Raw genomic sequence first — 576,716 nt, forward strand, 5'->3', positions numbered from 1 at the left:
AAGGACGTCCCATTCCATTGTGATAATTTTACTATTTATACCCAACACATCTTACTGGGTTGCCCCAGCCACTCTGGGTAGCTTCCAACATATATGAAAGCATAATAAAACATTAGAAAGAAAGAAAAATTCCCTATACATAAGTTGCCTTCAGATGGATTGGGGGTTGGACACTGGAGGAGGAAGAGGAGTGCGGGGGGAGCGCACTGCCCCCGGCTGTGCGATCCTGGTAGGGTGCCATTGCGGCTGGACCCCCACCCGCGCTGGGTGCCACGCCCCTGCAGGCGGCATGCCACGCCCCCAGATGCGTGCCAGCCCTGCCCTGCCCCTGCCTGCTCTCCACCCCCTGGTGCCAGAGCATGAAGCTCCGCCACTGGGGTTGGATAACCTCATACCCTCCAACATTTCTCCAATGAAAATAGGGACGTCCTAAGGGAAAGTGGGATATTTCAGGATCAAATCAGAAAGTGGGGTGGATTCTGTAAATCAGGGACATCCCTGGAAAATAAGGACACTTGGAGGGTCTGCACCCCGTCATAATGAAACAGATCACATCATAAAATATCTATATGTTAAAATATCAAAAAATGCTTGGCTAAATTAAATGGTTTTTACCTGATGGAATTTCAGTTGCAGAACTTTGCAATGGAAAAGACCACCCAACTTGCTTCAGAAGGTTGAGGACATGGAGGTCTATGATAATATACCTTATTATGAGGTATAATTTGCCACAATATTTGCCCATAAAATACACTACTTACCTAGACTAGAGCATGCTTTTCAATCTCATTGAGTGTATTTGCATTTGCTTGCTGAAATCTGGAGTGAGCTGTTAAAACCAGTCTTTCTTGAATGCTACCAGGAACTGAATAATCATTGGTAGGTTCTGCCACATTAAGGTGATGACTCTAGCACAGGGGTCCCCAAACTAAGGTCCAGGGGCTGGATGTGGCCCAATCACCTTCTAAGTGCGGCCCGCGGACGGTCTGGGGAATCAGCGTGTTTTTACATGAGTAGAATGTGTCCTTTTATTTAAAATGCATCTCTGGGTTATTTGTGGGGCATAGGAATTCGTTCATATTTTTTTTTCCAAAATATAGTCCTGCCCTCCACAAGGTCTGAGGGACAGTGGACCGGCCCCCTGCTGAAAAAGTTTGCTGAGACCCCTGCTCTAGCATGACAAAATGCACACAGCCTCCAGAAGGTAGAAGGTGCAGTGTCCAAAAGCAGTGGTGCTACAAGGCTTAGCCACAGGGCTGCTGGGCTAAACCATGACTACATTTGGGGGAAATGAGCCAAGTGCAAGCTAGGGACCAAGGAAGGCCTGACAGTCCAAATTTGGTGCATCTGTATCCAGCCTAGATTATGAAGATAATAATCTAGATAATGATGATGATGATGATGATGATGATGATGATATAACAACAGCTTTCATTTCACTAGGAAGGAGCAAAGTCAGAGTGATGTCATCTAGATGTAGGCAGAATGGGGAGTCCCAATCGCTTGCTCTGTCAGACTTTTCAGGAGTTGTTGAGGGAATGAAAATAAGAATATATGTATGGAAAAATCTGCACAAAATGTGGCAATCTCATCTTATTTCATGCGAAGCACTTTGAAGCTCTTTGAAACAGCATGTGATCCTTTATCTTTCTTTAGCCTTCATGTGACAGGATACTTCTGTAAGTCACTGAGATAAAGCATCACAAGGAGAAAATCTTTTGAATTACCTTGGTGACCTTGCTTTTTCAAAAAATGCAAATGTGTGTGGGAAATATGATATCCCAGAAAAGCAAAAGTTGAAGAGAGCCTGTCTTCCCTAAATGAATGGGAGAGGTGGTGCCTTAAAGGCCCACTGGTTTATTTTTGCCGTAACCCCCCCCCCCAAATGTATCCATAGTAGAAATGGCTGTGGAATGGCTGTTTGGACAGGGCCAGTGGACCTATAGTAATTTATCCACGATCAGGCTGCATACACAAGATACCCTTAAGCCTGTGGTTCCCAATTAGTGGGTTGTTCTAAAGTGAATTTCTTAGGATGTTTTCAAAGGGTTTTGTTCTTTAGATATGTTCCAAATTCTTTTTAATGTATAATTTGGTGGCTTTGCATGTTCCTCTGAAGAAGGAAAACTTTTTCTAAATGTAGTTGGCATTAACAACCACAATAAACCTTAAGAGGGCATGTTTAAAACTTGTTTGGCTGTATCCAATGCTAGCCCTAATCTGAATAGACTCATTGAAATGATGAGCCTACTGTGGGTAGTGGGTCTACTTTGAGTAGAGTCATACTCTTTTTGTTTTGTTTAAAAAATTGTCAGAATATCCCATATTTTCAACAGTCACTACCTCTCTCACATGGCACCTGCTGAAGGCCAAGGTTCTTGGAATTTCACCATTCCACTATTAGGAAGGGCATTTCTCTGTATCCCATAGAAATGGCTTGCTCATTTGGCTGGTACAAAGAAAAATTGTTAATTCCACCAAACAGAAAGAAGGAAAGAAAGAAAATAGTGTGTGTGCTTGAGATATACAGTAAAACGGTTACACACCACCTCAATCTCCAAGCAGTGTGAAATTCCAGGCGCTTAACCAGGATTCAGTTTCCTTCAGAATCAGGTACAGTGAAGACTGTGGTGTCCTTAGGATATATGGTTTATTTACACATATATACAGCCTGAGCCTGCAATTGAGAGACTCACAGCATTGACACCTCAAGAGGGTCTTGCTTTTCACAGAGCCCCAGCTTTGTATTCTAGCGGTCATCAGGCATCTCTCTCTCTCTCTCTCTCTCTCTCTCTCCCTCTCCCTCTCCCTCTCCCTCTCTCTCTCCCTCCCTCCCTCCCCTCTCTCTCCCTCTCCCTCTCTCCCTCTCTAGCTTTCACCTGCTCCTAGGCCCTAGCTTCTAGTTCACACACCTCAACTCTGGCTTTCATCTTTCTAAGTAGCAGGCAGCTGAGGGAGAAGGGTTGCTTCCATTTGTCATCTGGCACAGAGCCACTTACTTTGTTACCTTAACGCATAGGACCCACAAAATTTCCCATGAAGGGGCCGGGCACCCACAAATTTCAGGCCATGCACACTGCCTGGCACCCATGGCCCCGGACACCCATGGTCATGGAACCAAGTTGGCATTGCTGCCTTAACAACTCATACTTTGGAGGGGCATTATCAAGACACTTGTCTGGCTATTCCAGCTATTGGATTCGTGTTAGAAGGATTAGAAGGAACTCGGGCATGCAACCTACCCCTCCCACCCCTCACCAAACTCACAGCAGTACTTTTCAAATGTAGCCTTTGAAAGGTAACACAAGAGCACAGTATTAACACATTAAAAGCTGTAACAGAAAACAGGGCAATCTTCCAGGTTACAACACAAGTCCACATCCAACCCCATAATGGAACTTATGTATTTTATTCGGCTGGTTCCTGTTTGCTAAATCTTGCTGTTTTGGACAAAGGACAAAGAAACCTGAATCTGCTAAACCGAAGCTTCCTTTTAATGCTAAATTCACTTTTATGGCCTTTTAAGAACTGACAGAGCAACATAAAAAGGAGAGAGATGGAAAAGCAAAACCCTAAAGAACTAGAACATGTTTTGAGGTATAACACAGCAGGGGGATATTGTAGACTGATCAAGTGGCAGTTAGAGAGAGGAGAGGGAGAAATAAGAACCCAAAGGAAAACAAAATGTAAGGCTGAGCAAAAAAGCCTAGCTTTGGTAAAGGTAAAAGAGAACAATTTTATGCCTTAATAAAAGATTGCTTATTTTATTGATTTCAAAATAAACTAGCCTGTTCACTCCTGAATAAACCAGCTGAAGCTTGAAAAACACAGGCATTCATATGGCCTTGGGCAGCACTGAAGCCCCAAGCTAATAACTCTCGCCTCAGCCAAATAAGTCTACCAAAACTGGTGTTTTCTCTCTGCAAGGCATTCATCTCCAGGGTGAGGGGCATGTGGGATAAAGGAAAGCCATTGCAGCTATCAGATCTCTTTAACTATGTGCCAATCTAAATAAAGTGCGGAGGATGCCAGTGCTGCTATTTGTTCTGCTTTCATTGCTACTAAATGGAAGCATCTACAAAAGCTAAATTTTTAGTGCTCTGGCAGCAAGAATTTTGCCAATATTTCTATTTTCCAATGGGATGGTTTTACGTTTTAAAGCTGTTTGCTCTGCCATAAGCAAGAACTTTCCTTCACCGTCTTACAACGATAAGGCAACAGAATCAAATAAGGACAAATCAATACAAAGCAGGGAGGTAAGGGAAAAAATTATTTCCAACAACCAATGTCCAGGAGGAAAGCTAGGCAGAAAAGAAAAGAAAAGAAAAGAAAAGAAAAGAAAAGAAAAGAAAAGAAAAGAAAAGCAAGAGAAGTATCCAGGAATACCTTTTACCAGTATTCAGCTAGTAGGACAGCCATGGCCATTCCTGAACAGAAACAGCATGGCCTCAGTTGTCCATAATAGGATAATAGAATTGGAGTTGGAAGATAGCATGAGAGTCATCTAGTCCAACCCCCTGCAATGCAGGACTCTTTTGTCCAACGTGAGGCTCTAACTCATGACCCTGAGATTCAGAATCTCATGCTCCACTGACTCAGCTATATTGGTGCCTTCAAGATTAGTTTATTGCAATGTGCAATGTGCTCTGTGAGAGGCTGCCCTTCAGGTTGGCTTAGAAGCTGCAGCTGCTTTGTATCATTGTGGTTTGACTGCTGATTGGTGCTAGCAGATAGCACCTTTGCTGAGGGACCGCCATTGGCTCTATTAGCAGGGCATGGGTGGCAGTGGTGCAGTGATAGTGCCCTCCAAGCAGCAGAGGTGCTACATTTGCTGGGGAAGGGCAACAGTGAGAAGAGGGGAGCTCCAGGCTGGTGGCAATGGCTGCTCACAAGTACATGCATCATGAGTGATGCCAGAGGGGGGCACAGTCCCATCCACCACAAAACGTAAGATAGCATAAAGGAAGAGGCAGCTTTTTTGATGCATTAAGCTCCAGCCAATTAGGAGTATTGAAGAGCCTATTTGTAAATGAATTTGAGATATCATCTTAACCCACGTCCCACCAAACCCAAAAGGTTTCTACAATACTACCAAAAAGGCAGGGTAATTAGGGTTGTTGACTTTTCAGAGATTATGGGTGGTATTCAACTACATTTTACTCAGAACTGACTCCTTGAAATGAATGAACATGACTAAGTTATGTCCATTACTTTCATTGGGTTTACTCTGAGTAAAACTTAGTTGAATACCACCCTATTCCAAGCTTTTTTGGCCTACCATTTCATCACTAGGTTTAGGTACATATAACATTAAAAGAAATCAGTGAAGCTCTGTGGGCAATTTAGGGAACATATAAAATATTCTTTTCACTGCATTTAAGCAGAATACTTGTAGGATAACCATCTATGTCCTAGCGAGAGATGAAAATGTACTTTGAGATAACAGTGCTTTCGATCTCACCTAAATGTTTGTGTGGATACTCCAAAATAAATTGAAACATTTGTCTATTTTACTTGTTAGCCAGTTGCATTGCTTTTAAATTTTGAATGGCTGATGTTTGTTAAAATGATTTTTAACAAAATGATTGCCTGCTGCTGGTTATGGCCTCTAAATAAAAATAGCACATTTGTTAGTGAGGAGGCTGCCAGCATGAGGTATAATTTACTGTTTTAGGATCTCTGCTGTTTTAAGATATCTTACTATCTGGTATGATAAAAACAAAGATGGATTTTATGCATCTGTTTTGCAATACCACGGTGCTGTAGTCTGTGATAAATTGGCACACTTTCCTTGCTGACTGTTTATGGCTTATTTCACTATTAATGCTATGGCAACCTCTAGTGCCCCTACAATTTCTGGGTATTGTTACAGATCTGGGGTAATGGAGTTTGGGGGTGCAAAGCCAACCACAACTTTTATTCACAGAACTTTAGCCACAATCCATGTCGATTCTGTAGTTTCTTGACAAATATTGCTTTTTGACATGTTTTATTTCCTCAAACCACCTTCAGTCTGATCTGACTAGAAAACTTAACCCACATTCACTTTGTACTGCTTTGATGCCAACAATATCTGGGGACCCAAAGTTGAGAAAGGCTGAATTAGAGACTTAGACGCCAATCCTAGACCCATTTGCCCATGAGTAAGTCCCACTGAATTCAATAGGATTGACCTCTGAGTGGATGTGATTACGGTTGTGCTGTTAGTTACAATGGGCAATGGAGGCTAAGGTCTCATATATTATGAATCTCAACATACTAACTGTTCATTAGTTCACTTAAAAATGATGTCCTGCTTTATCTGTATTCAAACCTCACAGTGGTGCACATAGGTTTCCATTAGCATGAATCAAAGTAGACTGTATAGCAAAGTAATCTCCTAATGTAACAATAACTATGTCAACTTTATATTAGAACCTCTATCGAGTAGGCCCCCAGGTCCCAGTATATAAGCAAACCCTCTGTAGGTTTTGATTCTCAGCAAATCACCACTGGGATTTGATGGTGGTTTCTTTGCAGGTGTTTGCTTCTACCCTATGATTTCTGCACAGTGAGCTGGATCATAAATATGATCCCAGGCAAGTATAAATGTACGGCATCTATTGCTGAGGTACCTTCAGGCTGAGCAACAGCCTCAATAGTGTGGCTCACCACCAACCAGGGGAAGAAACAAGATTTTAATCCAGAAGAAGTAAAAAGCGACTTTGGTTTATTTATAAATGTTGGAAAGAGATGAGAAATCAAGGAAGGTTTAGATTGTTCACGAGGCTATCAAATACTTAGAACCCCACAAACAACTTAATAGTAGCAGGTCTTCTGTTCCTCAAATCCCTGCAGATTAGGCTCCACCACTGGGAAGCAGAATTAGATGGCAGCTCTGCTCCCAATATATGTTTCTGTCCTGGGGGATTCTGGATTTGCAGCTTTGTCTGGCAGGGTTATGCTCAATTAGGCTTCCTTAGAAATCTTTACAAGGTCTCTACTGCATAAGCTCTCCTAGCTTTGTAAAGGCTCTGATCTCTCTTGTTTAGAGAGATAGACTGTCATAGCTGGTGCCCGTGGGGACTGATACAGTGGAAGGCAGGGAGCCCAGACAGGAAATGGAGCCAGAGGCGGTGGCAGGCAGAGCCATACCCATCAACTGTCCTGATTTAAGCATGGCATCTTGTTTTGGGGGACCATGCTCTCATGAGTCACCTGGTTCTCGCAAGATCACAGCCCTGAAAGACGTGTGTTTTGGGGTGCTGTGCTCTTGTGCGAATCCCCAGGCTCCTGCAAGATCACAGTCCCCAAAGACAAGCATTCCAGTTTTCCTCTGGGTCTCGTTGGAAGGTACACGCCTCTTGCCTTCTGTTCGATGCCCAGTGTGGCAGAACAAGCTGCACTGCCACTAAATCCATCTCTGGTGCTCAGCACCTTGGCTTGAGTTGGGCGGCCATTTTCTCCTCTGCCTCAGGCAGCAAAATGATTATGAGCTGTTCAGTACATGCAAGATATTGCCAGGGCTTTCTGGAGACTTCATTAGTGTCAATAGCACATTTAAAAGGGCTATCCCTCTCCTCAGAGGGTCAATTACCAATTTTTGGAATGTGGAGGGGGGAACCCACCACGGAGCACAGCTACTTGCAATATTTCTTTGGCAATTCTAAACCTGTGCAGTGTAAGCTAATATCTGAAGGAAGACGAGAGAGATCTGTCTACTCATTTCCCCCGCCCCACCATCCGTAACACTTATTTCACTGTAATTATTCTACTGTTACTGCTCCCAGCACCTCAGTTAAGAGTGTGTCAGCACTTTCATTATGAAAGATCTATTTACAGGGCCTAAGAATTTGGCTCAGGAGGAGACTGTGAACAATCTTGTATTGTGAAACCTGTGTGTGTGTGTGTGTGTGTGTGTGAGAGAGAGAGAGAGAGAGAGAGAGACTGTTTCTCTAAATTACATGAATATCACTTAAAAAGAGAGAAGGAAATGAGGCTGAACATAAACCTGTTAAGCCATAGTACCCCCATCAGGTCTGATTCATGCAGCCACTGAGCAGGTATGGCCACCTGATTTCTTTTGTGCCCTGACATACACAGTTTCTGAACTTGGAGGAGGTTCTGAAAACAGGTGGCTAAGTGACACGGCACCCAAATAATAACAAAGTACATGGTAGGTCACATCAACAGCAAATGTCTGAAGCACATTTAAAGTTCCTGAAGAATCCTGGTCACTAGTTTGTTTATGGTGCTGGGAACTTTAGCTCTGTGATGGGGTGAACTACAGATCCCAGGATTCTTTTGGGGAAGCCATGTACTTTAAACATGCTTGAAATGTATGGTGTGGCTGTGGCTGTAAAGTCATCATCCCATAATCCCATTTACTATGAACAAACGGCATACTGGCGAGGCATGCTGTTAGCGCAAGCTGTGTGAAGTGGCCATTAATCAGCTTAAATCTGAGAGGTCTTGTTTAACTGGCTTGTGGAATAAGCTTCCCCTACAGGACTGAAATGAAGAGATTGGATGTGAAATACGATTCATGCTACCCGGTGTCATTCATTCCTGCCCTTAATTAGGTAGGCTACAGTATGGGAGCGGGAGGACGACAACATGAGTCAAACGTTTTAAAACACTGGCTTGGCTCCAGAGTTGTATGGAACAGAATTCTTCCAACTGCATGCTCCCAAGGGAGGAAGGGAAGAGACAACCCTTCTCCCTTGCCAGCCCACAGTGTCCCCTAAAATCTGCTCTCACTTCTGTGAATGAGCAGGTCTGGAGCTAACTCTTTGAAAAAGAGAAAAAACAAAATAAAAAATAAAAAATTCCTTCCAGTAGCACCTTAGAGACCAACTAAGTTTGTTCTTGCTATGAGCTTTCGTGTGCATGCACACTTCTTCAGATACACAGAAAGAGAAGTCACCAGACCCTTATATATAGCTCAAGAATGAACTGAGACCAGATCAATTCCAAGTTCAACCTTAAGTAGACTGTGGATTTGTGGAAGAAGGAGAGGTTGGGCTTATCAGAATCTGAAGAGCTCTGATGTATCCCAGCCATTGGACTTTTCCAGATGATCTGTTTATTGAGAATTCATCTTCATTTGCTTGTGCAAATTTAGACTGGGGCTGCATTTGCACACCACACATTTAAAGCAATCCTAGGAGCTGTAGTTTAAGAGTTGCAAGGGTACCTCTATTCCCCCTCCTAGAGCTACAATTCTCAGACTGGTTTAACAATCAATCCCTCTGGGAACGCTAATGTGAGGGGAGTAGGTGTCTCTTAACAACTCACAACAACTCCTAGGATTGTTCAGAGGAAGCCATGACTTTATTGACAATTAGATGGTCCTCCTTCCCCTTTTTTATCTATGTGTCTCTTCCTTTACTGACTTTATTGAGTATTCAATCTGATTTGTTTACATTTCTTCTTGTTAACCATCCATTCACCCCACATTTTTCAGAGCATCTCCTTGTCACTCTCCAAATTGAAAGAAGTGCAACCTGGATTATTTTTTTAAGTGATTTTTTTGTTGCACCAGGGTGACAGGCCCTTTAATCCACTTTAATTGTCCCAAAGGGACACCATCAAATCCCTTCCCCAAAATACTGACAGTCTGGAAGCAGCCATTATCTCTGATGTACACAGCAATCCCTATCAAAACTCCTATTTGGGACATTGCAAATGCATTGGAAGAGACCGTTTTGTGAGCCCATCAAGAAGACTCTTTGTCTCCTTTGTACAAGTGCATTAAACCACCCGGGCAATTTTGAATCATTTCAATTCCACCACCCATCCCATGGCTTTGAGTATCTTCTTCTTCTTTTTTCCTGAGGCAGGTTTTAAATAAATAAATAAATAAAACAATTGTACTTCTATCCTATCCTCTTCTCAGTAAGGTGGCATGTGAGGCATAACCGTAGGGTTCGGTGAGTCGCCTTTGATTTAATAACATTTGCGTCACATAACTTATCTACAGGTAGCAAGAGATAAATCACCCACAGGTTAATTCTTGAAAGTTCAAAAGCATTTTGGATAAGCTGCATATTTGTGTATGTTGAGGCTGCCCTTAAGCTGCTTTAATTTATGCAACCAGGACTTACTCAGCAAGTCACCATAACTCTTATTGACCTTGGCAGCTGTCATATTGCTCATCTACTTTTATGTAGCCTGGGTGTCAACATTCAGGGGAAGTAACTGGAGTTTATAGGCACAGTTTTATTTTCAGGTCAGAACAAAACTTACCTTTCCAAAAGCACTCGGTAGCAACCAGTCATGATCAATCAAGATCTCCCTTGCAGGGCAGATTCTCAGGAGCAATTTTCTTGCCATGTGGTATGATCCAAAAGCCCAGAAAGCTCTTGCCATGCTTGGGCTCCCCTAGTCATCAACACACAAGGAGCAACTCATATTTTTAAGTCTTTAGAACAGAGATGCACCCTAGGTTGATTTCCCGCATCTTAGGGCCTAATTTCATGCAACTTTAAATGTGCAGCTTGAAATGATATATTTTTTTTTAATGAAAGTAAGGGCCTGGACAGAGATCCAGATGGGGATCACAATAGAGAGGGAAGGGAGGTTTAACCCTTCCCTCTCCTTGCAATTTCGAGGGGCAAAGAGCACCCTCCAGCACAGCAAAGAGTAAGGGTGAAAAACACCCTTTTATTTGCCATATTTTTTCAGGATCACAGCAGGAGAGAGAAATCCTCAATGCTTCTGTCCTGCCACTGTGATCCTGATCTTGTTAAGGGGCCCTGTGCTTGCAAGTGAAAGCAGAACAGAAGATGATGAGACATGCAAGCTTGTCCTGCCTGCTTTTGGCACGTATCTTGTGAGCTGAACACAATCACTGGCTAAATATGTTGGTCCACCAAAAAGGCTACCGTCACGTACATAATTACCTGGGAACAAGTCCTGTTGAACTCAATAGGAGTTACTTCTGAGCAGGCATAGATAGGATTGCACAGTAAAAGACAGCAGTGTATCACATCAAGAGTCAACACATGGATAACATACACAATGGTGTTGTGGTAACAAAAATATGTATCCATAGACACTAAACATATTTATTTGATTAATTTCTCCCATATAATATCAGAAAGTGATTTCAAAAACATGAACAATAATAACAATTCCATATATTAAAAAATCCACATATAAAAACAGTTTCATATGTGAAAATAATTTCCAAACCTGCCCATTATGTTGTGGTATGTAAGTTGAGATTTGTCTTTGAAGTTGTTGTCCTTATTTATTCATTCAGCAATGCAAAAATGGCCCACGGGTTAGTTGCCATTGCTATTGTTGCACTAAAGAAGGCTTAGGCTGCAATCCTAGGCATACTTACCCGAGAGGAAGTCCCACTGAACTCAGTGGAGCTGACTCCAAAGAAAGTGTTCACAGGATTGCAGTCTTAGTGGTGTCAAGCTCGGCTGATGGACAGGTCTTGGAACAATTATCCCCCAGAGTAGCCTGGCACAAACAATCAGGGCATAGTGCCATCTGTTGCAGTAACTCTTGATGACAGATGTCACCACTGTTGGACAGTCAGTGTAATATGTGGCATTTTTGTTTTGACCTAAAATTGATTACCTCACCTTTTGAAAAAAGACTAGCAAATAACTATGCTAATCAAGATATATCAAGTCACACAGGTCACCATCAAACTGCCAAGGTCTGCATCATTTAGGCAACAAAACACTTTTTAGGTATTATCTCAGAAGGGCTAAATCTGTTGCAAAAATATGAAGCACAGCATTTTTATTACCCACCTATTGGATATTTGCCCAAATGTGCTTTTGCTATTTACTCTCTATCTGGCAAATAAAGTGGGGGAGATACATAAAAATAAAAATTAGCAAGTATTAAATATATGTTTGATCACAGACCTACAATTTTTCAGAGTGGTTTAACAATAACACTTCCTGGGGAACTTGTAGCTGTGTGAAGGGCCAGTATGTCATCCCTTTTATAAATAAATACAGGTAACTCACAGCTTACGCTCGTTATATTTATGGGATCACAGCTTTACATGGGTGGGTGGGTAATAAATAAATGGAGAGCAGAGGAGCCCCACCATTCCCTACTCTTTATCTATCTATCTATCTATCTATCTATCTATCTATCTATCTCCCACCTTTTCTACACACCTGCAGTTGTGGGCTTGCCAGGATTTGGGGGAAAGGCGGAAGGGCTCTGGCAGCATCCTAGAGCCCTTGTGCAGCTTTCCCAGAGCTCGATAAACAGCCCTCCACCTTATGGGGTAGGGGCTGGTTCCTGGGGTTCCTGGCTTTATTGGGTTTTGTGTTTACATGTGGGCCCCCAAACTGAACCCTCACATAAGATGTGAGTTACCTATACAGACGCCAATAAGAGGTGAGAATAATCTATTGATCTAGGCTCAAACTTTAAAAGGCCATGAGAAATACTTAAATCTATAGTACTTAAATATATATTTAAGCTTTCTACCACATCAGCTTTCCCAGTCCATTAAGATAAACTTGGGAGGCCCTGCTCTGGATTCATATCTGTAACCCATTGTGGTGTCTTTCTGGTAACTGGCAAAAACACCTTTTTATTTTTCCAAGCCTTCTTAAATTATGGCTTTTAGCTTTTATTTCACTTACTTTTTCTTACTGCTTTGGTTTTTCATATTACTCTTTGATTGTTAATGTGTTATTTGACTGTGATGCTGCAGTCCTTATACACACTTTGCTCAGGGGAAGGACAAATGAACAATTTACTTCTGAGTAGGTGTCCATGGAATTGAACTCCAAGCTGTCTTGATGGTCAGCGCTCATCGTCTTTCTTATATGACTTTTCATTGGCATGCAATTGTTTGTTAACCTTTCAAGACAAAACTTGTCCTTAACCTCAAGGCTGTCATAGGTGGCCAGTAAAGATATCCAAATGTGTGCTGAGGTGAGAAAACCCTTGGAGCACATCTCCGGAAAGGAATCCTCCAGACACATGAAGTACCTGCCATTAGAAATTCACCAGAGAAACTGAGAAGGAAAACAGGAGCCCACCATTTGCAAGTCCGGCTTTTCAAGGGACTACTTGACCTGCTTCTACACATCTTCCTTTGCCAATGAAAAACAGAATCTCTCACTGGCCAAAAGGTGATAGAAAACACATTTCTCTTAAATCACCTGAGGATCTGAACTTTTGAGGCCATGTAAACTAATATTTACTTCTAATCCAGCATGTATAATATCAGAATGCAGAGCAATAATTCCACCCTTCCACATTGCTGAGGGGATATGAAAACGCTGTCTTCAACCTGACACAGGATTTGCAATTAAAAAAAACCCTGACTCTGACACTAAACCTAATGATCAATAGCCATGATCAAATGACATATTAAGACCCCCTGTGCCTCTTCGGCTTCATTTTTATGTACACACACGCATACCTGCTCATATACACAATCTCCAATGTAAAATGCATATTTATTTATTTATTTGATTCCATTTACAAATTGCTTCCATGTGTGTGTGTGTGTGTGTGTGTGTGTAGGATATCAAGAGATTTCACACTAAAACATTAACAATTCTGCCTGCAAGAACAATTCCATATATATAAACAGTTAAAACAATAACATATATAAAAACAATTCAAAACCGAAACAGATATGGCAGCCTCATCTTCCCAAGAGTAGTGCAAGCTTTTTCTTAACAGAGTGCACTGTTCCCACATGGAAGGAGCCTCTCAAACAAGATCTGAGAATCATATGTTCATTTTTATCAGACATCAGTTGTCACCATCACTGTGAAGGTTTCTTCACAATGCGGTAAATAAGATGTGCTGAGAGCTGTCATCAAATGGCTTCAGCCATAAATATAATGGATGTTCCTGGCAACATGTTTACTTCTGGAGTCAGTGACACTCTGGTTGTTGTTGGGCTACAACTCCCATCATCCCTGACCACTGGGCATGCTGGCTGGGACTAATGGGAGTTTTAGCCCAACAACACCAGGTGTGCCACAGGTTAATCACCCCTGCTTTGAATGGTCCACTTCTGCCCATCATCAAAGGATTTATGGGCATGTGTGAATGAGCTCAGTTCCTTGTATGCACATATGATTTCACTTTATTATAAGTATATTAGTAGATAATTATTAATACTCCAGGCCACTTATTTTGGGTCTTAGGTGCAGATATTTAGAAAGATTTCAATCACCAAAGACTGTTGCATCATGCTAAAGAGTTTTCTTTGCTGACTTTTTGCACCCCAAACACATTGATTTTATTGACTGTGCTAAGTTAGCAGTTCTGAGGGCTGATGATCATAATTCTAGCATACTGCACAGCTTGAAGAAAGATACGTTGAGAGGTTAATGCTTTCAGTTATCTAATTGCAAATTAACATCATTCTTTGTAAATGACAAGTAAATGGGTTTTTTCCCCCTTCCTTCTCATTGCAAGTCACATTAAATAGCTCAATTATTTGGGGGACCATTGCCAGTTTGGTCTGGAGAGGGAGGCTAGCCAAGGAATTAATTTTTTCCTGCCTCACAAAGAATCTGTATCTGCAGATTTTAAAAGTTCTCCTGCAGAAGGATGCTCAAACACTTGCCTTCTCTTCTATTAAGAGAAATTAGTCCAATAAAAAGTCACATTATCTGCTTTATGTCAAGAATTCTGGTGACAAATTGCAAGATAATTTTGAATCACATCCACCTAATTACAACCTCTTTACTTACACTAATGAGATAAATATTATGCTTGGATATCCTCTGTTTTGACAGCTGCAGATGAGTGCAGGCACTTAGCAGACTACATTAAAATTAAAGAAAGGCTTGTTTTTAAAGTTGAATAATAATGGAACTGGATTACACAAAGCTGACTGCTTCTAATACAACATTTCTATACAATTCTGTGACTCAGTCCCAGGAAAAGTGCTGAGAAACCACTCATTTGCAAAGTGGAATACTAATATAGCCTCCTGTTAAACTAACATTGTCATTAAATACAAGGATAAAAGTAATCTAAAATGTTACACTCAGGTCAATTTTGGCTACCCATTGCTACACCCTTTTAGCTGACCAGGGTGGTGGGGTGGTTTTTTGCCTGGTTCATGGCCAGGGAGGGAAAGGGGGAAAAACCTCCCTCCCTGTACACTGCAATGCAGATGAGAATTGGTTTAGGTAAGAAAAATCCATATAAGACTACAAGTATAGTTTGACCCTCCACAAAAGGTGTTAGTGCTGTAGCAAGATAAGTGAACAAGAAATGTTGTTGAAGTGAAACAGGTTTGGACTTTGGACTAGTTTCTGGATGGGAGACTGTTTGGTAACTGTCTGTTTGATGCCTTCAGAGATTCCAGAATAATTGCTGTCATTTGCACTTACTGATGAAATGTTGGTAAATTAATTTCTGATCCAACAAAGGATGGTAGCTATGCATTCACACATAGTATGGTGGTAGTAGTAGTAGTAGTAGTAGTAGTAGTAGTAAAATAATCTTCAGTGTATTCAATAATGGGCCTTTGAGCCTTGCTGTGAATGTTGCCACACTCAAATTAATAACTGACACTCTTCCTTCCTTCCTTCCTTTCTTTCTTCCTTCCTTTCTTATTTATTTAAAAAACCCATAATAACTTTCAGGGCTGTTGTAAATATTGATTAGATGAAGATCATAAAGTACTTTGTACATTGTTTTAAAGTCCAAGGCACTTTTTAATATTCTGTTTAGCAGCATGAATAGGGCATGAAAACTATGGAAGACGTCTGCCAACAATTGGACTGGATGAAAATGATGCATTTTCCATTGCTCTATACCAAAGAATAGGAGAGATGTTTATATGGCATTATGGTGACATAGTTTATTTATTTATTTATTTATACCTACCTACCTACCTACTAAAACACTTGCACCGTGCAGCATTTTACAGAGTAACTGAAGAAGAGGTGGAAAGGAATCATGGGAAACAGTCAGAGAATGTGAACAAATGGAGCTATGTGTTTGGAAGGTGCAGTCAGTTTGAACCTGGGTCATCCCTAGTGTGGGCTCACAGTGTGCCAGAATGGGGAGAACATGGGATGTCTCCTGAAAGAAACAGAAAGGAGATGCCCTGGTTATCATGGGAAAAAAACAGCTCCCCTCCCATCAACTGCTTCAGAAAGATGCCAATTATGGATGGAATATAACACAGCAATTCTCATTTTGCATGAGTGGCACTCTCTTAAGCAAATAATCCCACTGATGTCAATGTGACTTCAGAGTACTTCTCAACTTAACCAATTAGAATATTTATTGTGTCACGCCTCTGTGCTACAGGAGCTAGCTTCACCTCATTTCATATGAATATTGCATTACTTCTTGGCTTGTCGGTATGAAATTATTGCACATCAGCTACAACTATAGCTGTCTGCCATCTCCAGTCTTGGGGATTTGCAAGCAATCTCAGCCTTGCAAAATGTGGGCTGTGCTAAGTAGCCTTTTTCTAAACTTCCCATCTGCTTTTGAAATCTACCAGATCCATCCCCTCCCCCAAAAGCTGATTTTAAAAAATGAATTGCATGTATAATACATTTTCCATTCCGTTTCCCAATGGAAAATGTATTTTACTCTCTGTCAAATAGAAAATGAGTCCTGTGCAGTATAGGTAACAAGATTAATGAGCCTCGGCACTTATTTCTTAAGTGTATTTTAAAGGCAAGCAGTAACTTTTAGTCCAAGGGAAGTTTCCATTCCCTTTATTACATTTTTGCATTTGATTTTGTTTGGCAGCTTAAGACAGCAACTTTACATAAAATGGAAGATAAGCTAAGATTGCATGAATTCCTATTTCCATGTTATTGCATTCCTAATAAATCATTTGTGGTGAAGAAATTGGGTTCTCTCATCAGCATGATTTGAAACAGAGAGCAGTTTATTTATGGTCAATTTCTGAGGGTATATACATTGTTCATCAAGTGTCTCCTCTGCTCTCCCTCTGTGCTCCTTTCATTTGATTTTAGATTTTGATTATGAATGGAGCTATAAAAGCAATCTTCTAAAGCTCATCAACACTAAAACTCTTTGTCCTGGCATCCAAGATCTCATCCATCATGTAGAAATCTATGGACAACTGTGGGCATGAACTTACTGAAAATACTATGTTTGTGTTTACAAAGTCTTATGCAAAAAGCAATTTTTGGCAAAAGGTCCAGGATGGAATATGTCACTGAAAGATGATCAAATGATTCAGAGATCTGCCAGTAGACATCTATCTTCCAGCAGGTTTACACAACTTTGTTGTGGATTATTTTACTGCTGGCGGACTCACCTGAACCTTATCTTAAAAGCCAGCTCTTCCAACAGGAGGCAGTAGTAGGAACCATTCCAACACATAGTACTTTCACTTCTAAGCCCTAAACAAGCCCTTTCATTAATTAGGTTTCTTATGTGAATGTAAAATCTATTTGTCAAAGTGTTCATGTGAATCACATCTATACAAGCAGCACTCAGGGTTAATGCAAATGATGCAAGAGGCTCCGGACAACTGCAGCCACATATGTGAATGTGCCATTTGATGCTGTGATTATGACCAACCCAGACAACATGGTCTTGTACAAGGAACTGAGACAGACTGAAAAGCCTTACTGCTGATCTGACCACCAGGCATTCTAAATTAGGTCAGGTATTAATAGGTATAAAAAGAAAAGCAGTTTTCACCTCTGGAACAGACCTGGAAAGGAGCTCTGAACCCTACAGAGGAGTTTCTTATGAATCACCCTTGAAATATTTCTATGAAACATAGAAATTGCCTTATAACAAGTCAGTCCATTTCTCCAAATGGCTCGGTATTGTCTACACTGACCGGCAGAAGTGATGGGGTCTCTCTCAAGGCTACCCAGAGCCCTGGGGATTGAAACTAAGACTTTTTGCTTGCAAAACAGATGTTCTCCTGAGCTATGGTCCTTCTCTGAGTGAACTATTAGTGGATGACACATAGATTCCTGTGCTAGAGTTCACGCAGTGCTATATTAGCAGTTCATACATCTACTTGTGCAAGAGGTTGTGTAATATATCGCACTACCTATGTTGAACAAGCAGGTGCACATCAGAGTTTTGGTCTTCTTGCCCTATCCTGTTGCCAGCGTGTAAAGTTGCCCTCATGGGAGCGGAAGACACCTTCCACATGTGGTAGGTCATTTCCAGATCTAGACTGCTGTGCTCATTCCTAGATACAGATTTTGCAAAATACCTCTATATTCTCTCATTATCTGCTAAAACCATTTGAGTAACATGTTTAAAATAACAAAAATACAAATATTACGGCTGATAATTATTCTATATAACAACTAACCACCATCCTTTCTTTTCTTTTTGAAACACACTTTCTAATGTTTTCTGCTGTCGCCTTCTCTAACAGTGTATTGATTTATTTAACACATTTTTATCCTGTTCTTCAGCCAAAAACAGGGACCTGGAGCAGCTTACAAATGAAAATGAAAAGACAGTCCCTGGCCTAAGGCTTAACGCGGACTTACAAAGCTGCTTGTAAGTTTGTTCAGATGCAAAGCTCTGCCCTCACAAAGCATAGGAGCAAACTCCCTAAAAAGTTCTCAACTTCTTATGGACGGAGCTTCTGAAATATGAACCATCAGTAGCAACTTTGCTCAGGTTGGAACCATTTATGCTTCACATAAACAGCTCTTAAATCAAAACCTTCTCCCAACAGAAATGCAACCAACCAAGGTCACTGCCTCAAGCACTTGGCTTGTCCATTTGTTCCCTTTTAGGATACTAGTCATCTTTCTCAGTTTTGTTTTTCCAGTACATGCTGCATATTTTCTTACGGGTTTGCAGAGCAGAGCCTCACATTACCTATAATAATAAGGAACTGTTTGTGTAGTAAAATGTACACCAAGAATGAAATGAAACATAATGAAAATGGGGGATACTTTGAACAACTATGTGGCCTAGCTGTTAAAATAATTGTTGCCAATTCTTTTGTAAACTAGCTACTATTATACAACATATCACAGGAGTGATTGTTTTTAATTACTCCTAAAGCTTACAGAAACGTATCTATGTAGATACTTGAAATCTGAGTTATATAGCTAGGTTAACCTGGTGTTAATGCACCTTTTTGCTGGCTGCTCAGATAGTTAATAAAAGACTAGAAATCTATCCAGTGACTTGGAAATATTATGGACTGGAAAACTGAGTGGCATGAACACCCAATCTTTCCAAATGGAGCACAGAGATAAAACTCTAAAAAAATCAAATTATCATCTTTGTTTCATGTTTAATGAATCAGCTTGGGCCATACATAGCCTAGAAGATAGTATGTTATTTACTGAATTTATATCCTGCCGTTTCTCCAAAAGGAGCCCAGGGTAGCAAACAATAAGTGATAAAAATCCTTTAAAACACTTCCAATACTCTTGCAGACTGGGAAAATATATGAGACTGTACCGCCAGGAAATTAACACATGGATTCCTAAAAAGGGTTGGAAAGCCGGGTTCTTGTCTGGCTCCTACAAAATTTCAGAGTGTTCTGCCCTGACTATAACTTCTGTGAATAAGAACCTTATCACACAAAATGGGGGGGGGAAACCCCTCAGATATGTGTTTTGGAGGTGAAATGGGTGGGGAGCAGGAACGGAACACACAGAATCTTTGCGATATATTACACAACCTTTTCTGTTTAGGGAGTGGAAATCCTTCCCCACAGATGTCTCCTCAGCACCAGCTTTGCTAAGTTAGGACAAAAGTGAAACAGCTCCCTTACTCTACGTCAAGTGATTGTGATGGGTAGTAAGATTTTGACTTGATAGGGTTGCAAGTTTTAGCCTTACAATATTTATTTATTTTTTTCAGCCCATGAAATTTATGCACTGCTCAAAGTGATTTACAAAAGGAATGAATTGAAACAATACAATTATGAGCAAGAACCATTAAACATTCAAAGAATTAAAACCAGGACTTGCACATCACTTATTTAGGAAAGTGTGCCATTAAACATATGCAGAATTCCATTGTCCTCTCACTAAACAAAATGCTGTATCGATCATTCTCTGCACATTTATGGACAGAGGAGGAGATTTTGCTTAAGAAGATCCAAGTATGATATTCAGACTCCATACCTCTTATTTAGAAATCAAGCCATACCATATGACATATGTTGTTCAATTTCTATATTGGTTACACCTAACATCCATTGTCAAAAAAGCTAAACAAGCACAAAATGCTTTTCTTTTCTTTTCTTTTAAAAAAAGTAAGTAACACTTGCATCCAGGTGCATGCAGTTTTCCTTGCCCCTAAAGTAAATGTAACTTTTCATTTCCCCAAACACTTTCTACCCTCTAAATGTAAATCAAGTATTCCAACCAACAGAGAAAACAATGATTGCTTCAGTTGAGCCAGGGCACATCAGAGCGCATCAGAATGTATTTACAGTGCATGGCTCAGTCATGAAAATGTGAAGCAATAATATATGTTCATGTGCAGAGTATATCACACTGAAGTAATCATAATCAACCTCTTTTGTCTGAGATTAGGAAGAATATCTTCAAGGTTTGATGAAGGGTGTAGAATCAATCAGGGTGTCACCCAGACAGGTATAGAGCCCAAACTTTTCATTTTACAAATTCACTGGAGGGAGGGGAGCAAGCAAGAAATAAGAGCAAAAACATTTTGCTCAATTCTGCAGTCCATAGGCTTGCTATACATCTGGAAAATTCCGGACATGTATGGAAATCAGATGGTGGCTTGGGGGGGGGTGTTGAATTTTAAGAGATGTCCAGAATTTCCTGCACGTATGGCAATCCGGGTTGCATTGGTTTTCTGTTTGTGTGTATGTGTGTGCCACCAAGGCTTTCTGTCTTGCTTCAGCCACTGTCTGCTTCCCTTTTGGCCCTGTCCTCTGCCTCCCACTGCTCACAGGCCCACTGCTCTGGCTCCACCCACCATATTGCGGTGGCCTTTGGAGGAAAGAGAGAGCGACGGATGCACGCAGGCATGGGTAAGGCAAAGCACTTGGCAGGGAGGGCCTGCCCCGGGCATGGAGTGTATCCCTTCCTCAGGCACCTCTCTGGGTTCTGGGGGTGGACAGTGAGGGGGGTCATCTCCCCTCCTTGATGGCCTCTTTGGTCCCTCTCCCCCAGAGGTGTCTGGGTCTCCTCCCCACCTTTGCACCCCTGCACTCTGGTGTCCCTGCTCTGGCGAGGCCTTTGCACTCCATCCCTTGTACATGGGGCAGGGGCTGCAGCCTTGGGCTGGGCACGGTGCTCTCCTGAAGCTGGGGCTGTATTCTGCTGCCCTTCTGGGCTGCCTCGCAGCAGCAGCAGCAAGAAAAGAGAGTCGCCACTTTCTCCACCCACAGCTGAGTTTGAGGCAGGATAATAGTGGAAGCCCTTCATAATACGTCTGTGTGTGAGGGGCGATGTATAAATAACCAAAAGGATGTCGGGCAGGTCGGCAGGCAATTCTTCCTCCTCAACTTCTTCCTGAATCAGTATAATTAACAGTCCAATCCTATGCATATGTACTGCTATGTTCACTGGGGCCTATTCCTATGCAAGTGTGAACAGGACTGCAGCCTAAAGATGGTTTTTAGAAAGCTGATGAGCTCATCCAAGTCTGCTATCTTTTCACAAAGTTTTATTGTACAAGATCTCACAAAACTAAATGCAGCCCATCAACCTTGTATGGTCACCAGTTGCAGATGGCATGGTGGGGTGGAGACACTTTCCTGACCTCCTAGGCAGTGAGTCATTGCTGCTTACTGGGAGGGGTGTGGTGGCAGCAAGCGCAGTGCAGTGGAAATGTATCAGCAGAACCAATCTGGCACTCCTGCCAATGTTTTGCACTGTATCACCCTCACTGCCTGGTCAGGTAACTAACTGCCTCTGCACCACCATACCATCTGCTACTGGTGGTGACAAGCGGGGTTTTACATACTCCCTTGCTATCTGCCTGGGTTATTTAGTTCTTGGTAAGTCTCAGTATATAGCTGATTACCTGCATTTAGCCTGGTGGGTCAGGCTATGCAGACCTGCATGAACAACTTTCTGTAATTATAGACTCTAGAACAGGGGTAGGCAACCTAAGGCCCGTGGGCTGGATACGGCCCAGAGATGGTCTGGGAATCGGCGTGTTTTTACATGAGTAGAATGTTACAGGTGGGTAGCCGTGTTGGTCTGCCATAGTCGAAACAAAATAGAAAATTCTTTTTGGTAGCACCTTAGAGACCAACTGAGTAGAATGTGTCCTTTTATTTAAAATGCACCTCTGGGTTATTTGTGGGGCCTGCCTGGTGTTTTTACATGAGTAGAATGTATGCTTTTATTTAAAATGCATCTCTGGTTTATTTCTGGGACATAGGAATTTGTTCATATTTTTTTTCCAAAATATAGTCTGGCCCACCACATGGTCTGAGGGACGGTGGACCTGCCCACAGCTGAAAAAGGTTGCTGACCTCTGCTCTAGAACTATAGAGCCCTGTGCAATGTGTGCAACTGAATGCAAAATCTAGAGAAGCCAAATGCAAAAACTAAATAAATGCAGTAAATGCACACTTCTTCTTCTTCTTCTTCTTCTTCTTCTTCTTCTTCTTCTTCTTAAAATGCAGCTATCATGTAATTTCTTTGTTGCAAGGCTAACTCTTTCCATTGTTTGGGAACAAAACATTGCACTTCTGGCACAGGATCAAGATTAGCTCTACTTCAGCCCTATATAAACCTAGGTGTTCCTGATTCACAAGAAAGACCCTGAGGGAGTTCTGTACGATTGGTTTCGCTCAACTAGTGAATTACAGCTTCATAAGTGACATCACTGATGTGGATTTCATTATTTTTGTATATACAATCGACAATGGCTACCTTGAAAAAATACATAGCTAATCAATTGACTACTTTAGCAGTTCTAAAAATAAGTGGCTACGCCTTAGGCTACTACATACTGAGAGCCTGTAAGTTCAAGGACTAGATAAAGAAGCTGCCATTTTTATTCTGAATGTTAATCTTCAAACATAGCCCATCCCCCTGCACAGTTTGTTATTGTCAGAAACACAGTAATGTACCGGTACCAGTATATTGTGAAGTAAAAATAAGCCAAGATGGGGAATGTTTTAGACCAAGGTAATAGAACTGTACGAGAACAGAATAGAGATGTTTTAATCATGCTTGCTGCTGATCTTTATATGTATATGTATATAAAATTATTAATCTGAGTAGTTAGGGGGGAAATGACACAATGACAGTTAATTATAAGTAATCCTGCAGCACTTCAACACAGACTAATAAGAACAGAGAGCTCTGCCAGCAGTTGGTTATATTCTCAAGGGGGGGGGAAAGTGATTTTTTCTTTTTTGCCTAAAATAATTTCACTTGCTTCAGATTCAAAACTGAAGTATAATTTGCTTAGTAAATATACCAGATGATTGGTCTCTAGTACTCAAAAAATCAAGAATGTAAGAAAGGAACTGGTTGTGTAGATCTAAATGCCTGTGTCGCGGGCCCTTCGCCCTGTACAGCCCACCCCCGGACGTTTTACGGTCTATGAGTGCTGCACCAACGACAAACAGTTCCCAGCTGCAGCCCTTCAGACTACTAGCTGGATCCTGCTTACTTCATTCACCACAGACGAGGATATTGTGAACTAAAAAGATGTTTATTGCGTACAAAGCTTGTGGTTGCTGATAAAATAAAGGTTGTTCAATAAGCTTTTAACAGTTGTCCTATACCGGCCTAATACCTCTAAATGTTACCGGCCTAATACCTCTAATAGTTAACTAAATAGCAATAACAATGCGTTACACAATCTCTTTATCCTCTCTGCTAACATCCACCTAAGACTCTAAACTCCCAGCTCTATCTCTTGACTCACACTTCAACTCCAACTCTAACTCCCCGCACTTAACTCTAACTCCTCCTGCCCACACTTCAACTCTAACTCCTCCTGCCCACACTTCAACTGCCTTACTGTCCACTGGGAGGGGTGTTTTATACTCAGGCTAAGCCCGCCCCTGAGGGTTCTAACTGTCAGAAAAGTTAACCCCTGCCTGGCCTTGGGCTAGTTCTCCACATACCTCCCTCCTTTTTAGGTTTGTATCAGAGGAGTTACTAGCCAAAGTATCCCTCTGATACAAACAACAGTTTTTAAACATTACTATAAACATTGCATTTTTTTTAACTCTTACCTTTTCCCTAACTATGGCATAAACAGTTACATCTTCAGTAAAAGTACATATAGTTGTGAACATTATATACAATAGTTCATGCAGCATTAGGTCTTTATTGCAAGAAAAACCGTAACTGTCCATTAACCTTTGTCTTTGGGTCTTCATTATAAGGCGTCTGCGATGATGTTTAGGATCCTTTCACGCTCCTTATCGTCCTTAACCGTCGCAAGAAGTATCTTTCTCGGGGCACCAGTCTTTTCTCTGCCAAACGTGATGGGATGTAAGCTGTCTTCCCTGGCCAGATGACACAGTCCCATTCCGATCTCTGCACTCGAGGCGTCTGTAACGATTGTGGATCCCAAGCTGGGTAGAGTCCTTGTTTCTCAGGGTCAAAAGCTCTCTTAGATCAACCTCTCCCTCCTTCAGGATCTCTGTTAAATGTTTAAGCTCGCAGACTTGTACACACATCTCCAGGTCATCATAAGCTGCATAAACACTGGTTGTCTGGCTTTTAACTGCACTGGGAACTATTTGCAGAAGTTTGTGGATATCTTCTGTTTTAGTTAGCTTGCTGAAGCTTTCTAGGCAAGTGTGATCTCTTAATGAAAGTAGGCTAACAAGCTCTGATTGCTTATTGCTCATAGCAATCTCCCTTGTTGTCAGTTCATCTTTGGTCTGTAGTGATTTATTAGTTCCCACTTCGAGCAATTTTAAGATTACTTTTGTACGCCTTTGACGTGGTAGCCCTGTTAATGCTGTGTAACTACATTCAGTTTGGACATTTATTTGTGTTGCATGAGCAGCAGGGTACCCATCCTCCCACCACACAATCTCTAGTGTAGGAAACACTTTCACTTTCATAGAAAGTCGATGGGACCCCATGCCAGCTATAACTTCCAGTACGTCTTTCTTTCTATCTTTCCAACTGATGAATGGTTTATCGTAACTATGACTAGTTGTTTTAACTGATCTCACAGATAGGTCACTGGTCATATTGCAGGTAGACACTCCTTTACCAATATCACAGGCTTTTTCAATAACGTGACTACTGTAGTCTAGATTGGGTTCATGGTTTAGTGACTGGGTTGGGTTTATCATATTCTTATGCATGACCCGCCTCCCTTCACCATGCTGAATTATATTGTTTATATCATTCATTTTTGAAATGATCTTACAAGGACCTTCCCATGTCAGTTGTAACTTGTCACTGTTTACTGGTCTGATTAATAAAATGTCTTGTCCTGGCTCAAAAGATCTCTCATGTGCTTTTGTGTCATACCAAACTTTCTGTTTGTGTTGAGCAACCTTGCACTGTTCTCCTGCCAGTTCTAGTGATCGTTTGAGAGTGTTCTGCAATGTAAATAGGTAGTCAACTACATTAAATCGCGCTACAAGGCCATTGGTCTGTGGGTGGTCAAGGGTACTGGTTATATGTTTTATCCCACACCTCTCCCACAAACGCTGCATCAGTTTAGAGGTAAATGAGGCTCCAAGGTCTGTCACGATCTGTTCTGCAAACCCTAGCCGACACATATAACTTATTAGAGCTGAAGCCACTGTTTCAGTCTCTATGTTTCATAACGGAATCGCTTCCGGATATTTCGTCGCAAAATCTACAATAGTCCACAAATAATGATTTCCCCTGCGACTGGCTTTTGGCAGTCGTCCAATAATATCAACTGCTAAACGTTGGAAGGGTTGTGATATTATAGGCAAGGGGCATAATTGTGCTTTCGTTTTATCTTGCCCATGTCCTTGTAATTGGCAAGTATGGCACGTTCGACAAAATAACTTTATTTGCTTGCCCATCCCAGGCCAAAAGAAATTTTGGGACACCCTTTGTTTGGTTCTGGTGATTCCCAAGTGACCTCCAAAGATACTGCCATGTGCATGTTGTATTATCTTGGTTCTGAATTCAGTAGGTACTATCAGTTGCCTGTGGATTTCATTACCCCCTCTATTAGGCTTTAAAAGAATCTCTCTGTATAGCAACCCATTGTTGACTATAAACCGCTCCGGGCTTTCAGGGGTTAATACTGTATTCACGGCTGTGGCTTGAAAATATTTCTGTAAATCTGTATCTAGTTTCTGCTTGGCTGCAAAACTAGCTGCTTGACTATTTGTAACTGGCATTATACTTGTATCTTGTGTCAGTTCAGCAATTGTATCAGGCCTTTCCTCCTGAGGTAACTGTCGCAGTTTTTGTGCCCTAGTTATTACAAATGCACTCTGTACATGGTCAAGGAGATCCCACCCGATTAACATTGGAGCTGGGATTTCTGGCGAAACTGCTACTTGCCATTTTCCAGACCATTGTTTATATGTCAGATTAACTAATGCGACTGGCAAGATTTCTGGCTGTTTTGATATTCCTTTTAAACTGATTGTTTTGCCTTTAATAAAGTCTTCTGGCTTTAACAAATCAGGATGTACAATACTAATCTGAGACCCTGTGTCTTTTAAGCCTTTATATGGTTTACCATTCACCCAAATTTCTTCTCCTGTTTTGTGTAATAGCATGTCATCTTGTTGAATTATATAGCACCTCACAACTTGGGCCACTGGTAACTCATCAGCCTCTGACTGGGCCTCGGTTGCCGTGGCAACCATGTTGGCAGTTGGCTCTGTCTCCACAGTTTGGACACAATATGTCTGCTTCTGAGGGATATTATTTGCACTCTTAGTTCTGATTTCAGTTCTACAGTCCAGTTGTCTATGGCCTTTTCTCCCACATTGCCAACAGATTAATTCAGGCCTTTTACCCTCACTATATTTATTTACTTTTCCCTCAGTCCCCCCCGTTGTCATAGGCGTGTTATGGGGAACATTTGCATTGGCGGGAAAAATTTTCTTGGCAGTTTCTGTGGTAAACTTTGTGGGCTGTTGCGTTCTCTTAAACTTATTTGTTTCCCACTGTTTGTCCTTATATTTTGGGGCATCATAAGCGTGTTCTCGGATTTCATTTATTTCATCTGCCAGGTTAGCAGCTTCCAGGATGGTTTTAGGGCGTCTTTCTTTAATTAAATACTTCAGATGACTATTAATCGTGTCATAAAATTGTTCCAATGCGATCACCTCTTTTATTTTTGCCACAGAATCGGCACCCTCCTGTTCTAGCCACTTGTTTAAATAATTTGTAGTTTTAGCTCCTAGTTGAGCAAATGTTTCCTCACGCACTTTTTTTATCGTTCTAAACTTTTGTCTCAGTTGTTCTGCAGTAATTCCGAATCTAACATAAACCAACTGTTTAAATGCTTCAAAATCTTTGGATTGATCAGATGGCATTTGAGAATAAATCTCTGTTAATGTTCCACTAATACGAGCTCTCAGTATTTGCATTTTCTCCTCATCTTTTACTTCAAAATCTTCGCAAGCCCTCTCAAAAGAAATGATAAACGCTTCAGGATCGTCTTTATCTTTGAAGTCAGGGAATCTTTTAAATCCACCCTGCTAGGATTTTGTGTGGAACTATTGTTGTTGTTTCTATTATCTACAGCTGATAATTCAAGTCTTTTCATTTCTAATAAATATTCTCTTTCCTCCCTTTCTCTTTCTCTCTGAATAGTTAAGGTCATTTCTTTCTCTTTCAGTTCTCTCTCTATATTTAAGGTCATTTCTTTCTCTTTTGCTTCAGCTTGTAATTTCGCTAGTTCAATTTTTAAATTATATTCCTTCTCAAATTTCCATTTCTCAAATTCCTCTGAGGCTTTAAAACTAGTCCCCTCAGCAGGATTTTTGTTAACTGTTTCAGTACTGGTTTCCTCAATCTGGGAAACCCCATTTTCTTCTTCAGAGCTTTCTACTTGTGAGTCCCTAAGAGCTGTTTTCGTCTTCCTAGGTGGCATTTTCTAGTTATTTGGTGGTATTATTTCTGTACTTAAATCAAGGATGTTTCAGTTAAACTATTTCTCCAGGCTTAGTTTCCACAGTTTAGGTCCAAAGTCACGCCTAAAGTTACCTCAGTGCACTTTGTCCAGCGTACTTTTCCGACCTCTCACTATAAACCTTTCTGCCTGAAATAGTTTCAAACGCAAAGTATCTTTGTAACTCTCTCACAATCTCACAGTCTTAGGCGCTATCACACCACACCCTAGGGCCAGGTAATTCCTCTCTGAATTCCCCTTCTCCCTTTCCAGGTGTATGCGATCCCCTTCCTGACTAGATTGTAGAGTCTCACAGAAGTTTGCTTAAATCCTCTTTAAGCCTCACACTTCACACAATGCGTCACCCTTAAATCCTTCTTGTACCTTGGCACTTCTTGCCAACACTTTAGATCTCTGATCTCAATGTGACCACCACTTTATGACAATCTTTCGTCCCGACGCTGCCACCACTTTAATGTGTATCTTTCGTCCCGCCGCTGCCACCACTTTAATGTCGCGGGCCCTTCGCCCTGTACAGCCCACCCCCGGACGTTTTACGGTCTATGAGTGCTGCACCAACGACAAACAGTTCCCAGCTGCAGCCCTTCAGACTACTAGCTGGATCCTGCTTACTTCATTCACCACAGACGAGGATATTGTGAACTAAAAAGATGTTTATTGCGTACAAAGCTTGTGGTTGCTGATAAAATAAAGGTTGTTCAATAAGCTTTTAACAGTTGTCCTATACCGGCCTAATACCTCTAAATGTTACCGGCCTAATACCTCTAATAGTTAACTAAATAGCAATAACAATGCGTTACACAATCTCTTTATCCTCTCTGCTAACATCCACCTAAGACTCTAAACTCCCAGCTCTATCTCTTGACTCACACTTCAACTCCAACTCTAACTCCCCGCACTTAACTCTAACTCCTCCTGCCCACACTTCAACTCTAACTCCTCCTGCCCACACTTCAACTGCCTTACTGTCCACTGGGAGGGGTGTTTTATACTCAGGCTAAGCCCGCCCCTGAGGGTTCTAACTGTCAGAAAAGTTAACCCCTGCCTGGCCTTGGGCTAGTTCTCCACAGTAAATATACCAGATGATTGGTCTCTAGTACTCAAAAAATCAAGAATGTAAGAAAGGAACTGGTTGTGTAGATCTAAATGCCTGTGGAGGTTTTTCAAGTATTGAAGTTGGGAAAGAGACTTATCCACGTCTTGCTTTATTCAAATAACCACAGCAGCTGAATAAAAACCCTGCTCCTTCTCAGAGGGCCGTGCCCATGCCATCATGTGGGATGAGGGACTGGTCACCATTTAATTTCCAGGAGGGCTGTTGCACAATACAAGCAGAAGGTTCATGGATCTTCTTGGACTCCATTTGCAAAGGAAACAGACCAGACCCTTCTGCTTCCTCATATTATCTATAACAGAGGTGGGCAGAAAGTAGAGCAGATTCTACTGGTAGATCTCTGGGTGATTTGCAGTAAGTTTACAAAGATTTCTGACTCCCAATGGTTTGACAATAGCAATAAATGAAAAAGGGCTCTGACTCAAATTTTGCTGTTGAAATTAAGGATGCTTAGGAAGAGGAACCCAGCCTGGGTTTGTGGGTGACAGAAATGCAAGCTGTGTTCTGTTGCTGAAAACAAATTCCCTGGGCTAAGCATTGCTCAGTGTTATCCATTTCTTGATTCTAAGTGTATGCCTGCTCCATGAACAGTGCTTCACTAAAACCTGGCTGATGATCTTGGGATTCTAGCTAAAACCTGAAGGCAATCAGTCTGTTCACTCCTATTCTCTAATTCTCAGAGAATGCAGAGGAAAGGTGTTCACCCAAGGAGGAGGTCTCTTGCTATCTAAAAGCTGGTAAAAGGATTTGTGGAGCTTTGTGTATATTCTTTAGTGGATTTTAGTCTTACTAATCACAAGAACAATGCTTTATTAATTACCACTCATTTGTGAGAAGTTGAGCACCGTTAATCCCCACAGAGCCAGAAGAGGAGAGGGCTTGCATAGCACCTTGAGGCTTCTATACAATGTGGGTCAGACTTTCTGAATTTGGCTCCTTTTTTATCTCCTCCTAACCTAATATTAGTAATCTGCTGCATAGATAAGCATGTGGAGAGACTCATCTTCAGTTGCATCCAGCCTGCTACTGCATGCAAGGATCATACAAATTGGAGGTAAACAGCAAGCGGAGTATTAGAAGAGAGAGATGACAGGACATATCTGATTCTTTATTAAAATAGCAAATCAGGAAGGAATCATCAGCAGAATAAAGAAACAGCTCTTCCTGAGCTTCTTTACCCCAAAATTAGTTTGGGTTCATGAGGGCACTGGAGGTGCAGTCATCTCCACTAATTCAAAGCGAATGAGGAAGGGTCCTCTGCCAGCGCTACTCAACCAAGTGAGATGGATATGGGAAGCAAGTTCCCAGATGCTGTAGAACCTTATTCCCCCTCCCCATGTAATTTGTGCCCTCCATTAGGTCTCCTATACACCCCAGTTTGAGTATCACTGGCTGTGATGATCCAAAGATGCTTGAATTCCACTCTTGCATATTTCCCTCATAAAGATCAGCCTGACTTCTTAACAATTAATGCTGTCTTCACAGTACCATTTACAGGTAGGTAGCCGTGTTTGTCTGCCATAGTCAAAACAAAATAAAAATTTATTTATTTATTTATTGTTTTCGCAGTACCGTGGACAGCTCCCAAACAAACGTTCTGTGTTTAATCCATATGCTTAGGAGGTGCTCTTTGAATCCTAACCTAAAAGCTTCATTCTACATGTTATTAAATTAGTGGTGAGATTCCTGTATTGCAAGTGTCTGGACTAGATAACCCTCAGGATCCCTTCCATCCCTACAATTCTATGATTCCATGGGTGTATGATTCTATTTTTAAGAAATACTAGTTGATTTTTTTAAAAATTAAAAACAACCTCTTTGAAGCATTTGGCATCCCTATTTATTCAATTATTGTATTAGTGCTCAGATATTCATGCAAAGGCAAGCCTGCCCAATCTGCAAGACATCAAGTCAAATAAATATAGTTCAACAGCAGTAGAACTGCCCAGACTGCAAGAGAAACATGGCATTTATGAAGCTCCCAATGGGCTGTCATGCATGGCTGGTGTGCTGTGTTTGACTTTGTGGGTTTCAGACTGTGCAGGTCTGATGTAAACATTTTAAATACCATTTTCTTATATGATCCATATGATTCCAAAGTCAGCTGTGCCTATCCTCTATATCAGCCATTCCCTCTTTCCATAACATATTTGAGTTTTCAATGCAAGGTTAGTCTGACTGCTCTATCTAAAATTGTCACACAAAGGCACATGTAGGGAGCCTGGTTTACAATTATACAATTGCTGGCAATTTCAGTATTAGAATCCAAAAGGTCTTCAAAACTAGAAAAGATTAAATTGCGCTGCTGTCAAGAATTCTGCATAATCGGGGTTATGAAATGCCATGCAGAAAACTCTTTGGAAGAATTACAAAAGCACAATCACATGTGGAACCATTAGAATTTTACACATTCAGCACTCAATGACTGCCACATCCAGTGGTGACTGGCATGTGTGAATGAGTTATCAGATTAAGCTGCCATACACCCAGAACTTCCAGGACATAGTTGGAAGCAGTGTCTGGATGGAAAACTTGAAGCAAAACTGAAAAAAGCTCAACAACTTTTTGTGTCCAGATATCCACTTTTTGAAATATGGCAACCCTATATTTGGTTAAATCAATTAACTCTTTCATTCCTTGGAACATTTTAATGGGGTCAGAGTTGACTTTCCAAACAGCAAACCACTGTGCATGATGCTACTAAAAGTGGATGCAGGGCAGGTGAAATTAAAGCAGTTTCCAGAGATCTTCAATTACATCATTAATGTTCCATCATGTGCCAACTGAGGTTGATAATGATTTTTAATTTTGCCTACATTCATAATGGAGCCCTGCTTTGAAATAGGTGAGCTACGAATCAGGTGAAGCTGCTCGAACTTCTCCGGGCAACTTCCAATTTTCCCAATTGCTCTTGCCCACGACCCTTGCCCACCACCACTGTGGTCAAACTTTATAATGCTTCTTCATGTGCCCTTAAATATGGTATGAACTATGAATCACTGGATGTAAATAAACCTGGTGGTACTTGCAGGCATCCATGTTTATGCACAATATTGATAAGAATGCATGATGAGAGGAAGTGGAACTGCAAAAGCCAGAAGAAGCTATAGCAATGATTGCTTTGGCAAGAAGGGCCAGGAATGTGGCTGGCCCTTCTGACAATGGATACCAATGTCCTGGAGCAGCTTACATGATGCAATATTATTCCCTCTTAACAGAACAATAATAAATCAGAGGAAGAATATTCTTGAGAAGCAAATCTGAGCTTGACAATAGGTAGCATGCAGCCACCTTCTCTAGCTGCATGTTCAAGACTCCAATCAGGAAAGGTTAATAGCTTGTGAATTTCTTTGCCAGGCTTCTCTTGTTTTGCATGGCAGGTAAAATTCCTGCCCTGTTAAAATGGTTGAATAATTGAGGAGGGAAAATACATTGCTTTAGGCTGCACTTTACTCAAATTTCATTTCCTCCTTTCCCCAGCATCGTTGATACATAGACCATCAGGGAGACAGTGTTGACCACTGTACTTTCTAATTGTCCTTTTCAAGTGTTGTAATACTTGCTATATGTTAAAAACAACAACTCATAGCAATAGGCTTCCCAAATATTTCTCTCTCCTCTCTTGTCACTGAAAACTCAAGTTTTGACTCATAACCTTGTAATAAGATCTTTTTGTTACATCAACACTCTTCACTGGCAAATCACCCACCAGTAAAGGGAACTGGTGTGGCAGCTGGTGCCCATTGGTATGGTAGGGTGGAAGGCCAACAACAGGTGGAGTCAGAGTCGATGGTAGGCAGAGCCAGAACCAATGAGAGGCAGAGCCAGTTAAATCCAGCTTTGCTCTTGTTGTCCTCCTTGGTGAATTCTGAGACCAAGGAGAAGCAAGCTGACAATGCCAGCCTCAGGCAGCAAAAGTCTTCAGCCAACCTTGCTTCCAACCACGTCTAACATTCTTCTTTGCAGGTCAGCTACAACATCAGCTATAGGAGGAGCAAGGCAGTATTCAAAGCACCGGCATAGTGGAAGACTACTTGGAAGTTCCATGTATTTTTGTGTGCACTGTAGCTAGGTTTTCATCCAAGTGCATGTAAAAGTGTGTGTGGGGGGGGAGCTTTATCCTCCTAAGCCAGAGAGATCATTATGAAATAATGTTTTTTCTCTTCCTACACAAATATGTGGTGAAGTATAGTGATATATATATAGTATATATATATAGTGTATATATACATATACATATACATATACATATACATATACATATACATATATAGTATATGTGTGTGTGTGTGTGTGTATTGATATATCTATATCTATATCTACCAGTATATCTATATCTACTAGCTGTACCCGGCCACACGTTGCTGTGGCTTAGTGTGTGAAAGGTTCTGGACGCGGCCTGTCTCGGTGTCAGAGGCGACTTTTGGGCCTGGCCTGGCTTTCAAGGCGGGGGCGAAGGCGTCAGAGGCAGATTTTGGGGCCGGGGTGCCTCTCAAGGCAGTGGCAGAGGTGGCTTTTTGGGCCAGCCTGGCTCTCGAGGTGGCGTGGGAGTAAGCGAAGGTGGGTTTGGGGGCTGGCCTGGCTTTCAAGGTGGCGGCGGAGTCGACGGAGTCGGCTTTTACACCTGGCCTGGCTCTGGAGGAGGCGGTGTGGACTGGAGGCCGTGGTGGCAACAACTACGGTGGTTTGTAGGAGGAGTAAGAGTAGGGGGAGAGTGGTGGTGACGTAGGAGGAGGAGGGGGAGGAGGGGGCGGTTGGGGTGTGCTGGTGAAATGAGATGACGTGTGCAGTTTGGTGTCCACTGTAGGGCACTATATTGTTTTGCGTAAAATCACATTTTTACTGGTGAAAGGTGTGCTATCTGTACAATGTAAGTACGCACAAACACTCCCATATGGCCATGGAACATTGTGTCCAAATTTCAACGGAATCAGTCAAGCGGTTACGGAGAAAGGTGATCAGTCACAAACATCTACAATATATATATATATATATATAGATATAGATATAGATATAGATATAGATATAGATATAGATATAGATATAGATATAGATATAGATATATAGATAGATAGAGTGATATAGAGGGACGCGGGTAGCGCTGTGGGTTAAACCACAGAGCCTAGGGCTTGTTGATCAGAAGGTCGGTGGTTCGAATCCCTGCAACGGGGTGAGCTCCTGTTGCTCGGTCCCAACTCCTGCCCACCTAGCAGTTCGAAAACACGTCAAAGTGCAAGTAGATAAATAGATACCGCTCCAGCGGGAAGGTAAACAGTGTTTCCTTGCGCTGCTCTGGTTCGCCAGAAGCGGCTTTGTCATGCTGGCCACATGACCCGGAAGCTGTACGCTGGCTCCCTCGGCCAGTAATGCTAGATGAGCGCCGCAACCCCAGAGTCGGACACGACTGGACTTAATGGTCAGGGGTCCCTTTACCTTTTATAGTGATATAACACTTGCAGAAGTTTGGACTGCAATTTTCTCTTCTAACAAACTTTCTAAAAGAAATAGCATTGGGATTCACCTCCATAACCACTTGCCTCTCAGTATCTCTGTCTTTCCATCCCCAAATAAAGTAGCTGCGATTGGCTTGTGAAATAAATGTTCTGTTTACTTGCACAGAAGTGGCAAAAAAGCAGCAGCTTTATGCCCTAATCTTGCTTTGCCTGATATTTTGGGTGCGATAGAACCTATTTGGTAACCAGTGTGGTACCTGCAGATAATGAGGAGCCTGATTGGAATGGGAAACATCTCCATAGCATCCGCATTCAGTCATTATCTGATCCACCACCACTAGTAATAGTCTAGCTAAATATTCTGTCTATCTGCATTTTTTCATATTCTCTGGGGATCTGCTGACCTATCCTGTCTTGAAAAGTTGTTGTTGCCACAAAATGAGGTGCTTTCTTTTCTTTCTTGCTTCTTCATTATTTCATTCTGTTTTGGCTGGGGTTTCTCTCTGCGTCTCTCCTCCTCCCCCACTACACAGGAATATTATTAAATGGAATGTTTTGTTAATCAATCTGTGCTCAAGCTGCCAGGCAAGGAGATAATACCCTGTGTAAACCATGGATGAATGACTTCCTGCCTATCTCCTCTGCTCTTCTAATTGCACATGACAACACTCAGAGGGGCCCCTGTGAATCTATGGCACTGACAGAGCAGAGGAGACACCAGCTTCCCGTTGCTACTCTCTGTTCATTAGCATTGATGCTGCTGAGCGACCATCCCTAGGGATGAGATGGGGAGTTCTTTTTCCCTTTCCTTTTCTAGGCCTCCTAAACCAGCACAGGAGCGCCGATCTAAAAATATATCAATGACAACTAGGAAAACAGCTGGTTGACCAATACACAACAGTACTTTTAAAACAAGGCCTTTCCATAGGTACACAACAGCTTTCCTTGAGTAGTTTCATGCCCCCAACTGATACCTCTCCATTCTTGCTCACCCCTCTGTAGCATGTACCACCATCTGGGCCATTATATTGTATAGTCCTTTGGGATTTTAGACCTATTATCTGCTTGGCTGTTTGCTTCCACTACTGGAATAGTTATCACAGGAGAAATTAGGTGATAAAAGAGTACAGGACTGCTGTGGTTGAGATATGCTAGTATAAATAATGGTGTGTGTTCTCTTAGGCTCAAGGATCGTCTTAACCATTCCTATCCGGACAGAGGTCTGATGGAAATAAAAAGATTTTGCTTCTAATTAGATGTGTTTCAGATAGGAGAGTCAGTTGTATTCCTTCCTGTCTTCTTGCCATAAAACATAGTCCCAAGTGTTTTGCAGTTGTCTAAAGCCAGAGAACAACAAGCGGCATTTACAGATCAAGTTAATCACCTTGAAGTCCAATGGATTGCAATGGGAAAATTAGGCAAACCACTCTTATTGAAATCAATGAGGCTTTAAAGTCCATAATGTTTACTGGATCACATCCAACAGTTCTGAAACAAATTGAAATGGCATAAAGGAGACATGTTCCCTCTGGAATATGCAAATATTTATTTTGCTCACTCTTGTGTCTGACCATATGTTTTTGCAGGATTTTCTGGTAGTCAAAATATCTGCAAAGCCTGTAAACAGAGACAAACATGAAATGAACATACACTGCAGACAAGGATCCTTCCTTCAACATTTTTTTTTGGGGGGGGGGGATTTTGTGTCACCAGCTTCTGTTCATTTCTAGAGTTCTCTCCCCACCACCACCTAAGAGGCTATAGACAAGTACTAAAAATTTTATGGAAAGGATTTAATTTTAAATTTGATTGCAGACTTATCCCAGTAATGCTTTGTTTATGTGTTATTATTTATTGCACCCCCTCCAGAAACCATTCTGTACGCCTAGGGTGATGAACTCCACAAAATAAACATGCAGCAGGAAATAATTAAAGCAAATATTTCAGGAACCAGCCACATGCTCAAGAGGTGCTTGTTCAAACTTTTCCAGGTATGTCAGCAAATAATAATTTCCATCTAGAAATGAACCAGGAGTATTTCTTTCAAAATGGGCTGGTATTTGTAATGAGTCAGGCCGACTGCTTCTAAGACAGGGAAAGGAGAAAGACAGTGACCCTATGTATTAGTTATAAAATGGGAACTTTCCATATTGCTTGTTATAATCCAAAGGGGTTTTGTGAAGAAGCATCATCACAGTGATACATTTGTTAAATAGATGGTGCTAAATTCAGACTTCCTTTGCCTTTTGAGATTCAGCTTGCATGCTCTCCTAGAAGCTCTTCAAAAGAGCCGAAGATACAGCAGCAGGCTCCCCATGCCCATGGGACACAAGCAAAAGAAATAGAAAAAGGGAGCATCCCTTGTCTGCCTGGTTCAGTATAGGACTTGCTTGAACAAATGGCTTTGTGCCCAGCTTTCTTGGAACTATCAGTTGAGCAGCAGGATTGCCAAAATGATGCACAATAACAAGCTCCAATCTACATAACACCTGGCCTATACAAACCAGGTCATTATGAATTTGATCCAAGCTGTCATTCACGTTGCTTTGTTATTCCCATACAGGTTTGCACTACTCATCCGTGAAAGGGAATCGTCTCTTAGCATTCCCATTCTCACTTCCAGGTGCCATCCTCCTTTACCTGAGCATCACATAGGAGGACTTGCAAGATCCATTTAAGCAACAGGAGCAGCGATGAAAAGAAGAAGCATCTGAATGCTAGATGAGGCAGGGGGGTAGCTGGAGGAATCCTGGGGGTTCAAACTCCTGCTTCTCGCTGCTTGCACCAGGTTAGACATTCCTTTTTCTTTCACTGATACTCTGCTTTGCAATTCTAATCCCCCAAATGCCTTTTGATGAACTTTGGAAGGAATGCACATCTTAAAGATTTAATCAAGGAGTATATCTTTAAAATACAGTAGATCAGTAGATGACATAGTGTAGAACAGGAAGAAGCAATAACAGAATGTGGTCCGTCAAGCTCCTCCCCATCCCCCAAATCCATACAGATTCTCACTGCCATCTTGTGGCAGCCTAACTGCACGACAACCATTCCATATAAACATTTCCTGGGGGAAAGTCTTTGCTGGGTTTTCCTGATGCACAGAACAGGGTTTTTTTATGTTGCATAGGCATTGTGTACAAAAATGGAAATTTGTTAAACTTGTCTGCCTATTCAGATTGCTCAATTTAGATAAACATGGTGGACATTTTGTGTAGGGAGTCACCTACCACCACCACCACATGTCTCTTTCTCCTCTGGGCAGTGGAAGGAATAGTTCTATACACTTGATGTTGTCGTAATCCAAAATGGTTGCAAACCAAGGTACCACTGTAACCTTCCACATCCACCTCAGTGTATCCTGAGATCTGCAGCTGCTGTTCATGCTCTTCTGGCCCAGAATCGGTGTCTGAGGTGAGGGCATAGAATCAATTTTGCAGCTCCAGTGACACAACATTACTTCTGAAGAAGTGTGCATGCGCACGAAAGCTCATACCAAGAACAAACTTAGTTGGTCTCTAAGGTACTACTGGAAGGAATTTTTTAAATTTTTTAATTTTGTTTTTACTTCTGACAGTCCTGCTTCTGAGTGTCATGTTCCTCCAAGGGTTCGTCTTCTGCAATGGGCAATCTCTCTTCTCCCTAGGGGAGTTGTTCCAGGGCAGTCCATTCTGCTGTATTTAGAACTTCCTTCTCTTGAACAGTAGCTCGAAGTGTGGACAGGCGGGCTTCCAGTTGCTGTACCTTCTATTCCAGGAAGGCAACCAGCTTGCACTTGCTGCAGGTGTAGTTTTGCACATTCTCAGACAGGAAGGCAAACGTGGCACAAGTGCTGCAGGTCACTTGCCGTCCATGTTTCTTGGTTCTATGTACACTGTGAGACAGCACTCTTGGCCTTCCTTTCAAAATGCCCTCACAAAAGCTCCTGTTTACAAGTCTGGTCACAAGCTCCCAGAGGCTGCAATCAGCTAAATAGAACTGATAAGCTTTAAGCTTTGGTTGGCAAGAAGTCACAAACTTTGGCCTCCACATTTGGCAAATTCTTGCCAGCAGAAGTTATTCCAGTAACATGTGGTAACTTTACCTGTTTGCTGCCTGACCCCTAAACCTGTTGGTTCAGTTTAAAGGAATGAAATCTCAAGCAGGCATGCTTTAGGACAGCACACTACCTGGGTTGAATCCAGGGATCTTGTGAGTGAAGTTGTGCTCATGGAAACTCCTGGCCTTGGAAGGGGAGGGGAGGCAGTCACCAGCAAGTTCCCACTCAGAACTTGCCAAGAGATAGAGGACTCATGGAGAAATGGTACGGGAATCTGCAGTGGAAAGCAGTCATTGGTTAAAATGTCCTTTCCTCTCTCTGCCAGTAGCAGCAGCCTCTGAATCCCAGCCAAGGCACTTTTTGGGTTCAATTGTGGCTCCTGGGGGGTGCAGCTGTTCATATTTTTAGACCATTTCACTTTGTTCTTGCCTCATTTTTGTGCATAGTTGAGACTCCGGTCATTTGCTCTGCTTGGAGAATCTGAAAGTGCAATGTAGTTTGAAGTCTACAGTGGGCTAGAAGCAGGAGGGGAACACCTATTAGCCTAGATTTGGCTTTAGAGAAGTGACAGCCTTGGAGATTTCTGTGTTGCTACAGTTTTACAAGAGCTTGTGTGCTAATCCCTTCAGGACTGCAGCATTTATCACCTACCACATAGGTGTTAAGCGCTGCTTTCTAGGGGAATTAGTGCTTCCTCCCTCAGCTGCTTTTCCACTGAAAATAAGCAAGGAAAAAGGATGGCCCACAGAAGGAAAGCTAGAGAATAATCTTTTGTCCTTTTGTTTGTAGATTCTTCTTCTGGAAGACATAGCTCATCTGGGCTTAATGTCACTTCTAGGCGGTAAGCTCAAAGAAAGAGTCATTCTTCAGAGGCATTGCTGCCACTTCAGAATGTGAATGAAAGTAGGTCCCTTTTCCTCTTCCTGGGTAAACAGACAGTTTCCAAAAGAGGGCATATCATGATCAATGAAGCTTTGTTTATAAAATGGTGGCTGTCCTGCTCTATCTATCCCACTCCCAAAATCCTAGCCCCAGCTTTGTCACTTGTGGTTTAGGAGTGTCTTCTTCATAAGGAGTGCCTCTCATCAGCTTAGACTTCTCCAGGACGGAGGTGGCCTGGCTGCTAACTTCTGAATTCACTGCAGTCTTTGAAGATAGTAATGTATGAAATGGGGCAGGAGCAGGCCACTAGCGGAGGAACGGGAGTGCAGAGGGAGCAGACCGCCCCTGGCACTACTATTCCAGTAGGGTGCCATTGCGGTGTCCCCCCCCCGACATATGCTGCGCAGCCCCCCACGTGCCGGGCGCCACGCCCCCCAGTGTGCCACATCTGTGGGCGGCATGCCATGCCCTCACAGACGGTGTACCAAGCCCCCAAGATGTGAGCCATGCCCCCAGGGTGCACATCACGGCCTGCAAGGGGCACCAACCATGCCCCCTGCCTGCTCTCTGCCCCCGGTAGCGGAGCACGCAGCTTCGCCACTGGAGCAGGCACCCATCAATGTGTAATCATAACACATTTATTAAGATTATTTGGTGTACTAAGAAAGCAATCCATTGGTATGGTCTGCCAGGATGAGCAGCTTAAGATGCAGCAGATCTCCAGTTAAGTTCCCAAGAGACCAATGTCACTTGCTCATACCAGTTTAGTGAGAGCTCAGGCAGTGTATGTCCCCCAACCAGGGTATGCTGGAAGTGTTATGTGGCAGGGAACAAGAGAGGTAGGACTTGGGCTAGATTTTAATTCTGTTCAGCTCAGTCACATGACCTGGCAACAGTACAACACTGTTTTAAATGCTTGCTTTCCTTCTGCTGGGTTTTGGGTTTGGTGGGCTGCTGTTGCTGAATGGCATTTGTATCTCATGTAGCTTTATGCCAGCTTCTTGTACATAGGAGTGTTCCCTCAGAAACAGCATAAGATCTGAAGTATTAATTTCAAAAAGTGACAGGTCCAAAGTAAATTTAGGAGAAATCTATAAAATAATTACAGAACTGGAATCATCACAACAAATCTATCGATCAAAATGGGATGCAGATATGTCTAGCAACATATCTCAGTGAAATATGGACATGGATCTGGGGAAAAATGTTTTCAAACTTACACTTTGTAGGATCTTAAAAAAAAATCTGTAAAATCATGACTCGTTGGTATCTGACTCCAGATAGACTGATTAAAATATATCCAACAATATCAATACTCAAGATTCAGAAAAGTACAGACATAAACATTTATTATATAATTTTGGAATGCCCAAGTTAAAATTATTTTGGGAGTCAGTATTAAGAGAAATAAACAATTTCCTGGGTCAATACCTTCCAATAGTAGTATACTTTAAAATATCTCTTAAGAGTCTTGCTCCACCCCACCCTCCTTTGTGGAGATCCCATTAGAGAGAAGGGAAAAACAAAGCAGCAGTAACAAAAACCCCGAACAGCTTTACAAACAGGTCCTTCTGCAGTGCTAAGAAATGTTAATCTAAAGGCAGAGTCGGAGTGGGAGATGCTGCAGTCCAACTGTTCCTGGTGCTCAGCCGTTGTGTTGATTCACTGCCCCAAGTCAATCTCTGCTACCCCAAATACAGATAAAGAAGCTGAACACCAAAACACATTGCAAAGCGATCACCCTAATCAATCCAAGCCCACTCCTATGGTGCCCACAATTTACATGGAATAACTTCATTTAGATGCACCCTTAGCCACACTTACTTGGAAATAAATAAAGACTGGATTTCACTTGTGTATAAACCTGCATATCAAAATGTGAAGTGGCTTTTCAAAAGAAATATGTTGTCACTGCCTGTAGTAGGACAGGCATAGGAATAAAGGAAGCCTTTAAACCAAGTCAGACAACTGGTCCAGATTCAGGGGCGGAGCAAGGGAGCGGGGGGGGGGGGCGTAACTCCCCGGGTACTGCCCGGGGGGGGACACTCAGGGCGGCGCCCCGCCCCTTTGATCGGTGGCGGCGGCGGCACAGCAAGTTTTAAGGCTGCAGCATGCGGCAAAGCAGCTCCCTACGGGCCTGTCCAGATTGTCAGGGTTGCAGACAGGCCTCTTTCCCAGTCTCCTACCCAGAGGTGATGACAATTGAATATTGCGCCTTTTGCATGTAAAGCATGTGCTGTACCACTGACTTAGCACCCCTCCCTTTAATATGTTGCATAGTGCAGCTTAGTTTCATCTTGCCTGGCATCTCTAGTTACAAAAAACAACAACCCCAAGTTAGGTAGTTGTTGTTGTTCAGTCGTTCAGTCGAGTCCGACTCTTCGTGACCCCATGGACCAGAGCACGCCAGGCATGCCCATCCTTCACTGCCTCCCGCAGTTTGGCCAAACTCATGTTAGTAGCTTTGAGAACACTGTCCAACCATCTCATCCTCTGTCGTCATCTTCTCCTAGTGCCCTCCATCTTTCCCAACATCAGGGTCTTTTCTAGGGAGTCTTCTCTTCTCATGAGGTGGCCAAAGCACTGGAGTCTCAACTTCAGGATCTGTCCTTCTAGTGGATAGGTTTTCCTTGAGAATGGATAGGTTTGATCTTCTTGCATTCCATGGGACTCTCAAGAGTCTCCTCCAGCACCATAATTCAAAAGCATCAATTCTTCGGCGATCAGCCTTCTTGATGGTCCAGCTCTCACTTCCGTACATTACTACTGGGAAAACCATAGCTTTAACTATACGGACCTTTGTCGGCAAGGTGATGTCTTTGCTTTTTAAGATGCTGTCTAGGTTTGTCATTGCTTTTCTCCCAAGAAGCAGGCGTCTTCTAATTTCGTGACTGCTGTCACCATCTGCAGTGATCATGGAACCCAAGAAAGTGAAATCTCTCACTGCCTCCATTTCTTCCCCTTCTATTTGCCAGGAAGTTAGGTAGTAGGCAATGTGAAAACCCTCTTCCTGAAATACTGGAATACTACTGCTGCTGCTAGTCCATGTACTCACTACTGGTGTGGATAAACAAACAGACTGGCCTTGAATAAGGTATCTTCTGATGTTCCTAACAGCAGCTTAATCTGCAGCTGGTGAATTTTCTAAAAGCATAAATATCTGCTCTACTCAGTCTTCTGTTCATAAAAGAGATCACTGGAGGCTTCTTTACTGATTTTATATTATTTAACAAAACATTTATACCACTAGCTGGAATAATAAAACCAAGCCGTTTTTATTCCCTCCCCGCCCCCCGCTCTATATTTGGGTTAGTTACAAATATACAAACAGAGCATAGGTGGAGTGAACAGCCGAAGCTGTCCCATAATGCAGCTCTCCACAGCAAGCCACCCCTTTGCCCCAGATGCTTTGAGCTATAGCTACCTCTTTGCCTCTTTGTTCTTTTCTCCAAACTACAGTTTCTTAACAACATATAAATCTGCCTTACGTTGAGTCAGATCCTTGTTCCATATAGCTCAATATTGTCTACACTGTAGTTTTCTATGGGATTTTGGGTGGGTTCTCACCCAGCCGTACCTCAAGGTGCTGGGGATTAAATTAGGGACCTTCTGTTTGCAAAGAAGGCACTTTACTAGTGAACTACAGTCCTTACCCACACACAGACCATTAAACTCTAGGAACAGCAGCTGGTGAGGATGGGTGAGAAAGGATGAGTCCATCTTCTTCAAAAGGGTTTCACATTTCAGCAATTATCTCTGTAAGGTCCTCCAACCTTTGCTCCTACAGAGGAAACATGAACACCCATCGTGAGCTATTAACTAGTAATTTGCTTAACAAGAGATAATAGACAGCTGCATTCATCATAACTCTATTGTTGCCTTCTGATGTCTGCACAACAACCTGCCATTAAAGCTACAGGGGCAGTTCAAAAGCTGACAGTCCATTTTGGATGCTTCACACTGAAAGGGACAGTGATCCTCCTTGCCCTTTCCACCCTGGCAACTTCAGAGGCAATTGTGACAGTAGCCTCCGTAAACTGCTGTACAGGCACCGTCAACAAAGCTCTTTCTACATTATTTAACAAACCACAAAATAATCCATGAAAGATAAATTGGTTTCCTTCTTAGGAAAAAAAGAAAGAAAGAAAGAACAACCACATCTTTACCTTGTAGACACCAATTAACAATCTGTAAGATTCAAAAGTGGAGAAGGAAAAATTGCTTGCTTCATTGACTTCAAAAACAAAAAGTGTTTTGACTCCATCTGGAACACAATAATCATAAATTACTACAAAGTGGAACCTGAGGGGAAAACATGACTTCTTCAAAATCAAAGTACAAAACAAGGCAAACAAGGGGAAAACAGAAAATATTTTTTAAAAGCGGGGTGGGGGGGGGAAGCCAACAGAGTTCTTCAAAGGAAGAGAGGAATGTATAAAATTCAAACCATATTCAACTTGATATATCAGTGACTTATTTATCCTAGTTACAGGTAGGTAGCCATGTTGGTCTGCCGTAGTTGAAACAAAATAATAATAAAAAATCCTTCCAATAGCACCTTATAACTGTAGACCAACTAAGTTTGTTATTGGTATGAGCTTTTGTGTGCATACACACTTCTTCAGATACTTTTTTTTACTTATCCTAATGAGTGAATAAAGGTAAAGGTAAAGGTAAAGGGACCCCTGACCATCAGGTCCAGTCGTGTCCGACTCTGGGGTTGCGGCACTCATCTCGCTCTATAGGCCGAGGGAGCCAGCGTTTGTCCGCAGACAGCTTCCGGGTCATGTGGCCAGCATGACAAAGCCGCTTCTGGCGAACCAGAGCAGCGCACGGAAACGCCGTTTACCTTCCCGCTGGAGCGGTTCCTATTTATCTACTTGCACTATGACGTGCTTTCAAACTGCTAGGTGGGCAGGAGCTGGGACCAAGCAACGGGAGCTCACCCCGTCGCAGGGATTCGAACCGCCGACCTTCTGACCAGCAAGCCCTAGGCTCAGTGGTTTAACCCACAGCGCCACCTGGGTCCCTTAATGAGTGAATACCTGACACCTGAACATTCTCCAAGTAGGGTTCTCAACCGTTCAGAATAAACCAAAACAGACAAACAAAAATACAGTCTTGTCTTTCAACAGCAACATAATCTGTGGAAATCGGCAGGCATGCTTAAATTTAGGGGGAGCCACCCAAGTGAGTGTGTGTATGTGTTTGGTTTCGGGAGGGTGCCTGTCATGAATAATCTACTTGAGTGTTCTCTTAACAGCTGGAACAAGAAGTACAAAACAGTTCATTTTCATGTGTAAAGCTGGTGATACTGGTCATCACGTGGCCATCGCTGTATTATTGCTTTTGTTTTTAATTTAATAGGGGGGAAGGATGCACAACACCAGTGCCCATTCAGTGAGTAACATGCATGTGAGAGGCTGTGACCAGATCCATGCATGCAAACCTATTGACATATGACATGGATAAATCATCCAAGAAAATCATGCATCAAAGTTGTGAAGAAGGGAAAAGCCATAAAATGCAAGGTATTAAAAAGCTGAAAACTTTTGAGTACTTTGGGTTGTTTTTAATGGCTATTGTTGCCTATTTCACAACTTTGATGCATTATCTTCTTGGATTATTTATCAGTGCTATATAGGACAATAAATCTGTATGCATGGATCTGGTCACAGTCTTCCGCAAGCATCTATTGGTATATGGGAGTTGGCTTGCCCCCCGTGTTTCTGTGCACACAGGGTGTTTGAGCAGAAAGAGACTTGAAAGAGTTTCAGCCAAATGTGCTTACAAAGTCTCCTTGCGATCAGGACTCCATTAATGCTGGATGTGTTTATAATCCTGGATAGCTCAGTTGGTTAGAGCATGGTGCTGATAACACCAAGGTTGCAGGTTTGATCCCCATATGGGACAGCTGCATATTCCTGCATTGCAGGGGTTTAAGCTAGATGATCTTCAGGGTCCCTTCCAGCTCTATGATTCTAAGCCTCCTTTATTGAACTGGAGAGGCACCCACACTCCTCTTTCCCGATTTTAACCCTCACGTGTTTGTTTTGCATGAATAGGGCTAGGCGTACTTGGTGGTGGGTAATAACACTCTTAAAGAAATGGGAGTGCCGGATCACCTCATTTGCCTCCTGAGAAATCTCTATGTGGGACAAGAAGCTACAGTTAGAACTGGATATGGAACAACTGATTGGTTCAAAATTGGGAAAGGAGTACGACAAGGCTGTATATTGTCTCCCTGCTTATTTAACTTATATGCAGAATACATCATGCGAAAGGCTGGACTGGATGAATCCCCAACCGGAATTAAGATTGCCGGAAAAAATATCAACAACCTCAGATATGCTGATGATACTACCTTGATGGCAGAAAGTGAGGAAGAATTGAAGAACCTTTTAATGAGGGTGAAAGAAGAGAGCGCAAAATATGGTCTGAAGCTCAACATCAAAAAAACTAAGATCATGGCCACTGGTCCCATCACCTCCTGGCAAATAGAAGGGGAAGAAATGGAGGCAGTGAGAGATTTCACTTTCTTGGGTTCCATGATCACTGCAGATGGTGACAGCAGTCACGAAATCAGAAGACGCCTGCTTCTTGGAAGAAAAGCAATGACAAACCTAGACAGCATCTTAAAAAGCAAAGACATCACCTTGCCGACAAAGGTCCGTATAGTTAAAGCTATGGTTTTCCCAGTAGTAATGTACGGAAGTGAGAGCTGGACCATAAAGAAGGCTGATCGCCGTAGAATTGATGCTTTTGAATTATGGTGCTGGAGGAGACTCTTGAGAGTCCCGTGGACTGCAAGAAGATCAAACCTATCCATTCTCAAAGAAATCAGCCCTGAGTACTCACTAGAAGGACAGATCCTGAAGTTGAGGCTCCAGTACTTTGGCCACCTCATGAGAAGAGAAGAATCCCTAGAAAAGACCCTGATGTTGGGAAAGATGGAGGGCACAAGGAGAAGGGGACGACAGAGGATGAGATGGCTGGACAGTGTTCTCGAAGCTACTGACATGAGTTTGGCCAAACTGCGAGAGGCAGTGAAGGATAGGCGTGCCTGGCGTACTCTGGTCCATGGGGTCACGAAGAGTCGGACACGACTGAACGACTGAACAACAACAAATAACACTCTTTAACCTGTGTAGTGTTGACACACTCAGACATGACATCATTCACATAACTAGTTTACAGTATCTTCCTGAATAAGATCCATAAATCACCTGCTGTGTCCCTTAAACAGGATCACTATGGAAAGCAACTTATCTAGTTGATTGTACACCCATGGTATTGTCAAAACACATAACTTCTTAGTTTTTAGCACTCTTAAGCAAGGGCTTTTCTTATTCTTAAGACGTGACCTTAATTCACAGTAATAAGAGGTAGGCCTTTTGCAAAGGTTCACGTGTTCCTTATCTCAAGGCAGGTTATTTGTCTTCCTTTTTGCTTAACCAAACAGCCAAGACAGGGAGAATCTCTTGCTGTGTGTTCTACAGCCTCCCTCCTTTAGAATGCCACCTAAGGCAGACAATCAGTCAACCCTTCCCTTCAGAGCACACCAAGACACTTCTGCTATTAGTACTTCCGGCCAATGCACAGATGCAACCCAAGACTGCATGCAACAGCTGAGCTCAGAAATCTATACAAGCAATGGGATAAAGATTACCATTTCCCTCTTACAAACAGTGTGGCTTACTATTTCCTGTGTATGGGCCATTTCCTCCCCTCACACATGCACCTTCCAAGATCTTAATAAACATACCGGTACGTTTTTACAAAGCTCATCATCACCATGTTTTACACTGTTGTTAACCACCATTAACAATAATTCTGGAAAGAGAAGGCCTGTTATTGACTGAATTGGAAAGGTTTAATTTGTAAGAAGGCAAATTGGAGAAGTCATGTGGGCAACAAGCTTGCAGCTGTTTGGTCATTTGTGATGCTTTGGATGTGTATCTGGACACCCTTTCCAAGATTTTTGAGGGCTGCTGAAATATGTTGCCTGACTCCTACTGTCTGTTTGTTGTACAATGTGGGTGTAATTGGTTGGGTTGATCTCTGGCAGGGAACTGCAGTGGATGGTTGGGGTGCTAATTTTTCAACTGGCATTTGCAGTTGTGTCTTAAACAGTGGCACAGCCTGTATAAATCAGCAGAAAAAAGGTTTTCACCAGTAGAAATGGAGGTCAGCAAAGCAGGCACCTAATTGCCAGAATCAAGCTTTGGCAAAAAGCTAGAAGCAGTAGTATCAGCTGTATTTTTATTTTTGTATTCACTCTAAGTCACAACAAAAGAAACAATGTATGTTATGCAAGTTCCAGCGTTACACACAACCCCCCCCCCACCTAAATCTAATAAGTGAAAGTGTGGATATCAATAAACAGCTGCCTGTCTATCATCACACATCACACATCACCCACATAAGTATAAAGAAATTTGACACAGGGGCTGACTGAAAAATTGCCCCCCTTAATTGCAGAAGACTTCTCTGATTCAGAAGCTCTGCTATTAGCTACAGACCAAAACTAATGGTACTAGGTTTATTCAGAGCTGAGAGTATGCAAACAAATGAGGTGGCACAATGGACTATACCATTTCAGACAGAGTTTGTATTCCTTCCAAATAGAAAAAAGCACAGCAGGAAAAGAGTTGGGTTACAACATTATTGTATGCTATTGTGTTGTTGTTTTTATTCCAACTACTTTTTTTTTTTAAACGGGAAGTACAAAGTGGTACCCCTCACTTACAGTATTGCTGTGGTACAATCCGTACATCACAGCTCTACCACTTCATTTACCCTGTTGTGTAGGTCCATCCTGAGTACAGGCGCGCCATATGCAAGCACAGAGACCCTAGTTTCCTCCTCATTATGACTTTACACAGGCAGGCAGGCAGGCAGGTAGGTGTCAGGAAGTGGCACCCTGGAGTAACTGCTGGTCAGTCTTGTTGGGTGGATGGGGACCTGGTCTGTGCTGTGCCCAGCAACAATATCTCATCCCCCTCAGACCCTGGTAGTGCAGGGCATAGGCAGCACAGTCCGCAGAGCCAATGACAGGCCGAGTCAGCACATCCTAGTTTGGTCCCCCTCCTGTTCCCTGCTAGAGTTCCACTCAGACAAAATGGATCCTGAGGAGGAAGCTGGCAGCCAGCTTCTAGTTTGGAATAGTTACAGGTAGGTAGCCGTGTTGGTCTGCCATAGTCGAAACAAACTTTAAAAAAATTCCTTCCAGTAGCACCTTGGAGACCAACTAAGTTTGTTATTGGTATGAGCTTTCATGTGCATGAAATAAGTCATAACCCAGGTTGCCTGAGGGTCGGGAGGGCAGTGCCCCCTTTGCCTTAATGAACCAATCTTCCTTGGACTCCTCAGAGTGGGCAAAAGGAAGGATGGCTTTAAGCTTTTTAAGGCTTTTCATTGCATGGTTTCCATTTTTTATTGCTACTTTTGATTCGATCCACAGCGGCATACACTTTTTTAAAAAATAAACCAATAAATAAATAAATAAATGTTTCAAGGAAGGGTCGCTGTTGCTCCTCGCCCCCCAAGGCTGCGTCTGCAGCTGCATGGGGCCCAGAGCACGCCCAAGGCCCAACTTATTACCTCAGCCCACTAATTTGTTCCCCTCCCCACCCTCACGGAGCTCCAGGTGAGGAACATTGTGGTGACGCTGCGGGGAGCGGGGCAAATGCCCCCCCCCCCCCAAGGGGCCCAAGAGTCTTTCTTAAAGTTCCAGAACTTGCCCTTTCTTCCCTTGGCCTATGTTCTGGAGCTAAACCAAAGAGCTGCTGGATAGCAGCAGCAGCAGCCCTGTTTGCGGGGTCCCCGCCTTCCCTCTCTTCCTCCGCCCCTCCTCCTGAGCTGAGCGTCCCCCCTGCCATTGATTCCTCTCGCCCTTCCTTGGCGGAGGCAGGTGGACGGGCTGGGCTGGGCTGGCTGCCGGCGGGAGCCTCTACGCAGCCAATCGGGTGGCGGCGCCGTGGAGCAGCTGGCGCGTTGGGCCGGCGCGCCTTTCGCTCCTCGCTGTTCCCCTGCGAAGCGGCCGAGCGCCGGGCGGCTGTTGCACACGGGCGCCGGGCTATGGGTGCGCTGCTACCGAGCCACCATCTTCCTCTGCCCGGGGAAGTGCGCCGCCGCCGCCGCCCACTTGGCCAGACCCAGGCGAGCCCGGTAAGTGCGGAGCTGCTTCGCAGCCACGACTAAGGAGGCAGCCGCAGCAGCCTCCTCTTCGGCGCCGCCTCCTCTCGCTGCGCCCGTGCAGGATGCTAACTTGGGAGCTGGAGGGCGCGGGCTCTTCCCCTCGACCTGTTAGTTTCCCGGCCGCCTTTTCTTTTGGATCGCGAAGGGATCGGGCGGGGCAAGCCCTTGGACCTCCGGAGGCTGCAGTCCTGGTCTCGCTTACCTGCGCGTAAGCTCCATTGAACTCGGCAGGACTGACTTCGGAGTAGGCAGGCAGATAGGATCGCGCTGTTCGTCTGCATGCTAATAACTGCGAGGAGGATTGCGCTCCCTGTACTGCTGACTTTTTTGGGTGGTGGTGGTATATCATTGCTTTCATTTCTTTTGCTTTGTTTTCAGCACGCTCCTCTGAATATTCAGGGAAGGTGTAAAATCTGTATTGCCTTTGTACTGAACTGTCCGTGCACAATTGCCCTCTCGGGAGTGATCCTGCGAGCTCCCAGGACCGTTCATTTTCGCTTTCTGACTCTTTTTTTTTTGAGGGTGGGGGTGGCCGTCAATCTGCATTGCGATTGTTCAGATCTGCAGCCCCCAATACAGGAAAGAAGTTTGCGGGCGTCTGCAGAAGGGAACGTGATAGCAGCTGATCCCTACGTGAGATCATGTAGTCTGTTCCGTAGTCTTCACTTTGGCGAGGAAAAAACGACAGCGAACGGGAGTTGCAAAGGAGTCGCTGTAGCATCAGGAGAAACTAGCCTCGCGATCCTTAGGTATGTTTTGGCCAGAAGGAGTTCCTAGAGTCCAATAACGCGGAACTGTTCAGTAAAGCAGCGCAAGATTGCAACAGAGCAATCCGAGGTATTAATTGGAAACCAAGCCCTCCTTTAATTCAGTGGGATTTAATTCTCAGCAGACATACATAGGATTTGGTTGTACACCTTTTGGCCAGGGTGTTTGAAGGACTTTGATCCCAAACACGCTTGCTAGGCAGTAAATCACCGCTGAACTCCGTGAGGCTTATTCTTGAGTAACGCGATTAGGTTGGGTGTGAATGTGCCTTTAAAATGAAACTGCTTAGTTCAGTCATTCTATCTCCCTATCTTAATTTCAAGCATGTCGCTGTATAAAAGGAGTTTCAGTATCTTAGGAATTATAAACACACATGCCTAAAAAACAACAACCCCATCAGCTATCTTCCTACTGCTTAAAGTACATTCATTTTCCTTGTAACACTTTTCTAGAGATCTTAAGAATGGGATCAGTTGCTTATCATTTCCTTGGAACAGATAGTCTCTTATCAACGTGGTTAAAATGCCTTGCAGGTTTGTTCTTTAGTATGTGTCTTGGTTGTATTTCATGGGGGGGGAGATGTATTTTATTGGGAAAGTGATAGATGCTGTCATGGCATTTCTGAATGCATGCTATATTTTTTGATACTGTGTATGATTAAAATGTTCGGGGGGGGGATCCAAGTAGTTCCCCCCTTCCTCCCTCCTGCCTTTAAGTGTGCCTCAATATTTTCACTGTGTTTTATTAACCATGTCTGGTACAATGTGTATGGTAAAACGTTTCCTGCTGTGTGTGTGTGTGTGTGTGTGTTTCCAGGCAGTTGCTGAATGTCAAGATGATGAATTTATGTTTCAGATGTAGTGTCAAGGATAGCACAGGTTTGTTGGGTAACTAGAAGGCAGCTAATCTTCAGGGACATCCCTTTTGTGCTTTCTGGTACGTGAATCTAATAGCTGCTTTAAGGTTGTTCCATGGAAGGGGGGGGTAGGAAACTTTTTCCCTTTCTAATAAAGGCAAAGCCTTTTATTAAGACTGCAAACTCTTCACTGTGAATGTGATTAATTTTTTTCATGTGTAGCAAAAAATATATAGCCTTGGGAAGAAACCCCCCCCCTGCATAAATTGAAGGTTTCTCTCTCTCTCTCTTTTATAAAGTAGCTATCACTTTATTCTGATTGAGCTGTCATTTTTTTAAAAAAATATTTTTCATACTATGTGTGTAATGCTACACTTCTCTCTCCCAGTAAAATACACTCACCCCTGAAGTTGTTTCCTGCACATTAAACCTGCACCATCACCCTTTTTATTTGCCTTTTTCTGCTTTCTTTGAAAGGCTGAAATTGACCCTTTGAGTCAATGGATTGCATTGTTCTTCTTACCTGCATAACCTTTTGGTTTGGGTCAGCTATTGAAAAGCCATTACTCTTGGGGTCGATCAGGTCATCTTCACATTTCAGTTTCTTCCCCCAGTGTTCTGATAAATGCACCAAGGTCAAGCCATGTAGAAATTTGTTCTTTGATAAAGAGCAATTGGCAGCAATAGGTTTTTGATTCCAAATCTCCCTCCCCCCCCACTTTATACTTCAAAACTCCAGGAGTAATCTTTCCCTTGCTGTAGGATCATTCTCTTATTGTTGAAAAAGTTGGATGTTCCTAAAAAAAATAAAAATCATTTTACATAATTAAGAATGCGATCATCTTGTAGTCACTAAGCTTAGCTGAACTCTGTGAGGCTTACTTCTGAGTGGAATTGCACTGCAAAGATGAAACCAGCACACACATGAGTCTTTTTCTAATATTAATAGATTTTAATATCAAAGTATTCATGAAATACCATGGTAATTAATAGTATAGCATGCAGTTAGCCTGTGCTGTGCTTCTGCAGATGTCAGGAAAGTGAGTTCATTTTACGTGTGAATTCTGCACACCCAACCAAAGTTACTTAGAAGACTGGAGTGATTGAGGTATGTTTCCATATAAATGTGTTTAGGATTGTGCTAAATGAGATGTTTTATGGAAATTGCTGGTAAAGTGGGAGAAAGACAGTCATACCACACTGACTTCAACCTATATGAGAAACTACTGAATATTACTAAATCTCAGAAACCTCCAGTCATCTGTTAAACAGGATGCCAATATTTCTGCTTTAAAAATAGTTTGGGCTCACTTTTAAAAATATGTGGTGCTTTGTTTAAGCTTGTGCAAGTCACTTGTGCAAGTCACTTGTGTTATGGTCACTTCTTAATTAGTCTGTACACACTCAGCAGGATATTTTTTGTGTGTGACTTGCGTATAGGAGACTCTATATGGAATGCAGATAGCATTCAGGATGCTGAACTTTCTGTCCTGTTTTAGAATTCCACCTGTCCCCATTGAAAAGAGGGGGAAACTAAACTCTCCTTGTGGGAAATATGCCATATATTTGTCCAAAAGAATTGTGTCAGGTGGTGTGGAGACTGTAATGTCCACATCTGAATGATAGTGGGAGAGGTAATCAACCAGCTGAAGAACTGGTTTGCAACACACAGGTTCAAGAGGACATGTCTTCAAGCCCGGCTGCTATTTTTATTTATTTATTTAGAAAATTTATACTGTGCCCTTGAGTAAAAACTCTCAGAGCAGCTCCCAATCAATAAAGTATAATAGATTGATCAGAAACAGGGAGGCTTTGTAGCTGACACTGTGCTCTACTTGATTGCAGTTTCTCTTCTATCCTTGATACTGAAGGATGTGCAAGACGTAAGAAAATCTACATTAGGAAGTTATCATATGAGCATCTATGTAATTTTGTTTCAGAGTTTGCATTGTAATACTCTCAGTATGCAACAAAGTACTCCGACAATGCCATCCTATATATACATGTCAGTTCAGAAGTAGGTAAGCAAGTAAAGGATTGCAGAAGTACACAAGTGTGTATAAACATTGCAGTATGACTGCAAACTTTGACAAATGGGTCTTCCTAAGTGGAGCTGTGCTGATAATTCAAGAATACCTTTTCGAAGTACCTTAAGATTGTATACTCAGGCTGCAATGTTACTTGTAGGCTGATTAAAATCCCTATCGGGGCTGCTAGGATTTAAGAGGCTTAGTTGTGCACAGGATTGCAACCTCAGTTTATATTTTTGGCATATCATTTTAGTGCTCATCTTTCACTGTGCTGTACATAGAGGACTAGACAGATGCTAGCTGCTGTGCTCCATATGTATGCATTATGGTAGGCTGTTGACTTGTGCCCTAGGGTCATGTTCCTTCCTACTTCATTACTTCTGTTTGAGCAAGGACATTCAAACAAGCTCTGTGTCTTGTAGCTATTGTTTCCAAGAAGTTATGTGGCTGGTTTTTAATTCTGGCTTCTGAGCTGCATTTCTTTTTCCAATAGGCTGCCTAGATCACTGCGAAGCATATTTTCTGCATTGGCAACTGCAGCTCATACGAAGTGCTGTGTTATGCTATATGAAATCTGGAAACCTTTCTCCTAGATTTCTTGATCAATATGCTACTTTGTATGAGGCATATGTAGGAGTCCTTTACTTACCAGTACCTTGTTTTTCAGGAACTGTCTGGGCTTCTTTTTCCTAGTTTTGGGGGCTATCCCATCCTGTCCTAAAGGATAAGGGTAGTTTACAAAGTATTGTATGATATAGAACAACACATGCTCCTTGAGGGTTATCAGAAACTGACAGAATTTTAGAAAGTGTAAAATAAATATTAGACTAATGTTTGGCTTGTGATGTGAAGGTGGATGAGTATTGGAGGTATCGGCAACAGCAGATGTAATAATGGTATCTCCCCCTCCCTCTAGAGCACAGGTGGGAAGCTCTTGGGATTCCTCTTGGCCACACTCTCGTTCCCCAGACCACAGGGTCTTTGCCTGGTTGGAATGTGCCCTTGAACTCTGATGATGCCCCTTCCTTGCCTGGATGGAGGATAGGGAGGGCTGGGTGAGAAACCTGCCTAATGTTCAAAAGTAAAATTTACATTCATTGCTGCACCCACTCTGGCCCCACCTAGCACTGACATGCCCAGGAGTGAATGTGGCCTTCAGTCTGAAAAAGGTTCACTTCCCCTGCACTAAAGTAGGGGTAGGGAATATAGCTTCCCCATGAACCAGCCAGTGTTACATAATAACTGTGGGTGGAGATAAGCCATTTCAGCTTCCTTTTCCTTCTTTGCATGCTACTTAAACATAGCCAGGATTTGTTTTCCTTCTCTGCATGGCAGATCGCAGCCATAGCCCTTCTCATCCTGTGACAAGGTTGTGGGCCAGGCATGCTGCACACCTCAGGGATTTGTGCATAGGCAACCCAGGCCATACGATGAGACTCAGATATGCCTCTGATCTTCTGCAATATATATATATATATATATATATATATATATATATATATATATGAATTAGTATGCATGTATTCCATTGCATGTGATTGCAAATATTCAAGCATTCACACTTCTCCTTCAGGAACAACTGCATATCCTAGTGTCTGCATGTATTTACTGTTTACATAGCACTTCCTTCGGCAGTCATATTTGCATATCTTCTCTATTTCCGCATTTGAGGATTCTCATCTTCACACTTCTTAGTGAGGTCTATTGAAAGATGCAAACAAGAATGGCAATCAACTGCAAGAACTATAGTGAGAAAACTTGGGCAGCTCTTTCAGAACAAGGGTAAACTGGGAAAAAGGAAGGGCATGTGTGGGAAAGAGTTTTATAAATGCTTTGCAACTGGCAGATGTTCTGAAAAGTGGTGAGAGACGAGTTTCCCGCTTGATATCCAACAGACCAGTAGCATAATTAGTTGGATAACCTGAGAAATTATTCTAAGAATGAGGTCATGAAATCTTCTGGGTAATTATTTTCAGCTAAGTGGCCTCCAACATTGTTGCCATCTGGTTTTCTAAGGAAAAATTATTTAAATGGGTTAGTTCAGTAGTATCAAAACAGTTGCTGTGTATTTAAATATATGCTATAGTATTCATATACCCGCTGCTTCTGTTGTCTAGGGTTGCCATATTTCAAAAAGTAAAAAACAAGACACCCCAAAAGTTGTTCCGTTGTTTTTTTTTTAGGAAGACCCCAAAATTGTATTGCATTAAAGTCCAGCTGGTACTTAGGATGGAGAAGCTTTTTATATATTGCTTTATTGATATCAGTGCCCAATATAAATAATTGTGTTTATGGATTTTTAATTGCATTTCCCATTTAATATATTACACATCACCTAGAGGCATTGGTGCGGGTGACACACAAATGAGTAATATTAATTCAGGCAGCGTCAGGTCCGAATTTTGGAGGGAAGTGGGGTTGTCACGCAAGACCTTCCCATCCACTAGATTTGTGCAACCAACATTTCTGGTATGTGATGGAAACTCACTGGGCCAACTGCAGTCTGTCGGCCTAACCTACCTTACTGGGTCGTTGTTAGAATGAAATTGGGAGGGAGTCGGGGAGAACTATGTTTTCCACCTTGAGATCCTTGGGGGGGGGAGTAGAGTAAATATGTAATAATAATAAATAATAATAAAAAACCTGGCAGAGAAAGCTAATCAGATCACATTAATAAAATATTTAGATTTTGCAGGCCAAACAGGGCCCCTTTCTGTTGACTGGTTTGTAGCAAAAGGGTCCAAACAGGCTGCTTAGACAGGTAGAGAAAGAGGGGAGTATCTTTTGTAGGTCAGCAGCTGTAAGGGAAATGGGTCGAACAGAAAGCAGGAGCTGAGTTTAAGAGAGTTAACAAAAACCACAGGTGTGAAGGGAGGCTTGGGAAGATGATTGCAAGAATGGTATGTGAACAAAGACTGAAATGCATGAGTGACAAAGGAAAAGGTGCTGGCCACACTGAACAGAAATGATATGTGACAAGAAAGAGTTCTGCTGAATGAAAATAGACGTTGTGGGAGGCAGGAATGGTGGTGGGGGTGGGGTGGAACACAGAGGCAAGGTAATATCAAACTGATTGGGACAGTGAATGCATGAACGAGGAGGGTGGAAGAAAAGGCACAGAAAAAGACATGGTATTAAGTGATGTTGAAGCAGAATGAGCAAGGCGGGGGGCAGAGAGACGAGTCTGTATGCCAATCAGATCATGACTTGAATAGGAGATAAGGAGAGAGAGAGAGAGGAAAGGAGTGTGAATTTGCAAGCAAATTGTGGAAGGAAATGGCATGGCAAACACTTTGGCTTTTGCAATGGGAGGATTCCTATAAACAGGGCTGTCTTAAGCTTAAGCAAAGATCCTCCCGGTGCCACTCCCAGGTTGCCCAGTCCCAGGTGCGCAGGAGGGCAGAGCTGGCTGGCCGCCTCAGCATCTCGCTGGCTCAGTTGCCCCCGAATTCACAGTGCAGAGCCGCCCGTAGCAGAAGAGCCTGCTGCGGCACTCTGACCAGTGGGCAGGCTCTTCCCTGGACTCAACTCTTGGGCCCTGGACTCTCGGCCTGGCGCCTCTGAGAGCCCAGCGCCCGGTGTCCTTCACCCCTAGCGCCTATGGGTAAGACGGCCCTGTAGACTGAAGAGTTTGGGGACTCTGTTTCATTACAGAATTTCGTTAGGAGCTAGTTTGCTGCATGCATAAGACTCGGCACAGCTTGAGTGTGTGTGACTTGCAAGTAATAGCAGGAATCCTTCCTACACAGCAGTTGTACCCCTGCAGTGATTTGGAATGCACTTCGCCGCCCCCCCCCCGAAAAAAATTATGGGGGCAGTGACTTTTGGCAAATGAAAAAAATCACTGGATGCACCAAATTCTTCTGCATTCAAACCTTTAACAGGAGTAAGGCAGCTTAATTGAGAGCACATGAAGATAAGTTACAAAGTAGTAGTAACATTTAGCGGGACTATGGCATGAGCTGCCAGTTTGGAACAGAAAGGAAGATTCTGAATATGAACGCATTCATGTAAATGTGCTGCCTCCTTTCTAGAGCACTGAGCAGCACATGGAGCCCCTGCAAAAACTCCCATTCACTTTGTGCAGAACCGCCTCTATTCATCTGAATGGGTTGACCTTTTGTGGACGTGGGAGCCCCTATTATGCCAACCTGATTTCCTGCACCTGCAAACAACTGCAGGCTTGGTGCAGTTATGGCAGGTGGAAGTGAGGATGGGCTGGATAGCAGAAACCAGAAATTCTTCGACCCAGTCCAGCATGGAGATAGCTATGCTTTAAACCTTTTGATTCAGTGGTTTTAAACATCCTAACTCCCTCTTGGCTTGTGGCCATGAGCACCTGCTGCTTCATCAAACATACTTCCATCAAGTTACAGACTTTGCTTCAACTTCTTTGCTTTACTAAAATAACAGAATAAAGCTAGCCACGATTTCTTGGGTAAATAAAGCACTGTCAGAGAAAAGCTCTATCTTCAAGAGGCTGGAAGTATCCTCCGGTGGCTGCTTCACAATATTTCTTGTTGCTTTGGGAAAACTCTGCATGTTCAGAAACACAAGTAGCAGCACAAGAGGAGGAGGACTGGTAGGTTACAGAATATGTGTTTGTATTCTGGGTGCGAGCAACCACTTCTGTGCCAAGGAGATTTATGTGAGAATTGGTGTGATTGTGATTGGTCTTCATTTTTTAAAAAATAAAATAAAATAAAAAATGTTTCCTGCTAAACTTGCAATGTAAAAGCAGAGTGGCCCCCTTGAGATGAATTTCCTGAAGTCAGAAATACAGCTCTCATGGGAATAATTTCAAAATAGCAAATGATTTAATGTTGTGATGGCGAATCATAAAGAAGTAATCCCTGATGTGAGGATATCTGCCTATACGGGCACAAGTCATAACAGGACTGTTTCTACACAGTCAGAGGTGAACTGACAGACCGAGGCAGTCTGTAATCTGTGGCTAATGAAGGCTACCTACTGAGTCTCCCTGGAGGATGCAGAACTTTGTTAACCCATTTGACAGATTTGCATGTAACCTTAAAAAAAACAACCACATCAAACGTTTAATATATGAGATGGTTGGATTAAATATTTCTAATTATCTCCTACAAATGCCTTCCACTGATAGGCAAACGTGTAATTCTTCCACTGGACACCATTTCCCCTCAAGATGCCTTTATTAATCATTAAAAAAGATTTGGCTACTTGTGCATCTCTATACCTCTGCTCTGACACTGAGCTGTTCTCAATAGTTCAAACTTAATAAATGGAGCAAGTGAATTATACAGAGTGCTTGCTGAGCACTGGTATGAATTTTATCCCTCCGGAGACTTGTCATTTCAATGCATTATAGTACTAACATACAAATATTTCAAGTGTTTTCTTCTGAGCTAAATATGAACTGTAGTTGTGCTCGCTTTACTTTTATGTTATCTTGACCCTGTTGGAATGTGAAAAGTGCAAGGCACACTCTTGGGGGGGGGGAATCCTCACTACCCACAATGCACAGCTTATATAGAGAACGAAAGTCCAGCAAGACTACAGCAGAGAGTCTTTCCTTTGGAACCACTTCATACTAGGAAAGGGAGCATGAGTGAAGGGCCTTGGGTTATCGGATGGACTAAAACAAGCCCTCTGGGAAGTACCCAAAGCATTGAAATCTGGGACTTAAGGCAAGAAGGGTTTATTATGTACTAATCCACAACATCTTCTAACACAGCATTGTCTGACATATTAGCTTACCAAGAATCCAGGTCAGTGTTGCTCACGAAAAAGAAGAAAAGTACATCATACCAGGCCACACTAGGGCAGGGATATGGAGTCTGTGGCCTTCCAGGTGTAGCTGGATTCCAACTCCCATCAGCTTCAGCTAGAATGGCCGCTGGACAGAGATGGGGTGTGGGGAGTTGTAGTCCAGCAACGAAAGTAAGGTTCTGCACTTAGGCAGGAAGAACCAGATGCACCTGTCTTACTAGCAGTACATGGGAAAAGGATCTAGGGGTGGACCACAAGCGTAACATGAGTCAACAGTGTATTCTTGGAGGTTTTTAAGTAGAGGTTGGATGTCCATCTGTCATGGATGCTTTAGCTAAGATTCCTGCATTGCAGGGGGGTTAGACTAGATGACCTTGGATCCCTTTCCAACTCTATGGTTCTATGATTTGAAGTGTCACAGGTTCCCCATCCTGGATAGGTTCCCCACCCCTTTTCCTGAAATCTGCTTCAAGTTTTAGGCGTCTTGGTACTGTGATTAGTGTTTCTCTCTTCATATCCTCCATGTAAATGCTACATGGAGTAACACTGAGAGTATTGGAAGTGTTGTAGACATAGTCGAGATTGTGTGTACCTTTAGATTGGACTATAAAGCCCCCTGTGTTTAGCTTTGACATGCCTTGATTTGATCTTTAGGGTGGCAACCTGGCAAAAAAGCAATACAGAATCTGTCTGGCAGCTGTTCACCTGTTTGATCCCTGAAGTCAATTGAATGCTCCACTTTCTTTCTCAGCTAAATGCCTTTCTGGACTAGGGCAACTATAATGAGACACCCATTGTGGAAGGTACTACACAGCATTTTCTCTGAACATGGGAGTCATGCTTCCTCAGCTAGATTAAACAACAACATCACAGATTCATTCTGATTTTTAATTATCTGTTGTTGTTGTGGAAGGGTGGAGAAAAAGTATTTTCAAAAAAATATTTGATAGAGGAATGCTTTTAATGAAAGGGTTTTTTTGGGGGGTGGGGATGTTATTCCCTCTAAAAGATAAATGATTAATGGCACCAACACTGCCTTCTGGATCACCTTGCAAGAGGTTTCCTTCATCAATCTGGCAAGCGGATTGTATAGCAGTTTGCACTCTAATTAAACTCCCCAGTTGGGAATGTGCTGTTTAACAGATAACCTGTAGTTAAAGTGCAGTCACTGGAGACATAGTTAACATGTCGATGTTTAATACTGAGTTCCAAACATCAGATTTTTTTTAAGGGAAAAAACAAAAACAAAGAAAGCAACAAATGCTTCCTTAAAATTAAATACCTAAGTTACAGTGAGTCCTCTCTATTTACTCAGAAGTAAGCCCCACTGAGCATAATGAGGCTTACTTCCAGGCAAGCGTGCATTGGATTGCAGCTTCAGCAGTATAATAAAAGCAACGTTAGGCATTTCATAATTCCTCCTATTTCATTTGTTTGGTAATTTCATTGAGGAGAAAATATTTTGATGCTATAATCAAATCACCAATAATGCCTTAGGTTTATTCCAGGGCAGAAATTCAGGTGATTGTCTCCACTTTGAACCCACAAATAATGTTAAGTATTTGATTATTTCAGAGTGGCTTCTACCCAAGATAAATGTCACTAATTGCAGTTGCTGGGTTGGTTGGATGATCAGGAAGGTACTGCTCTTGAGAAAGTTGTTTTCCTCCTGCCCCCCTCACCACTAAGGGTAATAAGTAATTCCAATCCATTCTCTGCTACCAAATGTAATACACTCCTTAAATGAGGACTTAATGGTCTGGAAACAGAAGGCTTTTTGAACTTTAGATACCTATAACCATAGGCAGTAGCTAATAATGCAGTGGCTATTGCCACACTGATGTCAAGTTATTCTACAACATTTTAAAATTGCTGCTCACCGTGTCTGGGTTTTGGGGTAAAGCAAAGGCAGGTCTGTTTTTGAGCTGGTCTAAGTGGTGATCAGGTTGGGATCTGTACATGTAGGTTACTAGAGATACCATTATCTATAGTGTAACCTATGGCCTCCCAACATTCTTCAGACAAAAACTGGGACATTCTATTCTACATCGTCACTGCTTTAAAGGGATAGGCATGCCCTTTGCCCGCAGGTCTCTCCTCTGTCTCCTTCCCCAGCATCCTCCCACCCACTCCTCCAGCGAGGAGATGGGTATGTGGTTACCCCTGGTACTTCCATCTGCATGCCAAAGGGAAAGAGGGTTTCCCTCTCCCCTTCCCACACTGCTACAAGACAGCAAAAGGGAGCTGGAGTGCTCAAATGATAGGAGGCTGTGGAGGTGATGCACCCCTCCTTGTCAATGTTACAGCTCATCCCAGACCATCAAAATACTCCGCACAATTTATTTTGTTGCAATAAATCTGTTTCTATTCTTAAAACCCAGGATTTGTGCATTAGATGTGTTGTTGTTGTTCAGTCGTTCAGTCGTGTCCGACTCTTCGTGACCCCATGGACCAGAGCACGCCAGGCATGCCTATCCTCCACTGCCTCCTGCAGTTTGGCCAAACTCATGTTAGTAGCTTTGAGAACACTGTCCAACCATCTCATCCTCTGTCGTCCCCTTCTCCTTGTGCCCTCCATCTTCCCTAACATCAGGGTCTTTTCCAGGGAGTCTTCTCTTCTCATGAGATGTGTATGGGGCCTAAATAATTAATGAATATATGTATATATATTCATTATTTTCATATTCATTCTACATACTGTATATTGATCCTTCTCTTATTTTACTCTCACGGTGCAAGCCTGGATGTTTATCTCCTTGGAAGTAAACCCCGCAGAGTGCAAAGGATTTTGCTCACAGGAAAGTGGGAGACGTGTTTAGGGTCGCACCTTCAGTTGTGACGTATTTTTTGAATGTGTGGTGTGTACAGTAGATTGTAAGTTCCTGCAGGCAGGGACCTAATTATTCCAGTGCTGCTCTGTGTATATATACCCAGCAACAAAATAATCATAGCAATAATAATTTATGAATGTGAGAGAGTTATTTCTCCCACTGGTATTGGAAAACAGGATACCTCCATGTATATATTTCAGGGTGAAGCCCTGTACTTTATACATTTACCTGGGAGTAAGTATCAGTGAACTTAATGGCTTTTGCTTATGAGTAGGCACATGTAAGGTTCGCATTGCATTTTGGCCTGATCAGGTCAGCGCACACGGAGTTGCGGTCCTGTTCTGTGGGTCACAGCCTAGCAACCTGATTCAGCACATACTTACTCAGGTGTAGGTCCCATTATGTTTAGGAGTGCTTACCCTCATGACGTGTATGTGGAAGATTGCACCCTGGTGCCTCATAAGTAAGTCCACTTGATCCCATGTCCGTGTTTGGGTGCAACAGGACCCTTTACACAATTGCTCTGAATAAGATTTCATTGAGCTCGGTGGGAGTAATTACTTCACCTCTCCTAAGAAACCTAGCCCTGCACAACCCTAACCCATGAATAACTTACTCTTATACATGCCTAATCATGAGTAAGCTCTGCCTCGTTCAATGAAATTTACTTTCAGGTAAAGGCATGGGATGAGGGGAGTCAATACAGCTCCTTGCCAAGGGAGCCTAGGTATGCCTCTACATGTGGGTAGAGAAGGACAAAGCAGAGAATGAGAATATGGGTGGATCCCTGGGAGAGACAGAGTCAAGTAAACAAAGGCTGCCTGCCTTGCCTGGTGAAGGGATCGGAGGAGGCAGTGAGACACACAGGCGTAACTGTGCAGCTGCCTTTCCCTGGCTGAGAGGGAGCCCCGTGGGGAAGAGCCTCAATGGGCAGAGTTTTCTGCTGCCTTCCAGCCAGCACCTGGCAATGAAACCAAAAAGCAAGTACTGAGGAGGGGCTTGTGATGGAGACCGCATGCCAAAGGTCTGGCTTCTGGAAGGAGAGGACTTTGACAAGGTCCCAGAGTCCACTCGCCTTCTTCCCAAAGCCCGGTAAGTGCTAACTAGGCTTTGGGAAAGAGCCCTCATGTCTCCTTCCAGTGTCTCCCTTGCCCCCTCAGGAGCTGCTTCTGTGGCACCTGTCCACTGGCCAAGGGAATTTGGGATTCTGCATGACCAAGTGAGAAGCTGTGATAAGGGTTTTCACGATTGTCCCAGCATTTTCGAGGCAGTTGGAGGGTATGTTAACATAGATGTCACAGTTGACGAGCAGCACAAACATGTATCCCTCATGACCTCTTATTTTTATTAGATAATCTTCATTTTATTGATGCCTCAGATGTTCACAAAAAGCTTAGAATTATGATGCATATTTCCTTGATCCATGTCAGTTACTTAGCATCTCTTACTTTTCTAGTAGAGATGTTAATTTCATACATAATCTTTGATCAAAAAGAAGAAACTTGACCTTTTGTATTGACATTGATTGGTGCTGACTTTGTTCTATGTATGATTACGATAGCTATAATCCTTGTCTCTCTTTTATGCTATTAAGGTGCTCTGCTTTTGCAAGAGTGTTGTGCCTTTCTGCCTGTGGAAGTGATCTGGTTCTTCAGTGTTATTAACTTGGCCTTGGTGGTAATTATATCTATTGTCTGATATTTTTCAACTGGGTGCCTTGAGGAGGCTGTTTGAGTTTCTGCATCAGTGTTGTGAAAAAAACACATATGATGATGTCATGCATATAAATTGCAAAATGACACATTGCTTGTTATTTAATGTTAGAAAGCATTGTTTAGCTTTTTGCTTATTGTTTTAGGAACAGATGAATGCATGTACTGAAGACAGAATGCGTTCACCCTTCAATAAACTTAGCAAATGGAAACATATACTGGCTGGAGAGAGTTTATTTTGGCTTTGAGCCTATGTGAATAGTACCATCATATAGTTCAGACACTACGGTGGAATCTAGACACCTATTAAAAATGCTGTGAAAATGCTTTAAAAACAAAGTTTTGGAAAAGTATTGAATTTGCCATAGCTCACCATCGCCATCTAGTGTTACATTTGTATAATTCACTTTACAATACACTTAAAATGTTTTATTTGCAGATGTATAGCTGAGTCCCCAGTGGCACGTGGCTTAGTTGTTTCTGGGTGGAGTCAGGTGTATCATGGTGTGTTTGTCTTTCTTGTTTTAAGAGACAATAAAGTTATTGTAAAGCTTCCCGACTGGCCTGCCCTCTAAGCCTTCTGTGGCAGGACCCAGTCATATTGTATACAGATGAATAAATTAGATGCTTGTTGTTTCAAACTTCACCTGGATTAAATGTTTTTTTATGTACATTGGTACCTCTGGTACCAACCTTACGAACACATCTGGTTGTGAATGTTTCAGGTTACGAACTCTGCTAACGCAGAAGTAGCTGCTCCTGGTTGCGAACTTTGCCCCAGGATGCGAACGAAAATTGTGTTCCGGAGGTGCGCGCAGCGGAAAACCCCATTAGCAAAAGCACACCTCAGGATAAGAATGGTTTCAGCTTAAGAACGGACCACTGGAACGAATTAAGTTCGTAACCAGAGGTACCACTGTACTGGAAACCTATCTGCTCCTGCGGCCACCGTGTTTCAGATGGAAGGAAGCTTGAGTACATTTATCAGTGCTTGCAACTGGAAAAGAGAGATTTGGTTCTCTGACTGCTAATTGAAACCCAGCCTTTTAGATCAACTTTTAATTGGCAAAAATAGGCCTGCAAGCACATGCAGATCTTGCCCCCCTCTGTTTGGAATGCTGTTTTCACAATTCAAACGGAAGCTTGGTTACTTGGCAACTACATAAGCTCTTATAATGAAGCCCAGAAGTTATAAAACAGATTACTATAAATGAATAGTTCATGTACATATTTTTTCACAAGTTAATTGAGATTATATTTAGGAGCCTTCACTAGGTGCCAATTCAGATGCATCTCCTCCTCCTTGAAGGAAAAGAAAGAAATGATAGAATGGCAGGGACTTTTGAGAAGTCAAATGATTATCTTAAATAAAATGTTAAAGAAGATGCATAGCATGCTAAAGAGTAATAATTTAAGTGTATTTAAAGGGTGTTGCAAGTCATGAGATGTTTTGAATGGTACCTGTTTGCTGGGGAGAGTGTGGTTTCCTTCCTGCGTACAGAACACTGGAGACTTTTTTGTAATATTCTTGCAACTATACAAGTAGAACACAAGCATTCAACCCTAGAAGACATCAGGTTGGCCCCACACCAAAGCACAAGAAATAGGCCCTTTACTCCCAAATCGTTAACCCATAGTTTTCTATGCCTTTGTCTCACTTTGAGCCAAAATTGCTCTTATGAAGTTACAGGCAAACATAAAGAGTTTCATGAACTTCACCCTTTAACTGTGTGTCTCTGTGTGAGAGAGACCGGTCCAATTATTCTTTCATTCAAACACTGAGACAACGCCAATGATATCCCAGGCATTAGCTCCCATCAGAAGATTATTATGTACTATTAACAAAAGAACAACCAGTCAGAAGCTGCAAGTGGGACATGCAACAAAGGGAGTGCTCCAGTTCAGAATACTCAGTATCGTTTCCCATCTCTCTCAGCTTTCCATTCTTTCTCTCTGCTTCTTTGTCCACTCCATCTGCTAGTCAGCATTCTCTGGGTCTAATTTTGGTGATTCCCCCTTATGTTTTTTTTTCTCCTTTGAAGAACTTTTGTATTCTGAAAACCTCAGACCCCTGTCCCCCCACCCAGCAACCTACTGATATTGCCATCTTGTGCATGGGTGGTTCTGTTTGTCTACATCAGCAATGGCAGTCCCTCCTGATCACTGGAAATAGATGGAGTGCTAACCTCACCAGGTAAACTGTTGTTATTCAAGTCAAAGGCTATGACAGACACGTAAAGCGATGAATCAATATTATACTGCAAAGCTACAATTTCAAACCGTCTATTATAACACAAATAAATGACAGAGGTGAAAATAAAGAGGCAAGGAGCACTAACAATGGAAAGAAGTGTGCCGGGTCAAAAGACGGTTGAAGATGGGCAATGAGACAGATATCTGTTAGCGATAACATCCGCAGGTGTGGAAAACTAAGCCAAAAAATTCACTCACAAACTAGGAAGATTACCGTAGGTTCAGCTTCCTGGTGTACAGAGCAATGCCAGATGAACCCAGGCCCAGACAAATGGCAGCTCAATCTTCAATATCCCTCTTTGTGAAAAGGTTATGGCTGCCTTTGAGAAGGCAACCTGATGCTTTGGAGAATCATTTTCAGATAAGTGGGTGAAGCCAGAGGCAAAAGTGGACAGAGTAATGGATTCCCAGCAGGCCCTACACTCCCTGAAACCACAACCTTTGTCTCTGTGTACTTTGCTTGAATTCCTTATAATGCTAAATCATATGTACGATTATAACAATCTTGGCTGATTTTTGGAAGAAAGTGGTGGACCATAATGGCAGGGGATTAAAGTTGCCAAGAACAAATACGTAAATCACGAAACGGTACAAAGATTCCTACGGGAAGACTACGCTCCATCTTCAATTACACACACAAAACAAACTCTAGAAGACATTATTTTTTTAAAAAAATGCTTTCCTCCATAGCCCCAAGAGGTTAGACGCATGCCTGTTTCACAGTAATTAAAATTCTTTTAACACCAAATTGCATGCAAAATAACTGTTAATAAATTCGCCAAGCTTTGTCATGGAGATCAGAAAGTGTATCTGGCATACACTTTGGTCAGAAGGTACAGCTCTTGAGATATGATTCTGATTGGATTACTGCTGAAAATTGTAGGGACAGCCCCCAAACCTTTAATGGGTCCTGTGCCCTCACCAGGCAAGCCCATCATTCTTGTTTGGTTAAAGCTCTCCTATCCCCAGGTCACATTAATCATTTTACAGATCAGTCTGTTCCTAGAGCTGTAGATATATAAGCTGTTGAAATGGAGAGTGAAATTCCTCTTGTACGAAAGCTCTTGTAAGGTTTTTGGATTCTTTTTAGAAATACAGGTTTGTGATTTCAGAAAGTTTTAAAGCCACTGATGACCATCAACTTCTTTTAAAAGCAGCAGTGACTAGAAATCAAGGTTTAGACATGGGGGAGGACGGAGGGTTCTCATTTAATGTTTAGTGGCTTTGCAGCAAGTTTCACTATTTTTGCTGGACTTGTCTAAACTTTCCCTTGAGAAATCATGCCTGAAAAGCTGTTTATCAGTTTCCATATGCACTGCTTCTTCTGTCATTGTTCTTTGTTTTTGGCTGCTGTGACCTAGAGTTGCAGCTTCTTCAGAAATTCCTTCTTGTTTATGGAAAACACCTCTCTTCTGCTTGTACTTGAAGCACAGCTTAATCTTTAGATTCACTGACCTTTATTCCTGAGTTCCAATCAAGACTGTCACTTACTGTGGGTTGGTTGAGACACATTATAAATCATTACTTCCTCCACCAGTCAATCAATGGCCAGTTCTGTTCTTTAGCATTCTGAAACTTTCTTTCCTTGTTAAATGTGAGGTAGCGCTGTCTGGTGGATTGAACACACAGCTGCGTGCTCACTTGTACATGTCTAGCCCATTTGTGACTTTCTTCTGCCTTCTAACCTTAGCTCAATTTCCATCCTCCCCCTAGCTCTGTTAGTTTGGGGTGGGATGGACATGTACTGAATGAGATCTATGAATGAATCTTCCAATTTTTATAACTGGCACAGGGGACACTTAATTTCATTGTCAGAATTGTGCTGGAACAGGTTGTGTTAATCTTCCTAAATCTGCCATTAACCTTGCAGAAGAAAAAGTAAACAACCGTTTCTGTACCTCTTTTCCCACTCTAGAGGGCTGAGAGATACTGTGTTTTAGAGAAACCTCAACCTTCTTCATGCTCTGGATATATGCTGCATAAGCATTATCACTTATTCTGGTTCTAGTGCAGTCCCACTGCTGTTGTTTGAAGCTAAGTACAAATGATGTTAGGCACAAATTCATCCGCATTGTGTAGTTTCTCAAGAAGTTCCATCCCCCCCCCAAACTCTATACTAGAAAGAGTGTGGAAAAAAAATGTTTATGCAGTTCACAGGTATTTAGAATGTGCTGTGTAGCCAGTGTGGTGTAGTGGTTAAGAGCGGTAGACTCGTAATCTGGGGAACCGGGTTCGTGTCTCCACTCCTCCACATGCAGCTGCTGGGTGACCTTGGGCTAGTCACACTTCTCTGAAGTCTCTCAGCCCCACTCACCTCACAGAGTGTTTGTTGTGGGGGAGGAAGGGAAAGGAGAATGTTAGCCGCTTTGAGACTCCTTTGGGTAGTGAAAAGCGGGATATCAAATCCAAACTCTTCTTCTTCTTCTGTTAGTATATTCAATATTTTGGCATATTACACAGTTTCTAGTTTCTAGTTCATTAAAATGATTGCAACTACAGTAAATTCCAAGACATTGAAGCTACTAAACCTTTCAACATAATGCTTTGATAAAGAAGGAAAAAATTAAACAGCTAGCACCCTTTTAATTTTAAAAAAGTTCCAACTGTAAAAGTTACATTGGAATTATACATAATTTTAAAATGATAAAATATCTCTTTTCTTGAGGCAGATGGCACTAAAAGGATACTTATTATAAATCAAAGGCAAGCTAAGACTTTCATCCCATCTTTTTTGCTTCCTCTTGGCCTATGATTTCTTTTTGTTTTGAAAGTGTCTACATTTCAGTTGACTTTTTTTTGGCTACTGCGGGTGGAGAATGAATTATCTTTACAGACAGTTTCCGTTTATGTGTGAAGACTTCCAATTGGAAATAAAATAAGTAAAGAACACAGGAAGGACTGGGTTATTAAATAATACAGTACTTTATTTTATTTTATTTTTGTTCTTTAGACCGGATGGATGGGAGGTTGCCTGCTCTTACATTCCCTTCTAAGGAGCAGGTACCAGTGTTTGAAACTCCCATTGTTCTAGGCACATTTTGCGACAGGAAATTTCATTGGCGTGAGCAGTTTCTGAGCTCTGGGCGCAGTACTGCGCCTAAGATTTCAGATTAAAACTGCAGAGTGGAAGGAAAGGAGGACCTTTTTCTGCCTCCCCACTTCCAGCTACTCTCCATAGACTGGAGAAGAGACCCTCTTAAGAATATTAGGAGGGTGGGCAGGGGAAGGACTAGACCATGTGGAAAAATGAACATACCGGTAATATTTTAGCTGCATTTTCAACTTTGTATTCTTGTTGATAAAAAGTGTGCCTAGGCATTCCGTTGTTGTGCCTATAACCTAGGTTGAAGGTGCCATTTAGCTCCTAGCTTTCATATCTCAGTTTCTAACACTGGAAGGTACAGTTTTGGGGGTACTTCTGGATCTGGAAGTGCATGTATCTTCTATGAGATTTCTATGAAGTGAGAGTGGCGTGGCTACCTTTTATATTTTTTCCTTGTACTGAGGCATTCTCTTTGTTATTAGATAGCACCAGTGTGTGCATGCATGTTTGATAATTGGGACCAGCAGGACATAACTGATCTCCCATGCTAAGCATAAGGTGGTCAGGGGCGTCTCTTCATTTTGTGTCATGCCACAACTCCTCCATGGCAGCCATTTTGTGACAAGAACCCCCAACACACTCTCAAATTCCAAAATGTGTCCAAAACAGTTGGCGACTCCTGCAATACAACTTTCAGCAACTGTGGTGGTTGTATAGGAACTTACCATGTGGCTGCCCCATACATTGCGCACTGTGGAGGTCGCCATATGGAAACCTAATTAGGGATGGTCACATACTCTATTTGCATCGTCGTCGTCGTCATCATCATCGTAAGGTTATAGACATGTTTACTGCTGGTTTGTATGCTACTTAAAGTGCATCTCCAGTACCTCTGTCATTCATTCCCTGAAATACAGGCCAGATGAATAGCGAGGCAGTTGCCCATCTTCTCACTTGTTCTAGCTGATATATACTGTTCTTGCATGTTTTAACAAGAAGGGGTTTTAGTGGCCAGGACTAATCACCTTTCCTTTATTTCTGCTTTCACTGGGGTTGTATCTTTCCAGCTCTTTTGTGAATGAAATATCCTATAAAAATTAAATGACTATTAAAGTGTGTTTTAAAGTCCTCTGCCCTTTACTTTAAAGCATCTTAATGTTTTATGAGGCAATTCTTGAAAGATTTTATAGGATAACCCTTTTAAAAAAACCTGGAAGTGTGCATTTTATAGGGGCATTTGTACCTGTAAAACTGTGTGGACACATGCTGTCTGTTCTTTAAATCTAACAACAAAACAAATAAGCTTGAACATTCAGTCAGGAATGGCCTGTCAGTGGATATTACAAAGAGCAAGGCTGTTGTGGATGACCAGGGGATATGATGTTATGCCATATTGCCCCCTAATCACTCCTGAGAGTGAATAACTAGACTTGAATGTTCTCCTAATTGTTTGGTCGTGCTTTCTGAAACATTAATTACTGGCCACAGTTGGAGATTACAGTTGGGCTAAATAGATCATTTGTGTGGCTCAGTATGATATTTATTGTATCTATTTATTAAGATGTTAAGATAGAACAGGAAAAAAATGAACGGAGTTTTAGCATCGAGCATCTTAAATGACATCATGCTTCTCATCATTAAAAATAAAATTTAACAGCTGGTTTGAGTCAACATCTAAATTTATGCTGTGAAACCTGGAAAATAAATAAGTAAAGGGTCCTTTATCTTAAATGGGGGTTTCATCCTTTCCTTTAGAATAATTTGGGCTGTTGCAGATCAGACTTGCATTCTGGTTTCTAAGTAGGGCAGACAAATGATGAAAGGGGGGGAAATGTCTTTCAAATACTAGAAAATGGTGGACACTTCAGCGTCTCCTCCTTCTAAATAGGATTATTTGGAGAGAGAAAAGATCTTTGAGGATTGTTATAAATATGTGATAGAGCACTGGAGCTAAAATGATTTAAGATCTTGAATACAAACAGCTTACATATCCACAGGGTGGCAAAATGCAGCATTTTACCTACATTGCAGCAATTTTTATGCTGGTTGCAGATAAAAACAATAGACCCATAATAACTAAGATCTTTTTGTAGAAGCAGCATGTATCTGATGCAGATGTGCGTAACTAACTATGTTAGAAAGTTCATTGAACTAGAGCATATGGCTTTTAAAGGCACCAGAAACTTACTTACATATAAGTTGGACTGGAGCTAGATCATTTGTACCAGAATACAGTTGAGTCCCCAGCATATCTGTGCCATGTTCCCTTTAGGGTAAAGACTTGGGAGAACCTATTAATTTGAGGGATGATTGGTGATAGGTCGTTTTAGATCCTACAACAGGGTCATATTGTGAGGAGCGGAAGTAAAGGTTTAATTTTGCTAGTGATGTGATTAGATTTTTTACCATTAAATATATGGGGGACTTGCCCACAGAAGCAGGATTAGTGGATTTTTAGCCCACCAGTGTCTCCTAGTCTGGATCTGAGTGCCATGGCTGAGTGCATGTGTGTTTGCCACAACCTGTTCTGATTGCACTATTATTATTATTTTTGCAATGGAGCAAGTAGGTAAGAAGCAGAGGCTGTTGTAAATATGAACAGAGATTTTTCACTGCATTCGGTTGGTTTTATAATCTGAGAATTGCCTGATGTAAATCCTTAAATTGTAAATCCTGTTCAGTGAGTTGGGGCAGATAGAGTTGTATCAGCATGTAGCCTGTGTGTGACTATTGGCCTTGTCAGATATGGCCCTGTTACCTCTTGTCCCTTCCCATTTTCTGCATTTTAGTGAGGCAGAGAGAGACAGAAGCAGACAGGCAGACATACACAAAAGCTTGGAGGTCCAACCACTGAGTGTGATGTAAAGTATTCTTCAGAAAGGCAATCTAGCCACCGTGCCTCCAAGCTCATGTATGAGCTTACAGGGAACCAGGCCCCAGGGCCTTCTCAGTAGTGGTGTTCACCCCATGAAATGCCCTCCCATCAGATGTCAAGGAGATAAGTACCGGTAACTATACAACCTTTAGAAAACATCTGAAGGCAGCCCTGTCTAGGGAAGTTTTTAAATGTTTAATTTTTTTAAAAAAATGTTTTTCAACATGTTGAAAGCTGCCCAAAGTGGCTGGGGCAACCCAGTCAGATGGTAGGGGTACAAATAATAAAATTGTTATTATTACCTGCTTCCTTTTTGCTCATCTAGCCTGCAGTGATCCAGGTTCTGCTGCAAGAAGATAGACTGGCAGGCACACACTGCAAATTCATATGGTGAAACATGGAGAATGCAACTAGAGCAGCATAGCAACTTGCTGTAAGGGTTAATGGAATTGGTTTATTTGTGTGTATGTGAGTGGATGGGCTGTATGGCTGTATAAATGGATGGATATGGTGGGAGTGAGACATGGAGAACATGGGAAGAATATTCCTTTGTAGAAATGGCTTGAACTCAAGCTGGGCTACAGTGGAAGAAAGGAATAACTGAGAGGGCACTTATGTTTCCTTTGAAGTTCAATCATTTGAAATCATAGTGACATTAGCTGAATGATAGGTAGGTGGCTAGATCCTCTTGCTCAGGATCCTTACTGCTTAGGTATAGTTTCATCAAGGATAATCACAGAGCTTACAAGGTCAGATAAATTGTTCAGCACCTTGGAAAGCTCCCATTGGGTTGGGCCTGCCTGGGACTTTCCCCTCATAATAGGACATAGGGTGAAGTTGCCACTGTGAGGATTTGGAGCCTGTTTTGTTTCAGGACTCACCCTCTGAAAAGAGTTGGCTATACTGTTTGAAGGGCCTGGTCTGTTTTGCTGTTCCAAGTTTCTGCAGAGCTGAGTAGAGGTCTGTGCAGCTGCTGGCCTATTCTTTGAGTCTGAGGATGAGGCCAGCACTACTATACCTTCTGACCAGGAGGACATAAAGTAGGGTCCTCGGTGATCCCTGTTGGGGAACAGCTCTCTGAACGTCCTCCTTCTACAAGCTCTCTGAACTTCTTCCTCCCTGTGCCCTGTAAGACCCTAGGGTCAGGGGTAATGACACTAAATAAAGATAAATACTGTTAGTATTTTGAATTGCAACCAGGATGTACTGGTTAGTATTCATGTACAGCTGACACATGTTTTCTCCCAAGGAAGGACAAAACTAATTTCTGTTGTCTCTCATTAAATATTAAAGGTTTTTGTGTGATAAATATTTAATTGGCCAGGTATATTATGAGTAATGATGAAATATATAATATTTGTCTTTAGCTTCTGTTTGTGTTAGCTTGTCTGAACAGTTTAATTTCACCAAGCAGTAGTTAAATGCCTAAAAATACTATGAAGTGCACTTCTCTTGCACCATTCAGCATGAATTGACTTTTATAAAGATGCTGTACCTGTATCTAGAATTACATGACCTATGTTCAGATCTCTCTTTTCCATTTCAAAGATTTGTTGCCAGGGGAGGGATTAAAGATTTTCTTTTTTTTAATTGAAAAATGTATTCATATTTCCCGATATACAAATTGCTAATACATCAGCCTATTATAGACAAATGGATCTTTTAAAAAACTATAAGGCTCTGTTGGAAATGAGTTCATGGAAAAAAAGAAAAAAAGAAAAATCAGTCAAGGCATAGTTGATCATTATGCTGGCAGTGTTAAATGTACAATTAGGTTATTCACCAAGGACTAGTTTGGAAACTATACTATAGATTGAGCCTGCCATACAAATATTTTCTTGGAGATGCTTCCCATTCCAAAAAGTAGTAAGTTTTCTGCATTCTTTAATGTACTTGGAAATTTCCATTAATTGCCATTTCACATCTTAAATAATGCACAAAGAATAGCAATACTTATGTTTCTATAAACAGAGTATAGAAAGACAAGTATAGGCACCCTCCTTACTCAGTAATTTTCCATGGGTAGTTTCAGAGTCCAATTAGATTTTTTATTATGTTACACCTCCTCAAATGAATTTAAACCACATGGTCCTTGGGTAGTTTCCATCCAGACACAATATCAAGGAAAACTTGGCTTAAGTGGTAGAATGAGCAGATTTCATGCTTCAGAGATTTGCATTCTAATCCATTGACTTGTTCTACCTCTAGCCATCAAGCAAGGATATCTATCTACAAGTTTCCTATAGAAGCAAAGTTACAAAGGATATATTATTATGATATCTATTCTGATACCTTAGTATATTCCAGATTACAAGTAGCAAGAAAATGGCCCCAGTTGCCTCAGTCAAGCAACCCATACATCCCAGAAATTGTTCCTGCTCATTGAATGGCTCCATTATTTCCTTCTTTGCTCACATATTAATTTCCCCCCAAATAGGTCCAAGGGTAAATACCTGCAGAAACAGTTTTCCATTGTGTTAGGGGTCAATGTGGTATAGGAGGTCTGATGAAGGTCCCTCAGAGCTGCTAAAGTCTCTTGTATATTCTTCACTCTGGTGAATGATCTTACCTTGACTAAAGGATTGCCTATCCTTCTATTTCTGACATCCTAGCAAGGTCCAGTCAGGCAGAGACAGTTTTGCCCTTAAGACAGATATTCATGCCTGCTTAAGCCTTTACCTAAAGTCTCATTGACCAAAGTTTGTTTCATTTATTTCCATAGCTTCTGGGGTGATCACTTTCACCATGCACACAGATTTGCCTCTGACAATTGAGCGCAGTAGCAAGCTTGAACCAGCACTGGGCTAGTTGTTGCAGTCCTCAAAACCACTTAGGAGATGGGACCCCAAAATTATACTGCAAGAATTCTAACTTCTAGAATTTCCTGAATTTTGATTAAGATACCAGAACAAACATTGCAATGTATCCAATTCTGGTTCAAATTCAGTGAAACTATTTGTTCCCTCTGTTGTTACAGGCACATTTCCTGATTTTTACACATTTCATCTTCTAATATATTCCTTTTTATATTCAGAGACTTAGGCCTGTTTGGCACAGTGAGACTTACATGTATAGGATTGTGCTGTAAATTTGGTAATGGCCACTAGTTCATAGGTCAGCCATCCCCTCCTTGAATAGCCTTTTGTCTTCTAATTACTGAAATAGCTTCATATCTTCACCATGCCTTTCAGTGAAACTAGTGAAAGGAGGTGGGAAATAATGGCTAACTCTGCATGCTTATAAAAACGAATCTTTATTCATTGAGATGACTCTAGAGAAGAACTGAAATGTTTTCAAAATGTCCAAATGTTCTTGCAAAAACCCAACCAAATCCTTTCTTTGTACTATTGGGGTTAATTTTGTTTTGTAAATGGGTTTAGCGACAGACCAGCTTTTACTGGAAATGCAGCAGAAGCACATTGTTAAAAATTGTATGGATTCCGTGTCCATAAATGCAAAGGATTAAAACTTAGAAAATAGCTAGTAGACTGCTCCAGGGTGCTTTGCCAATTTCCTGACATACTGTGATTCTGCCAGTACACCTGATTCCTGACATTTAATGTTTCTGCTGTTCTGGTTTTTAGCTTCTAAGTTCTGAATGTCAATTGGAGGTGAGGAAACTCTTTGACATATGCAGTAATTTTTCCAGTACCTTTTGGGTACTTTTTTATTTATTTATTTGCATTGCTATCTACTGCCGCTTTCATTATTGCATTTATGTTTATTGTGGTTAGCTTTTTGTGTACATCTGCTTTGTGGATTATGCTGGAAATTGGGTTTAGCAGAATACATGTATAAAAAAAATCTGTAACTTTCTAAAACTTTAGTTATTTACATTGCCATTATTTACGTTGCCACAGCTTATCATAAAACGGAGATTTGTGCAGGCTTATGACACTTAGCACCCCATCAAAATATTAAAATGGTGCTCATCCATATCTGGTCTTGATCCCAGAGTTCTCAGGACTGTTGTCCCTTCCTTTTCCCCAGGCTAGCTAGTGAATGTTAAACTTGTGGAAGCATGGATTGGGGAGGTGTCCATTAACTCTGCTAATGGTGTAACATGCATCAGTGATTTATATTTCAATGAATGAAAATTGCATATTGGCAGCTGCAGATAAGTGCCTCAACAGGTTTCCAAATAATTATTGCAGGAATAAGCCAGTGGCACAAAGTTGTGTAGGCTTCATAGCAGCCAATATCTACATTTGAGTACGGTTGCCATATGTCCAGGAATTCCTAGACATGTCCTCTTTTGGGGGTCCTACATGCCCATCTGGGGGGAATTTTACATGTTAAAGCAAATGTCATAGATTTGGGGTGGTTATATCTATATATCTATAGTGCGTAGGTGGCACTGGCTCTGGTGTAGGTGGCTCAGGCTTGGCAATGGCAGAGGGGATGTCGGGCGATTGCCCTGAAAGAGCTCAGCAACTTTTTGTGTCTGAATTTTTACCTCTTGAAATATAGCAACCCTACATTTGAAGCACCTGTATGCAGATGCCCATATGTAGGTCTGTTGGAGAACAACTAAGCACAATGTGTGGGTGTAAGCCCATTTCCTTTGAACACAACCAAGGAGAGAGGCTCGATAATGATGAGGGAGATGAGCAGATTTGATGCTGCAGAAGCTTCTCATTCCCAGTAGTCATCTTGTGGTTCTGAGTAGCCATATATGACAGTTTGCCACAGGAGAAGGGAGGATGCGGGTGGTGCTGTGGTCTAAACCACAGAGCCTCTTGGGCTTGCCGATCATAAGGTCGACAGTTTGAATCTGCATGATGGGGTGAGCTCCTGTTGTTTTGTCCCAGCTTCTGAGAGCCAGTGTGGTATAGTGGTTGAGAGCAGTAGACTTGTAATCTGGTGAACTGGGTTCGCATCTCCGCTCCGCTGCATGCAGTTGCTGGGTGACCTTTGGCTAGTCACACTTCTTTGAAGTCTCTCAGCCCCACTCACCTCACAGAGTGTTTGTTATGGGGGGAGGAAAGGAGAATGTTAGTCGCTTTGAGACTCCTTCGGGTAGTGAAAAGCGGGGTATCAAATCCAAATTCTTCTTCTTCTTCTTCTTCTTCTTCTTCTTCTTCTTCTTCTTCTTCTGCTAACCTAGCAGCTCCAAGGCGTACCAGCATGTGTAGATAAATAGGTACCACTGTGGCGGGAAGGTAAAAGGCATTTCCATGTGCTTCGGCTTCCGTCATGGTGTCCCATTGCACCAGAAGCAGTTTAGTCGTGCTGGCCACATGATCCGGAAAGCTGTCTGTGGACAAATACCAGCTCCCTTGGCCTGAAGTGAGATGACTGCTGCATCCCCATAGTCGATTTTGACTGGACTTAACCACCCAGGTGTCCTTTACCTTACCTTTTTTTTTAAGGAGAAGGGGCATAAATATTTTCTTACATCATATGAGAATCACTTCTTATGTGCATGCTGTATTCACATAGGATTTGACTGAGCCTAAAACATGGTTTTTCATGTTATATTTTGTAACTGCTTATTTTTTTCCAAATAAAAGCCAGGAACAACAGATAACACTGATGCAACTTAATTTATTTGCCTAAATTGTCAGCTATGTATAATAGCTGATGACAACAGTTCAGAATCTACTTTTTCCTATTTCAGATCATTTAAGTAATTTTGTTGTGATTAGCTTAAATTATGGTTCTGTTGAATTAATGGTCTGTGTAGAGTGCTTTGAACACTTGACATGCACTTCAGAAATGCTAAAGGATTATTCTTACCTGTCCATTATTTAAATGGTAAACTGAGAATTTTAAAAATACATGTCAGGTGGCCAAACTGATCTAAACAATCTGTCCCACTTAGAAATAAAAAAACAACCATTGTTTAGTGTAAGACTAAAATACTAAAATACTGCTGGAATCACCTGTATGTTAGCCATGTCAGGAGAGTGGTGAGCTTTTAGTGGGAAGTGTAATACAATCCTCAAGAGGGGGGAAACAATTGATCTACTCTATTTAAGACCAGATGCGTGTGATGCTGAAAATCTCTTCCCTTTTAATTTCCCATCTGAAACTACAGCAGTTTGCTGAGTCCATCTAGCTTTCACCATTGCTTCCTCTGGATCTTGCACTTCAACAGGATTTTTGCATTCTTCTGCTTCCCAACCTCCCCTACCTTATAAGCCACTTCCAGCCTTTAGCTTTTTCTGCACAGCGCCCCCCTCCATTTTTAAAATCTCAGCCAAACTAGGAACTTTCCCTTCCCTCAGTGTAAGGACTAAGATAATCCTGCTGTTGACGCCTTCCTTCTCTGAGCTGTTTGAACATTTGTGAATATTCCATGATGAGCCTGTTGCCAGACGATTATCACAAAAGTCTTTAGTATGCTGCAATATAAATGGTGAGATCTTCAGTGGCAAAAGCAAATTGGAGGATTTAAAAGTAAGTTGAAAGTATTGTGTCTTTTCTGATGAGCTTCATATATTCTAAGAAAGTACAGAGGAGAATTCAGTTTATGCATCAATGGAGAAAAGTTTAATGAATGGGAAAAATACATTCTTTACTCATTTTAGACTCTCTACTTCAAATGAAGTCCTCAAAGAAGCTGCATTATTAACACCATGCACCAAAATTCCCTGTGGTTTTCTTAAGGTGTATGCAAAGAAATGGGAGAAGTTGCTATACGATTAAGTCAAGAGAATATTGGCAGATTGAGAAAGTTATGGCAAGCATTGATAAGATCTTTGGCTTCAGAATATAGATGTATTTAAAGGGTGACTGCATTACACATACAACACTAACATAAATACAAGATCAACTTGTATGTCTTTTCTTGCATTGTTTGGCAACAGCATTGGGGACAATAAAGAACACAACTCAGAGAAAAACTTCCCTACAACTGAAGTGGTAGCCTGTCTATGGTGCTGAATTAGAAATAATTAAAACTCAGAGATGTGGACATTTGTTTTTCTTTAACAAAGGATGTTTATAATGGTCATGAAGTTTAAGGAACAGTAGCCTTTTTTCTGAAGGTGTACTAATCAGTAAGGTGGCAGTATAGCTAAAACAAAAGGTTAAATGTTGTCACACACATACCCTAATTGTATAAGAGTAACACAACTTCTACAGAAGTTATTTTGATCATCCAGTTTGGGGAAAGGAAGATGACCAAATCCAGCTATTTGTTCCTTTTCTTCTCACCTTTCCATATCTGCTAAGCAACAGACTATAGACTTTTTTTTAAAAAAAGCAGGCAATATTTTAGTTGCTAAAGCAAAGGACGGTTAAAAATATTCATTCTGAAAATTTCTTCCTCTGTGATTGACAACTTTGTGTATGGGAACCATTTTGTAAATTGTTGTCTGCAAGAATTCTCTGGTGCCATTTTTGTGTGGTTTTGAATTACATTTCTCATACTACACTCGCCTTAGAAGACCATTTGTTTAGTCCTTGGTTCTTGTTGTAGGCATTTTCCTTTTCATGATATATTTCTTGTAGTGAGATTATGCAGTGTTACATGGCCCAGGTTTTTCCTCATATCCCATTCCCCCAAATAGCCTTAGTATATTTTGGCTGGTGTTACATGATTGAGCCAAGTGCAAAATTGGGGTAGGTGCAAGTTTATGCGGGCCTGGGAGAAATAGATGAATGGAGTCAGTGTGGAAGCAATAGAGGTCATGAGGACATCACTGACTCACATGGTTCAGCCATCACATCCAAGGGGGTTGTTTCTGTGGGACCTCTAACTGTGCTGTAAATTGAAGCTAGCACATAAGAAATCCTATTTTGGACCAGACTAGTTTTTGTACAATAACTCAGGGACTTTCCTATTTCCCAGCTGTGCCTATTTAAGATGCCACAGGTAAAAATCAAGATTGATTAATGCACAGTAAGGCACTGATGAAGCAGCCTTCTGGCTTCTGGCTGCACCAAACAGTCATTTTTTCACCTTATTACATATGGTACCTGCCACCTATTTTATTATGTTTGGGAACTTCTAATATAGTGCCTCCTGTCTTGTTGCTGATAGCAAAAAGTCATTGGGGAAAAAAGATATTTAATATACGTCCCCCTTCTGTTTTCTCTGATAAGATATTTCTGTTGAAATGGATAAGGTGATGAGATGAGGATCAGTCACGATTCATATGCAAAATCAGTGCTGTAGGATGCATGTTAAATCCTTGATGCAGCATCTCATTAACTTCCCATACGTTTAGTGATAGGCACACGGACTGCCTGTAACAGGCAGCTATGAATTATTGGCGATGGTAAACTTCCATTTACTAAAGCGCTGACAAGATATGCATGTCAGTATATCTTGTAGCTAGTTTTATGTTCACCTAATGTGAAGATTGTGTCTGTTTAACCATATCTTTCATGACGGTAATAGATATGGGGAATTTACATTTATTTCTGATTGATTGACTCCTGAAATGCAATGTTACAAAGGGAGAGTGACGATCAGCTTTTCAGTATGCAAATTTGATCATAACCAGAAACAACAGCAGCGGCTTAAAAATGGTCACATTAATATTTGATGTACGTTTTTTCTTCGGCTACATATTTCAAAGTCTCTTTTCCAGGGCTTATGGTGAAGACAATGTAAGTCTTTGTTTTGCTGTTCCCAAGCACTTTAAATAGTATGGCACTCTTGAGAATTTTAAAATTAGGTATAAGGAACATAGAGGAGATAAACGGCTTTGCTCATCTTCAGCTGGGAACATGATAAGTCAAAATTCTCCTCTTGTACTAGGACTGATCTAGTTAAAATTTCAAGAGAAAAAAGAGGGTATCAAATACGAGAGAAGAGGTGGGGAGAAGGTGCAAGGCTCAAAATGATGTTGAGAGATCTACAGATTGTATTATTGTGTCCCTTGGGCAGGAATGGTTTCACCAAAACACCTTGGGTCAGGTCATGTACTATAATTCCCTGCATGTTTAAGTATTATGTTTGGCCTGGTAGTTAGCGTTGATGGATCCTAAGACATTTGTTCAGCCCTGCAGGTTGTGCAAGATGACAGTTCTTTTGCTGGCATCCCTAGAGCAGAAACCTTTGGATGTACTGTGTCAAATGCTTTTTTCAGAGTGGAGTGGGGATGTGTGGAATCCTGAAGGCCTTTAGAATGGTTCCCCAATACTGGCAAAACATCATTTCTGTAAGCTAGGGTTTTGAGCAAGTTTCTCTTGCTGTTCATATTTGGGCACTGCTGCACTTACCATTGTAGATTTTCCTGCTCAAGTGTTTCAGCTCTGTGACCAGTTTCACTTTGAACTTGGAGGCTGTTTGATATAATCTCAAACGCTGGTTCCATGTGTGGTGACAGTTATGCTTAGGCACCACCATACATTACAGGAAGGCTTTGCGCTAAAAGATCTATCCTATGTGCAGTGACACTTGTGGATTTGCCAGTTTGCTATGAACAAGGAGGTAACCTATACACTGATTTCAAGTGGCCACTTTGTCATGTGAATCAGCTCTAAGTGTTTAGCTTTGTTTATTCAAGCCAGCGTAGTGCTCTTCAGGGGTTTTCTGCTCCTGCTTTCTTAGACGTGTTGCAAGTGATTTGAGAGTTCATAAAATGCAAGAATAACAGCATACATTAATTTGCATATTCTGAAGAGTGCTCAAGGATGATTGAAATGAAGAAAATGGTTCTTCTGCTGAAGCATTACATTGATAGTTATTATTCCTAATGGTTTCTGACTGTGGGTTTTCCCAAAAGCTCTGCAGTTTTCCAGAGCTTTGTTTAAAAAGCAAAGAGGAACAGCACAGCAATCTCTTTCAGTATATTAAGTTAATAAACCCAGAAAAAGAGCAACATCTGGTATCTTACAAAATTGGAAATGAGGAGAAGGGCTGTGCAGATGCTATTATTTGATAAATTAGATTTGGTATGTAAACCAGTTGGTGCAGATTCAGTTAAATGACAGCTATGTCAAGCTTCAAGGTAAGCATTTAAAATAAATTAAAATAATGACGGTCAAGTAAATTCATACAAACAGTCATGTTGCTTTTGAACATTGGTCAGCACTTGGAGAGGGGCTGTAGCTCAAGGGTGGAGCATCTGCCTTACAGGCCAAGGTCTCATGCTCAGTCCCTAGCATCTTCAAGTAGGGTTGGGAGAGACTCCCTAACTGAAACCCTGGAGGGTCACTGCCAGTCAAGGTAGCCCTTACTGAGTTGATGGCCTCATCTCTCCTGGCACCAGCTTTCAAATGATTATAAAGTGTAATTCACAAATCAAGGTATGGCCAAGCTCAGTGATTACTTGGAACTGTGTGATAACCAAAAACACCATCATCCTGTGCATACAGAAATAACATTGAAGTCATCAGAGCTTACATCCAGGCAAGCCTGCTTAGCTTTGAGCTGTCAGGGAATTGGTGTGTAAGTTCACTAGCCAGCCCCATACCTCTGCCTTGGCATCAGTGAGGCATGTTGTGGGATATGTTGTCAAACAACTGGATGTGGTAGACCTGGAGGGTAACTGATTACGAAAGATACTTGAAGCGTCAGTAAGTACTGCCAATTCTGTAGGGGCATGTAAAGGTTGTAAAACGGATCTGTTCAATATAAAAAACCTGCAATAAAAGTGTTAATTAAAACTGCTTTATTGTGGCACAAATGTCCAAACCATATTAATACCTATAGCTTATGCTGTGTATATGCAACACCAGCTACATAATTGGAGAGGCAACCAAGGTTGTTTTGGAAATGGTTGAAATCAAAAGGTTCCATGTTTGTTGCATGCCAAAGAGAGGACTTAATTTAATATATTGATCTTCCTGGGGACAGGTCAGCTTGTGGAGCATTCCCAAGCAGTCTTTCATGTGTGAGCTGACCGAACCTTGCTTATCTTCAAAGTGGGCCTTTAGATTATGCCCCAAATACTTACTGCTTGCAAAAAAAGAACTTATTGTGTCATGTGTCACAATGAATTAAATGTGCACTCTCTCCTTAACTTCAGACCAGCCTCCAGACTCCCTACCACTCCCAGCTCTCTGGGCCTCTCTTTCAGAGCCTTATCAGAGCAACCTGTTATATCACCAGTGGGTGCAGTGCAGAGAGATTAAATCAGTAGTCAAGAAGCACACAACTGTTATGTTTTGAATTCTGTTTGTTTGCCAGGTGAGGACAGGCACCATTTATAAATGCACAAATACAACCTGAACTGCTAGTGTACTGAAGGACCCCACGCATAGTGTTTGGTGTGTTGGTTTGTGATGCTAATACATCATGTCTGTAGCGCCAACATAATTTGTTATGTTCTGTTGGCACAGCAAGTCTTAGGATCATGCAATTTATTGTTAAAGTTGGTTCTTTCTATGTGATTCATTGCTTAGGTTTTTTTTTAAAACAGGATTAAGGGAATTGTTGAAGTAAATCTATGCTGTGTGAATTATTGAGGTTCAAGCATAGGTTAAGTGGTTCAAAAGGGCTTAACAGGATCTTTGTTCGAAGTATCTTTTTTATTTTCCATTTCCATACTCAAATGTATATTTTAAAAAACTGCTGATCTAAGGCAAGTCTGGAAATGCAGAAAGATTGTTTTATTGTCTTCCAGAGTGTGTTGAAGGCTTCACAGAACAATTTTGCCAGACTTTTAACACCTTATTTTTCTTCTTTAAGAAGCAGCTAATTAAAACAAACCTGTTGTAAGAGTGGCTAAAATAGAAATGTTGTGTCTGCGCTGTGAATTCCTGGGACGATTGAGAACGATTAGAGCTTTGCCCTTTGGGGATTCTGGATTTACATGGTGAGTGAGCACACACTATGTGTATACCTAATATAATAATTAACAATATAGGAAAAACACCTGGGGCTTGCAAGTCTCACTATTGCAGGACTCACTCAGCTTCCCATTTTCTATTCCAATTCAGCAAGAGTGATGTTCTTATATGTATATTTTAAAGAATGGTATCCGGAATCTTTTGATTTGACAATTTGCTTTAAAATATCTGATAGCTTGTGATTTTTTTATAAGTTTAATGGCAATAACCAGTTATAGTAAGAAAATGCAGAGCTGCTGATTTGGAATATTGGGGGAATAATGGTGAGGAATGGGGGTCTGCTGACAACTCTGTTTCCTTAACAGACTACATCTCCCAGGATTCTTAGGGGGAGACTTAGGCCTTGATCTGACTGGGGGTATGGTTCTCGTACAGGCAGATCAAGGGCCAGAGAATATAGTACAGTCAAATAAAGGCTGTCAGGTTTTGTATCCAGTAGGCAAGGAGGGTGAGGTGAGATGGGAGCATATTCCATGGGACAAGATGAGGAACCAGTCCTGGAGCAGCTGTGTCAAAGGAGACAGCCATGCCCCTATTGTGGTGGGGAACTTGTGACTCTCCAGATGATATTGGATTCCTAACTCCCATCAGCCCTAGATAGCATGGCAATTGGTCAGGGATTATGGAACTTGTAGTCCTGCAGCATCTGGAGATCCACATATTAGCCACCACTGCCCTCTTGGTTTCTTAGGTTACCTAGCCTTGCTGGGCTGATCAGAAGCAGCATGCTCTCTGTCCTTTATATGGCTTGTACTGCAATGTAGGAAAGATGAAGTAATGCCTTTGGTGTGCAAGCTTTCTGGGCCAAGCTGCCTGAATTCCCTTTCATGCATCCTGGTGCTTAACAATACGCAATCAAGTTGCCAGATGTGTGGTATTACAGTTGAGGGGGGGCACATTTTCAGCCTGAGTGCTGCATCCCATCATGGAGGTGCTGTCTGGTGTGTGGAACCAGATGCAAAGGCCAGAGGAGCAACAGATGAGCCTCTTACTTTTATCCCATGCTAAAGTCAGAGGTGTCTATCTCTCTCTCTAGGCAAGTGAGAGGCATGATGACAATTCAAGGACACATTCCAACGAGGCAAAGACATTTGAGGAGTGCGTAGTGCAGCACTAATGTGGATGGTTCCAGTTATGGCCTAGGGAGGGTCCCGAGGGCTGGATAAAGAGAGCATTTGGCTTCTAGGCTTGAGGTTCCCCACCTTCCCCATTAGCAGAAGTACAGATGTTTCCTTTTGCCTACTTTCCTGAAAAGGGATCGCAGGGCACCATCACTGTGAAACAGCTACGGACAATGTATGTATCTCCTCTGCCACACTGTTTATATGAGTAGACAACTTGCACAGGCAGTTATTTGTCTATATCAGCTGGCTCAGTGATAGATCTAAGAGCTCTCCGAGGGATGCCTGCTGAGACCCAGAACTGTACAAGAGCCCTGTTCTTTTGCTGCAGCTAAAAATACTTGGCGAGCAGCGCTGAAATATCTGTGCATTCTGAAATGTTATCTGTTTTGGTTAAGTTGTTTCTTAATTCCACCCCTCCTTTAAATTATAGGTTATGGCCTTCGTGAGTGTCCCTCAGAGCCATTAAGACATGTAGGTGCGGCCCATGTCTCATGGCACCATGAATTTTTTTTATACCTTGTTGCACATAAACTAGTGTAGGCTATGCTGGAGTTTGCCAGGGAAAACCTTTAAAAGCAATCATTTTAAGGATTGCTCAAACTATACCATTATCCTTTAGCCTTTTCATCTCAGTGGTTTCTGTATTTTCAGGATAAGCCTTCCACTTATGATGTCTTATTGAAAAATAGCCTCAGATTATTTTATGGGTGTCAAATGCTGTAAAAGGTGCATACTTACTATATATTAAATAGTAAAGCAGTTTGTGTGCCTTGTACCTTGTCCAAAAATAATTGACTCATTAATCTTAGCCATATCAACCTGGTCCCATTAGGAGGGTCAAATGCAGGTTAATTTTAATAGGAGAATGGAAATCAGTTTATGCAGATGTATGCTTTTGCTGGTGATTTTTGCTGTATGCAATTTGTTTCTTATTTTAAGAAGGCACAACCCCAGAAATATGAAAGAATTATGGTTGAGCAGAAAATGTGTTGTACACCTGAACAATTCTGGTTTTGGAAATCAGTAAAAGCTGAGCAGAAACCTTAGATGATCTCTCAAAGTGATATGTTGTGAAGGAATCATGTAACCTTTCTTTCAGACTGTCTTAAAATGCCCTTAGCTCACTAATCCCCCCCACATCCATCATTAGCTTTTGTGGTTGAGCTGTAGTACAGGCATCCCCAACCTGCAGCCCTCCAGATGTTTTTGCCTACAACTCTCATGATCCCTAGCTAACAGGACCAGTGGTCAGGGATGATGGGAACTGTAGTCCAAAACATCTGGAGGGCCAAAGGTTGGGGATGCCTGCTGTAGTGGGTCCAACTGGATCATCTGATGAGGCCAGCCTAAAAAAAAAGCAGGAATGGCTCATGCCAAATCTCTCTTGGCAAGGAGTTCAGCAGGAAAGGGTTTGCCCCTCTAAAGGGCAATGCCTCAAGGGGCATATGCAAACACCAAAAATATCCCATCAGAAGACTTCAGTGATAGAGGTGAATCTTTTATTGGTTTTCAGGTCATCTGCTGCATGCTTGGTAGCCTGTTTACAAAGAAATTGCAGCACACTTTGAGATATTACCTTTCCATAGCAACCAAGATTCAAAGATATAAAGGGAAAATCATTAAATAATAAAAGTTTGCTAGCTAGCTACCACCCTATTTTGATCATATTTAATTGAAACCATTAAGTGTATTGCTGTTGAGGCAAATGGAGTCCACTGAAAATTAAAAATGAACCTGGTTCCCACATATAATTGCTAGACCAAATCCACAGGGAGAGATTCTGTAGAGTTTAAGTAGGATTAAACCAATATGTATTTATAGAAAAATCTTTGATCCTGGAGAATGCTGTAATATACAGCAATATTATTTCTATATATCAAAAAAAAATATCCATGGTGTCTAGTGGAGGATTATAATAATTTTATATGAAGAGTGACTGTGCTGTATAACATAATTGGATGGAAAGATGAATTGACGCTGGTATTATTTCCTTTATCAAAAATAGAAACTAAAAATAAACTAACTTTGTATCAATTTTCAAAAGGATTAGTAACCTTTTCCCTTATATTTTACAAGAACATTTAATGTCCTGCTTCTCTTTGGGAGGGTTTTTATGGATAAATTTGAAAGAATATCGAACCCTGTCTTAATCCACTGTTGATGTTTGCTACTAAGTCTATGAAATGAAGTTTAGTCTTATCAGGCAAAGATCCAAATAAAATTAACGGGTGGCATTCTTTCGTTTGGTTGTTGGTATTGTTCTGTTTTATCAGCAGAACATATGGTTGCATCTGCTGGAGTTAATGTTGTATGACAATTTGCAAGTTTATGAGAAGTTCTGCTTTTATACAAGCTAGCAACATAATGTTAGCCTCTTAATTTATTTGAATGGGAGAATGTTGTGGAGGTCTAACTTGGTATCAGCTGTAGGCTTTGGAAAATTCCACCCTGAATCCAACTAATCCTTCTTTTCAAATGTGTTATGCTGTTGTTACCTTTTTTGTTTCTTTGGCTTGTATCTAATGGAAGATTAGCTCTAGCAAAAAGTGGTTTTGCATGTGCAAGGCAAATGTCCCAATTTTCACAACTGCAGTCATCTGTAGCATATTCTGGACTGTTCCAGAGCCCCAGGAACTATTTGAGTGGCACATAAGCCAGCTGAAAGGTACTCATTTTGATCCATATAGGCCCAGGGGTTTTCATCCTCTAAGACTTTTCTGCTTTGGGCTTGGTCCCACTAAGAAGGTGGTGGGGCATAGCATCTAATTAGCCAGTGGAAGCCTTTATTCAGTAAAATTCACCCATAATATATATTGTGTGTACCTTTGCTGTGATACATGTGTATAATAATATACATGCTGTGATACATCCTTCCAAAGTAGCATTTGCATGCATCTTTAGAACACATTTAATATGCATCTCTTTGGACGGAAGTGGTTCTGAGTTAGGGCTGAAGCTCAGAAGAAAAGGGAGCTGACAAAAGTATAAGAATGGGAACAAGGATGCACACTCTTTAATGAGAAAGGTGAGTCTCCGTTGTGCATCATTTATGCTCTTAGCAATCCTGTGGGAATATTTTTTTCCATACATGCTCTTGGCAAAGGGGATAATTGAAGGCTGAAGGACTTGCACATGTTACTCAGTAAACGTGCCAGACAATAGATTGCAATCAAAGTCAAGCATCCCATTAGTTTCATCCCATTAATTCTCTTGACCAGTGGTCAATTGGACAGGTAGAGCTTCTGTTTTGTCATCTTGGCGCTCTCTCTCTCTCTCTCTCTCTCTCTGGCTTTTGCACGCTCACTGTGATCAAAATTGTGAGCAACAAACAGGGGGAGTTGTTTTAGTTGCACCAGTGTGTAGGGCCTGCAAAGCACAGTCTTAAATATGACTTCTTGGATTGTGCAAATATGGAGGGAAACTGGATAACTTTGTAGGTTTTCATTTTATTCTCAGATCTTTGAGAGTGTCTTTGCTTCTCCTCAGATCCTGACTGTCACACTACTGTGATTATAGCTTGGCTTTGCATTACATCTGAACCTGGGGTCTTGGTTTTTCGCACTCCAAACAAACAGTGAGCTGTAGCCAGAGTTTCTTCTGTGGCTTGTCTGGGGAATACAAACCAGGAGCCCAGGTTGGACATGACACTAAGTCAAAACCATGGCTTAGCTCACATCAGTTCAGCACCAGCAGGACTGCAGGAGGAGCAGAGCAGCAGCAGCCTTCTCCCTTAGAGTCCACACGTTTGCTCGTGCTAAGCCACAGTTTGGCTTACTGATATGTGCAAACTGGACCTAGGAGGTAAATATTCAAGCAGAAGCTGGATACTTCTCTCCTTTCCTTTGATGGGGTTCTGACTTCATGCTGGCAGTTTAAGTATGACACATCCACCAGATTGTTTGCACTTCTAGTTAAAAGCTAATCTTTTGCTAAATTTCGGTGTGTTTTATAAGTTAAGCCTATGCAGTCAGAAGTAAGCACCACCGAGTTCAGTAATGCTTAACCACAAATAACTGCACGAGCTTGCAGTCATGCAGTATTAATAAACTGAGTATTATGTTATGTACTGCTGCTGTTTGCTCTCTCTGTCTCTCTCTGTCTCTCTCTCTCTCTCTGTGTGTGTAAGTGTAATAATGGATCAACACTGTGGCCTTCATTTTTGAACTCTCCTTGGGAATGTGGCTATGAGGGCTGTCATGTTGAACTCCTGCACTTAACAAATTACCAGTACACCAGTGATAAGGCCGGTGTAGGTTGCCATGGATAGCTGGTGGTGTGGTTTTAAATGTTTTTATGTGTTTTCCCCCATCGAAAGGGAGGCTGTGACCTATGGTCAAGAGACAATAAACTAAGCAAACTGTAAACTGTAAACTGAGAGGTGGTGATCATCACAGGATCATCCCTTGGACAGTACCCTGATGAGGTGCTAGTCAATGGGACGTGGTTTCCTGCAGATTATTTTTTCATTTGTAACATTTCTGATTTGCTTTTTTACAATTCATGGCTGACTGACAGAGCAGCAAATGCCCCCCCCCCATCAAGGTACATACCGGTACTATCTAAAGTCAGTTGAATTATTTTGAAACCTGCAGCAGAAAATCTGCCCTCAAAATGCATCAAAAATAAATCAAATAACTGACCAATTTGTTGTCCTTTTCTGACATCCCACATCATCTGCTAGAATAATTCAAGTCACCTGTCTGAGTCAGCTGCCTTGCTCTGTGTCATGATAAGGCCGGCATTGCTTAAATACCCTCACATTTTTTGTTTTTTTGTGTTTTGATTTTTTTTAAAAAGTAGGCTTGTTTGATGATCTGGTCCATGGCAGTATGAATGGCATGGCAAGTTTCAGACCTGAAGATGTCAATAAAGCTCCCACAGTCTGCATTGGATCAATCAAGCTCTTATCAGGAGAATTGAAGGAAATATATGTGCACATAAATTTTTCCGTTCCCCTGGACAAGCATTGCAGAATGCACAGACGAAAGTCTGCAGTTGATTGGAATTGCTAAAAAAAAATGTGTGGGGTTTGCTCCCCCCCAAATGGTATGTAGTTGTGGATGGAATTGGCATTTCTAAATCATTTCTGCCTTAGTCATCCCCCCATCCCCTTGCAATCGTTGATTCAGACGGAAACAATTGAGCTGCTAGAGAACTTTTTCCTCTTATTTGTTTTGGCTTGTGTGTCAGCTTGAGAACTTGTGTCCCTTAAGCAGAATCCTCTTAAACGTGTTACAGAAATTTAAACTGAAAACCAGGAGAGCTCTAGAACCATCCATAATATTAATAGTCATTTTTCAGCATTATGGCTTACCTTATGGCATGTGTAGCAGTTCTGCAATTCAGGGCAGGTCTTCAGGCTGAAGTGATAAATAACCCCAGCATCCTGATAATAAATACATGAAAAAGATGCATATGTACAGTCCCACTGGGACTGCAGTGGAAAGAGGTGATTTATGTCCCCATGAGCCTGGGTGGGAGGTTGAGCGCCACCGGAGTGGAGTACTCCACTTGTCAGCCCTGTCAGAATGCTGCCCGGAGTTCTGTTTTGCAGCAAAAGCAGCAGAGATTCCTGAAAATAAGTGGAACAAAATGAATTGAGAGTTTTATTTTGATCTCTTATATGCACAATCAGAAGCAGATGGCTCTATAGCTAAGCCAAACCTCCTCTGTAGCATGTGGTTGGGTTTGCTTTCTCAAGACATCTGCAGAACCCACCTCTGCAGTTCATCTCTCTCTTTGCATTGCACTATAGTAGCTCTAACACAGTGATGGGGAGCTTGTGGCCCTCCAGATGTTGCTGGACCGAGTTCCGTTATCCCTGACCATTAGCTGGGGCTGACAGGAGTGATGTTGCTGGACTACAAGTCCCATCTTCCATGACAATCAAGCATGCTTGACAGAGGCTGATGGGAGTCTAACAAGATCTGCTCTAGCTAGAACTGTTAAGAATTAGTGATCCACCAAGCCCAGTATATACTCTGTCTTATCAGGTGCTTAGCAAGCCTTGAGGTGTTTTTTTTTCTTTGCTGCCTGCCTGGGATGGCAAAAACAGGTTAGGTGGGTAGATGAGAAATGTAAATGGAAGGCCATAATACATGGCTGGTGATGCCAACTCACTGATGATCTGATATGTTATGGGTTCATGTAAGGCCAGTCCTTCCTTGAATCAAGAGGATAACCTTGATGGTCTTTACTCTTTTAAAAATCTATAGAGTATATACATGTTTGTTTGTTTGTTTGTTTGTTTGCATTTATATGCCACTTAATATTTCAAAAATCTCCAAGCAGGTATATATCATAAAACACTAAAACAAAAGCACAACCTAAAACCAGTAAAACACAAAGCACATAAAATGGATATGAAGGCAAACCAAACAGAAATCCAGAAGATGCAAACATGGTCCAATCCCAGGGATTAGGAAGAGCCAGTGCAAAAAGATAAGTCTTCACAAGCTATCTGAAGCAACTAGTGTTTGCTGCTTCATGCATGGCAGAGGGAAGGATCTAAACTAGAATGTAAACATGGCACTTAAGGATTGGCTTCACCAGGGTGGGTGGGTGGGGATTAGGTTCCATTGGATGAGCACCTGCACCACCCCAGTAGGGCCTCCATTACTGCATGGATCACACTAGAAGATCAGGGAGTATTCTTACTTTGAATAGTTCTGTCAGCTTAAAACAAGGCTATGGAGCCTCTGTGGCCCCTCTGTTGTTGGGTCCCAACTCCCATCAGCCCCAGCCATCATGCAGAATCATCAGGAATCTTGGGAGATGTAGTCCACCAATGTTTGGAAGGCAGCAGGTTCCCCACCCCTGGCTTAAAAGGATCCACTGAGGGCCCCTTAAAATCTTGCCACATGCAGTAATGAGATAGTAGTACATTGTATAAGGGTTAAGATGGAAAGTGAGCTGTATGACTTTTAAAAATGCTTGCTGAGTTTTCCTGCAAAACCCATGTGGTAAGTCCACTGTTTGAGGATTAATAATCCTGGCCATTCAGCTTCAACATATGTACAGCCACTGGGCTGGTACAGATGTTCTGTTGGTGTCCTCGATTCTCATTTCTTGGATTGCCATGGGATATTTAAGTCAGTAGAAGTCTGTGCTGCTAGGAGAAGAAAAAAGCTACTTTGTGTCTCAGAATGATTAGGCTGAAGCTTCTAGTGTGAGTTGCCTTAAATTGGGATGGAGCTTAAATTGGGAAGGAGAAAAGAATGTTTGCTGTAAAACATGAAAGGATATCAAGTGACTCTTAAGGATGAGGTGTTGTTGCCCAGTAATTATCCAAGTTTATAATTAAATAATAGATTGTGTGTGGCTGGCTTTGTCTTTATATTTTTATTTTACATTTATGGCAAGAGTGCCTTTCTTTCTTTTTACACCCAGGAGTCAGTTTTTAAGAAACTGTTATGCAGATACAGGTTTTTACTTGATAAATATTTGGGAGAAGGCTTTTGTGCGTACCCTGTAGCTTAGTCTGATAGCATACAATGCAGCAACCGTGTTGAAGTGAAGGATGTCTGGCCATGGATAGGAGATCACCTAGGTACTCTAGATATGTTTTCTTGGTGTCCTGTTCTGTGAGAACCCTAGGCTTACAGTGGAAGCCAGTCAGTAGCCCATCAGGAGTTCAGAGCGTCCAGAGCTCTGCAGGACCTTGGAGAGCTCCAAGGTTCTTGGTGAGTTAGCTTTACAACTGCTTAGCTCTGCAAGTACATAACTCCATCTGAAGCCTTATACAGTACAGAATATGTTATTTGGGCTATAGTGACAGATGGGCTGACTGGCTGTTAAATGTAATCTTTGTGTTTCTTTTTTAAACTAGCTGGATAGAGGCACTGTTTAAAGTTCATCTCCCCAATCTAGCTGCTGGGGCTGTGTTCCTGAAGTTCCCTTAGAAAAAGCAGTAATTGTGCTGAACAGACATTCAGGAGAGCTGTTGAGATAGGATGGGGTTACACCCTTTCCCTTCTTTGTAACTGAACATTGGATAAGTCTGCATTTCTAAGAGGGCTATATGTGTGCGGACATGGTTATTGGGTATGCATATTGTGCATGGATTGGAGACATAATGTGAAAAGGGAGTTCTCTTAAATCCTACTCTTTCCCCCTATCACTCACTGTATCACTGAAAGCTTCATGATTTCAAAGACTGTTACTCTAATCCATCAATATATCCATGCATGCTCCTGATGTAGATTTGCATTCTGATGCTTATACCATCTCCTGTGAATGTAATTGATGCAACCAGTGCAGAGTTTGAGACCTATCCCCATCTGGGGCCACTAGTTGCATGCAACTAGTCCAACAATGTGTAGTTTGGTAGGGAAGCTTTATGCTTTTTGAGTTGCATCAAATCTCCATGGTGCCCCTGGTTTAGGGGGCTATACCTTAGAAAATTAGGGTCATTGCTTAGTGGTAAAGAAAATGCAACCACTGCCGAAGGTCTCAGTTTAAATCTTCCAATTAAAATCTCTCTTGAGATTTTGGAGAGCTTTAGCTAGGCAGCAGTACAGGACCTGATAGGCCAAACAGTTTTGATAGACTGAGTGTGCAGCAGTTTCATATGTTAGCAAAGGTGACTGTTGTGAGTCAGAAGTCTTGGCAAAATATGAATGCTCTCTGCAGCTTTACCATCCCATGTGCTTAATGGATGTGGCTTTCTGAACGGATATGCTGTGTATTTTTATTTATATATTCTTTCTTCACCTTCTCCAAGCCTCGAGCCATCATACAAAATGAGTAAAAACAATATTCAGGTATAAAATGGACAAAATCTAATATAGCAGAATTAAAACAATAGGTTTAAAGTGCTATAAAATGAAAGCAACACAATTCTCTGAAATGTATCCCACCCCCACCCACCCCCTTTTGATGTTATATGCACCAAAGTTAATAGTGGGTACAGGAGTGATTCTATTATGAGTAAGTATGGCCTGTTTTTTTTTTTTTTAAAAAAGTTAACAATTGAACAACTTCTTCAAGCTAGCTGAGCAGAGAATGAGTTCCGTTGCTTGCATTGGTTTGGCTAAATGCAACTTTGTTCATGAAGCATTTTAAGTAGGAACAGTTACGGCTGCCTTTTTCACTTATTCCACTTTTTGTTCTTTAAAAGTTCCTTATTCTATGGACTCTAGGTAACAATGCTGATCTCCATGCTATGGAAACCTTCATTTGCCCTGGAAACCTTCACTTGATGACTTCTGCAGATCACACTGCTGTGAAAGAATAGAGCAAACTATTTTTTAGGCATTTTTCTTTCTTTCATCTTCCTCAACACTTGGTTGGCAGCACTGGGAACAATGGTTTGGATCTAAAGAACTGAAAGCAGGAGGAGAAAACGCATATATTTGTACTGATCTGTGAACTCTTGCTGAAGACTTCTTGCAGTGCAGTTACACAATGTATTGTGGTTTGCATAACGTATCAGAAACGGGGTGAATAAAAAGTTAGTAGCTGTAGCATCAGGGCTGGAACAGGACATTTTGCTGCCTGAGATGAAGGTCAAGGCAGCATTCCCACACTTTGTACAGAAGCCAACACGGCTGGCAGTTGAATCTTATTTCAACCCTGGCAATGAGATAGTATCCTCCTATTGCAGGCATAGTGGCCTGTGGCTCTCTGGATGCTATTGGTGTCCAATCTCCACCGTCCCTGATTCATGATTTTGAAGACTGTTCCCATTATCATCCTAGCTGGGACAGAGGTTGGAGTCTAACAACAGCTGAAAATCCACAGGTTCCCCACCCCTGTTTCACTGCAGCTGTAGTGGGGTAGGAGAGCTGAAAAAAAAATCATACCTGGCAACCAATGTGCCCCTTTGGTTTCAAACACATTGGCAGGTGAGTCAGGCAAAAAGGGTCCATATGTACATACCATTAACACCTTTAGATAACTCCCATTTCTATTTCTTATGAAACAGGTTTAAGCACCATTTTGAACATTTTTTTTAAAAAACACACAATATAACTACTTATTTATTTAAGACTGTCCATATAAATAGGATACAAATAAAGGAAATGTGGAACATGAAGAAAAGGAGGAAGGAAAATAATATAAGATGGAGTAGACAACCTCCAGATATTATTGGATTGCAGCCATTGTCCATCTGGGTGGAGGGTTATAGCTATCCCTGATCTAAGGCATAGCTAAAGTAGCTTTATAAAAGTGTATAGCTCCTACATAGTTCTCTTAATTTAGTTAGGTTAGTTGATTTAGGGAGTGCAGAAATTTGTCTTGTGTCCATTTAGACCATTATTAGTGATTTAGAATGGCACTGGCTTTCCAGGTCTTGGGGAGAGATGCTTCATTAGTTCTATCACTGAGCTGAGGCCCATTCCCATAGACACTTTCCCCCCACTATCTCTAACGGCAAGAGATGAAGATGTGAATGGCTGACTGCCAAAGACTCTCAAAACTGCTAGTTAAGAAAGCATCACTGTTTAACATCTGAATCACTAGAAAGAGTATTCTTTCTTCACCTGATACTTCTCTATAAACCCCAGTCTTTGAAAAGGCAACAGAACACAAGGACTCCTGTTAAAGGAGAAAGGTGAAGAATGGCAAGCAAGCGAAACCTCTTCAGCATGTCTGCTTCACTGTATGTAAGATAAAATCTTCCATTTGGACATTAATCTTACAAATAAGGTGCTCACATGAAGCAATTTCTGGCATGGCGACATCCTCATCTTTTAAAAGTGGGACGCGATAGATTTGCCATTTCTTAAGAATCAATCTCTCTCCCTTCAACCCTGAGCAATTGCAGCCCACTTCTAAAATGCTCTTTGAGGTTCATGTATTGAAGAAAAATCATGTAACAAATATAGCTCTAACTCATTCAATAGCATATGATTCCGTACTATTTTGAGGCTTTGAACAAAAATGTCTTTAACAGATGTAAGATTGCTACTATCCTTTCCACCCTGGCTGTGCACACACACACACACACACACACACACACACACACACAATTGTTTTCCATTCGGATGCATTCAAAAATGAACATGGCCATCACTTTATTAGGAGGAGGGTGCAGAAGTCCCTGCTACTGCTTTGCTGAGTTGGAGAAGTCTTTTTTATTTTATTTATTTAACAAAAGTTCTATACTGCTTGATTGCAATTGAACCTCTAGGTGGTTTGCAAGAAATAATAAAAATGATCAATACAAAGCAGTTAAAAGTAAATAATTAAAAACATTTAAAAGGGTAATTAAAATTAAGAATAAAAAATGAAAACGCATCCGCACCTGTGCATCTGGGTAGACTAACTGAAACAAACAAACAAAAATGCTTTAAAGAGGTGCTGGAAAGAGTATAGTGAAAGTTTCTGGCCCATGTCAACAAGCATGGATTTTCAAAGTGAGCATTCTTGCAAATGCTGAACTCCACCAATGTATTTGCAAATGGAAACAGGCTGTTGAAAAGCCTCGCAGAACTATAAAAATAGGGCACATGTTGTCGGAAGATGAAGGAAGACTGGTATTCTGAGCAGATGGGCAGGCTGATAAAGCAGGAAAGAAAAGGTTTAATCCTTCTCTTTATTGTGGTTTTGTGTGATTTTTTGTTCTGCAGGCTCATTGTAATGAGTTCACTTTTGGATCCTGCTGACGAAAAGCTGTGTTAGAACATGGTGTAAATGTCAGGTGTTGTTATTGCTTCATGTTGCACCAACTCTAGGTTTTACGTTAGAGCAGGAAACGGAATGTCTTGTTCCGATGACAGGCCAAATTAAATAAGACAAAATCAAACTGGCCTTTAAAACAAGAATGAACATTTCTTATAAATATTAAAATGCTATTACAGAATTGATTGGAAATTAATTTGCCATACATTTAAATCAAATTAAACCAAAGAATGCACTCCCGCTTCCAGTGAATTTAATGAAATCTAAACTCCCATCTTCGGTTATTATTTTAGCATCTCACTAAATTATGACAATATAATAAGTACGCCACAAACGATGTATCAACGTACATAATGATTAAACAGTAACTGGCCAAGTTGAATAATCATACCAGAAAAGTGTTTGGAATGTTATATGGCTATTGGACTTATTTTTCAGTTCTGTGCAGTGTTGGCAATTCATATAGTTCTTCTTCACAGCCACCTTTCTTCTTCTCATCTGTGTTAGACTAAGACCTGGAAAACCTGGGTTCTAGTCCCCACTCAGCCATGAAGCTCACTGGGTGACCTTGGGCCAGCTACCAGCTCTCAGGCTGACCTACCTCACACGGTTGTTGTGAGAATGAATTGGGGAGTAGGAAAACCATGTGTTTCCCAAACCTTTCCTGACCGTGGTTCCCTTCTGACCTTGTTTCCTTCCTGTGGCCCCCCATAGGCATAGCGGGGGGGGGCAGAGGGGCAGTTTACCCCCAGATAAGTAAAAATCAATACAGATCTGAGTTTCTGCTACCCTGACAAAAGCCTGCCTCCTAACAAAAATCCTGGCTATGCCCATGCCCCCCCCCTCTACCAGTAGAAAGGTAGCTATTTAAATGTTTTGTTTAAATGTAAATGTAAAACATGAAAATAGAACATTTTAAAAAATAATTTATACAAACTACAATTACATAAAATGATAAGAGCATAATCAAATATTGTTGAAGCAGAAAAACATAGAATCATGGAGCTAGAAGGGACCCCAAGGGTCATTTTTCTAGTGCAACCCCCTGCAACGTAGGAAACTCAGCTAAATCATCAATGACAGATGGCCATCCACCCTCTGCTTAGAAACCTCCAAGAAAGGAGAGTTTTTACTCATAATCATTGCCATCAATCTATATTCATTTTGTGAAGCACAAGATGACCACTCGCTGCTGCCAGGAGTCTACAATCAACGTTTTAATATGTGAGAAGCAAAATAGTGGAAGAAACTGGAAAGGGTAATGGAAATGGTGCTCAACTGGGAAAGAACCGCATAGCACTTCCAGGCAGAGGGGATGGCAAGAGAGAAAGGGTGGAATTGCTCTGCATGAGCAGCAGACCTTTAGGCAACTGAGAATGGTGTGGAGCTAGAGAAGCAGGAGTCATTGGTACACAGTGGACGCTCAGGTTGCGAGCGCGAACCGTGTGGGAGGTGCGGTCACAAACCGCAGTGTTCGCAACCCGTGCCGCAGCTTTTGCACAAGTGCATGACTCAATTCGGCATTTCTGCGCATGCGCAAACTGCGATTTAGTGTTTCTGCGCATGTGCGAGCGCTGAAACCCAGAAGTAACCCGTTCCATTACTTCTGGGTTTGGCGCGGTGCGCAACCCGAAATGGGTTTGGCGTGGTGCGCAACCCGAAATCGCGCAATCTGAAGCGGCCATAACCCGAGGTATGACTGTACTGGGATTTAAGTGTGGACAGATAAGAGTGGGTGAAAGGCCATGGAGGGCATTGGATATAATGAACAAGGCATATGTGTTGCATCTTAATGAGAAGAGGAAACCAGTGTAGGGATTTTAGGAGAGGTTTCATGTGGGTGGAGTGATGGGGGAAGTGAAAGGCTGTGGCAGCAGAGAGGTCTGAGTGGACTGAGGTGAGATGTGCTATACAGCCATTTATAAACGCCATCTCCAACTCCTCAAAAGATTCCATCAATGGTGTCTCCCAAAAATTCTACATATCACTTGGGAAGATGGGCGAACTAATGCTAGTGTACTGGAAGAAACAAAGATCACCAGTGTCGAAGCGATGATTTTTCAACAAAAACATCGTTGGACTGGTCATGTTGTTCGGATGCCTGATTATTGTCTTCCAAAGCAACTACTCTATCCTGAACTTAAAAATGGAAACTGTAATGCTGGTGATCAACAAAAGAGGTTTAATGACTCTCTCAAGGAAAATCTAAAAAAAATGTAGCATAAACACCAACAATTGGGAAATGCTGGCCTACGAGTGCTCCTGTTGGAGAACAGCCTTTACCAAAGTTGTAGTGGACTTTGAAGACGCTCGAACTCAGTACACAAGGGAGAAACGTGCTAAGAAGAAGGCATGTTTGGCAAACCCTCACCGTTATCAACTCCCGCCCGGGAACCTATGTCCCCACTGTGGATCCAGAATTGGACTCCTCAGTCACTTACGAACTCACTGTTAAACCCGTGTTCATGGAAGACAATCTTACTAGGCTATAAGTAATCGCCAAAGAAGAAGCTGTACAGCCATGGAAGCTGTCCCAGGTAGTGCTATTACAGCTGTGTTAGGACTCCATGCACTACATCAGGCACCCCCAAAGTGCGGTCCTCCAGATGTTTTGGCCTACAACTCCCATGATCCCTAGCTAACAGGACCAGTGGTCAGGGATGATGGGAATTGTAGTCCAAAACATCTGGAGGGCCGAAGTTTGGGGATGCCTGCACTACATAATAGCTGTTGAATACCTATCCTTAGCAAGAAATGCGGAACAGTCTCCTGTTTGCTTAGCAAATCTTGCCAGCATTCCAACCAGTAGAGGCACTCATACCTAACACTGTATTTTCCTGAGCAGTTCATGGGACTGAGTGAAAATCAGACACACATGAAGTGGGTCTGCACACAGAGCAAGGAATAGGACTGTGCCTTACCCTGATGTCACAGCCTAAATCTGCCTGTGACATCCACCCATTGAGTATGGATATACACATGCTGTCTTTGCTCTGCATATGTGTAATGAGTGAAGGGAGTCTGTTCATTTTATCTGCAATGTGAAGTTCTGCTGCTAGTCATTTAATGGGTATAGCTAGGCTTGTAAAATTCTTAAGAATTACGCTTTCCATTTTACAAAGCATATACTAGCAATGCTTATGTCACAGGACTAAGGAACATCTTGACTTCAATACAGGTAGAGTAAACAAAAGCCTTCATCTTTTCAGGTGGTAATAGCATGTTTAAAACCCGAAATGTGAAATGAGTGGATCATTTTCTGTAGGTCGTGCTCCTTCCCATAAGCCAAGCTGCTCTGCATTCTCAAGGGGAAAAGGAACAACCGAGTTGACTTCTCATTATTTCTTCCTATGGTGCGTTCTTATTGAATTATTGCCAGGTATTGCCAGCAGATGCTCATCAAGCCACTGCAGGGCTCCTCTGTTAATTGAACTATAATGGGTATGACAGCAGGGAAGGTCAAAAATGATAGGACCAGTGATGATATAACATGAACTCTGGTCTCCTACAAACCGAAGAGATAATTGCCCTTGCCAGGGTATGGTTCTGCAAAAGTTTTCTTTGGAGAATCTGCAGTGTTCCTCTTTGTGTGCCATAGTTATACTAGTCATCTTGGTAAGGAACAAGGTCAACGTTGCACATGGGCCGGTAGCTTTTACTCTGAAACTACAGAAACAGTCATTGTAGAAGGTGAAAGGTAAAAGTGTTGCAAAAAGCAGTGGACACAGGCTTGAATTTAAGGACAACTCAGTTGTTTTCAAGGCTTGTTACCATAAGTGAGCACAATACAACTATTGGATCTGTTTTCTCATTTGCAGTAGTAATTATTAAATTGTTTGAGAACAAGGCATGTTGTTGGTAAATAAGCGGTTCTTTTCAAGCAAGAATATTTAGCAAACAATAAACATGTTTAAAAGGATGGAGGTTTCCCATGAGTAGCCATTTTTATTTTTTTATTTTGCTTACAAATAAAAGAATAATAATATGGGAGTATCTGGTGAGAACTTGATTGCACATGCAAGCCATATGGTTGCTCTGGGCAACAATATTTGGGGAGCATATTTCTCTTTCAGAGATGGAAATCCCTAAAAAAAAGTAATGCTCTGTATAGGTGCTTTGTGTTACTGTTGTGAGACCTGATGATGCACCTGAATGCCCACATTGGTCATGGTTTGAACGTGGAAGCATCAGTGGCCAGCTATATCCTGACTGATGGGCATTGCCCTGCTGCTAATATCTAAGGGTTAAATGTGTCTGCTTCTTCCAAGCCATCTTGATGCATTTTTTTTTGTTTAAGTACTAAACCACAGAGCCAACAACATGGGAGGTTGGCTTTTGGATGTGTGTGTGCGTGTGCGTGGTGGATTGATTTTTAAATCAAGGCAATTTAAATAATTGATATTGTCCTTTGGTCATGCAGCCCTCATACACTGTCTTTATTTAGACCCAGAGACTGATTTCCTCTTGACACTTTCTCTCTGCATGCAAGGTTTCTAAGCAAGGCTACATACTGAAATCTAAGGCTATAACGCAAAGCAACAAAAAGTATTGTGGCATGTTAAAGACTAACAGATTGATTGTGGCATAAAGATTTTGTGGAGTAGAGAGCTTACACGAAAGCTTATGTCACAGCTGTAAATCTGTTTGTCTTTATGGTGCTGCAAGACTCTGTTTCAGCAAAAACAACAAATACTTGGGATGTACAGTTCCTATCCATGCTTCTTTGGAAATAGGCCCAAAAGCGGAACTTAAAGCCAGTTTCTAATTTGTCTAGAAGCAACAGGGTTACTCAGCAAAGTAGTGTTACTGATAACAGAAAGCAAATAGCCATGCTGTTTGGCTGACATTAATAAAGATTCATAATTTGAGAAGTAGACACATTGTTGAAATCGTTTTGAATTTGGTTTGCTGGGGACTCAAACGTCAGAGATTGCCAGCTCAGATAATGTGGCCATTTGTGGTTTGCCATAAATGAAGAAGGGAAGCAAGGCATTGTGATGCTTTCTGGAAGTAGGAAATGCTTGGCCAGAGGATCCTCTGAGGCTCGTTCACGTAACAGTGAACCATAGTCAGATATTACATCTGAAGCAGACCAATTTGTTGCTGAGCTTTAAGAGATGAGGCCACAATCCATTTTAAACATGGTTGCATTTTTATATAGACATTGGTGATAATTAAATTGGAAAAAAAACTTTTGAAACCTGCAAATATATTGCACATGTGTTTGTGTATGTATGGTTTTTATTTTACCCACTTATTAACCATTTACTTCCATTTACCCATAATTTTAACTTGCATTTTATTTTCAGTGCTATTTTACTGCTTATATATATTTTTTGCTAGTGTGAAACAAGATCACTTGTGTCAAGAGGTGGGATACTCTCTAAACAAGTAAAATAAATAATATTTATTTTGCATAGCAGGTAAAAGGTGCAGAACAGTTTCACTTCCAGCGCTATTTAGGCATTATTTCTGAGCATTGCTTGTATCATATTCACGTTTCCCCGAATATTTTCACTTATACGTGCTGCCTTTCAATTTTCTGTAGTGTAAGGAATCTGTCCCAATCTTTTGATTATGGTTTTATTATGTAGGTGCAGGCATACGGGCAGCTGTGTAATGTGATATATTTGCATACAGATGAAACGAGCCTGGGACCACTTGCATCTCTTTGAATGACCTGTTCTATCTACACCATCAAGAAATGTGGGAAAAAAACAATGCAGTGCTTTCAGAAAGTATCCAAACTTGGGAGTCATTTCTTTGCATGTGCTGGAAGTACCTAATGATAGAATGGAGTATAAGAGTAATATCACTTCACAGAAGAGTTCTGTTCTATGATTCTTTTAATTAAAAACCTTTTTGCTGATGGAAAGTTCATTCTCTGGTGTTTTCCTTAATGTATTCGTAATGCATCTGTTTGGACTCCCTTGCTAGAGATATCTTTCATTATAATCCACTTAACCGAGTTCATAATTAAACTTCTAAATGCAAAGCTTCCTTCATTAAATTTCCAGGTCGTACACTGAAAATCAAGGTTTGTGGTACTAAAGCAGGAAATGTGTGGGTTTCTTTTCTCTTCCTAATTTATATCAACAGAATGAAAGATATATATTTATTACAGCAGCCTTCACTCCTCTGTGCATTGCAACCCTATATACCTGGAGACAGGCTCCTTGTACTCCTTGGGATTTTCTTCTGAAAGTATATGTAGAGGATCAAATTGTTCTTCATAACTCTGCTGGGGTGGTATCAACTGATGATGTAAGGTGGGGGCACAATTTAACTAAAGACTAAAAGAAAAAGACTCAAAAACCTGCTTGCTAGATTTTAATGAGTCAGGTCTTTGACTGCAAAGCAATTTATCTCAACATTAAATGACCTCCCCACCCCACCCCTGCTATGGTATCTACCCAATACAATCCATTGCAGACACACATTGTGGAATGGTTGTTTTAAGGTTTTCTGTACACACTGATAGTTCTTGCTTAATGAGGAATGATGCACAATGTGTTGGTATTCCTAGATGCTGGAATACAAGCCAGGGATGAATGTTGAACTAGTTATTTGTGAGCAAATAGCATATATCTCTATCTATATATCTATAGTCTGAATATCTTCAAAGTTTGCTGCATCACTTCAGTATCTGGGCTTCATCTGAAGCAAATGCACACTCCTACTCAACACAGTCAAAATGCCCTCCTAACACCCTTGCCTTAGGTGGGCTCTCTGCTCTTTGTACCCAAAAGGACTTCCATTTGTGCTACAACATAAATTCTCAAGCATTTCCTACTAAACACAGGAAATTGCCTTATAGTAAGTCAGATCATTGGTCCATCTAGCTCTGTATTATCTACACTGACTGGCAGCAGGGCTCTGGGGGTTCAAGAAGGGACTGTCCCAGTCCTAGCTGGAGATTGTACCTAGGACCTTTTGCATGCAAAGTAGATGCTCTACCACTGATCCACAGGCCTTAGAAAAAGAGAAGCAATCTTTGCCTTTTCCCCTCTGATTTTCCCCCTTCCTGCAGCAGCTCGGCCCTTCATAAACCAGCCTCTTTTTGTTCCGTATTCAGTCTACATTTAAGAAATGTTAAGGAGAAATAATAATAATAATAATAATAATAATAATAATAATAATAATAGTTTCCATAGCACAGTTTCAACTTAAAATTTTCATTTATTCTTAATGATTTTCATCTGCAAAAGGAGTGAATCAATTGGCAGAATGCATATTTTTTTTTTTTGAAGTGGCAGGGTATACTACCTGTTTGCATTTAAGTCATATATATCCCCTGCTGAATGCGGAATGGAAAATACACACGCATTCCCTGCTTCATCAGCCATACTACTGCATGTGGAAGCTGAGATACACAGTAACTTAATTTTAATCTGAAAATTGGAGGCCCCCCTAATGCAATTTATTCATGGTGCTGCGGATTGGCATATGGTGTCTGTACGTTTTTATTTTATCACCTTGACAAAAAATTTAGTGTGTCAGATTGTGTTATGGAAACCTTGAATGTGATTCTGATCTTGCTATTTTACTTGGGTGCAAATTATTGGAACCAAGTAGTTAACCTAGCATATGAGAGATGAGAATCTGGCTCAGCCTGGTCTAATTTATTCCTGTTTTACCTGACTTGATATAATCTCTACATTCATGTCAGAGAAAGCGCCAGCCTGTTTTTGCTGCCTTTCTTAAGAAATTACAATATGCTGAGACTTACAGTACACTGATTTCCTTCCAGCCATTGCCACTTTAAATCCTCACTCAGCAGTACCGGTAGTTTACATCAGGGGTCGGCAAGGCTTACCGGGCATGGGCCGGATCACTCCTGCAGAGATCATCTGTGGGCTGGACTGGCACAGCGCAATGCTGGAAATCGCGTCTGCGCATGCCCAGACGCCAAAAATTGTGCCTGTGCAGAAGTGATATCCGGCATCTGGGCATGCGCAGAAGCGATTTCCAGAGCTGCGGAAGAGAGTCCCTGCACCGCGCTGCGCCGGTTTAGTGCAGCACGCAGGGACTTGCTGAGCAGGCGGCTTGGTTCGGGGGCGGCTCATGGGCCTTAGATTGCCAACCTCTGGTTTACATAGTAGGCAGGTAATCAGTCCTGTCAGCCTTTAAGAGCATTTTTACATGTCCTACAATGCAGAGATGGGAAACATTCAGATGTTATTGGACTTCAACTTTCGTCATTCCCAGCTAGCACAGCCAGTGGTCAAAGATGATGTGAGTTGTAATCCAACAGCATCTGGAAGAACATAGGATCCCCATCCCAGATGTTTTGGACAACTCCCATCAGAACTAGCCAGCACAGCTGAAGTGGCTAGTGGGGCTTGTAGTCCAAAATATCTGGAGGGCAGCAGATTGGGGAAGGCTGTCATATACAGGGTTGAGTTGCATCTCAATTGCTGAATTGAATTAAGACAGCTTTCGACAGATAGCAATTTGTTTGGTATTTCCACCAATAAGAAGCACTTTTCTGCAGAGAAAATCCGAGTGTGAATTTCCATTGTAATTATGAGTTGCACCCAAACCAGGAATGAAAGGGAAGATGCCTTGTCCAGTATCTCACCCACCTCCCTCACTGCCACTCTCGTGGGCCAACTTGGACAGGTGGGTGAACCCACCCATCTATCAATCACCTGATGCCAACATGGGGGGAATAAAGTTCTGATATACCATGTTCCCACCCCTGCCTTAGTTTAAAACGTGTATTTCATTCCATACAGGTTATGATGTTTCTCTGAACTTGTTGATCAATCTAACCCACTGCAAAATAGATCCTGGAAGTCACCTTCTTCTTCTTCTTCTTCTTCTTCTTCTTCTTCTTCTTCTTCTTCACTCATAGCCGAGTAAGATTGTCTTCTATGAACACAGTATTAACAGTGCATTCATAAGTGACTGTGGAGGCCAATTCTGGATCCCCGCGTCTTTCCACAGTGGCGTCATAGGTTTCTGGGTGGGAGTTGATCATGGTGAGGGTTTGCCAGGCATGCCTTTCTCTTAGCACTTTTCTTCCTTTCATCCTGAGTTCGAGCATCTTCAAAGTCCATGACACTTTTCGTAAAGGTTGTCCTACAATTGGAGTGCTTACAAGCCCAGTGTTTCCCAATTGTTGGTGTTTATACTACATTTTTTTTAGGTTTACCTTGAGAGAATCATTGCTTCGACACTAGTGATCTTTGCTTCTTCCAGTACACTGGCATTAGTTCGCATGTCTTCCAAAGTGATGTGTAAAAATTTTCGGAGACACCATTTATGGAATATTTCAAGGAGTTGGAGATGATGTTAATAAGTGGTTCATGTTTCACAAGCGTACTGTAAGGTTGGTAGTACTTCACAAAATGCTTTGTAAACAAGCATTTTGGTTTCCCAAACACTCTGCACTTCAATTGGGAGAAAGCTGCACTTACAGAGCTCAGGCAGTGCTGGGTTTCAGCATCAATGTCGGCCCTTGTGGAAAGGTAACTGCCCAGGTACGAGAAGTGATCAACACTTTCCAATGCTACACTATTGAGTTGGATTTGCGGCATTGCAGAGGAGTTGTTTTTATGCTTGTTGGAAGTTTACTCATAAGCCAGCTCAACTGTGTTCAGTAGGCTTGCCAGTATTGCAGCATGAGTGTGGTTTTTAATAACATGCAGAAACAAGAGAACAAAGCAAAATATGAATGCTCTTACTGGATCGGGGTTCTGCAATAAAATCTGGGATTTGCAGTTTAGGAACCTGCTCAACTCAGGGAAGAGTAGTTTAGTAGTGTATTCATCTCCAGCAGGATCATGGGCACTGGGATACGTTTCCACTTGCAGCTGTCACCATCTGCAAGAAAAGGGAGAGGGTGACTAAGGCTGAGCTAAGTACGGGCCGAGTCTGAATTGCAGTAAGGCTGGGGCTCAGATTGTAATTAGCCTGGAAATTCTGAAGGGGGGGGGGGTTGGAACTCCAAAGTTCTCAATGATCCATCTAATGCTGTTGGAGGTGCAGGAGATTTTTTTAAAATAATAGTAGCAATTATTTTCCTGCCCTAGCACAGGCCCTGGACCCTAGTTCAAGCTGAATGAGTGTTTACTGTTTTCACAGAGAAGCTCCATTGAATTGCTAAGCTAACTTACGTTGCTGTTTCTTTTCCAGCAAGACCAGCTCTATAGCTTCTAAATTATTGCCATTTGCTATGCGGCTAAACTATATATGTGAATGAAGTTAGATAAAAATGTCATTTCACTTCAATTTTGGGTAGCCTCTATCTGATAAATATAATTGCATACGTTTATCACGATAGAGACTGTTTCAGAGTAATTTAAATAAAACTATCTCTTTTTTTTAAAAAGGGTTTTTTATTTTCTACATCTACTTTGTGTGGTATTTTCAGGCTTATCTTTGCCTTATCTGCACACCATGTATTGTGTATAGTAATAATAGTTCATTTTATAAGGTTACAAATGTAATAGTTTGGAAAGAAGCTTTTAATAACTGATAACTATAAAGAAAAGCACAAAAAATGATGCAACTAACCTTTTGTGGAACGAAACCTGTTCCTAATATTTGACTCTTCGTATTATGAGATACGAAGCTTCACGCTACAAAACATGAGGGAAATGACCAGTAGCAAATGTAAAATGTTAGAATCTAAGATAAATGCCTGGCAGCAGAATAAATGCATGGAATAGGAAAGGGAGTTCAATGTTTTATAAATTTGTTCTTGGTAACAAAGCAATTGGCTTTTGTTGATGCATTTATTTTGTTGTTTGAGATGCTACCATTTGTATTTCAGCTTTGTGAAACATCCTGCAAGTTGGCAGTATGCTTTCCTATTACAAATATGGGTCCTAACATACCGACATAGCAATCCTGTACTCTATAATTATTCTGTCACAGTGAGAGAAGATATGCTGCTATTGCCGTAGTGGATATGGCCACTGTATCCCTATGCAAGATTATCCTCATAGTATTTTTTTTTAGTGTTGTACACTCCCTTGTTATCTTTTCTAGGCACATATAAATAAAGCAAAACAACTGGTTTGCAGCTCATGAAACTCGATTTTTACATGGTTTAGGGATGGCACAAGACTACTGGAAGAATCTCATGCCTTTATCAGCTGTGTGGCAGACAGAAATTCAACAGATTTAGCTATATCTTGTAAGGAAATGTAAATCTGGGAAACGCTTCACTTGTTGACATTCTGTCTATCAAACATCACCCTGATTTATTTTGGTGCTCTCTGCCCCAAATTTACCTAACTTTGAGAATGGCACAAAGCATACACAGCTGTCATGTAAGTTTGTGTGTGTGTCCCTTTGTAGATGTGGTAGAGGGTCAAATCCACATGTTGTGTGCTGGACCCAGAAAACCCTGTTAGCAACCTGGTTCACTTCTGCTTTGCAGAGTTCTTCATATTCTCCTTAAAATGTCACTGTAAGTGACATTTGATACCACCTCGTATCCCAACTAATATTAATTTTGCTATTTCAAAGTGGTATATTTCCACTAGAGGGGTGGAATATGTTAAATATCCTAGTAAGGTAAATAAGAAATAAGAGTATCAAACCTCCAAAGGGCCTTTGCAGAAATTCTGTGAAAGTGGAGAGTGGCGGTGGAAAGCAGACAGGGAATAAGAATCCCTTCCATTTCTCCAGTCGCTTCCTCGTTAAAACATTCTTTCTTTGAAGGGAAAAGGACAAACAGGGTCCAGTGATGTATGCGCTTTTGTGTGTGTAATATGTAGTTCAACCATGTAGTGTAAGACTTATTTCCGTATAAAATACCTTAGTGAAATATTAGGGCCCGCTTCAAGTTGGCTGTCACATCTGTTTAGGGAAAACCACATACGTTTTCTGCTGAAGTGAGTGCCACCCATGTTTGTCTTCTTGTTGTTGTTATTGTTGTTCAGTCGTTCAGTCATGTCCGACTCTTCGTGACCCCATGGACCAGAGCACACCAGGCACGCCTATCTTTCACTGCCTCCCACAGTTTGGCCAAACTCATGCTAGTAGCTTTGAGAACACTGTCCAACCATCTCATCCTCTGTCATCCCCTTCTCCTTGTGCCCTCCATCTTTCCCAACATCAGGGTCTTTTCTAGGGAGTCTTCTCATGAGGTGGCCAAAGCCAATCCCAGCTTCTTATCATATATACATAGGCATAAAAATTGCATGTACATAAAATGGTATATATGTTGTATTAGGGTTGCCATATTTCAAAAAGTGATTTGAGCAGTTTTTCAGGTAAATCGGCAAAAGCAGCACTGCAGACATGGGTTGCCATACATCTGTATTTTCCTGGACATTTCGCCGATTTCTGCCTGGACACTGCTTCCAATAACAGTATTCCAGGTATGTCCAGGAAATTCCGGACGTATGGCAACATGTTTGTTTTTAACATGTAACTGGCAATCTGTGTATGAAAATGTGAGACACCACTTAGAGGTGAATGTTCTTATGAACATAGTATTCTTATGACCCATACCATAGGCTACAAGATTGCTACATTCCTTCATAAAATCTGCACAAGTGGCATATTTAAAGGGTTAGTTGGTGACTCTGCTCCTCTTTAACTAATTCTTTCTCTATTTCCCACCTCCCTTCTCTTTATTTTAGGAATAGTGAAGTGATCTGGATTGAACTTCATGAAGTATGGTTCTAAGGGATAGCTGGCTTTGCGCTCACTGGGCATGGCAGAGCACAAGGAGGTGCTTGGTTGTGCTTGCTCTCTTATTGTTACACTCATCTGATTTGGAAGGCAGGAAATCGCACCCATTTGTCTGGAAAACAGGTAGGGATGCATATATTCTTCCTTACTGTGGTTCTGGGTGAGTTTAGGCCAGTGGTCTCCAAACCTGTACCTCCATGGTCCACTGGAAAATTGCTGCAGGTCTTGGAGGTCCACTTAATGATTTTACCTACCTGTTGTAGCAATTATAATGTGCTGAATGTTTTTTTAAGCTCAAACGTCTTAATTTTAGCTCCCCGTTAACTTTGCTGCTAATCCTTTTCACCCCTTTCAAGTTCCTCTTCCTCTTGTCACTTCCAATTTGTCCTGTTCACCTTCCAGGTGACAATGCTCCTGCTGTTCTTCACAGGTGTGCAGCAGAGCACCTGAATGAAGCCTGTGGATCATGGTTTGGGAATCCCTAACTTAGATACATTGAGCCAACCTGCCTTTTCAGAATATCAGGTGGTTCAAGCTCTTCAGAACATAGGTGAAGTTGACTCCTCTTGAGTATAAATCTTTCTTCATGTAAAAACAAATTAGTAAGTGTGGGGCTAGATGCCATCTTCTTGATAGACTAGCTTTCCACATGCATTTTTTTAAAAAAAATGTGGTGCGGGAGTATGAAGATTCCTCTACACATTTTTCCCACTTGTATTCTGGTATAATTTCAGGGGGCTGTACTGCACATTTTACCTGAAGCTGTAGAGGATGAATACTGTAGTCTCAACGATGCATAAGATAAAAAAATAATACTTCCAAATTTCAAAAATACTTTCAAATTTAACCTGACAGCTGGGCCTACAGTAGTTAAGTACTGTTCCTATTTGCTTGTATGTACAACTTGAAGGAAGACCAGAGGAAAGAACTTGGGACAAATTTAAAATCATGCATTTCTTTGGCAGAGTGACAGATTTTTTGCACATGAGCAGAGCAGGAATTAGTCTGCATCTGCAAGTTGTACAAGGGGAAGTGGTCAGCCCATAATTTGAGTTTTAGTAGTTAATCGAGCATAGCTCTTCAAAGTCATTCTGGGTTTATGCCAAGACAAAGTGGTTTCTTTCTCCCTCCACTCTCCAAGTCTGGGTTTCTGTAGGTCCAAATGCCTTGTTATATCTGGAGTGCCACATGTTTACCATCCCTGGGACTTCATTCAAAAAAATTCAAGGGCCTGCGGGCAAGGGGAACAAATATATCCAACAAAATTTTAAAGAGATGTCAGGCTAACCACTATTCTTTTTTACTGTAGTATCTTAACTTAATGTCCCAAATTGTATCACACCTAAAAGATGTCTTAGAGATAAATTTGTATAATAGACTATGCATCTCATTCTTTTTTCCTTCAAAAAAGTATATTTCACTAACCTTGCCTGTCTTGTCCAACAAGTAGCAAATGCAAAAGTAGTCATGTTGGGATTTCTCAAGGGCACCTTTCTTTGCTTACCTCTGACAGTTTAAACAATAAGTTCATCACTTGTTGGTTAAGAAGAAGAAAACTTTGCCTGAATCTTCCCCAAGGGTTTGTTTATATATAATTATATCTTCTCCGAGTATGACATAATCAGATACAGTCCAATAACACAAGAATAAAATACCACTAAAATCATAAAAATATGATAGAACAATCACAACCAATAGTAGCAGCTCCTACATAACCCCCCCCCCAAAAAAAAAACTTGAGTAGCTTAAGTTAAATTCCAACAGGCATATTTTAATCTAGAGTCCAAACCTCTGCAGATTTGGAGCATTGGTTGCCTCGAGTGGGAGAGAATTCTACACTGGAAATTACATAGGATGCCTGATCTCATGTCCCTACCTGGGGGGCCAAACCAGAGAGTGAGAAAGATCCCTCTTCTGACCCCAGAGCCCAGGTCAGCTGATATGAGGAAAGTGTTCTGTCAAATACCAGGGTTCAAGACAATGAAGACCTTTATAAATCAATACCAACACCTTAAATTTGTCCTGGTAACGTAGAAACGGCCAGTGCAGGCTCCACAAAGTAGACGTTACATGACTGTGCAGACACACAGGTCAATTTTCTAAAGGCTGCAGCTTCCAGAACATCTTCAAGGGAAGCGTATCACAGAATTCATTTTGGCAATATCATAGCTGAAAGTCCATAACATCACCTTTTTATGTTGAGAAGAATGGTCAGTTCCACCCAATCAGGTTTACTCCATGTATTTTTATTGCACAGAAAGGAGAATGCATGGAGCCAAAGTTTAACTATCTTGTGGGCCAGGTGTTTCAATTGTAATATATACATATGGCAATGTGCAGTAGAAAATAGGAATCACTGCCTGTTTTCCTTAAGGTCACTCTTAGCCGTGTGAATGAGATAATTATCATCATGATTGTTATTATTTGGTTCCTTATTTCCATGCTTGGTTTTGACTTGGTAGCTTCCTTTTCCCTGTGGAAAATCCAAAGATTCAGCTGCTTTCTCGCACTCGTGCTGTAATGAGCACATTGGAATGCAACAAGCAATAAGTAAGCATGTTTAGGTTTGTAGCCTTGACTTTATATCATAGTTAAACAGAAGCATTGTAAGCATATTATGATAAATTTTAAAATTTGAAGATGTTGAAATTAGATTACATAAGAAATAACCTAATACAATTTGGAGCATTCTAAAAATAGATATTATTGTCACATATTCACTTATTGAAAATTTTAAGAAAGAAAAATAGCTATGTTACATATTTTTCTCAGAGCATAGCACATTCAGCAGAGAGTGCTGATCTCATTAACTAGCTTGGGGGGGAATGTTTCAAGATATAATTTAAGAGTAAGTGAAGTTTCTCATGTTCATTGTTACATTTCTATTGTGAACTGGAAGTGTTTAGAGATGTGCATTGTTGTTCATAAGAAAGTGAACACCCTCTTTGGGTGCTTCTCCTGGAAATATTTTGACCTTTGCAGGTATGCCTTCATTGATTATATGAAATACCTCAGAAGTTTTAAAGATTCTTAAAATGCCATTGAAAATGAGCTAATCTCTATTTCTGTTTGTGGATATTTGTGATCAAAACACTAGTGAAGAACATACCGGTTTCTGATTTCTAAATAGATGAAGTATCGGGGTAAACATGGAAAAGTATATTAAGGGAAACAAAACAGAATAAAGCATTTGGTTCCTTTTCCTCACGGATAATTGCATTATAGATAATAAGGACAGTCATTATTTTGCGGCTCTTTAATGGATATGGTTGCATCTAACAAATGTTATTGTACTGGACATAATTATTTTGTAAGTACTATTCTTATTTTAGAATAAATTAGCAGAAGCTTGCTTGGAGGATTTTGCAAGAACCACTGCATTTTCCTATGCTTTGAATATTTATTTACACAAAATGCTCAACAAAGAGTGGCATGGTTTTTTAAAAAAATTGTTATTTTATTATTGTTATTTTTTATTGTGTATTAAATTCGTATACCACATTTCATGTGAATATCACAGGGTGGTTCACAACATAAAAATACAAAATAAAACACAAAATACATAAAAAAACACACCCACAAACCCAATATGTTTCTCAGAAGTCGCCAATAAAGTTTGAGAGTACTAAAAGCTTTTATTTTGGGGAGATAACGGTTTGCATTTTCTTGCAAGGATCCCAGCTAGATATAGCTTAGAAGCAGGGAAAGGGTGAAAGCAGGGTAAGAGTGAGGTATCTAGCTAAGAAAAGGAAATCTTTTCCCCGAATCCATTCATGAAAAGAGTGGTGTGGATCAGCATATGAGGACCATAGAGCTGCCTGTTGAGTATGGGATCTGACACACAGAGTAATCTCATTCAGGACAGGCTCGGTTGCGGGACAATACATGGCAAAGGGCAGAGGCAGTGAACTGCCATGAAACACCACAATCAGGGGCGTAGGAAGGGGGGGGTGGAGGGAGTGGTTCGCCCCGTGTGCCACTCTGGAGGGTGGTGACAAGATGGTCCCTGCCTCCCCCCAGCTGTAGAGTGGCCGAGGGTGCGCACAGTCCATATGGGTGCTACTTGGGAGGCAGGTGTGGAGGACTCCCTGGTCCTGAATGGGGTAACTGTGCCCCTGAAAGACCAGGTGCGCAGCCTGGGAGTCATTTTGGACTCGCAGCTGTCCATGGAGGCGCAGGTTAATTCTGTATCCAGGGCAGCTGTCTACCAGCTCCATCTGGTACGCTGGCTGAGGCCCTACCTGCCCGCGGACTGTCTCGCCAGAGTGGTGCATGCTCTGGTTATCTCTCGCTTGGATTACTGCAATGCACTCTATGTGGGGCTACCTTTGAAGGTGACCCAGAAACTACAATTAATCCAGAATGCGGCAGCCAGACTGGTGACTGGGAGTGGCCGCCAAGACCACTTAACACGGGTCTTGAAAGACCTACATTGGCTCCCAGTACGTTTCCAAGCACAATTCAAAGTGTTGGTGCTAACCTTTAAAGCCCTAAACGGCCTCGGTCCAGTATACCTGAAGGAGCATCTCCACCCCCATCGTTCTGCCCGGACACTGAGGTCCAGTGCCAAGGGCCTTCTGGTGGTTCCCTCACTACGAGAAGCCATGTTACAGGGAACCAGGCAGAGAGCCTTCTCGGTAGTGGCACCCGCCCTGTGGAACGCCCTCCCACCAGATGTCAAAGAGAAAAACAACTACCAGACGTTTAGAAGAAATCTGAAGGCAGCCCTGTTTAGGGAGGCTTTTAATGTTTAATAGATTATTGCATTTTAGTGTTCTGTTGGAAGCCACCCAGAGTGGCTGGGGAAACCCAGCCGGATGGGTGGGGTATAAATTATTATTATTATTATTATTATTATTATTATTATTATTATTATTATTATACGGGATGCCACACATGCACACTCCGTACAGGCTGCCCTGCCCCGGGTGCTGGAGAGGGTTCCTCTGCCACTGACAGGATTTTTTCACTGGAAGGTGGCTGGGGCATCACAAGAGTTCTCTGAGCCAATCAGTGTCCACTTCAGGAAAGGTAGTGGTACTATCCTAGAAATGGTAAATTTAGACTTAATCCAATTACAGGAGAACATGCTTGCTGGATGCTGCACCTTAATTTCTGTGAAAGAAGGGTGTCTACTTGCAATACATGTAGCACATATTCTAGGGACTGATTAGACTTGCAGTTACATGATCCATTATGCATATCAGTTATTGTGAGAAATCACCTTATGCAGCAGCCACTCTGGGGAGGATCTTCAGTGTGAGCCACTGGGGCTTTCCTTAGATAAATGATACTGGGGTTAAACTTCCTCTGAATAATGCTGGAGCTGTCTCTGATTACGAGTGCTTCACCATGTTGCTTAGAGCGATGCCAAAATAAATACTTTGGGAAGGATTCACCTAATGAGCCCCGCCAGTGTAAGTCCTGTCAAAGAGCAGGCAGTAATAACAACAATACAAATAAGAATAGGAAAAACAACAGTAGCAGCAAAAAAATTATCTTCTAGAGCTTTTTAAAACTGATTTTGTTTATACTGTTGCAGCTTTCATTGCAACTTTTTTATTTTTTAGTTTTTACATTCATTGCTTTTGTGGCTTTATTATTCAGATTTTCCCACTTCTTTGTCAACATTAAAATCCATCATTTCCAAAAGTTGAAAAAAATCAATTTAATATTAGAAATCTCACAGAAGTGTTATTTTTCTTGCAGATCATTAAATAAATGCATTAATTTATGGCGAGTGAGCCTTGTTTATCCATTTTTTTGTAGCTATGGCTTGCCTTCCTTATTTAATTCTAATATAGGTAGCCAAATTAGACCGAATATTCACTTACTCTGTTTTTCCACCGAAGTTGATGTGAAAAATGCTCTCACAGCATTTACCATAATGTATTACTGCAGTGACTATGGGATCGTGTTGTTATATCGTTTTTGTAAAAAAAAAAAAAAATTATATCGATGAATAAAAGTAGCATTGTCGATGTTTTATAGTTTTCTTTTCTGTTGCATGCCTTTGTTCCTTCTAGTATATCTTAACCTGATCACACCTGCCACATCTTGAAACGGCTATCCTCTTCCTTCTATCTGTGACCCAACATTTGGTGTTAATTATGTCTTATAATTCATACAGTTTCCAAAGGGCAATACACCATCTGGTCATGGTTTTATAAGAAAAACAACAACAATTTTTGGTCTTCCACAATGTATTGCATTCATCAGGGATGGGGTAACACGTGGCGTTGTTGGACCCCAAATCTCACCAACCCCAGCCACCATGGGTTGTAGTCTGGCAAAATCTGAAGGGCCACGGGTTCCTCACCCACTCCTGCCATACCTCTAAAGTCACCAGCTAACAGAAATTCTGTACCCACCTTATTACCCAGCTCTTAACATGTTCTTACCCACTGGAAACTGGTCCATTAGGGCAAATGGAGGCAGTGCCCCACCAACTTCAGTCTGCACTTAGTCCTCACCTGCCTGCTGCCTTCCATTCAACTACTCACCATGTGAGCTTTGTCAGTCATCCACCCTGTCTCCACCTACTGGTGGTCTCCCAGCCTTCTGCGTTAGCCACTATGGCTCTTAACAGTACATCTTTGCACTTCTTAACTTATTCTTCACTTGAGGTTTTATGAGTTGTTTTTTAAATACCTCTGAGATATTTATTTTACTTCGTGTGTGTGTGTTTAAATGACACACACTCTCTGATAGCCCCTGCCAATATTTCCACAGTTATAGATATTCAGAGCACAGCAACTGACAGACATTCATTAATGGCTTAATATCTTAATATGTCAGGATTGATTGCAACTGAACAGATCCATATACACATTCCCCCACCTCCCACAATTCAAAATACCCCTGCTCAGCATTTTAAACAAAATTATAGATAGAAGCAGCAATGGGTGATTTTAGTAGGGCTAATTTTCCTCAGCATCCCTCTGTGTGCCACTGCAGTGCGATTCAACCAAAGTTAAGCTCTTTTCAAGCTTTTTGACTTCAATAGAACTGATTTGTAAGAATGCCCTGAAATCTTTCCCACTGAATTCAATGGGAAGCAAAAAAAGAAAAGAAAATACGTTTCACTTTGGCTGGATTATAATGTATGATTATTACATTCAAATGTACATTTTTTTTCTTTTTTAAAAAGCATAATTAAAAGTGTTTCACTTTGGTGCAGTTCGGAATATGTATTACGGGACAGAAACTCGCAGGCTTTGCTGAAGCAGAGTTTCCTTTTATGCCCTGTGTCTTGGAAGGCTGGTCATGAAAAATCACTTTTCAAATTAGAACTTAATAAAAAACTTTCCTGCTCCGAACAGTAAGCCCTACTCCCTATGCGATTAGTGGTTTCATTTCTTTCTCAGCAGTTGGGTAATGATTATAGCTCCAGATGCTGCGGGAGCGATAAAGAGATTGATTAATTTCACTTGAAAGGGCATATGTTCAAAGAGAATCCAATCGGAACACCACGAATAGGGTGCTGACATCCTTGCAGCAAGAAAGCTTAACACAACTCGCTCCCCGACTGTTTCTCGGGGAAAGGATCCGCACACAAATATTATTCATCAAGTCAACATATGAAACGTTTGGCTTTTGCCTACTCAACAATGAGAGAGATTTCATTTCTGGGTGGTAGTTGTTTCATGAGTTTATGCTGAATCATTCTAAAACACACAACACAACACAACACAATACAATAGAGCTTCTGCTGTACTGGAAACTGCCAGCGAAACTAGAGTGAGTGCCTTCAGAGCTGACCTAAGCACTGAAGTATATTTGTTGAATGATTTATATGGATAACCCAAGGCTAATTGCTCAATAATATTGCTGTGTCTGAAGATCAGTTGAAATGCCTGTGAATCAGCATGCTTGTAAGGATGATGCTTTGGAGGGAGGGAGGCAGCCCAGCATCATCCTGTGCTACGGTTTAGTTGTGTCAGCTTGTATCATCGAACCAGGCAGAGTAAAACCTAGCTTTTCTCCAGTACCTTCTCCCCCAAATTCTAGTTTTAACAGTACAATAAATCAGGTGGGGCACCCCTTAGACCTGGGGGGTCCAAATATGGTCCTTCAGACATCTGTCAGGCCCTTGGAAACCTCCTTCTCTGGTCCTGCTTTGCACCCCAACTTTTTTGAATGACTAGAACATGTCCTTGAATTCTGATATTTATTGCTTGCTTATCTGGGCGGAGAACAGAGAGGGGCATGTGAGGCTGAATAAAAAAGTAGGCTACTGGACAAAGATAATAATAATAATATTTGTCACTCTGTTCACTTTTGCCTGTGGTCCTTCCCACCACCACTGCGAAATGGCCCTTGGAATATTGCCTAGGAGGAATGTGGCCCTTGAGGTAAAAAAAGGTTCACTACCCCTGAAGCAGGAAGGAACATGCTGGACTGTTCACACAGCAACTTAAGATTTGTGTGTATGTGTTAAAAGAGAAATCCTTGGCTATGTGGTCTGGAAAGGTAAGCTCCACCCCTAATTGCTTAGAATTTGTCCCCACTCCCAGCAATTTACTAAATATCCTGCCAACTTCTGTGGGCAACAAATGGGTTCTGTGAAAGGGGACAGGGATACTCACCTCAGCTTTAGTTATTGCAGATTCTTCAACAACCCACTTTTGTTTTGTTTTTAAAATTCTGGTTTAAAAAAGAAACCCTTGCAAATCATTCAACGGCCTATTACTTTTTGTATTCCTTTTTTAAGACTTAAAAAACAGAGACATCACCTTACCCACAAAGGTCCATATAGTTAAAGCTATACTTTTCCCAGTAGTGATGTATGGAAGTGAGAGCTGGACCATAAAGAAGGCTGATCGCCGAAGAATTGATGCTTTTGAATTATGGTGCTGGAGGAGACTCTTGAGAGTTCCGTGGACTGCAAGAAGATCAAACCTATCCATTCTGAAGGAAATCAGCCCTGAGTGCTCACTGGAAGGACGGATCCTGAAGCTGAGGCTCCAATACTTTGGCCACCTCATGAGAAGAGAAGACTCCCTGGAAAAGACCCTGATGTTGGGAAAGACTAAGGGCACAAGGAGAAGGGGACGACAGAGGATGAGATGGTTGGACAGTGTTCTCGAAGCGACTAGCATGAGTTTGGCCAAACTGCGGGAGGCAGTGGAGGATAGGGGTGCCTGGTGTGCTCTGGTCCATGGGGTCATGAAGAGTCAAACATGACAACAACTAGAGTCTAAACAACAACAAATGTGTCTACTGTGCTTTCATAAACAAAAATAACAAGGTGGTATACAACTTGTATAAAAACTTACTATGACATCAATAAAGACTGATTGCTTAAAAAAAAAAGCACACCCCAAAGGCCTGCCTCAATGGTACAGATTTTAAAAGGTATCTGAAGGAAGGCAGAAATTAAATCCTGATGGACTTCTGTTGGCAAGGAGCTCCACAGGGCAGGGCCTGCCATACCAAAAGCTTGGTTCTTGGTGAAGGCCAGCTGCACTTCAACATCATGGGGGATCAATGTAAGAAGATCTCAGTTATATCAAGGATGGATGATAAGGAATCAGGCTAATTTACTTTGGGCCCAAGCTGTTTAGAATTAAGCACAGGAACCTTGAACCCAAGCAGGTAGCAAATTGGGAGCCTACCAGTAGATCCCTCTCTGCCTTTGGACTGCCTCGGCTCTTTGCCTTCATCTGTGCCCTTCTGTCTCACCACAATAACACAGTCTTAGATTATCAGCCCAAATAGTATGCTCATATTTTCTTTTTAGACTTTATTACTCATATTTTTGCATAATGAGAAAAAAAATTGATTAGTTTTAGCAAGCTAAGGCCTCTAGATAGCAGTGGCTGGTGATAATCTTGCAGTTAAACTGCATCTTCCCACGATAGCTTATCATATATTACTAGTAATCTAATCTATATTTTGCCTGACAATTTCATTTATCTGGAATACATTATGGAACCATAATCCTCACATAAGTTTCTAAAATCCATTATTATTTTCCCCAAGTCTAGCCTAGTCAAGAAACATTCTCAACTTTCCTCAGTGTGAAGTTAATGTCAGGCAACATTAAATTCCAGACCAGTAACAAGGTTAAAGTCCATTCTCTTTTGATCCTTCAGAAACGGTTCTATGTGTCATTTTATATGCCTTCTTAATAGGGAAAATCATTTTTTGCTTCTAGTCCCTTGGAAGCCCTGAGACATCGCTGTCTTTAGTTATGACATTTTATGCGTATGGAAGATTCCATAATTAAATTAGTAATGTGCATTAATTATACATTTCTTTCCATAGTAGTTGTCTGTGCTGTTGGCTCTATTAGAAAATGGCAGAATACCATCAGAAAATTTAAAAATATACAGCAGTAATTAAAATCTTTTAAAACCATTCTAACCAGCTTTCCATCTGTTAAGATGTACTGGGGGTGTGGTATTACACAGAAATTGGTAAGCAATGTGTTTTAGGTGTTTTTTTCCTGTGTATAATTAGGCATTTCTGAACTCATGACGAAATGCATATTGTTATTTGTACCATTTCCAAATCCAAGCAGCTCGTGTTCTTGACACCGTCCAGTCAGTTTTCAAACCGTTCTGTTCCAACTCCATTGATATGGTTTGAGGCCTGAGTGGCAGGGCTACTGTGGTTCATAGATAAGATATGGTTTTTTCCTAGATCTTTGTATTCTCCACAGCCTCTTAGCAGCACCTGATGGAGCACAAATTGATTTTCAGTGGGACTGATTAAGGTTTATTTTTTTATCAATTAACTGTCTTGCTTTTAACTAATTAATCTGTCAAGGTATATAATATATTATTCTAAAGGGGACATTTTGGGAATGTTAAATATAAGATGCTCTTAATTAAATAACAAAAGAAAATTATTCAAACTGCAATTTGCACCAGATTACTGTATAATTTGCCCTACCAAAGGCAACAAGGGTTAGATTGTTCTTAAACTTGGGGGCACCTTGTTGGCTTGAGAGCATACATGCAATAGGCATCTTACTGGTTTGAATCCATCTTACATCTATTTCCTAACTCAAGGGTCAGATACGTAGTATTTTGCACCACATTTTTACAAACAACATTTGGTTTTAATCTTATAACAAATGTACTATTAAAGTCCACAATAGGGAAATGACACTATCACTGTTTTCAACCCTACTTGCGAAAGTGAAACAATGCTTCTACATGGTTGGGAAAGGACCCATGCCACCATGAAACAAGCCCTGATGCAGCTTTAGACTTCTTTTTCTAGAACAAGGATAGGTAACCTTTTTCAGCCTGAGGGCAGCATTTCCTCATGAATAATTTTCCAGTGGGAGGTAGAGGGAGTCTTCCCCCTTGGGTATTTCTATATTTCTCCTTTCGATGTACAGAGCAAGGCCACCTTCAGAATACCCTTCCCTGTCCTTCCTGTAGAGACAAACATGCCACACTAGTTATTTCCATTCTACAGTCGTATCTTGGTTCTTGAACACCTTGTGACTCAAACGTTTTGGCTCTCAAACGCCACAAACCTGGAAGTGAGTGTTCCGGTTTGCGAACTTTTTTGGGAAGCCGAATGTCCGATGCAACTTCCATCGCTTCCATTTGAGTGCAGGAAGCTCCTGCAGCCAATCGGAAGCCGTGCCTTGGTTTTCGAACATTTTTGGAAGTCGAACGGACCTCTGGAACAGATTACGTTCAAGATCCAAGGTATGACTGTACTAGGTTTCTGCTATGCTCACTTGATCTCCTTTAAGACCAAGCATCATGGCTTGGAGGCTTCTAGCGCTAACCTACAAACACCTACGTATGGTATCTCTCTCTTCAAATGTCTTCAGTATTCCTGTTCTAGCCTACAGTGCTTTGGTGTCCTTGAAATACTAACATATGTCCCTGCACTCTCAGTGCTTAATTCTACCTCTCCTCCTTTGAACAATCATTAACATCTCCATGCTCATCCCTGGGAGTTGATTTGTTCTGAACAGCATGCTCCTGATCACCTGCTGGCTCTTTAGAAGCTTGACTCCACCTTTTTATTTTATTTTAAGGGCAAGCAATCTAGTTCCATCTGGCTCAATTGGAGCCCATTCCTTTTGTACAGACCCAGCGCCTAACCACGTCCCACTGTGTCTTAACAAAGTCAAACCCCTTCTCCCAACACTGCCATGTCACCCATGCATTCAAACTACACAGCTGAATCTTTCTAGTTGGCATTGTGCAGGGAACCTGTAGCATTTCAGAGAAAGTCATGTTGAAGATCTTAGCTTTCAACATCCTACTTAGCAGGCTCTCCAGGACCTTCTGCAAGCTGCACACCCATCACACACCTAGCTATCAAAGTCACTAATGATTGAATCACCCACTACAAGGATCTTTCCTTTCCTCAGGAGGAGTATTCTAGGTACAATGGGTTAACTGTTCATCTCCCAAGTAGTGGGCCCCTTCTAAGGGATTATTTCTGTCTTCCTCTGTCTTCTGTCTGTCTACCTCCTCCTAGACTCTCATACTGCATGGCAAGAGGGGAACTATCATCTCAGCCACATTGGTCATGAGGGAATGAGCCAAGAGCTCATTGCACCAAATACAAATCCACAATTTCTGCCAGCAGGCAGAGAGTTGTGCTTGTGACAGTCTCGGCAATATACTGGAAAAATCCTGTGCTCGCTTTGGCAGCACATATATACTGGAAAAATCCCACACCCCTGCTGTCTTTCTACCTGCAACAGAAAAAGAAAACGCTTCATGTAGATTAGCAGGATGAATGAAGGTCCAAAGCAAAAAATTTAGACATGGCAGCTGGAGAAACCCTTGGCATCTAAATGTAGGCCATAAAAGTAGGAAAAACAACAACCTTTGATTCAGCCAAGGCACAATAGGAGATTAAATCCACATGAGAGTGAACAATTGAGCAAGGCAGGAAGAATGTAGCCAGAGAGGTAATGATATTGGACTGTAGGCGAAAAAGAGAGGTTGGGCAAAAAGGGGGACATAGAAGAAAAATATATATCATCTATCTATCTATCTATCTATCTATCTATCTATCTATCTATCTATCTATCTATCTGGAGTCTGCTTTAATATACCCCTATGGTTCCCAGTTAGTCAAATTATGTCAGCGTCTTCAGGATTAGTTCTATTATTTCCACATTTGCCACTGCTCTATTGCAGGCCTGCACAGCTAATCAGCCAGCAAGCATATTTCGACCCACTGTCCATGAAATGAGTCTCACCAGAAATTTAGGCTTCCTCCCATTTTAATTTCTGCCTGGGACTAGTGAAACGGGGGTTCTCTGTCAGGCCATAATATATGGAGTGTAATCCAACGTAATGCTGTTGTGATTGCTCCATCAGCACAAGCATTTCTGCTTGCCAGACAAAATGATAGTCTCTGTCTCCCCATCCTGCATGCTGCTCTGGGGCTTCTTGAGAAAAAAAACCACAGCTGATTTGGAAGGGGTGGGACACATACCAGGGGAGGAGATGACAGAAAGTCCCATTGCGCTAGTGGGGGTCATTGTGCTTGCTCCCACCAACCATAGCTGTCAACTTTTCCCTTTTCTTGCAAGGAATCCTATTCGGAATGAGGGAATTTCCCTTTTTTTTAAAAGGGAAAAGTTGACAGCTATGCCACCAATACAGCTATTTAGTGCATTGGTGCCCTATGTTTGGCCTGGTGGCTCTCAAGCGGTGCCTAGTTTTTGCCCTCCTAGAAAGTTATGTGAAATCAGAATACAATTTAGGAAGTTTAGCTATGAAGGTGTACTAGGGTAGCTCAAGTACTTAACATTTTCACCTCTTTAGTGTGTATTGATGGGCGTTTGACTGCTGACCTTTACTAGAATACCTTCTGAAAATGCACAGACAGTGGATGAATGATATTTGAGGATAACAAGCCTATGACATTGGAATAAATTGGGCTTTTGAGGAAGATAAGGGATTAAAGCTGTCCCCTGCAAATTGATCTTTCTGAAAAGCAGCATCTGTACGTACTTCTTAAAGTCTCAAGGGATGGTGTTGCCACACCTGTACATGAATTTTGCACTATTACCATAAATAATAAAAACTAATCTTGGGATTTTTCTCCTTTTAATGTCATCACCACCAGCATTTATCCTTATACTTGCTGTGGAAACAGCAAAAGGATGTATGTACCGCAAATTAAAAAGTTGCCAGGTGAATATCTTCACCTTTGCTGATATTCTCATTAGTTTGTCCTTGATTGGTTCTGGGAGGGATAAACCAGCTTTTGGAGCCCTCACAATGATTTAATCATTACAGCACACAAGGTCCCAAATCAGATTTGAGGTACATTTATAAGTGTGCAGGGGTGGAGTGGGGAGGGAACTAGTGAACAGCTGCAGCGCATATGAGGTGGCTGATAACTGATAGCACCCAACTGGCCTGTTACTAATGGATTCCCTCCAGGCCTTCTCTGAAAGATCATAGGGATGAAAGTAAAAGCGCTATTTCATCTGCAAAATATATGGGGCTTTATTCACAGATACCTGTGTGCACACAGTACAGTACCATGTGCAAGAGCAAGATTCACCAAGGCTTGTTTTTTTTTTTATCTTGCTAAACCATGGTTTTGCATATAAGAATACATGCAGAATATATGCAATACACCTGTGTGTATATATATCTCTGCAAACATATGCAGATATATACTACAATATGAGAATGTGTATATATATAAGAATATATGCAAACTTATGTAAAGATATACTACAATATAAAAATGTTGCTGTATCATAGCAATAATTAAATACTCATAGACACTAGAAAACAACTCCCCTTTCCTTTTCATCTTTTATGAAAACAATAATACTAAATAATTTTCTTTGTACTTGTGTTACACATTATTTGTGCACGTGTTTATGTATGTATCAGGAGAAGCTCTTCAATGTCCCATGCTTTGAGCTGCATAACTTAAGCCTCTTGGTAGAAAATAAAATAAAGAGACCTCCTCTCAAGATCTGCTGACTTCTACCCCTTTGGGGAACTGTGTAACTGCAGCCTCTCACAGAAGATCCTTCCAGATCTGGCACGGTTCCCCTCATCCAGATTGCCTCCTCCTAGGCAGGAAGGATTATTTAAAAATGCTTCTTTTTCCAGTTGACCTTTGCCTTCACAACAAGGTTGTTGGAATTCTACTGTGTCCTATATTTTATTTTATTTTAGTCCTAAATCTTAGCTTGTTATCTGGCCAGCTGAACTAAGTGACCACACTCTATTTAGAACTAGTAACAGAATAATTAAATAAAAGCACTTTTAACTTAAGTGACAGTTTCAGTATTAACACCAGTGACCCATGGTTAACTGTGTGAGCCTCAGCAGAACATTCTAATTGAAACATACAGTAATAAGTCAAACTCATCTGCCACTATGTAATAATATGGAGAAACTTGTTGTGTGTGTGTGTGTGTGTGTGTGTGTGTGTGTATGTGTGTTTTAAAACCATGGCAGGAAGGAAGCATTTCAGTTTAAAATGTTGTAAATTTAAACAGGAAAAACAGGTAGAGAAAAGCTGGAGTCCACATCGCCATCTGGTGGCACAATGTTATATCCCATATGTTGTTGTTCAGTCGTTCAGTCGTGTCCGACTCTTCGTGACCCCATGGACCAGAGCACGCCAGGCACGCCTATCCTTCACTGCCTCTCGCAGTTTGGCCAAACTCATGTTAGTAGCTTCGAGAACACTGTCCAACCATCTCATCCTCTGTCGTCCCCTTCTCCTTGTGCCCTCCATCTTTCCCAACATCAGGGTCTTTTCTAGGGAGTCTTCTCTTCTCATGAGGTGGCCAAAGTACTGGAGCCTCAACTTCAGGATCTGAAGTTGTATATCCCATATACAACACATATAAATTGCTTTTTCTTTACCAGTCTAGCTGAGTCCCCTGTCTTTTCACCATTCCCGATTCATGCAAAATGGTTTACAGTGTCCCAGGGGCTAAGTAAATCTCATGTACTTATAGATGAGCTTATAGATGAGCTGTCAAATAAACATAAAAAATAGTCAACAGCATTTTTTCTTTAGTGTGCAACAGCTCACTCCTAACCGTGTCTACTCAGAAGTAAGTCCTATTGAATTCAGTGGGGACCTACCCCCTAATAAGTGGGGTTAGGATTGCAGCTCCTGGAAACTTGGGAAAAGAATGTTTCCCCCCTCTTGGTGTATGTTCCTAAATTCTTGATGCTGATCATTTGTGCAGTTTCATACACTGAAATCTTATGCAAAAAATGTAGATGGAAGAAATCATTTGATGCTCTACTTGCTTTAACATTTTTATGCATTTCAAACTGTGGTGTGTATCTGACCCAATTCTCTCTTCAAATTCGTGGGTGGGGGGAGAGAGATTACGTGGAAAATATTGCTTTAATTAATTACTTGTTTTGATCTGTTTTTTACTCTGATGGCTGAAATTTCATGTACAATTTCATCCACTTCTAATAATAAAAAAACCACCCTTCCATTGCTTCTCTGGAGATGCTATTGATGTCCTCTCCTTTAAGGCATACATTACAAATTAAATGTGAGAACCTGCAGCTAAAAGAAATTGCTCTAAGGCACTGATTTGCAGGGATGAAAAATCAATAACCGTTTCATTAAGGAAAAGAAGGATGGGAAGTTTAGACATGCTTTTATTTTTCCTTTTTATAAAAAAAAAGAAAAGATAAGGGGCAATCACTGATCATTTTGCTCTGTTGTATCCTAAGAAATTAGTTACACAACACAGCACTGATTAGGTGGATTTTCAAGCCTGTACAACTGTCCTGAAACAGCCATCCAAAGTAGAAAAGGCAGATTAAGAAATCTTGCTATGTAGAAGAAAATGGGGGGTGAGGTGCTCTTAGTTGCTGATGATATCCAGTTCTGCATTCCTGTAACATCTGAATCAGGAGAGGCTGTGCAAGCTCTGGACTGGTGCCTGAATTCAGAGGTGAGCTGGGTGGGGGACAATAAACTGACCCTGAAACTTGGCAAAATGGTGGGATTGTGGGTGGGTGGTTCCCTAGTCCAGGTAATTGGTCCATTTCCTGCTTTGGATGGGGTCAGAGCAGGTTCATAGTCCAGGGCTTCTCCTGGATCCATCTTTGTCACTAGAGACCCAGATGACCTCAGTGGCTAGGAGAGCCTTCTGCCAGCTACAGCTGGGAACACAACTACCACCATATCTGCACCAGGGTAGCTGGACCACTGTCATCCATGCTCTGGTAACATCCATCTGTATTTGGGTGTGCTGTATTTTGGGTTGCCCTTGAGGTTGGTGCAGAAGCTGTAGCTGGTGCAAAATGTGGCAGCTGGACTGCTCACTGGGGCAGGATATTGCCAACGCATTACCTCACTGTTGAAAGATTTGCATTGCCAGTTAGCTACTGGGCTGTGTTCAAAGTGCTGGTTTGGGTGTTTAAAGCCTGATGATACAACTTGGGATCAAGGTGCCTGAAAGATGGTTTCATTCCTTATATACCCAGCCAACCTCCACACTCTAGGCAGAGGCCTTCTGCAGCTACCATCGTATCAAGTAGCTGGTACCACACAATGTAGGATTTGGGCCTTTTAGTGTTGTAGCAACTTTGGGATCCCCTCCCCTTGAATATTAGCTGTCATCTTAGTTGTCTTTTAAGTTAAGACATTTCCTAGTTTGTTTCGGTATTGTAATTGTTTTTAAGTTGGATTTTATTGTTTTATCACATGTTGTTTGTCTCCTGGGCTCCTGGTTGGGGGGGGGGAGTGGGCTGTTCAACAAAGTAAGTTTGAGGCTGCTTAAATATATTTTCATATATAATAGGTTTACACAATCTGTAGCCTCCATGCTATACGTGAGCCACCAAGCATGTATTTTGGCTTGGTAATAGTCTTTTTTGTTTGCTTGTCTGGGACTGTATAAATAAAATGAAAGCAACTAGAAAACCAGACTACATAGTTTATGGACTCCATAAAAATGTGTGTGTGGGGGGGAACCACCTGTTGTGCAAATACATCATATTTTGAGTCTTTTGACCATGCCTTTTGTGTGTGCGCCATGAATGCTTACTGTATGTTCACTTTCTTCTCTGTTGGCATGAGGGAGGTTAGTTTCAAAGCTGAATAAAAGACAGATTCAACACCCTCCCTTGTGGTGGGTTGTGAGATTTAGTTTGGGCAAATGTGTCCCTCCAGTCAACTAAGCCAGCCTCCCACTAGTAACCACCAGTGGAGTGGTGCAAGTGCCATTTGGCTGGTACAGAGTTTATCCTTCCACCTGCTGTGGGCAGGTGGAAGTGCCACTGGTGGAATCCCTGTTGGCAGCAGTCACCAGAAGACCCCAGACACGGTGCTCTGGAGCTAAGGAGGGGCCGAGTAGTCTAGGATCTGTTGGATCTCAAGCTGGATCCGCTGCTGTTGTGTGATGGTATTGGACCTGTTTGAGACCCTGCTACTCTGTAAAGCCTTGACAGGCAACAGCCAGGGTTTGGAATGCCACCAAGCTGGCGGAGAAGAAGGAACATGTCTCATTGTTTGCAGGATTATAAAGTCCCCGTAAACCGCAGAATCCACTTATTGCTTGACAACAGTTCCACATGTCCTTGCTGTATGCAAGGTGTTTTGTCTTTTTGAGGCATTAGACTTAGTCAGCCCTGCAGCTGCCAGAGCATTTCAGAGTTCTGTAGCTGAGATTTATCTGTGCACATTTGGGTTGTAAAATGTCTCGTATCGTATGCGGTGAACAAAACAGAGAACACTATCATGTATGGCATATTAATCCCAGGTCCTGTTCAGATGTCACAAAAGCAGATGGCATGGGATAACCAGTGCTATTTAAAGGTCTTTTGTAGCAGGCCAGACATAATGCTTTCCTTCTCCTCCCTAAGGGCTTCTATACCTCCTGCTAACATCAGTATCAATCATGGAAAGATGGGAGTAATGAAAATGGAACTCTGGCAATCACTCGATGCCATAAAGGTAGAAAGGTAAAGGCATCATGAGAGGGTCAATGCCACTGGCTTTACCAAAACAGGCAAAGAAAACAAATGTACCCTAGACCCCAGCCCAAATTTGTTTGCAGTGATCATGGCAGTGCAATAATATCCAAGAGCACTGATGTTTCCATTTCTGCTGCTGCTGCTTAGAAATATTATTTAGGTTTTAAAATGAAGTTTTTATTTGCCTGCTGCCATTTAAAATTTCATCCCCTCTTGCCCCTCTCAACTACTTAACTGAAAAACCAGCCACATCCAGCTCTTCTATTTTCAGGGTACATCAAAGGGAGAAAGTGAAAGGCCACTCCACTGGCCAAACTGTTAGCAACTTTTGGCTCCTCCTCTCCTTTGGCTGTGTTCCATCCCATCTGGTCCTTATAAGAAGTTTGTTACTATAAGAAGTAGTGCCTGAGGTTGTTTTCTCTCTCAACCTTCTGTGAAAATGGATGCAGGACAAGATAAAACTTTGGTCTGCTTGAGGAGTGATCTTTTTGGGTCCTTATTTTCTACTAAAGTGAGACCTCTATTAGTAGAAAACAGTGAATGCCTTTTCACATGTGCAGCATCTCTCATTATATAGGTAGCATTTAATGGTAATCAGAATTTCCTTTGCCAAAATAAGGTTTGTTGTATACCATGTCCATTCATCCATTGCACACAGATATTGGTTACAATCTGAAATTGTCTTAAAGCTCTATCTTATTATCCATTGAGGGGCACAAATATGGGAAGTACTGGGAAATGTGACTGAAGGTGACATTTGTCTATGAATGCATATGCCATCTTTGTAGTTGTGGACAGCACAGAATATAAACTCACAATTTGTGTATATTTAGAGAATGTGTGTCTTTAAGCTTTATATCTACCCTATACTTTTTGATGTCATTTTAGCTTTGTATTATTATGCCTTGGTGATAATAACACATTGAGACAAATGCTGTCAATGCATATGGCAGTTATAGGCCTGTTTAGTGTTCCCATTATACACTCCTATTCTGGAAAATGTAATGACCAACCCATTAAAATGTACTTAGGACTGATTATATTGGTCAGCAGCAAGATTTATTTGCAAAAGCCTGCATGGCTTTCTCTCTGGCTTTTTAATTTTAGCATAAAAACTGAAAGGAGAGCACAAGTAAGCATGAGAATTAGCCTATTTCGTAGCTGTATTGTTTGAGTCTTTTCAGGGCTGCTTGGTTTTTAGGATTATGGTGTGGAATGGACAATTTACTTGAGTATCCAAATACATACATACCCAGGAGAATAACCTTCCTGTTAAGACACAGTGCTTTTACAGGTTTTAATCCCTAAACTTTTCTTTGATGGCTGTGTTTCAGTTTTGTGGCTGTTCAGATTTATAGATCAGGAGTAGAAAACAACATCCCACACAGCCAGTTTCACAACGAACCAAAGGCAACTTTTGACTTGTTATTCTTGAATAGCTTACTAATTCATACTACATGGAAAAATGATTTAGAGACTATGGTTTGTGATGTGGCCTGCTGATAGAGTGGAGGTGCCTAAACTGGTTTACCTATTTCAATGCCAAGCAGTTTTACTGGGATACTTTTTGTATTGTGTGGAGCCTTCCTTGTTCATATAATCAGCCTTTTATTTGTCTCATGTGATAGCTCTAAGGCGTTCACTTACTTACATTGTTGAGGAGCTAAGTTGCTATATGTTTTCACCTGTACAAACAATCATGGATCCAGATATGGAAAGTTGGGAAGAGCAGTATGATGGCAGTATGATAATACAGTATATCTTGCTCAATGGTTTAGTAGCTGAACTAAGCCTTGAATGTATTGGTTTGCTGTTGATCCTGGACTGGATTGCTGACGGATGTTGATGATAGTGCAAAAGACACTCATATCAGGTCTTCACGGTGCGATAGGAAAGAGAATGCTACGTCTTATAATTGTGTTTTCCAGTAGGCAGAGAGGGAACACAACACAGTGTTTAGCCTATTCATACTTGCCCACATGTGTTCACATCCAGTTGTGTTCTTGTGTGATCCATGATGGTTTAGATTTGCATGAAGATTCAGATAATTGTATAGAGTGACAGGTTTTGCAAGGTGAGTGGGAATACAGATCAGACTTGACTGAAAGATACGGTGCAGACTTGGGGTGTAGAGTGAAAAACTGAGAAGTGAAGCTGCAATTGGTGGAGACAGCAGTTTGCTAAAAGAAGGAAGTCTGGGTGGAAGTCTGGTAGGTATAAGTATAGAATGTGCTAGGGATTGCTGAATGGAAAGAAAAATGGATAGATAAGGGCATGTTGGAAGTTTGGAGCTTTATGGGCATTGAAGACTAAAAAAAATGATAGGAGAAAAATTTGCATCATGATTTTAACTGATAAACTCTAAATTTGGCTATGATTGATTCCTCACGATTGTGGGTGTTTTGTTTTCTAAATTGTACTGGTGTATTGCATGGTATAATCATGAGTTACCGGTATATCCTACCTAACAATGTGAGGTCACATCTTAGTATAATCAGCAAAATAGATTTTATTTACCTGTTCTAAGTTTTCCTTTATACTATCCTTCAATCATATTCACATGGCAATTTAGAAAAAGAATGAAACAATTAAAATGTAAATACAATGTGTGTGTGTGTGTGTGTGTGTGTGTGTGTGTGTGTAAACGAAAAGTCACACAATCATAAAAGAAACAAGCAAAATCCCCAACAGGGACAGTAGAAATGATGCCAGTTAACACTCAGGAAAGGTTTCCTTGCATAACATAGCTAGGTATTGGTGTAAACACAAACTGTATACTTTTATATATGGATGTGATTTTAAAACAATCGTGCATAGATGCTGTGCAAGCCTTTAAAAAAAAATTGTTCAAGACCATGGCAAGTGATCAAGAGACAAATCCTCAAAACTGACTTAGCCCCTGTCTTAGCAGGGTTGTACACAAAGTTTTGGTTGATGTATACTGTGCGTACTGTGCTAATTATACGGTACCGCAGTTAGTCAACTTAGTTTTTCATGGGTTGTAGATTTGTTCTGGTTTTTTTTTTTAAAGTCAATTAGCTGAAGAGATCTTTGTGGTGCCTCTTCAACTTACACTTTGTTGTATAAGATATTTTTAATAGGACCAAACAGCTGTTCAGTGCTTAAGTTTCAAGTCCCTGCGAGACCTTTTTCCGACTAATGGGCTCTGTCCACCTTTCCTAGTCTTAGAACACCAATTAGCCTACAGAGTGAGACAGATCTCATTTCAGCGCAGTCTGTTCTTTGAATTGAAATGCTCACATCATATCAATTATTGAAGATACAGGATATGTGTAACTGGAGCCACAGGTAATGGCTGTGGGCTCGTCTGTTTGGAGAGTGGAAACGTCCAGTGTGCCTCAAGCTGTTGCTGCACATTTAAGGACCATCTTACATCAACGTGGGAGGCCCCCATAACTGCCATTTATTTCCCTAGAATTCCTCCAGGGATACTTTAGGCACAGCAGTTAGCAATCTCCAGTTGAAATTTAAACCAGATGCTTTAGACTTCCAGAGATTGTGAATTTTGCACTGGTATATGGTGTATCAGCAAGAAACCAGTGCATGAAAGCTTCCATTGAAAAACCCAATATATGCAGTGTTCATGTGACCTAGTTTTTAATTTAATCAGCAAGTCAATTCACTCCCTGAAGAATCCTCAAAGTAGTGACCAACATTCATTTTGAAACAATTCATAAAAGAAGAGGCAGCATGAATTAGAAGAATACCAGTACAAGAGGAAATCAGTCTGAAGTCATCAGTTGGTGATGGGTGACAAAGAGGTGGAATTGTGTGCTCCATTTTAAGTGGGATAAGCAGCCCTGGTCAACACTACTGCCATTTGAGAACGTAGGAGCAAGGCCAAGTGTAGGAGCACCCCTGACCTGTAAACTTGACCCTTGAAAGGGAATGCAATCCTGTCCCAAACAGGTGAAGTTTCTATCAGCAGGCATACTGGCCAAGAGAACTGTGTCATCCGGATTAAGTTTGGATTGTTAGCCCACATTTGGTCCATTATCTTTCCCAGACAGCAGTTCATAACTTTCCCTAAATAGCATTGGGAAAGAGAACCAGTGTTGCATAACATTCGCATGCTGATGACAGCAAAACACCATCTCTCAATCTGATAGCTTCCTACAGGTGCATGCAAATGTTAAGCAGCATGTGATAAGGGTGAGGTGCAATCCTGTGAAACACCAAAGGCTGAAGCGTCAACCGTAAATCACCCAGGACCACATTCTGTAATTGTCTATCAGGGAGGATAGAAAATTCTGCTAAACAGTACCCCTTATGCTCAAGCCTAGAAGTGTGTTAACACAGATTTGTCAGTCTTCAGTTTGCCTCAGTAGCTAATAGCAAAGCCAAAGGGTTGTCACTGAGTACATTAATTCACTCTGATTTGGAATAAAAGTGGGAGAGACTTGGAGTTTTGATGGGCATTTCTTTTGTGTGCTTGTGCATTTGCATTCATTTATTCCTTCTTAGTGAGCCATTTACAAGAGATGTGATGCTGTCGACTTATTTATGATCACTTTTCAGGAGTACTTAATGTAACAAGGGCAACATATCAAAACACTGCTCAAGGGTTTGTGGGGATTTGTTCTTGTCTGGTGTCATCCTTCTGCTTCCATGTGGTATTCTTTCCCTGAAACCCTGGAGAGCTGCTCCCAATCATTGCATACAATGCCAAGCTATATGGACCAGTGATCTGACTTGGTAGAAGGCAGCATCCTATGTTGAATCTGAAGAACCCCAAGGACTCCAAATCATACAGGAAAGCTCCATAAGCAGAAAAGACTCCTCATGGCAGAAGTATATCCAAACACGGGGAAGCTGTGGGGAAGCACTGGACAGCTGAGTTTCCTTGAAGAAGTGAGAGGACTCAAGAGGATGGAGGTCAGTGGGATGATGTGCCCACCTGGCACTTGTAGCAGGTAGTTTATGCTTGGTTCTTGCTGCTAAGCCAGCAGCTAACCATTCTCCCTTGCAGTGGACAGCAGCCTATTTGTGACTGTAAAAATGTTTCCTGAGTAGCTGATGCTGACTCACAAGTCCTGTAGAGTAAATGGAACTCTTATCGCCACATACCAAAGCAAGAATTTAATAAAAGAAATAATCTTTCTGCAGACCAGCATAATTGTTTTTTCCCCCTGTGTCTCTGTACCCGAAAAGAAAGTCTTACCAGATTGTACCAGAGTACAATCCTCTGTGTTCCATTGTGTTCAGTGTGGCTTACTCCTGGATAAGTGTTTTTAAGTTGGCAGCCCTGTGACAGAATCCCATGCATACTTACTTGAAAAGAAGTACAAGTAAATTCAAGAGGCTTCCGCTCAGGGAATATAGAATTGCAGACTTAATCCCAGCTTCAAGGCTTCAGAAACACAACAGTATACTTCTTAGCATTTGCAACTCTCTGTTCTCTTCAGAATTTATTCCTTTAAGGCAGGGATGGGGAACTTGTGGACCTCCAGATATTGTTGGGGTACAAATCCCTTCATCCTTGACCAATGGCCATGCTGGCTGGACCTGGTAGAAGTTGTTCCAGTCTAGCAACATCAGTTCCCTATTCCTGCCTTAAAAGGTAAAGTACCCCTGACCATTAGGTCCAGTTTTGGACAACTCTGGGGTTGCACGCTCATCTCACTCTATAGGCCGAGGGAGCAGGTGTTTGTCTGCAGACAGCTTCCAGGTCATGTGGCCAGCATGACTAAGCCGCTTCTGGTGAACCAGAGCCTTAGGGAACATTAATTCATTTGTACTTTGGGGTCACCACCTTTCTGCAGTTATTTGGAGATTTGCACGTATGTTCTTGATAAGACCAAAAGTTTGGAGTGTGCTGTGCTGGCTTTTTTCAGACAATTTCAGAACCGTGAATGAAGTGAATTTTTCAGCCCATAGAAAGGAATAGTTTATCTGGGGAGGGGACCCCCACACCCTTCAGTAGCACCTGTAGGAACAGCTTAATTACTGATTTAATGATTTCAGCTGTCCTATGTCTATAGCTTATTCATCATGCAGCGGTGCACAATGCTCAGCCTATTCAATGAAATAGCATGCTAGCATCAAGGATTTGTCCAACCGAGAAATAATACAGAACTGTAAACCACCCCCAACCCCTTCTTATACAGTATTTATTCTGGCTTCACAAGGTTTCCCTTCTGTGCCATTATTACTATGATATGCGTGCACAGAAATGTGGAAACTACAAAAGCACGAAAGCTCAACAATCAGACATACATTTTCCCATAGCAGTCCCATTGGCTGACTGCTGCTGGAAGGCACATGTAGACCTTCTGTCTGATTTATGTTTTTCAGTAGAATTTCTGCTTCTAACAACATGATGTCAGGTTACGTACTTCTGAAGATACCCAGCCTTTCTGTGTGTCGTGCTTTCACTGTGAAGTGGCCTTTCTCTACCTTCCACACCACAATTTCCAAGATTTGGAGAAATGCCAAATACAGAAGCCACCTCCTGTCAAACTGCAAATCTGTTGCCTGCAGTTTCCAGGCATATGCTGGAGCTGGGTATTCCAGTTGCAGCTGTAAATATGTTTTACAGACCAGGTGTTCCAAAAGGCACATTAGATTTGTCGTCTTATGGGGATGGGACTTCTGAGAAGCAGCTGGGAAGGGGATCAGATAAGTGCAGTGAACTACGATGCCTCAAAGTGACCTCTTAGTTTCCCCAGTAACTCTGACTACGTTCTCAAGTGCAGCTTTCTGGTCATGAATATTGAATGTGCTGAAGAGTTTAAGGCTAATATAACTTAAACTGTCTAAGCTTATTTTCAGTGCTTTCGGGCTCAAGAAACCACATTGTTAGGACTTGCGTAATGGTTGCTGCTACACTTGCTAATTATTGCTTTTAAGTCCCTTGGGGGTGATATCCAATGTCATGAAAATGAATGTCCCCTTGTGTGACAGGACTTCCTCTCCTTCTTCCTTCCTTCAGCAGCCCTCCATCTGCTCTGCAGGATCCCCAAACCTCTGGAGACAATTTGGGAATTGCACTTTGTCCATAGCAGGAGGGGGACCTTCAAACAGTGTCTATCCTGTTGGTGTTGGATATCACCCTTGAGCTTTTTTGCACAGTGTTTCCTGGTGCACTCATCAGTGACAATGTTGAAGATGTGCTTGTTTTTTTAATATTGATATTTCAATTATTGATATTAATTAATAAATTGGCAAGGAGGGCCATATCATGTAATTTCTGTCCTGGGTAACGTGTGCAGTTGGGTAGCTTTTGGATGAAATGTCTGGATCACAAAGTGCTCTTTAGCAAGCCTTTGATGTATGATGCTGCACTGCTGCGAGTAATTCATGTTTATAATCAAAGAATAGCCCAAGGACTCAGTTCCATGTAGGTGATACTTTCTAGGGATTTCCCCCCCCCTCCTTCAGAATAAGATTCTCATAGGGCTTACTTATTACCCTCTGATGCTAAATAGCCATGGGGAGGAAATGGTTGTGAGAAACATCATGTTCTTTTTCAGCAATTCATTTAGTACTGTGAAAGAAGTAATTTCAGTTGTCGGTTGTAAAGAAATAACTGAAGATGTTACTTCATGGTAGTGAGTTATTGACTTGTGTGAGAATAGTATGAAGAGTGCATCATTTTTCTGATACGAGGCAATATAATTTACTGGGGTGAGAAACAGGAAATCAAATTTACTTATTGGGGTGAAAACAAAGTAGTAAAATTTACTTTGTTTAGCATATAACTTTCATGGTTATCAAGTGACATATGGAAGACCTGGGGGAAAACAAAAATTCTTTCTAAACACGTGCACATATATATTATGCTTATCCCTGGTTTTCTTACACTGTTGTAAAAGAAGAGGATTCACTGTCCTTTACACCTCTTTCAAGATGCCAGTAAAGTAATTGTCAATGTCTTTTCTTGTTCTTTCACCTTTGGATTTTTGTAATACCAATTTTCTGGCTAAGCCTACTGAGTAGTCTACTCTAGGCAATGCCCAAGTCATTTCAAGAGGAAAAGTGAAATACAAGATTTGGTTGGGCATATGCTGCATGTGTGGGGAACAACTTACCTCTGTGAATTCATTATAGCAGGTGTTCTCAAATTGTGGTCCACAGACCACCAGTGGTTCATGGGGTTCATTCGGGGGGGGGGGGTTGAATTGTAGAAATTGTAGAGTTGGAAGGAACCCCAAGGTTCATCTAGTCCAACCCCCTGCAATGCACAGCACATTACAATTGCTACAACAGGCAGAAAATTCATTAAGTTGTATACCAGTGCTCTCAGCAATTTTAAAGTCCATGGCAGGGGGAAAGTTCAAGAACCACTGCATTATGATGTGTCTGGGCAATGGTTTCTTGCTCAGTCACTAAAAATAAGAGTAGACCACCAAGTCACCCTGTCCAACCTTCTGTATAATTTCTTTGCTGTTAACAACTGGGAATAGCTGTGATTTTAATCACAATAGTAATTGCCCAAATTATTATTCTGTTGTGTCAGACTGTATCTGGAGCATTGTGGCCAGTTCTGGGTTCCACATTTTAAGAAAGGAAAGTGTCCAGAGAAGGGTTGCCAGCATGATGAGGAGCATGAAAACCAAGGCCTCTTTGAAATGCTTTAAAGGGCTGGACATGTTTAGCTTGAAGAACAGAAGATTAAGGGGAGGTGTGGTAGCCATCTTTAAATATCTGAACAGATTTATTCTCTTGCTCCAGAGGGGAAGACAAGAACCCAGGGATGTAAATTGCAGGGAAGTACATTGTAGTGGTAAGTGTTGTCTAGTAATAGAACAGGGCACCTTGGGAGGTGATAGGCTTTCCTGCATTGGAGGCATTTCTGCAGAGACTAAATCAACATCCATCAGAGATGCAATAGCTGCATCCTATATTGCAGATTCTGCACTGATCAGGGGGTGAGCTAGTTGACATCCAAGTTCCCTTCCTGTTCTATGATTCTGTGAAAGAAAAGGAAAATGTGTACACTAAGTGTATCCTCAAATGTAGCATTTGCTGATTCTGGTGCCTGGAAAAGATACCGAAACCAGAATGCATACACAGCAAGAGCCACAAATGAGGCAGGTATACATATATACACCTCAGCAGAAGATGCTGTCCTTATTTTATCAAATAATTCCCAGGTGAATGCTCAAATTGTGTCTGGCTTAGAATCGGTGTTGTCAGTGACTAGGCTCGCACGACTTTCTGCCAATTAAGTTGCAATATAATTAAAGTACAAATTAAGTTTAGATGCCCCATCTGTCCTTCATTCTGTGTTACATCCAATCTTAAAACTATACTGAGGTTGTATGTATGTTTTCCATGCATAATTTTGTTTTATTAGATTCCTTAAACAGCTATTTCTTTAAAAGACCAAGGTGTCTTGCAGTAGATTATAGTATACAAAATTAAGACAAAACGATACAAAGCAGCATTAACAATATTTCCCAGAGTGGCTGGGGAAACCCAGCCGGATAGGTGGGACATAAATAATAATAATAATAATAATAATAATAATAATAATAATATCACCTCACCCAAACAAAAAACAGGGATGATCAGTTTTAAAAGCACACATTGCATCAAATGCCTGAAACGTCTTGATCTGGCATCAAAAAGATGACAAAGTCAGTGCCAGGTAGCATCAGGTGGGCATAATGATAATAATAAGAATAATCAATGAGATATTAAAATTTAGGAAGGAACTGCTATTGGGAACTAATATATAGTTTAACATGTTAGAATCTAAAAGCTCATTCTGTAGTAGTCTTAGTTAAAGGAGGTCATATAGCATTAGAGCCAGAGAAATGTTAGTGGAAGAAGGGTGGTAAAGATTATATTCCATCTAGAAGCCCCCAAGCTTCCTTCTATGGCCAGGCACACGTTGAAGGTGGGATTGCACTTGCAGGAAAAGGAGCTTCTTCCTTCTCCCCTCCACCCACAGTAGAGGGTGTTGTTGTTTTTTTGGAGGGGTAGGGGGACAGTAAGGGGTGGGATGGTGAGAGAAGATGACATTCTACCAACCCCCTTGTGCTGGCGCTTCTCTGCATCCAAGCCATAGATGTCTATAATGCTTTACTAGCTCTTTAAATATTAGACCGAAAGTCAAAGACAGAATCATTTAAAGGTACTGATTTATTTGTCAAGGATTTTCCTTCTTTGAGTAGTTGCTCCCTTTGATATTTGTGTCACTGATGCCATAGCTCTACAAGGTAATGTATTCTGTATCTGTAGAGATATCCTGGCCACAGAAACCTTCATTTAGGTAGAAACAAGCAAGATATTTGTGTGTGTGTGTGTGTGTGTGTGTGTGTGTGTGTGTTTCATCCTTCTGCCCCTTTATTTATTTATTTATTTGTTTAAAAAACCTCATTAACTTTTATTATACTGTTCACACCACACTGTCCCTACTGGAAAACATACGTGCAGTTTCATGGTTCAGTTCATGATCCCAATTCTCACTACATTTTATTTCCTATTTTCTGCTTCTCGTAAGTGTTTTTTCTCCAGTGTTTGAGTGCTTCAGCTTGGCAGTAGGTCATGGAAAATAATCTTCCTCATTGAAAAGCTACTGAGCAGGGGATGTATAACTTCTGTGGGTCTGTGTAGTGCGGAGCACAATACTGTGGATTGTGCTGTTCCATGAATGCAAGCAAGCCATCTCTGTTCAAGTGAAAGGGTTGGATCCAACAGAAGTTCCCACTGGTGAAAGTGTGTGTGTGGAGGGGTGATATTTTTTGCTGAGTTCACCTCCTTCCTGCAAGCCTCCAGCACCACCACATACTCATAATGTTCTGAAGCACCCCCACCCACCCACTATCTCTGGTGCAGATTATCAGAGAGACCATTATCCCATGAGCAGAAGCCAGTGTTTCTAAACACAAGAGGATGGATATAAAAACACTCATTCACATGAAGGGGGTGTTTTTGCACATTGAAGGGCTCTTTACACCTGCACTAGAAAGTTGTGTGAGAAAAGTGAACCCCAATCCAAATATGTTCTTTTAGTCGCACAAGCAGTAATGTGCAAGGTCTTTCAGAATCTTGAGTTACTGACATGACAAGGATCCTCTTTTGGACTAACACTGCTGTGCTTTCACTCCCTCCCCCCCCCCCACTCATTTTTTTCTAAGTGTCAAGCTATGAAAAAGCATTTCCTTTATGCTATCTGGCATTTGCATGTATTTTTATTTTTTCGCACATTGATCAGGAACCAGTTTGACCTAAATAGCCCAATGGTCCTGCTGAACTATTTTAGCAAAAAAAAAAAAAAAATGTTGAGTGATACATGGTTTGGTCATGTACAATAATTTTTGGAATCCATTCAACTGTTGGCTCATACAACAATAAAACCAATGGATCAATAGTTCTTATAAAGTGATTAGCTTCATTGAATAAGAACCTGGAGAAAATACTGGGTTAAAGGTCAAACCGTAAATAAGTCGGGAAATACTACCTGAAGAGTCTAGGCATACAAATCCCCTGTTATTTTTACACCTGTGTATTGCATATTGTATATTTTAAATGACTGCTTGCATCCAACAGATTTTCCTTTAGTTAAAGCAAAATATAGATGTGTTTATGAATGAACTATACAGGAAAGGGCTGTAGCTCAGTGGCAAAGCACATTCTCTGCATAAAGAAGGTGCCAGGTTATTATTTTTATTGTTGTTTTCTATCCTCTGTGTCTTCAGGACTCCTGATGTGCTACCAGTCAATGGTGGTTGTTTTCTTTCTAATAAAAGATTTTATTGATTTTTCAACAAAATATGAACAGAGCACTAAGTTTCTTCCAGTTCCACCCCCCTGTTTCTGGAACAGAATATTAACCTGCCAGATTTTGCCATAAGCCCACTTGCAAAGTTGGTGGGTGCCAGTCATCACAGTGTTCCTTTGGATATTTTATAAATATTTCAATCAAACCATCCACATCAGACATGTTGTTCAAGGCAGGCACCCTCTTTGTCAGTTTCTCAGATAAGCCAATTGTCCATACATTCTGTCCCTATTGTGTGAAGTGTTTAACCTGGTTGGCAGCTAATAGGCAGATTGTGAAATCTTTCAACATGGTGTAATATATGTATAGTGTCCCACAAAGCGTGATAGTAACTGGGTTATGAAGTTATGACAGTAGTCTAACTGTGAGGTTATAGATATATTGATCACCATGTCAAAGCTATTCCTGTCCAGGAATAGTTATAATTCGTATTGGATAATGGGATAAACATGGGAGGAAGTTTAGTAGTAGACAGAGGCTTCAGGCAAACAGGTCCCACTGCGCCTAGCAATTGCTTTTTGGGATACCGCAGAACTCACTTCTACCTGCCTCCATGGCTTTAAGGAGACTGTTGTTGTTTTTTTACCAGAAAAAAAGAAAGAAAAAGGAGCCAGAGCGTTCCAGTCTCAATTCCTCAAGCCCAATAGCATAGCCTGTGATCCAGCATTTTTCCAAAAGCAGTCTTGGAGATTTCTCTGTTTCCCTGCCCCTGGCTCCAAGCCTCTGACGGCCCTGACAAAGTACAGCAGCATCTTTTCTCTGTTTTTAAAGAGATGGCGTTTTGGCGTACTTTTCTTGTGCAGGCCACCCCTAACACTGATTATCTGGATCTTCTTTCAGTAAGGTAATAGCAGTGGTTGTATTTAAATGACATACCCTTTTGGGTGGGTGGTGTATACAGTATGTCTCCTGAAGCAATCGTGCTCTGCTTTTTCCTGCTTTTTCACAGAAGTTTTCCATGTGATTCTAACTATATAGTGTAGAGTTAAAGCTGGAAAATAAGTGAAAGGAAAAATCCCTCTTGACTTTGGCTTAGTGAATCTTAATTACATGGAATATCCCCTTGTGACCTGGCATTTTCAGAGCCAAAGGCTTATTTCGGTGAGATCTATTAGGCTGAAGAGCATTTTCCCAAAGGAGATGGCAGAATCTCTGATATTTGATATATTTAAAAGTACACTTGGGAGATAGCTAGAAAAACCTTAACTACAGCTGGGGCCAATTTGTGTGTTGTCAAAGGCATGGGCTCAAGCGACGATTAGGAACATGTAAAGGTGCCCTAGACCTAATCAGACCTTTGGCACATCTATATTGGCATTGTCTGTAGTGACTGGCAGTTGGCTCTCCAGGGTTTCTGACAGGAACCTTTCCCAGCTGCACCTGGAAATGTCAGGGATTGAATCTGGACCTTTTGAATGCACAGCATGTGCTCTACCATAGAGCTATGGCCTTTCCCTGCCTGGCTTGCATGAATTTCCAGCAGGAAATGAGGTCTGTCAATGTGATTGTGGTCAAACATTTACTTATTCTTGGAGCACACTGATTATTAACATTCATTCCAATCTGGCTTTCAACCTCAGTTTTGCCTTGGTGAGTCAATGGATGTTGGGAGCGCAAATCTGCTAGTTCTCTTGCATTCACTTCAAGAAGGTCAAAACAAAATAATAATAATAATAATAATAATAATAATAATATCATTCCAGTAGCGCCTTAAAAGGTAAAGATAAGGGACCCCTGACCATTAGGTCCAGTTGTGTCCGACTCTGGGGTTGCAGCGCTCATCTCGCGTTACTGGCCGAGGGAGCCATCGTACAGCTTCTGGGTCACGTGGCCAGCATGACTAAGCCGCTTCTGGCGAACCAGAGCAGTGCACGGAAACGCTGTTTACCTTCCTGCCGGAGTGGTACCTATTTATCTACTTGCACTTTGACGTGCTTTTGAAGTGCTAGGTGGGCAGGAGCTGGGACCGAGCAACGGGAGCTCACCCCGTCGCGGGGATTCGAACCGCTGACCTTCTGATCAGCAAGCCCTAGGCTCTGTGGTTTAACCCACAGCGCCACCCGCGTCCCACCTTACAGACCAACTAAGTTTGTTCTTGGTATGAGCTTTTGTGTGCATGCACACTTCTTCAGATACACTGAAACAGAAGTCAGTGTATCTGAAGAAGTGTGCATGCACACAAAAGCTCATACCAAGAACAAACTTAGTTGGGCTCTAAGGTGCTACTGGAAGGAATTTTTTTAATTTTGTTTTGACTATGGCAGACCAACACAGCTACCTACCTGTAACTTCAACTAGGTCAGTTCAACTACTCAATGAGTCACCTCCACAAGGTTTCTTTTTGTTTTCACTTCTACATTCTGGTCTTCTTCATGGAGTAGATGATTTCTTTCTGCCTTTGGAAATTGGCTGGAACGAAGACAATAAATAAGTAACACAGATTAATTAAATCAACTTTCACTCTTCTTTGGTACTAAATTATTATACACCAAATTGTCCAGATCTGATAAATTTGACAAGATGTAATCAGTGGTTGTTTAAAGGCATTCAGTACCATTTCCCATTTCCGTGTAATGAGCTCTTTTGAGTAAGAGCCACCTTCATCAGATGCGACTGGCGACATGGACTCTGGCCATAAATATATTCATGCCACAGTAAACCAGTTAATTGCTAAGAACACCATGTTCTCATAGGGGTTTTTTGTCACCATAAGTTTCATTCTTTTGTCTTGGACCAAAGTCTTTGTTTCCAAGGCCATTACTATACTCTTTTAAGAGCTCTATTAAGTCCTTAGGCAATAATGCTGTGATGTCTGTATAATTATGCTATCATAAATTTAATAAACTACAGATTGCTCATTTTCTGAACACATAAAGCGCAAATTGCAAAATGCATTTGTCCTTCCCTATGCTGAACACTTATAAGTATGTGGTCTTATTCCGCTCCACCTTCAAAATTTAAAACAGAATGTTTCTAGTTCATGTTTATGCTGTAATTTGATTAAAGTTGGAATTGTTTATTTTTTGTGTGTGTGCAGTATTTTTGAGATGTGGGGGGTGTTCTTTTGGCTATTATTCAGTCTTCGAATCATAGTGCCAGATTCTTCCACAATGGAATGACTGAAACAGAAAAATTAAAATGATAGCAATTGTAAATGTTTAAATATTTTGTGGTATTTCAAAGAGATATGGAGGTTTGTCCCATTCTTTAGCACCACAAATGAACCAGAAGCGCACCTCATATCAACAAGGAGTTTAGCCTTCCGTGTATAGTGGGCCCAACTCTGTGGAATCCAATCCCATCAGAAAGCAGGCTGCTGAGTTTCAGGTCTAAAAGGTTTTTATTTCAGTAGGCCTTTGCATTTTGAACATTGCTCTAAAGTTTCTATTTTCTGATGTTTTAGCATATGTTTCGAACCTTGCACACTATGTGGTTTTGTTGCTTCCCTTCTGTAAGTCATTTTGAGACATAGTGAAAAGTGGGGTGTATGAATTCCATAAGTGAATGGATAAAGACAAAATGTCTCATTTTCAGTTTCTCATAAGTAAAATAATCAGGTAGTAATATACCTGTATGTCGTTCTAATGTTCCACACAAGTGCTGTCCTGGAAAGAGAGAGGGTGGAGTATCAGACCTAAGAACAGGGATTTATCCGGATGCTCAAAAGGTCATTGGCAAATCACATCTGGTAAAGCAACCAGCTATGCGTTCAACATTTAATTTCCCCCAGTATCGTCAAAAAGGAAATTAAGCTAAAACAAATATAGATCCATACTTTTTTTTTGAGGGTGGGGGAAACAGTATGTTGCGATGCAATGCATTGTTGACAACTTCGTTATCTAGTGAGCAGACCACTTGGCCTGTGGCACATTAAGAAGCTTCTAGTGTTGTTGTTCAATCATTCAGTTGTGTCCGACTCTTCGTGACTCCATGGACCAGAGCATGCCAGGCACCCCTATGCTCCACTGCCTCCCGCAGTTTGGCCAAACTCATGCCAGTTGCTTCGAGAACACTGTCCAACCACCTCATCCTCTGTCGTCCCCTTCTCCTTGTGCCCTCCATCTTTCCCAACATCAGGGTCTTTTCCAGGGAGTCTTCTCTTCTCATGAGGTGGCCAAAGTACTGGAGCCTCAACTTCAGGATCTGCCCTTCCAGTGAGCACTCAGGACTGATTTCTTTAAGGATGGATAAGTTTGATCTTCTTGCAGTCCATGGGACTTCTAGTACATACTCCCTTTTCTTCCCTTTGTCTCTTTCTCCTTCCTCAATAAACAATCAGAGAAGTGTGAAGGCAAATTCCCAGGCAGTCCTCAGTATAATTCGTCTGTGCTGCTTTGCAATCTACTTTCGAATGTGGTGGGATAATAAATCCACAGTGTGTGCGCAAGCCCCTGGGTGAGCATATAACCCTCAAGAAGTAGTTTTCTGTTGTAAACCGATTACCTCTAAGCAGGCAAGAAAAGGAGGGTCCGTTATTCCCACAACTCCCAGCCATAATGAGGTTGAAGGATGTGCTGTGGGATACATAATTTGCCGTGTTGTAATACTTTCAAAACTTGTTTGTTTCTGTAAGATAGTTTTCTTTGATATTCAGGATTGAAATAAAATCAACCAGGTGCCAGATCAATGCTTTTGGGCGGTGGCATATACCCAGGGCAGTGTCGGGGGGGGGGCACTTCCCAGCCAAAGGAATGCACTCACAGTTAACTCTTTATTGTCAAAGCTGATACAGTAGTTTTTTATGGCTCTGAATACCCACCCATACCAGGCTAGCATCTAGGCAACTATTCCCAGGTCTGCACTCTATGGAACAGTTGCAGCAACAGGGGGCCACACTCCCCTCCATCAGTATAGGTACCTCCCCTCCCATGGGCTGTTTGCACACAGTTCCCTCTACTCATCTCTCTTCAATCTCCTCCTGCAGTGGTGTGGAAGCACCCAACCCTTCACTTGCCTGGCCTGTCTCTTTCTCATCTTTTGACCCCATTGTGTGCTCCACCCTCCAGCTCTGAAGCTTCCCTTGCCTCTCACTCTTGCCTCCTGGCTGGTACAGTTCCCTACAAATCACTGCCCCCTTCTCTTGATTCAGACTCTAGCCTCTCTTCCCCCGGTGCACACTAATCAGCATCTTGCCAGCCCCTGACACAAGGCATCCAACTAACACATTCCATAAGGGCAAGGATTTATGCTTGTGCAAAAATCACCGCTCTGCCCCCCACAATCTCTAAACCTGTTCTAGAGGTTATTCCAGCCTTCTGGAGCAGATTTGGGGAGGGTGGGGGGGATGCACAGGAATAGGAGAGGGGAAAATGTTCTGTTGCACGAGCACAAATCCCTGTGCTGACATGATGTGTTAATTAGATACTACTCATAATCTCCACTGTGTATATAGTCATGTCATACGTGCATTTAACAGGCGAATTCAGCTATATGTACTTGGCAAAAAAGTGCTCTGCAATAGGAAGTCTACTGCTGCAGTTCCTGCAAAGGCAACTAGGAATCTTTTCTTTTCCTTATTTCTCCTTCCCTCTAACTAGGATCCTACCCTCCAATTTTAGGATTCACACCCCCCCCCCAAGTGCTGGAAGGTCCAGCAGTTGCCCATAGAATATGGTGGTGGTTAGATCAGCATTTAGGCATCCCTGCAGGGTTTCCCCCCAGCTTGCCAAGTGGTAGCCACTGCCTACCATGGCCCCACCAGCTCCTGAGCTGTCTCCCGGTCCACCAGTTCACCTAGCTCTTGCTTGCTTGCTGGCCTCAGGAAGGCACAGTGACTGAAGGAGGAATAGGTGGAGGCACAGCCTCTGCGTAAATAAACAGTTGGTGCCCTCAAGATAGACAGGGATGTGAGAGTGAGCCAGAAGACTCCTTGTAGCCCAGGGCCCCCTCACCAACCACAGGGCATTCATAAGCGGAATGTACTTTAATGAATTTTCAAGCATACTGTGATTTTTACTATTCGTGTTTTTCACTTTATTCGCTGAATTTAGAACCTGCTCCCCACGTAAGAGCTGATTCTGCTGTACTCCGTGAATATAGGAAAAGAATGAAGCCTGTCAGCTATTTGCAGCTGGGAAGTTACTGAAATTTTCTAATAATGCTGCAGGCTCGTCCTAAAACTGCTTTTGTTTCAGTTTTAACTAATTGAGTAAATTAACTTCTAGGCACTCATCTTGACTCAGAACACCATGTACCCATGGAACTCCTGAGTGTGCAGGCTTCCTCGTGTGTTTCAAACGGAGACGGGAGCTCTACTGCTTGCTTATGTGTTTACAGGCATTTCATATCTCCGGCAAAAATTGTATGTCCCATGCCAAATGCTCTGGGCAAGTTTCTTGACCTTTTCATTCACTTAAAAATCTCTCCAGCATTTTGAAATTATTTATATCCTCTTTAGGCTCTTCAGCTGGGTTTAATTCTTGCCGAGCAAATGTTGCAATTGCAGCTAACACAATTCATGCAATTCTCTGATTGTATCAATATGCAATACACTTGTACGCTTCCTTCTCTGCAAGGAGTGTTTCATCTTATTATTCTACTGTCTTCAGAAACACTTTAGAGTGCGGGGGGAGTAAATAGAGAGAATACTGGTTTTGAATTTGCTTTTTCTTTTGGCACATGACCAGTGGTTGTATTGATGGAGTCAGTGATTAAAAATAAAGATATAATGAACACAGATAGAGCTATTTTTTCTGCTTTGTTTTATTTCAGTATGAAAGAGCAGAAAAATAATATTATAAACCCAAACAAGTTTTGAAAATATAACAGCAGTGTACCTACATTTCTGAAAATACAGAAATGATTTTTAGAAGTACATTTATCATGGTATTTCTTTTAATTTGCACTCCTGCTGTACTATAAATGTAATAACCATCAAAATGAAAAATGCAACAGATTGATAATACCATTGAGTTTTAATTAAAGCACTGAATTGAAAAAGGCCCAGATGGATAACAGGATAATGTAGTTATAACCCTGTTATGAAAAATGCTGGGCTGCCAGTTATAGCATCTTATAAATAAAATGTATGCCAAAATAACACAGGTTTTTTTAGAAGACTATCCAAAAATTAATCATTTAAGTCTCCAAAACAGATGGTTTCTCTGTTTTATTTGGTTTGTCTGAAAGGCACAGATCTCCTAAAACCAGTAAATGTTTGTTTCCTCCCAATTGCCCAGATCCCTCTCCAGCTACACCATCCAGTTCTGTCACTACTGGTTCACAGTTGTAAAATCTCTTAAACGTTTAAGCTCTGAAAGGTCAGTAGGTGTTTGTATTTGACTATTTAGCATACTGAAATACTAATGGAGTTTAAAACAGAAAGCCAGCACTGCAACCATATGTCTTGTCTACTCAGAGGTATGCCCAATTGATTTCAGTGGGATCTACTCTCCAGTGGGTGTGCATAGCATTGCAGCCTGAATATCTCATGATGGCTATAAAACCTGTGTCTCCATTTACAGGGGGGATTGTGCCCTGTTCAACTATTGCTATCTGTGGCATTGCTGTCACTAACCATATTAAAGGAAGTCACCATCCACATCTGAAAATCACTCAGCGATGAAAGCCATATGCCATTGCTATGTTGTGTGTGTTTTGACAGCTCCATAGGTTGTGCCCGTCATTTTAAATGAAACCCAGTAAGCTACACTTAGTATAAAAGTCCAGAGCTGACCATTTGTTTAGCCAAGGGGATTAACTTGGAAAAGCTTTAGGAGCTGGGCAGCTGAAGATAGCTAAGGCTTCAACCCTACACCTGGGCTTAAGTCCTCATGAACTCAGGTTCCTGGCTCTGCAGCTGATCCAGGGGCCAAGGCTCCTGGAGGTCAGTCTCACACAAACAACAGTCCCAAAGAGCTCTCTAGAACATCTGAACTGTGTTTCAACTAATGTGGGCAGTTGAGCAAACACAGCACTTCAGTTCTGCTTTCCCTTGCCTGCTGATTGCAGCATCTGGGCTTGATGAGGCATGTGACTCTCACCTGCTCTAAGCCTACTCCAACTGAGGAATCACATACCTCCTCCTAGAGCTAGCGAGCCCCACCTGGCCAGCTGCAGACTCTTGCCTGCCTCAGCCTCCCAGAGTGCCACTCCCTTACACCTCAGAGCCCTTTGTCTTCGAGGAGACAGGGCCTCTCTGGCTCTGGTGATGGGTCCTGCTGCTCTGGTTCCTGTGCACTGACCACCATCCTCTGTTGTCCTGTGAGTACTTTCTACATCAACCTCTCCTCAATCCCCAGCCTGCCCTTTTGTCCCAGTCATGGCTACACCCCTCTTCCTCCTCCTCACTGTCCTGCCAGTTCACGACACATATAATCTGGTCAGTCTAGTTTAAATGGTAATGAGCTTCTTTGAAACCCTAGTTTGAACTTTGAAGTTTCCCTATGCCCTGCCTAATCTGTAACTTTCCGTGTTCCTCATGCACTGGGAATGTCATGAATGGGAAGCCATTATTTTACCAGCAAGGGGTCAACATGGAGCATGATTATTCAAAGTCATTTGCCTTCCAAGGCATGAGGTTAGGATGATGGGGACTGAATTGTAGTTTATAAATGTGGAGAACCTTCAATTTCCTGGAGCATGTCTTGCTTTTCCAAGTTTTACTTTAAGATAGACATTTACATTTCATTGTAAAAAACAGAAAAAGGTGAAGACTGATATAATTTCAGAACTGAAGGGTGCACATTCCTGATGAAATACAATTTGAAAAGAAATGTCTAATAATGCATTTGAAAAGAAATTAAATCAGGAAGGAAACTTGCAGAAACTCTTATTTGAACTTAGTTTATTTGAGAAAGGGCTTCCACAAATTGCATGACAATTGATATGAACACTTGCAAAAGCTGGTGATCAAAAATTGTCACCTAGAATTGTTAGCTAGCTGCTTGTAAATTCATTAACTTGTATTTTGCAACACTGGCACTTATTTGTATTGAATGCTTTTATAATCACCACATTATTATTGGCTGAAATATACAACTATAAAAATTCATAGAATGAGAGACACACCATTATCAAGACTTTTATTTAGGTATAAGGGCTAATGGAGTGTGCAGAATAATAGAACAGGCTTTCATTTGCTAGTAGGCATCAAATTTGTTGCTTATGTTATTTCAAATTTGAACATGGATAACTTCACATCTTTATAACTGCATAAACAAATTATTCCAATTGTGCCAGGAAGTTTGCAAGTACCTCTCTGTGTGGCAAAGCTTAACAAGCAATTTTTTATAGCTTATTCCAGAGATCTCTGATTTTAAAAAAAATAAAAAATCTTCAAAGCTAGTAGAAATACTAGCTCTTTTCTATAGCTCAGCTTGAGTAACGCGCAGCAGCACATCTGGTCTTGCTACCAATTTTTCTTTCAGCATGACCCCTATTCAGAAATTAAGTAGCAGCATGAATGTGGGGGCCTGATGCCAATGTGTGCTCTGACTGTACCCTCTGGCCAATGTCTTGTCAGTCTCAGTCTGAAGAAGTCATATGTACTCGCATAGGGATCTCTGCAGGGGTGAGAATGCCTAGCCCAGCTTATCCTTGCCAGCTCATTCATGCATTTAGTACCCACAAAAAGCCACAAGTAGTCCCAGCCTTCTAAAGGACACACATATGATAGGCTATACATGTTTCCAAACTCCCACCTGGCAGTTTCAGAACAATTCCATCTCCATGTGCCAGTTATGACTCTGCAGGTACAGTAATGTTACATGGATGTTTCCTGCAGGCAGCACACAGTATGGGTGACGTGCATCTATACTATGCAAGTGTTTAAAGATGTGAGTGTGTGAGCCGCACTTTGATTTTGATAGGGAGAACATAACTGAAATGCTAGTGGATCTGTGGCAATTGTGTTTGCAGTGTAGAGCTGGCATCGCAGGGTCTGCTTTTGGGGGGGGGCATGCACTTACAATAACAATCGACGTAGTCCTAAAATTGTGCTCTTATGTGAAGAGGCCCTCAAGTTAACTTCGTAAAACACACTCCTGGAGTTAGACGGGAAGCTCTAGAAAGGGCTCGTAGCAGTTTTGAGAACCATTAGAAGGAAAATTTTAGGCGTTGGAAGGAAATATTTCAGGCACTTTATTCTTCCTGCATACAGATTAGTACAAATGAGATGGGCTGGTGTTGGATGGAGTTGTCCAAGTAAATTATAGCCTCCCTGCAAAAGGGAGAGGATTATCTAGCTGCTATATTTTACATGCTGATTCCTATTTCAGTCCCTTTCTGTGTGTGCTTTAAAAGGAGGACAGCTTAATCCTGATTAATCATTTGGAATACTCTTTTTTTAAAAATAGTCTTTCTAGTTAAATATTTGGAATAGCCCAAATATTCTTGTCTGCAGTTTGACTTCAGCTGACTAATTTTCTCCATCAATAGCATGGGGAAGGCATCAACTTTATATTGTCCACCATTCCGAAATGTGATAGAAATTTAGTTTGGTATGCCACAACAGCAGCAAGAGTTTTAATAGCAAAAAACTGGAAATTGGAAGAGTTACCTACTATTGAACAATGGCAGATGAAGATGTTGGAGTACATGGAACCTGCGGAAATGACCGGGAGAATCCGTAATCTGAGAGACGACGCGGTGGAGAAAGAATGGGGAAAATTTAAATTGTATTTAAAAAAGCATTGTAATATTTAACATTTTTGTTTCTAGAAGAAGGATAGGCTGTCATGTGTACAATTTGAAGTAAATAATGAGAATTTTAGGAGATTATAGATATAGAAATAGATTTGGTAATGATTTTAGATATAAATGGTTTTAGATTTAAAATGTTTTAATTTTAAGATTGAATAGTATTCATAAAACATTTGATAATGGTTAAATTCGGAAGTTACGTGAAATATTCTTAAGGGACGTAAATAAGGGGAAACAGGAGGAAGTCCGTAAAAGATGATAAGAAAATGGAGTTTTTTTAGTATGATGAAGTATTTTTTGCTGTTATGCTTGATGTTTTTCTTTTTATTGTTTTGTATTTTGTCTTTTGTCTTTTTTTGTTTTTTTGTTAAGTTTGTATTGGTTGTTGTTTTTCGAAAATACAATAGATATTATTTGGGAAAACAAACAAACAAGAAAACAACTTTATATTGTCCACAGTATAAATCAATGTTAGTGTGTAGCATGCTGTGGTAAGGCTGAGATCCCCTACTGGGATTGAGCCCCAGTAAACTCAATGGGACTTATTGCTGACTAGGCATGTAGAGGATTACATTGCTAACTTCAGTTATAACTTGGAGCCACCAACTTGCAAATAATTACACTATATTTCAAGCTGTGACTTGACATGGATTTTGGACAACATTTGCTTTCTTTCTTTTTAATGTATTGGGCTATGTATTCAATGAAGTTGTCCTTTCCACTCAAGGACTGCCACTTGGATTATGCTTCCCTTTCCCCTCCTCCTCTTATGCGCCCTCCAAATCTGTTCTGCTGTTGTTGTTTGGGGGTTGGGCACACCCTTGCATGAATGGGTCACCTTTGTTGGATTAATAAGTTGATCCCTCTGTGGCTATTACTACTGAACAGCAGCCAAGAAAGTGTTGCTAGCAATACATTAATTTTGCAGAACTTTTAAAAAGAAAGCAAACTTTGCTCAAGTTACAGTTTAAACTGACTTTGCTCAGTTAACACTAACCCATCATTCCATTGCAGTGCTATAAATAAGGAGGGATACACTTTGTAAAAAATTGATGCAGGTCTAGGTGCCTGACCACCCTGGCTGAACACTACCTACAGTCCCTGTATTGTGACTTGCCAGGTGCTTAATAACCCTCTTGAGAACCATCTATGGAATACTTTTTCCAGGGAGGCTCATTGGATGCCAACTTTGTCATTGTTTTGATACCTTACAAAAACATTTTTCATTTTCGCAAGCACTTAGGGAGCATCACTGATTAGTTGTTATTACTCTACTCCGATTATGTTTTGAATATGTTTTTTATATACTGCATCAGTGCATTTTATCCTTGTGAATCGCTTTGGGACTTTCCGCTCTGTGAAGGGATTCATAAATTGGTAAACTGAAAAGCTGCCAAAAACAGTTGGTTTGACTTTGTATCTCTCCCCCATCCTACAGCTATGAGCCTTGGGGGCGCTTTTGATTTTGATCTGTTAATGTGGGGGGTGGCCACACTCCTTCTGTCAGCTGTCAGGTTCCCTTGATCACAGCGTGTGACTGGACAAAAGCAAGAGCAAATTAAAATCATCACATTTCTAGATTGCATGCACGTATACACACCTGCAGAATTTTCCTAGCATTCAGGGGTCCCTCTTCTACACCAGTTAAAATTATTGGCCCATCCTAGAGCTGCATTTGAAACATTCCAGAATTGGTACCATACTGCACCACAGTTGTTCCTATTGACCTCAAGGGATCCCAACAGCAATACATACCTGCGGTTGTTTGTAGGTCACAAGTTTAGGGTGAGTTGGGAAAGGTTTAGAGAACTGAGGTATGTGGAACCACAGAAGAGAACAGATATAGTGTGTAAGAGTAAGAGCTGCAAGTCTCCATTTTGAATCTCAGCTTAGCTATGATCTCATTCATTAAGGTCCCCAGGAAAGTCAGTATTTATAAGCTAAATATTGTAATATGACCATTTGTGATGGGCGAGCTCCTTTGGCTCATGATGGATTGGCTCCAAAATAAGCCCATACCCTTACCCCCAAATCTCCAATCCTCTTTTTCTTTTCTACCTACCACCTTACTTTACTAGGGTGCTCTGATGGAATCATCAATACTTGCAAACTGTAGGGGGCAGAAGGAAATCTGTCTCCTTATCTCTCTGGAACCTGGCTCCCTACATAATTGGTCAGTACTCAAATTCCAGTGTCTGTATTTCTTGCAAAAGCTACATTTCCCAGGAGTTATGGGCAACCTAGTACACTAGTATATGTTGTGCTAGATATGGGGGGTGGGGTGGGAGTGAGATCTTCATCTCCTCTCTTTGTTGCTTTCCCAGGCAACCAGAGCATGAATGATAGGTAAAACTGAATGGAACTGAGGGTGGTGTTTGGCCAGTGAGATAGGTATTGCTACTCTGAAATACCCACCTTGTAGTGGAGGAGAATGTTTCAGATTCTTGAAACTTAACTCATTCCAAGCCTGGAAGTATGAGTTTGATGGCATCACTTGTGTGACAAATGGCACTGGCTTACTTTCCAGGATTACTATATGTGAAGTGCCGTGAGCATTTGTGGGAGGTGAAATTATAAATACTAGCATTATGGAATTAACGCTCTCTAAAAAAAAATCAGTCAACTTAAGTTCAGGAATGCACAAATGCAGAAATGTTTAACTTTTTTTTAAAAGCAGCATATTGGAAATAGTGGAAAATGAGAGATGTTTTATGTCTGGCATGTTTTGATCACTACCTAATGTGGCGAATACTTTGCATTGGCATCCCATCTGTATCAAACAGTTGTAAATAATGACCCATCTGCTTGAAAATGGTGATTTCGTTAGCACATTCATGAATTCGGTGCTTTGCATAATTATGTTTATTAAAGAAATGCACCTGAGTTTCCATTTTTAAACTGTTTTTCTGAACTGCAACATTTCAGTGAGTCTATGTTAATAGGAACAGTTTGCAGGGAAAAAAACCACATACCCCAAAGTCCTGTTTAGGCTGTTTGTGCTGCTTTTTGTTTTGCTTAACTTGAGTCATTTTTCAAAATAATATTTGGGAGTGACAGTGGCTGTATAGAATCACAAAGACCTAATTGTATTTCCATTTCATGTAAATGATTTTAAATAAAAAACACACACGATTTATTTTAAAGGCAACCATTCTTGAGCTGAAATCGAAGGCTGAAAAGTCCACCTCTTGGGAAAGTCACGTCTTGAGAGTTGGGCAAAATAAATGTCAGGGATGATTAACTTAAAATCACCATTTCTTTGCAGTTTAATTTAGCAGTTGTTCACAAACCTCTATTAAATATGACTGAACAGTCAGATGTATAGGGGGAGAAAACACTAGCACAGGATCAGAGAGAGAGAAGCAATCTATACAACTCAGTAGTTTTATGGCAAGCCATAAATCATCACTAAAGCCCTCTCCCCCCTCCTGTATATGTGTATCTTTCACGTCTCGGGTTTGTTCATTTCCCTCTCATCTATCTTATCTGCTTGTGTCTTTTTTTTTGTCTGTTTCTTTTTTAAAAAGAAGTCTAGAAAAATTGTGACGACTTAGCATCCCTTCCTACTGTCCCTCATGCCCATAAACAGCTTAGTTTGATTTGACATTCAGCGCTTTGTTTCTGGTTGGATCCAAAGGAAAGTCCTGTTAGAAATGGGCTCCCTCATCCTTCTTCTCCCTTTCATCCCCCAGTGGTCCCCTAACTCTCTCCAGCAGTCTGTAGGTCACTGCTGAATATGGTGGGCTCTGGCATGGAGCAATCCCAAGTATACGAAGCCTGCACAATTTATGCCAGCTTAATTTCAAACACCATAAATTAGCCCTATTCCAAACTCCATTCAGGAGCAGGGTTCCTGCTAGCTTAGCCAGCCTAAGTGCAGCAGAGGGAAAACAAGCTGTTAAAAGCGATTGGTTTACCCTTTTTGCTGGTGTAAGTTCTGCCAGGTTGCTGCCTGCCCCATCCGCTCCCCTTGAACACCCATTTTTCAGAGCTTACACCAACATAAGATCTAAGAGCTGGGATGTGGGTTTTTTGGGGGACGGGGACAAGCTGTACCAGGAAGTAGCCTGCTGAGCTCCGGAGAGCTGCTGGGTCTTAATTTCCTCATCCCAGTGGACCTTGGATTTGGATTGCTTCCTCAGACTGCAAGGTGTAAGCAGAGATCAATATTTAGTTGCTTCTGAGAGCAATTTTTAAAATATTATGTAAAGAAATCTGTTTGTTGGAGGCTATTTTGACTCCTGTCATGGGGAATAACTAAGGGAATAGTTGCTATATTTCCATCTGGAAAATGAACACACACACAGAGCTTTTCTGTTATATTGGGGTGGGGAACTCCAGGCCCAGGAGCCAAACCTGCAGTCTTCTCTACCTTGCCTCAGAACCCTCATGCGGTGAGGGCCCAGATGTTCTTCAGATTGTAGCTTGGTTTCTGCTTAAATCCGTCCATGAAAAGCAGCTTGCCCTGCACCCTTCGGCCCATGAATCCACACCCCACACCTCAGCTTTTGCATAGAAAATCACAGTAATTGCCTCAACTGTCTCATGAATCCTAGCAGGGTCCAAGAATTAAGCAAATGTTACCTACTGTCTTTGTTGCTCTGCTTGCCGATACACAGTTTTGCATCATCTAAAACTCATTTAGTTGATTGATATAGCAATAAAAATACATTTACTAGCAGCCAAGATAAAAAGCTTTGCTAAACAGTCTTTGTCAAATATGAACCTTCTTCACATGATTTCATCTCCCCTTTTTTTAAAAGGAAAAAAACGACAAGGGCTCAGTAGGAAAAAACAAAACAAAACAAAACAGGATGCCTGACAACCTTACAGCAGATGAGAGATTGTTTTCAGCATGGGAATATCAATTCATAGAATTTAAAGCGATAACATTTTGTATGATAAGGACTGGAAAGCAAACCGAAACCAGCAGGTAGTAACTATAAATGTTTCAAAATGATTCAACAGCAATGCATAATAGGGGCAGCGCAAGACATGTCGCTGTTTGAGCCAAGGGGAGTCACCACTCTGCCTCTTCTCCACCATGGCTTCCCCTTCTCATTTCCTGTTTACTTCTAAATGTTTTTCTCCTGTTAACTTGGAAGCATCGTGCATCCCTCTCTTTGCCCTGTCCCCTCGACCTTTCTCTGAAGATGCAAAGGTGGACCTTCCTCGGAGCAAGACATTCTGGGAGAGGAGGCTTAGGAGAGTAGTACTATTTGGCCACGAAGGTAACTTTTTATTATTTAGGGGAAAAATAGCATCTTGCCCATGGTGCTTAACACTGAGTAATGGCTTGTGTGGGAAGCCACGTATTGGCCATGGGCTCTGATTGGTGGCAGCAGCAATGCACTTGCTGCTGTATGGTGTCGTAGCACAAATAAATAGCACCAATCTGTAGCTGTACAAAATCTATAGATTCCATAGATCTGTGGGCCAGACCGTTCCATTTTGGGTGAATGAAAATGGCACATTGCCCCTGTGGATGGAAGCTGCCCCACCGCCTGCCTGTAACTACAATTGGCACCTGAGGGTCTGCTGGGAGGGCAGTGACTGGCAGTGCAGTGAGGAACCCTTCTTAATGCTCCGGGCCCCAGCCAATGCCCAACCTGACTGTTAATGCCGGCACCTGATAATGGAGACCTGATAGGTGCAGTTTTCTTCCCTGAGTGTGCAGCTGCTGTAATGCACATGAGTTTGGGGCATGTTGGAGGAAGGAGTGTGACATTCTGTGATACTGAGCCACAGAACAGCCTGTTGGACGGTACTGCAGGTTATGTTGCTCTCTGTCATATTTGAGCATTTTATACAAACTCTTGCAAGACATAATTGGGAAGTCAATTTTAAGTATCTCAGTGTTGTGTAGGGCCCAGTTTAGCACAATGGAAGAAGACCTCTAGCACATGAATGAACTCATTAAAGGGCAGATCCTGCTGTGCATCATCCAGCCACAGCTTTGAGCTTAATTCAAAACAGTAACCTGTGTGGGAAGAGGCTTTGTAAGTGACAGGTGCATCTGTTTCAAAAAGTATATCAGTGTGGTGTTGCATTGCGTAGGCAAAGGAAAACTGAAATAGCAATTGTGAAATCTCCTCCCTTCCCTTGAAGAAAATGATACGGTTGAAATCTACTCAGCTTCGATGATACCCTGTCATCTGTGAGACACAGTAAGAGGACAGTGATTTGAAGGGAAAAGGTGGTGCAAATCAGTGATCTCTCCACCCACCCTGCAAGGAAATATCTTAAATAATCAGAACACCAGTGGGTTTCAGTTGGTGGTTGAGCTTGAAGGAGTATACTCTTTATCACTTATGTAACTTGAGACCTGAATCTCCTGCCAACAATTGATTTAGCAAAGCCAAAATGTCTTTTGCTTATTCAGTTTGATAAAGCGGGTTGCTCATGGTAAAACCTAGTACAGGGGTCAGCAAACTTTTTCAGCAGGGGACCGGTCCACCATCCCTCAGACCTCGTGGGGGGCCAGACTATATTTTGAAAAAGAAAGAAAAAAGAACGAATTCCTATGTCCTACAAATAACCCAGAGATGCATTTTAAATAAAAGCACACATTCTACTGTTCCACGAACCCAAGACACAACACTACTCATGTAAAATCACCAGGCAGGCCCCACAAATAACACAGAGATGCATATTAAATAAAAGGACACATTCTACTCATGTAAAAACACACTGATTCCTGGACAATCCGCGGGCCAGATTTAGAAGGTGATTGGGCCGGATCCAGCCCCTGGGCCTTAGTTTGTCTACCCATGACCTGGCATGGTAAATGCCATCTTTTACCACATGGGGGAGTATTGGCAAGAAGTACTCATCGCACGAGACTGGCAAAGTAGAATAATCTTGTGATTAATATGACCATTAACTGGTATTAAAATAGCAGCCCACAGGCAATCTGAGCTCTTGGATTTTATGGTGGTTGTGGTGGGAATCTTACCAGTTCCTAAATCTGGCCTAAACCCTGATTGATTTGGGTCTAGATTTGGTTCATAATGCCTTGCATTTCTTCACAATGTATACAATGATTTTAGTTATACTTTTGTGATTAATTTTGTTACGATTTTATTTCTTGCTTATCAGTACAGGGCTACAAGAAGGTGGTGTCAAAATCCAAAACAACCTAATGCTAAGATTCATTAGAAATTGTTTGTGCGTTAACCTTAAACGTATTTTAAGTGGTGAACAATTCCACACACAAATTGAAACTAGTTTATACAAGTCTGAACATGACTTAGGGCTATAACGTTGGGATGTTGGTCAGGACTTTCTTCTCATTCCTTCTCTGGCTGGAGATAGTGTCTTTGTCCCTTTGGCACCGAGGAAAACCTGACACTTTTTTTGGTCATACTCTGCTGCCTTTTCCTAAAGATTTACATCTCCAAACTTGGGTATTCAGTCATGGGAGTAAAAATATGTGTTGAGTACGATTCTGCTTTGCCATAATCTAGCACAGGGGTTCCCAAAGCGACCACCAGAGGTCCGTGAGCTTCATTCATGTGGTCAGCAGGGGTGACATTTCTGTGTGCTAAATTAACAGCTAGTGAGGTTTTCTGTTATGCAGAAAAAGATATATCAGGATAATACTCATAACAGGACTGGTAGGCTTCCTTTTTTAATTTTGTATTTCTGAACAGAATAGTTGGATATGTTTTATTATATTTAATTATTTGAAGGGGAAAGACATTTTAATGCTGTTGCTCGGGGATTCTAAATGCATTAGCGAAGGATTGGCTCTAATTAATTCCACAGTCTATGATAATTATCAAGTAAAGCAGCCTCATAAAAGCATACAATTACATTGAAGCAAATGCATATTTGATCATTAATTAGTAAACCATCAAAAGCAACGCTGCAGATGTTTGTCGTTTTGTATAACAGAATTAAATCTGGTCACAGTAATCATGGTATACCTAAATGGGTATCTTGGCAGCAGCAATAATTTTGAAGCCTTTATGTGGTTGATTTCCTGCAGTGTATGTTTATGGTAATGTGTTTACATATGTCTGAGCATGTTGAAGTGTTAATCTGAAGCTCCTACTTGCATCAGCCCCTGCTCCCATAGTCAGGGTGATGATCAAAAGGGTCATAGGTCATCCACCCCTGATCTATTACAAGCCTAGATATACTTGGTTAAAATCACCAACTCTGCACCACACACAAAAGTTCTCTCTCTCTCTCTCTCTCTCACACACACACACACACACACGGGCTGTCCCAGATGCTGCACTGTATATTCCATGATATTTTGTTTTAATGATGTTTATGCTAGGTACAATTATTACAATTATCGTGTATACAGTATCCCAAGTGCAGTATTACTTAACACCATTCCCTCTATTTCTGAAGTTCAGATGTGAGCGATGAGCCTTCTGTAGTCAAAACTGCTCACAGCATTTATGCACAAGATGTAGATGTCAGCAGGCCTGTGTGGATTCCAGTGTTGTGAGAAGTGAGGTACCACTGCTGAAAGAGGGGTGGATGCCTCTGATACCCTACTGAGGACTGAGCACACTCAGTAGCCACAGACTGTTGCATCTCTCTAGGGTGCAGAGAAACATGGCATCACCTGGAAGTGGCCAGAGAGAAAAGGAAGGCATGGATGCAGCTGCCCAAGAGATGTCAGCTTGTGGCAAATCAGCTGACAAGAAAAGTTAGCTGGGGGAAAAGGCAAGGGTAGAGAAGAGGAGGTACAGAGGAGAGCAGTAGGTAAGCAGGTAAATATGTGTGTCTTTTCCTCTGTTGTTGTTGGCTCCAATTTTCTTCCTCTGCTTCCTTGTCCAAGAGGATGCAGAAGAGATAGGTAAAGGGGACCCCTGACCATTAGGTCCAGTTGTGTCCGACTCTGGGGTTGCGGCGCTCATCTCACATTACTGGCCGAGGGAGCTGGCGTAGAGCTTCCGGTTCATGTGGCCAGCATGACTAAGCCGCTTCTGGCAAACCAGAGCAGCACACGAAAATGCCGTTTACCTTCCCACCAGAGTGGTGCCTATTTATCTACTTGCACTTTGACATGCTTTCGAACTGCTAGGTGGGTAGGAGCTGGGACCGAACAACGGGAGCTCACCCCGTTACGGGGATTCGAACCGCTGACCTTCTGATCGGCAAGCCCTAGGCTCTGTGGTTTAGCCCACCACACAGAGATATAAAAAGGGTGGAGAGAAACATCTCATTTTCTGGAGAGGTAATTTCCCGGTTCAAACTGGGAAGGTATTGTTTAATACATCCAGGGACAGAAGGAAAAGCTGCCCGCAGAGAGGAAGAGAGAAATCCAGCATTGGGCATCAGTATGTTAAGAAGTGCCCCTCCCCACTACCAAAAAAATAAAGGATAGTAGCAAATAATGCAAATTCGAAAGCAAATGCAGTGCATTGGCCCCATGTTTCAAATTAAAAGGGCATGTGATCTTAAGCTGGACATACTAGAGCTCAGGTAGACCTTAGTGCTTGAGTGAGGCTTGTCTGTAACAGGAAGTTCATTTATATGTCTTCCTTTCCAGGGAGGAGCCCATGGTCAACCTGGATGGTTGCACCCAAGCCTGTGAGAAAGGTTCTTTTTTGAGACACAGCAGTTCATTTATTAAGAGAGTGTATATGCCTCCTTTCATTCCTAAACAAAATGCCAAGGTGGTTCACTATCAACAGCCAGAAGTGAAGGGAAAATGTTCCCCACATGAAGACATCCACACAGCCTGGAACCTTGGATTGCACAGGCTTCCCATGGATGCCTTCTTGTGTACATAGAAGGTTCAATCACTGACATGTCCAGTTAAAAAGAATTAGCAGGTAATGGGAAAGACTTCAGATGGAGACCCCGGAAAGTTGTTTCCAGGTGGAGTAGATCATATTATATTAGTCTGGGTGGACAGATATTCTAACATAGCTTAAGGCAGCTTCCTGTTTATAGCTATGATTAGGGTAAATAACATCATCGGTAAAGTAATTAATTGCATGCTGTCAGCATTTATGGAGCAAGCAAGTAGTAGTGGATAAAAGCTTCGTCTGGAGTCTGCATTTGCGAGGATATGAAATGTTTGGCATGCTAGAAGGAGGGTGAAGTTCATCCCGTGGTGCCTTTTATGCTGCATCTACTGAAAGACAGTGAAGATATTAAGTGTTTTGAAAGTTCAAGATAATTCAAGATAAGTACAATAGTTCAACTCTATTTTAGTCAATGAATGAGTATCCACTGTTATAAGCACCTTGCGACTCTATCTCTGCCATTATTATTATTCAAATATTTCACTAGATTGCTCTCATGGTTGGTTCTCTTTTATTCCACCTGCAATCATATAGTTGCAGCTATAGCTTGTTCTGTGTTTAATCCTCAGTATTTTCCACCCAGATAATTGCTTCTTTCGGTTTAATCCCCTTTTCCTCCTTTCTTTTCTGCCACAAACCTGGCTGTGCTCTTGTTTGCAAGGCACAGGTCACTTATGTATGTCATTCTTTTTTCTTTTTTTACTGAACTGTCAGCCAGTTATGTCAGGGTGGAGCTAATTCTGCCCTATCTCCATGTGATGGGAGGTAATGGTATAAACAGGCCTGATGATTAGGCGGCGGCTTTTGAGTATCCTGGAAGTGCAGAAGATTGTTGGTTATTTAATTTATTACTATTATATTTTTACTCCCTAGGAGCGGCACGTGTGTGGGATTTTCTACCTCAGGTGCCAAAATGAATTGGCTGGGTTGGGTTATTGCGCACCTTCACTCTGGCAAATTCGCTATTCTGCCTTAGGCTGCAAAATGCCTTCAGCATAAAAGTTAAGCCTGTTTAATTCCACATCAATTTCTGTGGGAGAGTGAAGCACAAGCCTAACTCTGTCCCTTTGAAGCCGCTGTGATCTGAAATTCTTTTTACTAGGTCAACTATATTCAAAATGCACATGCCATTTGCCTGACAGGGAGAAGTATTCATAATTTACCACATTATCACAAGTCCTATTATGTCATGGTAATAGCACCTAGTTAGAATGCTTCCCTTGAACCCCCTCAGTCATAGAAACAAATGAAGGGGTTGTGGGTTCCCAAGCACTGCCTACACCCCTTGGTGGTAAAGTGATGTAAAGGGGTCCTATGCATTTAGAATTCCTCATCATGATGGGGATCCTGCACAAGTTAGTTTCCTCAGTTGCATGGAGAAGCTCTGTGCATGTAGGGTTGCCATATGTCCGGGAATTTCTGGACATGTCCTCTTTTGGGGTTCCTACATGCCTATCCAGGGGGGGGGGGGGATTTTACATTTTAAAGCAAATGTTCTGGATTTTTTTTTAATGTGTGCATGGGCAGCTCTGGTTGAGGCTCTGGCTTTGGTGTGCTAGGTCTGGGCTCTGGCTCTGGCGTGGGCACGATGGTGGCAGAAGGGCTATCGGGCAATTGCTCTAAAAAAGCTCTACATCTTTTTGTGTCTAGAATTTTGCCTCTTGAAGAATGGCCACCCTAAGTACATCTAAACATGAATGGCATTCATGTGTGTCCTTCACACACCCACACACCAAACAGTGCCAGCAGTTGCATTGGCACTGGGGGCCAAGCTTGGCCCTCTCACACTTTGGATAAATGCCTGAGGCTCTCCCTGCCATCCTTAGAGAATCATGAATCCATGTTGTGAAATGTAAGTGAAGTTTTTAACTTGAATTACTGGGTGTCCTAAAATCAGAACTTGTCGGCGCCATGTTGTCATACTGTAGCCTGATGTATTATGTACTATGCCCTGATATGGGCTCTGCATGTGCAGTCAGGATTGTATATGAGAAGGATAAGAGACTGTAGGCTTCTTTATATACATATGGGCTTCTTTATATACATTAAAATTGTCAGAGGCATAGCAAGCCCAAGTGGTACCCGGTGCCCACAGCTCTTCAAGTCACAGTGAGCATTTTGCAATCCCCCACAAGGCTTTGCATACATGCAAATGAGGAGCCGCAAAAGCATTGTGGGGGGGAAACGCAAAATGCTCGCTGTGACTTGAAGGGGTGAGCGGTTTGCGTTCCCCCACAATGCTTTGCCAAGCATTGTGGGGAGAAACGCAGAATGCTCGCTGTGACTTGAAGGGGTGTGGGCAGATGGTACGCCAGGTCCAGGTGGACTGAGTAAAGCAAGCACAGCTAATGCTTTTGCAATGCTGTGGTGAGTTTTAAGACCAAAGCCACTGGATTTGCTTTGGCTTGTGCTTGAGGCTCTAGGTGGAGGTAACAAATGTCACCCCTTGAAAATGGTACCTTTGTGCCCCTGAGGGGGCAGTGCCATTGTGAAATGTGCCAGGCTGCTGGGTGGAGCCCTGGCTGGGCAGAGCTGTGCTTCTGTGGCTCTTCCCAGCAGGAAGGAAAAACCAAAGTGTGTGCTGTGTAAGCCAGCTGCTGCACTGAGCAACTTATGAGTTGTGGGGTGGGCATGCTGAGAGTCACCCCCCCTCCCCTGGAACCTGGGGTGGCCTCCTGCCTCCCTAGCGACGCCCCTGGCCTGTGTAATTGTAGGGAATGGATGGAAGTTGATTTGGCTTTGTTTAGTCTTTCCAGAGGAAACACTTTCCTCCTGGAAATTGCTGTGAGAAGACTATAAACTCTTATCTTGGAAAAATGAATATGAATGATTGTAAACAACTTACTTTTTTATCTAAAGAAAGTGTGTTCCTTGGTTTATTGCCCCTGTAGTACTTTTCCGTTTTAAGTTACTGTACAAGAAAAGCTGTTTTTGTTAGCTGGTGCATGTTCTGCATATTGCAACAATAGCCCTCAGGCAACTGAAAACAAAATGCTTACATGTGTTTGTCACAGACCAAGCCCGATTGTATTTCCAGCTTTATTTGTGTTTTTGAGAAATAACTCCATTAACACCAGTGAAGTAAGTGATAGCAAGGTAAGCAAAAGCAGAATTTTCTTGTCAATTTTTACTGTCAAAATAGACAGGGACAGGTGTGTATGTCAGGGGAGAGGGAGGCATTGTAATGTATGAAACTTACAGGGTGCATTTTTTGTTGTACTTCAGCCAGGAAGCGTTTATGTAAAAATGCTCTGTAGCCCTGCCAAACTAATTCAGTTGCTTGGAGTTTGTATTCCCCAAAGAAGTGCAAAACAGAGGGCCTTACAGGAAATGACACCTGTCCACTATCCTTCTAAGGGCAAGAGGCACAAATCCTGATCAGGGGAAATGCTTACCTTAAACCTTGTCTGATTGACACGTACTGACTTGTCATATCAATCCAGCTGTTAAGACACTTGTCATTTTTGTCAGGTCGAGCTGCATTACATATGCTGGCCTTACTGCTTTGAGGAACGGAGCCACCTGAATAAGCAAGGCACTGAATGCATATTACAAAACGTACCTGGCATTTTGTCTTACAAGGACAGCAGATTCCAGAGTCTTTAAAAGAAAAGGGAACAGGAGTGGGCTTCCTGGTAGGTCTAGAGTAGCTCTCCCCTTTCTGAGCTATGATTGTTTTCAGAAGAAAGAATTACTCATGTTGCATTAAAAATATAAATAGTGTTGAAAGGGATACCAAGGGTCATGTAGCCCAACTCCCTGCAATGCCGGGGGTACAGGCTGTTTGTATTACCTATAGAGCAGGTGTGGTGGAACCTCAGAGCTGAAGGTGAAATGCAACCCTTCAGGTCCACACCCCAGCCCCAGTCCATACCCCACCAGCCCTGTTTTGCATCCTCCATGGATGTTTTTGCCTGGTTCAAATATGTCCTTGAATTCTAAAATGCTTCTTGCTTGCCTTGGTGGAGGATAAAGAGGGCTGTGTATGGAAGCTAGCCTACAGTATAAAGGTAGAATTAGTTATCATCTTTTTTCTGCCCACCTTTGCTTCTGGCTGCACCCATCACTTCTATATGTCCCCAGAAAGTAGCCCATAGGAAATGTGGCCCTGGCACTGGGGGGGAAAGTGCATAGGTTTCTGGTATGGCTTATCCTAAAAATTAGATTATCAGATTACCCAACTGGATGGGCACACACGTGCAGCGCACCTTTCTACATTGTTATGAATAACCGTGTTGCTAGAATCAGCCATGCATAAGGCAGGCTCACCTTCTCTCAGGAAATGGCTCAGAAACCTTTGGAGGGCAGTCTTCTATTTCCTGACAAGGCCTGGTGCTGGCCAGCTGGAAAGAGGCCTGCCAGCTCAACTCTTTCCAAGCAGCTTGGAGGACAGCCATTGATTCTCAAAGTTGAGGAAATCAGTGATAGCTGCAGTTGTCTAAGGCAGGCACCCCCCAAACTCAGCCCTCCAGATGTTTTGGGACTACAACTCCCATCATCCCTAGCTAACAGGACCAGTGGTCAGGGATGATGGGAATTGTAGTCCCAAAACATCTGGAGGGCTGAGTTAGGGGATGCCTGGTCTAAGGGATAAAGACCAGCATGCTGTGGTGCTGCACTTTCCTACTCACCTTTCCCTTTTACTATTGCTGCTTGCTTTCAACCTCATCTACAGGTTTTGTGATGTCTGGGGCATTGCTGCATCTGCCTCAGCAGCTGGATTCCATCTTAAATACAAGTCGGGATGGGGAATCTGTGCCCCTAAGACTAATTTCATGCAGCCATAATTTCACGTGGCTTGCAGAGATGGTATAGAGCAGAGAGAGAGAGAGAGAGAGAGGCAGTGGGGTGGCACAGAGAAAGGAGGGGATGAAGTGTGTGAAGAGAGAGAAGGAATACAGTTCAATAATGTTGAAAACTCAACCCGCTATCAGCTCCGGCTCCGCTCACCTTATGGTTGCTGTCACTTACACTTCACAGGGAAAAGTTTCCTCATCTCTGAATTAAAGCAGTGTCCTGTAACTGGCAAGTGCCATAAAGACCATGGAGTCTTCTTCATTTGCCCCAACAACCCCCAAATGAGCTGTGGTAATCCAGTGGATAAAACATTCATGGGCTAAAAGGCAAGGTTGTCCCTGGGCATGCCTCCTTCTGGTTCCAGCCTAAGAAGACCTTTACATTGGCTATGCAGAAGAGAGGAGCATTTCATTATTGAGAGGAGCTATAGTGTTGGCCTCAGGGAGGTTTTCAGTAATCCTGCAAGAGACTTACTGGTACATATCTTTCTCATTGCATTGGAACCCCTTGCCCATACCTAATCTTTGGGAAGTCCGTGGTGCTGGCAGGGGAGACTTGAATCTGGCTCCAGCAATCCTAAGCCAGCTAAGATAGCTGCAGACACCAGTCTGGGATTCATTGGAAGGTTGAGGTGTGTAAGTGTAAGAGAGAGATGGGGCAGAGGAGATACTTGTTCGTATGCATGTGTGTGCATGGGCATGTCTGACTATGACCACCAACCACCACTACATATGGCCCTGAGAGCCAAAAGAGTTGCTCATCCTAGTTGAAAACAACAACCCTTTCTGCAAGTCAAAAACTAGTGAAATTTACACTGACCTTATTAGGAACCAGCGTTGGGTCAAGAGCTGGTGTAATAGAAAGAGAAGAATGCACAAACTGAGCAGACCAGCTACAGTATGAACAAGTCTGGAGGCTGAGAAAATCAAGAGAGAAAACCAGAAAGAATTATTCATGACTGTAGGAAATAGTTATTAGGAGAGTAGAAGGTTCTTTAACAGAGTCATTGCTGCCCATGGTGTTACAGACTCATTCGTTTTTTCCCACGCGCTCTGTGGCCAAAAAGATTTTCAAAGCAGTACGAATCACTGCAAAATACGTTCACAAGAAACGATAGTGGGATGAGTATGTTTATCATCGTCAAGAACACTGCTGTCATTCTGTGTTCAGCACTCTCTGGAGAAAAGAAAACAAGCACCCTGCCCCTGAAGGCCAGCCTGAGGCATTTTGCTGCCTGAAGCAAAGGCAAGTTGGTGCTTTCCCCCACCTCCTGTTTTCTTGTATGGAAGTTGGGTGGAATGGAAGTTAAACCACAGGAATGGAAGTTAAACCACACTTCGATACTGGCAATAGGTTGGCATGCTGCAGCACACCTGAGGGCAGAAGACTAGAGAGTGCAGTACAAGCCCTGTGGCACTCACAATTCTATCATGGGCTCAGGAGAAACACCCTGGGGGCGGTTTCCACTGCCCCCCTACCACACCTGCTTGTCTAAGGCAGGCTCCCCACTCTGCCTAAGGATAGGGCCATTCCTGTTGTCTGCATCCCAAGCAAAGCTGAACTTGGCCTCTTTCTAGTGATTAATGGCATAATTATTCAGACACCCTCTTGTCTTTGCATGAGGTCCTGGTTCAAATGCAGTGTCTTCTGTGCCTAAGTGTGCTCTGAGCTCCTGTAAAAATGACTGCATGCACCAGACAATCACTCAATTCTCTCCATCCGCGGGCAACTTCCATTATGTACTTTCATATAAAATTTGATAAATGAAAAGATTGAATAGGTAATCATTAATGCCGTGCACATGCATAGATAAGGATTAAAGTAAGAAAGCATGAAGTCATTCATTTTGAGCTGCCAAGATTATTTTTATGGGTCTGAATTAGAATCAGGATATTTAGAGTAAGAAGACCCTATGCTGCAGTGATTATTGAGAGAAATTTATACAGGGTGGCAGCAATTTATCTTTGGAAAACCACAAGAGAATAAAGTTAGGTGCACATTTAACGTTTTGATCTGTAAATTATCTGTGTGGTCCTGAGCATCTTTCCCCAGAAGTAAGCATTGTGGATTTGAAAGATTCTTACGTCTTAGCATGCTTAAGATTATAACTTTCATAATGCTTTCACATTACTTATGCAGTAGTAAATATATTTTAAATGATGTTTGGAAAAGTGAGTCTTTACAGATGCAAAATAATAAGAGTAGCTTGTGTGTGTAGTCTGTCGGTCCATGTGTGAGCCAGAGCAGAATCATGCAAAAGTAGATTAGGACACAAAGATGTCTTATTGGAGAGCTCAGTGTTTTTTGTTGGTAACTCCAGATTTGATCAGAGCTATGACTTTGGGACAGGGTTGTTTAGATCTCTCTCCTAATACGTTCTTTTCCTCTAGTCTAAATTGGGCTAGCAGCAGTTTAGGGCAAGTTGAAGTGGGAAAGGGTATTAAACAAAGGGATTGCTTTAAATCCAAGTAAACTTCCGAGCCACAAGTGAGAATACAGATTACTGAGCTGCTTGACCCAGCGGTTTGACTTGGTTTAAGGCAGCTCCCTTTGTTCCTGAATCCCTAGCATATTAGAGAAGGGGTCTAGTTGAGCCTAATCCATGACATGTAATCATAGAATGGTAGAGTTGGAAGGGACCCTGGGGGTCATCTGGTCCAAATCCCTACAGTGCAGGAATCTCCATGACATATGTCCACCAACCTCTGCTTAAAAACCTCCAATGAAGGAGAGTCCACCATCTCTCATGGAAGTTCATTCCACTGTTGAACAGATCTTACAGCCAGAAAGTTCTTCCTGATGTTTAGTCGGAGTCTCCTTTTTTGGCACTTGAAGCCATTGGTTGGGGTCCTACCCTCCAGAGCAGGAGAAAAAAGCTTGCTCCATCTTCCATGTGACAGCCCTTTAGATATTGCAAGATAGGAGGAACATTCAGTCATGTGATCCACCCTACCTCCATTCTGATGCATGTCAGATTGAGATTTACTCTCTCCCCCCCTGTGAGCACTAAGCATTAAATGTAAGATAAACTGGTATTTGGGCATCTGTCACACTGTTACACTATATGCATTTAGCAGATTGAAGTGCATTATGTCCTGTGACATGAACCTGAAAATGATTGTGTTTAAACCGATGCCGGCTTCTGACAAGGATGCCGTGCTTTCTAAAAATCTCTTTGAAAATCGCATCTGAAAAGTTGCAAGTGTTCCTTGAAGTGTAGTTAATAGCCATTACATTTTCTTGACAGTACTGTTCAAGATAATGTGGGAGCTCTATTATTCAGAGCTAGTTATCCATCATTTACCAGTTTGTTTTTTTTAAAAAACCACCTCAAAAGCACAACAACAGAAAATGATAAATGAACATATTCCCCAAATGGTATTTGAAAACATTTGATTTGATTTGTTGGTGACGTAGAAGAACAAAGATGCAATGGAAAGATTACTGCTGCTAATGCTCAACTCACAACTGCCTACAGATTTATGCATGTTCCTTTCTTATCAAAGGAATGCTGTTGAAATGCAGGTGTGGTTTGTGTTGCTTTCAGAGGCAGCCATGACAATTCTGCAAGGTTTAGGTTTGCTTAGAAATGGATATGTGGAATTAGTGCTCATATTAAGCTATTCAATAAAACCACGTGGGCCTACAGTAGTAGGCTCTTTCCAATTGAAATTTTATGCAAATACCAGTATTTGCAGTGTGCGAGAGATGAAGGAAACCACCTTTGAGTATTTTTGTTCAGCTTGTGTAAAATGATAGCTCTGTGCAGAAAATGCATCTGCAGCTTTGTGGCACCAGAGGAAACAGATGAATGGCTCTGGGGACAAAAGTATGTGCATTAAGGGAAAGAAGGTGATGATGATGTAATGTAAACACATGCAGAAGTTATCTTCATAGTTTTGCCTTTAGGAAGGCATCATCTAAGAAGATAAAATGAGAAACAACCAGAGACCATCTCCAACAGAGGACTGCAAAAGCACAGTAATTTGCTGGTGTCCTCTGTTGCCCCTCAAACATGATACTATCTGGGGTGATCTGTATGGCATTCACCTGTGCAGAAACAAGGTCCGCACCTGGGTTGGTATATACACGACTCCCATTAAACCTTCTGTCACTTATCAAAACCACATCCCTGTTATCCAAGAGTCCAGGGTTTGTGAATTGGCTCCCATGCTGCTAGGTGATTGCATGTGTGTTTGAAAAAGTGGGGCATTTTTATAATTACTGTATTCCATAAACTGAGGTGATAGGTCGTAGAACAGTAAGGAAGAAGAGGAAAGGTGGAAGGGTATCTGTCTGTCTGTCTGTCTGTCTGTCTGTCTATCTATCTATCTATCATCTGTCATCACTGAGAGCCAGTGTGGTGTAGTGGTTAACAGCGGTAGACTCGTAATCTGGGAAGCTGGGTTCGCGTCTCCGCTCCTCCACATGCAGCTGCTGGGTGACCTTGGGCTAGTCACACTTCTTTGAAGTCTCTCAGCCCCACTCACCTCACAGAGTGTTTGTTGTGGGGGAGGAAGGGAAAGGAGAATGTTAGCCGCTTTGAGACTCCTTCGGGTAGTGATAAAGCGGGTTATCAAATCCAAAAAACTCCAAAATCACACAATAGAGAGAGTCAAAACTTACATAGCAGTCCCCCCCCCAGGAGCTCAGAGTGGCTTCTCCAGCATTTCCAAGGAGTGTTCTCCAGTGGAGACTGGTCTTGCTTACAACCAGTCCAGGGGTTGGCCCTGGCTGTCATCTGTTAAGTGTTGCCCTTATGCATAGCATCAGAAAGGAGGATAAGGACAAAAACTAGAAATGGTTCTCCTTGTCTGCCATTGGCTCTGGCCCTAGCTACTGTTGATCTCCCTCCTTTCTGCCTTACCAGTCCCAGTGGACACCAGCCACCACCAGGTCCTATTCAGGCAACTACCAGAGCTAAACCAGCCTAGTCTCAGCTGTAGGGTGAATCTGGGCATTCACCAACTAAATGTGATTAAAATGTGCTGATAATGCACCTTGGGTGCATTACCTTAATTTTTTTTTTGGCAACTCTCTATGAATGGGAAAGCAAATTTCTGAAGCAGGGGTTCTCCTACTGGAACCCTACTTAGATGGCGGGGACATGCAAACAAGGCAAAGGTGATGCGCCCGAGCTCATGGAACCTGGCTGTGCATCCCTCCCTCCCTTAAATGATTTGCTTTGCATGTAACCTGTGAACACCCAAACAGCGCTGAGCTCTTTATCATGTGTTTCCTGAACTAATCTAATGGCCACTGGCAACACAGAATATCCTTCCAACTTCTTTTGACAGTTAAATAAGCTCATCAGTTGAACGGGTGGCAGGGATTTAACAAGTCTCCTGGCTCTAGTAATTCTGTGCTTCCCTTGTCTTCAGGATCATTGTACGTACTTGTCAAATGCCAAGAAAGGTCTGGAAACCCCTGTAGCAGCCAGTCTTGAGAATTGTTATAATTATTACATATTTATTCACACCCCACTAAATAATTTATACCCTGACAGGGACTCAAGGTGGCTTACGGATAAAATAAGAACATGGGAACGGAAGTTCCAATGTCTTTTTGTGTTTCTTGTAGGTCTGCACCAGTCTGTTGATGCAAAGTATGTTCTAGACTAGAATTAAAAGTTGCACTAGTGCTTAAATGCATTTGCCAGTTGTGGTTACTCATTTTTGTTTATCACATCTATATGCCATGTTTTTCCTCAGCTAAAGGTGGTGTTCATTGTTCTTCCCTCTTCATTTTATCCTTGCCACAGCCCTGTGATGTAGCTTAGGTGACTAGCCAAAGATGAGCTCTACAGGTGGGCTTCATGGCTGGGTGGGGATCCTTGCAGGACAAGGTTGTCCCCTGTTTATACCGCTAATCTTAGAATTGAAAATAGTGCCTCTCTCTTCCTTCAGAATGACTCTTCTACATTTTTTTGACCCTTTTTTAGTACTATGGATGTCAGCTGGGATTTTTTGTTTTATGTCAGTGTTGTTTTTAAAAAATTCAGCTGTAAAAATTCAATAGAATGTGCAAATCAATCAAAGGAGATTTTTTTTTATTAAAAAAAGCATAACTGTAACTTCGGTGCTCTGAAGTGAATACAGATGCTAACTTCCCTCCGTGGTCTGTGGGAGAGTTTCTCCTGCAAGTTGCAGAGATCTCAGAAGCCACAGTAACTTGGAGCAGAACTTTTAGTGTGGCTGCCTCTGTTCTGTGGAACAGCATTACTGCCGATCTACAACAGGCACCCACTATCAGCTCTTTCCTGGTGGAAACCTGAAGACATTTTTGTTTCAACAGGCTTTCTCGCCTGGATAAATGTGTCTTTGTCGCAAATGCCTACTTTGGTATAGTTTCAGTCTGTATCAAATGCATTTGCTGTTTTTTTAGCGTGTGTGGTTTTTAACTGTTTTTAATCGCCTGATGTGTAAATGAGTGAACCTGACCTCTTGGTTCTTCAGCTGAAAGTGCAGACAAGTCAATAGTGAGTCTTTTCCCCTTTTGTTCAAATGCTGTACTGCGCAAACCCAAGAGAAAGGCACGTCTGCTCCTGGAAGAGAACTGTCAGTTAACATTCTGCCCACCACAGTAGTTGCTGCTCTTGTGCTCTTAGAGATTTACAGCCACAAATTTTATGACTGAGCCTGAAGTCTCAGCTCCCTAGTTTTTCTTTTCTTTTTTCTTTTTCCCCTGCCTTCCCTCATTTCTCAACTTCTCTTTGCCCTTTACACACACACAGAATTCTTGGCTGAAGGAGAAAACATACCACCCCCCCAAAAGAAGAAAGACATTTTAGCAGTAGAACTTTGAAGTCCTGTTCTTTTGTCCCTTTCTTGCCTTCACCCCACCCAGAATGAAAACAGGAATCGAATGCTGACTAACTTAGTCGTGTTCATTAATTTCAGTTTGTCTTCCCAGAGTAAAACTTCACCACCCAAGTTCTTTGGATAGATAGCTCAGTTGGTTAGAGAGAGATGCTGATAATGCCAAGGTTGCAGGTTCGATCCCTGTATGAGACAGCTGCATATTCCTGCATTGCAGGGGGGTTGGACTAGATGATCATCGGGTTTCCCTTCCAACTCTGCAATTCTATGAACTTGATTTCTCATCATTTGGTGCTGACTGTTGAATGAGCTTTTCTGTGAAGTATTGTGTGTGCTGATATTAAATTTCTCTGAGTTGGCTCACATGCAAACCACCACCTACACCTTGAGACTATTTGTGTAATTTGGATTTGCTTTGAGTGAAATGTGCTACAGTGGTAGCACATTTAACTGGAGGAAGCACAAGCCCACTATCATTTATTCAGGAGAATCCCCAGTGGTTCCCACCAAACACAGATCTCAGAGTGACTGCAGAACAGAGGATTCCCCCTCAGGGACAAGTGAGTCACATTAATGCATTCCTAATTAATCCTCTGGAATCAGTGTCGTATCTGATGGTCATATCTGATGCAGTCACAGCTCTTATTCTGCTATTGATTGATGTCTTAGAAGGAACAGATTCCCTTCAGCAAGCATACCTTTGCCTTAATTGAAGTAATTACTCTTGTTTGCATTTTCTGAGAAAACCAAACCAGTTTCTTTCAGCAAGAACCTGGTTCCCTTTGTAAACACACACAGATTAGTAGAATGCACTTTGTGACCATGCTGCAGCTCTGTGGTGGGAAATTCAATTGCTCTAACTTATGACAGCTAGTATCTGTGTCCTTTGTTATTTAGTTCGCTTAAGTTTTCATTTGGGCCCCTGCGAAAGTTCTTTACAAACTCAAGCTACTGCTTGGTGATAAACTCTAACTTGCATCTCCATTGTCTGCAATTGTTGGGGGGGGGAGTATGTCTAGGAATCTTGCGCATGTTCTCCCTTGTCAACATGCCCTGACCCTGTGGATCACTGTGGGAGCCATCTCTTTTTCTTCAGTTCTAGCTAGCATTCCTCCTTGCCTCACATTCCCATTTAACAGACAAATGCATCAATTTCCTTTTGCTGTTCATTACTTGCATCTCCAGGATTGGATTCAAAGGTGTCTTTTGTGAGTAGAAGAGTGCTACCACCTGTTAAAGGCAGCCTGGTTGATTTCTCTCTCCACTACAGCCCACCTGTGTCCCATCCCATGGTGTTCTGGAGGGTCCACTTACCATCAGAAGAAGCTTCTGGGGACACAGTGGGCTATAGTGAGTGACGGAACCAAAAAAGTTCTACTGCAGAAGCAAAGGTTGACTTGCTCTTCTCTGGCTCTTTGCTGAGACTACCAGTTCAGGAGCTTCTGGCAAGACATAACCAGATATATTAATTGGGAACATGCAGAGGGAAATGTTGTTCTGGGCCATTTATTGCCACCTATGTTTAAAGTTGCTAAAAAACTTACCCAAATGACCAGATCTTTCTCCACTTACTCTTCAGATTATTCTAAAAATCTTTGTAACCTTCCAAAGTGTCAGGTACCATGTGAATAAAATAGTAGAGTGTGATTGCCTCAAAGTTATATGGGTTGTTGCCATCACCAATCCACATATAATGCAAATCCATCCACACCATTCAAAATAATTTTAAAGTCAAATTCCTGTTGTGCAACTTGAAAGAATGCATTTCAGGAAATAAATATGCAAGATTCCTATATGAAGCATTTTCCCTACTCCACCCCCACCCCCAAAACACTGCTACTATTGAAGGGCATGCATCTGGGGCAGGGGGTGGGGACTGCCCTATCTGAAAGAACTGAAATAATAATTGTGCTGTTCTTTGATTGTCTAAATGCATACTTCTGTAGGAAATCAATTTATCATTGTGGAAGCAGAAAAAAAATCTTTTAATCTTGCTGAATAGTGCATTTCCCAGCTTGAAAAAAACTTCCCATAACATTTTTTAGGGTTAAAGATTGCATCAATAGCACATGGAACCAACTGGAAGGTAACAGGATTTTAAATGTCACGGCCGCAACACAACCCAGATTAGGCTTGCCTGAACTCATTAGAATGAATGCGTTTGAAGCACAGTGAAATCGGTATAGGATTTTGGCTTCTGAATTTATTCCAAATGTTTGTGAATGGTGTCATAAAACAACTCTCCTGACTTCAACCAACTGTTTCACTATAAAGGATCTGCAAACAGACATTTCAAAAGAACTCTATATATTGCTCAACAAGTCTATTGTTAGCCACTCAGATACAAGGGCTGGTTAATATATTTAATAGTTGGCATATCAGTCTGGAGTTGCATAGCTTGGTGCCCTCTATTATTGTAAACCTCCCTAGTCCCTATGAACCTCAGATGGACATTTAATAAACAAGGAGTACTGGGTACTTGATAGCAGAGAGTGAATTGGCTCTGTAAATTACCTGGTGTGAGGTTCTGGAAGACACTAGTGTAATGTTACAGGGAACCAGGCAGAGGGCCTTCTCTGCAGGGCTGCCCTCCCTGTGGAATGCCTTCCCATTAGAGGGCAAGGAGATAAATAACTGTACAACTTTTAGAAGACATCTGAAGGCAGCCCTGTATTGGGAGGTTTTCAATCTTTGATGTTTTATTATGTTTTTATATGTGTTGGAAGCTGCCTAGAGTGGCTGGGGCAACCCAGCCAGATGGTTGAGATTATTATTATTATTTATTTATTTATTTATTTATTTATTTATTTATTTATATTTTACAAGTTGTGCTTGGACAGGATACAGCACTTCTAAATGCAGACAACTATCAGATACATTGTTAAGAAATCTAGATCTCTGTTCTAGCACTGTAATGAATAGCATATTTATTTGCAAACTTTATATCTTGCCCTTCATTGTAAACGATCACAGGTGAGGTTGCAACACTTAACAAATTGGCATAGTCCAATCAATTAAAGTTGGAACAAACTGCACCGTATTGTTTTGTACAATTGTGTTTTTTTGGGGAGGGCGGAATGGAGATCATTGAAGAACCCTGCAGCCACAGTTTGATGAAGGAAGGATACCTGAGTCATTCCACAGCTTTTCTGTAGGTGATATGTAAGAGTAGGGAGACAAAGCAGAAAGCTGTAGAAATAAAGGGACAGGCTTCCCATGTCTCTGTAAGCAATAGATGTGTCATTTTCATTTCTCAGAAATGGAACAAATGTGCCTTCCTACATACTACCAATAGTATGCAGTGTTCAGAAATGGCTACCCGTGAGATTTAATGCAGCTGATCCTCAAGACTGGGTGTACTTTGTATATGGATTGAATATTAATTAGTAGCAATGTGAACATCAAGGGTATGTGCTCTGCATAGTGCTAATAAATCTGTCAGTACCCCTCATCAGAGTTATACAAGTGCATTAGAAGACTAATGACAGGACTCCACCATCCATGGCTGTTATCCCATTTGCTGATATTAAACAGAATGATGGGAGTACCTTTTGTAGGCCAGCCAGCTTGTAGGAGCAATATGCTTGCATCAGTGGCTCCCTCCCACTTTGGCTTGCACAGCAGGGGCTGTCATTCCATTCAAACAGCTGCTTCCAGCACACAGAAGGCAGCTTCCACTACAGAGGCAGCTTCTAGTATAACCAAGGAAAACATCTTTTTGAAAAACTCCTGCTGATTCTTTGGGGGCCTGAGGTTTTCCTCTTGGAACAGAACAGGGATGAATGAAGAATTACCTGAGACTTAATCTGCTCCTTCCAGGGTTGTTATATTTCTCAACCTTCATTCTTAATTTAGAGCCATAATGATATTTGTAGGATCCTAAAATTGGAGGGAGTTGTGGCTACACATCCCCTTGTTGGTAATAGGAAGAAGATTCATATCTAAATCCTCAAGCTATTTTAGCCATCAAATCCTACAATAGGCTATTTCAGTGGGTAAGTGGTACTACTGAAAGTCAGTGTGGCGTGGTAGTTGGACAAGCACCAGGAGACCCAGGTTCAGATAAGGAAACCTTATTGGGTGATCTTGGGCATACCTTACAAATTATTATGAAGATAAGACAGGATAGATTAATGTATGCACCCCTTTTGCTCTTTGGTGGAAGAGTGACATATAAATATAATACACATTTTTTTCTGTGTTTGTGCTCTGTAAAGGTGTTGTAAGGGAACAAACCTGGATATGGATGTGTTCAGTGGATATTTCTGTTCATTATTTGGAGTGGAGTTGGAAGCATTTTCCATTTTGCAGTATGTAGGTATGAGAGTATGGCATTCTTATTGAAGAAAGGTGTAAGGTTGAATACATACAGTTCAGTAGTCTCTGGTTTTCACATCTTTGTTAAAGGAAGTAGCAGAGGGAGTGACAAGATGCACAGAGGCAAGGACTCCTGTCCCTTTAACAGTTGCTCTCTCTCTCTCTCTCTCTCTCTCTCTCTCTCACACACACACACACACACAGAGAGAGAGAGAGAGAGAGAGAGAGAGAGAGAGAGAGAGAAAGAAATTAAATCAATGGAAGAAGGAACTTTGCAGTCAAGTTTTGTCTTGTAGGGGAAGCTGTTTAAATTTCCTCTTCCACATAGCAGTTAAAAGTATAGGAACTCTGTCTTCCTTTGCATGTGGCTGTAATAGGTAAATTCATTGAACTGCTAATACAGTTTGGGTTTTTCTTGCTGCATCTAAATTTACAAGCCCTGTTGAGATCAATGGGAGTTCTGCACTGGTAACTGTAAAACGTTGCTGACTTAATCAATCTTAGAAGAAGTGGAAAATGGTGCTTCACATTCTCAATATATTAAAAGTAGTAAAAGAGATGAACAAGGGACCTTTCTGCCTGATGCTAATCCTGGCCAGGGCATTTAGCTGAGAAATAAAATAACTGATGTGAGTCAACATGGTTTAATTGAAAATGCTTTTGCCAAACATCCTGTTATTCCTTTGTGACGAGATTAACAGTCTGCTTGATAAAGGCATTTGTGATGTAATATTATACCCTCCATTAAAAGGAGGTATTATATAGAACACAATCAGGGTTCACATTGTATGGATTAAAATTATCTTTTGTACAGCTGTGCATAGAGATACCAGTTAACAACACAGTGTATAGCCAAGGTTAATTTCTTGGTTCAACATTGTTCTTCTATCTACAGTTGTAATGACATTATAAAATGTTTGCTGAAAAAGTTTTTTTTTTGTTCAGTCGTTCAGTCGTGTCCGACTCTTTGTGACCCCATGGACCAGAGCACACCAGGCACGCCTATCCTCCACTGCCTCACGCAGTTTGGCCAAACTCATGTTGGTAGCTTCGAGAACACTGTCCAACCATCTCATCCTCTGTCGCCCCCTTCTCCTTGTGCCCTCCATCTTTCCCAACATCAGGGTCTTTTCTAGGGAGTCTTCTCTTCTCATGAGGTGACCAAAGTACTGGAGCCTCAACTTCAGGATCTGTCCTTCCAGTGAGCACTGAGGGCTGATTTCTTTAAGGATGGATAAGTTTGATCTTTTTGCAGTCCATGGGACTCTCAAGAGTCTCCTCCAGCACTATAATTCAAAAGCATCAATTCTTCGGCGATCAGTCTTCTTTATGTAAAGTTTTTTACTGTAAAGTTTTTACAGTTATCCATATGACAGCTGCTGAAGAATAGCCTGTGAAATGGGGGGAGAGCAGGGGAGTTAAGCCTACCTGGTAAATTATCAATCACAAGCAAACTCATACCATTTGAAGGAAGACGATAAATTTGATACCAAAAGGCATCCTGTGTCCATGAGGAAGGAAGTCTGCCCTGTCTTGTTGGCTCACAACTTCACACTTGCTCATTTTGAGATGCTGCCATATTGCCAAAGGAGCCAAGGAGGTTGATGAATGTGCGTGATGGTCCAAAAACCACAGTGGCGGTACGTGCTTGGCAGAAATAAAAATTAAGACAAGTGACATGACCAGATGAAGAATTAATATTTGTATTCAATTAATATTTACACCCCACCTTTCTTCCATCATGGAACCCAAGGCAGCTTACATGGGGTTTCCAAAGGCTCTCTCATGTCCAGGGGGTCAGGGTGACCATGGCTGTCAGCTTTCTCCTCTTTTCTATTAGTGTAGCACTTTAGGAAGAGGAGGAGGATGGGGAGAAAATGAGAATTAGTTGACACTGCCTATTACAGTGGTACCTCAGGTTACATATGCTTCAGGTTACATGCGCTTCAGGTTACAGACGCCACTAACTCAGAAATAACGCTTCAGGTTAAAAACTTTGCTTCAGGATAAGAATAGAAATCGAGCTCTGGCAGTGCGGCGGCAGCGGGAGGTCCCATTAGCTAAAGTGGTGCTTCAGGTTAAGAACAGTTTCAGGTTAAGAACGGACCTCCAGAACGAATTAAGTTCTTAACCAGAGGTACCACTGTATCAGCTTGACTTCTGACTACTGTAGGCCTCTCTGTTTTCTGCCCTGCCAGTTCAAATGGACACTAACCACAAATGCATCCAGGCATTGACCAGACCCCACTGCCTTGAAACCTTTAACAGGGGAATGTTTTTGCTCAAGCAGCAACAACTGCTACAAAGATTACAACAGGTACTTTAATGTAAACAATTATTATTCTTTATTCATTTAATTGCCTCTTTTGTAGTTTTAAAGGGGGGGATCTCCAAGCAGTTTACAACACATTAAAACATCACATGAAACACTCCAGAACAAAACATGAGAGAAGAAAGTTAAATATAAAGTATACATTCGAAGCAACGTGAATAACAGGAAACTAAAATATTAGCTTAAAGATTTCAAAATAAAACATTAAAAGGTCAGCTACAGCATACACGTTTAATGCAGCAAAGTTAACAACACTAACAAAAACTATTTTAAACATTTCAGTTGAAAATATTGCTAAATTAAGTCAGATACTAAATGTGCATTTAAAACAGCATAAGTAGGAAAAGAATAAAATAGTATAAGCACAGAACATATAAGCTTCTCTTGGTGCCAATGGTGGTGCATGGTGGGTGGTGGCTATGGAAGCTCAGGCTTAATGACCTGGGTCTGCATTCAAAGACAGCCAAGATAGTCTCTGGCATCTTCAGCACCCTCAGCTTTTGTAGTTTGAGTTAGTGAGGGCTCTGCTCTCCCATGACAGGTGGAAAAAGGCCTGCACGCCAGGCAGCAGGGCTTCCAGGTCTCACACTCAAAATGATGTCAACTTGTGTTTGAGAACAGGACATTACCTAATACAGGGGAAAACCAGATTTCCTCACTTAGTAGAAAGTAAATACAGTATCATATAATTTTGTTTATGGGACTGGTTCATGCATCTTGTACCTAATCTGAATTTCCTACAAAGCTTCTCTTGCTTGAGAGCACAATGGGATTTTGGTTTTGTGGGCCATGCCAATCCAAACAAATATGGTTAGCTCTAGTAATCTGAGCATTAGTTTCCAAGATTTTGAGAACAAGGCACCACCTCTCCACCCCCATAATATACATAATAACAGTGTTCAGCATCTGGCTAGGTTCTACTGCCACATAATAACTAGGTTTTAACTCCACTGTTAGAGGCAAAATCCTTTTGAATGCCACTTGCTGGAAACTGCAGGTGGGGAGAGAGCTCTTGGTCACTGTGAGAACAGATTGCTAGACTAGATGGGTCTTTGGACACATCCAGGAGACACTTCCTATGTTCTTTCATTCTTGGTATCTGTGCTTACCTAACCATCATCTAAATAGTTTAGAGAAGAGGTTTGTGTGAATGGGGGAGAGAGAGAGAATCTTTATAATGGATAAAAATGAGCAGGTTGGATCTGTGAACGGAAAGTGATTAGCTCTGTGTTTCCATTTTATCCAATCCCCCATGTTTATAAATAGTGTTTTGCAAAACATCCTAATATGTATTCAGCTATTATTTAAGTTAATGGAGGGCTTGATTTTATGGTTTCTTCCTTCATATTGTTAGACAAGCTAATAGGATTTTATAAGCAAGTTCATAATGCAGTGTTCTATGTAGTCATCTCAGAATTGATTATCCATTAACTACTGATTAAAAAATACCCTCCAGACAAATTGGAAATAGAACGGACTTTTTATTTTGAGTCAGCAGCATCTGTCCATGACGATAAAAGCACAACAACTCAGAGCTTTCTTCTAAGTGTCAGGCTGTCAGGCTAGAACCTGATCATATGGAGAGAGGCTGGAGTTGTGCCAACAGTACTTATGCTAGACGTCAACTACAAATATTCAGCCAAAGTGAACTGGGATGATCTTGAAGAACAGTAATAGCAGCTGCCTAAAGTAATTCTCCAGACTGGCGGTAATGAAATCATGATTTGCTGCTATTATGTCTGGTAGCTGCTGTCTATTCCAAGAATTAATCCATGCTTTTAAAAGGCATATCACTTGAACCCCATACAAGAGCTGTGTAATGTGTTTTTACTTTTTGTGGATGATCCATCTTTGGTGATGGAAGAAACAGATATTTCTTTTAATAAAATGCTAATGAGTGCAGTTAGTAACTAGCAGCAAAAGCAATGTATTCATTCCCATGCCCCCAGGGTTCTGTCTCTAGTATGAATTGCAAGATGCAGCTTAGACAGTACCTGCCTAAAATGAATCCAGGTATTGAATTAATAATTTAATCTGTATCCCACAGAAATGAATGGGACTTAAGTTCGTAATGTGTAACTTAAATCTCATTGATTTCAGTGGAAACTAAGTGAAACCTATTGGATGAAAACCACTGTGTGTATACAGTAACACACAGACACACACACACACACACACACAGGAGGGGGGAGGACTGGCTTCCAAACTTGAATGAACTGTGGAATGGTGAGCTGTTGACAAAATGTCAAACTGCAAACATGATTATAATTGCCATCCTTATTAAACTACAGATTTTTAGGGCTGATGATGCCATTTTGTCCCCTAATATATGATCATTATCCAAACAGCTTGTTTTCCAATGCACGTGTGCCCTGCATGTCAAAAGTGTGCGCAAATGTCATTGTGCCCTTGTGAGCGTAATTATTGTATAATTTTTTTACTCTGCGGGCATGAAAACCAATTCGGCTTACACCACATAAAGCAAGTTGTAACTACTATTATGTACTGGTTAACTGAATTAGATAAGCAATATGGGCTGACATCATAGTACTTTTCCCATCAAACAAAAAGCTTACAAATTAAAATATTGACTGCTTTAAAATATAGCTGCATTCACATTTCTTTTTAACTCAGGGCTGCTGATGATAGTTTTTCAGGCACACTATGATTTTATTATTTATTATGTTGCCAAACTTATGTTAGTTTGTGATTTTAAAACTTCAGTACATTTCTTTCTTTCTTTCTTTCTTTCTTTCTTTCTTTCTTTCTTTCTTTCTCAAGTCTGCCATTTTACTGCATCACCCCTTTGTTTTGGGCTGCATACTATGGTGATGAATTATTTTCCCCATACTGTTGTGACTTAATCAATCTCTGATCCCTCTCTGATCCCTCCCTTTACAAGGTGCTCTGTTAACAGGCTTGTAAATCCTATCTCATCCACCTTTTCACCTGAGAAGATCTTTAGCTACTTTAATTTACTGACTAATAATGGCAAATGGCAGGGCTACAAGAGCGTAAACTGCACATGAATCAGCAATGTGAAGCTGTTCTGAAATGGATGGGGGTGTAGTACCTTACCTAGGGAATATAGGAAGGAGAACTAATGATGACTGGGCACAAGTTAGGATTCAGGAACAGCTATTACGGTACTTAACAACCATTTTAAATGGTTCCTGTGGCGGGCAGGGCTACTCTGTCTTTTAATGGTTGTATACAGCAAGTACTTTCAGTCTCAAGAAATGGGCAGGTCTGTGTCAGAGCAGGTGTTCCTTTGCATGTGCACCCCCCAAATTGTTTAGACCCTTCAATGCCAACATTGTGGGTGTCATGCTCATGATGCCCTACTGCCATTGACCTGAGGCTGAGAAACCCTAAGGATTTGTGAAAGCATGGCGTTCAAACACGGTGTGAATACATTTCAATTCACTGTCAAATAGCCCAAACAAGACTACTTCAGGGCGATTGTTCAAAACCTAGGGCATCTAACAGAAGGCCCTCTCTGTGCAATGCTTCCACATCATTTTTTAAAAAATTGTTTTGATCACAACCCACAAAGTTGCTTCTTCAGTGATGGGTGTGAGGTTTGTGATCATGCCTTTTAATCTTCTTGTGCTTAAATGCACAAGGATTTATGTTAGCACTTCAGGTAGAGAAAGAAGGATTCTTGTATCACTGGGTATTTGTGCTTCCCTGCAGTACAGTACAGATCAAACTGAGGGTTTAGAGACTGTTGGTTTAATGTTACAAAGACACAGTTTCTCACTAGAAATGGCTCATTTGTCAGCAGGTTAAATTCCAGAGGGCTTTGCTTCATGTTTTGTTTTACTTTCTAGAAATGAATCTCACGTGAGCATTTACCATTTCTGACAGCTGCTGAATGCTCTCTTCTGTGGATTTTCCCAGCATAAAAGAATAATTTGTTGTTTCGAGTATCTCTTGTGGTCAGGGACATTTCTGCTACTCCTCTGCTCATGCTTACTGTTTGCATTCTTCTCCTTGCATTATCCCTAAATGAAAACCTACTGCTTCTAACCTCTACCTAATGCCTCTAGCCTTCTACATTTGTTAAGTGTTTGATGGTTTGCCAGACACTCATATTTGCCATTTATAGCTTTAACAAAAGATAGAGAATGGTGTTATTCTTCATTGTGATGATGCTATATTTCCTAATTTTCTGGCAATAAAAAGCTATCAAAGCAAAAGAAAAACAAACGATTGATGCAAAGATATTGATGGTACTCAAAGATGCTTGGAGATCATGAGTTATTATGCCCCGTGGCTCTGGCAGGGGCCTTTCTCTTGCTTGTTTGCCGAGACGCAAACGATTGAATCGGGGACCTTGTGTGTGCTAAGATTCTCTCTACAAAGGTAGTGCTGGGAGCCTGTTTTTTTCTCACTGAGCTTTTATGTGCAGTTCTCATTCTCTCTCTCTCTCTCATATACACGAGACTACTGGAATAATTCATCCAGTGTTTTCGAGTGGGTTGCTGGCAGCTTGCCATTGTCACTTGACTCTATTTCTCCTTTCCATCTGAATAAGGTATGGTGGTTTTACCTTTCAATGGGTGTTTTGGATCAGTTTCGGCTGAAACTTAATCTAGATAAGAAGGAATTTTTCACGATGGGCAGTGTTAAAGTACAGAAGTCTCCCCACTTACATGGGGGTTACATTCCCGAGTATACATGAATTGCGTATAGTGGGAAGCACCATTTACAAAGCCTGTGAACACCTTCTAAACCTTTGGGAACTGTTGAAACCTCCATTCTAAACTCCAACTCTCTACAGGCCTCAAAGGTCAGTGCAAAGGCTCATGAGACTGCAGTTGCCATTTCCCCACTCTTTTCTGTCTGTTTTGGCATCTTTTGCAGTTTAAATCAATTTACTTAATTACTGGTATTTCCCGGTGCCATGTGTATACCGTACATGGTTCTGCATCAGTCAAACACGCGTGGGTGTGCATGACACCATGATGTCACATGCACTGGGCACCCATAACCTGGGGACCAAGTCGGCTTTCCTGATAGCAGCTATTTTATGACTGGCATCCCCAGGACTCCCTCAAAGTTCAAAATGTGCCCACTATCTCAAAAATGTTGGCGACTTTTGCGTTAGGGCAGTTAGGGCACTGTGCCACCAACTTCAGCATATGCATTCCACCACTTTCTGCTCTCTTACTGGCAAGTCAGGGTGACAATGCCTGCCATTACCTCTGGCCCCATTTACGGTTGGTCTCCATGCATTCCACCCCACCAGTCTCAATGTGCACCAATACGTCACTGAAATGTAGTATGATAAACTCTAGGTTCTCATAATCTCTGAAATAATAACACAAAAGTCTGACTAGCTAGAGGGCAAAGCAAACAAGACACTTCCTATGGTGAATGGAGAGATTTTATTATGTACAGTCATACCTCGGGTTACGATAGCTGCCAGTTGCATTCGGCACAGGTTACGAACGTGCCGAACCCGGAAGTACCGGAACGGGTTACTTCTGGGTTCGGCGGATCGCACATGCACAGAAGCGCTAAATCACGCTTCGTGCATCCGCAGAAGCGCCAAACTGCATTGTGCACATGCGCAGATTCAGCACTTCATGTTACAGACCTTTCATATTGCGAACAGGGCTCCATAACGGATCCCGTTCGCAACCAGAGGTACCACTGTAAATAAACTGCAAAGACCGAGACAGACGAGTTGCAACAAAATATCTGAGTTTGTGGAAGACTTTGGGGGGGAAATTGCCGTCCTTAGAATAAAAAGCAAGTCATCTGCATTTAAATGTGTATTTCTAATGCATTTTATCTGAAAATGCACATGCCTAAACTTCTGCTTTAAAAGCACGTTATGAGATAAAATATTTTGTAACTGTTTTGAGCCTGAGGACTATGTCAGAGCATTTTGGAAATGCAAGAGCTGGTGGATAACTGTGCCCTGATCCACAGATTAATATGTGGAATGTGGATCAGGCTACTTCATATCGCAATTTGCAAAGACGGAATCCCTCAAACATCCATACTGGGAGCAAGTGCTCCCTCGGACACACGGGGCCCAGGTTAAATAGCGCTTTAAGCAAGAAGAACCAGCATCTTGAAAACTGCACTGAAACCAACTGCAGGCATTCCTGTAATATTGATATTATATACTCTTTGTGACTATTGCTTATTGCTATCAGCAGTCTTGCTGTTACATTCTGGGCACTGTTTACAAATCACCCTCATGAGAAGCCTCATGTGTAGTAGTACATGACATCAATCCAGCGGTGCAGATGTACAGTATCTTTTCCCAATAGCAGTCTGTATAACCAGGAAACCTATTATTTGAATGTTGTAAGCACCCTGGTGGTTTGCTCCATTAGTTGTTTGCTTGAAATGAAGGAACGAACTTGTTGACACAGAGGCAACGTGTGTTTGAACATTGTAGTTAAAAAAAAAAAAGTGTGTTCCCCCATTGGGTAACCATGCAAATACAAATCCTGGAGCACGGATGTAGATTTTTGTGCAGATTCTTTCTTTAAATAGACTAGAAAGGACATAATAACCAAACATATCCATAAGTGATGCATACCAGAAACTACAGTTCCCAGGATTTTGGGGGGTGGCGTTGGTGAAATCTACTTTAAAGGTATGGTGTGTACACAGCCAATGTGTGCAGGGTGTGTTTACTTCCCTGTTGCTACACCTCAGTGCTTCTGAATATATAGAGACTACAAAGGCACCATGGCTCTCCAGTAATTTCTTCTTACGAGAAAACTGATCCTGGATGTTTGTATTACTTGAAAATGAGAGGCTGTATTTATATTGTGAAGAAACCAAGGGAAAACATGCAGACTGGTGATTGACAGGAGTTTTTAGATTAGGGCATGATGCAGACTTGGGAGCTGAAGGCCTATATGTCTTTGTGAATCACTTCAATGCCAGCCCATAATTATGGCTTTTTGAAGCCACTGTTTCTTTTGGTTTTTAATAAATGGAAGCACATTCTCGTTCACTCTCTGCAGCTATTTCTGGTAATGGATCATGGATTTATGGAGAAAAACTGCTCATTACAGCCTTTTAAAGGATCTAATTAATTGCTAATTACCAAGCACTATTTAGTGGGAAGATCTGGAGCTTTCTACTCTGTTTAAACTATGGAAGTGGAAATTTGGTGGCGCAATGAGGCATCATAGATTAGTTTGCTGCTGTGTTTAACAGTGAATGTCAAGAGACACTGAGAACCCATCAGAATAAATTCTGTATGTTTGTTATAGTTTCTTTTAAAAACAGAATAGAAAAGATTAGGGTTTTGGGGCGGGAGAAGAGGGAATAAGTTGAACGTATGTATGCATTTTGCATTTTGCATTTTGGCTATCAGTCTGTCCATGTGTCAGGAGCTGGAGTCCATGACACGATGTCTGTCTGACGTGGACACACACAACCAGCTTTTGGTTATTTTTACATTATAAATTCTTTCTTTGACGAGTCTTATTTTTATGTTCACTATGGCCTTGTTTATATTGGGGTGGGAGATGATGTGTAGGAGTTGATTCCTTTGTGATTATGTTGTACTCCCACTAAGAGGAGAAATGTGAGAAAGTGAGCATCTGTAAGGAGGCTAGACATGTGGATATGATGAACTGTGCAGTCACAGCAAGCCTTCTCTGCAAATTACTGTGGCTGCCCATATACATTGTTTACATGTGTGCTAATTATAATCACAAATCTTGCCTCTGGAACTAAAAGAGAGAGGACAAAGGATGCCTCTCAGGCAAAGCCAACCATGAAATAAAAAAGTTATTCATAGAATAATAGAGTGGCAGAGTTGGAAGGGACCCTAAGGAGCATCTAGTCCAATCCCCTGCAATGCAGGAACACGTGGCCCTCTCATACGGGGATTGAACCTACAATCTTGGCATATCATCACCAAGCTCTAACCAGCTTAGCTATCCATAGTATAGAACAGTTTGATTGACTTCCACAATCTTCAATAAGCAGAAATGCAGATCCACACACTATGTAACTGCTGTGGTACATATTCAGTAGGAGATGTTCAGTAGGGAGATGATTAATGCCTCCTTGAAGGAGGCGGTGGAAAAACCACTCCTCAAGAAAACCTGGATTTGGAAATTTTAAATAACTACTGGCTGGTTGCCAATGTCTCCTTCTTGGGCAAGGTTTTGGAGTGGGTGGTCGCAGACCAGATCAGGCTCTGTTGAAGGAAACTGATTTTCCGGATCCATTTCAGTCTGGGTTTTGGCCCGGATGTTGCTCTGTCAGGAGAGAGAAAGAGGAAATGTGTCCCTAATAATTCTCCTCAAACCTCTCAGTGGGTTTCAATACCATTGACCATGGTATCCTTCTGGAAGGGCTGTCCAAGTTGGGAGTGGGTGGCCCCAATTTGCGTTGGTTCCTGTGGCACTTGGATGGTCATTTGCAGAGGGTGATTCTCTGGTTGTCAGTTAGTTCCCGGGCCCAATTCAAAGTGCTAATTTTTTTTTACCTGCAAAGCTTTAAAACTCATCTATCTCATGATGGTTTGTTAGTGGTTAAACAATCCAATGCTTGGTGAATTTTGCTTCACAATGGTGGAAAGAGCTGACACTGAAGGATTAGAAAGCGAGGTCTTAATGATGCAGCAATTTTATCTATTCATTTTATTTGTTATTGCTGTTTAAAAATTGTTTTCTTAAACCTTTCGGAAATGAGTTTTACATTGTGACTATATCATTTCTTTATAAATTTTGTTCTCATTCATTCAACACGTTAAAAAAACTTTTTTATGTATAAATTGATATTAATTCTGCATGTGCCTCTAGGCCATTTTTACTTTTCAAATGAGTTTTTGTATATATTTCCCATTTTCCTGCTTATAATTGAAGATGCTAGAAGGTATATATGAAGAAGAGAAAATTTGATGAATATATGTTAGCCTTTAAGAGAGGATAATTTTCTTTTTGTATGCAGAAGTACTAAATGCAACTTCTGTTCATGGTAGAATAATTAGTAAATGTACCTTTCATAACTTCTATGTTTGCCTGCATTTCTTTTATTTTTAGTGTTTAACTCACCTCAAATATCTCTAATGCTAAAAAACAGCAAATCATAATCAAAGTTGTGGGAGGCAAGGGTTTCTTACCTTCTCAATTTGATGCCATCGTGTTCTGACATACTGACAGTGGAAACCTATCTGTGTCTATTCGGAAGTACAGTAAATCCCTTTGAGTCCATTGCTGCTTACTCCCAGGCAACTCAGTATAGGATTGCAGCTTGAGGTTATGCAAATTATTTCCCTCAGAGTCTCTGTATATCACGTCTTTAGATCAATCTGTTATCAGAAGCAGTGGTGTAGGAAGGGCAGGGCGTAGGGGGCGGGCCGCCCTGTGTTCCAGGGGAGGGGGGTGACACTCGGCAGCCCCTCCCCAAACCGAGCCCCGCCTCCCGGCACCCGTCCGTACTGCTTTACAGACAGCTGGGGCAGCCCCACGACCCGCCGCTCGCTTGGCGGCTCGCCCGGTCACCGCGGGAGCAGCAGCGCCAGCCCGGATGGACTGGGCATGCGCGGCATTTCCACGCATGCGCAGTCTGTCCGGCGTCATGACATCACGACGCCCCTGCCCCCAGGGGGTGCCTCTGCACTGCCGCCCCAGGCAGCCAAAAGGCTTCCTCCGCTGATCAGAAGCTTATACAATTCAAATACTTGGACCTCTAGAAAATGTACTGTCAGGATATGCCTACAATGGAGACTTAAGCTGGTTTAACAAAGCCCTGAAGACCCTAGGAACTGTGTGGCTATCACATTAATCAGACAAAATTTCCCAGCATTCTTTTAGAGAAGCCATGAAAGCTGTGGTATAGATGTTCTTTGGCTGAGGACCATTTTCCACCCAATGCACACATTCTCTGCCCGGTAGGCAGAGTTTTCCTGAAATTTTGGCATAAGTGAAATCTGAAAAGAATCTGGGCAAAACCCGAGGAAGGTTAAAGAGTTTTGATATGTGTTTTGTGGAAGACAGCCACGTGTCACTTGGGGAAAAGAATTAGATAGTTTGTGTCTTCTGAACCTTAAGTATTGCATTTAGGTGTAATGCAGGTGTTGGCTACTTAAATTGTTTTAATGGGTCTGTACAGCTCTTTGGCATGGGTGTTAATGCATATCTGTATCAAGGTTTATCCCTGATTAGGGGTGGGGAACCTTTTTCAGCTGAAGGGCCAGATAGAGAGATCAGAAGGTGCATATTTGACCCCTAGGCCTCATATTTCCTACCTGTGTCCTGGGTCAAAGGAAGAGAGTCAAAGAGGTCCAAAAGCTGGGTAGTGTTTAAGAACACAGTGCACAGATAATTTTTTATGCTGGAATGTAACAGAGTCTTCAACCATTTTCTAGATTTCTCATTGGTTTGCTTTTGGGCTTTGTATGCTAACAGACAATAGTTTTATGTCTAACCTGGTGTGAATATTACCTAGGTGGGTGTATTGCATGAATATAGGTTTAATCAATCCACTGGACTCCTCTTCATGAAACTCTGCATCCAATAGAAAACTGATCCTCAGTGATGACAAAAACAAAACAATACCCCTTTCCCTTTTGCTTTCACATTTTGTCCTGGATCCCTCTCAATTTGCGCTCATGACTATTCTGCATTTCTTCCCTCTTCCTTATTAGTAAATGTGACCAGGCCTCCATGAAAGAGCTGCCAAGAGATAATTATTCAGCAAAGATGGATGACCTAGCTACTTCAGTAGATGTGCATCAGGGTGCAACTTGGACAGACTTGAATAAAAGCTGAGTCAAAGCCAGCAGAATTCCAGTCTAAGCTCTTGAGATACTGTATTTTAAATGTGGGCTGAAATAAACAGATAGTGGTTTTATAGAGTCATAGAGCTTGAAGGGATATGGGGTGCATCTAGTCCAATCCCCTGCAATGCAGGAAACTTTTGCTCAAGGTGGGGCTTGAACCTACAACCCTGAAAAGAAAATCTCATGCTCTGCCAACTGAGCTATGTCTTAATATTTATTGCAAAACTGGTAGAAACAGGATCTATAAATTGCAAGGTTCAGGCACAACCCTCCCCCACCCCATTCTACAGGGGTGTGTGTTTAAAAATAAATAAGTATATAGGGTTTTTTAAAAGAAGTTTTTTCTCACAAATTGTGAAAACCCTACAGAGGACGGCAGTGAAATGCAAGAAGCCTGGATTGGGTGTGTCTTGCTGGGCATATTTCCTTGCTTGCAGCTGTTTGTTCTGGTCTGTAGTTGCATTGTGTTTCCCCATTTTCTGTTAGTTTCTTAGTGAAGGGTGAATTTGAGAAACGGGGGTTTCTAACAAAAACAGAATTCATTTTACACATCAAGACAGTTATTCCCTTCATAGATGCAAACTTTAACAAATTATTTAAGATTTCCTTTCCTTTCCTTTTTTTAGGTCATTGGGGACGATGTATAGGTGATTGTGGTTCAGGCGGTGTTCAGAGCCGAGTAGTCTGGTGTGTTCATTCTGAAGGGTGGACAACCCATCATTCAAATTGTGAACAAAGTGACAGACCTGAAAGCCAGAGGAGCTGTTTTAAAATATGTGACTGGCATCTTGAACTCTTTGAGTGGGAAGTTTCAGAATGGCACCTATGTGTTCTTGTTCCTTTTGCCCTTGGTGAAGCCAGACCAAGAACTTCGGCATGTGTAACAGCCCAGCATGGATTACAACACAGAAAAGTACAATGTATACAGAAGTTGAACAGAACAGTGGTTGCGAATGAGATATGTGAATATTTCACCCCTCAGCCACCTATGGAACAAGCTTGCCTAATACCTTGCCCACGGGATTGTGTAGTGTCTGAGTTTTCCTCCTGGTCTGTATGTGGCAGACACTGTGGAAAGAGTTTACAACACAGAACCCGTTCTGTTATTGCGCCGCCACTCTATGGCGGAGCCAAATGCCCAAATCTAACTGAATCGAGGGTTTGCGATGTTTGGATGTCTTGTCCTCATGGGGAAGAGGAATATACATACAGTCTTAAAGTTGGACCCTGGAGTAAGTGTCGGATGCCTCACCTTAAGGAAATGAATATGATTGGGAGGACTATGCTGGATTTTGGTTCCGAATCAACAGAACGAAGCACCTTCAAACTTCAAGTGGTGGAGAATTTCCAGAGTTTTCATAGATCTAGGTCACACTACAGTTCCAAGCCTTGGGATGTAGAAATTGGTTACCAAACAAGGCAGGTGAGGTGTACGAGAAGTGATGGGAAGAATGCTATGCTGAGGTAAGAGATCAACTTCATTCCTAAGAGATGTATGCTTTAAAGGCTACTAAAAATATCTACTTCTCTAGTTTTGAATGTGTGTTTTGCCATGTACAGTGTTTTGGTTTCATTCCCATGTAGTCTCGTTTAGCACTAAAGTTTCATATGTTGAAGAGACACTTTTGGTAGTGGTGTATACATATAAACTACAATTTAAATGAGGTTTTGTTTTGTTGATTTTCAACCAGCATTCAAGTTTTCTTCCATCAAAGGGAGCAGATAGTTATTTGTTTCCAGAGCTCCCGTGGCTATTGAGAGCCAGTTCAGACATATGTAAGTCATCCGAAGCCTGGAAGAAACATCTTTGTTGATGAAATAATTGCAACCCAGCATAGAAGCCAACTCCTAGGGGCTGAGGGGTCTTCACCGCCTCCAATAAAATATTTGAGAGGGCCTGCCATTCATATGGTGTGCGTACATCACGTCATGTGATGGACTATACAGGGCAGGGCTTACCTACCCCCCCCCCAATATTTTATTCAAGTTGGCACATCTTAAACCTGTTTAATGGCTCCCACTTTCAGCGGCAATTCACAGGCACAGAATAGCTGGAACACATGCTGTTGTACTCATACATACTGCTGGGAATAAACTGCTACATTCAGAGATGTGCTGTGTTCGGCACTCTTCCTTTCATGCAACTGAATCTCTGGTCAGGCCAATCCATGAGAATCATTTGTAGTTTGCTGAGCTAGCAACAATATTATTCAGGTTCATTACTGTACTTCCATTATTACCATACAGGCCACATTAATCCTTCCATCATGGTGAGTGAGGTGGACCAACACTGTTGTATTGTTTGGCAGAGTATGCCTCAACAGGAAATCCTGAAGAAGAAAAAAAGCATTCCATGTCCTTCTGGAAAAGTTAAATGTAAAATATATTAGCACTGATATTTGGCTTAAGTTGGTGTGTGTGTCTATGATATGAAAAACATTAAGAGTTCCTGAAGTAATTGCACTCATGAGTTTCTCAGGCTGTCCCCAGTATTTTCTCATAATCTGTAGTTCTCAATGGCTTGGTCGTTGCATGTGAGGAGCATGTATTTTATAAATGTTGCTGAACATCTTGTACAACCACTGAAATAGCCTTTTAAGGGCCTGCTGTTTATTATGCTATATCTTTTAAGGGAGCATTGGTTAGGCGAAAAGTTTATCTTTTTTATTGGGTTCAAATACATAGTTTGCTTTAATCTTGTTTGCACCAGTTGCAGCAACAGTTTCAGTAGCTGGCTTCTATATATACACCAGTTAAACTTGCAACATGGTTCACAGATGGAAAAGAAAACTGTTAAAATAGCTTCACCAGTTTACATTTTTTAGCATTACCACTTTGAGAACAGGAATGTGGAAAGTTCTTTCTTTGGATCAAATATGGTAGTAGTGTCATTTTTCTACTGGGGATTGGCATTCACAATGCAGTCCCTGGTGGAAAAAGACACTCCAGTTGGGTTCTGTCCATGCCCATCCCTGATTCTGTCTCCTTTGTGTGAGCCAGGGTCAATTACCAGGCCTTGAAGCAATGGAATGGGAGGTAGCAGCAGTGGTGAGATTTGCTATACTGAGCTCAGCTGGGACCTGTCCATCCTGTTTGCCTTGATACTAAACTGCAAGCACTCAAACAGGAGCAATCACTTTTGTGGTCACCTCTGTTGGAATGTTCATGCCACCTAGTAATAGTGCCCAACTAATAATGTAGTATCCAAATAAAATACTTGAAAGATGCTATTCAGATTTTCACACGGACCAAATATTAATGAAATTAGTTTTCCATCTGCAAAGCAGAAACAACCCTTTAGTACCTTTGCAATTTTATGCTACATTTAGTGTAATTAACCTCACATTATGGGTAATTAAACACCGTGATCCTGTTTTAAAAATGTAGCGTCGTGAGACATTATGAAGAAGGGGGGCGTTTCAGCTTGTCTTTCATTTCACAAAAATTATGATTCAGATATTTATTTATTTGGGGAATAAACACATTAGTGGAGGTGTCTTCTATATGGCATTTGCATGCAGCCTTTGCCTAGGTTGTTTAAAGTTTCCAAGCAGTGGCTTGGATTTGCCATGCAAACAGTTACAAGTAGTGTCCCTGAAGTTGCGTGTGGAAGGGGAATGCTAGCACCCTTTCAAGCTAGCTGTGGACTTACATAATTTTAAAGAAACATGAATTTTAACCAGACATGGAGGTGTTGCTTTTGCCATGGCCCTGGAATTTCTTGGGTTTCTCTCTTCCCAATGGAGGCTTGGTAAAATGTAACTTGCAGATCTGGCTATTACGGAATGCTCATAGTCTTCCTGCTTCTGTTTAATCACAGACCAGGTATAAGAGACAATGCTTCAGGGTTGTTGTGGTGTTGTTAACAAAATACTTTCTTATCACAGCCTTTGTGTGCAAGAAACCATCCCTTTGACCTTTCAGTCCTGTGTTATGCCTAAAGACTGTGAAACATCAGATTGGTCTTCATGGAGCTCCTGTTCAAAGACTTGTCACTCAGGGGATCTCTCACCAGGATACCGAATTAGAACTCGGAGTGTAAAGCATGTTGCTGTAGGAGCCGGCCGAGAATGTCCTGAAACAGAAGAAAGGGAAGCCTGCAATGTCGGAGGAGGTGATCGTGCTCATCCATGCCCAAGGTAGATTCCTTGCCTTCCTTTTTCCTTTATTCAAAGAGAGCCTGAACCTCAAATACATTGGATGGTTTAGTAACTTTTGTTCATCTGGTATCACTTGCTTGGCCTGTGGCCCAGTGAGCTCACAGTGAGGGCATGCATCAGTGCAGATTTGTGTGTACATCTGTGTGTATGTCTGTACATGTGCATGCATGTTGTGCACTCTCTCTGACTCCCTTTGTGGCATCTTTTAAAGAGAACCCCATTTTTACTCTCTCCATTCCCTCTGTCAGCACCGAGAGCAAGAGTGACTTGAAATACAGCCACATAAATTGCTTGTCTTAGACCGTCTTAGGTGGTCCTAGGTGGGACTGCCAAGCCCACAGGCCATCAGGTGTATGACAGGTAAAGGTGGGTTTTGGATGAAAAGTGCTTTGCTGATTGCCAGCTGAATGGCAGTGCCTGCAAAGTGTCTTGCACAGTGCTTCCCAAGAACCAACTATTAGCTGCTTGTCAGTGCTAGGAGAACACTGAGCAAGCTGTGGACGCAGAAACAGGTCACCTGACATCATTGCTCCTGTGTTATAGGGACAGGAAGTCAACAGCTTTTGGTGAGCTGCTCTCTGCGGTCTGCCTCTTTTATTCCTATTCCTTTCCCCAGCCAGCATCAGTCCTGACAGCCCTATTGGTGACACAGAAGATGGACAGAAGGGGCAGAGGCATCAAAGGGGAGGCTGTGGCCATGTAAAATCCAGCTCCAGATCTACAGGGTACCTGGTGTGAAGTTGACCAGGAACTTTATATTCCATGTGTACAGGAAGGTGTGTGCAGTCTTGACTCACTTCATTGCCACCTTGTTATGATGAACTATGGTTTGTTGCTGTGTCTGAAAATGTTCCCAGGGAAATGTAAAGTTTGTCAAGATGAAATTTTCATGTTAGGATTTGAATGTAAGTGAAGGTTTGTGTAGTGGGCTAGAAATCTAGCTACTCGTTTGCAATGGGAGAACAGAAAGGGGTATTTAATTGAAACCTGCTATGCAGTTTGACGTGGTTAAACAAACAAACAAACAAACAACAAACAGCAGTCACCTATAGCAGCTGGTCATGTAGCAGGGTGGTTCAGCTGCACTGTTTTCAGGCAGTAATATTAGATTTATAGGTTTAGAAGCCATGCAGATTCATGTTTACAGAATGGAAGCTGCTACAGCAGCATGCTGGGCACCTATGCTTTGCAAAGCTGCATAAGGGAGAGAATCTGGTCATTTTCTGAGTCAAGTGCACAGAGGAGCATGCTCAAAATGATTTCTATTCTGCCACTCCCGCCTCACCCCACCCTGCAGTTTCTAATATGCACAACTGTGCATATACTGTTTTGTATGTAGGCAGGTGGTTGGATTCTTAGCAGACAAGTTTTGTAGCTGATAGTCACAGAAGTGACTTCTGCTCTTATAGATTAGTGGTTGCCTTATATCAAAAGTGAAAATCCGGACACATTAAGTTTAGTTTTGGTTTTCTTTGGACAAAGTTGTTAAGCTTTTTGTAGTTTCCCAAACATTTCAGCGATTTCAGCCCGGACATTGTTTCACACTGCCCTATTCTGGCTATGTATGATTAGCCTCTCATAGATATATTTCCTTAGGATTGGTCATATCATTGTTGAGCTTGGTGCTTGTATTTAGTTCATTTCTTTAATTTCTATCTGGTGATTTAGCTTCAAGAGTCTGCATTCTATCATAATGGTAGAAGTTTTTCTTGAGTGGTTGGAGTTTCAAGTGCCTTTTAAAAGTTTCATAGACTTAGATTATTGTTGTATTGAAAAGAGCCCTGAATTTTGCTATCTGCTCCTGGCTCTTCTGAAGCAGGTGGTGTAATACTTATGAAATCTTTCTGAGGGGGAAAAACAGTGCAGAGGTCATGAGTGTGATGTGCACTATACAATTGTGTTACTTCAAAATCAGCAGCCTGCTCATCATCCATGTATGTCTTGCTGTCAGTAGGAGAGAGAGGGCACTTACATTTAAAAAAAACAACAAAAAACGTTGCTTGATTAGATCTTGCAGGGGGAGAAAGCTCTTGTATGCTGATTTTTACTTTTCCATCCCCAATTCATGTCAATCAGTAAGACAAAAGGGTAGATTGCATGGCTGATTTTGTTCCCTGTGCACAATGAGTTGTTACGCATGACAGTCATGTGACTGAAATACACCAGCTGCCAGCTAAGGAGCGTGGAAAGAAATTTGTATCTGCAGCATCTTCCTACAATTTTTGTCAATAGCAGGAGACATAAAATATGAGGCATGAACAATGGTCCAAGGTTGAAGTATTTTGTTGTGTCTGATGTGTTGTATGGGTGGCCACTTGCACATCACCCCAAAGAGGAAACGCATCACTAAAAAGAAGGCAGGGTACAGATTTGCATAAATGTGCATATGTGTAGATGCCACTTTATAAATAATTATGATACATAGAAAGGCACCGGAGTAAGCAAGACTGTGATTAGGTGCCAAGTGTGCTGTCCAAGTGCTAACCTGCTCTCCCTTCTTATGCTACTTAATCTTTAAAAAGAACCCAGTCAGATATGCAGAGAATGATAATAATAATCATCATCAGACTTGGGCCAGACAGCACTTTAACTAGAGGATGACTTCAGAAGACTATCCTCTGTATGACATAGAACCACTCTACATGACACTCCAACCTCATATCTATTGTTTTTGTCTGGCATTTTATTTTATTTTATTTTTTGCTTTCCGGTTGAGGGCATGGAGAGATTGAAACAGATCTACATCAATATTCCACACTTGTGGGTTAACTAGAAAGTGCTTCTCTGCTTACACATGGGTCCCGCTATCCACTCAATTGTTATGTGAAAATTCAGTTATCCAAACATAAAGAATCGTGCCGAAACTTCCTTCCTTGTTTGTGCTTTTCTGGTCAGCATCAGCAGTGCTATTTTTCTAGAAAAAGAGGTGCTGGAACTCACCATGAACGCCTCCCCTGTTCTCTTATAATGGCAATGGCGCCTACCTGAGTTCCAGCACATTGCAGGAGAGGGAGGGCTTTGCATCCAGCAAATCTGAAGCCTCCATGGATCCACCTTGAGACAGTTGCCTAGAACACCTCCCCTGGCAGTGGAGGAGAGGAAACACCTGCAGATGTTTCCACAGATGAAAAGAGGATACTCTGTGGGCATACTTCCTTCTCACCCACAAAGTTCACTCTCCATACTCTTAAGGCCCCTTGGGATGTTCTCCCATGGCCCATAGGATTTCAGCCTTAACTTTTGTTGTACCTTTTTACAGGGGTGGAGCAAGGGCGGGTTGTTGGGGGTGATTCGCCCCGGGTGCCACCCTGGAGGGGGGTGACACTCTGCATGCTCCCCGCACCTCCCAAGCCGAGGCCCGCTGCCCAGTAGGAAGCCTCGCTCGGCGCTGTGGTGGCTGGTTGCTCGCTCACCTGCTCGGCTTGACCCCCTGTTTGCTCCTGATTTCGCTCTGCCCCTATGCTTTGTCCCATTTCTGCTGCTATTCCCTGTGTCTGTGTCTGCGAGTGAGTGGGGGGGGGGCTACGTACTGTTGGGTGAGCATTTTTATTCAATTCTCCCACCACCCAACAACTTTGTGCTCTTTTCCACACTGGGTACCACCTGGACTTGCTACGCCTCTGCCTTTTCTAATGTTTTCTCTTTCTAGTTTAGAAATGTGCTACACAGCCCTGATTCTGCTCTCTGTCTGTGCTTCAGCAATGCTAAACGTTTTCAATGGGGTTCACACCTGCAGAGACTCTTTGCTTATTTGCCTAAACACTAATTTAAATCAACACACATCTACTTAAAGCAAGAGTTGTTAGTGACTAAATGAGAGTGTGTACCTGCCCTTAAGCATTTGGTGTTATAAATCGGTTTCCATTTAGCCCTGATAAATGTGACATTAATGTGATGGGAAACAAAACACAGTACTTTGCCTGTTGCTGTTCAGCTAACTTATTCAGAATTGAAATTGTCCGTATGGAGGAAAGATAAACCACATTATGGAAGGGTGTTTTTTTTTTTTTTAAAGTTACATCTACGAAAAGTTACACCTCCTATTCTGATTTTATGCATTGTGGGAGGACAATGTCATATTTATCATGTAAGAAGGCTTATTGTAGAGATTTGGTTCCTTTGTTTGTTCTTTTCTTTTTCCTAATAATAAATTTTGTCTGTCTTTCCAACTGCACACAAAACAATGTGTATTTAAATGAGAGAATGGCAGTTTATCTAAAAGTACTGTGAATGAGAAGTAATCAGTATTTTTGTAAGCATCTCCATGCAGTACAGAATCCTAAAGACCTTTCAAAATAGACACCGATACTTTGGATAATTTAAGCTGATGCTGAGCAGTGTAAGCATCAACTTATTTTCCATTTTTTTTTGTAAATAATTTGAGCCTGGAATAATTTGTTGGTCCATGGGGTCACGAAGAGTCGGACACGACTGAACGGACTGAACAACAACAACAAGGGCTGTGCACCAGATTGAGCCAGGTCCCAGACCAATTCAGTTGACCAGGAATTTACCTGGATTTGGTTGAGGCAATCCCAGATCACCCTGGGTCGAATTGAGCCCACCTAGTACTACCCAGGGCTGTTAAAAGGGTGTGCGTGCATTTTACACACACATAATTTATGTAGTCTGAGATTATGTTATATTTTATTATATATGGAATTCAAATATTTTGAATAAGCAAAATGAAACCAATGGCAACACTAGTAGTTCCTGTTATTGGAATATGAAGAAAGTGGGTGGAATTGAGTTGGTGCTTTTGGTTGCCTGTTGGTAGTAAGGGAACACTTTGCTATTTTAAATGAATTCAGGTCTCCAGGGTCAGATGAGCTGCACCCAGGGGTACTAAATGAGCTTGCAGGTGCAATCTCATAGCCTATAATCTTTGAGAATTTTTGGAGGTGAGGTCCCTGAGGACTGAAAGTGAACAAACAAAGAAGACCTAGGTAACTATTGACCAGTGAGCTTGACATTGATACAAGGAAAGATCTTAGAACAGATAATTAAATAGTTGATTTGTGAGCACTTAGAAAAGGCTGCTGTGATTATTAAGACCCAGCATGGGTTTCTCAAAAAATAAGTCATGCCAGACGAATCTCATTTCTTTTTTTTTGATAGTGTTACAAGCTTAGTGGATCCAGGGGAATGCTGTGGACGTAGTGTCTCTTGATTTCAAGGCTTTTGACAAAGTCCCCCATGTTACTCTTGTTAAGTATAATTGTTTAATTCACACTGAAATGAGCATGCCTGGGTGTGTATTACTGAAGGCTTTAACCTGGTGATTTTCCATGGGGCTGTTTTAAGCTATCTGAACTCCTACATGGGTTGATAATTAACTATGGTTGTTCTCTGCTAGCTAACACATGTGAGTGTTTAACCCTATTGAATTGCAAATCGCCATTTTGAAGGGAGTTGCCCTTTGGTCTTTTGTTCCCACCTAGAGTGGGAGTAAATATGTGTAAATGGATTTCCAGGAGCTCAGTACCTTGGGGCTGGAATGCAGGCTAATGGAGCCTGTGTGTGAGAGAGCTATGTTCACCAGGTCTGATTATAAGTTGTTTTATTCCTAAGAAGATGCTGACAGGCATATGTCTTATGGAACTGTTTGGATGTATCAATTACTGGTTCTGTGTTACGTTTTGAAGAAAGTTTTGAACAATCTAATGGGTCTGGAGATTTTTTTTAATTCCAAAATGAGTGAGCTTTTATGAATCTAGTTGCTTCATGGAACAGTGGAACAGACTTCCTTGAGAGATGGTGGACTCTGCTTCTCAGAGGGAGGCCATTAGATCCCATGAATACCTCTGCTAATGGAGGGGGAAATGTTATTTTAGCCACCCCATATGGCTCCCAAAACCCATTTTCTATCCTGTGGGATCTCCTAATACTGTATCCTGAAACTGTTTTGGGTGGTACTGAAGACTACAGAGAGGGAGAAGGAATGGGCAATATTGCCCCATGTCTATTAATGACAGCAACCATTGGATCAAAAGCCCCTTTCTTGAGCACAAAAGGCACCAGCTGGATTCTGTTTCGGTCCTTTAAAGCTTTTTCATCAGGCTTCAGAGTTATTTTTAAAAAAGAAAGAAAAATGTATAGCTTTTCTTATTTACAGATAAACTATAAGTATTTGGGAATTTTATTCCCTTAGCAATTTTTCTGGCAGTTGTGTTTTGATTTGGGGAATACAAGACGTGCAGAGGAATCCAAAGTAAGTCCTTTTGTGCTTGATGGGATTTATTCCCAACAAGTGTCTTTAGGATTGCAGTCTCAATAATTTGTAGCTACTTACAACAAGCACGTTTTCACATGAATTAATGTTGTGATTTTCTGCAAGATATTCATGGAGAAGCATCTGAATGGAAAGGATGTGACGTCACTCTCCTAGAACAGCAGGACCTCGACACCATAAGCGCTCAGCCCTTTGTGGAGGTGGGGTACAGGTCCGGGAAGTATACTGTGCCCAGATCACACTGGAGGAAACACACAAGTTAAAGGAAGGTATGCTATAAATTACTTGTATTACCTATAAATAAATAATTGGTATGAAATGAAGGTTGAGATTGTACTGCAATGAAATGCTGGATATAGGGTTCCAGATTCTACAATTAGAAGTGTAGAGCCTTGGAGGTAGCATTATTTGCTTTCACATATATGCCAGGGGTTTTCAAGGTGGTGCACATGGGCACACATGCTGCTGCAGGAGCTGTCCATGGTGCCTAGGGGGTCTCTTCCCCTTGAAAGAGGCATTCTCTTATTGCCAATAGAATTGGTTGTTGTTGTTGTTTGTTGTTGTGTGATGCTTGCAACTATTTTCTGTTTTGCAAATGTGCTTATGGACCAAATAGGTTGACAACCCCTGATCTATGCTGTCGATTCTAAAGGATCCAGAATGGATGGCGATTTGGCTGTCCTTTTCATGCACAAATGAGAAGCTTTAACCATTCACTGCAGTGAAAGAGTCAGACTAGGATATGGGGAAGCCCATAAACATTTCTGGTGTGAAATTCCAATTTATAAAGATGCTTATACCCTGGTTTTCATAACAGATAGATAGATAAATCGTAAAGGGGAAATTGGAGACCCCACTGTCAAACAGTTCTCACAATAGATAATTGTCAGAAAGGTTTGTTTCTCTTCTCCCCTTTCCTTTTCCTTTCTCTCTCTGCAGTAGGTCCAAGAATCAAATAATTTTCTATATTCAGAAGAAAAGCAAGTGGATAGACAGATGCCTGATGAATAATTTATCTTTGTCTATTTTCTTCACTATACCTACTGCTCCTGCAAAATATGGCTTTGTACAGAGATGTAAGATAGCAAGAGCGTGGCATCACAGCTGAGGACTGACTTGTTTACAAAGGCAAAGCAAGTCTATCTTAGGGCAGATGGTTTGCCCTCATCATCCCCCTTGAGCAGTCCACCTGCTGCAAGCTGATCATCTATTCCGTCAGTTTGAAGGACGATATCTATTCTGTCACTATGTAGAAGGATTTGTTTTTGTCACCTGTTTGAGCCTCCCACAAATACAGCAGATCATTTACAAGAGGAATCTTCATTAAGTAGTGTTACTTTCTCTGTAACATCAGTTGCTTTCTGCGGCTTTTGGGGTTGTCTGGATTGCCCTTGCCTCAATTTCTTTTCTACATATAGCTGCCCTTGTGACACATTCTTTGTTTTCCCTAAATTTTCAGAAACTTACTACCCACTTGAAAGTAAGTGTGTGTGTGGGGGGGAATGGATTGACACAAAGCAACTAGGAAAACCAGGTGCATTTGCTTTATCAAAGGCATAAAGTAAGGCTTTGGTATTTTCCAGTTTTAAGCTATTAAAAGCGTTCCAAAACAGCCAACTTCTGGAATGCTGGAAATTAATTATGAAACCCTGGCATATTGGCATTGGTTAATTTCCATGCATTTATCTGGGTAAATAACTTTAATCAAATGTTTATTCTGTTTTAAATTGGAAATACTGGAGAGCCGTTTCACTTAAGAGTCCTGCAACAGTAAAGACTAATTCACCCATCCACTTCACTATATTAGAATTACAGGCGTACAAGAGTGGTCCTGTAGTTAAGGCAAGCAGGAAAAACAACTTTACACCATTACAAGACTCAAGATTCTAAAGGTTTATAAAAATGGCAGCAGTTGAGCTATTTGAAGTTTGAAGCTTGGCATACATGATCTTCCTGATTAATTCCATGAGTGTGCCATATTTCCAACCAATCTGATGTAAAAAGATGCCACAGGTACAACAAATTTAAAAGTGCTAAAAATTGACACTTGAACTCCTTCTCTCTCTCTCTCTCTCTCTCTCTCTCTCTCTCTCTCTCTCTCTCTCTCCAAAGAAAGCATATCATACTGTATTTATTTCCAATTTTTGCAATGTACTTTGTTCGGGTGTATTGTGGAGCACAATCCTGCATTGCTTTGGCAAAGTCATGAGTGAGGATTCAAAAGTTAAGAGAGTTTTCCTGCCTCATGGAAGTCTGTGGAGAACAAAGAACTGGCAGTAGCACCTTAAGAGACCAACTAAGTTTATTCTTGGTATGAGCTTTCGTGTGCACGCACACTTCTTCAGATACACTGAAACAGAAGAAGTGTGCATGCGCACGAAAGCTCATACCAAGAACAAACTTAGTTGGTCTCTAAGGTGCTACTGGAAGGATTTTTTTATTTTTTATTTTGCAAAAGAACTGGCAGATAGTGCAGAGCACAGCCAGACTGAAGAATAAAGCCCAAGGTCCTACCAGTGCTAAAGTACCTGTAGAGGGAACCACGTACTGAATTCTCTGTGTAAAGCCTATTGCTTTAATTAAGGAATACAAAAGGTGCAGAGGTTAAACATGGGGCTCACTAAGCTTTTTGGAATCACAGAAACCTGCAAAAGTATATCTGACCCTGCCCAACAGACACAGCAGCCCTCCATGATACAGCCTTAACTCTGATTTTAACTCTGACCTGTCTGTTCTGTTGATCAAATTATATAGAAACAATACATTGGCATATATTAGCTGTATCAATACTTGACTACAATAACAACAACAACAACAAAAACCAACCATCAGCAGCGTGTGGGGTGGGGCGGAATGCAAGCACTTAATTCTCGTTTGCACTGTTGTAGTCTTGCGTGTCGAGGTCCTCAAGCCACCCCCCAATGATTAAACACAGAGACATAAATTTTGGTTTGGGTTTTTGGCAAATAATTTAGGGCCACAACTTTATTAAAATACAAATTTGGTGAGTGGTTGCGTAGGCATTGGTTCAGACTATCTGTCCAAACGGGACAGCTGCTGACTTCAGTCAGCGTCGGGAGAATGCAGCTGGGGAGAGTTAAGGAGGCTGGGGACGAAGCCTCCCCCTCACCAGCGGTCCCGGGGGCTCTGCCTATGGCCCTAGCCCCAGACCTGGGGTTCGGACAAAGCAAAAGAGCCGCCGGATTCCTTTAACGGAATTCCCTGTACTCACTAAGCTTTTTGGAATCACAGAAACCTGCAAAAGTATATCTGACCCTGCCCAACAGACACAGCAGCCCTCCATGATACAGCCTTAACTCTGATTTTAACTCTGACCTGTCTGTTCTGTTGATCAAATTATATAGAAACAATACATTGGCATATATTAGCTGTATCAATACTTGACTACAATAACAACAACAACAACAAAACCAACCATCAGCAGCGTGTGGGGTGGGGCGGAATGCAAGCACTTAATTCTCGTTTGCACTGTTGTAGTCTTACCATCTCCATTAGGGCAGTCTCACTGGTTGTATTCTCCAAAGGCAGGACTATTCCTTTCAGTGCTTTCCATACCTGGATATAAGTAAAGACCTAATGAGTGATCCAAGTAACTCACTGAGTACAAAGAACGTACAGAAAGTTTCTAAAATTTAGCTTCAGCCTACAGCGTTCATTTAGAAGGCAAGTTGTCACCAGCTGTGCAGAGGCGTGGCAAGCCAAGCGGCACCCCCGGGGGCGGGGCCTCGCTCCGTAGCATATGCACCATGCATGTGCTACGGAGCGCAGCCCAGGCAGACTGCGGCGGCTTGGGAGTCACACTTGCGGGGGGGGGTGGCCAGGCAGTGGCTTGGGAGTCAGTCCGCCTGGACTCCCAAGCCGCCGCCTGGCCACTCCCCCACAAGTGCGACTTGCAAGCCACCGCGTGAGCAACTGCCGCACGGAAGGGGTGCAGGGCGGCAGCTTGGGAGTCCGGGCGGACCGCGCATATCCGCAGCAGCCTGTACATGTGCAGACATGTGCGGTCCGCCCGGACTCCCAAGCTGCCGCCTGGCACCCCTTCCATGTGGCGGCTGCTCGCGCGGAAGGGCTGCCGGGCGGTGGCTTGGGAGTCGCACTTGCAGGGTGGGTGGGTGGCTCAGTGTCACCCTCCCCAGGCTGGAACCCAGGGCACCCCGCCCTCACTACGCCACTGCAGCTGTGTAAACACTTTTGAATTCCACTGATTCTGGTGAGAGAGGCTTAAATGTTTATTTAATTATCCAATTTAAATTTGTAGGCTTTGGGCTTAATTTGCCTGGATCAAATATAAGTTTAGTTTATAGGAGTGACACTCAGTTTAGAACTGTAATGTCTACATTGGACCTTCAGTGGTTTCAGATGTGGGTTCTGCTGCTGACATCTGCTAGAGACCCACCTTTAATTTTGAACTAAATGGCCCTCTGTGTTTCCTTTGTATATTTCTCCTTTTCATGTTCTCTCTCTCTCTCTCTCCAAAATGTACGAAACAGAAGAAAACAGTGATCACTTAACTGTTACAAGCCACTGTAGGCTAAAGTGTGACCCAAGTCCACTGTATTAATCAGCCAAGTGTCCTTGAAGTGAATTTCCAGCTGTGTGACAGCAGCTCTTTCATGTATTTATCACATGGGACTGGGGCTATGTCTCACAGCCACAACCATGCCAGCAGAGTTGGTTTCATGAGAGTCAAATGTATCATTGATTCTGTGAGAAAGACCCACATGACTGGACCCTGCACATGTGGTTGTGTGATTTAGATACAGGCCATAGTCACATGGGATTGACTCAAAAAAACAGCAGCTTTCACACAGCTGGAGGTATATCTAAAGGGCACTTCAAGAAATCTTAAGATGGTGATACACTAAATAAGATTTTAGACCTTTGTTTGCTCAGAGAGAGGGAGCACACCTGTCACAGGATAACATACAGAGCTATTGATCTGGTGAATTGATTTCCCCCCAAAAGGGAAACTGTTAGTACAAAATAAATATTTCTTCTGAATGACCTAATTTACTTGATAAAGGACATACCTTCACAGCAGGGAACAAATATAACCTGGTGGTGTGAAATTTACATTGTTGGGATGTTCATCCATTGATCCGTAGGTTCTCCACCAAACATTTCTGTGAGTCAAATTGGTAAGATTAAAGCCACATAATGCGATGATAAATATGCAATAGCTGACTTATTTGGTGGAGATCCTTTGAAACAAGACAGAAAAGGATTGTTCTCAAATCTTTGGGGTGTACAACTGCAATGCTTTGCATTCAGAAATAGAAGGGTTTAAATTCATGAAAGGATAAAAAATCTTGATAATCACACAAGTGGAACATTTCTGGTTTTCAAATGTTATGGATCTTCTTAAAGTGGAAGGAACAAGCCCCCCCCCCACTCCAAAAAGCACCACTCTGAGTAAGCATGTTTTTAGAGCAAATAACCATCTTTATTTTGGTGCATTTCTGACTTTTCCCCACAGGTATTCTTCTGTAGTCTTTTGTTTCTGGTTGTATCATAAACACAATATTCTTATGTGGCTCATTGCTGGCTCCCATGTGGCTTCTTCTAGAGCTTCTAGAGCCTTCCTTACTTTACCCTTTGGGACTGGAAACAAGCCAAAAGCACCTTTACCTACAATGAATACTCTATGCCAGTGATGGCCAAACTTGGCTCTCCAGCTGTTTTGGGACTACAGTTCCCATCCTCCCTGACCACTGGTCCTGTTAGCTAGGGATGATGGGAGTTGTAGTCCCAAAACAGCTGGAGGGCCGAGTTTGGCCATCACTGCCCTATGCAATAATGGTAACATTTGCAGTAGTCACTTGTTGGTGCTCAGCTTTGTACAAACCCTACTGTGGCACTTCCCACTCATTGCATCATTTTTCTTTTGCAAGCCTCCCATCGCAAGTTAATTGGGCCAAGGTTGCAAGTTTTGCAACCACGCAGAGAAATAAAGAGGCAAAATGGAAAAGGTTGGGTGAACTTGGCCACATTCATTTAAATATTTACACCTGTGCATTGCAGTCAGGAAAAGACCCTGATGTTGGGAAAGATGGAGGGCACAAGGAGAAGGGGACGACAGAGGATGAGATGGTTGGACAGTGTTCTCGAAGCGACTGGCATGAGTTTGGCCAAACTGCGAGAGGAAGTGAAAGATAGGCGTGCCTGGCGTGCTCTGGTCCATGGGGTCACGAAGAGTCGGACACGACTGAACGACTGAACAACAATTGCAGTCAATTCCCAGGCCCCTCCATTCTCTAAGCATCCACCTGCAGCTGCTTCTGACAGGATTTGATGCTCCCACAAGTTGGTAGTTAGGATATATTCATTGGTGTAACCATAGAAGTATCTTCATGCATGGTTCCAATCAGTGGGTCTTGGAGATACTATCTCTTTCATTATCCAGTGGTATTTTCCAAGCTTATTTTCGGAATGCACTTGCTCTATTGACTGAGATTAGATTGTAAGGAATATTTTTTTTCCGTTTACAAACTTGGTGAATGGTCCAAAGGCGTACTAATTTGTCTTATCTTCTCGGAAGATCAATGCCACTGCCTTGCTAAAGGTGAATAAATATTGCAATCTTGCATCTGTAATTGGGACCATCATTTGTTTTAAATGACCAGTTCATTTATATCAGTTAAGCCAAACATGATTTACCAGTTCTTTACTAATTTGTGCATGTTATCTGAGAGATAATATTTCATAGTATAACACGAGATCCATTGCTTTCCCAATGCTAATTTATAACAGTGCTGAAAGGACACAATAATACAATATACAAGTAGGTATATTGAAAGCTAAAGGACTTTAGCGTAAGTGGCTTGTAGACTGTAACCTATGCGAAAATGTTTTTCAGAATCACCAATAGAGATTTTTTAAAAATAATAAAAAACACTATTCCTATCTTGAACTCAGGTAACAATTCCATAGGCTTCTGCTGGATATTAGGCTTAACTTTTAGTGGATATCAAGATGCATTGCCCTGAGTGTTTAGTATTGGCTGTAGAGAAGTCAAATCCAATAGCCATTCTGAAGGACAATCTGTCCTGAAGTTCCATTTTCTTACATCCATTCAAATTTATTTGTAGGTGTTTGGAAAGCTCTCCAACCTAGCTGTGAATTCTTCAAAATGCTGGTTTTCTTCTCAGTCTGTAGGGAGCATAAAGTTAAAGATCCATGAGAAAATATAATCCACTTCCTAAGAGAGTGAAAAATGGCTGTGAGAGAACTTAATTAATGTCAGTAAAGAATGCATCCATTTGTGCATGGCTTGTAATTGCTTAATGTTGTTGTCCCCATCGACATGAGAGTGTGAAGATGTAAGTAGTTAAAGCCTACTGACCCAGCATGGCAGTTCAGTTAATTTTACTAAGTAGCTGCTTTTTGTAAAACCTGGTGTTCAGTATTGTTGAGTTCATCCCTCTTGTATCAAGCATTCAAGTGCAAGCCTACAGAAAATCAACTCTTTTTTCCTAATTGAATTTATCATTTTAGGTAGAGTGCTGTAGAATTTTCAATCACAAGACTAGTATTTTGGGGTAAAGTAAATGTAACAAATGAATGGATTGAATATAAAAGCTACAATGCATAATGTTCTGAGAGGCATGACAGGTTGCATTTAACAGAAGTGTTATGTTTATTATTAAAGTAAAAATGATTTATTTATATATTTTTTAAAAAGCAACTGAGCTTAGGAATAGCTGGCAATTAACTCAGCTGACTTGAAGGAGAGAAAGTTTATTGGATTGGATACAGATCTGCTCTTCCATGAGTGAAAAAGCTCCTTTCATATCACTCCCTGTCTGGGCCAGGGAGGTGAATAATGTCTCCTTGTGAGTGGGGGATCCTGCATGCTTGAAGAAGCTGTGGTAAAACCACTCCACACAAAAAACCTCCCTAGATTTGGAAGATCTAAGTAACTACTGGCTAGCTGCTAATCTCTCCTTCTTGGGCAAAGTTCTCAAGTGGGTGGTTGCGGATCAGATCCATGCACTCCTGGAAGAAGCTCCATTCTTATAATATTTAGATATTCCCATAGAGAGAGAGAGAGATGAGCACCAAAGACTAGGAAATAATAATAACATTTTGATAGCAAGCACATGGTTGTGTTTGCATTCATTTTGCAGACTCTTAAATGCCTGCTCATCAGAGAATCTGACAGGTATTAAGACCATGTGCAAAAGTAATGTTAGTTGTTCATTAATTGGTTGAGTGTACATTCATACTTGGACGTTTCAGAAGATGACGATATTTGAAGAAGGACAGATAATGAGGAACGGATACATTAAGACTGACCCATTTGGAATGTTTAAAGTGATGTGTGTGTTGTGTTTTGGTCATGCCCCTGAATCAGAGGTTTTCTGTGTTTTCTGTGCCAAGGTTGCTCACAGAGAGCAGTTCCTTCATTCACTTAAAAAGCAAAACACACACACACACACCACACACAACACACACACCAATCCCCCCCCCCCCGAAAAACCAGACAGCTTCTTTTGAACTAAAGAAATGTTTGCAGACAGTTGAATTCTATGAGCATATTGAAACTCCTGTTCCTCCAAAGAGTACTGTGAGGTTTAGTGGTAGTAATCCCACATAGCTGGTCCCAGATACAATATGAGTTTTTCTGTTGTGGCCTTTTGAGGAAGTGAAGAACCCCTTACTGTAGTGTTTCTTTCCATTCTGTAGCTTCTCTGTGTACATGGAAGGCTGTACTCATCCTGGGGCAGTGTATTTTTCAGCAAGTGTTTGGGATTGATAATGGTTGAAAACTTCAAGCCAGTAACAAATATGATCTGGGTCATACTTGCATCTCATACTAAGAACATTTCTCCAGTATTATTACAATAAAAGTTTATTACTCATCTGTTGCATTTCATTCTTTTTTTCATTTTGATTTCATTTCTGCAATTTATTTCACAAGGTGAAGTGTTCACCTAATTTTCTTACTCCAACAACTTGCATTATTTATTATAGTGTGTGGTCTATATTGCTGGCGTGCTCCAGCAAATAAATGGATTGCTGCCAAAAGGCATTGGAAAACTGTGTCAAAACAAGTGACATGGCTTCAGCAACATGGCTAGTATTGCTTTCTTACAGATGAAACGGAATCCGTTTTTGATGACAAAATGCAGTGAGCCCGATTTGCTGGCTTGCATGCCAGTGTATTACCAGAATGATAAATTATTTTGCAAATCCTAATGCTGAAGGGCATATTAAGAAATGCATGAGACTCTTTGAAAGGGAATAGCTTGATGGTTAAAACTGACTAATATTTATCTTGCACTTTCTGCCAGTTGACTTTTAGAACCTGTAGAAAAGGTCTATTTGCTTTAGAAGCAAGGTGAATTGGATTTCTGCCAACTTGGTGTAGTCCCTAAATGAATATGTCAAAGGCAATATTGTCTCTAAAACAATAATAATAATTCCGAAAGCAGTATTTTCATCTAAGCAGAACTTTTCATTAGTTTTTGAATTAAATTTGGGTAATGAGGTACCATTTGATTATGAAGTAATATCCTGCAAGTGCCTGGGGAACAAGATATTTATGTGGGGATGGGGGTGGGGAGATTCCTGTGAGTTTTAAAAACTCCTGTTAAGTCTTGTCATTTCTGCATTTCAGCTTTCTCCATATGATTATAGGCATTGGAATTCCCAGCACATAAAAATGTAGAATAACAAATATTACAAACCCAACTTACCCTAACATGGTAAATAAAAACTAATATTGAAATTGGCTGATAAATACCAGGAAAAAATTGCATACATTTATAGCAATGTGTAACTTTTTTCAGAAGAACTGAATTATTGTGCATTGATACAGCTCTATCTTTTCACATGCATGGAAGTCAGATTTTGATTTCTTTGGAAACCAGATTTCAAATTGAACTATAGTTATAGGAAATTCTTTCCAGTAGCACCTTAGAGACCAACTGAGTTTGTTCTTGGTATGAGCTTTCGTGTGCATGCACACGAAAGCTCATACCAAGAACAAACTCAGTTGGTCTCTAAGGTGCTACTGGAAAGAATTTTCTATTTTATTTCGACTATGGCAGACCAACACGGCTACCCACCTGTAACTGGAACTATAGTTATAGGGTTCATTATGTTCCCAATATGTAACATGAAATCCATAGAATTGGAAGGGAGCCTCAAGGTCATCTAGTCCAACCCCTGCAATGCAGGAATCTCAACATGAGACCCACTATCAAATTTGAAACCATACCGGAGACTGCTGGAAGGCAGATTAGCTTATTTCCACTAATTTCCTCTGAAATGGTGCTCCTATGGGTTGGGGAATGCTGCAGAACAATATGGTTTATAGCCTATGGCATGGTGGACTGCAGTAGGTAGAGAAAACTGGCAAAAAACCATGTCTCCCATCTTCCGCCATCAGAAATGTTTTCCATATTGTGCAATAACTGGATGCAAACTTTAGAAATTAATTGCATTCATTTCTACCAATATCTTTTTGTATCTCAATGTTTGTGAATAAATATTTAAAGTAATTAGGGCATTTCAGAGTATGCAAGTGCCTTGTTTTAGGTTCTGTCCATTTTGATTCTCTCATCAGTCACTGAGGCTCTTTAAAAAACAAAAGACCATCTCACTCCACTTCGTATTTCCTTATCAAGCTCTTTACTCTTGGGATTCAGCTACAGGTGAAACTCGAAAAATTAGAATATCATGGAAAGGTTCATTTCTTTCAGTAATTCAACTTAAAAGGTGAAACTAATATATTAGATAGACTCATGACATACAAAGCGAGGTATGTCAAGCCTTTATTTGTTATAAATTGTGATAATTATGGTGTACAGCTGATGAGACCCCCAAAAATAACAATCTCAACTTATATCTCAACATCACAATTATAACAAGCAAAGGCTTGACATATCTCGCTTTGCATGTCATGAGTCTATCTAATATATTAAACTCCAGTAGCTAATGAAAACAATTGCTTACATAAATGACTTTTCCACAATATTCTAATTTTTCAAGTTTCACCTGTAGACTGGTAAAGAAAAAGTGATTATATGCATTGCATGTGTGATACAACGTTTTGCCACCAGATGGCGACATGAAGTCCCATTTTTCTCTACCCGTTTTCCCTCTTTAAATTTACACACTTTAAACTGAAAGGCTTCTTTGATGTGTCTAGATCCAGCCTAGTAATGTCACACAGGTAAGGAGAAGGAGCTTCTGCTTTAGAGATTACTTATGTAGTAAGGACTTCTAAATGCAGTCCCCGCCCACCCCCAGATTAGACAGACTTCACTGTGATCCCTTTAAAAAAAGTAAAGAACACTATATCCGTTTGTTAAACAAATTATTCTTAGCTGCGGTGCTGAGTTGCACCAGGGACACTAATTATTGTGCTGATTACACTATTGTTAGCTTGGATTCTGCAAAACAAAACAAAATAAAAAAATTATTTCCAGTAGCACCTTAGAGACCAACTAAGTTTGTTCTTGGTATGAGCTTTTGTGTGCATGCACACTTCTTCAGATACACTGAAACGGAAGTCACCAGACTTGTATTCTGCAATAATTTTGATGGTTGCTTGAGAATATATTTGTTCTGCATTGCAAACACTCCACGATTTGAAGGAATAATCTCTCTGTGTTTTTGCTCCCTCTTGTTTTCTTTTTCTTCCTTCCTTAAGTTGCTAGACCTGTTGAAAAAAAGCTGTGTCTCGCTCCTGCTCCCCCGGCTTCCCAACTCTGCAATATCCCATGCCCTCCTGAATGCCTGGTTTCTTCCTGGTTGGGATGGGGGGCCTTGCATTCATGAAAACTGCCAAGATAATCAAGGGAAAAAAAGGTGTGTTCTAAACTACTTTTAACAGCTTTTTGTAGGAGTGGGGCCTTGCTACATTACAAAATGCAACTTATAAAACTGGATGAATCTAATGTATAAAAGCTGACTTTAGATTTGTAATTAATCATTTTTAGTGTGTTTTTTAAAGACCTGTGGGGTGGGGACCGCAAGTTTCTCCACAGCTTATTGATACCAATGGACATCACAGCCCGAAATGTGTAACCTAATTTTTTTCCAAGGAAAAAATAACAATTTACTATGTAATAGGAATAAACCTACATAATTTATAACTATTTGGGTCATTATATTAAAACGTAATACTGCATAAGGGAAAGGACTGTAATTCAGTGGCATAGCATCTGCTTCGTGTGGGGAAAAAACATTAAAAATGTCATACCTTGGGTTACGAACACTGCGGGTTGCGGACCGCACCAAACCCGGAAGTATTGGAACGGGTTACTTCTGGGTTTCGGCGCTCACGCATGCGCAGAAGCACAAAAATGACGTCATGCGCAGAAGCGCCGAATCGCGTCATGCCTGCGCACAGACAGGGCGCTTCAGGCTGCGAACACTGCGGGTTGCAACATGCCTCCTACACGGATCACGTTCTCAACCAGAGGTATGACTGTAACTGTTTTGTCTACTAATGGCAGGTTGTTGTTTTTTTTAAAAAAAACCTTTTGTAAACTGCTTGCAAGTTCTATTCACACAAAGCAGTATATAAACTCTGTTAATAAACAGACCTCTGGCATCTGCAGGCAAGTTTGAGAACATCCCCTGTCTGAAACCCTGGAGAAGCTACTGATTGGTGGCATAGACAATACTGTACTAGATGAATGAACACGGCACATAGTTAAACTATGGTACATGCGCTAATGAGAGTCAGTGGTGGCCACCAACCTGGATGGCTTTAAAAGAGAATTAGACCCATTCATGGAGGATAAGGCTGCTCGGTGGCTGCTCACCATGATGGCTAGGCTTACTTCCATTGTTAGAGACAGTATGCTTCTGAAAACCAGTTACTGGAAACTGCAGGAGACAAGAGCGCCATTGTACTCAGATCTTGCTTGGTGGCTTCCCACAAGATGCTGGAACAGATGGGCCATTGACCTGATCCAACAGGCTCTAATTGTTGGCATCCATCCGTCTTGAGAGACAATGGAATGCGCCTTCAGGGGTGAAGTCAAGCTGCTGTGTTGGCAGCACTGAAGAGGCCTCCCTGAGGTGTAAGACCAGGCAGTTGTATTTGGAGGTCCTGGGCTGGCCAGATGCTGATGAGGTTCAAAGGAAAGCAGAGCAATATGTTTGGCCGAATATGAAGGCTGCTCCTTATTGCTTCATAATGCAGAATAATTAATTATTTCCATGGGCAAGATTTTAGGTCTCCTTGGAACCTGAGCTAAAGCTCATGTAGGGGCCACAGAACTGCACATGCTCTCTTTCACTTAGTGTACTCATCCTTCTCTCTTCACTGCTGACCTTCATGTGTTGAATGTGAAGGTCTGAATGGGTTTTTTTTTTTAAATCTGTGGTCAGCTGAAAGTATTCAAAAGTCTGCCTGCAGAACCCAGATTGCACAGGGTTCCTGGTTCAGAAAGACTACCACTGAATAGACTTTCACCCCCAGCATGAAAAGTTTGGAAGTGAAACCAGCAGGGAATTGGCATTGAGTGATGTGACACCGGCACACAGGGAGGTGTAGGTAGTGGATCCACTCCCCCGCCCCTTCTAAATTTGCTGAATGCATGGGAGCTCATGTTCTTATACCTCAAACTGTTTTAGGATCAGAAATTTTGACAGGAATCAGAGCGTGTGAGGGATGGAGGGGGTGCATGAGCCTAAGGCTCGTTCATGTAATCCCAAAGCATGGGCATTATGCAGTGTTCATGATGCAGCTTGGCACATATTGAAAACCACAACAACACAACTACAAATAATACCTTTAAAGGGGTATTTGTTCTTTCTTTGGACAGACCGTAATTTGGAAGTTATGCAATCAGTTTATGTAACTTCTTTCCTTCCTTATCAGGTGAAACCTAGCTATCACTTTTGTTCCCCCCCTTCCTTAGGTTTCAAAATGAGGCAAAGACACATCATTGTGGAACCCATGGGTACTTCTGGCAATTGCCCGCACTTGATAGAATCTATTCCATGTGAAAACCCAGTGTGCTACAAGTGGATCATTTCAGAAGGAGTCTGCTTACCTTATAACGGAATATGTGGACAAGGGAATCGTGTGCAGCATGCTGTATGCAAGAACTACAAGGGTATGTGGTGCAAACAACACTTTATTTAAATATATTTTGCATATTCTAAGAGATTTCAGAGCTGCGCATTAAGCAAAATTCCATGATGCGAGGCTTCCAGTTTTATAATAGGATATGAATTTCCCCAGAGCTTATGGCTTTATCATATTCTGGCTTTTGGTCTTAAATGAGATCTGTGATCATAAAATAAATACTTTATGCTTCCAGTCACTTTCTGTAACACGGTATCCTACCCTGAAAGCATGTTAAGGGGACAGGGAGGCAGTGCACACTAGCTCTACCCCCAATGTCATGGCTCCATCAACTACAGCTTCAAATGTTCTTCACACGTTCAGTAGAAGGTCTGAATGGAGATCCTTCCTATCTCTGGATCATTGTGCTTAGAATTCTCCCTGTATTCGAAAACTCTTGTTACAGGGAACCTCTTAAACATGTTACTTAGAATGCATTTAAGATCCCCATTCCAGAAATGTGGTGGTGGATGAAGAAGTAGGGATGACACATGTCAGAGACATTAGTTATGGAATAACTGCATATCGCCCTGCATCCCGACATGATTTATATGTCCCATATGTTTGTGGAAAATCTTATGAAACCCTGTCCACAGAGTCTGAATTCAGCACAGGCAGAGCACTTGTCCTGTGGACCAGAGGCAGGATGCATGCTTACAAATCAGATACTTGATTAGGCAAACAGAAACTTAGGGCCAAAGATGGGCATGGTAGGTATATAGTTTGGATATCATTTTGAAAAGATGAGGTGGGGGGAAATGAAGCAGGGCTGGTATGAGTTGAGATGAGGTAAGGGTGGAGACAGTCTGTGTTGTTACTTGACGCAGTGAGTTGTCAGATTAACCTAGAAGAGAGGGCCTGGTGCCTATCCATCAGTTTGGGAGGTCAAATGAGCATCTTTTAGGCTATGTGGTCAGCTCATAGTTCTGCAGTCCAGAAAATGACCAATAGTTAGGTCTGAGAGTGAGACTCTTGAGGGAGGGTGCACCTAAAGAAGGGGATTATTTTCCTGACTGAACAGGGATGGAACTTGTGGTCCTCCAGATGTTTCTGCACTCCCAAGTCCCTTTAGGCCCAACCAGCATGACCAGTGATCAGGGAGGATGGGAACATCATCTGGTGAGCCAAATGTTCCAAGCTCCCTTCCTACAAAGTGGAGTGGTTGTCACCTCCCCCCCCCCCAATACATACCTGTTCATCAGAGTAAATGACTGCACAACACTTAGGCTCCTTGACACCAAATAGCAGGCATGTTCCTTCACCTTGCATGCCCAGCTTAATACAGTACTTTCTGGTTTGTCAAACTGTGGCTTGCTGGGAACTCTGAACCAAGGAAAACTGTGGACTGATTGTTGTCTACATACCAGGATTGCAAACTATGCTTTTGCAATAATTTCACAGCTAGTCAGTCAAACAGGGCTGGGGATTTTGCACCATATTAAACTAAGTAGTTGCACAAGCAGAATGAGTTCCACTTGCACAACAGGACTCCCCTTCCCTCTTCTCCCCAGCACTTTCCTCACATCTGCTTCAGAGAGGCTTAGGAGAGTTCCTAGAACTATGCACAAGGAAAGAGATCATTCAGTCAGGCAAGCAAATTTAAATGCAGCCCTGTATTAGAACCAAAGATAGACTTTTCGTTCTGTCTTGGGCATAACTACAAAAAACACAAGCAAAGTGAAACAACTAGGAACTACTGGTACTCTGTTCCTACTAAGCTGTAAGTAGGGAACATTCCTGAATGCCAGCATGGCATTGTTTGCAATCCTGGTTTATAATGAGAGCTCAAACCATAGTTATGACAAACTGTAGTTTGATAATTAATCCAGCCATGCAAGAGGAGAAGGCAGTGAATGAGCATGCACCACATTCCTCGTGCAAAAAACCATCCTTGGGCTATTATATCAATTGCTCATGTTATCTGTTGGTGGAATGGTATAGTAGAAATCTTTTAAATAAATAGTACTATTTAATATGAATTAAGGAATTTGCATTTCTGAAAACTTTGAACTCTCTGTGTCTCCCCACCCCTTACTACAGCTTTTCAAAAAGTATAGTCGAGGAATATGCTGTTGCCTTGCAACAGCTGATTTATGCTACATGATTCTGATGATATGTAAATGAAAACATTGTATTGAGTAATGTGGTGTTTACTTAGCAACATTTCAAGTCTGAAATGTGTTCAGTTTACAGCTTGTCAATAATTAGTAAGCATACATTTTTATATGAAATGTGCAAACAAACAGTGGGTGGTGTTTTCCTACCAGCAGGTTGAAATGCATCCAAAAGCACCATATTTTCTGATGAGGTCAATGTAGCCCCATCACAGGATTGTATTATAGACTATCCTTCAGTCTTTAAACATATAGAATAGTGTCATAATTTTAGAAACTGCCAAGTTGATACAAATATTCGAAATAAAGGAGTGCCGTTAACGACATGGAATTAATACCACAGCAGAAATGCTGCTGAGAGGAAACAAATGAGGTTAATTATAAAGTGGGCTCAGTTACTGTGTAACCACCCTCCCCAAGTTGTTCAAAGTATTGTTGAACTCTTCCCACATTCAGGGACCCTGATAAAGCATGCAGAGCATTCTTGGGTTCAAGCGAATGCCACCAGAATCCAGAATCCCTAGGCGGACCTTCTCTGTGTAGCATGGCAAAGGTCAGGGACAGAGCAGGAGGAACCACTTAGACATGATTGTAATTAAGTTTGATTTGATTTGATTTGATTTATTTGTATATCCATGGTGCTTTTTATTCAAATGAATCCCAAAGCAGCTTACAAGCGATAAATAGCAATAGCATGATAGAACATGATTAGGCCTCATCATGGGACTGAAACTGCCTTGGTTGTGCTGGTCGATGATCTCCAGCGGGCTAGGGACAAAGGTGAAAGCTGTTTCCTAGTTCTGCAGGATCTCTCAGCGGCCTTCCATACCATTGACCACGACATCCTTCTGGACCGGTTCTGCTCCTTCCTCCTGGGCCGTGTCCAGAAAGTGGTGTTGGGGGATGAGTGTTCAGACCTCTGGGAGCTCTGCTGAAATGTAAACATTTCCCCAAATCTAGCAATGTGTATTCCCCCCCCCCCAATCAGCCTCCATTGGTTACACTAATGGAAGGCAGGACACACAACTGATCGCTTTTTTTTATCCTCTGCATCCCCTGAATATGATCTCCTTGCTCCAGTCATTGCAAAATCTTTCTGCCCTCTTCAACTGCAGCCCCATGCAGCACAATCCACATTCTTCATTAGTGCCCCCCCCAACCACATGTAGATTTTCAGGGGGTGTAGGAACTGGAAATGAAGGCAAAATATTGGTTGTACAAGCTGTGTTCCACTTACACAACCACTGGACACAGCTCTTTGCATGACCCCACTTTTATAGTGGTCTGTACACTTTGTGATAATTAGTTTCTGCAGAGTTAAAGCACTTAGAAAGCCAAGCTCTATCTCATCATAATATTCTGTTGTGGAATAGTCAAACTTTATTAAGGCAGACCGAGTAGCCAACGTTTGCCTGATATCGCTGTCCTCAAACAAGTAGTTTCACTGCTGAGTCTGTGTTTTAATTGACATTACAAATTGTGAAAAATGTTGCCAGTTTCTCCCTTAGTTCTGTCATTGAGGGGGGAAAGATGTTTGTAGTTCTTTTGCATAATGGATACAAAAAGCTAGGAATGTATGGTGGAAGTAAGAAGTTTGTGATTGAAACAATTCTTCCTTTGCACCAAGTGTTGTGGGAAAGGACCTCTTGAATTCAATTTGGCATTTCCTTTGCAGCTGGACATTTGTTTTCTAAGCCTGTCATGTTTAAATTTGGAAAGATTAATCGGGACATGTTCAGCTCAACTGACTCATTAGAAACAGCAGCATGGCTAACTATTATGTAAGTCTGGGATACTCCTTGAAAAGTTTTTTCTTTTTCTTTTTTAAAAAGCAAATTTACTAGAATTGATAGACCTTTCTTCAGATTTTACTTATCGTAGATGTTGACATGCTTAAAAATCAGCAATTACTTCTGCCCATTCCTGGCAGTCAACACACAGCTTGCTCCTGCTGAGACCAGCAGGGCAAATGAAGACTGTAGAATTTATCATCCTAATTGTGCAACAGTAATGTTGGCTCTACTAGTCCTCTGACTAATCTCAGTACACAGTGGATATAAGAGAGTGAGAACATAACGTTTCCCTCTCTTTCAGAAAATGGAAAGATAATTAGCACAGGCAGCTGTAAATCTTCCAGGTAGACACAGCCCTTGGCTGATATCTTTGCTACTGGTGTGGAGCACACCACGGTATTCTGCAGTGAGTTCAATTCTGTTGTGTCAAATTCTGTTCAATTCTGTTGTGTCAAATGTCAGATATTTCCATCATATGCCTATGAGCACATATTACAGATTTTGTCAAGAATCTTAGAGTTGGAAGGGATGCCAAGGGCCATCTAGTCCAACCCCCTGCAATGCAGGAATTCCAATAAAGGAGTTCCAATAAAGTAAAGATATGCCCAATAAATTAGCTGGATTGTATGCAAGTATCTTAGCCCATGGTGAATGTAATGCTTCTTGAGCATCAGTGTTAAAAAAAAGTGACAGGTATGGGTGCTCTGCTTGCCCCTCTCTCTCTCTCTCTCTCTCTCTCTCTCTCTCTCTCTCTCTCTCTGCACTTACATACTTTATGGCATATGGCTAACTAGGAGAGTGTCCTGATCCCAGCTAAAATGAGTCCATGTCCCTGTTCTGAGATTCCGAAAACATTCAAAAAGGAGGCCCCTAGGAACTACAAAGCAGGACTTGCTAGTATCAGGAAGTGGCAACTCTCTTCAAAGGAGCTGGAGGGTTTCCTTATACATTAGAACAAAAGTGGGGGAACTTGTGGTCCTCTAGATGTGCAGGACTGCAACTCCCATCATTCCTGCCAAGGCCATGCTATCTGGGCGTGATGTGAGTTGGAGTCCAACAATATATGGATTTCTGCAGGTTAGCCATTTGTGAATTGCAGAGAATAAGGGCTGGTAAATGCATACATGTTTATCACTTGATTACTAAACCTTTCGTAATTGACAGCCAAATGAATGAAGAATTGAAAAATGTGTGTGAGCTGACCTCAGTAGCTATGGAAGCTCTCTTGGTGGTAATTAATCTTTGATTATCAATTTGCACATGTGCATGAGCATTTGAAGTACGAATGATACATGTGTTTGCTGGTCCTTTAAAATAAAGGACTGGTTCTTTTTATTCTGCCACCCATGGGAGAAATGGGTACCTGCCCTCTTTCTAGACTGTTCCTTGCAGGTATTTTGAAGGGAAGTACTCAACAAATCTCCTTTAGTAATGCATACTGAGCTACATTAAAAAGCTACTCTCTTAAGTGGATAATGTTGGTAAAGCCACAAAAGCTTTCACTAATATTTGCCTGAATGCCAGATGTGTCTACTTTGCTAACCTGCACTTCATTTGTGTCTTTTGGTTTCTCTCTCAGGAAATAATAGCAGAGCATTATTTAACTTTCTGATTCCAGAATTCATTGTCAACTGTGTGGTTTAATTTGCAATGGTTTTTGCATTTTCTTGCATTCTTCTAAAGCACTCTGGCTTTGCCAGGTCAAATAAAACTTTGAATCCTATTATAGGTGCATTAAGTGGTTATACATTTTAGTACACAAAGGCTGAGCCGTAGTGAGGGATTGTTTCAGAGATACATATTGAGGTTTTAATTTTGCCTTGAAGACTGATGTACCTTTCCTTAAAGACATTGTGTAAGTTTTGCTAGTGGATTGTCTTTGGAAGAATGATCTGCTCTGCTCATGAAACAGAAATGAAGCAATTGATTGAGAGAGAATGAATGATGTGCCATCCACCTACAGATATCCAGTGAATTGGACCTGATTAACCTAATTTAGAAGAATACTCAGCAGAGAAGAGAAATTTACACATTAGCTATATTATTTAAGTAAGATTGATTTAATTGTATTCGGCTAGATAGGCCTTTAATAGGATTCGCCTGTTGTTGTTGTTGTTGTTGTTGTTGTTGTTGTTGTTGTTGTTGTTTTATCATTGAAACTATATATGTTACCACAGGGATAAAATGAAAAGTACCCATGGTTGTAAAAGCTTTGCATATTTAGTTAGATTTATAGCCAATTCTTGTCAAATGCTCACTGCTGGATTAGTAATAATTTTACATGAAAGAGAACCAATGTGGCATATTAGCTGTTGTAGTAGCAAATGAAACAAATTTTTGTGGTATTTTGTTGACATGGGACTGAACTCACTTTTGAGCCTTCCTTGTTCTGTGGGTGTGTTGAACTGGTGGTTTAGAGCAAACTAAGAAACATGCAGATGGTCTGAGAGCTCCATTGTGCATCACCTCCCCTATCCTTCTCTGGTAGGAGTGCTTTCATTTTTGAGGGACCTGCTTGATGAGACTGCTTCTTGCAATATGCTCCAGCTGGACAGCAGAGACAGTGGGTGGCTTGGTGGGGAGCATCCCTTCAGTGAAACATCTTAAAAGGCATATACTGTGTTGGCATGGTGAGCCAACCTGGAAGGGGAAAGGCCAAAGGAATATAAACCTTTTGTGGATCACTGCAAGGGCAAGGGTGTTAATCCCCATAGACCTTGTTGAAGGTCTGCAGACTGGATGAATGTATGTTGCTTGGTGAGATAGCATAGACAGAAAGTTATTGGCTTCCATGTGGGGTAAGAGCTAAGGGTAATGGTGGGCATAATGCATCTCTGGGTAAAAGCCAGGGAGAGATGGAATGAGGTGGTATTTGAAGACTGAGTCTTGGATCCAAACTTTTGGGATGCAGGTGCATTGACTTGAACATGGTGATGTCTCTTATGCAGCTGTTCTACTTTTTATTTTATATTATTCTCTCTTGTTTATTTATCATTATTATCATTCCATCATTCGCAGATCTCAGGGTGGTTCACAACATAAAAATGTAAGATAAAAACACAAAATACATAATAACTCCCCACTCTCTTTAGTTTAGTTTAATCTATTAAATTAAATTAGGTAAGTTTATTTGTATTGTTTTATATAATATAAAAGTTTGTTTTTTCCTATTTGCATATTGATGTGATTATTTCTAATTGTTTCTAGGTTGTTTGTTTGTTTGTTTGTTTGTTTTTTAAAAAGTTTTAATCTTAATCTTAACTATGGTTTGTTTGAAACAAATAATCTTCAAACCATGGATTATGAAACTCCCTTGTTTCAACTAACTATATTTAACAATAACCATGGTCTACGGTTCAAAGGTAATGTTCAACAGTGGTTAATTCAAATCAGAAGTCAAAGCTTCAGTTCCTCATCATAGTTGCAGCAGAGGAGGGGAGGGAGGGAGGAAGCAGCACATCAGTCCCCATAACAATAAAACCATAGTTAATTATGTCATCAAAGCACAGATATTTTGCTCTCTTGAAAATACTAGGTTACGCTTTGCAAAGACTAAATAGCATCATAGATAAATTGATAATGCTACAAATCACACCACTGTTTATCTTAATTTTGTTTTGCCATATTAAGAGAAGAAAAAAATATACTATACAGCAGGCATGAAATATTCCAATCAATTCATTACACACTTACATATTGTTTGGGGGGAAATAATAATTTATCCATCCCACTGTTTCCTTAGAGTGAATCAGATAATGACAGTGTCCACAAGCTGATTATATGTGATGATTTTTTTATTAAAAAATGAGAGCCTTATCTATCATTGCCCCTTGTAGTCAGCATTTTGCTTTGTTGCAATTCCCTCACAGTCCTTTGCTAATTTGCTTTTTTGATATTGTGCTACCTAGCAAGAAATAAAATTAAGAACAAAGAAGATTACTTGGGGATAATAAACAGCTTCAATAAAAATCTAAATGACTAATCAGACAAAATAAGTCCTGTGGCATAAATTAGAAGAAAATTGCAAGATTGAGAAAAGTGGTTGAGAATGCTAAAATAGTTTGTCTCTTTCTGAAGACTTCCAGGGCCCCTTTGCTCATGAAACTCTCAGGCCAACAACAGTAGGCTCTGAAGACATTCTGCAACCGATCAGTCTAGGCCAGCCTTTCCTAACATGTCACCCTGCTTTTGTTTTGAATCAAAACTTCCATCATCCCTTACTACTGACTACGCTAGCTGTGGCTGACTGAAGTCTTCAAAACATTTGGAGAAATGTCAGGATAGGTGGTCAATACATTTGAGAGCAGCTGTGAGTCTGTTTCCCTGAGAATCCTTATAGTCTACTGTAGAACCCATTCTGCATTCCACAGTTCATTTTAGGATTTGGATGAAATGTAATGGAACAATTTCTAGCTCTACCATAACTTTCAGAGCAGAACTGCTTTGGGGTGCTTGGGGGGGGGGGGAAGAGAACACCTGCTTTGTTATAATAATGAGACTTCTACTGCAATAGCTGAGCTATTAACCACTTGAGTGTATGAGCCATTGTGCAGTTTTGTGACTTGTGGGATCCAAAAATAGTTTTCCATATCTGGTTCCTTAATGCCAGAGCATGGTCCCCATTCCAATTCTGCTTCTCAGCTCTAAACAGCAGTCTGTGCTGTCAGTTCTGCTCTGTCCTTGTCATGGCATCATTACTATGTAGGTTTATTGAGGGCAAGAAAGGAGACGCCTCGCTGTAGCCTCTTTGTTTGACGTTCTTTCAGATTCATACAAGCCATAGAAGCCAATGCAAATGAGTGCCTTAGCTAGTAATAAAGGATGGTAAGAGTATGACTCTTTGCCAAGTACAACTTCAAGCTTATGAATGTCTTCCCATTGCAGTAATAGCTTACATAAAAGAAGCAGTATGCCTAAATTTTGCTGTGATTATATTTAAGGTCAACAAAGAGAGCCTCTGCTGTGATACTCACTGGTATGAATTAAGAGGAATGAACATTTATGAAAACCAATTTCTTGCTGTGTGAAAAATGAACCATTATTATCCTTTTAACAGAGACTCACTTTGATCTGATTAAAATACTGGCATTATGAGAAGAAAAGAAATAGTTTAAAGGCAGAGTTGGGAGTTTTCAGACAGGCTTATGGATTCAGAAAGCATACTCAGCTAAAAACAAACAAAAAATGTTGCACTTTAATCCTTTTTTAAGGCTTCATGCTAGCCTTTTGTTTTTGTTTTATTTAAAAGATTACAGCACATTGATCAACTGCTGAAGTTACTTCCTAGTTTTCTGTCACATTTAGAACAGGTTAAAAATGATGGGCAAGATTCACTAATGAGTCCTGTCAGTGGAAGCTGTGCAAGGACTTCTGTTTGTACAATGCTTCCTCTCCCTGAACTCACTGAGATTGGAAGAGGAAAGAATTGCAGAAACTGAGTCACTGCATGAAAAACACATATTACATACTTTAAGTCCATAGAGGAACGTCTGTGTTTGCTGTGCCACTGCAGGAAATGGATTACTATCTGGTAGGCACCTGAATCTGGCCCTTGAGATAGGCTATAATAAATCTGGAATAGGATAGACCGTTTCTAGCATTACTCTACTGGGGTAGAATTCAGTGAAACAGTTTTGTCTCTATGTATACATTATTATTACTATTAGAAATATTTTGCAGTTGCAGTAAAGGAATTCTGAGTGGCTTGCCAAAAATGAAAACACAGCCAATTGAGAGCTCTGTTATCAAGTGCAAGAGGGCACTCAGGGTGATTGCATCAGTTGCCCTGGCCACCCATGTATTCCACAGATCAACCAGGGTTTTAAGGGAGGGGGGGGGCGCAGCCATATACCAGCCAGAAAATCTCCCCGAACCATCTCAAAACCAATTGGATTTATCACTCTCTGAGGGCAGAACATTCTCTAATAGTTCCCCACACCCCTGCGGAAGGGGGAATGCCACTGAAAGCCTAAAACTAAACCTTGGAGGAATGGATATTAGAACTCAGACACTTTTGGCAATGTGATGTTTTTCTTTACCTTTTAAAGCTAGTTTTTAAAGATGTTTGGATTCAGTTAGAGACTGCTTGGCTGATCTGTAAGCCTTTGTCACTTCTGTGTAATAGGGAAGGCCATAGTGCACTTAGAACACAAGGTGCCAAGTCCAATCCTTGGCATATCCTGGAAGGACTGGGGGGAACTCCTGTCCGAAATACTAGAGAGTCACTATCAGTCAATGTAGTAGGATATACGGAGCTGGATGGACACTACTAAGCTAGATGGTGCAAGGCAGCATCCTAGCTTCTTATGTGAGAGACAGTCTTTTTTCCCAATTCAGAAAGCAAGCACCTAAACCTGAAATTTTAATGTGACTATTAGGCAGCAACAAGCAGCGAGAACACAAGAATCCATTTAGAATGCCCATGTCTTAACCTGACTCTGGATTGTTCTCTCTCTCTCTCTCTCTCTCTCTCCCCACGCCCCCCCCCCCCATGCTGTGAGGTGATTTTTGCAGCCAATAAATCTCATAAACTGCTTTAGTCAGAGGTTAAGACTTTTTGAAAGAAAAGAATTTCAGGATGCTGTTAGCCTTATGTTCTGCAGAGACCAGTCACTCAGCATCCTGTTGCAGTTCTAACACAAAGTGAAGGAAAGCACAGTCAACAAGGTGATATCCTCTTAAGGTCTGATGCTGTGATCTGCCAGTAGTAGAAAGAGAGGCTTTATATCACAGGATGGCTGGGGACCCATAGCAGTCAGATACTAATTGTGATGTATTTAGCTGTTTAACTGTATGACTTTGTTTTCTTTTGTCTTGTACCTTTATTCTTTGGGGACTATAGTTCTCACACAGATAGACAGGTGTGTTCTCTGTGTTGCAAATTGTCATTGACACCAGCTGGGTTCTTGTAATCAGAAGTTTACATAAGTCATACATTTTGCTGCTAGAGGTGAAAAATCCATATTTTGACATATTTTTAAGATGGAGCAAAATTATTATTATTACACACACACACACACACACACACACACATATCACAGGGCAGTTTACAGTATAAAAACACAAAAGACATAACACAGCAACAAAACAATTCCCTTAAAATGTGCTTTAAAAAAAATCAACTTCCTTTCCATAATGGATTGTTAATATAGTGTCTGTGGTAACCTTTCTACAGGTGCTGAAACACAAAAGGTCCATTTAGCCCTTTGCATTTATTGGAACCAGTGGCTTCCTAGCTTAGATCGAAATGAGCTCATGAATTTTTTAACAACAGTAAGAATATATTAAATATATGGCTCACAACTGAATGATGGTTTATAACTGACATTCTTAATATCACCATGACACAAAATTAATCCCTCACCTTCTGAGTTTATTGTCATCAGCAGTATGAAGGCTTTATTCCTTCAAATGGTTGTTGCTGCTAGGACTCGAAGCTACTGATCAGATTTAGGGGATCCAGCTTTTCTAAGACATATACTGTCAGTTCTTTCAGTCTTTCTAATCATTAACATCATCATCTTTTTCTTACTGGTGTATGCATATTACTGCCTTAAATACATGAAGAATCTTGCTAGTCTCTCCCCACTCCCTTCAGCAGCAGATCAATCTCTTTAACATGCATGGGACTAAAAGTGATGGAATGGGACAAATGTATTTCTATAGACTGCATCTTTGTTCCACATTTCCTTTGAGGAGCTTGGACTCACATTGAGGGTTCTTTCTTCCTGTCCATTTTACCATCCTCCTGTGAGGCAAGGGACAGAAGGAGAGGCCAAGTCACTCAGTGAGCCTCATGGCTAAGTGGGTGACACTCGAAGATAAGACAGGGATCCATTAGAAATAAGTAATTTAAATGTAAAGTCAGGTGCGTAATCTTGGGCTTGATGTGTTCAAGCACATCAGTCCAACACAAATATGAATAGCTACTATAAAAGACTTTAAACCCAGTCCTTTTCACAGCAGGGTATATGATTTCTATTATTTTTACAGTGATAGTCATGTCGCAGCTGCCACTGGGGATGTGCGGCATTGGTATAGACATTGACTCATAAGGTCAGTGAACAAAGTGAGGAGAACCTAAAATATTTATTGTTTATCATGCCTGATGCATTCAATGCATAACGTAACTCTTCTTCATAGGGAAAGATTATTATTTTTTGTCTTTTGCGTGATACTCTTTGTTTTCTTTGAAAGGGTGCATGCAGGCACTCCTAGGCATCACTATGAAGTCTATTCATACAGAGTGATGTGCTTGTCTTCCTGCATGGTGCAGTTACATGGCATGCACCCTGATTGGCTAGCTGAGGTCATAGAGCCTGCCCACCAACAAAATGCTGTTTGTTTGTTTTAATTGAAAACAGGATCTACTGAAACTACACTGCAAATGTTAGCCTGCATATATTCAGCATGGTACTAATATGAAGGTACTCAATTGCAAAGCCACACACTTAATAACTCTGCTTCAGTACAGCAAAAATCTGTTCTTTTCCTCCCCACCCTTACTTTTTACCTTGAATGTGTTTTGAAATGATGAAAGCTTGATCATTATGAAACTAACAAAGATCAGGAAGTCAGACATAACCTTTTGCAGTGTGTAGATTAGTATTGGTGATAAAGGTCACCTTAACACTGTGTTCATTATGGCATTGAAGTGGATATGTTTAGTAGAATTCACATGTAGAACAACTTTAGCATTTATTAAAAGTATAGTGTGCTTCCAAGCCAATTCAGGGGGGAAAAAATCATCCAAGTTACCATCCCAGGCGAATGAAGATACTCAGTCAATCTACAAAAGCTTTAGCATTCAAAGTTTTAAAAATAACTCAATATTAAATAGATCTTCTATCACTTTAAAATAGATTACAGATACTGTTATTCACATGTTTACTTAGTACCGATCAGAAGATAGTAAGATCTGTAAATACCAATAGTAATTATTGCTTCATTCAATGAAGTAAAGCATGCAACACAAGAAAACTTAAGACAGCACCACATCTGTATTTCCACATAGTTTATTTTCTGATTATGTCTTTGGTGGATGCTTAGAAGTGATATGAAGGTGATAAATGGCATGATACCTCCTATCTAAGGTCAAATAATTACTTATAGTACCAATCAGTTGTTCAGGAAAAGTGGAAAGTGGCAATACTAAATCATGCCACCTTTTCAAACAGCTGGTGGCTATTACAATTTATTTTTTTAATACAGCTATGTGTGTGTAGGTACAGAATCAGGAGGGAGGGAGCAGTTGCAGACACATACACAGAGAGGGATTGAGCCTTTATCTGTGTACAGCAGAGATACCCAACATCGTGCTCTCCAAATGTTGATGGATGACAACTCCCATCATTCCTGACCATTGGCTATGCTGGAGGTGGTGTCGGTTGGAATCCAACAATAGATTAATGGCACCCCAGTTTCGTATGCAGTATATATATATATATATATATATATATATATATATATCCATGAAAACCCTCTACCCTGGATTCAACTAATAGTCAGACCACTGGTGAAGCTTGTCCAGCACTGACTACATTGAAGGCACATATATTCTCTTCACTGGGAAATTCCCAAACACATAGTAGCTAGTTAATGGTAATGTGTGGGCAGATAGGTGTTTGCAAGAGACACAGATCCCTTTCCTTGCCTGTTGATTCTTACCAAAATTTCTTTCCTTCTGTTGACCTTGTGTTCTGGCCTTGCAACTGTCAGGGTGTATGTGTGTGTGTGTGGTAAGCAGTGAAGGGGTGGGGCCAGCCAAGAAATAATTTGGAGGGACAATTGAATGGGAGAAGAGCTAAGGACCCACTCTTGTTCACATAAATGTTAGGAGGTAATGATGGGATTAGCAATTCCTTCTTCCTCAAATCTACTTCTGCCCTAACCGGGAGGAGCTTTCAAAGGTCTAAAGTAGAAGGATTCCCCAGTCGTGCCATTTGATATCATTTTAACTAGAAATCTCAGGGGTTTCCATAAGATTTTATGGCTACAAAGCATGTATTCTTCCACCACTGATCTGTGAGACCTTCACAAATTCTTTTAATAAAGCATACTATCAACTGGCATGGCATCTTCATACATATTCTTGGCTGACAGTGCCAAGGCTAATTCAAGAGTGTGGAAATGGGAGCTGAACCTTCCACATCTCAGCATTCCTTCCAATGCTGGCCTCTATTAAGAGAGCATCACCTGATACATTCATCTTCTCCGTTGACGCCAGAGTCCATTTCTGCCTGCTGAGGGAGAATGTCCTTAAGCACCACTACTAATCCTTGCTCCCTATCTGAGAATTTAAGTCTCAGTCCCAAGCAGCTGGTGCCTTACATTACCGTGAGGAAGCATGTAAGCTATTATGAGATTTCAGCTGTCTAAGCTAATTTAAGCATTTTTGGGTAAACTTCTTGTATCCCATTTAAAGGGAGAAGCATACAAATCTATTGATGTTCAATATATATTAGTTACCAGGTTGCTACATGTCACCAGTCTCCCTAGATATCTGAATGGAAACAAGAACAACAGCATGCTCCATATATTTTTTGATACTTAGTTAAGAATAGTGGGGGGATTCCCATCCAAGTATCAATGTAGGGTTGCAGGGAGATTGTGACTGGATGAATGGGAGATTGCATGCTCTTGACGGTGTTACATTCCCTCTGAAGGAGGCACTGGTCTAATATTACACAGTGGCTGTTTTCCCATCTACTCTTTAAATTGTTGTTGTTCAGTCGTTCAGTCGTGTCCGACTCTTCGTGACCCCATGGACCAGAGCACGCCAGGCACGCCTATCCTTCACTGCCTCTCGCAGTTTGGCCAAACTCATGTTGGTAGCTTCGAGAACACTGTCCAACCATCTCATCCTCTGTCGTCCCCTTCTCCTTGTGCCCTCCATCTTTCCCAACATCAGGGTCTTTTCTAGGGAGTCTTCTCTTCTCATGAGGTGGCCAAAGTACTGGAGCCTCAACTTCAGGATCTGTCCTTCTAGTGAGTACTCAGGGCTGATTTCTTTGAGAATGGATAGGTTTGATCTTCTTGCAGTCCATGGGACTCTCAAGAGTCTCCTCCAGCACCATAATTCAAAAGCATCAATTCTACGGCGATCAGCCTTCTTTATGGTCCAGCTCTCACTTCCGTACATTACTACTGGGAAAACCATAGCTTTAACTATACGGACCTTTGTCGACAAGGTGATGTCTTTGCTTTTTAAGATGCTGTCAAGGTTTGTCATTGCTTTTCTCCCAAGAAGCAGGCGTCTTCTAATTTCATGACTGCTGTCACCATCTGCAGTGATCATGGAACCCAAGAAAGTAAAATCTCTCACTGCCTCCATTTCTTCCTCTTCTATTTGCCAGGAGGTGATGGGACCAGTGGCCATGATCTTAGTTTTTTTGATGTTGAGCTTCAGACCATATTTTGCGCTCTCTTCTTTCACCGTCATTAAAAGGTTCTTTAATTCTTCCTCACTTTCTGCCATCAAGGTTGTGTCATCAGCATATCTGAGGTTGTTGATATTTTTTCCGGCAATCTTAATTCCGGTTTGGGATTCATCCAGTCCAGCCTTTCGCATGATGAATTCTGCATATAAGTTAAATAAGCAGGGAGACAATATACAGCCTTGTCGTACTCCTTTCCCAATTTTGAACCAATCAGTTGTTCCATATCCAGTTCTAACTGTAGCTTCTTGTCCCACATAGAGATTTCTCAGGAGACGGATGAGGTGATCAGGCACTCCCATTTCTTTAAGAACTTGCCATAGTTTGCTGTGGTCGACACAGTCAAATGCTTTTGCATAGTCAATGAAGCAGAAGTAGATGTTTTTCTGGAACTCTCTGGCTTTCTCCATAATCCAGCGCATGTTTGCAATTTGGTCTCTGGTTCCTCTGCCCCTTCGAAATCCAGCTTGCACTACTGGGAGTTCTCGGTCAACATACTGCTTAAGCCTGCCTTGTAGAATTTTAAGCATAACCTTACTAGCGTGTGAAATGAGTGCAATTGTGCGGTAGATGGAGCATTCTTTGGCACTGCCCTTCTTTGGGATTGGGATGTAGACTGATCTTCTCCAATCCTCTGGCCACTGCTGAGTTTTCCAAACTTGCTGGCATATTGAGTGTAGCACCTTAACAGCATCCTCTTTTAAAATTTTAAATAGTTCAGCTGGGATATCATCACTTCCACTGGCCTTGTTGTTAGCAAGGCTTTCTAAGGCCCATTTGACTTCACTCTCCAGGATGTCTGGCTCAAGGTCAGCAACCACATTACCTGGGGTGTATGAGACCTCCATATCTTTCTGGTATAATTCCTCTGTGTATTCTTGCCACCTCTTCTTGATGTCTTCTGCTTCTGTTAGGTCCTTTCCACTTTTGTCCTTAATTGTGGTAATCTTTGTACGAAATGTTCCTTTCATATCTCCAATTTTCTTGAACAAATCTCTGGTTTTTCCCATTCTGTTATTTTCCTCTATTTCTTTGCATTGCTCGTTTAAATTACTTTTAAATTACTACAGCTATACCAAAGTTTAAACAGCATTACACTGTCTAATTCAAGCATATAAGCCTTGTACTGTTCAGTTATTTCTTTAGATGCTATTGACAAACAAAAATACAACTGTAATTATTATTTAAGCTAAACTATCTAGATAACTACATTTGCTGTTATTAATTTATTTAGACAACTTCTGCACTGCTTAATATATATAAAAATATCACTATAAACAGTGTACAGAAAACAGAAACAGCAAATGCTACAAAAACACAATTAAACCTTTTTTAAAATGTAAATTACTAATACATATGTACTGATCTCAAATTCTTCTCCTTCTGACATACCACCTCATTCAACACCTATCAACTTCATCTCTCATTGAGAGCTTCTCAGTTCCTAGAACCTTTCGGCATCACCCTAGTCTCTTTCCCTAGGCTTGCTTTCATGGGCAGACACCAAAGCTGGCAGACCTTCCTCAAGCTGCCCACAACTGTGTCTTGTTCAGCGCTCAATCATTTGCAGTCCACACACAACCAGTTCCAGGCTACAGTGGTAGTGGGCAGCAAAGCCGTGCAGGCAGGGTGGTGCAGCAGTTCAGGTATCTTCCCAATGCCAAGTGTTAACTGCCAGTTCCCGAGAGGAACCAGCAGTGGCACCTGGTGTTGGGAACACAGGTGTATCAGGCCAAAGGCCCCATTAGTCCAACATCCTGTTCTCACAGTTGTCAACTCGATGGCAAGCCCATCGGGAGATCCTGAGTGCATCATTGACCTGTGACTCTCAGAAACTGGTGTTCAGAGGAATGCTGTCTTTGGCAGTGGGAGAATGTAGCTATTGTGGCTAGTAGCCATTTATAGATGTCTTCTATGAATTTGGCTAAGCTGTTTAAAGCCATCACTACCACTTGATCTCTGGACAGAGGGTGCAGAGCCAAAAGGAGACTGGGAGGAGAGTGCTAACAAAAGCCGCTGATGAAACAGTTTATGCAAATTTACTTGGGAATATATCCAGTGGGTTAAGGAGACAAAGCATCATATAAACTTACCCTTTACAAACCTTTATGTGAGTGACCTATGTGTCCTTACTTACAGCAGGTATGTCAGGTTGTCCCATAAATGATATTTGAGAAAGATAACTATATCCGTATCTGTCACAACAAAAATAAAATAATCCTATATAACTTAGAAGAAGAAGAAAACCCTGAAGGCTGAAATCATAAGCAAAATCACTTGGGAATATATCCGTTGAGTTAAGGAAAACTCAAGTATGCTGAAGATTGCATATGCTTTTGTGGGCTTGCTCCCGCTTTGTCAGACGCAGCCACGAAGGTTATGAGATCTATTTTAGTATCCTAATTGAGCATGAAGAAGATGGTTTGGTGATGTAAAACAATTCTCAAACGTAATTGCAATTTTAAGCATAAGTTATAATTTTATCTTAAAACAAAATGCAATTTCATGCTTAAAACTCAGCATCATTTAAACTTTTCATGCGGAGCTGGAGCTTAAGAAAGACAATAGCAGGTAATTTAAAATCCTATTATTTTCATGTTTTCTTTTCATTCTGTCTGTCTGAAGTTGTCTGATTATCTGAAACTAGATAGCTCCTTTGTTTAATTGATTTAAGCGAGGAGATAAGATTAGCAGCTCCCTTTCAAACTTTATTTTTAGGCAGTCTCTAAATGGCTGCACAAAACATTTGTAATATAGCATACACATATGTGAGAAATTGCTGTATAAATTGAGCCATTCATGTAGTGTTCAGATTTCATTTTTCTCTACTCTTTTGTTAGAAAAAATTCCCCATTGTGACAGTTTTGTAGATCTTTTCCCCACCATTCCCCTCAATATTCATGCATTTCCTGCTATCCTTTTTATCAGATTCCTGCTAAGGATTGGCAATTGGGCTACAAGTGTTGAATTATTGTTGAATTGTTAGATTCTCTCCTGTAGACTGTAGTCTATTTTACCAGCTGTTTGGGTGTTAGATTTATTGTTGCAGTTGATACTCTGAAACGGGTGGCATATTAACCCCAGAACCTACCAGATAAGCATCCTGGAAAGACAAATGCCAATCATAAATCAAATGACAGCTTTGATTGACAGCAACAACATCAAAAAGGGAGAAGGTGGTAGAGATCCAAGCACAATAATGACTAGGTCACTTGGCAGCAATGTCTCCAACCTCTCAGTGTTCTATCCATTTACAGTAAGAGAAGTTGTTCCAGCTAAAGCACAATTTAAATTCTGGGAGATAATAGGGGGCAGATTGAGTTAGTTTAGTCATAACACAAGTGCATGATTCATCACTACTGGAATGAGTCTTGTGCTTACATGCTCCCCTCTCCCCTTCACCTTCTATTTCGTGTCTGTTTGCTCTTATTCACTGCTTTACTTTCAGGTTAGTGGCAAACCATAGGTTGCCCAGGGCAGATGTTAAGCAAACCATAGGTTGCCACCAAGGCAGGGGCAAGGGAGAGGATCAGAGTGCACAGATGTGGAAGGTAGCATGCAATCCCAGAGTATGTCTACATAGCATCAAACCATGGTTTGGGGTTATGTGTATCTGAAGTAATATCCCCATCCATCCAGCACATTATTTGGCACTTTGCAGCTTCTTTGGCACCTGCATCCACTCACATTTGTTTGTGATTGTGTAGCACACATAGGACAGAGATGGGGAACCTGTAAGTCTCCTGATGTTGCTAGACTACAGCTTCCATCACCCCTAACCCAATGGTCACACTGACAGGATCTGATGGGAGTTGGAGTTAGATTGTGCAGACGGTTTATAAAGTGGTAGAGGAGATATGGGACTTCTGAGGGATGGTGCAACTTCTTTCACCACTGTTCCAGTTGTCTCCACACTTCTACCTCTAAACATGATTTCACATAAATGACCAGAGATTTCCAAGACTTATTCTCGCTATCCACACTAAGAACCAGGTGCCTCAGCTGTCAGGAAGTCACCTTCAGAATTGGAACCTGGCTACTTTTCACATCACTGGCCGCCACTTGCACTACCCCCACCTGAGGCAGGTGTCTCACCCTGCCTCATTGGTGTGCCAGCTCTGAATATATAGCCAGGCTTTAAAACCCGACATTCAAAACCATCATCACCATTGCACATAATAACATGAAATGAAATATTCTTACAGTATTTGTAGATTTTGCCAAAATCATAGAACTATCCATTCTAATTGCAGAATATGACATTTCTAAACATCATTGCTTCCTCCCATTGCAAATACTAGGCACTGGGCCCCCAGATCCAATTGGGACTGCAACAGCACACCCCTAAAATAACTGGAATTTGTTGAACAAAACCAAGCTGCATAATGCCAAATTACCTGAAAAAGTAATGTCTACATCAGCCCTCTAACTCTGATTTTCTGTTAGAACTTGAGTGCATATCTTAAATTTTGGGTACATTATCTGTGCTTTCACCTCTTCCACACTTCTCTTCATGCTGCTCTGGTCTATGCTTATATCTTCTGTTCACAAGGTCAGAGTTTACATTCCATGCTGGCAGTGCCCATTCCATTAAGGATTTGTTTGCAGTACGGTACATTACCATGGAACCCATAACTGCATTGGTAGAAAATGTATGTATGATGCCTTGTCCCCACCTTGAAATGTCCTGTATCTGGGATTTGCACTTGACTGCATGGCCACAGATGCAACCTTAGCTGCAGTGCAGTCCCCCACTCCCAACTACCCAAACACCACACTGCAGAGAGTAGGATTGCAGCCAAAATCAACATATTTGTTAACAAAAATATTCCTTATGCATATTGAGCTGCACGTTGAAATTTTAGGCTGTTGTTGACCCTTAAAATTATATACATTTCTTTGCTGTTGTTTTTTATATATTTGTTTTGCAAGATCACCTACTTTACATTTTATAGCTTCTATAACTTATTCATAAAATAATATAGCCTATAATTTTTCCCCAGACCATTGTCTTAAAGGCCAGAGGATAGAAAGAATAATTTTTTTATCTGATATTACCAGACTTGTTTTCTTTTAATATAAGTTCCATGGGAAGTAATACATTTAAACTATGTTTAAGTAGACAAGAGTAAAGAATCAAAGGCTAAAAAAGCAATCAACATTAATTTTCTTTTGACTGTCTTTTTCTTTGTGCTTTATGTTCTTTCCATGCTGTGCAATTTAGTGCTATTGCATTCTGCTTAAAATAAAAAAAGATTGCTTAGACGGTGTGTTTTTACTTCATGCGATTAAGGGTGAACTGTCTGGACATGTCTACAAAACATAATGTTTATCAACTTTAATTGCTAAAATATTTTGAAGCGAGGTCTTATGTGGATAATCGGCTTGTAACTAAGGTTCGCATAGACCTCCATCAGCCTGTTACTGATTGTTTGTGGCTTCCCTCAAGCCATGTTCACTTGGGTATAAAGAGGAGGGGGTATAGTGTACCCTCAGCAGCTAGATGGGTCCTGCATAATAGAGTCTGTTTTTTGTCTCTACTGTAATGGACACAAAGGAGTCACTACAGAATATTTCAGAGAAGGCATATGAGATCACTCAAAGCAGTAGCTGAAATGGGGTGCTTATATTTGTGACCCCTATTGATGCTCATTTCTTCCTGTTTTAAAATGAAATTCTTACACTGTGCTATTCATAAGTGTTCTAAGGATGGGTGACTTGCAGTGAACTCCCCCCATGTATGCAACTTAAATCCACTTCTGATTTCTCTCCTTGCGCCTCACTCAATCGCTGCATGACCAAGGAGCAGACTTGGTAGGTTATCAGGGGCTTCAGGGAGGAAGAGAGAAAGCAGAAGCCCCACCTGCTCACACTACGACCTGCTATTTTGAAATGGGTTCCCATGTTGATTCACCATACACTGGTTGTGTTGCGTTACATGCTCCATGCAGATAGGATGGTAACTTCTTCTGCATTGCTAAAAATGGTATAGGAATCTACATTTTATTATCAGGTATGAACTGAACCACGTTGTCAGCCTGAATAGCAAAATTGGTTAGAGCAAGCACCCTCAACCTTCGCTCCTCCAGATGTTTTGGGCTACAGTTCCCATCATCCCTGACCACTGGTCCTGTTAGTTAGGGATCATGGGAGTTGCAGGTCAAAACATCTGGAGGCCTGAAGGTTGCCTATGCCTGGGTTAGAGCATGGTGCTGATAATGCCAAGGTTTCAGGTTCAATCCCCATATGTGACAGCTGCATATTCCTGCATTGCAGGGGGTTGGACTAGATGCGTCTATGACTCTTACTCTTCTTGCCTTTACGGAAGCTAATGGCCTATCTGCCAGTGCTTATTCAAAGTGTTGGCACATCATGGCTCCATTTCCTCTTCTTGCATTTATTTTTGTGTCTTCTGGATACATCCCAGCTCCTTTCTTATTCTTTTACTTCAGTTCCAGTAAACCTTTTTGCTTTGTTCCCTTGACAGCATGTGTGGCTCTTCATTGCAGTACAGAACATCACTAGCTTGGCAGCTTGAAATTCTTTTGAATAATAATTGTTGTTGTTGCACATAAGAGCATTTCTAGCATAATGATGGCGTTTGAAAAAGGGGGCCTGTGGCCAGCTAAGTTCTACTCATTGCAGACCCATTGTTAGTCATTAAGTAAGCCATGCCCATTGATATCAGCAAGTCTTCTTGGAGTATAAGTTCCTTTGTGTGCAGCTCAAGGTGCTTAAAGCAGCCTTGGAGTTAAGCACTCGTCTCACGCAGGCAAGTGAGTGGGCTGGCAAAGGAGGGGATGAGGTGGAGGGAGTGCTCTATTTCTATTCTGAACCCAACATAGAAAACATTTGGGCTGCCAAAGGAAGGAAGTCCCTTCCTGCTTGCCTAGGAAACAAATGTGGTGAACTTAGGTTGGACGGATAGAGCTCTTCATCCTTCTTCTACAGGCTAGTAACTTTTCTACTTTATTTATTTGTGTAAATCAGTAGGTTTTGTGGGCCTATTTACATGGCTGGCTTAAAGCACAAACTGTAGGCGTTTTCTTCAGAATCTTCAGGCGATCTGAACTTTTATTTATTTTGGAAGAGGGGAAGCTGAGGATAAAACATCTAGTAAACCACGGTGATCAGAGTATTCATATGCATGAAAGCAAGCCTTGTGTTGGGATATATTTATACCGTGTTTCTCATAAAATAAGACACCGTCTTATATTTATTTTACTTAAGAAAATAAGCTTATGGCTTATTTTCGGGGGTGTCTTATTTTTTTTAAATTAAGTACTGTATAGTTCTGGGCACCTGCCTCCTCTTGCCGCGGCCGGTGTTGCTGCTGCTTGGTCCAGCTGTCTTGGGGCGGGCACACGGCCCTGCTTGGCGCCGACCCGGCAGGCCACCTCCTCCTCCTGCTGACTCCCGGAGGCTCGGGGCGGTGGGCGCCGACCTGGCAAGCCTCCTCCTCTTCCTGCTGCGGCTTGGCGCCCGGAACTGGCTGTTGGTGCTGCTGCTGAAGTACTGGCAAAGTGCCCAGCAGTGCCATGCGGAGCACCCTGAGCCGCGACAGGAGGAGGAGGAAGCGGCTTGCCGGGTCGGCGCCCAGCAGCGCCGCACGGAGCGCCCCGAGCCGCGGCGGCAGGAGGGCGAGGAGGCGGCTTGCCGGGTCGGCGCCCAGCAGCGCCGCACGGAGCGCCCCGAGCCGCGGCGGCAGGAGGGCGAGGAGGCGGCTTGCCGGGTCGGCGCCCAGCAGCGCCGCACGGAGCGCCCCGAGCCGCGGCGGCAGGAGGGCGAGGAGGCGGCTTGCCGGGTCGGCGCCCAGCAGCGCCGCACAGAGCGCCCCGAGACGCGCCAGCAGGAGGGCGAGGAGGCGGCTTGCCGGGTCGGCGCCCAGCAGCGCCGCACAGAGCGCCCCGAGACGCGGCGGCAGGAGGGGGAGGAGGCGGCTTGCCGGGTCGGCGCCCAGCAGCGCCGCACAGAGCGCCCCGAGACGCGCCAGCAGGAGGGGGAGGAGGCGGCTTGCCGGGTCGGCGCCCAGCAGCGCCGCACGGAGCGCCCCGAGACGCGGCGGCAGGAGGGCGAGGAGGCGGCTTGCCGGGTCGGCGCCCAGCAGCGCCGCACGGAGCGCCCCGAGACGCGGCGGCAGGAGGGCGAGGAGGCGGCTTGCCGGGTCGGCGCCCAGCAGCGCCGCACGGAGCGCCCCGAGCCGCGGCGGCAGGAGGGCGAGGAGGCGGCTTGCCGGGTCGGCGCCCAGCAGCGCTGCACTGAGCGCCCCGAGCCTCCGGAAGCCAGCAGGAGGAGGAGGCGGCTCTTGCTGCGTCCCGCTGGCACGTGGCTCCAGGCGGCTTATTTTCGGGGTATGTCTTATATTTTTGGATTGCTTCAAAATCCTGCCATGGCTTATATTATAGGCACGTCTTATATTATGAGAAACACGGTAATGTGTGGTTGCTATTCATTCCCGATAAAGGGACCTGGACTTGTTCCCTCTTATTTTCAGACCTGGTTTTAGCCTTTGTGTCCAATCCAATTCCCTCAGGGAATAATTTTATTTTCAGGTAGAGGCAATACATTCTGGCTGCTCAGATGAGTGACCACAGAGGTTCATCATTGGAATTTGAGGAAATAAGACCAGCAGAAAGATGGATGACAACAGGGCAAGGGAAAGTTGTTATCCTAGCATTTGTCATGGTCTGGAACATTGAGATAGATGGGCAAGGCTCCTTAAGGTGTGTAAGAGGTTCCTTTCTCTGGCAGTCTGTTGTCTTGTAATGAATTTATCTTCTTGGATAAGATTTTTTTTTTGGGGGGGGGGGTTGTGTGCTTTATTTGAGCTCGTTTTATTAGTGTTGTTAAGACTTCCATACTTCCAAACATCCCATTGTGAATGTTTTGGACATCTTTAGGGAACATCTAGGCAGAGGCAGTTTTAGGGTGGTGTGAACAGTGCAGTTGTACTGGTTGACGCCTAGCAGGGGGCACCAAAACACCACTGTAGATTAGAACATAGCACCTAATTTTAGCACCACACAGGTTGCCACTGAAATTTGAGAGCCCAAAGTCTCTCTGATCTAGCCACTGATCTAGGCTCATAATCAGGCAGCATTCACACAGAAATGCTGTTTGCGAGAACCAGTTGCTTCCTTATGCATTGAGCCCAAGTCACACAATCAGAGCTGCCCCTTTTTGGGCCACCACAGTTGTGCAAAGCACAACAGCTGTATGTGTAACCCATGACTCCCACGAAGGTGCTGACATTCACAAAAAGTGCTTAGCAGCCACTACTCACTTCCATGGCGTTGCTACATATAAAAAAATATCCAGTGTTTGAAACTCCCATTGTTCTAGGAGCATTTTGCAACAGGGAATTTCATTAGCACGAGCAGTTTCTGAGCACTGGGTGCAGTACTGCACCTAAGATTTCAGATTAAAACTGCAGAGTGGAAGGAAAGGATGACCTTTTTCTGCCTCTGCACTTCCAGCTACCCTCTGAAGACTGGAGAAGAGACCCTCTTAAAAATATGAGGGGGTGAACAGAGGAAGGACTAGACCAATTGAGAAATGAACATAATATTTTAATTGCAGTTCATTCATTTTCAGCTTTGTATTCTTGTTATAAAAATGCGCACCTAGACATTTTGTTGTTGTGCCCACAACCTAGGTTGAAGGTGCCATTTAGCTCCTAGCTTTCATATCTCAGTTTCTAAATCTGAAAATGTCACAAAGTGTCAGTGGAAGAGAAAATAGATCACATTTCTACAACCCCTAGAGCTGCTCTGCTTGCAAAGCTTCTGCTGTAGCACCAAGTTAAGTCCATGGAAAGAGAAAGGCAGATAATATCAAAGTGGAAAATTGATTGGAAGTTTTCTCTTATGATCAAGCAGTATTTAAGTTTTTTGAAATAAATAAAGTGATAGAGTCAGTACACAAAGGAATATGCAGTAGAATATTTTGCTTATTTTATTAAGTATCTTCCTCCCAAGAAAGTACTGTACTGGATAATGGCTGGACTAGCTAATATCTCTTTAATTTCCTTGCTTAGTAAACAGCTAAATCTACAGTTATGAGACAGGCAGTTTTGAATATCCCTAATTAGTATTAGGTATGATTATTGATCCATTTCATTGACTCAGGTCAGGTAACAGTAATTTTAGCAAGGTATATAGATGAAGTAAAACATTCTCACTCTTGTAGTATGGTATGTGATTAAGTCTGTATAATAACTTTTCTGAGTTTCATGGCATTTTTACTAAGTTAACTTAGTAGGCAGTGGTGGAGAGCCTTGACATTGGAGGCTGTAGGCTTTATGTCCCAGTACTGCATGTGAGTCTGGAGTTTAGACTTGTGTAGGGTTGAGATACTAGACTTGCACTGCTTTGGCATCCAACAGCCTACTTAAAAAAAAATGCTGCTGAGTTTTATGTGAAGCTTGTGTTCATATTAAGTATGGGTTATACCATGTCATCAAAGGCAACCATCCTGCACAGTTAGGCTACCATTGAAGCCAGTGAAATTTAAATGGTCTAAGTGCTTGCTGGAGGGCAGCCCTTCCCCTGTTTTGCACAGGCTTTGTTGCTGTGTCTTTCCTCAACCTACTGGTGTTCAAGGTAGCAGGCAAGTGGGGATTGTGCTTGTGTGCTGATCTGAGACATCCTCCTTTGAAATATGTATCCGTAATGGTATAAAGGAATGTAAAATTGCATAGGACTCACCCTACAGATTTATACAGCTGTGCAAGGATTAATCAATTGCCTCTGGATAGAGTTGCAGTTTGTGTTGTGTCAAGTGAACAAAAGCAATACTGCAAGAATAAAATACAAGGAGACCAGTTCAGGTACTACATAGTAGCTACAATGATATAAGTTTAATTCAGGATTGCAGTACTCACTTTTTTATTTTAATCATGTTGAGTTTCAGTGCAGGGGCTTGTTTCCGATGATGCCTCCTCTAGTTAGGAACATTGGGATTGTCATAGGCTGAATCAGACCATTGATCCATCTAGCTTATCATTGTGTAGACCAATGGTGGCCTCTGGATGATATTGGACCATATAACTTGCATCAGTGCTGACCATTGGCCATGCTGGCTTAGGCTGATGGGAGTATAGGCTACTGATATTGGAAGGGCACAACTTTGTTTGCCTCTGGGCTATACTGGCTGGCAGAAGATCTCTGAGGTTTCAGACAGGAGTCTTTGGAGTTGTTATCTGGATAAATCAGTTGGTTAGTGCATGGTGCTGATAATGCCAAGCTTGCAGGTTTGATCCCCGTATGGGACAGCTACATATTTCTGCTATTGCTAGAGGTTGGTCTAGATGATTTTCGGGGTCCCTTCCAACTCTACAACTCTATGATTCTGTGTCATGAACTGAGTCTGGGACTATTTGTATGCATACCCATGTTCTCTGCCTCTGAGCTGTGGTCCTCCCTAAGATCTAGTTCCTAGACAATTTCACAATACATTTCAGCTGCTTAACACACCCAACTAAACTCAGTGCCTATCCATTAATGAAGTTATGTGGAATGAAGAGTGCACTGCTCCCTGGATTGATGACATCTAAAGTTCCCAGTACTATACAGCTGATTAGCATTTCTCCGATCAGTATGAGGCATACAAAGAAGGAGATAAAAGAGGATTATTATTTTATTACATTTGTATTTCACCCCTTCTCATGGGAACTCAAATTGGCATTTCCCTCCAGCTTCATAATAACCCTATCAAGTGCTGAACAGATTCTGCTATCATAACATAATCCTCTCCTCAAGATCTATTTGCCAAAGCAAATTCACCGGATTGAATCAGTATGTTGAAACTTTCAGTAACCTGCTCTGTTTTTCCTTCTTCCACATTTATGTCTCCATATTTTTTTTTTACAAGATACATGAGTGCATTGTAAAGCTGGTTGAAAGCAAAATGAAAAGTGATGTTGGTGAAATGCTCCGTATAATCATCTGATTAATTTAATCCCCTCTGTAAGCTTCAAATGAAGGTGAGCTGCAGATAAAAGGCTGCCCACGAGAGCTAGTGTTCTTCAGTATGTCTTAAATTACATATTTCGGCATCACTGAAAATCTTTTCTAAGAGAGGATTTATTCTGGATTCACAAAGGTGGAGTTCTCATTACAATAGGAGCCCAGCAAGGAAGTTTTCCTCTCAGCACTAAAGTCCTTCTCATTTATGCAGCTTGAACTAGAACCAGTGTCAGTTACCAAAAACAGATATGTTTTGTTCAACAGAGAACTCCCTTTCCACTTCCACATTGATCAGCTCTGTTCGGCTATGTGCAATACAGGCACTGATGCCCAATTCTAAGTGCAGATATCTTTAAATTGAATGGGAAAGGGGCCTGAGCAGATAGTTTTGATTCTGCTGCTGGGACTTTGCTTGTGGAGCTTAATCAGGAAATTGCCTGTTGGCAGGTTTTTCTGTGACTAATATGTAGTTCAGCTTCTTCAGGGGTATGGTGTCTGGCCTTGAGACAGCCACTCCCAGCCCTCCACAATGAGCTCATCTATAAAAACATGTACCGGTACGTTTTCCCCTCCAGCAGGCTCTTGCTGAGGAACTTCAGTTCAGACTGTGGTGGGATGGAAGGTGCCGTTATACGTAATGCCAGGGCGAAAAAATGGTGTGTGGCATTTCCAACCATCAGCCATGCATTTCTTGACAGGAGGTAAGGGGGAGATCGCAAGCGAATGTGCCACAATGGAAAACAACGACAACAATTAGAATAGGCAAAAGAGGAAGCAGGAGGAACAATTCAAATAAGTATAAAAGTAAATGAGATTGGGAAGGAATACAGATGTTTTGCACTTGCTGACCAATATACTGTACAACACTTGGAAAAGAAGGGGCAGCAATGTAAATTTGGCCTCTTACATCTAACAGTCTTCGTTGAAGGATGGTTATGGTTACAGTTCTAGATGAATTCAGTGTGTGCTCAGAGAATCCATGATAGTAACTATGATTAAAAAAAAAATGCACCCAGAGCTAGTGCCATTTGATCCTCAATGCAGATTAATCCTGATTCATGGAAGAGGCAATTTGTCCTAAGTATAATAAGAAATCAAACATTTTCGCAAAATTAAATAGTTGTTCCTTACCTTTACTTTTAAATTAAGTGTTGTGTTCAGAATGCAAAAAAAAAAAAACCAAGAAAAAACAAAATATCAGAACAGAACCTAATGGTTCTGTTAACCTACCCATCTCAGTAAATGATTTTGAGGTTCTTCAGAGTAGCGGTTATTTTGCATTCCAAATCAGTAAGACTAAATATCATGTGCTACGTGACCTTTCGGATGAAAAAAGAGATTGCGGCAGTAATCCTATCTGTAGTTTAGTACTGCATTTCCTGTTACGTTGCATTATGGTTGCTTTGACTGTATTGACTACTACATGATGTGGTCCAGTCATTTTATATTCTTCTATACCAGGGGTGGCCAACTCCAAAGAGACTGCAATCTACTCACAGAGTTAAAAACTGGCAGTGATCTACCCCCGTTTTGGGGGTTCAGGTCAAAGTTGTTGAGCTTCTTTTATGGAGGAGGAAAGCCCCATTTTTTGGGGGTGCAGGGCAAAAATGTTGAGTTTTTTTTTAGGGGAGCCAAAGTTGTTGAGCTGCTTCGTGAAGAGCCAGTGATCTACCATAGACATCCAGTGATCTACTGGTAGATCACGATCTACATGTTGGACATGCCTGTTATATGCATCAGCTTCCTAGTCAGTTTATTAGTTTTTACACCCAATTACCGCATAGCTTCTATTGCTTAACAATCTAGCTTGATGCAACAAAGGAAGAGGAAACTTAGCAATGATAAAGGTATATTAAAAACAAACAAACACCCCTATACTATGAGAGGACAAATCCAGACCTGTCGTGACTGTAGTGTTTCTTACTTATAATGTAGTAATGATACAGTACTGTATGATGAAACAGTCCAATGGCTAGGAGAAATACCCAAATCTGCATGATTCCAGAGCTAAATTTATTCCAGAATGCTAAATTTATTCCAAAGTGCTCAGGTTTCATACATGAGGTTACCCTGTTTTACGGAGTAAAGGCCAAGCAAAATTTTGTGGTGCTCTATACCCTGTGCCTTGTCCCCTCCAGCTTCAGAGTTAGGAGGGAAGCTGGGACTCCAATGCTGTACTTCTGAGCTACCTGTTAAAAACACACCCAGAGAAACACAAACAGCATACACTATATAAATATATATTGCCAAGTCAGAGTTTAAGAATGCATGAAGACAGCAAGATTCTATTTGCTGTGTGAGGGCTTCAATAATTTATAGAATTAGTAAAAGCTTTATTATATTTTTTTGTGCCTGCATGGACTCAATTCACTCAGCTATGCTACATAAAAGTTCAAAGGTAGTATTTTATTGTCATGCATGAGAGGAGAGAAATAAATTGGAGACAGTAATGTAATCATGCTCGCCGATGTGCTCTGAATTTTGAACACCATCTATTAGGAGGTTTGTCACAAAATACTTAGCTTGGGAAATATTTATTAATACTGAAGGTTTTAATATTTTTCCCTGCCTACGTTCTCATTTCTTGAACATGCAAGTGGGAAATATATTCTGTAGAAAGCAGTTGCCATCAAATAACACTTCTCCATTTTAATAACTGAATGAGTGGAAGTGGCTTTTCCCTCCCCTTAAGTTATAGAAAGATTATTACTTTTTTCATTAGTGTGTTGCGGTGTGTGTGTGTGTGTGTGTGTGTGTGTGTGTGTGTGCTAGGGTACATTTTAAGAAGAAGAGTTTGGATTTGATATCCCACTTTATCACTACCCAAAGGAGTCTCAAAGCGGCTAACATTCTCCTTTCCCTTCCTCCCCCACAACAAACACTCTTTGAGGTGAGTGGGGCTGAGAGACTTCAGAGAAGTGTGACTAGCCCAAGGTCACCAGCAGCTGCATGTGGAGGAGTGGAGACACAAACCCGGTTCCCCAGATTACGAGTCTACCACTCTTAACCACTACACCACACTGGCTCTCCTTTTACGACTCCTTGGAATCTCTTAGATGTTTTCCCAAGAGTGAAATATTTGCCTGAATGGGTTGTGCAGAATAAGAATAGATGAGAGCACAGATTTGTGAGGGACCCTAACAGATAGACAGAAATTAGAGAAAGAGCTTTCCACCTATGGAAACACTGAAGTAAAACCAGGTGATGGCAGAGATCTCAGGAATAAATGGCTTCAAGCAAAAAGAAAGTCACAAGCTGTACTGAGGAGATCTAAGAGGATCAGAATTGAGTAGAGACTTGTGGAGATAAATGACCATCTTGGAAATGGCAATTCCAGTGGAGTGCTGAGAGTGGAAGCCAAATTGGATGATGTCAAGAGTGCAGTGAGAGAAGGATAAAAGGGAAGTGAGGTGTGGGGAAAGGAAGGTGGGTCAAGCCATGGCTTTTTGAGAACAGGTGACATAGTGGCATGTTAAGGAAGGAAGCGAGCATAGGAAGGCAAAGAGGGATAATGGTGGAGAAATGGCAACCATGAGTTATGAGATCAAGGGCATCCATTGAAATGATGGATGATGCTGAGTGGTGGGGGTGAGGGAAATCACATACTGGAAATTGGAAAGGAAGGATGGAAAAATGAATATCAAAAGAATATGCAATGTATTTACCGTGTGCTTTCCCTAGTGAACCAATAGAACGTCCCTGAAATGGAGCTAGTCCCAGGAGAGCAGCCCAATAGACAGTGGTGGTGAAGTGGTGGCCCTCATACAGCAGGAGAACTGGTAGGGCCCCTTCAAAGAGTACTGTCTATTCATGCTGGGGGTGATCTCCTTTCTAGCTGCCACATCTGCCACTGGTCCTCTCTGCTGGCCATGGGGAGGAGTTAGGGCATATATTTTTCTTCATTGCAGAGGTCTGGAATGTTTTGTTTTAATGGACACTTCAACCGTCTAATGATTCTATCTTTTGAAAGAGGAGCAAGTGTTCATGCCAGTGGCAGACTTGAATGAATTTGAGAATCCTTATCATCATTAAGTTTGGAAAAGAAAAAAAATATTTTTTTCCCAGGTGGACTGTTTCCTTTATATAGTATCATAAATGATCTATCCCTATGAATGGTTTTATAGATGCCATCGTAACTGAATTGTGTGTAGGATTTGACAGTTGTTATAATATAACCGGTAGACCGGTTATAGAAGATGGAGCTGCTTTGATATTTAATACTCTTTAAATGCCTCCTTAGGAATCATGTGCTATGGGCTGTAAATGATAGCATAATTATTAATGATGTAATTAAAATTTGAGGCTCAGAGGCAAAACAGAAGCACACTAGAAAGACAACATTTATGTTGTGGTATAGTGCCTCAATTTTGTGTGTGTGTGTGTTTTCAGCTAAAAGTAAAACACTATATATATCTAAGGAATGATCTCAGTGAGAAAAAAGAGGACAGAACTAAATTTAAAGACTTTTGGACCTATCACCTATCCTACAAATAAGCTTGAAGCTCAAAAGTAAGCATAACTGAAACACACTTGTGCCATTGCTCTCAACTGGTTTATTGCCCCAGCAACACTGGTGGGCAGGACAGGAATGGGTTGGGCCAGTGTTATCATAGCAAATGTTGCAGTGCATTTTGACACACACAAGGAGCTGCTGCATAAATTGGCTCCTTCTATTTCAGTGGAACGGGCAAAGCATTGAATGCAAGCTGAGGAGTTGCTAAATAACAGTGATAATCTCGGCTAGACAATTTAATCATATCAGAGGAATTATGAACACCGGTGAGCGAGCTATAAGTATTTACTAAAACCTCCTGTAATGTACTTGTCAGGGAGATGATAGTACGGGATTGCAGCTGCCTCTCGTCACACAGGGATCAAGTTGCTGTGTTTGTATTGCACATGATTAAACTTACCTGCATAGATGCAAGCTACTTTACATAATGTCACTGTCATTCAAATCTTTGTGTGTGGGGTGCCAGCCATTCCCAATTTGTCAAAGTGGCACAAATTGATCTTATATGTACACTCCAGTCACATGTTAATGCTTGTTAATTCCTTTAGCTGAAATTACTTTCTTGGTTTTCACTCACAATAGATGGTGACTAAGCGGGTGGTGCTGTGGGTTAAACCACAGAGCCTAGGGCTTGCCGATCAGAAGGTCAGCGGTTCGAATCCCCGTGACGTGGTGAGCTCCCATTCTGTCCCTGCTCCTGCCAGCCTAGCAGTTTGAAAGCACGTCAAAGTGCAAGTAGATAAATAGGTACCGCTGTGGCGGGAAGTTAAACGGCATTTCCGTGCGCCGCTCTGTTTCGCCAGAAGCGGCTCAGTCATGCTGGCCACATGACCTGGAAGCTGTACGCCAGCTCCCTTGGCCAGTAAATCAAGATGAGCGCCGCAACCCCAGAGTCATCCGCGAATGGACCTAATGGTCAGGGGGGTCCCTTTACCTTTACCTAAGCACCTATATTTATTTTTTCCCATTTTAAAATACATTTTTAGAATTTGTGTTAAATTTCTGCATGTCAAGGTCTTCATACAACTTTGTTTCTGACCTCACTGTAGACTTTGAGTTCATGTATTTTATGGAATAGGGATTCCATGCTATGTACTAGAGAGAAATAAAGATGAAGCTTATGCTTAAATTCTGAATATTGATGGGAACGTTCTCCTGTCTGTAGCTGGAAAAATTGGGGATGCTTAAACTGATTTCTGGTTTCTGCCCAGAATGCTTCTTGATGCTACTTTCTTAATGATGGATGTTGCTTCTTGCTTCACCCCAAATAGCCTTCAAATTGCACGGCTGTGGCTATAGTCCCTATGCATTCTTACCTGAAACAAAACTGCACTGAACACAATGAGATTTCAGAGTAAAACATCAATAGGAAAGCAACGTGAAGTGGATTTTGATGTAATTTCATATATTGTAGCATCATGGTGGTTGTTGCTGTTATTTTCCCTCCCTGCCGCCACTAATCTGGATTAGAATCTTGTAATCCATTTTTAATCACTATAGTTATAAGTAAACCATGTGTGGTTAAAAGGTGCCAAGGAGTAACTATTCCAAGTTAAGTAGTACATACCATTTTCACATCTATGGGAAACCCCAGATTAGTTGCAGGATTGGGCCAAATTTGAGTACTGTATTAGATACACTGGCTCTTTCATTTTAGAAAAGCTCCTGTCATTCCCACAACCATTTATCATTTACTTTTGGAAAAACAAGTTGTTGATTCCCCTGAAAAATCCACAATGCATTTATAACCATTCATTATCATTATTATCCAGTGTTTTGGAAAACAGAAACTTTACCAATTCAAATCATATTTGCAAGCCTCTTAGATTTGCTCCCTACCTTGTAAGTAGGTAAATTATTTTATGTACATGGGCAGAGCAATCCTATACTACCATGCCAGGACTAGGGGCGCTCCACCACTCCATGGCCAATGAGGACACACACTTCCAATATTGAATGTCATTCATATGTCGTGATGTAGCAGGTCCATTCTGTCCTAAGAATGCAACTGGAAGAGCAAGTTTCCATAAAAGTGTCGGGGAATATTCAGCCCAGTTATCACCATCTTCAGCATGAAATAATAACCACAAACCTGCATGAAAGCAATAGACATTTGGCAACAAAATCCACAATATATATAACAATGCTCTGAGGAAATAATCTTAGTCTTCATATGCATCAGAGTGAGGTGGCAGAGTGAGCTGTGCCACTTCAGGCATGTAGAGAATTGCATTTTTTATGCTCCGCTGTGCAACGCACAAACACACTCAAATAATATAAAACTGTCTGTAGGTAGAAAACTTGTCTCTTCAGGGAGCAGGCTGGGCTGAAAACCTTTCTCCATGACGTGCTTCTTGGTGGTGGTTTTTCTTTTCCTGGTAGTCACATGTGTTTGTGTGTACTTAACATAGGACCCATACAAAAGTGTCACCCTCCAGCTGCAACCTGCAGTGGCACTGTCCATTATGTCTACTCATTCAGCTATGTGTATAGACCAGTCAGTGTTAGTTGGGTTGCCTGAACACTGAGTACAATTTGCAAGGTGGAAAGGATCAAGGACAGAAGAGAGATGTTGTCTGTGACAATAGAAGCAGATGAACATTAACTGAAAGCTTCATGGGGATCATAAAGGGTAAAGATACCTTAGTAATGGATTCCCCTCCCCCAAGGTTTTAGTATGTTATGTGATCCAGCCATGAACTGGAACTGAGGAGTGAAAAATGAACAGAACTAAATTTTACACCAAGGTTACATGCCTGGAAAGAATGGTGGGTTGTAAGATAATTAAGGTTCAGAAACTGTGGGATAGGCAGAGATTTATTGCTGATGAATTACAAGAAATTCAGTTTTATCAAGGTTAATTTAAGAAAATGAACAGACATCCATGAAGTGATAATAGCCAAAAGACAATTAGCCACCGTAGAAAGTACCAATGCTTAAAGAGCAGGAATTCAGAGTTAAAGTGACAGGTCATCAATTAAAAAAAAAAAAAAAGACAGACTAAGGCTGCCATGCTAACTCTATTTATCTGCGAGCAAGCCCTATTCAATTCAACAGGATTTACTTCTGAGTAGATGAACATAGCATTGCACTGTGAAAAACCAAGAGCTGGGGAGAGAAATAGGCCAAAGTACTGACATCTTGAAAATACCAACCATGAGGGATAATATATATAAAGAGAACTGTTCAGGAGAATTTGAAAGGGAAAATGAGAGAAAGAAGAATTAAACCAAGTCAAAGCTAAACCTCTCCCCAAAAACAGAAACATTTTATTTATTTATTACTGTCTATTACACTTGCATACCACCATCCAACCAAGTTCTCTTTGTAATTTGCATAAACAATAAAATGCATGTGCAATTCACAATAAACACACAAAACAAAAAAGCCCAGCAAAACAAGTGAAATCAGCATAAAACATAGGAGCTAAAAAAAAGCAGAAAATCAGTGAGTGACATTGGTGCAAAAAAAAAATATATGGAAGCACCTAATTTATGACAAATGAAGACAGAAGATACACTGAACAGCAAAGGAATAGAGGGAACTTCTGTGCAGGTATTTAAACTTAGCTAAGTTAAAAGTGGATTCAGTGAAATGGAGAGCCAGTCTTTTTTTTTTAGGCATGTCTCCAGTTTTACTCTTCTCCTCCTGTGGCTAATTTTCCAGGGCAGCCCCTATTTTTCCCTTAAAAAAAAAAGACCCCAAGATGCAATGTATAGCTAATATCCCCTTTGTGTCTCTCGTCAATTGCCACACCAGATTCTAAGGGCTTTCAAGTGTCTGGACACGTTTGGGGGAAGATTCCCCTTGTGTGGATGTTGTAGCTATAAATCATCTTCTTAGGAATCTCTCATAGGCTCTTGCACAGATTGTGCAGCTGAAGATGAAGAATATGCTTTGGGCAGGAGTTCAGTGAGTAATACTGTGGGTCTGATACTATTAAACAAAACTTAGGAAATATATTTCCTTCCTTTATATTTTGTTTTGTGTGATTTTAATTGAAATTCTTTATGTTCTAATAGTTATCAGACAAGCCCTTTGGATAGACCAAAACTCCCATCTAGTTTTCCATGGGGGACCTGCTAGATTATTCTGGGAATATTGCCAGGCAGGCATAAGGACAATTGCTATCACCAATACTACTACTGATGTCTCTAGAAATTAGTTGGTGGTATAATGCCTCTAAACTTGGGATTCCGTCTAGCCACCTTTGCTAACAGCCACTGATAGATCTATTCTCTGTGAAATTTGTATAACCCCCTTTTAGAACTATGTAAGCTAGTGCCCATAGCTACATATTACAGTTGCAGGTTTTTAAAATTAATTTTGCATTATGTGGAATGACAAAGCCCTGACAATTTTCAACACGCGATTTTTGGCCAGACTTAAATGTTGCACCTAATTAATAGCATGTAAATACATCTCTTGTTTTGCTTTAATTAATTACAGGCTCAAGAAAGATTGTTATCAGGATTGCAGCACTTGGGGAAATATCTTTATTTCCCCTTTCACATAGGTATAAGGCTGCGGGAAGTGGTGTTGGCGATGGGCAATATATTGGCACTAATGGGAACTTTCCCCCAAAGTTTTGTAGGCACACAGGAATATATATAGCACACAACAGGGATAAACCTCCCTTTTGGTGCAGTAATCCCAACAGCAATCTGGAGTCGGAGCAAGAGGGTATACCTGTAATTAACGAGATTTGGGGGTTGAGGGGGAGGCATCTGCACACTATGCATTAAGTCTAGTTTGGTATTTATCTGTTTATTTATCACCGTTCTTTATATGCCACCTTTCAGGATACAAATGCTTCCAATGCAGTTTACAACTAGCATCGCTGCACATTTTAGCACACACCTCCATTAACATGTCACAGGTCATAAAGATCCCTTCCAACAGGCAGCTGGTGGTATATGGCCCTGTGGAGAGGGAAGGGGAAAGGCTTTGGTTATTCCTTCACCTTCTCTCCCCACATGGCAGTTGGTGATACATGGCCCTTTTCGGGGAGGAAAGAGGAGTCTTCCATGTGCTTATCACCTGTTCCCTTGATTCTTGTGTGTGTGTTCTGAAACAGGCATGCAGCTTTATTTCTCCCTTTGTCACACTTAAAGTCTTTACTACTTGTTTTCTGCTTTGTCATTTCCTGCCTTGGCTGTTCTATTATTATTATTTTATTCTCCCTTTCTGTTGCTGGAATAGTGATGGGGCCAAAGCAATTAGATTTACTTATCACCCTGCTGGTTACACTGACAAACTGACAATGCTTCTTACAGAAGTTCTTAACTATGCATTGGCATTAGCGAAAGTCAGTGCCCAGGTAGAAATTTCTGTGAAGCGTGACATAGACCTTCCCGTTGGCTGTGCAGTTCAGTCAGAGGAAAGAAATCTGTACTCAGACGTATTAGCGTTTGATTTGGTGTCTCAACATGGAAAAAAGTCAATGGCAAGATTACGAAGAGCCGAGTACATTTATAGATGGCTGTATCAAATCAATCTTACACTCCTCAGTTCTGGCGTTGTTGTGAAATGTTTAAATGTAACAGTTCCATTAGCTAATTAGATGTCTGGGGAAATACTTTTACCCTGTTAAGCCTATTTATGCTGAAAGATTTGAAATTGCTATTAGTAAGCAGGCAAATGGCAACTTTGATTTCCCCATCTCCTCCCCACTCTTAAAATTTACTACTATCTACTGACATCTTTGTTATAGACAAGTAGTTACTCAAGGTTTATTGGCATTGTTTCCAGAGATTTAAATGAGATATAAAATTTTATAGCAGCATAGTATTTTAATGACTGTTTCATTATTTTACATGGAGGACATGAATGGATAGAAGGAGTAATATTGATGGACAGCATGTCATTAGAAGATACAAAAAAAATTTCTGTGAGTCATTTATGTGCAAATTAGGGTCTTTTGAGTTTGAGGGCTTAGTTGCAGAATTATATATAGTCCAATATCTCCTAGTGTAACAGGGCAAAAGAGAATCTATGTGCCATATATATCCTAGGGAAGATATATTTTGAGATGCTTAGCATAACTTGACTCATCTGCTGGATCAGGAAGTATATCATATGCTTTTATTAGCAGTTATGCAAGTGCTGCTAGGCTCTTGCTCTTACTGCCCTTTATACTTGGAGTGCCCTTTCGGAACACCTTGGAAGTGGCAGTTCCCTCCATATCTTCCTTCCTTCGATACATTCCTCAAAGCCTGCTTCTGCTAAAAAGCCTTTGGTTCAACTTTAAATCTTCATCCCCAACTAGGAATAGAGGAGATTTTGTCCTGTCCACATTTTTAAGTGGACTGACCTATTTCGCACCTCTTGGACTTGTACACAAATCAGGACATAATTATATTATTCACATTTCACAGTTCTCTGAATTTTGTGGTGCAGTTCTCAGCTCAAAAAGGTTTAAAAAACTTTTTGGATAAACTATATTTAGAAATGTGAACATTAAATAAAATACATATTTGAATTGTCATGGGCTGGAAATTGACTGATCCATCTTGACACTGTCCACAACTGTAATGAAGTTTTAAGTATGTGTAGCTGAATTTGTGTGCATGTTTGCCCCCTGTTACACACCCTGGATGCGGGATTGTGTTGTGGTCTAAACCACAGAGTCTAGGGCTTGCCAATAAGAAGGTCAGCAGTTTGAATCCCCGCAAATGGGGTGAGCTCCCATTGCTCAGTCCCTGCTCCTCCCAACCTAGCAGTTTGAAAGCACGTCAAGTGCAAGTAGATAAATAGGTACCGCTCTGGTGGGAAGGTAAATGGCGTTTCCGTGTGCTGCTCTGGTTCACCAGAAGCAGCTTAGTCATGATGGCCACATGACCTGGAACCTATCTGCGGACAAACATCGGCTCCCTCGGCCAGTAAAGTGAGATGAGTGGCACAACCCCAGAGTCGTCCGCGACTGGACTTAATGGTCAGGGGTGCCTTTACCTTTACCTTTTTACCCTTGCTTCTTCTACCATCTTTTAGTCTCTTTGTTTATCAAAATGTAGACTGTAAATCCCTTCAGACAGGAGTAAAAGTAACATTAGATTCTATACTGGCAAATGCAAGTAATGAATGCCTTATTAGTGTTGTATGTAGCAATGTGGCATAATCATGCAGTTGTTGAGCTTTTTTTTAGGATTGAAGTCGCTGAGCTTTTCTTAGGATTTTACCCCAGGACATATACTGCCAGATTAAATCAACCGGAGGCCAGATTAGGCCCCTGAAACAGACTTTGGACATGCCTGGCCATGTTTTTCATGACCCATTAATAGGAAAATGGGTGAGGACCATGTTATGATGAAGTGAGACTGAAAATTGCACAATAAACCTCTCACTGAAACAGTAAGCCTATGACTGACACATTTAACTTATGCGTATTCAGCTTGGCAAAAAAATAAAAACAGGAACAGGCGTATAAGAAAAAAATGCTTTCGCAATCCTACCCACCATTGAACCCGATGTGCTTTGGCTATACACAATCCACCACTCCACATCTGCCTTGACTAAGGATACAACCCAATATTGTACCTGCTGAAGTTGTGACAATTGTTATGAGGAAGGCAAAACCTCCAGATGGGCCCAATTTGTCTGGAAGACAAATCCAACCTTGACCCCAAGTATGGCAAGTGGATGCTTCCATTTTTGTTGTTCAGTCATCTTAGTCGTGTTCGACTCTCCATGGCCCCATGAACCAGAGCATGCCTTGGAAACTCTCACTTTCTTCTCAAAGCTTCTCCCTTTTTTATGTCCAAGGAATTTTCTTGGCAAAATACTGGAGTGGTTTGCCACTTCCTTCTCCATGTGGATCACATGTAGTCAAAGCTCCCTACTATGACCTGTCCGTCTTGGGTGGCCCTGCACGGCATAGCTCATAGCTTCTTGGAGTTATTCAAGCTCCTGTGCCATGACAAGGCAGTGATCCATGAAGCGGGGATGGTTCCATAGCAAGGTCTTAATTGCATTCTGCTCACTCTCAAGCAGAACCTTAGCATAACAAAAAGGGTGGGTGGGGAAGCTGATAGGACAAAATCATGCTTGAACCACTGGAAGCCTATGTGACTGCTGGGGAAGGAAACTGGTGCACACCCCCTGCCCCAGTGCTGCCTCCTCCCACGCCAGGCCACAACCACTGCTGCCTGATGCAGTAATGACCAGGAACTAACATGAAGATGAAATAATCACAGGACAATTAGTTTGGGGTAAAATAGGCCACAATGTTGTTGATTACAGTTTTAAATTGGTCTTTGAGTAGGCGCTGGGTGTGTACCCTGAATCACACAGCCAGACTACTAGTTGATTATTGAGTAGGGTTAATCCCAGGTTAAGGTTCATCCCATAATGTACATCAAATCAGGGCATTCCCTCTCAGATCACCGGGGGGGGGGGGAGTCCAGGCCCCATCTGGGAAGCACACCACTGGACCCTTCTATGGGATACCAATTTGTTAGAATGGGGTGGGGGTGCGAGTCCCAATTCCCACAACTGTCTTTTGGCTTTAGGCATGAACCTCAGAATATAACCCCTGTGTAAGTTGCAGGCTTACTGTATTTCTAGTCTAGTGTGCTATGTTGCAGTTCCAGTCTGTTTTTTTAAACAAAAGATTTCTGTAATTCATTGGGAGAATGGCCCAGACTTACAAACCTTTTCAAAACAAGTGGCCTGCACTTGTTACACATCTGGAAACTTACTTCCCATCATGCTTGAATGGAATTGCTTCAAATCACTTGAGTCCCAAGATCCACTTAATTATATTTTTGTTCAGTAGGATCCAATCTCACTCAGGTGGTTTTAAATATGCCTTGTGGTTGAGAGTCTTTCTTCCCTTTTTTCATACCAAAATATTCAAAATGTTTTCAAGAGTGATAGATTTCCAATTGCATCTCTTAAAAACAAAAGCATATATTTTCCCCAAGGCCAACTTAGGTTCCTCTGCCAGAAGCTATCCGCTGTCTTGTAGGTACCACCCACACAGATCGTGCCAAGTGTTAAATATGGGCAACTCATTCTACTATGAGTGAAAAAGAAGAGATGGAAGTAAGTCTTCTGTCTGCTGTAGACCATAAACCTGACAGGAACTGACTATTTTGTATACTACTTGTAAATAGAGATGGTGAAACAGAACAGATTTTCAAAGTTTAGCTACTTTAAAGTATTGCTGTCTCCTCATCCTACCTTTTCCTTGAAGGACTCCTCACAACCTCCACCTTGACCCCAGTTCTCTGAGATGTGGTAACAACTGCCAAACAGGCAGGATGTCAAAATGCTTGCAAGGACTATAATGCTAGCATGACTTGTGGAGGCAAGCACATAATTGGTGCGCGGTTTAGGAGTTCCTCTTCTCTCCCCAACCCCAAACCCTTAGCTTGCTCAGCTGTCAGCTCAGTGCTGACACACAGAGTGCTGCTACTGAAATGGGCCATTCAGAGAGAATGATTGAATAGAGGTAGATGCACTGAGAGAATCTTTCCAAACCCGTCACAGAAAAGATTGATACTCATTCATGATGAGATGCATTGCTGTAGGAGAGGGATTTTCAAACTTATTCATCTTTCAGCAGGGATACCTGAGGGATTAAGAGGCTGTCCTCATTTAGGAATATGAATGCGGAAATTACTGCTGCACAATTGACAGCTTTAAGCACTTCCACTGACTTCCACTTCCACTCATTTGCAAGCTGGTATATGCTTGAAAGGTAAAGGGACCCCCTGACCATTAGGTCCAGTTGTGTCCAACTCTGGGGTTGCGGCGCTCATCTCGCGTTACTGGCCGAGGGAGCCGGTGTACAGCTTCCAGGTCATGTGGCCAGCATGAAAAAGCCACTTCTGGCGAACCAGAGCAGGACACAGAAATGCCATTTACCTTCCCGCTGGAGCGGTACCTATTTATCTACTTGCACTTTTGACATGCTTTCAAACTGTTAGGTGGGCAGGAGCTGGGACCGAGCAACGGGAGCTCACCCCGTGGCAGGAATTCGAACCACCGACCTTCTGATCAGCAAGCCCTAGGCTCTGTGGTATATGCATGTTGCCCCACAAAAGCAATAGAAACCTTTACCCTCAACTTTATAATTCTTTGCCAGGCAGCTTCATGGTAATCACAACTCTAGTTTCCAGTGACGAGATCGTTTTCGTCTGCAGTTGCAGCTTGATTGCTCCCCCACTCCATGTTTAAATGATTGACCTTGTTGGTTCGGTCTTGGGTTCATTAACGAAAATGAAAGCTTTGCAGGTATCCTAAAAGGAGGAGCATTGAGAGTGGGAATGTTGTTCATAAGGGGTTATAGATTTGAGCTTTTAAAGAATTCAAACATGAGAATCATCCAAGATTCCATAGCCCATGATCAAGTCTCTTTCCCTGCACTTTTTATATATTTGCACATGTGTTAATGTGTACTGTTGTGTCAGAGTGCAGCAAGGGTTATGTTTGACAAACCACAAGTATTTCCATTATCCTTCCAGATTAATACGTGCATTTCTATTAGTGTTGAAGCATATTTTTTTTAAATGAAAGAATTCATTGAATATCTGCTTAAGGCTTGCAGCTCACTAGATATGATTTCCACAACACTTCGTAAATATCAGTTATAGACCAAATATCCAGCTTTTATGAAAATGTTGAAGAAATTCTTCAGCATCTTTTCTAAAGTATACAAAACAGAAGGAAAGAAACTGAGGAAGCCATCTGCTGGTGTGCATAGGGCAAACACAGATGTTTGAAAATAAGAGGGCATCTGGGGTGGAACTAAACATTGGGAGAAATATATGAAGTAATGTTAGCCATGTTCACCCATGAGAAAAATTTTGAAGTACTTGTTAATTAGAACAATGGCCAGTTTGTATTTATTCCCCCTACCAAAGCACATTGTTTGTTTCAACTCAGAATGGAGGTGGAACTGAGTAACAGCTGTTGCATTTGCAGAAACAGGGCTTTAGTCATTATGAGTTTCTTATTTTCCATGAGGCCCAGGTGCAGCCTGAAAGGGCCTCCCTTGAATGTCTGATATCTCCTCTCCCTATTGAAATCCATTTTGTTAATTTGAGCCCAGTTCTCCAATCTGTTAAGGTCATCTTGAATCCTGATTTCATATTCTGTGGCATTAGCTACCCCTCCCAGTTTAGTGTCATCTGAAAATCTAAAGACTATCCCTTCCATTCCTTCATCTAAGTTGTTTGTAAAGATGTTGAACAACAATAGGTCCAGGGTAGAACCCTGCAGCACCCCACTTGTCACTTTCCCCCCAGTGAATGGTCCATGAGGAACAATTCATAAGCACTTTTTGAGTTCAGTCTGTCAACCAGCTACAAATCTACCTAACAGTTACTTTCTCCCTTCCTTCATAACAACTAGTGCAGGTTAAGACATTTCTTAACATGCTGTATATTTTCTTGAAATGCCAGTAGCAGCAAGTTAGGTGCAGTGATGGCATAGGATCATGCAGCATAATGATGTTTGGAAAGTAGGGTTGGTTACATTAGATATCATGAAGAGCAATGGGTCTAAGACATAGGGCTGCCTGTGGCTTGTTTTTCATTTTCCAAATGTCACATGAAAAATAATAAAGTTTTACATATTGTTAATGTGATGCAAGGTGAACAAGAATGTGTCCTCGCACATTCTACAAGAGTCCTCCAATCTAGAACAGGCAGCAGAGGACTCCCACTGGTGGTGTTTCCATAAGAACAAATCCCATAAATCTGGTTATAAAGATCAAAAGAAGCCCATGAGGTTTTGTAATTGAAGAGGGTATGAAGTGCACATGTGAAACATATCTTGGTATCCCTGCTGCAGTACTTCTGTGAACCAATCAAAGTCTTCTCCCTACCATGCATTCATATTGCTACAACTACTCATATATTTTAAACTGGTCATATTCTTAACCCAGGCTTCTTCTTTTTCTCTTCCCATTCTGTGTTGATTTTAGGTGAGGATGTGTCAGGTGATCTCTGTGCAGACTCCCATTCGCCTTCCAAGACCATAACATGTGAAGTACCGTGTGGAATGGACTGTGTTGTGACTGAATGGTCGCAGTGGTCATCTTGTTCTCACTCATGCACCAGTAAAAATGCTGAAGGCAAGCAAAGCAGAACAAGGTCAATACTGGCATTACCAGGAGAAGGTGAACAGCACATCTCTTATGGCTATTTCTTTTTTTTCTTTACAGACTTCCTGTGGCATGGCAAGGTTAGGAACTGTATATACCAGAACCATGGGAGTCTCATTTGGTACTTCCTTATTCATTGAGGATAAGACTTTCCCTCTTGAATGATATGCTTTCAAACTATTTTGTGTCCTTGAACCAGTAACAGACTGCAAATGAGTAACATTACTTTCTTCTGACATGGCTTCAGATATGGCCTGGAATGCTACCACACCAAATATCTGAGGTGGATGTTAAAAACTTGAAGAGCTGTTCTGGAAACTCTGCCTTATACTTTAGCTTTCCTCATGGTTGTATATGTTGAAATTGTGTTATTTTTAATACAACCATAGCGTGTTCTCTCACCAACATTAATCTTCAAAACTTAGCAGCAGATGCATTAGCAGTTGAATAGTGGCCACCTGTGATCAGTTGTTGTTGTTGTTGTTGTTGTTCAGTCGTGCCCGACTCTTCGTGACCCCATGGACCAGAGCACGCCAGGCACGCCTATCTTTCACTGCCTCCCGCAGTTTGGCCAAACTCATGCTAGTCGCTTCGAGAACACTGTCCAACCATCTCATCCTCTGTCATCCCCTTCTCCTTGTGCCCTCCATCTTTCCCAACATCAGGGTCTTTTCTAGGGAGTCTTCTCTTCTCATGAGGTGGTCAAAGTACTGGAGCCTCAACTTCAGGATCTGTCCTTCCAGTGAGCACTCGGGTTCAGTTAAAAACACCCCAAAAAAAATGCAGTTGGGAATGAGCAAAGTTATGAATGCACATGCCTAGGATTATTATATTAACATTTTTTAAAAGAAAAAATATAGCATGCAAATATATGTATATTGCAGTGTGGTGAGGAGTGATTGTGAGTTGTGCCTCCTCAAGGTCATGTATCATTCCACATTTTCCTAGAGAACTGTTTGGATTAGTCCCCAGCCACAGTGAAATAAGAGTAATTAATAATCTTTATCACTTGAAAATAATTTTCACCTACAAAGCTCTGTACAAATATTCATTAATCCATTCTGTTTCCAAATTGTATCTGATAACATTGAAGTCATGAGTTAATGAAGCTTTTTAATATATCAGAATATTTGATTTTTAAACAGATAAATTTACATAGAAAAATTAATTAAATGATGATGCATGTTCCAAATAATATTGACGGTAACTGTAGAGCCATAACTAAAGAAAGCAAACTAAAGACACAGTGGAGGAAACTGTGTTTAGCTAGGGCCAAATATTTTTCTGTGAAAACTTAAGTGTAGCATTAAAAAAATGAATGCATATATTGGAATACTTAAATATTGAATTACACATTAAATATTTCATAGGTTAATTCCTTTATGGGAGCATGGGATAATTAAAGTCTGGAATATGTAATTTCAAGATCATTCCATTTGACTTCAGTGGTGACCTGTTTATTCTACTTCACCCAACTTACGGATTTAGGGAAGGGTAATGTGCTAGCTTTTAATGGCCCCAAATATGTCTGAAAACAGTACAGTGACTGTGGGTTAAACCACAGAGCCTAGGGCTTGCCAGTCAGAAGGTCGGCGGTTCGAATCCCCGCGACGGGGTGAGCTCCCATTGCTCGGTCCCTGCTCCTGCCAACCTAGCAGTTCTAAAGCACCTCAAAGTGCAAGTAGATAAATAGGGACCGCTCCGTCGGGAAGGTAAACGGCATTTCCGTGTGCTGCTCTGGTTAGCCAGAAGCGGCTTTGTCATGCTGGCCACATGACCCGGAAGCTGCCAGTAACGCGAGATGAGCGCCGCAACCCCAGAGTCAGACACGACTGGACCTAATGGTCAAGGGCCCCTTTACCTTTTAATGTGCTAGCTTTTAATGGCCCCAAATATGTCTGAAAACAGTACAGTGACTTTGAAGGTTTAGAAGAGGCAATGAAAAGCAGTTTATGCAGTGTTGCCAATTATTGATAAAGTGCACCAACAGAACAATGCTGGTTAGATCAGGGATTTTTATTGGTGTGAAACTATTTTATATCATAGAATCGTAGAATTGTAGAGTTGGAAGGGATCCTGAGGAATATCTAGTCCAACCTGCTGCATTGCAGGATTATGCAGCTGTCCCATATGGGGATTGAACCTGTGTTGTCAGCACCACACTCTATTCAACTGAACTATATGTTTTTATATTGTGAGTTGCTTCAGGATGCCTCATGGGAAGTGATCCATAAATTAAATTATTATTTCTCTGGTCATTGACTATCTTAGCTGGGGCTGATGAGAATTGGAATCCCACACCTGGAGGGTGCCAGCTTCTTCACCCCTGGACTATAAATTTATACAACCCCTAGGTGAATGCCTATCGTCATTTTGGATTGTTTCAAGATGAATTCTTAGGGATGGAAACACCTTCTGGGTGGCATTCTGGACCACCTTTTTCCCAATTTTTATGCAAAAGGCCACACATAGTACCTTCATGTCTACAATATATGCAGTTTGCACTTTGTTGGTGCAAAATGGCATCAGCTGGGCAGCTTAGGGAATGAAATTTAACAATTTGAACTTTTTTCTCCTCCATAAGAACAACTTAAGAACTTGGAAATTATAGTTTTCCAAAGGGAATTATATCACTAAATTTTTCAATAAGTATGCAGAACAAAGGATGGTTGTATTTCAGTAGGCACTTAATTTACTTGGTGCTGGTCTCTGCCTCCCTTGTTGTAAGTGGTGGTGGTGGTATTGTTTATATGGTCATTTGAACACTCCAGCCTCAGGAAAGCAATGGCAGTAAAGATAAGCTTGTGCATCTATAATTTTCTCCAAGTTTCTATGATGTTTGGTATTTCATAGAACTATAATTAATCACCAGCTAGGGAATTCAGTTTTATCAACTCATACCAAATTCAAAGTTGGCTCTGTGTGGCTCCATTTTCTGCTACATTTTGTAACTTAGCATACAGATTGAAAAATCAACAACAGATCTCATGAGTATTCCACAGAGTATGCATTGGGTCCTGTATCCCAGGGCTGCTACTTGAGGGCAGCAGCTCATTGTAGTGATAACATGCTCAGATCCCAGTCTTAGCTCCATCATGACTGTTGTAATCACTACTCATTGCTACCTCGGTGCTCTTTGTCAGCTTGTATTCTAGAACTGTGTTGGGCAGCCAGTTTTTATTTTTTGGGGGGGGGGGCAGCAAGTTTTGGGTCGTTGCACATGGAATACTGAAATCACTGCCGTGTGTCTCCGAAGCTTAAGTCAATATGCATAGGCTTCCAGAGTGGATGCTTATGACTTATAATAATGTATGGCTCAAATAAAATAAATGGCAATTATGTTATTTGAGCGATACTTGATTATAAGTCATAGGCTCCTTAAACTAGTATCATAAGTTGGGGAAATTGTCCTTTTGTGTGTGACTGAACAAAGCATTGTGCAATACAAGCAACTTCCATTTTGTGCACATTCAAGGCACCTGTGATGGATGACATGTGCACCACTTTTGGCCCCAGAATAGGGCAGGCTTACACGTGCCCCACCAATGCGCGCTATGACCCAGAACACAACCCCCATGCAAATGGGGAGTTACCTGTACTAGTTTTGGAAGGATCCTTTATTGCAGCAGAATGCAACCAGTGTTTTACACACACACACTGCTACACACTGTTGCTTTTATCCTATACAGGTGGAAAGTCATGCCCTCCTAGTCATGCACTAGAAGAATATCGTACATGCAACGAGCACGCTTGCAACCAGATCTACTGGGAAACCTCAGCATGGAGTCCCTGTTCAGAAAACATCTTGGTAACAGCTCTGAATGCTACCATTAACTGGAATGGTGAGCCTACCTGTGGAGTGGGCATTCAGACAAGGAAGGTCTTCTGTGTGAAGAATAATTCTGGCCAGGTCCCAGCCAAAAGGTATCAGAAATGCATGGCACTGGAGACACACCATGTCCCTAGTCTTTGGTTTTTCTTCTTCTAACTTAATTTCCTTCAATTTCCTTGAGACCTAAGAATGTCATTGTAGAAGTTTCAGTTTGCTAAGATGGTATGCAGACCACCACCACATGACGCAGGCGAGTCTTTTCTGGGTACAGCAGAAAATGTTCATTGCTATGTTGATTTTAGTATAGTATAGTATAGTATAGTATAGTATAGTATATGTATGTATGTTATTCGAAACAACATATTTATCCCTATGTATGATTTAACCTTCTGCTTTGCTTTAGAAGCTCAGAGAAGTCAGAAGCACAGTTGTTTCCCTATACATACATATATACATACAATCAAGACATTGCTAATTACTTTCTGCACCGTTAATTAGTCTGGAGAATGACAGCCTAGTTTTAATGCTTGTATCTCTCAGAACAATTCTGCTAAAAATGAGCAGGCTACGTTGAAAGTTAATTAAAATTCTTTAGATTAATGAGATTAATTGAGGAAAGAAATGTCTAGTGCCCGTTGATAACCAGGAAGATTGTCAGCATGAGGTTTTTTTTGTTATTTGCTGTGTCATACACTCTTTCAAGCATATTTTGTTCTTCATCCCTTATGTAGAAGTCTAAGTGAGGGACAATGATCTTCAGTGGCACTCTAAAGCAGTGATGGCCCAATGTGGTGCCTTGTAGATGTTGATGGACTACAACTCCTATCATCCCTTCTGGGTTTACCATACTTGCTTTGGGCCGATGGGAACTGGAGTCCAACAGTATCTGGAGGGCATCTTGTTGACTGCCCCTGCTTTGAAGTGTTTAGGTAGGTCTTGAAAGTTGGAACAGTGTTTAATCGAAAAGAGAAAGTGTTAAAGGAATGCAAATCTGCCTTGTAACGAAGAGGTAGCACAATGTGACTGCAAGTACTGAGATTTCTGAAATTGGAACTTTAACCTATTATGGCTTCAGTGGGGGGAAATGGTTTATACTGGTCACACCATGAGCCAGTTTGACTAATAGTATTAGCAGACCATTGCGGAATCATAGCTGATGGGGCAGCCCTGTATGATCACAGGGATGTGTGTGCACACATGTGCAAGAGAAGGGTGAGCGCAGTGGAGATACTCCAGAACTTATAACAGAAAAATGCAAAGTTTATTGACAAACAAAATACCGATTCTTTAACTAGTTCATTGCTGACTTTTGTATACCAGATATGTACCGTACATCTTTGCAGGATAAGGCTTTTAGCCCTTGCTCCATCAGTAAACTCGGTGTCCTTTATCCTCCTTAACTCATTGAAAGCTTAGGCTGCCTGAGACTTGTGTTTTCCAAGTATAGGTTTCTGAATTTAATCATAATAATGAGCAGGGAAATTGTTTGTGACTAGACCTGCTTATTATATTGCATTTGACTATTTATGAAAATTTGAGCTTCCAGTGATTCTCTAAAAGCTATGGGAAGTGCTTAACCGCAGGGTAACTTTGAGAAGAAGATTTATGTATCTGCATAAATATTCAATTTAGGTTTTGCTGAAGTTATGAAATGTGGATTTTTGCTCCTATTACTTTGAAGGAGGTGGGAGCTAAATTCATTTTCCATTTTACAGACCTCCAAATGGATAGAAAAATGAACAGTTCCTAGAAATAAATTTCAAAGAGATAATGGAAACAAAAATGCATTATATACCAAGAATTCATTTGAGAACAATATACACACTTATTAAAACAATGCATTTCACTGTTTCACTTGGATTAATTTTAAAAACTTTTTGTTTGACGTTATTAAATATTTCACAATAGCAGCTTTGTGACTTATGTTTAACTCCTACCATACTTTGAAAACTGTCAGTGATTAAGGTCCTGATTGTTTTGGAAGTTATATTTCACTTGTGGGTGTTTCTCAAGCAATCTGTCTGCATGGAAATTAAGACTCTGAAAAGCTCGTTCTTTCCTCTCCTTTGTTTTACTGTCCCATTTAGAACAGCTGATCTTTCACAGCATATAGAACTGCCCCCTTTACCTCCCTCTCATAATTCAAATCAGGGATTGCAGACATATGGATTTTATTCATATTTTATATTAGAGTGTTGGGGGAAGGAAACTTTGTAGCCCATCCATCCAGGATTATTAGGCAATAAAGATTAGGACAAAGATGTATAAATGGGAGGAATGGGATAAAAAATTTTTTAGCAGCTATTGGAAGCCTCTCTTTACAAAAAGAACCTGCAAGAGATGGCTGTTTTCTGGATTTTATTTTAAAAGCTAGGACACAGAAAGCAGGGGGGGAAAGTAAATTCAATGTGAACACTTTTCAGGAAGGTGGTGTGTTTGGATTGGATTATAAGACAAGTTAAGTGATGGCTAGTTTTAACCACGATCTGTTCAACAAGCCACCAAGTATGACACAGCTAAACAAATTCCAGCTTATTTCTTCAAAAAATGTGTTTTGTTTTCCAGCTGCTCTTGTCTTGTGCTTATGTATTTCTTGTATCATCTATGAAAACCTATACATGTCTACTTAGACGTAAGGGCTTGTGTATAGTGCGTGTGTATAGTGTGGAGTTCTTTAACAGAGTTCTCTGTTTTATTGCACAGCAGTTATTTTTCCCCCTAAATAATTTTGGGGCTTTCTTAAAGGCAGTTCTCATATGTTACACTTAAAATTGTGTTCTCAGGTGCCCAGAATCCATCCGGCCAGACACAGTCCGCCCATGTTTGCTGCCATGCAAGAAGGATTGTGTCGTGACCCCTTTCAGCGAATGGACACACTGCCCTACCACCTGCCAACGTGGTAAGCTGCTTTAAAAGAGGGATAAAGAAGTTCTGGTCAGAACAAATAAACAATCCCTTATCATATCAGCACAGAAGATAAAGTGATAAGCTTTTGTTTTCCTTTGGATTCAGGTAGTGAGCAATACTATGTACCAGGCACCTTAATCCTATGAATTGGCTTTTGGTGCAGTGGTACTGATGCACGATACTGTAGCTAAAGCATTGGAAGCTGGGAGGAACTCCATAGGTCTGTACCGCTTGCCAGAAACCTCAACCCAGCCTGTGATTTGTTAATGTTAACGTTTTCATCATTAGTTTCTCAGTACTTGCAATCTACTAAACCCTTCACAAAATGTGTTAAGAACACAAGGACCTGGCTACAGATTCACAATTTAGAGCCAAACTAGACATAATAATTTATGGGTCAAATTAACATGCTTATTTATTAAAAAAAAAAAAAAAAACACCACATGTAAATAGCCACAAAGAAGCAGAGCAGCCCTGGAACTATTTATGTCCATCTGATGGTAAGTTGCATCCCTGGTGGAGAAATGACTCTTTAACTCTCTCTTTCTCCCTCCCACGGAAAATAGCCTTTCTGAAGGTGCTGTTTTTATTAGTGGCAGTGGAGGCTTTCCTTGAAATGCAAAGGACACAAAAAAGTAGGCAAGTACAAGATAGTCAGAGCTGGACTGCTGTGAAAACAGCTCACTCCTCTCTGCTTTCCCCATTGGATCAAATCTTAAATCTTAAATGCAGCTTGCAAAGGTAGTATAACTATTGCCCTAATCTGAATTGGGCTGTGGCTCAGTCCAAATCCAGCATAGCCACACATCACTCTTTTGCACAGACTTCAATGTCATGTGCATGTTATGGAGCAATGATCTGGAAAAGTTGGAAAATTCTGTTTGAAGACCTTGAATATATGGGCTCATTTTCAGCTGTTTGTTGTTTGTTCTAATTTGATAGGATATTCAGGTTCCCCCTCACATCTCCTAAAGTGCAGAACTATGCTTTGAGCTAAATCATTGGATAGGGGAAGTTTTCCCACGTGCCCAGTATCTTTCTCAGAAGCTTGATGCTAAGTGGAGTTGGTGGTGGCAAAATATTCCAGAAATGTAGTGTGTTGAGTATCAAACAATCCATAGCCATTTCATCCCCCTTGAGATTTCATAGCTGCCATCAGAAATGTGGTTTTCAGTAAGCACTGAAAGCACAGGAAAAGCTCATTCCAGCTACGTCATACTCAGCGTAAAGCCACTGAAATCAATGGACTTAAGCTGATCATAATTGATTTCAGTGGGTTTACTCTGAGTATGACTTATTCAGATACAACTCTCAGGAAAATGTAGTGTCAATATTGTTCTCCCCTCCACATCACCTTTTTTAAAAAGACAAGTCATTCCATCTCAAATTAAAATGTGATTTGTACATCAGATTTTTTTTCCAGATAAGTAGACTTATACATGCTTTATGCAGAGAGTTCTCCTGATTTTTGTACAGTAATGCCTAATTCTGTTGTCTGCATGAAAGTTATAATTGTTCCCATCATCTTTGCTCTTGTGTGCCCTGCCTCTACAAAAATTGCAATACACACAGTAAGTTTTTCTCGATAGATTTTTCCTGTCATTTAAAAACAGTGAATAGTGCTTTAATTAGTTATTTGCTTTTTGTACTCTCAACAAACTGTATATGAATAAGGAGAATAAATTAACTACTAAATTACTCTGTTTATTAAATAATCCTGTACAATTAAAAAAAACTCCTCCAAATTAATTATTTAACCTCATTGGCAGAGTTATCATTCTAATATGATTCTAAATTAAAACTGAGTTGTGGGAATTTTGTTGCTCACTTGATTTGCTATTGAGATGGCTATACTGGAAGTTCTTTAATTTGTGCTGCACAATGAAAAATGCAACATGATTGGAAGTTTAGAAATCAGTTCATGTTCTATGCATATGAATTAAATAGAAGAGATTATTTAACAAAGACAATATGTAACTAAATGCCTAAGCCACAGACAAAGCAGGAGGCAGTTTTACATATCAGATTTTAAATTAAATATCTGCCAAAATAACAAGCGGCTAGGCAAGCAACTTTCAAACAAACAAACAAAACAGATATTGGCATTGGAACAAATCCTTTGCCTCAGATAAAATACAAAAAAACTGAACTGGGGAATTGGTGTCCAGCTTTCCCACCTATTGCTTGTCCTTCAGCTAAATGTCATCGGACTGTTTTCTGCAAAGAGTTGTCATACACCAGGCTTCCTCAACCTCAGCCATCCAGATGTTTTGAGACTACAATTCCCATCATCCCTGATCAGTGGTCCTGCTAGCTAGGGATCATGGGAGTTGTAGGCCAAAAACATCTGGAGGGCCGAGGTTGAGGAAGCCGTCATACACCATGAATGTGCGTAGATGATATTTTGCTTAAGGAAATAAAGAGGTGGAAACTAATAATTTACCACAAGAATTTGGAGCAAAATGCAGAGGTCCTACCAACAGCACAGCACACAGTGGCACCACCACCAACATGGCTTCCTCTTCCAGTCCTAAGGCCCAAGCTGGTTGATATTAGGTCCTTGGGTCCCAAGTCATTTAGAGCTTTGGATGCTAGTTCAGCCACCTTATATTGGATGCAGTAGCTCACTGGCAGCCTGTGCAGTGCTATGAGGAGCAGTGGCACATCGCCCCATTTGACTGCCTGCTGACCAACCTGGCAGCAGCCTTCTACACTAGCTGCCAGACCATCTTCAAGGGCAGTTTCACATGACATGCATTGCTGTAGTCCGGACAAGACATCACTAGGGCATGGAAGGAAAGTACAAAAACAGAAGAACATCCAAAGTGATATAAATAAAAAATTATCCAGTAGCACCTTAGAGACCAACGAAGTTTGTTCTGGGTATAAGCTTTTGTGTGCATGCACACTTCTTCAGATACACTGAAACAGAAGTCACCAGACCCTTATATATAGTGTGGGAAGGGTGGGATTTTTCTCAGAAGCTTAGTAGGAGATGGGTGATTGACTCAGTGGGTATGGTAAACAAAGTGATGTGCCTCAAGATGCTGGGGGGTGGGGTGGGGTGGATATGGATTTTATTTCCAAAGCAGCCCGACACATGTTAGCCAACTTGTATTTAAAGATCTTCTTCAGATGTTAAATTGGAAAGCAGCCTGCAGAGATCCCTGTTAGCTATATCTCTCATAAACATTATCAAGCACTATATATGGCATCAGGTATGGGGCAGCTGGGCATTGCTTGAGGAAAATGTCCTCATGAGCCAAGTTAAGGTCCCTGCTGGACCCAATAATGCATGCAAGCATAGATTCACAACACCTGCTGTTTTGCCTTAGTAAACTTGAAAGAGCTTTAACAACAACAAAATGCTGCCTTATTTTGGGGATAAAAGAGATAACATCATTCTAGATAAACTGATGTTAGGAAAATTTGGGAAATATTAACATAGTTTGAGGTTTAAAGAAGGAAGGAGGAGGAAAACGGCTGTGTTGAATGCTGTATTTCCCCCATATCTGGGTGAAGAATTGGAGTCGATCTCAATAGTGCAGTACATTAATGAGTGGTTGAAGTTGTTTAGATCACATATAACTGAGTTTTTTAAATATGAATTTGGAGTGTTCTTCGTATTGGATTGAATTGATGACATTGCTGAAATGGTTAACGTTTTGTACAATTTTTTGCAATGTTTTGGCATGTCAGGTTCTGTAAAAATCCATATAAATAATAAAAACTTATTTTAAGAAATGGCATGATCTAGATCAGCCTTCCCATGCCTGATGCCCTCCAGATATTTTCAGCTACAAATCCCATTACCTATGGGTATTTTCCATATTGCCTGGGGCTGAAAGGAGTTGCAACTGAAAACATCTGGAGGACACCAAGTTGAGGAGCAATCTACAAAATTAAAGGATTAGAGTTGACCATGGAGGCCATAGTTATGAGAAGGGGGTGCCTGCCCCTAGGAGGAACTACCTGGTATTTTGCATCCATATGGGAACATACAGGAAGGAATTATTATTATTATTATTATTATTATTATTATTATTATTATTATTATTATTTATACCCCACCCATCTGGCTGGGTTTCCCCAGCCACTCTGGGCGGTTCACAGCATATATCGAAACATAATAAAACATGAAACATTAAAAATTTCCCGATACAGGGCTGCCTTCAAATGTCTTCTAAAAGTCAGATAGTTGTTTATTTCCTTGACATCTAAAGGGAGGGTTTTCCACAGGGAGGGTGTCACTACCGAGAAGGCCCTCTACATACAGTTGAATCATACAATCCCTGGCTGTGCAGAATGAATCCATTATATCCTAATTCATTAAGTCTAGAAAATATCTCAAGTAGCATGGCATTGTGTAGCAATAGCATGTATAGAATGCCATGCTTAGTGGCACAGATGTTAGATATGAATATACATGGACATCATGTGATGGTTCATCATCATTGCCTATAGAAGGATAACAAGGTTAACACTTTAGGGGTTACAGTGGCCAAGGAGACCTGTTGCCCTATCCTAGCAAGTGCCTTCTGTTTCTTGCAATCCACAACAACCAACTACTATCCACATGTATAAAAGACACAGTTATATCTATCTCCTTGAACCCTCCACAGGAGCAAGGCCTCTCCCACACATGTAAGAAGATTGTTGGCTTGGTGTAAGAATATGATGCTTTAGATGCCACATGTTGGTTAATCTCTAACTCTCTTCTACTCTCTCTCTCTCTCTCTCTCTCTCTCAATTGTACCTATAATTTTCAACTTGGTATCAAATGGAAATAAAGGCATATGTGTTACTAGATTCAGTGTAACCAAAGGCAGGATTTGAAGTTTGACACTTTTCAAATCAAAGGCAAAATCTCTAATGCATGAAATTACCTAACTCTGAAAGAAAGAAAAACCAACATTTTGCTACCGTTTTAAAATATTTTCCTCAGGTAATGCTCCTGCAATGAAACAGTCCCGCTACAGGATTATTATTCATGATGCTGTTAATGGAGGACAGGAATGTCCAGACACCTTGTTTGAAGAAAGGGAATGTGAAGACATCCCTCTTTGTGCTGTGTACAGGTATTATATATGTATATATATATGTATATAAGAATGTCTAAATATGAGAGTTGCAGTACTGTATTCACAAAATGGCCAGTAAATTTAATACATATTTGTTGATTTTCATTGGGACATTGAAAATAGGCTAATATCTTTTTGCAAATATAGGATGGTATCCAGTTAACACTTTTTTGTCACCACATGGAATTTCTACTTGCGCAAGGAACTCCCCCATGTGCTCCTTCCCTTCCCAAATCTGCTCCAGAGGGCTGGGGTGAAACCCACAACAGCTTTAGGGGGCGTATGGGGGCAACAGGAGGAGATGGGGGCAAGTTCCATTGCAAAGGAACTTCAGATACAAGGCAGTAGTTCAGTTTAACCAGATTTCTGCAAATACACATTTCTGGGGTAATGTGGTGGAGAGAGAAGTACAGGAGAGAGTTGCAGGAGTTCCTTGAAGATATAAATCATCTACTGTAGATCCCTTTCCATCTGGGTTCAGGACTGAATCAGCAGTGGTTGTCTTGATGGCTGACCTAAATTGAGACAGGGATGGAAGGAGTATGATTCTGCCTCTTGATTTCTCAGTGGTTTTTGTTACAGGTAGGTAGCCGTGTTGGTCTGCCATAGTCGAAACAAAACTTAGTTGGTCTCTAAGGTGCTACTGGAAGGATTTTTTTATTTTGTTTCATCAGTGGTTTTTGATAACATTGATCATGGGTTGGGTATTGGGGTTACTGTTCTACAGTGGTTCTGCTCTTACCTACAGGGTCAAGTCTAGAGAGTTACATTGGAAGACTGTGTTTGACCCCATGGTCTTTGTGCTATGGTGTGCACAGGGTACATTCCTATTCTTACGTTGTCCTGGGGGATTCCCTAACCCTCCATAGCAGGCTTTTGACGGGCACGGGTACTACAGTAGGAGTCTGATTTGGGCAAAAGATATCTCTTCCCTTCCCTTCTGCTTTCTGCTGGTGGGATTGTCCCATGGATGAAACTCCACTCACAGAATTTCTGGATTAAAGCCATAGTCGTTAATTTATCCAATGGTACCACTTGCTCCACCCAACAATAATAATTAGCGTATAATTCAAACTGTGTAATTAGTTGGTTTTTTTAAGAACACATTTTGAAACACCGACACATTGCTTAACCCACCGAGACAGCATAGCTATCTTATCATTGAAAAAATGTGTGTTGCCTGTTTGAACACTTCAAATAAATGTTTATTTTAATAAATGATTCACATAACTCTTAAAATTATGATTGTTTAAGTTAAGCCTGGTGTAAATTTAGACATGTGCCAAGAGCTTAAAAACCCGAAGCACAATTTTGCACTCATCTGTGTGCATTCATCTGTATATTTTTGCAAATAAGGATGCTTTTGTTGGATTGAAGCTCAAGTGGATAAATGACCCTGAGCTGGTTCATGGTTTATCATGATGAGAACATGTTGCAGTGAGCCTAAGGCTGATTCATGCTTCCCCTCTCCTCCTCCAGGGCAGCCACAATGAGAATATCTGAAGCTTTTGCTTCTGCTTTTGAACATACTTACGTTTAGCTAAACTGTTGTTTGCTGATACAGACTCACGTTCTGAAGTTGGCTTTAAAAAAACACAATTGCTAAGATTAACCACATTTTGTCAGGTTTGGAAGAAAGAATGAGCTGTGGCTAATTAGAAGCTTCAGATCTGGTCATGGCAGCTGCAGTTGAGGAATGAGGAGGGAGATTTCATGAGCAGGAGGCTTGCTGCAGATGAAGCCATACTTTATCACGTCCAAACCTGCCCACTCAACTAGTAGAAATATATGTTGTTCTTCACCTAAGTGAATGAGAGAACAGAATGGCTTCATTCCTTCTATAGCAGGAGTGAGAAGTCTTCTCCAGCCTGAGGGCCATGTTCTGTCATGAACCACCTTCCAGGGTCTGCATGCCAGTTGTGAGCATGGCTGCAGGTATAGAGTGATGGATAGATTACTGTATCAGGATAAATAAGGTGTCATTTATTGCAATTGTGGGCTTTGATTAGAGGAGCCTTGGTACGCTCCAAATGTTTTGCATTACATCCCAAGTCATCACAGCCAATGTTGAGGGAAGGAGAGACTTGGTGTTTAAAGTGTCTGGAGAATGAGACTGAATCAGAAGCTGTAATTAATGGATTGTTCTTTTCTGAACCAAATAAGTAAATCAGAGTATATAATCATAGCACTTCTTTTGTTGCAATTCCAGCTGGAAGATCCACAAGTGGAACTGGTGTATGTTGGTGCCAGATTCTGTAAGGCAAGGTGTGCCAGGAGTCAATGAAGCATGTGGTCATGGTTTGCAGTCAAGAGGTAAGAATGCACATTTTGAAATGCCGGTTTCCAGAATATATTTTTGTTAGCCAGCTGCACCTTATGCCATCTAACACTTGGGCTTACATTGGGGTGGGAAGTGACCTTTTTTGGCATTCAGCCATTCCTCCAAAGGCCAGAAGAAGGCATAGCCTATTGTATTCGTGTGTGTATGGATACAAGCTATAGAAACAGCAGACATATGCACATGCAGACAACACACACACATGCACACACCCTCACACACCACCCATACACATTCATGCACATTTAGCACACACACTGTCTTTCTCACTCACAACGTTACACACACACACACATACACAATCAGCGTCAGTGAGTATCAGTGCCTGGAGCATGATAATTAAATTATAAAAGTGCAACTTTGAGAACACTAATGTGGGAACGTGAAACAGGCTGGTACTATTGAGAGGTTAAGCACACCCCTTGACAACAGTTTTAGTACAGTAGCTGAGGTATCTGGTTGTTAGTCATTCCTGCTATAAAAACAAATAAAACACTTTAATGGAAGGTTATCCGAGTAGAAGATGATCACATGTACAGTACCATATGTTTGAAAGTTTAGAATTTCAGTTTTTAGTGATGGGCTGTAACATGTGCATAATTTGGGAGCAATAAAAAAGTGTGTGCAGGGAATTGAAGTAAGTAAATGTTTTAGAAAAATAGAGAATAAAGTTACCTGGGAGGTTTGGCTGCACGAACTTTCATTTCAGAGGTATGAAGGCAGTTGCTTCTATTGGAATACCATTCCAGATTTATTTCTCTTTCTATTTGGTATATGATTTGTTGTTCTTGGTTTCTTTTCCCAGTAGATATGTGAGCTGTCTGAATTCATTGTCAAAACTTTAAATCCTTTTGTAAGACTTAGGTTGTTTATTGTTGTTGGGTTTTTTAAAAGATAAAAAGACTTCAAAACAAAAACTCATACACTTTCCAAGTTGATGTTCAACATCTCCCCCTGCAAATCCGAGTTTATGTTTGTGAAATAAGAGTCATGGATATTTACTGTATTAGGAAAAGTTCTATAGAAACCTTTTTTTTTACCAAACAAACAGTTCCCAATTATCTCCTCCATTTTAAGTCAGTTGAAAACATGCAAAGAGTAGGATGATATGGACTACAAAGAACTTCCAAATTGCTTTTGGGTTCTGTAGCGCATTAGGGAGACAAATTGAATTAAAACAATTCTCATAGGTGGGCAGTGGAGGGAAAAGAACAAGAAATGTGAGAAACAAGGTACTAGGATGGTGGGATTAGATATCATTGTCCATTTAACATGGGTAGCTCAATAGTACAGTTTCCTTACCTTGGCCAGTGGTGAGGTAACATTTTACATTGTCTCTGGAACCAAGAGACCTAAGAACTCTGCTTGCAGAATATCTATTTGTTTGTTTTGGGTTTTTTAATTACCGGGTATGTATTTCGTATTTTTTACCTTGTATTTTTATGTTGTGAACTGTGCTGGGATTGTCGGGTGAAGGGCAGTGCTCAAATCTAATAAATGTGACGTCTCACCAGTTAAGCAAAATACATTAAATGTTGTGTTGCTCTGTGGGTGGGGCAAGCTGTGAGGAGATAGGTGCAAGGGGGTCAGCGAGGTATAAAGGGAGGGGGAGTTGGTTAGGTGCAAAGAGAGGGAGGTTTGGCCAGGTGTGGGGGAATGATGGCAGAGGGGCTGCTGGGTAAGCAAGGTGGGGGAAGAGAAGTGAGAAGCATGGCGTATATACTGTAAATATAGATATAGATATATATTTTTCAGTCATCCCAATGCATGGCCAAGAAATAACTCTAAAACAACAAGATAATAAACTAGGTACTTAATGTAAGCAGAAATTATCACTATCTACCAATATTATAATTCTTTCGAGGGTAAAATTTCCTTGACATATCCTTGCTTGGTAGTTACATGAACTTATTTACTAATTATGAGTCATTTTCTGAAAGTAATATTTCAAAATTGAGCATGTACATCTAAGCTTACATTTATGATTGGCGATAAGTGGCAGAGCAATCCTTTAAGGTTTCTCTATAGCAACCTTGTGGCAGAAAGTGAATCACTGTCCTGTTATTTAAGGGTTCTAAACAATGACTCTTGCATGTAAAGGGGCACCCTAACTTAAAATACTTTTGTGTGTGTAAGAAATTCCTTTGGAGGGGTGTATAGATAATTTTCTGGTTCAGAATATAGTTGTGGTGCTTCTGACGCTTCCACTGCAAAAGAAAGAGCTCCTGTCCCTTGTTGGACACATTAGACTCCTGTACTGATGTGCAAACTCCTTGCAGTAGCAATGGGGGCTGAGCTGTCCTTTCCCATTCCCCTCAGTGTACCAGCCTGCCTGGAGTTCTTTTCTTAGATTACATGTTTATGTAGCTGCCTATACTTACCGAACCTGGTGCTCTATTTTGTGGCATTTGCACTTTGATTTTGTAGCAGTATGAATGGAACCTAGCCATTCCCCCCCCCTTCATTTCGACTGTTCCTATGCAAATACTGGGTTGCCATTCTGCTTGTGCAATGGATCTGCCCCCTCCTCTCCTATTCCCTGAAGCCTCCACCCCCTTGCACCCTCAAAATGTCCTTCATAGAGTTGGTAGACCCTCTAGAGTAGATTTTGTGGATGCACACAGAGAGGAGAGGAAGTCCCACCACACAAGTGGAACTATGCACTTGCAACATTGGATGCAACCCATTTTCTCCAATACATGCACTTAGGGAGAGAAGAAAATGGCCTGGTGCAGCCTCAAACCTCCTGACTGCACACAGAGTTTGACCACGTGTATATAGCTTAAATCCTCTCCTTATTGAATATTAGAGAACTGGAGCTCCTTATGTGTCAGTTGCAATTTTAGTAGCAGCGCTCTGGTTGCCACTGCATAGGCTCCCCCCCCCTTACCTGTAGTCACCCCAACATCATTTGCAGCCAAATATTTTGATGGTAGAGCTCTGGAAATGATCCTCTGGAAACAAATGAGTTCTCGCAGCAATTCTGGACAGATTCTCTAGATCTCACAGTTTCTGAAAGAATCTCTTCCTACCTTCTTCTACATCTGAGAACCTCCTGGGGGGATAAATAATTGACCATGCCAGTATACAATAATCAGTTAACTTTAAACGACTGCATACAAAACTATTACTGATGACCTGATTGTTATTATTTTTTGCAGAAGTCCTGGGTACGCATTAACCTTGGGAAAGTCTGTAAAGGATTGCCATTGGCATATTATCCATTAGACAAGTGCTTGAATTACAGCACTATTTTATTTCACCTTGCTAATTCACTGCTTGTTAAAGTCTTATGTCACATCCACTTTTTCATCTAGGATTTTTATCATAATAAATTCATTCATGTTCTTAAGATAGAACAGCAATTTAAATAATTGGATGGTTATATGGTCAGAAGGGTGGGGAAAGGAATATATCTATCTAGTATCTTTTTTGCTTTCAGTTCCTATTACATATACACCAATTAAGTATTGTTTTTAATGTTATTAATCTGCACTCAAATGTAGAAATACTGCCTTTTTTGTAGCCATCAAAATAACAGCTTGTGCGTGTTGAGTCAAATTAAATGCTTTCTTCAAATGTGTCATTTATATCCTGGAGACTAAAGAGTCCCTTTGTTTTAAAAACATCCCTAAGAAGGTAGAGCCCTGTTTCATGTCATGCCCCTAATTCATGAGCCAGTTTGGTGTAGTGGTTAAGAGCGGCAGACTCGTAATCTGGGGAACCGGGTTCGTGTCTGCACTCCTCCACATGCAGCTGCTGGGTGACCTTGGGCTAGTCACACTTCTCTGAAGTCTCTCAGCCCCACTCACCTCACAGAGTGTTTGTTGTGGGGGAGGAAGGGAAAGGAGAATGTTAGCCGCTTTGAGACTCCTTCGGGTAGTAAAAAGCGGGATATCAAATCCAAACTCTTCTTCTTCTCTTCTTCTTCAAGGACAAAACAGAGCTTTTCCAAAGCCATCTTGTTTATTTTCTTGACAATGCTATCAGCCCCATTCTAAACATGTATAGTTGGGAGTAAGTCTCACTAGGACTTTCATGTGGAATATTAAAGGTGACTCCAACATAGCAAGCTGCCTCTCATCTAGAAGCAAAAGCGTTTGAACTCCTCCTCACAACCACACCAGAACAGGGGGTGGCGAGTGTAGAGGCCTGAGGCTCACGGTGGTTCATTCTTGCAATGCTAAACTTCACTTTAACATTAAGTGCAATCTAGCCCAAAATCGTTCTATCAACACTCTGAAAACCAAGAAGAGTCTTTATAGCAATCTGACCTGACAGTGATATGTGCAGTGTTACATTTTAACCAAAGGCAATTTAGTAATGTGCCGAGTTTCAGTAAAAGGAAGATGATAAACATTGTGTCAGGCAAAATTATACACGTGACTTCAGTGTCAAAATAGGCAATGTTCCCCCTCTGATAGCTTTTTATATATAGTACTTGCACAATATGAAAAGTAAGGCACAGGGAGGCTGGAGTTTAGAGCACCATACTTCTATCCAAACTGGTTATTTTCTCCTAGCATAATACAGAAGACTTGAATTACAGGATAAATGCCTTATGCCTAAAAAACATTAACAAAATCAAAAATAATGAGAGCAAAAGACTTGAAGGGACATCAAAGCTTTTCGCAGTGTGGCTTTCTCCATTAATGGGAAGGGATGAGAGACCCACCACCAGATCAATCAAAAATGCGTCTGTTAAAGTCAGGTCTAAATGTACACAGTTCAGAAGCGATATTAGCATTTCTTACTCATCAGCAGACAGCTGGTTGTATGGAAGCTTTATTTAATAGTTTAGGAAAAATAAAGGCAACTTTTGTTTAAGGTGCTCCTACTTCAATGTGGAAAATGGTGAAGGGGTGATGAGAGAGTGCAGGGATCCTTTTCAATACCATTCCTTTATTAAGTTTGGTCCTCCTTAGATTTCTTTTATCTACTGTGCATTGCCTTTGATTCAAGCGACCATCTTAGGCAGTGTATTCCTCCCTTCTTTTTCTTTCTGTATTTTTTTTAAAATGACAGCAGAGGACTAAGCAAGAATATATAGTAGATGAAAGATGTCTTTAGAGATCCAAACTGTTCAGGGACTTGCTCAAGAGGATGAAAGACATAATGAGAGAGGAAATGAACAGCAATCTCTCTTGAACACTGAAGTGAGGTTCTTCTAGTTGTTATTCACTTTACACTGTTTCATAGTGAAACTGCTATTCCTCTGTTTGAGGGTTGTGTCATTTCAGTGGCATGGTTGAGATTTTTCACAAGGATTGTTTTGTCAAAACAGAATTTGGCTCCTCCTTTTCTGAATTTGTTATGGTATTTGGCATTTGGCTGTGGCCTTTGGGTAGCATTCTGGGGAGAACGAGAAGTGAAGAATCACAAGCCATGGATTAAAGCCAATAGTAAGTCCAAACCAAGAGGCAGGATCACGATGTAACCCATACATCTGGATATTGGTATATGCACCCTTTTTATGAATGACACGTGTCAACAACAGAAGTATGGCTTCCAAATTTAAGTATGAAGACACAGCATGCCATGGGGGACATAGTATTTTGTGGATTGGAAATATGGAGGGTAAGGGAGAGAAATCCCAGAGGGTAAGGGAACACAAATTCCAAACATACAAGAGTAGGCCACACCAGAAAAAGCATGGGCTTGACTGGTAGCTAATTGGATTATTTTTATCTGTGAAGGAGGAAGAGGGAGAGAGGGAAAGGCAAGGGTGGTGGGAAAACTACTGTTGCCATATAAGGAGAAAGGATGGCATAGATGCAGAAAGGCAAGCTATGGGTGTAAACAGGGCTGGGTAAATCTGCCCTTAAGAGGGCAGATAATTAGGGAGAGAAATTAAGCGATTGAAGTAGAAAAGTTGTAATGTGATTATTTCCCTTCTTCAGAGAAAGGGGAAGTGAAGAAGTTCCCTTTCAGTTGCTCATGGTGACATGTAGGTTCAAAGCTAGGCCTGAATGCCAGAGGCCTTAAGGCCACAGCTGGCCTTCCTTGACAGTTGTTGTTGTTGTTCAGTCGTTCAGTCGTGTCCGACTCTTCGTGACCCCATGGACCAGAGCACGCCAGGCACGCCTATCCTTCACTGCCTCTCGCAGTTTGGCCAAACTCATGTTAGTAGCTTCGAGAACACTGTCCAACCATCTCATCCTCTGTCGTCCCCTTCTCCTTGTGCCCTCCATCTTTCCCAACATCAGGGTCTTTTCTAGGGAGTCTTCTCTTCTCATGAGGTGGCCAAAGTACTGGAGCCTCAACTTCAGGATCTGTCCTTCTAGTGAGCACTCAGGGCTGATTTCTTTAAGAATGGATAGGTTTGATCTTCTTGCAGTCCATGGGACTCTCAAGAGTCTCCTCCAGCACCATAATTCAAAATTTGACAGACTGCAGGTTATTTCCTTTCCCATACAGACAGAGACAGATGGGGAAATAAATGTAGATAAGACTGTTTAGGTTCCTTTTGGCCCTGTGCTGGTTCATTTCCCAAAGCAAGCTATGTGGGATCATTGACCCCCCCCCTCCCAACTAGAAAACTGAAATGGCTTCAAAGGTGAAGCTTGATGGTGTATCTTTCCTTGGGTTCATATAACTTCTCCTGCAAGTAGGAGATCCTAGGGTTCAATGCCCTCCTCACATGATTTTAAGACAGTGTGGTGTTGATTTGAATTATTCTATGAGTCCATGAACCTCCTATGGTTTCTGGCCTCTTCCCCAGATGATTTCTTCCACAGCACATTTCAATGTATTCTTAAATGCCGTACTTCTTTTCCTAGCCTTTTTTAATGTGGAAGACTTAACTTATTCTTGCCATGTTTCTCTCATCTGCCAGCTTTTCATATGCAGAAGTGATTGGCATGAGGGTTCTCTCCAACACATGCACACACATATGCATGCAGTTTGCATTCTGAGGTGGTAAAGGCCATTTCTTCTTCTTTGCCCTTACACTTCACTCTACTAATCTCCACATCCCCTGTGCATGGACCTTTCTTCCATACAGAAATGGAATAAGCTGTGTTCAGGTATTTTCCTGAATGTTCAAAGGGTTAAACTAGGGTATGGAGTGCACATGCAACTCTTCTCCAATATCCCTGGTCTGCTCTTCAGAACTTTCTGCAAGTACTGTAAAGTTCCAAAGAAGCTTTTGAAGTGGGTTCAATTAAAAGTGCTTGCAAGCCCCTGGCTTATCAAGGTTTTTGATTTCAGGGACAATTTATAAGTGAATGCACTTAACAACTGACTTCAGACCTAATCATGCAAAGATCTGCATGATCATGCATACCTGGGGATGCTGGGAGGTGAGGCTTTCATACAAGTCTCTTTCCCATCTCCAGTTTAACCCTTCACCTGCTCAGGTAAATGCCTGAACAAAGCTATATCCCCAAGAGAAATCCATGATTATATTATAAATGTATACTGTGAGTGGGTATTCAGTTTCATGAAAAAATAAAATTTGATTTATTCTAAGCACATTTGGTGCATCGTAATTAACTCATGTGGTAGGTGATTAGAAAAATGACATTGGCTTTATGGAACGGTGGGTTTTATATTTATTTTCAGAATGATTAATTACCGTATCCACATAAAAACAGCTTAAAAAATGCTTTTGTTGTCTATTTCATCTCCTGCTTGCAACGGCTGATAGCTTATTCAAATAGTACATATGGTAGCTTCATCCGGAGTGAAGAGAGTTAGATTATGTGCATTGATGAGCAAAACCTAACAGCATGCCAAACCTAGCTTAAAATGTTATCTTTCACCTTAGAGTAGTGTATACTTTCTCTCTCTCTCTCTCTCTCTCTCTCTCTCTCTGTGTGTGTGTGTGTGTGTGTGTGTGTGTGTAGAGAGAGAGAGAGAGAGAGTAAACATTAAAGGTGAGTGGAAATGAAGAAAAAAAATCCTACTGGATGTGTTTTCAACATTTTAAAAGGTAAATAGAATTAATCCAAAGCACATAACCTGCTGAAAGTGTACCTCTAGACCTGTACACTTTAAATCTTAACATGCAAGTGATATCTGCCAGTTGTCTTTCCAGTTGTGAAATAAATCTAAGTTTATTTCCCTGGGAGTGTTGCAAAATGCTAGTATGTGTTGAAAAAATTTAGTTTGGAGATTTCTGATTAGGATGGTTATTTTAATATTAGGCAAAGTTGAGAAGAGAGTGATCCCTGAGGGAATTGAATAACCTTCTATGCACACTTGCTTAGCTGTTGGCTTTGCCCAGCATGAAAATAAAACACATAGGATGCATGTTATTTAAAATAGGTATCTATCTTCTCTCCATCCCATTATTCTGGTTTCCTTCTATTAGCAAGTGATTTGCAATGCCGTTTCAGCTGTGACAGGTAATAATCCTATTTGCCTGCAGAATTAAATATGAAAAGTACTTTATATAGCTAGATGGGTCCCAACAGTGGCAAATGGAAAGGTGAGTGTTAAGTGCCCCATTTGTTTGGTTTGTGTCACAAACACCACTGGGGAAAGATGCTTAATGTTTTGCTTGCCACTGAATGCCCTTTTAAACCTCCAGGAAAATATCTTTTGAAAATTACAGCCTTAACAGGGGGATTCTGGTTTTTAACAAGGAAAACAACTCCGCAAATTATAATATGTAACCATTTGAGACATTTTAAGTAACTTAGGAATAAATCAGAAACTTTGATGCAATTATGTTCCCTCATATTTTCAGTGGTAGAAACAAGGAGTTCCAACTACACACACACACACACACTAAATAGAAAGGATTTCTACCCATTCAGCATTTAATTTACATTCTAGCTTCACTCTACCCTCCCCTCCCCAATTTTCTCCCTCTTATAGAAAGCAGAAGGTGTCTCTGTGATACAAGCCTATACTTTATAAGATAAACAAATGAGTAATTCAGCATTTGTCATCGGGTGTGTTCCATATACGGACCAAGTCATAATTTTTGAATTGTCTGTTAACAAACACTAAATCAGAACCTCTTGTTTTCAAACAATAGTTGTATTTCATAAGGTATATTTGACACTTCATTATCTTATCTGTGAGAACCCCCTTCTTCTCTGAAACAATATCCCTTCAGTTGAACTTGCAGTAAAAGTCAAGGTCGTAGCAGCTTGAGAATAAAGTTTTATATGGGAATTACCTGCCTTGCTATGGAGAATACAAGTAAATCAAATGTGCTGATAGGATATCTAAGTCTACAGCTCCTTGGCTTGTGTTTTATTTGAATCCAGTTGAGAAGAATTTGTACTGCACCTTTTTATAACTCTATCCTCCTTGGCGAGTCTTTCTACAGAAAGTTTTCTACTAGAGCTAAACCTATTGATAAAGTGGGGAGAGGGGGTTGATATATGTGACTGAAATGAGGAAACACTTTCCCACATTTTGTGCATTGCTATTTCTAGTGGGATATCATAGACATTCTCAAATAAATCTAACTTGCTTTTTTGGTTGAGTACTGCCTTTGCAGTTTGAATTTATCAGTTGGTTCCCTCATCCGGCCTTTCATTTTGCTGTAGAACAAATATTCATGGAAATTGAAAAGGCAAGAATTGATTGTGTTTTGTTTCATCTGAATAAAAAAGACTTGCAAAGAGATGTTGCTGTTTATAGATATCATACCTAACACTTGCAAGATGTTTTCCATGAATAAATCCATTGCAACTAATGAAATATTTGATATGACTAGATAAGTTTCAGTACATTAAGGACAGAAATCTTTAATTCATAAGTTTTATAATTGCTTTCTAAAATGTTGCCAGTAGGCAAAGCCTGCGTGTTCTGCTAATCTTTGCTTTAAGGTATAATTTGCCAATAGTCTAATGTTGTTGGCATTTATCATGTTAAAAAGGTTTTCTGTTTCTACTTACCGAATGTCTCTGGTTTGATTGATGGGAGCAATCTAGTTTTTATAGCATGCTGAAACTATTTAAAACATTTTTTTTTATTGATGATGCCTTTCTAGAGTGGCATAAAATGCTTTAAGCACTATGGCCACAGTCCAACAGCAGCTTGAACATGCCTATTGAACTTCTGTGACTTCACTGTCCATTGGATTGTGGCCTAAGGCTACAAGTCACATCTGAAACTTAATGTCAATATTCCCATTTATTAGAAGTGATGAGTTAAGGCTACATTTATAGCTCAAGTGGCTACCTAGTAGGAACTCTAGTTCACTATGGATCGACCATTCCAATATACAACAAGGTAATATTAACTCTTGCAGTTCCATCAACTATATTCCTTCCTTGCAGAAGCGTTTTTGCCTCTTCAGTGCATTGGCCACCTGCTTCCACCACCGCAGACCCACAGCCTCTTAGCTCCTGTACTTATGTTCAGATGTGCTGTACATTTACAAATACATTTTTGAACCAGCTAGTGTTTTTCTTGCTTCAGGCATCATAAAGGGATAATGTCTACTTATGCTGTGTAACAAAAATGACAAACCATCTGAAGATAAGTAATCCTGAACAATAATGAGATGAAACATCATCTTTCTCTCAACTTGTTCAGTAATTGTTCCTTGTGGCCAGATTTTTATTTGTTAATCCCTTCCACATCCTCGTGACCTTGTATATTCCAAGCCCCACAGTGCCCTCAAGTGTTTGTGTAAACTTTTCTCATGGCATTTTCTGTGGGTTTTTATGATCCAGAGAAACGTTTTCAACCTTAATTATCTACCCAATCTTAACTTGCCCTCAATAATCATCTAGCAAGCATGGTTCATAAATTTGCCGAGAGTTCCTTAGAAAACATTTTACCTGCAGAATGCATTATCTTTTATTGAGCCCCATAAAGAGGCAATTCTTCTGTAGTGTAGAGTTTTGATGACACAATAGTTTTCTTGTCTGTTTTCTCCCCCTCCCTGTCCATTGGCCACTACATACACTTAGCTGCTGTTATGCTTGTCTGAAAAATACAGAATAAAGAGAAGAGCCCTCGACCTTCATTAATTGATCACCCTGCATTTAAAATGTTAGGTTTCTAAGAAAGTTCTCAGTGAAATTTCTCTTTGGTTATCTTTCTGATCTTCTCTTTCAGATCCTCGCCCACTTTACTCTAGCTTTGCTTTTTCTGTGTGTGATTGGTGAGCTGCACCTTGCCTCCGATCATACAGACTTCACATAAACATAAAAACCACAGATCATTCATGTTTCCCTGAGAAGCATAGACATGACTCAGAGAGAAGTTCTATAATGGCAAACAACTTTGTAGCTGCATCCACCTTTTTGAGGATTCATTTTTACCTCTCTGAAACATAATTAAGATTTTTAATTTCTGGAGCAGTTTGTCACTAGAGTCATGCAGTACACAACCCATTCTCAACCTGATTATGCCACTAGCACTGCCACCAATAATGAATAAGACAAAACAAGTAGACAAAAGTAAGTGGAATAAGAGAGGGAGGAGAGGTAGAGGAATAGGAATGCTCTCTTCCTTACCCTTTGGAAATTCTCCCCTTACTTTTCTGAATCACACTCTTTCTCTTTGCTTTTACCATTGGAAACAAATAGCCAGTAATGTGGAACTAAAATGCTGCTACACAATAGGCTTCTGCCTTTCTCCCTTGTCACATTATACGTGCCGCCTTCTTTCCAATTAAGATTCAGCTCTCTGTCTGTAAATGGCAGGCAGTCATCTCAGCCTTTGAATATGCAGTGAAAGAGCACGTCATTCCAGTAATTCCTGTCCATGTTGCTGAACCAGAGTCGCCCCATGGCTACTTTTCATGGTTTTGCCCTGGTTCTGGCTGCTGTTCTGCGCTATTAGCTGGCTATGTATTTAGCCTTAGAGGGTTCAGCTACGCATTACATCCCCATGTTTGTAGAAGGGGAAAGGCTGTTTCCTTGCTGCAAAGCAACACTGTGAAGAGGAGTAGGAAAACAGTGGGGTTGGGTTGCTTAAGGCTTCCCCAACCTACCACTTGATTTGCATAATTAGCAAAACATGCATATTGTGCAAATTAGGCCACCTGGATTTCAGGGACGGGAATATAGCAGCTATATCCTGACTGCAGATGTGGTAATCTGCAGTCAGATGTGGCAGTCAGCAACTACAAAGCTACCCTCACCCCGTTCTTGAAGTGTCACTCAAAGGGGAATGAGGAATTGTCATTCACCAGATGTTGCTAGACTACAGCTCCCATTATCCCTGACCATTGGCCATCCTGGCTGGAGCTGATGGGAGTTGGAATCCAAAAACATCTGCGGGGGGGGGGGGGGGGGGGGGTTGGTGGGTTCTCCACTTATGCAGTAAGCACTTAAGGGGATACTGTGGTGCTGTTTTCTGAATTTAGTCCTTGGCTCATTGAATCACAGATATTGCTTCAAAAAATTCTTCTCCCTTTTAGTATACCTGAAGAGAAGAAACAGATGATACAGCAAAAGGGAAGTGCATGTTAGTTCAAATAAATAGGATGCTGAAGTTGTATTGGGGAGGATGAGAACAACTTGGGGGTGACTGTGAAACACTGAAAGGGTGGGTTTTAGGATCCTTAGCCCCCACCAATTACAGAAGACATGGTAAACAATGTGTTCCAGAAGAAGGCAACTGCCATTCATAAGGCGTCCCAAATCACACCTGCAAATTAACAACACTGATTAGCTTTTTACTTTGATTCTTACTCCCATGTAAATATGAAAGCAAAAAAATGAATACCATAACACATATTTATATTTTTATCGGGGAAATAGTGAGAATTTACAAAACTTGCCAAATGTTGCATATTTGTGTAGAGTTATTTTAGTCTGTTTTTTGTGCATGCTTCTGGGGAAACAGCTGCTATTTACTGTATCTCTGACACTAAACATTTCAAACTTCAGTGCTCTCTTAAGCAAGGAATATGCTTGAGGAATTCTAATGGCTGCTCAAAGCTTTAAATTGTTTTCTTATTACATTTTATTTCCTAAGTAACCCATTTAAGAATGAAACAGATAATTATACTTTTTATATATATTTATTTGATTTTCAGTGAAATTAGGACTGTCCAGATATTTGCTCTTGCATATTTTATAATGCCTTGCAGATGCGTGTATTCTTTTGATCATTCTACAGAAGGAATGATCCTTCTACAATAGGAATGACTGGTCATGATAGCAGAACCAATACGTTGTTTCGGTGGCATTTCGTAAGTTAGACAAAAATATGCTGATCATAGGAGCTGCTCCCAGTAGTGGGTGGGGTGGTGGCTAGAGATGCTTATCTGACCTGTTGGATGATGAATTGCTGTTGCTTACCAAGGGAGGGTGGTGTGGTGCAAACATACCATCAGGAGCACCAGATTGCCTCCAGTGGTGCATTTATCCTATGCTGACCTCACCACCACCTCACCCCTCCCGGTAAGCAGCAGCAGTGCTCTTGCCAGGAGGTTAGATAAGCATTTCTGCTTCAGAGTGCCATCTGCTACCAGCTGCCCCTCTTCAGGCCAAGATTAATTCTACACTAGCTATTTTCTAAAGAATTGCCATCATCAAACCACTACACTACCCTGATTTATTTTTTTAGTTGTGTACCTATCTAATGTAGACTGGCAAAGAGCTATTGGTGCATCTAGCTGTAAGAATGGTCCATGAAACAATTGATGAGGTGGTTGGTGATACACTTCCTAACTTTATTGTGGTGTTGGTGGGAACATGGTTGGTTGCGGACCCATGTGCAGTGTACCCAGGGACGGGAAGGGGCAAGGTGGTGAACAGGTGAAAGAACTGATGCAGCAATGTTCTGGAATTAAAACTGGCACAATTTTATTGATTACAGATGTAGGTAGGCCATAGCTGTCAACCCTCCCTGCTGTTCCCCACTGCTATATACATAGCTGTCAACCCTCCCTGCTGTTTCCCAATGCTATAATAAGGGAATTTCCTGCAAAAAAGGGAAAGGTTGACAGCTATGACTGATAGGCTTTGGCCTCAGCATTGGGTATGCACTTTGAATCAGCCTCCCATCTGATGACGAGTTTAAATGGGTTGTGCCCAGGTTAAGGAGCACCTAATGACATTGGTCAATTAAACTGGCTCCATGGACCACAATCGGAAGTCTTACGACCTGTCTGCTCACCTCTTTTCCTTCAGGACAGGAATTCCTACCTAGACCTCTTTAAAGGGATACCCTGAGATACCACACCTGCGAGGGGGGTTGATGCAGCAGTTCACCTCCTTCCTGGAAAGAAAGCCTAAGAATTCAATGCAATGCCTTATACAGCAGAAGGTGTGACAATTGCTATGAGGAAGGCAAAACCCCAAACAGATCCAATTTGTTTACAGGCAAATTCCTTCCCACCCCCGAATACAACAGCTGATTACATTGACAGCAAGGTCTTCTTAACACAGTGCTTGCTGGCCTGTATTTAGGCTGGGCAGGTGGGTAGAAATGTTACCAACTGTGCTGCTGGCTCATCAATGCAGCCAACCTTTATACCACAGTGGCAGACCAGAGTGGTCTGCCACCAAGGCCCCACCTCCTCTGAAGGCCTCTATTGGCCAGTTCAGTTTCAAAATCTTGGCAGGCTATCACATTGTCCCTCACAGCTAGCCGGGTGCAAGGACAGCAGCCAGCCATGACAGCCAGGGGCCTGATCTCCCCCCTCCCTGTCCCCAGGAGCCATGCAGGGCTACAACAATCACCCACCAAAAGAGGGTAGGCGATCTTTTCTGACCCTTTACTAATTCTGTGTTTACAGCCATAGCAATTGCTTATACATATTATCCAATACATGGCCAGTAGTCCAGGATACACACACACAGGTTTCCAACTATGCTTTGGCTATGCAATTTACACAGCCAAAATCTCCCATTAGTTAGTAAGCTTCTCCTTAGGCTATAACAGGCATAGGCAACCTTCGGCTCTCCAGATGTTTTGGCCTACAACTCCCATGATCCCTAGCTAACAGGACCAGTGGTCAGGGATGATGGGAATTGTAGTCCGAAACATCTGGAGAGCCGAAGGTTGCTGACCCCTGGGCTATAATGTTGTAGTTATTCCACAAACTAAGGACTGTAATTAGTAGGTTGTCCATATCCCTTGATTAGTGATCTTGTTGTATCATGTGCTTTGCTTTGCTTGTTTCAAGCTTAATTTCAAAATAAAAACCCAATGCTTTAAAAAAACAAACCCAAAGGAAGTGATTGGCTACATTCTGGAGAATGTGAACAAGCAATTGTTGTGGCTGCAAAGAGAGGGAAAGTAAAGGGTCAAGTGCAAGTAATACAAAAAATAAAGGTAAAATAGAGCCGAGCAATGCAATGCTCACTATGTCACCAAGTGCCTTGTGGGCCATTTGGCCTCACCATGAGGAGGAGGACGTTGCATCATGGTGACTTTGCCATGTTTCATTTTTTAGTTTTACATTTTAATGCAAATTAACTGAAGGAGGAGAGAGAGAAAGGCCTGTCAGCTCACATTAGCTATACAATCTGCACATCTTTCTTAGATTATACATACAGATCAAATTTTTGCCATCCAGTGCCTGAGTAGACAACTAAGCAAAGCTGGTGTTTGTCAAATGTAGCAAGGGCTATGCTCCATATTAAAACATCTTAATATGTGTCAAATGAGGACACAATGACTGAAGTTATGAGGAAAACCAGAAGACGTTGTCATGGGTTTAGCCTAAAGAAACAAAAAAACAAGTGTCAGATATGTTGACAGAAGATACGTTTCCTGGACATTCTTACCTGGAAATAAGGATGGTAGAATGAAGGAATGCACATCATACATTTAAAGCAGGATATTTTGAGGGGAGGTGTTGTGCTTTAAATGGGTGGTGTAGGCAGGGCTGGCACATCCATTTAGGCGAAGTAGGCAATTGCCTAGGGCGCCAAAATGGAGGGGGCGCTGGCCAGGCTTGGGTGCGACGGGCTAGCAGCAGCTTCTCTGCTGTAGCGGAGAGGTGCTGCTTGCTCCCTACACCACCCCCGGCTCCCGCTAAAGCAGGCTTTGGCGGGCGGCGGGACGGGTGAACAGCAGCTTCTCTGCTACAGCGGAGAAACAGCTGCTTGCCTCTCCACCACCCCCACCTCCCACTAAAGAAGGCTTTGGCAGGGGGGGGGCACCAGAAGGTGGTTTGCCTAGGGCGCAAGAAGCCCTAGCTCTGGTCCTGGGTGTAGATATGACCTTAGAAGGCAGGATAAACAATGGATTAGCAAGTAGCATCATCATAATTTTCCTAAAGATCTACTTGAGGTGCACCAAAGGGATCACAGAAGATTTTTGATATTTGCCTTTCCTTTGGACACCAGATAAACAAATATCACATCTCATTTCGGAACCTGCTTTTGCTTCCTTCTGTTTCAAAGGCAACACACCACAAGACATGGACAGCTCCTGTTTGAAAAGCACAAATGCAGATCTTCCCTGGAAATGCAGAGCTAGTTGTGTTGCAACCAAGGGAAATAAATATAAAAATGTTGTTACCAGCTGTCTACAAATAGCACAATAATCTTCCATGGGAGTTGTTAAAGAAAAGTAGGCTGGGTATGTTGTAAAGTGAACATACTCGTGATGGTAGCATTTTGCTGTAGGACAGATGATTGTGTTGTGTTGGATGATCATTGGGGTACTTCGAGTGCTGCTTCTGGAACCTACATATATGCAGTGATCTTTGTTTCAGCAGCTACTGTACTTTAAAAGAATGAATTAAGCTGTTCTTTGTAATGAGATGTGCATTATCTTCATGCCATTAAACTTAACACGAGCAGAGTAAGAACCCGCATATCTGCTAAGTTTTAATAATATAGTACAAACACTACCTGAGTTTCAGATATAATTAAGATGTCTCCTTTCCCCCCTCATTGTCTTTCTTCTTCTTCTTGCTAATATAAAGGGGGGGGGAAACCTAAGTATAAAGAGCAAGTGACATACTGCAAATGGAGTCTCCTTATTATTCATTTCCCCATTCTTCTTTCCTTTTCATTTTAAAGCAACGGAAATGGAAGAAGGAAGCCACAGTGGCATAGCTGCTGACAACTACAGAAAAAAAATGTGTTTTGACTGATAATGACCTCAGCCACAAACATTACCATAGGATCAGTAAATCTAATTGCAGGCTCATCTTTCCTTAGGACATAACACTTTCAATACTCCTCTGCTGGCATTATAAGACTTGATCATTCTTACATGACAAATAAGCCTCTCCTTATTTGTGGCGGAGATCAAAGTTTTAGAACACAATATAGGAAATGGATCATTCAGCATCTTCCCCTTGCCAGCCTGTACGTGATGGATATTTATTTTCCTCTCAAGATAGCAGTTCTGTAAAAGATTTCATTGCTCCATGATAAAGAATACTTAAGATGATGTGTTAAAACATGGAGATTTGCACATGTAGCCTTATATTATTCCCTTAAAGAAAAAAAGAAAACTTCCACACATCACAACTAGATTTTGTTGTTAATAGTATTCAAAGCTCTGTATACATTATATTTTCAAGGTTCTACATCAGAAGCTTTTAACCATCACCTTCCTTCCCTCACTTTCTTTCTTTCTTTCCCCACCTTTCCATTTGAGAGTGACCTTCCATTTACAACACAGTATTTGTTTTCATTTCACAGACACTGGGCAATGTTCTGTAATGGCTGAGAAAGGTATTTGATTTTTTATGTAATGGAAGATAAAATATATCTTTATTACTACTCCTTGGAGTAGATTTAGCTGTTTACCAGTTTGAGATGTGTATGTCAGAAGGTAATCCAAGATCAGACTAATGTAGGATTAAACACATGTATCCATTCATTGGCACACAAAGCATGTCTTTAAATACTGTAGCTGACAGTATTTAACTAGTTTTAAATTGTTTTCAACCAACTCAAGCAACTGTATAACATTTTTCATGGGTGGCACAACCCATTTTGCTGCCTGAGGTGGAATGGCAAGTGCTGCCCCACCACCGCTGCCACCACCACCATACCTGCTGCTGCCGCTCCTGCCTGCTGCCTGTCACATCTGCCATTGGCAGAGAAGTGGTGCCACTATTGGTGCCACTTTCAGGCAGGATCGTGCCGATTTGGGATGAGATCTTGCCCCAAATAGATGCGGGATGTGATCTTGCTCAAAATTGGTGCCAATGGCTGTGGTGCTTCTCTGTCACTGGCAGAGGACAGGCAGGGTACGCATAGGTGTGCTACATCAGGAGCTTCTGCTGCCTAAGGCAGTGGCCTCACCCTGCTTAATAGCTGGGCCCACTCTTTCCTTTTCACATAAATCCAGAATAAGAGTTGCTGGTCAGGTAAAATCTAGTATACATTTTTCCTGCAGTGCAGTGGTTTGTCTGATTTCCCCAGGGTTCTAACTTCCCATCTCCAAGGAAAGAGGCTGTGGATGCAGAGGATATATATACTGTACTGGGAGAAGGTTTGGACCTCAGAAGCAGTCTTTGATGTACCCACCTTCTCTGAAGCTTCATCACCCGAGAACCAGTTTCTGCTCTGAAGCATTGGATTACTTTCCTCAAACTCTGACGACTCCAGCTCAGAGGTTATAATAGAACTTCTCCACCCACCATGTTACTGGAGTCAATGGCTCTTAAAATAAGCTGGGCCTCTTCAGAGAAAAGTCTCCACTCATTAAGGTTGGGGCAAGGTGGAATCTTGCTTAAGGCCCCATAAGGACTTTCCGGTTGCTAGAGTAACATTCAAACCTTCCTTGTCTAACTTGAGCCCATGCATCACTTCGAGCTATCCAGAGTGCAAGCTGTTTTACTCACTTGCCTTTACATCTGTTTTGCCTGGTGCTTCTTATCTGGCCCTATCCTCTGAATTATGTGACTTTGACCTTTTGGAATCTAGTTACAGGTAGGTAGCTCTGTTGGAACCTGACCACCATTTGACCTGACTTTGCTTACTGGATCTTGAACTGTGATTAGCAGTCCATTGACCTTGCATCACTTGAATTTGTGCCTGTCACCTACCCCAAGATGGGATTATTGCCTGCAGCAGACCAGCCTTATTATCACCTTGTTCCCTTTCCAAAACAAGGAGAGGCTGTCATAGCATGATGCCATTGCTCCTGCTAAGAAGAAGAAGAAGAAAGTCCTGGAGTTGTGCTTCCTCCCTCTCCACTACACCACTGCCAAGGAGCAAGTCAGCAGCAAAGGACAAGCTAGGAGATCAAACCAAGAAACATGCCAGGACTGAAGAATAATGAAAGATTCAGGAACCAGAACTTCAGCCTTGAAATTTGGTACCTCAAGCCATGTTGCCTCTCATAACTATTCCTGGCTGACCCAAGACTACTGGGATCTGTTGGTGAGCCACAACTCACCCTTCTGGAATTGTTGGCATCTGTGGAGTGGAACAGTTCATGTTACCTGGGGTAGTTGCTGGAATGATATAGAAGTGCAGTGTATGGTAGCAAGACCAAGGACTCTTCCTCACAACTTGCCCTGTATTCTGCCCTAAGAAATTGCCCCATTCTATGAAGTTTTTTTTTGTTCTCCCTTGATAAGCAGTTTACCATGGAAAGAAGAAAGGAGAATGAATTGTCTTTTGGGGGCTTTGTTTTGGGAATCAGACAAAATGGGAATTGTTGCCTCAGGTTGCTTAGGCGACACTCTTTAAGCCTGACATCAAACAGCTTGAAGTCCAACATTTCTTTACAATGAAATCATTTGGATTATGTCATTACATTCATATAACCTGGTGCAACAAACTCTGCACCAGAAAATAAGGAATACAGCCTTTGCGCTGCTGGTGTGAGCCAACATGGCTTGTAGCCACTATTATGAAACAGAACACTGTGGTATCATTCAAAGTTGTCACGTAGAATGAAATGGTTGAGTAGGGAAGAGCAGTATAGTCAACTCACTTGACATGCTGTCATGGGAAAGCTTGTTGTGTGTTAGCATGCATAATGTGATGGATAGTTGAAAGTTGCCTGGCCTATCAGTAGTATTGAAATATACAGCATGGGAGAGTGTTGCTGTAGCCATATCAATGCAAGGTATGATTCTCTCACATCTTTGAATATAATGAAGTATCCTCGTGGTATCGATTTTATAGAAATTGTGATATCCGTGTGATACTAATTTTATAGGAATTGTTGTGACCATGAAACAACTGAAAAAAATTGTTGTTGTTGTTCAGTCGTTCAGTCGTGTCCAACTCTTTGTGACCCCATGGACCAGAGCACGCCAGGCACGCCTATCTTTCACTGCCTCACGCAGTTTGGCCAAACTCATGCTAGTCGCTTCGAGAACACTGTCCAACCATCTCATCCTTTGTCGTCCCCTTCTCCTTGTGCCCTCCATCTTTCCCAACATCAGGGTCTTTTCTAGGGAGTCTTCTCTTCTCATGAGGTGGCCAAAGTACTGGAGTCTCAACTTCAGGATCTGTTCTTCCAGTGAGCACTCAGGGCTGATTTCTTTAAGGATGGATAAGTTTGATCTCAAGAGTCTCCTCCAGCACCATGGCTTATTTGTTCCTTCAATACCATTAAAAAATTATTACTTTTTATTATTAGAACAGAAAGCCTTTTCTCTTTTTTTCTTAACTTTTTTCTTAGGGGCTTACTTAAAGCTTTAGGCATTAAAGCAGTGGTGGGTAATATCAAGGAGTGGAAGCCTTTTTGAATCAATAACCTTTTGGAACACGAGACCTCAATTATCTGCTGCTAACTGTCCATCACTTTCAAAGGCATCCATTACAGCCGTGTAAGTATACTCCAGTAATGCAGCTGAAGTCATTTTGAGTGACTGTCTCTCAGGCCTGCCAGTGAAGTGCAAATCAGGCAAGGAAGTGTTTGCTGTCTTCACTCTGCCTTTAAACCATTTGTGGCACGGGTCTTGAGAGAAATGTTGGTCCCTAGAGAAAACTAAAGCTCATTGGTTTTTACTTGCCCTGAAATAATATGTAGTGCTCACCAGTGACAGATTCAATTACAGAATAATCCAGTTCCCAGTTAGGAGTATTCCATACTCTTAAAAAAGCAAGCTTTTATTAAAGGAAATAACATAATTAACTTGAAAGCTACAGGTAGGTAGCCGTGTTGGTCTTCCATAGTCGAAACAAAATAAAAAATAAATTTTTTTCCTTCTAGTAGCACCTTAAAGACCGACTAAGTTTGTTCTTGGTATGAGGTTTTGTGTACATGCACACTTCTTCAGATACACCGAAACAGAAATCACCAGACCCTTATATATAGTGAGAGGGTGGGGAGGGGTATTACTCAGAAGGGTGGTGGGAATGGGTCATTGGCTGATAGGTGAGGTAAACCTGTTGACGACTGTTAATGACTGCAATTAGCCTTGCAGGAAAAAGCAAGGAGTGGGATGGCTAAAAATAGCTTTGTGATGTATAATGAGATAAGAATCCAATGTCTCTATTCAGACCAGGTCTCTCCATGGTTTTAAGTTTTGTGATAAGTTGCAATTCAGCAACTTCTCTTTCCAGTCTATTTCTGAAATTCCTTTGCAATAAGACAGCTACTTTGAGATCTTGTATAGAATGTCCTGGGAGATTGAAGTGTTCTCCTACTGGTTTCTCTGTCTTGTGATTCCTGATGTCAGATTTGTGTCCATTTATCCTTTGGCGTAGGGTTTGTATCTGATCTGATCCAACAAAACATTTTGTTTTGGTTTTAATATATGTCCCATCCTTCCTCCATCATGTCCAAAGTGTCATACATGGTTTTATCCCAGTTTTATTTTCACAATCCTGTGAGGTAAGCTGGACTGAGGGATAGGGCCTGTTCCAAGGTCATCTAGGGAACTTTGGCACTGAGTAAGGATTTGAACCCGAGTCTCCACAGTCCTACTGAAATGGTCTAACCATTACAATCAGAGACATAATAATAATAATAATAATAATAATAATAATAATAATAATAATAATAATAATAATTTATTTGTACCCCGTCCATCTGGCTGGGTCTCCCCAGCCACTCTGGGCGGCTTCCACCAAACATTAAAATACATTTAAAATATCACAGTTTAAAAACTTCCCTAAACAGGGCTGCCTTCAGGAATTTTCTGAATGTCAGGTAGTTGTTTATTCCCTTGACTTCTGACGGGAGGGCGTTCCACAGGGCGGGTGCCACTACCGAGAAGGCCCTCTGCCTGGTTCCCTGTAGTTTTGCTTCTCGCAGTGAGGGAACCGACAGAAGGCCCTCGGCGCTGGATCTCAGTGTCCGGGCTGAATGATGGGGCTGGAGACGCTGATTAAGGGCAACACAACTGGTTCAGTCACACTGGGCGCAGAGCCTAGGGGGTGCCACAACTATGATATAGACTGGAAGGCGGCGGGGGGTGATTCTTGGAATTTTGGCATTGCATAGGGTGCTGCTGAAATCTGAGACCTCGAAACCTACAACTGCTACAGTGCACTGTCTCTCTGCAAGTGACCAGGCAGGGAGCAGGGAATTACATCTGCCTCAGATTTGATAGCTTCTCATGTTTCTGTAGTGGTAATGTGATAGTAAGTACCAGATGTTAAAAGGTGGTGCTAATTTCTTCCTGCAGTTCATTAAACTTTGCATTGGGAACAAACAGCTGTTGTAACATTCTCCAGCATCAAATTGCAATTGTATCACACTGAAGATAACCCTGGAGGTGACATTTCCATCTACTAATACAAGCACCAGCAGTAACAGTGGCATATATTTTTTTCTATTTTTTTTTTTAGTGGCATGTATTTTTAAACTGGAGGCATGTTAATACTGCGAAAGCTTTCAGTAGCCCCACTATACCAGCATTTTAAGACAACTCCAGCAAAAGGGTTGTGCACTTTAGTTAATAGCCATTGAGTGTCTTCATGCCCATCGGTTTTCTCTCATATCTTTTTAACTCAGTTATTACTTGCCATTAGGACACCTTGTGCCAAATTGTAAGATGTATGGAAAGAAATCTCTTCCTTTATGTTTCAAAGTTGCTACCTGTTGCTTTTATTGAATGCCCCCTAGTTCTAGTAATGGTGTCAAATAGTAAGAAACACTTAACGGTTTCTATCCAAACTCGTTGTGTTTTAATTCACTTCTTACCATCTCACTTTACCAGTCAATCGATCAGTCAATCCCCCTTTCTCTCGCTAGCCTTTTTAAATGCAGAGTCAGCCCTGTAAAAAGGCTGCCTGATGGAGTATACTTATTTCCCCCTTTCCCCCTTTTTTCCATCTATCTGTCTGTCTGTGAGTGTTAGTGTTCCTTTGATAAATTATCAGAAGTCTTCTGGAGATCGTAAAGCCCTCTTAGATATACTGTGCTGAATTTTTCGTTCCCCACATTTGTCAAACATTTTTCTGTTAGCTATACCTGCTGAAGGTTGTGACTGTAAGCCAGTTTGTTTCTTTTCATCTGGCCGCATTCTGTCTTTTGCTTGGTTTTTCTAAAGCTGGCACTCCTACTAACCTTGTGTGTGACTTTAGAAGGAAATATGAAATTCTTCCAGCACAAGGTCCATTGAACTGCAAACCGATCTCTGCAACTGGTTTGGTATTCAGATAGCGACGCATTCAGTACTCCAGAATATTTTGAAAAATATTCTGTTTGTGCCAGTGACACTACGTATTTCTCTCTCTCTCTCTCTCTCTCTCTCTCTCTCTCTCTCTCTCCATGCTCATTTTTAATGTCCTTTCATTCTATGAGATTGTTATAATATCAATAAGAGCCAGCTACTGCAACTCTGCTAATGAAAGGGTTTAATGCAGATTTACCACATATTTTAATACTAGTGTATGTATAGCACAATAAATCAGTAAAGACTTGGTTAGTTCTGTCTTAAAAAGGAAATTCTCCAATACTTTTCTCTTTGTAGCTCAGACTTATAAAACCATTGTGAATAAAATAGCAAATTCATAGAAATTGCTGTGTCATCAATTTGATGGCAAAGTTGCCTCGGTGTCCTCCTTGCACCTTGAACAGATATTAGTAAATGTTTTCAGTGAAGGCCAAATCATTCATTTCTATAGGAGCTTTAGGATGACCTTCTGCCTTCTGAAAATAGCAAATGATTTTTGAAGGTAGAGGGGAGACCCAAAGCTTATAGTTGGCTTATTCTTTTCCAGCAAAGCATTCATACACAGATTTGCTCAAACTTGAGGGTTGCTTTCTTCAGCACTATTCAGATATTCAATTATATTCAGAATGCAGGCCAATGAATGGAATGTACTCAACACTACCAGAATCCACGGGATATTTTTTTATTCAGTTCAATTTGTGGGAGCAATGAATGCAAAGTGTGAAAAATGCCTACTATTTCAATAGCTAGAAGTTACAATAAAGTTTGTTTAAAGATTTGCTCAGCATTTCAGAATACCAGATACATAAAATCCATTCGATTCCACCATAAAAAGTTTTATAGCAAAATCTCTGAAATCTACATTTGATGAGAGAGAATTGTAATTAAACTTTAGAGCTTACAGATGCTATATTCCAAGTCTGATACGCATGTTGAGAAAGAGACAGCTATGCAAATAAAACTCTGGGCCACAAACACTAACTTGCTCGCTGAAATTCCTAGTCCTTTGCAGTGATCCAACATTCTGTACTATTCAAAGCACACCCAGGAATTCACAAGAGTAGCAGCTTCCTGCTTTTCTGCAGTGTCTGGTGGGGCAAAATGTTCTAAGATTAATATGTTTGGTTTGAGAGGATGGCTGCTAACGGGTGAAAGATTAATGAAAGTCCATTCCCATCCTTATCTTACTTTGTCATTCATCTGGTATAATCATTCCATTATGAGGTTCATAATGGGTTTCCTACTGCTTAGGTCTATTTTTTTCAAATGTGACTTTAAGACAGCAAGTGTATGTCCGTCCAGTCACTACTTTTCTTTTAATTTCTTTTGAGTGTAATAACAGCTCACATCTATGGTCAGGTTACAGGACTGTGAAAATTTATATAGAACTAAAGGATAGCTTTTGTATTCTTCTAATGTAAACTACCGTATTTTTCGCTCCATGGGATGCACTTGACCATAGGGCACACCTCATTTTTAGAGGAGGAAACAAGGGAAATAATATTTTTCTGTTTTTCCTCCTCTAAAAGCCCTGGTTTTTTTAGGATGAGCTAAAAGTTTTGCAGCTTTTTTTGCAAAGGGAAAAGCCCTGGTTTTTTGAGGATCAGCTAAAAGTTTTGCAGCTTTTTTGCAAAGGGAAAATCCCTGGTTTTTGGAGGATCAGCTAAAAGTTTTGCAGCTTTTTTTGCAAAGGGGGAAAAGCAAGGAGGAAAAGCCCCATTTTTATGGGGTTCAACTCACATTTCTGAAAAAATCTTAAGGAAAGGGAGCAGTTTCTACTGTTTCCAGACAGGTAATCTAATCAGCCAGTCACATGTCCTGGAGAAACTAACAACCTCCCTCTGCAGCACATTCAACAAAGGAGGGCAGGGCTGAAAGGGAGCCGGGACTCTTATCTCTCTCCCGATCTCTTGCTGATCAGCTGCTGAGTGGGGTCCTTTCAACCCCCCTTTTCTCTTTGTAAAATAAAAAGCACAATCTGCTTTTGGCCCCTGGGCAATTTAGCTCCAGGGACCACCATTCGCTCCATAAGACGCACAGGTATTTCCCCTTACTTTTTAGGAGGAAAAAAGTGCGTCTTATGGAGTGAAAAATATGCTAATACTGGATTTCAGAGAGAAGCATGAAAAATATAAATACAGAGGGCTGGATCCAACAAAGCCATTTCATGAGCAGAATGACTTCTGCTCACACAGTGGAATTTCCTTTCCCTCTCCTCCCTCTGTGCATCCATTAAACCTGCTCTGGGGGGGTTGCAGGAACACCCAGGGCAGATTTTTTTTGGGAGGGGATACTAGTGGTACATGGGGTGAGGAAAGAGAACTGAGGTCCCATTGTGAGCGTGGAAGTTGCTCCACTAATGTAGTGCCATTGTTGAATACAGCCCAGAGATACAACTACCTAGATTTTTTAGAAGTGGCATTCCTTCTTACAAAATAGAAAATTCTTTTCAGTAGCACCTTAGAGACCAACTGTGTTTGTTCTTGGTATGAACTTTCGTGTGCATGCACACTTCTTCAGGTATCTGAAGAAGTGTGCATGCACACGAAAGCTCATACCAAGAACAAACACAGTTGGTCTCTAAGGTGCTACTGAAAAGAATTTTCTATTTTGTTTTGACTATGGCAGACCAACACGGCTACCCACCTGTAACTGATTCCTTCTTACAATCAGTATTATATATGGGGAAATGTTCGTTTACTACAGGAGCTGATGTGGTGGCTTGTTTCTACATAGAAGAAATAGGTGGGGTTGATGTCCTCTGTTCAAAAAACACAGATGTGTAGTACATAATTTTTAGACTGTATAAAAGAGAAAAGGCATGCATATATGGGTATAGTATTCCCAGAGATGATGAGTACTGTCATTTATAACATTTAATCTTCTAGAGAGCATATCCCTCTTCACTGACAAGGGTAACCTTTATGTCGACTTCTGGATGCGCTGCCAGTTAAGAGAGAATTTAAGAGACAAAGCAATCACAATTTAACTATTAGCATTTTAGGAGTCATTATTAAAATATTGATTTAAGGTTCTTATGGGTCTGTGCAGACTGATTAAAGTATTGTCTTGACATGGGGGAGATCCCCAATATTTTCAAGTTGCTATTTTTCTTTACTGTTATGACTGTTATCCAAATACATCTATTCCAGATTTTATTTATTTATTTAATAAAACTTTAACTTTATTCCGTTTTCTTCTCGTTTTGCAATTCCAATCCACTTCAGAGGCAATGAAAACAACACAGATAGCCATTAAAGTGTGGATTAATCAGTAATCTTCGTAATGATGCAGCCAGCTTGTTGAAGATGTAATAGAATCTCAGTCCAATTATTGCATCATTCCACAGCTTTATAGGACAAAATAGCAGCCTAACATGAAATCATAGAGCTTAACTAGATGACTGGAGCTGAATTGTAATGTGTGAGAAAAGTGTGTCCCATTAATATGGGACAGCGTTCTCTGGAGGAATCTTGCCATCTTAAGATCTAGCCTCATTTTTTAAAAGAATTAATTTAATCAAAACATTTAATATCAGCTTACATTTTTTTAATTAAAAAAACCCAATTTTCATTGCCTAAAATCAATTCACTCAGGTTGAAATTTGAGTAACCAAAATGACACACTTTAGCTGGGGCCATGATCATATGAAGCACACTTATACCTGGAAATCGTTTTGAATTCCTGCAGTCCCTTCCAAATCCCCAATTCTGTACAATTTCTTGGTCAAAGTGAACTGGATCAAATATCACTGCAACCTCTGTGAGAGTGCACTGTAAATTGTCAGCAATAACAGGCCGTGGAAATTATTCTTACCGGTAATATACCTTTCGTACTACTTTGCCATAGAGTTGGCTAACAAACTGGCGGACAAGAAGCTATTATTAATAGGGCACCTGAGCAAAACTGTTGTGTAATGTAGCTTGCAAGTTTAGTTGCTGCAGGCAAATCTACAGCATTTTATGCACATAAATAAATTGTACTGTATGTTGTATGTGTGTGTGTGTATTTATGTATGTATATATATATATATATATATAGAGAGAGAGAGAGAGAGAGAGAGAGAGAGTGTGTGTTTATGGTGCTAATAGGCCATGCTCATGTTTCTGTGTCCTTTGAGCACATGGAGACTTTGAGACTTCTTCCTTGTTGCAAATAATTTAAATGCCAAGATCTTTCTGCTGTGTTTGTGCAGTTCAAAAAAAGACAATCTGTTATGGGAAGCAGTGCTCTATAATTGCACTGAAACACCAGTGTCCCCCAAAAGTTCTGTCACTGGGTCATGGGACAGAGTACATCAGAACATGTATTAATCATTTCATCACTACATTAAGCTATGCATTCTTTGTTCAAGGGACCTATGTACTTTCAATTCTGAAAAACAAACAAGTATCTTTTAAATCTGTATACAGATTTTAAAAATGTTATTGACTTCATTCCTCTGTCATTTGTTCAGTGCTACTGAGATCCTGGTTGGAAGGAACACACTATAGATACTTGCTTCTTAACTTTTCCTATGCCTCTGCAGCACTCACCGTTTTCTTTTGTGCATTTATTTTGTCCAGTTGTTACATGTGTCTTGGAAAGCAACCATTCGGTAGATGTCAGTGAGTGCTTGAAGTGGGCTGAACCTATGCCATCCCTTGTTCAGGACTGCCTGATTCCTTGCAAAGATGACTGCACATTCACCCCTTGGTCTAAATTTTCTGCATGTGCTTCAGACTGTGAATCAACACGAAGTAGAAGACGAACCCTCACAGGTAGGGTTTATTATCAATATTTTATACTTCATCCTTTAGTCCTTTTGTTTCGAAATGACTTTGGCATAGACTTTGAAAGTTTGTCAGATACAGTTAGGGCATTGTTCATAGAAGATTCTTTACATTTATGTTGAAGTAGCACAATACAGTTACATTTATTGAAATTCGTGCTCCACCGCTGTGCCACTGCAAGAGTTTTGGCCAGGAGAGACATAGAAGTGGCCACTGAGTATCTCAACCACCACGGTTTCAAAGTCAACACAGGAAGGGGCTCCTTAAACTAGTACAAAAATGCAATCAAAACAGTGGTTTTGGCTACAAAATGACAGCAAAATACAAAACTTGGCTGTCACTGACAGACCAAATGGGATTCTAGTCGTCATCATCTTTTTTATAATGGTAGCCCATCAACAAGGTTTCATAGTAGCCAGACTATGACTGGCTACTCGTCGTGTGGCCAAATGGATGAGTGGCAGCATGACTCCGAATAACAGTTGCTGGAAAACACAAGAAAAGTGTGTGCTGTTGCCCTCATGTCTTAGTTGTAGGAAACAAACCCTTGGTTTGATCCAGCCACACTCTTATTATATTCTTATGTCCCATCAGCCCACAGGTAGCCCCAACTTTTATTGCTTTTTTTTCATGCACAAACCCTTCAGCTAGCCTAACTGGTCACAACCAGTCACTGTTCTCTATCCAAGCATATTCTATGTGTCCATCCATAGGCAACACCTCTTGCCTGAACTATTCCTCTGTTGTCAGACTACATGAATCATTCGGGGATATGAAGGATTGTCTGGAAAGTGACATACTTGGCACAGCACTAAAACATATTTGTCTCTCAGAGAAAACAGCCTAGAGGCCGCTTTGCAAAGATCCGCTGGACAGCACTTCACAAATGGCTTGTCAGTGGAGAACAGTACTTCTGTGTTGCTGTGATGAACTCTTTTTTTTTTTTTACAGTTAGCATAGCATTGAGCTGTTGTCGTTGCAATGTGCTCTCTGTTGAGAATTAGAGTATTAGAGTGATTATAAGGCTAATCAATGGAACAGGAAATCTGTTTATATCTAACTGCACCCTGAAACAGGAAGTGCCCAGTTCAAATACCATCTCGGCTATGAACTCACTAATGGCCAAGCATAAACATAAACTTTAATGTGCAGCATGTAGTGCTCTCTCTCTCCCTTCGTACTTTTATTCATTACAGGTGTATGGGGTGCATCCTTACAAAAAAAAATGCAATGTGTCAGGAGGTAGGGGGGTATTTCTTTGCTCCCAAACACAGTCAGAAAGAAAATCTGCCCTGCCCCATTCCTAGGAAGAAAGGAAAAAATATTCCCATTAGTTCCAATGACAAGTCCCCCCCCCCCTATGTGTTCTAGTTGTGCAGGAGAGGATTATTTTAGTTCCAGTTGAATTTGGGAGGGAAGTGATAAGCCTTCCCTTCCTACACGCCGCCCTGTTGCATGGCTGTAATTAAGAAAACCTAAGAGACATGCAAAGTGGATTTAGAACTGAGGGACTGTAGGCTAGCTGCCATTTCCCCAGCCTCCCAATTTTGCTGTGAGGATCACCATCAGCATCCTTTAGGTGTGCCTCCTGGGGACATAGGGGACTCATGAAACCCTTCCCCTGATGTCCCTGTTCCAAGCCCATGTTGAGTGTGAGGGTCTGAAGTGGGCTTCCAAGTGCATTCAGATGATGACACCTAAAAAACTCAGCATGCTGAGCATACTTGCATGTTCCCTTGAGTACCTCATGCTAAAAGTCATAAGGGAGTAGAGAGGACTAGGCTGGCACACAGAGATGTTGGGAACATGGGCAGTGCACATGCTTCTGGCCCCCCGCATACTTGTGCCATTTTGTTGCTAAATGCCTCAAGAGGGCTATACTGACATACCCTACTGTGTTGTAGTGGGCAGTCCCATCCCGCTAAATGCTCTAAAGTATTGATTAACAAAAAGGGAAAAAATCCTTGCTTTAATTAGTGAGATAAGATGTAAGTGTAGCACCATTTGAACTCCTCTTGTCTAATGTACTGCTTAAGTAGTTCACCCAGATGGCTGACAATGTCTCTAAGTGAGTATATTCCAGGAAGGGTTGGAATCTATTCTGTTTAGCTCCACAGAGAAATGAATCGTCAGTCATCTCAGCATTCTCAATTAGGGGTATCATGAGAAATTGAATATGGACCCTCATGTAGGTAAATTTCCCTACTCAGTTCTTTCTTTCTTTCTTTCTTTCTTTCTTTCTTTCACAAACCAAAGTGGTCAATTCAGTCCACCTAGAGTGGGCTGCCAACCGGATTCTGCTTGTGAACAGTAATTGCTCAAAGGGGGGGGGGACATACATTGTGAGCTGTTGCCAGTTCCTATTTGAATGGGAGAGGTCTATCAGAGAGGCCTCTCCCATTCAGGGATCCTCCACAGCTCCCCCAGGAAAACCTACAGTTTACCACTGAATTGGACCAAACAGCAATTGGGTTTTCTCTAGATTGCTGTTTGCCCAATTCAGTGGTAAAGAGTGTGTTTTTCAGGAGAAAGCTGTGGGGAAATATAAAACTGCTTGGACCCATGTTTTCTAAGCATGGGACAAGTGGAAGTCTGGAGAAGCTCTCGGGAATGAGCCACCATGCTGGCTAGCTCACGGCAAGATTTGTCCCTTGGTAGAAGGGCTTTTGGGGGGGGGAATAATCAGGTGAGAAGTTGGGAGAAAGGATGGAAAGGTCTGAGATTTGGGGAAACCAGGGGCCCGTTAGCAGTCTGGTTAAACTGAGTTTCAGTTTTTGATGGGTCTGGTTGAGGGGCCCCAGTTCATTTTCAGAGTGAGCATTTAGTCTATTGCTCTCATTTACCTATATTTCCATGTTGGTGCCAATCCTCAGATTTACTTTGTGCATTTAGTCAATGTATAGTATAGCTATTTACAGTGACCACTTGATGTGAATGCATGCATGCACAAAGACCCAAATAGTGTGTGGGGGTGTTCGAAGAAGAAGAAGAAGAAGAAGAAGAAGAAGAAGAAGAGAAATATGCAGTTCAGTCCTCCATGCATGTGTAGGGGTCTGCACAGAACATTACCCCATGAGCATGGTAGAAACACACACAGGTCAAGGACCAAACCTGAGCTTTCAAGAACATCAAGCTAGTATTAAACCCTTTGCTTGGGCACCATTGCCACTGTACCTCAACCTTAGGCAGCAATAACCTGATCTGACTCTCCATTTGATATTAAAGTGTTTACTGCTTTGCTCTAGTAAATACAGCAAGATCAAACAATTGCAAAATAGAATCCACTTACTATTATATGGCAAAATGTTTTTTTTTTTAAGGAATAATATAACCTTGGCTTTTATATTACTGTATTAAAGGTGGAAATGCCGCCTCTAGCATATCACTGTTATAACTCACAAGAGAATTACTTTAGGGTATAATGCCAGGTGTAAAAACAAACAAACAAACAAAAAAACAGAACCATAAATGCTACTCTACTGCAAAATGGCCTTTCAGTGTTTTATGATAAGAATTTAACTATATGTATTGGTAAGCCATGGCTTCAGGGAGACTGAGAATTCCTGTTGGTTTTTAAACACAGGCATCACAGTGAAAGCCATTATAGTGTACACACACACACACACACACACACACAAGAATAATCAGGAAATGGTATAATAATACCCATGCCTGAGTAACTCTTGTTCTTTAATGAGCCATGCTCATGAATTCTCATATGAACAGATAATGCAATAATGTTATTGAAAAGCTGCATGATGCCTTGCTTACAATAGCAGAGCACCCTTTAATTGGTTGCATGTTACTTTAAAACAAACAAAAAGGCAATAGCTACTGTGCATTTTTGATACTCAGTCCTGGAACCTCTTTATGCTGGAAATTACTAAAGCTGTCATGTTTATTTTTTCCCACTTTGTTGTTGAAGCCTTTGATGTATCACCTCGGCTAATAGAATGGCCCGATAACTAAAGCATTCTCCTTTTAAGTGGAAATAGAAAATATTAAATGTTATAAGCACAAAGCGTGACAGCAAAATGTTTCTCATGTATTCTTATTCATTCAGATTTGGTATATCATAGCATAGGACAGTAGACATAGAGTTTGGCTGAAGAACGGGAGATGCATGATCCAATACCAGCTCAGGGTCATACGAGATGTTACTCCTAGTAACATCTTACTAACGCCCATCCTTGCGGTTCCTGCGGAAGTCATCTAGGTCTCATGTATGGGAGTAGCTGAAGACTGTCGACTGCACAGTACAGATGTGGGCCTCCCCATTTCCTAATGCACGACACATGGGACTAAAGAGAGACCTCTAAAGTCTTAATGCAGCAAAGGAGCCTGGCAAGTCTTCTTGCTTTATTTTGAGCAGAATAAGGTTGGAGAGACTACAACTCTGCAGAAGTTCAGTAGCAGGTTATATGCTTAGCTCCACTTATGTGGTGCAACCACAACATAGCCCATAAAGCTGTGCTGTTGACATGGCAGCTTTCCAATCCCACTCGATCCCCACTTTCGTGTGTTATTCCTTTATTCCCGGGACTCATCCAAAAGGGTGGCTCCCATGCTATATGAATCAGCTGGACCTTATTTCCTAGAACACTCACATCCTTCCATAATCAAAGCATAGTTAGAAGAGACACACCAAAAACTCCATTTTTAAGCAAATCACAAAAAGTGAAAGTTAGCAAAGAAGGAAACACTGTTTAAATCTTGAGGCTATGAGAAGTGCTGCTTTGGTTGATTTATTAAAAAGGAAAGTGAGGTTGCTGGTATTAATATTTTTCTCAAATAAATGTATCTGATTCATCATGAAAATTGGTCGATTTTATGGCTTTTATTGAAAATAAATACCCTGCTGCTTAGGGTATGTTAATGTGCATGTAGATTAGCTTCCTTCTTACTTTGTATTTAATAGCATGGTTTATTTTATCCTTAAATACATGTGTGGGCTTTACATTTAGCATTATTCATTACAGAAGCATCCCCAAGCAAATGCTGGTTAGAAGGTAATTTGAGGTTACACTACTTTGCAATCTGTATTATGCAGCTAACATTTTTGGGGAAAAAAGCTTTATGTTCAAGAAAGGCATATTTATCTTCTTTAATCATTAACTCAGTCAAATGTGCAGGCATTGAAACTGTCTTGTGTGAAGGAGAAACAGACTATTGCAAAACATTGTTGGGTGTTTTGTCTGTCCCCCACCCCCAACTGAACACTTTTTTTTTGTTAATGTTCAGAAACTATTTTTATTTAAATAGAAAAAGTCTTTAAGACTGCTGGGTCTTGATTAAAAATAATTTCTGATCATCATTTTTAAAACCAGCTCTGAGAATGTTAATGTGCTAATTAAAAACCATTTGGAAAATAGAGTGGAATGAATATTCTTTGATGCAAGCAATCCAGTTAAATTGTGTTAATATCTCAATATCTGTGGGAAGAACTCATGGTTGGCTTACGTGCAACTTTTCACTTTCAAAAGTATTACTTGACAGCTGCTGAGTGTGCATACTTATTGTGTCACCTGTTAATGCAAAATGAAATTAAGCCCTTGATGCCAAGATACAATGGGATAAAGAAAAGTTATGTTTAAAGATTGTCCTCTTAGGACAAGTCCACTTCTGGAATAAATTGGTAGATTTGCTGAAGTCGGGAAAGAGGGAAGGGGAGGAAGAATTATACTTGCTTCTCTCAGTAGAGAACCTTGTGATAAACTGAAAGTGTGATACAACACATTGAAAGACCTTAAAAGAAATAGCAGTTTTTGAGCTTCAAATTCTCCAGGTGATGAGAAGTTTCAGTGGTGCAGTGCTTACCTGGGCTGGACTTTGTCTCCTTTAGAATAATGTCACTGGAAGTTTGTTGGCATTGTGTAATTTCTTTGCGTTTATTTACAAATATACAAGTTGAACATAGGCCGTGTTACAGTGTTAAACAGGGGTCAGCAAACTTTTTCAGCAGGGGGCCAGTCCACTGTCCCTAAGACCTTGTGGGGCCGGCCTATATTTTGAAGATAAAAAATTGAACGAATTCCTGTGCCCCAGAGAGGCATTTTAAATAAAAGCACACATTCTACTCATGTAAAAACACCAGGCAGGCCCCACAAATAACACAGAGATGCATTTTAAATAAAAGGACACACTCTACTCATGTAAAAACACGCTGATTCCCGGACCGCCCGTGGGCCGGATTTAGAAGGCGATTGGTCCGGATCCAGCCCCCGGGCCTTAGTTTGCCTACCCATGGTGTTAAACATTCTTGACCAAAATACCCTGCCAGACCTTAAGCATTTCTTGTCTACTTGAAGAGTTATCCCTGATCTCATGAAGCTCCAGTACATATCCCTGTTGTGCATTCAGCTAATTTGCAAAATAACTTCCAAGGAAGAGCTGCAGTTTGCTGAATCTACATAGTGGGTTTCCCTAAGCAACCAGTGATGAGGTTGCAGGGCTTAAAGTGAGGGGGGAGAAAGGAGATAATAAATTTATTTTCTTAAGATAATTATGGGGCAAATTAAGAGCTTTTTTGGGTATTTTTTTCCTAATAAGAGTAGGCAGACAGTTGTTCTCTTTCTATCATTTTGTGCTTCATCCCAAACAATTCCCCCTCCTCCACAAGTTCCTTTAGGTTCTCTGGTTGCCCTGGAGACAGCGACATTTTCTCGGCCCTCTGGAGCACGGGCAACAACGACTAACAGATGTCTTTGAACCAGCTCTTCTGTATTTACATTTCAGATTGTGTTGGTTCTAACTGTATCAAACCCCTTCAAGTGTAAATAATACGACATATTGTTATCAAAAGCAGCAGATGCTACGCTAACAAGCATATTTTCCCGGTCGAAACAGGGAGAAGCAGAAAGCGAGACAAGTGCCAGAATACAGAAATATATCCCCTTGTTGAAGCGGAACCATGCCCTTGCACAATATTTACCAGCCGGCCCCATGGAAATTGGTCAGAATGCATAATTTCCATAGGGAAAACAGAGCTGCAGCTAGACCTGAGATTTCACGGGCATGCCAAGGAATGCGGAGAAGGGGTGCGCTTCAGAGCCCTGGCCTGCTACGATAAGACCGGCAGACTTGTGGAACCGTCTCATTGCAACCACTCAGGTAAGTTAGAGTGCCCTGAATAAACAATGGAGGCCCAGAGTCTACCACTGGTCATGCAGCGTTTGATACCTTTCTATTTCCTATGTCAAACATTAGCTGAATCCCAGATAAAAAAAGACAGGAAAACTTAAGTAACATTGCGTTAATCAATATGTCAGTGGGCTTATAAAGGGGTATGCCTCTTTGAAGTGACTCATTTCAGTCTGGAATTTGTTTGAATTTAATGCACACCCTTAGTTGAAGCTGGTAGTAGCAACTGTTCACAGCATTCTGATCTCCTGGGTACGATCTGTAGTGCATGCTGGAGGTAGGGGGCATCTTTATTTGTTATACAGAAGGGAGGATTTCAGCAGGGATACCTTTCCTGACAAATGATATCTGCTGAAATTCCTTCTTCTGCACACCTATTAAAAGTATAGGAACCCTCTCATCCTTTGCACCTGGGCACTCTTATTGATAGTGAGCTCTCCTGTGGAGGATAACAGTGTAGGCTTGCCCTGAAGTCTCAGCCCTACCATCTGCACTCCATTGCTGGAGTTTGGATAGCACTGTTTGATCCTGTTCTTTGACTGTGAGGTCTGTATGGTGCGACAAACCCCCACTTCTCAATTACTAAAATTGTGTCCAAAATGGTACAAGGGTGAAACCAACCCCCCTCCACTCGGTTCACCTCAAAACAAACCCCCCTTACTTCAAGGACTTATTAGTAATGAGAGCCTAATTCCAGCTTTTATGGCCTGGTATCCTCAATACTCTGGGTTACTTAAATGAACAACCTCTTGCCTACAGTAAAGGGCCTCACTCAGCTCGGATCACCACTGTATCGATTTGCCTCACCACTCTGGCAACTTCGTGGCACTCTAGGTTTTCACCATCTAACACTTTTCTGTGTGACTCTAAGGACACAAACTCTCACCTCCCTTTCCTCAGGTAAGTTTTGCCCTTTCTTGAGTCCACACCTCTGTGAGATTTGATACCCTGCAATAATGACGATCCCTCCTTGGCACCAAAAAGAACTGAACTTTATTTTCTTGAGAACATGGTTGATTTAAAGATTCATGCATTCACAATCTTAGTTGTAGTAATACAGAAACATCTTTCACTCTATAGTTTCATGTTAAACTAATCCTAACCTAAACCACCACTATCCTGGCCCCACACCCTTCTTCTTCCCTGTCTCCACACACACCCTCCCTCTTCTCCACTGTCAAAATGGCTGTTTTAAACCGGAGACCGCCCCACCCCCAAAGGATGAGCTGTGAGTTAAGTTGAAGGTGGATTAACTCCTTCTGAGCTGGGAGGTAATAACTCCTCCACCCTAGGGCCAATCCGTCACATATGGCTTTCTTTTGGATTTGCTGTGTGCCAGCAAATCAAATGTTAGTTTAGTCATTGGTTGTACTCCTCTCTCAGCCATGTTTCAGAGGAGCTGCCTTTTTATTTGTTTGTTGAGGTGCCATATAAATGCTTATCCATTCATAACATCTATCATTTCCTTAAGTTTAAAAAGAAAAGAGCCAATTTTTAAATGTTGCACAGTTGTTGTTTTTATAATTTGTGGGGAGATGTCACAAGTGCTAACCAATTACCAATGTTCACAATCAGTTTCTACTGCAAATTTACAGTACCCTTTCACCGTCTAAACCCAAGGTGTAGAAATGTATTTTTAAACTGAAGTCTGCAAGGCTATACACATTTAGTCAGGGTTCAGTGGAGCTGACAATTCTGTAAACATGCACAAGAATGCATTACGTAATTCATTTCACATGTATAAGACATATCAGGGATTGCACTTGAACGGCTTCACTGCACTAAAAGTGTAGTGAAGAAGAGAAGAGTTTGGATTTGATATCCCGCTTTATCACTACCTGAAAGAGTCTCAAAGTGGCTAACATTCTCCTTTCCCCTCCTCCCCCACAACAAACACTCTGTGAGGTGAGTGGGGCTGAGAGACTTCAAAGAAGTGTGACTAGCAGCAGCTGCATGTGGAGCAGCTGCATGTGGAGGAGCAGAGACGCGAACCTGGTTCCCCGGATTACGAGTCTACCGCTCTTAACCCCTACACCACACTGGTGTCAGCCACTAGTGTCAGTCTTCAATTGTAGACTGCTATTACCATGGTTTGTAGATTAGAAACTTTAATTTATATGCTGCCTTTTGACAAAGGAAATTGTGTCCAAGGCAGTTATAGTCAATGAGGCATAAACAAACTACAGTACATACATACTAATCAATAAATATTTATATGAGATAAACAACAGCATAATATCAATATTTCATTAGTATTTCACCTAACAAATTGCTTTTAAAAATAATACAGCAAAGCAAAAACTCCATATAAGTGTTAAATCTAAAATTGCCATCCACAATAAGCCGAATAATGAGAGTTTTCAGAAAGCCAATAAATAGTGTTGGCAATCCACATCTCATTAAGGTTGCTTGTCCCATCTGTCCCCTGTGGCAATCTTACACACCATGCTGCTCCTGTACTCTAGGGGCATTCTGAATTAGTTCCCCTTCCTTTGGCCAGGGCTAAATGAGATGACACCGTTTCACATATTTAATGGCAGCCCCTCCCATGCCTTACAGCTTCCTTTTGAATTCTCCTTGAGCTGAGGGCTGGGATAAAACAAGTGGAAGCATCCAAGCCCTTGATGGTAGCCAGTATATCTCTCTCTCCCCCTGCATATCTGACAGCTAGTTAATTGTCTTCTAATTACTTCATTATAGAGAAACAATAGTATTGAGTGTGGCATCCCACCCAATAGGTATGACCTAAAAATAACAGCGCAGAGGTGGCAGGATTTATGGAAAGAGAAAGAAGCAGGAGAATTAGGGAAGGGTCAGTACAGCAGAACATTGAACGCAGGCCAAAGGACTAGTTGTCTTTTGCCTGCAAACATGAGCTGGAGATACAGAGACTATTTGTTACCCTATCCTGCTAAAGAGTTTATTCTCCCATCAAGCTGCTGCATTTTGCTTTAGCTCTTCCTCTTGCCTGCTGTCACTTTCTGTCACTCTTTTTGTTTTGGTCATTTCCTTCCCGTATATTCTTGCACATATTCCAGTTTGCTCTGCTTTTCTCATTTTGGGCTTTGTCATGCGCTGCCTCCCATTATCCCCAACGGGGAGAAAGGGTTGTTAGCATAGCTGGTGTTGTGCCGATCAATTTGGTTGTAATGAGAATCCGAGGAGGGGAACCAAACAGAAGGAGACAATATGACGATATTCTGTAATGGAGGAGTTCATTGGGGTATAACAGTTTCATTCTAGCGCTGACAGTAAATTCAGGGAAGGCAGCTTCTTATGAGTCATTGCACACCTTTCCAGATTTTGCCTTCCCAAACTTTTTATCAGTAAAGACAGCACAAGCAAACTACTTCATTAACAGGGAGGGTTTCCCCATGCTTTCCTTGCCTGTGGGCAGCAATTTTAATCAGGTAAAAACTCTGGCAATTACGGCATGTTATGCTTTCTTGTTAGTATGCCTCATTGAAAAACCAAATGAAAAATTTTTTTTAAAAAGCAGCATTGCTTGTGAAATTATTATTTAGTCCTTATACACTTGAAATACTGCTTTATACAATAATCATATATACTGTAACTGTCTCAGTGTGCAAAGTGCTATGTCACTCACCATCTCCTTATTTGTCACAATTTCACCATGGCTTTTTTTTTGGTTGACAAATAGAGACATGAGTCTGAGACATGGCGAGTCTTTAGCTGAAGTGACATTTTTGGAACTTGGGTGCTCTTGAATAAAATACAGATGCCCACACACTGGACCACCTCAAATGTAGCCCACTAGCCATGTACTGTGCCTCTCAGAAGCTTGACATTCCACCCGGGTTTGCAGTCCTAAGCAGACAGCAATATGTGGGTGGGTTGTTATTGAGCCCTTAGCTGTCTGTTTTCAACTTGGCAGATTGCAAGTTGTTCAGACTTTCATCTAGGCTCTTAGGAGCTAACTAAATAGTTTCTCCTTACATTCCACCCTCAAATCAGCACCATTATCGAAATTAAGTATGTATATGAGGCACAGTTAAGACCTCTGCTTTTGGACACACGTAGCTTGGCCACATGGGTTTTGATTTTGGAATTACATATTCTTCCCTAAAAAGCTACGAGATAACCACCTGTTAGTGTCAGGTCCTGAAAGGGCAATCATTTTGTCATACCTGCAAACTGCTGTTGCAGTCAATGGGATGCAGCTGCCTGGAACACACATCTGCAGGGCAGCTGTTTGAGCTGTTACAAATCACATTGTTAAAACAATCCATAGATGGGTGCAGGTGGAAACGTGTCAGTCTAGATATAAAGGAACACAGTTGGTCCCCAACTGAGACTTTGAAAAGAAAAAGGAAGTTCACCAAGAAAATTCTTGACTTGCTTATTTGCTTGAGGATTAACCTTAATTAAAACCAGCAGTACCCCCCTGCCCCCTGCTCTGGACCCTTCTCTAGATCTTTCCTTCTTTTGCTGTAATTGTGGGAATTTGCCTCCTGCAGAATGAAAATGTCACAAATTGGCCTCTGCTGAGCCACTGAAATATCTGGCATTGTTGATATGTGTCTAAACACAGCTGCATCACACAGAGAGAATGAAGACTTGTGCTTGGAAACAAGCTCTCTGGGTAATTCTGGTTTAAAGCTATTATCCATTTCTTGGGACATTGCTTAGGACTGAAGCAGTGAAATGCAGGCCTCCTCAAGGTCACTTCCTCAAAATATAAGCTTCATCCTTTGCAACCTTGGAAACTGTAGCTTTAGTACAGGTGCATGCAGCATACACTGAGAACATAAGCAGAGGCTACGGCTGCTGACAGCTTGTGCTGTTTCCAGGATTTTTCACCCAGGGGCATAGCAATAGCTCTGTCCACTGAGGTGTGCTGGCCCAGGCCCTTTCCCTCACAGCCCCTTAAGGGGACCCATCCCATGTGACTAAGGAACTTGCCAGTTGCCCCGGCACCAGTTGTAAGGTGCGTCAAACAGTTGTGACAAATAAACAGCCCTACAAGAGCAGCAGAATAAGTATACATACATACCAAATAGAACTAGTATGGAAAAGGTAAAAAAAAACACCAACAACACCAGGAACGAGATGACCATTTATATCCTGATTAAGATTCCTTCCTTACTTTGACAAGCAGCAGCTAATCTGGGTCCATAACAGTCACAAATAGTACCATGTGAAATGGTAGATAGGTTTGAATAGGCAAGAAACACAATGTCTGTGCCTTTGGAAGGCCTACCCTTGTATACTTAATGAGTGGACCACCCTACCTAATGAGCAAGCATATGCCTACCAGCCCTTCTAGGTCAACCTCCGCCTACTCCCTTCCAGCCACTTTGTGACTGGCTGGGAGAGGAACTGAGAGTCAGGCAGTCCTCTGTAGCTGCAGCAGCCAGGCTTGCAGCTCGCCTTTTGTCATTGCCTCCATCATTATGTCACAGATACAAAGAGGGGCTTCTACTGTCATTGGGAACTGGGTTTAGTATTCAGGGACACTTTAGCCAGAAGGATGCAGACCCTGTCATGCACTTCCTCTAAAGCCAGCGCTCAAAAAGGATCCTTTCAGTGGTTAGCAAATTGCCTCTTTGCCACTTGCTGATACCCTGCCTCTAATCCCAATTCACCACATCACAGAAGTTGCTGCTGTATTTGTCCTATCAGTGTCAACTAGAACTGTCAATACACTTGACATGTGTGCAATGCTGTTTTAGAGTGTAATCAGTTAATTTTCAGTGCTGCTTATTTAGCTATACTTCAAGTGTTTCTCGCACATCACAATAAGCCAAGTGCAGCATAGAAAAAAGAAGTGATCCTGCATGTACGCCTTGATAACGTGTTGGAGAAAGGCTATTCCAGGTCTCATGATGTTATTCAAGTGAAAACCACCAAGACAGAGGGAATTTCATACGATTCTGGCACATAGCCATAGCTCTTGTATTGCAACCATGCCCTGGCGTCCTGAGGGCAGAAGGCCTCTGTTGCCTATTAACATAAATATTATTTGCATATGCAAAACCAATGAATCTGGTGGGGTTTTCTAGCCTCCCATTGCTATATACCTTTCATGTTTTGTTTCAAGAAAACAGTGTTTTTATTTGGTCTGCTTCCAGGGAAATCATCCTTGTCATTGTCACTGACACTTGGAGTGACACAAGGAATCCAGTCAAAAGACCTTGAATTCTGTGAGGCACCTTTAGGCTTTCCTTCCAAGTACTACAGCTGTTAAAAGTTTGTTAATTAAAATGGTGAAATGTGTTAGGAGTAGATGCAAATGAGATTAAAACTAATTAGATTTGACGTGCATCTGCTTCAAAAGCAGCCTGCATAGAAGGTTTTGTTTCCAAAGCCATCTCCTACCTTCACACAGTTGCATTAAGATTCATATATTCTGTGCAAATAAAATGCACCAAGCAAAGTTAAGATGAGCCAAGAGACAGTTCCAGAAATGCCACTGGTTTCTATAAAATGCAGATTATATACCTTTCTTCATTACATTCTTAGAAGTCCACCTTTTGACTACAGAAAGCTGTTTTTCTCAATCTTTTTCTTAGGCCTGAAACCATAGATTTTACTTTATTTTTTGGCGTATGTATCTGAAAAGGAGAAATAATGTGTCCATGTGCACTATTGTGACACTCATCAGCCCCTCACTGTGTTCAGTATAAATGTTTGTGCTTGTTTTAAATGTATTTGATTGCTCTTCTGCCTTGGGCTTCACAGTCCAATGAAAGCACTGATGGGTAGGAAAACTATCTACTCATATACTGAACAAGACATTTACTTAATAAACTTGAGCAGCTAATGCTTTTTAAAAGCAGCTAATAAAGACTCTGGGCAAAATAGTGTTGGAGACAACCCTATGCACCCAACCAGTCCTCTCTCATATGCAAACACGAAACCACAGTTTGGGTCCTGTGTCTCTCCCCATTCTTGTTGTTTCTTTCCCTCCTTGCACCCGCTAAATTTGTACTCAACCTTTCTACCCAACAGTGCTAAAAACAATCATGCAAATACAATAAAATACAGCTAAAAATCAATAAAAGGCAGAGTAAAAAATCTGCTAAATCTCTTCAGATGGCCTAGGTGCATCTTCTGATAACAGATGTATTACTAGATCGAGCCACTGTAACCGGTGTCATAATAACATGCAAGCCTAGAAAGGAACTGGGGCGGAGGGGGGGGGGGTTAACCTTATTGCCTGCAAAACATAAGTGTGTGGTTCAGAGTACTTAACTATGAAATCTATTCCCCCTCCCCCAAAAAATCAACACAATTATTCACTGTGGACCCTGAACCAACATTAGCTTTGCTGCATTATAAGTAGTTGGTGCAAACAGTGCTACTAATATTGTGAAGTGTGTTTGCTAAATGCTGTTGCAGATGAACAGACTGAAGCACTAGAAACCATCCAAATAGTTACATTTCATAGTTACTTAACTTGCAGAGATAAAAGCCCTCCAGAGGTCTTCCAGTTATGGGGCAGCATACAAATGCCATCAATAAAGGACATAGGCGATTTTATTTTTTTTAAATGGCAGTAAGGGTCCCAAGAACATAGTATGATGGTACATGATGCAGCCCCTTTGGAGTTAAGCAGGTCTGAGTTGGCCAGTGCCTGTGCAGGAGATCACTGTTGGCACTGTCTGCAATGCCCAGGACCTAGCACTGCTCCAGAGCTTTGTGGTAGAAAATGCCAGCTGCCAACTTGCCCCCCTCCCCAAACGGTAGAGAGTGTATAAAGAAAATTCTGCAAAGTGGCCTTTTACCCCGGGGGGGGGGGGAATGAAAACAAAAAGCTGAAACATTCCCAGAAATTGTCTTCTGAAATTATTTGGGTCAACTCTCATATTGCCCAATATGTAGGTTGTCCATAAGACCATAAGCTTCTAAATCCTTGCTGAAGCTTAATTGATTTTGCCTCCATTAATCTGCCTAGACAAGGCATTTTACATTTCTATGGAAAGTCCACTATTATCCAGGCTCACAAACAGTAAGAAACCAAAGAATCATATTGCACCAGAGTTTATATACAGAGCTCCATTGCTAACCCAAGACATGTTGCTCCCTGAGGGGAAGGATAAGATGGTGCATTTCCATGTGCAGAACCCAATTAGACTGGAAGCTGACTCTTACTTCGAACACCAGTGATACAACAGATCCCTCCACTACACCTGAGGGCAGAAAGCTAGCTCAGAGCAATGTTGGCTGCATGGCACACAAGGCACTGTCTTCCCCCAAGCACCTACCACCTGAGGCAGCTGTCTTAGTTTGCCTAATGGTAGGGCTGGCCCTAACAACCTTTCTTTTTCTTTGAATTTATTCTAACTTACTTTTGTTCAGTGAAAGCTGAAAAACAGACAATCACAATCTTTTTTTTTTTGACCCTCTGTTATTTATAATGCATAATCACAAAGTGCACATGAAATCCGATTGAATCTAGTGATGGTGGGTGTAAGGGAACTGCTGATAAATAATAGAGAGCAGTGATACTGCCTAATCTAAATGGATTTGGAGACGTAAGTGGCTATGATGAAGCATTTGTCTGCAAAGTAACAAACCAAATTAGTGTACATTTTAAATTAAACCATTATGCAGCTTGGGGGAAGAGCTGCAATAAAGAGCTATTATGGGAAAAATGTTAAAGCTATCAGTCTGTTGTCAAACTGCAGTGCAAAAGGTTAACAAAATGCAGATTTGAAACAAAAAAAGTGGAAAGGAAATGATACTACTAATCTTTGTATTTATTGTTTTTACCCTTGTCTGCAAAATTGATTTCATTGCAGCTTAGCTATTCAGGCAGTTTTAACTGGCTGTGGGTATTTTACTAATATAGTTCTGTGATAAGAAAAGTTGGCTTTGCTATAAGCAATGCAAAAGCCAACAAACCATACTGCCAAATGGTTTTATAGCTTAAGCCTGGATCTCAGCCTCTTACATTCGATTTAATAGAGCTGTGTGATCAATTTTGTCATTTGGCGATGACCTTGGAAGCTTGTGGGTCCCCCCCACCCCCGGTTTTGAGAGATTGGGGGCACCCAAGAACTTGAGTGGTGACATGAGACAGAATTGTTGCAGCGTCCAGATCAAGTGATAAAGCCGAGGCAATCAAGCAGGTCTTAGCAGGAAGAGAAATAGCAAGTGATTTCAAGCATATTTTTTAAAATGGTGATTCAGTGATTGAAAATAGTTTACTTGCAGGTGGTCCTACAATGAGCACAATGTTAGTCAGGATTTTCCTGGAACTTTTCTTTTTCTTTTTGTCATGAGCTAGAAAGAAGCTTGTCTCATCAGCAGCATAAGCAGATGAAACAGAAATCTTAAATTTCAGTATGGGGATGATTCTTACCAAAGTTGAAAGGTTCTCACTTGACTTAAGGACACAAGAAGAGTTCAGCAGGATCACACCAAAGGCCCATCTATTCCAGCATTCTGTTTCTCACAGTGGCCTATGGAAAGCCTACAGGCATGACATGAGGTCAATAACCCTCTTCTGCTGTGATTCCCCAGCAAGTGGTATTCTGAGGCTTATTGCCTCTGATTCTGGAAGTTAGGGTTTTGTGTTATTATTTTTTACCCCAGTGTGCATCACTTTAAACTTAGACATCAAACTCCATTGGCCCATTTAATTGGCCCAATAACCCAGTCTGGAGTTTATCTTGAAGCTGATTGCAGTTCCTTTCAGTGCAAGACTTATTTGCAATATTACACTGAATTTTAAAAGCATTTCTTTGGGTTCCCTTTTCAGCTCTTATAACTTTGACTGTGCTAATGCAGGCTAAACCAACCTTACCAAACCTAGATACTCTCCAGATGCTTTAGACTACATTCCTAGTCAATGCCCATGCTGGCTGATGATGATGGGAGTTGTAATCCAAAATGTCAATTGGGAAAGCTGGGCTAAACTAACAACTTTTATTGTGCATATTGCATATGCCTCCTCTAACTGTTGATAGCAATAGTCATTCAGTGAGCTGGTTCAGGCATCATGCTAAGCCAAAGTTAAACCAGGATTTATTTATTAAAACACCCCCCCACACACACACACACTTGAACCACAGGTCACTTAACAGACGATCCAAAAAATTCTGGCTTGTTTTGTGATAGTTTGGCTTTGTTTTCCCCTGCCCACTTCTTGCCTTTTTCATATTTCATGAAAACCTTTGCAGTATCCTACCACTGGCACTGCTGCACTGCCTCACTGCATCACCATATCTCCTTCCCATTGACTAGCTGCAAAATCAAGGGTATGGAAATCTTCCTGGCATTCTTTTCCAGCTCTTGTCAACAGCTGGTTGTTGCTACAAGATCTTGGCGTTTCTTGAACCTTATCTGAGGAAGTGTGCATGCACACGAAAGCTCATACCACGAGCAAACTTAGTTGGTCTGTAAGGTGCTACTGGAAGGATTTTTTAATTTTTAATTTTGTTTTGACTATGGCAGACCAACACGGCTACCTACCTGTAACTTTCCTTCCACTGCTCATCTTTGTCCTCCTACTTGCCAATCACTCTTAACATTGCACTGTAACATAATTTCTCCCCTGTTATATAGCACCCACATCACCCCCCCCTCCATGAAGGCTTGCTATGTGAATGTATCTCCGGGGGGGGGGGGGACTCACAATCTAACTTCATTGCAAACTGCAAAAAAAAAAAAACATGGAGAGGAGAGAGACTCGTTTTGTTTCACAGGCAAGATTCTGTGCCCCAAAACTTGACACTTGTCTCCTGAGGGAAAGAGATGAAGGGTTGGACTACAGCATATGTGCATATATATAGGTTTAGGGAATGTCCCAAGGGAAATCATTGTAGAGGTGCTGCTGCTCCAGCTAACATCACATCACCACCTATCTCACCCCATCTCCTATCTGCCTTTCGTGTGCTAGAATTCAGCTTTAGGGCTTTCTGGCATGCTTATAATGCAGCCTGGCCAGAAGCCCCACTAAGCTTAATGGAATTTACTTCAGAGTAAACATGCACTGGATTGTGATGTAATGTGGATAGGGGAGGGGAGGGAAGAAATGAAGACAACAGAAATTGTGCTTTGAAGCCAAGGGAGGGAGGAGAGAATCCCTCAAATGGCTGCTTATGGGGAGGAAACCTAAGATAAATTTGTCGAAAGGGGAATCAGTATATACCTTAAATAACTTATCAAGTTGGCTGTTCAGCAGAGGTATTTGTCTTGCTCTTAAAACATTTTTAGGAGCCCCATGCTCACGTGCACAAGCATGACTTGTAAAATTTTAACAACAGGCTTTTAAACTTTTATTTTATTTTAAAAATAACTAAAGTGAAAGCTAGTCCTCATGGAGAACAGCCTCTTTAACTTTCCTCCAGATGTTCATCTCCACTCTGTGCCCTGGCTGTGTAAGGAAGGCAAGTCACGGTGGGGAAAGGTTCCTGTCTCCAGACAGACTTAGCAGTGGTGTCATCTTCAGTGACATGTCTAGTGATAGCAGCTGAGCATGGAGAGTAGTTCAACTTTTCCGTCACTGTTCACTAGCATCTCAGGCTTGAAGGACAAACAAATAAACCACACTTAACTGTAATTTTAAAAACTTTCCAGTTTCAAACGTAATGTCAAATCATAATTAAGGTTGGTAAGCTATGGCTTATTTTCACTAACAGATCAGTAGGCTGAGTATGCACATAATGCGAAGCCATGGTTTATCAATTTAAGGTTTATTTAAACCATAGTTTAGCATTATGTATGAAGCAGACCAATGTGAAGAACCAACGAGTTAACAGAAATATAGGGCTCCTAAGCAAGAATCATTTGTTTGAAATGCCCCACCCTCCTAGTTCCCATGTAACTTTCCAGATACACCATTCCAAGACAGATTACCTTCAGACTATTAATTAGATAAATATCTCAGTGTTAAGATAATTTTCACTGTTCTGTCTTTCCTACATTTTTATTTTAGGTTATGTTGAACAGCCTTGTACGGTACCTTGTCCATTTGATTGCAAATTAAGTGACTGGTCTAGTTGGGCCCCTTGCAGTTCGTCTTGTGGAACAGGAGTGAAAATCCGGTCCAAGTGGCTTAAGGAGAAGCCTTACAATGGAGGACGTCCATGTCCAAAACTGGATCCTAAGAATCAGGTGAGGTATATCAAGAATCCAGTAGGACATTTTTACAGTGTATCAGATACATTTAGGGCATTCTCTGGATGATATAAACAAGACAGATTCCCTTTAGTAAATATACTCCCTCACCTGGTCATACTTTTTCCTAGGAATACATATTGATACAGCCTTTCATGTTTATTTCAGAGTTCCTTCCTTATTCTCAAAAATACTCCAGTCTCTTTGGCATTGTGAGTAAATATTTATATCATGTTTCCGCTGTATCTCACAAATCACTAATAACAGAGTGCAATCAGCGAGACTCACTTAAAATAGTCTGTGAAGATTGATTCTTTGAACCTATTCTTCATTATTTCCCTCCCCCCCAACAAATTCAATTCCACTCTGTTCTAATAAGTTTCTATCTGACAATTACAAGGTAATTTTCTAGTGTATAGTCTTATTAGGAGAAGACACAGATATAAATGAGAATATTCAGATGGAAAATTAGGAGTAAAATATTTTTCAATTAATGTTGCAATTTAATGTAATAAAGGAACTTGGCAGTTAATGCAGACAGGAGAATGTATGGGCTCATACAATTAAAAATGTTTAATGCTTTTAAAGTCTATTGAAAGAAACTCAGTATCCTACTCTTTGTGCTGGTTATTTCTAAAGAAGATGTGTTAGTATTTCCTTCATTTCATCTTTTCTGTTTCTAACACAAGCATACTCAGGAAAGTCACTTGCTGAACTTTGACTATAGCGTGCTGGTTATCTTAACATTAAGAAAGCAAAGAAAGTAAGAAAAGTGATCTAATATCACAGTCCTACAGACGCTGGAAATAAGCAACACGGAACACAATGTGACTTACTACTGCACTGTGTTCATTCTGCCTCTGGTCATGGTTCTGCTTTGGTAATGCTTTGCACAAAATAAGAGCTGCTTGCATGGGATGCACTTTTACACAACCTATTTAAAAGCAAGGTGCAATTCAAATAGCCTTTATTTCTTAGGCTTTGTTCATGCTGCACCCTGGCAGGTAGTTATGATGAAGAATCTTACTTATTGGAATTCAAGCTGAATACCCTGGGTTAGAGGCTTTAATGCCGACATTTCCCCCACAGTAGTTTGTATACATGACAGGGTGGTGGAATGAACCTGAAGCTTGTGACCTCCCCACCACCACCACCACCGTGCAGAGAACTGTTGGTGTGAATTATGCACATACGCTCTGGTCACACAATTTGACCATTGTGGAAGAGGTGCAGGTAGATCACAAAAGCAAGGCCTTGTTCTTTATACAAAAACATACTTTGAACCCTGGTTCATCACAGAAATTTGGGGGAAGGTATGTCAATTTTGAGGCTCACTTTTGCATTCAGGGTTATATCCAATGCTACTCCTACTCAGAGCAGACCCATTGAAGTTAATGGTCCTAACTAATTTAGGTTCATTATTTTCAACATGTCTTCTTCTTCTTCTTTGGTGATCACTTGTAGCCAAGTAAGATTGTCTTCCATCAACACAGTCATAACAGTGTCCACAGGCCAATTCTGGATCCACATGTCCTTCCACAGTGGGGACATAAGTTTCCAGGCAGGAGTTGATCATGGTGAGGGTTTGCCAAACATGCCTTCCTCTTAGCACATATCTCCCTTTCATCCTGTTCTCCAGTTGGAGTGCTCGCAGGCCAATGTTTCCTAATTGTCGGTGTTTATACTACATTTTTTTTAGATTTGCCTTGAGAGAGTCTTTAAACCTCTCTTGTTGATCACCAGCATTATACTTTCCATTTTTAAGTTTGGAATAGAGTAGTTGCTTTGGAAGACAATAATCAGGCATCCGAACAACATGACCAGTTCAACGAAGTTGATGTTGAAGAATTATTGCTTCAACACTGGTGATCTTTGCTTCTTCTAGTACACTGACATTAGTTCGCCTGTCTTTCCAAGTGATATGTAAATTTTTGGGAGATACCATTGATGGAATCTTTTGAGGAGATGGATATGGTGTTTATACATGGGCCATGTTTCATAAGCATATAGTAAGATTGGTAGTACAATAGCTAGTATACAGTAAGGTTGGTAGTACAATACCAGCCCTCAGCGAAGCACAGTTTAGGCAACTGTCCAGGCAACTCTAGAAGTCTAAATGCTGAGTTAAATGATCAGTCAATCTAGAAAACTAGCTTGCTGTCTCAGTGGCAAGTGAATAGGCCAGGAACACGACTCTCTGCCACCTAAAGTGAGGGGAGAGACATTGTCACACCTCCACCTTTTCTTTCTCCCTTCCCTTTGCCACCGTCTGGTTTCCCTCTGTTCCCCCCCCCCCAGCTGCTGCTTCTGTCACTGCTGCACCTCAACCCTCATCCTGGCCCACTTATATTTGTTTGGTTTTGCCTCTGCAGTGGCCACAATGCCAATGGGCTTCCCTCCTCTATTCTGTCTTGGTTTACTTTGAGAAAGGACTAAGGGAGAAGGCCATTCCTAACAGCAGACATTCCTGGCAAGGTGGCAAGGCAACCTCTTCTTGGGCACAGCACCTAGAAGTTTGGTTAGATAAAATTGTAAAGTTACTTGAAAGTAAACTTTATGTTTCGCCTAACCTGCTGCTCACATCCTTTCTCAGAGCATGACAGGATGGGGAGAGGGGAATAGTGGTAGCCCTACAGACACCTCTCATCCATGCAAAGATTCTGTAGGTCCACCTGGACTGGCAGCAATACAAGAGACCAGTGTCCCAGAGGATACCAATTCCTCCAGCACACACATGCTTGCTGCCTGAAACAATGGTGTGAAATTGCTTTGTGATTGGGCCACCCCTGCAAGTGAATGTAATGTGAGGTACAGTCACCACATTTTATTCAAACCCTGCTTTGAAAAGCTGTATTCAAATTCTCCTTAATGCTAATAGCAATCTTTCCATTTTCTACAGCTAGGTTTAGACAAAGTTTTGAAGTTTCTTATTGCTTTCTTACATATTAACATACATAAGCAATAGTGTAATAGAAACAGAGCCCAAGGAGATATGATGATGCTCAATAAGATAAATAATGCCCATATCTCAGTACTTTCCCTCATGAATCTGGGAGATCACCAAACAGGTAAAATGAAATTCCACTGTAAATAATGCACAGATGATAAGCTTGAGGAAGATATAGTAAGGCACATCATCCACAAACATGGCAGAATATTTATGTCAAAATTCAAACACATTTTTTGTCAGCTTTCTAATTTCAAAATTGTTTTAGCACCTCTTTGAATGGAATTCTTAAATTAATGGTAGACAAACTTCATGGGAAACTATGAGACAGATACAATACTGTTCTGTATGTCTTCATCAAGACCAATGAGACACATGAAGATTTATTTCTGTTTTGGAATCGTGCCTGTGGATAGCAAATTCTGATATTTTCCAGATTGCCATTAGATTCTATTGCTACGTGAAGAGTAGGAAACACAATACCATAATGAATACCATTTCTTATTTTCTGTCAGGATGCACATATTGGCTTTGAAGTGCAACAGAGGAATAATGTTGACAACTGGATTTTATAAATTGAGTTGATACTTATATTGTGCACTCCTTTAGAAAGCTGAGAGCAGCTTATATGAAGATGCTAGTGATCTTCACCCAGACACTGATCAACTCCACACTTCCTTAGCTTCACCTTTGCTTCAGAGATAGGCACTTTTAGACCAGGGTAGCTAAAACCAGGTTGTGCAGATGTTTTTGGACCCCAGCTCCCATCAGTCTTGGCCACTGGCTGGGCAGGCTGGGGCTGATGGGAGTTGGAATCCCGTTGGAGGTCAGCACATTGGCTACCGCCAGTGGCGGAGGAAGCCTCCTTGCTGTCCGGGGCGACGGCACGGAGGCACCCCCCTGGGGGGCGGGGTCACGACATGTGTCGTGACATCACAACACACGTTGGATGCACTGCGCATGCCCGGAATTTCCGGGCATGTGTAGTACATCCGGACCCTAAAAAGCTGCTGAAGGGAGGGGAGGTTTTTTCGCCGCTCGGCTCCCTGGGCGGAGCTGGCGCGGCATGAAGGCAAGTGGAGGGCCAGCAAGTGTCACCCCCCCCCAGGGCGGTGCCCGGGGCGGACCGCCCCCCTTGCTCCGTCCCTGGCTACCACATCCTAATCCATTCACATTCATCAAGAATGTATACATAGAGTGTTCTACTATACTTTAAATCTATTAACTCTAGTACTATCCTCAACAGAGAGAGCACACAATTATTTACCCCCTTTATGTCTTTTAAAGGTTTGAAAAGTGAAATATGTTTCCTTTTTGGGATACTCTAGACTTGGCATTCACTAATTAAAACATGTGCCCCTCTGAAGAGTTTGTGCAGTTGTGTTGCAAATTCCTAGTAGTGCTTATATTGGCATGGAGGCTATTGCCACATGATTCAGAATAAAAACTTGTAATGCAGCCTCCCCTTAAGCTTATTTTCTGAAGGCTTACTGTAGATTGACTGTAGATGTCACAAGACTACTGCCACCCTCAGCTGCTACGGCTGGCTTGCCTGATGGTGAGAGGCTCAGCAGGTGCAAAGCTAGCAGGAGGGAGAAGGAAGCTGTAGGGGGTGAGAGGATTGAAGTCTCTCCTCCTACCTTCACTCTCTCTTGTTCGCCTCCTTGCCACAAACAGCAGTCTCTTGAGTACTAGTTGTGGTTTCTGCAACTATATTCAATTATCCCCATGTCTGTTGGTTGCTTGCTTGCTTCTCCCCCTCTGCACTGCAGCACTTAAAAAAAAATAAGCAGTTCCATAATGGCTGAAATTTTCTTCCAGTTTTAATATATTTCTAAAAAATTAGAGGCAACTAGAGAAGGTCAAACTGCCTGAAAGGGGAAAAAAAATCATTTCACCTCAGTCACTGAAGTTCAATTAGTTTGGAGCAGTATTTTTAAGAAACAAGTTTGGTCCCTGCCAAATCTCTAGTGGACAGTGTGGCATGTTGCTAGACTTGCATAGCTTGGGTGTCATAAATCAGAATGACAACAGCTAACACAGAGGTTGAACTTATTCTAACATCTTTGTCTAGGGAACAAAGGAGCACAGTAGGATTGATGCCTTTGTTGCCCTTTGGCAGCAGGTTTAGACCCTTCTCTCTCTCTCTCTCTCTCTCTCTCCCCCCCCCCCCATCTTAACTTTTCCAAACTATACTAAGAAACTTCTTAAATTATCTACATGTCCATTGTAAATATTCATGTTGCTGTACTTGGTGGCTTCCCCGGGTGTTACATTGTCACTTGTGATGCAGGGCCAGTGTGCTTCCCCCCCCCCCCATCTCAAGGTGAGAAAGAGGAACCATCGGGGACGTTTTAATATGTTGTCTTTATTCACATAAATGAATGTATCTCTCTGGAGGAGACTTGAGGGGACTTGCTGTCCAGATCTGCAGCCCAATGTCTAATAAACAGGTCACCAGTGTAGTGACTTCCAGATATTGTCGGGCTACAACTCTTATTGATCATGCTGTCCAGTACTGACAGGAGTTGTCTGATAACATACGGAAGCCATATTAGCTACTCCAGTCCTATAATTTCATTGAGTTAATCAGTGTTCTGTTATGCAGGCACCTTTGTCCTCATGATGGAACAGGGGAGGTGAGATATACAAGCTGAGCTGGATCAGGTTGCCCAAGTTCCATGCCCTCTTTCTCCCTCTATAAATATCCCTAGAGCAGGTTTAGGTCACTTTCAGATGACTTGCTTATTGAGCATTAATATTGATTTGTTTGCAAAGAGATTAGACAGCACTGGCCATTTAATGGAGGCTGGATGATGTTGCATCAGAGCAATTGTTATCCCACACTTTCCCAATCCCCTTTCTCATGGCAAAAACTTCAATTTTTTGTGGAAGCAGCTCTGTTGTGCAAGACACCTACTCAGCTATAATTATGCAGCCTGAATTTGCTGGCATCTGATTGAATCCCACCTGAAACTAGCAACATTCAGGAAGTGAGACAATCTTCATTCAGGTTTGTCCAAGCCAAGCGCCACCCCTCAGGCCATTGCAGTACCATGGTATATATAAGCTGAAGGGGAGAGTGAGGAGTCTGTTTGCTACCATAAAACATTTACCACATGGCCATTCACTGTCTTCCTGCTCTTTTCCACTTATGAGCCCAGAGGCAGCAATGCCAAGGAACATCTCCTCTATGAGCTCATCCAGATTTGTCCCACCGCTTTCCCTCAGGAAAACCCATTCTTTACTGCTGAATTGGAGCAAATGTCAACCAAGTAGGTTTTTCTCAGATTGATGTTTGCTCTGATTCAACACTAAAGAGTGGTTTTCCAGGAAAAAGTGATGGGGCAAACAGAAAACCACTGAGGCCCATGCCTAGAAAATATGGGACAAGCAGAAAACTGCTCATACTCAAGCTTTTTAGGCACAGGGCAAGGGGAAATGTAGACAATCCCAGGGGTACTAGAGTAGGGGTGACAGTAAGTAAAATACCCGTATAGCTTGATTAACAGATGGACCTTCATGCTATTAGAAGAAGCTATGAAGAAGCTTGGTCAATGCTTATTGAAGTGACTATCTTATATGGAAGGAAGTCCCATTGTGCTCAGCAGAACTCACTCCCATATAGAGTGTGCACAGGACTGTGCATTTCAGCTCATTATATGATGTCTCAAAATAGTCACTGGTAGCCTTGCTTTAAGCCTTGTGTCTTGCTGCTGAAATCATGTGTGATGTATTGATATTCTGTACAGACAGAACTTCACTTAATTTGCTTTTACTGGGAGGGAGGGAGCAGAGAAGGAGAGAAACTCTGGAAATATTACGTGGCAGGTAAAAGTGACACACATGGCCATGCTGCTGAAGATTCTGCCATGTTATCTATAATAATAAATTCCAGCTTTGGATTCTGTTGCCATATGATTTTACACTGAGCTTCTTTTTCTTTGAGCATATGGCAACAAGAGTGGGGAATCCATAACTATACTCTGGTGTCCCATCATCTTTGTGAAAACTGCAGTGCAAAGTTTTCTCTCCGTAAATAAAGCACGCTGAAGTAGGCTATCCCTGGCATAAAGGGGGTGAGAAAGGACATAACAATTTACCTAATAGTCGAGACATCAACAAGAAAACTTTGGGTTGTATCCAGTGCAGCGCTAAGGCTTTTGTTCCATAAGCACAAGGATTTCTCCTGCATGGTGGAACATTCTCCTCCTCTCCTCCCTCCTGCACTGCTAAATCTGTTCTGTGAATCCAGTTGGTGCCCTTATAGAAAGCATCCAGCAATGGAAGGGGAGCCAATGCATATTTTGCAGGTTCACCCTTCTGTTGTAGCCTCTGTTACCAGCAGGAAATCAGTTCCAGGGAATTTGGAGTCCTTCCAGGACAGGGTAGAAAGTGAAAAGGCTGCAAGGGGGTGGGGGGAATTTGGCAAGAATGTCCTTCCCTTTTCCTGCAATAGTGGATGCCTTCTGTGAGTGCATCTGAATCCCACCCAATAGCAATCATGTATAGGTGGAGCATCATGCATGCCAATCTGTTCGATACATTGCTCTTAATCCACTTTGGTGATGGTCTAATAAAAGTCAGAGTTTAAGTGGTCCTTATGCCTTGTCTTGAGATCTCACACTGTGATGAGTGAGAACTAACAGGCATGGTTCCTCAAGCAGCCGAGTATATGAATGTGACATATTTCTAAGTTGTCAGCATTAGACAGAGGATCTCATTAAAAGCTTAGAGCCCAATCCCAATTATAACTCAGAGTAGTTGTCAAATGTCATAGCCATGTCTGAGGTGTCCAGGAAATAATTTCTCTATAAGAGAAGAGGTAATTTGGTGTCATAATGGCCAGGAATTCATTGCACGCAATAATATTGAGACCTTTCACTGCCTTTTCTTGTTCTGCATACCTGGGCTTATGGAATGTCACTAAAGGTTTTCAGTGCACTGAACTTTCTCTCTAGTTAAAATCATTTGTGGGTGTGGCAAGGTGAGAGAAGAATCCTCATTTATTTCTCCAGCATTCTTCTGACTGCAATTAAGGACAGGTGATGACATGCATAAGACATCTATAGTCCACTGTCTTGAAAATGCAGGGCCTTTGTATTTTCTCATACAGGAGGGGGAAAGCCTGCATATGCTGCAGTGTGCCTTGAGCATTTTACTGCACAGAAGGGACAAAGTAGCCCTCCTGGATTAGGGCCCACACATCCTATTTCTAAGTGTAAGGGAGCTGTTCAGCGTCTGCTTACCCTGGTGTGACACTGTGATACCACAGGGATGGCTATCAGTAACTGAGAGGGGGTGGGGGACCTTAGCCTTTTTCTCGGCAGAATCTAGACTATAATAGTTTACAAAATAATAATCTGATTGACAATAAACAAATTTCCTTACTGAAGTGGCCCACAGTGACTTACAAAAATAGTATAAACACTAAAACTAAACGTCACACATTTTGCATAAAATTGAAGGTTAGAAATTGGGCAACCGATCAGAGTTGCGTCCCTGTTTATGTCATAGCTCCCAGAACATATTTATTCTTTTCAAGGTTGCCCACACAGTGCAAATAGCTGTGAAACATATCTCATCCCTATCCATAACACTATAATATACTTATGGTGCAATCCTATGCATGCCGATTCAAAAGTTCAGTGAGTCCCAGGTAAGTGTCTTTAGGATTCCAGCCTTAATGGATTTCAAACATTGTACAGATACACACATAAAGGCATAAAATTATGTTATAATTTGATCTCATAAATCCTCTCCAAAGGATATGTTGCTTGCTGTTGTTTCTAGGCCTAGATTGCGGTAAATACAGCACCTGACAAATGCCTCCTCAGGGATTTTTACTTTGGGATGCTATTCACAGGCAGATTAGTTTTTTATTTGTTTTATTTGATGTTTTCCCATCAGCTAATAACAGTTACTAAATCTGGACAGCAAACAGAGGATTTATATAATTTGGAACGCGTACCTAGAGGAAGTAAACATCAGATAATGGTTACTTCAACAGCAAGAAGACCAATAGGCATTCATTAGAAAAACCTCATGGAAGAATTAGCTATAATTCAGAGCATCTCGGTGGGGAAGTCTGAAAACTGTGTATACGAAAACAGGTATTAAGACAACCAGTCTGCAAGTAAGCCAAAGAATATTGGCTTCATAAGACTGTATTGCATGCAGTTTTGAAGAAAATGAATTTACTAGCAAATATTATGCCATTTCAAAAGAATAATCACAACAGTTAATGATTGGTGTGTGAGTGTATGTGCATCTCTGTTTCATTGTGTGTGTATATAGGTACAGAAGGAGATGTGACAGACAATCAGCAGTGCAAACATAGCATAGTTTTGCCTAGGATCCTGAGATTCTTGGCTTCATTTTAATGACAAAGCAAGGTTGGAAGATCTGGAAAAAACATTGACAGTCCTGAGTAAAATCTTACTAACCAGAGTGACTTCCTACCAGGCCAGAGAAAATTGTGACATCAAGCCAAATGCAGCCCACCAACCATTTATTTTGGTAGTCCACCAGGACTTGCTCACTGTTCTGTTTGCAGTCCCAGAGAGGTGGCAAAAACAGAAGGTCCCCGATAAGGTGGACCACAAGCATACTAGTCCCCCCCCCCCACCCAAATAAATGCTTTTATGACTTTTAGGCTTTGAGTGGTTTTCAACTAAGTTTTAGTCAGAGTAGATCCACTGAAATCTGAGCACATGACTAGGTTAGGTCAACAAACATCAGTCTCTGATGTATCAGAGGTACGGTAAGTTCTTATTACCTGTGATCTAACACATCAGTATTGTAGTTTGTGTAAGGCTTTTCCCAGAGCAGCAGGATTAGCTTACTTCGCTTAACTGTAAAGCTTGGTCATGATGCTTGTGTGAACTGTAATGTTTTGTCTTGCCAAATATTAGATCATGCAGTTAAGCAGGCAACTACACGTCTTCTTTTGTATTTACATATATATTACATACTGTGTACAGGTGAAACTCAAAAAATTAGAATATTGTGGAAAGGTTCATTTCTTTCAGTAATTCAACTTAAAAGGTGAAACTAATATATGAGATAGACTCATGACATGCAAAGCGAGATATGTCAAGCCTTTATTTGTTATAACAATTTCAACTTTGGGGTTTTCATCAGCTGTACGCCATAATCATCACAATTATAACAAGCAAAGGCTTGACATATCTCGCTTTGCATGTCATGAGTCTATCTCATATATTAAACTCCAGTAGCTAATGAAAACAATTGCGTACATAAATGGACTTTTCCACCATATTCTAATTTTTCGAGTTTCACCTGTATATATATGATATTTTCATGCAGAATGTTGAGGATTGTTAGTTGCCTTGAGTATCTTAGTAGTTATTGCTCAATTTGTGATTATGCATATGCTAGCATATTCAAGTTTGATGCTATTTTTTTCCTTTTTTTCTTTTGCTGTATATTTTAAATGTTAACATCTTATTTTTGGGTGATGCGTAACTGACCACCCTGCTTCAAAATTTCAAAACAAATAGGCTGCTGTTTGCATATATCTCAAGGACAATTCGTTGTGGAACGTGTTCCACTGCAGGGTTTCTGGGACTCCATTCAACCATGAACACTTTGGAAGCATCTCTACCATCAAAAGAGAGCTAAGCCCCACTGCACACACTCAGGCTCTTGCATTTGGAACATAGCCTAGATTTCTCAAATGTATTGTAGGATAATATGCACACAGTGGGCTATAGATGCTTACCTCCTTGAGATTCTGCCAAGCTGCCTGTCTGTGCAGATACATGCATTCATAGTGCAATAAATAACAATATAACACTATAGAAAATTCTTTTCAGTAGCACCTTAGAGACCAACTGTGTTTGTTCTTGGTATGAGCTTTCGTGTGCATGCACACTTCTTCAGATAACACTATAATTCTTGAGGCTGGCGTAACTCTTAACTATTTTGATCAGACTTTGCACAGCTTGTGACCATGTAGTTCAATCAGTCATGCAGCCTCTCAGGCTCTCAGTAAGCCCCACAGTCTCTGGAGTAATACTAGGGCGGGCAGCAAAACCAAGAACCTTAATGAGGTGCCAGGTAGGCTGCCCTATGCTGTCAATGGGCTGCATTCAACTGCATGGGTTTCTTAGCCACGCAGACCTGATTTAGCTATATGTACACAGGAACCTGCCTTATAATGAATCAAATGGTTGGTTCACTAGTGCAGCTCTCCAGTCTCTCTGGCTAAGGCCTTTCACAAGTTGCAGTCATTTAAGTGGAGATGGCAGGGTCTGAAGCTAGGGCCACATGCATGCACTCTGCCACTAACCCAGATTAGGACCTATTAATTCACATTATGCTAGTTCTCTAATTTAATGTCATATTGGACTCAAGTGTAAATCATTGTAGCAGAGTATCTTAAAATGTTTTCCCTTAGTGTGCTTATTTTAATGAGAAAACACGAGCCTTAAACCATTTCATAATTAAGCAAATCCCAAATCTTCTGAAGTCTCTTCTGTTCTGTCCCAGATAGCTATACTAATGGAGGACCAAGGAAGCCACTGTTATAGCCTCCTGAAACATAATTGTATTCACCCAGCAGGTGCTGCATTAGCTTGGAATACCTTGGCCGTAATGCTATAATCAATAACCTATGTGGATTTTGTAATAAACTGTTAAATGTGCTTGAGTGGATAACAAAATAGAGATTTGGGCAGATTGTATTAATGGGGATAACAAGTAAAAGTTCTTTTGCAATTACATGGTCTAAAGTCGGTGAAAACTGTTTCTTCAATTAACACTTCCAATCAACCTCATATTAAATTCAGTTAATTAAAACTTTTAGTAATCCTCACACAAAAGAGGTTAGCACCATAGCTTGAAGACACAAAACTGGATGTTCCATGAGGTATAAGAAATGATATTATTATGGAGGAGTACAGGACCTTTAAACAATTAAACAGTACTTAGTTATTTTTTGTATGCCACTTTAACAAAAGTGTATAGACTTGTTCTTTCAATGTTTGAATTGTCATTTATTGGTATCTACGATGTCCCCGAGAAAGACACACCTTTGAGATGTCTCTATTGATACACATAATTTATTTAGGCATGTCAAATTGACAGTGTTGCCAGAGACCATCAATTCATTCATATACAGTTTCCAATACAGTGCAATGTGTGATGGAGGCAGGAGATTCCCCTTTCCCTTTTAAAGGACTTGCTATACCTTTTCTCTCAGTGTACTGTACACTATTTCCATTTCATTATCTAATTTATTTGCATTTTTTCAGATTGTTTTAAAACTCCTTGCAGTGCTTTGCCTAAATCACAACAGTTTTGGTTACCTTTGCTGAAGGCAAAAGCAAGAAAGAAATTGCAACACTTCACTGTGTCCTCCTTATCAAAAAGAGCACCTTTCATTTGCAAGATTTACCCCCCCCCAAAAAAAAAATCATCTGTGCACCTACCTCTTTAATTGTGATTGAGCGACAGAACAAACAGGAAGAACAAATGAAGGATATAGCACAACCCATGTATTACATTGACATATTTGGTATATGGACTATAGAGAATGAATGAAAGGATTTGAGGACAGATTCCTCCTCCCAGTAGTTACCTGGGGCTGCCGTATTGCCAGGATGTGGAACCAATGTAGGACTCATTTCCCATCAGCCCCAGCCAACATGGTTGATGGGAGCTGTAGTCCAAAAGTATCTGGAGGGCCACAGGTCCCTCACCTGCATTTTATAATGCAAAATTTGGACATTGTTATTTGGAAAATGCCATAGCCGCATGAAACCATCAACATCCTGATCCAGCAAGGGAGATTACCACATGAAAATTGGGCTTTGCCCAGATAGCCAATGTGCATGTGGATCATGGACAACTTCAAAGCCCCTGCTCTACCTTTCTCATGCTTCTTTGCCTTTAAACTGGACTTAGCCTGGATTCCTTCTGGCAGCTATTCAAATCAAGGGTTGTCCTCTGTAAAGTTGTACATATGGGCATCCTAGTTCCCTGCTTGCCTAATCCCAATGCCAAAGTGATTACTTCCCACACCAGTTTCCCAGTGGCTGAGGCAACGCTGGCGTGGAAAGGGGTCATTTTGTTAGCTCCTCTTACTTGACTTTATATTACTGTATAACCTGTACCTAGACTGTCACACTTCAGTCTAAAATTCTCTCCAGAAATCTTTATTTGTAGGAAGAAGCATTCATCTATGTGAGTCATCCACCTATAGTCTGAAGTTGTGCAGTCAAGATTCCTGTTTACCACTTTATCTCCCACATATGAGAAATAGATTGGTTGTCTTGTTAACTCATACTGGCACCTTCTGAGCCTCTGTCTGCTTACTCAGAAGTAAGTGCCATGAAGATCAGTAGAACTTCCTTCCTCATTAGTAGGTTTAATACTGCTGTAAGAATGCAACCCATGCTGGTTGCCAGCAAAACCAACAACAACAACAACATCAAAAAGCACAACAAATTATCACAGTAGCACGCCGCTTATTTAAGTGACTATTTACATATAAAATAATTTATTGCACAGATTGGAAAGCATCAAATGCTTCCCTAGCATTCCAGTGACTGGCATGCATCTTTGTTCCTACTAGTACCTTGGGAATTCTTTTCCCTTTTCACTGAAAGGTTTTAGGGCAAAAAAAAAAAAAAAAGCCCACCTCCTTTTGACACTTTGACAGCTTACAGATTCACACTGGAATATTGTTATCTTTTTCGTGATACAATCTCCTGCAATGTCATCACAGCATAGGGTGAGCTAAGGGGGGTAGAGCTCATGATGCGCTCTCTGCAAGATGCTACTTAATGTGCTTTATAAAACGCACTGATGATATATTTGCCAGTAATTTCTAATGAACCTAAGTTGGTCAACATGAGTAATTGCCTCTACACCAACACACACACACACACACACACACACACACACAAAACCCATTATTTCTGTTTTCATTGCAGACAGTAAATGAGGGCAATTAACTCTATATTTTTAGAATCAGGAATCTAATATTTTATATATGCAATGGTTGTTCTCAAACTGTGAATTGCTTCAATTAATTTGCCATATAATAATTTTTATTTCTGACATTGGTACAGTTTAACATTAAATACGCTTTGCTGGTTTCATAGCTTTTAATCTACATCCCCTTCCTGTTTATATTATTGCTGTTGGATTTGACTTCTAAAACCTAAACATTTGTAAATTGGGAGCCAATCTTAAATTGCTGCAAGGTACATAGTATGCCCTCCGCTACCTATACCACTCATCATAGAATTGTAGCGTTGGAAAGGACCACGCAGGTCATCTAGTCTAACCCCCTGCAATGCAGGTATCTTTTGCCCAGTGTGGGCATGAACCCACAACCCTGAGATTAAAAGTCTCAGGCTCTACCATCTGAGCTGTTATGTAGGTGCAGGATCATGCCCCTGAATGCCACCCCACTTCAAAATGTCCTTGTGTGAGCAATGCAAGTGCATTAGGGAGAAGAGTCCTCAGTCCTGCTGAATATTTGTATTCCACAGAATACAAGTATGTTCACCTGAGATCAGCTGGACTTCCCTCACTGTGTTAAGGACTGCAGCAAGAAACTGCCAACCTGCAGCTGCTTGCGGCCACAAATGTCCTAGTGATTACAATAGGAACTAGGGACACATAACTCTGAACATGACTGAAACCCTAAGAGTACAATCTAGCATATTTAAGGTTCCATTGATGGGATTTAAACGTATCTAATTGTGCATTAGATAGCACCCCCTGGGCAGCATCAATTACATAGCTTGCTCTGTCACCACCATTCATTTCATAACTCCCTAGTGCTTTGTGGATTATTCCTTGAACATTTTAAAGAGTAGATTTCTGGCAAAACACGAAGATGGGAGAGCAGCCTTTACCGTTTTGACAATATCAAGGAACTTAGTTTCTTATTTTCAAACCTGGATGTGTAATTAATTCCGCATAATGGTACTTACTATAAATTTAATGTAAGCTATTTTTTAATGGGACAGTTTAATATGCTTGTGTGTTAAATATACACAGGTGCTCAAAATGTATTTCATTTCACCCATTAAAGTATCAAAGGTAGTTGTGCTTGAGTTCCATCATGAATTTGTGAGCTATAATGTTTCACTGATAGCCCCCTAGATTCCATACCCTGCTGTAACAGCCTGTAACTATCTACCCAGGCAAAAAGTGAGTAACACACTCTATTAGTGGTGCTCTTGCAGGGCATTTGTTTGGTTTTCACGAAGAGCCAGCCAAGACTGGCTGCTAATAGCAGACACTGTGTCTGACTTTACCATCAGCCCCACAGGAGCTTAAAAGGAATGCTGCCTAAGGTGGCAGGCCTGCTTCTGCCAGGGTCACCACCAGTAGGTTGACACCAAAGGAATCTCTTTGGGAGACACTAGGGCAGGGGTCAGCAACCTTCGGCTCTCCAGATGTTTCGGACTACAATTCCCATCATCCCTGACCACTGGTCCTGTTAGCTAGGGATCATGGGAGTTGTAGGCCAAAACATCTGGAGAGCCGAAGGTTGCCTATGCCTGCACTAGGGCGAGGACAGCACCCCTTAGAAATTTTGGCGCCTTGATTGGGGCGCCTTGATCAGTGAGAGGCAGGAGCAACCGGAAGTGTGTGTATGTGTCTAACCTAGCATTTTGGTAACAGAGAGAATAGCTGGGGAATTATGACCTAGTACATACCCTCCAACACATCAAAGGCAAAAACTGGGATGCCATTTCCCCATTTTTTCTCACAAGAGGATGGTGGCAATTTTGGGCATTGTGATCTCACACAATTTCACACCCTAATTCCCCCCCCCAAAAGTGATTTATTTGGGCACAGCATCCAAAAATATGTGTTTGGGGGCACTGCCTGAGCTTGTAGTTCTGAAAAAAGGGTTTTTGGGAGGGGGGATTGTGGTGCGAAATTGTACGAGATCATGGTGCCCAAAATGGCCGCCATCCTCTCATGAGAAAAAAGTAGGATGTCCTGGTTTTTCTGGGATACTTGCAGGGTATGGTAATGAGGTCATGAAAACCATTCAAGGGCACATATGCAGGATGCATGCTTTGTGGTAATGTAGTATGTGTGTTGTGTCAGGAACATTTTATTCAGCATTTTGAGATTTTGGTGTCCATGTGAATGAGTCAGGGTGTAGAAGTGATCACAGGTAGACTTTCTAGAGGGAGGGTGAGAGGTACAAAATATGTCAACTGTCTCCTACCTACTTCATGGGCCCCCTGACTTGGCACTGTTCTTTTATGTAAATGCCGGGTCAGTCCATAATAACGCCTCACTCAAATTTGACTTGATTGCTCAATGTGATTATAAAATTGCATGTTGCACCAATGGCATATTATTGTCACATTTTTAATGACTGATGTAAAAAGAGGCACATATTTCACTCAAGTAAATTTCTTCACTGTGGATATTTTACCCCCAGGAATTGTTTTCTGAAAATCTGGAAACCCTACTGTAGAAAAATATTAGCTCAGATTGAAAGAAACAAAGCTTGAGATCCCTTCTACAATTGAAAATCAGCCGTAAAGTGTAGTGCAGTGCATGCCACTTGTATAGCATACTAATTTTTGCCATCCAAATGTAAGTGAAGACCTTAAAACTGCTCCTGTCACTTAGTTTGAGGGTTTCACTCTAATCACTCCTTGCAGGGGTAGCCACTTATAAGTTTTTCTATCTTAGGCTATTTCACCTTAGGCTCTTCACCACTGGTTAATGATCCAGGCCAATGTGGGTAGGTGATAATTATGGATGATGCAGAAGATTGCAGAATTCCTGCTTCAGCTCTGACACAGAGTCACTGTCTGGACAAGGGTGTCTGCTGCAGTTCCTTGATCACTGTGGGTGGACTAGTACTTAAACAGCAAATTAAGATGTAAATCTTGGATGCATTATGCTGACTTTTTATATATTATATGTAAAACTAGATGTCAAGGAATGGTGTGCTGGCTTATTCTTCTCCCTGACATTTATGTGGAGACAAACATTCAATCATCTGAGCTCCTAACTACACTCTTGAGTAAAATTCAAGCACGGGCTTCTCATCTATGGGCTGTTAGAACTAGGTCCATCACAGAGGAGTGACTGGAGCAGGTGGAGGGACCAGTTTATGTGGTGCCAGGGAGAGACTAATAAAAGTGTTGCTATCTTGGCACTGAGCAGATCGAGAGCAGCTTAACATTGACAATGGGATGCAAAGCTTGTAATGCTTCTGTCCTCATCCCACTTTCTAGGCCTCATCACAAGTCCTCTGCCTTCAGATATCAGTCAGTTGCTACTTGAGCAAGTAGGAAAGGTCCTCATCAGGCATTATTATTATTATTATTATTATTATTATTATTATTATTATTATTTACTTATTAAATTTGTATACCACCCTTCACCTGAAGATCACATGGAAGTTACCAACAATATAAGCCCTACTAATGTGTTTCTGAAGTAGAATTCCAGTTGTATAAGAGGAGCCGCCACAAATAGAGCTGGCTCCCAACATTGCATTGTTAACCTATCTAATATTGCTGTCCCCACAGCCCTAATCAGGGTTGATCCCAAATCTTAGAGGCAATTACTAAGCAGAATTATCCCAAGTCAGACCATTGTTTGTCCAGCCAAGTATTGCTTTCTTTAACTATCAGCTTCACTCTGAGAGTCTTGTGCAAATGCCTTTCCCATCACTTTCTACATACTTTCTTTACCACTGAATTGAGAGCAGAGAGATTAGGTAGTTGAAATAATCCTTGACATTATGCTGACCGTTGGGAGAGCTCTGTACATTACACAGGCGGGTGCTTGAGCAGATGAATGAGGAACTCAAACAACAGTTGAAGGACCTTGCTTGGTCTGTGAGCACTCAGGGGGAAGCCTGTGCTAAGTCTGTTCTAATGTATTATGGGCTCCTTTACACATGCCGTTGCCCCTGTGCAAGTACGCAGAGGTATCAGGGGTGAGGTGTACACCCATGTACACATGTGAAAATCATGCAGCTTTACCAATGATGGTTGCATTAGGAAGTTTGTGCAGACTGTGGCTTCCAAATCAGTGCTACCAACCTATATACATAAAATGGAACTACTTCAAACTTCATTCTACCAAACTTTTCATTTTATTTTTTAAGCTGCCTATCATGACAGTCAGGTTGTCTGGCACATGAAAGTTGCTGATACGTTTAAAGTCATTTGGAAGTAATGTATTGTCTGTGGCGTTAGCTTATGAAAATGCATGATTAAATTACTTTGGCATAGTTCTTATTATGATAAATTGTCACACATCCCTGATTGTTTTAATTTAGCCAGGATATTCTTTGGGGAAACAGATTGTGTGCTTGTGCATGATGAACCAACACAGGAAGGTCCTTTGGGCACTACTATAATACAAATCACAAAATAAGGGCTTCTTCACAGTTATTAAGTGTATTCACCCTAGAGTCTTTCTGTGCTAAAAATGAAGCTCAGAACTCAACACTACCTGCTGAAGACTCACATATTGTTTTGCAGTTAAATAGTTGTAGATAATGCACAAATGCTTTAAAAGATTTTGGTTGCAGTACGACTGCCTATAATCCTGCCTATATATGTGTATTGTATAGACATAATATAGACAAAGAACTTGCATTTGTGACCTTGTTCATGCTTACTTGGAGCTACATTCCAACACATTAAATGGTGTTTATTTCTAAGTAAATAATGATAATTAACATTTGTCTGACATTTTAAATTAGGAGTGAGGAACATCAGGTCCGGGTTCCAAATGTAGCCCTTCGGGACTAGTTCACTCGCTCTCAAAACTCTCCCTAGGCCACCCACCCTCCCCTCTGGCCCTACCCACCACTGAAATACAGCACCCAGAAAATTCCCCATGAGATACATTGGCTCTTAGACCACGTGTTCAAAGTGTGCAATCCTAACAAAAAACCAAGTTAGTATTACTGCCTAACTTGTTAAAGGTTGGAAGTTGGGGAGAGACTGGGGGAGAGGGAGAGGGAGAGGGAGAGAGAGTGCATGGCTTGCTTAGGTCTGCCTAGTGATTTCATGGCAGAAGTGAAGTTCGAGCCAGAGAATTTCTAATTCATAGCTCAGTCTCTTAGCCTCTACTCCGCAACGGCTCTCTTTGGGTTGCATCAGACTAAGTCACACTCAGAGGGAAAATCCCATTGAAATCAATGGACCTAATTTAGACATGGTTAACTTAAGCCTGCTGATGTCAGTGGTTTTTTGTTTGTTTGTTTGTTTTTGAAAGGATGACACTCTGTTAATACACAGGGCTGCAACTCTATGTATTCTGCTCTTATTCTGCTCTTATTCAGTAGTAAGCATGCAAACAGTGCATTTTGAGACATTCATGGAAATATTTCAGAGGATAATGCATTTGGGATAAGAGCATGTATTATTTACCAAAATAGTTGTCAACAAAACAATGGGAAAGTGGCAAACAAGGAGATAAAGCAAGTATAATGGAAGGCATGAAAATACAAAGGCATGACACTTGGAAGCTGATATTAAATGCTGGGTGGTTAAATGAGGAGGTGCAGTTTTTCTGTTGCTAGAAAACCAGAGGAACAGTCAGGACATTACAGGTGTAAACACCATGCCTGCATCGTGGGTGACGTTCTGTTTAGTAACAGGGAAATGGCTTTTGTGTGGATGTGCAGTCTCTCCCCTCTTTATGCGTTTACCTAAGCCATTTGCAGAAAGACTGAATAGGACTTAGGACATCTGCTTTTCATGCTTCATCTGCCACATCTGGCAGAAGGAAGTCACTTTCCAGAGAGTAAAAGGCATAACCTGTTGCCATTACATGGGTGCTCTTGGTGACATGTATGTCTTTTTTCTTTACTTTTCTGTAACATCTGAGACAGATCTTACCTGTCTAACCTCTTTTTAGTTTCTTAACCTCTTTATAGTTTCTTAATGAGCTCTCCAGTAACTTCTCCAAGTGCAAAAAAAGCTTTGCTGGCTACCATAAAACTCAAGGTGGATTCTTGAGTGGCTGCAGTCCATATTGCATCAAGTGTAGAAAGCAGCAAGTGCAGAAGCTGGTCAGTCCTGCATCTTCAAGCACTAGTCTCACCTGGGGATGCTGATATAATATGAGGGGAAAAGCCTCTCCTCCTCACAGAGGGGAGGGGTTGTGAGCGGGAGCCGGCTCCGGCATTGCGGTGGGGGCGTTTCGCCCCCAGCCTTACCTTTTCCCGCTGCCGCGCCGCACCCCTAGCAGCCCAACTTGGCGAACACGATTTGACCTTTAGGAAGAGTTTGGATTTAACCTTACACATCAAAAAGGACTTGGATGAATTAGCGCTTTCTTTTCCCGATATGACTGTTTGTTGGTCCTCACTTCTAAAGAGAAGAGTCTGGTGGGGAAGTCGGTCTCCTGTGGCAGTGGATAAGTCCAGAAAGCTGTTGAATTGTGTAATTGCGCGCAAGTTGCGTTTCCAAAATGGCCTCGTGATTGAGCACGCCAACATCAAGTATGGCAATACGGCTCTTTTCCGGAAGGATGGCGTCCACTTCTCTGATATGGGAAACGACATCTGGTTATCTGACATTGCAAAGGGTCTTCAGGATTGGTTGCAGCTGTGAGGGTATTTGGCGGCAAGCCCCTTTGGCTCGGGTGGCGGTTAGGCATTGGGTTTAGTGTGGTATCGGAGGGCATGGTTCGGGCCATCGCCTAACCCTCCTAAATATTGGGTATTCCGTAACGGAATCCGGCGGTCGTGGATCCTGTCCGATGCCCTGTTGGTGGCTAGGGCCATGGCACGACCCCCGGTGACTTCAGGGGTGGAGCTTCCAGTTGTATCTTGCATCAACAGGCTCCACCTCCTGGGCGGTTAACCCTTGAGTGACTCCACGCTCTGCGGGGGGAGTCAACTATAGTTTGTTCAACCCAATGCCTAAGCCAATACCACTCACATGCTGTAACCAATAAAGTTGTGGCCTTTTACCTCCATTTAACCAAAAATTATGTGTCATTGTGTTTTATTTCTAAAATGCGGGAGTCGGGTCCTCGAATCACAACAAACTACCTGCAGCCTGTGAGTAGGATTCTCTCTTGAATCTAACACACTAGTTACAGTCATTGCTCCTGGAGAATTCCTAATAATCAGGGGCTATTCAAATGTTATCCTTGCCAGATGGGAGCTGCTTTCACCCCCCAAGCACTACATCTGTACAGCTGGGATAATATTTAAAAGAAACTGGAAAAAGAGGCAGGCAAAAGTAGCACAGAAATAGTGTATTTTATTTACAAAAGTGCTGCAACTTTCTGTTATTATGCTGCATGTGTTTCAAGTACAACTCTTCATCAAGGACAGTAGTTATTTATTGTTGCCTGTGAAGGAGTTTCTTTGCCCTTTGGGAGAACAATCTATGAATAAGCTACACAATTTTTTTGGCACTTGTGAGGTTCACTTATTTGAGAGTTTTCATTTGTTTTGAGGTGGCACTGCCTATTTTCTCTGACATTTTTTTAAATGACTCAGCCATGTAGTCAGGAGCCAATCTTTGTAGGTTCTGGCTACGTAATCCATGCCGTTAACCCCCAGGCAATATAGGTCACTTGTATGTCTAGACTGCCATTGTTAGCCATTTGTTGTGTGGATCAGTTCTTGTTCATCACTGCTAACTGGACAAATTGTGTTTTTAAAGCCAGGTCTAGCACACAGCAAACTCTCATGGCAAAGAACCGGGTCTTGAGTCATCTTTTTGTTGAGGTAATCTGTGCCTGACCTCAAGCACACAAAGACACTTTAAACATAAATACATTTTAACTTATTTTTTATTAAAATATGTGCTAGTAAAGTATGTTCCTTATTCCTTGGCGGTATGGTAGTATCCAAAAATATGTGCTATCTAAGTTGGGCTGCATAATCTACCCATCTAAACACTCTCAATATTTTGTGAACAACTCCTCAGACTGTTTTACTTCGATTTTGCCACTATTCTAACTGCCCCACACTGTATACTAAGGACTATTATAAGTGAATTTTATTCCCCTTTATTCAGTGATGGGGAAACTGGACTTCCAAATGTTGTACAGTTCCAAATTCAATCAGCCCAGATAATGGTCAAGGATGATGAAAGTTGCTAGTCCAGTAATATCTGGTTCTCCATCCTTTTCTTAATAAGTATTCTTCTTGTCTTGCTATGTGTGTTCTTGCCTGAGTTTTTTTTTTTATCCACTTCTTGTGGAAAAAAGAACGTGTGTTTTCCATGCAGGATGGTACTATAGCATCAGAAATTCAACAGTTGCCCCTAGCAATTGTAAAGGAATGCCTTACAGTTTCATAGTTGCTTCTGGAAGGGAGGAGGAGGTCCTTCTCAGTCTCACAATAAGCAGCAAATTGGCTTGGTGCCTTGTTTTTCTCAGCTTGATGATATTTATGCTCACAGGCGAAAAAAACAAAAAAAACAAAAAACAAAAAACCTGGCTTCTAAAAATTGGTTTTGAGTGACTCAACACCCATGCATGTTTTCTTTCCAATCAAGATGTTTGATGAATAAAAAGTTTCTATAGCAACAGGTTTTAAAAAAGAGAAAAGGATCTGCTTCTAGGATTTTATCTGGTGTGTGATGAAAAAAGTAGCTCTGTTACTCTGATTTAGTTGGTGTGGCCTTCTGTAGATTGTTGCTCATCAGTTCTGATTGCTTGGAGATAGCAAAAATTAAGCTGGAGAAGAAAGGCTTGAGACCACCAGTTCCCATCAAATCACTAACAAACATTTCAGAAGAATAGACTGATGTGACCACAGACAAAAAGAAGTGGTGAGAACAGTTTTTAATGGTACATAATGAAGCATTCAGGACAGCTACAGCAATCCCTTTCTTTCCCCCCCTTTTTAAAAGCATCTGTCACTTTAAAATTATATTTTTATTAGAAGTTTGCAAAATTCTCAAAATAAGAGTTTTATAAAAACTATTTAAAAGAGGGAACCACAATGGAAGAGCAAAGTTACAGATTAAATAAATTAGACATATAGATGAAAAATGTTAAGGACATGCAGTTATGCAACAGGCAGCTCCATCCAAAGAAGGTATCAGGACAACAGGGTTGACTTCTACAAAGGACCAGTGCTGCCTTGCCACAAGGCAAAGTGATGTACTTCAGAAGGAGGTGCAGCTACGGGATATAGTTAATGGTAGGATTTGGTTCCTGAGTGATGCCACAAGACTTTTAAAAGTGCTGCCCTTGCTGGAAGGCACCATTAGGGTTCTGCTCCAGATAGCAAAATATCTCGAGCTAGCATTATCATAAGCAATCAATGGATAGCATTTTGTTTGAAAGGGATTTGGTTTTTAGCCATTCTTGGAAACAATTCTCCAGGCAATATACATTGCATGGAAGAAAAGGGAAGGCTGAGACCACTGGCCCTGACTCCGCAGTTATGTCCCCCCTCTGGCCCTACTACTACTACAACACACACACACACACACACACACACACACACACACACACACACACTGTTATGATGGTGTTTCCTCTTAATCATATTTTCATTCAAGATGGCAAGGTCTCACATAGCAGTTAGTGAAATCTAGCACAAAATTTCAAGCAGCTTACACCTAAGTGGTGCAGTGTTGAACTTTTAATCCATTTTGATCCATCGTAGGTGGTCTATTGTGTACTTGACAGTTGCTGTGGTCAGTTGTTCTGCAGGGTCCAGATTAGCAAATAATACAAGGACCTTTGGATTTCGGAAACTGTGGATTTTTAACATTTCCAAATTCTGTTAGGAACAGAATGCCCGCTGCATAATCTTGTGATTTGTGAAGAAATGTCGACTCTGATAAATCTGAAACCAATTGATTTTTGTTTTTGTACCATGAAAATTGGATAAGATTTGCTCTCCTGGTAATGATTGATCTCTTTCAGCATCTGTTTCTTCAGAACACAATATAGCAATTTATTTAATTTTTTTATTACTAATCTTTAATCTAGTGCTGTGTTTGTTGAATGCAGCAGACAGGCTGTGTTCAACTGAACAATAATTGGAATAATATTTTTAAGACACAATTTTATTTATGTGCTCATTTGTTTCTTTGAGTCCATTATATTGCTGGGTTATTGGATGACATGGTGATTTGATTGCAAATGGCTAAATGACCTTCTGTCAATCCAGTCCGACTTGGGAAACACTGTTGTCATAAAATCAAGGAGTGATGTCTCTTTTTCATTTGTTGCAGTTGCTTAGATCATTTGACATGGTAACCTGAAGATCGTGATAAGTTATTAGAACATTATTTTTGAATGGCCCTAGGAATGCTCCCTGCCATCTTAGACAAGGACTTGTGGAGGAGAAAGAAGTTGTGGGGTTAATATGGTGACAGGGAGTGGGATCCAAATTTCACATGCAAGAGGTGTGGTAATGGAGGTACAGTAGAGATCTGTCCATTTCTTCAGATAGCTAAGGCCCATGAACTTCCATAACTGAGCATCCTTAACCCAAGGCCTCATATATTCAGATGTGTAACAGCATTGTTTTAACAAACAAGTTATTGTAAAAAAATAAAAAATAAAGCAAGCAAACCAATCAACCCTAGATTAGTTCACAGTTCTCAACAGCCCTATGTAGGCTACTTCAGGTTATAACTTGGGCAATCTGGAGAAATGCTCTGTTTCCAAGGTATCTTCTTCCATCTCCAGGTCACTTTTTAGAGTCAGAGGGTTCAGTTATGACAACGCCCTCGCAAACTGGGGGAAGTTGTTTATAATGCTCTGAGGTAATATCCCCATTTGTAGCCTAAGGGCCTCAAAATGCAACCTTGTCATTAATTTTAAAAAATGTGTGTGCATGTGTGTGCGCGTATACACACACACACACAAAACAAAACAAACCATTGATACCCCTGTCTGCAGTTCAGATGTACCACAAAGATTATTGACATGGCTACCAAAGAGGCATAAGAAGAGGATATGTCTAAAATGTGATATTCTAAGGGCTGCCAGAAGAGCTCAGATTTACCTCTGCCTTTACAAACTTCAGTGACAAGTATGGCTTTGTGATATTTACTCTGCATCATATTCTGAATCATCAAGGCTGCTCCAAGACATTTTGCTGCCTTAGGCAAAGGACAAGATGGCACCTCCTGTCATTCCATGTACAGAAGGTGGTCAGACTGGCAGATGAGTCTTTCTTCAATGTGGGCTGCCTCCACTGCACCTGATGGCCTTGGGCTGGCTTATGGAACCCAGGTTCTGTACTACATGGCCCATAAAGCTCTGCCTTCCAACATCTCTATGCCACTCCCTCCTTCCAGCATCAACTGTCCAAGGCAGTGGTTTTCAACCACTGTGCTGTGGCACCCTGGGGTGCCTTGAGTGATAGGGGTGCTGCAGGCAACACTGGCCTCTGTCCCTCTTTCCTTCCCTCCCTCCTCAGATGCCTTCTCATGTCTCTGCCTCCCAAAGGCTTGCACAGCTGTTTGTTGCAGTAGCCCTGGTTACAAGTTCCCCAGTCAAATGGTGCCTCTGGGGCTGGCCTAAGGGTGCTTCCCAGGCCCCTGTGGGGCAGTGTGAGGAGGCACCTCTCTTTTGGGCAGGGGAGGCAACTCAGAGATCGGGGCGGCAAATGTGGCTGCCTGGAGGACTCCCCAGGAGAGGGGAGAAGAGGCTGAGGGAACCTTCCCCAAGGGAGGGTATTCAAAAAGGGGTAAGGGGCTGCCAGCTCTGCAGGCGACGGGTGACATAACTGGGCTCCTGAGCCCCACAGGGGTGCCACAGAAAGAAGGGAGTTGATCAAGGGAGTCATGGACGCGGAAAGGTTGAAAACCACTGGCCTAAGGCATCTGGTAGAGCCACCCCTGCAACTCAGCTATAGTGCAATCAGTGTGTTTACCCATGATCCTTTCACTTTATCTATTTACTACTCCTTGCATAGTGAAAGTTAAGGCCCTCTTATCCTGTCAGTTTGATGTAAAGCAGGAAATTTCCCCCCCTCCCTTTTGGTACAGTAAGCTGCGCTTCATTCGTTGCTCATCACTTTTTTTAGCTGCTCGTCACAGTTTTATGTCTGAATGAAAGTTATTCAAATGTACCCAAAGCTTTTTCCTGTGCTGCAGAGTACAGAGAAGCTCCCTGGGAATGTGCAAATGTAGTGGAAGTTCTCCAAGTGATGAAAGAATTGCTAATGTTTTATGTTAACAACAATTTTTTGAAGAGTTTCATCCATTCTATAATTCCAAGTGGCTTTGTTGCAACATTTTTTGAAGTCTGCAAATATAGATTGTCCATTATTACCAGAATGGTAGAAATAACCCAGTAGTAAGTGCCAGTTTTGACCACTACTTTGTTTAATGCTTATACAGTGGTGCCTTGGTTCTTGAACGGCTTAGTTGTTGAACAAATAGGCTCCTGAATGCTGCAAACTGAGAAGTAAGTGTTCTGGTTTGTGAACGTTTCTCAGAAGCCAAACATCCAACACAGCTTCCGCTTGAGTGCAGGAAGCTCCTGCGGCCAGTCGGAAGCCACGCCTTGGTTTTTGAACGGTTTTGGGAGTCGAATGGACTCCTGGAACGGATTAAGCTTGAGAACCAAGGTACCACTGTAATATAAAAAAATATTAATAGGCCATTAATTCCATAAGTTCAAACAAACACACTTGAATATATTATCATCACATTTCTTCCAAGCAGTCATGCCCCTGCCTATAAACTATTGACCAGTTCAGATAAGTCACACTCAAAGCTAAATTTCTGCAAGCAGTGGATAGCACAGTCCATACCACATTAAGAACATAAGAGTCCTGCAACATACTAAACACCCATCTAGCCCAATATCACGTTCTTATGGTGGCCAACCAGATAGCTGTTGGAAGCCCAAATGTGTAGGACCTGAGTACAAGCGATTCTTGTCCTATATCCCCACTCACCAGCTCATCCTGGTCCCTAGGAGAGAAAAGCTTCCCATGGGGTGCAGGACAGGGAAGCAAGAGATGGCAGCACAGCAGCTCTTCCTTGGATGCAAGAGGACCTCCCTGCTTTCCCCATATGCTTCTTTCAAAACAGGAGAAGATACATGAAGCATATTGACCCATGCAGCACCTCCACCCATCTGGGATCATGGGGGTTGAACTGCAACTCCCATCATCCCTAGCTGCTGGTATTTTCACTGGGGACAGTGGGAGTTGATGCCAGCAGAAATTCCCTTTTCTCCACAACTGTTCAATACCGTAGGAGCCTTGGCCTCTTTTGCATCTGGCCACCCTAGCTCCAAGTATCTTCCAAGAGTTCCAGAGAAGCCTTTCCTATTGAAGGACAAGCTGTTGACCCACTTCTCTATTCTGAATCCCAAAAAAGTGTCATTCTTTGGATAGACTGGCTAGTGAGGGCAAGGCCGACAGTTGGATGAATTGTTAGATCTCAAGTGGCCTAATCATATAATAAAACACCCCTTAGTTCAGTTGGGCCACTTTAAGGGCCCAACTTATTTTAAACAGCTATTTTTCAGTGTGGTCTTGATTGCAGAGAGACTGCCCAGTGGAACCCCTGTATTTCCCTTTTGTCTTGTTTCAGTGCAGATGTTTCAGGGCTACAGGAGCAGGCAATCTTAGATGCCACTAAGCATGCTCAGCAGCTTCAGTGCAGGATCAGTCACAGCTCAATATCCATCTGATCTATACTCATCTGGGGGGAGGGGGGAATGTTGACAAACTATGCCTAGCAGTATATGCAAAGCGTTGCGAACGAACTTCTGTTACTACTTAAAGAGTCTTTCTTCCAAGAGAATGATTTTGAATGGCCAGTTAAAAAGTCGATTCTCTGCGCTACTTTTATTAGCGTAAATGAATAAAAAAAGAAAAGAAATCCTGTACAACCCCTCTTACTGCAGTCTATATTGAAACAGATTGTTTCATTTGTCATGAATCATACTCACTTTTTCAGTCTTGGAGCAGCAGGTAAAAAAAATGCCTGTTTATGGAATTTGCATGGGTACAGCTGCAGGCTAAAATGCTTTGATGTAAATCTGATGAGGCTTGACTCCATCCTTTACAGCTGAACAAAAGAATACATTGCAATAGTAAGAACAAATTGGCTTTAATGTGTTTCTGGTTGCTTGTTGCCATTAAACAATGAAAGAGGAAATGATAAATCAATATCTGGTTCTTCACGTAGTGGAGAATGCACATAACATCAATTATCATTCTTAGCAAAGTTAATTCTCAAGATATACTTTACAGCCTAATCTTGGTTACTTACCTGGGTGACCAGAATGTTTCATCTGTATTTTAGACACAGGCAAATTGAAATACCTGACACTTGCATGATACGGATAATCCTGGGGCAGTGATGTAGGCACTATGAATGCCATACTTTCGGTATCTGTCTAAAGCCCCCCCTCCCACTAATATTTACGTGAGGGGTGAAGAGTCCTCAGCCTATGGGTCAGTCATGGCCCATAGTTGGGTTTCATCTACCCCAGAGGTCCTTTCCCACCCACCTGCAGTTCAGCATGAAGCAGCTGGGAAGAGAAAGGGCTTTGATGTTGTGCAAAGTGCAGTTGCAGCTCTTTACTGTGCAAGATCTTCTGAAAAGCCGATCAACACAAAAGGAAAATGCCTCAGTAGGATAGTAGATTTGTAGTGCTTGTAAATGTGCAGAAAGTGTGCCTGAATTTTGCAGTTGCTTGTGTGCAGTTCTTTGGAATGCAACTTCATTTTTAAGTTTGAGGGTTTTACTCATTGCAAGGCAGGGCATCCAGTTTAGCTGTGCACTGGTGCTATTTGCAATCTTCTGCTGGGATTATAGAAGGGTGGGGTTTTGTTTTGTTTGCATGCTTAGAGAGTGCCCCCTCTCATTTTCCCCTACAGACTTTGTAGGGAAAAGTTTATGGAGAAAATAAAAGGTGAAAATTAACTATATGCTTCAGTTTCCATGGAAAATGACTGTTTATAAGAGGGGGTGTGAATGTGTGCATAAAGGATGTGTCATTGGGTGTGGGTTTCACCTACCCACTTTTGGAAAATGCCCGGCCCAACAGCTCTCCACCAGGTTATGCAGCCCTTTCCCCCAAAATGGTACCCAACCCCTGATTCATATACTGAGCTTCAGCAAAGCTTCCAAGACTGTTTACAACCCACTTTTTATTTTTGCTGCTGCTGTTGTTGTTTCCGTTCCTTTTTCTTAAATATACATTTACAGTAGATGAATAATTTAAAAACAAGATAACAGTGTGTTGTTTTAAACACACAACAACAACAACAACAACAACTTTTTAAAGTGTTTAAACTGGGAGAATAGTAACGTATTTGGCTGATCACAATGTTGGCACCCAGTGGGGCTCCCTGCATATAGATTTTTTTTTTTAATTGAGTATCACCACGGAAGAGATTTTCTCTGTACCTGCCACTGATCTCAGATGTCACTTGTTTTATCTCAGATGTCAGGTGCACCTAGAGGTTAGGGGGGGAATGCTTGCCCGAGACCCCAGAGAGTTGTTGCCAATCAGAGCAGATAAAACTGGATTAGACAGATAGTCTGGTCTCATCTAAGGCTGCTTCCTATGTTACTGGCTGCACTCAGGCTTCAAAACCCCATTCACTGTTGGACAGCTGAAAAGAGAGGGTGTAATTTGGAGGAGACAAGGGCTAAATGCTACCAACACTCTGTTAACCTTAACCTTACAGGCAGCTTAATGTGTAAAATGCTACAATCATAGGCACTGCAAGACGTGGAGATGTTTTTCTGCCCTCCCCCCCTTCTTTCAGGAAATTTTTATTTAATTTAATATGTTCTGTGCAGAGCGGCTTAAGATAGGAAGCACAACCAGCTTTTACTTAGCACAGTTGGTAGAATGAAGCTCCCTTTGTGCTTAATTCTCATTCAGGTGCCATTGAGTTCTCTTAACAATGGAACTGTCCAAGAGAACCCATTATTTGTCAGATTGCAGCAACCTCAGAATACTGCTTGAATATGTGCTGCTGTGGCTACTAGACTGCTATTAAAGCTTTTGGAATTATTCTTTATTCTGGTAGCTTGAAAGTAATATAGGTTGATATACCAATCTATTAGTATAAAGAAGCAGTATTTCCTCCTAACAATTACAGAGTGGGGGGGGGAGGAGGATGCTCTTAATAATACCTGGGTAGAAAGTGCTGTACTGGTGAAATTACCAAGCTAGCATTTTTACTTGACCTAGTTTGAGGCATCATTATGTGTTGAAGTCATGAGCATATGTGGCCTAATCAGCTTTGTTGTCTCTTGGATGGGCATTCATTGCCCTTCAAAAAATTTGTTAGAATATTCATATTCTACCATTCTGGCTACATGACTATGCAGAGTTGTTATTTTGTCATCCCAAAACACTGGATCCCAACCTATGGATGTCACTGGGACTGTGCTGTACTCTTCTTGGGGGTGGGGAGGAAAGCACCCCAAATTTAATTGTGGGTTTAAAAAGAAGCGAATTCCTTCAAACTACATTGACACAATCTTGTGAGAATACCCTTCCATGGTTTATCTAACCCCTAATATTTTTTTTATTCAATTACTACTAAACTATTTTCTACGAAACTTGGTCAAACTCCTCTATTTGCAATCACTCTTGCTTTAACATCCCCCAAGCTGATTATCAACAGCATTTAGTACTTCTCTGGAGTTAGAGCCTTTGACCTAAAGGAGCTGCAGTAATTGACCAGCTAATTATAGTAATTACACAACAAAGAAGCCTGCACATTTGTCCCATCCCCACTTGAGATTAGGAAGGAAGGAAAGTGCTTCTACTTGACTGCTGGTGCTTAACAGCAGCTGGCCAGTGGGTAAGACACCAGGGTATGTGCCGAAGCTGTGATTTAAGAAGTCATTTTAGGACAGGAACATATTAATTAAATGTGGGTGTTCATTGAGGGGGATTCCAGTAGCAATGGGCTCCAAGAGAGCAGCTTTTCTTTTTCAGGGACACCTATGCATGGAACTCCTGTTTCCTATTAAGTAATTGAAAAGTAAAGTAGGATTTAAGAAAAGTCCACCAACAGCCCAAAAATATGGCAGCCCATAGTACTGCTGCACACCTGTACTTGGAAAACACAGTGCTACCAATCCTGTTGGCTTAACCAACAAACAATAAATCAGCATATGTGGGCTTCACAAAGAATGCCCCATGAAGATGTGCCTTAGATGCTAAAATATCATGGTGCTGTGCTCTGCCTTTTTCTCTCTTCTGCTCTTGTGTTCTTTCCTGTAGTAGCACTTCCTTAGATTTCAACATGGCTCTCAGATTGAAAGCTCTTACTGAGCATTTACCTTGATAGATTTATTGCACTAGTGCTTCCTTAAAATCCTCCTTCTATCGCTGATATTTTGTTCACGTTGCTTTTCCTTCACACTATTTCTCTTCCTCGCTTCTCCAGCCACCCTTGAGCTAAGCAGCTTCACATGTTTTCCATCCTGCTTTCCATCTGCCTTTCCCTACTATCCTCTTCCATCGCATCTTAGAAATCTATTATCTTCCGAGTCTTTGGGGTCCCTTTGCTTCCACTTCTATTCTGTCAAGGAAGTTCCTAATGTGCAGAAATATTACAAAGAGGTTTATATGCTGTAGAGCACATCACAAAGTGCTTCTCAGGATGCTCTTCAGAAAGCTGGTGAGATGTTCAGAAACATCCAGGGACTTGTAGAAACAAAGCACTTGGAAACTGCTTTGGACATCTGGAATAACGGTTTAATGCTTTGCATGTGCTGAATAAGTGAAAAATAAAACATTGTTTATTTTTGTAAACTGTTCCAACATTTTCTTCAAGTTGTAGAAGTTTGAGAAGACTTACAAATGTAGTTCAAAGAGGATCTTTCAAGAATATTTGAACTATTAAATCCCTGTAATTGTACTACTTTGGAGAATGGGTGTCCGTGCACCTGCGTTGTTTAACAAGCATTTTAAAGTAATTTTCCCCTCATAAATTCACCTTTATACTGATTGCTTAGCAATTTATAGAGATTCAGTACCATGTGATGGAGGTTGCCAACACATAATGTATCTGGCTGTGTGAGTATGTATGTATGTCACCCAAGCACACACATATGCATTTATGCCAGTCACGAACTGATACCCAGATGAAATTTTTGTTTCTGCAAGGTTCAGTGTCTGAAGTAATTGATAATCCTCAATTTCAGGGTATCCAGTTACAATATTCTGCATCGTCCTGCCCATAAAGCATCTTTGATTTTGAGTACCTATCTATTATGCTGTAATAATGAAGGTTAATAATGCAATTCATTCATTTACTTAGTCATTTCATTCACAATAGTTTACACTGGATGCGTACCTAGAATAATATTTTTTTTTAAGAAAAGAACAAAGATAGGACATTTCAGGAATCAAATACAAACCTTGTGTTATAGACACTATAGTTTTAAACGGGGTTTGTGCTCTTTCAGTATTCTGCTGCAAAAACAAAACTAATGAATATATAATTTTCTCTCCTTTTTGCTTGTCACGACTTGCTAACATGGACATCTACAAAGGCTCAGGTTGGTGATGCAATCTGTATTGATATTTTTTGTTTAGTTGAGGAGGGTCTCTCTGATGTTGTTCTTCACCACAAAGCTCCCCTCACTCACAAAAACAATCTTCCACCTGTGACAGTAATCTCTTAGGTGAGAGTGTTGACAGGATTGTAGCCAAAACCAGGAACAAGAGGGAAGGCTTCTCGGACGAAGGAAACATTAATATATAGAGAGGGAGGACTGAGCATGCTCAGTAACTGAATAATGTTGAGTGTAAGTTGGAAAAAAGGAAACTTGTAGGAGGGTACAAAATGAAGGGGTATGTGGTTGACTGGCTGCCTGCCTGACTGCCTCATATCAGAAAGTGTGAATACAGTTATAGAAATATATGTCCGAGTTGGCCCTCTTTAAATCCAAAAAAGTATTACTGTATAACTTAGAGATGTCCAAACTCTACCATCATCACTATTTTCCTTCAGTTTCTGTTGCTGAGCACATCCTTAAAGTTTAGCCAAATGTACAAAATCACAGAGATTATAGCTTTATCTATCACTCTTTAACTTTTTATCTCCTTTTAAATTTGCCATGTTTGCCTTCCTTTATGATGGGGGTTGGTGAGGAAGCAGAAACGATAGTATCTAAAGATTTTTGAATCAGCAGGAAATGCACAAATGTTCAACAGATTTCCCACTAATAAGTCTGCTTCTTAGGTTAGAAATTGTAGCAGCACAGCAAAACACTTTATTTTGGGTCTGAAACCTTGATGAGAATAGCATTCCCCTGTGTGCATTTCAAAGGCCCAAACCACTTTGGATGAAATATTTTTCCTGATAATAAAACTGAGGTACCTAGCTTTATTTTTAAAAATAAATAAATAAAAAGGTTTTAGAGGGTTGGTCATTTGTCATTTTAAAAGCGTGTATAAAGTACAACACATTGCTGCCTTGAGATCTTCCATATAATCAAAGATTAATTCCTCTATATAGAGCAATCTGCCTGCACACAGGATATGATCTTGTCTTCCACTCTGGAAGGTGCAGAATGCTTTGTGCCTTTCGCTCAGCACCAAATAGCATGCAGCCATTAGTTACAGTAAATCTCTAGTGCTATTTTTTGCCTTTGTTCCTGTTGGAAGTATTCGCAGTCGCATAATAGATACAAGAAATCGTTAGTGTTTTTAGATCTGTCAATATTTTAGAAAAAAAACTATTCATATTCAGCCTCTGGAGTCAACTGATAAGTGCAGCTGAAGTCTGCAGTGTGGTCTCCAAGGGAATTCTTCAGGAAGATTCTGCTATGTTGAAAGTGAGGCTCGGAACAGAGTGTGATGGAAAAGGTTGTGTCTCTTGCCTTCCGAGTAGGAGGAAAGGTGCCAGCAGCTATAACATTGTTGCTCAGCGGCAGCGAGAAGTGAGCTGCTTACTTTCTAGCACTTTAATGGGAGGCATATTTTCTCCCCACACGCACACACTTATACCATTTACCCTTTGAAAACATTTAGCACTGCACCAGATTGGAGCAGCAGTGTGGTTTACAGGCTGGGAGCCTGTTGTTCACACAAAGCTTTAGGGTCTCATAACTCCTGCTGCTACTAATTAGAGACCTGGAGTTTATTGAAATGAACAATCACTCAGAGAATATTTTATCCCATATTTTCACATTTAATTACACCAGCTCATTTTAAACTCTGTGGAAGGATGCCAGTGCTTTAACACATTGTAAGCAGATGATTTAAAAAAAAACAACAACCATGAGAGTTACAGGAAATAAAACTGTTTAGTGTTATAAATATGAATGAATTGTAGTCACGAAGGTTTCACTTTGGAGTGGAATGGTGGGAATGAGAGAGAGCTCGTTTCAGTCTGTTGTGTCCTTTGTTTTGATGTTTTTAAGAAATCATTTTCTTTTTGTTGCACCTCCCAATCTGAACAGAGGTACCTATCTCTGAATATTTAACAGCCCATTGAACTATATCTAGAGACAATAATAAGAGAATTTAGAAAATCAGATGAGCTGGAAGAGAAAACAAGAAAAGCAGAACTATAAGAGTTTGTTTGATGTAATTATTTCAAGGCATCTTCAAGCCATATCACAAAGGGAAATTGTGACTGTGACTTGCCCAAGGGCACTTATCCCGAAAGGATAAGGAAGGAGACCAAGCTCCAAGGAACAGCAACTTCCTTGCATGCAGAAAGTCTCAGATTCAGTCTCCAGTGTTTCTCATTTAAACATCTTGGCTCTGGATTCTGGGAAGGACTTCCACCTGTCTCTGAGCTCAGAATTCACTGACATAGTAAACAGTACTAGGCTAGATAGATGACTGGTAAGCAGCCTCATACAACAGGGTTCTTTAATGTTTGGTCTCTGCCTTTGGACTTACAAGTTAGAATAAACTTCTCTTCTATAGCAATTTGTAAGTGTTTCTCCTACCTACCTAAATGTTTGATGATTCAGTTACATGAACTAACAGACCTTATTAATACTTCTGAGTGCCTTTCTGTGTTTTGTACCTATTGAGCTGTGAAAAGAGATTTTTTTTAAAAAAAGAAAAATATTAATCATGCATGTTTCCAACTGAAAAACTATTTTGTGGGAAAGGTGAGTTTCCCCAAGATTGTGTGGTTTGGGAAACCATAAGTAGTCATGAGAAAGTTAGAAAACATCTAATCAACCCCCCCACACACACACAAAAAAAAAGCCCCTAAGAATTATTAATCTTTTGATTTCAGCATCTCTCGCCATCTGGTCAATGTTAGCCTGCCATCCGCTCAGAGAACATGAATGCATTATAGCCCTCATTGGTGGATATACATTATATCTCGTAAATTTGAAGTATCTAAATGCAATATTCATAAAGTTATCTAGGGCTCACCTGTGCTCTAGCCTGTAATGTATGGAAGGGTAAACATGGGCATGATTCAAGTTGATTGGCAGCCTAATCCATCTTGAGGTGTAGGCAAATGTATGCACCAGATAGGCTGGGTGGAGGGAGGGGGGAATGAATCTTGGATCCTGGTCATCATGAGATACAGATAAACTTGATATATCACTACCCCCCCCCCCAATTTATGCATAGGGAGGAGGGTTGGTAGATAGTTTGTATGAACCTAACACTGACCCCCTCTGTAATGTGTTGACTTTCTAGGCAGGAAAGTTATGGCTGGTCAGGCCCTCAGCTGGGGAATAAACAAGAGCAAAACACTTTGAAATTAGAGAAATTGTGAGATGTTCAGACAGGGAAATAAAGCAAAACTCTGTACAGAGAGCTCCAACTTTCTTTAAGGTTTTCAAGACCTGAAAGTGTGTAGGACTTTGTGGGAATGTCTTGCAGAGAGCTTCATTCCCAGTTACTTGTGCTGACCTCTGTTATTTGTTCACACAACATGCTTGCAGCAAGCCCAGGGCCAGCCCAGGTGAAACAGCCTCTGTAAATGCTTCACCCAGCACTTTCATAATGATAAACTCCCAAAAATGGAAACTTTAGGAAACCAAAGATGTAAGTTTGATGAAACGGAGATGCTCTGAAATGAGGTACATTTTAATTTACAGTTGTGGTACATATTATAAAAAGATAGGTAGGTTTGTGAGTGGGGAAAGCATCTGAGCATTGACTCCTTTGCTGTTAGCTTGGTGACTAATGCATTAGGCACAGCAAATCCTTCCAAACAAGAATGCATAATGTGGACTGATAACTTTGCAATGATAATAAGGGATGGGGAGAGTGAGTGGTCAGCTGAAAAACCATATCATTTCTGACAAGGAGCGATGCTGTGGTTATCTGAGCTCAGCACCATGAAAGTGCATGAAAAAATCCAAACCCTGTATTATATTGCAGGGGGGCTTTTCTAACTGTTGATTATACATTTGATAACTCAGATGTAAACCAGATTGAGTTCAATGGAATTTATTCCCAGTTAAGTATGCAGAGGATTGCAATCTAAGGATTTGTTCTGGATGTGATGCTTTGGTGAATTAAGCCAAAGACATTCTGCAAGAACAGAAACTGAAAATAAATGAAAATATAATTAACAAGTTTTATTTGGATTAGTGAAATCCTGGAGTGTATTAATAGGTTTGAAACTGAGTGGAAATTGTTGGAAATGTATTGGAGTGCCTGACAAAATTGGCAACCCTTTTCCATTTTTACATTAATATAACACACCCACTTTTTGCATTCCTCTTTTGTATTTATGGTTTGATTGCATGGTTTGCGTGTGTGTGTTTGTGTGTGGCTGGCTCAATAATGCAGGGTGTGTGCTAGTTAGGAAAGAAAGTTTTCTACATTGCCCATCTAACTATTTAAAAAGATAGTATCTAGGGCAGTGGTGGCCAAACTTGGCCCTCCAGATGTTTTGGGACTACAACTCCCATCATCCCTAGCTAACAGGACCAGTGGCCAGGGATGATGGGAATTGTAGTCCCAAAACAGCTGGAGGGCCAAGTTTGGCCACCACTGATCTAGGGGGAAGTAGCACCCTCAAAGGCTTGGCAACTAACTTGTGCAGGATCGCTGGCTAAGTCTTTACAGAAGTGGCCTTGCAGTCATGAGTCTGGATTTCATTTTTTATAGCTTGCTTCCCCCTCCTTGCTAAAGGGGAGCCAGCACCTGCCCAAGTCATGAAATATCAAAACAGCTGTCTCTATTAATTCCGTGCAGCCTGAGCTGTATGAGGTTGGCTGTGAGAGCTGCGCTGACCCAAGTTCAGATTCTTTTAAAAAAAATCACCTGAGCTCCACATGGACCCTGCTGTAACAAAAGAAAAGAGACATTACAGAATCACTTCATGCTAACAGCTGCCTGATTGTGAACTCTGAACACTTGGGGGAAAGAGTAAAGTGGATATAACAAATCCTACAAAGTGAAAACCTCAGTTGGAGAGTCTTGGTAGTAGCGTTTAATATCTAAACTTTCTTGCCACCCGACCTAGTGCTTCAGTAAATCAAAGCGTGTCAGCCAGCTCTTCTAAAGAACTTGATTATTTAGCACTGGCTGTATTTTATAGTGGGGTTTCCCTTTAGTCTCTATATTACTTTTCTCCTGGTACTTTAACACATGTGGCCACAATCATCTCGGAAGGAATGGCCAAGTATTAAATTCATCCCCATTTTGAAAGGAATGGTCTAAAAAGCTTTCTTCAGTGTTCCATTGCTAACCATCTGATTCAGTCATCGGTTACTTCTAATATAATAAGAAGATATTGACTTTTCTTGAGGGGGATATCAAGATTTACTGACTTGGAGAATGAGGTATTTGCTGAGGGGAAATTGGAGTCAATATTTTACTCAAGGGACAATAAGTCCTGATAGTCACTGGTATATTGAGCCATTGTGTGATTTTCAGAAGTGCTGAGCAACACCAATTCCAACTGATGAGAGCTGAAAGTGTCTAATACTTGGAATGCTGGGATGGGATGTGTGGGTAAAATAACTTAGATTCAAGGAAGAAACAAGTCAGAGGATCACAGACTCCTTACTCAATTTCAGTCAGAAGCTTACTGATAACCAACCTGTTAAGTGGCAGAAACTTTTCAAACAGCTTTAGATGATTGAAATGGCCACCATAGACCAGAGTAGCAAGGGTCCATACAAACCCCACAATGTTAAAGTTACAGGTGGCAATAAGAGAAATTTAATTCGGTTTGCATTTAAAGCCAAATATATCAAATTCACACTTTCTGAAACAATATGAGAACCCAAACCAGCCATTCTTCAGCATTCACACTTATCTGAATTTTGTGATGCAGCTGTCCAACCAAACGATGCTTACAAAATAACATAAATCAGAGGCAAGTGCGCATAAAAATGAATATATTCATAGAATCATAAAACTGTACAGTTGAAAGGTACCATGAGGGTCATCTAGTCCAACCCTCTGCTATGCTGGAATCTTTTCTTGAACCCATGACCCTGAGATTAAGAGTATCATGCTCTACCAATTGAGCTATCCCAGATCATGAAAGTAAAGTACAAAATGCATTATATTAGGATGAAGTGCTTGTAAAAATGTGCACATTAGTCAAAACTACATTAAAATTTGGTTTTATTGGGAGAAAATTGCACCAAAGTGTTGAAGAATTTTCATGAGAATTTTTTTTTTAATTGCAAATTCTTGCAGAAATGTGGAGAACTGAATTTAAGGTTGGAAAAATGAGAAACCTGGAGAGTTGAAATTGACCAATCCTTCCATTTCTGGATGGCAAATATGTGTGTGCACTGACACAAAAACAAAGATGCAAATCTTTAGAGTTGGTTTGCATGGGGTTGGGGGTCCTGTTAGCTTTCAGGTGTCAGTTTGAATCCCAACCTCCATCTTAAAGAGCATAACCAGCAGGCTCTTAAAGTTTGCAGCTAATACTCATCTGCTCCAACTAGCCTTAATTAGTCATAAGCACCAACTATTCTGAGCATGATCTTCTAAGGCAGAAATCCTCAAAAACCTCTCAGCTCACACAGCTGAGTAGGTTCCCCTCTATGCATACTTATCTAGTACTTTGAGATTCAGTAATTTTCGAACTTCCCTGCAATGCCCATATTCACCCATCTCAATCAGCACATGATGATTCTTAATCAGAATGATACTTGTATGCAGGTGCAAGTAACCATATGAAGACACCATTGTGCTAATTGTATTTAAGTTAGGAACTTCTTATGTTTTGCAATTCATATTTGGCTGATCCCCTAGTTAAAACATTCCATCTTCTCCAGAACATAGATATGAAAACTGATACTGAGCTGAAATTTCCTGATGGATTCTAGCCTTTTTTTTAGGACCCTTCCATAAAGGTAAAGGTAAAGGGACCCCTGACCATTAGGTCCAGTCGTGTCCAACTCTGGGGTTGCAGCGCTCATCTCGCTCTATAGGCTGAGGGAGCTGGTGTTTGTCTGCAGACAGCTTCCGGGTCATGTGGCCAGCATGACAAAGCTGCTTCTGGCGAACCAGAGCAGCGCACGGAAACGCCGTTTACCTTCCCGCCGGAGCGGTCCCTATTTATCTACTTGCACTTTGACGTGCTTTCGAACTGCTAGGTTGGCAGGAGCTGGGATTGTGTTGCTGTCTGGAGGGGTTATAGCACAACTAAAGCCAAGCAAAGCTAAATCAGGACATTAGTAGTAGTATAAGTTGTGGGCTTTCAAAAGGCAGTTATAGTGTATGCAAACAGTAAATACAGCTGTGTGAAACAGTATTGAATCTGAGATTAGATATAACTGCCCCAATAGCTTCATGACCACGAATCATCATTAATGTGCAATGAAAAAGAACATCTGGAAGTGCCCTTACTTGAGGTCCTGATCCTAAAAAGTCTCTTTATTATTCCTGTGGTGTGTGCTGATTTCACGTTGTGATGGCCATGTCTCAAGCGCTGCGTTTCGTTGTACCGTTGAGCAAACATTTTCTTGTGTGAACTAATTTTGGCAGCCATTAAGGGTATGTTGCAACTAACAACTGTAGATTTCAAAGCATACTCATGAACATTGTAAATACCTTTGAACATTGATCTGTCGCTTGCTCTGCTAATTTCCTCACACAGAGGTTTTAATCAGGATTCAGCAAAAGTTTTGAAGAGCGTTGGATTTTACCTTTCTATTTCTGTTTCGTGTTGACATTTTGTTCTGTACAAGCTGCCAAGTTATTCTTCCGTCAGCATCATCTTAACCATAACACCACCACTTGATAGTGAGTAGTGAGAACTATACAGCTGAACAGATAAATAACAGTGTAACAGTTTGGGTTGGAAGAAACATATTTTGACTGCAGTGCTTGCCATTCTGCATTGTTCTGTCTTAGAATTCGCTTTGTTCAGGATACTTTCCAGTACTACTATGCCAAGCCTGAAAACCAGAGCCCTTTACTTTGGCAGTCATAAAGCTATTCCATCTGCATGAAGGTTTGTTTGTTTTCAGGTAGATATAGCTGGTTGAACCTCCAGCTATATTGCATTATGTTATGTGGGGCATGGTGTGTGGGGAAGGTTTTCCCTCGAGACAAATCGTCAGTGTCCCATGGTTGCAGGCAAAAGCAGTCCAGTGCTTTTGGATCCTGCTTGTGGTGGCAGGGGTGAAGATGGGAGAAGGAACTTGAAGATTGATTACTATCATGGATTTATTATCAGATGTTGCAAAATTACAGGTAGATCCTCAAACTGCATCTCATAATCAGTGTTTTATAGCTTAGAGATGTAAATAGCTCAATGGACTTCAATTGATAATGTTCCTAAGTAGTGCCCCTTATAGTGGTGAATTTTCATGTGGGGATGTCCTTCGTTATTTCTGCACTGTTTAGCACTGTAATTTCATTTAGCTGGGAGCTAGAAATATAAATATGTGTGTGAGAGACCTGGGACCTTTTTAAAAAGGTTTCCCAGACCAAAGTGTCCTCATAACTTAGTCTGCAACAGCTGCTTACTCAATAAAATGGGGGTGAAAGAGGGGGTGGAGATCACAGTGGTAATAAGTAGGCATTGAAACTGCAGAAGGAAAAAAGGAGATAATTTGCGAGTGTGTGTGTGTGAGAAAGAGAGGGTGGGTGGGTGGGTGAGAATGAATAAGAGAGAACAAATAAGTTTCCTGGTCATTCTGAAGTTACTGAATTGAAGAAGAGCCCCATGAAGGCAGCTGCTCTAGTGTAGGTGAGAGTTCAGCAGGACATGAACTCTGTGAACCTTGCCATCCAGAAAGAGATTTAGTTCTTTCCAGTGCTATTTTTCTAGAAAAAGAGGTGCCAGAACTCACCATGAACGCCTCCCTTGTTCTCTTATAATGGCAGTAGCGCCCACCAGAGAGGTGCCTTAACTGAGTTCTGGCTGAACAAAAGCCCTGGTTCTTTCCCACGATACAGACAGATATCTCAGCAGAAAGATGCTCTTGTCAGTGCAGTGCTTAGCTGATAAAATCTTTCCAGATTTTGTGTCTGATCTGTATCTCCTTTTCTCACCTTGGCAACAGAAGAAGAAACAAACAGGAATGAGCTGTGGTTGTGTAAAAATACGTTTCCAGGCAGTCGGAAAGACATCACACTCTACTAATGTAAATGTACTTCCAGCCCAAGGGATTATCATCTAGGTCTTAGTATTAATGATGTGCTGTAAAAGTACTGACTGGGTTATAAATGAAATATGTACAAATTGAGCAGTCTAGTGGTGCATCTGCTTGGCCATATTTGATAGGTTACCTAATGGACACCTAGCCTCTGCAACTCACCGGAGCCTGCGTTCTTCACTTCCCACTCATCAGATTTAGTGCTAAAGCACTGAGCTATGAGCACGGGAAACTGCAATGCAGATCTGTTCCCAGAGGATCGGAATGAGTATGAACTCTTGGATCTGGCCCAGTTTATAAAAATACTACTTAACTGAATTTCCATCTGGCTGCTTCTGTACGTCTCATAACTTGCTTCCACTGAATATATCTTGTAGGTTTCTTATGTAAAAATCTTAGCACTGCAGACACTAAAATAGCACTAAAAATGCTCAATTGAAAGTCGGGGCATTAAAAAAAATATGTGTTAACTTGGTGCCTAAAACTTAACAGAAAGCATGCCAGGTGAGCAGCCCTGGGAAAAGCATTCCATAACTGGATACCATTTCTCCAGCCATCCGCTACCTGACCTCTGACGATAAGCAATATCATAATGACTTCAGTGGCAGGTACTAATGACGCTCAGTATGTTACCTTCACCTTAATCACCTTTGCCACCAGCTCTAAAAAGTCGCCAGAAGTTTCTAGAACAATTTGGCCATTGGCTCAATAGTTGCAAGTTGGGGGGGCATATATTGGGGGGGCAGACCTTGTGTGTTCTGAGAGTATGCAGTATGCAATTATCGCTTCAAGGATGCTTAACGTCTTAGTAGTGTTTTTTATTGGTGTTCAAAGTGCTTCACATACAGTATCTCAGTAATTCTTTCAAAATCCTTGTTATGGTTGTAGTGTTGTAGATTTGAGGATCAAATGGTGCCCTACCTAAGTCTATGTGGTGATTCCCATTGTTATATTTGATTTATTAGGGCCTGATTTATTATTATTATTATTATTATTATTATTATTATTATTATTATACAGTGGTACCTCGGTTTACGAACTTAATCCATTCCGGAAGTTGATTCTTAAACCAAAACCATTCTTAAACCGGGGCGTTCTTAGACTGAGGTAAAGTTTGCAAACCGGGACTCTACTTCCAGTTTTGCGGAGTTCGTAAACTGAATCGTTCGTAAACAGGACTGTTCTTAAACCAAGGTACTACTGTATGTATGTATGTATGCATTTTCTCTATCACCCTTCATCTGAGGACCACAGGGTGAATTACAATATAAAGTCACAAAAATACATAACACAGTAACAATTACACACACACAAACACAGTTTATAATTCCATAGATTGCTTAATTAGCCAGACCCCCTAGGAAAAGAGGCCTGGCACCTAAAAATATGCAAAGAGGGTGCCAAGTGAGCCTCCCTGGGGAGAGCACTCCAAGGCAGGGAACCACCACAGAAATTACAGCTCACATTCTTAACCAGTTCATCACACTTGCTTCCAAAATATGTTCAGCTGCACTTTTACTCCTTTGGTGTTCTCCTATAAGCCACAGTGATAAGGATCAGGATACCGTCTGGAATGCCAAAGAAGACTGCTTCTAACATTGTATGGAAATAAGTCTTCTTTCTTAGCAAACCTGGATTTTCAACCCCACATTTGCCCCACAACAATTGGATTGGGGGGTGGGGGGGCTTGCGGTGTTAGTGGGGAGGAAGACTTGAATGAGTGAATCAGCAAGTGGGAAGAAGGAACACCTAACACCATGTTTCCTTTGAAATATTTAGAACTAAATAATTTAGAGTAAGGAAAAGCAGCATTTTCATAAGCTCGAATAATTTTGACTCCATAGCTCTAACTGTTAAAGGACAATTGGCCTCTTCGCATTTATTCTCCTTCATTTCAGATTTATTGGTACAATAAAACTCTGAATCTCTCATGATTAGTTAATTCTTCTTTTCTCCCTCTCCAATTCTATCTTCATTTTAAATTTCACCTGATTCTTTCCATCTAAATCTTATTTCCCTGTATGCACTGTGGAAAATACTGAGTTCAAAAGCAAGATCACTTTTAGATGACCCATTTAATGCACTCCAGAAAGCATGTTTTAACCTGGGGAAACCAATGCTTGTGTGATTCACTCCCCCTCCCAACACAGATACCCTTAGCATAGAAAAACATGAAATACTTTGTTGGATTGTTTTCTCCAGGAGCTTCCTTTCGTAATAAAAAGCCAGATGCAGATGAATTCACAGGTTGAGCCGCCCCCATTTTTTTCCATCTTGGAGAAAAAAACAGATTTGGGAGGAGGGTTTCTGAGCAAACAACTACCAAGAAGTTATTCAGGCGAAAACACACACGCACACCACCCTCCCACTTTGCCACTCAATCAAAAACCAACATTTGTTTTTTGTGATGAAAGAAATCCTTTGTGGAAAAAGAGTCCCGTGTATTTTGTGGCTTTGCCCTCACGCGCATAGGGACAAGCATCTCCGCATCTCTTGCTCTCCTCAAGGAATAATAAAAACTTGCAAATATTTTCCCAGCAAAAAAACTAGAGGGAAAATACCTATAGGAGAACCTGGCAAGCTGAGGTGTGCTATTTACCTTCCCTTTGCTGAATTGTTCAGTAAAGGAAAGAGGTATGCAGACCTTCAGGTACCTGAATTTGGAAGTTTTGGAGACAAACACAGACAAGATGACAATTACCCTCAATTGACTTTTCATTTCTATTCTTTGCATATTGTATTGTTGTTTTATTGCTATGGCCGATGGCTGACGCAAATAAAGATTCATTCATTCAAACACAGACAAGAACTAACTCAGAGGCACTCACTCATATGACAGACAGCCAAAGGCTAACAATCTTCCATCCTGCCATATCCTCCAAGTGTCCATAGAATTGTAGAGTTGATAGTCTAACCCAGAGGTCCCCAAACTAAGGCCCGCAGGCAGGATAAGGTCCAAGGGACTCATTTATCCAGCCCGTGGAGACCCCTGGCGCCTGCTCCCGCTGCCCACTCTTACTGGCTTGGCTGCCCATTTCTGGGTCAGAGAGCACCAGAAACAGCTTGTGCGCATTCGCAAGCGTTATTTCCGGTGCAAATCCGGGTCGGAAGAGGCCCGTGCACATGCGCACAAGCTATTTCCGGTGCTCCTCCGACCCGGAAGTGTGCCGGTAATAGTGTGTGGACACACGTATGGGCCGTGCAATCGGCGGTGGAGACACCAGCCCAAGGTGCAGTAAGTTTGCTGACTCCTGGTCTAACCTACTGCAATACAGGAATCTTTCACCCAGCGTGGAGCTTGAACCCACGGCCCAGAGAGTCTAATGGTCCCTCTCCCAGATAATTCTCTGTAAGAGTGGATGGGAGGGTGGATGCACCTTTTCTGGGACACATAATGATAAATGTGTGTGTGTGAATGCTAAAGACCATGTTGTGCACAATATCCCTTCTTGTCTATAGCAGTTGCTGAGATATGCATCTCACCTCAGAAGAGCCATGCTGAAAGACCCAGGTTCAAAACCCAAAATCTCTAGGTAGGGCTGGGAAAGGTTCACTGCCTGAAACCCTAGACCTAGGAAGTTGTTTTCAGCAGTATAAAAACATAAGAAAGGCCCTGCTGAATCAGGCCAAAGACCCATCTATTCCAGCATCCTCTTCTCACAATGGTCATCTGGGTGCCTAAGGGAAGCCCACAAGCAGGGCCTGAGTATTATATTACTCTCTTCATTTGTGATTCCCATCAACTGGTATCCCAAGGCATACTTTCTCCAACAGAGGAGGTAGAATGTAGCTGCCATGACTAGGAGCTTTAGATTACCTTATATTTAACAGGGAGCTATATGAACCAATGGTCTGACTCAGGTTAAGGTATAGGGACAACTATGTTTTTCTTTTATATATTTATCCAAATAAAGAATCACTCTTCTATTGCACTGTAAACAAAATACAGCATATAAGCAAGGTATGTTAGAGCCTTCAATGGTATGTCATACTGAAAGTGGCAGAGCACACTAAGTGATGCAAAGTGAAGTGTTAAATTTTCATCTGTGAAATGCTAAATAGGATATCTGACATCTGTTTCAGTATATCCCTGTCTGCATGCGATCTGGGATTAGCATGTTCAGACTTCTGTATAGCCAATGTGGAAGCGGTTGCTACATTGGCATAAGGGGTATAAGGAGACTGAAGAAGAATGCTAACTTCCTCAGCACTACCAAGATGGCCATAGTTCCAGTTAAATTGATGAAGGAGTAAATATTATACCAATTCCTTTCCCCTCATACATACCCTTAGAATATTAGTCAGAGGTGGCCTGCTGCTAAATTCTCATGGATTTAGCAACAAACTCATTACCTGTGCGGGGTGAAAATCCCCAATCCTTGCAATGAGATTTTCACAGAATGGTGGAGCTGGAAAGAATTAGGGTTAGAATCATTCAGTCTAACGGGCCTTCCTCTTTAGGAGCCTCTTTTTTTCCTAACTCCACAGATGCAACAGAATGAGGTGTCAAGGCCTATGCTGGTAGAATGGATGGTATCATTTCAGAGTGCAGGAGAAGGACCACATTTTGAATGCTTCTCTAGAAAAAAAAATCTCTCAGCAGATAGAAAACTGGTACACAGTCACATGCAGGCTAAGATGGAATATTTTCTTCTGATGCACTGGTTTCACTTCGTTTCTCTAGGGAATATTGACGTGGAAGAGCATTCCAAAAATGTAACCCCCTACCTCATGGATAGACAATGTGGTGTCTTCTAGAAGTTGTTGGGTTGCTACACCCACCATCCCTGACCATTAGCCATTGTGGCTGGGGCTGAAGGGAGCTGTGACATATGAAGTGCACAACAATGGCTAACCCTGCCCTAACTGTATCCTGAAGTACTTATATGTAGTGCAGTCTGTTCTGCCACTTCAACATTCATCCACCCCACTTTGTGTCACATAGAGACTAATACAAGAAATCCTGACCAAAGCATGCCACATCAAAAAAATAAAAAAGCTACAAGCTGAGAAAACTCTGAAAGTTAGCCAGGCTCTTCAATATTTGGTAAAACAATAACGCAGCAGACCTCATAATTTTAAACATTTCCAGTTATTTGTCCAATAACATAGTTGTCTTAAAATTATGTTCTCTTCACACAGAACATGTTTTACATTGAGCGACAGAGGGTGGTCTCTCTGGAGCTCAGCTTTAAGCAGGCAGCCAGCTTTAATTTATTATCCACATTCTGATATTAAATACAAGTTAAATAAATAGACTGAATTTTTTAAATACTTCCTAGAGAATACAACTTACACATTCATGATTTTCAAGCAGAATGATGCAATTTTAAATACGTTTTTGAGACAAATGGGCTGTGAACTGACGGTTTCTGCTGCATTCTTTATTTCATATATTGGAAAATATAGTTGAAGTGAAAGCACAATTGTGTGCCCTTGAGACTTATTAAACGTAAGGAACTATCAACAACAAAAACAACAATAATGGCTTTTTATATGTCTATTAAATACATCCCCCCCATAAAGGTTATTTCCTTTGCTTTAGCCTTAGGAACACACAAAATAGAAGATTTTTTTGCCATAAATAAGTTTTAGAAAAATATACATGGTTTTAGAAAAAAACCACAATGTGTTGTATAATTTTAGGAGGGGGGATTTGATAGATGTTATGTGAGCTATTGGAGGAAATGACATTGTAATGGAATTCTTGTGTAGCTGCATACATATTACATTTTCTGCACATCTTTTGGCAAGTCCGTAATGAATCAATGAATTTAAACACTACAATACTCTCAGAATAGTGGATGAAATCCAGCATGTTCCTTAGTGATATGTGTGTGTGCTTTGATTTTTGCTTTTGGGGGGGAGGGGTGTTGTTTTACCAAAGTATTTCTGCAGGATGATTGATTATGTATAATTTTGCATGTTTTCCCTGGAAGGTGTATGAGGCAGTCCCATGTTACAGTGAATGCAATCAGTATTCCTGGATAGCAGAACCATGGTCTCCTTGTGAAATCAACAGCGAGCTAAACTCCCTGCACTGTGGTGAAGGAATACAAACTAGAAAAATAAGGTGAGTAGATATAAAAACAGTAGGTTTTGAACAGAAGCATTAAGAAACTGTAACTTTGAGAACTCTATAGACCCATGACCAGCCTTTGTGATGCTCTTCTATGTGGTGAGAGACGTGCCTTCCATCTTTCTACAACCATCTCTAGAGTTCTGGAATAGCCCTTCAGGTCCATATTGTAGAAAACATGCATGAAATAATGCTGGTCTGTAGGGCAAGAACCCTGTCCCAAATGGTATGAACACACCTCTACTTTCAGTAAAGGTAAAGGGACCCCTGACCATCAGGTCCAGTCGTGTCCGACTCTGGGGTTGTGGCACTCATCTCGCTCTATAGGCCGAGGAAGCCGGCGTTTGTCCGCAGACAGCTTCCAGGTCATGTGGCCAGCATGACAAAGCCGCTTCTGGCGAATCAGAGCAGTGCACGGGAATGCTGTTTACCTTCCCGCCGGAGCGGTCCCTATTTATCTACTTGCACTTTGACGTGCTTTCAAACTGCTAGGTGGGCAGGAGCTGGGACCGAGCAATGGGAGCTCACCGCATGGCAGGGATTTGAACCACCGACCTTCTGATCAGCAAGCCCTAGGTTCCGTGGTTTAACCCACAGCGCCACCTGCATCCCTTTCAGTAGCAGGACTTTACTCAATTAATTGTAGCATTTCTACACAGTGTGCTTAATATTGCCTTTCACCTTTTCTGCTTCCGTACAAGAGGCACATGGCAAAAAACAAATATTCTGAGAGGCAATGAAATGATAAAGCAGTCATCAGAAATTCTGTGTAATGAATATAAATGCATAAACAAACCACTTACAGCACAACAAAAAATTGTTTTGTTTTTAAAAAAGACTGATATAATCTCTTCGTTTTTGACGGGATGCTCATTTCACATTTCCCCCTCTGTAGATGTATAAATACCACCGAAGATGGCAGTGGCGAATCTGTAGCCAACATGCTCTGCAATCAGTCCGAAATCCCCCTTGAAAGACAAAAGTGTACCCTCTACTGTCCCAGTGAGTGTGTTGTGTCCGAGTGGGGTCGCTGGAGCCAGTGCCCAAAGGTAAATCAGTTCTCTGTATTTCAAACTCTTGGCTATTTTCTAAATTACATGTTTGTCAGTAGGAAACTTAGAAATTCACATGAACTATTAAGAATTTAGCTTTTGCTGTTCAGGCAGGAAACCTGCTGAAATAATACTAAGGGAAAAGATACAAGGAGATCTTCTAGGAGAAACAAAATAAAAAATAAAAAAAATCCTTCCAGTAGCACCTTAGAGACCAACTAAGCTTGTTCTTGGTATGAGTTTCCATGTGCATGCATACTTCTTCAGATGTATTCTAGGAGAAAAACACTGATTACTTATTTTCTCTGATAAAAATGTCATTATACTCATTAAAGCCTAGAAGCAAAGAGGCTGCTTTGGAGATTTTTCTTTTGCTTAAAAAAAAAAAAAGATCGTCACTTAATGTGTGTGACAAGATGGCTAGGAGGATACAAAGCTTGTATCCTCCTAGCCATCTAGGATACAGAGAGTTTGTTGCAGCTGAGACAGAATGTGTGTTGCAAATTGAACAAGAGCACAAATTCTCTCCATGTTACCATTTGAGTGTACAGTACAATTAATATACCCAGTGGTTGGATAACTAAAGCCAAACCAAGAATTTGTTATGTTCTTGCCATTAAGCTTGGCCCACTGAAGTATTTTGAAACCTCCCACCTGGAAGAGTTTTGTATGCTGCTGTTAGACATAATGTAGTCAGCTGGAAACTATGTGAAGGCAGATATCTACAACAGTGATTTGGTTTACACATGGGCACTGCCACCCATGTAAAAACGTTATAATAAATGCAACCTTTGTTTGGAAATGAGTTTTCAGCTGTTCCACCAGTCTTGTTTGATGAATATAATAATCATATTTCCTCGGAGCCCAAGCTAATGAATGAGCTGAGAATCCAGGCATCTCTAAAGGGTAAATTGGTAGAAGTACTAATTAGTGATGCAGGTACTCTCCTGTGGCATATTCATTGGCCAAAGGATTAAAGTGTGAAGACACACATATTGACAATTTGATGAGGATTGTCATAAATAACATTTAGGAATTAGCTAGCATTTGGTAGGTTCAGTAGCTACTCCTTTATTAATTATTATGGAGAGGTGCCTTGCAAATTAGTTTCTCCTCCTTATCTATAACCTATTTCTTAATTTTTTTATTATTCCTTTGTTACAGCTGCCACCACCAAGTACTAGTACCGTTTGTTTTCTATTTCAGTTTAACCACCAGTACTTATGGATAAGCATAGGACAAAACAGTGCAAAGATCTGGATATGAAATACAAAGTAGATTTATTTTATTTATAACAGTTATTAATATAAATATATAACGTTTGTATGCACAGGTGCTTCATAATTAGATTGCTAACTCCTTTTTGTTATAGTTGCTTTAAATAAGAATGTTTACACTGTATGAGAGCCAGTGTGGTGTAGTGGTTAAGAGTGGTAGGCTCGTAATCTGGGGAACCGGGTTCGTGTCTGCACTCCTCCACATGCAGCTGCTGGGTGACCTTGGGCTAGTCACACTTCTTTGAAGTCTCTCAGCCCCACTCACCTCACAGAGTGTTTGTTGTGGGGGAGGAAAGGAAAAGGAGAATGGTAGCCGCTTTGACACTCCTTCGGGTAGTGAAAAGCGGGATATCAAATCCAAACTCCTCTTCTTTCTTCTTCTTCTTCTTCTTCTTCTTCTTCTTCTTCTTTGGTTACTGTCACTATAAATTATAGTAAATACAACCAAGGGGTCCTTAAGACAATAGTTATGTGAGTTTCCATTCCTTCCCCTATCCAATTTCCCTGTATCAATCCACCACAGTTAACACTCAGCAACCAATCACTGCGTACTATACTTGCAGTCTTCAGTCAGGTCCACAACTTCTTCCCTCTGTAGTCTCTCAGGCCTCTCTTAGGACATCTGCTGCAGTCTTCCCTCTGCCCCAGGTTTTCAGCAATCCCACTGGCACTTAGCTGCAGAACTCTTCTGAAGGCTGCCCTTGGAGTTGCACAAACCTCCTTCAGCTCTAGCCAGTGATGTCTGCTCTCATCTCCTCTCAAGCTTCAATGAGCCTCTCTGAGGCTCTTCTTTAAGTCCTTCTATTTCCACTGTATGAGTGCAGCTACCAGCTGAGCAGCAGCCTCTGTCAGTAACTCCCTATCTTTTGACCAGACCCTGGCCTTTTTATTATCTCTAGCCAGGACCACCCAAGGCAATCATTTCAACTTGAGTAGAATTCTGCCCCCTCATGGGCCTGTGAACTATAATAAGTACATACTTCGCAAGCTCTCTTTCTCACTGTATTGGGCATTATTTTATTTTATTTTTTGGCTTCCTCCACCCCAGAATGGTCTTTTTTTCAATGGCTGGGTGAGGAAAACCAGTCATTTTAATGATACAAATATACATAAGTAAATCTCTGTGTAGTACCAATATCATGGATATGACATTGTGCAAGTCTAATGAGGAAAAAAACCACATTGTTGATATAAACATACTTCAGCAAAGGCAAAAATAGCCATATGTTGGTCTGAAAAAAAACTGTTTTAAACAAAAATGTTTTGAACGTGCCAGCAATAAATTGGCTGAGTTTGTTAAAGCTGACAGTATATGAGATTCGCTGTGTGGTGCTACATGTACAATCTGCTAATCAGGTTGCAGCTTTTCTTCTCTACAACTGCTCAGTTGCAGAATTTTAGCATTTGGGGTGGTGGGGAAGGTCTGGGACTCTGGTGGTTAAAGACTGGGTCAAGTGGAGAAAGGGATAAATGCCCTTTCCTCATGTGACCAGTTACAGCCCTATTAGGGCAATACTGCCTTGCTAGTTAAATAATAAAAATCTGATGCATCAAATTCATACACACATTTAACATATCATCCATCCACATGTGGTAGATAAATGCCCTACCACATTAGTATAGTTGTTTCTTATATTATTTATAATCTAGTCAAATATTCCATTTCCTTCTTCCTACCAAAAGACCAGCTGGGGAATTCTTCCATCCAGACTGGATGCATGTCTTGTCTGTTTCAATAAACACTGGCAAATTAAAGCGAAGCACCTTTTTCTTCAGAGGCTTCATATTAATTCCAGTGACAACGGTGTGTTCACACATCATCACTTGATTGCTTCTTCTTCACAGACAACTGAAAGGCTATCATCTCCCCTTAAATATTCACCGTTGAAGTAACATAGCAGTACCTGTCGTGTCCTGACTCCGTCTTCATCTGACTTGGAAATGTAATTAATTGACTTCAGTTGAATTCGTCAAAGCATTCTTAAACTGAGCTTAATATGCAAGTTGCGCTACAAGTCCCTGAAATAATTATCTCAGATATATTGCATCAGCTGTCAGCTTTCTTGCTTGCAACAATTGATAACCCCCAATAGCAGATCTGAGTGGCCTCCTTGTTCTCAGCAACTGTTAACATTTACAGTAGTTAATTCAGGAGGGTTTGATAACAGTTCATTTAATTATGTAAATTTATAGCACAAGGAACAGAATGAAAGAAGAAATGCTACTGTTCCTTATGGATCAGCCGCAGCTTCATGGACTTATATGCATATCAAGTAGGTTTAGATTTTCATAAATCAGATATAAGTTCCTGAATTATTTGATGGATGGGTCTGAAAACAGAAGAAAGATGTTTACATGTCAGTGGTGTTGTTTGTTTGTTTGTTTGTTTTACTGCATCACCTGGGTGTTTGAGGTCATAAATCTGAATTTTTCCAAACTGAAATGAGATTAGTAGCTTAATTCATTTTCTTAAATATCACTTTTACAGAGCCACTTGAATAGCTGTGGCACTAGAACTGACAAACAAACAGCAAAAATAGTATACTCAGTAGGGCATTAAATTCTTAATCTCAGGGTCATGAGTTTGAACCCTACCTTGGGCAAAATATTCCTGCACTGCAAAGGGTTGGGATAGATGACCCTCGTGGTACTTTCCAACTCTAAAATTCTGTGATTCTAGGTTTGTCGCAGAAACTGATGTGACACTTACGCTGCAATGTGATCCTGTTCTTGGAAACATTTCCCAGGAAACCTCTATGCCTCTCTCATGCTCAGTTACAGCAGTCACAGCCTATGGCAGTCTTCCCTGGGTTGGTGTCCTGCAGAGATTTGGGACTACAGCTCCCATCAACCCCAGCCAGCTTGGGAAAGGCTGAACCATGGTCTCTGTGACTCCTATAATCCCCAAAGATCTATTATTCCAGCCTTTTTCTCTTTCCCTGAAGGAAATGCAGCAACATGCTAACCAATAGCTTTGGGGTTCTTGCACTGAGGATAAAACCTAGCATTGATCCAAAAGGAAAGATTGCTGTAATGTATTTCTAGAGTCCATTCACTGCCTCAGAGGAATAGCATTGGGCTGTGTGTGTGTGTGTGTGTGTGTGTAGAAGAAAGAAGAAGCATTTGGATTTGATATCCTGCTTTATCACTACCCTAAGGAGTCTCAAAGTGGCTAAGAATCTCCTTTTCCTTCCTTCCCCACAACAAACAATCTGTGAGGTGAGTGGGGCTGAGAGACTTCAAAGAAGTGTGACTAGCCCAAGGTCACCCAGCAGCTGCATGTGGAGGAGCAGGGATGCGAACCTGGTTCACCAGATTATGAGTCTACCACTCTTAACCACTACACCACACTGGCTCTCTGTACACATACATATACACGTTCACTATTAGAAGTATTATGTAAGACATTTACCACATGTCTAGGTACTCTTCAACACAAGCTGCATATGCATGTGCACAATCCTATAAAATGTGATTGTCATGCGACCAGATTACATGAAAGATTACCTTCTTTTGGGTAATCTCCAACCGCGCAGAGCTCTGTGGATTTGGGCAATTGAATAGAGGCATGTTTCATTCATTTCAGTGGAAGCTACTTCCATGTAAGTGACTGTAACTGCAATTGATGTGTAATAAAGCACTTTTTTACCATGAAGATTGAAAAAGTATTAATATTAGTCCATCCTTGGCCAAACACAATATTAATAAATGTTATATAGTAACACTGAAAAGCCTGAATATAAATAGATTTTCTGTCTCACACATATATACATGTCCTTTGGGTAAGATTTGCTTTTTCCTGGGACCCAGGAAAGTTCAAAATGCCACTGTGGATCTATATTTATTTATTTATTTAAAAACAGCTCATGTTGTAAATAGCTTATGAAATTGTTACACTGGGTGTTCACATCTGCATGCAGATTGTTTTGTATGGTTCATTAAGCAGTTAAAAGTGGTCAAATCCCTTCTCTGCAAAAGCATTTTCTGCAGCACAAGCCTTGACTTGCACATTTCATTATGAATAGCTTGTTAAACATCATGTTCCTGGTTCCATATGCAAGCATTTCAATAAATTGCAGGGACTGTGAGCATTCTGCAACCTTTGTAGCCAGCAGTTGGGAGGGCTGTGTGAAAAACTAGATAGAGAAAGCTTACAGATTTCTCTGTAGTTGTTTAGGTAGTACTCTACACAACACATCAGTACCTCAAGAGCATTTTCAGGTAGTTCTCTTTCCCCACAAATGTACTCCTGATGTTTTATCTATTTGGTCCCCAAACATATTTCTGTGTTAAATCTTGCAGTGTGTGTGTGGTAAAACATGACTAATTAATTGGGGTAGCTGTTAACACATCATTTTCATGCATGAAAAGGCGATCATTACATGTGCCAATGTGAAGCTACTCAATATGAAGGGTGGCTTTGATAGGGCCAGAGAAGTCCTTTTCTGCAGAGGAGCTGCAGAGCTGCAGTGCATGTGGCTCTAGTGTGTGGTCTCAAGACTCATGAGTAAGCAGGTCTGGATCTAAACAAAATAAAAAATTAAAAAAATTGCTTCCAGTAGCACCTTAGAGACCAACTAAGTTTGTTCTTGGTGTGAGCTCATACCAAGAACAAACTTAGTTGGTCTCTAAGGTGCTACTGGAAGGAATTTTTTTATTTTGTTTTGACTATGGCAGACCAACACGGCTACCTACCTGTAACAGGTCTGGATCTGGTCAGTGTCTGGATGAGTGAGCTCCTGTGAGTCACACATACAGTGCATTGGGTTCTATGATAGAATGAAAGTGGGATATAAATGTAAGGTAACAACAAACAATGCATTGGCACGCACAGTGCAACGAACCTCCACCTCAGACTCTCCCCTTGTTACTAAGTTACGTTTTTACTCAGGTGTTCTGGGTTAAATTAACATTCACCCCACCTGTCCCTTTGAGGTCCGTCTGTTATTGTCTTTCCCTTTATTTAATAAACTGGGAATTACTTAGTAACGGGGGTTTTCCTGTCCAGCGGCCGTGGCCGGTTATTTCCACTGCTCTGGGCTTTGGGGTTTAACCTCTCTTTTGCCTATAGTTCGGGGCCTCTCTTTGTTAGATCCCCTCACTATACCAGTTAACTAAGCCCTCTTAGCAACTCTGTCGCAATCCCAGGTTTTTTGCCCACTAGCTCCTCCTGAGGGAACTCTAAGACACAAACTATCGCCTTTCAGAATAGTTTTGCCCTTTACCTGAACTCCCCTTCTCAAGAGCTTATATAACCTGCTGGACCAAAAGAACGACGACTTGGCTCAAAAACAAGAGATCTTTATTTAGTACAGAGCATAACGGTTTCAGTATAGGTTCATAAGCTTAGTTTGTTATCAGTGTATATTCTTCGTTTCATCAACATAAACATAAACACATCTTTAACGTTCCTAGCCTAACCTAAACCTAACCTTGCCCCACACCCTCCTTCTTCAGTCACCACTCTCCAACCCTCTCACATCCTCACACAATCCACCAACCCCCTTTCTAACGGCTGCTCCCTCCTTTTAAATAGCGGAATGTCCCGCCTCTCAAGGGTGCCTGCCACTCTAACTGGGGATTCCATTAATCCTTAAAACTCCATGGGTCTCTAAACAGCCCCTAACTATGACCTGATTCATCACACACAGAGAGTCCCTTTAGACATGTGCCAAATGCACAGATGGTGAGAGCACACCTGTTAGGCACATTGGTGATGAGACTAGCTCACATAGCCCTGTGAGCACTACCACCACCTTACAGTTCAACAAACTTAGCATGTTCCATGTTTAAATGAATAGGGTTTCCCCCCAATCTTTCTGCTCAGTTACTTGCACCCGAAAACAAACTGGGATATTAAACAAGTCACTGTATGCTTAAGCATGAGATCCAAATGTATATCAAAATCCACATTTGAAGTAGCACTTGGAGATTTTGTACAAGCTCTCTCACTTCTTTGAAGGTTACTTCAAGATGTTTGGCTCTCTAGCATTTTTAGAAATGAAGGTGTGCAGGCAATTTTTTTGAGGTTCCATAATTTTTCCTGCAACCCCAATAACAGGCCAAGTAATAATCCCAGTGTTGTTTATTTTAGTGATGGTATTCAAAAAGTGTTGCATTGTTACAGTGTTTTAATTCCCCCCCCCCCATATCTGGTGTCTGAAGGTAATAAGCTACCACCAGACACACCTAAAGAGCAGGAAAGCAACTTTGTTCAAAGGCAGCACTCACCTTGCAAACCATTAGCGACTATGCCTCACTGTCAAGGTTTTTCACCTGTCCTGCCCCACCTTGGGGTCTTCAGAAGGAACAGCTGTTCTCTAAGTGTGTTCTCTCTCACACACAAACACACTTTTGTGGGGAGTGCCCTTTGCCTTCTGTCAGGAACATGGGTGTATTTGGCTTTTAGTCTTTCTATTTTTCAGTTTTAAAAGTTGAGATTTTGTTGTCTTAATTTTTTCTGATTTGCTCTTTTTCCTTGAATTTTGTATTTCTCCGTGGAACGGTTGTCAGTGCATGTTTTCATGCTAAAGAAGCCAGAAGTGGTCATTCAGCAGCTGGGCTCTCTCCTTCCTGCAGCACGATGATTGATTTTAACAAAGCAAAGCAAATGCAGTAGAGCTTTAATTGGGAGCACCTAGTGAGATACTTTTCTTTGATTTTTATTGGCAAATCATTTGTGCTACAGTTCTTGCCTGCAAGGACAAACAATCAGATTAATTGCATGAAAGGTAATAAACGATTCGTAAACACTTTGCAATGGGATTAGTTTTCAGGTAATTAAGAGTAATGGTTTACCTTAGATGTATCTGGGTGACCATACCCCGGGTAGCAGCAGAGGTTTCAATAAGGTTACTTTCTGTGTGAAATTATACCACAAGGCATGGCTGTCAACCCTCCCTGCTGTTCCCCACTGCTATATACATAGCTGTCAACCCTCCCTGCTGTTTCCCAATGCTATAATAAGGGAATTCCCCACAAAAAAGGGAAAGGTTGACAGCAATGCCACGAGGTGATAGATAACTGCTAGAGCCTGATGGCATTTGCTTAACTCTGGGAGACCAGGGGGCTGCTTCTCCCTTGGCAGCTCTCCAAGAGCTATCCAACACTTGGAACCAGCCTCTGTTGTCTGTCTCGCTTTTCTTATAGGGTAGGGTGCAGAAATATATGCACTGCAGTCAGCTGGACCTGTGCCAGAAGTATATTGGGCTGAAGCCACAGCAGAATTTAACTTCTGAGCTGTAATGGCTCAAGCCTTCGGCTGAATATTCAGGAGGAAAAAGGAGTCTGTTCTCCCCCTCTGACTCTGCCTGTCTCTTCCTCTCAAGTTCTGCCTTCAATGACAGCTACAATGCAATAAAAGCATGTGCTCTTTAAAAAATAAAAACAACACTTCTGCCTCTGTAGTTAATGAGCTTTTAAATAGGAAAAAAATAGAGCCCTCAATGTGATTTATGGAAGGACGTTACTGGAAGAATCCTCAATATTTGCGGGGGGGGGGATTTTGTTTTTCTTGTTCTTGTTACAGTACTTGCCCAGCTCATGGCACTTTTTAAAAAAAGTCCTTTGATTTCTTTTCTCCCCACCCAGTGAGCAGGCACAAGCTCATTACCATTAGTGAAATATAATCAAGGCTATCTAACTAAACTTTTTATGTGGATTTTATTTCAGTATTTAGAAGCATCTCTCCCCTGCTCTACTCTTCATTGCTTGTCTCATTTCACTTCACTTGGAATCAATAACAGTGCTGCTGCTGATGTCAAATTGTCTAGAATTTGCCACTATTTTATGGCATAATTCTGCCATTCTTAATCACTTAAGTAACCCCCATTAGCCCCAGTGTCACTACCATCATGATGGAGTGTAGTGGGTTAAGACACTTACAAGTGTATGCTGACATAATTGCCCTTTATGAGCTTCTGAAGCTATTGAACTACTAGAGTTGCTGCTGCCCTATTCACTTGGCTGCTGCTCAGAGGTCCCCATGCAATTGTGGCCTGGCCTGGGGCAGACAGGGACATGTTGCATTCCTCATCTTCTTACCCCAGCCGATGGGCAGGATCTCTCATGGCCAGTCAAGGGGTCATCTGCAAAATGTCTCATCCTACAACAAGGTACTATGAGGCATAACCATGTTTAACAGGACAATCAGCTTAATAATTTGTATACAGCAATAACTAAGTTGAATAATTCTTCTCCATTTCTTGGCATGTTTGATTGCAATAGTAGCAGCAGGAAGCAGCGATTCTGTACAGGTTGCTTGGAAGCAATTCTGACTGTGTCTGATGCATCTTAACTTCCTTTTCAGTGTGTTAGGGTTGCTGCTTTTGTTGAAGAGAGTGCCATATAATGAGGTAGGTTAGTCTTAGGTAGGTGCACTACACCTGTTCTGAATCTGCAAAGTAGCTGGTAGTTAAACCACATCAGGAAACTTTAGCTGGCCTTCCTCCGATGTGGCTGACTAAGAAACATTTGTAGCATTTACACCTTCTCCACATGGGCACACACCCTCTCTCAAGGTAACAAAAAGAACTGGATTCTTCCCATTTCATCCAAGCTCCAATCCCAAGCACGCCACATATGGTCTATGACACCCGTAGCTCTCTGCTTGCAATATTCATCTATTTATGAGTTTAATAAACTATTAGTTGAACTTTATGTACATTAAATCAGTAACAGTATGACATGTTCAGTCTGCCAGCCTTCCCTCAACCCACAGCCATGTGAAAGTTTCATGTCTCAGTTTCTCTTTCTTGGTTCATCTCTTGAAGAAAGCCTTAACTGGGAAGGTTTACTAGTTCCTCATTTTACAGGGTCTCATTTACTTAGTAGGAAAAGTGTGTCATTTTAATGGTAATGGTTGTAATAGCTAGAGTTTTGGCTCCTTCCAATCTAATGGTTCTTTGCTTACATTTATTCATTGCTAGATAAAGTAGGCACATGCAATGAGAGAATGAATTTGATTTGTTTAACAGGGTCAGTGGTCAATGGAACTTGATTTGAGTCTATCGTCTTCCTGCTGATCTGGTTGGGAACATATTTGCAACTTCTAACACACATTACTTTTCAATAAATCTACATCCAATTTTCTTTTACGCTAAAAGGCTGTTATGTCTTTTCTTTTCTTTTTTAAAGTGTGTTCTTTTGCTGTCTGCCTTTCATAGAAATGTGACTTCTTACTGATTTTTGAGAACGATGGGAGATGTTTTCTGAGGCAGACACCATCTAATACAGGCATCCCCAAACTTGGCCCTCCAGATGTTTAGGGACTACAACTCCCATCATCCCTGACCACTGGTCCTGTTAGCTAGGGGTGATGGGAGTTGTAGTCCCAAAACATCTGGAGGACCAAGTTTGGGAATGCCTGATCTAATACCATCAGGAATCCTAGTCCTTCTCTCATATACCATGGGAAGTTGATGAAAGAGAACAGACAGATGCAGCATTCTTTTCCATTGCTAGAGAATTTGATGAGCAGATTTGATGGGGAATACAAAAGAATATCCCATTGACTATTTCTGTTCACTAGCTGGTATAACACAGTCCTTTCCCTCTACTTAGGAAATCACTCAAGACCTGCTAACAAAAATTCAAATACACATCTTTTAACAAATAGGTAATCTTTATCTTAACTCTCCCCCCCCCCAGCCATGTGACCCCAATATAATGCAAACACGGACTCGGCATGTACTGAGGTCTCCTTTAAATCCCAAGACCTGTCCTGATGGTTCACAAATGCGACCGTGTGTCCTGAATCAAAATTGTTTCCAGTTTCACTACAATCTAACAGGTAAGAACCCTTCACTTTTTCTGGAACAGATCATTGCTGTGTATCACTTTGGTGCACTGTCTCCATAGAAATAGACATGTAACAGCATAGAAGCAAATGAAACCATCACCTCTTGATAAATTCAGCAGAAGCAAAACTTGATGTCTTAGTGCAAAACCCACTCCCATGCATAGACCCTCCCATGCATAAAATGCAGATTCAAAAGCCAGTACTGGATTTTTCCATTCATTGTAACATTGGGTAATCTCTGTGCATGCAAAATAAGGTGTATATAGACACCTCTTCTCCATCAGAATGAATAGGGAATGCCACATATGCAAGAGTTTTACATCTTATTTGGTATGAAGTTAGCTAGTTCCGCCCTGTGGAACGCCCTCCCATCAGAGGTCAAGGAGATAAACAACTACCTGACATTCAGAAAATACCTGAAGGCAGCCCTGTTTAGGGAAGTTTTAAATCTGTGATATTTTAATGTATTTTAATATTTGTTGGAAGCTGCCCAGAGGGGCCGGGGAGACCCAGCCAGATAGGCGGGGTACAAATAATAAATTATTATTATTATTATTATTATTATTATTATTATTATTATTTGTACGTTTAGAAAATTCTTCAGAAGTCAAGAGGAAAGAATATGTCTTGATTTTATTTTCATATTCTGGTAACCAGCATGGAAAACACATCCATCCATACAAACTGAACATTTTAAAGACCATTGAGAGGCAAGAGCACAACACCTTGATGAATAATCCGTTTACTTACACTTTGAAGACGGAAGAGACTTCCAATTACTTATGATTTGTAGTCATTTTCAACATTACCTTTGCAGAATGATACAGTGAAGATCAACAGCCTCTTTAAATTGTTTACACTGGCTTGAAGAAGACATTAATGTTTCAAAAGCACTTTATTTTTTAGAATGAAACATGGCTTGCTTTGTCAGACAAAATTCAACTGGAGGTTGTGACAAGCTTTGCTTTGAAGCAGCAACACTTCAGAAAATGGTTATAACTTTATTATCCAGGGGACAGTCTAGAACTTGATAATGCATGGACTGCTTTTAAATCCTACATTTTATCACCACTGGACAATTTGCAGTACACTCAGGGGGAATGTTATTTTTCAGGGGCACTTCAGATTGCCCATAGGTAACTAGGCACAATTTAACAACAACAACAATAACAACAACAACCTCTTTCCTTGACTTCTATATGCTGCTATCCAGCAAATATAGTTTCATCAAGCTTAGAAATTAAAGATTTCTCCAACAGTGGATGGCATAACTAAATGCTGACGTTTCTTATAGACTGGAGCACATGCCAGTTAAATGAAAATGCAACCTGTGGACAAGGGATTAGGAATCGCCTTCTGAGCTGTGTTCGGAGTGATGGGAAAGTCGTGGCTATGACCTACTGTGAGCAGGTGAGGTTTCATGTATACTGCTAGTGCAGGTGTGCATCGGTTGTTAACTTGTGCCATGTAGGACAGAATCTGGCTTTCCAGCAAAGCTTGGTTAAAAAAAATAAATCTCATCTGTCTCATTAAATGAGTTGAAATTTTCTTTGTAAATATTTATTCCTCTTGCTGCTGTCTGGTTACCATGCAGCTTGGTATTTCTGAATCTTCTAGATATAGCTTCATGGCAGTCCTAGGATCTTCATTTGTAGCCTGTGTAGGAATGAATAATTCAGGATCCAAAACCTAAGTAAGACACATTTAGGGCAAAACCTGGAATTTTTTTAGGCCTACATCCATGTTACACAGTTGCCTTTTTTTCTTGTTAGATGCAGGAGTGACTAGCAAGTGGTCTATCAAAGGTTTTGCCACTGTTATTGTCCTTGTCTTTGAAAGCAATGTGCAGGGTAGAAGCAACACACACGAGTTATACAGTACAAGGCTATAAAGCCAGGATAGGGGATGTTGCTCGACTGCAACCGTGCTCATCACGGATCATTAACCATGCTGGCTGGGATGGATGAGAAGCAAAGCCCAACAACATCTGGAAGGCCACAGTTCCCCCACTCTATAGCTCCGTTGATAGAGCATGAGACTCTTAATCTCAGGGTTGTGGATTTGAGCCCCATGTTGGGAACGTTTCCTGCATGGAGGGGCCTAGATCACCCTGGTGGCCCCCTTCCAAATCTACATTTCTTTGATCCTGCTGTGACCACCTAGGAATCGGCCCCATTGACCTTCATGGGGCTTACTTCTGAGTAGACATGTATAGGATTACACAGCAAGAGTGTTTCTACATTGTGATCACACAGTCCAGGTGCAGCTAGTCGCATAACTGGAACACCTATGGATGGGAGTGTTGGCTTGCTAAAAGCTAGAAGCATTTTTCATTCCTTCCCAGCCACCGGTGACAAGTAACTCGTTCTCTGTTTGCTTACAGCTAAATTTGGAAACCCCTGCACAAATGGTTGTTGACTGCCTTGTGGAATGTGTCGTCAGCTGCCAGTTCTCTGAGTGGTCTGCCTGGTCAGAATGTTCACATACGTGTGGCCTTGCAGGTAACCGGCCGTCATTGTTCTATCTACGTTTCTTAGAATAGAAATATACTATGAAGCACACCATCAATAATAAATGCTCCGTTTCTGATCACAAGGTTATGAAATTACATAGGATTAGATCCAGAGACAGGCTGGAAGAAGGGGCTGAGGGGAAGGTGATTTTCTTCCACAGACATGTACTCTCTTACTGACAGTCCTTTTCCTGCAGAGGGTGTGAAGTCAGGGACTGCAGACCTTATCTGTGGTGAGGTCTCTAGAGCTTACTGGAGGGTGATTCCTGGAATACAGCATGCCAGCTACAAAGTTAGATGACCTTAGTAGCAGCCTCACTCATTCAGGTGGAAATTACTCTGAGGCAGACAATGGACAGACTTCCTCATCTTCTGTCCAAAAGTCATAAGGATATTCAGATGCTGCCAATACATAAAGGAAGAGCTCCCAGATCTTGTGCATAATAATATAGGTGGTGGTGCATTTGATAACATGTGTCCCCTCTTTAAGCGGGGGCAATATATAACTGAGTCTTGCTGCAGATGTGAAGCTGGGATTTTTCATTACATCTGCAAGTCTGTTGCCTAAATCAGACTTGGTATGAGCCTTTTTTTCACTTCAAGAAGCACAATGGAAATAAATTGGAATAAGCACTTTTGGAAGATGAAAGATAGCCATATTCCGTTTGGTTATCAACACCAATGCCCACAGCACCTTTGCCATATACATCATTTCACAAACTATGGTATAAAGTTTATATCATGGTGATATATTTTAGTGGCCCAAGGGACTGCTCCAGTTGTTTTCAGTTCAGGCTTTATGTTGTGGAATGGTACACAAAATATGGTTTGCTGCTGTTGCTGCACTACAGGTGGCATTCATGTTTTCCGTGACTGGTGGTAAAAGGGGAACGTTTTGATTTCTTTCTATAGCTTTCGACCAACCGAATTTTGTGTGTGTGTGTGTGTGTGTGTGTGTGTGTATCCAGCCCAGTTCTATGCAGCCCATTTAAAGTAAAATATGAGATGTTTCTGTAGCTGTACATTGTTCTGTGGATACCATTAGCTCTCAGTGTTTGGTTTTTACTCATTGTAATACTTTTTAGAGGAATATTTACTTATATAAGCATTGATGTAAAAGGCAGTTCAGCAATTCACACTAGCGCAATGTGACTTCCTCCTGTCCTCTCCTTCATATCTTACCCCCAAAATCTGAGAACCCTCAGAATAGAAGGGGGGAATCATTCATCGGGAAAGCAAAACAGCTTGTGCTGATGGAACAATCTCCTTAGCACTACATGTAGCCCAATGTTTTAACAATGCAAATGCAAAATGTGCATATTTCAAATGACTATAAGGTAATTAACTCAAAATTAAAACATTGTTGAAAAGGTCCACAGAAATTAGATGAAGACTTTCTATGTGTAAATGCAGGTTGTTCTGGATTGGCATTTTTTAACCACAGACAAGCATTATAGTTCCATGTGGGTTATCCTGTTCAGTTTCTGAGGAGATTAATTTCTATGCATAGTTAGGAGTTTACATGCAGAACTTCAGCAATCATATTATTTTGTTCTGCAACAGATTGTTGGACTAGGGCCTGGAGGACCAAGATCCAAACCCCCACTCAGCCATGAAGCTCACTGGCTGACTTTGGGCCAGTCACTGCCTCTCAGCATCACCTACCTCACAGGGTTGTTCTGGTGTTGTTGTAGGAGGAGGAGGAGGAGGACCATGCACACCACCTTGATCTCCTTGGAGATAAGATGGGATATAAATGCAATGAACAAATTATAAACAATTCTCAATGGCATGATGTCTTTTCGTTCATGTATGTGGCAATTTCTTGAGGCATATAATAATATACACCATACTACTGGTAGCAAGAAGCCTTAATTTGCTTCTTGGGCACAGGAAGAAAAATACCTGCCCATATCAATATTCCTAGTTTCTATGTTTGAATATATGAAAACATCCTTCAGATTCTTGATGCATCTTGATGCATCTGAATCTAAATCTTGCAGGTAGATAATGCCCTGATATAATGTCCAAAATGTGCCCATGTTTTGGTATAGTTTGTTTATTTAATATAAAAGCAGGAAGTGCAGCTACACTAGAGACTTAAACCAGTTTGAAACCAGTTCAAATATTAGGGCTCCTCACCTCCATACATTGTGATTCTTTTATTTTTTTTATTTGCAATTTCTCCCTCCAACACAAAATTACAATTTTCAAAGTTCAATGTTTAGGACATAGTAGTTTAGAGTATTTAAAATTGCTCCACATTTCTAGTGCCGGTGGTGTGTCCAAAGAGAGCCTTTATTTCAAACCAAGGTTGAGGCGACAGGTTTCAGTGCTGAGAATAGTCAGAAAGAAAGAAAACACACACACACCCTCATTCTTGCTGCCACTAGATGTTACTAGAATATAGGAAGAGCAGCAGGGTGGTGGTGAACATAAACTGAACTTATAGATTCCACATACACAGATAATCCCATGGGAGGCTGCCTCTTTCAGAAAACTCCTTTTAAACCTGAGTCACTCACTGCTTTCATTTCGTAATGATTTATTTATAGTATGTACAGAAAGATGATGGCAGAGAAGAGACAAACCCAAGAGGAACAGGGCGAACCTGTGAGTTTTTTTTCTGATCAAAAATAGCTCTTAGGGAAATATTTCAGGTGGTGGTGCAGCCAGGGATCCCAAAAGCCTTTGGCACATAAGGTGATCTGATGGGCCCACTATGCCATCAAGTGCTTATGCCACGGCTCCCATCATTGCAAAGCAGTGCCAAACTGATAGCAAAGTAAACAACAACAAACAATAACAACAAAGGAACAAGTTTCAGTTGCACACCAGAAACTGCCAATCTGCCAGTTTTTTGTTTTTTTTTACATTGGAACAACATCCTTACAAATGAATTTATAACTTTAACTTCAGAATGTTATTGTTTCTCCACAGGATCTAAGCCACATGGCCCTTGCCTGTTGGGGTTTGCTGTTCATGCAAAGTGACCCCTCACCATGTTTCCATTCATGTGATCCTAGTTCTCTAGATATGGCATCACAGGGCAAGAGGCCTTGCGCTGGCAGAGTTTGAGTCACCCAACAAAGAAATCCAGTGCAACAGTTACACCAGCAGACGCTGGTTCTTGTTGTAAAGTAGTATTGCACAACAATATTCTGCCAGCACAAGAATGCCTCTCAGTGACCTTAACTAAGTGACAACTTCCCTTGTCCCACTGTTTTCCCCTGGAGAAAACCATTCTTTAGTGCTCAGTCGGAACAAACAGCAATTCATTCCCCCCCCCCCTGCAAATTGCCATTTGTTCTGATTTACAGCTAAAGAGCAGGAAACCACTCGGATGTGCTTTCTAGGCATGGGACAAGCAGAAGTATGGATAAGCCCCTAGTGTTATGCATTGGAGACAGCCTAGTGACACATATATTGATATATGAGATTGGTATGTTCTACATTCTGTGCTTTGATTGTCTACTGTGGTGGCCAGAATTCTTCTGGAGGGGACAGTGAAGGCAATGGCGGTGGAGCAGTTATTTTGGGCACTCTATTGATCTCATTGAAGGTGTTCTAAAATGCCACCTCTTTTGCAAGTGTAATGATATGGCAACATCAGTGGCAAATCTGATCTCTGTGGAAGAATAGATTTCCAACTAAGAACCAGTCTTCCGCACCCATTCCTTGAACCCAGTTTTCCTTCTTGTGCTGTTGGTGTTCAGCCACTGGCTGTAGCTCCTGTTGATGGAATGGCAGAACTCTACTACTGTGCCTTTTACTCCTGACTGTGCAATGGGAATTAGGAGTCACCACCATTCCAAAAGGCATTTTGGCAGTGGAGTTATTGTTTTCCTACTAGAAGGATGCTGCTTGTGCTGTTTAACTTGCTCATTCACAAATTATGCAAAATCAGAGGTAGCCAAGTTTGCAGATGGAACCAAATTACTGCAATGAGGAATGTCTTACTCAACACATAATTTAAGTTGTGGAATTCATATTCACAAGATGTGGTGACGTCAAATAGCTTAGATGGTTTCAGTAACTGATTAGGCGAGTTCGTGTGGGACAGCTGATCAGTCACTGTCTATTTTCCATGGTAGCTACAAATGGGTTCTTGATGTTTCAGATATGATCTTCCCAGGACAGCCAGCTCTCCACTGCTGTAGGCAGACTACTAGGCAAGATGGACTTTGAATATGATTGACAGAAGGGAGTCCCTAGCATATTAGCAAATAGGATGGTTGCAGCTGTTGTTAGAAGAGCATTCCCCCCACCCCCCCCCAGAAGTGAACATTTACAATTTAACAACTATGTATTTTTTTCCAATTTGCCAAAAGGATATGCAAATCACAGCATGGATAAAAGCAAAGGACTTCATTAATTTCAAACAGTTTTCAATATCTTGCCTCAATAGACTTAACTTAAAAGACAGTTCTGAGTATAAAATGCTGGGGTTCTTTGTCAATTTCTAAGGAAACTGGTGGAACACCAAGGCTCCTGAGAAAACTCTTAAGCCTATGAGTAAAATAATAATATTGGCTATTATCCCATGTATGGTTAAGCTGCATAAATTCCACTGAAGCCAAGTAATATGCAAAATTGTTACCATCATTAGAAAGAACCCTTTACCAAAGATTGAAAACTGCCACTTAACTTGTTCAGTTCTGTGGCAGCATTTCCATTCAAACTCCACATGCAATTTCCCACCAGAATCCAATTAAAATGACTTTAAAAAATAAAATAAAAAATTGGCAGACTTTTAAAAGAATGAGTTGTGAAATCACACTAAGAAAGGGGGAAAGAAATGGAAATGGGAAACCATAGACTTCAAACCATACCAGAATGCACATAATGAAATGCCTTGTTGTCTGAGTTATTACCTATGCTGTTGCTGTTGTTAATTATTAGATTTAGATTTCTATATATCACCCTTCTTTCAAGGATCACAGGGCAGATTACAATATAAATGAATCTGTGTTTTTAATAGTGAAAGATATATATGTTTTCTTCACTCAAGTATGCCTGCTATGTGTTGTTAATTAGTAGCAGCTGATAGAAATGCTTCACTGTTTCCTTAATTAAACTCATTTTTAAGTTCCATCTCTTTAGGCAAAAGCTTAATAGAACTGATGACAAACTAGCATATTGTGCTGCTTTCATGTTCTTCTATGGAAAGTTAATCAATAAAGATAAGGTGGAGCATAATGAAGTATTGCAGAAGCAAAAATCCTTATTATTAAGCTCATTTCCCCTTCCATAATTAACCTTAATGAAAACGATGGCTTGCAAAGTATATAAATGCAGAATATAAAGTAGTGCTGGTGAACTTGTTTAGTCACCCCCTTGTTTATATTTTAGGTTAATCATATATTTATTTTAAAACATATCTTAGCATACTTTCTGGTGAATATTTCTTTGCATATGTGATAGACTTCATTAAATCTCAAAATCATGATGTAGAGGGGAATATTCCCCAAAATTAATAATTATGGCAGTGCTGTGTTTCACAGTAACAATTGCCATATGTTTCCACTGCCTCTTTCCCCCCTCCAGATGAAGTTTGAGTTTTACGACCAAATTACATTTATTGTTGCTGAAAAATTGCAAGCATTGTAATGGCCATTACTGTCCATAACCACTTTTACAATTTCCATTAAGAACCTATTTATTTTCAGCGAAATATCCCTAACTCGGTGAATAGAAAAAGAAATTAGGTTACCATTTCTGGAATAATAGTGCTGAATGCCATTCATTAAAGTATCAGCTATCTCATTTTTTAATCCTCTGCTGCCCAGGCACAGAGAACGACCCAGAGAAGAAATGTTTTCTCTTACACTATTCCAATTAGAAGACAGCTTGTTATTGAAATGGAAAGAGTTTCCTGAATGGTAGCCGTGTAATTTGGAAGACTGTGTTAAACTGGCAGGCTTTCTGTCTTTATCAAGTTGAGTAACCAACAGAGGCTCTCATTAAGGGAGGGAGAGGGCAGATCTGCCAGGGACGTATGCAAGAAACATCCAATTACAGTCTTCAGACACTGAATGTTCATATGCTCTCATTAGTACCATAATACCATTGGTATTATAGCTCCAGCAATGTTCTGCGGGCCCAAGACTTTGCCTTCTTGCAGTGGTTCCCCATTAGCTTGGAGGAAGGGGGGGGCTCCTCCAACCTTCTGGCCCAAAGGAAATGTACATAGAATATAGAACTGTAGAGTTGGAACGGACCACAAGGATCTAGTCCAACTGTAGAGGTTTCACTTCCATTAAAGTGCATAAGGAATTGATTGTGTGTGTTGTGCTAAATACTCCTGAGTATGACATTGGGACATGCATGATCCACAGCTTGATGTGCAGTAAGGCTTCTTATTCTCTGTTATAAGAGGAAAAAGCCAACCTTTACATGGTGATTCATAGGCAGAGTGGCAGCTGGAACCTCTTAGGAGTGGCGGCGGCTGAGTCAGGGAGAGAATTTTGAAAGTGCCTTTGCTTCCCCAGTAATTCTTGCATCTGCTGCCAGCAACAGAGGTTGCAAAGGACAGAGTTCCTATGTGATTTGAGCCTCTGCAGGCAACTCTCATAACTTCTCTAATACAGTGTATCATCAGTTTAAGAATAACCCTCTCTGCTTGTTTAGGTCAGATGCTACGTACCAGATATATAATTCTACAAGCACAAGGAGAAGGAAGACCCTGCCCGACTGAGCTCACCCAGTACAGAAGCTGTGTTGTAAAGCCCTGCTACAGCTGGGTTATTGGCGAGTGGTCCCCGTGCAAAGTCAAGGTATCTGTTGCATGCTGGCTTATTGGAAGATCTCCTAGCATTGTAGAAAAAGTGCATAGTTGTTCTCCACATGCTGCAAAACTACGAGACAACTGAATATATGCTTTTAAGGTTAGAGAGCAATGCCATTTTAATATTCCTGAAAACAGGAGGAAATTCCTATCAAATCGTGGCGAATTCATCATAAATGCTAGTAAGCAGCTGATTAAAAACTAATTTAATAGCAAATGCCAAAGGAACATACATTTCTAATAGCACTGGGATGAGTGTCATAGATCTTTTTTATAGCAGCAACTCTAAATCAGAGCATGATTTAATTTCAGTGAATTCTGCCATGAAGGAAATTGACTTTTGCACTAAGAACACTATGTAGTCTGTCTCAGTACCTTGAAAGGCCTTGAAACAGTATAGTTTAAAGCCGTTGCATGAAGTGCTGAGTGTGACTTTTCTCCTTGGGGTGATTATTTTTTTTTAATGGTCTGAAAATGTAAACGCTGACGGGAGTTGTGGAGCTTCAAAAATATATATACCTCTGCTTTGTCAGCACCTGCAGCCTGCATGCCCTCTCTGCCTTCATGCCACATTCAGCTTGCACTGATTTGCCTCATGTGTTTCTCCACCCAGAGCTCTCCCCATTTATGTTTCTTAGATCATGCTTCTTCTGAAGCATTTCATCCAGTATATTGCCTTAACTTTAAACCGATTTTCCACACGCAACTTTTTTTCATGTGGGAGAGGATGGGATCTGCTTTGCTTTCTTCATGCCAAAATAATTGGATGATGCACAGGGAAACTACTATGGCAGAGAGAAAGTTGTGATATATGCTTAAAAGGCACGTATAAAATTGTCACCCTTACATATCTTCTGAGAAATGAACAAAGCCCCTTCCTCTTGCATATGATTTTATTAGCACATAGAGCAATGTATGGAGCTAGGCTTTTAGTTCATCTAGGTCTTCCAGAAGTTCAGAGAGGCTTTGTCTTTGCCTTTGCCTCCAGTGAAGTGACACTTTCTGAAGATCTGATGCTCAGAGTGCACTGGATATGCATTCTTTGGTAACCTAACAAATCTCTCTCAGTTGCATGGGACTGCAGGCAAATGCTGGAAATAGAAAAGGCCACATCTTCCATCTGGACATACCGTATATACCCGAGTATAAGCCGACCCGAATATAAACCGAGGCACCTAATTTTCCTACAAAAACCTGGGAAAGCTTATTGACTCGAGTATAAGCCGGTTCACCTTTGCCGCTGTGGAGGAGGAACGAGCAGCCCGAAAGCAAACCTTTGGGCTGCTCCTTCCTCTTCTTCCTTTGCCAACTTTGCATTTATGCGAGCAGTTCAGGAATGGAACAAGCTGCCTGGGGAGAGTAAAGAACCGCCGTTCTTGTACACTTCTTAAGGAATGGTTGACTGGGGAGAGCGGGTGGCGGCACGAGCGGAGAGAAAGGGCTTCTTTCTCGCCACCCCCACCACCAGCCTCACTCGAGTATAAGCCGAGGGCAGCTTTTTCAGCACAAAAAATGTGCTGAAAAACTAGGCTTATACTCAAGTATATATGGTAATCTGCTCACTTTACAAATGCTCTGGGATGCTTCCAGGAGACAGGAGGATCTATACAGTATACTTAGCATTTATTATTAATGTAGTAAGAGCTATTTTAGTACCATAAACTTTCATTATTTCTCTTAGGGTGGACAGTGCGGGGACGGATTCCAAGTACGGGACCTCACATGTATGATACATGATGGCTCTTTATCGGCAACATCTAAACAAGCGGAAAGTTCGTTGTGTGGAGAGCTTCCATCTAAAGATGGTGCATTGCAGCTTCCGTGTTCTGTGCCTTGCCCAGGTAAACTCTGTGGAGGACTTTGTTTTGCCCTTGCAATGGCGCGCACACAGATAGTCATGTTCTGCAAGACAATATGACACTATAATTTGATTCACATTTGCAGCCTAATAATATGCATATCTGCAGCCTACTCTGATCATCCTTAATCGCCACTCCTAAACATGACTCCTCAGGAGCAAGTCACACAGTGTCCATTTTGACTTCCAAGACAACTCATTGTGTTCAATGGGGCTTGTTCCCAGTTAAGTGTGCATAACATTGAAGTCTTAGTCCCTTAAGAGACTGGCCTTTAAGCCAAAGTTAAATATTATTGATTTCACATATTGTCATTTCATAATTGATGCTCTCCCATTTACAATATACTGTAAAACCTCTTCTAATTAGAGTTCCATCACATTAAGAAAGGCATTCACAATCCCGTAGTTCTTAAGAATTATATGCAAAACTAGAGCAATATTGTAGTTCTCTCTATGATTCTTCCCAGACTTCTATTAGGAACATGCACACCTTCGTTCTACATGGTTCACCTTTACTGAATGTGTGCATACCATACAAGTGAGTCATATGGGCATACATATCTAGAATGACTAGGTTGGATGATCATCTGTCATGGTATGCTTTAGCAGAGATTCCTGCATTGCAGGGTCTTGGACTAGATGACCCTTGGGATCCCTTCCAGCTTTACAATTCTATGATTCTATGACTAGTAGTGATGATAAGATTTATAAATAATGGATAAAGGTAAAGGTAAAGGTACCCCTGACCAATTGGTTCCATCGTGGATGACTCTGGGGTTGCGCGCTCATCTCGCTCTATAGGCCGAGGGAGCTGGTGTTTGTCCGCAGACAGCTTCTGGGTCATGTGGCCAGCATGACTAAGCCACTTCTGGCGAACCAGGGCAGTGCACGGAAATGCCATTTACCTTCCCGCCGGAGCGGTGCCTATTTATCTACTTGCACTTTGACGTGCTTTCAAACTGCTAGGTGGGCAGGAGCTGGGACCAAACAATGGGAGTTCACCCTGTCGTGGGGATTTGAACCGCCGACCTTCTGATCGGCAAGCCCTAGGCTCTGTGGTTTAGACCACAGCACCACCGGCGTCCCTAAAATATGGATCCATCATATGAATTATCACTACACATTGTTTTCATAACAAGTCGTGTGCACATACTCCCAATCTGTGACCCTGCACTTATGTCTAATGAGACTTATTTCAAACTGATGTTACAATTTTTCACATGTGAGGCTTTTAGCACACGCTCAGAATTTGATTAAGGCCTTACTCTGCTTCAGTGACAAATTGCCCTTCCTTCCTGATAGCTGCATTGCAAATCAGACGTAGTTTTCCTCAATCCTGGGTCTAGAGGGGCTTCCCAATCAAACACTTTCCACTTGGCGCTGTGATTTTCACTTCTGTGAGGAGGCCATGATCCTCAACAGTTGAATACGAGAGTCATTAGTCATGGGGGACTGAACCATCTTCAACCCAACGCAAAGGAATAGATGGTGGGGAGGCCAATAAGGGAATGCAGTGGCAGGGATGAGCACATTGGGTAAAGCCCAGATCTAAGCATCCAAACAGAACCTTTCTCTATCATCCTGCAATAGCAGTGACCCTGACACTTTAATATTTTTAATGCTCATGCCACTTTGCTAGATACAAATATCAGATCTATGCAGTAAAATGTTAACTAAAACACCATGTAGATGAATTCAAGCAAGCAAGTTATATTATCCTCTGTCAGGAAAGAAGAAGAAAAATAGTCTAGATGTCAGCCTAACGTGTAGTATCTGGAAAAATGTCTCCCTGGACCTTAAAAAAAGTCATTACCATGAATGGTCTAAACCTTTTAAGAATCTGATTTTGAATGATAAGAGATAGCAGAACAAGTAGTGTTACCTATTAAGTTCAAACCTTTGGAGGCATAAGTAATAGAGCTTTAGAAGTTTCCTCTTTCCCCCTTCTTCTTACACACAGGTGATTGTCATTTGACAGAATGGTCAGAGTGGAGCTCTTGTGAATTAACGTGTATAGATGGCAGGAGCTTTGAGACTATGGGTCGTCAGTCTCGGTCAAGAACGTTTATAATTCAGTCTTTCGAAAACCAAGACAGCTGTCCTGAACAAGAATTGGAGACGCGGCCATGCTCCGGTAGGGAATGTTTCATGCTCAGCCCTTTCGCTGTATTTTTGAGAAGCATTTGCACTACTTTGTTATTGCTGTCAGGGCCAGCCCAAGACACTTCGCTGCCTGAGGCAGAACAGAAAATGACACCTCCCCAAGTCAAGGTGCATAGTACTCAATGCCAGCCAGGTTATTTACACATGAGACAGAATATCTCACCTGTGTCTCTCACCCTCCTTGACAAGAAAAATAAAAAATTCCTGCCCTTTCATGAGATCCAGAATTAGCTGCCTTAGGTGGCCACCTCACTCAGCCTAATAGGAGCACCATCTCATTATTATTGCGCATTTGGTGTTTAATCATGCCTTCAAATTAGACTTTAAACATTCTTTTTTCTCACCCCACAATGGCCAAAACAAGGCAATAGCAGGTGAATAGCAGAGTGGGGAATGGGGTGGACTAAATGGGAAAGCAATGGGCACAGCCAAATGCCCTCATGTGTGTCCTCTTTGCATGTTTTGGTATAATTTATTTACAGTGCAATCCCATAAACCTCTGTTTTGAAATAAGCCAATTGAACTTAGTGGGGCTTACTCCCAGCTAAGTGTTTATAGAATTACAGCCTTAACTGTTTGCCTATTAGAAAATTTTGAATTTCATCTGAAAGAAAAAAAGTTGTAAATGCATGTATACATGCTACCTTGCAAACTGATTAATGTTGCCTTGTTGTTTGGAATACAGGAGGGAAGTGCTATAATTATGTATGGAAAATGAGTCTTTGGCGAGATAATGAACGGACAGTGTGGTGCCAGCGTTCTGATGGGGTGAATGTCACAGGTAGGGACATCCTCGAGTCTACTGCACACAGTCTAGAAATGTTCCAGAACTATGACTTAGTGATGATAAGTCTATTGATAAGGCTATTTTAGTGGTCTCTTGAGAACCAGAATTTGGAGGAACACAGTATCTATTTAACCTGAAATGTCCTTCTCTCATTTGTTCACCTAGTTTCACCCCTGCTGTATTTTAGAAATAGATTAAAACAATGGCCATTTGCTTCAGCTTTTTAAAAATATGCCTCATTGTTGCTGACAGGCCATAGCTCAGTGGTTGAGCAAGTATTTTCAATACCAGCGGTTCCAGGTTCAATCCCTACCATTACCAGGTAAGCCTGGGAATGTATCCAGTTTGGAACCCTTAAGAGCCACTGCAATTCAGTATATACAAGACTGAGCTAGCTGGCATGCTCTGACGTGGTATATTGTCATATTTTAATTTTAGTTGATGTTGTTCCTATTGTTTGATTGTGATTCATTTTTTATTTTCAGCCGCTTCATGAATCCCTGTTTCTTGAATAAGATTATAAATATCTTACATAAAATAATAGTTCAGCCACCTACTGCAGGCAGGAATATGCACACACAATGACTACAACATGGAGGGATCAGCCCACCCAAATAAAGAATGATTTGAGAGCAGGTATATACATGGCAGAAAGTTGCCAGTAAGAAATTGGCTCTGGCTGCCTCTGCCATTAATTTACCCACTTGATTTCATTGTTAATGGAATGTGCATTATACAAATATTGTACAGAGACCAGGTTTCAAATAACGATCACGCTAACAGATCTGAAGGATCAGTGCTTAAGTTGGAATATCCATTTTCACTGACAACACAATGAATGTCAGAGACAAAAGGAGAATCCACAAGAACAAGTAGGAATAGCCAATTCTTCGTCTCTGTACCATTCATTCCTTCATTCCCTAAAGCCTTCCCCCTTGTTCCTCTCACTTAGAAATGCTTGGGGCAGTATCAAAGAATTCAGATTCGGTAAGGATAGTGAATTGGTTTGAATTATCACCAAATTCAGGAAGGGCTGAATCACATTTGCCAGCAGACTCAACACGATCACTTTAAAACCAAGTGGGAATGCCAGTAGTGGGGGAGAAAGTCACTTCACTTCATTTCATTTAAAGGCCAATGCATCTCAGGAGTAATATCAAACAATAAATCATTTTATTTGTATGCTGCCTTTCCAAAGTTAAAGCCATGCATAAGGCAGCTTACAACATATACAAAATTATGTAACTACAAATATAACAGGAGTAATCAAACAATAAGCAAAACATCAAAAAGTAGAATAGAATAGTAATTTACACAGTATAATTTACACAGAATAAAAAGTACACAAGCATACTGAACAAATTACACATAAATAATAAGATACAAAAAAATAACCTCAACAACAGCAACAGCCCTCCCCCAACAATGCCCCCTAAATAACACCGCAACCCAAGAGTCTGTTCAGCAGCCTTGGCTTTTGTAGCTGGAGTCAGTCAGGGCCCTCCCCTCCCAGGCCAGGTGGGAAAAGGCCTGCAGTGCAGGGAGCAGATCTTCTAGGACAGTGTTTTTCAACCTTTTTTGGGCAAAGGCACACTTGTTTCATGAAAAAAATCACGAGGCACACCACCATTAGAAAATGTTAAAAAATTTAACTCTGTGCCTATATTGACTATATATAAAGTAATTCTATTGAATAGGAATCAAATAAACAATTTTTCCCGACGGCACACCAGGCAACATCTCGCGGCACACTAGTGTGCCGCGGAACAGTGGTTGAAAAACACTGTTCTAGGACTTACAGCAAAATTGATATGAATGCACTGGCATTTGTTTCTTTTTTTGCCAAAGGCAAAACTTTGTTGCAGCAAAGTAAAGTTCCCCCCACAGATATCACTAACTCTTTTTGAAATGTACCTCTGATTATTTCTCTTGACATTTGCTCTTACAGGGGGTTGTTCTGTTCAGATGCAGCCAGCTACAACCAGGCATTGCAGCCCAGCCTGTCGGAAGCCCTTTTCTTACTGCACACAGGTAATCCAGATCGTGTACTTTACATAGTCAGAATTAACATTATTATTATTTTTACAGCTAATACATTGTGCTTAGACTTTGCAACACCCACCCACAGCCTAGAGGCATTGTTTAGTATGTGTAGGGCACCACCTAGTGAGATAATCCAATAATTTAATTAGATATATAGGCATTGTGGAAAAATAATGCAGAATGTATATGCATGGTGGTTTGTTGTGGTTTGCCAAGCCTAGTTAACTTTGGTTCTTCTTATTTTCATTCACACGTTCAGGGAAGGTTGAGTGTCATTTTAGATACAAGGCTGTGAGCCCCCCCCCCAAAAAAAAAAACATTATCCTTGTCCACCAGAAAGAATATTCAGATCATGCGCCATCAGCACCCTGGTCCCCTCTCTGTTCAGAAGCTGTGTTATCCTTCTTCCTCCTCCAGAATTATTTCAAATAAAATTATCCTACTGGGATAGCTTCCCTTCCCTTTTGACTTTGGCCCAGTTAGAATGTAATGCTAAGCCAAACCATAGTTTACTTAGCACAAATAATAATATCCACAACAACCCATGAGAAGTAAGCCAAGAACAAACCTTCATTACAGTTTATGGTGTCTCTGGATCAGGACAGGATTGTATGTACTGCTAAGCCAAACCATTACTTTGCTCTGGGTAGCACAGTGGCAGTCTTTGCTCCAGGAACCCACAAGTTTGCTCCTAGGTGCTAAGCCATGGTTTGGTTTAGCATGATGTGTAATCCAGGTCATTGTGCCTAATGGTTGTGAATTTCTCTGCCAGAGAAAAGTGCATACAGGTGACCGAGTGGCATTCCACCACAGGGCGATAAGTAACCATGGTTTATATTCAGGTGGTGTTCCTCTGCTGGCAAAAGGCTCTTGGTTAAGAACATAAGACAAACTTGCTGGATCAGGCCAATAGCTGGTCTCATCCAGCTTCCTGTTCACCTCTTGGAAGCCTGCAAGGTGCACATGTGTGCAACAACACCTTCAGCCCCTTCTTCAAATCTACAGGGGAAGGAGGAATCACTGAAAATTGCTTTTCCATTTTGCGAATGGAAGCCTCCCCTGGATCAATCAGCCTTCTCTCTCAGGAGGGATGCCAGCTGGACCCAGCCCCCAAGGAACCAGGCCATGACATTCGCTCATGTGGTGAGGAGAATTTTGCCACACGTTTGCACCCATTTATATATTCCACAAGGAATATCAGGCAGTGGGTTATTTGTGGGGTGGTGCTATGATCTAAACCACAGAGCCTAGGGCTTGCCAATCAGAAGGTTGGCGGTTCGAATCCCCACGATGGGGTGAGCTCCGGTTGTTCAGTCCCAGCTCCTGCCAACCTAGCAGTTCAAAAGCACATCAAAGTGCAAGTAGATAAATAGGTACCACTCCAGCAGGAAGGTAAATGGCATTTCCGTGCACTGCTCTGGTTTGCCAGAAGCGGCTTAGTCATGCTGGCCACATGACCCGGAATCTGTCTGTGGACAAACGTTGGCTCCCTTGGCCTATAGAGCGAGATGAGCGCGCAACCCCAGAGTCATCCACGACTGGACCTAACTGTCAGGGGTACCTTTACATTTACCTTTAAAGTGTAATGAAAATGTAGGATAGGTCTGGTATAAGTAGTCGGGTAGATGTTACACCTTGAAAAGTTAACATGTTGAAAATCAATGCCTATAGAGTGATAGCAACCATGACTGGGAGCCATGATGTATCTGCTGTTTGGCTGAGTTTTTTTTCAGACTCCACATGCTGGGGGGGGGGGTATGTTTGTATGTGAAATGATATAGACAAGCAACAGCAGCACTCCATATGTGTGAGTTCATGCATGCCTATCTGAAATAACTCCAATTGAATGCAAGGGGACTTGTTCCCATTTCAGTCTGCCTAGCTTAGGTATTTTTTTACCAACTTAGTCTTTCTAACATTGCAGCATTTTCACTGGTGTGAACTTTTTTTTTTTTTTTTTTACAAAGGTGGATTTTGTGATCCGTGTTTCTGTTACAATGCTTTTATCCAAACCAAGCAAAAAAGGAGCAGATCCCCCATTGCTTTACTATGATAAAAGAAACCCTTTTATCAGTATGTACAATATTGGCAATCTGTCCTAAGCCTTTGGGATAGGTTGGGCTTTAAACTTAAACAAATACATAAACCGTTTGGCATTAGGTTAACCTGTGAAAAGCCAGCAACCTCTCAGCAGAAACATCTTTTGTGGTGAGTTTCTATGGGCTGATTTCAGTGCTGAATACGTTCTTATTACCTAGAGTGGAACCTGCGGTTGCGAGAGAGGCTATACAGAAATAATGAGATCAAATGGCTTCCTGGATTACTGCATGAAGATACCTGGTTTAGAAGATAAGAAAGCTGATGTCAAAACGAATGCTGCAAAACATAAACCCGTCAACTCAAAAATGCATGATATTTTCAAAGGATGGTCCATTCAGCCTTTTAATCCAGGTAAAAAAAAGATAAAATATGGTGAGAATTTTTAAAAATCCACACACTAGAAAAATAAAATTAGTGCACAGTGGATCATGCAGTTAGAAACGTTGCTGCAGGATATGCAAACTCTCATTTGCAACTTAATTAAATGCATTGAATTCCATTTACATTACATTGTAAAATTGTGCTAAAATATCACTGCAATATTTACAGTGTTACAGCCAATGCCGTTTTTATAAACCAAGAAAGGTACAGTTGTCTTTAGTAGATGAGACTGCCATACAATGAGGAAAAAAACTAGTCTAATTCCTAGATTGATATTTTCTGCAAAACTCTTAATTGCATCTGTCAGTCACCAGCATGGTGCTTTGGGCTCTAATCACAGTGGTCCCAATCCAGGGAACTGGGAATCAAGCAGAAGGCTGCACACCTGCTGCTGGGCTGATGAAGATGCCCTTTATCCCAAGATTGCTTGTCACTGTGAGCGCTGACAGTTCTGATCACCTGCCAGGCAAACAGGAGGATTCAGCATAGCCTTCTGCTCTTATTTACTTAACAAGTAGATGATTCGGGCAGCATTGATTATGTATTAGGTACAGGTCCACCCGTGGTGCTGAATGCAATCTCACACCCACAGACCAGAATTGGGTGGAGTTGATGGTGCTGATGTGCATAGAGAAACTTATTTTTGTATCTAGATTGGCATCTCTAATAGGAGCAACTGATCAGCATTTGTTATCTCACCATTGTATGGTACATGGATTTCTGTGTATATGCTTCCTTTTACTATATTCATAGCTAGATAATCACTTCATTTCGATGTTTAAAAGTTACAATTTGCCTCGTTTTGTTTTCTTCTCTTTTCTGACCCAGATGGAAAACTTAAAATATGGGTCTATGGAGTATCAGCGGGTGGGTTTCTCATGATAGTTTCCCTAATATTCACCTCATACCTTGTTTGGTAAGTATTCTGTCTACTTATTCTTTTCTTTGTTTTATTTTTATTTTACTTATTGTAATTATATCCCAAAGTGGTATAAATAGCCTCCCCTTTCTCAGGCTTTCCCCACAACAACCCTGTGAGGAAGGTTAGGCTAGGAGGCAGGGACTGGTCTAATGTCACCCAGTGAGCTTCATGACATTCTAGCCACTAGACCACACTGGCTCTTTATTTTATAGGTTTTTATCTCAGTTTCAGACACTTCACTAGAACCAGGATGGATGAACTCAAATCAAGTTAATATAAATCAAAACGATAAGTAACTTGCAAGGATAACACTCCAATGTTTTGTTTTCTGTTGGATGTAATTAGGAAAGAATGTTGTATTTGAGAACATTGTCACTTTTTCTTAGGATGAAGCACAAAATAATATGTATATACAAGAGAGAACCGCGTGTACTTTCAGAGCTTCATTTTATGTTGTCACTACACCCACAGGAAGGGAGTTGGAAGTCATCTAGTCTTTTAGGAATCTAGACTTTGAAGGAATCACAGCTAAAGAATCCCCAACAGATGGCCGTCCAGACTCCCTGTTGGAAAACCTCAAGAGCCCACTGCCTTCTGAGGGAGTCTGTCCCACTGTTGAGCAGCTCTTACCAAAGCTGTTACTGGGAGGTTTAATCACAAACCAGTCCAAACAGAAAGGAAAAATGGAAGGCACTTTTGAAAAGCACGAGCTGAAAATAAAAAGGGTATAGTGTACGAAACAGAAGGTGGATTGCTGAGGATGAGCACCAGTGGAGGAGTAGAGCAGGCAGGAGCAGAGTGCTGTCACTTATCCCATTGCAGGGAACACAATGGAGTGCTGTTTGCCAGTCCTCTGCATGCCAAATTAATACACTTCTGCCCAACCCCAGAAAGAAGCCCACAAAATAAGCAAAGCAGAAGAGGTAGGATATGATCTCATGCATATTGAGAGGGGGTTCAACAGTCACTTTTAGGCTGGGATTTTTTGCAGTCCCTGTTGGTGATGACCCACTGAAATGTCACAAAACTGAGCGAGCTTTTGAGCCCAACCGACTAGTTGTTAAGAAAAGTGGAAGGAGGGAAGGAAATGGCTTAAACTTTAAAGCATGGAGGAGATTCATGGAGGAAAACTTAGCAGTGCCTACTAGCCAGAATACCTATACCAGGGTGTATAGAGCAGGAACACATAGTTCTGTTCATTCCCTGGCTCTCAGAATCTGCCAACTGAGGCTGCTGCCTAATGGTAGGGTCAGCCCTGCTTTGCCTGCACTGTCAGAACCTTCCTCCCCCTACCAAAGCCTCCCTTACCTGGATTGTGCAGAAGCAACGGTGGGTTCTGGCAAGATTTTGATGAGATCTTTCAGAGTGCATAAGATCTCACGAAATTCCTGATTTACATTTTGAATCTTCATTTAACAAACAAATTAATAGCTTTTTAATGCAACCTTAGTTCTCCAGGGTATAGAGACCGACCGACCATATGTGTGGATTGTGTCCTTAGATTCTGTTAACTAACAGCTGAACCAGACATTCTTTGCTCCAGGAATTTCCAGACAAACTTGTAGAGTTGTCAGATTTTCCATATTTTAACTGCATGGGGAAAACAGCTTGCTATAGCTGCAATTCAGCATTCCAGTTTTGAAAAGGGAATGCATGACCCAGCCACATTTAAGTGCAATTGATTTCAGTGCAAAAGCTTTAGCCATGTGCTTAAATCACCCATCACAATCAATAGTGTTTAACTTTGGCTGGATCATGCCCATTGTATTATTTTACTTTAATCCAATTAAGCTCTAATTAACAAGAGACCTCTACCTCTTAATGGCGGCATTGGAGGATTTTCGGCAGGCAAAGTGCTTTTGCACTCAGCACCTCCTTGCCCCCCCCCCATTCCATGCCAGAGCGAGAGCCAGGTACCAAGATGAACTGTGAGTGAAGCCCGTTTCTCTGGTCCCTGGGGGGAATTTACAAGGATGATTACCCTCACCAACTATTTTCCTTCACCAACTATCTCCCACTGTCGTGGGGGGCTACCTCCATTAAGGCAGAGCTGAACCGGAAGCCCACTGTGTTATATTTAATTCATATTTTAAGTTTTCTAAAGAGATGTTTTTCCCCTTTTAGCAAAAAGCCAAAGCAGCAGCAACATTCTCCTCCACAACCGAAGTGTCTGACCCTAGCCTACGATGGAGACGTTGACATGTAACGTGGACTGAAATCCAAATGTAGACATCAACTGCCTTAACTGCTTCCCTACCCACCTTCTTTTTTCTCCCTTTCTCGGTTTGGATCTTATTTATGTTTTTTGGAAGCATCTCACAATTGCTGATACACATGGGCAGAATACAGTTTGCAAATGTAGCAGTTTTGCCTTTGGGTTTATCTGAAGAACGTGGCACTCAAGGACCTTCTATAACTTGGCAACACTTTTCCCAAGGGGGACCTGAGAAATGCATCTTTCCTGTTTATCAATGGGAATAAGGACAAACAAGTCAATCTGCAGGCTACTACTGATTTTTACCTTTAAAAGCATGACAATCCTAGGGGGAGGAAAGATGATATTTACTGTAAAGGACAAGTTCAACATGGCATCATTACGCACTATATTAGTGCAAGCTTCTTTATTCTTCACCTCTTTCAGCAATGAGTTTTCTAGTGTTTACATTTGAGTTACATTTGGACTGTAAAACTGATTCATACGTTCCCCCAAAATGTCTGGAATTCCCTTCGTTTTCTAAGTTCTTGGGTTTCTTAGATGGGAAAACAATCTGATTTCCCTTCAGAATGAGATCAGAGGAGCAGGATAACAAGCACTGGGAATTTTTTTGCAGCACAAGACCCAGATTGCTTTGTAACCCTGATTTTTTGAAGAGGAAGAAGAAAAAACAAACTGGCAGATGTTTTGATGACTAGGAAGATGAAAGTGCTCAAATATATATTTTAAATTAGTATTAAGCCATTTAGATACATTTTTAACCATTGAAAACTGTAATTCAGTTTGTTTAATATGAATTCTGCTTTTGTATTTTAAACTTTATTATCTGGAATATTTGTAAATTCTTTTTTTTTAAAGTTTAATCTTGACCTTATTTATGGATACATCTTAACACACACACAAAAAGTAATGTTTGTAGAAGGCCTTGCGTTTTAAAAAGGTTTCCAAGTCTACATTCTGAACATCCTGAAGAAGATACGTGTTTGTAATAGTATATGTTGCAAGTAAGGAAGTGCCATCTTGTGGTATTGACATGTATTTATAAGCAAATAAAAAGCTAAAGTGTGGGAATGTTGATCCAGGCACACTGCATTCTCTGTCAGTAAAAGGCTTTCCTTTTGGTCCAGCAGAATGAAAATCTCCTGATAGCCTAATCATACTATATTCATGAGCCAAACCTATGAGAGGGGGATTCAAAATGGGTTCATGTTGCAATTATGTATGAAAAACCAGGTTCTGTAAAGCCACCTCCGCCTATGGGCAGGAGGTGGCGTTGCGGGCATCACGACCCGAGCACGCGTGCAGGATTCCCGCGCTTCTCCCCGCTGGCTGACCAATCCGGTCGGCTGAGGGGAGGGGCCAACAGCCCTTTAACTTGAGACGGCAGGAATCCTTCCCCCTCTCTTTTCACTGCCCCCAACTGCATAGGTTGGGGCATAGTAAGTCTCAAGAGGTGAAGATATTCTCCATTACAGGTCTGTTTCACTGAATGAAAAACTTGTCTTTAGATACTCTAAAAAGAGCTGCATGCATCTCTCTACTACAGCGGGTATATGAACAATTGAAAGCTACTCTTACCCCTGCATTGGCCAATAAATAAGCAGCCAAGAGAAAATAATCTAGCAGACATTACTAAGTTAAAAATAGTCCAGCCACCACCCTGAATGGTTTTGGAGATAGAGTGCTATTTCTCTGGAAAAAGAGGTGTCGGAACTCACCATGAATGCCTCCCTTGTTCTCTTATAATGGCAGTGGCGCCCATCGGAGAGTTCTGAGTTCTGGTGATTTTCATCTGAAAAGAAGCCATAGATAGATATGAATTTTCTCCCTTAAGGCCAGAGCACTAAAAACAGGGATGTTGTTAGGTAGTTAAAATGACCTCAACAGTATGCTGTTCTGGGAATTCTCCTGTCCCCGATCAAGCCAACTTAAAGGGTATGTAGAGGGGGTGAAGGAACAAAAGCCCCACTGTGCTAGCAGAAGTCCTTATGTAGGCTTCTGCTACTAGGACTAGTTAGTTGAATCCCTCCTCTTTTTAATGGGTAAGGGAAGAGAAAGGGACTCGGGCGGCGCTGTGGTGTAAACTACTGAGCCTTGGGCTTGCCGATCGGAAGGTCGGCGGTTCAAATCCTCACTATGGGGTGAGCTCCTGTTGCTCGGTCCCAGCTCCTGCCAACCTAGCAGTTCAAAAGCATGTCAAAGTGCAAGTAGATAAATAGGTACAGCTCCGACAGGAAGGTAAACAGCGTTTCCGTGCGCTGCTCTTGTTTCGTAAGAAGCGGCTTAGTCATGCTGGACACATGACCCAGAAAAACTCTGCGGACAAACGTCAGCTCCCTCAGCCAGTAAAGCGAGATGAGCGCTGCAACCCCAGAGTCGTTCGTGACTGGACTTAACAGTCAGGGGTCCTTTAAGTTAAAGGTAAAGGGAACCCTGACGATTAGGTCCAGTCACGGACGACTCTGGGGTTGCGGCACTCATCTCGCTTTACTGGCCGAGGGAGCCGGCGTACAGCTTCTGGGTCATGTGGCCAGCATGACTAAGCCGCTTCTGGTGAACCAGAGCAGCACACGGAAACACTGTTTACCTTCCCGCCGGAGCGGTACTTATTTATCTACTTGCACTTTTGATGTGCTTTCAAACTGCTTGGTTGGCAGCAGCAGGGTCCAAGCAACAGGAGCTCACCCTATCACGGGGATTTGAATCGCTGACCTTCCGATCGGAAAGCCCTAAGCTCTGTGGTTTAACCCACAGCGCCACCCGCGTCCTTCGGGGGTCCTTTACCTTTACTTTTTTAGGGGAAGAGAAAGGGCAGGAGATCTCATACCCATCTCAAAAGCCTGTTAGGCCACGTTCTGACAAGGCCCCTGTCTACAATGACACCTAATCTAGCACTACGATGGTTGAAGGGTCAGTTTGCCGCCTAGCTTCTCACCAGAGCAGAAGCGACCAGCCCCACACAACTAGATGGGTAGTAAATGCACAGCTGCCCTCATCTTGGGTTTTATTCCACTCTTGAGCTTCAACTTATGCCACAGTGACTGCTCTGACAAAGGCAGAATGAAATTCGTCATAATATAATCCTTAAAAGATAGTAAAGAATTTCCTTCTGTCCATAACGGACTCGTGGGAAGACAATTACTATTAGCTAAATTGACATCTCTATTGTTCTGGAAGAAAGGAAAGATTGGCCCATTTATGGTTAGCGCAAGCTTTGCTAAATATTTAACCAAGTTCTACAAGATTGACGTTAATTTCCCCGGAATGTAATTTTATTACCATATGTGAGTGAAGGGGCAGATTATTTTAAAAGCAATGTCATTCTATTCTAAACTGCAAAGCAGTATATCAGATATTCACAACCCGACTTTTTGAATGTATTAAAGTTGTTACCCATCAGAATGGATTAAGCTTCCGCACAATGTGAACTATTTTTGCTCCAAGTCAGTTAAGAGTCTAACTGATCACTTTGGAATACTGTCTTTCAGTGGAGTGGTATTTGACTTTTCTTTAGCACTTATTCCAATGAAATCATTACCATGAACTCAACCTTCTTCCCAGCCACCTAAATTATAATAGCTTTCTAATCTTCATGCATTCAATAAAAAGTGAATTCTTATTACACTTGCAAGCAGAATAAGATGGAAGAATGTTGAAGTGGTAGAACAGAGTGCTCAACTTTACACTGTAGGCGAGTATTATAATTTCTGAAGGTGGTAGTGTAGAACAGGCAACTTCAAATTGGGAGAAATGCCACTTTTGTTTGTTCCCACTGCTCTCAAGGTGCTCTGCCTCACTGAGCCAAGGTGCTTGTGCTTCCATCTAAGCTGGGCATGTCCAAAGTCCATTTTGGGGGCTCAATCCAGTCCGCTGGTCGGTTTAATCTAGCCTCTGTGGCTGTTTATTCCCTGGGTAAAATCCTTTTAAAAAAACACCTCAAAAACTACAACCCCTAAAATAAGTTCAACAACTTCAAACCTGAAAAAAGCTCAACAACTCTGGTTGGGCTTAGAGACAGTCGGGGCAATAATTGTATTGGCTGACCTTAATTTGTAGCAATTAACGATATTGTCTCATTATGTGTTCGGTATATCTGCTTGAGAACACTTCTTGTGCAAATGGCTCTCTCATCACTCAGTTCATAACTTAAGCCCAGAATCATAGAGTTGGAAGGGACCCTGAGAATCATCTAGTATTCTAGTACAACCCCCTGCAGCTGCCCCTTATGGGGAACGAACCTGCAACCTTGGCATTATCAGCACCACACTCTAACCAACCGGGCTATCCAACCATTCAAGAGCACACCCTGAATTTGCTCCTTCTTAGAGCCTTGTTGTACGGAAGTGCTGCCACCACCGCTGAACAACTCCTTGGCAGCCATTAATATAGGAACCTTCCAGCCCATGCAATTTTTCGTTGCCCATCAAAACCCTGCTTTTCTATGGCATGTAGGAAGGAGGACTTCCAGGTACAGTTTGACCTAGAATGAGAGATCTCCAAATTGGTCTCAGTATTCAGTCTTGAGGGAGCTGTTAAGAGGTCCATTTCACAGGACACTCAGGCTGCCCCAACCCCTTTTCTTTAGTTACCTTGGCTCCAGTCCTCTCCTGCCTCCTGGTACTCATTTCCTTTCTCCATTTTTGCTGCTGTTCTGAACTCAGTTCCATTGAGGAGCCTAGGGAACAAACACATCACTATGTGATGCACAGCCTCATACAAAATAATAATAATTCTTCCAGTAGCACATGAAAGCTCATACCAATAACAAACTTAGTTGGTCTCTAAGGTGCTACTGGAAGGAATTTTTTTTATTTTGTTTCGACTATAGCAGACCAACACGGCTACCTACCTGTATCTAGCCTCATACAAGAAAGCCTCAATTCTCTCTTTAACTTTTCTGTTTCTAAGCTTAGCTACACTGGTGCCAGTGACCCACTCTTATCTAACTCCTCTAATTTTTAACAATTGGGGTGCCCACTTTTCTATCTGGCATCTTCTCGCCATACATTTTTCTCCATATTTGGCATGTGAGATTTCCTACCTCCTTTTGCCCTCTTTCATTCTGTAGCAAGCCTATTAATCCTAAATCAATCAACCTATCTGTCTGTCTTGATTCTGAACCTTGGCTTGTCCTCTAAATACTCATTCCCTAGTATGCAGTGTAATATCCCCAGGGCAAACAAGACTCTAAGCTAAAGATCTCATTGCATGTGTTTGCCAAGTACACATGTACATATTTGTCGTCATGCACACACGTAATAGAAAACATCTAGTGATATCACCACAATAAGAATAAATTATCTCCCTGCAAGTAGAAAGGTAGTACAGTGGTACCTCTGGTTAAGTACTTAATTCGTTCCGGAGGTCCATTCTTAACCTGAAGCACCACTTTAGCTAATGGGGCCTCCCGCTGCCGCTGCGCCGCCAGAGCACAATTTATGTTCTTATCCTGAAGCAAAGTTCTTAACCTGAAGCATTATTTCTGGGTTAGCGGAGTATGTAACCTGAAGCGTATATAACCCGAGGTACCACTGTACATCAGGGGGAAGATTCTAGTCCAAGTCCTGTGCTTTAAAAAAAAATTCCAGTTTTTATAATAGAGAAACATTCAAAAATGGATATGAAATAGAGTGGTCCACCTCCATCACCTCACCTCATTCTGTTGCATGTGTAGACAAGTCCTGTTAGCATCCCTTGTTACTAGTGGTCCATTGAATGTGGATAAGAAACAGCATATATGAAATCTCAGTTTTGAGTAGTTATTAGTGATTATCACAGTTCTTATTCAGTTTTTCTATGTATTTTAGTGCCTACAGTTATATTTCAGTCAAATGCATTATACCCTGATTTAAAAAATACGGCTGCTCCTGTATCTTGAATAATGAATTCCACTGAAGAAATGGCTACAAGCAAATATTTCCACTTTGATAAATGTACTTAGTTCTGCCAGTTAACACACTCAGTTACAGAAGAATGCAAAACTGGCTTGGGCAAAAATGTGGGTTAAAAGTTTACAGGATGACTATCCATTTGGAAAAGCTATTTGCACGGAATAGGAAGCAAAAATCAATGTTACTGTTTTTTTCTCCTAGTAAATACAATAACTTCAAGCAAAGAGGTACAATTATTTCTGAATTTAATACAATGGCAAAACTCCTACTTATCCCAGTAGAGTAATAATTTTCCTCTGAATGCGAGTGAGAGAGAATTCTTTAAAGTTTATTCCTAATGCAGGCATTTCACTTGTGAGGGGAGAACCATTTAATACAAATTCATTATGCTTTAATCAGTGATTAGTTCAGGCAGATGGGATGTCCAAAGGATAGTAGAAAAGGAATGGTTTTCACTTTTTCAAATTGCTCTTAAAGGCATTGCCAGGATACTGGCATTCCATCCCACTTGTGTGTGATGTGCAATCGATGGTTTGTAGGCGCATCTCCTAAAGAGCCCAATTTATAGGAAAGATCTCCCATTTCAACCCAGCCCCTGCATTCTATTAGTAAAATAGCCACAGTGTTTTCCTTAATGCGTGTCACATGAGTTCAAAGAAGTTTGAATCTACACCAAGGGGAGTCTACATGTGTGTAGCTAATGCCTATTGGCAGCCAGCACACTAACAGCAAAGGCCAATGTGTTCATTTGGCATTTTGAGACTGTTCGCTGAAGCCATTAAATGGCTTCCATTGATTTCAGAAGAGCTGACTCAGGGCTTGGTGACCTGCAATTTATTGCTCAGTTGCAGTTTTTTGTCTTCAGAGCTCCTCGCAGCCGTGTTAGCTAATCAATCCTGCGAACACCTCTGCGCAGTCGGTAAGTAATACAACTTAAATAATTAAGTAATTTGGATTTGCCATTTTCCACCTTTCTTTGTTTAAGAGGTGGCTGAATCAGTTAAGACAAGTGATGATGGATGACTTATAGATCCCTGGGAGAGCAAAAATGCCAACTGTAGGGGAAAGTACCAGGGCTGATTTCCACACAACAGCAAAGCTGGGGGGGGGGGGAGAGAGAGAGATATTTGCAGGTACCCAGAGGGATGTGGAAGTGGGCCTTGTAAATTTAGATCTGAGACTGACCATGGAGCCCAAGCCTTCATTTCAGATTCCTGCATCAGACCACACACAGCCAGCTGGGCAATGGAGTGCTCAGAAAGGAATGCAGAGTGAGTTCCAGGGAACTAAAGATTGAAAATCCTCAACCAGGCATTCACACTGCAAAGCCCCCCACCAGTTTAACCCACAGACATTGGCATGCATATATGAAATGCGGGAGATTTGGCGATAATTGGCAATACTGAAATGCTGTTTCTTAACCATCAAACTATGTGTTTAAAGATCATAATGTTGTTGAAATTTGGGAGCTGGGATAAAGAGTAACTTTGTTGTGACTTCTTCCATTCAATGAATAGCTGAAATTCTTATTTTTGTCAATGCCTTTCAAAAAATTGTATAGTCTATGCATATGGACTGGAGAGAGATTATATTGACAGTTCTATGATGGCTAGATGCGAGAATAGCACAACCATCTTTTTGGGGGGGGGGTGTCTATTGATTTGTTTGTTGCTCCTGAAGAAGCAAATGAAAGTATATATCAGATATATACCTTTTTGACTACTCCAACTCTTTCTCCCAAATCTCCCAACTTAGTCTGATGTCCCAAGTTCTCCTAGGTTTCCCTACAATGCAGGCAAAGGGGCCATTGCTGTACACCAGGACTCCCTTTAACAGTGTCATAAAGAGGGAATTTCAGCATATGTAAATTGTCAAACACCCTATATTATTAACATTAGACACGTAAGCAATGCTAGAATGCAGTAACTAGGGGTGTGCATTGGTTATGCGCATGATCTGAATAGTGAGGTGTATTGAGGTGGGGTGGGTCTTCTTCTCCTTCTGTGTCAAAGCACAATGTCAATAACTTCTCTCCAGTTGGATCAGGGCTGCTACAAAGCCTTGTGTTGCTTTGTCCTTTCGGTACTTTTCTGTACCTTATAGAAAGCTTTACATGCTTTTCTCTATTTCTATGTTCCTTTGGGTCCATGGGTATTTCAAGCAGTGAGGTCATCCAAAAGTTGCCTGTGGAGGACTGAAAAAGACTAGATTTATTTATCTGTTAAAGCACAGTTGTGGATGTTTTCTCTCTTTTTTAAGTTAAAAGCCTCATTTAAGTCTCTTTTTAAAATCCTACATCTCTCTGCTTTAACAACAAAACCCAGAGCTCTTCAGAACTCCACTCTGTGTTCTAGACATCATCATATTGTAAGGCCTGTTGCAGGACGGAAACAAGCACTGGAAAAACCAGTGTGAAGCTGCAAGGTTTAAAAAAAATGTACAGCCAATAATACACACCATTCAGCCACCTCTTAATTACTTTAAGGTGAGAGAGAGACAAGCCCCTTCTCTCCCTTTGCTGTAATGGATTATGGAAGAAAGTGAATCCCTTTTAACTTCCCCTGAAAAAGTGACCTGGACCCGTTTGTTTGCAATTTGGAAGGCTTAATGCACTCTGGAGGGCACTCCAAGGCCTGTACATTTCATCCACTTTGGCCAAAAGGGTTAGAGTCATAGTCATTTTTAGATTCCTTATTATAGTGAATGGAGGGACACAGAACTTCATATTATACAGAGTGGCTGAGAACACAAATTAGTGATAAAAGTGGAGAGAGTATGTAGCAAATCAGAAACAACAACAACAAGAAGAAGAGTTTGGATTTGATATCCCACTTTATCACTACCTGAAGGAGTCTCAAAGCGGCTAACATTCTCCTTTCCCTTCCTCCCCCACAACAAACACTCTGTGAGGTGAGTGGGGCTGAGAGACTTCAAAGAAGTGTGACTAGCCCAAAGTCACCTAGCAGCTGCATGTGGAGGAGCGGAGACGCGAACCCGGTTCCCCAGATTACGAGTCTACCGCTCTTAACCACTACACCACACTGGCTCCAAGTAAGATTTTTTTTTTTTTTAAACAGATATAGAAATAAGGTGGATGTTGGAGGCCAGTGCACCCCACCCTTGGGAATAACATGAATTATATGTGTTCCTTTACAAGAAAGAGAAATGGGTAGGCTCTGGTTGAAAATTTAAAAATCATGGAAGGCAAAAATGTGTTTCTTTTTTGTGTTTAAAAGAAATTCTAAGAAATCCATCCCTCTCTCAGATCCATGGATACAAAAGAAATATATAGAAAGGACTTCCTTCTCTTAAACTTCCACAGGCACCTTCATTCATCACACCTAGAATCCGCACCAGCAGACAATATTCCACTGGACAAGTCTTGGTCTTCACTGGCCTCTTTGTGATGTGAAAAGGGGTGGAAACACTGAATCCACACACAATGCAGTACCCTACTATTTCAAAGAATCAAAGCCTTCCTTTTCATTGGCCTCTGACAATGTTAAAAACTTTTATAGTTGATTTCTTTAAAAAATACCCAATAAGTTACTTTCCCTTTATTCTCTCTTCATCCTATAAGGTTTTTATATGCAACTTTCTGCAATAACACACTTTGATAAAGTGTGTGTGTGTGTGTGTGTGTGTGTGTGTGTTTGGGACTTTTTCTTAACTACAGAAGTCCACTCGCCTCTGCATTGTTGACAGCAATTTCAAGTGTAGGACTGAATATTTCATCCCTTTGTAACTGGTATGTTGTCAGAAGATTGTTTGACTCTTAATACAGTTTAAATAAACACACAACAGGCTCAGGATCTCAGCTATTAAACTGACCAAATGACTGATTGATTGATTGACTGACTGACTGACTGACACACACACACACACACACAGGAAAAGCCTTCCTATAACTTATTACCAAGCCCCCACAACTATTTTAAAAGACTGGGACTGTAGCTTAGCTGGTTGTAATCGACACTGACACAGTTAAGGGGAAAAGATGGGTCCTTTTTGTCTTTCAAAGAGACAAGATCATTCACCAAGTTTTATCCTTTTCAGGTTGTGTACCATAACCAGATTTTTTGTCAAAATGCAGGAACAAGGCCGACACATAAACAAGGGTCACATTTTATTAATGGCATCAGCAGGGGAAAATGAGAATTGTGAGAAGCTAACTGCAACCTCAACCTTAGGTGAGCTGAATTCTGACCACATCCAAGAGCATTAGGCATAGCCCCAAAGCCAGGGACCCACCTTAAAGCGAGAAGGAGGGCCTTCCTCATGCAGCCCCACAACTCTGGCTAGGTGTGGCAGGGTAGCCTCAAATTCCATATCCAAGCTATGGGCCCCCAAACTCAGAGCAGCTGGCCTCCAGAAACGCCTTTCACCTCCAAAGGTGTTTAAGTTCCCTTATCTAACATCAACTTTCCCCTTATGTAACATAAATTTTCCCCGCACCTTCCTGCCAAACAATGTGACCAAATCCATCTAGTTAACTGTACCCACCCCCAGAGACTTACCACCCTCTGCATCCAGTACAGAATGGGCCAAGCAGAATGGGGAAAGCAAAGGAGAAATAACAACAAACAACAACAGCAACTTACTTAGCTCCAAAGCCTGCACTTGAACAGAGAATGGGTTGAGAAGGTGCAGAAAGGCTGAAGAGTCCTCTGTAGGCATGGCATGAGTCTATAAACTACACAGCCACACAAAGCTCCACACATGCCTACCACTGCAATGTACCGTTTTCCTCCCTGGCTGGCCACGATGTTACTCCCAGCCACAGCACAGCATGGCCAGAGGGAGCAAATTAATCTAAGTCAGAGCTTTCCAAACTTTTCATGTTGGTGACACACTTCTTAGACATGCATCATTTTGCAACATGGTAATTCAGTTACTAGCAAACCAGAGGTTAAACTAACACGTTTCCAGCCCCAGGAGGAGTGTGGGAAGGGTTTGCGTGACACACCTACACACTGCAGCCAACACACTAACATGTTGTGACACACAGTTTGGAAAGTGCTGATCTAAGTACTCATATAAAGTCCTGTTGGGCTGCAGGAAAATTGCTTCCTGGGGGATTTAAATAACGTGTTTAAGGAAACTGCAAAGCACCATCAAGCAATGGTCTTATAGCAGCTGGCCCTTTATATTTGTCTATATTGTCTTTCTCTCCCATAGTCTCTAATAAAGCTGTGGGAGTGTGTTTTCAAAGAAAAAAAGGCAGTTTCCAAATGCGGGGGAGAGTATGCCTATTCAGAGTGAGAGCAGGAAGCATTTCCCTCACTCTGAATTGGCTTTGAGATGGCATCATTTAGCTACTTACCTATGTGATCACATCATGACATCCACAACATAATCCCCGATTGACTAGGAACATAGTTATTGACAAAAACTTGTTTTATATGGCCGGATTGGAAACAAGGTGGCACAAATCAGGGACCAAAATGCAGTGAAGTATGTGTGTGTGCGTTTGAAGGAATGTTTCAGCCCCTGAAAACTTCCTTTTTGCACCACAAATGTTCATCTGTGCACTTCTGACATTGCCCCCATCACTAGCAAGGTGAGAACTACCATGGATGCTTTGGTTGAGATTCCTGGATTGCAAGGGTGTTGCACTTGATGACCCTTGGGGGACTCTTCCAGCTCTACAGCTCTATGATTCTATGATCACTTCCTCCTCCTTTCATAAACAGAAGGGGCTTTGTTCCTGTGGTATTCTGTCCCAGGTCTCCCCCTGTAGCTGTTGTGGTAAATGTAAGGTGCCACAGGGGAGTACATGCTGTTATGTACTGGATCTTAGGCTTCTGCTTCTGCTCTTGCTGATCAGAGAAGCTTGGAAGGTTTAAAGATGCTGTTCCTAAACACATTTTAATACTTTACATATAGACCCAAATAATGCCTTTGAGCCTGTGGGAAGTCAAGCTAGAAGGGGTTTAACAATAAGATATAGATTGAATGCACAAGTCAAAGCAATCTAAATCGTAAAAGATGAACCAAGCAGAAAAAGCTGGTGGGGAAACATATTTCCACAAGCAACTACCCACCTGAAAACAATTGGCATCATATATTAAACTTTGCATCAGATTTAATCCCAAACCGTCCTGAATTCCCTTACATTTGAGTTCACCTCAAAGAGTCACCCTTGATTATTCTCTCTAAATGAAAGCTGTAGCACCATCTAGTGCAGTACAACGGTAACGATCAACCAGTAAGTTATTGTGCGTTGTGTGTGTGAGGATTAATACATCCTCATTTAACCACCTCTATGCATCTAGTTCCCCTTCATGGATCACTGCCTTGTCGTGGCGAAGGGGCTTGAATTACTCAGGCAAGCTATGGACAGGTCAAGATGGACAGGTCATAGCGGAGAGTTTGGACCAAACGTGATCCACCTGGAGAAGGAACTGGCAAGCCGCTCCAGTATCCCTGCCAAGAAAACTCCATGGACAAAGACAACAGGCATATAAAAGATATGACGCTGGAAGATGAGCCCCTCAGGTCGGAAGGCGTCCAACTTGCTACTGGGGAAGAGCGGAGGACAAGTACAAGTAGATCCAGAGCTGATGAAGCGGCTGGGCCAAAGCCGAAAGGACGCTCAGTTGCGGATATGCCTGGAAGCGAAAGGAAAGTCCAATGCTGTAAAGAAAAGTATTGCATAGGAACCTGGAATGTAAGAACCATGAACCTTGGTAAGCTGGATGTGGTAAAAAATGAGATGGCAAGAATAAACATTGACATCCTAGGCATCAGTGAACTAAAATGGACAGGAATGGGCGAATTCAGTTCGGATGACTATCATATCTACTACTGTGGGCAGGAATCCCGTAAAAGAAATGGAGTGGCCCTCATAGTCAACAAAAGAGTGGCGAAAGCTGTACTGGGATGCAACTTCAAAAATGATAGAATGATCTCGATACGAATCCAAGGCAGTCCTTTTAACATCACAGTAATCCAAGTTTATGCACCAACTACCAGTGCTGAAGAAACCGAAATTGATCAATTCTATGAAGACTTACAACACCTTATAGAAATGACACCAAAGAAGGATGTTCTTCTCATTATAGGGGATTGGAATGCTAAAGTAGGAAGTCAAGAGATAAAAGGAACAACTGGCAAGTTTGGCCTTGGAGATCAAAATGAAGCAGGGCAAAGGCTAATAGAGTTCTGTCAAGAGAACAAGCTGGTCATCACAAACACTCTTTTCCAACAACACAAGAGACGACTCTACACATGGACATCACCAGATGGGCAACATCGAAATCAGATTGATTATATTCTCTGCAGCCAAAGATGGAGAAGCTCTATACACTCAGCAAAAACAAGACCTGGAGCTGACTGTGGCTCAGATCATCAGCTTCTTATAGCAAAATTCCAGCTTAAACTGAAGAAAGTAGGAAAAACCACTGGGCCAGTAAGATTCAATCTAAATCAAATTCCTTATGAATACACAGTTGAAGTGAAGAACAGGTTCAAGGATTTAGATTTGGTGGATAGAGTACCTGAAGAACTGTGGATGGAGGCTCGTAACATTATACAGGAGACAGCAACGAAAACCATCCCAATGAAAAAGAAATGCAAGAAAGCAAAGTGGCTGACCAATGAGGCCTTACAAATAGCGGGGGAGAGAAGACAAGCAAAATGCGAAGGAGATCGTGAAAGATACAGGAAATTGAATGCAGATTTCCAAAGAATAGCAAGGAGAGACAAGAGGGCCTTTCTAAACGAGCAATGCAAAGAAATAGAGGAAAATAACAGAATGGGAAAAACCAGAGATTTATTCAAGAAAATTGGAGATATGAAAGGAACATTTCGTACAAAGATTACCACAATTAAGGACAAAAGTGGAAAGGACCTAACAGAAGCAGAAGACATCAAGAAGAGGTGGCAAGAATACACAGAGGAATTATACCAGAAAGATATGGAGGTCTCATACACCCCAGGAAATGTGGTTGCTGACCTTGAGCCAGACATCCTGGAGAGTGAAGTCAAATGGGCCTTAGAAAGCCTTGCTAACAACAAGGCCAGTGGAAGTGATGATATTCCAGCTGAACTATTTAAAATTTTAAAAGAGGATGCTGTTAAGGTGCTGCACTCAATATGCCAGCAAGTTTGGAAAACTCAGCAGTGGCCAGAGGATTGGAGAAGATCAGTCTACATCCCAATCCCAAAGAAGGGCAGTGCCAAAGAATGCTCCAACTACCGCACAATTGCACTCATTTCACACACTAGCAAGGTTATGCTTAAAATTCTACAAGGCAGGCTTAAGCAGTATGTGGACCGAGAACTCCCAGAAGTGCAAGCTGGATTTCGAAGGGGCAGAGGAACCAGAGACCAAATTGCAAACATGCGCTGGATTATGGAGAAAGCCAGAGAGTTCCAGAAAAACATCTACTTCTGCTTCATTGATTATGCAAAAGCATTTGACTGTGTCGACCACAGCAAACTATGGCAAGTTCTTAAAGAAATGGGAGTGCCGGATCACCTCATTTGCCTCCTGAGAAATCTCTATGTGGGACAAGAAGCTACAGTTAGAACTGGATATGGAACAACTGATTGGTTCAAAATTGGGAAAGGAGTACGACAAGGCTGTATATTGTCTCCCTGCTTATTTAACTTATATGCAGAATACATCATGCGAAAGGCTGGACTGGATGAATCCCCAACCGGAATTAAGATTGCCGGAAAAAATATCAACAACCTCAGATATGCTGATGATACTACCTTGATGGCAGAAAGTGAGGAAGAATTGAAGAACCTTTTAATGAGGGTGAAAGAAGAGAGCGCAAAATATGGTCTGAAGCTCAACATCAAAAAAACTAAGATCATGGCCACTGGTCCCATCACCTCCTGGCAAATAGAAGGGGAAGAAATGGAGGCAGTGAGAGATTTCACTTTCTTGGGTTCCATGATCACTGCAGATGGTGACAGCAGTCACGAAATCAGAAGACGCCTGCTTCTTGGGAGAAAAGCAATGACAAACCTAGACAGCATCTTAAAAAGCAAAGACATCACTTTGCCGACAAAAGTCCGTATAGTTAAAGCTATGGTTTTCCCAGTAGTAATGTACGGAAGTGAGAGCTGGACCATAAAGAAGGCTGATCGCCGTAGAATTGATGCTTTTGAATTATGGTGCTGGAGGAGACTCTTGAGAGTCCCGTGGACTGCAAGAAGATCAAACCTATCCATTCTCAAAGAAATCAGCCCTGAGTACTCACTAGAAGGACAGATCCTGAAGTTGAGGCTCCAGTACTTTGGCCACCTCATGAGAAGAGAAGAATCCCTAGAAAAGACCCTGATGTTGGGAAAGATGGAGGGCACAAGGAGAAGGGGACGACAGAGGATGAGATGGTTGGACAGTGTTCTTGAAGCTACTAACATGAGTCTGGCCAAACTGCGAGAGGCAGTGAAGGATAGGCGTGCCTGGCGTACTCTGGTCCATGGGGTCACGAAGAGTCGGACACGACTGAACGACTGAACAACAACAACATGCATCTAGTTAGTTTCCAATGTTTACTGTACAACTGGAGGCTCCCTGCCTGATTTGAAACCCCAAAAGGTCAGGGTTCTAAATCACACGGGGAGCTTCCATGGGTATTTCCCACTCCAGAAGTTTGCTCTCCAACTAATGGGGAGTGACAGAGACACACACAGAGGCAGATGTCATCATACTAAGCTGGATAAAAATATGTGCTCCCTATCCATGGACACAAACCACTTGAATATTCCAGTATACCCCTCCTTTGTCAAGTCCAAGACTCTGATCAGGTATCCCCCATAGGGCATCACCCAGACTGATAGTCCAGAAGACAGAAAATCAATAGCAAACCCAGGACAAAGTATTTGATAACCTTGAAATTGCCATAGGTTTTGTAATTTTATTGCAATGGATTAAACATATTTATTAATTTTCTTACATTCGTATCCTGCTTTTTGACTATCTTGGGAACATACTCTAGACCATACCCTAGTAATCACAGAATCATAGAATTGCAGAGTTGGAAGGGACCACAAGGGTCGTCTAGTTCAACCCCCTGCAATGCAACCCTCTTGCCCAATGTGGGGCTTGAAACCAAGACTCTGAGATTAACAGTGCCGTGCTTTATCAACTGAGCTACAATTATCACTCTCATTAGATACAGTGGAATAGACAGTGGGAACCTATCCAGGACAACACAACAACCAGAGAAGTCCCCTTTTGATCCTGTGTAGAATAAAATGATGAAGAGAAGCAAGAGAAGTTGGCATTTGTTTGTGAGCATACCCTCATGCCTGGCCCTGTGAGATAAGAGCACATCCCTGATTTGCAAATGGACATGAGAGCAGCAGGGATACAGTTGACACTAGACTGCACACCTCAAAACTGCCCAGCAGTTTCTGAATAGTATGAAGTAGACTATCATGAATTCATGGATGGTGGCAATGTCCAGAATAATGAATCCCCACATGAGATTTTGAGGAAGGGGATCTCTGCTATGAGATGTGGTCTCTCTCTCTCTCTCTCTCTCTCTCTCTCTCTCTCTCTCTCTCTCTCTCTCTCTCACACACACACACACACACACACACACACACACAACCTGCCTCTGTAGTGGAAACAATACTAATGATCTGAAATGCTTTGGGACAATCTCACTACACAGATGGTGCAAAATGTTTATCAGAACCTGAGATACGCTGTTCCCTGGGGTAAAAGGAACTGTAATCCATCCGCCCTGCCAAAGCTGTTTTATATATTGCAAAAAATAATGAATTAACTGCTTAGAGAAGTGCTGGGGTCCCTTGGGCAATTATTGCGGCACCTTCCCTAGCAGGTTCAATTTGTCCAGTATTGAATGCAATCCCACACACCACTCTGAACAATGACTTCTGTTGCGGCAACTAATCACCCATGAATGTGTGGTGCGGCTGTTTCTGCTCAACTGGTTCTGAAGCGATGTACTGACTGCTAGAAATAGGAATGTGTGTCCTGTTTTGTACTCGTCGCCCTTTGGGAGCAACAGAGTTACTTAATAATATGAGCCACCGAGCACGTTGCCAGCAGTTGCTGCTTCTGTGCTGCAAGCTAAAGAGCCAGAGGAAGAACTCTTGTCTTCTTCTCCCAAGAAGCAGCAGAGTTTCCGGATGTCCTTTTGCCTTGAAGGAGGAGATGGCTTAAGGCCCCACTTTGTACATTATCTAGGGGGATGGGATGGAAAATATGACAGGGCCTTTAAAACCTGTGTAGAAGATGGATTTTCAGCACCTTTCACCAGGGCTACTACCCATGAGAGCTATGCTCCTTTTCCACTGTTGTAGAAAGTATCCCTCAGAACACCAGATTCTGGGCATCATGACTGGGGAGAGTGCTGGGGCACTCAGAGCCTGCTTGGGAGCTTCCTACATGCATCTGGTTGGTCTTTGTGAGAACAGGATGCTGGACTAGATGGGTCACTGGCCTGACTCAGCACGGATCTTGTGTTCTTTTGCTGCCCTAGGAGAAAAGCTTCACATGTCTGAGGTCTCTCTTTCAGACCCTCCAAGTGCCCCTATTTTCCAGGGATAGTCCCGGATTTCCAGAAGCCACCCCGGTTTCTGATTTGATCTTGGAATGCCCTCTTTTTCCTTAGGACGTATTTCCACTGGAGAACTGTTGGAGGGTAGGGAGGTATGCAACCCGTGAGCCAAGGAGATAACTATATAACCTTTGGGAATTTTTAAAAAATATTTTTAACATATTTAATGCTCTATTATGCTTTTATATTTCTTGGAAGCTGCCCAGAGTGGCTGGAGCAAACCAGTCAGATGGGTGGAGTATAAATATTATTATTATTACTGAATAGGACATCCCCATTTTCATCGGAGAAATGTTGGAGGGTATGCTCTTTAAGAGCAGGCTTGTAGTGTAAGAGCAGTTCTCCTTCCTCCTTACATGGATGTGGCTCAGGGCCGGGTTTAGGTCTGATGAGGCCCTAAGCTACTGAAGGTAATGGGGCCCTTTATATGTCCATCTGTCCTTTGTCAACAACAAATTGCTGCTGGTTTTTTTGTGTTGAATATATGCTATATGGTAATTTATGGACCTAATAGGTATCTAAAGCCATTTGCACATAACAAAATATGTACCGTATTTTATCAAAGTAATTGTTGAACTGAAATATTTTATTTGTTTTTTATATTTTGGAAAGGTACATCCAGTTTTTTTCCTTTAAATTTTTTTGGGGCCCCCCCAAGAGAATGGGGCCCTAAGCTATAGCTTGTTTAGCTTATACGTAAATCCGGCACTGGTGTGGCTTCTTCCTTTATCCAATTCTGGCTAGTTAGGATGTTTTAGTCAGTTAGTCTCCAGGCGAGGAGAAGCTTAGGCACAGCCACTCCTGGCCTCTGTCTCTGGTCCTCAGAAGCCTTCCCAGACCACACTCCTCGTTGGTCCTGTTTTGCAAACTGAGTGCATGACTACTCTTGCTTTTTCTGGAGGAAGGACAGAGAGGAGTGAGTGAGTGTGTGTCGAAAGAGATCTACTGTACAACACTAAAAACTCCCATGCATTGCTCTGCCCACTTTTGTCTCTGCCCACCTGACATGGGATGGGACTATGGGAAGGTTGCTGAGAAGTGAAGGCAGTTGTTTGGGCTGACAAATCCTTCTTATACCTGTATTGTCCAAGGTGCTCGGTTTTGGGTGTGGGTGTGTTTGGTTTGTTTTGTTTTGAATGTGTGCCTGTTCTTCCTGGATAAAAGAAGGTTCTGCAAGATGCCTTGACTCCACGATTTAGGGGCAGGAAGATCATCATCATCTTGGTCAGTGAGTACACTTCAGCATTCCTGTCTGACTCAAAACACACATCCCACTTAGTCAGTAAGGCATGGTAGTCTTGCCTGTTAGATCAGTGTAAAAATAAGCTAGATTGTTCACCAGTTTTATAGGACAGTGAGGGTCTATCTGGTCTGACGCCAACTCTTGCTTCCGAGCTTCAGGGAGGCGTCTGCTACTAACAGATTTTATTTTTATTTTTTTAATCAGCCGCTTGGGAATGAAACAGTTTGAAAATGCTGCTTTGTTTTTGTTTTTAAAAGTCAATGGAAATGCTGCAAAAAAATAATAATCCTTGCATAGTATCAACACACTGCTCTTTATGTCACGTGACAGCAAAAGTCTGTTTAGCCCATCTGCTTATAGGCGAGCTTCAAATGGGGGCTGTAGATCCAAACACTGTCCATCATCCCCAAACACTGTTTGTTTTTAATACATCAAGCCGACAGTATTGTTAGGAAATAGCCTGTGGTTCATTGCCAAAGAGAACAGCATTTTCATAACTGCAGTGTTTGCCAATAAAATGTCAGCACTTCCTCAGACATATTGATGTCAATGACATTCAGCTCCGGTATGCTTAGGACAGGAGGCTTGCATAGCAAAAACATATGGTACAAGTTAGCAGATGCTAATTTTTTTAAGCGCAGCTGCATCCCAGTTCCATTGAAACAGATCTGCCAAACAGCAGATATACACACACCTTGCCTTCACTCCCTGTTGTCTGGTCACCTGTCTTTTATTTATTATGACTGTAATATGTCTCATAAAATCAATCTCCTAGTCACTGTACAAAAAAAATAGTAATAATAATAATAATCATCATCATCATCATAGAACCGTACTACACTAAAACCACAATAAGACACAACTGGCAAAAAACCCTAAATATAACACAAGACACAAAAACTTTTCCAACATGATAAAAATGAGCACCAGTTCTACCCTCAACTTATCCACATGGCATGGCTGACCTAACCTGGGGCTTCCATCACTAAATCAGTCCTGCAAAGACAGTGATGGGAACCTTTCTGCAGTCTGAGGGCCACATTCCCTTCTCTTTAATCTTCTGGGGGCCACATTCCACTGGGAGGCAATGTGTGTGGAGTAAGGAATTTTAGCTTTTGTACAGTAGGCTAATTTCTACAGACACTCACCCCCTCTGTCCTCTGTCCACTGTCCAGGCAAGCAAGAAGAGTTATCAGATTTAATGGGCACATTCCAGCCAGGCAAAAGTACCTGGGGTGTGCTGTGGGGAGAGTGTGAAGCAGGACTGTTGAGGGATGTGGCCTGAGGAGAGTCTGAAAGGACAGAGAGAGTGGCCTCAAGGACGGCATTTGCCCCCCCCCCGGCTTCCTGCAACATATTGCTACAGACTCACCACTTCCCTGAGTGGAGAAAAGCCCAAAAGCATCTATGATGCAGATTAATATATCTGACAGAGACTGGAAGTACTGGAGCCATACAAAGCAAACTCAGGGCAAGCAACATTGTGGATCTACTCTAACATTCCAAGTCCTTGTGTTGTGTGTGTTTGTGGGTAGGCGCTTCACAATTTTTTGCTATGGCAGCTCAGAAATGGCACAGCTGAGGACCTAAGGGTTGGGTCCTTCTGGGATCCATGAGGCTATGGATCCAGCAGATCCAACCTCCCAGCACCCTGCTCCCAACCCTTCATTTCAGGGCTTTCTTATTTCTACTACAGGCATGAGAACTGCTAGTGGTAGGTCTTTTTGCCCTCTTCTCACTAGGGATTTCCCCACCCATATCTGTTTTATTTACAACATGTAAGCAGAAAAACAACTTGCAGCAGGTAGCAAAACAGCTGATCCTACATCAGGTTGCCAGAAAAGCAATTGTTTCAGCTGACACGAAGGCTGCACCACATTTCTAAATAACTCCAGGCAGAATTTCTCTATGTGCTTCTCTATTTATAATCTACAAATTCAAAACTGTGAGAGGCTGCCTCTAAAACTGTTTCTCTGAACTCCCACTCTCGCTTCCAAAAGCAGAAGAGAGAGATTCCCAACTATCAAGGAAAATGTCCTCCATGAACAAACATAATTAGCCATCATTCCCCATGGGCATCACTGCCCCCTCCACGTTGCTAAGTTGAATTCCACCCTATATCACAAAGACACTGCAGTGTCCAGTGACCATCATTTTAAGGAAAGCAAATCCGAGGTATGCACTGGCACCCCTGAAGCCTCTCTCTGCTTGGAAAACAAAGTGGTTTCTGTGGTTGCAAACCTTTCTGATCAAAGAAAGTCACCCTAACTTTGTCTTGTGACATTTCCTCCTGCCAGCAAACAGAGCTTGCAAGATTAGCTGTTCAGCTCTGGATGAAGCACTGTTGCCTTTTAATTAGATGCCACGTCGTGCTTCTCACTCTGAGCACCGCTCCTCAATGAGGTCCCGCACACACTGAGGAACCCTTGATTTCTGCTGCTTTCAATGAGACTCTCATGCACACTTCTACTTTTCACACCAGCAGAGAGGCAACACTTATGTTCCTAGTGGTATTTGATCACCTGCAGCAGCTGTGAACTGCAGAGGAAGGCTGCAAGCTTTAATTGTTTTCAATCATTTTGGAAAGAACAGCCGCAACAGCACTCATCTGATGTGGCAGTTCCCGATTCAGCTTTCCTGGCGGAAGGGAACTCGTTGTCTGAGTTCTTTCCCTTTGCTGATACTTTGGCAGCAGTGAAAGTTGCACTGAGAAAAGCCAACTCTAGTGGTGAAGTTGACTCCTCTTGCTGCCAACTCCAGGACTCCCCACCTTCTGTGTGAAGAAACATGGTGCAGTCAAACAACAGTTGGGGGGGAGGAGGTGGCAGCACCTGCAATGATCTTTGCCACTTGGCACTCAGAACAGGTAACTTGTTCAGGTGTGTGGAGTGAGATGCTTGCAGGGAGCAGAAAATAATGGATGGCATCAGCATGAAAGAGAGGCCACCCCCAGAGCTGGCAGATGCAGGTGGAAGTAGGGAGGGGATGCCAAAAGCAAGGGATCACCTCTGCTCATTCAGATGATTTACAGCAAACATTAGACTCTCCCACCACATGACGGCGGCAGGCAAACAGCAGCTTGCTCCATTTCCCCAACAACTGAATCTGGGACTGCAAAGCAGATATTCTGTTAAGCCTAATCTGCCTTGTGGGGTTTGTAGTGAGACAAACTGGGGAGGGAGGAACCATTTATGCCGCCTTGAGTTCCTTGGAGTATAAATGTACAGTAATAATCAAGGAATAAAAACGCTTAGGAGGTGTGCACAGCAAGAAAATGTGACTGGCACCCTTGTTGCCATCTTTTTAAAAATATTGACTTTGTTACAGCTACTGCCCAGCCATTCCTTTGCTAGGAAGATTGTTTGTTCATGACCCAGAGCAATGGACTATCCATGGGAGGTACCAACAAGTCATTTTATGAACAAGTGTTAGCTCATATACCCAAGTGGTTGCCTACGTTGAATTTCACCCCCTGCATTTAAAGTGCATGACTTCTCCCAAAGAACCCTGGGAACTGTGGATGTCTTAGGGTGCTGGGAATGGCAGCTCTGTGACGGGTAAACTACAATTCCCAGAATTCTCTGGGGGAAATAATGTGCTTTGAATGTGTGGGTTGGAATTCAACATCTTCCAATTGTTCCATCTTCGTAAGCCAGGCAAAATTATGCCCTCAAGCCAGTTTTTGGGGGGCATGTGGGGGAAGGAGAGTGGGGAAAACCTCATTGCACAAGGGCAAATCCTTGCATTGGCTTCCATTGATGGCATTGGTTAGGTGAACCCCGTCCGTGAAATTCACCAATTTTGGTGGCATGGCTCCTGTACTGTCTGAACCACTGGATAGCATATTCCAGTCATTGAGCTGGGTGGACCAATGGTCTGATTCATATGAGAGACAGTGACTGATCCAAGGTCACCTAGCAAGCTTCATGGCCGAGTGGGGATTGGAACCCTGAGCAACCAGCTTCTGCTTCAACCACTACACCATGCTGGCTCACCTTTAATGTTCCACCTCCCAAGAAACATCTATTTGGCTGCTCTATAGTGTGAATGTAGGGACATAGCTCTTGGTGTGGGCAAGCTGTACCTCAGGTAGTCTCAGCAGGTCGCTGAAAGCAGTTATCAACTTGTCATATACCCATAAATTTTGCAGCAGGACCACAAAATCAACTTCCCGTGCCGAGACAAGCAATCATAGGTCACACTGACTGGGAGTCACAACTTGCGTCAATTAGAATAATGGAGATTTGCTAGTGATAGTAACATGAAATGAATCGGTTGTGTTTCAGCTCCAGACAAATACTATATCGAGAGCCGCAAGCGTCTTATTACAATTGTCTCTTTCTTTATTTTTTTGCCAATTGTTATTGATTTTCCAAATTTGGAAAACTCTATTTCATTCTGTGAAATGATATGGTTTGGGGGGTTGCCTTCTGTCTTAGCAACTCTTATAAGAATCATAGAATGGAAAAAGAAATACATTTTGGTTTTTTTTTTGGGGGGGGGGAGATCAGGCATCCAATGAGGTGACAGCTCTTTGTTACCAATTGCTGAATGAGATTAGCATCCCAATCAAAATTTGATAATCAGGTTTTGCTGGACTGCAGTTCTCAGTATCCATGACCATGTACCCTGCTGGCTGGGGCTGAAGGAAGCCCAACAACGTCCAGAGGGCCAAGTCCTACAGAAACACAGCACATTCTGTTTGTTTGAGTGTGGGAGACCTGGGTTCAAATCCCTGCTCAGCCATGAGCAAGCCACTACCTCACAGCCTAACATAAAGGGAAAGCATTTGTGAGGCTGAAGGGTTGGGGAGGTATGAAAATCCAAATGTTTATGAAGGATCCCGTCTATGATCCTAACCAACATTCCCCAGTAGTTGCAGCCTGCCCCATTCTATGTTGTGCTGCCTGAGCCGGACAAGGAAGATGATAAGGGACCCCATCTATTTAGCCTGGGTTTATCAGTGTGGCATTTGTGAGCTTTAAGTGCAGGAGAGATACACAGAGTGGTGGGAGATATGGGGCCTAGCACACTTTCCCTTCTATGTGCCCTTAGATTAGGTCATTCATAGGAATGTAGGTAACAGCGTAAGATCAAGTTAGTTCGTTGTTCCACCCCACTAAGTATTTTCTACACTGACTGGCAGCAACTCTCCAGGGTTTCAGGCAGGGGACATTCACGGCCCTATTCCTGCATTGCAGGGGGTTGGACTAGATGACCCTCGGGATCCCTCCCAACTCTACAATTCTAAGGAGCTGGGGGAGCGAACCTGAGACCTTGCATGCAAAGCAGATGCTCGATTGCTATGTTATGGCTCTTCCCCAACTAATTCAGCAAAAGCTCCCTGCCTGCCCACCTCTATCCCGGCTCTGAACTCTGTCTTATTAGGAAACAAAAACAACAGAGAATTAGAGGCTAATCCAGAATCCCAGCTTTTCGGGTTGTTTAGGGTAAGCTGGAGGTGGGGTTAGAGGGAGAGCATTTCATAAGCAGAATAATAACAGAAGAGTGAGTGAGAGAGAGAGAGGTAAAATTATCAACCTCAAAACTTTTGCCTTGTAGCGCCATCTGGTGGCGAAATGTTGTTAAACGCCTTCAAGCAGAGGCTCACTAAGTGGGACTTTTATTTTAACTGCATTGAACTGGGGTTTGGTGTAGGCAGGGTGAGATCTGGCGCCTCAGGCAGCAGATGCTTGAGGGCAGGGAGTGGCAGAGAGGTGATGAAGCACAGAGCTGTGTGTTTGCTATGCAGCCTCCCTAAGTTAGCCTGATGCCCTCAGGTGCAGCCAAGGTAGCCCATGTAAAAGTAAGATTTAGCTGGAAGTCTGTACAGTTTCTGTGCATGGTACCAAATGGAGTGCTACCTTCTCTTCCATCACAGGCAGAAAACTATCTTGGGGCTGTCCCGGGTATGGAATCAAAAGCACTCTACTGGGGACATTGTGAGCATTGTTCACTATTGCATATTAGTCAAGTTTCAGATTCCAGTATATCTAAAAAATGCCCATATCTTAACCCATTGTATCATTTGTTTTTAATGACCATAGGATTGTAGAGTTGGACGGGACGTCAATGGCCATCTAGTCCAACCCCCTGCAATGCAGGAATCTCAGCTAAAGCATCCATGACAGGTGGCCATCCACCCTCTGCTTAAAAACATCCAATGAAGGAGAGTCCACAACATATTGAGAAAGTCTGTTCCACTGTCTAACAGCTTGCCAGAAAATTATTCCTGATGTTTAGTCGGAATCTCCTTTCTTGTAACTTTAAGCCTTTGGTCCAAGTTCTACCCTCCTGAGCAGAAGGAAACAACCTTGCTCTATCTTCCATGTGATAGCCCTTAAGATATTTGAAGACGGCTATCATCTCCTCTCAGTCCCCTCTTTTCCTGGCTAAACATACCCAACTCCCTCAACTGTTCCTCATAAGGCTTGCTTTCCATACCCCTGATCACCTTGTTGCCCTCCTCTGCCCACATTCCAGCTTGTCAATATCCTTCTTAAATTGTGATGCCCAGAACTGGACACAGTATTCTACTGTAGGTGTGGTCTGACTAAGGCAGAATAGAGTGCTGCTATTACTTCCCATGATCTGAACACAAGACTTCTGTTGATGCAGCCTAGAATAGCATTAGCTTTTTCTTGCTGCTGCATCACACTGGTATTTCACAGAAGGTGAGAGCAGACTTCAGGCTTGTGGGTTTTCCTTTTTCCGCAGAACCCAAGGATCCAGAAACCAGAACCAGGTACAAAACAGAGGTTTGCAGGAAGAGGGCCACAAACTCTTGAGGCAGGGCCTAGACAAAATGTTGATGAGTTTCCCTGGACTTTCATCGCAATGTAGTTGGTACATACTGTTTAAATTTCTCACAGTGCACCTGAGCACTCACTGTGGTGTCATTCTAGGCAGTAGCAGACAGGTGCTACTCCTCTGATCATTGTCCAGTTGTGTTGAAGCTTTTTACTGGAAGGCAGAGGGGGATGTACCATGTATTGGAGAGGTTGGCTTGGTGCAAACACACCAGCAATGCCACTGGTTTGGCTCAGCCACTATGTTTGTACCCCACTGACCTTGCTGCCATCTTGCACCTTCCCAATCTACCTCCTGGTAAGCAGCAACAATGTGACTAACCAGAGGTCAGCTGAGCAGCACTGCTCCACCAGCCCATCCAGTACTGACTCCAGGGCACTGGGAAAATAAAAATGGAGGCAGGCAGGACCAGCTGTCCAGTGTGGGGGCGCCTAGTGGTAGGACTCCTGAGGCCCTGGCAGTTGCTTGAAAATGCCAGGCACTGATCTTGGGCCCAGGTTATAGATCTTTAATATGAAGGTAGGAGTGTCACGTGTCACCTGTCACTTGTGTAATGTTGGAGGGCCTGCTTTTTCTCTCTGGTGCAACCCCCCCCCCCCCATTATGAAATGATTAAGTTCCTTTGTGCCTCTTTCCCCCTCTTCTGCCAAGTTTCCTTGGCAACATCACATGACCTGCATAACGGGTGCCAATTTCTGGCCATTTTCCTTTGCCGCGTGTGTGTAAAAAGATGTATCCTGAGGTAACTAAAGCCATTCCACGGACCCCTGCACTCAGATATATCTGCTTATGCGGGAAAAGCAATTTAGTGTGAGAGGATTATGAACAAAATCACAAAGGCACAATCAGCCTCGCAGCTATTCAAGCTACTGAAGGAAGTTAATCCCTTGTATTAAGCAGCCAAAGACTGCACATTCCTTAGGGCCAGGGTGCAACAACGCGCTTTCCTTTGTTGAACAGACTTCACAACCTTCCCCGCTGTTTTACATGGAATTCGGGGCCGATTCTCACAGAAGTGTTTTGCACAGGGCCTGTCGACAGTCAATGGAAGCAGGCTGGAGTTGTCAGCCACAGACCATCTGTTGGCTATGATGGTTTCTTTCATTGTTTGCAGCAAAACATGCCCACCCCTCCATAATCCTCAGTTATGTTGTTGGGATATTAGAAAGAAGCCATTTCACATGACCAGGTAGAATACGTTGTTACAAAGGTTGTGCGCCATCCCCAGTCTGTGCACGAGATTCCAGGGGCTTCCAGGCACTCACCCAGTCATGTTACCGCTGAGAAGCAAGAAGCAGCAAAGGCTCTAATATGGTTTAACTACACATATTTACACCTGAGTTTAGGTGAAGATGATGCAGATCTCACAGCATTGTCATCTCAAAGAGCAGCCCAGCATTGCAGACGGAGCCATCCTAAACATTATCCCTTTGTTCCTGGCTTCCCAGTCAGCTCTAATGGTCTCTGCCTTCAGTCCCCACCCCCACCCCCACCCTCATGGTTTTCTACCTACTTCCTTTCTTGCTTCCAAAAAAAAACCCTGCTCCAAGCAACCCCTCCTCACCCATCTGCTATTCCAACCCAGTTTTCAAAAGGCACATTTTCCCTGAGCACAGCCTGCCCCCTCTCCTGTTTTCAATCCTAAAGCTTTCTCCACACACCCCCTCCCGGTAACCAAGGCAATTCTGTTTTGCACACACCCAAGGATTTCTCTGTGATGGGCCATCAACATATTTTGTCGTGTAAACAGCCTCTATTCTAGGTGAAGGCCTAGCTTAGCCTGTATTTTTCCACTGGCTTGGAATTTTCCATTCTATACTCCAAATGTTATCTAAATACTACTGCTTATCAGGGCAGATCCTGAAGTTGAGGCTCCAATACTTTGGCCACCTCATGAGAAGAGAAGACTCCCTGGAAAAGACCCTGATGTTGGGAAAGATGGAGGGCACAAGGAGAAGGGGACGACAGAGGATGAGATGGTTGGACAGTGTTCTCGAAGCTACTAACATGAGTTTGGCCAAACTGCGAGAGGCAGTGGAGGATAGACGTGCCTGGCGTGCTCTGGTCCATGGGGTCACGAAGAGTCGGACACGACTGAATGACTGAACAACAACAACAACTGCTTATTGATTCCTACCATTCCCAAACAGACTCTGGTACCCCAGCTATAAGGTAAAAAGGCAAACATTAAAGGACCCCTGGATGGTTAAGTCCCGTCAAAGGTGATTATGGGGTGCGACACTCATCTCACTTCAGGTCGAGGGAGCCGGCATTTGTCCACAGACAGCTTTTCAGGTCATGTGGCCAGCATGGCTGAACTGCTTCTGGCGCAACGGAACACTGTGATGGAAACCAGAGCACAAAGAGACACCGCTTACCTTCCCACCACAGCTATAACTGTGATGGTGAAAAATGGGGACAGGACTCTTCCACCTTTATTCATGATCATGCAAGCTACACCTGCTGAAATGATCTCATATTCACAACTATTAAAGGTGCAAGAGTCCTGTTCCCTTTCCCACCAAGAACACCCTCATAGTATTCCTCTGCAAGATTATAATGAACAGTAATGGTGCTATTGTAAATGATTACTAAGTAGCTAATTAATGTCCCATTATTTAAACTACTGTATATTTAAAAACAAAGTAACTGACAGTCTATTTGCATTCTGAGTCTGCAGAGTGATGGTGCTGTTTTTGGAAGTGTTTGTTTTAACTAACTTGATTGAAATGTTTATTTGCTTGCACATTCGCTATAACATAATTGTGTGGCAAGGCCCTGGGGCCCAAAGTTCCCCTTTGGGAATAAACACATGGACCCAAATATTTTGAATTAATGGGATAACTAAGGCCACAACTTTATTGGTTACAGGTGTGAGTGGTTTGGCTTAGGCATTGGGTGAAACTGACTACTGCTATGTCATGACTCCTGCCCATCTGCAGGAAGTCTTTGTACTGGTAGGGGGAGCTCTATGATATACATCAATTAAGAGCACCCCCAGAGTTCCAGATGGGGTCATGGCATGCCCCCCCCAGGCCACACCCAGGCTTCGGACAGGAACCACGCCCCTGGATCCCTTTAACGGGATACCCTTAACGAGGAGGGGCAGGCACAGGCAACAACCTCCCCTCCCATGAATGAGGCTTACCCAATGCCTAACCGCCATTTGAACCAAATGGTTTGCCACCAACACCTTTACACATGCAACCAACACCTAATGCCCTCAACAATATCAACCCGCCAAATATCATTTCCCATATTGGAAAGGTGAATACCATCAGTACAAAACAAGGCCTCCTGGTCAAAAGTAATGCCGGGGTGCCATATCACCCAACCATTCAAGAATTGCATGATTAGTAATTTCCCTGGCCCTGTTGATAGCCACTGGGTAGGGGCAATCTTGCCGACAACGCCTCTCCAACAGTTGGGACCAGATTAATGTCAAGTCCGAATACATGACCAGCAGCCTATCAAAGTCTTCTTTGACGTTCTCGGTCAGGTCAATGCCCTTCCTTAGAACCAAATTGTTCTCTCCTAGTTGAACAATCAAAGCATTGGGGGCCATGCAAGGCAGCCTGGCTGTCATGAATGGCATGACTCCTCCCACTTCATGCCACACCTCGTGACCAGTGATCCAAACCCATGCGTGCAGAGCACAATGGATTAGCAACTCACCTTAACCACTCGGCCACCTCGAAAGGAGGCCGACCCCAGCCATGCCATGATTTAAATGGCAGCAGCCACGCCCTCTGGCTAACCAGATTGGTCAGCCAGGTGTCGTGACACGGCTCAGAGTCCCGATGATACAGACGGCATCACTCTACCCCCTGCCGGGTCACAGCAAGGTCCCAGAAGCCCGCCCACAACTCCATCCCCTGGGGAAGGGGAGTGGTCTTACTGTAGAAAACAAGGCATATCTCACTGCATAGCTTAGCACGGCATTAACAGATGGAAAGGAAGGACCTACTTGGTGCATACAAAAACAGGCTTTGACCCAAACTTGTTCCTGAAACACAAGAAAACATCCAGGCAAGAAAAAGATTCATTGACTCTCCTGTAAGAGATGGGCCTGCTAAGCTGCACCATTTGCACCGGAAACCCTTTCCTAAAAATCTTAGCCATCCCGGTGTGTGTTACTCATTCCACCCACTTTGCTGTAATTATCCCACTGCGCTTCTCATTTCATTATCTAAATCCTCTCTTGTTCTAACCCTTTTACCTCTCAGTGAACCATTTCAGATTCTGGAGGCTGTACTCTGTACTGCTTTGAAAGTGAATATGAAATATAATTCGAGCAGACTTGCAAAGAAAAATGCTAATCCACAGCAAAAAAAAAAGGAAGACGAACAAAAGAGAAGTTATGCTAAAATTTAGAGTTAGGAAAGTAGTTAGTATTCTGAGACTGTAGAGGAATTTGTGGGAAATCTAAGCAATTAGGAGCTACAGAGGCTGATGCAAAGGTACTCCTGTCTCGCTTGAAAATGAGGGAAGAGATGGGAGGGGGTTTCTTTGGTCTGGCTTCCCAGGTATAGGACTGTATTTCAGCGACGACAGGGCCAATTACTATATCAGTGTTTCATCTAAGGAATTGTGGTGCCGGGGTTGTAAGTTTTGTGCTGAAACCACTGCAAAATTCAAGGGCAACACATACAACCTATATCTGTTCCAGCCAGTGTGTGGTCAGTTGCATGATTTAGCAACTGATCCAGCTTAGGGGGAGGCAGGACTTCAATAGGCCTTACGTCAACAGTACAGTTAGGCTACGTGCTGGCATTAGGGCAAGGGTGGGAGGGAGAAGATCGTGCTTGTCTGAGAGAATGTGGCATCTTAATAACCTTATCCAACCTTGGTTGGGAATTCATCCAGACTCCCTCTGCTGGAGGAAAGAACTGTGTCTGGGTTTCCTTTTTCACTTTCAGCCTACCATGGAAGGTACTCCGATTTGCTTCTTTGACAGACGTAACACAGAAAACAGAGAGTATGCATATCTGAAGGGTTATGGCGACAATGTGGGACCTCAGCTATGCACAAATGTGTTTTTGGAAGCCGCAGTCCCCAAGGTATCGTATCAGCTGTGCTTAACAGGGCAATCTTGAGCATATTTATTGAACAAAGCCCCATTTCAATTCGGTAGATTTATTTCTGAATAAACCAGGCTAGGATCGGATTGTAAAGAGTTCAGGCATCTTAATACTCTAGAGGACTAGAGGGATAGAAATGAGTCTGTGTGCCAGCATAGCTAGGCAGCAGAAATGCCAAGAAAGACTTGGAGGCTGCAGAACAGCCTTCCCTGAGCAGCTGGTATTCCCAGATGGTGTTCAACTACAGATCCCAGCAGCCCCATAGTCAGGGATGATTAGAGTTGTAGTTCAACAACATCTGGGGGGCACCAGGCTGGGTAAGGCTGCTTTAGCACATAGCAAGATAACAAAGAGTCACTAATGGCATACTGTGACACACCGTCTTAGGGTGTATTAAAAGGAACATCATTTCCCAGAACAGAGACAGCCAGCATGTTCACAGAGGGTGCAAGATATAGTCCAACAAGATCTGGAGAGTACCACATTGTAACCTAATATCCCCAAAACCTCTGCAAGCTACCTGTCCTAAACTTGGGAATTAATATAATGGTTTTAATCAACATAGAAAATACTGGGTTCATTCTGGGCACCACAATTCAAAAAGATGCAGACAAAATATAATAAATTCAGAGCAGAGGATGATAAAGGTGAGACCTATGTGCTCTGCTCTTTCCCTTCTGCCCATCTTCAGATTTCATGACACAGGTCTTGTCCTGAACACCTGGCCTACCTGGCAGCAAGTCAGCATGACAAGTCCCCACTCCAAGATCTATCTATGTGTCCAAAATCCAAACCGAAGCACGGTCCCACGGAGATCCTGGAGCACTCAAGCTGAGATCAATCAACATGGGCAGTTGAGCAGTCATAGCACATCAGCTCTGCTTTCTGATTCTGCCTGCTGATTGCAGCGTCTGGGCTTGATGAGGCATGTGACTCTCACCTGCTCCAAGCCTACTCCAGCTAAGGAATCACACACCTCCTCCTAGAGCTAGCGAGGCCTGCCTGGCCAGCTGTGGACCCTTGCCTGCCTCAGCCTCCCAGAGTGCCACTCCTTTACACCTCAGAGCCCTTTGTGTTTGAGGAGTCAGGGGCCCCTCTCGCTCTGGTGATGGGTCTTGCTGCTTTGATTCCTGTGCACTGACCCCATCCCCACCCAATCCTCCATCACCCCATGAGTACTTCCTGCACCAACCTCTCCCTCCCCATCCCTAACTCACCTGGTGTTTCCCACTCCTTGCTACAGCCCTCGCCAGGATCCTCTTCCTCTTTTCTGTTGTCCTGCCATTCATGACAGGTCTACCCTGTCCTGCCAGTTCCTTGTCCTGCCATGCTTACCTGTCATGGGGTAGCCATTGTGGTGACCTCCAGATTTTTCAGACTACAATTCCCTTCATCTCTGATGGCTGGGGCTGATGACAGTTGGGGGCACCACAACATCTAGGGGGTACCATGATGGCAACCCTTGTAGGCATAGAAAAGCCCAAGCAGAGCAGTGATGCAATTGAGTAATTTTAGACTTTGGACCTACTAGTGTCACAGATGGCAAAATGTGGCAACCCAGCCCAGCTGCACTTGAGGGTGCTCCTACTCTTCCTGCTCGGTGGCCCCAAAGCCCTGCCTTGACAGTAACCAGTGGCTTGTAGCACTGGCTTTATGCTCCCTCTCTTCAAGGCCTCCACTTCCCCACTTAAGTACTGGTTAGTTCACTTAGCAGAGCCTTGCCTTCTGATCAAGGGCTTCTTGGCTGGCTTCCCAGTCTGAACCCTAGCTGCCAAACTTCCAGGAACTAGGGGCCTTAGTCTAGTTATCTCCCTGTTGCTTGGCAGCCTATTCCCATTTGAGGAACACAGGAAGTTGTCTTTCATCAAGTAGGCTATTGGCATTGTCTTCATTGAGTGGCAGCAGCTCTCTAGGATTTCACACAGCCTTATCTGGGATTGAACCTGGCACCTTCTGCATGCAGAGCCACTGCTATGCCATTGAGCTGTTGATCTGTTCTCCCTGCCCTCACAGCTCCATCCAGGACTCATTTTAAAGCCCCATTGGCTGCAGCTGTAGAATTTGCCTCCTTCTGTCGTGATCCTGTGGTGCTGGAGGCCACATTTTCCTCAGCTATATGTGGTCTTCCTCCCAACCTTGTATTATTGCTTGTTTCTGATCTTGGGAGAACGATGCTCCACAGCCCAAGACCAGGCCAACAGGGGTGAGTTAGGCCTCAGCCACATAGTCCTTGATATTTATTTAGGTTTCCAAATCTCATCCCCAAAACACCTAACTAGGGTCTTCAAACGCGTAACAAGACTTTAAAATGTAATATTTTAAGTGCCTATATGAAATTAAAATGAACCCAAGTCAGCCTAGCCACCAAAAGTCAGTCCAAATAGAAGATGCTCACACTTTGGTGAATCTGTGGGGAAAGAGAAGCAGTCATTGAGACTCCCTCATTGCATGCTCTTGAGGGACATTGGATGTGATGCTAAGACTGGAACAGACAAATCGGATAGATTGTATGAGGAAACATATACAGATCCGGTGAGGAAATGTTGCAGTTGTTTGGGATTCTTTACTTAGAAAAGAGGTGCGTAAGAGGTGGCATGACAGAAGTTTATAAAATCATGCACTGAATGGAGAAAGTGGATAGAGAAAAGATTTTCTGCTTCTTTCATAATGCTAAAACTTGTGGCCATCCAATGAAGCCAAATGCTGGAAGATTCAGGGCAGGGGAAAAAAAAGAAGTACTTCACCAACTGCATAGTTAAACTTTGGAACTAGCTCAGTAGTGGAGGAGGAGGCAGTAGTGACCACACCGACACGGACGGCTTTAGAAGAAGGTTGGACAAATGCTTGGATGATAAAAAGCTAATGGCAGTAGTGACCACACCGACATGGACGGCTATGCCCTGCCCCCATGGTCAGAGGCAGTCATGGGATCCACAAGAGGGGAGAGTGCCCTTGTGCTGAAGTCCTGCTTGTGGGTTTCCCACAGGCATCTGGGTTGCCACTGTGAGAGCAGGATCTGTCAGACTAGACGAGCCATGGGCCTCATCCAGCAAGCTTTTCTTATGTTCTTATTGTGAGAGAGGGAGCAATTTAGGAGGAAGCCAGTGCAGGCGTCCAAGAAACCACAGTGCATAGTTATACCTGAAACTGTAGATGCTACATTGTAGAGCTGCCATCTGGTTTTTGTATGGTTAAGATTATTTTTTCTCTGTATTATGGTTTTTTCTTTTCTTAACCCCTTTTCTTCTTTAATGTGCATTAGATATACCCTTCCTGTAGCCCAGACAGCCTCCCTTTCCTCAAAGCATACTCTAGCAAATGATTGGCAGCATTGCAAATGCTATTTTTAGAAGTGGCTTAAGGGTGCCATTGGGGGTATTTATTTCCAGTGTATATCTGAGCTTCAAAGAAGCCGTGTTTGTCAGCATCACAACAGAGGATCACCTGTTACAATCCCCATAATCATCACCCTCTCACTTCCAGGAGCAACCTGCATATTAAACACAAATATAGATTTAATGTCACATCTAATTTGGCCCTTAATAAGGAAACCAGATCTGTATTAACTAAAAATGATGAGTGTTGGTTAGTTTATGCTTAACCTGTCTAATCACAGGAGCATGGTATAAAATAATTCCCGGTAGAGCTGCTCATCAGATCCATGCTGTGCACTAAGTCAGAAATGCTTGGGTTATAATATCAGTGCAGAAAGGCCATGGGGTGGTGGTCTGGGGTCATTGGGGTGTCAAAGACCTACAGTATTACTATTTCTGCAGCAAGGTCTTTCCAAATTCCAACCAGCACAAAAGGAGAGCTTTTTAGCTACTGTATGCTCCAAAGCCAAGCATTTGGGACAACTAAAAACATAAGCTGCTTCAGTTTGAAAAGAAAGATATACCGGTTCTGTTCTATACAATGGAACTTCATGGAAAACACAACTTAAGTCACTCTGAAAGATGATACTGGATCATGCCAAATCATTTGCCCATGTATGTACACTGAGAAGAGTAGATCTAGCTGAAAGTCAACACAGAGAGATCTGCAGTGATGGTTGCAGTACAGCCCGAATTATTATTATTGGATAGTTTTAAGATTATCGTATAATCTTAGAATTTGCCACTATGCTGCTGAAGAAAGGACGGCCACTTTCCCCACTCAGTAACAATTTCAGTGATAGTACAGTGAAGTCTCTTGTATCTTTACCAATTTACCAAGTGCATCTTGACTAACCCCACTTCCCAAGTTCCAAGAAACTCTAGTGGCTGAACCGGCTTGATGGTCAGACCAGAACTGGTATTCTGTGACATTTCTATACTTATTTTGCTGGCAAGAGATGCTGCAACAGCAGTACAGTGGTACCTCAGGTTACAGACGCTTCAGGTTGCAGACTCCGCTAACCCAGAAATAGTACCTTGGGTTAAGAACTTTGCTTCAGGATGAGAACAGAAATCGGGCAGCGGTGTCAGCAGGAGGCCCCATTAGCTAAAGTGGTATCTCAGGTTAAGAACAGTTTCAGATTAAGAACGGACCTCCAGAACAAATTAAGTTCTTAACCCGAGATACCACTGTATCCCAGATTGAAGAACCCTTGGGAAACCCTGAAGGTACTTAAAGCTGTAAAGTATTTGAACAAAATATGTAAATATACTTAAAAATAAAAGTAGGTGTGAAAGGACCTGTAGTCAAGCAGGGGTTTTCACAATCCTATGAGACTTGCAATCTCAGTTAATTCCCTGGTTTATTTCCAAGAAAACCCTCATATTATTATAATTATTACAACTTACTACCAGCCCTTCACCCTAAGGTTCCAGGGTGGACACAATGATAATATTGAAACACAATACTACACAATATTAAAAACAGTTTAAAATGACCTTAAAATTACAAAATAAGGTGGGGCCTAAAAAATAGAATGAAAATTACTAGCTGCCAAAACAGGCTTTTAATAATTGCTCCTTTGTAATTAATTCTTTTCTTGGGGGTGTTCAGTTTCTCAATAAAACCAAAATACCCACTTAACTGTAGCATGCTGTACAAGACACTCTTTAAGCATAGGTAGAGAGAAAAGGTGTAAATCTACATGTGATTTAGTGAAGTTGATGAAAACAGTTTGTTATGAGAAAACTAGATCCCTTTGAATTAAAAGAAAGCAAAATTCAAACTTCTTAAGGCAGTCTATCCCCCTGCTTGCTTAAGGTCTTAGGTATCATGCAGAACCCAACAGCATACAGATTCCAAGTGTCCTTTGTTTTTAAGTCCTTTCAAAATGTCCAGTATTGCTTCATCCACATGGTCTTCAAGCTCTGGAGCAGCTCCAGTTGTACTGTGTATTTATATATTTTTTATCCAAACATTGGAAAGAAGGAAATAAAGAGAGACTTGGGTCTGTCCCCACCCCTTAAAACCTAAACCCATCAGGATTGGGGAAAAGAAGGCTCATTCTCTGCTTATATGAACTGATTAGAGTCTTATAATCAGTAGGGCTTGTGGAGAGCCAATCAGGAAACAAAACATACAATAAAATATGTTTCAGTTCTTTATACAAATGAAGGCCAATTCACCTTCAACAAAGCTGAATAGCTGGTCAGCTGAGCTTTCTAGGAAAAGAAGTGGCATCAAGGAATGCCTCTGGGGGAACATGTGTGACCATAGGGATCATGATGGCAACCTGTGCACTGAACATTGGCTGTTTTGTGCCTCCTCCACCTATTGGTCAATGTTGCAGGCCCGTTACATGATGCTGCTAGTGCAAACCTAGAACAGTTTGGAAACCACCTGACCACATTTCCTCTCACTTTTCTCTATTGGCAGATAGGCAAAGACACACGATAAGATGCTCCCAACCCCAGAGCTACTTGGTAATTCTGACCCTAAGAAACGATAATTTCTGCTTGGATGGAGTGTCTAGATTAGATTTTAAACAGTTGACCAAGGATGTGAGGCCATCTTGCATTTGTGACGCAACTGTTAAGACCCTATCCAGCAATTAACGGACTTTCTCCAGAGCTTGGCTGGTTTTCATCCATCTCATCCACGTGTACCTGAGATCCTGCCCCTGCGCTTGAACTTGCATTTCCCCAAAGGCACCGAATACAAGTTTCTTTGTGCGCAAAGTAAGTAGCAAATTCATCACAATGGGATTGATGACATAAATCCAGCAACTTTTGTAGAAGCAGCTTTGTGCTAGAGCCCAATATACAGTCAGCTGTTGTTATAAACAGGATAAAACTGTCACGAATATGACTCATGCATCATTGCTCCCTTTGTAGGCAGGCAGAGAATGCAGCAAGTGGTCCAATAACTGAGCTCATTAAAGAGACAGTTCACCTCCCACGGGAGGCCAAGCAGACTTGCTTTGGCATACCACTTGCGCAGGAATAGTTATACCAGGAACTTGCATTGGGGATCTTGCTTCTGCCTCCTTAAAACCGGAGGAAAGGAATTGGCGCCGTCTCATGCACAATTGCTACTGCCGCCACCTCACTGTTTGCAACCTGCTTTTCAGCTGACTAAACTCAGTGAACTGCAAGACTTACTCCAATGGAGAGTGGAACAAGAGACCTTAAAATAAAGGAGGTAAGCCACCTAGAAATATAAATAAATGTTGCAAACCTACCCCTTTGAGACTTGCTTTTCCACCATTTAGTCCCATTGTGACCATTTAGGGAAGGGGGTTGGGGACCAATCCTCCTTTAAGGGATCATTTGTCCCCAGAGAAAGTATACGTTAGACAAATTTTTTGAGGGTGTGTGTGTGTGGCAAAATTCTAAAATCTTCTGTGGGTATCCCATTACTTTGATATTCAGGGTATAACAAGGTTCTGAGTCTTTCCCTGGCATCGCTCTGTTCTTTCTTATGGATCATTCTGTTCAGGAAACATCTAGAAGGTGCAGCAAAGTTTTTGTTAAGGTAAACAAGTTAAAGAAAACCTTAGCTATTTCTATTTCTATTTAAAAGGTAAGAACTCCACCCCAAATAACTCTCCTCCCGCAACTGATCTTAAGGGGCAGCTTTGCCCTAGCTTCATGAAATGCTGAAAAGGCTGGGACGAATAGTTCAGTCCACCACTCTTTTCTTAAAATTATTTTGCACTAGGTGAATCTAATATGTTTTGTAAGGTCTCAGTAAGGTAGGTGTGGAGAACCTGTGCCCCTTCACTAGATGTTGCTGCACTACAAATCCAGTCTTGCCTACAATTCATTGTCTTCAATTGCTGGAGGTGATGGGAGTTGTAGTTCAGCAACATCTTGTGGGTCAAACATTCCCCACATTTGTATCAGGGCATCAGTCAGCACAGCTTTATAGACTTCCGTTAGCCTCATTCTTCCTGAGGTGGTAACTCTGTCTCTGGGCTGTATGGCTTCAGAATGGAAATGGAGGCTTACACGATGAAAATGAGCGTGTAAGGGAAAGACTAGGTCAGGATCTTCCACCCATTGTCAACATGGAGGATTTTGTATTTGTATGAACTCAGCCATGCGGGCCTCTTCCTGCAGTCTGAAGTCATATAGCTCAGGCATAGATTTACCACCTCTGGGAGTAGGGCTCAGCCAGCCTTTCTGCATCCTTTCCATTAACCTTCTATCGAACCCAGGAACCATACAGAGTCAGACTACTTCTGCATCCAGCTCATTATTGTCGACACTGACATACTGGCAATGTTAAACTCAGGACTCACACTTACTAGTTCATGCCATGTTTATGCAAAAACACACTGGTCTGAAATCCTGGACACCTGCCTAACATCTAAATTATTTTGCTTAGAAATGCTTCCGCCAACTTCCTGAGTTTTATTTTAAACCGTAAAAATTCAATTGCGGTGTGTTTCAAAAGGCTTACACTTGGTTTCGACTTTATGCATGTATACTTAGAAGGCTATCCCTGCTGCGTTCTATTGGGCTTACTTCCAAGTAAGTAAGTGTAATGTAGCACTGCAGCCGAAAACCTAATCCGATGGTGCCATGGCTGCTGGTTTTGTTTAGGTAACCTGCCAAGTTGAGCAAATTTAATCTGCCGTCTGAAATTCTCCAACCTATCATTATACTTCCAATGGTTGTCCTCAGCCCACAGGGTCACTGGTACACTTGTGCTCACGAAAGTGCAGGGTATATTTTACCAGTTGCTGGTCCTTAATTGCCCTCAGGCAAATTCTCCCAACTGAAACATTCTTCCCAGGTCAGTTCCTGAGCAACTGTCTTCATAATGGGACGACAGCCTGTTTCCTCCCCTATTCCCTTCCCATTCAGAAAACCTGCTGAGACATCCTGCTGCCCTCTGCCAAGCCAAATACATCTCCATCTGATTTTGCACTACAGGGCATGAGATTAAGTAAAAGATCTAACTATACAGATGTCTGAAGAAGTGTGCATGCACACGAAAGCTCATACCAATAACAAACTTAGTTGGTCTCTAAGGTGCTACTGGAAGGAGTTTTTTATTTTTTTATTTTGTTAGAGCAGGGTGTGAGTGAGTGAATGAGTAGTTCTGTAACTCCTCAATAAAGAAGGGAAAGTAATGGATATGTGCATTTGGAGTTGCATTTGGAAACGCACACCCATTTGGAAAGTAGCACAGCAAGAGTAGGTGACATTTGCATCTGGGGGGACAACTGAATTCAGGTGCTACCTACCTGCACCTCCCTTTTTCCAATGACGTGTGTATTTTGAAGCCCATCTGAGTGGGCTCCCCCATCCATGTTCTGCCCCAACTTGGAATGCATAACTGCTCTTTATTAGAACTGCAATGGAACATAACTCTTGCCATGGAATACAGAAACTGCAGCAGAGTGGCAACACTGGTAGCACCCACAAAGTTTCCTGAACGGTGCTAGTTCTTCTCCTCTCTGATTCCCACTGAAGATAATCAAGAAGGCATAGGTTGCCCTTAACAATGCTGTCATGTGGCCAAATCTGATTAGTTCAATGGCAACAGTGATGCTAATGTTCCCTAAGTTATCTATGATCCCATGATTGGCTAGAATCTTGCAAGGAAGAAGCTCTTTCGGATCATTTAAATGGCAGCAGTGGTGTTAGCATGTTCACTGATTGATTGGCTACAGTGACTCAGTTAAGAAGCTTTTCCAAATCATTTAAAACTGTCCAAAATCAAGGTAACAATGGCCACAAATAGGCATGAAAAAGCTATAAAAAGAGTATAAAACAGCAGTTTTCACAAACATTTTCATACTTCATGAAACAGCAACTTTCACACTGAAAACCAAAGCTCATGAAAATCCAGCGCAGCACTAATTTTCACTTACTTTCCTAACTACACAGCCTTGCAGCACAGTCCTATGCATATTTAGTTGAAAGAAGCTTTCATGGTGTTCACAGTGTGCCTAGTTTTGTAGCTTGATAATACCAAGCAGTCATCTGTCTTGAAATAAAGTTATATAAAGTTTTATTGATGGTTGGTATACATGTGGCTGGTATACATTTGGCCAGCAGAGGGAACAATAGACCTTGTTCTAAAGCAACATAAAGAGGGAAGTGCCTTTATCGTTCCTGCTAAGGAAATATAAGTATAAAGAGGGAAATGTCAACAAGAACGACTGATAACAAGCATGACTGTAAATACTTTCACTGACTTAAGACAATTCAGGCAGAAAGTGTGACTTTAAACATTTATTTCTTACATTGTGAAGTGACTTTTGCGGCTACTTCACAGGAAATTATTATACAAGAGTGCCATTTATGACTGAAACAACAACCTTCAGACTCCCAAAGTTTCACTCCTGGGCTTTTTCCAGAAGTGTCACAAGTGACTGGCCAGGGAAGAGATTTGGAGGAATGGTGAAAACATGACCCAGAATTTAGCAGCTCTGGGAAAAAGCAATTGAGTGTTAGGAATCTGTAGGGAAATGTTCGAAACTACATTAGCCTATATCTTTATAAGTCTGCTGTGAAGCCACACTTGGAATACTGGGTACAGTTTCAGTTGGCACAACTCGAAAATAACATTGTCAAGCTAGAAAACAAAAGGATAATAAAAATGATCAGATAAACTTCCCTACCAAGAAAGGTTACAAGATAGAGATTGTAAACTTGTGCATCATGTAAAGAAAGTGGATAGAGAGAAAATTTCTACAGCCCTCATGATACCAGGACCTGCAGCCATCCAACTGCTGCCTAACGCTTATGTCAGTGAATAAAACAGTTTTACCTGCTTGGGGAGAAATTGCTAGCATGAGGTTTGTCTCATGTGTTTTTAATCCTTCAATGGGAAATGCATCAGGGGAAAGGGATTTGGAGTGTAGAAGCTGCAGGCAGAAAAAAGCACCCACCCATCATTGTTTCTGTGTTCCGGATTCCCAGCCACCAAAGTTGTTTTTCGTTGAAAATGTTTCTGCGTTTTGCTATGTGTTTTCATACAGTAGAGAGCAAGGACAAATGAGCAGAACCTTTATACAGGGTAGGAGAGGTGAGATTCTAAAGTCCACTTGTCCAGAAAAAACTGCCTCTTGGCTTATGCTAAGCTTTGGAACCAAGTACAGTGGTACCTCGGGTTAAGAACTTAATTTGTTCTGGAGGTCCGTTCTTAACCTGAAACTGTTCTTAACCTGAAGCACCACTTTAGCTCATGGGACCTCCCACTGCTGCTGTGCCGCCAGAGCACAATTTCTGTTCTTATCCTGAAGTAAAGTTCTTAACCTGAAGCATTATTTCTGGGTTAGCGGAGTCTGTAACCTGAAGCATATGTAACCTGAGGCACCACTGTAAAGGTAAAGGTAATGGTAAAGGGACCCCTGACCGTTAGGTCCAGTCGCAGATGACTCTGGGGTTGTGGTGCTCATTTCACTTTACTAGCCAAGGGAGCCGGCGTACAGCTTCCGGGTCATGTGGCCAGCATGACTAAGCTGCTTCTGGCGAACCAGAGCAGTGCACAGAAACGCTGTTTACCTTCCTGCCGGAGCGGTACCTATTTATCTACTTGCACTTTGACGTGCTTTCGAACTGCTAGGTTGGCAGGATTGGAACCAAGTACTTGGTCAATAATACTTGCAATTTCTTGTCTCATACTTTTGTAACTTGGTGAATGTTTTGGGTAGTATGTTGTGGACAAGCAAACCATATTTAAGGAAGGGCACTGAATTCACATGCAACACCAAGCCATCGTTAAAGCAAACCAAGGCTCATAAGCTAACAATCAACGATGACTTAGATCATGCTTGTTGGCAATAAACAAACCATAGATTGAGCAGGTTTTAGACTTAATGCTAAGCCATGGTTCAATAAATCAGAGTTTAATAAACTATGAGTTAATGCTATGTGTGAACAAGGGCAATAAAGGTTCAGCATATTGTAAAATTTAGTATACCAAATTGTTCTTTGTATATTTCATAGCTATACAATGCTAGCTGCTGAACAGAACTGAGAACGGGCATGTTTCTTGACCTATTTAAATACCACCCTTTCCCCATACACTTTGTATGCCAAGTTTCTTGTGCACTCCCTAAAGGGGTAACATTATGACTTCATATGTTATCTATGGTCTTCAGGATAAGGTATCTTCTTGGAGCATACTAATTCAAGCAACTGAGGGGGGTGATAACAGGTGTGAGGAAGGACATTCTGAGATACTACAGGTCATAGAAAGCTCCTCAGTTGGCCAGGAGACTGACATACAGTGACAGTAACAGATGGAAATATCAACTAAGAGTCAAATCTGTCTCTAACCTTTAGCACTGCTGAGCCAAAATGCATATCACTTTGAAATGGATGAGGGGGGTATAGGAAAGTACCAGTAGAGACTGAAGACCGGCTGTGCCTGCCTTCTGTACTTCAACACACTGGAGTCCAACTGGAGTATATAAGCCAAGAGAGAGCAAGAACGGGTCCTTAAAGAAGAGAGAGACTGGATAAGGCCTATAGAAAACATGGAGCCAAAAGCCAAGGTGAAAAGGTAAGAATGGTGTGAAGAGCCACTCTGATTGTATAAGAAGATAGACATCTCTATTCAGAAGGATTTTATTATATACATACATCCATTTTTACAGTATAATATATATTTACATCCATTCTTACAGTTTACTGTAATGTTGAGAAGTTATTAGTGCCATTATTGCAGACTGAGATTTAGAGATAGTGATTCTTCCAGCACCATTCAATCAGAGCAGAGGAACTTAAATATTTATGTTCATGTTTGGATTAGATGACCTTTAAGGGTCCCCCCCCAAAAAAACTCTTATCATTTTATGCTTTATGTATTACAGGACCTGTCTTTTACATAACACACTTCTATAATGGATGCACTCATTCTAGACCTTGTGTATTCTACAGTTTTGTTTGGGATGCAACACTGAATATGCCCCACCCACACATAAAAACCCAATGTTTAAAATATTTTATTTAGTTACTAGTCCTTATGGTTTTAAAATGCAGAGAGCAGCTCATGAAGTGGTTTGGTTTTTTTATTTTGTGTTTTTGTGTTGTGAACCACCCTGGGATGTATAGATGAAAGGCGGTATACAAATTTAATAAATGATAATGATAAGAAGCAAAAACTAGCCCAAGACTGTGTAGGATTTTGAGTCATCATGAGACAGGGATTCAGTGTCCTAAAGACTTCTGTGTCCCTCTGCAAGAGAAGGAAATGAAGTCCAAACTGATGTGGGGGTGGCGCTGTGAGTTTGATAGTATGTGGGGTAGAAGCCTACCCTTAGAGGTCACATCAATCAGGGACCTAGACAAGAACTTTGTTGTCCGTCTCCAGCAAGAACACTGCAGATGATGTGAACCACCCTGAGATCTACAGCTGATGGGTGGCAGACAAAACAAACAAACAAACAAATAAGGTGTAGAAAAGGCCTGACTTCACCCAGATACAACTAAGTTTAGTGCTGCTTAGCAATTAAACAAGAGAGTTCAGTGGGTGTTTTGATAGACTGCATCACAGAAATAGGGAACTAATTAATATGATGGTCTAACTCAGCACAATGCTGCTCTGTATGCAGACCACTAAGGCTAAGTCAATATTTTCCAACCTTTGCTCTTAAACAAACAAACAAAAATGAACCTGGCATAAGACAGTTCTGCATTTATATTCAATCTAAAATCTTTTTTTGCTGAAATAAATTCCAAATGCTTCTGCAAGTTCTCCCTGTGTACATTTTTTATGTCTCACTGACTGTTACCAAGCCCATGTGTTGCAAACACACACATATATAAACATATATGACCAGAGAGGTGTGGCTTTTCAAGATTGTGGGCCTCATCACAAATATGCACTCACACAATGCTGTGCTGTAGTGATGACTACTTGTACCTGATTGGTTATCAGTTACTTCCAGGGAGTTGGCATGTATGTCTGACCATGATACTTAGGCCAGGAAGGGGCTGTGTCATTTTGGTGCAGTTAGCCATAAGCAATATTTTTTTTATCAACACCAATGCAGAGTCTCCAAAACGAAGCAAAGCAAAAGTGCAGATGGCTGCTTCCAAAATGGCGTGTTTTCCAATGGATTTTGCTCCATGAATGGTGCCAAGCTGCCTGTGGTTAGAACCATTGATGATGATGAAGAGTACAGAAAAAGGTATGCCAGGCAGCACAAAAGCCCATGTCTTGGGGTTGGGAGAGTAACTGTGAAATTACTGCCCAGCTGACATAGGAACAGGTGAGTGATTGCTCAAACGGCTAAAGAAATACCATATTTTCTTTGCTGCAGGAAAACACAAGATGCCAATTTTGAGAAAGAGATATTGATGACATCTGCAAACAATTCAGGTAATTTTGAAGCTTAGCAAGTTGCAAGACAGATATATATATATTATTGTGGCTACTTGGCAAAATAGTGCCATGGCAAAGCAGGTAAAACCTAGAGTCCAATTAAGACCACTGCTTCTACATCTGAGCTCACACCAGCATAAGTTGGAATCTTACCTTGCCCCAGTTGCAGAGTCAAAAGCAGTGAAAAAGGCAAGAATGGGAGGTGTTCTCAACATGCAGTAAGAAGATGAAGATGATAAAATGATTGTTAACTGGGTTTAGAAATCCTGCATGCAGAATCCATAAGCAACAGCAGCTCCATGCCCATCTGCTACCTGGAGAAGGGTATGTGTCCCACTGTCATACCATGGATTATTTACTGGCAATGTGACTGGAGCTGGACATAGTTGTGTCTGTGTGAGGGAAAGAGGGCACTGGAGCAGCCACAGAGACAAAGAAGAGTGGATACTACAAGAGTAGGTCATTAGTTGGTAGGTCAGTAGGAAGGTGTGTGTGTGTGTGTTTGCATCCTACTGAATATAGGTGTGTATCCACAGAACATCTTTGTGAATTCTGCTAGCAACAATGATTTTAGATAGAAAAGGCAGAGATCTGGGTTCTGGTCCTTTGACTTCAGAGGACAGGACTTCTAAGCATCTAACCAGAAGATCAAACAGAAAAGAGGTTAATGATGGGATCTACACCATGACAATCATCTAGACTGTCACTAGACCAGTAGCAAAAAGGGCCTTCAGTGGAACAGCACAAGCTTCCTACACAAGAAGTTTGATCCCTAACTATGGTATTGAAGAGGAATGGGTACTTGTGACCCTCCAGATGCTGTTGTCTCCAGCTATAACTCTCCTCAATTCCAGATGGTAAGGCCAATGGTTGGGGATGATAGGAGTTGTAGTCCAGCAACATCTGGAAGGCCACCAGTTCCCCATTCCTTGCCTTGAGAACATGAGATTTGGAAGAGCTTAAAATACATGCACATTATTGAGACAGTGGCATATAATAAGCAGAATGATTGGCACATGATCAGATAGAAACAGCAAGTATCTGACTCATTCATACAGGATGTTTTTCATTAGCCCAGTCCTTTTCATCCCATCTAGCAATTCCTGCCTCCTCCCCGACCCCGGTCAATTTAGTTGTCATACATCATGGCAGCAACACTGATCCTTTCATTGAACCAAGAGTAACGGAGGAAGGTAAAATCAAGAAGGCTTTGAGCTCTTGGGACCTCCCATTAGTTGGTACTTCAGCAGCAAGACCACACAAGCTCTCAGCTCTGGTACAATGTTGTGCTGGGCCCTTGTCTCCCATGCTATGTAGAACATCATGAAAAAACAAAGGTAGAGGAAAGTTCACCATCCCATGAGTACTTTTTTAAACAGCTATGGCTCGTATGTCAACTATGATAGTTCTTGGACAGGGATAGTCTTGCCACGGTGATCTATGTGTTAGTAACCTCAAGACTCTATCAATGCAATGCACTTTATGTGGGGGCTCCATCTGGTGCAAAACACTATGACTTGACTATTGATGGAGACTGATTATTGTTGGTACATAACTTTGGTGCTCAAAAGTTGCAGTGGCTGGCAATGCACTACCTAGCCAGGTTCTTGGATTAATTTATAAGACCCATAACAATCTGGGTCCAGGATACCCCAAGGACCACCTAATCCCCTATATTCCCGACCAATCATGGATGTCTTCAGAGGAGTCACAATTGTACAGTGCTGATGCTGTGTCATGATTAGCTACAGAGACAGAATCCTGACTATCTACGTACCCGGGGAGGCTGGGTGGATTATATGTTTGGCAGCAATCTTGAGTTCATCAACAGCTACATATTTAGTTACAGCAGCTATTTTGCTGCATAACTTTAGGTAAGGCTGTGTTAGCCAAGTCCCTGCTGCTTACATACTGTGCCCCCATCTCTGCCCTTTAATTTGACAGCAAATTTCCTGCTAAAATTTATGCTAGTGTAAGAATGTCATGATGTTGGCCATTGGCCCCAACTAGAATTGTGTTTGGTAGGGGGAATTGGGAGCATTCCTATACCCATCCAACCAGTATAATTCCCAAGCAAAGCATTCAGAATTTGTCAGTTGCTAGGCACCATTGGCTAAATAAAGCTACACGTTCTATGAAATGTCAGCTGAGTATACATTTGCTGTCAGATGTACATCTTTAAAGACATCCAAGTCTTGGTCTAACGGGCAGGTGGTAAGGCATGGAAAATCACATGTGTTAGCACTCTGCCAAAGATGGAGATCCTGATCTAGCATTTTATTGACACTCCTGTATCTGCAAGGGTTGCTCCGTTCATTTCAATGGAAGCAACATGCTTATATGAGTACCCCAATCTGCTGACTCCAGTGAAGTGAATGGGACAGTTGTCCAAGAGCTCTGAGTATGCTCTGGATCAAGATTATGGTTGGCAAGCTTCATAAAAGGCATATCAAAATATTATATATATTTTTAATTTAGTGTGCTTTAGTGGCCTTAATTCTCCCCCCCCCCTACTTGTGTCTTACCTCTCACATTCTTTGAGGGCAAGCCATGTATGTTAAATGTATAGCCACTATACACTATACCCGTGTGTGTGTGTGTGTGTGTGTGTGTGTGCAGCCTAGTCTTTATTTCATTGCTTTCAGTGGAATCTGTCATAAACTAACCTTTGGTGCAATGATGATATTTACTATTGCTATCAATACACCTCTGACGTTTTCTATGAGGTATAGTGGCATTTATTTCCAGCTCTTAACAAACACCAATTTGGCTTTACATTCCAAAGAGCTTTGTGTGACCCAGCCCATGAGAAGCCTTACAGTGGATGAATACGCAAAAGCCTTTAAGTCATTCTTAGACCATTCAACTGAGCACCAATGCATGAGCCAGTTCAATAAGGAGGAGCTGCCAGGTATAATAGCCAGGTAAGGGGGGAGAAATTCAGAATGCTTAAAAATATGAATTTTGGGAAATGGTCAAATGTCCGTAGCTTCCTGCACTCTAACGCTCATCCTTCTCTAAAGGTCTCAAGGAATACTTATTTTTTTCACTTATGTCCATTCTATTATCAGCCAATGTGCAAACAAATCTCATGGGATGCCTTGCAACCAATCCTTAGGGTTTACTCTTACTTAAGTGCAAAGGACTGTGATCCAACTCTTGGTGAAACTCCATATGGGAACTCTAGATGGGAACTCCTTTGTTTGTGCATTATTTGCCCATTTGGCTCCCCCAAGTTACATTATTTGGATGGAACACTCTTAATTTAAGGCAATCCATCTTAATTTAAACTGTTACAGCTTCACAGAGAATCACTGATGTTGCTTAATTCAGGGCAGATTGATCTAGTGACTCTAGTGCTCAAGAACTGTACTGTTATATGACACAGAAATGCTAGCCTGAGTTCATCATGGTCATTGGTGTGAACACATAAATCTATTGGACAAAAATGACTGGAACACAAATCTTCTAGAAATATCTAAGGAAGTGGGGGAAAGCATATATTATGATATATATTGGTCATCTTGAAATGTAGGGCTGCCATACATCCAGATGTTCCCAGTTGAAACTGGGTTTTCAAAGGTGGAATTGAAATGCGGAGGGAATTTCTGAAAGGTGGCGCTTTGTCCTGGATCTTAGGCAAGACAATAGAAAAATCTTGTTGCGGTTTTTTTTTCTTTTTGGGCGTTTTTGTAAACTTTTGGGGTGTCCCGGTTTCTACTTTTAGAAATATAGCAACCCTAAATAAATATCAAAAGTCCTGTATTTTAATGCTGTATAATAAATGCTTATCCTTTTAGCCTTGGAAATGGAAAATCTACCATCAATGTGCTAGGTGTGGGAAGTGGCACAGGTAAGGAACAAAAATCTAAAAAATAATAATAATTCAGTTATGCATCTGCTTTGAGTGGGACACTCATGGTGGCAGCTGTCAATGCTTTGTTGTTGATTTTTCCTTTCTTTTAATATAGACACACAGCCTATTTTGCTTTCAGGCTAAGGCATCCATTGGTCAAAATTATAAATAATATGTGGCTCATTCCCTGTGCACATTTTCCTGAAACTGGATTTATATAAGTGCAATGAAGTTGGTTTATTTTCTTTCAGTGTCCATTATTCCACTTGGTACAGAGTACAGTTTCAAGTGTCATAAGGCTTCAGTATCTGGTACTTTTTCTGTATAATGTCTGAGGGGAAATTTTTGTAGATTATTATTATTATTATTATTATTATTATTATTATGCATAGACTATAGAAGGAATGGGTGTAGCTCAATAGTTAAAGCCCCTGTTTTCCAAGCAGAAGGCCCCACAATTGATCCTTGGCATCTTTGGGTAGGGCTAGGAAAGATCGTTGAAGGGCCACTGCCCATCAATGTCAACAATACTGGGCTAAATGGACAAACAGTCCGAGTCACAATCAGGCAGCTTCCTATGCCAGTGCTGGGAAAATGGCTGGTAGCACTTGTTTAAAACACCTGAAGGTTCTCTGAGGTATACCTGAAATACAGCATGATCCTCAGCATGTTTACTTTGAGATCAGCCACACTGAGTTCAATGGAAATAAATTCTAGATAAATATGCACAGGATTTCAACCTTAAGGACCAACTGGTTTTAATGAATGAATTTGCTTTGAACTTATCTTATAGGTGAGCAAGACTTGAAAATGATTAGGATAATTCAGGATGTGCATCCAGGAATCTTTATCAAAAACGAAGTCATAGAGCCCAACCCTCAACACATTTTGGCATATAAAGGTACAGGATTGCATTCTTCTTCTATCAGGATAACTGGGCTTATGTTTTGATCCACATGAAGTTCACCTTATCGATTATTTCATAAACAGAGGCTGTAAGAAATTCAACTGACCTAAAGAATGTCTCATTCAGCTGGCACCAGTTGACATCCATGGAGTATGAAAAGCAGGCAAAAGAGCAGAACATTCAAAAGAAATACGACTTCATACACCTGATCCAGGTAAATCAAGGACCGATCATATGACTTTCTCTGTTTTTGTGTTAGCTCACATTTTATCTTCAATATAATCAACAACACTTAGGTGTCCTGGTATATGATAGGCCAGATTTCACTGGTTCATCAGAATGGATAGGAAATGAATGGGATGCTAATAATTCCTGCCAAATTATACTTTTAGCCTTTACATAGGATTTGCTTAGTTTTGTGTGAGCAGCAATACATGTCTGGGATGCAGACTAAAACCATTTTTTGTGCAAGTAAAATCTGACCAAAAAGCAAGGGTTAAAGAAAGAAGGGGAGCACTCTTCTTCCCATGGGACTGCCAATACAACCTCGTATTGTCCCAATCTGTAAAATTAGAATTGATGTGTGTGTTTTTTAATGGAGAATAAAAGCAATGGGGCATTTATTAGTTTTCATATGCAGAAGCCCTCTATGAAGTTTAAAATGATATATTAACAACAAAATGTTTTAGATGCTGTACCGTGTGGAGGATATTGCAAGCACCATCCGGTTTTTTCACAGCTGCCTAGATTGTTATGCTAAGCTTCTGATTATTATCTTATCAGGTGAGTGGCTTTTTTGTTCTTGTTATTGAAGTACTGATTCCCCAACATGAGTAAGATTCTCATGGAATTAATGGGGGCCCAGTTCAGGCACCAGCCAGGGACTGCCAATGTGAACAGTGCTGTGTGGGTGTGTGCCAGCCTGCCTGCCTCCATGCTCACCCTTGAGCTTTCCACATTGAGCAAGATGGCCAGAAGGGGGTTTCTAAGCATGTAATACAGAGTCAGACTTCTCCTTTTTTGCCATCCTCTTCTGTATCTGCCTCCCTTTCCCTTCCTGTCCAGCAGGCTGCCAAGGAAGGATCAGATTGCGGTTGTGAGATATCTGAACTGTTTGCTTGCAGAGGGCTTCCTAACTCATCTTCCATTGCTCTATCTCTTAGTTTTGTTCCTCATTTCAGCTTTGCCTCCTCTCTCTTTCAGGCTTTGCCCACCCACGTAAGATTAGACCACAGGTCTAGTGTGTGAAATGGGGGGCTTGCCCGTTTATTTATTTTTAGACAGTAGGTATGGCATTGGAGGCTCTTGATCAAGAGATTCTACAACTTATCAAGGAAAATTACTATTTATTAACTACAGTATACTCTTATACAAGGCGTGTGGATGTGATTTCTATGTAGTAAGTGTGCCTAAAATATTAGCTTTGGTTTATGTCACCTTAATTCTGCACAATGGCTCAGTGAAACTCATAATTCCCTTCCCATAGGCAACAGTGGGTGGGCCTCCATATGGAAAAATTACAGACACTGTCTTCCCCCAACCGACAGCGGCCACTACATCACAGCTGATGACATCAAAGTTGTCTTGGAAGGAATGGGAGTTACATACCAAGTATACAATTTCCCTTCTTATTGGGATATAACTGAATGCTTTATTGAAGGAGATACCACTGGAGGTCAAACACTGGACTTTCTGACGGGAACTAAAGACTTTATGAATACAGCACCCCAGGATCTGAAGCAGAGTCTTCTACAGGCTTTGGGCCAGCCAGAATGCAGCACCAAGAAGGATGGAAGGGTTATGTTTGGAAATGATTTGAGTATGATTGTAGTAAATTCCTAATACCAGTCAAAATAGTAGGCACCATTTTAGTTTGTGTTTGGTTAGGTACTGAGCAAGCAGAATCAGTTCTCTGTTGTGAAGAGAACTTGTTCAATACTGGAGAAGAGAGGGGCACAAATGGGAGAAGCTTATAAACATTAAGAACTGGAAGCAAATGTATTAGTTGGTCTTTGTGATTAAAACGGTATATATCTTGTTTATCATAGCAGGAGATTGACATTAGTTTTCATGGATACACACTGCCTCTGAGGCGCAGGAAAGTGTTGCAACATAGAGCATGATAATTTGAGTATATCAAGAAGAGACAGCAAACTTTAAATTATGTTCACATAGCATAAAACAGGTACCGGGAACTAATATTTAATGTATTGTATATATTTAAGAAAGCTCAGTAGCCTAATTGTGTATACATTACATGATCCCTAGGTATTTAGTCCAGCAAATATTCTGTCCTGTGGTGCATTTCTCTCTTTATTACATTGCATCGTAATATGAATTTTGGATAATAGGAGCTCCTTACAATCAACAGTTAGAGGCCCTGAGGACTCCAGTACCTTTAAGATTTGAGAATTATTCAACATTGGCACACCATCAGCATGAGTATGTTTATGTACATCAGCCCCAAAGTAATATGGCAAGCCTGCCACTGTAATTTTTGTATTTTCATACTGTGTCCTTCCTTTTTAAAATAAATTGTTTCACACAGAGAGTCAATGTTTTCTTCTATCATCAGACACATGGTATAGTGCACACCATTCTCTTGAAATGGACTCGCCTTATGTTTTCAGTGTTCCTAAACGCTTGCCTTTGGAGCGTAGTGGATAAAACCCCCTCCAACCCTGAACTGCTATATCCCTGTGTTTGTTGGTTCTGCACTGTTCCCGTTGCCTCCCAGATAGATATGGTACCATACTAGCCTGCTCTACCAGCACAGTGATGGTGCATCTCTGTCCCATATATAACTGGGGTGTAGGATCAGTTTGCCTGTTACCAATCACCAGTTATTTTAGGGCTTTTGTTGGTAAGGAGGAGGTCACAGAGGATTCAAGAAAATAAGCAGTTAAAATATGGTTGGGGGGGAATTAAATATCTACCGTTAATTAACAGGCAAATCTCCAAGGAGGCAAAGCAATTAAAATAGGTTAGGAAACTCTAAGCTGAAACCCAAAATATGATTACTGTACACTTTTTTTTTTGCTTCACGTTTTAATGATCATTTAACGAAAAAGGAAATTTGTCAGAGAATTACAGAATGGTAGAGTTGGAAGGCACCTCCAGGGGTAATCTAGTCCAACCCCTGAAATGCAGGAATCTCAGCTGAATCATACACGGCAGAGGGCCATCCAACCTCTGTTTAAAAAACTCCAGTGAAGGAGAGTCCACAAGTCCTCACAAGTGAGGACTAGATCCAAGATAGATGACCCCCGAGTTGCTGCTTCTGCCTTCTGGGAAATCAAATTATCAGTGAGGTAAATGAGAATTTTGTTGGACCTTAAATTCGTGGCAGAGTTTGAGTTCCAACAGATATTGAGGAAGTTGAAGTCTCCCATGACTACAACTACAGTTCTCCTTTCTGAATGTTTGGTAATCTCTTCTAAGAAGACATCGTCTAAGTCTACAGACACCCACAGTAAGGTCACTGTTTCCCTCTCCTACAATTTTCCCCGTATCTTCTCAATTTGTCTTCCATACTCCAAGTTATGTACACATCATTTACATAAAATGTGACTCCTGCATATTGTTTAATTATGAGAAACCTTGCATCGTGCCCTTTATTTTGTTACAGTTAAGAGCGGTGGACTCCTAATCTGGTGAACCGGGTTCGCGTCTCCGCTCCTCTACATGAAGCTGCTGGGTGACCTTGGGCTAGTCACACTTCTCTGAAGTCTCTCAGCCTCACTCACCTCACAGACTTCTGTTTCAGTGTATCTGAAGAAGTGTGCATGCACACGAAAACTCATACCAAGAACAAACTTAGTTGGTCTCTAAGGTGCTACTGGAAGGAATTTTATTTTATTTTTTATTTTGTTTTCACCTCACAGAGTGTTTGTTGTGGGGGAGGAGGGGAAAGGAGATTGTTAGCCGCTTTGAGACTCCTTAGGGTAGTGATAAAGCAGGGTATCAAATCCAAACTCCTCCTCTTATTTTTGTGTCTTTGCTGGTAACAAACTTTGCTTCAGTGTCTAGCCTTCATATAGCTTGCTCCCTGCCCCCCAACCATCAAATCAATATCAACACACATACTGCTCAAGCACAGTGGAATTAGTGCGGCCACTAGAGGGCTATGTAACTCAACACTTTTGATCATCTCTATTTCAAAGCTGTGTTAAGTTTTAACAGAAACATGAAGCTTGCTGCAAGGGTTTGCTCCAGGCTTCGTTTTGCTGGATCAGGGCACTGTGGCATCTGCTGCTCAGGAGAGCGGTGTGTGTGTGTGAATCTGACCTATTTCAAAGTCCGGTTGTTGCCTTGATCATTCTTACCGCAGGCTGTCAGACCACTATGCGGATGTTCCCTTTGTTTGTCTGCCAGGAACTGGGAGCTAAAATTCAAACTGGAAACTTTCGATTCCAGGGAATCATTGGGAGGCAAGGGTGTCATCTATTTAAAGAAACCATAAAGAAATAAATGAGCTGCATGCTACTGATCAGTTACTGTATGTGCTTATGGTGTAGTGCTTAGAGTGTTGAACAAGAACCCCGGACACCTGGGTTCAAATCCCCACTAAGCAATGAAGTTCACTGGGCAAACTTGGGCCAGTCACTGTCTTTCAGCCTAACCTCCCTCAAAGGGTTTCTGCGAGAATAAAATAGGGTGGAAGAGAACTATGAATGCCACTTGGAGCTCCTTGGGAGGAAGGTGGGATATAAATACTACAAACAAACAAACAAACAAACCCAATTGTTAATCAACTGGGAACAGAACACTGACATGAGTACTTCCTTTCCCCAGCCCCATATGGAATGCCTAGGATGGTCATGCCCTACTTTACAGTAGGTTGTCCTCTGTTTTGTAGCAGCTGTGTGGTGGGTCAGCCCTAATCTTAGGCTGTGTACATACGTACATTTAAAACACATTCAGCCCCCCCCCAATAATCCAGAGAACTGTAGTTTACCTTCACAAAGCTTTAATTCCCTTAACAAACTGTAGTTCCCAGGGTTCTTTTTAGGAAGAGGGTGCCTTAAATGTGTTCTCAATGTATGTATGTTATGCATGCATCTTAAAATAGGTCTTCCTTCCTGTGTGCAACAGATCCCAATGGTTTTTGCACATAATTTCCCCTCCTCCAAAACCACATAAAACACATGGGGCCCACCGAATGTGATATGTGCTTTGGTGATGGTTTGGAGGACATGCCTTGTGGAAATCTTGAATCCACAAACTGTGTGGAGGGGAAATCACATACCTAGCAGTTGTCAGTGCCACCAAGGCACTAAAAACATTGATCCAAGGTGCAGAGCCTCATGGTTTTAATAAGGCATTTCCACCCACCATCAATTTAAAGGGAGAGGGATATGGAGGCAGGTATTAGAATGGGATCATACGTCAAACTGATCCAGGGATTGAAACCCATATGGTACGGCCAGAGATGTCTCTCCAACCTGATGCTTACTGTTCTGTAAGGAAGAGAAAGTACCTGGGGGTGGGAGAAAGAGGGGGAAGATAGGGTAGCCCCAGGTGGGAATGAGCCTTGGCCTCACTGGTTTATCTGGGTGTGGAAGGGGAAAGTAGCTGAACTCTTTTCAATGTGGCCTTTGGGGGGGGGGGAGGGGATCCCACAACCTCTCCAAGGAGCAGGGAAACATACTATTGCCTTTCTGTTATAACTGAAATGCAATTGCATTAATATTATTTCATATTCAGCTAATGTTATTTAATAAACTATTAAAAGCCTCCCTCTGCATTTCCATCAGGAAATGTTCGAGGCAGCTTGCAAAGTGTAGCTGTATTGTATGGCATGATCCATGGATTCTCCCCTTCCCTGGTCAGCTGGCAGTGCCTGCTGTAACTCGCCTGCAGCCACAATCCTTTGCATGTTACTTAGAAGCAAAGTCCCACCGGAGTTGAAAGGGATTTACTACAAGTGTGCATAGGATTGCATCCTAAATGCTACTTTTATCTGCAGTGTTGCAAGGTATACTTTAAAAAAAGATACATATAGCCATTGTTATTGACAGATTTGTAGACGTAGTTAAAAGAAGCCGTAGCCAAGGCATCGCCCCAAAGTAGATGCTGTACACAAATTGAATGTTTATGATTTTTAAGAAGAGTAAACAAGTAAGGGGGGATCATATACTTCAATCTTTCTTGGACTGGAAGTGAGTTACAGTGCTATTTATGTTTTATCTTCTTTATAGCTTCCACTTGGCACGCTCCAAAACCACACCTTAGGTTTTCCACTTTATTTATTATTATTTTTTGCTTATAGCCATTTGGAAGTTTGTGAAACAACTTGAACGTCTGATATACTGCTTTACTAGGAGTCTCCGTAACACAATGTCCTCAAGAGCTTAGTATGGTACAAGAGTGCTTTAAATGTATAGGTTGGATGTGTGCCAGTGTTGGATTTTAAATGGGTGTTAGTTAATTTCAGAAGTTACTTTTTATGCATTTCTTTGTTTTTGTTACATAACCCATATTCTGAGTCTTTCAGCCACAAATAAATAAATGCAAATGAAAAATGATTTCCTTGCAGAATTGCTTGTTAGTTTGCTAAAAGGTAGGCCCCACTGTGTTCAGTGAGGCTTATGGCCTAATGGTTGCTGCCGTCCAGCTCTAGTCTTAGCTTGTCTAGTCCCAGTGTTTCTCAAACTTGGGTTCCCTGCTGCTATTGGACTACAACTCCCATCATCCCTAGCCCCTGGGCCTGCTAGCTAGAGATGATGGGAGTTGTAGTCCAGCAACAGATGGTTGGATGGCGTCTTGTATGCCACCTTCTGGCAACTCCTGCAGCCAAGCTGGTGCCAAATGTTTTGTTTTGCTCTGCTTTCCTTTGGACCACATCAGCAAAACCGTGAAGGGGCCTTGTCATCTGGGTAGCCCAGGACCACCATACACACTGCCCAGGCTTGCCCTCCAGAGAAGTCACTTCGGAGCTGCTAACACAGGAAAAACAACACGAGAGGCAGCAGTTGTGAGTTACAGGTCTCTGCAGCCACAGCAGGTGCTGTGATTCTCCAGCAGTTTGACTTCACCCTTGGAGCTGCACTCCATTGTCTCTCAAGAAAGATGGATGCCAACAACAGCAATCCTATACATGTCTACTAAGAGGTCCCATTGGGCTCTATGAGCTAATTCCAAAGTAAGTCTGTGTAAGATTGCAGCCCAAGTGATAAATGGTGCTTACTTCTGAGTAGGCATGTACAAGAAGAAGAAGAAGAAGAGTTTGGATTTGATATCCCGCTTTATCACTACCCGAAGGAGTCTCAAAGCAGCTAACATTCTCCTTTCCCTTCCTCCCCCACAACAAACACTCTGTGAAGTGAGTGGGGCTGAGAGACTTCAGAGAAGTGTGACTAGCCCAAGGTCACCCAGCAGCTGCATGTGGAGGAGCGGAGACACAAACCCGGTTCCCCAGATTACGAGTCTACCACTCTTAACCACGACACCACACTGGCTCTCGACTGTGCTGTAAATGAATTAGCTACCAGGACTGGCTCAATACATTTTGATGCCTATGTCAAAAGACAAAATGGCCCCCATTCCACGTAAAGAAGCCAAATAGATTGGCAGTTGAATCTGAGCCGATCTGATCTTTGGGTGCATATATACGGTAGGAAAGAAATAGGACTCACAAGGGTTTCTTTAACCACATGATTGCGAGAAGTCTATTTATGGACTGGACTACACATAAAGACATTTTAGAAAGAATGACCCCTGGTTGGATCTCATCAGTAGAAGTTGTAGCAGTAAAAAGGAAATATGGATAGGACTTGGGGAAAGTACAAAGATCTTCTTCACTACATAGAGGGCAGCATAAAACTAAAAGACAGGCAGGAGATTTCTAATTGGATACCGGACTGGTTTCAATACTTCCAAACTAATGAGGAGTTCAAAAAAGATAAGGAAAAAGGATTTACTCAAGAAGGTTCAGAATTTGAAAAAAAGTGATTTTGGGGCTGAATATAAAACTAATTTCTAAAATATATAAGCTATTGCTAGAGTGTGAAACTAAAGATCAACTTATAAAGGAAGCAATGATTAAGCAGGCCATCGATATTGGGCATTAAGTTGAAATTGACAAATGGGAAAAATTATGGAACCATACAATGAACCTCTCTGCATGTTATCAAATAAGAAAAAAATGCAAAAAAATATGCAATGCAATACAGGTGGTATTTGACACTGGTCAAACTAGCCAAAACGTATAAAAAAGACTCAAAACTCTGTTGGAAAGGTCTAGAAGCTGAGGGTACATTTTTTACGGTGGAAATGCAATCAGGCAAACGAATTTTGGGAAATGGTGTACAATGAGCTAAAAATAATAATTTACATCTACATTTACATTTTCTAAAAACCTGGAAGCATTCCTTCTTGGTACAATTAGGAATGAGTTACCAAAAAAGCCCATAACTTATTCCTATATGCTACAACAGCTGCAAGGATAGCATTTGAAAGATATTGGAAACAAAGAGAGACCCCAGGGAAAGAACAATGGTTAAACAATCTCATTGAATAGGCTGAGCTTGCAAATACGACATCCAAAATAAAATGTAGATTAATACAAGTTTTGCTTGTATTAATTTCTATTATATGTTGTAAAATGTATGCGATATTTATGTCTTTATATTTTTTAATCAATAAAGAATTTATAAAAAAACAAAAACAAAATAAAATGTAGATGATAAACAGATGAGGAGTGAGTGGGAGTATTTAAGGGAATATTTACAATAACTTAATCTTAAATACAAATTCCAAGTAGGGGATATCTTCCGACAAGGAGCTGACAATATAAAGGATATGAGAAGGTTGAAAATAAGGTGAAGGTATTACTGTATAAGCAGCTAATTAAGATGCACAAAGAACGGTCATGTAATGTTGGGTGGGAAGTCCAAAATAATTACTGTATGAGAATGGAAAAGGGATGCGGGTGGCGCTGTGGTCTAAACCACAGAGCCTAGGGCTTGCTGATCGGAAGGTCGGCGGTTCGAATCCCCGCGACAGGGTGAACTCCCGTTGCTTGGTCTCTGCTCCTGCCCACCTAGCAGTTCAAAAGCATGTCAAAGTGCAAGTAGATAAATAGGTAGCGCTCCGGAGGAAAGGTAAGCGGTGTTTCCGTGCACTGCTCTGGTTTTGCCAGAAGTGGCTTAGTCATGCTGGCCACATGACCTGGAAAAAACTGTCAGCTCCCTTGGCCAGTAAAGCGAGATGAGCGCCACAACCCTAGAGTCGTTCGCGACTGGACTTAACTGTCAGGGGTCCTTTACGTCTACCTTTTTAAAAATGGAAAATGATATCAGTGTGTAACTGAAAACTTATAAAAATGTAAACAACAACAACAACAACAACAACAACAACAACAACAACAACAACAACAGGATTGGCAGTTGACTCTTACTTCAGTACTAGTAACGGGATTGTGTCCTCTACCACATCTGAGGACAGAAATTACCGGAGGGACAAGGATCCAGGACATGCTTATGGCAAACACAGCCCTGACCTCTCACATTGGGCTCAGGAGGAATGGTTGGGAAGCTGCCACCACCACAGCCCCCTAGCATCTGCTATCTGAGGCAGTCACCTCCATCTGCCTAGTAGTAGGGTCAATCTGAACAGCTAGCAGAAAGGAGAAATGGGCTTTTTGTTTTTTGCTGAGATAGCTACTTCTCTGTAGACTCCATTTCAAAAGACAAAGCAGCCCTTCTTCTATCCCTTCCCGCCAGTCTGCCCACATTAAACACCTGTTTTCTAAGGGCTACCAAATCAATTTGTTTATTTGCTTCAATGGCCTTTTCTACCTGGACCTTAAAAGACTCAGCGATACAAAATTGATTCAAGGGCTAGCTCAGCTCACTGCACCTAAAGTATTTATGGAACTCTGCAAAGGAATCTGGGGATAACAGCACTGTCTTATATAATGGCAATTCCAGGAGGAGGAGATACCAAGTCATCCATGCCACCATTCATTAGCCAAGGTCACTGGCGAATATAAGACAGCAGCTGATACAATTTTCTTGTCCAGATCCTGCTGCTCCTATTCCCCTTTCGTCTTAGGCAGCAAAGACAGTCTTCAGTTTAAAAGCACGACTAAGCTGCAGGCATGCTTCTGAAGTTAGTGTGTGTGTGTGTGTGTGTGTGTGTGTGTGTAATGTGATAGTTGGATCCCTGTGGAACATTTTTTTAAAACAGTCTTTGAGAAGTGACAGAACACGTTGTAATGGGATTTTCATCTCCTCTATTTGGTTCTCGATAGCCTGGTACAAACTTCACTATGACTCATGAGCAACTTCAGGGAAGAAGCATATGTTTTGTCATCTTCGTAAAAGATGCTTGTGCTGGTTTCACTTCTGTTTAAAGTGCCAACATAGCTTGCCTTAGCTCCCAACAGGTTTCTTCAGGTTTAGTTAGTAATGTGATTAGGAGTTGGATGCTAAGTCCCAATGAAATTAAGGTGACAAGTTATTCACATCTTAGAGTTTTTTCTTCAAAACACACACACACACACACACACACACACACACACACAATATATTGGAAACAGGAGAGTGGGCTTTTGGAGGGGAACCTAAGTGTGAAAAACGAGGAGTTAAGATGCATTTATTAATTTTGGAGCTTACTCTTATGTAGATTTTTTGTTGAGCCTTCTTTAGCTAAAATGGTTTTTTTTTTTTTAAAGTACAAGAGGCAGATGCTCTCCATTCCTTTTAGAATCCTGGAAAAAATCAATGTTTGAGGAACCTGCAAGAGTAGAGCAGGCCTCCCACTTCCCCACAAGAGAAATTGTGATGGAGGTGGTGGTGGAGCTCATGCACTTTTCCCCATGAGGCACCTTTTATGTGTTAAGCAACCTAAACACCTAAAAATGATGGTGCCTTCCATAGTTCCAGTTACAGGTAGGTAGCCGTGTTGGTCTGCCATAGTCAAAACAAAACAAAATAAAAAATTCCTTCCAGTAGCACCTTAGAGACCATACCAAGAACAAACTTAGTTGGTCTCTAAGGTGCTACTGGAAGGAATTTTTTTATTTTATGTTGTTTTGACCTAAAAATTATATTTGTTTTGCTTTGTGAACCATTCGAAGGGGATGGACAAGCTACATGTTGTTGTTGGGTTTGTTTGTTTGTTTACCAGAACTGCATATTGTTATCCAATATGTATTTATTCAATTAAAAGGACACCTCTCCAGACATCCTTTTTATTGCACACTTGTGATGGTTTGTGCTCACGATGCTATCAGGGCTATCATTCCCAGCAATCCCATTTTCAATAACATTTGCACCTGCAAATGTTTTGGGGCAGTCACTGCTTCATTTCCCATCAGTGCATATCCTGTAACTTCCTGTTGAAATCCTGGAACTTTTTATACCACAGATATTTTAGTTTATTTTTCTTCCACCTTTGTTGCTTCCCTTCGTACAGCAATAATGTGGTAGCACTGGGGCAATGACATCAGAACAAACTAACGCAGAAAAATCCACCACTAATGCCCTGATATTGTGTCAATAACTTGTTGCCAGATATACCTGCAATGAAATACAAGTCTTGCGTAAGGTGTGTGTGTGTGTGCGCGCGCTCACCAACAGAATTAAGTGCTGCATCCCTAGAAACAATAAAACCACAGAGTGCTCAACTGTGACTAAATTGTGCATATTATTTGCTTAGAACACATTTGCAGAGGAATTCCCCACTTCTGGTTCAATTGTTTAGAACAAAACTCAGAGGCCTGGAAAACAGTCGCCAAGAAGTGCCAAATATAAATGAGGCCATTTGCATGTCAACAATACTTATTCCATCACACTAGTTCCACTGCCAATATATTGCGAACAGTCTCAGCTGCTCCCTTTTAATATGTGTATATTTTACAATGGTTTTTCATTCGTGTTCAATAATAAAGTCACAAGTTAGGGGGAAAGAAGTGGGAGAGCAGAACAGGGAGGAAAGGGCTCCCTCATATTTTCTATCACATATTCCAAATGGGAAAGCTTTAGTGCTCCAGTAGTTGCTGGACTACAACTCCAGTCATCCCTGGCCACTGGTTCTGCTGACTAGGGCTAATAGGAGTTGGAGTCCAATAACATGTGATGGGGCTGCAGTTTCTTCCATCCATACTTTAAGGGAATATTAGTATACACCCTCAACTGTTCCTATTTACCAGTGAGAGTCCATATCTCATGGTAAGATTGTCACTATTTGTCAAGAAGACATTGGCAGTGAGGTCTGTCCCAGTTTTGGTCAGTGTGTACACATGGGCAGTTACAGGTTTCACCAGGTTCCCAAAACATGGAGGGAGACTCCATCTGTACAGAATTCTTCCCAACTGCAGTCAACTGCTGTCCAAGACATGAAAGGGGAGAGGTGGAGAAACTGGTGTCCTCCAGCCCACTTTCTCATGTGTTAATTTGTCTGTCAAATATTAGCCCCTGAAGAGGGCTAAAAGCAGGGATGTGGAACCACTGCCTTGCAGGCCAGCTTTGGTCCATGATGCCATTTCGCGCAAGCCATGCCCACCTGAGGGAATTGCTAAATTTTATTTTATTTATATAACTCTTATATATTTATATAACTCTTGATTGTAACAAAACCGCTAAGAGGTTTATATGAAATATTGAAATTACCAGGAAAATCAGTTCATTAAAAGCCATTAATCTCAGCAGTCAACTAAAAAGAGGTTAAAACACATCAACATCTATGGCTTGCCCAAGCAAACATGTTTTAAGCAGGACCAAAAAGATTGCAGCAAAGGCAATTGCCGGATGTTGATTGGCAACGAGTTCCAAAGTGTTAGGTGCTGCTGCATGAAAACATTGATTTCTTACAGTGCAGCATGAATATTGTGTGGTGCCTGTAATGCTGCTGGTTCCATATATCAAAGCAGTCAGGTAGGCCAAGTTGTGGGGAAGGCAAGGGCAGGGCTTGTCTGAAAGGAGTGTGCAGTGCTTCCCAGGCTCCTGGCAACCAATGGATTAATGAGTTCATGCAAAGCACTGCAGAAAAGGGTTGGCAACCACTGTGCTTAGTCCTCCCCAAATACCAATCACAGGGCTTGCAAAGCTTGCTCTGCCCTGTGTGCAAGGCTTCCTACAGAACTGAGCAAGCCTTTCGAACTACCTCCCCCACTCCCGTGGGCCACCATTGACAGCTGTCAATCACTTGATGTCATTATGATGTTAGATAATTGACAAGGGGGGGGGCTTGTCTCCACCTTTGGGATATTTTCATCATTGTTTTCATCAGCGCACACACTTTTCGTCCTCCTAGAATCCCGACAGCCTCTGGAAGGACTGATTTCCGAGTATTTCAAATGTATTTCAAATGTAACTCTTCATGCAGAATAAAGAACACTAGATTAATCACCATTCTATTTCCACATAGACTTCGAGTTTGCGCTGCTTGGGGATATGTACAAAGCTAGGGAAAAGTCATCCAGAGTTCATTTTACGGGAAGTTTTAATTCTGTGGGGAAGGCAAAACCAATCTCTTCAATATGACATTGAAAATGTTTTTCGCTAACATCTGGCAAATCTGTTTGTTTGCATTTTCCACCATTGCAGGACTGTTATTTATAGTGTTCGTATTCTAATTTACATTTTAATTTTATGAGTGGATTGAGAATTCTTTAGAAGCTGCCGCAGTTGGTGTCGCTCTGTGCAGAGTAGAATAAGCAGCCCCATGCTGTACTGGAAGTTATATTTAAAAATACCTGAATTGAGGTCTGGCTTGATTCTCCAGGGAACTTTTAACCCACTGATGCATATGCTCACCAAATGAAGCTAGGCTTCCCCCCATTTTTGTTTTGATGCTATGTCCCTTTCTCCAGTTGTGGGGTAGTCACAGATTTGCAGCTTGTGGGTACAGTGGAAATAATACGCACCAGGCAACAGCCTTGGGTGAAAACTTGCCACAATTTTATTCATTATGCCGCAGGTAAGTGGGGTTGGCATGGCAGTAGGGTGGTGATCATGCCTTCATTCCAACCAGTCCTTTTGGTTGGGATATACCTCAGCCACCCATGGGAGTTGACCAGTGTTGAGTCCCTCCATGGTGCAGATCAAATATCTTGGATCCTGCTGGCCAAACAGGGAAGGTTTTAGGCAAGGTTGGGCCCCAATTAAGCTAGGGGCATGCCTGCATCACCCCTTCATGGATCACTGCCTTGTCGTGGCGAAGGGGCTTGAATTACTCAGGCAAGCTATGGACAGGTCAAGATGGACAGGTCATAGCGGAGAGTTTGGACCAAACGTGATCCACCTGGAGAAGGAACTGGCAAGCCGCTCCAGTATCCCTGCCAAGAAAACTCCATGGACAAAGACAACAGGCATATAAAAGATATGACGCTGGAAGATGAGCCCCTCAGGTCGGAAGGCGTCCAACTTGCTACTGGGGAAGAGCGGAGGACAAGTACAAGTAGATCCAGAGTTGATGAAGCGGCTGGGCCAAAGCCGAAAGGACGCTCAGTTGCGGATATGCCTGGAAGCGAAAGGAAAGTCCAATGCTGTAAAGAAAAGTATTGCATAGGAACCTGGAATGTAAGAACCATGAACCTTGGTAAGCTGGATGTGGTAAAAAATGAGATGGCAAGAATAAACATTGACATCCTAGGCATCAGTGAACTAAAATGGACAGGAATGGGCGAATTCAGTTCGGATGACTATCATATCTACTACTGTGGGCAGGAATCCCGTAAAAGAAATGGAGTGGCCCTCATAGTCAACAAAAGAGTGGCGAAAGCTGTACTGGGATGCAACTTCAAAAATGATAGAATGATCTCGATACGAATCCAAGGCAGTCCTTTTAACATCACAGTAATCCAAGTTTATGCACCAACTACCAGTGCTGAAGAAACCGAAATTGATCAATTCTATGAAGACTTACAACACCTTATAGAAATGACACCAAAGAAGGATGTTCTTCTCATTATAGGGGATTGGAATGCTAAAGTAGGAAGTCAAGAGATAAAAGGAACAACTGGCAAGTTTGGCCTTGGAGATCAAAATGAAGCAGGGCAAAGGCTAATAGAGTTCTGTCAAGAGAACAAGCTGGTCATCACAAACACTCTTTTCCAACAACACAAGAGACGACTCTACACATGGACATCACCAGATGGGCAACATCGAAATCAGATTGATTATATTCTCTGCAGCCAAAGATGGAGAAGCTCTATACACTCAGCAAAAACAAGACCTGGAGCTGACTGTGGCTCAGATCATCAGCTTCTTATAGCAAAATTCCAGCTTAAACTGAAGAAAGTAGGAAAAACCACTGGGCCAGTAAGATTCAATCTAAATCAAATTGCTTATGAATACACAGTTGAAGTGAAGAACAGGTTCAAGGATTTAGATTTGGTGGATAGAGTACCTGAAGAACTGTGGATGGAGGCTCGTAACATTATACAGGAGACAGCAACGAAAACCATCCCAATGAAAAAGAAATGCAAGAAAGCAAAGTGGCTGACCAATGAGGCCTTACAAATAGCGGGGGAGAGAAGACAAGCAAAATGCGATCGTGAAAGATACAGGAAATTGAATGCAGATTTCCAAAGAATAGCAAGGAGAGACAAGAGGGCCTTTCTAAATGAGCAATGCAAAGAAATAGAGGAAAATAACAGAATGGGAAAAACCAGAGATTTATTCAAGAAAATTGGAGATATGAAAGGAACATTTCATACAAAGATTACCACAATTAAGGACAAAAGTGGAAAGGACCTAACAGAAGCAGAAGACATCAAGAAGAGGTGGCAAGAATACACAGAGGAATTATACCAGAAAGATATGGAGGTCTCATACACCCCAGGAAATGTGGTTGCTGACCTTGAGCCAGACATCCTGGAGAGTGAAGTCAAATGGGCCTTAGAAAGCCTTGCTAACAACAAGGCCAGTGGAAGTGATGATATTCCAGCTGAACTATTTAAAATTTTAAAAGAGGATGCTGTTAAGGTGCTGCACTCAATATGCCAGCAAGTTTGGAAAACTCAGCAGTGGCCAGAGGATTGGAGAAGATCAGTCTACATCCCAATCCCAAAGAAGGGCAGTGCCAAAGAATGCTCCAACTACCGCACAATTGCACTCATTTCACACGCTAGCAAGGTTATGCTTAAAATTCTACAAGGCAGGCTTAAGCAGTATGTGGACCGAGAACTCCCAGAAGTGCAAGCTGGATTTCGAAGGGGCAGAGGAACCAGAGACCAAATTGCAAACATGCGCTGGATTATGGAGAAAGCCAGAGAGTTCCAGAAAAACATCTACTTCTGCTTCATTGATTATGCAAAAGCATTTGACTGTGTCGACCACAGCAAACTATGGCAAGTTCTTAAAGAAATGGGAGTGCCGGATCACCTCATTTGCCTCCTGAGAAATCTCTATGTGGGACAAGAAGCTACAGTTAGAACTGGATATGGAACAACTGATTGGTTCAAAATTGGGAAAGGAGTACGACAAGGCTGTATATTGTCTCCCTGCTTATTTAACTTATATGCAGAATACATCATGCGAAAGGCTGGACTGGATGAATCCCCAACCGGAATTAAGATTGCCGGAAAAAATATCAACAACCTCAGATATGCTGATGATACTACCTTGATGGCAGAAAGTGAGGAAGAATTGAAGAACCTTTTAATGAGGGTGAAAGAAGAGAGCGCAAAATATGGTCTGAAGCTCAACATCAAAAAAACTAAGATCATGGCCACTGGTCCCATCACTTCCTGGCAAATAGAAGGGGAAGAAATGGAGGCAGTGAGAGATTTCACTTTCTTGGGTTCCATGATCACTGCAGATGGTGACAGCAGTCACGAAATCAGAAGACGCCTGCTTCTTGGGAGAAAAGCAATGACAAACCTAGACAGCATCTTAAAAAGCAAAGACATCACCTTGCCGACAAAAGTCCGTATAGTTAAAGCTATGGTTTTCCCAGTAGTAATGTACGGAAGTGAGAGCTGGACCATAAAGAAGGCTGATCGCCGTAGAATTGATGCTTTTGAATTATGGTGCTGGAGGAGACTCTTGAGAGTCCCGTGGACTGCAAGAAGATCAAACCTATCCATTCTCAAAGAAATCAGCCCTGAGTACTCACTAGAAGGACAGATCCTGAAGTTGAGGCTCCAGTACTTTGGCCACCTCATGAGAAGAGAAGACTCCCTAGAAAAGACCCTGATGTTGGGAAAGATGGAGGGCACAAGGAGAAGGGGACGACAGAGGATGAGATGGTTGGACAGTGTTCTTGAAGCTACTAACATGAGTTTGGCCAAACTGCGAGAGGCAGTGAAGGATAGGCGTGCCTGGCGTACTCTGGTCCATGGGGTCACGAAGAGTCGGACACGACTGAACGACTGAACAACAACATGCCTGCATCATAGCTTCTTCCAGGGCCCTACTTTTGTGATCCTGCCTCATGCTATTTCTGCACATAGCTGTGACAAGAGCATGAGAGCACTTGACAATATAGATGCACACACAAAGAAAAAGGCAAGAGACTTGCAACCCAGAGGTTGGAGATAAAATTCCTTTTTGGGCTCTGTTTCCCAGTGACCCAAGGAACCCAGTGAGGCACTAGCATTGAGGAAAGGTAGGTGGGGAAGCTCGTGGGGCAAAATGGCCCTTGGCCACCTGATTCCTCATGGGATCCCACAAGATCCCTCAGCCAAAGGAGCCAATTCCTAGGGGCAGAGGTCCCTTTGTCTCTGCAACAAAATATCTGAGGACGCTGCCACCTCAAAATTGAAGGGCATTGCCATTCAAATGGTGTGTGCATGTCATGTCATGTGATCAATTATATGGGGTGGGGCTCACCTGGACCCCCCAATATTTTGTTCAAGTTGGCACTTTTGCCTCAGCCTCTTGTGGGATCTGACAGGAGCACAGCAGAAAGGCTAATCCCTGGCTACCTGACATCCTGGGCACCACTGCACCACCAGATTACGGTGTGCCCCCTGCAAGGGCATGCAGAATGGCACTTTTGGAGCCATTTAGAGAAATGCCACATGCCAGTTGAAGGTGGGCTGCTAAATCTAGCTCTTAGAATTCTCTGCTTCTGACTGTCAAGATAAAACTAGACTAGAAAGGCTCTTTAATTTCATTCTTGACTTAGTCACTGTAAAAACAGATACGGTAATTACTGTACAGTTAGAATGGAGAAGTTAACATCTTCTTTAGGGGTGTGCTGAACATTCTCCTGATTGTGAGGTTGAAAATAGCAATTTTTGTAGGGTAGGCTTTTCCTCCAGAAAATGTTATCAAACGTTGTAAGTTCCTGTTTGGTACCAAGAGCAGCCACCAAGCGCAACTGAATGCAAGTGGAAGTGATAGCAAATGGGGATGATGTAAACTACAAGGGGGAAACTTTTGCCCCGGAAAAACCCAAAAAATGGACGGTGGTTTTCAGCACTGCTGAATAGTTTTGCAAGAAAATCCCTATGGATAGCTTCGCTTTTCCCCAGTATTGCTTAAACACCGATGCTTAATTTTTAAAGGCATATGTTCTGAAGACTGTAAGCTCCATAACCTCAGGATGATTTCCTGTGATTCATGCCTGAATTGCAGGGGGTTGGACTAGATGACCCTTGGGGTCCATCCAACTCTACAGTTCTAATATTTTAGAATTTTAAATACAGAACCAGATTGCCAAGAGCTCAAGATTGAGATTGGCCAATGCAATGCCAATCAGGACTGGGTATGATGGGTTAAGATCAGGAACAGGTGAACTGAAATTACCACTTAGCTTTTTATGATAAGGACTGTCCAGCCATTCACATGAAAACTGACACAAGCAGGGAAGCAAGGATGAAATGCATCAGTGAGTAAAAGAAGAAGCGCATCAGGAATACTATTGGGATCTTAGTTTAACTCTGCCTGGTGCTAGAGGAGACTCTTGAGAGTCCCATGGACTGCAAGAAGATCAAACTTATCCATTCTAAAGGAAATCAGCCCTGAGTGCTCACTGGAAGGACAGGTCCTGAAGCTGAGGCTCCAATACTTTGGCTACCTCATGAGGAGACTCCCTGGAAAATACCCTGATACTGGGAAAGATTGAGGGCACAAGGAGAAGGGGATGACAGAGGATGAGATGGTTGGACAGTGTTCTCGAAGCTACTAACATGAGTCTGACCTGACCAAACTGTGGGAGGCAGTGGAAGACAGGAGTGCCTGGCGTGCTCTGGTCCATGGGGTCACAAAGAGTCGGACATGACTAAACAACAACAAATCCAGTCACACCTTGTAAGTCAAGTCTTAAACAAGAAGCTGGAGCACAGATCAATACTGTATCACTGTCATTGACAGAGAACATATCAACTAATTCAACTGCAGTGATGAATACTCATCTGCAATTAGTCTTTACTTATAACTTGTTTCCCATTGGGATTCTGTTCTTTGGGCGGAGCTACAACTCATAGCATTAATCTAACGAGGACACTTTCTCCAAATGTACACAAACCATACAAATCATGAATGAGTGCTAGCCAGGGGAACAATGAGAAGGCGGAAGTTTTTATCTAGCTGCCATGATTTTGGTGGTGATGGAAGGAGTAACTTCAGAAGAAGCTTGATCCTTGATCTCTAAGGATAAGTGCCCTTTGATTTAAAAGAAAGGAGAAATATCTAGCTATCTTAAATGCTCTGTTCAGGCATACACACCCTACTGTGGTCATTATTGTACCTCAACAGAAGTAGGTGCTCTTTTTCCTCTCCCCCCCCCCCAATATGTTGCCTTTCATCTATTTTGCATGGGGAAAAGAAGCTTCAACCACTTTTAAAGGAGCAATCACCATGCCATTGAATTGTGAAATAAAGATGCATAAGGGGACTTTGTGCTACCCCCTTATATAGCCGAGAGGGTTTTCCTTAGTGGCTTTGTGCCATTAACTGCTTTTGTGATGGCATTGTGCTCTTAGACTGTGAAAAACGTTTTAACTGGAATATTCGAGGTGAAGTCATTGTCGAATGAGAAATCTTTGATTTTATATCATACCATTTTGTTTTTAAATCATGTTTTGAAATATTGGCTATAAAATGTGTGTGTGTGTGTGTGTGTGTGTGAGAGAGAGAGAGAGAGAGAGAGAGAGAGAGAGAGAGAGAGAGAGAGAGAGGCTATTTCCAAACACACATTCAGTATGCCAAAATTTGGAAATTAAGTGGCGATCAAGTTTATATGATCGCTGTCTTTTATCTGAAATGTCCGGATTCTATAATTTTGTTACTCTATTTAATTGCTGCTCCCTTTCAAACTATGCCTGGCGGTAGGGTTGTCATATTTCAGACAATAAAAATTCAGATAGAAGAGTTGTTGGCCTTTCTTTGGAAAAATTACAACAACAACAACAACAACAACAACAACAACAACAACAACAACAACCATTTTTGAGCTATTTTTATGGGAAATCGGCAAAAACAGCACTGTCAACATCCAGATTTTCCCAGGTATTTTAAACTGATTTCCGCCTGGACACTGCTAAGGGCATCAGTATTCCACATGTGTCTGGGAAATTCCAGACGTATGGAAACTCAATCCTATGGGTTTCCATTCATTTGAATTTATTTAGTCAAATATCTGGGAAGCTGCATGGGCAAATAAATTTAGTGGGTTTTAGCTTGTACAGCCATGAGACAAAATACATGAACTTAAAGTCTACAAATCTCAGCTTAGCTATGAACACTTCTCAATTGTTATAAATTCACCTCTTGGCCATAATCTGCTGCCAACTAGTTTTGTCCACTCCTCTGCTCTGTCCATGTTACAGTTGCATTGTGAGTCCGGAAACCAACTCTCTTACACGGTTTACATAACACCTTGCACACCACAAACACTACACTAAACAATGGTATCAAAACAGAGCAGCTGCAACCATGCTCTCTTACCCTGCATCACTGCAAAAGATTCATCCAAGTCCTCTGCTTTGGTGTATGTCTGCACTAAAACACAAGAAGAGCCTGGCTGGATCAGGCCAATGGCCCATCTAGTCCTGCATCCTGTTCTCCTAGTTGGCTATCCAGATGCCTATGAGACGCCCAATAGCAGGTCAGGGAGACAATAGGCCTTTGCTGCCATTGCACACTGTTCAGAGGCACACTGACTTGACCTTAGAGAAAACATATTGCATATTGCATATTGCATTTGTGGCGTGTAACCATGGGCAGCTTTGCCCTCCACAAATCTGCCTGATTACTTTGTACCAGCCCCTTCCTTGGGTAAACATGCTTCTGTGAGCTTGATGAAGTGGTCTGCACTTCCTAACTTCTTGATTTGCAACACCTCTTGTAATGCAGCCAAATCAAAGCCCGTTTTCTCGATTTCAGGTATTTTAGAGGAACCTTGATGGGAAGTGGTTATTATTTTCAAAACTCTTAGAAAAGACGAACGCTGCTGAAATTGACACTCAAGTGTAAAAACAAGTTTTGAGGGAAAAGTTAGTTTCGGGAACTCTCCCGTAGATGAAAGCAAGAAGCATGAACTGAAACATCTTGACTACAGTAGTTAACAACTGGAATAGTAATGTGTTAAAATGGCATATCTTATTTTAAAAAAGTAATGCAGCATGCTTCGTATCAGCTGAAAATCCACACACCTTGAACACAATTTGACTATCTGCCTAAAAGAGTCCTGGCATTAACTTACTTCTTAGAATTTTGTGTTGGTGGTAGGTGGTGTGTGGATATGTAAAAGAACAAAACAATTTGCTTTTAATGTTAAATATTAATGACTTATTAGAGGGAAATGATTTGAAATTCCAATGTGCAAGCAAGTACTTTGGAACTGCTATCAGTTAAAAAACACCTCCCAAGAAAATGGGTGGTTAAGAATAAAAAAATAATAGCTTCATTTTTTTTATAATGCAAGACTGATAATATAGTTTTTAAAGTAGCAATAGGAATAATAATTATTATTAATTTATTATCTGCCCTTCACCCTAGGTTTTGTGGGTGGACTGCAACATTAAAACACAATATTAACACCAGTTTAAAACAACTTACAATAGAGACGATAGTTACAGGTAGGTAGCCATGTTGGTCTGCCGTAGTCGAAACAAAATTTAAAAAATTCCTTCCAATAGCACCTTAGAGACCAATTAAGTTTGTTCTTGGTATGAGCTTTCGTGTGCATGCACACTTCTTCAGATACGATAGTTAGGGGGATAGACAATAGTTAGGGGGACAGAGTAGCTCAAGTATAGGACAGGATTCCTATGGCTGCAAGTTTAGGAGAGAAAAATAATATTTCATTTTTCTTTGTAATCAACAGCAGTTTGGTGACCTCCTTGATCTCATTTTATAACCACCATGTTCTCCAGTTTGGCTTGAAATGAGACTGATGATGACTGAATGAGTCCACTAATTATCAGACTCTGGATGTAAATAAAAGCAGCCAATAGTAGAGACCATTAATTTTTTGTTATCATGGGAAGCATTGCTACAGATCAGTGTGAAAACGCTGGCTTATGCCTCACTGCTCTGACGAGCACAAGCCAATTACTGCAGATGAATTAGCTGGTGCACTAGGAAGAAATAATCATCCCACAACAGACTGCTTTCATCCCAGTCAGCTGCAACGTTGTTTCTGATCACTGACTACGTGAAGATTCATCTAATTAATTCTTCATCTAATGGAGGACAAACAACAAACCATGCAGCTGGAGATGAAATTTGATTTAACAGTGGGTCACTGACTTACCTTATATTTTGGGTCTGTTCACTTTACTTAGCTGCAGTTCAGTCTAAGCAATGAATGCTCAGTTTACACAGAAGTAACTGAAATCAATGGGATTTAGTAACTGTTTAGGACCATAGACTTATTATTGTTTATTGAATTTTTCATCCAAAGATGCCAGGGCTGTTTACAGTATAAAAACACAAAATACATAACACCAATAACCCGCCCCCTGCCAACTGAAACATTAAAAAAACCATATTGTTCAATCAGCCCAAGGTCTAGGTCAGGCATAGGCAAACTTGGCCCTCCAGATGTTTTGGGACTACAACTCCCATCATTCCTAGCTAACAGGACCAGTGGTCAGGGATGGTGGGAGTTGTAGTCCCAAAACATCTTGGAGACCTGAGTTTGCCTATGCCTGGTCTGGGTGAAGAGGAATGTTTTTGCCTAGTGCCTAAAAATATTCAGTGAAGGTGCCAGGCAAGCGTCCCTGGAACAAGAATAATTTATATAAGTGTTTGTCTAGTGGCTATTGCTGTCAGCATCACTACCAGTACCATAATTTCAAGCATTTATTTAACTCTTAAGTCCTAAAGTTGGGGCAATATCCAAACAAAAGTAATCACTTTAAAAGTGCAATCCTGAACGGTATATGTGTTTGACCTTCCTACCCTATAGCATGCCGCACTCAGGCCCTCAAGATGAAAGAGAGAGTGGAGGAATGCTTCTGCATTCTTCTGTTTCTGCTTAAATTATATTTAGTTCCCCCCCCCATTGGAAACAAAGCGGAGAGGGAGAGATGGACAGAGCAATCAAACCCCCTGATTCTTCCACACAGCCCTGCTGCTTCCATAATGTTTACAGGAGTATCATGAGAAAAATTTAAGAGATCTACTAAGTCGCCATGTGTTCTATGCTTCCTCTGCGTTAAGGAAACAGTGTGCCACTTCTGATTCACACAGCCCTCCACCATCTATTGCTATGCTTGTTATGCCCAATTTTCTTCATGCCCATTTTAAAATTGCACCCCTGTCCCCATCTCCACTTTATTGGCTTTGCAACAGCACTTGGATTTCACAAGGTGACTGCCTACATGTTTTTAGATGGTCTCCTTAGCTATGGTTTTAAGGAGGCTAAAGGAAAACCTTTTTCAGATAATGGTTGGCTGACCAGAGCAGAGGACACTGAAAACAGGCACACACTGACAGAGGCCCAGTGGATCATTAAGATAACCAGAGGAGGCTTTCCATGGTGGTCCTTACCCTCTGGAACCACCCCCTTATTATTCAGCAGACATGGCCTGCTGGGTATATCAAACCTGTCTGTTTGCTTGGCCGTTCCCTGACCTATAGCTAGGCAGAGAGAGAAATTTGATTCAATAAGCATCTAAAGGTGAATATACCAAATTCACAATTTCAGAAACAATGTGAGAACTGAAATGCGGCCATTCTTTGAAAATTGCACTTCTCTGAACTTTGCATTCCAGTTATCCGGCCAAATAACATGTAGAAAAAGTGTCTAGTCGAATGCATAGATTTTTGAAAATAATCTATAATTCTGTCAGAGGAAATTGATTTGGCAAAAATATAACACAGAAAATTGCATTAAAAACATGTATATTATTTTGTGAGAACTTTATTTTTGCAAACGGATGTATAAACGTGAAGAACCAAACGTAAGGATGGGAAAACGAAACCCGTGATGAACCAGCAATGAATTATTTGTTCATTCTTATCCTTAGCACTGTGTCCTTCTGTTCTGCTATCCATTATTTTGTTTTTCTGCTTTAATTTGTATTTTTATTGTTGGAAACTGCTTTGAGATTTCTTTTTGCAGTAAGTGATCTAGCGATCTTATTAAATCAATAAAACTACATAAGGGAAGGCCATGATTTGGCTCAAATTGGTGAGGGTCAGGAGATAGACCTTTCACCTTTAATTGAGACCCAATATTTTCCCCATAATCTGAGCATTGCTTTGCTATTGCTTTTTGGAATTCTTGAAGGAGAACTAAGTTTGCTTGCCTGAAATAATAGATACTGGAACTCAGAGGTCTGCTTTCTCTCTCTCTCTCTCTCTATATATATATATATATATATATATATAACCTTGGCATTTGCTACTGCTTTAAAATCATGCTATGTGAGTAACAGGTCTCACTGATGTCTTTTCATGTTCTTAAACTTTTTCACTGAATTGCTAACCCACTGAGCCAACTGTTACATGCCTGTATTCTTTCCCTCCAAATGGACAACATAGCAGTTTCACTGTTAGGCACCAGAGGTCAGCCTTGTTCTGTTCATTAAAACAAACAAACAACCTACAATATAGTCCGGGTTCTTTCAGATGGAGAAATAGTATCATTTTCTGATCCATCTCACTAGCTTAGTACACAAGATGAGTGCAATCTGCTGAAGATCCATAATCAGCTGGCTTGGTACTTATATAAAACTCGAAATGGATAATCCATTTTTAAAAAGAAGTTCACCCTCTTCAGAGGGAAGCTCAGGGTGAATTCACATATGCCTTGAGGATAATGAGAAAAATAGCAAAAGTGTCTATATTTCTCTCCCAGCTTGGCCACATATACAGGTGCCACCCATGAAATGAGGTTATTTCTAGAAATTGCTGACAACACTCAGACAAAAACTCCTGAAAGGAAGCTGTAAGTCTGATGTTTAATGCACCTTTCACCAGTATGGTGCAATCGAGGGGTTTGGGGTAAAATTCCCACCAGGAGTTGGCCATACATACAGCATTTTAGCTAAATCAAAGTTATCCTGTGGCCTTCTAAACACCTTAGCTAAGATAGCAGTCATGGCAGCTCAAGGATCTGAGCAGCTCAATGGCATAGTATTTCCATCAGCCAGAAATTGAATGGTTTGACTCCAAAACCTTTACACATTCCAAGGCATCACAGCACCATCCCATAGTTCCTCCATCTCCCTCATTTTTTCCCATCCACTTTAGCCAGCAGGACTGTACCTTTTCCCCACATTATTTATTTATTGCATTTGTAGCCCACTTTTTTCTCCCCAAGGACCTCAACTTTGGACACATGGCCTTCTTCATTTAATCCCCACAAAACCCCTGTGAGGTAGGTTAGGCTGAGAGGCAATGACTTGGTCCAAGGTCACCCAGTGAGCTTTGAGACAGGGTGGGGATTCGTACCCTGGCCTCCCAGGGCCTAGTTTTGACACCCTAACCACTACATCACACTGGCTATCACCAGGCAGAGGAAGAGGACTAATGAAAAGATTGGTGGATGACCAGGCTGTGCCGAGGAATATGGGTTTCCTCTTCAGTGCTTAAGCCAGGAATGGTAAACTCCAGATGTTGCTGGATTGCAACATCACCCTTAATCCTTGGGCATTTTGGCTGGGGCTGATGGGAGTTGGAACCCAACATCATCTGGAGAGCCATTGGGCAGTTCAGAAGTACTTTGTGTACTGACTGGATATGCTTTAGCTTCAAGTAACATGGTAGTTATCTAACAGGGTTTGGGGTCCTGGAAACAGGTTTCTTTTCACAAACTTGTGCATCAGAGCCTAGATTTGTCCACCTTACTCCTGAGTGCATGCAGGTGGGTACGGAGAGGTGGGAAATCATATGCTGCTATTTCTAACATGACAGAATGTGGATAGAATCTGGTCCCCTTAACACCAAGCAGTAGCAGGGGTGCTTACTTGTGCCCCCTACAGCCTCGGAACCTGACTTCCGGTGGCACTGGTCTCTTCTTCCCAGAGGAAGATGGCTCGGAGCCAGGGGAGTGCTGGTGGGACAATGATAAGTGGTCAAAGGGAGAAGGTCCAGACCGGGAGGAGGAGATGTCAGAAGCAGAAGAGGTGACAGGGTTTAGTGAACAGGAAAAGGCTATGGCAGAGCACTGTTCAGACTCCGGGGCAGAAGTGGGGGCTAGGGAGGAATGGGGCAAAGAGGCAGAGGGGCTGGCTGTGGAAGAAGCCAGGGAGTCTCCCCTTCCTGCTGTGGCTGGCTCCCCTCCCCCCTTGTCTAGAACACACTGAGAAATAAGGAGGACAGACAAGAGGGAGGTTGTGCGCAGATGCAGCCTTGTGACTGCTTGGGAAAGACCCTGGAAATGAGGGATCCTAGTGGACACTAGAAAGGTTTCATCTTCATGTCACTGGGAGACCTTCAGTCCTCGCAACTGTTTCATCAGGGCAAATCCTCCTTGAGAGAGTTGCTGAGGCCACTAGGCCAGTGCTGTAGATTGTTTCCTTGAATAAAGAGTTAACTGAATCAAGAGATTCATTGCATTGTGCTAACCTATGCCTGACTCCAGCCCTGACACTCTGGTGTGACCCCCAAATCTCAGGGAAACCTGCATGAAGGGGCCTTAAGACTTCAGCTCTGCTAAGCAGTTGCGCCGTTCTGGCATGAAACTACATAGTATCATCAGCAATAAAAGTTATATTCTGGCCAACAAAGGCACATTTCTGTTTACTGCTATAAAAAAACAAGCCACAAAGAAGCAAAGGCAGAAAGCTATAAGATTAACTAATGCGATTATATGGATTAATTCTTTAAATGCAGATTACAAATGTGGATTTTTAATCAATGATGCTCACTAGGGAAGCATGTTTGCTGAAGGCACCGCTGTAAATATTCTAGTCACATCTCCAGAGGGTGGCCATGCATTTAAGAACCCGGTCTTGCCACTAAATGATCCTTCTGTTTATTTCACTTCTCACTTACCCTCAACTTTTGGGGGGGGGGGGGTTCACCGATACTGACACAGCACTTTGTAGCCTGTTTATTGCAGCGCACTTGGTGTTGATGATCAGTGAACACAGAGAGAAAACCAGCAGACTGAAACAATTTCCAAAGAAAGATAGGCATTTTTAAAATATATATCTGTTCGGTAGGCAGTTCCTGTAGGTTATGCTCATGGACCTAGGACACATATCTACATGCCTGGGTCCTGCTCACATAGAACCATGGAGTTGGAGTTGACTGTACACACCACATTGTCCACTCCCAGCCAATGCAGAAATGCTATCATGACAGCATCCCAAATAAGCAGCCATGCTGCCACTGCTTGAAAACCTTTAATGACGGAGAATCCACTGCCTTCCAAGCAGGGATGCATGTTGAAGGTCCCAGATTCAAACCCATGCATTTCCAGGTAGGCCTGGTAACAACTCCATGACTCAGTGGAGAAAGTACATTCAGATCTCCCAGCATAGCTTTACAAAATCTGTTCATGCAGAAACACTGCTGCTTATACCACAATCTTGTTTTAATTTAGATTTTAAACAAAACCAGAAACCCAACAACTTATCTTTCCAAAGAGCATTCAAGGCAGTTCCAGTATAAACCGACTAATAAAACAACACCATCATTTCTATCTTGTTCTTATATCTTAGCTGTGCACAGCCAAACCTTTCCTTTAGATGCGGCTTAACAAAAGTAGCATTTGAATTTAGTTGCAGAGGAGCTGGAAAAGTATATCTTGCAAACTGCAAAAAGGAAGCAATTATTTGTCACATTTTTGTTTAAATGTTCCAAAAAAACGGTATGGCTTGTTCAAACTGTGCGTTGGAGAAGTGTGCCTTCCTTGTGTATGTTAATGGAAAGGACTGCAAACAAATGAGAGACTTTGTTTAATTAGCACTGAAATTGAGTGTGCATGGCTGGCGACTGTTAAAAGTCCATCTGGCCAAAGACAAATGGGGACCAGAATGTACAGAAGTCTCCCAAACCTGGCTTGCAGCCTTGGAATAGGGGAGGGTTTCAAAGAAGAAAACGATGCCTCTTTAGAAGTCCCAAGTAAATAAGGCAATACTCCGCAGGTCACTGTGGATACAGGCAGATAGACATAATAAGGGGTGAAGGCAAGACGGGACATGAAACGCTCTTTTTGCACTTCCCCGCAGCTGCCGCTTCACTGTGGTGGGGAGCGAGTGAAGTGAAAGTGAAGTCCCTGGGGTGAGTTTTCATAACCATTTCTGACAGGCAGGAATAATTACACGGTGATTTTCTCCTCTGAGGTTTAAACTTTCTTGTGCAGGCAGTCCTATGTAGACAGGTTTAAAATCTCACTCTGCTTTGAACTACTTCCACAAACTATTCAGATACGTAATGCAGCAGAGCAAAGATGGGCACAGGGTTGAGGTGTACGTGCCGGTGGCTTCTGGAGTGTCGGGGTTTGGGTGCTGGAGCTCCTCGTGCACGGCCTTGGACTGGTTATGCACGAGGTACCAGTTGCGGGGAAAGCGGCCAGCGTTCCACGTGCCTTTGAGCACGGTCGCCGGCCAAGCCTCACAGTCTGAAGGATGATGAGTAAGCCAATTGAAGACTCTGAGGGTGTGTGAGTTTCTAGTTGCCTTCTTTAAAGAAAAGTTGCCTCGTGAAATAAAATATATACCCTGACTCTGAATAGGCGGTCCCAATTAAAGAAATTAAAAATTTTACTTTACTCCCCCCTTTAACCCCAAAGGAAGACAGACACCGGTTGTATCTTTAGTGGCTTCGGCAGAACCCGCGTAGGCTCGTCCCCTAAGCTAAGTTCTCCTAAGCTTAAAGACCCTGCGCGCCCGATCTTCCGCGAGGCTAACTAAATAAACTAAAACCGAAATATCTTCCGCGGGCCTAACCCTAGGCTAACCTAAAAGAACCTAACTAAAACTAAAACCGAATGATCTTCCGCGATCTAACTCTAACTAAAGAAAAACCCATCCAACCCGTCCAGCCCGCTCCTAGCCCCTTAAACTAAACTTGACTTCAACTAAAACCCAACTAAAAGAAATAAACGAACTTCTCCTACCCAAAACTGTGCGTGCCTAAGCGGGGTGCCTCTGCCTTTTATTAGGGAACAAACGTGACATCATCATTAGTACTTTAACCAATAAAATCACTGTTGCTGCCCTCCAAAAAGGCGGGAAGCAAGTTTAACGCTCATTAACAACTTTGAACATGACCGGATCTACAAAATAAAGGCGGATTAATCTTGTAAGTGAATCACACTATTCATTCATGCTTTCACTTTCACTTTTGCGCGCAATTATACCAAAAGTAGACCTCGAAAAACTTATAAAATAACCAAATAAATATGAATTCATGGCGGATCCGTGAAACGTATTCCGACATATCATCTTTCTTTTTTTGTTTTAAATTAAATTAATTTTGATTTAGTTATATAAAAGGAAGGTTAGAAATATCATAAGCATTTATCTGACACAAACATTACCATTTGTTTAGATATAGAACTCGACATGAAAGGGCAGAGCATCAACAGTGCCAACAGTGTCCACATCAAAACTGTGATATAAACACTAGCAACACCATCAATATTCATCCCCTTCATCAGAGGAAATACTTGTACAATAATGTAGCAATAAAGTCATGAAAATAACAAACCACTAGCCGAACATAAAAAGTGATCGATCCGATACACTGTAAACCTTCTAGGCATATATATATATTCCAATGTGTAGTGTAACACAACAATTCACCTCATAAACATGTATACTTTCGCGTGCAGCGTAAAACAACAAATTACTCCCCAAACACAAGAGAGGACCTGATGCAGGTCCAAAATTAAAAATAACGAATAACGACTGCCCAAACATAAGAGAGGTCCCGATCCGGGACCCAAAATTAAAATATAACTAGAGCTGGGGCTACATGGCCTACCCAGACCCCTCCCCCATTTTTTTTAATTTTTATTTGGAAAACTGAGGAAAATGGATAAGGAAACATAAAAGGTGTGTGGCACTGAGGCTACAGAATCGAGGGAACTTTCAGGAAGACAGATTCTGGACTTACCACAGCGACCACAGGTAACGGGGAACTAGGGTCCGATTCCAGAAAGGGGATTTAAGGCACCTAAGTACAAGTGGTTTTTCGCCACGAGAGGGGATTTAAGCTACCTACATAAAGGTGTCCCAGCCAGGATGAGGATTTAAACCATCTGCGCAAGGGTTTCCAGCGAAACGGGATGGGATTTAAACCAACTACATAAGGGTCTCCCATCAACAGCAGGAAACAGAGTGAAGGGAAAAGCTGGGAACCTGGTTTACTGCCAAAGGTAGCATATAGAGGGGTATTCTTCAAAGAAAAAGGGGTACCAAAAGGGTAGGACGCCACCAGACTTGACATATATATATTGAACAAATCTGAGAATGACCAATACTTGGACCAAAGGAAATCATTTCAAATAAAGCATATAAATGTTACCACATTTTGAACTACAACTTTTGCAAGCACAACGTGGAGATTTAGGGTTATAAAACATATATGCATGAATATGTCTATGACTAGAACTGCACAAAGGCGATGCTTTGACCTTACATAAACATTTCCATATCATCAAAAATTGTGACGCTCCAAATGGAAACCATTTCAGAAAAGCTTTGCATATATAAACATCCATATCATTAATTACCAAGCTATATGGAAATCACATGTAATATGCGAGGCGGATATTTCAAGAAGCATACAAAGGTAAATATGCAATTTTTACAAGTACAATATAAAGTACAAGACAGGTTTAGAACTGCAAAATGGTGTTGGAGAGGAGGATGAAGACGATGAATGAGTTGCCGGTCGTCTTCTTCTCCGATTACACACGACCATGTAGAAGAAATAGTCCTGGAACTCAGGAAAAGTTCATGGAGCTCAGGAAAGTACTGAAACATCGAGCTCTGAAGAAACAACGATACCTGTAGAAGAAAGGAGGTTAAGCAAGCAAATCAAGGTGATCTGCTAGTGAATGCAGGTATGAGAGTAACTGGAACAAATCTAGGCAGCCAGGAACCAAGGGGCTGCCCAGAGGCAAACAAAAGGCCTAGGCAGTAGGAGGGTAAGGCAAACTGCCCAGAACTCAACTGGTGCTGTTAGTTGAGCACTTTTGAAGAATTGCTGCATTTGACACTGGAAACTAGTGCAGTCAAACAACGAGGTGGATATTCTCAACTTGGTTCCTTAGCTCTCCAAGGGCGCACACACCTGGCAGGCACCCAAACAGCCTTTTCTTCAAGGGCAACGGCAGCGTAACCACGACCCCAAGTGATGAGTGGAACTGGTCCTCGCCATTCGATGTCAGGCAAGAGGCGATAAGAGACCAAGGGTCGAGGAAGCTGTTCTTCTTTCTTGAAGTGGAGATCCACTGGGGAATGAGGCTTGTTATGTGGAAAGAGAAGAAAATTTAAGGTGAACAGCACCTTTGCAACTGCCAAAGGGATCTCCGAGGCTGGAAGGTGACGTCCTGCGGTCTGTTTGTGGAGCAGAGTTTTGAAAGTGAGGTGTGTCCTTTCAATAAGAGCTTGGCCTGTCGAATTAAACGGAATCCCGTGGGATAGGGAAATATTCCATTGCACACAAAAGTCATTAAAGGCCTGAGAAGCATAGGCCGGGCCATTATCTGTTTTAATGGCTTGAGGTTTTCCCATAACTGAAAAGGTTCTCATGCAGTGCTGTATGACGTGCCTCGTAGTTTCTCCCTTCAGTGCTGTAGCCCAAATGAAACCTGAAAAGGTGTCCACTGTGACATGCAACTTAGACATTGGAGCAAGGGCTGGGACATGTGTCACATCCATCTGCCACAGCTGATTCGCCTCCGTGCCTCGAGGATTTACAGCGTCAAATGGCAAGCAGATAGGAGACTTGGAGCACGAAGGGCAGCATGAAATAATGTCCCTTGCTTGTGACATTGGAATGTTGAAGGTCTTGTGTAGAACCTTTGCTGATTGATGGAAAGTTTCATGGCTTGTCACAGGATTATCGAACAAGGAGAAAGCTAGAGTCCTGAGGGCAGCGTCTGCTACTGCATTTCCTTCCACCAGGAACCCTGGGAGGTTAGAATGAGAGCGCAAATGTGCAGCAAAAAAGGGAAATGAACGTCTCTGTAATAGTTCTTGAAGCTGCGCGAACAAATTAAAGAGATTTTCATCCATGGATGGAGACAGATAAGCTACTGGAAGCGATGATAACAGTCTATATACATACTGAGAATCTACAACGAGGTTGAATGCTTCTGTAGTGAAAGTTTGAAAAGCGAGAATCACTGCTGCTAGTTCCGATCTTTGTGCTGAAAGTTGTTTCTCTGTAAACACAGTTTTCCATTGTCCATCCTCCCGCCAAGCAAGGACACCATAGGAAGAGGAGCCATCTGTGAACAGAGTTTTTGCAGTGGGAATGGGTTGAAGCACCAACATGGATGAAAGATGATAGTTTACTTGTTGCAACAAAGTGAATCTTTTGTCCTTAGGAGGATTATACAAGAATGAACCGACAAAATCTGCAATAGCAATTTGGAAACTATCTGAAAACTGAATCAAAGTTAGTACTTGTTCTTGAGAGAAAGGAAGGTAGATGGAAAGCAGATCATTTCCACTCAGGCGAATTGCACGGCCTCTGCACTTAACAAGGAGATCAGCAACAGCGTCCATACTGGGGTACACATTCCTTTGAGGCGTGTGCGAAAGATGAATCCACTCCACGATTGCCACTTTTGAGGAAGTATCCGGAACATATAAGGCTGCTGTCGGCAATCTTGGTGTAGTGAAGATAGCACATGAAAGAGCGCAGTTGGCTGTTGGCACACGATCTACAGCTATTTGGTGCAGTTTTGTGTTTACCCCTTGTAAAGCAAGACGCATCTCAGAAGTGCATGGAATAACATCTGAAGGAGATGTATGTCCCTTAAGAGCAGAAAACAATGGCGAGAGTTCAGATGTTGGAACTGCTAGAGACTTTCGAGCCCAGTTTATCTGTCCCAAGAGATGCTGCAATTGTGTTAAAGTAAAGGATTCTGGAATGACTATGCTCGGCATCTCTGGCAGGGCTGTATCTTGAAGCAGTCTGTGACCCAAATAATGAAATGGAGCAGTGCGCTGTACCTTTTCTGGGGCAATACAAAGCCCAAAAGAGTTCAGGATGCGCGTAAGATGCTCAATATGATGCTCTGAGACCTTTTCTCCATGGATCAAGATGTCATCCATGTAATGACAAACTTCTAAGGCTGGATATTGTGCTCTGAAAGGCTGTAATGCTTTATCCACAAAGTTCTGGCAGAGAGTCGGCGAATTCACCATTCCTTGAGGGAGTACCTTCCAAGAGTATCTGGAAGCTGGTCTGGTGTTATTGAACACAGGTAGAGTGAAAGCGAACTTTTCTTGATCTGCAGGTGCCAGTGGGATGGTAAAGAAACAATCTTTGAGATCGATGATTGCAAGCTGATGGTTTCTAGGAATGAGGTTAGGGTTAGGAAGTCCACATTGAAGGGGACCCATTGGAACAATTCTCTCGTTGATCTTTCTCAGGTCTTGAAGCAAACGCCATTTTCCACTTTTCTTCTTGATGACGAAAATTGGAGTGTTCCAAGGGCTATTAGAGGGTTGCACACGATCCTGGTGTAGCAGCTCTTTGATTAGGGCCTCTGCTGCAGCGAGCTTTTCTGACGTCAGCGCCCATTGGTCGACCCATACGGGGGGTCCTTCCTTCCATGTGAGTGGAAGAGCATGTACTGGCGCTGATGCAAAGGCCCACATCAAAAATGTGTATGGACAACAGTTCTTGCTTTAGACAACAAGTCTCTACCCCAAAGGGTGATAGGCACATCCATAACAAGTGGACGGAGCTGCACCATGGAGCCTGAGTCTGACTGGAAGGTAATCGGATGCACGCTCTGGTGGGCGGGTTCGAAACCTCCGACTCCGAAGACTTCCTGGGTGACAGTCGTTGCCCACTGGTCAGGCCAATCTTTTCTGGCGATCACTGTGACATCTGCGCCTGTATCAAGAAGACCCTTGATCTTTCGTCCACCCATTTCTAAGACGAGATGAGGGCGTTCTTCTGTAATCTTGATTAGCGCCATTGCTGCCTGAGGAGGCAAAGAGTCTACAGGAGCTGTAGGTGTGGAAGTAAGCAAATAGAGTCTGGCAATTTCCAAACCTTTTGTTAGGACACAAGGAACAGTTGAAAATCCTGGAATCAGCAACTGCGATGAATCTGTGATTCGAACTAGGCCTGCAGTCAATGTGACTGTGGCAGGGAGGCGATCCATCCTAGGCAGGATAAGGCAAATTGAGGTGTCTGGGAATGGACCACGAATGGATGTTGGCAATTGCTGAGCAAACCATGGATTTGAAAAGTAACAGTCCTCTGTTAAGAAGAGTGGTATACCTGGGACAGAAGATTCTTCTTGTTCTTCATTGGCAGTGTTTGAAGATATCTTTTTGGCTTCGGGTTTTTTGCACTGCTGAAGTTGGCAACTCTGAAGCTGCTTGGCGTTGAGTTGGCAAACTTGAGGTTCTTCCGTTGGTAAGAGTTGCTGATGCTGTTGAATCTGCTGGCATTCAGTCAGTTGTGCATCAAGCTGGTAGGATGGAACTTCTTCTTTGACACAAGGCAGTAGAAGTTGTTGTTCCTGATAGTTGTTTGGTTGTGGCGGGCTGAGCTTAAAAGCTGAAGGTGACACAAAGGTGTGGACATTGTTAACTGGAGTGATGTTGAAGCTTCCACAAGAGGGAGCTGGCTCACTCACTTGCATTCTTTGGCCACATGGAAAGTGATCATCAGCTGGGTTGCAACTTGAACACTGCTGTTTCATCAAGGGCAAATGTCCTTCAATGACAGATTGACCTTGACTCGAAGGTGAGTAAAGTTCAGGTGCTGCAAGGTTGACTTCAGTAGGATGTCTTCTCGACGTTGAAGGCAATTCTGCGATCAGAGACTTGACTGTGATTGCTTGCTGTGAAGCAGGATCAACATCAGCAGGAACTGAAGGGCGGTCAGCAGAAGGTGAACTGAATGCTGTGTTCTCTACTGGAACCCTTTGAATAGGTAAGGCAGATGATGAAACCTCTGGAACCTGAATGCTTGATGAGGTCACATCTTTTCTCTGGACGTCTGGAGAGTAGATATCTCTTTGGATCACTCTTTTTTCCTGATGACCTGGATAAGGAGTAGCGTTGTTCACCTTTCTGGGACGATTGACCTTCATGATGTTCTTGAACTTGCACCCTATTGTTTTACCGGGGCCGGGGCGCGGCCCGCAGAACCGTTTCCCTGAACTGGAGATGAGGTAGGTGATGTATTTTGTGGATTCAAACGACAATCGTTCGCCCAATGAAATCCTTTCTGACAGATGGGACATCTCTCTGGCGGCTTGGCAGAAGGCCTTGGCGTTGTTGTGCACTGCGACCGGAAATGCCCATCGCCTCCACACCCATAGCACTTCTTGACTGGCGTAGAGCTGTCTTGACGTGGCATCTGTACCGCAGCGGCCAAGAGCTGTGCTTTGTAGGAGTGGGTACCGACATTCTGGCAGACGCGTAGCATCTCAGTCAATGTGGCATCTGGACGAGCTGCAACTGCTGTTAGGGCATTTTTGCAGTCATCATTGGCATTTTCAAAGGCAAGTTGTTTTGTCAGCATGTTTCTGGCATGACGATCTTCTATCTGGCGTTCCACTGCAACAATCAGGCGATCCACGAAGTCCCCATAAGGTTCTTTTGGACCTTGCCTAACTGCAGCGAATCCTGATACTGAGCTAGCATCTGTGCGATTGGGTAGTCTGCGCCAAGCTTTGACTACAATGTCTGCTATGGTGACAAGTGCAGCATCAGGTATGGCTAGCTGTTGATTGAGATTGGAGTAATGTCCTGATCCTGTGAGCATATCTTCTGTGGCAAGTGGCGTTGCACGTCTGGCTGCTACTTCTTTCCACTCTTGCAGGCACAGAAGAGCATCTGTAGGCGACAGGAAGGTGCGAAGAATCAACTTCCAATCAGATGGCAGAAGTCTACTAGTGGACAGTCCTTCAAGTAAACTTCTAGTATAAGGAGCTTGAAGTCCATTTTCGCGTATGGCTTTTCGCAGTTCACGTAGTGTTTCAAAAGGAATGGCTTGATATCTTGCAGGTTGTCCTCCATTAGCACGAATCACTGGAAAGATGTGCATTGGATCAGCACTAAAGTCTATTTGTCCCAAAGCTGCTTCTAAAGCTTGAGTTCTGCAGATGGGCTGCATTGCTGTTGGATCTGTAGGTGGCATCAGTGAGTTTAAATCTTCTTGATGCTTTCCAAATGATGAGCCACTAGATGGTGCTAAAGAGTCTTTGACATCTGGATGCCTTGAAGATGGCTGACTATGAAGACAAGATGGCTGACTTGAAGTTGGATGAAGACAAGATGGCTGACTTGAAGTTGGATGAAGACAAGATGGCTGACTTGGAGTTGGAGCATAAGGTTGTTGGCTCTGTACTGCAAGTCCTGGCATCTGGATCATCATTGTTTGGCTTTGCTCTTGTCTTGGAATCTGCATTGGCATTGGAGGTGCTGAAGGGTTGGTAAATTGCTGTTGTGCTGCTTGCATCGAAGCTTGGATTGCTGTTGATTGGAAATCAGCTTGCTGCAAAACTGGAGCTGCTGGCTTGAGCGCGGCCTGCAGGGCAGCAGGGTTTGCTGGCAAAAAAGCTGCTTGCTGCTGCTGCTGCTGGATCGCTGGCAAAAGCGCGGCTTGCGGTGGAAGAAGCGGGACCGTTGCTTGGAGCGAGGTCCGCGGCTGCTGCTGACTTGAAATCGCTGGCTGGTAAAAGGCCTGCGATGACTGCTGAGCGACTGGCGGTGGGGCAGTCCGCGGCGGGGCTTGAAAGGCCGACGGCGTCTGCTGCACCGGCACAGGCGGCAATGAATCTGGCAATGACAAATTGGACAAGGGCGAGTGCGTGTACGACAACGGGGCCTGAACTGGCTGCTGCGAGGGGGCCGAAAATGGCACAACCGCAAGCGGCAGCACAGGGGCACTATTAAAAGCAGTATTTCCTAAATTCACTATTCCATTAAGCAAAACATTTCTTGGAGCGATTTGTTGAAAGCAGTTTCTTACTTTGCTCCATACTAATTGTACAGGAATTCCGATTTTCGGGTTGGCCATAAATTCTAACCCGATCCTTTCCCATGAGGCTAAATCTTTCGTCCCTTCCTTAGGGACCCAGGGACAAATTTCCCCAATGGTTTTAACTAAAAGCTCTACTTCTGATTCAGAGACAGGGTGACCATTTCTTTTCAAAAGGTACAATAAATCTTCACAAAATTTTACTTGAGCAGTTGAGAGTGAGGAGCCCATTTTTTAAACACTTTTCAAAAACTTTTCCTCCCCCACCCGTAGGCTTCTACTAGGGGACACCGGTTCTACCCGTAGGCTTTAACCGAAAAACCTGGCACCCGTAGGCTTTAGCCAGAAAACCTCCGCCCCCACCCGTGGGCTTCTACTAGGGGCTACCGGCCCTACCCGTAGGCTTTGACCGAAAAACCTGGCACCCGTAGGCTTTTGCCAGAAAACCTTTCCCTCCCACCCGTAGGCTTTTTCGGGAGACACCGGCCCTACCCGTAGGCTTTGACCGAAAACCCTGGCACCCGTAGGCTTTTGCCAGACCCTGGCACCCGTAGGCTTTTGCCAGAACCCTTCCCACCCGTAGGCTTTAGGGAAGACCTTATCCTGCCCGTAGGCTTACACTAAACTCCTTGCCGCTCTACCCGGGGACCCCTTGGGGCAAAATACACGCGCGCAATTTCTATTTACACTATTTTTGGGCAAGCGGTGGATTCGCGCTACTGCAGCGAAATCCTGGATAAACCGGGCCGTTATACCTCACCTCTCAATGTCTGTTTCCGAGCCACTTCCGATATGTTGCCTTCAACCGGAGTCTTCGTGGAAGCGATTTTTGACTACGCTTTGCCTCACACGGGGCACCACTTGTCGGGGTTTGGGTGCTGGAGCTCCTCGTGCACGGCCTTGGACTGGTTATGCACGAGGTACCAGTTGCGGGGAAAGCGGCCAGCGTTCCACGTGCCTTTGAGCACGGTCGCCGGCCAAGCCTCACAGTCTGAAGGATGATGAGTAAGCCAATTGAAGACTCTGAGGGTGTGTGAGTTTCTAGTTGCCTTCTTTAAAGAAAAGTTGCCTCGTGAAATAAAATATATACCCTGACTCTGAATAGGCGGTCCCAATTAAAGAAATTAAAATTTTTACTTTACTCCCCCCTTTAACCCCAAAGGAAGACAGACACCGGTTGTATCTTTAGTGGCTTCGGCAGAACCCGCGTAGGCTCGTCCCCTAAGCTAAGTTCTCCTAAGCTTAAAGACCCTGCGCGCCCGATCTTCCGCGAGGCTAACTAAATAAACTAAAACCGAAATATCTTCCGCGGGCCTAACCCTAGGCTAACCTAAAAGAACCTAACTAAAACTAAAACCGAATGATCTTCCGCGATCTAACTCTAACTAAAGAAAAACCCATCCAACCCGTCCAGCCCGCTCCTAGCCCCTTAAACTAAACTTGACTTCAACTAAAACCCAACTAAAAGAAATAAACGAACTTCTCCTACCCAAAACTGTGCGTGCCTAAGCGGGGTGCCTCTGCCTTTTATTAGGGAACAAACGTGACATCATCATTAGTACTTTAACCAATAAAATCACTGTTGCTGCCCTCCAAAAAGGCGGGAAGCAAGTTTAACGCTCATTAACAACTTTGAACATGACCGGATCTACAAAATAAAGGCGGATTAATCTTGTAAGTGAATCACACTATTCATTCATGCTTTCACTTTCACTTTTGCGCGCAATTATACCAAAAGTAGACCTCGAAAAACTTATAAAATAACCAAATAAATATGAATTCATGGCGGATCCGTGAAACGTATTCCGACACTGGAGAGAATGCCATCACCCACTTCCTCTTCCCCGCCAAGCCCGCCCTTTGCTCTTCACCTGTCAGCAAGGCTATCAGCTGCCCTATTATAAAGCTAGTTTGTCTTCACAGGGCTCTCAAGTGCTTTTGTGATTCACGACACAGGAAACATATACTCTGAACCCACAACTAAGGCTGCATGTATACTGTACATTTAAAACACATTTAAAGCAACTGATCTCTCCCCCCCCCCCCCCGAATCCTGGTAGTTCCCCCCTCACAGAACAACTTTTCCTGGCAACCTTAAACTACAGTTCCCAGGAGTCTTTAGGGAAAGTCATGTGGTTTAAATGTATAGTGTCTATGCAGCCAGAGGGCTGTGTGTCCATATTATAGTCAGGGGGGGGGAGTACTTATATCCAGAGCTTTTTTCATCCAGAGCTCACTACAGCTCAGTTCAGGCACCTCTCAGGTGGGCACCATTGCCATTCTAAGAGAACCAGGGAGAAGTTCATGGTGAGCTCCGGCACCTCTTTTTCTAGAAATATAGCACTGCTTATATCTTGAGCAATTGAGTACCATCACAAAAAGCACTGACTATAGCAGAGAAAATATCTTAATCACCATGTCTGTTGCCTATGCCTTACAAGAACTAAGGTAAGCAAAAAAAAATCTGATCAGTATTTTCAGATCTGCACATGTATCCAAACACATGAACTTATGTCTTAGATTAGAATCCACAGAATTATCATCAGGGGGATGTTATGGAGACAATTGTATGCCACAGACACCAACAGAATAGCCACAATTACTCTATAAATACATATATTGCCTTGCTTATTTGGGAGAATTAGCAAGCACCAGACAGCAAGTGAAATTACTTCTCCAGATTGAAGCACCTGTGAACAAATAGAAACTAGCAAGATGCTTCATTGTTACAATTTGCCAAGGCAACCCAAACCCAAATGTACTTATCCATAACCATAACCAGCTCCTAATAAAAATATAGAAATGGGCAGCTGATGCAAAGTTTGAAGGAGAAGCACCGGGGCATTTGAAAGTGGGCTCCAACCCATCCATCAACTGATGGATGAGAGACATGAGCCTTGCTCATTGCTTTCCAATGCCCCAAACCCTCTGTGTGGAAGCACAGCGAGGGGCATTTGAAGGTGTTCTCCCAGCCCATCAGCTGATGGGCAATAGGAAGCTACCTTGCTCAAGGCTTTCAAACCCATTTCTCCACAGAGATTTAAAGGTCAAGCAGGGAGCATCTAAAACCCCTTTGTACACATCCCCATGCAATGATTTTTACAAAGAGCTTTGTGGTCCAGTTTGAAGTCCCCAAAAGGCAAGCCTTTCCCAGTGTCACTATGATGTCCAGTGATTGACTGCTGGGTGGCCTTGTGGCCCTCCAGATGTTGTTGGGCTCTAACTCCCATCATTCCTGATCACTGCCCTTGCATCATGACTGAGACTGATGGAATTTGGAACCTGGAAGGCCACAGGTTCTTCACCTCTTCACTAAGGAGTCCACAAAAGACCTTTTATTCCTCCTTTATTCCTAAGGAGACCTTTTATTCCACACACAGCTCTACAGCTCTCATAGTTCCCTGAGAAGAGAGATTAACTGTTAAACCACTCTGAGAATGTCAGGTTGGTGAGGGAAATAGGGGTGTCCTAAGAACTCTCAGCACCCTTAGGAATGATTCTTTGGTGGGGGCATGACTGTTTAAAGTTATATGCTGTTGCTTTAAATTCATAGTGCTGATGGGGCCTTAGCCTGTGATTATGAAAGCAAAGTAAGTCCATTTGAACTTCCTTAAGAAATAATTTTCTTGCTTCATACACTTACATCTATTAATAGTGGCTTGTAACATCAGGTAGTAAGTGTGGTATACTAAGAATTTTAGGGTGTGATCTACAAAACATATAAAGATTACATATCCAATGTCTATTTACTTATGCTATACTTTTGTTGAGTTCCCTGTAGGTCTCAAGAACAAATGGAAAGGGTGTCTGTTTGAAGAAGCAGTTTTGGCGATTGTTCCCCAAATTTGAAAATTCATCTACTCACTACTTGATAGCATCTTGGTGTGATTCCAGAAGTAATACAACTGAGGTTGGATTGCACTGTTAAGATATAATTAACTCGTGCAATTGATGTTTAATGGAATGTTAGCCATGACTAACTTTCACTGGAAAGAGGCCAATGTGTCTTAATGAGTGGAAGAACAGTGGTATGCAAGGCAATCCTAACCATGTCTACTCAGCGGTAAGTCCTACTGAATTTAACAGGGTGCAATGTCACATAAACAGGGTTAGGAACTGTAACCTTATCATCCCATTACTTTCAATGAAAACTATTCATGGAATGTGGCTACTGAACCCATTGCAAATATGCCACCTTAAGTGATTTCAATTATGACGTTAGGGAAACAATGAGTCTTTTTCAAAGGTATGGATGTTGTTCTGCATGCAAAGGGTTACAGATAGCTCAGAGTCTGTGTGACATTGTGGGCACACAGCGGCATGCAGGGTACCTAGGGGATAGAGCTCTACTTTGAATTTCTCTCCACACTGAAGTGAAATACCATTTAGAAGCCCCATCGTAGCAGGGCTAGATTAAATCAGTCTCAGCCCATTACTTTAAATAATCAATACCCATAAGTACCAGGCGTCTGTCTCTCACTCCATCATGAAAGCTGGAAAGCTAAAGGAGGAGACATGTAATTATAGACATTTTCAAGGTTCATTTTTAGGAAAATTAAACATCTAACATTATGACACTTGACAGGCTTCTTCTTTCAATAGCTCTGGCACATCCTACACAAATACAAGACGGAGCCAGAGATCAGAGGCAGAGAAAAGGCAATTTCGCTTAATCTTCTAACTGCTACCTTCACTTTTTCAACTAACCTAACAATGCCGTGTGCATCCTATTGAAGACAGGGAGTAAAACTCCCATTAATTTTTATGGATCAGGATTGTATCAAGAGAGCTTGGCAGTCTACCTGGGAAATATTTACTTTATGGTTTTGTTTCTCCTGTCAACATCTTTGTCATGGCTTGTGCAGGGGAGTTAACCTATGAGGATCATCTGCTACAAAATACACTGTTGTGCAGTAGGCAGCAACAAAGAGGAAAAAATCTACTGCTCTGTTACAGTGGTTTTGGACACTGGTTTTAAAATCTCTATGACAGGGAGTGGCAGAGTTCAGACTTTTGGGATCCATCAAGTGAAAAGACACACACTTAGGCTTCACCATTACTGCTAAAGGTAAAGGTAGCCCTGACCATTAGGTCCAGTTGTGGGCGACTCTGGGGTTGCGGCGCTCATCTCGCTCTATAGGCCGAGGGAGCAGGTGTTTGTCCACAGACAGATTCCGGGTCATGTGGCCAGCATGACTAAGCTGCTTCTGGCAAATCAGAGCAGCACACGGAAACACCGTTTACCTTCCCGCCAGAGCAGTACCTATTTATCTACTTGCACTTGATGTGCTTTCAAACTGCTAGGTGGGCAGGAGCTGGGACCAAACAACAGGAGCTCACCGACCTTCTGATCAGCAAGCCCTAGGGCTCAGTGGTTTAGACAGGGACTGGCAGACTTCAGACTTTTGGGATCCACCAAGTGGAACCATGTGTGAAAAGACACACAGGCTTCACCATTACTACTAATCTATGTTAAAGGTAAATAACCTGTAGCCCCCGAAATGCTTCTTGTGTTCCAGTTCCTGTAAGCCCTGGCAGTTGCAGTCCAGTAACATATGTAAGGCCAGTTTTCCCACCCCTGGACAGTATCCAAAGCTGTTCTGCGCAGAATGCACAGGGGGAAATACTGTGAAAAGGAAGAGTGTGGCTAGGCACATACACAAATCACTATATTTTACACCACTAGAGCACAATGTAATAACCCCTTTTAGGGATTTATTGAGATAATTCTTACCCTCATGCACACATACATGCAGTAGTTTGCAATTTGCATACAGCCATACTCCTCCTACAAACCTAGTCTCCTCCAAGAATCTTAGCCCTTCTTGTACAGCGCAGCATCTATGGCAAAATGATAGGAAGAGGATTATCTAGAATATTCCCAAGCAGACAAGAATTGGTATTATTTCACCAATACCAAAACCACTGCCTTCAGTTTTTTGACACTTATACCAGACTTTGACTTGTACTTCCTTAACCTTTGTACAGAACAATTACGTTCCGTTTCCAATCATGCAGTGATTTGGCATGATGGTACGCAATGGAACAGGATGGTACTGTTGCCTGCTAAGGTCATGCCATCTCATGAACCACTTGCATACTCAGACGTAAGCTATGCTTTTTTTTTAGTAGTATTTCTTCTCTTGCTTAGGAGTGCAGCCAAAGAGCTCTTTTTGTGCTGTTTTGAATACAAATGCTTGAGAAATATGATTTCTATGGATTTTGAAACCAATGGACCTGATCCACACCATATGAACTCAAGTGTGTAACTAACCTTCAGATTTTGCCTTTCTCCAAATTTTGCAATATGCTTATTTTAGTTTAATGTCCAAATTAATAAAAAGGAGTATTTTAGGATAAAATGTGTTTAGAAATATGCAACTTGAAACTTGTAAACCCAACTACCTCCCTCTGTATTTGGGGTAAGGTGGTTTTGTGCTCATAAGCTAGAGTGGGAGTCAACTTGATTTGTTAAATTTATGATTCACCATGAACTTATTTCAGGGTAGATTCAAACCTTATTGCATAGGATGGTACTGAAATTGCTTCTGTGCCTCAGGAGATATAAGGGGGTTCCAATTATATGTGTAGTAATGTATGGAAGTGAGAGCTGGACCATAAAGAAGGCTGATCGCTGAACAATTGATGCTTTTGAATTATGGTGCTGGAGGAGCCTCTTGAGAGTCCCATGGACTGCAAAAAGAGCAAACTTATCCATCCTTAAAGAAATCAGCCCTGAGTGCTCACTGGAAGGGCAGATCCTGAAGTTGAGGCTCCAGTACTTTGGCCACCTCATGAGAAGAGAAGACTCCCTAGAAAAGACCCTGATGTTGAGAAAGATGGAGGGCACAAGGAGAAGGGGATGACAGAGGATGAGATAGTTGGACAGTGTTCTCGAAGCTACTGGCATGAGTTTGGCCAAACTGTGGGAGGCAGTGGAGGATAGGGGTGCCTGGCGTGCTCTGGTCCATGGGGTCACGAAGAGTCGGACACGACTGAATGACTGAACAACAACAACATAAGAAAAATAGCCTGCTGGATCAGGTCAATGGCCCACCTAGCTCAGCATCCTTTTTCTCACAGCGGCCAACCAAATGCCTGTGGGAAACCAGGGAGCAGACCTGAGCAGAACAGCACTCTCTCCCGTGGTTTTCAGCATCACTGGTATTTTGGAAGCATTGCTGCCTTTGATTGTACAAGTAGAGCAGAACCATCATGGCTAGTAGCCACTGATGGCCCCCTTTCTCCATGTTTTAGCCCTCACCTCCATGGTTACTGGACCATTTAAAAGAGAATTAAAACTGCACCATTGTGATACCTCTTGAGATAATTTTTTTGGAATAAGATACAAAGTCATTGGTATATTTGGTAGCTTATTATATTTATGTGGAAAGCATTTTAGTTGCAATGCACAAATCTTTGAGCTTGGAGGATAGCAGCAAATGAGATTCCTGCTTTAAGAGAAGGCTGAGTGAGAAAGTGGGAGGGGTGTTTGAAAGGTATTCTACACTGCCAAGAGGAATGGGGGGCAGTTCTTTTCAGGAGGATTATTAATTATGAAACAAACAACTGGGAATAATACGATTTGGGCTAATAACTTTTGCCATGGCTAGTTGAACACCTAAATTTGTCTAGGCATGCATGCAAAGCTACAAATATGGAAATTTTACTTTTTCTCCAATTAGCCATGACACCTAAACTAGAACTCCCATATTCAGGTGCAGTGCAGCTTTTGGCTCACAGATCGACTTGGGGGTAAACAGTAGGAGACTTCTCTCCCCATCACACGTTGCTTGAGAGTTTCCGAGGCACATCTTACGGGGAGGTGATGGAGAAAGAATGCTGAACTAGAAGGATCTTGCATGGCATTTCTTACATTCATAGCTGGCAAAGCAGTTAAGCCAATGAAGATCAGGAGGCATTCATTTCCCCCCAGATCATTTTGGGATTCCCTTCCCATTTTTCATGATTGCAGGTGTTCAGCACATCTCCAATTCAAACAAGAGCATGACAGAATGGAGGCATTTGCCTCCAGCAAGGAATAAAATACCACTGAGAACAGGTAATATATATCATAAAGTGAATTGGGGAGAAGAGGATGCTAATGAGATAGACAGACCCTCCAGGGATCTCCTTTGAATTCACTCCTTGATGTGATCAAATTGAACCTCTCTGTAAAATTATTCCTTTTCAAACCATTTTATAAAATCCTGTACTTGTATGGAATTCTCCCAATGGATCTATATCTGAGTTGTCTTAAACTCAGGAAATGTGCATTCATCATCCCTGGAAAGGAATCATCATGGCACTGTATTCCATCCTGCATTTCTTTTCATTCTTTACATTTTAAAAAACTGATTTAATAAATATCTATCCTCTTTCAGAAAAGCCTAGGACAGTCCAAAAACTACTTTCATTGCCCCCAAGTAATAATTCTGTTAAAAGCAAAGATAACAATGTTTCACACAGACTACAACACAAATAAAAGGTTACAGGTGGGTAGCCGTGTTGGTCTGCCATAGTCAAAACAAAATCGAAAATTCTTTCTAGTAGCACCTTAGAGACCAACTGAGTTTGTTCCTGGTATGAGCTTTCGTGTGCATGTATCTGAAGAAGTGTGCATGCACACGAAAGCTCATACCAGGAACAAACTCAGTTGGTCTCTAAGGTGCTACTAGAAAGAATTTTCGATTTTGTTTTGACAAATAAAAGGATGCAAATTGATTGCAATGTACAGAGCTTAATCTGATGCATGTTTCTTCCCTGGAACCTGTTTTGTAGTTGTTCTCTATTTTAAAGTGCTAGAACTATTAACCCATAATTTCTATAAGCTTAAAGCTGAAATAAAACTGATTGATTGATATTAATCCATAATTATTAAAGTCTTTAAATTTAGCAAGTACCCTTGTATAAAGGTAAAGGTAAAGGTGTTATGTATTAAGTTTGGCTGCAGTTCTCACTCAGGGCCACCAGTATGCAAATGAAAGATTGAGAGCTGCGTTCACTGATTGGTTAGTTAGTTGGAATTTGCTACTGTTACAAGTTACTTAGTATTATATAAGGCAGCCAGCTATGCTGTTGTGCCAGACACAAGGAGCAGTTCTAACTGCTATAATAAAGAGCTGCTGATCTGAAGAGCTGTGTCCTCTGTCCATCTTTCCCACAACTTAACCAAAGATACTCCTGACCGTTAGGTCCAGTCACATACGACGCTGGGGTTGCGATGCTCATCTCGCTCTATAGGCCGAGGGAGCCGGCGCTTGTCCACAGACAGCTTCCAGGTCATGTGGCCAGCATGACTAAGCCGCTTCTGGCAAACCAGAACAGCACACGGAAACGCCATTTACCTTCCCGCCAGAGCGGTACCTATTTATCTACTTGCACTTTGACATGCTTTCAAACCGCTAGGTTGGCAGGAGCTGGGACTGAGCAACGGGAGGTTACCCCGTCACAGGGATTCAAACCGCCAACCTTCTGATCAGCAAGCCCTAGGCTCTGTGGTTTAGACCACAGCGTCACCCGCTTGTACCCTTGTATAGATATGCTAATAGATTAAAATAACAAATTCCCTAAATGTTTGCCTCTTTCAGACTTTCCGTGTTAAAGAAATAGTTTGTCCCAACTGATATGACAAATCAGTTTGTCCCACAGGTGATAGACACACATACACACACACACACACACACAGAGAGAGAGAGAGAGAGAGAGAGAGAGAGAGAGAGAGAGAGTTCAGTAGAGATCTATTCCCACTGATGGTATGGACAAAAAAGAGAAAACCATATCTGAACACAAGGATAGTAAAGATTACTGCATCCCATTAAAAGAAGCCACAAGCATAGACGCTTCAATTAAAATTCAGGATGATTAGGAAGCTGAGGAGGCAAACAACAGTGGACAGTTATAACTTTGAAGTCACTAGTCTATGGTTTATTTAATAAAACAAACAAATAGCAGCTTGTTTTTTGCAATTCAAAGGTGACCCAAAGGAGTGCTTGAACAGATGAAATAGTTCAGACAGTTTCTTAGGAGGTGGCTATGGCGCGTGAATTAAGTAATGATACATGGAGAGTGCCCACAGTGGCACGGAAGTAGATTGAAATGAGCAACATAAAGGTTATGAGGAAAACCCTATTAGTAGCACCTGTGGGCCTCCAGTGTGGAGCAGAAACAGTAGGAGGCTTTCAATTGACTTACCACCTATTCCTCCTATCAAGCAATAACTCCTTATTTAATAAAAACAAATTCCTTCCAGTAGCACCTTAGAGACCAACTAAGTTTGTTCTTGGTATGAGCTTTCGTGTGCATGCACACTTCTTCAGGTATTTATTTAACATTAATCTTTAGGGTGCTTCCAGACAGTCATTATTTTGGGATGGGATTTAATAACATACTGGCAAAAAACAGATCTGGCGCTCTTATGCAACAAACACACTTTCTCAAAAGATCAGACTTTTTGCAATAAGGAAAGTCACAGCAAAATGCGGGATAACCCATGCTTTAGTACCATGTTGTCAAGCCTCTCTGCAAGCAAACTGGGATGCTTAATAAACAGAAAATTTGGAAGACAGGCTTTAGTATTCCTAAATACAGGTACTCCTTTTCCTCCCATTCTGCCCTCTTCCAGGTCCAAAAGGACCCAGATGTCAGTGACTGCACATCAATTGGACACATCTACAATGGCCGCCACCTCTGTAGAACTAGTGATAAGAGATTCCCAGGAAAGGGCAAGAGTGATGAAGGAACTTGCATAGGCACCTTCTTAAGGTAAAGGTAAAGGTACCACTGACCGTTAGGTCCAGTTGCGGATGACTCTGGGGTTGCACGCTCATCTTGCTCTATAGGCTGAGGGAGCCAAGGACAAAAATTTAAAAGACTGATAGAGGAATCCCTTAGTTTAGCGCAGCATAAAAGCTTGTTCACACAAAGCACCTTGAGTAACTCCAAAGCAAAAGAGTAACGTTCAGAGCTGATATGCATGGTAATTCCACAAAGATGAAGCGCAAGCTTTGCAAATAAATGTTTCTGGCACATTTACCAAACCATGCAATCATAACACAGAACAAACTGGGGGTGCTTCCAGACCATCACTATTTTATGCATTGGATTCTATAAAAGTAAATTTACGTCACACAATTAATCCAGATTTGGAACTCTGGAACAACCAGCAACTAATGGGCTTTTTCTGGTAAGGAAAGTGATACACTAGAAAATACACTTGAAAGTATGGGATAACCATTGCTTGACATGCCATTGTATAACCTCTTTGCAAGCTTTGCACAGACAAATCACAATGAATACTCAATAAGCAGGTCATCTGGAAACAACACAATCTACTAGATGGCAATTGTGAATCCAAGTTCAAATTGCCACTCACCCATGAAGCTCACCTCATGACCCTGGGCCAGTCACCTTCTTTCAGCCTGGCCTACATCACAGGACTGTTGTGAGGATAAAATTGTGAAAGGGAAAACCAGGAAAGGTGGGATATAAATGTAAGAAAGAAAGTAAAAACCAGTATTGATTTTTGAGTGTGTCTAAGGTCTTATATTTAATATTTCAACCCCTTATCATTCCCTGTCAAGGCAGCTTAATTGTGTTTGTGCTGCATTTTCTGGCAATACTTTCTCAATCATCTTTTTCCCATCAGATTTTTCACTTTTGTTCAAGTTGATATCCTAGCAGGCAACTGTATAGAAAGAAACACATGTCTGTATGTCTAGACTTTGGCCTAAGAGTGAAAAACATGAGTAAGAGAAGCAGAAGATCTCACAATGCAAACTGAATATTTTACTTTAAAAAAATAGTGTGATAATTAGAGTACTATTCATTACCTGAAATTACTTTGTTTCAATGCCAGGTAACTTTTTTTCTTATTAGACTGTGAAGCATTAATTGGTCATTTCAGCACCTGCTGATAATGGATGCTACAGACATTGTTCACATGTAAATAAGAGCAGATTACACATTAAAAGAGAACTGTCGAAAAATGATCCACAGGTGGTACTTGACTCCAAATGAACTAGCTAAAAATGTTTAGATCTCAAAGTGACCTATGCTGGAAAAGTAAAGAAACAATTGGCACATTTTATCATTCATGGTGGTCTTGCAGAATAATAAAAGGATTATGGGAGATGGTTCATAACGAACTTAAGAAAATGTTTAAGAGAACATTTCCTAAAAACCCAGAAGCTTTCCATCTGGGAATAATAACAATGGAAATCCCCCCCCCCCAAAAAAAAATCACACTACATTAGGGATCGATGTGAATATAGCAGCCCAAACTCTGGTAGCACAAAAGTGGAGAACAGATGTAGTACCATCACAAGAAGAATGGCATCTTAAAATATTAGATTATGTAGAACTTGCCAGCAGAGTAAGAAATAAAGACTATAAACTAAAAGAAGACTGGGCATTATATATAGGTTATATGGAAAAATACTATAACAAAAAATAAGTAACAGACTGAAAAAAATAATCAGCAGTAGACATGACAAAGTGGGATAGTGTATGGTAATGAAAACAGTTTAGTAGAGTAAGAAAACACAGTTTGAAAGGTTATCAGATAGGGAGCCAGGGAAAGAGTGGAAGGGGGGTTAAAGTCAAGGTATATAAGAGTATATAACTGACTCTCATACATGAGGGTTCTCTTCTCATGAGGTTACTGTCTCTGATGCCTGCTATTTAATTTACACTTGTTTTCATTGTATTTATTTATTTTATCTATTTAATAGATTTATATACCACCATTCATTGTAAGATCTCAGGGCGGTACACAGAAGCATGCAGAAACATGAAATAAAATAAACTCCTACTCCCATCAGCCCCAACAAACATGGATAGTGTTCAGGAATGATGGGAGTTGTTGTCCAATGGTGTCTGGAGGACACCATCTTGGCTACCACTGCTGTAGCATGTAAACACCCTGAATACCAGTTTTTGGGAGCTGCAGAAAGGGGAAAGGTGTTGTTGTGCGTGTGTCCTGCTTATCGGCTTCTCATAAGCTAGCTTTGCCATATTTGAAAAAAGGGAAAATCTGAACACAAAAGTTGAGCTTTTTTACCAAATCTAAAAAAGAGCTTTTTTTTTTAAAAAAAATGGAATTCGCCCAAATCCACACTGTCAACATGGGTTGCTATACGTATGGATTTCCCCAGACATTTCAGCAATTTCGACCCATACACTGTTTCCGATGGCCAAATTCTGGCTATGTCTGGGAAATTTCGGACGTATGGGAACCCTACATAAGCATCTCATTGGCCACCGAAAGAACAGGATGCTGGACTAGATGGGCCACTGGTCAGTCTAGTAGGCCTATTCTTATGTTCTTAAGAAAACAGTTCACTTTTACACAATCAATTTCATTTTCAAGCTCTTGATGCTGAAATGCTTGGGTTTCCACCATAACCTAACAGGATATGTTAAAAACATGGAATTTGGTGTCACACTATTACGAATGTTCTACTTGTGCAAATGTGCAGCTTTCCAGACGGAATGATCACTCTCTATCCCTGTGCACTGTATGTGTGTGAGTGCTCTTCCCAACCCTCCAAGCCAATTTTCTGGGGCACTGGGAGGGAAGAGGGAGGATGCCCTGTTGTGCAAGCAGAAGTGCTTGTGGGGCTCCCTAGGTGAATCCTGCCCTATGTGCTCTGTGTCTGGTTTCTAAAAAAATCATTTTAATACAATTTTAGTGGAGGTTATGACTTTATGAAGCTTATTTATTTTTGTTTTGAGACTTTCATTTGTTTTTACTTTACCCCCTTCACATTTGGCCTTTAAAGCCTTTCTTGTAAAAGTTACTGAGGCTCACTCAGTTCTGAGAAATGGAAGATAAAGGGGGGAAAGACAGTGCAGATGGGCAACAGACTGCTAGGGAGCCCAGGGCATGAGAATGTTCGTAGCCCTGGGAGACAATGCAAGCACATATTTTGTACCCTGAAGTGGCACACCATCTATAAATACATTTTGTATGTTGATAGACATGCACAGCTGAGATGAGTTGTATTTTAAAAATCATGGTTTGTTTGGTTTTTTTTAAAATAGAAGCAGTTTCCACTGTGAGTCCTCGGTGTTGAGAGATCAAATGAATTGGTCCTGAAACAAGTGGTGATGGAGCTCAAATGTGGCAAGAATTTATGACAGCTTCCCAGTTTTACACCCCATTCACAGTTGGATGGATGGCTTTACTTGCTTTATTGACTAATATTACACAAGCATATATAGCCAAATGAAAACCTCTACTATAATTACTGGGGTTGTGGGGAGAGAGACCTGGCTCTTACTTTCCTTAAAATTGCGCCCTCATCTACTTCTGTCAGCTGCTTTTCTCTCAGTGCTGATTCAAGAAACTGAAAGAAAATGTTGAGTGCCTTGTACTTTTGCTTCCCCTGTTTCTACAGTAACATCTGAAGTGGTGCTTACAAATCTTGCTTCAGATTTACAAGAGGAAGCAAGCAAGCAAGCAAGCACATGACTTTTTGTTCTTCTGCTTCTCACATCTTTCCAACATTTGAACCATTCCAAGGACCAAACTAGATGTCTACTTCAACAGGACTGCTGCAAAGAAATGGAAGCTGTGTGTTTAAGCTCCCATTTTTATCAGCAGCTGCATTAGTGGCCCTCTGAAGCATAGAGAAGAACATATCCATGTCAGAGTCAGCATAGATTAGGAGATTTTGATGTGAGGTCACATTCTATTTACTGTAACAGCATACCCTCCAACTTTTCAGGAAGGTAAATCGGGACACACACACACCCTGCACCATGTGCCCCACCCTGCATCCTACCGCCTAGCTTCTGTGGCTTGGGCCACGGCAACCTGAGGCCTACGCGCATGGCTAAGCTGAATACCAAGACTGTTGGAGATTCATTTCCCGTGTCTGCAGTCATGGGATTATTATCTATCACATGATGGTATGTGTTTTGATTCCACAGGATGGGAAGTGACAAAGACAGAATGTTTGTGTTACTGTGTTCCGTGAAGTGGGACTATAGTCCTTTGTTTTTTCTCTTTGCTGTCTGATGCTAGAGAGGGAGCCATGCTGCAGTGCTCCATGTGTGTTTATATGTAAATAAAGTAGATTAGCCAAAATGCTGAGTTTTGTTACACAACTGCACAACACTCTGCGGATCCCTAAGTGTGCTAATGCTTTCTGGCATTAGTTGCTGTGATGTTCGGGTTGAAGAAAGCTTTTGAATCTCCCAAACGATCGACCAGGAGGGAGAGAACATGCCAGTCGGGCAAGTGTCTCTGCCAGGGTTCTACTGCCCCCCTCCTCTGCTGCCACGGTGGCCTCTGCATCAACACCACTGTGGCCACGGCCTTTGCTGCTGCCACTGTGGCCATCACCATACTTCTGGAAGCTGACACCCCCTCAGGCCTGAGCTTCCACATCCCCGATTTAAAGAACAGCGACAGATCTGGCAAATTCGGGAAATGGTTTTTAAAACCATCATTTTGAACATTTGTGCAATATTTGAATGGGCATGAGACCCACAAAGTTGTCCTTGGCATGTTGCCATCAACTTTGGGAAGGAGCAACAAAACAATGAGCACTAGGCTCAAATGGCATAGTAAAGATGGTGATTCAAAACTGTCAAACCACATCACCTTAGGAGCAATTCATATGAAGTTGCATCCACATGAGTGTGTCCACAATTTAGGCCTAGTTCCTCAGGTAACTGCTGGTGGGGAATTCTGCTAAATGTAAATAAAGTCTCTTTCTAGCTGGATCCTTGGAGATTTCTGTAAAGTTCCTATAACTGCTTAAATATTCTTATGTGTTCAAAAAAATCTGCCTGGGCAGCAGAATTTTACAAGGTGGTAGTGGTGGGAATCATATTCTGTTATGAAAGTAAGCACATTTTGTTTTTGGTTTTTTTAATTAAATGCCTGCAGCTGAATTCTCTCCATACAGTAATATAAAAATGTGATATTTTCAGGTTTACATTAGTGAAAATGAAAGCACTTGAGTTTTCAGTCCTACTCAGAACTGCTCCTGCTTCTTTCCTGAGCAGGAATACCCTGCTTGCCAAGACACTGATTTTGTGGGTGGAGATAGTCAGCTTGTAAAATGTGCTTGCTCTGTCACATAATCCATTTCCTGCTAACTACAATATTGCAACATACCCACAAATAGAAACTAGCACTTCCTTAAGGCAAAGACTTTTACATGTAAGTACTATATTATATTGATATTTTCAAACACTGTCCTTAATGTCCTTGAAAGTTAAAGCTGAAAGAAACTGTTTTGCTACTCAAAACCAAAAGAACATTATCTTAAAACTTTTTTTCCTTGTTGCGATTGTTCTAAAGTTCCTCAAGTAGGGTTTGTTTTGAAATCAGATTTTTTTAAAAACCACAGTGTTTATGGAGTTTTGCTGTTTGGCTATTTGACAGTCTAAATTCTGGAATGGGGAAATGTAAACAGTTCCACTTTATAACTACTGATGCAAAATTGCTTTAAACCAGGCCTCTGATTGTGTGTGGCAAAAAAAACAGTAAAAATGCTGCAATCTTGTACATACTTACTTTGAAGTAAATCTTACTGAACTCAGAGAGGCTTTCTTCTGAGCAAATTTGTATAGGAGAAGGCTATGCAAAACTTTACAGCATATGCATTTAGAAGAATAACAAATTAAATCACCATCCTTGTCATAATGAATGCTGGTGAAGAACTCATATACATGATTTCACACAGGAACCAATTTTGCATGTTTCATTGTAGTTAGAGCCCACTTAATCAAACCTATAAAATTACAGCTGCTGCTATATGTGCAGGCTGAATCCAGAAATAAATTACTCAAGTTACTCCATAGTAAATATACATAGGAATGTAACCTAAGGAAGGATACAGACCAACCTTTAATATGTGAAATTTTGAAAAACTGAAGTTTTTATTATTATTATTATTCCGTGGAAATTAAAGCACATACAGTAGTCGTAAAACATTTGAAATGCCATGTAGACCTTTCCCAACTTCCTCTAAAAGACAGAAGAGGCTGGTTAGCATAAGATTGTGTAAACATGGGCAGAATTGCTCTTTGATAACGCAGGGCAATGTGTCATGTACAGTAAGCCCACACTGAACATGTGTACATTCAGCTTTATGTGCTTGGCAAAAAAACAAAAAACAAAAAAACTTTAAACTTTTGCTCTCAGTTCGTGTTTGGCTTGGTAGGCTGCAATCTGTACAGGCCTGTCCCAACACAGAGAATACCATATGAATCAGCAGTAGCAAGAAATTCGTCACAGTAGTTTTTCTGTTGTGGTAACAGTACTTTTTCCAATGGATAATGGGAACTAGTGCTACTGTGTCTGTGTGTTTCTTGGTTTGCCTCATCGTGTGTTGGGGCTGAACACAGGGAGAAAAGATTAGCTATGTGGGCCAACTGTGTGTATACATTTGTACACTGTAAATGTCAGCGCTTTTCTTCAGCTGCAACTCACCAGAACTCAGTTCCAGCACCACTCAGGTGGGCACCATTGCCATTATAAGGGAACAAGGGAGGCATTCTTGGTGAGTTCTGGCAGCTCTTTCCAGGGCTAGAAAAACAGCACTGGAAAATGTCATTTTGAACACATAAAATACATAGCAAGTGGATCGTTTGGTGGTAAGATATATATATAAATCTTTAATACGGTCAAATACCAGCAAGAAAATTATACAATCCAATTCATGAAATCAATATCTACTTAGTAAAATTACAATTAAAATTTTGGAGATTTTAAAAGTTTTATAAAATTGTTATAGATGGATCTTAACCACCTGTCAACATTCCTGCAATAGTCCTACGGTAGTTCAACTAGGATATCAATCACTGGTATTTGCTATCATCACAGTGTGTCTTATTCTTGTCGCTATATAGCAAAATTTTGCAACAGTCTTAGTGGCCTCTATGTCTTTATCAGCTAAAAGATATCTGGTGTAGGCTTCCTCTGATCGACCAGGCTGTTTCACCAGAAGCAGTTCGATCAGTTCTTTCCTTGAGTCGCGATACAGTGGGCAATATAGAAGGACGTGACCAGTGGATTCAATCTCATTGCCATCACAGAGGCATAGTCTTTGATCAATCGGGGTCTTGTTGTATCTTCCCACTAAGAGAGCTGAGGGGAGAGTGTTAAGACGAGCCCTGGAAAATGCTCAGCAATGTTTAGGGTTCTCTAATGACTTAAGGTAATTTGCTAAGTGAAGCCTTTGATGATCATACAGAGGCCTGTAGATTATTGAAAGTCAATTGAGGTCGTTTTGGTGTTCAATGTTGGCGATTCTTTCTTTGATTAGATTTTTCGCTCTTCCCATTTCCAGACTTAAGAGATGCCCTGTAGAAAGTCCATATGTGGATAGTTTTTTGAGGATGCCCTTCCTCCAACTTGATTGAAATTTATCACGATGTATCAAGGGGAGCAGGCCAACTGGTGTATTATTAAATCTTAGCCAGAAGTAAAAAGCGGCTTGCCACACTTTAGCTTCGATCTTATGAAGGCCCGATTCCAGGTGTAGGGCTGCATTGGGAACACATTTCGGTGGGTGTGAGCATTTTATGGCTGTGTGAGCATGATTAAAACTCGGAGTAAATGCTTACCTAGGCATTATTTTAATATTTTAACACACTAGTGGGTGTTTCAGGATTCTAGGTGGGCAGTAGGGGGTTCTACAGCGCAAGCTGAATCCTCATTCCATCGAGCACTGGTGGGCGGTAAGGAAATTTTACCATCAAGAAAGATGCATTAGTGGGCGGTAGGTGTAAACAGTTCGGCTACCCCTGCCTTAGTTCATTTGCATGAAGCTGGGGAGCCAAGTGGAAGTATGGTCAAGAAAGCAGGTTGTAGCATGGAACAGCCCTGGGGAAAATAATGACTAGAAAATGGAGAAATGAGGGATATAGGAGATATGAACTTGATGAGATGAAGGCAATCAAAAGGGGGCTTAGAAAAGTTTCTTAAATAAAAGGGACTGCATGTGGTAGAGAGTAGAGAGAAAAGGGACGACTGTAGCATTGGAGGATGCCAGGGAGTCTAAGCAAGAGCAACTAGAGTGCAATTTGTTGTATTGATTTCAACTAATCAACCAGTGTTTGGTTACAGGTCTTTTATCATTTGCTGAAAACATACCAAACGCTGAGTGTTTTATGGCTGTGTGAGCATGATTAAAACTCGGAGTAAATGCTTACCTAGGCATTATTTTAATAGGTTCCAGATCTTTAGGGAGAAGACTCTAACTCAATTTTAAAATAAAACATATTTTCTAGCTAGGCAATAAACAAAACAAAACAAAAAAAACCCCACCATTTCTTAGATGTCACCTTGGAGATTCAGCAAACCAAGCCACGGAAATGATTCCTGATAGAAATCACTTATTGCTCAGACTTAGAGCAGTGGCTACGTTTACAAAGGAGCTGTACTCCACAGCTCTGTACAGGCTGGGGGGAAAATAGCTATTTGCTGCGGTCAAGGTCTCTGTTCAAAGTCCGATAAAAATGCCGATATGCTGCTTTAGTAAGTGCTTTCGTCTACTTACTTGCGTAATACTTGGCAGCTATACATTTCTAAGCAGTCCTTGACGTGGGAGAACTGCCGACTCTGCTCCGTATCCTTGCTCCGTATCCTTTTCTTTGTGCCTCGCCCTACTCAAATTGCAGTTAAATAACTGCTTTTGCTGTGTATATATCTTTTTTTTTTAAGTAGGTTGGTATTCTGCCATGGCTATGAGAAGCTTGCTTTCTGACCATAGCCACTATGTCGAATCCTTTCGTCTGTTCCTTGAGAATTCGACGGAGCATCAATGCATGCTGGAATTCATTCAGAAGAAGCTGCCAGGCATATTATCAAGGTAAAAGCATCAGACATCTTATCAGAAGAACACAAACTTTTGATACGCTCTGGCATACATGGTGTTTATTTGTGTGTGCAACAGAGCCAGGTTTGCAAGAATTGCTCGAGAGTATCAGACTGCTGTTTCTGTCCTTCCCGTCCTTCCTTCCTTCCCTCCCTCCCCCGTCTCTAGATCTTTAATAATGTTTTACTTCAGACATCCCAGTAGAAAGCTTTTCTTTGTGATAGTGTTTGCCTAGCAGAAGACAGAGATCTCATTGTTTGCTCTCATGTAAACATAGTTCAACTTCCACATATTCACATACAATAATGAACAGCAATTGTGATTTATCAGGATGTACTTTCCTTTGCAAAAAACCAAAAAAAACCCTAATAAAAAAAATTAACCTCATTGATGATTCATGTGTGGAAGCTAAATAAACACATGTGGCATACTGGCTTAGGGGACCTGAATGCCCTAACTACAACAGCTTGTCTAAGCATAGTATCCTATGGGAATGAATGTCAACCATTCTAGTATATGGAAGCCCCATAAAGGTGTGCACTTTGGAACAAACCACTGAGACCAAAACCTGCTCCTGTCTTCATAACGCCACCTTTTCATTTATATAGGCCCATCCTGGGTTCTGCTAAACTAGACCAAGACCATTTCTGGGTTCTGCCAAACTGAACTGATTGAAAATTTCTGAAAATGAATGTCACTGAACTTTTTGAATACCTACTGGTCTCTTACTATTTTAAAAAGATGCACTCTTTACCTCCTCAGTATAGGTAGTGGAAAATCTACAATCAATATTCTAAGTGTTGGTGGCGGGGCAGGTAAGTAAAGTATGAAGACATGCATTTAATTATTTGAACTACAGCTTTATATTATGTATGTAACAGATTATAATTCATTTAATTTACAGTTTAATTTCCCAGGTAGCTGTCAATAAAACCAGAAGCAATAGGATTATCTCTACAATACGTTGTATGGAGGAAAAAGACACAGAATGACATCCAGTCTAATCCTTTGTATATTTACAGTTTTGATGTTTTACATTTTGTATGTTGAGACCTAGATGGTGAAAAGTGGGATACACACACACACACACACACACACACACACACACACACACACATATATATATATATATATATATATATATATATGAATGAGCTGGGCATTGTTGAACCCACTGAAATTAATGGGTTTGGTGTATCTAATTCTGCATGCATTAGATCGGGGTGATAGGTGGGAACCATGATGGTGTCCATCATCTCTGACTTTGGATTCCATCTCCTTTTCCATTACCAAATATTATAGTAGTTGACCAAATGTCCAGAACACATAAAGAGGGGATATGAAAAGGACCGACTGAGCATCCTCCACTAAAAATTGTTGTATGTTGTACTGTGACTACCATCTTAAAACACCTTATTGTCTTATCAGTAGTGTGAGTGGCGAGGGCAAAGAGAATAGGCAAAAATGGGGAAGAGACAGATAAGTGGGCCATTTAATACACTATTTTCTTTTCTGGTGATAACCAACTAGATATCAGATCACACTATCCTTCATGGTGGTCATACTCATTTGCTGCAGGACTGAGCAAGCTTTTTTCAATTTAAATAATAATAATAATAATAATAATAATAATAATAATAATAATGAATTTAACAAAGAAAGAAGAAAACAAAAGAAAGAAAACCAGAGAGGGGAAAGAAAAAAGAAACCCATCAGCTCACATTAAAATTACAATTACTATTAATACATCCATCTCTATTTTATCTAAGTATTTATAAACGGCACTTTTGTTTTTTAAAAAATATAAGGAGGTAGTGTACACCACATGAAAGTTACAATGATAATAAAATCATTTAAAAACCCCACCCATAAATACAGGTTGGTCAAAAGAAAGTGTGCATTTCAGAGGCCTGTCTAGACACAATTATAAGGCGGATTTGTAAGAAGGCAGGAATGATTCCTGCTGAACCACTACTAGTAGGGCATAGTAGTAAAGGCTCGGTCCCCAGTGAAGGCCAACCAAAACCTCTGGGGGCATGAGGAGCCACAAGAAGTGCTACATCAGAGGATCTCATTGATTGAGGTAGAACATTAAACACATAAATTAATACAGACCATCCAAATGTCCAAACAGGTGTACACGCAAAGTTAGTGTTTATAAGAAATGTGCTCAAATTTAGCAAGGGCAGAAAGGTCCTCAGAGCATTGCGAAATAGAAGGTGGGTGATTGTCCTTCCAGGCTTGAAGTAGAAACGTATTGGTGAGGGAAGGTTCACAAAATCCACTTTTGTCGCCCTGCTATTAATACCCATGCTACAGGGCCATAATTAAAAAGCACATGGATATCTGCACATATTAAGGTTTTTGCTACTACACCGTCACTAGTTTAGTGACTGAGCAACCCTGACAGGGAGCCCCACTTGTTCTGGGAAACAGCTCTACTCAACACAGCAGGGGCGTAGCTAGGTAAATTGGTACCCGGGGGCAAAAAATTTTTTGGCACCCCCCCCCCAAGGCATGGGAAGGTTAGGTGGTACCTGGTGCAGAAAATTTCTTGTCAACCCCCCCCATTGACCCCCCCCCCCGCAAAAATGGTTTTACGTTATTTCATATTTTCTTACAAAGGAATAATAACAATAATAAAAACCCTTTTATTTATATCCCACCCTCCCCGGCCGAAGTCGGGCTCAGGGTGGTTAACACCAGATACATAACATTGGTATAAAATAAAACAATAATTAAATTACCACCTAAAAACATCTCAAAATCAAATTAAAGTCTAATTAGATGGCTTTCCACAGGGTTAGGGTTGGGAACAGTAAGTGTTCTCTGAACTGAAATTTCAGCCTTTATGACATAGGAAAACAGCCAAGTGAACAGCTATTTTGGTGGAGGAGGGTCAAGATATTAACCAATATGCATGAAATTTCATATATAGCTATATAATCCCTAGTATAGTAAGGTAAGACCTTCGGAGCAGGCATTTAAAAAAAAAAAATTCAAAAAAAAAATTCCCCCCCAGAATATTTAAAAAAATATTTCTTGCTAATTTGTCACCCCCTCCATTATGGAACCCAGGGCAGCCCGCCCCCCTCACTACCCTTGCTACGCCCATGCAACACAGTGTGGAAGCAGGTACTATGGAGTCATGTACTGTATCTGTCTGCCATGACTGTTAGCCATAGATAGGCTCATTCTCCATTATTTTAACTAATCTTAAAAAACAAACAAACTCAGGTGTGCTACCAAAAGGCAGCTATCCATCAGTCTTAGTGCAGCGTTATCATTGACTCTTGGTATGAGAAGCACCCGACAGTAAAATGCGTAAAAGCAGCGTCTTTTAGACAGTCTCACTATAAGTGGCAATAACTAATAGTGAGAATGTGTTATGCCAGTCCATAAAGAAAGTACGCTTTGTTTTCACCCTTTATCTTATTAATGTTGCTAACTCACACCTTCCAATCACAAAAGGCATTTGCTGTGCTATAAAACAGCAAATGTGCCATAAACAATCCATTTCCTTGAAAAGTTTAATTGGAATCTTAATGGTGAACATAGTGATAGCCTTTTTAAGGTAATTGTATCAGAGAGCTTAAATAATTCCTATAGCTTAATTTGAAAGTTGTTGATAGCGCAGGCTGCCGCATATTCAGCTCTTGAATCCCCCAAAGCACTTGTTTGCATATAAACAACTAACTGAACTCAATTAAGGTCGTAGATTAAGCTACAAATCAAAGGGGTTGGTGGGAAGGGGCGGTTTATAATAACCTGGTAGGGGTGGTGAGTTGATTACTTGTGAATGGGGAATGATACAATAGAAATGTGACTTTTTTAAAATCTGGAGAAACAGGTTTTTTATGTCAGTACGGAGTTTTATTTTGTTTAAGGAAAGAATAGTATTTGCACAGAAGGCATGCATTGAAATATGACATCAAAACATATTCACTGTTTAAGTACCAACTTAGCAACAGCCAAATCTAGAAATGCACAGTTTGAATAAGTTAAAGCAAGCTGCTCTGATATTTCAGGATGAGAATAACATTGTTAACAGAGCGAAACTTAAGCTTTATCCCACATCTGAAATTCAGTTTCCATTCTTCAAAAGCATGTACTCACCTTTGTGCTGTGTAAACTCAAGTTGATCTTAATTGGTTTACCCTTTCCTGGTCAAAGTAATTCAGCTCTTCAAATATAGGTTTAGTAATTGAAAATACTTATAAATTTCTTGGTCTGCATTCTGGTTACCCATCAGATCTTCTGTTTTGCCAACCTTGCCCCCAAATGCCCCATTTTCTATGCTAAACTCACTTTTACCTTCCCATTGACTTTTCTCACTCCCCCCCCCCACACTGGTCTTGTTTGCATGTCACATTAAACCATAGTTAAAATAAATCATGGTTTAATGTGAATGCGCAGTGCCCTTGTGCACACACTGCTGAAATCGTTCCTGCTGCTGCCAGGAAATAAGTCATGGCCTGGCTTAGCATTACCAGGGTTCATGGCTTGTTTCTCCAAAACAAGCCATGAGAGGTAAGCAAAGAACAAACCTGAGTTGCCACTCATGGTTTGTTTGGAGATCAGCAAACCACAAGCCCTGGTTGATATATAACCCCAGGCCAGACAATGACTTCTTTCCTGGCGGAAGCATGGGAGGAGCAAAGCACTTGTAATTTCAGCAGCTTGTACTAGCATTCTGCGGGTTCACATTAAGCCATAGTTTATTCTAACTCCTTGTTAGCCTTTGAATCGGCAAAAAACTTCTAGTCCCTAATGTTTAAACCTTTCAGGCTCATTGCCTTTAGCAAGGCATTTTGTATTTGAGCAGACACACCTACCGTACTTTTCCGTGTACGTCCCTTTTTGGGGACTCCAAGTAGAGAAAATAGGGGGAGATTGCCCAGAGTTGCTGAGCTTTTTCCGGGGGGGGGGGGAGGGGGATTGGCCAGACACTTGTTGGCCAGACACTTGTTTCGGGGGGGGGGGGGGAGTTGCTGAAAATTGCTCACCCGCAGGAACACAACACGCAATCGCACGCACATCGGCAAAGCCACCAATCGTATGCACGCTCGCCGAAAGCAAGCACCAATCACCTGCCCAATTGCTGCAGTAACCAATAGCCAGCGGACCTTGCAGCACCCACCAATCACCCGCAAAAACACCGCAATATCCTGCTCGCGGCAGCCACCAATCGCCCATCCCACCTCTCCACTATCCGTGTATAAGACGACCCCAAGTTTTTAGCACAATATTTTAATAAATATTTTATACACGAAAAATACGGCAAATGCAATGTAGGTCTGCATTACATCTGGTACATATTTGTGCAGGTTGCAGGGATTCCTTTCATGAGTGGTGCTCCAGGCCCATTATATAGGTTTGTTTAGCAGTTATTGGGTCCAACACACGGGTGTGGATGGACAGCCCTATGGCAACCTTTCCTTGCCTTGCCTTACAGCACTGCCCTCAATAAGGAGAGAGAGAGAGAGAGAGAGAGAGAGAGAAATGCTGCCATAGTTGCTCCTTTATTTGCTCTCTTGCCCCGACCTCACCACTGTCACCTCCAGACTTCATTATTGTAACTCTCTCTATGTGGGGCTGCCCTTGAGACTGACCCAGAAACTCCAGCAGGTGCAGAATGCCACGGCGAGACTCCTTACGGGGTCCTCGCCGTGGGATCACATTCACCCAGTGCTATACCAGCTGTACTGGCTCCCGGTGGAGTACAGGGTCAGGTTTAAGGTGCTGGTTTTAACCTTTAAAGCCCTATACAGCCTAGGACCCTCATACCTATGGGACCGCCTCTCCTGGTATGCCCCACAGAGGACCTTACGGCCTGCAAATAACAACATCCTAAAGATTCCGGGCCCCAGAGAGATCAGAGTGGCCTCGACCAGAGCCAGGGCCTTTTTGACCGTTGCCCCGGACTGGTGGAACACTCTCTCACAAGAGGCTAGGGCCCTGTGGGATTTGACATCTTTCCGCAGGATCTGCAAGATGGAGCTGTTCTGCCAGGCCTTTGGTCAGGGTTCAGTCTGACTCATTTTCTCCTTGTATAAGAACAAGCACAAAGGAGGTTCCCAGCCCTCTCACAGGTGCTTATAATATCAGTGGAAACAGTTGGTAACCGCCTTTAATTTTAACCTGAAGATTGCCACTTGTCCAGTTTTAATTTTAATTTGTTTGAATTAATTGTGGAATATATTGTAATGTATTGATCCCTTTTCCCCTCTATCAAGAAACCCAAGGCAATGCCTATGTGGGTTCCAGAGAATCAGACATCAAGTCTACCTTCTGAACAGGGATGTTTCTTTCTTCCTCGAGGGGTTGGAGTGATTAACGGCCTTGGCCACAGCTTACAAATGAACCAAGGAAGGGTCCAGAGCAAATAGCAGCTTCAGGGACAATTTCAATGGGGAAAACAGCATGAGAGATTCACATAAGCCTCCCTTGCACAAACACTGTCATTCTGTTCAGAATTGCCCTTCCTATTTGGGCTGCTATTAGCATTTAAGAAAACTATAGGAGGTCCCTTTCATTAACCTTCCACATCATGTCTTGTTTGGTGCTAAAATAATAAGGAAATTGCTATTCTCTGGTAACAATTGGTGATTGTTCTTGCTTGTGTGCTAGAAGGCAAATTCTGTGGTTTGTGTTGAGAAGGCAGCCTTGAATAGCATAGTATATCATGAAGGAGCAGGAGATAATGGCCGCTGGGCTTGTATAAATTCTCAGGGGATTTCAATGGACGAAAATAAATGATGGGGTGCAACTGGACTGCCATGTTATTCTAGTCAATTAACTTTATTTTTGCTGACTGATTATTTGACTCAGATGTTAATATTGTCTGATTAATCTAAATTATCTGTAGCATAGGCTGGATAAACACACCTGCCACAGTGTAGCAAGGAAATCCAGGTGAAGAAGCAGATTTTCACTGGATTGGAACATGAAGTGTATTTGGATACAGGCATTCGATATGCTCCTATTAACCGAGACAGTAAATTTGAATCTATGATTCAAATCTTAGAATTGTAGTTTGAAGAGACCACAAGGGTCATTTAATCCAACCCTTTGAAATGCAGGAATCTCTTGCCCAATGTGGGGCTGGAACCCTTGACCGTGAGATTAAGAGTCTCATGCTTTACTGACTGAGCTATCCCCACACATCCTATAGGCTGCGGATAAGAAATGCACCATTGCAGAAGGAAATGTGAACAGAAGAGCCCTACTAGATCAGAGTCAGACCAAAACCACATCTAAAACAGCATTCTTTTATGTTAGCTAAACAGCTATGGGAAGCCCACAAACAAGACATTACAGTACATGGATCAGGATCTCCCCCCCCACCTCCAAGTTTCACATGCTGAATAAAATTATGCCTGCATTGTAGTATGTTTTTGTTAATGGGCTGTCATTGGTCACAGCCAGAACAGTTCTATCACATAGGCAAGGTACTAGTCAATGGTGTGGTGACAAGATTGTTATGCAACCTTCCCTTTCCCTCACTGTCAGTGCTTATTATTGAGGTAATAATGTAAAACAAGAGTAGGCAGACTTTATGGTTGATGGATCTACTTTGCTTTGTATTGCAACTTCAAGATCGACCAGCTAGATGAAACAAAATAAAAAATAAAACAATTCCTTCCAGTAGCACCTAGAGACCAATTAAGTTTGTTCTTGGTATGAGCTTTCGTGTGCATGCACACTTCTTCAGATGAAGGCACAGGAACTTCTGTATGCTTAGAATTAAGGACCAGTGTGCTTCTGAGCACATGCTCAGCTCATGAATTTGTTTACAGGATCAGAAATGTTCTCATTGTTAATATGCACACACACCGCTCCTGGTTTCCCCTCTATCCCCGAATATTCATTTCAACAATCTATTGTGGGGGTTTTTTGTGGGGGGGGGAGTCTTTTGTTGCTGTTACTGTTAAACCATTGGGAGTCAGATACATTGGTCAATATGCCACAAATTACCCTGAGATCTACCAGATCAGCCTTCTGCCAAACCATCTACATTGCTAAACCAAGTAATATATGTAAAGTCTTGCTAAAAATACTGTCAGCTCTCCCTTTCATTCTCCCTCTTCCCCCACCCTTTCTTTTTCTGACTTGTGTCCTAGGAGAAGTTGACCTTCAGATTCTTGCAGAAGTACAGGCTAAATATCCTGGAGCCGTCATTTGTAACGATGTGGTAGAACCAAGTGCTGAACAAATAAGTGCCTACAAAGGTATAGTTTAAAATGCAGCTTATGCATCTTTGTTTCATTTCTTAAAAAGCAGAGTACGAAATAATTTGCCAGATAATTTGTCCTATCTGTTGTATCATTCTCATCCCAGGAAGAAACACTTCCAGGGAGCATTCATTCATCACAATTCTATTGCAAGGGAATGGGATAGCTATCGTTTGATAGCATGGCAGTGATCCAGAGGAGAGCAACAATAGCTTAATCCCTTCTGAAGCAAAAATGGAAACAGTACAAGCAAAGACACTTGCTGCTGAAACTAAAAGAGGAATAGACTGCAACTGCCTGAAAAGTTAGGTTTGAACTCACTCTGAAGTGAAGGGCTACTTCATATTAATTTCCTAGATGGATATAAACACACACAATATGTACGTTGCCAGTTCTGATGAAAGCATACGTCTGTTTTGCCACGTGTGTTCATAATGGGAAGCTAATTTGTTGTACACTTGGCAAAGTAGGCGTATTTCCATTCCATGTGAAGTGGGCCTGAGAGATACTAGCTCTCTTCAGATGTTCAGCTTGACCACATAAGCACCAAAGGAGAGTTGTGGGATGGGAGCATGCAGGCCACCCCTGACCCTTGGTGTCCCTGTGTGTGCTAGCCCCACTTCTACTCCCGACCTTTGCAGGAGGACAGGGCCAGCACTCAAGGAAAAGCTGGAGACAGGGCTGTGGGTGTCAGTGGCATAGCATGGGTTGCCAAGTGCCTGGGGCTGTGCAGAGGGGTGGGGTAGGGAGGGGGATAAAAATGGATGGAGTACATTCAACTGCCTAACGGTGTCCACGTCACCCAGGAGATCGCAGCCACAGAGATAAGAAAAGAAGACTTGTTCCATGGTCTGGAGAGGTCACCTTCCTAGAGAAGCCTTTTTCAATGCAGCCCAGCGACAGAAGCGCACAGCTGTATTGAGGCAGCACAGGGGGTTGAAATATTGTGCCCCCTAACATTTTTGCACCTGGGACAACTGCCCCCTACAGCCTTCCACTCCCTACTATACCACTGGCGGAAAAATCTACATGTTTTTGCCCTCCCATGGTCAGGCTGAACACCTGAAAAGGGCTATTGTCTTGTGGGCTTTCTAAACTTTTTTGGTCATTAGCCCAATTCTGATTTTTGGCATAGGGAAACCGCATTGACAGGCATTAGCTTTCTTTCCCTACTCTTCATTTCCTGGTGTCTCCTCACAGACTGTCTAGTGATTAAATAGAAGCAGACAGTCAGATTATTTTCAGTGCTGATATGGATTACTGCTCAATGATTTCCAAGTTTAAAATAGCAAATTAGATTTGAACTGTGGTCGTATAGGCTAGAGACTGATAAATGGAAGAGAGGACTGAGCAACAGCCGCAGCATTCAGAAGTGGTAGCCCATGTCCAAGAAGGAATGCAAAGGGAGAGAGATAAGTGCAGGTGGAACATTTCTCATCTATTTCACAGGGATGTATCCTAATCGGAGCCCTGAAAAATGTGAGACTTTGATTTGATGTGCTAAGTTAAAGCTGTACCAAAGCACAATGTGTTTGAATGCTATGTGTATACAAAGCCCGTAGAGCATCTCCAGACTGTCAATTTTTTCAGGTGGGATTCAACTATAATCTGGCAAATTCAGGATGTATAATTACAGTTGATTGGGAGGACTTGTGCAGCAAACCCCACTCCCCCCCCCATTGGACCTTTTGCAATAAGGAAAGTGACAGGGAATTGCATTGGAAAGTGAGGGAATAACACTTGCTTTGATGCCAAATAATCTCTCAAACAAATCCAAACGAATGCTCATTAAATAACCAATGCCAGCTAACCTCCCTGAACACAAGCAGGACCAGTGCTAGGGCTTCTTGCGCCCTAGGCGAGACCACTTTCTGGCGCCCCCCACCCCCTGCCAAAGCCTGCTTTAGCAGGAGGTGGGGGTGGTGGAGAGGCAAGCAGCAGTTTCTCCGCTGTAGCGGAGAAGCTGCTGCTCGCCCATCCCGCCCCCCGCCCAAGCCTGCTTTAGCGGGAGCCGGGGGGTGGTGTAGGGGGCAAGCAACACCTCTCTGCTACAGCAGAAAAGCTGCTGCTAGCCCATCCCGCCCCGCCCCCCGCCCAAGCCTTGCTAGCACCCCCTCCATTTTGGCGCCCTAGGCAATTGCCTAGTTTGCCTTAATGGACACGCCAGCCCTGAACACAAGGACCTTTCCACACTCTGTTTGTAGTGCTATTGTTGCTGTTTGATCCGATACAAAAGCAGTGAATTTGGAGCTCATCGTTTGCACCTTTGGTCACATTAGAGTGTGAGAGTGGGGCTTTCCTTTGCACATGAAATGTCAGAGCTGAAAATGGGGGTACCAATTTTGTAGCAAAGCCTTTTGTGTGTGTGTGTTTAGTGTCTAGTATTCCCAAATTCTATTATTGTGGGAGTACAGGAAATTAGAAGACAAACTATAGGTCCACCTGAGCTACAGTGAACCTGGTTATTGTGATGAAATTTTATCTGCAGCTAATTATTGCTTTCACAGGCAGTACTTTGACTCAGCACCATCATTCCTATCTGCCGTATCTCTCCTCTGAATAGCTCACAAATTCACAGTTTGCACTGGCACAGGGAAGCAGCATGAAACAGACATCTCCCAAACCACTCTCAGCACCCCCACCCCCTCCATATAGAAACCAGGGCAACGCTTGCACACATGATAGTCACACAAATGGAAATATTGAGGATCCATTCTAGTTCTTTCACAAAAGTCAGATTTCTTGCAGTAGATTTTCTTTTTTTAAGTACACTATTCTGGCATGCTAACTGAATAATGATGGCATCATGTGACAGTATGCAAAAAAGAAAAAGTCCAGAAAACAAAGCCACTATACCACTATAAATGGAAATGGCCCTTAGAGCTATTGGGGTACTTTCTGCCAAGAAAGAGTGGAATCATGGCTTGAAACAGGGTTCAAGTAGCTGTGAAACAGGTTCCTGGTTTTCTTTATTTCTGATAACTTTTGGGGCATCAAGAAAGGAGCATGGCATATGTCATGCTTTCAGCCTGGGATGCTAGAGAAATAGCAAGTATTTTCTGCAAATCAGGAAAGCATAGCAACCACCTCCATCATACAGTGCTCACAGCTGTGCTTAATTCAGAACTGATTACATGAGGAGTTAAAATGAGGCACAATGGGGTTAAGTTTCCTATGGATTCTGGGGGATCAAAAGCCAATTGCATAATATATGAAAATACCTTATACAAAATCTAGCCAATGTTATCAGTGGATATCAAAAGTAGCTGCCATTGGGCTTATCTGCTTCAATTTCTCCCATGGAACCAAGTAACATTTTATACTGTTTCACTTTGTCCGCATAGCTTTACTCTACAATTCAGCCACTGCCTTAAGATATTTCTTCTACATTGCCCTGTAAATCTAAAATGTGACCCTGGAATCTGAGTTCTAGATATAAAAGAGCAAGTATATATGAGAACATATTTTCCTCCTGATTAGATTCATCAAACTACTTGAGAGGATGGAAGTGGGGACAGATTCTGAAACAGTCGTATGATTTATGCTGCTCCAAAGTGTTCCTTCCACTTTGCTTTGCTCTGTGGAGGTGAGTGAATGGAAGGTGGCACCTGGCAGCTGAAGACTGTTCCCGCCAGTGACACCAGCGTGTTGTGTTTTTTAAAATATATGGCTTTCAGCTGCTTTAAAATTTGAAATGGAAATTTATTCTGTATTTGCAATTGAGATAAACTGTGGAGCTATCATATTTTAGAACGCGTAGCAAAGACAGCAAACCTTGAGAACATAAAGTTTTCTTGGCACAAGGAGACTTCGCTGGAATATGAAAGTCGAATGAAGGCAAGCAAAGAGGTGAAGAAATGGAACTTCATCCACATGATCCAGGTAAAGGGAGGCCTCATTGGTGGGGCAGTTGTGGTTGTTGGGACAACCGTTTCCCTCATGCTACCTTTCATGTACGATAATACCACTTGAATGTCAAAACCAGTCCTCTATATTCTATAACAGTTTGTTCTGTTCACAAGCAAGAATATATTTGTTCCAAACAATGAAGCCCAAAGAAAAGAAAGAATGCATGCAAAACTTGCTGTAGAATAACAAGTACAAAACTATGCTTTACATTAGCTAGTGCATCTGGATAAAAAGTGAGTAGAGCTTAATATTGCTGCACCCCTTTCCCTTCAGCTATGCGGTTCTCTGGCACAACCCTCAGATCCACCCCCAGCTTCCCTGCTTCACCTCTCTCTCTCAGGTCTACCGCCCTGGGCTGGTTTTCTCCTAGGTATTTTAAACCCTCTTTATTTTCACTGCCGCCACCAGGTACAAGAATAATTGCCAGCTCTAGCATAGCCAGTCAAGAGGCAAGTGTGTATGATACAACAATATTATCAATAACAGAAGTAATAAAATATTGCAGAATTATTCAGTGCACAGAAGCATGCGGTTTGTTACGTACTTTCTTAGATGCTGCTTTAATCCATAGAAACACCTCTACCTACTCCATGCTTCTAGATGTACCTAAGCTAAATCCTCCCTCCTTATCTATCCCAAATGCTTTCCCTACTCGCTAAATCCGTCACAATCTACCCAACACTATCCATCCAGTTCCGAGGACCTTCCAAGGGCCCACATTGCGAGAAGTGAAGTTACAAGGAACCAGGCAGAGGGTCTTCTTGGAAGTGGAACCTGCCCTGTGGAACACCCTCTCATCATATGTCAAACACAAACAACTACACAACTTTCTGGAGACATCTGAAGGCAGCCGTGTACTGGGAAATTTTTAATGTTTGATGGTTTGCTGTGCTTTTATTATGCTGGAAGCCATCCGAGTGGCTGGGGCAACCCAGGCAAATGGCTGGGGTATAAGTAACAGATTATTATTATTGCTATTAATTCTCCAACCTTCTCCCACCAGCATTTGAAGTCCCACCTGATCACTACTCACTTCCAATATTACAAGCACACACCCTCCCCCTCCCAATCCAACACTGACCCAAATCCATGTACTGTTCTGAACCCCTGGCCTACCTGGCAGCAAGTCAGTATGTCAAGTCCAAGTCCAGGGACCGAGCCACACAAGCAAATTCGAAAGCTCAGGAAATGCAGTCCAGCGTCAATCCAAGTAGCCAAGTCTGAAGTGCTGCAGTCAGAATACAGTTCAGAGTCAAACCCAAAGCACAGTGCAGGAACATGCAAGTCAAGGTCCATCAACATGGGCAGTTGAGCAGTTATAGCACCTTAGCTCTGCTTTCCCTTGCCTGCTGATTGCAGCATCTGGGCCTGATGAGGCATGTGACCCTCACCTGTTCCAAGCCTACTCCAGCTGAGGAATCACAACCTCCTCCCAGAGCTAATGAGCTCCACCTGGCCAGCTAGGGAGCTGGGCTATGGGCCCTTGTCTGCCTCAGCCTCCTGCAGCTCCCTATACCTTAGAGCAGTGATGGCCAAACCTGGCCCTCCAGCTGTTTGGGGACTACAATTCCCATCATCCCTAACCACTGGTCTTGTTAGCTAGGGATGATGGGAGTTGTAGTCCCAAAACAGCTAGGGGGCCGAGTTTAGCCATCACTGCCTTAGAGCCTGCTGTGTTCGTGGAGACGGGCTCCTCTGGCTCTGGTGATAGGTCTTGCTGCTCTGGTTCCTGTGCACTGACCCCCATCCCCACCCCATCCTCTATCACCCTGTGAATACTCCCTACACCAACCTCTCCTTGCCCCTCCCCACCTTGTCCCAGTGTGTCCTGGTCTTGGCTACACCCCTCGCCTGGATTCTCTCCTTCCTCGCCATTGTCCTGCCGGTTCATGATGCTACTTGCCTACACATTTAGCACAATACATACTACCATATACTACTTTACTGTAGCTGCGCTAATGTTTACACAGTATCATTTAGATATACATCACAAATGCATTTTTGGTTTGGGTATATTTGAGTCATTTCACACAAAAATGGGAGCATTCATGGAAAAGCTTCAGTGAGCTCATTCCAAATTGAAGTGATTCTTATATTTTCTAGATGCTGTATTATGTAAAAGACATCCCAGCTACTATCAGGTTTTTCCACAGCCTCTTGGAACCTGGGGCCAAGCTCCTTATTATTCTTGTTTCAGGTAAGTACTGATCTTCAGTAGTTCAGGCATTGGTAACCTCAAGATTGAATTTCCGCAATGCGCTCTATGCAGAGCTTACTTTGTGCTTCCAGAAAGTGCAGTTAGTGCAGAATGCTGCAGTGCGGTTGCTGACAGAAGTGAGGCCCACTCAGCCTATAACACCTCTGCTCAGAGATACACACTGATTGCCATTTCTTTACCAGGCCAAGTTCAAGGTGTAACTACAGGTATATAAAGCCCTAAAGGCTTGGAACCAGTTTACTTGTGGGATCACCTTATCCCATACTCGACCGCTTTGATCTGTGAAACTGGCGCTGTTCCACATACCACATAATACTCATTCTGCAGTTGTAAGAAATCAACCTTTTAGTGCGGCAGTGCCTACATTTTGGAACTCACTGCCTATTGATATCAGGCAGGTGCCTTCGCTGCAGTCTTTTTGTCAACTGTTTAAAACATTTTCATTTAGGCATGGCTATCCAGACATTTAGATGCTTACATTCCCACCCACCCCCCCTTTTACTGTTAATTATCTTTAAATGTTTTAAGTGTTTTTTGTTGAATTTTAATATTACTTGTAAACTGCTTGGGTGTATTATTTCAATCAAGAGGTATATAAATGAGAGCCAGTGTGGTGTAGTGGTTAAGAGCGGTGGACCCGTAATCTGGGGAACCGGGTTCGCGTCTCCGCTCCTCCACATGCAGCTGCTGGGTGACCTTAGGCTAGTCACACTTCTTTGAAGTCTCTCAGCCCCACTCACCTCACAAAGTGTTTGTTGTGGGGGAGGAAGGGAAAGGAGAATGTTAGCCGCTTTGAGACTCCTTCGGGTAGTGATAAAGCGGGATATCAAATCCAAACTCTACTCTTCTTTTTCTAAATTTTGTAAAATAAATAAATACTACCAAGTACATTCCTTACACAGTTCAAGGTGTTGTAATTTATACATGTATGTGATTTCCTATGAATGTGTCTTTTGTCATAATGGAACACCAAGGCAGAGCTGCTTATAAAAATCTATTTCTCAGAGATTAAAAATACAAAAATTAAATAACCATACAAGTTATATAAAAATTTCCTATATGAAAATGCACCATACAAACATTCTGATTTAAACAATCTTATCTATTTATGCACTCCTGTTCCAGTCTTCAACACAGTTTTGACCACATAAATAGACTATTATACATGTGTATCAATTGTACACACCCAAACTCTACTTTTTAAAAAAGGATTTTAAAATACTTGTGTTAATCTGCCCTTTCAGTCTCCTCCTGTGCATGTTTTCTTGGATATATGTCCCACTGAGCTTAATGGAGCTTACTTGGAGTTTAATGGTGCATAGAATTAGCATGTCTATTCTGTAGCATCATGAACAGCTTCATAGATTAATGATATGCATGAGTTCGAGAAATCCATGCAATATTTCTTCTGGTATTGGTACCACATAATTAGGAGCTAAAGTGGAAATTAATCTCCTTTGTGGGGAGATACCTGTTCTCATGATGTGGGGGAAGGTGTGTCTTTTTCTACCTTCTAAACAAAGCACATCTCTTACAAACACATTTATTTATTACAATTATAATATGCAGTGCTTTTTTTCTTAAAAAAAGTTTAGGGGTACTCTCATTTTCCTACTCATATTGAAATTCTGCCCCTCAATGAGGCCAAACTTAGATTCACAAAATGTTTAGGGGTATGCGTACCTCTGTGTAACCCCAGAAAAAGCACTGAAATTATGTTACAATATAAAACTGAGGTAAGATAACCCTTTTTTTCAAGAATGGAACTCAAAGCAGCATGCAAAGCAGGATTCCTAGATTCCAGGCACAGAAACTACACATGTTGAACTTCTGCAAAATTCCAGTTACAGGTTGGTAGCCATGTTGGTCTTCCATAGTTGAAACAAAACAAAACAAAATAATTCTTCCAGTAGCACCTTAAAGACCAACTAAGTTTGTTCTTGGTATGAGCTTTCGTGTCTGAAGAAAAAAAAATTGTTTCTGCAATATTGTTGCATTGTGTATGAGTCAGTTACAATCTAGAAGAGTGATCGGGAATTGTCAATTTATTCAGCTAGGAATGGAGAAGGAAGAGCTTACTTTTTATCCCTGAATTGCACCAAGCCATTGAGTTAATTAAGACTGTAGCTTAAGCACTGCTGGGGAAGTAAGGCCCATTCAATGCAATGGGTGTTTATTCTGAGTAAACATGTGCTAGTTTGTGTGTTGCCCTCATTAGAAGGTCCCTGATTCTTTGGATGCCATGGAACGTAATGGAGTTGTCTATCACAGAGATACGAGTTAATTATATAAACATTAGAAGAATTCACCGAGTTATAAAATAGCTGTATAAAGTTCATAGCAGACAACAACAGCCCAAAAAGGTTCCATTAATTGCAGAATGTCCCCATTCCCTCTCCCCTAACTGCATACAAATGTCACAACAAATGTTGCAAACAGAATAGGCACTAAATCTGAAATCTCAACTCATGCAAGAAACCCAATTGTGCTTAATGAATCCATTAATCTGCTGCAGATTTTTCAGAATAGCACATGTCGTAACACCTGACTGCATGTGGCATTAAGTAAATCTCTACAATGGAGCTCTGTTGTGCTATTTGGCTGGCTCATTGCCCATGTTTACTGCCCATTTTGTTTAATACTGCGATACAGTGTAAAAAAAGAATCCCATCTTAGGCTGGTTATATTTGACACCTGAATAAGAAAGTTGTGATCAAGTCAATTGCAAAATAGAATGCCAGAGGAAGTGGCATTTATATGTTCATGTGGATATAGTACCGAGGCAGCAGAGCAAATTGAACAGATTACACACAGCAGGTTTCAGTGCCTAATGGGCATCTTATGAGTACAACCAGCCAAAGTTAACCGTTTTCAAGTTCCACTGATTTCAATGGGCGAGTTAAACATGTATGAAAAACTCTTCCATTAAATTCAATGGACCCAGCAAGTGATTGAATAGCCTAGTTTGTGCCTGAAGTGTCCTATTCAGTTACAACAGTGCCATATTTTTTTTACTAGACGTAACAGATACGATTTTGTTACGAGTTCTTCAAATGCATGCCTAATTTTATTTTATTTTTTTTCTCCAATTTTCTCATTTTGAAAATGTGTATCTCTTTAATAGTACAAAATTTTAAAAGGGAAGGATAGAATTATTCACAAATGTTTGGTGCAGCTATGGCCACACTTTGCTTTTAAAGCTGGGCCTCTAAACTGGGGGCTGCTTCTCCTCCATGCTTCTCCTCCATAAAGCTCACTGTGTGACTAAAATAATAAATTAAGTAGTGTTTATATCAGGCATAGGCAAACTCAACCCTCCAGATGTTTTGGGACTATAACTCCCATCATCCCTAGCTAACAGGACCAGTGGTCAGGGATGATGGGAATTGTAGTCTCAAAACAGCTGGAGGGCCGAGTTTGCCTATGCCTGGTTTATATAAATGGCTGCCTTTCTATCGTAGGAATACAGGGGAAAAAACCAGGAACACAGCAGCACACAATTGTGTGAATTACAGGGAAATGTAACTAAGAGCCACACATCCATCTCATTACATTGAGCATCGTTAAACTGTTCCCAGACTGCATTTTTTACTGATTGCACATCGAAGATGGCATGTCTGCATGTTGTCTCCCTCAAATCCTCACACATAGAATACGAGCATGCCAGGGAGAAGTCCAGCCTAGCAAACCAATTCCCACATCCATTTCAAAATTAGGAGATGTTGCAGTTCTGTATTTCAAAAGTAATTGGCGGGTGGTGCTGTGGGTTAAACCATAGAGCCTAGGACTTGCTGATAAGAAGGTCGACGGTTCGAATCCCCGCGACGGGGTGAGCTCCCATGGCTCGGTCCCAGCTCCTGCCCACCTAGCAGTTCGAAAGCACATCAAAGTGCAAGAAGATAAATAGGTACCACTCTGTTGGGAAGGTAAACAACATTTCCGTGTACTGCTCTGGTTCGCCAGAAGCGGCTCTGTCATGCTGGCCACATGACCCGGAAGCTGTATGCTGGCTCCCTTGGCCAGTAAAGCGAGATGAGTGCCGCAACCCCACAGTTGTCCGCGACTGGACCTAATGGTCAGGGGTCCCTTTACTTTTACCTTTACCCAGATACAAAAGTAAACTTAAAATCAACTCTAAGAGAAATTTGAAAAGTTTAATCTACATTCTGGAAGAGGCTGAGGTACTGTATTTCACCGTATAACGGCCAACACCGCATAATAGTCACACTCCCTTTCTTCAGACCCTAACATTGGTCCCAAAGCTTTCAGGGGATTTCTGAGCACCAAGGGAAGACCTCAAGGGCACCTTTGTTGCCATGTTGGTACAGGATGCTAGAACAAGGGAGGGGGTGACAGGGAGGGCTTGCGACAACTGTACACCTCCAGAGGAACAATAAGCCCTACTGAAGCTTAGATACGGATAAAAAAGTATGCTTGAGTCAATGTCCACTGGTGCCAGAGAACATCCAAGTCTCAATTTGGGCTGTAAACCCACCAGCTCCCCTTGCCTAGGGTAAGTTTGGCAAAGGAGACATAGAAGGGGAGCAGGGTGGGTTTGTGGCCCAGATACTAGTAATAATCAGGAGAGGAGATATGGATAGACATGAGCAGTAAGACAGGTGCATTTGGGAAGGGGGAAGGCTATCAAGGAAGCCATGAGGTTAAGTGGAAGAGAGGCAAGGGAATAAAAGCACTAGACCAGGTGAAATAGGAAAAACGGCAACAGAAGAAACCATCTTTGAAATAATACTCCCACTTAAATAATACATAAAAGCAATTTCTGCAGTTCACCAACTTGACACCTGTGAAAGACTTGCTGTTCTTTGGCAACTCCTGTGCTTTTCAGCGGAGCTTGTCCATGTAGGAGTTCTTAGCAGATTCTTCTCAGTGTAAACTTTCCCCTACAGAAATAATAGGAGATATTCATGAGAAACTGGGAGTAGAGGCTAAAAAGAGCAAAATGGTAAGGACACGGCTTGAAGGCTTCAGATCCTCCTACATTCTGCTTGTCAACAAGACTGAGGCAGCTCTGAAGAGTTATGTAGTGTTGTTTTTAAGATAATAGTCTCCCCACACATTCAGTCCTCAACAAAGTATTGAAAAACAAAAGTAGTGCCATATGTTGCATCTACAGGGAGTGATTATTTTAATGTGCCAGTCAGGTAGTGTATAATTGCTCCGTTCAGAAATGGTGTTGAGTCACAGAACACTGACACCAGCACATTTCCTGCAATTAGTGCTCTGCATTCATTTTCCGCCAGGTGGAGAAGGGAGGTGGGGGGGAAATATACACAAATTTGTTGTGCGGCATCGATTCTAAACCGCCAGAGTGTTTATGTTTCATAAAGATATACTGCTTTCCAAAAAGGCAGGCAAATGGCTTTATTAGCAATGGGGATTTGCAGTCATACCTCTCAGCAAGCCCTCATTAGTCTTGAATTTATTGCTTTCCTACCCAATGGGGCTGGTGGCTTTGGCCTTTTATAACTGATTCACATCAGAAATGCTGAATCATGCCACCAAGGGTACCAAATAAATGGATTAGCCTGAATTCACTTCCCACTGTTCCTGCATGTGGATATATATATATATATATATATATATATATATATATATATATCCATCCGCAGGATCTTATCTGTGTCCCTTATGCTAGTTTTTAGTAGATTTCTATAATAATAGCTCCCTTGTCACAGTAGGATGCAATCTGACTGGCTTAAGGTTGCCAAATGTTCTTTATATTTTGAGATATCCCCTATTCCAGAACTTCACAGATGAGCAGAACATAATGGATGTCCCTTATCAGAGAATCTTGTCATTTCATACTTCTTGGAATAGACACCAAAGCTCTTTGATCTCTTGGGCTGCTTGCTTCTCTTTGGCCTGCTTTAAATCTGTGTAATTGTTTGTCAGTGGTCTGGCATTTCCTTCCAGCTTAGCCTCAACGCTAGGCAGTGGCCTCTTAAATGTGCATACATTGGGCAAGTTCCCTGAAAATGAATGGGGTTTTAATTGGTCAGTATGACTCAGATAATAATCCTGCACAGACTTGCACAGGTGAGATTTATTTCCTATTAAGCAGGCATAGGATCGGGCTGAATGTTCTATTCCTTTACTTTAAATGGGCTTAATCCATGAGTAATTTGAGAGCTGTGACATAAAAATGTTTGTTGGTTTGTTTATAACATTTCTACCCCACTCTTCAAGCCCCCAGAAAGTATTTCTAAATGATAATAAAACAACTCATCAAAAAGCAGGGAGCTTCTAGGCTCTTACTGTTTTGCAGATGAGATTCAAGCAGGTTGCACAATTAAAGTAGATTTGGCACTCTTGTGCAATAAACTCACTCAACACACCTCTTGCTCCTCTGGCCTGGAATCAATGTCCGAGGTGAGGGCATGGAATCCATTTTGAAACTCCAGTGACACAATATGGCTCCTGACAGTCCTCCTTCTTTGTGCCATGTTCCTCCAGGAGTTTGTCTCCAGCAATGGGTGATTTCCCTCTTCCATAATGGCACCCCACCTGCATTGCTGTTCCGGGATAGTCCTCTCTTCTCTATTGAGAGATTCCCCTTCTTGCCCAGTAGCTCAAAGTGTGGACAGGTGGGCCTCAAGTTGCTGTACCTTTTCTTCCAGCAAGGCAACCAGCTTGCACTTCCTACAGGTGTAGTTCTGCATTTTCGCAGGCAGGAAGAGAAACATGGCATGGGTGTTGCAGTCACTGGAGCAGCTCCCTTGCTGTCCATGTCTCTTGGACCTAGGCACACCATGAGACAGCACTCTGGGCCTCCCCTTCAAACTCCCCTGCTAGATGCCCTCAAAACCACCCCTGTTTACAAGTCCTATTCATGAACTCCTGGTCATGAGTTCCCAGAGGCTTCAAAAAGCTAGATAAAACTGCTGCTGGCTGCTAACTCCTTCCCTGTGACATGATGCCATATAAATTCCCCCCAAACAAACCAGTACAATTGCTCAATAAACATCTGGTGTATAACCTCTCCACAAACTTTGTTCAACTATGTCAGGATGAATGCTTCATAAACAGATCACCTGGGAGCTAGCCTAGTATCATATCAGGATTAAATTAGCAACCAGAACAGAGCAGATAATCTTCATCGCTGAAACTGATGAGTGAGTCCTACTCATGTATCAGCTGCTTTAGCTTTGCCTCTAATTAGACATTAGAGTCTAATAATTTCTCAATAGTTCATCTCTGTTGGCATTATGGGGGGGGGGGAATTCACACAGCACTATTAGGTATATTACAGTGACTTTGGAATCCACTAACCCAGGCATCCCCAAACTCGGCCCTCCAGATGTTTTGGGACTACAACTCCCATGATCCCTAGCTAAGAGGACCAGTGGTCAGAGGTGATGGGAATTGTAGTCCCAAAACCTCTGGAGGGCTGAGTTTGCCTATTCCTGCAATAGCCAGTAGTTCAAGCAAACTATATCCTCCTTAAGATCAAGAATTTGGGAAAAAGTTATCTTGTAATGTATAACCATGGTTTGTTCTTGAAAACAATCCTACCGTCACCACTGAGGGTTTCAGGTGGAGTCAGGATGGCATGTGAGTGCCTTTCTGCTGGGGGATGGGAGCTTCGCCATGGTGGGGGTCCCAGCTGTGCCCTAGCAGGTAAAAGCTACTACAAGCAGTTATGTTTATTCAGAAACAAGCCCTGTAGTATTTAATGAGGATTTCTGTGAAGTAAGTTTTCACAGGATTGCAAACTTGGCATCCAGTGTGTCCTCTCCTGAATTTGTTCATGCACTCACTTATTCATACTGGACCCATAAATGGCTGGCATTTGTAAAAATTCCTCTCCTCATATGGCCAACAGTACATATCTCGATGAGATATCGAGGAAGAGGCAAAAATCTAAGGGCTTGTTTACATAATCAGTTAAACTTGAATAACGTCTCCTTACTTCAACTTCTGATTTGATTGCAGATTCAGAGGATGAATCAAAACCTGAAAAGAGTTAAACGAAAGTCAATAACCTGCTAAAATCAAAGACTTGCTTTCTGACTAGAGATGAGATAACGAGAGGACATTCTAAATGTTTTCTTCCCTCCACCCCCATCCCACCGTATGAATGTTCTGTCCCTTCAGTGATGTGCAGGGCAGCTATGGTAGTTTCATTGCTTACTCTTGCAAGACAATAATCCATCTCTGTTGTGCAAGTACATCAAAAGTGGCTCTGGTCTATGACCACTATTAAGCATCTTTCCCTCTCTCTGGATGGTTAGGAAAATTATCAGCCTTGGTTTAATTTACCATGATGGGCCAAAGGAAGGGCTTAGCACAGACTTCCATGCAGCTCCCTCTAAAATCAGCAATTGGCTATTAAACAAGCAAGCAAACAAACAAACAAACAAACTTTATTGTCACTATACCACCTGTATTAATATTAATAATAATAATAATAATAATAATAATAATAATAATAATAATTTAATAAATATATATACCACCCTTCATCCAAATATCACAAAGTGGTTCAGAACATAAAAATACAAAGCAAGAACCCATAATACCTAATGAAAACAAGAATAAAAACAAACCAATAACCCCCCCTCTCACAAACACATATAAAAGGCCATAGAACAGAGCTTTCCAAACTGCAACTTCCAAGCTCAGAAGCCCCCTCCACATTAACCCAGAGCAGGACTTTTAGTGTGACTGCCCCTGCTCTGTGGAATACCATTCATGACAAGAAACAACAGGTGACCACAATTTGGATTTTCCAGAAACAATAGAAGACATTTTTGTTCTGACAGGTTTTCCCAAGCTGCATAAATAGGCCTTTGCCACAAGTGTCTGCTTGTTAAGAGTTTTAGTATTGTTTTAAATGTATTTGTTGTTTTTCTGTTTTTAACTGTTTATAGTTATTGTATGTGCAAACCGCCTCGAGAGAAAGTGCTTTAGAAGGCGATGAATAAATCAGCAATAATAGTAATAATGAAAATAAAACTGCAATATGATTTATTTGGCAGGAACCAGTGGCTGGGCCAGGCTCTGGGAGAAATACGGTTCTCGCCTGCCTCTGAATGATCTCTGCTTGTATGTTTCATCTGCTCACATTGAAGAGATACTTGACGGGGCTGGTCTAAAATACAAGTCCTATGAGCTTCCATCTGATATGGACATAACTGATTGCTTCACTGATGGAAACAGAAATGGGGAGTTGCTGCTTGATTTTTTGACCGAAACCTGTAATTTTAGTAAAACAGCCCCCACTAACTTAAAAAATGAAATTATCAGAGACCTTAAAAAGCTTGAATACAGTGAAAAGAGGGGTGACAAGTATTTTTTTAATAACAATCTGAGTGCAATAGTGATTGAACCCTAAATGTGTTCAGCTGTGAAGCAGCCACTCAGTTGAATATTTATTATTTGTTAAATACTTTATTAGTTTGGTAAGTATGTGATGCTTGAGTCAAACACACATATATCCACAGAATCTAACTTTTTTGCCTCTGTTACAGCTGCTTAACAATATTGTTAGGTGTTTACAATGCTACATATTAAGACTTTGCTAACAGATTAAAACGTAGCTTGCAGAGTTGTACATCATTATCCTTGCACAGTTGTTGGGTATCGTGTGCTGAGATCATTAATCAAAACTTGAAAAATTGCAGGCCTGTGTGCCTCTTGATTGATGGAAAAGGTGTTGTAATGACCTTGAAAAGATGAATCCTTTATGAAGAAAATGTACAGAAAAAGGAAAAACATTTTTAAATAGAACTTTATAGCTGCCTTTACAGTTATTGCAGCACATATTTCAAACCTTTAAATTTTAGAGCCCACAATCAGTTCTGCTCTTAGCTCTTTAATGTTTTTCTCTTTGGTTTAACGGTGTTTAAAGGGTAGTATGTAGTGATAGGCTGGGGGAGAAGAGGAGAAGAACCTTAAGATGCAGGTTTAGAGATGGGAAGAACAGGCCAAATGGCTGGGCATTTGTGCCTGTTTAATTGTTCTGGTAGAAGTGGGAAAATCTAAGCAAAAGGGGACCTCCAGTCAAGGTCATTGTATAAAGCTCTGTTACTAATATCAGGAATATCCTGTGTTTGGTGAATCAGTGGCCCTGTGCATATATCTGCTACTGCATACATTATAGGATACATGGGCATGCCTGCACACACATGCACCTACTGTCCCATCACACAGAACATTTAGAGCTTGCTAGCAGTGTGAACTGGTCTTTTTGAGGGGTGAACATGTTTGAGCTTCACAGGCATTTCAGAGCATGCACCAAGCACCTATGAATTCCCATTGGCACTGAGACATGGAAGAACAACAATGGTGGATGCCTATCCTAGGCTTCTTCCCTTATCATTTAGAAACGTCATCATTGACACAATGCAGGGGGATTATGAGAGTGAACAAGCTTGAAGAAAGAAGAAGAGCTGAAGCAGGGCTGGGGAGAGATGACGACCTCAGTGGTGAGCACCTGCCTTGCATGTAGAAGGTCCCTGCCATGTCAACTTCACAAAGGGATCATGTAGCAAGTGGGTGGCAAAGCCCCTCTCTCTGATGCTGGTCTAGACTGACAAATACGTGCAGCTAGTTTAGGGCAGCTTCCTATGTTCCTTGGTAGGGGAAGGAGCAACTCCCCAATGAGGAATTGTTGCAGCGTTTTTAGCTTGGGTAAAAAATGTGAGTAAGAGGTGACATGGTGGAAGTTTATAAAAATCATGCATGGCATGGAGAAAGCGGATAGAGAAAAGTGTTTCTGACCCTCTCATAACACTAGAACTCATGGGCATCTAGTTGAATGTTGCCCCAATGTAAACCTCCCAAAGAAATGTGGAGCTACTTTTGCCACATAATCACCCCAGTCTGTCCCCATGCATTTAGGACTAGGGATATGGCTTCAAAGTTGGAGCATTCATGTTCTGGACAGGCTTAAATCCTGGCATTTCCCCTGCAAATTATTACAGAAGACTCAGCCATGTGGTTGCTTCCCATCTCTCCATGTAACCCTGTGCTCAAGTGGGGAGTATAAAAGCAGAGAAAGGCAGGAGCCTCCTGTTTTGCTGTCTCACAGCCTCATCTTGTGCCTGATCAAGATTTGCATGCATTATTTTGCCGGCAACTTTAAAATCCTCCTAAAAGGGATTTTTAGACGAGATGATGCCTTCTCCGTAGTCACCTGATTGACTAATGTAGGGTAGTTAAAAGCTACGGCTCATCTATTCCATTCCTCAAAATGAAACATAGGTTGCTCAGATCACTGTAGCAAAAGGATGTGATTTAAGATGATCCCTTAGCAGTGACATTCACAGTTTTCGCACAGGCAAAGTGACATTAGCGCTTCATGTCAGCTTCCCAAATGTCGGAAGGAGCAGATTAATGTATGAGCCAACATATACGTGTTTCTGAACAATCTGTGGGTTTTTTAAGGTGTGCTCTGCGTTTATGCCTTAGATCCGTTGCTTTTTGTATTGATGATTACAATATGAACACAATTACACAAGTCTGTGCTCAAATAAAATAAATAAAATACCTGTTTTTAAATGTTCTTTACTGTTCATTCTTCTGTGTTACACACTGATGGATGAGGCCAACTCTAACTCTAGCACAGATTTATCAGTAAGGATTTTTGAAAAGAGAAGAGAAGGTTATGAACTGTTTGGGATTCTGCAAGGTCTGTCCAGAGGCGCAGAATGGAGACTCAGTGCTATTTGCCCCTAAAAATCTACACAGAAGGTATTTACATTTGTAGTTGACACACTTATTTTGCTATATTTTTTATGGTTACCTACAAAGATGAATGTATCGTCCAAAAGCAACAATAGTTTCAAATGAATTTTAGTACCTCTACAGAATTGGGTTCACAACTGAAAGGCCATATTGTTGTACAGTACTCAATTTAAAGCTGAAAGGGAGATTTCCTTCTCCGTAGTTGATGTTAATGCACATCATGGTGTTCATTGCAAAACTCATTTGAGCTTGTTGGGTGCATCTAATGCAGACAGGTATATACATCTCCCTTGGGCACTGATAGTAATGCACAGTCAGTATGAATAAATCAAGTATAGGGTTAACATTGGAACTGCAGGGTAATTCCTCGCTGAGTGAGTTTCAGGGCTATGTGGGCTAATCCTGTCCCCACCACCTGCATATTTGGCCAGTATTTGAAGGAGCTCCTGGCACCTATTGATGTAAGCATGTGTAATTCCTTTACACACAGAAGACTTTCAATGTATTTGGAGCTTGTGAAGAATTCCCAATGGGGACACTGGGTATGAGGTTCGGATGCATGGCCCTGCACACACTCCTCATTTTATTTCCCCATGTGTTCTCTGAAAACATGAAAGGTGTTGATCTCACCAGCATTTTTCCTCTGACTGCATCCTGGCCATTCAGGGAACTATCCAGAGCCATTATTTATTTATAGTATTAATTCTCCAGGGAGCTCAAGGCATTCTACCTGGTTCTGCCCCATATCATTTAGTCCCTGCAATAACCCTGGGAAGGTAGGTTAGGCTGAGAGGCAGCAGCTGGCACAAGGTTACCCAGTGAGCTTCATGGCTGCATCGGGATTTGAACCCTGGTCTCCCAGGTCCTTGTCCAACACTCCAACCACTACACCACAATATTACAAGTCTATAATCAGATCTAAACCACCAATCAGGCATCCCTTGAGAGCAAATTCTCAGTGACAGACCCACTCAAAATAATCAAGGCAAGGCAAAGTCTATTCATCCATATCCCTCTTGGACTTCAGTTAACAAAGATGTCATGATATCTGAAATGTATTTGTGTCCAAGATCCGTGAACTGAAAACTTCTGGCCAACTTCTGTTAGTTACCAAGCTATTTAGCTGGTCCCAGAGTCCCCTATTGTGTCCAATAGCTTTGTCTCCATACTGGCTCTGTTGATGCGCCATGTCTATTATTATTATTATTATTATTATTATTATTATTATTATTATTATTATTATTTGACTGTATAATGACAACTAGTAAATTGAACAAATTAACTGACCCCTCAGATCATCGCTCCCTCCACATTTCTTCCTTTTTAACAGCAGCACCCATTTTATGCTGGCAGGTGGGGATGGGATTTTTCTTTTCTTTTTCTGGGGGAAAAATAGGGCAGAATCTTCATTTTTAATAAAAGTATAAATGTTCAAATGAAAAGGATTATTATCTAATTTTACATCTTCATTTGCATGATGTGCCAAAATTATCTTAAATATTTGTTATGGATGAAACAGCTTTCCACCAATTTAGTCTCCTGCCCCCCTCCCAGTCTGGAGAATGTTAACATAAATTGTAGCATAAATCTTTGCCTTGTAGAGTAGCAGAAGGCGCATATAAAAACCCATATCTTTACTGCACATATTTCCCATTAACCATAATCTATTAGTAATTGAAGTTCATTACCAATTCTTGTAGGCTTTATTGCTATCATGCTGCATGACATACTGAACCTGGCTTGCATAACAAGAAGTCCTTGCTGGGAAATATCCTATTAACAATGACAGTGCATTTGTCATTGTGATAATAAACCCAAGAGCTGCCTGCAGATTATAAATTATTGTGGTGCCATTTGCAACGCTGTAGTTTAAAGTTTTGTCAGCCCTTCCATTTTAAGCCCCCTGTTTTTCAGTGAGTTATAACTCAGCCGTAAAAATCTGCAGCCTGCGAAAAATTTGGCTTACAAGGTCCTTGGCCCAAGAGGCTAAAAATAAGAATAAAAATTGAAAGGCTGGGTTCACTCCCAGTCAAATTATATACAAATAGAAGCCTAGTAATCAATTGGGAAGCTGTTTCTTTTGTATTTGCTTACCCTCCTAATTTATTCGCTTTTAAAACAGAGTATTTGATTAGTAGCTAAGTGCCACTATTGCAATGTAATGGCCAAGAGCCAGTGCAAATGTAATACTCCTGATCCTTTAGCAACAGTTAGGAGATTGGTAACTGGCCATGAAATGGTGCAATTTATATGGGAAGGCCTGTAGCTCTCAGTGGGCTTTGTGAACAGGTCCAATCCTCAACATCTCTGGCGTGGGCTGGGAGAGACCACTTTCTAAAAACCTGGAGATTCTCTGCTAGCCAGTGCAGGCAATACTGAGCTAGATGGACCAATAGACCGTCTCAGTATATGACAGCGGTTCCCAATGTCCCTGTTTTTCAAGTTCTCCTCCAATGCAAACACACACACACACACACACAAATTTGTACTGCCCTTAACAATGGTTAACGCTGAAGTGTTTCCATGTTAACCGGGGTTTACAGATTCATTTCAAATTCAGAGTAAGATCAGAACTCTGGTTAGCATTAATTGAGATTAGGATTGGTGTAAACATAACCCTTAGCTCAAATAGCTATGGTTGTAACGGGGGGGGGGGCAGCAAAGAACAAGAAGATCACAACGTTGCACTCCTTTTAGTCACTTCTCCGCCTTTCCCCTTGAGAACCAATAGGTTTGGGCCAGAGACTGAAAATGTTATAGCAGCAGGAACCTGAAATAATCCAGTTCAAATCTTGTCCTTGTTATGAATTCTACCAACTCTCAGCCTCTGCACCACCACTGCCTCTCTGCGATACGAGATAGCAATGCTGGTCTACTTTGCAGGGTTCTTAGGAGGATTGCTGAGGCCGTGGGATGCTGGAACATTCTAGAGTCTGAACATCAGAAAGTCACTGCTCGAATATCTCCTTTTCCATCAGCTTAGTGTGTACTCTTATGCAAGCTTATCTATTTATTATTAGGTTTATATTCCACTTTACTACCAAGGAACTAAAGATGGCATATGTGATTCTCCTGGGATTCTTCATATTATCCTCACAGCAACGCTGTGAAGTAGGTTGTGACTGACCCAAGGTCATCCAGTAAGCTTCATGGTTGAATGGGGGTTTGAACCCTGGTCTCCAGGTTGTAGTCTGACACCAACCAGTATAATTTCTCTCTCTCTCTCTCCCTGCCACATACATTATGAGGATAATAATAATACATTATCCAATACAAGAATACAAGTGTAAAACAACTGTGTAAGGTGAGCCAGGATAGTTCCATAAATACAAGATTCTTAGGCAATTCTGAACTCATGAAGCTGGTTCTGATGTGACATTTAACAAGAATCAAAGAGTTTTGAATCTGTTGTGAGGGGCAGGAGATATTTCTGTATGTATTTGCTTCTCTGAAGTCTCTCAGCCCCACTCACCTCACAGAGTGTTTGTTGTGGGGGAGGAAGGGAAAGGAGAATGTTAGCCGCTTTGAGACTCCTTCGGGTAGTGAAAAGCGGGATATCAAATCCAAAATCTTCCTCTTCTTCTTCTTCTTCTTCTTCTTCTTCTTCTTCTTCTTCTTCTTCCTTTATTTTTCTCAGTGTGAAACAGCTATTGGTGTGGAATGGTAGAAAATTGTTTCTAAAGGTATGTTGGTAATTTTGTTTATTCTTGACAATTTTGTTTTGTTTTTTACCAATATTATTTTAATTTTCTTGCCCATTTCTAGGAAGCCATTTAAATAACAAAATTAATACTTTCTCAGCCATCCATTTTCAATCCTGATTGAAAACTAGAAATGTGTGTGTGTGTGTGTGTGTTGTAAGAAATTTCCTCACTGGCTATAATGGAATTATTTCTTGAGCTTATGTCTATAAAGTGCATTGACTCTCAAAATACAGCAGATGTTTTCACTAGTTGCATAATATATTTTTTCCAGCAGGTAATATAAGAATCTTGAATATATGTAGCATTTCTCATCTCCAATTGTCCCTGAACGCTTTGCAGTCTTTTAATGTGAAAATTGCTTCACTTTCTACTGAGGTGCTGAAATCTCAGGGGGGCCATCTAACACCTGTTTAATGGCCCCCAGCACCGTTACCTAACAATTTATGGCAGGAAGTAGAACTAAAAACAGTAGCTGAAAATGAAAAAAAACAACAACCAAAAGCAACTATAATTATTTAGAGACTCAAGCTTTGCTGCTCAGAACATATACTCTGGAAACAAAATGCTTATCTATCTCTCTGCAGGAATTCCTGTTGGCTGAGGAATCTCGTGGTACCATGGACAGCATCTCCAGGATCATTTTCTGTCTTGCACTTTGGCAAAAAGCCTTATACTGTGTGCAGGTGAGCAGAAGATCAAAATGGCAGACTTTCTGCTTTTCAATAACTCTGCTGGATGGGCAACTTCAGCAGGTGTCAATTCTACTGTTACTGAAGGTCTAAGACAGGTTCTGTCAGTGTTCACAGACACAACTCATCCAATTAAGCCAGTGTTTCCCAAACTTGGGTCTCCAGCTGTTTTTGGACTACAACTCCAGCTAGCAGGAAAACAGACAAATAGACTAAGGAAGGAACTGAGGGCGGTGGTGGTGGTGTCAGCTATGATACTCTGCTACCACTTTACATGAGGGTGCTGTCGCACATGTGGGACTCAGGAAACTAGAAAGGAAGAGAAGGGTAAACAAAGAGGGGAGGCATATGTGTGGGTCTTGAGCAACTACACAAATCACCCTATTTATAGTAAGTGATTAGGAGAACAAGTATTATTTGTTTAGAGCATGCCATTCACTCTTCACACATCTTTCACTCATGCACCATGCCAGTATTTTTTATGAAATGAAAACGATTCTGCGCATCACGTTTTTGACTGAGAAATCCAGGAAATAAAGTATATTCACTGTACATCTGGTGTGCCTGGTGCTTTATGTGGGCCATCAAAAGAAATAAATGAACCTCACCCTACTCAACATTGGAATATTCTGGAATGTTGCCTATGAATAAGCGAAGGAAGTGATTCACGATCACATTCTGTGCTGGAGCATGGCCAGGAATGTTTTTTTTTACCAATTCTGCTTGGTAAGAAGATTGAAACCCTTTATTGTTTATTCAATCGTGTTCACCCTCATAGCTGCTTTTGTATCTTTTAGACTAGCCTACTAAAACATGCCCTACACCAGGCTGTGAAATAGCCATAGCTTGGAGGCAGAGCTTCCATTCTGCATGCAGAAGGTACAAGTCCAGACCTTGACTTCTCCAGGTAAGCTGGCAGGAGAGACTCCTGTCTGAAACCCTGAAGAGCCACTGACAGTCAGTGTAGACAATACTGAGCTAGATGGACTAATGGTCTGGCTTTCAATGTGTGTACAGTATAGGCTGGTTTGGAAGAATATCTGAGAAACCTTTTTGGTGGAGACAGTAGCACACTGGCTCCCAATAGAATTTGTGCCCTTTGTGGCAGTGCTCTATCACCCTCATTTGAGATTCTACCAGTTACCTTTGAAGGCCTTTACCTTGAAAGACAAACTGGAGGCTATGCAACCTATTTTATTCTTTATTTTGTGTGGATACTGAAATGAGGCTTATCTGAAAAATGGTTTTTTCCCCCTTTTTTAAAAATAGTATTTTTAGTTGTACTTGTCCAAAGATATACAAAAATTCATATGCATCACAAAGTATCTTTCTATAATACACTGAAATACTTAATCTAAAAAAAGAGCAACAAACGCGGAAGGAAGGAAGGAAGAGCAAAAGAAGAGAAAGAAAGAAAGATGAAAAGACTGCTGGTTCTGTCATGGAGCTAAGTATAGTATTCAGTCATTAACATCCAACCATTCTATCTTCTATAAGCCAGTATTTTTTCAACCTTCAAATCCCAATATTACAAGTTCATTTTCTCTATCACGCTAAAAGTCCACAAGAAGTTTCCAGTCCTGAATAAATGTCAATAATGATTTCCCCCCCTCTAATTAAACATGTTAACTTTGCCATCCCAGCCAAGTCCAACCTTATCTGAAAAATGCTGTTGCTCAAGTCAAGTGAATAACTAACATTGACATTACACAAAAATCATTTGTACCCCTCTGCTCTGCTGATATATTGTTTTGTTCATACAGTCCTGGACTTGATGCCCACATAGTCTGTCACCTATCACAGCACAACAAAGATCAGTCTTCACCTCCAACAGCTTGACAACACCTCTGCATGAGCTCACTGGCACTGTTGGGAGTTGTGGTCCATAACATATGGAGGGCAGGTTGGGGATAGGTGACGTAGATAGTATTTGCTGTTTTGTGTGTGTTTCACTGGATAGTTGCCTTTTCAGGCTGTCAGGCTAAACTGACACTTATTTCACTCTCTCCTGAATTGTCTAACCACCTGTAAACAAATTTATCATGGGACTGCATTCTCTGGGTGCCACTGGTCTCCCTGAAAACTTGACCGTGAGATGACGAGAATGGACACAAATGATGAAGGACTCATGTAGAGACCAGATGAGTCAAACCAAGTCATGTTGTGCACAACCCAGAAAGGAATACCCCATATTGCCTCTAAAAAAAGGTAAAGGACCCCTGACAGTTAAATCCAGTCACGAACAACTCTGGGGTTGTGGTGCTCATCTTGCTTTACTGGCCGAGGGAGCCGACGTTTGTCCACAGACAGTTTTTCTGGGTCATGTGGCCAGCATGACTAAGCCACTTCTGGGAAAACCAGAGCAGTGCACGGAAATGCCGTTTACCTTCCCGCCGGAGTGGTACCTATTTATCTACTTGCACTTTGACGTGCTTTCGAACTGCTAGGTTGGCAGGAGCTGGGGCTGAGCAACGGGAGCTCACCCCATTGCAGGGATTCGAACAGCTGAACTTCTGATCGGCAAGCCCTGGGCTCAGTGGTTTAGACCACAGCGCCACCCGCATCCCCATATTGCCTCTATTGGACTTCTATTTTGGACACTACTCCCATAAATACCTCAGCCCTAAGACAAATTTGCCTACCCATTGTCAGACAATTCAGGAGAGAGTGAAATACTGTTGTAATGAAACAAAGGGACACAGATGCTATGGCTCACTGTTCAAACGTCTTATTGATGTGTGAGGTCATTTTGGATTTCCAGGCCAACTAGCATAAAAGCTCACATCAAACCAACTACAATCTATTGAGATCCCATCTGCACATACCAAGCCTTCCAATATTGGCTAATTACTCTACACTGCACTGTTGAGCCAGTTACAGTACTCCAGAAAAAAAATCTATAAATACATTGATGCACTCTATAAAGAAAATGCATTAACCAATTCAATTGCTGGTTATGAAAAGAGAGCAGCCCCTCTCAGCATATAACCCTCAGATGTAACTATAATCTGAGTTAGGTTACCTTCATTCTGTAGCAGTATTTCCTGAGAACAAATCAATGTGCTTGAAGGTTTATTGTGGGGTTTTTTTTTTCCTCCTTTAAAAGAAAATCAATCCTCCTGCTCTTATTGCAGAGGTTGTGAAATGATATAATGTGATCACGTCTCCATGATGTTTGGGGTTTTCTTAATAATGAAAAACCAACATATTTCTGTTTCTTCCTTACCCATGTTTAGGGCATAGGAATTCATCGGTAACTTTGATGGCTCAGCTAAGGTCTATGACGGGGTGGTGAGACTGTGACTGTATAAATGTTGTTGGACTCCAACTCCCATCAACCCCAGCCAGCATAGCCAATTGTCAAGGATGATGGGAGTTGTTGAGCAATAGTTGGAAGGCTAGAAGTCCTCCACAGTTGACTTCCGGCGAGGTCGCCATCACGGGCGGTCGTGGGTTGCCTCGGCAGCGAGGTGACCCATCCAGCCCGGGGGTTGGAGCCCCGCCACCGCTACGCGGGGCTCCGGTGAGGCGCGGGAAGAGCGTCCCGCGCCTCGGGCTCCCCAGCGGGCCCGCTAGGCTACGCACCCTTCCCTCGTTCCCCCTGTAAAGGGGGAGTGGGGGTGAAGGGAGCGCGGAGCCGGGCCATTAGGGGAAATGCCCCAACCGGGCGGAAAAGCGGCGAGTACTGGCCGTGACGAGCGACGACGTTCTCCCTGAGAGATGAAAGGAAAAGAAGCCCGGAGGTCGTGAGTACTTGATTGGATTAACTGCTGAGCTTAAAGACTTAACGATCCGGGAGGCTTTAGATAAAGGAAGTCTGCCTCCCTCCCTTCGGTGGCAAGAAAATAACGGTCTGAGATACTGTTGCTACTGGATGGCTACATTGTCAAGATTTTTTTTTCATAAGTGAGACTTTATAGATCTCCCCTTGGGGAGGAAGAGGATGGAGAATATTCCTTTTGAAAGTTTTGGTCTTTGCGCCCCGGTTTCAGAGAAAATGGCTGCGAATCTCTGATCCGAAGTGGAAAATTACTGCTATAAGATGGATAACATTGAAATAGAAACTGAAATTTGATACCTATGCCCGTCCTCACCATGTTGGGCTTTGTTTTTGAAATTGTTTTGAACTCTGGACTAACTGATGAAGAAAGGATTATTATATTGAAACTGGAACTGCTTAATCAGAAATTGAAGGTTTTGAGTGGGGATATGAAGAAAAATCTACTTCCCACAGAGGAGACCTTCCAGATATTCGATACTATGGAAGAGAGCCTTGGCAAAGAGCTGAAGGAGATGATTGAAAAACTGAGAGAGACGGCATGGCGACTCCCGGAAAAAGAAACGTCCTTCGGTGGTGGCAGCCCGGGGACGGCGAGGAATGTTATATCCAGCCCCCGAGGTGAGAGCTCGGGAGCGAAGGGCAAGAAATTAAGATATTTACAAATAGAAGAAGAATGCAGCATTGAATGGGAGAAGCCAAAAGAAGATGAACAGTGTATTCTGATGCTCGATGCAAGGACTGTTGGGGACTGTGTCTGGTTCTGTGGACTTACAAGAAAAGAGAACAATCCGAGGAGTGGTTCCGGTGAAAGATGGAGAAGGACATTGGATAGAGGGGGGATAGGGTGAAGTGTGTTAAGTGCAGAATATTAATGCTTTGTTATGGTAATCTGAAATGGGAGGGTTAAGACATTAAGTTTTATTTTAATTTTTAATAAGAAAAGGGATATTTTGAACTTTTTTGTTATTAGCAGCAGTTTAAGGGAAAGAAGAATAGCTTAGATCTGATATAATAATAATTTGTTAAGATATAAAGTTATGTTATTAAGTATTATGGATTAAGATGATTTATTCATTTAAGATGATTGTTTAAATTTGAATTTCTTTTTGAAATGAATTCAATTTTTTGAGAGATGAAGTTATTAAAATAGAATTTGGTTTGGGAACCGAAGGAGAGAAGGCAGGGGAAGTCAACTGTAAAGATTCGAAACTAGAATTTTTCTGTATGTGTGTAAAAAAGAAGAAGAATCGTGTTATGTCTGTTTTTGTTTTGTATAAATGTGGGTGGGTGATGGTATTATTTGTTATGGAAAATACCAATAAATTCTTTATATATAAAAAAATAGAAGTCCTCCACAGTTGGTGTATCGGCTTCTAACTACCGGTAGATACTTCTGAAAGCTCACAAGCAAGGGATGATGGTTTTGGCCTTTTTTCTTTTCTTTTGTCTGCAGCATTTGGACCTCAAAGATATACTGCCTCTAAACATTGAGTTTGGGTTCAGGTCAGCTGTCATGACTAACCACTGGAGGACAGAATATAGCATTCTGCTGGTGGTTCTTCACTGCAAGATCCATATGGATTTTCACTACAAACATAACATTTTGAATAAACAGTCCTTCTATGAGAGCTATTTCAAAAGGAGATTTAGGAAACCTTACTTCTTCGTGAGATCTAGAGCATCACAATATATAAACTTATATTTAGTTTAGATGTGCTCCAAGGAACAGTCCCTTGTTCAATTTTTGCGATAGGTGTTTGCTCTGAAGAATGATGACGCATATAAACTGATCATCCCCAGACTTTTAATTGCTCCTCCTTTTCGAGTGAATTTTAGACAAATTTCTCTTCAATCTGGTAATTGCTATTATTACCCAACAGCCTTTTTTGAAATTCACATCCCTTATTGGCTTTTGCCCATTAGAGGCCTTTGTCTAATGTCAAGAGGGAGAAAAACTTTTGCAGGATAAGCTCATCATTTTGTCAGTGTTCTCTGAGTCTACCCTTTGTTTTCTCTTTCCTTTCATCTTGCTCAAAATAGATGAGTCACAAGGAAATTATAATTAGTTTTGATGACAGGGCTTAATTAATATATGGTTGGCAATAGGTATGTAAAGAAAGCAATCAGGAAGACTAATTAGCCCCATTGAATATTTTCTTTTTGACAACCAGGATCCAAACTACATTTAATTCTAGGTAAATCAAGCTTACTAGTGGCCCACAAAAGTTAGGTAGGTATGCTGACTTTACCAAGTGCTTTAAAAGCCTCTTTACATAAAAGGAAGAAGGAAGGAATAAACAAAAATAAGAAATCTGGGCTTGGCATGTCAAATGTTGTACAAGCATCAGGGAGATGCTGTTTGTACTGATGACAAGCAACTCTAGATCTGCAATGGGGAACCTTTTGAGGGCGACATGCTTTTCTAGGCAACCTTCCAAGGGCCACTGATCACACAGAGCCAGAAGCAAAAGTGGATGGACAATAAAGGTTTGCACAGTAGGCTTCCTTCTATAAACAAATCCCTCTCTGTTTCCCAGCCAGCCAAGTAAAAACCATTGTAGGAGTTCAAGGGTCAGTGAGGGGTGTGGCTTGGTGAGAAGGGGTGTGGCCCGGGATGGGTGTGGAATGGGAATAGTCCTGAGGCCAAGACAGAGATGTCTGGAAGGTGGAGATGGCAAGGAAAGAAATCTTGCTGATGGTGGCATCTCATCAATAGAATGCCGTCCTTAGAAAGGCTTGCCCAGTACTAAACGTAGTGACTTACCTGTAGCTGATGCAATAAACAACCGTCTATTTACCCTAACGCTATTTCTCTGCTGGTATTGCTATTTTGTTTTACCTGCTGGTTTTTCTATCTGATGATGTAATGTTCTTCTTCTTCTTCTTCTTCTTCTTCTTCTTCTTCTTCTTCTTTGAAACCTTTTGTGCTGCCTTGGAATTAAATCAGTTAATCAGTACAATACTGACCTGGACAGATTAAAGATACTGTAATACCTATACTGTAGTAATAAAGTACAGAAATGTATGCTCATTCTTTTGCAAAATGGCAAATGGTAAGGACACCCGGTCAAATAACTTTTAGGCTGCCATTGTATCCTTTTAATTAAGACTGGAATGGCCCATACATTACTTGGTAAACACCTTCTGTGTCTAGTTTTTGCTAATAGAGGTTTCTCTTATGGCCCAGCTGCTATCAGCCATATGGCCAGTTTTTAAAGTGTTGCCCTGCTGCACATATGTAAATCTGCGGGAAGGTTCAAAGTCAGTGGCACAATCTCTGCAGAGGGATGCAGGGTGGGAAGGAGTTAACACTGTTACTCCGACCATTTGCTGTTGGATGCATTCTCCTTTTTGGCCCCAGTGAACTCATTTCGGCTGCCTTATTTGCTATATGCAGAGCGGCCAAAACAAGTCCATACAAGCTAAACAGCTGAGAACAGATGAAAATAGAGCTAATAATACAGTCATTAGGAAGGGAGCCAATGTGAAAATTGCAGATGTCCATTTATGAAAGCAAAAGTTTAAAATGGGGAGAGGAAGCCAAGGGAAGGAGATAAGTGAAAGGTACAGACTGTACCTTGGGAGTTTCTTTGCAGCTTACATCATTTTCAGTTACTGGGCAAATCAAATGGAGATCCTATAAAGCAATAGAGGAAGAATTTAGAGGTGCTCAGAGATTACATTTAGGTTTATAATCTGCCTGTGTATGCTAATAGTTGAGCTGTACACTTGTACAGTTATACCCATGTAACATTTGACAAGTATGCAGACTGCTTACATACAATAGTTTAGATGTAAAAATGAACACATGTACACTCTTTCACGCAAACACTTGCATGTGTGTAGAGACAGTTTAAACCTCTGCCCAGTGTAATCAGTGAACAGGCCTCTTAGGGTGGCTGCTTAGTGGCTGTTCCTTTGTTAGACAGGTTGCTGTTTAATAGTCCCAGGTGGTCAGAAGTTATCTCATACATAGCTGCTACTTGCTAGGAAACATTTTCATGATAGGTGAGGAATTTCTGTCTTTTAATGGTATATCCATCAGAGCTTGGAAGAAATGAACCATTCTCCCCAGCTGTGTGTGCGCGCACACATGCACAGATGTGTGCATGTGTAGAAGGTGGCAGTTAATTTGGCAGGCGTTGGGGAGTGGAGAGAGACAGCTTTAGATTCTTCTCATGCTAAAGAAAATGGCTTTCCCCTTTTTTCTGCTCCCCTTATTTTGACTTAGTTGCTTCAATGAAGGGGATTGTGCTGCTTTGGGGGCTTCACAAAATAAAGCCCTGGACTGGTTTCAAAAAGTAACCTTGTCTGGCTGCACTGGTAGTACTAAAACCTAGCAGCACCATTGACAGGCATATATTTTACACGTCCAATGACAAACATGACAGTTGTCTACTTAAGAATTTGCTGTGTTGTTGTGTCCCGTAGGCCTGAGGCACTCAGCTTGTAAAGATGAACTATTTACTGTTGACTTATTGATTGTTCTTATACTTTGCCCTTTCTCCTGACAGAGCCCAGGATAGCTAACAACATTTTGAAAACAGAATACAAATCTCATATAAAACAGTAACCTTTAAAACAATGCAGGGGATAACAAAATCTCTGTGTCACCCAGTGAATTTCATGACTGAGTAGGGATTTGAACTCAAGCTTCCCAGGTCCTAGTCCAACACTTTAACCAATACACCATGCTGACACACTGACACTTTTAAAGACTGTTGTAATATAATCTCATCTTGCTGTTTTCAGGTCGGCTATGAGCGGGTGCTACCCTTGGGCAGAGTGAGGCAGCTGTCTCAGACCACTGGTTTTGATAATCATGAAAGGGCAGCAAATGCTTATTTATTTAACTTATTGTTCTTATTGCCAGGGAGAGGCTGCCTCAGGTCCAAAAGTAACTTGGCTGGTCTTGGGTATTCGGCACCATCACATGGGTAGGTAGGTGTTATTTGACTCTCTGCCTCAGGCAGCAAAATGTCTTAGGCTAGCCCTGCATCCACTGGTGGGTTGCAATATATCCCCTGCAACCACATAGCTTCACTTGTTCATTTGAAGTCAGGTGTGGGCAACCTTTGGTCCTCTAGATGTTGTTGAACTGCAATTCCCATCAGCCCAAGCAAGCATGGCCAATGGGATGGTGATAACTGTAGTTCAGCAACATGTAGCTGAATATCAGTGATAACATTCCTGGGCTTTAGAGACCGACTCCGGGACAGATTTTTTACTTATTGCTATCTCAAACGTAGGAGTACTAAAACAAGGATGCCTCCACAATTAATGCCATGTTATTATTATTATTTTTAAATCACAAGTGATGTGACATACATGGCTTGATGGTTGGTGAATGGCCCAGCTTTTTGTAGAAGGGGTGTCCAAAGCCCCCCCCCCTTGACCTTAGATGGCATTTTGGCTTGTTATCTAATGGTTAGTAAGAAGAAGATGAAGAAGAGTTTGGATTTGATATCCCGCTTTATCACTACCCAAAGGAGTCTCAAAGCGGCTAACATCCTCCTTTCCCTTCCTCCCCCACAACAAACACTCTGTGAGGTGAGTGGGGCTGAGAGACTTCAAAGAAGTGTGACTAGCCCAAGGTCACCCAGCAGCTGCATGTGGGGGAGTGGAGACGCGAACCCGGTTCCCCAGATTACAAGTCTACCACTCTTAACCACTACACCACACTGGCTCTCTAGTGAGTACCTCTGGTAATATATTGAGCTTATGGTCACCCATATGGAATAGTTCCATGTGGAGTAGATAATGCAGATTTTGGACATGTGAGTGTTGGCTGAGTACGCATGAATCCTTTGAAATACACAGGGCTCATTTTTCCACAGTGGGCCTTTGTCCACAGCAGTTTGCAATTGTACACACCTTTGTGCAAGAATGTCATCTGAAGCAAAAGCTACTACTACTACAGTGGTATCTCGACTTACGAATTACTCGACATACGAATTTTTCGACTTACGAATGGACATCCTTGGCGGTTTTAGATGGGGTTTACTCGACTTATGAATTTTAGATGCGGTTTACTCGACTTACTAATTTTTCCGAATTGTTCGTTTCCAATGCATTCCTATGGGGAAATCGCTTTTTTCGACTTACAAATTTTTCGACCTACGAATGTGCATTCAGAACGGATTAAATTCCTAAGCCGAGGTACCACTGTATTTGTGTGGTCAGCACACACAAGTGGGCATATTTTCAGACTAGCGTGTAATGCTGTTCTCTATTCCCCTCCTCTCAATTAGCGATTCCACAGACTTAGCTTTAAAATTTAAAAAGTATTTTGAAAGGGGTGAGCTGGAAACTGGTGTGTTGATATACTGATATACAGAGGATATTCATCAGGCACTAAGTTACTGTACTGCTTCCTATTTTGCCTGTTTCATTCACAGACAAATTAAACACAGAGAGCGGGTGTTGTACAGCCCTGCAATATCCATAGGCCTGACCCAATATAGGAGGCGACCTGAGAAGGCGCTCTGTTTATGCAGCAAGCACTTGATAGGTGCATTCTCAGCACAAAACAGATTCTAGCCTTTCCAGCAAAATATGCATTAGACTGGAAAATAGTGTGAGACAGGGACAACATGGGTATGATGTCTTGTGTACAAGACCCCCAAAGGTGCCTGCCTCCAGCACTGAGTGGACATGCAGTGTGCACATGCCTATAGGCAGAGGTGAAGTTAAAACTCCAAAGAGAAGCCAATTTCTCTGCAAAAATGAACAGTGAAAAAGAGGGTGACTCTATTTTAATAAGAAGTTTTATGTAAAATACTAAATAATCCTGAGTCTTTCCATAATAAAAAACATTATGCTAAAATAAATAAAAATAAAATAGAAAACACTATGTTGAAAATGAGGCTAAGCTATGCTTTAGATATATTGACTAGACAGCTTTATCTCAGCTTCTGTTTCTTTCAGATTTCTCAGGTGGGTTCTATAAACTCCCTGGGGTGCTTAAGGCCTTAAAAAAATTAAAATAAAATCTAATTTCTTAATCACATGTTCTGAATTATTATGATTTCCTTCAATATTTCCCCTGCCCCTGGGGAAATAGACTCTAAGCTTGTTTCTGGCATCTGCCTTCTTTAATTCCTTGTGTACACTTTGCCAGACAATTTATGCAATATTTTAGAAATGTCCAGTGCTTAAATGATTTTTGCTTGCCTTATTCTGTCTTAGTTGGGAGAAAGCCTCAGGCATTTTTTATTTTTATTTTTTAAAGGGGCAGTTTCATCTAAATGCCATTTCTGATATTGGTTTAATCATAGATGGACAAGCACAGCTTATATACAAATTTTAATTAAACTGCAAAATACACGAGGAACTATTCCAGAATTATTATTTTTTAATAGAACACTGTCACAGACAATAGGTTAAATTATAATTAAATTTACAAAATGTTTAAGTAGATATATTATCTTTGTTTCCCCTTATATCATGCCTAACTGCCTTCCTTCTTTTCTAACAGTAAAGAGAATACACTGTAGTAGTAACAAATGTGTGCCCTTTGTTCCAAGTTTGCTCCAAATCCTAAAGCACTTTTATGCCACTGCGTCCATTTCAAATGGGCAATTTCCTATAAGTGTAGCACAAAAAATGCAGCTCTCTGTAGCCTGACACCACTTCCCCTTCCCCTGTGGAGAGAAAAGCCTTACCTTGGGAAAGGAGAAGGTGGCAAAGGACTCTGTGGCACAAAGGAGAAACAGACCCTCCAAGTGTCTCCATTTTCCAGGGATGCCCCTGATTTAGAGAAGCCATCCCGGTTTCTGATTGGATCCCAGAATGTCCCACTTTTCCTTAGGGCAATTTTTTAAAAAAAGTTTAATGTTTTATTAAACTCAGAATGGCTGGGGCAACCCAGTAAGATGTGTGGGGTATAAATAGTAAAATTATCATTCTGGAATGGGGCTTCCCTATTTTCATTGGAGAAATGTTGGAGGGTATAGAGAAATACACAGGGGAAAGTACTGAACACCAGTAAATCTTCATTATTAACTGGGGCTGCAACCCTGCAGTCACTTTTCTGGGGGTAAGTCCACCTGAACTTAATGGGATTTACATCCAAGTAGGCATGTATCAGATTGCTCAGTAAGTTAAACAACATTTTTTCTGGCTCCTTGTGCACCTTTACTAGCAGCCCGATAAGCAAATATATCTTGCCTCTGAATCTTTTCCCATTACTTTATCCCACTGTCAGGAAAAGCACTGCCTGCATCATTCTTCCACGACACATTGGTGCTTTGTTTGTAAAGTGAGGGCATGCTTCCTGCTGGGGAACTAGTAGAGCATTTGAGGTGGCTTAAAAAAGGCAAACATTCAAAACAATGTTTTTAAAAAATCCTGAAAACAATAGAGAACATAAAACAAGGCCAGACCTTAAAAAACAAGTAGCAGTGGCACAAGTTGGTGTGCAAAGTATAGGAGAAGAAGATGGGGAGCGACCTTAAACCAACTCAGAACATTGCTCCATCCAGCCTGTGGGGTTGGGGGAAACCAGTGGCCTTGCAGATGTGGCCATGCTTGTTGTGGCTGATGGGAGTTGTAGTTCAGCAACATCTGGAAGTTCCCCACCCCTGATTTAGCTCAAGAGTGTCCACACTGACTAAGAGGTTCAATGCAGTGGTTCTTCTCAGCTCAGCCAGGATATATTGAGGGTGGAACCTGAGACCTTCCGCCTGCAAGATAGATGCTCTACCAATGAGCTAACGGCCCTTACTATTTGCCCTTATTACTTGGCATCACTATTATTTTGCTCTTGGTTGCATTTTCAAGTTTGTCCCTTTGCATATTACTGCAGTTTTGGCTGGGGTGGTGGCTGTAGCTTTCTTTTTCTCAGAAGGCAGGGCGTGGGAACAGCAGACAAAGCAGCAATGGCAAGGGGACATGTGGAAGAATGCGGAGAATGGGCTAAAAAAATGTGTTGCCACCTTAGCTATTCAGCCTCCACCCCTCCCCTTATCAGAATCAAGACACCAAAACCCTCTGCCTGCTCTTCCCTCATTTGTGACAAAACAAATGGGAGGAAGGCTGAGCAGGAAGTTCATCCAGCTAAGCTCTCGATTGACTTCATCCGACATAATGCTTTTTAATCACTCTTTGAACAAAAGATTTAGTTCTAATCCACCTTTTGCTCAATTTGCTGCTCCTCATTTATTTCAGATCTTGTATTTGTGTAATTCCCTCTGCATATCCCCCCCCCAAATGGGTTTGCATAAGAAGCAAATTGCTAATATCTTCAGACAAATGAATTTCAAGGACTATAGCCTTCCCCCTCCACCTCTTCCCCCCACTTCCAGAGCCACCCTCCTCTCTCACAAGGTTTCTTCTTGGAGCATGGCAGGCAAAACGCATCTAATTCTCTCTTCTTCTTCTTTTTCCAGTGTGTAATCTTGCATTCTCTTGCTGTGCTCTTATTGCCTTCATTGCACTGAAGTGCTGTTATTGTGCATTTTTGCTAACAAAAAAGCATATGATAATTAAACCTAGTCTGAATGAGAATGGAGTCTGCCAGCCCTTTCAATTATATTTTAAATATGCACAATAAATGTGCATTTTGCCATAAAATGCACTCCAAGCTCATCCCAAAAGCCACAGCCTGTACAGGCAGAGCTGGCTCTTTGAGTGTTGCATCCCCATTTTCTGGATTGCAAAGCAGCTTGAGAATAGCATTTGGATTTGTGGGCCGGGGGACAGGCTAGGCAGTCCTAACAGCCTCACTGAGGTCAGTATACAAACGAGGCCTTATACCTTTGTGTTCATTACTTGCACAGAAGCTGCATCTGCTATATCCATTATTATGGAGGACTATTTTATAAGACAAAATTGCTAACAAGCAATTGGTTATATAAAAAATGTTCCTTCAAATATGGGGATCCCAGTTTCTTAAACAATATGGTGAAGCCAGTGTGGAGATGTGGTTAGGGAGTAACCTGAGAGTGTAGGAAAGGAGGTGGTCAATGGGGAATGCAGCAGCCACCATGAAGTCCACTGCACTGATTCAATAATGGACTAACAAAAGTTAAAAGGGACACGGGTGGCGCTGTGGTCTAAACCACTGATCCTCTTGGGCTTGCTGATCGGAAGGTCAGTGGTTCAAATCCCTGCGACGGAGTGAGCTCCCGTTGTTCTGTCCCAGCTCCTGCCAACCTAGTAGTTCGAAAGCACACCAGTGCAAGTAGATAAATAGGTGCCGCTGTGGCGGGAAGGTAAACAGCGTTTCTGTGCACTCTGGCTTCTGTCACAGTGTCTCGTTGCACCAGAAGCGGTTCAGTCATGCTGGCCACATGACCCGGAAAGCTGTCTGTGGACAAATGCTGGCTCCCTTGACCTGAAAGCAAGATGAGCGCCACAACCCCATAGTTGCCTTTGACTGGATTTAACCATCCAGGAGTCCTTTACCTTACCCTTACCTAACAAAATGTTAAAATTCCTTGTTGTTTTCATTCTGGAGCTGACCAAAGTCCAGGATTTAATTCATTTGCCTTAATCATCCAAGCATAATTTGCCACTTATATTTTGCTCTCTACTCTTCTTCACCTCATTAATGAATTCCTGCTATGAAGACCCAGAAGAATCTACTTTGAAGTGCCTCATGTCTCCTTGCTTGCTCCTATAAGAACAGGCTTTGCAGAGAATCTGATCTTCATGATCTACAACACCTTCAGTATATGCAAACTGAGACTGCAGTATTGTACCCCGCCAGGAGTTAGCCCCATTGAGCTCAGCAGGATGCATAGGATTGTACCATCACTTAAGATTCTTGATCAAGAGTGTGCAAACTAGCAAAATACCCTGCAGGTCCATTTAAGATTAAAAAAAAAATTATACTGGTTCATGTCTTTAATGTAGATGAAAACTTACCTGGGGAATGCTGTATCAAATACAGAAATACAGTCTCCTAATTTAAGCAATTTCAAGAAACTGAAGTGAGTACTGTAGAATCTACTTCTGCACCCAGTCTGATCAATGTTCTCAAATTTGACACAAAATTTATACAGGTGCCTTGCTTCCACATCCACATTGGCTAAAGAAGTGCCCCTAAACCATGTGAAGGAGGCCAGTAGGTTCAAATAATATTTACATTAATTTGGAAAGCTGGAACTTGGTCTTCTCGAAATAACTGACAGGGAGCTCCAGGCACTTTCAATGTTCAAAAATCCAACTTACAACTGGCTTACATCTGGCAATGATCCTGTGCACTAAATCCATTTGGCTTGCCAGATGGCCCGAGACTTGAAGCTTTTTAATCTCACACACAAAGCACTTTGGGATGAGGAGAGAAAAATAAATACAGCCTTGTGACAAAAAGCTTGCTTTATTGGTTTTGGAGCTATGGGTGCTAGAAAAAAAATGTGGGCAAAAATAATGTTGTTTTCGCCACTTATTTTCCAAGCACGGCATATTCTGCCATTGTCCCCTCTCAAGCTTATTTATCACTGTTGAAAGGCGAGATTACTTATCAGAGAAGTGAAATGCCAGAGAACTGCATTATTTGCAGACCTTCCCACATTCTGAAGTTGCAAAAGCTTTTCTGTATTCCTGGGATTTTTACTATACTTTCTTTAGGGCCAGCTCAAGGCATTTTGCTGCCTGAGACAAAGAGCAAGATGGCATCCCCTGCCATTCCATGTACAGAAGCCAACTGGATCAGCTGCTGAGTCTTTACTTCAATAGTAGCAGCAAGATAGCACCCTTCAGTGAACCTGAGTGCAGTAGGCTAAATTTTGGAGTGAAGACCAGGCCATGTGGTACCCAAAGCTCTGTCCTCCAACACCTTGTCACTGCTCCTTGCTCCTCAGCAATTCCATTGCCTCCAACACTTCTCTCATGAAAATAGGGATGTCCTACCATACACTCTAACATTTCTCCAATGAAAATAGGGACATCCTAAGGAAAAGTGGGACATTCTAGAATCAAATCAGAAACCGGGATGGCTTCTGTAAATCTGGAAGTGTCTCTGGAAAATAGGGAGACTTGGAGGGTCTGGCTCTGCCTTCAGCACCCCATCTGAGGCCTATTTCACATTTCTTTTTGGTAAGTGCCAGGAAAAAACCAAACAAAATATGCTGTTGTTTTCCATGACAACTCTTGCAAAAAGTGGATCAGTGGATCTGCCAGTAATGCAAGCTTGTGCTCCTCTGAATGCAGCCTAAAATGGCATTGGCCACACAGCCCTGTATTTTCTTTTTTTTAATTGAAAAAAAAAATGCTGTTCTCCACAGCCTGTAAATCTTTTTTGGGAAGTGCTGTTCTGTAGCCATTTATCCTCCACCTCATAACTTGTGCCTTTGCCCCCCGCCACCATATTTAACACTTTACATTTATCCTCTTTGACTTTCAGTCGGTAGCTGTCTGCCTAGTTCTTGAGATTGCCCTGAATCATAGCCAGCCCTCGAAAGTGTTTGCAATACCTGCCAATGTAGCAAATGGGATAGGAAATTAATGGTAGTGGATGGTAAAGTATACATCATGTGTTCATCCATCCTGTAGAAGTTTTTAAACTCAACATGGATTGGAATTAAACAATGGCAGCGTAGTGTTTTGAATCATGTCTTCCTGCCTATCTTGTTCTCCCCTGCAGTAGCATATAAAGTAGCAAGAATAAGCCAGAGTCTTACCCACCAAATTATTACCATTCTCTTTTGTTTGACTCACTATTTCTTGCCAACCTTGAAAAGCATGACTGTGTCATTGAACAGTTAAAGCTTCAGAAGCCCTGTCCTCTTTTTCATCTGCCCAGGGCAACTGTGGGTACTTACCCAGAATTGAGAATTGGGGTGCTGCTTCCCTTCTGCTAGAACTAGACAGATCCTGTGGATTAAAGGCAAAAGAGTGGGGCGTATCTGCCATGAATGGTCCTCTGTAATGGAGCACGGGACTTTTAGCAGGCTAAGGAATTCTTAAAGGGGACAACCAGTGCTTTTTTCTAGGAAAAAGAGGTGCCAGGACTCGCCATGAAGTTGTTACAGTAAGTGCCACACTTTTTAACACAAAAGAGGTACTGGTACTGCATACCCTTGAGTACCCCCTGGGGGAAAGCACTGGGTGGGGACAACCCCATTATAGTTTAGGCTATTTCACTATTAAAACGTAGATATCAAAAGTTGTGGTGAGCCCCTATCTTTGCCCATTTCTAGGAGCACTAAGAAGACCACCAAAGTTTCGCCACACCAAAGCTGCCTGAAAAAAACTGGCAAACTGTCCAGAAGTCTGTCACTTTCTCTAGAAGCACTTCCCAGCTGCAACTCTCCACCTTTCTATGTTTTCTATTCTTGTAAGCAGAGTTGTGATGAATTTACTGTGCACTGTCTCCTCAAGTAGATCCACAAACAAGACTGCCCCATCCCTCTATTCTGGATCCTTTGCAGACAGAATTACAATGTCCCCTCCATCTAAGGCTCGCCCAATGCCTAAACCACCAACCCAGCTAACCAAAGTTCACCAACAAACCCCTCACATCTGCAACCAGCACTTCAAGCCCTCGATGAGATCTTCCAACCAAATGTCATTTCCAGCTGCTGATAAATGTACACCATCAGGCCTAAATAATGCATCTTGATCAAGGGTTACTGAGGTGTTCCAATTCATCCAACCATGAAGAAAATATACCGGTACCTTCTGCCCCACAGCTCTGCTAACTTTCCCCCGGACATGATTTAGTCCCACCAAGTGGGGGATATCTTGCCATTGCCTTCTCTACAACAGTTCCAACCAGCCAATGGCAATACTTGGATACATATCATGTAGCTTTTGCAAGTCCTTGATTATGGCATAGGTCAGGTCTAGTCACTTTAGCTGGCCCAGATCATTTCCCCCCAAGTTGTACTATCAGGGCATTTGAGCCTACAGCATAGGCATGGACTTGTGCCATTTCATTCCTCTCCAACCAAGGTATGGGATCAGGAAGTGGGAAGCCCAGCTTGCCCAGGTTGCAAGTCTTGCCATATGAAATCACATGCATATGTGCCCAGTGCACTATGTGGTTTCTACAGATCCAGATCTTCCTGACAGCCATGCCAAATATGTCAGTCAACCGAAAGAGCATTTTTGGCTTCGAGTGTGTGTGTGGACAGTGCCGGATTTACGTATAAGCTAGACAAGCTATAGCTTAGGGACCCACTCTCTTGGCCCGCCCCCCAAAAAAATGTAAGGGGGGAAAGTGTTTGCATTATTAAGTTTGCTATGAATAAAAATCATTTTAAGTTAGTGCTTAATAATTATTTCACTATTAATATACTTCTTCCTAATTGTATTTCACTATTAATATACTTCTTCTTAATTGTATTTCAGTTCAACAATTACTTTGATAAAATACGTATTTTGTTATGTGCAAATGGCTTTAGATACCTATTAGGTCCATAAATTACTATATAGCATATATTCAACACAAAAAACAGTGACAATTTGTTGTTGACAAAGGACAGCTGGACATATAAAGGGCCCCATTACCTTCAGTAGCTTAGGGCCTCATCAAACCTAAATCCGGACCTGTGTGTGGAGCTGGTGGTGCATTCTCCTAAACTGCAAATAAATAAACCAAGTAAGCAAGTACACCACTGGCTTTTCTCTGTGTGTGTTTGGGTGCAGCATGTGACAACGTGGCATACATCCAGTTTTCAGAAGGAGTGAGAATTTGCCTCAGATGGCGAAATGTCTTGGGTCAGCCCTGTAACCACATCTGCTTACCTATAAGCATTGTCCCCTTGCTCTAAGTGGCATTCCTGCAATTAATTGCTCACTAAAGTCAAAGGTAAATAGTTCCATGGGGATGCATCCTGCATATCTATCCATCAAGTACTGTTATGGCAAAAATGTACAAGTCACGTTCAGTACCTTATCCCAAGCCTAGTTGAAATGAATGAAGGTTGTGGTGAATAAAATATTGTGCCAAATGCTATTTAATTGTATTAGCATTCTATTTTCTCCTTTGGTGGAACTATGCCAGATCAATTTGGACACATTTGTCTGAGATCCAACAAACAAGATTATCCATTAATCTGTCTCACAATGTCTGTAATATAGGTATGGACTTAAATTTGTGGGCCAGTTTTACAACAGTGGGAAGGCTTTTATGAGAATGCTAAAAATGCTGAAATATATGTTTGCTGTTGAACTCTTTTGAAGAGAGAGGGGGGAAATGGGGGGGGGGAGAGAATCATTGTCCTCTTTTTATGATGTCACAGTAAAGTGTCTTTCAACCTGCTGTCTAGGCTAATGGTTAAGCACATGGTTTGAAAGACAATGAGTGGCTCAATCTGCACCTGGCAAGTTAAACTGGAAAAGCAGAAAGCAAGCAGAAAGTACCAAATTCAATAACTGGCATCTTCAGGTAGGGCTGGGAATGTTGTTTGTCTGAAACCCTGGAGAGCTCCTGTCAGTTATTGTAGACCAGGGTTTTGAAGCCTCATTTGGAGTCTCAGGACCAAGGTTCAAATATAGCCCTCCAAGTCTACAAACCCCTCACTGACTCTGCTTCACAACCTAAGTGGTTTTGACTGGTTCGAATATGGCCTTGAAATCATGTCTGTCTGGATGGAGATGGAGAGTAGTGTGTGATTGTCTGTACGAAGGTAAAATTTACATCTGTTGCTCTGCCCACTTTTGCAACCATGGGCTCTGAGGGGAATGTGCCCCTCTGGCTGAAAACGACCCACTGCCAGTGTGGACATTATGGAGCTAGATGAACCAATGATCTTGGTCAGTATAAGGCAACATCCTATGTTCCAGTGTACCAGGGGTATCAACAAAGCTTAGCTAATCCACACAGGTTGTGGATTAAAAAATTGTCATCAATAGGATTGTGAAAAAGATGAGAGGATAGCGTAGAAAACTACAGAGTGTCGGATTCTCCATAGTAACAGAATCAAATGAAGATTGAGGGCAACCTTGTTGCCACAATAAGATCAGGCATAATTCAGACAAAACAAAGCACTTTGTTCCATTGATTTGAAGGTCCACACTCATCAAGTTCTATTCATACAATGAATAAGATCCAACTGCATGCTTAATTCTCCCACTGAAATCAGTGGGGGCAAATACTGAACTTGGTTATGTTGTGTTCAACATTCTTTGAGGACAACAAATTGCTTTAGAGGTATATATATGTATACATTACATACATCTGTGGAGTTACGGTATATTTTATACTGGTCAGGAAAAATATCTTCCCACTTTCTAACGTAGATCAAGGTAATATGCAATTTATTGACTGGGTGGCACATTGGTACGTTTCAAAACAATCAGTTACATACACAAACACACACACACACAAAAACAGAAAATGCCACCAAAATGAAAGCATAACAGCAAACAAAAGAACTCAGATGCTAAAAATCATTTCTGCTTGATTATATTATTTCTGACAACTATCCCTTTTAAAGTAAAAAAATAATAATAAATGCTCATTTCAGAGTCTTGGATAGCTCAAAATAAACTGGAGCCAAATGAGGTTCTGGTTGATCAGAGAGTCAGTCACTTGTATGAAGAGCTGTGGATTTCAACGTCCTCAACCTTTTGAGCAATGAAGAGAACACCATCTGGCTAGGCAGAGCCATTAGGATGTGTAGATTTTATAAAGATACCCAGAGCTGTCCTCAGAGTGATCTGGAACATTATCAGTTTATAACTTGGCTATCTGTAGCCTTTTCCAGTTCTAACCCCTCTCCACTTTTTCCTGTACTTATTTCTGTGTTCCTAGTGCCACTACTTACTGTCCAGTGGTGAGTATATTGGGAAGGGGAAAATGGGGACAAGACAAGAAATCTCAACATTGGAGGTTTATCAGCAGCATCTTAGTTACAAATTTGATATTACATTGAAACAGTCAATAATGGTTTAATGTATAACACACATACACATAGCAGGCCATAATCGAGGACTTGCAAAAGCTACATGATATGTATACAAGTATGGCCACTGGCTGCTCAGAGCTGTTGGACAGAAGGCAATGGCGATTATGGCCCAGGTCAGGTCTATTCCCTTTCGCTGGCCCAGACTGCAAGAGTGGTGGAACTTATCTTGACATCAGTTTTCAAAATGGTATTTGAAGCTATGAATTATTCCACAAATGCACACACCCTGCCACCAAAGTTTATTCCCTCTGTCCATCCTGAGAAGTAATTTTGTGTTCTTAAATTTTACACAGATGGAGCAGACAACTTTAGATTTTCTTTGGGAGAATTTGTTTTCTAATATGCTTTTCTCTGGCACTTCCTTTTCCATCCCTGTTTACCACAGTGACGGTATAAGCTGCTTTTGCCGATTAAGCTTTCTGAATCCCATAGGCAGTTTAAATCCTATCAGAAGGATCATTTTGGGAGATGTGCTTTTCATGTTCTTTAGCCCTGTTTCCCCAGCATGTTTCATTGTTCATTTTAACAGGTCTTGCGAGCGTCCTCAGGCGCTTCCTAACTTATCCAATCTTCTGCATGCTTACTTGGGAGAACGACCCACTGAACTTTTGGTTTCTTACTTCTGGGAAAACAGGCAGAGGATCAGATCACCCAATTCATGTCTAACAAATGCAATTCAGACTTACAGTAAAGCCTTGCTTTGCCTCCATTCCAAATGTGATTCCAGGAAATTACACCAATAGACGTATTATAATTGTGATTCAAAAAGACAAGTTAAACAAGACAGATATTTCATCTGCGTCCTATTTATTATTCCTGTTTTCATTTTTCTTCTCCCCTGAAACCTCTAGACCCCAAATCTAATCTCTCTCTGTAGCTTAAATCATTGCATTTTTCTTAACCCTCCATGTTCTTTACTCCTGTTCCATGAACTGATATATCTCACGGTCAAAAGCAACAGGTAATCTGCTATAAGCTTTCTTTTAAAAAGTATGGGGGACGGGAAAGGCAACACATACCTTTCACCCATGCTTAAAGGCCAGACATGATGTTGATGGGTGTTACCAGGCGGAGGGCCTTCTTGGTAGTGGTGGCTGCCCTGTGGAATGCCCTCTCATCAGATGTCAAGGAAAGAAACAACTACCTGACTGTTTAGGGAAGTTTTTAATGTTGGATATTTTATTGCTTTTTTATTGTTGTTGGTATTCTGTTGGGAGCCGCCCAGGGTGGCTCGGGGAACCCAGCCAGATGGGCAGGGTATAAATAAATCATCATCATCATCATCTCCACCACCATTATTACTTTTCACATCTCTGTCCCATTCACATATAGGGAACTTCCAGACTGTCAGAATTTTGGGTACAATTCAATGACATCCTGGCAAATTTAGACCACACAGTTATACTTGACTGGGAGATCTTGCACAACAAACCCATGCTATTAGGAACTTTCATTGCAGCTTGCCAGATGGAAGGACCCCGTGGCCACCGCTCCTCTGCCCCATCCTCCCAAGCCAATTTCAGAAGATGTGTGGAAGTGGGAGAGGGGAAAAGTCCTGATGTGCAAGCAGAAGTCCTTGCACAGGGTCTCTGCCGACAGTGCACGGTGCATCACAGGTGAATCCCACCCACAGTTTTTGCAATAAGGAAAGTGAAGCGGGGATGCCCTGGCAAGTGTGGGATAACACTTGACGCAACCTCATCAAACCTCTCTGCAAGCAAATTAGAATGTATGCTCAATAAGCAGGTCATCTGCCAGTGCCCATAAAGAAGGGGCTGGAGGATCTTTACTTTCCTAAAGTAACACCTGCTCCCTTCCAGGTTCACTTCAGATTGAAGTCAGAAAGGGAGAAGGTGGTTGGAGCAATTGCCTACAGAAGTTGGACTACAAGATCATTGGCAATGCTAACTGAGGCTGATGGAGTCCATCAGCATCTGCAGGTGGCCACAGTGGTTACCCCCGGAGACTCAGGTTTCAAATCCATACTTGGCCATGAAGGCCACTAGGTGACATGGGCCAATCACTATCTCTCAGTCTACACAGAGTTGTTGTCATGGAGGATTTTTTTATTTTTTTGCATGTGGGGCATTATCCCACTCTGAGCTGTTTGAAGGAAAAGTGGGCTTTTGATAAAGAATATAATGTTCATAATAATGCAAAACAGCCATTCTTTGTTCTTTTATGTAAAGCAATCTTTCTCTTACCGATTTCATAGTCAGCATCTGACATTCCTTTGTTTGTACACATCCCAGTGGATGGTTTGGCATAGGTTTTGACTTGGATTCAGTACATGCAAGTCTGACATATTTGATGAAATCTGACATGAGCACACATGGGGCTAGGGCTGAATGATTCCAAGATCAAAGGCAGGACGAACAGATGGATCTAGAACAAAGATAACAAAATTGTTAATGGTCCCCCTTAGTTAGAAGCTTGGCAGACTCTTTGAAATTGCCTATTTCATTGTTCTGGTTTTCAGCAAAATACTCATTATCCATCAGATATTGACATTTAGAATTAACAAGGATTCTACATAATTGATTTAGTTGTTTTTAACCATGGTCAGACATGACACATATTTTATTTCATTATCTCCTTACAGACAATATTTCAACACCACTTGATGTTTTGCAGCCATAATTGCATGAAATCCCTTCCAAATAAAGGTAACTGAAGCCAGTCAATATCTGCCTGATCCAGAAGCTATTGAGGTCAATATGAATCTTTCCCATGGGACATTGGAAACTGACAGTTTGCATTTCAAAGTGCTGTATGGAGGCAATAGCACTGAAAGAAAGAAGATGAGTTCTGATGAAGCAGATTGAAGATAGCTGCTTATACAAACTGTTTGCATCACTCTTTGATAGGCATCATTTTTATCATTTCTCTTATGGACTATAGTATGCTAGCATGGTATTTAAGCTGACTCAGCTAGCAAACATTTCTCAGCAAGTGCCATCCAATGAATGCAATTAATTTAATTACCGGTAATTCGTTTCTTTAATCCCTTAAGTCCATGTTATAAGAAACCCTGAACCCTGAACAGATATGTTCTTTTAAAAGACATTCTAGTCTTCATTTCAAAGCTGGAGAGATCAACCAGGGGTTTCTCTTATGCCCTGGGAATGGACCTGACCAAGAAATCAGGTCTTCTCCCAGGATCTACTCCTGCACTAGAAATTTATTTCTCATTACCTGAAACTTAAGCATGCATTTCAATTCAGAAATAGTATTTTTCTTTAAGCCTTTTTGAGAGAACAAGGAAGAAGAAGAAGAAGAAGAAGAAGAAGAAGAAGAAGAAGAAGAAGAGGAGTTTGGATTTGATATCCCGCTTTATCAGTACCTGAAGGAGTCTCAAAGCGGCTAACATTCTCATTTCCCTTCCTCCCCCACAACAAACACTCTGTGAGGTGAGTGGGGCTGAGAGACTTCAGAGAAGTGTGACTAGCCCAAGGCAGCTGCATGTGGAGGAGCGGAGATGCAAACCCGGTTCACCAGATTGCGAGTCTACCACTCTTAACAGTATAGTAGTATCTGTGAAGGTTAATGCTTATTTCCTTCCCAAATGCAATATGTTCCCCAACAGATTGGCTGTGACCTAGAGTGCTGTGGGATGCTTTCTCACTTTTGGCTATAGCAGTGTGCTTTCAGGAGAGTGCGCTTTCAGTCACCCACAAGTATCAATGGAAACATAATGTGCAGGCCTTGGGCTGTGGATCACCACTTTTGCATGATCACTGGCAGTGGCTATATAAGATGTATGCACACCCAGAGAACTTGAATGATGGGACCCACTGAGTTATGTATTCATATATTCAGTTCCCTGGTACATACAACTGGCAGACAAGGCGTTAATATCCAGTACTTGGCATTCTCAGCAAAGATTTAGAACACCGCTCTGGAAAGTATATTTCCATTGATATGCAGATAAAGCCTGTGTATTTGAGACATGTTATCAAGGTTAATTAGAAAAATTATCTCATTGAAACAACCAAAAAAAAAATCAGGTATGTCAACTCTCTCTTCCCGAAACACACTAATCTTCCCTGGCTCTGTTTCAAATGTGACTGTGATCCATCAAAGTCACTTCCTTAGCCTTCCCCAGAGAACATCAGAAGTTTAGCCAAGCTTGGCAATCTTTCTGTTGTGCCTGCTGTGTTAAAGGAAAACAGGGATTTAAGGAAGTCCCAAGAGCAGTGTGAACAAGACATGTTCACACACTATTATTATTATTATTATTATTATTATTATTATTATTATTACATGTTAATTTGTAGCCCTATGCTAGTTAGTGAATAGCAAGTGATTGCTACTTAATTGTGTTCTATAGCCTTATTCACGCATTACTCACGTGTAGGGCATAGCTATGTTGACTGTAGAGCAGGGCTGTGCATTAACCAATCTCTGACATCACAACTCCATCCTGCAACAGCCATATGTGGTGCACAGTTGCCTGCAGAAAACCCTGGCCACAGTCTGCTGGAAACTTCCAGATTAGATTACTGCGATATTCTCTATGGGGGGCTGCTGTTGAGGTTGACCTGGAAGCTGCAGCTAGTGCAAAATGTGACCATTTGACTGCTCACTGGGGCAGAATATTGCCATGATGTTGTGCTACTGTTGAAAGAATTGCCCTGTTTTCCGCTTCCAGCTACCAGGCTAAATTCAATGTGTTGGTATTGGTATACACAGTCCTAGAGAGACTGGGGTCAGGGTGCCTCACAGTTCATCTCATCCATTATCTCCCCAACCAATCACTGCAATCTGCAGTAGAGGGCATCCTGCAGATACCCTCTTATGTGGCAATCCACCCCAAATTATGTCAGACTTGGGCTTTTAGTGTGGTTGCACCTACGCTTTGGAACTCCTTCTCATTACCTAACAGCCTTCTCTGTTATCTTTTCAGTGTCCGCACTTTTGGAAGCCGTCAAAAGTGTTATTGAAGCAGATTTGTTATAAGTTTCTTCATTCCCATTCTGCATCCCTGACAAACCATGCAGTGGGTGAATGGCAATCACGTGGTTCAGAAATGGCCTCACTGTGCGATTCATCCATTTGTGAGCCGCACCACGTCACTCATAGTGATTGGACCCATTTATCTTATTATATTGGCTCTGACTCTCTTGCAACAATCTCTAGCGTACAACTGCTTCCTGCCTCCGCTGGGTTGGCGGCTCTGTGATGTGAATATTGCATGGATTGTTTTATTGCAAATCTATGGCAAGCAGGACATTGTTGTAATGTTCTGAACATTATTTGTCATTTGGGGTAGCAGTGCTTATGCACAGCAGTGTCCACACTGGAAGGCATTGTGCAGCTCCGTTCAAAGTTTGACGGGGGCCGAATGTCCTCAAGGAAGGTGTAAGTAAAGCCTGAACTCTCACATTTTCTTGCTCATCCCAACTTTCACTAACCTTTAATAGTTAGAAATTAGCATTTATCTTGCTGACAGCATAATCCTATGTGTGTTCACTTGAAAGTAAATTCTATTGCCTCCAATCAGCCTTGGTCTACGTTTCGGACTGAAAATTGAGTGTTTATTCAAGATCACTAAACACGGATAAATTAATCTATTACACTGCAATCCTCTACATGTCTACTCAGAAGGAAGTCCTATTGAATTCAGTGGGGTTTACTTCCGGGTAAGTGAGTATAGGATTGCAGCTTTAATGTCCCTTAACTACTTTGTGGAATCTGTAATCCAGATAGGGGAGAGATGGATATATTCACCTTTTTCAATGTTTGGTTATAGGCGGGGGGTTTCCAATAAGACACATTAGTGATTGTAAATTCAAAGGTTTGGAGCATGTTGTTATTTTGCATTAATACATAAGTTCAAGACTGTAATAAAAATTCACACTACCCTGCCTTTATGCACATGACCTTATCTTGTAGGCTTTGCTGTGTGAGACAAACATCTACATTGCCTGCTTTGGGGATATACACCTTAGTCTCTAGCTAACCCTCTCATCACTCACAAGTGTTGTCCTTTTGACTTCCATGTAAGAAAGAGAGGATTTGCCCTCCCTATTTCCTTCAAGTGAAATAAAGCGGGGATTATGTCTGTAGCTTTTGTTTTCTTTAGATTCGGCCTGTTCGATGAATCCTGTCCTCTGTGTGATCTCTGGCTACTGAAGCATAGTGCCTCACGGATGCGAGTGAAGTGAACTCTGAAGTGCCATCTTGAGATCCAAAAGCAACAAAACTGTCATCTGCCAAAATCTATTTTTGTATTTTGCTACAGGGAATCGTCATAAATAAAGAGGGAGGGGGAGGAATTACTTGTGTGGCCACTCTTTTTTTTCTTTTACCCCTCCCCACCTTGATCATTCCTTCTCAGATGTCACCTGTCCCATTGCAGTGATGCTATGGAAGCAGGAGTGAAAACAAATTACATTACTCTCCGATGCATGGAATGAAAATGCCATTTTAGCCCAGAGTTTCCGTTAAAATTGCCAGTTTGCAACAAGAAGGGGGGGGGGATCAGCAATGTCACTGCTGCTGAGGGTAACATAAAGAAAATAAATTGTATTGTAGGATATCTTTCATACCGTTATGCTGCATTTGGAAGCAAAATGTGTCCTTTGTATTCACGCTGATTTCTCTGCAAGGAAGGATATACATCTATCATTCCTGCAGTATCTATCCTCACCAGAACCTTCCCTGTTTTTATCCTTGCAGGCAATATAGTTTTGGGATGTAGGGAATACTATTATCTCCATCACACCAGTGGAGAAGTAAGATTTAGCAAGAGATCAGCTAATTTCCCTGAGGCTACAGGCAGCAGATATTTTTGCCCTTTTTATGATTTGGACATACCAATGCCAAAACAGCTTTGAGTGAGTCACGCCGGCCATTTATTTAACTCTTCTGTTTCCACATGTGCCCAGGAATTGACTGTTGGTGTCACCTCGCTCAAAAGATCTACATTAAGCAGCACAGCGGGCAAGTTGAAAATAAGTACAACTGCCTTTCCAGTGAATAAGGTGGAGCAGGTTGCTTTAGGCAACAGAATGCAGGTGGACAGGAGGAGGTGAGAAATGATGGCGGGATTATATTGGGAGTAAAAAAAAACAAACGTGTTGGCCTTAGCTTGGGAGAGGGGGCATTTGGGGCTCCACGTTAAATAGCACTGTCTTGGGCTGACACTAACAACAGGGAGACAGCAACATGCCCTCCAGGAACCATGAGAGCACAATATATATTCCCTTAAAGCTTCACCACAGAAGGCAATGGTTGGTCATGCACCCTCTACGCACCCTCTAGGAGTGGCCATATAACAATGGCTTATGACAAGGTTGGCACAGTGTGAGTTACGGACTAGTTGGGTTGCAGAAGGTGCTCTCAGTGGTAATGGGCTGCTGCACACCTTCCTTCCCTCATGTCCATGGCATAAACCTAACTCTTTCCCTTTGACCCCATTGGAGACAAGGGAATTAATTTTCCTCATGTGCAATAAACATGGCTTCTTGAAGTGTGTGTTCGAAACCTAATTTGCAGTAAGAGCTCTCCCTCAGAATGTGTTTGTTTTGTAATGCAATGATTTTCGTTGTCCCAGAAGAGCAGTTAACAAGATGTCAATTAATCATGCAAATGAGGAGAAGCAGATATTGAGTTGATTATGCTACCTGGAGCTAAACTATGTGACTGCCAGCTGTTAGTTCTTTGCATAAGGCATGCTTCCCTTCACAACCTGTGACCGGATAAATGTGCCCCATAGCAAATGGTACACATGCTTGAATTCCTTTAGGCACTGACAGGCTTTGTGAGGCTCTCCCCTTCCCTCTTTAAGTCCCCAATCTTAAAGAACTGAAAAGGAAGTGGAAGGAGGCTTGCAAAAGGTTTTGTTAATCTCCACTCCCTTTCCCCTTTAAGTCCACAGTCTTGAAGACTTAACAGAGAAGCAAGAGGAAACTCACAATGCCTCTTCTATGTTTCCCCACACTTCTCTTATAAATCTCCAAGATAGGGGATTAAAGGGGTAAGGGAAGATTTGCTTCAAGACAGTCATGCACTCCCATCGGAGCAAAGTCTGAGCAGAAGCTTCCTTAAAGCCTTTGCAAAAGCCCCTTTGACGTAGCTGGCATACGAGAACTGCTTCAAAGGGTGCATTTGCACAGGGCTTTCATCCTTGCTCAGCTGGATCAGGGTCACACATCCAATGCAGAATTAAACCTTGTCCTCTTGCCCATCAGCTGATGTCATGAGGTCAGCTGATAGGTGGGTGGGAGAGAGTTGTGGAAAACAACCTCACAGGCCGCATTGCACCCCCTGGCAGACCAAGACTGGCCTACAGGCCAGAAGTTCCATACACCTGATTTTGGGGAAGGGGGTGACACAATGAGAGGAGACATTTAATTCTTTATTCCCTGCCATTTTCATAGGGATTGGGACACACCACTTCTCCAAAACTGGAGACTGCTATGGCAGATTGGCATTGTCTGTACTGGAGCAGAACTGAGAACAATGCATGTTTACTCAGATATAAATATTGTGGGCTTATGGTAGGCTTCTAGGCCCCAAAGGGCTCACGATTTCGGTCTTGAAAGTCCTCCCCTCCCCTTGTCTTGAACCAGTGTAGGCTCTAGCATTCAAAATCCAGCTCTTTTTTACAAGGACCTTTTTATATTAACCAGATCTTCTAGTTTTGTATTTTCTTGAACATGTTTATTGATTCCCCCTCTCATGGCAGACCGTATTCGATGAAAGTGTTTGGGGATTTTCACACTTCTGCTGTTATAATTTAAGCTTGAAATTGCTTTAATTGCTGTAGCCTGGACTTCTCATTTTCAGTTCCCAGGTGATTATTTTAATTTATTCCCTTTTATTCCCAGTGACTACTCAGTGTTTCTTTGTACATGTTGAACAAGTTTCACAGAGATATTTTGAAAGCTCCCTCTTACTCATTGGCTCACAGCTTCTGTTACCTCAAACCAAACTAGCAGAACCACATAGAATATCACAGGTGGACCAGAACATTATTGTTGCTTTATAGATACAGATTATTTATGGAACTCAGGGAACCCCCATTAATGTGAAACATGTAAACTCTGAGGTGGAAAGTGTTGTTGTTGTTGTTTTGAAAAAAAAAAGATTTTATATTGGTATGGCTAACATTCTGACCTCCAGACTACAGCTAGACTATGGCTCCCAAGATCCCTGTCATTTAAATCAACAGGCTTTGATTGATATGGCCAGTACTGAACAGGACTGTGCAACTTAACTTTGGCAAACTGAATTTTAAGTTTTCCTGTATTATTAGTTTCAGCTGCATAGGAAACAAAACCATAGACACAGTATTTCCTGAGAATACTAGGCAGCTGCTTTTCACCATTAATGTTCTGTAATAAGTTGAAAATAAAGTTCTTATAAGAAATGCTGTAACACACAGTGCTATTATGTGCTCTTTATTTAGAAAATGAATGGGCCCTCACTGAATAACTGTAAGTACCTTTATATTGGTAATTAAAATAAGATCTAATTTCACGCTCAATTGACAGTGCATAAGATCTTTCCTGATATCCAAAGCAGCAAAGAGTTTTATGAAGCTGCATATGTATTTATGATTGTTTAAGATTTTGGTTATAATGAAACTCCTTGAAGGATCAGTATAGTGCGTTTCCATTTGCATAAAGACAATAAAAACCCTTGCAGAAGCCATTTCGCCTTCTATAAAAAGTGAGAACATAGCACCTTAGTGGCACAGACATCTGTTACTTTAGCAGATGCCACCATGTAAACTCAGTCAAGCAAGACTATTCACCAATCAGAGACTACCCAAATGGCCTCTGAAACTACATCCAATAGGTGACTAGGAGTCCTGGAAAGAGCTTGAGAGATGATAGACTTCCCTTCAAAGTTTCATTATCCAGTTTTAACAGTTGGCTTTTCCAACTTGGCAAACTCTTGGAATCAACACGAAAGGCTAGTGTTGCATCTTATTACCATTCCCCTTTTCTCTCCTCCCTCCCTAATTCAAATTATATCTTGCCAGAAACAGAAAAGCCATTCCTTTGCCTTTGCTGCCACCCTGCCAGTTCATGCCCAGAAGGATATTGTACTCCCCTTTAGGACTGTAGCTTTAATGGATGGTGCGTAGTAATAACTGCCTCATATCCCCAGCAGCACTTGGTAAAAGTAACATTCATATCTTCTTGTCTTACATTCCTATTCCACCTTCCTTCCATCATGAAGCCCAAGGTAGCATGTGTGTGGTTCCCAAGTCTCCCATTCAAACAATGACCAAATCCAGACCTGCTTAGCTTTAGCAAGACATTGGCTCCACATGCCTTTATGGTGGAATTGTGATGCTGGAAGAGTGGAATGAAGCCATGGATAGAGAGATGGAGAGATATCTTAATCTGGCCTCTATAGGGAAAGGGCTCTCACTTGGAGTGAAATCAGAGGAAAGAACTATCAAATCCCTGACGCTTTTCTTGGAAGAAGAATGGAAGTAGTGTAAATGGAAGGGGTTTTTTATTTTTAGATAATGGAAAACCACAAGAATCACAACTGAACTGGGTGTGAATTAATGGATACGTAACAAAAAAAGAAAAAGAAAAAAGAACTATGGAATCATATCTCAATATATGATCACAGCTGAGAGATTGGGAAAATATTGCTTAACAGAAAGTAGAATCATTGGATGTCATCCAAGAGTGAATGTTTTGAATAATGTCTTTATGTAACTGACTGAAAGAAAATCAGAAGTCCCTTTTCTTCTTTCTTCCTTGCTTTTCTTCTGTTATCCCTTTCTTTTATCATTTTTTTTTCTTATTCCTCTTTGATGTCCTCTGCTTTGGGCCGTTATTGGAGTCTAAGGATTACACATACATGAAGGTGGTGGTTGATTGGTTGGTTGGTAGAAGGACCCTGAATGAAAGGCAAAGAAGGGAAGACATCCCAGAGTAAGTCTGGGGGAAGAATGGAAAGCCTTCAGGTGAGAGCTTGGAGGTTCACCACTTTCTCTGTGTGACAAGAGTTAAGAGCTACTTTTGAGAGAGGACTCTGTGTTTTCTTTTTCTTTCTCTGTTTCTGTTTTTATTTGGATTAGTTTCTTCTATCTTACTGTATTATGAAAACGCCTTGATAAAATCTTATAGGAAAAAATATCTAAATTTATGTTTCAGCTTTCTGTAAAATATTGCATAGAGTATTTGCGATGTTGTATGATCTAAAATTAATATGAAAAGGCACCTTTGCAAGTACCAACCTCATAGCAACTGAAACAATGCTTCTGCCATCACATGAGTTGAACTGGCCATAGATCCATTACCCATGTAGTAGTGCCAGGTCAAATGCATGATGTCACCACATCCTCCCAGTTAACCCTAAGCCACAGCTCTGCATACTTCCAAATGTGATCACATTGCAGCTATAAGCCTGTATGTAGCTTGCACTTCCTGGATGGATGCAGACCCAGAAGAAGATGATTTAGTTAGTAAGTTATATTTATAAACCACTCACCATTCAAAAATATTCGTTCAAAACTCAACTAAATAAAAACAAAGAGCAAAATAATTAGTCAAACAATTATAAAAAAATATACATGAAATTCATATGTAAAACCAACAGGAACAATATCCAGCAATGCTACCCTGAAAAAGCTTGGCTGAATAAAAAAAGAATTGAGGAGCCAAAGGGAACAAATTGTTGGCACCATCCTGATTTCCAGAGGGAGTACGTTCCAAAGTGATACATTGGTTTTCATTATAGATATCTTATTGTCTCTATTCTACCCTTTGATTTACCAAGAGATATGAAACAGATTAAAGTGTGCTTTCTTAAATGGCACAGCCGGCGATACCATACCAAGATTCTGCGTTCTACTGCGAAGCATAGTCTACAAAGTCCGTAACAGATAAGCCCTTTCTGAAGTTAGCTTACACTTTTAAATCAGCACTTCATGAAAGGCATTAAGAAAAACTATTATAGTACTATAATGGATGGCAACTGAGTTTTATATGCTACACCTTGAAGTAAGCAGTAGGATTTTCAATCACTTGATAACCTTGAAACTGCTAAGGTATCAAATTGCTATCATGAATATTGTGCAGGAAGAGAAATAACTCAGAAAGCTGCCTTTGCGAATAACAATCCAGGGGAGCACATTTTTGTGTGTGAAGAAAATAGACTGAAGACAGAGTTGGTGGAAAGGGAAATCTAAATGAATGCACCGAAACAAGCGTTGCTACATTTTAATAAGTGGTGACCTGGTGTTATTCCTGTTTCCTAGCTTTTCCGTTGGGGAAATGATAAGATTACTAGTAACACATCATCTTAAGGGGCAGGATGGGAGCGGTTGTTGGCATTTCAGCATGTGAAGGAACAAATACTAGAAGAAAAGCTTTTAATTTTGTTGTGTCTGTGTGTGTGTCTCTGTGTGTGAACATATAAGACACAGTGAAGCATGTCTCTGTGTTGGGGTATTTGGGAGAAAATCCAAAACATGCAGACTTCTTAAAAACTGAAAGATTCAATATGATGTGAGACTAAATGTAGATGTCATAAATTGAGAAAGCAAGCTGTGCTCCTTTTGGTCTGCATACATACTACATAGCAGAATAGTGGTGCTCTAGTTTGTTTCTTCATTAATTGTATATATGGTTTTCATATGTATTTCAACCATTAGGGTGGTCTGCCTTCAAAGGTATTTTTGATTACTGAACTGAAAATGGGGGGTTGTAATAAAAATGTGCACAATACCATTGGCGGGAGCTATAATGGTAAAAAATGAAGTGCAAAGGACCACAAGCATTATCTGAAGTGCATAAGCAAAGGAATGAATTATTATTGCTGGCAATGCCAGAAGCTCAGATGCTATTCCTAGGATTAAACCACAGACTGACAGTATTGTGCCAGAATCCTAGGTAAAACCATGGGAGATGCTGACCTGCAGCCACTGAGTTTGCAAGCTGCTGGGCATGAGCTCACCTAGCAGCCAGTCTTGAGTGCCTACTTCTAAATTGGTACCAAACATCTGTATTGCAATAGTTCCATTTTGCAGCCCACAGGCTTTTTCTGTTTATCTCTGCTCTGGGATAAACATGTGAATGTGAGGTGAAGCTTAATCTTTTGCCTCCTTGTGAAGTGTTATTACAAGGGTGACTCTATCTATCGTTTTGTGACTTAAAAAAAAAAAAAGATTGCGTCCAACTATGTTCTACTCAGAGGAGTCCTGTTTAAATAAATGGGTCTAAATTAGTCATGCCCATCAATTTCAATAGGTCTATTCTGAGTATGACTAGCATTGGATACAACCCAAGAAGTATCACGTACGATCATGGGTTTAGGACAGGGGAGAATGGCCAGTCTGAGAATAGCTGGATTTCCATAAATGCAATGAGTTCTTCAGACTCAGGATTCTGGCCAGAGTCTGAGGCTTTTCAAGACATCATTGGCTTGCTTGTGTCACTAGAATTTGTAGCCACAGTTCAGCCTTCTAGCCAGCTGTATTGATTGAGCTTAAGTCTAATACTTGTTGTTTGCAGATGATGCAGCCTTCACATCATGCTCCAAGGATGCTCTACAGAGCCTCATGAACCATTTTGCTCAAGCCTGCTGGGAGTTTGGTCTCACCAAAAGCCAGAAAAAATACCAGCAGGTGGTAGACCATTTTGTATACCTGAGCTCCACCATAACCACCATAACCTTGTATACCTGAGCTCCACCATAACCAGCAACCTCTCCATTCACGCTAAGCTGAACAAGCATATTGGCAAGGCAGCTACAGCAATGGCCTCTCCAAAAGGGTATGGCAGAATGTGGTGCTAACGTCCAATACCAAGATGAAATTCTGCCAGGCTTGCATGTTGAGCGCACTGCTTTATGGAAGTGAGTCACAACCACTTACAACCACCAGGAGCGATGCCTCAATGACTTCCACATGTGCTGGGTCAGGAAGATTCTGGGCATCACATGGCAGGACAGAGTCTCAAATGAAGATATGCTCTCCCAAGCCCCCACGTTCCCAACATGTCCGCACTCCTGTCTCAGCAATGTCTATGCTGGCTTCGTCATGTCCACAGAATGGGAAAAAGATCCCCAAGGATGTGCTCTACAAGGAGCTGGTTTCAGGTACCAGGCTTGTTGGCAGACCAAATCTGCGTTCCAAAGATGCCTGCAAATGTGACCTGTGGGTTGGCACCATTAACCTTGTTGCTTAGGAATTCCTTGCAGAGGAAGAATGACTGCAGGGAGGAACACAGAAAGATGAAATGCCATGATACACCCGCACCAGCAGAACTGGATTCCTTCATCTGTCCCAGCTGCAACAAAACAAGTCTCTCCCATATAGGTCTCTACAGCCACAGCAGGTGCTGTAACTCCCCAACGGTTTGACTTCACTCCCAAAGAAGTACTATTCCATTGTCTCCTGAGACAGATGGATGCCAACAAGTCCAACACACAATCTACTTCTGGCAAGCTCCCATGCACTGGCAGATGAAGAGGAGTGCGGAGGGAGTGCACCGCCCCCGGCAGCGCGATCCCGGTAGGGTGCCATTGCGTCTGTCCCCCCCACCCATGCTGGGCGCCACGCCCCAGCAGGTGGCGCACCACACCCCCAGGATGCACACCACACCTCTGCGGACAGTGCAGCCCACCCCCGGGATGTGCGCCAGCCCCACCCCCCACCTGCTCTCCGCCCCCCACCCCCCCAGTGCCAGAGCATGAAGCTCCGCCACTGCCCCCATGGTGTTAAAAAGACCTTACATCCCTTTGCCTCAAAGGAAATATCAAAGAAATTTAATTTCTATTGAAGGCCAAGGATTATGAGATTTGATAGTGGGAGTTTTCGTTGTATATATTTGACATTTATTAAATATTTGGTGCCAGTTGGTGTGATCCTGCTGATGTCATTTCACTAAATGCAAAATAGATCAGCATCAGCCTCCAGAAGTTTCCATAATTGTATTTCTCCTATGTGATAAAAAGGTTGGCTTAATAGGAAACTTGGGCTGCGTTCTAAAGCAAAACAGTGCTTCAGACCTGTGGCTTTTTCAGGTGCCACAGCCTACTGAGATCGTTTGACAGCCATGTGAAAACTCAATGTCTGAAGTGATTCATCATTGTGTCAGGCTGTCCTGCTCTTTGTCACAATGACTGACAATAGGGGAAACTTGGAAATAATACAAAGATTCTATGTTCACTGATAGTGCCTGCATTGTGATTACAGAAGAAAGAAAAGAGAATGTGAGGTGAATCTTTAATCTCTCTCTCCCCCCCTCCCCCGCCCCTGGTCTCCTTGTGGAATGATACTGTAGTGGACGCTCTATTTGTGGGTTTTTTTTACTTGGGGTGGGAGAAGAGAGAAAAGAAAATGTAGATAATCAAGTTATGCTAATGAGATGGGCAGCAGCAGATTCAGGGCAGAGCGACCAGTCCTGCTGCACTGGGCGCCAAGCCTAGGGGGGCGCCGCAGGGCACTGCAATAATGACATAGTGCAGAGGTTTTCAACCTTTTTGAGTCCACCGCTCCCTTAACCAGCTACATTCTTTCTGTAGCGCCCCTGTGGGGCTCAGGAGCCCAGTTATGTCACCCCTTTCCTGCAGAGCTGGCAGCTTCTCGCGCTTTCTTGAACGCCCTCACTTGTGGAAGGTTCCCTCAACCTCCTCTCCCCTCTCCTTGGGAGTCCTCTTGGCAGTCACTGTTGCTGCCCCTTGTCTCTGACCTGCCTCCCTGCTCCAAAGAGTGATGCCTCCTCTCACTGCCCCACAGGGGCCTGGGACTTGTCTGTCCATTCCCAACAGCAAGAGTGGGCAGACTGGTTGGCTGTGATAAAGTTTGTGATAAAGTGTTGTTCTAATAAGCATTCTGGACGAGGGCTCTTTAAGTCTGAGGGCCACATTTCTTCATGGTGAACCTTCTAAGGGCCACATGCCAGTGGTGGGCAGGGTCAAATATGACATACAAAAAAGATACTTCTATGCAATATATAGCTATACAAATTTAATAAATTTAATAAATGAAGAAATAATAATAATAATAATAATAATAATAATAACGTAGAAATTTCAGGTGGAATGGAAAGGAAAGGAAAGGAAAGGAAAGGGAAAAAAAAACCAATGATACAAATATGTAGCTGACCACCTGACCAAATTCTGAGAGTGATCTTGAAATGGAAAAATAAAGTAGTTGGATAGCATATGTAGAAACAGTAATCACAATGATTTGACTTCAACTGCAGCCAAAATGACCCGGGTCATGAGAAAGAGAAAAAAAAAATTATTTGGCTTTGGAACACTTAGTTATGGCAAGAGAGGAGATTAAGCTTGATTTCATTCTAAGTAAAGTGCAGAACCTAGTGCAATAAATGAAACATTGTTTAAGAAACACTTTGACACAGTGGTCTAAACATTATAAAAGTCAATGCATTTCGTATCAAGAAATTAATCTTTTAATTCTTAGCTTATTTCCGACCACTTGAGACTGGAAGGCACATGCCCCCTTAACTTTTATGTTGGCCCCTTTAACTAGTGTGTTTAGAAGGCTATGGGGAGCTTGATTTGGGTAAAATTGGTGCCAATTAATGCCACTTATATCCCTGCCCCAGTAATTTGAGCATTCTAGAATATGCTGCAACAGGATAATGTGAATACCATTAGGGCAGATAGGTTAGATATATAGAAGGTTAGATAGCTAAGACAAGGGGCAGACTTTGGAAGATAGTCATCTGCATCATGCTTTGTGAGCATCCCAGAGGTAAAAATGTGCAGGACCGAAGAACTTGTTCATCTAATCCAGGAAATAAATTCTTCTAATTGCGGGAAAGAAGCAAATTTCATGTGTAAATTATTTTAAAGTGTTGCAGCATTGATTTCGTACGTCAGCTCCTGTAGCAATTATAGACAAAATTGTCATCTCCTTGGAAATGTTTGCAGTTATGACAGTCATATGAAGTTTCATTGAAAATACTTGATTAACAAATTCCAAAATGTAAGACTGGCATTTCAGTCTTCTCTTCTAATCTACTTTAAGTCATAGAAGAGGCCATGGTTCAGCAAAGGACCTTTATGATAAGTTTCAGTTTAATTTTACATTCTACTTTGCACATTATTTAAATGCAATTTTGGTTCTGTATGTACAGTGAACTGAAACTTTCATTTGGCCTGCTATAAAGTCTTGTCTTTTTTTTAATCAAATTCATTCAGTCCTTAATTTCTGAATTCAGCTTTAAATATGAATCTAATCATGTCAATAGTTATTAGCATAAGGTAAGAGAAATGTGAGTGTCTTCAATTTGAAGAGGCCAATATTAAAGTGTTTTATAGTGAATTATTTATGCTAGCCCTTTACTTAAAGCTAAACTGACAGATATTCATATCAGTTTCTCAGAGTTTTAGTCATTAGGTAGCCATAGATAAATATGTGCTTTGTATATAGAAAGATTTGTCTATCATCTTATAGTAGCTGTCCCTGAAAAGTACCATGTGGAGTAGCATTTTATTTATGTAGAAAATTTATAAACCATGTGATCACAAAGCTCTCCAAGGCCTGTACAAATAAAATTATAGATAAAACACAGCTAAAATCCACAGACCAATTAAAAGCAAATATATGTAAAACTATCATTAGTGAAAACATTTGTCCTATTCTGATATTGGGTGGGGGTACAATGAACAATGCTTTGGCATCTGCACAAAGCACACACACCTCTTTCACTGCTGATACTTCCTGGAGTCTACCCAGGGAAGCCTCCAGTTATGGCACACAGCCATAATAATGGCAAAATAAGCAGCACAGCAGTGACTGCAGCGAGCGTCATGCTCCTCTGACCTAGATCTACCACCTGAGGTGACTGCCTCACCACAATTCATGGTTAGGCCAGCCATGTGTTTGAAGCTTTTATAATTCTCTCCATATAGTTAGGTCTGGAAACCAAGCCTTATGAGGAATGGTTGAGGGAGCTGGGTATGTTTAGCCTGGTAAAGAGGAGACTGAGAGGAGATATGACAGCCATCTTCAAATCACTAAAGCACTGCTGCATGGAGGATGGAGCAAGTTTGTTTTCTCCTGCTTCAGAAGCCAGGTGCTGAACCAATGGATTCAACTGACAAGAAAGGAGATTCTGACTAAACATCAGGAAGAACTTTCTGACAGTAAGAGCTGCTCAACAGTGGAACAAAACTCCCTTGGAAGGTGGTGGACTTCTTAGACGACCCTCAGGGTCCCTTTCAACTCTAAAATTCTATTATTTTGGCCCCCAAAATTGCAATAGGAAAGACATCTATGTTTCACTATGGTTAAGGGGTGAGTCCTGAAACAATTCAGATATTCACACACATTACATTACATAACTGAATTGTAACTCGCAGCTGAATAATTCTTGGAGCATGGTAGAATGCAGTCAGAAATGTTTTATGAATTTTTTTCAGCACTGTCACTTGACCAAGGGGAAAATCAGGCTTCGGAGAAAGGACAACAAAAGGTAGAAGTAGAAGAGAAGCATGGATATACATATAATCATTTCATAATATGCAAGGTCTATCATACATGCATAAGCAGGAAGACCTATCAGTCTATTTCATCTTAAACTCTGAAACAGTTTCATCAATCTGTTCCAATACAATAATATTGTTTTAGAAAGCCAAAAGACATGCAGGTCCTTGCAATTCAAATATGAAGGTCTCTCAAGTCCCTGGTAGAGCTCTCTATGTGTGTTTTTTGTGTTTTGTTTTTTAAAAAGCCTGGCCCAAATCACAGGG

General features: G+C 41.7%; 3 protein-coding genes across 6 annotated transcripts; all 3 read left to right on the forward strand.

Moving 5' to 3' along the window:
• The first annotated feature begins 49,453 nt into the window (after positions 1–49,453).
• On the forward strand, positions 49,454–401,604 carry THSD7B (thrombospondin type 1 domain containing 7B). The gene is given in 32 exon segments (XM_033164079.1): positions 49,454–49,642; positions 108,891–109,065; positions 189,708–190,545; positions 192,969–193,220; positions 199,579–199,594; positions 199,596–199,635; positions 199,638–199,742; positions 211,154–211,269; positions 211,271–211,313; positions 213,378–213,575; positions 257,337–257,531; positions 261,206–261,440; positions 264,132–264,247; positions 269,201–269,333; positions 271,546–271,649; positions 299,668–299,862; positions 306,721–306,984; positions 318,920–319,098; positions 351,520–351,525; positions 366,477–366,610; positions 367,512–367,665; positions 378,594–378,735; positions 380,039–380,154; positions 381,128–381,245; positions 387,887–388,032; positions 389,725–389,884; positions 391,862–392,035; positions 392,750–392,845; positions 394,800–394,882; positions 397,153–397,345; positions 398,204–398,291; positions 400,422–401,604. Coding segments are annotated over 31 exon segments (4,860 nt in total). The 5' UTR covers positions 49,454–49,642; positions 108,891–108,926; the 3' UTR covers positions 400,504–401,604.
• A 35,458-nt stretch (positions 401,605–437,062) lies between these two features.
• On the forward strand, positions 437,063–452,114 carry LOC117054879 (carnosine N-methyltransferase 2-like). Its single transcript, XM_033164093.1, has 10 exons — positions 437,063–437,662; positions 442,768–442,987; positions 444,480–444,617; positions 444,750–444,808; positions 447,597–447,735; positions 448,612–448,664; positions 449,461–449,568; positions 449,658–449,788; positions 450,264–450,357; positions 451,061–452,114. Exons 2-10 carry the CDS (start codon positions 442,962–442,964, stop codon positions 451,414–451,416), a joined length of 1,104 nt encoding a protein of 367 aa, XP_033019984.1. The 5' UTR covers positions 437,063–437,662; positions 442,768–442,961; the 3' UTR covers positions 451,417–452,114.
• Positions 452,115–503,167: 51,053 nt separating this feature from the next.
• LOC117054887 (histamine N-methyltransferase-like) lies at positions 503,168–530,848 on the forward strand. Of its 4 annotated transcripts, none has more exons than XM_033164123.1 (7): positions 503,168–503,244; positions 506,758–506,902; positions 507,671–507,723; positions 515,032–515,139; positions 518,894–519,024; positions 521,155–521,248; positions 530,269–530,848. In XM_033164123.1, exons 2-7 carry the CDS (start codon positions 506,772–506,774, stop codon positions 530,622–530,624), a joined length of 873 nt encoding a protein of 290 aa, XP_033020014.1. In that variant the 5' UTR covers positions 503,168–503,244; positions 506,758–506,771; the 3' UTR covers positions 530,625–530,848. The 4 variants fall into 4 exon arrangements, with proteins under 4 accessions (XP_033020014.1, XP_033020022.1, XP_033020004.1 ...); XM_033164131.1 differs by having other exon boundaries at positions 503,174–503,244; positions 506,755–506,902; XM_033164113.1 differs by lacking the exon at positions 503,168–503,244 and adding an exon at positions 506,394–506,568.
• Positions 530,849–576,716: the final 45,868 nt, after the last annotated feature.

Source organism: Lacerta agilis, chromosome 1, assembly GCF_009819535.1.
Source record: "Lacerta agilis isolate rLacAgi1 chromosome 1, rLacAgi1.pri, whole genome shotgun sequence".
NCBI lineage: Eukaryota > Metazoa > Chordata > Lepidosauria > Squamata > Lacertidae > Lacerta > Lacerta agilis.

What these genes read in the sequence shown, in the direction of transcription:
- LOC117054879 (XM_033164093.1), top strand. Translation starts at nt 442,962, where the DNA reads ATGGAGCCAAAAGCCAAGGTGAAAAG. An exon ending in CCAAAAGCCAAGGTGAAAAG is followed by an intron (nt 442,988 to 444,479) that starts GTAAGAATGGTG and finishes ACACCAATGCAG; the next exon opens with AGTCTCCAAAACGAAGCAAA. An exon ending in CTGCCAGGTATAATAGCCAG is followed by an intron (nt 447,736 to 448,611) that starts GTAAGGGGGGAG and finishes TTATCCTTTTAG; the next exon opens with CCTTGGAAATGGAAAATCTA.
- LOC117054887 (XM_033164104.1), top strand. An exon ending in AAGTGTTGGTGGCGGGGCAG is followed by an intron (nt 507,724 to 515,031) that starts GTAAGTAAAGTA and finishes CTTGTGTCCTAG; the next exon opens with GAGAAGTTGACCTTCAGATT. An exon ending in ACAAATAAGTGCCTACAAAG is followed by an intron (nt 515,140 to 518,893) that starts GTATAGTTTAAA and finishes ATCATATTTTAG; the next exon opens with AACGCGTAGCAAAGACAGCA.